This window comes from Symphodus melops (assembly GCF_947650265.1).
Source record: "Symphodus melops genome assembly, chromosome: 4".
NCBI lineage: Eukaryota > Metazoa > Chordata > Actinopteri > Labriformes > Labridae > Symphodus > Symphodus melops.
In genome coordinates, this window is record NC_136694.1 from 791,827 (window position 1) to 1,353,404 (window position 561,578).

The window sequence follows — 561,578 nt, forward strand, 5'->3', positions numbered from 1 at the left end:
AGCTGTCACCTTTCTCTCCTCCTTTCTTCTCTGAGGGAGAAACTCTTCATCCTTACATTTGGACTTTAGGAGCTCTCTTAAGGACTGACATGCTTTGTGAATAACCTTGATCTTTACCAGGATCTAGTCTTTAATCTAAGTAGAAATGTAGCTGCAGCGTGTTCCAGCTCCAGCTGTCTGCCACTGTGGCTGAAACTTCTCTTCTCCCTTCTGTTGTCCTCATGCCCTGCTATCACTCTCCACTCTTCTCAGGACTTTTTTCATTTCAATCTGGATTTTAACCCGTCTGTTGTCGGGATCTGATGTTTTTAAACCCTTGAACCAAAAGTCTTTTTCATGACAGAAAGCCTGGGCTAAAATCTGTGTGCCAGTGCACAATTCAAGTGTAGCGAGCGCTCACAGGAGTGACAGCAGTGAAGCTGTCAGGTACGTTGACAACACGTCCAACTTATTAAAGCAGTCAAAAAGATAGCACGCCAACGTGAACATCACTGCAAGCAGGAACAAAGAGAGTGTGGAGCAAAGCCAAGTCTCCTTTGCATTTAAATAGCCTCTTGATAATAATTCTGAACGGGCCAAAGACATAACAAACACCACTGCTGTTTTTATTACAGTGGATTACATGCAGAATGGGACTTTGTGTTTTTACAGCTTCTTATATTGACAGAGGGAAATATGAATAGTTGTGAGATGAAACTGTCCCAGCTTTATTTTGTGCTCTAAAAAGTGCTGACTTCATAAACAGAAAGGTGTCAGTGTTTGTCTCTGTCATTTAAAACACATCTTTTTATATATACTATAGGCTACATGGATGATTTTATTTCACTCATTTCTTTTATTGATTGGAGACTCTTTTGGTTATAAGTATATTTGATTTGATGTTATTTTTGAATGTTTCATTTAAAATGTCATGAAAAAGAAACCTGAGCAGGTGAAGTCTGAACTGTCCATGCTGAACTTAAGACAATGTGTAAAAGGGAAGTTGTAAATGTTCCTGATAAAGAAAAAGAAAGTGTTGCATCAGGTCCCTTACTGGACATTTGTATAACACATCTAGTATGCAAACATACACCCATTCCCAATGGGTGAAGCCTTGGCCTAGAAGAGAGGTCTTCAGGTGGTCCCCAACCTTCACTGGGTGTTTCGACCCTTAACCACAACACCCTCCAGTTGGCGGGTCAGCAGTGACTGGCCAGGTCACTGCCCCTCTCCTCCAGGCTTCCAGCTTGTGTCCTCTCTTTTGTGCCAGAGCCAACAGGTGGCTCTCTCTGCTGCTTCCCCCAGTCTACCAACAGCTGCTTTCCTCAAGTGGCCTCTGAGCCCAATCTTTTTCATTAGATCCCACGCAGATTGAGCTGGGAATCCTCGACATCCAGTTTCCACCGTCAACAGCCATGTTGTCCACCCCTTATCCCGGCAGTCTTGGGCAAGTTGCTGGTATTTGGCTTTTTTCCTCTCTGCAGCTTCCTCACAGCCCTCCTCCCATGGCACTGTTAACTCCACCATGATGATCTTCTTCCCCTCTGGAGACCAAATGATGGTGTCAGGTCTTTGGGTGGTGGACAGGACTGCTTCTGGGAAGTGGAGTTTCCTCCCTAGGTCAACCACCATTTCCCATCTCTGGGCTGACTGCAGGAGATTCTGCCTGGCTTGGTTGTGGGAAGCCGTTCTATGGCCCTCTTTCACAAAAGTGATGGTGCTGAACAGCGGTCTTGCTTTGGCTGGTTGCTTCTTCCTCCTCTCTTGCTCCAGGATGTCTGCGAGCACTGATAGCACCCTATCGTGACGCCACCTGTATCTCCCCTGTGTCAGTGCTGTCTTGCACCCTGACAGGATATGTGCCATTGTTCCTTTTCCACCACACAACCTGCACAACTGGTCCTCCCTCATCCCCCACCTGTGCAAATTGACTGGGGTCGGTAGGGTATCGTACACTGCTCGGAGTAGAAAGGATATCCGGAAGGGCTCCAGCCGCCACATTTCACTCCATGTGATGGTTCTCTTGGGGAGGTTCCACCTTGTCCAGGCACCCTGAGTTGCGAGCTCGATGGATTTTGCTCTTCTCCCTTCTTCTTCAAGGTTTCGGACTTCATCCTGGATCAAGGTTCTCCTTTCCCTAGGGGTTGACTTTGACCACTGCTGGAAGTGTGTGGTTCCTAGACCCTGTCTTCCAGTGCAAGGGTTACCAATGATGTCTTTGGTCCTGAGCGAACTTTCTGCCTGGTTGATCGCTGTGCTGGCGGCCCACTTACGGCCAGATCTTGTCCTGACTCCTGCTTCCCTGGTGAGTTGATCCTGAGAGTCTCTATATGTCAATGACAGTCTGCACTTGGCGACTTTGAACTCCTCAACCACTGATGACATTGGAAGCCGGAGCTGGCCTGATCTTATGTAGAGCCCCAAGGATGTAAAACTTGGGGGTACTCCCAACCATCTTCGAAGGTGCTTGTTGAACTTCCTCTCCATTTCTTCAACAGTTGATGGGGTACCTTATATATGGTGAGATGCCACATGAGTCTTGGGAGCAAGCCATGTTGGTAAATCCAGCACTTGTATTTCCCAGGCAGGCCAGACTTGTCAATCTTCGTCAGCCATTCTTCGACTTGTTTCCCTGTGTTGGAGATGCTGTTTTTGTCTGACAGGGAGTCATCATACCACTTCCCAAGGCATTTAATTGGGTTCCCCTGGATGTTTGGGATCACTTCCCCTTGAACTCGTAGCTCACACCTTCCAGTTACTTTGCCCTTTTGGATCACCATGCTCCTTGATTTCATGGGCTTGAAAGCCATTTTTGCCCAGGTGGCCATGCGATCCAGTTCTTCCAAGACCCATCTTGCCTGCACATGAGTTGGTGTTATCACAGTGAGGTCATCCATGAATGCCCTGATTGCTGGCTGTTGACATCCTGCAGCTGTCTTCATCCCTCTTGATCTTGTGCTCGCTGCGGACCCAAAATGTACCCAACCCAATCTTCAGAACTGAGAACCGTACCCAACCCAAATGTTTGTGTAGCGTTACAGCCCGAGTAGAGACACAGCTGATAGTAAAATGATTTCATCAAGTTCTCAACAAATCAAAATGTGAACCATGTTTGAACAGCACCCCCCCCTTTTTAAAAGCAGGAATAAGACGGGGGTCCTTCATGTTGTAGCTCACCTCTTTTTATGTCTGATTATTTGATGTTTCTGTAAAAGTCTGACAGAGTTGACTCAAATCTGGGACACAACTTTAACAGGTCCAAATGTTCCTACAAACAACATTTTAAAGTGTCGATGACTATAATAGTATTTCACACCTTTAGTATCAGAAGGTTTTATAGTTTGAAGAGTTTGACTCTTTTTTAAATCGTTTAAAGTTTTAAATTGTTTTCTGCCATCGGGCAGGTGTAGACATGAAACAAAGAAATCAGAACCAGCATTTGGGATTTCAAAATAGTTTCATCATAAAAATCTTTTAAAGGGATTTTCATTAAAAAAGGAATAAGTTCATTTGTAAGTGGTATTTTAAGTTTGTTTGTCTGGGACATGATGTTTCCCAATTCTCAAGAATGGGTGAAATTCAAACACAGTCAACACAGTTTCTATTATATTCATATCTATATTACAGTCAGTGATCTGACCTCAGAGTCTCCAGTCTGCAGTTTGGACTCTGCAGATAATCACACAGCAGCTTCACTCCTGAATCCTGCAGCTCGTTGTCACTCAGGTCCAGCTCTCTGAGATGGGAGGGGTTGGACTTCAGAGCTGAGGCCAGAAAAGAACAGCTGATCTCTGTCAAACTGCAGCCCCTCAATCTGAATAAAGAATAAAAGAAGAATAAAAATAATGTGTAATCCAGTCACATGTGTTCAGCTTGTGATGAGTATCTCAACATCACTTTGTCCTGATGAATCAAGTTTTCTCTAAATGATTAGAGGATCATTTCTGATTGTGTATTCACTAAATCTAAATCCTCCAAATGTCAGCTCAACATTCATCCAGCTGTTCATGTGCACAGATGAAGAACAGGCTGCTGATCTCAGTCAGCTCTGTGATGTTACTACATTTATCAAATCACACATTATTCAATCACAGGTCTTCATGATTTCACTTCTTAACAGAACCAGAGGAAACCAGAGGCTTCATGTGCACCTTGTTCAACTTTACTTCACACAGTCACAAAAACATTTTCACATCAAATCTCTAAATTATTCAGAAACTTCAAGAATAACAAATCTCCTAAATCATTAAATATCCAGAGATTTAAATTCAGACAAATACTGAAAATATATAAATCTTGAAATGTGCAACAATGGAGGATGTGGATTGAAATGATTCAAATGAATGACACAGTCAGTGATCTGACCTCAGAGTCTCCAGTCTGCAGTTTGGACTCTGCAGATAATCACACAGCAGCTTCACTCCTGAATCCTGCAGCTTGTTCTCACTCAGCTCCAGCTCTCTGAGATGGGAGGGGTTGGACTTCAGAGCTGAGGCCAGAGAAGAACAGCTGATCTCTGACAAACTGCAGTTAAATAATCTGAATAAAGAATAAAAGAAGTGCATGAAGATGACAGTGAGCTTTATACATGAATGTGTGATGTTGTCCAGTATTTAAGATAGATGGATATTTATTCAAACATGATATCAGACAATATCTTTAATATGGATATAGTTCATGTTGCATTAAAATATGGTCTACGTCTTCTGTAGAGCTGACAGTTCAGCTATTTCTCTCTCTCCCTTTCTCTGAGCCTAGCTCTAAAAACTCAATGGATAACAAAGCACTGTGTTTATTGAGGACAGCCAGAAGACACAATTTTGAGCCAATAAAGGTTTGTAGGATATACCATCAACCTGAACACTTTGTGTTCTGCTGCACAAGTAGTTGCTAAACCACATCTATTACATTCATATCTATATTACAGTCAGTGATCTGACCTCAGAGTCTCCAGTCTGCAGTTTGGACTCTGCAGTCCCTCACACAGCAGCTTCACTCCTGAATCCTGCAGATTGTTGTAGCTCAGGTCCAGCTCTCTGAGATGGGAGGGGTTGGACTTCAGAGCTGAAGCCACGACGTCACAGTGAGTCTCTGAGAGTCCACTTTCAGAAAGTCTGTAGTGACACATAAAATAGAAAATTAATAGTCATGAAAGAATTGTTGATATTCACGTCTCACATCTGATGATTGAAGTTTGACAGGTCCTGTTTGGTCTTAACGTTACACATCAGTGGAATCTCTCACTGACACAAAAAGTCTCCTCACTGCTTTTCAAACCTGCACATTCTTCATCTTTCAATCATTTACTAAATGTTACAGATGTGTAACCCTGCTGCTAAAACAGCTTAAAAAGAGTTATTAAAAGAGTCATAAACAACATCATTATTGGTTTAGTTCATCAGTTCATGTTGTATTTATTTGATGTAACACACTCGAGCTGTGATTACTAAGTCAGTGAGTTTATTGTTGCAGTTTTGTACGACTCAAATCAACAGTAGTTTTGCAGTGCAGATTGATGTGCAGCAAAGTAAAAGTCTGTGATGCAGGACGAGAGTTTCTTTTTTTATGAAGCCAGAGTGAGTAAGAGATGGTCACCATGTTGTCACCATGTTAAATGTAGAAGTTGATAAACAGCAGAACTAAGTGATAAAGATGGACAGAGGATAATTCATCAGTTCAGAGTGAGAAGAGTTCCTGTAGAAGTCATGAAACTGAGTGAAGTGTGTGTCATCTTAAAAAGCTGCACTTCACATGTCTCAGTCAGCCAGCTGCTCACTTCATTGTGCTCCTTTTTCTGCCTGTTAGCAAACAAGTTATGGCTTTGCAAAGTCATTCAAACTAGTTCATGTGATTTGGTGACATCACGTATGAAAAAACTACCACTGACTGTTTCTCCTGAACATGAACAGAGGAACAGTTTTTAGTGACCAGAGAGGATTTACTTTAGTTGATTAAATTATTATATAGGGCTGGGAAACTAATTTAAAATGATTACAAACTGACTTTCAGAACACTTAATTGATGTCATCTCGCCCATGTCAATCATTTCAATTATTTTGTCACGTGAAGACACACTTAATAACCACTCGATAGTTCATCAGATATTCACTCTTTCATTAGACAAATATCCCAGCTTTAATAGTGGAGCACATTTACAGTAGAGACCATGTCAGTGAACTATGAGGGAAAAAACTAAAACTAAATCATCTTTTATTAATCTTAACTGAAGTCAAACGTTCAATAAATGGTGATATTGGTTTGAGGTCATATCACCCAGCACTATTAGTACATGACACTGATTTATAATGCTCATCACATCTGGACTTACTTTGCCTTCCTGCAGTTCCTCACAGCTGGAATCAGTCTCTGTCGTCCCTGGACTGATGTGTTGTACTTCTTCAGGTCCAACTCATCCAGAACCTCCTCGGACATCTGCAGCATGTAGGCCAGAGCAGAGCAGTGGATCTCAGAGAGTTTCTCCTCTGATCTGTTCTCTGACTTCAGGAACTCTTGGATCTCCTGATGGACTGAGAGGTCCTTCATCTCCGTCAGACAGTGGAAGATGTTGATGCTTCTGTCAGGAAACTCATCATATCTATCATCTATCGTCATCATATCTTCATACATATCATCCATCATATCTGTACTGTTGATCTCCTTCAGGTTGTTGATGACTCTCTGGATCATTTCTGGACTGTTGTCTGTCTGACGCAGCAGGCCTCCTAAGAGTCTCTGGTTTGACTCCAGAGAAAGACCATGAAGGAAGCAAACAAACAGGTCCAGGTGACCGTTCTGACTTTGAAGGGATTTCTTCATTGCTTCCTCTAGGAGAACATCAAGAGTTGAATCTACATGTGTTTCTCCCAGAAAAGTCCTCAGTACTGTTGTGTTCCTGTTGGTGAAACAGTGGAACATGTAGACTGCAGCCAGAAACTCCTGAACGCTCAGATGAACAAAGCAGTAGACTTTTTTCTGGAAGATCACACACTCTGTTTTGAAGATCTCTGTACAAACTCCTGAGTACACCGAGGCCTCTGTGACATCCAGACCACACCGCTCCAGGTCTTCTTGGTAGAACAGGATGTTTCCGTCCTCCAGATGTTCAAACGCCAGCCTCCCCAGCTTCAGAAGAACTTCCCTGTCTGCCTCCGTCAGCTCATGTGGACTCATCTGATGTCCCTCACCATACTTGTTCTTCTTCCTCTGTGTCTGAACCAGCAGGAAGTGTGAGTACATGTCAGTCAGGGTCTTGGGCAGCTCTCCTCTCTGCTTTGTGCTCATCATGTGCTCCAGAACTGTGGCAGTGATCCAGCAGAAGACCGGGATCAGACACATGATGTGGAGGCTCCTGGATGTCTGGATGTGTGAGATGATTCTGCTGGACAGATCTTCATCACTGAACCTCCTCCTGAAGTACTCCTCCTTCTGGGCGTCAGTGAAGCCTCGTACTTCTGTTACCCTGTCAACACATGAAGGAGGGATCTGATTGGCTGCTGCAGGTCGAGAAGTGATCCAGATGAGAGCTGAGGGGAGCAGATTCCCCTTGATGAGGTTTGTGAACAGTGTGTTTAACGATGACTTCTGTGTGACATCAGACACAACCTCCCTGTTTGTGAAGTCCAATGACAGTCTGCTTTCATCCAGGCCGTCAAAGATGAACAACAGTTTACAGACAGTGAGCGTCTCTGCTGCCAGCTTCTGTAATGTTGGATGGAAAACACGGAGCAGCTCAAGAAGACTGTAGCGCTTATCTCTGATCAAGTTCAGCTCCCTGAATGAAAGCAGGATCAGCAGACTGACGTCTTGGTTCTCTGAGCCCTCGGCCCAGTCCAGAGTGAACTTCTGCACTGAGAAGGTTTTTCCAACACCAGCCACACCGTTTGTCAGAACCACTCTGATGGGTTTCTGTTGGTCGGGTTGAGCTCCTATCTTTGGTTCCTGTTGGTCGGGTTGAGCTCCTGTCTTTGGTTCCTGTTGGTCGGGTTGAGCTCCTGTCTTTGGTTCTTGTTGGTCGGGTTTAGCTTCTGTCTTTGGTTCCTGTTGGTCGGGTTGAGCTCCTGTCTTTGGTTCCTGTTGGTCGGGTTGAGCTCCTGTCTTTGGTTCCTGTTGGTCGGGTTGAGCTTCTGTCTTTGGTTCCTGTTGGTCGGGTTGAGCTCCTGTCTTTGGTTCCTGTTGGTCAGGTAAGGCTTTAAAGATGTCCTGGCACTTGATTGGAGTCTCATGGAGGGTCTTCTTCTTTTTAGAGTCTGTCTCCATCTGTCTCACCTCATGTTGGGTGTTCACCTCTTCTCTCTGCCCCTCTGTGATGTAGAGCTCAGTGTAGATCCTTTTGAGGTGGGTTCTACTTCCTGTTTCATCACTTCCTTCAGTCACATGTTCACATCTCGTCCTCAGACTGACCTTATGTTGATCTAAAACCTCCTGCTGACCTCTATCTACTGAAAGAGAGAATGATACAATCTGATTATTGTTTTCAGATGTTTTTGTAAAAGAAGTAAAAAGAGTTTTAATTTCTAGACTTTTGACATTGACCAATAAAAGTCGTGTTTGAGGAGATCACAGAAGCACAAAGGTGTACAGTCTTACTTTGTTCAGTGCTGCTCTGACTGACTGTCTGCAGTCCAGCTCCTGGTCTGGATCCATACTGAGGACAGGATGTCTCCTCCTCTCTAACATAAGTCCCCTTTGTCCCCCTGTGAAGACATGTCTTTAGAACTAAACTGATGGTTGACTGATAGAAAATATGAAGATTAACTTCCGGTTATGGCATCTACCTGAACGGCAGCAAGATTCAGAGCTCCAACCTATTGGACCCATTTTTGCTTTTCCATTTCAACATGGAGTCACTCAGTTGCCCACGCTTGCCCCAGTACCGAGTATATTACAACTTTCTCTACAAAAACGCCAAACGCACGTAAATATAAACCCTAACAAGTGGGTGAAGTCGATGACGTTAACGGCGCTAGCAAAGATCGCACCTCGCTGGATAGAGAACATAAGAACAATGCTAATGCTAGCGCTAGCGGCCAGGTAGACGACGAGACTAACACTTTAGTTAGTGATCAATTGAAGGACTTCTTGGAGGATAATAATGTCCTTTCTAAATATCAATCAGGCTTGAGAAAACAACATAGCACTGCGACAGCTGCATTTAAGGTTTGAAATGACATTTTTGAAGCCATTGATTGCAAAAAATGTTGTGTAGCTCTATTTATTGACCTTTCAAAGGCATTTGATACTGTTGATTACAGATTATTAATCAACATCAAATTGGCCTGTCAAAGCAAGCAGCACAATGGTTTGACAACTATCGGCAGGATCCACTTTGTCCTTTTTAGAAATTTCAAAGGGGGTCCCCCAGGGTTCAATATTAGGACCCATTTTATTCTCCATTCATATTAACAATCTGTGTGAAAATGTGTTGAATGCCATGTATCACTTTGATGCTGATGATACTATCATCTATTGTTGCTCAACATCTGTTGCACAAGCTTTTGAGTTCATGCAATCGGCATTTAATGTTGTCCAGTCTTGGCTGAGGGAACTAAAGTTGGTCATAAACTATGATGAAACAAAGCTCATGTTGTTTTCACATTTACGTGAAGTACCAACAAATGTACCCTTGAATTTTACGTCCCAAGGAAATACAATCGAGCTTGCAAAAGCTACAAGTACCTGGGTTTCCTTCTGGACTGTGAACTATCATTTAAAGCACACATCACCAAACTCGTCTCCAAACTCAAAGTGAAGCTGAGATTTTATTATAGAAATAAATCCTGCTTTTCACTCAGGGCGAGGAAACTTCTTGTTTCTTCTACCGTCCTTCCTTTGTTGGATTATGGCGATGTGCTGTACATGGGCGCCTCTGCTAAATGTTTACAGTCATTGGATACCGTGTATCAATGCGCGTTGAGATTTGTGACAGGTTGTAGACGCCTTACTCATCACTGTGACCTGTACATGAAATCTGATTGGCCACCCTTAAAGGTGCGCAGGTATTTACACTGGCTAAATCTTCTTTATAAAGCTCTTCTTGGTTTGGTGCCGTCATATTTATGTGAACACCTTCAAAGAACCAGAAGCCAACACGCCTTGTGTTCCTGTGATGTTTTAAAACTGTCTGTTCCTCGTGTTCGCACTGAGCTCGGAAAAAGAGCGTTCAGTTTTGCTGCTCCCTCTACCTGGAACTTTCTCCAAAATGACTTGAAAATGGCCGACCTCATTTCACTTGAAGCCTTTGGCTCCATCTTAAAGGACAAAAAACGTGAGGCAATCGGACAGTGTCTGTGTGTCTGAATTGTAACCTGTCATCACAACTCTGCACTTCATCTGTAAACTGATCTGTTCATTGGAATTGTTGTTTTTTTCTTAACTTACTGTCTGTAAACTGTTTTAATCATGACATGTGCTGCTGCCCTCTTGGCCAGGTCGCCCTTGTGAAAGAGATCTTGATCTCAATGGGTTAATTACCTGCTTAAATAAAGATGAAATTAAAAAAGAAAGAAAGAAATTCTTCTGTTTGGATTCAGCTCATAGTCTGCAGGGAGATGATTGTTTCTTGTGTTTTAACCGTCCTAAAACATCTGAAGAGACAAAGAGTTAGTAAGAAGACTTACTTTGTGTCCGAGGGTCCACCTTCATTTCTGAAGTTTATAACGTGACCTTTGGACCAATCACTCTTCAGAGACTGACAGCTGGGTACAGGAGACTCTGCTCTCTGTCTGCTCCTCTGAACTCTGTAAAAAAACAACACATTTGATATTTTTATGATATGAATCTTTAATAAACTCTCTGAGGACAAAACTATAAAAGAAGCTGTAAATATAAAAAGGGCTACAGCTGTGGATGATGAGAAGCTTTCATGGTTTGTTTCTTTGCTAAGAAGACTTACTTTGTGTCCGAGGGTCCAGCTCCTTTACTGAAGTTTAAGAGATGACCAATGGACCAATCACTCTTCAGAGACAGACAGCTGGGTACAGGAGACTCTGCTCCGTCCTCCTCTTCCTCTAAACTCACATCCATGATCTGATCTGAAGTCAGTCTGAGAGGAAACACAGAAACACTCACTGAGAGATCAACACAAGAGAAACAGGAGAAACCAGTTTGATCTAACACACACACACACACGAACACACACACACGACTGTACAGACACACACACGAGCGAACACACACAAACTCACACAGTCAAGCACACACACAAACACAAAGACACACACACACAAACAAATGCGAACACACACACACACACACAGACACGACCGTACAGACACACACACGCACACACACACGCACGCACACACACACACACACAGACACGACCATACAAACACACACACACACACACACACACACACACACACACACACACACACACAGACACGACCGTACAGACACACACACGCACGCACACACACACACACACACAGACACGACCATACAAACACACACACACACACACACACACACAAACACACACACAGCTCATATGAATGTAAGCTGTGACGTCATTAGAAAGTGTCTGTGTTCAGTTGACAGGAGGAAACTGAGAGTACAGAAGTGAAGATATAAAAACTGTGGATAAACACTCACCCTGCTTCACTCTTTACTTCTCTCTTCACTTCTGTCCACAAAATGTCTGAACTCACTGAACACTTTCACTTTCACTGTCCCGCCTCCTCTCATGAGTCTGGATCAGGTGTTGCTCCTCCCTCCTCCAGTTACAGCAAATGAGCTGCTGTGTGTGTGTGTGTGTGTGTGTGTGTGTGTGTGTGTGTGTGTGTGTGTGTGTGTGTGTGTGTGTGTGTGTGTGTGTGTGTGTGTGTGTGAAATCTTTAATTTCCCCCCGGGGACAAATAACATTTTTTTAATTGACGTCCATTGGGACGTGAGTTGGGAACTGGAGGGTTCGAGTCCCGGTGCAGACCAAAAAAAAAAATCTGGAAATTGGTGTGGTAGTTGAAGAGGTTCCAGGCCACTTCCTGGGCACTGCTGAGGTGCCCTTGAGCAAAAGGAGCGCCCAAAGCTCATGATCATAGGTGAGGGTAGGAACGAAGATCGACCGGTAAATTGAGAACCTCGCATTTAGGCTCAGCTCCTTCCTCTCCACGACGGACGCAACACTGATCCATCTGTCGATCTCACGCTCCATCTTCCACGCCACCTTTTTCCGGTCTAGAATCATGGACTCAGATTTAGCGGTGCTGATCCTCATTCCAGCCGCCTCACACTCAGCAATGAGCCACTCCAGTGCACGCTGAAGGTCCAGGTTTGAGACCACAAGACCACATCATCCGCAAAAAGCAGAGACGATATCTTGTGGTCCCTGAACCGGACCCCCTCCGGCCCCTGGCTCCACCTAGAAATTCTGTCCATAAGAGTAATGAACAGAACCGGTGACAAAGGGCAGCCCTGCTGGAGGCCAACACGCACCGGGAACAGGTCCGACTTACTGCCGGCAATGCAAACCAGACTCCTGCTCTGGTCATACAGGGACCGGACCGCCCTTAGCAAAGGGCCCCGAACCCCATACTCTCAGAGCACCCCCACAGGACGCCACGGGGGACACGGTCGAACGCCTTCTCCAGATCCACAAAGCACATGTGGACTTGTTGAGCAAACTCCCATGAACCCTCGAGCACCCGCTGGAGAGTGTAGAGCTGGTCCAGCGTTCCACGGCCGGGACAAAAACCGCTTTGTTCCTCTTTGATCCGAGGTTCGACTAACAACTGGATCCTCCTCTCCAGAACCCTGGAATAGACTTTCCCAGGGAGGCTGAGGAGTGTGATTCCCCGGTAGTTGGAACACACCCTCCAGTCACCCTTCTTGTAAAGAGGGACCACCACCCCGGTCTGCCAGTCCAGAGGCACTGTCCCCGACCTCCACGCGATGCTACAGAGACGTGTCAACCATGACAGCCCCTGCACATCCAGAGACTTAAGATACTCAGGGCGAATCTCATCCACCCCTGGTTCCTTGCCACCAAGGAGCTTGCCAACTACCTCGGTGACTTCGGCTTGGGTGATGGACGAATCCACCTCGGAGCACTCAGCCTCTGCTTCCTCAGTGGAAGACGTGAAGGTGGGATTGAGGAGATCCTCGAAGTATTCCTTCCACCGTCCGACTACATCCCCAGTTGAGGTCAGCAGCTCCCCACCTCCACTGTAAACAGTGTTGGTGAAGCACTGCTTCCCCCTCCTGAGACGATGGACGGTTTGCCAGAATAACAGAACAGACGATGAGGACGTCTTTGAGTTCAAGTTGACCTGATGGTAGTTTCAGGTTAAAACTAAAATAAGAACTGTGAATATGTGGTCAGTTTAAAAACACCAAGCTGTCCCTCATTCTGTTTATTATATAGAAGTTAGTTCCCATTAAGAACACGTCAGTCCTTCCCAGTTGAACCCAGCTCATGATAAACAGTCTCATCACTTCATCTACTGCAGCCTGATCTTAACCTGAATCACAGATTATTAGTTTGTCATCACTGATTTACACTCAGTCACTTTTCTCTCCTGTCACTACTCTTCTTCTACTTTTATTTTTTGTACCTTTTTTATACTTCCTGTTTATTTCCTGCTCCGTGTCTGTCTGTATTGATTGGACAGGAGAGTGATGGGTAATATAGTGAGTGAAGACACGATGACCGCTGAGTTAAAGCAGAGTCTGGATTTTAACCTGACTGTAAAAAAACTCAAACTGACCTTCATCATGTCAAACTGGAAAAAAGAAAATAAATGTGATTCTCACAAAATCAGTATTTTGTAGAGATGATTACTTTCTGTTTGTTTCCTTGTATTATAATTGTATTTTATTTAAGTCTGAATGATGAACTGATGAGAGATTACAGACAATGACATGCTGTTTCACTAAATGGCCACAGGGTGGCAGCACCCTCCAGCAGCGTCGCTCGGGGACCTTTAGCAGCGCGCGGAGCAAAGAGAGCTCAGACTCCGCTGAATGGAGAATGAACAGCTGTTGTCCTGCGTCACTGATTTCATTTTAATATTTCCAATATTTAAACACTTTCTTTGTGATTCCAGATGTTTATTAGATAACCTGAATCCCCGGTGATGTGTGCTCTGTAAGCTGAAAGGTAAATGTGTCAAAGTTCAGTCTGACGGACGTCGGGAGAAAATGGCGGCTGCCGTCCTCATCGTCAGTTCTCTTTAGTTTTGTTCGGCTCCTGGTTCATCTGCAGGTTATTTCTATGTGTGTTTAAAGTGACTGTGTAGTAAAATGTGATGTTAATGTTCTGTTGAAGAACAGCTCCGGCTGCAGCTCCGTGTAACGACTCACCAGTTGATATCAGACGATGACGCAGATTCAAGTCACGAGGTTTGGCGCCAAGTTACGAGGCGGCCATGTTGATGATTTATAGTTTGTGTTCATATCGAGTGAATTTAATACAGTGAGACTGCAAATAAGATTTATTCTGTTTTATGAAGTGAAACTTTAACTTGTAAAATGAACAGTTAATACAAACATATTGTTTTGATGAGACGACAAAGATGTTAAAAAGTGCTTTAAGGGAAAAGTGCAGACATGAGTGAGAGACAGAAGATTTAAAGAGAAAATGTTTGTTTTGGTTCAGTTGTTTGAAACATGTCAGGAGACATTGAACACAACTTTTAAACCATGTTTTGTTACGGAACCAGAATAGAACCCAAGCGCGAGACCAAGGATCAGGTAACAACAACAATTTATTATAAATAGGGAAAGTGACACTGGTGACAATAATGAGCAAGAGTCCAAGCTCAGGTGCGTAGTGTAGACAATAATCCAAGTGACTCTCAAAAAACCCTAATCCAGCACGCGTGAGGTGAAATCCAAGTGAACACGATGAGACGATAGGACACGAAGGGGCAGGTAGGTCTGGACTGGGAGCTGACGAGGAGAGAACACGAAGAGGGTAAGTACAAGTAAATCACGAGGAACATCAAAGTACAAGGAAGCCTGATTTAGAGGTTTGATACCACGGAGGGTTGATAATACTCTGGCGCCGGCTGCATGTGGAGAGCCGGCTTAAGAGGAGGAGTTGACGAGACGTGGAATGAGTGACACCTGGTTGTGCAGCTGAAACAAATTGTAATCAAGGGGAAGGGGAGCACACAGGAGGAGAAGACAAACAGGGAAAGCAAACAACAAAAGTGCACAAACTAACAAAAACCCAAATCATAACAGTACCCCCCCCTCAACGACCGCCTCCTGGCGGTCCACCCGGCTTTCCCGGATTGTCCCGATAAAAGTCACGAATTACTGAGTGATCTAAAATCAGAGTTCTAGATATCCAGCTTCTTTCCTCTGGACCATAACCAACCCAGTCAACAAGAAATTGAAAACCACGCCCCCTGCGGCGAACGTCCATCACCTTGTTAACCGTAAAGGCCGGATGGCCATCGATGAGTCGGGGGGGTGGAGGGGTGACGGCCGGAGGGCTAAACTCACTGGTGTTAACCGGTTTTAGTTGTGACACATGGAATGTGGGGTGGATCCTGAGTGCAGGAGGAAGTCTGAGACGTACTGCTGAGGGATTCACTATCTCCAAGACCTCATAGGGACCAATGAACCGGGGGGCCAACTTTTTAGAGGAAACGCTAAGGGGAATGTCTTTAGAGTTCAACCAGACCCTTTGGCCTGGCGTGTAGGTAGGTGCCGGAACCCTGTGGCGATCAGCCAACCTACGATTCCGTTCCCTAGTCCTCAACAATGCGGCTCGTGTCTCCCTCCAGGTCCTGCGTAACCGTCGCAGGTGACTTTGGACGGAGGGAACGTTAATGTCTTGTTCTTGACTGGGAAATAACGGGGGTAAGTAACCAAGAGAAACTTGAAACGGTGCCATACCTGTGGCCGAGGATGTGTGGGAGTTGTGGGCGTATTCAACCCATGACAGATGCTGGCTCCATTTATCTGGTCTCTGGGCGCAAACACAACGGAGCATAGCCTCTACGTCCTGATTAGCCCTCTCAGTCTGGCCGTTGGACTGTGGGTGGTATCCTGAAGAGAGGCTCACCGTAGCTCCCAGTGCCTGACAGAACGCCCTCCAGACTTGTGATGTAAACTGGGGACCTCGATCGGAGACAATGTCAGAGGGAATACCGTGCAACCGAAAGACATGAACTGTGAGCAGTTCAGCGGTCTCGGAAGCAGAGGGTAATTTAGGGAGAGCAACAAAATGAGCAGATTTAGAAAAACGGTCAACAATGGTAAGTATGACAGTTTTACCTTCTGAGGGGGGTAAACCGGTGATGAAGTCCAACGCAATGTGAGACCATGGTCTACCCGGAACAGGGAGGGGATGAAGCAGACCCGCCGGCGGCCGATGTGACGCCTTGCCCCGGGCACACACAGAACAAGCCAACACATAGTCCTTAATGTCCCTGTTCATGGATGGCCACCAGAAATGTCTTTTGAGCAGGTCCGTTGTCCGAGAAACACCCGGATGACAGGCTATCTTGGATGAATGTCCCCACTGAAGAACCTGAGAACGGACAATAACAGGAACGAACAAGCAGTTATCTGGGCCCCCACCGGGGTCGGGGTGATCCCTCAAGGCATTACGGACAGCTGACTCGATCTCCCATGTCACCGAAGCCACCAGGCAGGATGAGGGAAGAATCGTGTCAATAGTTTTTTGTGTTTCTTTGTCTCTATCAAACTGTCTTGATAATGCATCTGGTTTTATGTTCTTACTCCCAGGTCGGTAGGTGACCGTAAAATGGAATCTGGTAAAAAACAACGCCCACCGGGCTTGACGAGAATTCAACCTCTTGGCTGTCTGGATGTAGGAGAGGTTCTTGTGATCGGACCAGACCACAAATGGTGTTTCAGCACCCTCTAGCCAGTGCCGCCACTCCTCCAAGGCTAACTTCACCGCCAACAACTCCCGATTTCCCACGTCGTAGTTCCTCTCAGCCGGTGATAGTTTGCGGGAGAAGAAGGCGCACGGATGGAGTTTCTGGTCACAGGAAGACCTCTGAGAGAGAACTGCCCCCACTCCAATGTCTGACGCGTCCACTTCCACGATGAATTGTCTCTGGATGTCTGGTTGCACCAAGATAGGTGCTGAAGAAAACCTTCTCTTTAGGTCAGCAAACGCCTCCTGTGCAGCAGGAGACCACAGGAAAGGTTCAGAGAGAGAGGTTAGTCTTGTGAGGGGGGCTACAACCTGGCTGTAGTTCCGGATGAAACGTCTATAAAAGTTAGCGAAGCCCAAGAATCTCTGCAGCTGCTTGCGAGAAGTAGGTGTCTCCCACTCCATGACAGCTTCGATCTTTGCAGGATCTGGTCTAACCTGACCACTCTCCAGAATGTATCCTAGAAAAGAGACTGAGGGGGTATGAAATTCGCACTTCTCAGCTTTCACGAAGAGTTTGTTCATTAATAGTCTTTGCAGAACCTTCTGCACATGACCAATGTGTTCCTCCAGTGAACGAGAAAAAATCAAAATGTCGTCTAAATAAACAAACACAGAGTGGTTCAAAAAGTCTCTCAAAACGTCATTGATAAGGGCTTGGAACACCGCAGGAGCATTGGTTAAACCAAACGGCATTACGAGATATTCGAAATGTCCTAGAGGAGAGTTGAACGCTGTCTTCCACTCGTCCCCCTCCTTAATACGAACCAGATGATAGGCGTTACGGAGATCCAGTTTGGTGAAGATGGTGGCGCCTTGAAGCGGTTCAAAAGCTGAGCTGATGAGAGGTAAGGGATATTTGTTTTTCACTGTTATATTGTTCAGGCCTCGAAAGTCAATGCATGGTCGGAGAGTCTTATCCTTCTTATCGACAAAGAAGAAACCAGCTCCGAGTGGAGAAGACGAGGGACGAATAAATCCTGAATTGAGGGACTCTGTTATGTAGCTCTCCATGGCCTCTCTCTCAGGACCTGACAGATTATACAGGCGACTGGTAGGAAACGGGGCACCCGGCAGTAAGTCAACTGAACAGTCGTAAGGCCTGTGAGGAGGAAGGGTGAGAGCCCTCTCCTTACTAAACACCTCTCCTAGATGATGGTAAACTGAGGGCACTGAAGATAAGTCGGGGGGTTCCGGAAACTTAGTACCACCAAGAGTCTTACATGAGGGTGATGCTGAAGTAAGGCATTTAGCATGACAGTACTCACTCCAGCTAGTAATTTTACCCTTGGACCAATCAATCTGTGGGTTATGGAGCTGCAACCACGGGAGGCCTAAGACGATGGGGGCATGAGATGAGGGCATAATGTGGAAAGCTAAACTCTCCCTGTGATTACCTGCTAACAGCAACGATAGCGGGGGGGTTTCACTCACAACTTGAGCTAGCGACTGGCCATTTAAACCATCAACTCTTAGTGTCTGGGAAACGGGGAGAACCTGAATACCGGCTTCACGAACGAACTCGCAGTCAATAAAGTTAGCGTCTGAACCTGAATCAACAAGAGCTAACAATGACAGTGGTTTATTGTTAATTAACAGGGTAGCTTCCAAATTTACACGTTTACGGGGAGAATTAAGAACAGTTGCGCTACTCACCAGAACCCCGGCTGAAACTGGTGAGTGGCCTAGTTTAACCGAACCGGACAGTTAATCAAGCGGTGTCCCCCTTCACCACAATAGATACACAATCTATGTTTGAAGCGACGGTCTCTCTCGGCCGGAGTTAGCCGGCTGCGTCCCAACTGCATAGGGACCTCTGGTGTAACAACTGAACGAGTACTATCTCTCAGAGTAAAACTAGTGTCAGGAAGCAAAAGGGGTTTAACAGGGGTTTTACTGGGCTCCTCTCGTTCCCTATCGCGGATGCGGTTATCGATCTTGATAGCCAGAGTTATTAATTCCTGTAAGTTATTAGTTTCAGGACGGCCCACCAAACAATCTTTAACTGCTCCGTTTAACCCCTTTGAAAAAATCGCCTGCAAGGCCTGATCATCCCAGCCTACTTCTGCTGCTAATGTGCGAAAATCAATGGAATACTCCGCAACGCTTAGTGAACCCTGGCGAAGGCTGAGCAGCTGATCCCCAGTATCTCTGCTAGCAACGGGATGATCGAAAACAGAAATCATATCTTCGAAAAAACCTTTGTAATTGACGTGACTAGTTAGCGGGTTGTGCCAGAAGGCTGTTCCCCACGCCCTAGCTCTGCCCGATAGCAACCCGAGAACATAAGCTATCTTGGAACGATCGTGGCCGTAAGTGAGTGGCTGAGTCTCAAAAACAAGTGCACACTGAAATAAAAAAGCTCTACAATCACCCAACTTTCCGTCGTATCTCTCTGGGGCAGGGACGAACGGTTCACGAGGCTGGGCCTGGCTGGGAGAGGGAACAACAGGGTTAATAACAGTCGGTTGAACGGGGTTTAGCTGCGCTTCAACACGACTGAGGCTTGTCGATATCACCTGCAGTGACTCGACCATATTGCGCAGAGCCTGGTCATGCTGCCCGAGCATGGCTCCTTGAGAGGAGAGAGCGAACTGAAGGGAGCTAACACTAACCTCTGAATCCTGGTCCGCTGGGTCCATGTTGGCCAGAGTATTCTGTTACGGAACCAGAATAGAACCCAAGCGCGAGACCAAGGATCAGGTAACAACAACAATTTATTATAAATAGGGAAAGTGACACTGGTGACAATAATGAGCAAGAGTCCAAGCTCAGGTGCGTAGTGTAGACAATAATCCAAGTGACTCTCAAAAAACCCTAATCCAGCACGCGTGAGGTGAAATCCAAGTGAACACGATGAGACGATAGGACACGAAGGGGCAGGTAGGTCTGGACTGGGAGCTGACGAGGAGAGAACACGAAGAGGGTAAGTACAAGTAAATCACGAGGAACATCAAAGTACAAGGAAGCCTGATTTAGAGGTTTGATACCACGGAGGGTTGATAATACTCTGGCGCCGGCTGCATGTGGAGAGCCGGCTTAAGAGGAGGAGTTGACGAGACGTGGAATGAGTGACACCTGGTTGTGCAGCTGAAACAAATTGTAATCAAGGGGAAGGGGAGCACACAGGAGGAGAAGACAAACAGGGAAAGCAAACAACAAAAGTGCACAAACTAACAAAAACCCAAATCATAACATGTTTTGCTTCATGATAATCCAGATGTGGATTTATTCTGTGCTTCAATGTAAAGCAGACAAAACAACAAATCTATAAATGCAGTTACACAATTAATTCAAGTTTATAAATAAATATAATCCGCTGAATGGAGAATGAGCAGCTGTTGTCCTGCGTCGCTCATTTCCTTGTAATATTTCCAATATTTCCAGGACTCCTTTCCCAGGATTATCTATATATCTGCCAGCAGAGACCCAGCCGGGACCCGCTACATAAACAGCTGTTGACCTGATAACTGCTCTCATATCTGACAAACCCAGGGGCGTCCAAAACGGCCTTCAAAGCCCCGCCTACCTTCTCTGGTCCAATCAGATCCAGAGCATTCAGGAGCAGAATCTAAAGTATTCTCTGATCATCTGAATCACAGGGTCGCTGGTTCAGATCCCAGACTCTCCTGTCCACCATGTTAAAGTGCCCTTGAGCAACACTCTGAACCCTGCATGAAGAAGTGCTTTCTAACTGCTGGAATCCAAAACAAAGTGCTTGAAGCTGTGAAAGGTTCAGACTAACCAACATGAATAAAAGCTGTTGACTGAAGAGAAGTGAGTGAATGTTTTGCAGCTGAAGTCAAATCTAATGTTTTCTTTAGTCTTCCTGATATTGATCATGATGTGTCTTCTTTTGATGATGTCATCAGTTTATCCGTCACAGCGAGCTCAAACAAATCCAACAGTGATGCTCCCGAGTGTTCACCTTCATTTGTGTGTTTAATGTGAAGAGAGGACGGCTGATAGAGGGAGACGAGCCACACATTCAAACCTGCAGCACTGACATGTTGTTTTGTTTGTCCTCATGTTTTAGTTGTTGACGAGCCACAGACAGTTTTCCACATGCTGAGAAATCAAAGTGTCCTCTGTTTGAGGACTGTTGATTCAGACTGCTTCACTTTGATCCAGGTGTAAACTGGACTCTGTTTCCTGTTGTTGACTTCATCAGCGTTCATGTCTGTTGACGCTGTACACTGATGGTGATGATCTTCACTCACAGCTTCTTCATTTCTCTACAAACGTTTGAATCAAAGATGAAACGTGTCAAAGTGTGTCTTCTGACTGTCCAACACTGAAGGACACAAAGCAGCTTCACTTCTGTCCTCTGACTTGATCTGATAACAAGAGGAAACTTTACACACTGAATCATGTGACCAGTGTGAAGAAATAGGACACGCTGAAGGCTTTCATGTAAATGTTAGGAAGGCTTCTTATTTATTGGCTGTCTATCACCATGGGCCTCAGGTCAGCATGTATGAACTTCACTTCTGCTTTATTTCTTCACATTCAAGTCAAAGGCTCATAAAGGAGGAAACAGAGCTAAACACACATGGGAGAGTTCAAAGGTCAGTGTGAAGGTGAAGAGGAGCGAGTGCACTCTTTAAATGAGCACACTTTATTAACTCACTTTAATCATATTATTTATTTATATTCATAATTAATGTTCATTTTCTTTTTAAAGCCGAGGAAGAGGAGTGACTCCTGTTCCAGAGAGGGAGTCTGTAAACCTAACCTGGCTCTCATTTAGAATTGTTTCATACACACAAAACAGAACCTGAAACTGGTGGACTCTTTACATTTCCCACGCAAACTTTATGTTCAACTGTTCAGCAAACTCTGACCCAGGCGGACGCACATTTAGGGGCAAAGAGGGCAAAAACACCGACCAATCAGAGGAGAAGGAGAAACCAGGAAGTGACCTGAGGCAGATGAAGAGGAGAAGTGAGATATAAATGGGGAATAGCGCCATCTGCTGGTGCACAAACAACAATACGGGTTGTTCCCTCCACCTCCCTTTAGCAACAGTGCAATGCTGCCATCTGGTGTTGAAAAGGTGGAATGACATTAAGAGGGTTTCTCTGGATTTTTCACATATTTGGAGTTCAAGATCAAGCAATAAAAAAATTAAAATGATTGATCTTTTAATGAACAGATGACTTTGTTCATGTGTTGTTGTTTTATTTCCCTTTATTTATCGACAGTATGATCTGAAAACGTTTTTCAAATGACTGAAGCAGTTTTTTTAAAGCCTGATCAGGAGGACTCCCAGAGGATCCAAAAACCCTCCACAACAACTCCACCGTCACGCTCCATACTCTTCTTCTAAACTGCACGAGGCTTTAACATGTTTGTTTTTAATGTGTGATTTAACAGTGAGGTCTTTTACTGTGTGAAGCTGTCGGATAAAGCTGGATCTGTAAAGTGTGATCTGATGTTATTTCATTCAAACCATCTTTTGTGTGTCAGTGATTGTCCTGACTGTCGACCTAATCTGTGCTAAGACTTGTGTATATAGGACTCTAATAAAGAGATGAACACAACACATGCAGAAAGTGATCAATACAGAAAAGGATGAGGAATTTGTTTGTAGAGAAAGTTCAGTCAGGAAGACGATATTTTGCATGTTTTATTGTTTGTTCTCATTCTTTCCTTTATGACAGCAGCTGTTGAAGCCATGACTTTGATTTATGTTCCTTCAATGATTTCAGTCTATAACCATCAGGACTGACTCTGTAACCTCTGAGGAGAATCTAGAGTTCATTTCCTGACACATGAAGCACATGGTCTGTGTTGGATCAGCAGCAGCTGAAGATCAGAGAAGATGTGATGAAGCCTGGATTACATTCATGAAGTCATCCTGCATTAAAGCTGCAGAGAGGATACGTCACAGCTCGAAGGATGTGGAATGAACATGCTCCTCAGCTCGCTCCAAAGTCCAGGCGCTTTCTGTTTTTTTCTCTGTGTGTGTCTTTAATCTAAAATCCAACAGCATTACCTTCAAATGCAATGGCTTCCTTGAGGTGAACCTCTGAAGTCTGGCTGCTTTGAACTTGTCTTTGGGACAGAGGGAGCAGTGGACCTGACTGCAGCATGTCGTGCAGCGTTCCACTGCAGGCTTTCCACCTCACTGAATGATCCAATGATGCATCTAAAGAGGATATAAAATGCTTTCTGTTACATGAACTTCAATTCAAATGAATGTATACAGCCTGCAGACGTAGATTGTCTTTCCTTACAGGTCAAATGGACACTTGCAGCAGGTAGTGTACATGAGGCCTTACGTATGGAGAAGAAGAAATAATGACTATGACACTACGGGTTCAAGTCCGGCATTCAAAAACATAGTGAAGTGAAAGTGGCTGAAAGAAGACACTTGAGTCATTTAGTATGTTATGTTAGAAAGAGCATTGACTAGTATCAACAATAAAAGTAGTGATGGTGCAGAAGCCTGCTGTTTCTCTGTCATTTCACTTCCTATTCCTTTTGTTTATATGCTTTAGTACACAACAGAGGTGGACAAATACACATTTCAATTGTGCCATAAAGTCCTGACACCTTGTGATCCCACTTGTGCACTTCAACAGGTGACATCATGAATGAGCTGGTCGACCTCTGGGAAAACATCATGGTGTGCTGCTGCATCGTGTCGGTAGCTTGGCTGTCTCACATATCACGTTTGTGAGTTCAGAAAGAAACGTTTGCAACAACAGAGTTTACAACAATGTTTTATAACGCTGCAAACACATACATGCCAACAGTGACTTTACCTTATGCACTCAAAAGTTACTAATCACTGACAACTTCAAGTGTTGATACTAACCGCTTTGGTGAAAGTGAACGTTGATTTAAAAGGACAACCCAAACCGACATCATGTCACATCCGGTAATCTGCATCATTAATGACTCCTGTATTGATGAAGAACACAAGAAAGCATGGATTTACTTTCTGTTGAGAAGCAACATCAGTAACTCACCGCTGCATATGTCGACTCGCTGCTCATCGTCCAATCAAAAAGCAGGTGAAAACGTCCTTTCAAGTTGTCCCTTCCTCGTGGTATTTTGCGCTTCATATCAGTTAACACAGCTCTGAGGGAGAAACTGTGCAGACATGTGGCTCTTTGTTACATAACACAATCCAGCTGTGTTTCAGAGCAGGCGGTGTGCGGCCAGGAGAAATACAGACGAATAAACAATCAGCTGTTTAAACACAGCCGGGATTTTTAATGCTGCTGTCTGATTTAAAGCCAGATTCTGCTTCCTGACAGTGACTCCGCCCACTGAGACATCTCCTGCACACCCTCTGTAAAGTAGTGCTCTCAGTGGTTCAATTCAGGTTTGTATAACTTTATGTTTTTCAAGCAGCAGGAACTGAGCCATCGACTGGAGGAGTTTGATATCAGCATGTTAAACATTCAAACTTCTCACTGTGAAGACAGAAGAAGAAGAAGAAGAGAAACCTCAGTCCTCACAGCTTCATGAAAACCAAACTGAAGAGAGCAGAGACACACAGCATATAAAAACAGAAGCTGATGGAGAGGACTGTGGAGGAGCAGAACCAGACAGAGACTTTCATCCAGACAGTCATTTACAGCCACAAACTTTTCACTTGCCAATAATTCAGCTGTTCAGTGTGTAAAATAAGTTGTTCTTCTCGAGCAGCTGTTGTGGTACACATGAGGACCCACACGAGAGAAACCCTTCAACTGTTCAATTTTTGTGGTCAAACATTTGCATGAAATGAGGATCCGAAGTCCCACGCGGCAGTTCACATGGGAGAGAAACCATTTAGTTGTTCAGTTAGTGTTAAAACATCTGCACTAAAAGGACAGCTTAGGGGACACTTGGCAGTTCACACAGGAGAGAAACCATTTAGTTGTTCAGTTTGTGGTAAAAGATTTGCACAGAATGGAGATCTGAAGTCCCCATGGCGGTTCACACAGGAGAGAAACTGTTTAGTTGTTCAGTTTGTGGTAAAAGATTTGCATGTAATGGAACTCTGAGGCTCAGGCCCGCCCCTCCCTCAACGCAGAAAACGCGCTGTGCGTAGGGCCCCGCGATCCATGGGGGGCCCCATTTTGCGCAAGTGAATTGAATTTCCCTCAGGATCAATAAAGGATGATCATTCTCTGCAAATGCACAAAGGGTGCACGTGAATTTTGCTGAGAGGCGCGTGTAGAGCACTGCCACCAAGTCAGCCCGAGGCAAGAGACAGAGAGAGAAAAAAAAAGACGCAATGATTGAAAGCCCATCTGACCAATCAGCGGTCAGATAGGCCGGCAGGCAGTTTCTTGCAGGCAGAGAGTAGAGAGAGAGAGATGGCTTCCAAATGTCAATACGATTCGGGAGCTAGCAAAAGAAAGAAAAAGTCCAAACAAGAAGAGGCTCGTGCTTCACTTAAAGGTGGGTATGTTGTTGAAATAAAAAAGAAAAAAACTTAGCGGCATATAAACATAAACTGCTGGCATGTCTGCTCGTGCTAATCATGAGACAGAAGAGATGATAATTGTGTCTAGATGTGGACTGGAGATTACATTTTCAAGCGGCCCTGATGACCATTTAGTAAATGTCTTAATAACTGAATATATTCAGCTTTATTGAAAAAAATGAGTTTTTAATTGGCCAGTTGGTGGTCATATGTTGGCTCAGGTTTATAGCCTATCAATCTATGTTTTTAATAGAAGTATAAAAGTGTAGAAATGTAGAACCTAAGTACAACATGTGAAAATAAGTACATACAATATTTGAATGTATAAATATCATCAAATTCAATCATATTGTTATTAGTTGTAATCATATTTGCATTGATTGCAAATTCATTTTGTGAGGGCAGTATTTAACATAGTTTCAGTGTGTAGTTTACCATTAAAACCAAAAACAATTCTATAAAGTTCTTCCACTGTGGATAGAGGCTCTTCATTTGAATCGTTAGTTATTGTAATTTATTATTAATATTATGTTATTGGAAGGGGGGGGGCCCAAAATAAAATCCTGCTTAGGGACCCCACTTGGCCAGGGGCGGCCCTGCTGAGGCTCCACTTGGCAGTTCACACGGGAGAAAAACCATTTTGTTATTCAGTTTGTAGTAAAAGATTTGCATGACACGAAGATCCGAAGTCCCACATGGCAGTTCACACAGGAGAGAAAACATTTAGTTGTTCAGTTTGTGGTAAAACATTTGCACTAAAAGGACAGCTGAGAGGACACTAGTAGTTCACACAGGAGAGAAACCATTTAGTTGTCCAGTTTATAGTTAAATATTTGCACAGAATGGAGATCTGAAGTCCAACATGGCAGTTCACACAGGAGAGAAACCATGTAGATGTCAAGTGTGTAGTAAAAGATTTGCATGAAATAAAGATTCAAAGTCCTACATGGCAGTTCACATAGGAGGGAAACGATTTAGTTGTTCAGTTTGTGGTAAAACATCTGCAATAAAAGGACAGCTGAGGGGACACTTGGCAGTTCACACAGGAGAGAAACCATTTAGTTGTTCAGTTTGTGGTAAAAGATTTCCCTGGATTGCAACTCTGAGGCTCCACTTGGTAGTTCACATGGGAGAAAAACCATTTAGTTGTTCAGTTTGTGGGAAAACATCTGCGCTAAAAGGACAGTTGAGGGGACACTTTGCAATTCACACAGGAGAGAAACCATTTAGTTGTCCAGTTTGTAGTAAAATGTTTGCACAAAATGGAGATCTGAAGTCCAACATGGCAGTTCACACAGGAGAGAAACCATTTAGTTGTCAAGTGTGTTGTAAAAGATTTGCATGAAATGAAGATTCAAAGTCCCACATGGCAGTTCACATAGGAGGGAAACGATTTAGTTGTTCAGTTTGTGGTAAAACATCTGCAATAAAAGGACAGCTGAGGGGACACTTGGCAGTTCACACAGGAGAGAAACCATTTAGTTGTTCAGTTTGTGGTAAAAGATTTCCCTGGAATGCAACTCTGAGGCTCCACTTGGTAGTTCACATGGGAGAAAAACCATTTAGTTGTTCAGTTTGTGGGAAAACATCTGCGCTAAAAGGACAGCTGAGGGGACACTTTGCAATTCACACAGGAGAGAAACCATTTAGTTGTCCAGTTTGTAGTAAAATGTTTGCACAAAATGGAGATCTGAAGTCCAACATGGCAGTTCACACAGGAGAGAAACCATTTAGTTGTCAAGTGTGTTGTAAAAGATTTGCATGAAATGAAGATTCAAAGTCCCACATGGCAGTTCACATAGGAGGGAAACGATTTAGTTGTTCAGTTTGTGGTAAAACATCTGCAATAAAAGGACAGCTGAGGGGACACTTGGCAGTTCACACAGGAGAGAAACCATTTAGTTGTTCAGTTTGTGGTAAAAGATTTCCCTGGAATGCAACTCTGAGGCTCCACTTGGTAGTTCACATGGGAGAAAAACCATTTAGTTGTTCAGTTTGTGGGAAAACATCTGCGCTAAAAGGACAGCTGAGGGGACACTTTGCAATTCACACAGGAGAGAAACCATTTAGTTGTCCAGTTTGTAGTAAAATGTTTGCACAAAATGGAGATCTGAAGTCCAACATGGCAGTTCACACAGGAGAGAAACCATTTAGTTGTCAAGTGTGTTGTAAAAGATTTGCATGAAATGAAGATTCAAAGTCCCACATGGCAGTTCACATAGGAGGGAAACGATTTAGTTGTTCAGTTTGTGGTAAAACATCTGCGCTAAAAGGACAGCTGAGGGGACACTTGGCAGTTCACACAGGAGAGAAACCATTTAGTTGTTCAGTTTGTGGTAAAAGATTTCCCTGGAATGCAATTGAGGCTCCACTTGGTAGTTCACATGGGAGAAAAACCATTTAGTTGTTCAGTTTGTGGGAAAACATCTGCGCTAAAAGGACAGTTGAGGGGACACTTTGCAATTCACACAGGAGAGAAACCATTTAGTTGTCCAGTTTGTAGTAAAATGTTTGCACAAAATGGAGATCTGAAGTCCAACATGGCAGTTCACACAGGAGAGAAACCATTTAGTTGTCAAGTGTGTTGTAAAAGATTTGCATGAAATGAAGATTCAAAGTCCCACATGGCAGTTCACATAGGAGGGAAACGATTTAGTTGTTCAGTTTGTGGTATTACATCTGCGCTAAAAGGACAGCTGAGGGGACACTTGGCAGTTCACACAGGAGAGAAACCATTTAGTTGTTCAGTTTGTGGTAAAAGATTTCCCTGGAATGCAACTCTGAGGCTCCACTTGGTAGTTCACATGGGAGAAAAACCATTTAGTTGTTCAGTTTGTGGGAAAACATCTGCGCTAAAAGGACAGCTGAGGGGACACTTTGCAATTCACACAGGAGAGAAACCATTTAGTTGTCCAGTTTGTAGTAAAATGTTTGCACAAAATGGAGATCTGAAGTCCAACATGGCAGTTCACACAGGAGAGAAACCATTTAGTTGTCAAGTGTGTTGTAAAAGATTTGCATGAAATGAAGATTCAAAGTCCCACATGGCAGTTCACATAGGAGGGAAACGATTTAGTTGTTCAGTTTGTGGTAAAACATCTGCAATAAAAGGACAGCTGAGGGGACACTTGGCAGTTCACACAGGAGAGAAACCATTTAGTTGTTCAGTTTGTGGTAAAAGATTTCCCTGGAATGCAACTCTGAGGCTCCACTTGGTAGTTCACATGGGAGAAAAACCATTTAGTTGTTCAGTTTGTGGGAAAACATCTGCGCTAAAAGGACAGCTGAGGGGACACTTGGCAGTTCACACAGGAGAGAAACCATTTAGTTGTCCAGTTTGTAGTAAAATGTTTGCACAAAATGGAGATCTGAAGTCCAACATGGCAGTTCACACAGGAGAGAAACCATATGATGGTCAAGTGTGTAGTAAAAGACTTGCATGAAATGAAGATTCAAAGTCCTGCATGGCAGTTCACACAGTAGAGAAACCATTTAGTTGTTCAGTTTGTGGTAAAAGATTTCCCTGGATTGCAACTCTGAGGCTCCACTTGGTAGTTCACATGGGAGAAAAACCATTTAGTTGTTCAGTTTGTGGGAAAACATCTGCGCTAAAAGGACAGTTGAGGGGACACTTTGCAATTCACACAGGAGAGAAACCATTTAGTTGTCCAGTTTGTAGTAAAATGTTTGCACAAAATGGAGATCTGAAGTCCAACATGGCAGTTCACACAGGAGAGAAACCATTTAGTTGTCAAGTGTGTTGTAAAAGATTTGCATGAAATGAAGATTCAAAGTCCCACATGGCAGTTCACATAGGAGGGAAACGATTTAGTTGTTCAGTTTGTGGTAAAACATCTGCGCTAAAAGGACAGCTGAGGGGACACTTGGCAGTTCACACAGGAGAGAAACCATTTAGTTGTTCAGTTTGTGGTAAAAGATTTCCCTGGAATGCAATTGAGGCTCCACTTGGTAGTTCACATGGGAGAAAAACCATTTAGTTGTTCAGTTTGTGGGAAAACATCTGCGCTAAAAGGACAGTTGAGGGGACACTTTGCAATTCACACAGGAGAGAAACCATTTAGTTGTCCAGTTTGTAGTAAAATGTTTGCACAAAATGGAGATCTGAAGTCCAACATGGCAGTTCACACAGGAGAGAAACCATTTAGTTGTCAAGTGTGTTGTAAAAGATTTGCATGAAATGAAGATTCAAAGTCCCACATGGCAGTTCACATAGGAGGGAAACGATTTAGTTGTTCAGTTTGTGGTATTACATCTGCGCTAAAAGGACAGCTGAGGGGACACTTGGCAGTTCACACAGGAGAGAAACCATTTAGTTGTTCAGTTTGTGGTAAAAGATTTCCCTGGAATGCAACTCTGAGGCTCCACTTGGTAGTTCACATGGGAGAAAAACCATTTAGTTGTTCAGTTTGTGGGAAAACATCTGCGCTAAAAGGACAGCTGAGGGGACACTTTGCAATTCACACAGGAGAGAAACCATTTAGTTGTCCAGTTTGTAGTAAAATGTTTGCACAAAATGGAGATCTGAAGTCCAACATGGCAGTTCACACAGGAGAGAAACCATTTAGTTGTCAAGTGTGTTGTAAAAGATTTGCATGAAATGAAGATTCAAAGTCCCACATGGCAGTTCACATAGGAGGGAAACGATTTAGTTGTTCAGTTTGTGGTAAAACATCTGCAATAAAAGGACAGCTGAGGGGACACTTGGCAGTTCACACAGGAGAGAAACCATTTAGTTGTTCAGTTTGTGGTAAAAGATTTCCCTGGAATGCAACTCTGAGGCTCCACTTGGTAGTTCACATGGGAGAAAAACCATTTAGTTGTTCAGTTTGTGGGAAAACATCTGCGCTAAAAGGACAGCTGAGGGGACACTTGGCAGTTCACACAGGAGAGAAACCATTTAGTTGTCCAGTTTGTAGTAAAATGTTTGCACAAAATGGAGATCTGAAGTCCAACATGGCAGTTCACACAGGAGAGAAACCATATGATGGTCAAGTGTGTAGTAAAAGACTTGCATGAAATGAAGATTCAAAGTCCTGCATGGCAGTTCACACAGTAGAGAAACCATTTAGTTGTTCAGTTTGTGGTAAAAGATTTCCCTGGAATGGAACTCTGAGGCTCCACTTGGTAGTTCACACAAGAGAAAAACCATGTTGTTGTTCAGTTTGCGTCATGTTTTGGTCTGTGTGTCTTCCCACGTGTGTTTGTTTTGTTTTTCCCTGTTTTTTGTTTGTTTTTTTGTTTGTCATTCCCTCTGTGTTCTCCCTTCACCATTAATCAATCATTGTTTTCAGGTTAGCTTCACAGGTGTTGTCAATCCAATCAACTCATTATTTGAAGAAATCGAACTGAGGCTCCACTTGGCAGTTCAGTTTTCAAGTTGTTTTCAACCTGTTTGTTTTGCTTTCTTTATAAAAACACTGTTCTAACATACAATAGACATTCTTGATTGCTATATTTTTTTGATTGTATTTTGTAAATTGGCAAGTTGTTCATGATATTTACTGACCCACTTACAGAGTGCTTTATGAAACATTTCAACTGTTAGAGAAATCCAACGAGAGCAGAGGTTATGATACCCACAAGCATCCAATAAGGATTGAAGTGTTCTCTGTGCAGTACAGGATTTGCAAAATCAATTGGAGATCTGAGGCGACCTTTGGCTGTACAGAGAAGAGAGAGACCAGTTAGATGTTCAGTTTGTGGCCAAAGATTTGCACGAGCTGAGACTGACACACTGAGCTTCTGTCTCTCTCTCTCTGTACGTCATTTTCTGCACGTCTCTGAATTTACATCCTCATCATACCATGTATCTTTCAAAGTTCAAAGGTTGAGCATGTCATGTTGGCACATTATAAACAATCCAAACAAGCACTAGAGATGCTACTCTGCAATAGAAGTTATGCTACACATGTTTCACATCATCAACACGTCCTCTCTTCTCCTGTCACTCAAACATCTCTGCTTCCTGTGACATCACTGCACTCCTTATAGTTGTGTATGTGTGTGTGTTTCTCACAGAGACAGATCTGGTGCTTGTGTTTTTTCTTTAGACTCTGGCCGTTGTCGTCTTTTAAAGGGATACTTCACCCATATGCATTAAGCCTTGTATCATTAGAAACATGATTGTATTTTGTAGTAGTTTTTAATGGTTGTGCATCCAGCCTCATTTTGCACTGAGACAGGAAAGCTTCTTATCTCTTTGTCTTAAAAGGAGCCTCCAATGACACAAAAAAATCCTCATTTTGCATTATCGGAGGCTGATTTGGTTAGCAGGTGGGAAAAGGCATTGCTAGTTCCTTTAGCAATTTATATCTTTTCATCCAGTTTACTTTGAACAAGCAAAGTGGAACACATTTAAAGGCCCGTCACATAACGACTTACCAGAGCCGGCCCAAACCCACTTGGTGCCCAAGGTGAGATTTGAGCTGCTGCCCCTTGAAGCCTGTTGCTACCAACTCCACCTCCAATCACAATATTCATGCACTTCTAAAAGACTGGCACACAGCTTGACCTTCTACAGCTCAGCTTTATTTCAAGCTGATATTCAATGGTAGGGTCAGTGTCACTGTCACACTCGTCTGACTCCTCCCCCACAAAGAGCGGGTAGCGAGCAGCGGTGTTGTGATGCGTCAGCTCGAGCAGGGAGCATGAAAATAAAATCTGTTTTCTTTGCTTCTATTACTGAACGAAAGCGTGAAAATGAGGTTCAATCAAACAACAGGAAGTAAGAGCCCAACTAGCAGGGAACATTCCCACAAGAACATCTGGAATATGTTTAAAGGACATGTTGAAGATGGTCATCATTCAACATCATGTCCCTATAATGTGAACTGTTAAAGGAAGATTAGGTCACATTTGACACAGCAGAAATCCAGGATATGCTCTGAACATATCTGGGAGTCATGACTGTCTACAAGGAGTGACAGGCGAGTTGTCTGTGACGCTGCCTGAGTCGTATCTACGTCATGTTCACGTGGACGCGCTGGCTCCTCCCCTTCCTGTTTAAGTGAGGGAGGAGAGAAAAGAAGAAGAACAGACTGTACTCACTGATTCTCTGAAGCTCATAGAAGCCTTTTGAGATCATTTCCTGCGAGCACAACAATGCAGCCCAGAATACTAAACATGAGAGTGACCTTATTATTTGATATCAATGAAAGTCATTAGTATCACTACATTCTTATCAGTAGTAACAAGAGCTCCATGTTAAGGAAGGAAATCAAGTCTCTGTCCATGTTGCTATGAGGAGCTCTACCTGAAATAAAGAGTGAAGGATCCAAGATTAGCTTGATGTCCACAATGGGACTTCTTTCTTTTTGTACGTGTGTCGTTTATGTGACCGTGGATTTTAATGGCGTGGCTCTGCCGTGGTGAAAATGGACTACTAAGAAACGTTCCCCGGTGCCTTCTTAGCGGTGAAATAATCCGGTCCTACCAAGAGGTTGGAATTGAAATAAAAGGAAAAGAGGCTAGCAGGCTAGGAGTAACAACAGTGAATGGTTGTCACATTGAGAACGGTTGCTCTGGCTCACCTTCCTGTCCACTCCAACATCAACATGAATCCACAATAAGTATGATAGTACGACCAATGATGACTTGTTCCTGTTCAGATTCTTCATGTCTAGCCTCGATCCCTGAGCTGAAGGAGCAGCAGAAACAGCTGTGCTGCAGGTGACACAGGTGAATCCACTCCCTCCTATCAGGCCTCTCAGAAGAGGAGGAGAGCTCATTGTTCACTTTGCTCTCCAAATCTGTTTCCTCTTTCTTTGCCCAGCGCGTCCACAAGTGACTCACTGTTGAAGTTCATGAGTTCAGTGATTCACTTTGTTTGTGACGCTCAGGCAGACTTGATTTATTGTTGATGAAAACATCAGCCTGTGTTTAAGGATACATGTGTGCCTGTTTGGATGATTGAACTTTATTTACAAGGATCTTGTGAAGCAGGCAGATGATGAATTGTTCCACTTTATTTCTCCTGAACAGGAACACCACTTGACAAATGAAGGCTGTGGAATCATCATCTCTCTGCCTTCATTCACATGCATCAGCTCACCTTTGGATGTCTATGAGCTTCAGCCGTCATCATTTAGGTTCAAACACTTCCATGGATGTAGATATCCATCATGTTTGAGGCATACCCATGTACGACTGCACAAAGCATTCTGAGGTCAATGAAACGTGTTGAAGAAAACATCATCTGCGTCCCTTTTCACTCATCCTTACTTCTTCAACGCTCGGATGGAAACGGACTCGCTGGAAACATTGCGGCAGCAAGGCATTGTGGGCCGGCATTATGTCGTCTTCTTTGTTAAAAGATGGTCGAATGTTTCCTGTGCTAAGAGGAGCTTATAAAAGAAGCATTGATCCACCTTTTCTGAGCTGTTAGAGAATTCAAACGGCTCTAATCATGGCCACCACTGAATCGCGCCCGGCTCATTTCACTCAGTTAGGAACCGTCCTGAAAAGACAATTCAAACGCACCCTGAGCAACATCCATCGACTTTCATTCTTGACTTCAGGTTATTGTAAATGATTTTTACCCAATCTATAAATGTTGTGTTCAAGCCAAAGTGTAAAAAACTCCAGTTGGCCCGGTCGAATGCTTCTTGGATGTCTAGACTGAGTAACATGGTATTGTGTCTGTTGGTCTTAGTAGCAGATGTTATCAGATTGAATGTTGGCCTGACATTGTGAGCACCTTGTCTAGCAGGAATAAACCCTGTTTGGTCCACTTGAATTCTTTTCTTTATATTCTTCTTCATCCTCTGTGCTCACATGTTTGTTCCTATCTTGAAATCATTACAGAGGAAGCTAACAGGCCGTGAGTTGGCTCCTTCCCCTCCTTATATGTCAGACTGAAATGATGGCTTCTGACCGTGTTGTTGGAGGCTAACCTGATGATAGAGCCAAATGAAAGACTTTCAACAATACTGCTGTGACTTCAGTCATCAGACATTTATTCAGTTCCTCCAGGAACCCGTCTGTGCCGGGGGATTTATTATTTAGAGCGTCTGATGTTTCTTGACATGAAATTGGCCGTGTCATGTCAGTGGCTTCTTCCTTTGATAAAGTTGGTAGTTGTAGTTTTTGAAGGGAAATATGTGATTTGCCTTGTTATCAGTCTGATTCATGGTATAGATTCTCATTGTGTTGAGAATGCTTCTGCTGTATCAGACGGTTTGAACACAAGTTGCCCGGAGGTGGGGTGAATTATTTTGGAAACTCTTCTATTTGATTGGGTTGAAATGCAAACAGGTGACTGGCTCTATGAGCCATCCCATAATATCTTTTGGCCCCTTCAGCTTTATATGTCAGTAAATCTTCAAGGTCATGTCTAGTTTGTTTCAGTTGAAGTAGTTTAGAGTCGTCTCATCTTCTCTCATGGTTCAACTCTAGTTCTCTTATTTTACAGTCCAACCACATTTGCTTTTCAAGTCTGGCTTTGTTTAGTCCAGATGTTAGTTCTGTTACTTTCCCCCCCTCCCATCAAACTGAAGGCCATCCTTGGCCATTCTCATTGATCTTGGAGTGTTCTTTTAGATTTGACTTCTTTTGACAGCTTCTCATCAGATACAAGAGACGTGTTCAATCTGCAGTATTTCAAAGGTTCACAGTTGTTGTAATGGTGAAATGTTTAATGTTAAATGATTATTAACACACCTCGTAAGAAAATCAGGCCACCACCTGGCTGACCAGGAACAACTATATTAATTATGGGAATTAATAAAGTTATTAATTATGGATTTTTGATAGTTATTAATTATGAATTAAATCAACCTCATATCTGAATTATGAATTCTGGATCAATCGACTACCTGAAATCACACGAACAAGCTTCTGAGTTTTATGTGCAGAATTTAATGAAAGAAAAGGTGAACAATAACAGAATAATAACATGAATAAAATGCGTTATGAATGTGGAACCAAAATACAGTGACTGATATATTTGATGAAGGTGAACACCAGAAATGATAAATGTTATTATGACGACTTGAGTATGGTATTGTGGTTTAACGTTTGTCTGATAAACATGTTAATTTAGTTGGGGACAAAAAGTGGAGTGAACGGAGGAAAGACTTGAGATTAAAGGATAAACTGAACTGTGGGAAGTAAAAAGGACACCATGTGACACGACCCTCTGCAGGTTTGACCAGCTGTTGAATGCGTCTTACTTTGTTGTAGAATCAACGAATCCGCCTTAGAGGGACCGAAGAATTCTGCGGTCCAGAACTGCTTTGACAATTCAGTTCGGAGTCGGTTCTACTGTCCAATTGGGTCGTGTCCTGAGTGTCCAACGGCCTCCCGGAGAGCTCTGAGATTTATCCAAAAGTATTTCTGTCGATGAACGATCGTTAACTTCCTGCTAACTGAAATGGCCAATTCAGTTAGTTCAGATAACGAGATCGTTTAAGAGTCAATGGTGGGAAAAGGAATAATTCCAAAAATGTCCAAATGAGATGAAAAACTATTTAATTAAAAATGCGCGTGCACGAGCCTTAACGGGAGTTTCTCAAGGCTTAAAGGTGCAGCTGGTCATATTGAAAACTTGAAGCAGAAACGTTGGTTAATAAAATACAATAATTGGATAAAACAAAGTTGAAAAGTTAGCGCGCTAAAGGTTAAAGGTTCCGAATAGGAAACACAAAGACAAACGGGAAAAGGAAACTAACTTCCACATCTGGGAAGAAGCTTTTGGGAAAATACTGGGAGTTTGAGTGGAAGATCACAAGCTCCATCTCATGGAGAACATTGGGTTGGAAGAGTCTGATTAGATACTTTATTAAAGCTGTTCAGAAATCTCATGACACAGACTCTATCTCACTTCTCTTCAGTGCTATCTCCTGGCTCCTGGGCCCAACCCCACATAGTTCTAGACCGGCCGTGTTAAGGATGGTCCCAAAGCTCTTATACTGAAAGAAGGAGAGAGGAGGGAGATCTGAGGAGAGAGCTGACTTTACCCAAGTCTTTTTACTGACAGACAATATCTCTGTGCATCTCTGCTGGGAGGGACTAAGACACAAGTGGAGGACACTTGGACGCAATGAAGGGAACTGAGATGTACCCATAGACTCTTCTAGCTGCTGGAGGAATTGTGGCTCACAGGAAGCAAATCACTACCACCTGTTCTGTCCTAAAAAAACACAGCTTCTGCTTTGAGATCCACAGAGAACCAACAGATGTCTTTAAAGTCAGATGTTACCCAGGAATGGGACCAAGTCTTCCTTGCTAACCTGCATTCATCCACTAAACCAAATACTCATTTGGAAGCCTGAGCATTGCTGGCAGAAAGGCCATAACAAAGAAATGTTCCTCCACCAGTGGAAGACTGCTACCATGTAGTTCATGGAATCTATTCCATGACACAGATCACTTGTTCTCTGAAGCTTCACAAAAACTCATTTGAGGATCTCTGGATAAAATGAAAATTCTATATCTCCCCTAAACTCCCATCTTTTCTTTCAACTGCTTTTCCTTTAGTTATGAACCCCTGTATACTTTGTTTGGTTGTTTTTCTTTTCAGTGGGAGATCACCTCATCTCTTACATCGGATTTATTTTGTTCTGTGTTAAAGCACAAAAACATAAAAGGAGGAATCACTCTATTGTTTAAGCACAAATGACTGTACTGTCCAAATGTCTCTGAATATGTGTGATTACAAATACAATTTAACAAAAGAAATATGACTGAAAGGAAGTGTGAGCTGATTCCTCTGTCAGTCCCTGATGGATGAAGCTCTCCTCAGCTTGCAGAGCTTCTCCACACACAAGATGGTGGAGGTTCCTCCTCTGTGGATCATCAGCTGCTCCTCTCTGCTCCACCAGAGTCCTGATCACTCACATTATCACAGAGATCACCACCATCTAATGAGAGAAGAAGAAAGATGACAGAAATCATTTTCATCAGCTGGGAGTCATCAGATTCCCCCACAGCGCTGTAACTAAGCTCCGCCCCCACTCCATGTTTGGACTTTAACACTGAACGGTTTCATGTTGGTGTCTGAGTGTGAGTTTACACTGAGTTATGAGAGCTTCACGTCCACACACACTCAGACACACAGCGTCGTTCTGTCCGACCAGCTCTGACAGCCGACTGTTCTCCTCTCCACTTTAAAGAGTCAGAGCAACACATTCAGTTCAGAGAAGAAACAGGACTTATTATAGTCAGGTCAAAGGTCAACTAACCATGGGAAGAAAATAGAAGAAGCCGTAGTTTGGACATGAATCCTCTCTGATGTTTCTTTGTTTCTGTCAGTTGTCCTTCCTGCATTTGTTCCTGCAGCTGTGTAACTTTAGTCTTTGAGCCTGTTTGTATTCAACTTCTTCATATACTCAACAAAAATATAAACGCAACACTTTTGTTTTTGCTCCCATTTGTCATGAGATGGACTCAAAGATCTAAAATTCATTCCAGATACACAATATTACCATTTCTCTCAAACATTGTTCATAAATCTGTCTAAATGTGTGATAGTGAGCACTTTTGCTTTGCTGAGACAATCCATCCCACCTCACAGGTGTGCCACATCAAGATGCTCATCAGACACCATGATTAGTGCATAGGTGTACCTTAGACTGTCCACAATAAAAGGCCACCCTGAAATGTGCAGTTTTTGCTTTATTGAGGGTCTGGGGACTCAGAACCAGTCAGTATCTGGTGTGACCACCATTTGCCTCATGCAGTGCAACACATCTTCTTCGCATAGAGTTTATCAGATTGTCAATTGTGGCCTGTGGAATGTTGGTCCACTCCTCTTCAATGGCTGTGCGAAGTTGCTGGATATTAGTGGGAACTGGTACGCGCTGTCGTATACGCCGGTCAAGCACATCCCAAACATGCTCAATGGGTGACATGTCCGGTGAGTATGCTGGCCATGCAAGAACTGGGACATTTTCAGCTTCCAAGAATTGTGTACAGATCCTTGCAACATGGGGCCGTGCATTATCTTGCTGAAACATGAGGTGATGTTCATGGATGTATGGCACAACAATGGGCCTCAGGATCTCATCACGGTATCTCTGTGCATTCAAAATGCCATCAATAAAATGCACCTGTGTTCTTCGTCCATAACAGATGCCTGCCCATACCATAACCCCACCACCACCATGGGCCACTCGATCCACAACATTGACATCAGCAAAGCGCTCACCCACACGACGCCACACACGCTGTCTGCCATCTGCCCTGAACAATGTAAACCGAGATTCATCCGTGAAGAGAACACCTCTCCAACGTGCCAGACGCCATCGAATGTGAGCATTTGCCCACTCAAGTCTGTTACGGCGACGATCTGGAGTCAGGTTAAGACCCCGATGAGGACGACGAGCATGCAGTTGAGCTTCCCTGAGACGGTTTCTGACAGTTTGTGCAGAAATTCTTTGGTTATGCAAACCAATTGTTTCAGCAGCTGTCTGAGTAGCTGGTCTCAGACGATCTTGGAGGTGAACCTGCTGGATGTGGAGGTCCTGGGCTGGTGTGGTTACACGTGGTCTGCGGTTGTGAGGCCGGTTGGATGTACTGCCATATTCTCTGAAACGCCTTTGGAGACGGCTTATGGTGGAGAAATGAACATTCAATGCCCGAGCAACAGATCTGGTTGACATTCCTGCTGTCAGCATGCCAATTGCACGCTCCCTCAATGCTTGCGCCATCTGTGGCATTTTGCTGTGAGACAAAACTGCACATTTCAGAGTGGCCTTTTATTGTGGGCAGTCTAAGGTACACCTGTGCACTAATCATGGTGTCTGATGAGCATCTTGATGTGGCACACCTGTGAGGTGGGATGGATTGTCTCAGCAAAGCAAAAGTGCTCACTATCACACATTTAGACAGATTTATGAACAATGTTTGAGAGAAATGGTAATATTGTGTATCTGGAATGAATTTTAGATCTTTGAGTCCATCTCATGACAAATGGGAGCAAAAACAAAAGTGTTGCGTTTATATTTTTGTTGAGTGTATTATTCATATTGTTTGTTCACAGTCTGTGAGATATGGTGATAGGTTATATGAAGATAGCTCCGCCCCTTTTATGAAACTCTGGGTTTACTTCTCAGGTTGATAAGCAGCTTCATGTGACTGTTCAGCACCATCTCTTCTGTCAGGGTTAGTGAAGCCAGATCACAGAAAACAAACCCTGAGTATGTTGAACTCTCTTTGTAGCAGAGAACCAAGAAAAGGATTTCTCCAACAACAAACAACAAGAATGTAAATATATGTATGAGCTGATATGTGGAGGGTTTACTAAAGAACACTGAGAGACTGACCTCAGAGTCTCCAGTCCATAGTTTGGATTCTTCTGAAGATCACTCAGCAGCTTCACTCCTGAATCCTGCAGCTTGTTCCATGTCAGGTCCAGCTTTCTGAGATGGGAGGGGTTGGACTTCAGAGCTGAGGCCAGAGAAGAACAGCTGATCTCTGACAAACTGCAGCTCTCCAATCTGAATAAAGAAAAAAAGAAGTACCGTAAATTCCGTACTATTGAGCGCACCTGGATATAAGCCGCACCGGCTAAAAATAAGTAAATAAATGTATTTGTACATATATAAGCCGCACTTGATTATAAGCCGCAGGTGTCCACGCTATAACAAGAGCTATTTACACAGACGTAGGCTACCGGTAACATCCGCAAATACTGTAGCGTCCGTACGGACGTTAAAGGACGACGAGAGCGTTCAAATAATAACTTTTAATAACCCGATCACTGTCGGCCGTGACCTCGCCGTTTACAGCAGAGAGCAACACATAACTTGCCGTAACAATCCAACTCTCTCCCCCAGCGTTCTCTCATACAGCCACTCAACACGTTCTCGCTGGTGCATTCACTGACTCTCCACATAATCGGAATTATGAACACATTATCAACTACTGACTTTACAACATGAACTGTTACAATACGAAGCCTAGCTGACGGTGTCTGTAACACGGCTGATGAAAAAGATGACCGTAATATATTTCACAAGATAAAGTCCATCCATTCACTGCCTCAGAATGACTTCATTACTCACTTCCTCAGTCTCTGTTGTCGCTGTCAGTGTCATCTTAACGTGCAGCAGCTCTATTAGCTTCTTTGACAGCCAGGTCGATCGCCTTTAACTTGAAAGCTGCATCATATGTATTTCTCTGTGTGTTTTCCATCATGAGGGTGCGTGCATGAAGCGCAAAATGACTGATGTTAAGACCCATAAAAAATCCATGCATTAGCCGCACCGGAGTAGAAGCCGCAGTGCTCGAAGTGTGAGAAAAAAGTAGCGGCTTATAGTCCGGAATTTACGGTAAATGTAGATGACAGTGAGCTTTATACATGAATGTGTGATGTTGTCCACATGAACACACTGATGTGATCATCATCTGTTCATTCACACATTGAAGGACTTCATAGTGATTCATTCATGTTTTTGTACTTCCTGATCATTCTTAGATTGAAACGTACAATATGTTGAATTTTATTAGAATCTTAACATTTAAATATTTGAATTCATTTCAAATGGACTAAACCCATGTTATATATCCAGTGTTTCATGGTTTACAGCTTTGAGGAGGGAGGACTTAAGTTTGAATTTTGACAATAACAGTCAACAATGAAGTCTTGAAGCATTGTGATGCTAAAGTGTTTGTTCAGCATGCTGGTAACTGTAAGAGTGGACTGAATCTATTTGATATTAATATGAGGCTGTGATAGAGCTGTCACCTTTCTCTCCTCCTTTCTTCTCTGAGGGAGAAACTCTTCATCCTTACATTTGGACTTTAGGAGCTCTCTTAAGGACTGACATGCTTTGTGAATAACCTTGATCTTTACCAGGATCTAGTCTTTAATCTAAGTAGAAATGTAGCTGCAGCGTGTTCCAGCTCCAGCTGTCTGCCAATGTGGCTGAAACTTCTCTTCTCCCTTCTGTTGTCCTCGTGCCCTGCTGTCACTCTCCACTCTTCTCAGGACTGTTTTCATTTCAATCTTGATTTGAACCCGTCTGTTGTCGGGATCTGATGCTTTTAAACCCTTGAACCAAAAGTCTTTTTCGTGACAGAAAGCCTGGGCTAAAATCTGTGTGCCAGTGCACAATTCAAGTGTAGCGAGCGCTCACAGGAGTGACAGCAGTGAAGCTGTCGGGTACGTTGACAACACGTCCAACTTATTAAAGCAGTCAAAAAGATAGCACGCCAACGTGAACATCACTGCAAGCAGGAACAAAGAGAGTGTGGAGCAAAGCCAAGTCTCCTTTGCATTTAAACAGCCTCTTGATAATAATTCTGAACGGGCCAAAGACATAACAAACACCACTGCTGTTTTTATTACAGTGGATTACATGCAGAATGGGACTTTGTGTTTTTACAGCTTCTTATATTGACAGAGGGAAATATGAATAGTTGTGAGATGAAACTGTCCCAGCTTTATTTTGTGCTCTAAAAAGTGCTGACTTCATAAACAGAAAGGTGTCAGTGTTTGTCTCTGTCATTTAAAACACATCTTTTTATATATACTATAGGCTATATGGAGGATTTTATTTCATTCATTTCTTTTATTGATTGGAGACTCTTTTGGTTATAAGTATATTTGATTTGATGTTATTTTTGAATGTTTCATTTAAAATGTCATGAAAAAGAAACCTGAGCAGGTGAAGTCTGAACTGTCCATGCTGAACTTAAGACAATGTGTAAAAGGGAAGTTGTAAATGTTCCTGATAAAGAAAAAGAAAGTGTTGGATCAGGTCCCTTACTGGACCCAAAATGTACCCAACCTAATCTTCAGAACTGAGAACCGTACCCAACCCAAATGTTTGTGTAGCGTTACAGCCCGAGTAGAGACACAGCTGATAGTAAAATCATTTCATCAAGTTCTCAACAAATCAAAATGTGAACCATGTTTGAACAGCATCCCCCCCTTTTTAAAAGCAGGAATAAGACGGGGGTCCTTCATGTTGTAGCTCACCTCTTTTTATGTCTGATTATTTGATGTTTCTGTAAAAGTCTGACAGAGTTGACTCAAATCTGGGACACAACTTTAACAGGTCCAAATGTTCCTAAAAACAACATTTTAAAGTGTCGTTGACTATAATAGTATTTTACACCTTTAGTATCAGAAGGTTTTATAGTTTGAAGAGTTTGACTCTTTTTTAAATAGTTAAAAGATTTTAATTGTTTTCTGCCATCGGGCAGGGTTAGACATGAAACAAAGAAATCAGAACCAACATTTGGGATTTCAAAATAGTTTAATCATAAAAATCGTTTAAAGGGATTTTCTTTTAAAAAAGGGATAAGTTCATTTGTAAGAGGTATTTTTAAGTTTGTTTGTCTGGGACATGATGTTTCCCAATTCTCAAGAATGGGTGAAATTCAAACACAGTCAACACAGTTTCTATTATATTCATATCTATATTACTGTCAGTGATCTTACTTCAGAGTCTCCAGTCTGCAGTTTGGACTCTGCAGTCCCTCACACAGCAGCTTCACTCCTGAATCCTGCAGGTTGTCATTTTTAGTCAGGTCCAGCTCTCTGAGATGGGAGGAGTTGGACTTCAGAGCTGAGGCCAGAGAAGAACAGCTGATCTCTGACAACCTGCAGTGCTCCAATCTGAATAAAGAATAAAAGAAGAATAAAAATAATGTGTAATCCAGTCTCATGTGTTCAGCTTGTGATGAGTATCTCAACATCACTTTGTCCGGATGAATCAAGTTTTCTCTAAATGATTAGAGGATCATTTCTGATTGTGTATTCATTAAATCTAAATCCTCCAAATGTCAGCTCAACATTCATCCAGCTGTTCATGTGCACAGATGAAGAACAGGCTGCTGATCTCAGTCAGCTCTGTGATGTTACTACATTTATCAAATCAAACATTATTCAATCACAAGTCTTCATGATTTCACTTCTTAACAGAACCAGAGGAAACCAGAGGCTTCATGTGCACCTTGTTCAACTTTACTTCACAGAGTCACAAAAACATTTTCACATCAAATCTCTAAATTATTCAGAAACTTCAAGAATAATAAATCTCCTAAATCATTAAATATCCAGAGATTTAAATTCAGACAAATACTGAAAATATATAAATCCTGAAATGTGCAACAATGGAGGATGTGGATTGAAATGATTCAAATGAATGACACAGTCAGTGATCTGACCTCAGAGTCTCCAGTCTGCAGTTTGGACTCTGCAGATAATCACACAGCAGCTTCACTCCTGAATCCTGCAGCTTGTTCCAGTTCAGCTCCAGCTCTCTGAGATGGGAGGGGTTGGACTTCAGAGCTGAGGCCAGAGAAGAACAGCTGATCTCTGACAAACTGCAGGCCCTCAATCTGAATAAAGAATAAAAGAAGTAAATGTAGATGACAGTGAGCTTTATACGTGAATGTGTGATGTTGTCCACATGAACACACTGATGTGATCATCATCTATTCATTCACACATTGAAGACTTCATAGTGATTCATTCATGTTTTTGTACTTCCTGATCATTCTTAGATTGAAACGTACAATATGTTGAATTTTATTAGAATCTTTACATTTAAATATCTGAATTCATTTCAAATGGACTAAACCCATGTTATATATCCAGTGTTTCATGGTTTACAGCTTTGAGGAGGGAGGACTTAAGTTTGAATTTTGACAATAACAGTCAACAATGAAGTCTTGAAGCATTGTGATGCTAAAGTGTTTGTTCAGCATGCTGGTAACTGTAAGAGTGGACTGAATCTATTTGATATTAATATGAGGCTGTGATAGAGCTGTCACCTTTCTCTCCTCCTTTCTTCTCTGAGGGAGAAACTCTTCATCCTTACATTTGGACTTTAGGAGCTCTCTTAAGGACTGACATGCTTTGTGAATAACCTTGATCTTTACCAGGATCTAGTCTTTAATCTAAGTAGAAATGTAGCTGCAGCGTGTTCCAGCTCCAGCTGTCTGCCACTGTGGCTGAAACTTCTCTTCTCCCTTCTGTTGTCCTCGTGCCCTGCTGTCACTCTCCACTCTTCTCAGGACTGTTTTCATTTCAATCTTGATTTGAACCCGTCTGTTGTCGGGATCTGATGCTTTTAAACCCTTGAACCAAAAGTATTTTTCATGACAGAAAGCCTGGGCTAAAATCTGTGTGCCAGTGCACAATTCAAGTGTAGCGAGCGCTCACAGGAGTGACAGCAGTGAAGCTGTCGGGTACGTTGACAACACGTCCAACTTATTAAAGCAGTCAAAAAGATAGCACGCCAACGTGAACATCACTGCAAGCAGGAACAAAGAGAGTGTGGAGCAAAGCCAAGTCTCCTTTGCATTTAAACAGCCTCTTGATAATAATTCTGAACGGGCCAAAGACATAACAAACACCACTGCTGTTTTTATTACAGGGGATTACATGCAGAATGGGACTTTGTGTTTTTACAGCTTCTTATATTGACAGAGGGAAATATGAATAGTTGTGAGATGAAACTGTCCCAGCTTTATTTTGTGCTCTAAAAAGTGCTGACTTCATAAACAGAAAGGTGTCAGTGTTTGTGTCTGTCATTTAAAACACATCTTTTTATATACACTATAGGCTATATGGATGATTTTATTTCATTCATTTCTTTTATTGATTGGAGACTCTGTTGGTTATAAGTATATTTGATTTAATGTTATTTTTGAATGTTTCATTTCAAATGTCATGAAAAAGAAACCTGAGCAGGTGAAGTCTGAACTGTCCATGCTGAACTTAAGACAATGTGTAAAAGGGAAGTTGTAAATGTTCCTGATAAAGAAAAAGAAAGTGTTGCATCAGGTCCCTTACTGGACCCAAAATGTACCCAACCCAATCTTCAGAACTGAGAACCGTACCCAACCCAAATGTTTGTGTTGTCACGCCCTCCACCTCTGCCAGTGGTTAGTGGCAGCTCTCTCCCTCTTTCTCTTGTTTCTCTCTTTTTTGCTCTTAGGAGGGCGTGCACTCGGCTGGTGGTGTATGACGATCAGGTGTGGCTATGGCTGATCAGCGGATGAGACGCAGCTGAGCGGAATTAGTGGCTGCAGCAGTTTGCATTTAAGGAGCCTCCAGCCTGCTGTCCAGTGCCGGACCGTGATCAGTTACCGTCAGTATTCCGACCGCTGTGCATGCCTCGTCTCTACACTTTGCTGTTTCTGCTTCTAACACCCTGTTCCTCTGTGCAGTTGGATTCTCTGCAGTCACGGAGGTTTTCAACTCAGCCGTCTCCACTCACAGCCTGCAGCTACTCTACAACACCCTCGGATTCGTCACGACTCGTCAGCGGCAGTTCGGACGCCACCGGCCTTGCTTCCCCCTCCTTTGTTTATCCAAGCTAAGTGTTAGTTGTAGATTTATAACTCGACTCGCGTCTGAGTCCTTTGTGTTGCCTTTGCTTTTGTTTTTAGCATTAGCTACCTCGTGTTAGCACGACGCTTTAATTTTCTCTTCGGCTGTTAGTCGCTCTTTGTTTTGCCCGTTAATAGTTATTACCTCGCCTGTTTTTTATCGGGTTGAGCGTTCTTCGTTGTGGTGTCATTTTGTATTTTTGTAATATGGATTCTGGATTCTTGCTAGGACTTGGTGTTACAATCCCATGATGATCAGTTCAGTCATAATGAAGGAGGTGTTCTCTGAGTGGGGTTGGATTACGAGATTTGGAGCTTGACCGCCTGGTGCCACCAGTCCAACACATCCTCAGTTGTGTACCACAGAGTCTTAGGGCGTTTCGGCCTTTTATCACAAGACGCCCTCCTCCGTGGCTGGCCCGCCACAGGCTGATCAGACCCGGGCGTGTGTCACACTGGGGGCACCCTGCAGTCTTTTAGCAGCCCAAACGGTCTCCTTTCTCTTCATCCTCAACCAATGACTGCTCCTTTCAGCAACACTGGCTAGCTCCTTGATGGCCTTCCGTTGAGTCTGCCCTCTGATGCCGACCTCCTTCAGGAGCCTTGTGGTGGAACTGGCTACAAATCCCCTACAGCCAACCTCTACTGGTCGCACCTTAACGCTCCAGCCCCGATCCTCTGCATCAGCTGCTAAGTTGGCATACCGCAGGCTCTTCCTTTCGTAAGCTTCATCGATGGCCTCCTCCCACGGTACTGTCAATTCAATGATGAAGACTCGTCGACAGGATGTGGACCAGAGGACCAAGTCTGGGCGCAGGTTGGTCATTGCAATTTCCGGTGGGAAAGTGAGCCTCTGGCCTAGGTCAACGCTCATTTCCCAATCCCGGGCTGCATCCAGTGGGCTTGAGTGGTTCAGAGACTTGATCAACTGCTTCTCTCCCTCTCGAACAAAAGCAGTTTTAGAGAAGGTAGTCAGGGGAAGATGTTTCCGGGGCATGGTGTTGGTGGTTACCCTCTTCTTTTCAAGCTCTGCCGCCAGACATTTCAGCACCTGATTGTGGCGCCATCTGCCTTGGTTGAGGCTGGTCTTGCAACCCACCAGAATGTGTTTAAGGGTTGCTGGTGCCGCACACTGGGGACAGGCTGGGTCCTCTCCAAACCAGAGATGTAAATTAGTTGGAGAGGGTAGGGTGTCATATGTTGCTCTTATAATGAAACTGACCCTGTTGGCCTCCATGCTCCACATTTCGCTCCACGTGATTTTCCTCCTTTCCACACCTTCCCATTTCTACTTGACTTGGGAGACTGCGGTTGCACGTCTGGCTGCTTCTTCTTCTTCTTCCTCCTCAACCACCAGCTGCCGACGTTCAGATGGTGTTGCCTTCTGCCATGTGGGTGTTGTTGTTCCTAGTCCTAGGCCCTGTCTTCCTTGTTGGACTTTCCCCACTATGTCTCGGTGTCTTAGAGCCGCTTTCGCCTGTGCCACTGCTGTCACAGGCCTCCATTTCCTACCTGTTGCCAGGGTGATAGTGGCACCTCTGACAAAAGGATCCCTGGAATCTGTGAGCGTCATCTCAAGCCTTGTTTTAGCACATTTGTACTCCTCCACCAAGCTTGAAATTGGCAGTGAGAGGGCTCCATTACCATACAGGCCTATGGTGCTGAGGCATTTGGGTAGTCCCAGCCATTTCCTCACTTGTGCGTTCACCAATTGCTCCAACCGATTCACATGAGAGAGGGTGATCTCGTACATAGATAAAGGCCACATGAGACGAGGCAGCAGTCCAAACTGGAAACACCACAGCTTTAACTTGCCTGGGAGAGCAGTGTTGTTGATTTGCTTGAGGCCACAGATGGTGTCCTGCTTGAGTTGTTCCACTTGGTTGGTATCCTTGAGATTTGCGTTATACCAGCGGCCAAGGCTTTTGATGGGCTTCTCCTGTATCGTTGGTATCGGCTCATCATTGATGTGGAACCTCTCATTGGACAGTTGGCCTTTGACCAAAGAGATACTGCGGGACTTACTGGGTTTAATCTCCATTCGTGCCCATCTGATGTTTGTCTGGAGTTTGTCCAGTAGTCGTCTGGTGCATGCCTTTGTTGTGGTTATGGTCGTCATGTCATCCATATATGCCCTGATTGGAGGAAGTCGCAGCCCACTCTTCAGACGTTCTCCTCCTACCACCCATCGGGATGCTCGAATAATGAGCTCCATGGCCATTGTGAAAGCAAGTGGAGAAATTGTGCAGCCTGCCATTATCCCTACTTCCAGGCGCTGCCAGGTAGTTGTAACAGACTGTGCTGTAACGCAGAACTGGAGGTCCTGGAAATAGGTTCTGACGAGTCTTGTGATGTCCTCTGGGATTTGAAAGAAGTCAAACGCTGCCCACAGCACCTCGTGAGGCACTGACCCGAAAGCATTTGCGAGGTCTAAAAAGACCACATGTAGATCTCTTTTCTCCTTCTTGGCTGTTTGTACCTGGTGCCAGATGGTATTGGCATGCTCCAGACATCCTGAGAAGCCACCTATGCCTGCCTTCTGCACTGAGGTGTCCACAAAATTGTTACGTTGCAGGAATACTGAAAGTCTTTTCGCCACAACACTAAAGAATATCTTTCCTTCCACATTGAGAAGATTGATCTGACGGAATTGGTCTATCGTTGAGGAGTTCTTCTCTTTTGGAATTAGGGTTCCTCCTGCCCGTCGCCAAGCCTTAGGTATGATACATTTTTCCCATGCCACTTTCATTAGCTTCCAGAGGTACTTCCTGACGCCTGGCGTGTTCTTATAAAGCCTATATGGGACGCCGTTGGGCCCGGGGGCCGATGATGTTCTTGCCCGCTTTATTGCACTCTCAACCTCGCTCCATGTAGGGGGCTTCGAGTCCATCTGGTGCATAGGTGGTTGGATTGGTGGCATATCATCAGGAATTATGACAGGTTCATGCCTTTGGTTGTCAGAATAGATCTTCTTCAGGTGCTCCTCTAATTCCCTAACAGGGACTTTGAGGGTCCCGGTTTTCTCCTTGGCAAAGATGTCCTTGACGAACCTGTAGGGATCTCTATAGAAGGCAGTCCTCACTCGCTCCTTCTTCTTGCGTTGCCTTCTCAGGCATTCTGCTCTCCTCAGTGTTGCTAGGCGTTGCTTGATGTCTGCCTGTAACTCCTCCAGCCCATTCCTTTCGGTTCTTGTGGCCTTCTTCCACTGCTTCTTTAGGCCTCTTCTTTCTTTCACCAGCCGCTCAATTTCTTGCTGTCTTCTGGACATGGGCTTGGTTGAGGGTTCTTTCTGTGTGCTGCTTTTAACCCCAAATCTCTCTGCGCCATAGGTATAGATGATCTCTCCCATCTTGTCCAGCTTTCTTTCGACACCACCTTTGAGACCTTCTAGGAGATGGACAAGGTCTATATCGGTGTTTTCCCACTCTTTGTTCTGGCAGGATTTAGGCCACATAATCAGAGGCTTCCGTCCCTCCATCTTCCGTTCTATTGCAAGCTGCGGCTGGGTGGGCTCACTACTCTGCTCAGTACATGATTCCATAAGGGGATTTGTGACCGGCTGTGCTTCCTCTGGGGTTCTGATACCCTGTGGGCTGTGGTGAGCATCCTGCCACTGGGTTTCAATCGACTGATTTGACCTACCTCTAAGGAAGTAATGGTCAATGCGAGGCCCCTTTTGGAGCTGCTTCAGGCACCTTTTCCTCCCCTGATGAATCTTGAGACCCTTTTCTGATGTTATCTTTTTCCAGCCGCAGGTGCAGCTTTGTAGCTTGTGTCCTGCCAGTGCCGTTTCTTCATTAGTTACTGTGCTAGTCATCAGAGTCGTCGTCATTTCCGTTCCGTGGTCTGTTACCGTGTGGTCTACCGATGAGTCATCTTGCGCCCCCGCTCTCGCAGACTCTAGGGGTGTTATTCCTCTTGAGGTTTTTGTAGCCAAAGTAGGGTAGATCCAATTCACTGCATAGCGATTGGTTCCTGCCGACATGGGTAGCTAACCCATGTCAGCCCCGACGGGGTCTATTTCCTCCTGTCAGCTGTCTCTTCAGGCTGTCACCAGGTCTTTCCCCGGTCGTCAGCTGCCCTTTCGCAGCAGTCACTGGCTTGACACCAGATGTTCAGGATTCTTGCTAGGACTTGGTGTTACAATCCCATGATGATCAGTTCAGTCATAATGAAGGAGGTGTTCTCTGAGTGGGGTTGGATTACGAGATTTGGAGCTTGACCGCCTGTTGCCACCAGTCCAACACATCCTCAGTTGTGTACCACAGAGTCTTAGGGCGTTTCGGCCTTTTATCACAACACGCCCTCCTCCGTGGCTGGCCCGCCACAGGCTGATCAGACCCGGGCGTGTGTCACACTGGGGGCACCCTGCAGTCTTTTAGCAGCCCAAACGGTCTCCTTTCTCTTCATCCTCAACCAATGACTGCTCCTTTCAGCAACACTGGCTAGCTCCTTGATGGCCTTCCGTTGAGTCTGCCCTCTGATGCCGACCTCCTTCAGGAGCCTTGTGGTGGAACTGGCTACAAATCCCCTACAGCCAACCTCTACTGGTCGCACCTTAACGCTCCAGCCCCGATCCTCTGCATCAGCTGTTATTATTAATTTTTACTTCGGTCCTCCGAGTCTCTCTGTCTGCACTTGAGCCTCAATACGTCCCGTAACATGTGTAGCGTTACAGCCCGAGTAGAGACACAGCTGATAGTAAAATCATTTCATCAAGTTCTCAACAAATCAAAATGTGAACCATGTTTGAACAGCATCCCCCCCTTTTTTAAAAGCAGGAATAAGACGGGGGTCCTTCATGTTGTAGCTCACCTCTTTTTATGTCTGATTATTTAATGTTTCTGTAAAAGTCTGACAGAGTTGAGTCAAATCTGGGACACAACTTTAACAGGTCCAAATGTTCCTAAAAACAACATTTTAAAGTGTCGATTACTATAATAGTATTTTACACCTTTAGTATCAGAAGGTTTTATAGTTTGAAGAGTTTGACTCTTTTTTTGAATAGTTTAAAGTTTTTAATTGTTTTCTGCCATCGGGCAGGTTTAGACATGAAACGAAGAAATCAGAACCAACATTTGGGATTTCAAATTATTCATCATTTAAATCTTTTAAAGGGATTATCATTAAAAAAGGAATAAGTTGGGGTCGCCGGTGGCGCAGCGGCAGTGCGCGCGACCCCATACATTGAGGCTCAGTCCTCACGCGCGGGCGGCCCGGGTTCGCGTCCGGCCTGTGGCCCATCTCCCGCATGTCTCTCCCCACTCTCCCTCCCTGGTTTCCGACTCTATCCACTGTCCTCCCTCTATCATTAAAGGCAAAAAGGCCCAAAACAAATTAAAAAATAATAATAATAAAAAAAAAGGAATAAGTTCATTTGTAAGTGGTATTTTTAAGTTTGTTTGTCTGGGACATGATGTTTCCCAATTCTCAAGAATGGGTGAAATTCAAACACAGTCAACACAGTTTCTATTATATTCATATCTATATTACAGTCAGTGATCTGACCTCAGAGTCTCCAGTCTGCAGTTTGGACTCTGCAGATAATCACACAGCAGCTTCACTCCTGAATCCTGCAGGTTGTTGTCTCTCAGGTTCAGCTCTCTGAGATGGGAGGGGTTGAACATCAGAGCTGAGGCCAGAGAAGAACAGCTGATCTCTGACAAACTGCAGCTCCACAATCTGAATAAAGAATAAAAGAAGTAAATGTAGATGACAGTGAGCTTTATACATGAATGTGTGATGTTGTCCACATGAACACACTGATGTGATCATCAGCTGTTCATTCCAACATTGAAGGTCTTCACAGTGATTCATTCATGTTTATGTACTTCCTGATCATTCTTAGATTGAAACGTACAATATGTTGAATTTTATTAGAATCTTTACATTTAAATATCTGAATTCATTTCAGTTATATATCTTATTTTTGTTGACTACTTACATCACATCAAATATTTCCAACAGTGATCAGAGTCAGAGAAATATTAGAGATGTAACTGGACATGTCTTGTCTTGGCAGCAGATTAAGGCTGGGAGATATATCCAGTATTTAAGATAGATGGATATATATTCAAACATGATATAAGACAATATCTTTATTAAGGATATAGTTCATGTTGCATTAAAATATGGTTCTACACGTCTTCTGTAGAGCTGACAGTTCATCTCTCTCTCAAAAAAAGAACTCGATGGATAACAAAGCAACAAGTGTTTATTGAGGACAGCCAGAATAGTAGTTATTTAGCTGACTCTTATTCCCAGCATGCTCTGCAACAGCTAACACATAGGTGTGAAGTTTAGGGTGAATAAAAGCAGTCGTCTCCCATTCTTCTCTCTCTTCAAATGCTTCCAGAATCCAGAGACACAAGTCTACTCCTGCTTCACAGCACGCTGCTATTTCTTTCAATGTTTCGGCGTGCAGGCAACCCGAGGCCTCAAGGAATGACAGTGTTCTGAATCCCCAGCTTGCATCATCCATTGAACGCATCTCGATGGAGATTCTCGCAGAGCGTCTTATTCACAGACCGAATTAAAAACGGTATTTAGAGAGTGTAAAGATCACGTCTGGTTCCATCCAGCATTTTGAGTCAACAAAGGTTTGTAGGATATACCATCAACCTGAACACTTTGTGTTCTGCTGCACAAGTAGTTGCTAAACCACATGACAGCTTTTGTTTGTTTGTCTGGGACATGATGTTTCCCAATTCTTGAGAAGGGGTGAAATCCAAACACATTCAACACAGTTTCTATTATATTCATATCTATATTACAGTCAGTGATCTTACATCAGAGTCTCCAGTCTGCAGTTTGGACTCTGCAGTCCCTCACACAGCAGCTTCACTCCTGAATCCTGCAGATTGTTGTAGCTCAGCTCCAGCTCTCTGAGATGGGAGGGGTTGGACTTCAGAGCTGAGGCCACGACGTCACAGTGAGTCTTTGAGAGTCCACAGTCAGAAAGTCTGTAGTGACACATAAAATAGAAAATTAATAGTCATGAAAGAAGCGTTGATATTCACGTCTCACATCTGATGATTGAAGTTTGACAGGTCCTGTTTGGTCTTAACGTTACACATCAGTGGAATCTCTCACTGACACAAAAAGTCTCCTCACTGCTTTTCAAACCTGCACATTCTTCATCTTTCAATCATTTACTAAATGTTACAGATGTGTAACCCTGCTGCTAAAACAGCTTAAAAAGAGTTATTAAAAGAGTCATAAACAACATCATTATTGCTTTAGTTCATCAGTTCATGTTGTATTTATTTGATGTAACACACTCGAGCTGTGATTACTAAGTCGGTGAGTTTATTGTTGCAGTTTTGTACGACTAAAATCAACAGTAGTTTTGCAGTGCAGATTGATGTGCAGCAAAGTAAAAGTCTGTGATGCAGGACGAGAGTTTCTTTTTTTATGAAGCCAGAGTGAGTAAGAGAGGGTCACCATGTTGTCACCATGTTAAATGTAGAAGTTGATAAACAGCAGAACTAAGTGATAAAGATGGACAGAGGATAATTCATCAGTTAGGAGTGAGAAGAGTTCCTGTAGAAGTCATGAAACTGAGTGAAGTGTGTGTCATCTTAAAAAGCTGCACTTCACATGTCTCAGTCAGCCAGCTGCTCACTTCATTGTGCTCCTTTTTCTGCCTGTTAGCAAACAAGTTATGGCTTTGCAAAGTCATTCAAACCAGTTCATGTGATTTAGTGATCCTCGAACTCATAAAGGTAAACATCATTCATGCTCATGATTTCATTTAGAGGTCAAAATCCTGATTTGACTCAAACAAAGCTGCTCCTCCTTAAACTGTGTGTGTGTGTGTGTTTGTGTGTGTGTGTGTGTGTGTGTGTGTGTGTGTGTGTGTGTTGTATGGTTACTGTGCTCACGACCTCGCTCCTCCAGAACCTAGAAAGACGTGCATTTATCCAGGAGGGTTACACATGGAAACACATGGAGTTTGATTTAGGATGAGCTCATGTCTATAGTGATCTAAAGTGGGATCTATTCAGAGGACTCTCTCTGCAGTAGAAAACCATTTGAAAGTCATTGAACAGTAACTCTGGAGGAGGACCATCTCATTCTCCAGCCGTCTGACTCACTTCTATAAAGGTGAAAATACAGAGACTGCTGCAGAATGATCCAGAAATCAAACAAGTCAGCAAAGAATCAAATGTAGTGAGGTGAAGGATCTCCTGTAAGAACACTTTATCTGTGATCTACCTGCTGACATGTTCAGAGATGATGCTCATGATTGATTAGTAATGCCTGCAGAGGCTGGAAGGGGGCGCTCACAGCATCTGATATCTCTCTTTTCAGGGATTAACACTATCACACATCTCAGTCACTTCTTTGGGAATTCTCTCCTGAATGTGTTCACAAAAAAACTATCAAAAACATTTATGAACTCAGGACAAAAACCTCAAAAACATCACGTATGAAAAAAACTACCACTGACTGTTTCTCCTGAACATTAACAGAGGAACAGTTTTTAGTGACCAGAGAGGATTTACTTTAGTTTATTAAATTATTACATAGGGCTGGGAAATTAATTTAAAATTATTACAAACCGACTTTCAGAACAATTAATCGATGTCATCTCGCCCATGTCAATTATTTCAATTATTTTCAGGACAGAGTCACGTGAAGACACGTCCAATCCACGACCTGGAAGTTTGAACACATTTTGTCTTCATGGAAGACGACGTCCAACAAAAACAAGTCAAATGAAAACACTGAAGAAAAAAGTTTCTCTGTTAGAGAAGTTAATTTCTCCTTTCAAACTAAAATGTGTGGTTTTCATTTCAAGAGATGATTTGATTTCAATTCCAAATATTCACTTAATAACCACTCGATAGTTCATCAGATATTCACTCTTTCATTAGACAAATATCCCAGCTTTAATAGTGGAGCACATTTACAATAGAGACCATGTCAGTGAACTATGAGGGAAAAAACTCAAACTAAATCATCTTTTATTGATCTTAACTGAAGTCAAATGTTCAATAAATGGTGATATTGGTTTGAGGTCATATCACCCAGCACTATTAGTACATGACACTGATTTATAATGCTCATCACATCTGGACTTACTTTGCCTTCCTGCAGTTCCTCACAGCTGGAATCAGTCTCTGTCGTCCTTGGACTGATGTTTTGTACTTGATCAGGTCCAACTCATCCAGAACCTCCTCGGACATCTGCAGCATGTAGGCCAGAGCAGAGCAGTGGATCTCAGAGAGTTTCTTCTCTGATCTGTTCTCTGACTTCAGGAACTGTTGGATCTCCTGATGGACTGAGAGGTCCTTCATCTCCGTCAGACAGTGGAAGATGTTGATGCTTCTGTCAGGAGAGATATCATCACTGTTCATCTTCTTCAGGTTGTTGATGATTCTCTGGATCAGTTCTGGACTGTTGTCTGTCTGACCCAGCAGGCCTCCTAAGAGTCTCTGGTTTGACTTCAGAGAAAGACCATGAAGGAAGCGAACAAACAGGTCCAGGTGACCGTTCTTACTTTGAAGGGATTTCTCCATTGCTTCCTTTAGGAGAACATCAAGAGTTGAATCTACATGTGTTTCTCCCAGAAAAGCCTTCACTACTGTTGTGTTCCTGTTGGTGAAACAGTGGAACATGTAGACTGCAGCCAGAAACTCCTGAACGCTCAGATGAACAAAGCAGTAGACTGTTTTCTGGAAGATCACACACTCTGTTTTGAAGATCTCTGTGCAAACTCCTGAGTACACCGAGGCCTCTGTGACATCCAGACCACACCACTCCAGGTCTTCTTGGTAGAACATGATGTTTCCGTTCTCCAGATGTTCAAACGCCAGCCTCCCCAGCTTCAGAAGAACTTCCCTGTCGGCCTCCGTCAGCTCATGTAGACTCACCTGACGTCCCTCACCATACTTGTTCTTCTTCCTCTGTGTCTGAACCAGCAGGAAGTGTGAGTACATGTCAGTCAGGGTCTTGGGCAGCTCTCCTCTCTGCTTTGTGCTCATCATGTGCTCCAGAACTGTGGCAGTGATCCAGCAGAAGACCGGGATCAGACACATGATGTGGAGGCTCCTGGAGGTCTGGATGTGTGAGATGATTCTTCTGGCCAGATCTTCATCACTGAACCTCCTCCTGAAGTACTCCTCCTTCTGGGCGTCAGTGAAGCCTCGTACTTCTGTTACCCTGTCAACACATGAAGGAGGGATCTGATTGGCTGCTGCAGGTCGAGAAGTGATCCAGATGAGAGCTGAGGGGAGCAGATTCCCCTTGATGAGGTTTGTGAACAGTGTGTTTAACGATGACTTCTGTGTGACATCAGACACAACCTCCCTGTTTGTGAAGTCCAATGACAGTCTGCTTTCATCCAGGCCGTCAAAGATGAACAACAGTTTACAGACAGTGAGCGTCTCTGCTGCCAGCTTCTGTAATGTTGGATGGAAAACACGGAGCAGCTCAAGAAGACTGTAGCGCTGATCTCTGACCAAGTTCAGCTCCCTGAATGAAAGCAGGATCAGCAGACTGACGTCTTGGTTCTCTGAGCCCTCGGCCCAGTCCAGAGTGAACTTCTGCACTGAGAAGGTTTTTCCAACACCAGCCACGCCGTTTGTCAGAACCACTCTGATGGGTTTCTGTTGGTCGGGTTGAGCTTCTGTCTTTGGTTCCTGTTGGTCGGGTTGAGCTTCGGTCTTTGGTTCCTGTTGGTCGAGTTGAGCTCCTGTCTTTGGTTCCTGTTGGTCGGGTTGAGCTCCTGTCTTTGGTTCCTGTTGGTCAGGTAAGGCTTTAAAGATGTCCTGGCACTTGATTGGAGTCTCATGGACGGTCTTCTTTTTATAGTCTGTCTCCATCTGTCTCACCTCATGTTGGGTGTTCACCTCTTCACTCTGCCCCTCTGTGATGTGGAGCTCAGTGTAGATCCTTTTGAGGGAGGCTCTACTTCCTGTTTCATCACTTCCTTCAGTCACATGTTCACATCTCGTCTTCAGACTGACCTTATGTTGATGTAAAACCTCCTCTTGCTCTAAACTCACATCCATGATCTGATCTGAAGTCAGTCTGAGAAGAAACACAGAAACACTCACTGAGAGATCAACACAAGAGAAACAGGAGACATGATCTAACACACACACACACACACACACACACACACACACAAAGACACACCCACAGACACACACGAGCGAACACACACAGTCACACACACACAAACACAAAGACACACACGAACATACAGACATGACCGAACAGACACACACACACACACACAGACACAACTGTACAGACACACACAGTCTCACACACACACACACACACACACACACACACACACACAAAGACACACACGAACATACAGACATGACCGTACACACACACACACACACACACACACACAAAGACACACACACACAGACACAAAGACATGCGAACACACACACACACACACACACACACACACACACACACAGCTCATATGAATGTAAGCTGTGACGTCATTAGAAAGTGTCTGTGTTCAGTTGACAGGAGGAAACTGAGAGTACAGAAGTGAAGATATGAAAACTGTGGATAAACACTCACCCTGCTTCACTCTTTACTTCTCTCTTCACTTCTGTCCACAAAATGTCTGAACTCACTGAACACTTTCACTGTCCCGCCTCCTCTCATGAGTCTGGATCACGTGTTGCTCCTCCCTCCTCCACTTACAGGAAATGAGCTGCTGTGTGTGTGTGTGTGTCTGTGTGTGTGTGTGTGTGTGTGTGTGTGTGTGTGTGTCTGTGTGTGTGTGTGTGTGTGTGTGTGTGTGTGTGTGTGAAATATTTCCTCCATAAACCACCGACTCGTTTCTCATCATCTCACCAGTGTTAACTGATAATTATTATTGAAGAGCTTTTTCTAACACACATTTTTACAGCTCCCTTAAAGAGAATTGAATTTTACTGTAAAATAAACAGCAATGATAAAAAACACTCAGCTGAATTGTAGCAGCCCTTTTATTATGAGCAGGCTTCATGCAGCCATAGCAAAGTGCTTTCTCCTTTACAAAGGTTTTTCTCTCATCCAGAGCCTTGGACATGAACTTTGAACAAACATGGAGCTGATGCCTGGAGTCATAGCAGAACAGACATGGGGGGCCTTGTGTTTCCTTTGTTTACCTCTTTGCTCTCATTATTTGCAGCTACCTGTGTGCTGACAACATTAGCTCTGTCCCTACTAGCATAACTTTGTTTGTTCACAGTGGGTTCTGGGGGATGAAGGGCATTAAAGGAAGTGATGGGGTTACAAGCTGTTTGGGCTTCCATAGACATGAAGTTAGCAAAATCATGAAAACTGGGGAAATCTTCATGACTGTGCAGGGCTTCAGTAACCTTTCTGTTCCATCGTGAAGCTTCCCAATCTGGCACTTTTTGGACTAGCCGCTGATTCTCCTCGCAGTCATTTAGGATTTGGAGACCCTTCACCTGTGGCATGGCTTCTTGACAAGTGTGAGAGCCATATACAGTAAAACTTTGAATATGATTTTGGTTCAAATTATAGAAATTTCCTGTGTTAAAAGTTGAGGGTAAAATCTAACATTAAAAATCTAAATATTGCTTTAAGGTAAAGTTGAGTTGATAAAACAATTTAAAAACATAAATAGAGATTACAAATGTTTACGTTTGAATTAACACCAAGTAAAAACATGATTTAATTTGGTAAAGGTAAGATCCTCCCTTTATATGGACGCCTGTGACGTTGCTCTGTGGTGTTGAGTGAGCTACAGGTGGAGCACACAGATTTTCTACCTGTGGACATGGACATGTAATATTCTTCCTTTGTTGCTTGGAATAAAGGACTTAAATGGATGACGTGGTCCTGGTCTTCAGTGTCAGAAACCTTGCACTCCTGTGGTTCAGTGTGACTGTGAAGTGATGTTTAAAACAGCCGCGGGACCGCAGGCAGTCGAAGTGTACAACACCTTTGTGTACAGCGGCAATGACAATAAAGAAAAGTTCAACACCGTTGTGCAGAAATTTGATGAACATTGTTCGCCGAAGAAAAATGAAACTTTTGAGCGGTATGTGTTCCGGTCACGCATGCAGCAGCATGGTGAGAGCTTTGATGCTTTTTTGACTGACCTGAAGCTGAAAGCAAAAACATGCAACTTTGGAGTATTGCAGGAATCCATGGTCCGAGACCAAATTGTGTTTGGAATACAAGACAAAAAGGTGAGGGAGAGATTGAGAGAGACTGAGCTAACCTTACATGGTGCTGTGAAGATGTGTCATGCAAGTGAACTAGCCATGCAGCATGCTAAAACATTCAGTGAGACCGCTGACAAAGATGGTGCAGCAGTAGCCACAGTATCAATGCGGACACACAAGCTGAGAGCAACTGAGGCTAAATGGAAAAACGGCTCAGACACCTTTAACTGCAAACGATGTGTGGCACTATACATGCATCCAGAAATTGCTCTGCCTATGGAAAAGTCTGCAACAAATGTAAAGGAAAAAACCATTATGCAAAACAATGCTTCTCCAAAGTCAAGCCAAGCCAAGGTGAACGTGTACACACGGTTGAAGAAACTGCTCTTTGTGACACATTTTTCGTGGGCATGGTGACAGGAAAAATCTACAGAGACTGTTCAAACTACTGTAAACAGAGTTGAGCATGACAAGTGGATACAACCACTGCATGTAAATGGAGCAGTTGATACCTTCAAACTGGACACAGGAGCAAAGGCTAATTTGGTGAGTGAGCTCGACATAAAGGCAATGAAAGTGAAGCCACACATCCATCCAAATAATAAGCTGCTTAAAGCCTACAATGGACAGCCTAGCAACACTACAGGTAAATGCAGACTGACAGTAAAAGCTAAAGGCAAAGAGCATAACATTGCATTTGTGGTAGTACCTGAGGGTCACGAGTCACTGCTAGGTGATGCAGCATGTGAAAAGCTAGGCTTAGTTAAGAGGATGTACCACATCAACAAGCATGTACAAGATGGTGTGGACTCCATAGTCAACCAGTATTCAGACATCTTTAAAGGCTTTGGTGTCCTACCAATTCACCTACAAGATACAGTTGAAAGATGATGCTAAGCCTGTAATTCATGCACCGCGGCGGGTACCAGCACCGCTTCGAGACAAGCTCAAACAAGAACTTAACCGAATGTTGTCACTGGGAGTAATAAAGAAAGTGGAGGAGCCCACAGAATGGGTTAACTCGATGGTGTGTGTCAAGAAACCAACTGGTGATCTACGGGTGATCTACTCAGGAACAGCACAATGAAAGACTCCATAAAGTGCTGCAACACATTCAGAAATATGGACTAAAGCTTAACAGAGCAAAATGTCAGTTTGGTGTAACTGAAATCACTTTTCTCGGAGACAAACTGTCTGGAGCAGGTGTCGAGCCAGATAAAGAAAAAGTGAAAGCAATCGTTGAGATGCCAAGGCCTGAGGATAAGAAAGGTGTGTTAAGAGTGCTGGGGATGATTAATTTCATTGGTAAATTCATTCCAAACCTATCCTCAAAGACAGTTCATTTGAGACAGCTGATGCATGATGGTAGTGAGTTTAAGTGGACCGACAGTCATGAAGAGGAGTGGACAAAGCTTAAAGATACTCTTACAACAGAGCCAGTCCTAGCTTTCTTTGATCCATCCAAAAAGACAAAGATTTCCACAGACTCATCAAAAAATGGCACAGGAGCTGTGCTACTGCAAGCTGATGAAGAAGATTGGAGACCAGTTGCTTATGCTTCAAGAACAATGACTGCAGCTGAATGCCGATATGCTCAAATTGAAAAAGAGTGTTTAGGACTTGTTTATGGGTTTAAAAAATTCCATAGTTATGTCTATGGTCTTCCAACGTTTGTGGCTGAGACAGACCACAAGCCATTAATCTCCATCATCAAGAAAAATCTCAGTGAGATGTCACCACGGATTCAAAGACTGATGATAAAGCTTCAGCGCTATGATTTCGACCTGATCTACACACCAGGTAAGCACATTGTGCTTGCTGATGCATTGTCGAGAGCCACAACACTGAGTGAGAGCTCCACAGAGACTGATGTTAATCTCCATGTGAACCTAATTGCTGAATCACTTCCAGTTTCAGACATGAAGTCCAAGCAGATTAAAGCTGAAAGATCCTGAGAAGGAATCGTAGGAACTTGCTTAAAACACAAGAGACACTGCAAGAGCATGCAGATGAAAAAGATCCACAGGTGAAGTATATTTTTTATGTTTTAAACAAAAACATAACAAGCGTCTCCGTGGAAACGGCGCCTGAATCTGAATGGAAACGTAGTGGAGAGGTTCTTAAAACGAAAAAATAATGACAGCAACGGGGGGCAGCGCTACACAAAACAGAATGCTCTTTTTAATTTCAACAAATCTACCTAACTTCATTGAGCACCTAATTTTATTGCTTTTATTGCTAAGTTTATATTGTGTTACTTATTTGACAAACATGCACTTAAACATGGTTTTATATGAGCAAAATTAATTAAATGATCTGTTCTGGAAACATCCTTCATGCTGAAGAAGCACAGGTCACTAAAAACACACTCATGCTGGGTCAAAGTCATTCCTTCCTTTAGGAGTGTTGGCTCAGTGGAGCGTTCATGTCAGAAAGCCTCGGTCACTCTGAGCTACAGTCAGACACGACACACATCTCTGTGTCCTTCTTTCAAACTCTGAATAAGACTGATCCTGTGTTCAGGGGCGGGTCCAGACTCCTTTGACAGGGGGGGCAACTGGTGCTGGTGGCACAGTGGCAGTGTGTGTGTCCCCATGCATCGAGGCTATAGTCCCCACACAGGCGGGTTCCCTCTCTCTCTCCCTGGTTTCTGACTGTATCCACTGTCCAATCCAATAAAGGCTAAAAATCCCCCATAATAAATCTTAAAAAAAAGAAGAACCACCAGCTTGGCTTCATTCGCACTGTTGCACCAACATCCTGTTGTGAAACGACTTCCTGGCATCAACATGAAGAGTCTGGTTTCCTGAGAATCAGCAGAAGTGGGCCAACACATTCCTGACTGATACACAGTAAATGTAAAAGGTGGCTGTTGGAGGGTTGAGCTGCTGGAGTCATATCCTTTGTCATATCTTTCATTTTGATTGACTGCACAGAGTCCTGATAGAACAATCTTTGGGATGAATCAGAGTCAGGCCTTCTGGTCCAACATCAGTGTTTGACCTCACTCATGCTCTTCTGGATGCTCAAGAATTCCCATAAACACTCCTGAACCTGGTGGACAGCGTTCCCAGAAGAGCTGAAGCTGTAGTTGTAGCTGCAAACAGTGGACCCACGTCATATTCAACCCTTTGGATTAACAATCTACTTTAGATGTGAGTCAAGGCAGGCGAGCCGATACTTTGTACTATTGATTGCATGTTATAAAGTTGATGTGACTTTAAATGGAGGTGTGCAGCTCATAAACGCACCTGTCATTCTATTTGATCTGTTTCTAAGGAAGCAGCTGTTCAGACTGACAATCATTGATCCACATCAGACAGTGACACACTTGATCTGCCTCCTTATCTCCTCCCTCCTCTCTCTGAATGAGCTGTGCTGGTTCCTGCTGGGTGAGGAGATGAACGTGTGCAGCACTCTCTGATCTCCATGTGACAGCATGCTGCAGAAACAGGCTTTAAAGGAAGCCAACAGATCCACTGAGACAGATTCATGTGAACAGGAAACCCTGAACAGAAGAGCAGACTGGCCTTTACTTTCATTATTACTCCCACTATTCACCCTGCACACACACACTTACTCTTTGTCTCCTCCAACAACTCCACAGTTTCTACATTTAAATCATCACAGCCAGATTTGATCAGCCTCCTGCTATTAATAATCATTACGTCATCGATCTGATTTTTAATGCTCAGGTCACTCTGCTGCAGGTGTGTGTGCGTGTGTGTGTGTGTGTGTGTGTGCGTGTGTGTTTGGTTTCCTGGTGTGTTGCAGACACCACCATCATTTCCGAGAAACTCTGAGTGAGACTCGACGAGCTGCGTGTTTCTCAGAGTCACTCCTTCTTCTTCTTTTCTTCAATGATTTTTCAGATACAGCAGCTCACACACTCATCAATATTTACATTAAGCTTTATTATGGGCTTTTATTTTGTTACTCAGTTTGACACACCCTTATATACTTACACACACACACACACACACACACACACTTGTTTGTCTGCTCTCTGCGGCCCCCTGAGAGCGTCTGCTGTCTGTCTGTCGTTCATGTGTCCTTAATGTGAAGCGCTCATGATGAAGCCTCCATGAGAAACAAGCTTCTCTCCCTCCATCAATATACACTATTTTACATCTCTTCACTACTGCACATATTTCTTTGAATTCCCCCCCGGGGACAAATTAAGTTTTTTTTATTGAAGTGAAAGAAAACAAACAGGAAGTGAAGCGTGTTGCATTGGTTCAGCACCTCCCCTGGGGGGGGGGGGAGTAGGATGGAGAGACTCAACACATCTTACCCAGAGAGAGAGAGAGAGAGGGGGGGGGGGGTAGAGAATAGAGATAACAGGATGTAGCGGTCGGTTTCTGTTTCTGGAGGTTGTTTGAGGTGAAGAGTTGGGGGCGGGGCTTCCTGTTCCTCCATCATACCAACATCACTCTAAATTTAAATGTTATTAAACTTCATTAAAGACCAAAAAGTGGATGGATTCCCACACGACTCCTGGAGTCAGGACTGAGACATCCTGCAGAGGTTCAGACTTGTCCTCTCTCTCTCTGGCAGCACATTTGAACATTTTCCCATCTAATCTAATCTATGAAAGCAGAATGACCTGTTTGTGTTGTTTGACTTCTGCGGGTGCAGAGATCAAATCTGAAACAGGTCAGAGGTCTCACACTTCAAGTTTACACATTTATGGTTATAGAATAAGACTTGACTTCCTTTACATGAACCTTTCTCTTTAATATTTACCTCAGTGTTTTTAATTTAGTGAAGCTGCCATCAGACTGCACAGCATGTGTAAGTGCTGAGCTGTTGATGTGCTTATAGCTCAGCATGTTTCAGGGGGCACAGCGGGGATTATTCATGGTTCAGGAGGGTCACAGTCAGAGGTCTCCTCCTCTGACCAAACACCTTCATTCACAGTTCACCTTCAAAAATCAGATGTTCTAAAGTTTAAATGTCAAAATACACCTTTCCCCCCCAATATGAACTTGAATAGATTCATGTCAGGGGTTAATATCAGGTCCTAACAGGTGTTTGTCAGGTGTTTGGTGAAATGAAGGGAGGTATCCACTGTTGATTCTTTGAATATTTTGATTTAAAGTCCTCTTTCTTTTTAAGGAAACCCTGAACACAGCACTCGTCTCCTTTCCACTGTTAATCAAAGAAACCATGACAAAAGACAATCAGGTCCCTGAACCTTTTAGTTCAATGAAAAAAAGTCCCTGAACCTTTTAGTTCTGAAGAGAAGTCCCTGAACCTTTTAGTTCCTGAAGAGAAGTCCCTGAACCTTTTAATTCTGAAGAGAAGTCCCTGAACCTTTTAGTTCTATGAAGAGAAGTCCCTGAACCTTTTAGTTCTTTGAAGAGAAGTCCCTGAACCTTTTAGTTCATGAAGAGAAGTCCCTGAACCTTTTAGTTCTGAAGAGAAGTCCCTGAACCTTTTAGTTCTATGAAGAGAAGTCCCTGAACCTTTTAGTTCTTTGAAGAGAAGTCCCTGAACCTTTTAGTTCTGAAGAGAAGTCCCTGAACCTTTTAGTTCTTAGAAGAGAAGTCCCTGAACCTTTAGTTCTTAAGAGAAGTCCCTGAACCTTTTAGTTCTATGAAGAGAAGTCCCTGAACCTTTTAGTTCTGAAGAGAAGTCCTTGAACCTTTTAGTTCTGAAGAGAAGTCCCTGAACATTTTAGTTCTTTGAAGAGAAGTCCCTGAACCTTTTAGTTCTTAGAAGAGAAGTCCCTGAACCTTTTAGTTCATGAAGAGAAGTCCCTGAACCTTTTAGTTCTTAAGAGAAGTCCCTGAACCTTTTAGTTCTATGAAGAGAAGTCCCTGAACCTTTTGGTTCTGAAGAGAAGTCCTTGAACCTTTTAGTTCTGAAGAGAAGTCCCTGAACATTTTAGTTCTTTGAAGAGAAGTCCCTGAACCTTTTAGTTCTTAGAAGAGAAGTCCCTGAACCTTTTAGTTCATGAAGAGAAGTCCCTGAACCTTTTAGTTCTTAAGAGAAGTCCCTGAACCTTTTAGTTCTATGAAGAGAAGTCCCTGAACCTTTTAGTTCTGAAGAGAAGTCCTTGAACCTTTTAGTTCTGAAGAGAAGTCCCTGAACATTTTAGTTCTTTGAAGAGAAGTCCCTGAACCTTTTAGTTCATGAAGAGAAGTCCCTGAACCTTTTAGTTCTGAAGAGAAGTCCCTGAACCTTTTAGTTCTATGAAGAGAAGTCCCTGAACCTTTTAGTTCTATGAAGAGAAGTCCCTGAACCTTTTAGTTCTATGAAGAGAAGTCCCTGAACCTTTTAGCTCTGAAGAGAAGTCCCTGAACCTTTTAGTTCTGAAGAGAAGTCCCTGAACCTTTTAGTTCTGAAGAGAAGTCCCTGAACCTTTTAGTTTTATGAAGAGAAGTCCCTGAACCTTTTAGTTCTGAAGAGAAGTCCCTGAACCTTTTAGTTCTATGAAGAGAAGTCCCTGAACCTTTTAGTTCATGAAGAGAAGTCCCTGAACCTTTTAGTTCATGAAGAGAAGTCCCTGAACCTTTTAGTTCTTAAGAGAAGTCCCTGAACCTTTTAGTTCTGAAGAGAAGTCCTTGAACCTTTTAGTTCTGAAGAGAAGTCCCTGAACATTTTAGTTCTTTGAAGAGAAGTCCCTGAACCTTTTAGTTCTATGAAGAGAAGTCCCTGAACCTTTTAGTTCTATGAAGAGAAGTCCCTGAACCTTTTAGTTCTGAAGAGAAGTCCCTGAACCTTTTAGTTCTATGAAGAGAAGTCCCTGAACCTTTTAGTTCTATGAAGAGAAGTCCCTGAACCTTTTAGTTCTTAGAAGAGAAGTCCCTGAACCTTTTAGTTCTGAAGAGAAGTCCCTGAACCTTTTAGTTCTATGAAGAGAAGTCCCTGAACCTTTTAGTTCTTAGAAGAGAAGTCCCTGAACCTTTTAGTTCTATGAAGAGAAGTCCCTGAACCTTTTAGTTCTGAAGAGAAGTCCCTGAACCTTTTAGTTCTGAAGAGAAGTCCCTGAACCTTTTAGTTCTTTGAAGAGAAGTCCCTGAACCTTTTAGTTCTTAAGAGAAGTCCCTGAACCTTTTAGTTCTATGAAGAAAAGTCCCTGAACCTTTTAGTTCATGAAGAGAAGTCCCTGAACCTTTTAGTTCATGAAGAGAAGTCCCTGAACCTTTTAGTTCTGAAGAGAAGTCCCTGAACCTTTTAGTTCTGAAGAGAAGTCCTTGAACCTTTTAGTTCTGAAGAGAAGTCCCTGAACATTTTAGTTCTTTGAAGAGAAGTCCCTGAACCTTTTAGTTCATGAAGAGAAGTCCCTGAACCTTTTAGTTCTATGAAGAGAAGTCCCTGAACCTTTTAGTTCAATGAAGAGAAGTCCCTGAACCTTTTAGTTCTGAAGAGAAGTCCCTGAACCTTTTAGTTCTATGAAGAGAAGTCCCTGAACCTTTTAGTTCTATGAAGAGAAGTCCCTGAACCTTTTAGTTCTTAGAAGAGAAGTCCCTGAACCTTTTAGTTCTGAAGAGAAGTCCCTGAACCTTTTAGTTCTATGAAGAGAAGTCCCTGAACCTTTTAGTTCTTAGAAGAGAAGTCCCTGAACCTTTTAGTTCTATGAAGAGAAGTCCCTGAACCTTTTAGTTCTATGAAGAGAAGTCCCTGAACCTTTTAGTTCTGAAGAGAAGTCCCTGAACCTTTTAGTTCTGAAGAGAAGTCCCTGAACCTTTTAGTTCTATGAAGAGAAGTCCCTGAACCTTTTAGTTCTGAAGAGAAGTCCCTGAACCTTTTAGTTCTATGAAGAGAAGTCCCTGAACCTTTTAGTTCTTAGAAGAGAAGTCCCTGAACCTTTTAGTTCTTAGAAGAGAAGTCTCTGAACCTTTTAGTTCCTGAAGAGAAGTCCCTGAACCTTTTAGTTCTATGAAGAAAAGTCCCTGAACCTTTTAATTCATGAAGAGAAGTCCCTGAACCTTTTAGTTCATGAAGAGAAGTCCCTGAACCTTTTAGTTCTTAAGAGAAGTCCCTGAACCTTTTAGTTCTGAAGAGAAGTCCTTGAACCTTTTAGTTCTGAAGAGAAGTCCCTGAACATTTTAGTTCTTTGAAGAGAAGTCCCTGAACCTTTTAGTTCTATGAAGAGAAGTCCCAGAACCTTTTAGTTCTATGAAGAGAAGTCCCTGAACCTTTTAGTTCTATGAAGAGAAGTCCCTGAACCTTTTAGTTCTGAAGAGAAGTCCCTGAACCTTTTAGTTCTGAAGAGAAGTCCCTGAACCTTTTAGTTCTATGAAGAGAAGTCCCTGAACCTTTTAGTTCTTAGAAGAGAAGTCCCTGAACCTTTTAGTTCTATGAAGAGAAGTCCCTGAACCTTTTAGTTCGATGAAGAGAAGTCCCTGAACCTTTTAGTTCTATGAAGAGAAGTCCCTGAACCTTTTAGTTCTGAAGAGAAGTCCCTGAACCTTTTACTTCTTTGAAGAGAAGTCCCTGAACCTTTTAGTTCTGAAGAGAAGTCCCTGAACCTTTAGTTGTATGAAGAGAAGTCCCTGAACCTTTTAGTTCTTTGAAGAGAAGTCCCTGAACCTTTTAGTTCTCAAGAGAAGTCCCTGAACCTTTTAGTTCTTTGAAGAGAAGTCCCTGAACCTTTTAGTTCTGAAGAGAAGTCCCTGAAACTTTTAGTTCTTTGAAGAGAAGTCCCTGAACCTTTTAGTTCTGAAGAGAAGTCCCTGAACCTTTTAGTTCTGAAGAGAAGTCCCTGAACATTTTAGTTCTTTGAAGAGAAGTCCCTGAACCTTTTAGTTCATGAAGAGAAGTCCCTGAACCTTTTAGTTCTTAAGAGAAGTCCCTGAACCTTTTAGTTCTTAAGAGAAGTCCCTGAACCTTTTAGTTCTATGAAGAGAAGTCCCTGAACCTTTTAGTTCTATGAAGAGAAGTCCCTGAACCTTTTAGTTCTGAAGAGAAGTCCTTGAACCTTTTAGTTCTGAAGAGAAGTCCCTGAACATTTTAGTTCTTTGAAGAGAAGTCCCTGAACCTTTTAGTTCATGAAGAGAAGTCCCTGAACATTTTAGTTCTGAAGAGAAGTCCCTGAACCTTTTAGTTCTATGAAGAGAAGTCCCTGAAGCTTTAGTTCTATGAAGAGAAGTCCCTGAACCTTTTACTTCTGAAGAGAAGTCCCTGAACCTTTTAGTTCTGAAGAGAAGTCCCTGAACCTTTTAGTTCTTTGAAGAGAAGTCCCTGAACCTTTTAGTTCTGAAGAGAAGTCCCTGAACCTTTTAGTTCTATGAAGAAAAGTCCCTGAACCTTTTAGTTCATGAAGAGAAGTCCCTGAACCTTTTAGTTCATGAAGAGAAGTCCCTGAACCTTTTAGTTCTGAAGAGAAGTCCCTGAACCTTTTAGTTCTGAAGAGAAGTCCTTGAACCTTTTAGTTCTGAAGAGAAGTCCCTGAACATTTTAGTTCTTTGAAGAGAAGTCCCTGAACCTTTTAGTTCATGAAGAGAAGTCCCTGAACCTTTTAGTTCTGAAGAGAAGTCCCTGAACCTTTTAGTTCTATGAAGAGAAGTCCCTGAACCTTTTAGTTCTATGAAGAGAAGTCCCTGAACCTTTTAGTTCAATGAAGAGAAGTCCCTGAACCTTTCAGTTCTGAAGAGAAGTCCCTGAACCTTTTAGTTCTGAAGAGAAGTCCCTGAACCTTTTAGTTCTGAAGAGAAGTCCCTGAACCTTTTAGTTCTATGAAGAGAAGTCCTTGAACCTTTTAGTTCTATGAAGAAAAGTCCCTGAACCTTTTAGTTCATGAAGAGAAGTCCCTGAACCTTTTAGTTCATGAAGAGAAGTCCCTGAACCGTTTAGTTCTTAAGAGAAGTCCCTGAACCTTTTAGTTCTGAAGAGAAGAGTGAGAGTGTAGACGTGTTTTTCTTGGCTCTCCGCTTTGCGATCTGCTTCACTCCCTTTTTTCTTTTTTTTTTTTTGCTCTTTTTGCTTTTTTGCTTTTTACTCCCACACCTCGATGCTAGTAAACATTTTGACGTTTACATTTTGACGGAATACCTCTGTTGGTGGAGACATTTTTCTTAGCGGACAAATCAGGGGCCTACTGTCAGCTAAAGCTAACCAGTACCGAGATGCCTCCTTTCTCCACAGATGACCTCCACAAACTGCTGCAGCAGGTCGCAGTTTTGGAGAATAAAGTTCAACGTTTAGAAATAAACGCAGAAGTGAATGGACCCTGCGAAAACGACAGCACTCTTCCGTTGATTCAAAACAACAGCCTGGAGAATGCTAACATTCAGCTAATGAGCTCTGATACAGCTCCCATCAAACAGAGGGGCTGTGCAAAAGGTAACAAATCTGCCACTATCAATCCTCCCTGGAATGCTCTCGGGGCAAAACCAAAGAGTACACCAGCTGCCACATGGAGACGTCCAACTGGTAGAACCCAACGCCCAGAGATCTGTGATGCTACAGGCTGGCCCGCGGTATCTGCCTCCTCAACACCGGTGCAGAGGATGACACAGCCGTGGATAAAGGCTAAAGGGAAGATTACCAACAAGGCTCCAATACCAGCGGCTGTGGAGTTACAAAATCAATTTCTTCCTCTAATGCAAGACCCAGGATTTCCAACTGGACACCTGGACAACCCCCTGAACCCACAGAGAAGGGTAAGATCTGACAAGAAGTCAGAAGTTAGAAAGCTACAAGGAAAGCTACTGAATGATGCTGAGACTCTGGTTGTTGGTGATTCTGCTATCAAAGATGTGAGAAGCATGTACAGCAGAAAAACAAGAGTGTTGTGCTTTCCTGATGATACAGTCTCCAACATGACCGACAGAATCCTCAGCATTTGTGAAGAAAGTCCCAATTTGAAACACCTTGTACTGCACACAGGGGCAAATGATATTGGGAAAAGACAATCTGAAGTGCTCAAACGTGACTTAGGTAACCTGCTAAATGCAGTGAGCTCTCTGAAGGTTGAAGTCTTTTTCAGTGGGCCGCTACCACCAGTCAGAGGAGGAGGAGAGAGATTCAGCAGACTGTTGGCAATCAACAGATGGCTTTCAACAGAATGTGAGGTCCACTCAATCCATTTTATTGACAATTTTAACTTTTTCTGGGACAGAAGACATTTTTTCAAAGGAGATTGCCTTTCCCTTAACAAGTCAGGAGTGAGGCTTTTCACCTCCAATCTCTCTTTCTTCCTGCGTCATACTGTTCCCACTGCCAAGGACAAGAGACAAGATGAACCCAAACAAAAGGAGCAAACACCAAAACATGAAGGAGAACCGACTCCCCCCCGCCTATGTGTCCTGGCCATGAGGGGTGCCAGAATGAAAAAGAGGAGGCCTTATGTCCTTCACCAGGAGCCACTGCTGGAGAAGATTCACCTATTCCACCTGCTCGAGAGGATTCACCAACTCCACCTACTCGAGAGAATCCCCCAACTCCACCTGCCCGAGAGGATTCACCAACTCCACCTGCTCGAGAGGATTCACCAACTCCACCTGCTCGAGATAATCCCCAAACTCCACCTGCCCAAACTCCACCCAGTTCATCATCTTCACCGGGTATCCCCTCCCCCTCCTCCCCCATGTTGGAGTTCACTGAACAAATGAACAAACTTGTCAACACTGGTACCAGACTCACTCCCCTCCGACCTGGGTTCCTAACCCCCCTAATTCCCCAACAACAACCCGGCCCCCCTCCACTACCTCCGCGCAGACGAGCCCCACCTGTACCCCTTCCAAAGCTAGATCTGAACCTACACCAGTCTCCCAATAAGAGCCCAAAAGAGTGTGTGTACTGATGTGTTCTGGGTCCAGGTTTTAAGGCAAATGCTAAGCCTGACATCTCCAGGGAAAAGCCAGGGCTCTTTGTCCCGGAAGTTTTTAACATACCAGTTATCTCAAATAGCTGGTGGCATGGCGCAAAGTACATCAGTAGATTAAAACGTACGGTCACTCTATCTAACTTGATTCCAGTTGTGCGTCAGCCACAGTGTGAATCTAGCAAAGTTCATAGCATGTTACAATTTGCTCTACTAAATGTTAGATCTCTATCAGCCAAGTCACTTTTAATTAATGATCTCATAATCAAAGAGAATTTGGATTTTATGTTTTTAACTGAAACTTGGTTAAATGAGAACAACAGTGCAGCAGCACTTATTGAAACAGCTCCTCCAAACTTTAATTTTATCAGTGAAGTTAGAGAGCCGAGGAAAAGAGGTGGAGTAGCTGCTCTGTACAATAACAAGTACCAAGGAAAACAGTTGTCATATGGGAAATTCTGCTCTTTTGAACACATTGCACTCCAGCTGAGCTCACCCTGTTGTGCAATATTAGTCACTATCTACAGGCCACCAAAGTATAACGCAAACTTCTTTTATGACCTCAACAAACTATTGTCTGCTGTGTGTATTGATTATGACTGTGTCATTATAGTGGGTGATTTCAACATTCATTTAGACAATCCAAGAGATAACAGTGTGAAAGAACTTTTAAACATCTTGGAAAACTTTGATCTTTCCCAGCATGTAACAAATCCAACACATAACAAGGGACACACTCTGGACTTGGTCATTTCAAGAGGTCTAATGGTTTCTGATGTTGTAGTGAATGATGTTGCCATCTCTGATCACTATTGTGTTTCCTTTAAAGCTTCCATCTTGGCTGACTGCAGAGAAGGCAAAACAGAGCTGATCAGAAAACGTTACATTGATGACAACACATGCACACTCTTCACTGAGGCATTCACTAACACACCAGCTCTACACTCAGCTCCTGTCAAAGACCTTGTAGATATGTTCAGCGCTAAAGTTCTAAATATTATTGATGCCGTTGCTCCAGTCAAGGCCAAAGCTGTCTGTGCAAAAAGAAAGCCCCATTGGAGGAATGGGACACTTGTTATAACAAAGAAAAAAGATTGTAGACAAGCTGAGCGCAGGTGGAGAAAAAGTAAACTCCAGGTTCATTATGACATCTTTAAAGAGGCGCTCCGCTTATATAACTTAGAACTCAAAAAGGCCAGACAGTCCTTCTTCTCTGAGATAATCAACAAGCACAGCAACAATGCTCGGACTTTGTTTACTGTCGTGGACAGGCTGACCAACCCCTCAGCATCAGTTCCTGCTGAACTGTTATCTGTAAAGGCATGCAATGACTTTGCATCGCACTTCACCCAAAAGATTGAACAGATTAGACAGACAGTCAGTCAGTCTACTACAGGCCGCCTGACTGTAACTCCTGTACCTCCTAATGAAAACACTTTAGCTAACCTGGCATATTTTCACCTTTTAGATCCTGTAGCATTAACAGACATTGTTCAACACCTCAGGTCCACTACATGCAGTCTTGACATCCTGCCCACAAGCTTTTTAAAAAATGTTTTTAACTGTGTTGCACCAGATGTATTGCAGATAGTTAACAGCTCTCTTCAGACAGGCACTTTTCCTAAGTCGCTAAAGACAGCAGTGATTAAACCCCTCCTAAAAAAGAGTAATCTGGATGCTTTATCAATTAATAACTATAGACCCATATCTAACCTGCCTTTCTTAGGCAAGATAATCGAAAAAGCAGTGTTTGTGCAACTTAACACTTTTATGGTACAAAATAAATACTTCAGTGTTTTTCAGTCTGGATTCAGGTCAAAGCACAGCACTGAGACTTATCAAAGTGCTAAATGATATCTATGTGAACAGTGATGCATCTAAAGTCTCAGTTTTAGTGTTACTGGATCTTAGTGCTGCATTTGATACAGTGGACCATAACATACTGCTGGACAGACTTGAAAACTGGCTTGGAGTTTCTGGAACTGCCTTAAATTGGTTTAAATCTTACTTGCAGGACAGGGTCTACAGCGACAGGGTCTACAGGGACAGGGTCTACACTGTGTCTGTTGGTAATTATGAATCTGAGCATGTGAAGATCACCTGTGGAGTTCCTCAAGGTTCCATCCTTGGGCCGCTTTTATTTAACATCTACATGCTCCCTCTCGTTCAGATCATGGAATATTACAACGTTTCCTATCATAATTATGCAGATGACACACAGCTCTATATATCAGTGTCAACAAATGACCATAGTGCCTTATACTCACTGAGCAAGTGCATCAACGAAATCACTGAGTGGATGTGTCAGAACTTTTTACAACTGAACCCAGAAAAGACTGAGGTGATTGTTTTTGGCCCTAAAGAGGAAAGGTCAGAGGTCAGCACTCGTCTTGAATCCATGTCCTTAAGAACAACAAATCAAGCCAGAAATCTTGGTGTGATTATGGACTCAGACCTCAAATTCAACTACCACATTAAGATGGTAACATAATCAGCTTATTACCATCTGAATAATATTGCTAGAATCAAAAGTTTTCTGACCAAACAGGATTCAGAAAAACTTCTTCATGCTTTTATTTTCAGCAGGCTGGATTATTGTAACGGTGTGTTTACAGGCCTTAGTAAAAAATCTGTCCGACAGCTGCAGCTGATCCAGAACGCAGCAGCCAGAGTCCTCACCAACACAAAGAGGGTGGAGCACATTACACCTGTGCTTCAATCACTGCACTGGCTGCCTGTGTGTCAGAGGATCCACTTTAAAATCTTACTACTGGTCTATAAAGCATTAAATGGTCTTGGCCCTAAGTACATGTCAGATCTACTTGTAGAATATAAAACATCCAGACCGCTCAGGTCCTCAGGAAGAGGTTTACTCAGTGTTCCCAGAGTCAGAACCAAACATGGTGAAGCAGCATTTAGTCACTACGCTCCTCACCTGTGGAACAAACTCCCTGAACACCTGAGGACTGCTGGCACACTCAACTCCTTTAAATCAGCCTTAAAACTTTGTTATTCACTCAGGCTTTCAATTAGAAATATACTGTCTGCCTTACTGCAACACATTCTTCCTTCTTTGATAGTTTTAACAGTTGTTCCTTTATCCAGTATTTTCACTTTCATCCCGTCTTTTAATGATGTATCTTGTATTCTTTCCTTCAGCTCTGTTTTAATGTTTTTCTGTTTCTATGTCTGTAAAGCACTGTGAATTGCCTTGTGTCTGAACAGTGCTATATAAATAAACTTGACTTGACTTGACTTGACTTGAAGAGAAGTCCCTGAACCTTTTAGTTCTATGAAGAAAAGTCCCTGAACCTTTTAGTTCTATGAAGAGAAGTCCCTGAACCTTTTAGTTCTATGAAGAGAAGTCCCTGAACTTTTTAGTTCTGAAGAGAAGTCCCTGAACCTTTTAGTTCAATGAAGAGAAGTCCCTGAACCTTTTAGTTCTGAAGAGAAGTCCCTGAACCTTTTAGTTCTATGAAGAGAAGTCCCTGAACCTTTTAGTTCTTTGAAGAGAAGTCCCTGAACCTTTTAGTTCTATGAAGAGAAGTCCCTGAACCTTTTAGTTCTTTGAAGAGAAGTCCCTGAACCTTTTAGTTCAATGAAGAGAAGTCCCTGAACCTTCACTCACTCTCATGTTTGTGTTTCAGTTAAAGTGAAGGTGAAAGAAGACAGTGATGCTGTGTTACCGTGTTCCCTCAGCACCAAGGAGAACATCCAGACCACGGTCTTTGACTGGAAGAAAGACGGTCTGGATGTGTTTATGTACAAAGATTTTGGTCAAGAGATGTCAAGTCAAAACAAACAGTTTGAAGGTCGAGTGTCACATTTTAACGACAAGTTGAAGAACGGTAATGCCTCCATAAAGATCAGGAAGACGAAGGTGGCCGACAGTGGAAACTACACCTGTATTTTTCCTCGTCTGAAGCCTCCTCAGCAGTTCATCATTGAGCTGGTTGTTGGTGAGTTTTTTTTTTATTAATATTTAAAAACATTTTTAGTAAGATGACGGGTTTAAGAGTCACTGATGAACTTGATTTATTTTCTGCACAAACGAGATGTGACGTGATTCAGGGAGTTTTTAAGGGAACATTCAAATCAAATCAAATGAACTTTATTTATCTGTTAGGAACTTCGTTGCAGGGAAAGCGCCAGTACAGAACACAAGACACAACACACACAACCTTCACACTTTAAAAATTCTGATTGGTCATGAAGTCCCTAATAAATAGCTTGAAAACAATAATAGATGCAATGGTAGATTAAGTGATAAATTAAGTGGTAAAAAGTGATCACAGTCACAGTCAGTCATTTAATAGATGGATGGAGGTGGGGAGGAAGCTGGAGCCGGCCCTCTTTGTCCTCAGTGGGAGCGCCCTGTACCTGAGGGCCCTGAAGGCAGCAGAGTGTAGTGAGGGTGCTGTACCTGAGGGCCCTGAAGGCAGCAGAGTGTAGTGAGGGTGCTGTACCTGAGGGCCCTGAAGGCAGCAGAGTGTAGTGAGGGTGCTGTACCTGAGGGCCCTGAAGGCAGCAGGGTGTAGTGAGGGTGCTGTACCTGAGGGCCCTGAAGGCAGCAGAGTGTAGTGAGGGTGCTGTACCTGAGGGCCCTGAAGGCAGCAGGGTGTAGTGAGGGTGCTGTACCTGAGGGCCCTGATGGCAGCAGGGTGTAGTGAGGGTGCTGTACCTGAGGGCCCTGAAGGCAGCAGAGTGTAGTGAGGGTGCTGTACCTGAGGGCCCTGAAGGCAGCAGGGTGTAGTGAGGGTGCTGTACCTCAGGGCCCTGAAGGCAGCAGAGTGTAGTGAGGGTGCTGTACCTGAGGGCCCTGAAGGCAGCAGGGTGTAGTGAGGGTGCTGTACCTGAGGGCCCTGAAGGCAGCAGGGTGTAGTGAGGGTGCTGTACCTGAGGGCCCTGAAGGCAGCAGAGTGTAGTGAGGGTGCTGTACCTGAGGGCCCTGAAGGCAGCAGGGTGTAGTGAGGGTGCTGTACCTGAGGGCCCTGAAGGCAGCAGAGTGTAGTGAGGGTGCTGTACCTGAGGGCCCTGAAGGCAGCAGAGTGTAGTGAGGGTGCTGTACCTGAGGGCCCTGAAGGCAGCAGAGTGTAGTGAGGGTGCTGTACCTGAGGGCCCTGAAGGCAGCAGGGTGTAGTGAGGGTGCTGTACCTGAGGGCCCTGAAGGCAGCAGAGTGTAGTGAGGGTGCTGTACCTGAGGGCCCTGAAGGCAGCAGAGTGTAGTGAGGGTGCTGTACCTGAGGGCCCTGAAGGCAGCAGGGTGTAGTGAGGGTGCTGTACCTGAGGGCCCTGAAGGCAGCAGGGTGTAGTGAGGGTGCTGTACCTGAGGGCCCTGAAGGCAGCAGAGTGTAGTGAGGGTGCTGTACCTGAGGGCCCTGAAGGCAGCAGGGTGTAGTGAGGGTGCTGTACCTGAGGGCCCTGAAGGCAGCAGAGTGTAGTGAGGGTGCTGTACCTGAGAGAGAGAGAGAGAGAGATTTTCTTTTTTCTTTCAGAGTGCATCTTAACATGTTGACTTTCTTTACATTAACATAATTTTTTTCCTCTCGATGCAACAACCTGAATCATTTCTTATTTATTCTCTGTTCACAGTTGCATGTCGAATGCCTGATGTCAAGCAACTTAGGTCAACAAATGACGAGGCCGTGCTGCAGTGTGAAGTTAGCCTTCCTCTTGTGTTAGCTTTCTGTTACCATCTCTTTTGTTAACAGGTCGGTTTTGACCCATGTCTTAAATCAGCTGTAAAATACACTAAAAACAATTATCTATCATCCAATTTGTTTCTCATCTCTTGGTTACCTTGTTAGCCTTCCTTATCCATGAAAATATTGGTTTTAATATTTTTGGTGTGGGCCATTGGGCCTTTTTTTGTCAGTATACCCCTCGATTTCAATTAAAAAAAATGGTAAAATGAACCTCAAAGGAATTGTATAAATAAATAAAAGGTTGTTGTGTTACCTGACTATTACTGAGGGGTATTAGAACACATCTCTTAAATTTTGTTTTATTTATTTTTTCATTTTAATAATTTTAACTATAGTAACATCTATGGTGTTACGGGTCAATTTCGACCCATATATATTTGCTATTATTTTTCCATTACTTGGTGGATGTGGGTCCACAACACAAATGCACTATATGCAGATACATCGAGGATGTTGTAAAACACAACACCTATGGCCCTGGGTTGAACATCAGTGGAAGAAGCTGCACTCATGTGTCCCAGACATCCCTGATGGGGGCAAGCTTGTCAGATCTTGCTCTTGTTGTCAAATCTGAGGACTCTTGATATCATATGAAAGGTCTGAAGTGACATTGTTGCCTGGAAAATATTTCTGCCTGTCGATGCATCCCAGAGACTATCAGTGGCCTTATTGCAGGATCTGTACACTCCAGCAAAAAGAAGAACACCAATATAAGCATCCAGGTATTCCTCATCCATGCCTTTCCACATGTCGCCATGGACTTTTTTTCCTTCAAGGTTTGTCATAGCAATGATGACTCTTTTTAGTGACAATGGCATAAATAGCTCAAAACATGTCTTGATGTCAGTGACTCTCGTCACAGCAAACCTTGAGATTCCAGGGGTCATTTTGTTGACATTTGCAGCAGCTACCCTGCCATGTAAATCATGAGGTAATGAGCTCCAACAGATCTCACCATTTTTGGACTTGAATCTTTCAGCAGGAGTAGCTTCACCACCGGTGACCTCCTCATCAGACTCATCAGATGTGTCTGTGTCTTCTGGAGGATACTCCACATTGTCTTCCTCCTCAGAAACCTGTTCATCCATATCACTATGCTGCTCTGTGTCCTCTCCCTCATTTTCAGCAAACATATGATCCAGAACTTCTCTCACAGTAAATCTTTTTTTCATTTTTGCATGCTGCAAATTGGAGATGTGCGCTCTGCAAGTCACCAACTCGATACTGAATTGACCTCACATGTCTGGAAATGCCTGTCGTTGTTTGTTTTATTTTTGTACTGGATAACAAGGTAAAAAGAGAATCCCCTAAAGCTCACATGATTGAGAGAGGAGCTGGCTGTCAGTGTGTGTTCAATTTTGGCTCTTATTATTGCTTTATAATCTTATTTTTATAACTGGGTCGAAACCGACCCTAACAACACCATGGTCATAATTTTAACCAGAGCATTTTATAATTTAGTGAAAACAAAAAAAAATGTTTGATTTTGTTGAAATAGAGGTTCCTGACAAAGTCAAAAAGCCTTTAAGCAAAAAAAAAAGTTATGTGGTTCTTTTATGCATTTAAAAACTAAAACGGGTCGGTGCCGACCCTAACACAAGACGAAGGTTAAACGATGCAAATTAAGTGCAGTAGCCTTCATGGAAGAGAGTAACCACCAAAGTCCAAAGTCTCACAGAGACTTTCATTTTGGGAAAGGTGGCCACAGCGCTAATTCCCATCTTGAAGTTATTAAGTAATTCAAAGGCACTCCCTCTCTCTCTCTCTCTCTCTCTCTCTCTCTCTCACTTTATTATCTAGTATCTGCATATAGCGTTATATGTTATATTTATACTCTCATTACTTCAGGGTGTATTCACGCCATAGACTGTAAAAATATTGGACGGGACAAGGTCCCCTGTGGAGTGAAGCTTTTATTTTTAGAGCTCCCCCTACTGACTGGCTGCAGTATAGGTCATAAACCCCGCCTCCTCAATGATAACAAACGGGACTTGGGTCAAACTGTTAAGTTAAAATACTCGTCACATAATTTTTTTCCAGACCTAAACTCTGCTGTGATCATTAGATATTATCACCCTACATGGTGTTAAAGTGCTCATTTTTCTGTGAAGTTTGTTTTAAATAAGTTATTTGAGGTTAAAAAACGGGATTTTACGTCACACATGGTGATGATTGACAGCTGCAGATCTTGCGTAGCGCTCTTGGTAAATAAACAGTTACGTCGTGAAGTGAAGCCGAGACGCCATGGAGCTTTACTGTTCAGTTATTTCGTCTTTTTTGAGCTGGTGAAAGCTGTTTTTTTCTGCAGTAAACTAATGTCACGGACCTGTGGACTCTAAGGGAGCTTTGCAGTTTTTACAGTAAGTAATAAAGTTTGATTTATGTGTCATTGCTTAAAGCGCTATCGAGCGAGCTAACACATTAGCAGTCTAAGCTAGGTTAGTTATCAGGCATGATTTATCTTTTTATTTTATTTTTTAACATGAGCAAACCTAATAACTGACATGATATGTTTCTTGATATTGTTATATCGTTTTTGTGAGTGGAATTGTATTTAAAACCAAAACATGGTAATTAAAATCAGCTCATAGATGCCGTTCATTGACTGTACAGTTATGTTTCAGTAAATAAGAAATAGGTCTGGTAAGGTTTTTAAAAAAGTATCAAGGACAAAAACAAAGCTAAATACTATAAATCTGTCCTGTATCATTACTGATGTGTACATGTTTACAGTCTGTGTAAAGAGTGTGTTATACATTAACATGTCACCATGCAGCCTGATATTTATAATACTGTATAATGAGGGAGAATATTTCTCTAGATATCAGGATCAAACTAAAGTAAGCTCTGATTTAACTTCTGTCTGATTTAAGAGACTGACAGAAACATGAACACAAACAATCAGCGGTGGTGTAATATAATATTAACCGAGCATCACGCTGCTGTCAAATATTCAGCATGAGTTTACACACACACTACCAATCCAATAATCACAAGTTGATCATGTTGTACATTTAATAACACTTATTAATAAATTGTGTTATAACTTGACAAAACCTGACACAGACTACAAAAACAGGCTGCTTGTTATGGTGGTTAGGAGGAGACAGACAGGCTCAATAAAAGAAGGCATCACGTTTCTCACAAAATATATATATTAATGTTTTTTATTGTGCTTCTATAATCATTAATGAAGATTTTATGTCTTTTAATAGGTATTTCCCTGTTTTCACCAACATATTATACATTAAACTGAGGATTTCCTTTTTCTCATGTTGTCTCTCTCTTCCAGCTCGTCCTCGGAGGATTGCAGGACCTGACCACTGCTTCTCTTACCAGGGCGTTTGGTCTGATCTTACACTGGACAGCGGTCTGATGTGAAACAGTGGGCCGAGTGTCGCGCCTGAGCCACAGAGGACGCAGCTCGCACGTCCTGAGCAATGTTTGACTATTCATTCAAAAGATGAACGGAAGAAAAGAGAGGCTGTTTAATACCGAGGTTTTTCTTATAAGCCACATTTTGTTTTTGTTATTTTTAGATTAATCTGCTTTAACTTTAACATACTGTTCACTCATTTGCCTCTTTCAAACCTGTATAACCCACAAAAACCTTAAATACTGCCTCCATCTAACTGAACAATCAAGTGAAAGAAAGTAGCTTAAAATACCACACTATGTTTTTAAGCACAATCTGTATTTGTTCAAGTTACAAGACTAGTGTTACATTTCATGTGATTGAATAAAATATAATAATGTAATTGCCTTCTCAGTCGTGTCTGTATCATACCACTCTACTGTCTTTATGTGCATGCTGTCTTTAACACTAACCTGCATTAAATGTTCAGCACTCGAGTGTTGATGTACTTTTAAAGCTATTTGTTTCCCAGCTGTGACTTCTGTCATTACAAGAACACGAGACATTCTATGTTTATACAGCTTAAAACAGGAGAGAAAAGGTTTAAATCAATAAACACTTTATTTGATTTATAACACATAGTGGGAATGATGGTTCAGTTATAAAAGTGAGGAGGTTACTGGTTTGAATCCCTGTCTGACAGGAGTCTCTCTGTGAGGAGTTTGCATGCTCTCTTCCTTCCACAGTCCAAAGGTGTTCACCGAGGAGAACAAAGTAAGGGAGACCATCAGGTGAGCTGGCAGGGGTATCTGTATCAGCCATCTTTCTTCTTCCTTGTGTCTAAAATGAGGATGATAAAAAAACAATGAGATAAACATGTTAGACAAGGAAAAGAACCAGAGAAAAGGTCCATACAAACAGAAACCTTAATGAAACAGATTCATTTACCAACTCCACAGTTATGCACAGAAACACATAGACTCTGTAAATGTACATAGAACTGAAGTAACTACTGACAGCAGATATGACTTTAGTACTATGTGCACCACTACTTTCAATCATATAACATATTTTCACCAGCATATGTTCGATCTGTACACAGCTTATGTTGCTAACTTAGCTAAAATAGTTTTAGTTCGTTTTTTGCCAAAAATAAAAGGTTTAATAACCCACAGAGTTAAAGAAGATAGATAGACAGATAGATAGATAGATAGATAGATCGATAGATAGATAGATAGACAGACAGATAGATAGACAGATAGATAGATAGATAGATCCTGAGGGAAATTCAAGGCATCCAGTAACAATAAACAAGACATACAGGACACGAAAAGACGTTTAAATTCAATAATTAATATAAAAAGTGTGATTTTCTTAGTTTCTGAATGAACTACGTTTAGATATTTGACTTGAAATATATGTTGGTTTTGTACTCACGTTTATGGTCGGTAGATGAATTTCTCTCCGTAAAGATTCTTAAGCTCTTGGCGTAGCTGGGCTGCGTAAGCTATCAGAGCGGTACGCAAAGTGGGCGGGGCGTGTTGCCAGGGCTCCTCCCGCCAGACCCTACTGCGCAGACTGGTTGCAAAATTCCAAGATGACAGCGCCCATGAGGGCCGTAAAAAAGCTTCACGAACGATGAACGGAAACAGCTACAGTCCACACCCACTGGTAGATACAGATGGCTGGAAAATGCTCCTCACTTAGATCCTCTTGTTCCTCTTTACACACTTGTCGGCAGGTTTCCAGACTTTGTGCGATATGCCTTCGTTCTCTCTCTTGAAGTATTTGACCTTGACCTTGTGGCTCATCTGTGCTTGGCAGGAAGCGTACATGTCATGGACACAATCTTTAACCATACTCAGCGGGATGTCTTGGTTTTTCTCTCGGAGAGGGAAGTTGAAACGGATCTGAGGGGAGACAAAGACAATCATGAAGGGCAAAGGTCATTCAAGGTCATTGAACCACATGAAGCTAGCTGGTACAAAGAGTTCCTCTGAGTGACAGAATACAGACATGCAGATGATATTCACTGGGATCAGGAACGATGGTTCAAACCAGGTGAAGTTCAGTGTATCCATGCAAAAATCCAACATGCAAAAAGCAGACTAACTGCTGTGTTTGACCTCACACATTTATTTTTCAATGATGTGGATGATTATCTAAGTATGGTAGAATGGTCCGATCTAAAGCGGACCTTTGCTCCCAACATTAGTTGTTAAAGTGATGTGTGGTCGACTTGTTGTTGAATGATTGTGTGAGGAACAGGAAGTGTAAAAGACTGCAGGCAGCATCCAGCCGCAGAGTCAGAACAGGGACATGAAGGTCAGCATGTTTGTCTGCAGCGCTGCAATCAGGACAACTCAGGAATCTACAAACACACAAAAACAACAAGTTCACTTCAGTCTGCAGTGTTGATTCAATGTCTGTCATGATGGAGCTTTAAAGAAAAGTCTGCTAGTCCAAAGTGAGAGCTAGCAGTCTGCAGAAAGAGCTGATGCTGCAAACGTTGGGAGGTCTTTGAATGAGATGAGCGGTCCTCAGCACAGGTCCAGGACCTGCCGCTCTCTCTTTATATATCTTTGTGTCCAGACGTGTCCAACGTCCTCTGACGCACATGAACACTTTTAGATTTCCACATGATGAAGGAGGAGCTCCTGTGAAAGTGTGAAGGTGCGAGTGTGGTAGGAAATGACTGTGGTCATGTCTTTGTTTGCTGCCAGCTGCAACAAAACAAACACACAGACAACTTTCCAACATGTTTGAACAGAATAAAATGCACGCTACATCTTGTTTTCATTTCTACATGTTTTAAAGTTAGCTTCTTCCTCCTTCTTTTTGAACATGCAGCAACCTTTAATTTCTTTATTTTCTGTTTAAAAAATGGTGAAATATGCTTTTATTACTGATGCTCATTTTCAAAAGTAAATATTCTAAATTATATTTGAAAGATGCAAAAGCGTACCCCTATTTCCTAAATGATCGGCAGGTGTGTAAATTGTCAATCAGAACAGAAAAATATATAAAAAGAAAAAAACAAAAGATCTGTAAAATATTGGAACCCCTTATTTGGTTGAAAATGTAAAAAAAAAAAAAAAAGAAAGGTGTGAAATGTTGAAGCTGAGAAATGTCACTGTTCTGGGAAAGAAAGAAAAAAACAAAATGGCGGCAACATGTTTGAAAGAAGATGAAACAGAGACAACATAAAGGCGAGTAGAGAAGGAGTCATGGAACAGCTGACCATGTGATTATCTGACAACAGGTTGAGGTAACATGATGGGCTCGGCAGTAGCTGGGTCCAGTGTAGTGTTGCTAGTTGACTTCCTGAGCACTGCCGAGGACACCTTGAGCAACACATTGTACCTTCTCAGGAGCGCTCGCTGTGTGCAGCCCTCTCACTCTGACATCTGTCCGTTAGCTCATGTTGACATGGATCCTGTGTGTGCACACGCGTGTGCTGACCATCAGACCATTAAAGGGAGATTTCACTCATCTGCATGAAGCTGTGTATCTTTAGAAACCTGCTCCTGCTTTCTGCCCTGATTTTCCCCGCAGACGGGAAAGCTCCACATTTCTTTTCTGAGGAGGAAAAAATCCTCATTTCATCGGAGGCTGTTTTAGTTCGAGGGGGTGAAACTACATCGTGCTTTTGACCCTCTGAAGCTACAAACCTGTTGAAGGTCAGTGGGCGGGGCCTCACTGTCACAATCTAAAATCTGATATGGATGAAGAGGATTTAGGAATCTGAAGTTTTTCTACCAGCCGCAATATAGCGGCGAGCAGTTGAGGCTGATGGAGGAACGGGGGGCGGCGCTGAAGACGAGGAGCCCGGGCCGGCTCGAGTTGAGGCGGGCTGGTGCTGTCGGTGGTTTGTCTTTGGACACAGGCAGAGAATCTGTTTGAATTCCTAAAATGCCGATTCCTTCTGAAATGTGGGAAACGGCCGAGGGAAACGTGCGGATGTGTTGTAGAACGTAAACAGAGCGCTTTAGCTTCAGTGGGAGTGGCCTGCAGTGCATTCTGGGAGCACAGCTGGCAGCGACTCTAACATTTATTTCACGTCTCCTACACGTATGACCGAAGGTCAAGGTTCATGTTTCCACGGGTGAAGTGTCCTTTAAGAAAATAAAAAAACACTTTTTTTTTTTTCCTTCTGTGAAGCTGTTGGAGCTGTTCTGTTTTTGTTCGCTCTGTGGTTCATGAAGGAGGATGTGATGATCGACTGGATCAAAGGCGGCTGTAAGATCCAAAAGGATGAGAAGTGATGGGGTACCGGTGTCTGCTGCCATCAGAAGGTCCTTAGTGACCCGGACCAAAGCAGTTCCTGTTCTATGGCCAGGACAGAAACCAGACTGGAGTTTTTCAAACACATTATTGTGAGTGAGCTGATCTTGAAGTTGTGCTGCAACAGTTTTCTCCAGAGCCTTAGAAAGAAACGGGAGATTGGAGATGGGCCTGTAGTTGAACAGAACTTGTGGATCCAGGGGGGGTTTTTCCAGTAGTGGTCTGATGACAGCAGGTTTGAATGCAGGTGGGATATGGGCAGCCAGGAGGGAGAGGTTTCTGATGCTAGTGATGAGTGTAGAGATGGCAGACATGTTGGACTTCAGTAGGGCTGAGGGGAAAGGCTCCAGTGCACAGGTGGATGGCTTCAGTTCTCTGACCATGGCCTCCACCTCTTCCTGTGTGACACTGCAGAAGGAGCAGAGGGGCTGGACAGTCTCAGGGAGTGGGTGGACACTTTGATGGCTTGATGCAGGAGTGGTGGACAGGTGTGAACGGATGTTGTCTCACGTGCATGTTGCACCTGTCCTCTGTGTCCTCAGAGTGGCAGGGTGAAGGGGCTTTGAGAAGATGGTTTATTGTTTCAAAGAGTTGTTTGGAGTCACCGGGGCTGTTATTTATGATGCTGGACTGGAACCTGGACCCAGCATCCATCAGAGCTTAAGCCCTCTTGTGGTCCCTGTAGGCCTGTTTGTGAACAGTCAGTCCAGAGGTCTTGATCCGCCGCTCCAGGGCCCGCCCAGCTGCCTTCATCATCCGCAGCTCGCCGTTGTACCGCGGTGCAGTGCGTGAAAAGGAGACTGATGTGGATGTTAAGGGGGCGTGGAGGTCTAGGAGACTGCTCAGGGACTGGTGGTAAAAATCCACTGAGTCAGTGACAGAGAGGCAGTTTGCAGAGCTCGAGGAGAGAAGTTGAAGATCCATCTGTGTCCATGTTTTTGATGTTTCTGAAATGAATGTGCAGCTTTGGTTTGGTGTCGGGGGAGGGGAAGGGCAGCTCCACTGAAACAACCCCGACATCATAGACCTGGAGCTTCCTGATGAGCAGCTCGAGTGTGTGTTGTTGGAGGGTGAGGGAGTCCAGGAGCTGGAGGACATGAGGGGGTGTGGACATGAATCTTTAAATGTCCCAGGATTCTGGTGTTTGTAGATGTTGGACAGAGCGTTGGAAGGAGAGCAGATATTTCCAGCATGAAAGCTGAGTTGGGTTTTGGGGGCCGCTCGATGAGAAGCACAGTCATGGGATGAGTTTACATTTAAATGCAAGACAGTGTCAGGAGGAAGTTGGAGGTAGTAGGATGGGGGACGAGTCCAGGTCCTGTGGGTGGATGATAGCGAGGCCACCACCACGGCCAGTGCTGCAGGCTGCCTCTAAGTAACTGTAGCCAGGGGGACAGGCTTCATTTAGGGCAGAGTCAACCTCTGGCTGCTGCCAACTTCCTGTCACACACAGGAAGTCCACTTTTCTTTCTCTCATGTCTCTTCAGTCAGCCTGGATTTATTCTTGATGGATTGAGTGTTGAGGAGTCTGTGGGCTAAATCTCTGTAGAGGTCGCAGGGCAGTCAAATCCAGTCCGCTCAGGCTGGAGTCCACTCCACCAAATGTGTCCAGCCCAGAGTGCGGAGGTCTCTCCTTGTTGTCCGGGCTGGACTGTGGAGGTCTGGCTGCATTTCCTGTGCAGATGTTTGCTGGAGAAACGGCGTTCCCATGACGGATGACCATAGAGACGGGATGTTTGTAGCAGAGCGGCGATGAGGTTGCTGGAGGGTTAATTTTGGGCCGGAGCCTCGATGGATGTAACGAGGACGGAGGAAAAGTCCAAGCTGGCTGATGATTGGCTGTTTAAATCCAAGAGTGGCTGCAGGGTTTAGTTAGTGGAGCTGCGAGCTGGAGGATGGAAACGCCATCATGCTGGCCAAGGAGGGAAAGCTGTGGAGCCTCGCTGACTGTTGGCCAGATGTTTGCTCCAGGTGTTGGAAGCGGTGGAAGGGAGGACAGTTTTCCGTCAGGGTGGTCAGAACCAGACGGCCCGTTTCCCCGTGGGTCCAAGTTTGAAGAGTGTTAAGGCGAGACACTACAGGTGAATAGGGTAAAAAAATTAACTCACAGATATCAACATGAAACTTCTACAGTTGATTACTTATGTTAAGACAAATATTTTTAATATTACAACTTTTCTGAAATATTATGTTTAAATATGCAAATAAGGCATTATTTAATGAAATAAGCACTAATTTGCAGACATTGGGGGGATATAAATCTGAACATTGGTTCAAAATTATTTTTTCATCTAGTTAACATATTAGATATAAAGTGATTTACAGAGGGGATTTTAGATATCTCTTTTTATCACTTCATTAATCAGAAAATACTATCAACAGACCTAAAACATGTCCACACAGAACTCAAAGTTCACCTGAGTGTTTACAGGTGATAGTTGTACTTTCCTTCTCCATGTAGGCTGTTTGTATCCTCACTTCAATGTCCTGGAAACAGACTCATGATCAGCTTCATGTTCTTGGTTTTTGTCACCAAATAGAAAATCTGTAAAAGTAAAAGTGACCAACAATAATTGAGATGGCACTTTATTCTATTTTTATAAATCCATCCTTATTCCATCCATAAATAAAAACAGGCTCCTGTTATTACAGAGCTATAATATGTTACACAGAGTTTCCCACAGAATGACGCGTGAAGGACGAGCGCAGCTCGCAGCTGGACATTTATTGCACTCAAAGTCATTCGAACCATATTTTGGACTTTATTTCATTTGTTTTATGAAAATGTTGAATATATGTTTGTAAGTCATTTAAAATGATGCTCTAATGTGCACAATGCAGAGTGAGTTAGGGTGCGTGTTTGTGTGAAACGAAGAGAGACTATCAGGCTGTGTGTGACACACTGTCCCCTGAGAGTATGAAATATAAACTCTGCAGCATGTTTAGACCCTGATCTCACACAATTCAGACAAATAATCAAATAAACAAAGCAGCTTCTATTATTATTATTTTAGCAGTTTCTAGTATCAACTGTGCAAACATAAACGAGCAGCCACGGCTGTGTGGCGTGCGCGTCACTTTGACATTTTTCTTTTTCTTCATGGTAGTTTGAAAGATTAAATGTTCACGGACTGAATGAGCCCAAAATCTCAAAAATGATCAGTGCATAAAAAATGGGTGTTTTTGCCTGCTCGCTTTATAGACCAAAATAATGTCCCACTAAATGATAAATGATCTTCACACAGACGACTGGTAGAAGAGAAAACTTTCTGCAGATGTTTGTGACATTCTTCATCTGTGTGTGAACATCTGTCTGAACACTGAAGCAGATTTCAAACAGACAGAAAAAGGACTCAGAGATGAGCGTCTAATCTGGTGTAGAGACTTTTAATAGCTCTCCTTCCATCTTTGTACAGCGCTGTGACCAATAAAGCCGTTTACACTGCTGACACACGTCCCGTCATTACTGCGGGTGCAGACGCCGTCACACGCTGCCTGTCACCTGACAGGAATGAAAACACATCCACATGGATTGTGTATTGAAAGCTGAGTGCACGCTGTGCTGGGAGAGACAGCCACACAGACCAGAGCAGGTCACAATGATGCATTCACTGAAAACAGGGATTTCTGGTTCCCTCAGTGAACCTTGTGGAGTTGTGCTCTGACTGAAAGAGTGTGATATTAAAGTGAAGGGGGGCTCGGCTGGCGTTGTTACTGTGATTGATTATTGTAAAGTCTGGATGTGAACCATGACAGCTTTGAATCTGCCTCACATGGATCTTTCCATCCCTCAGCTGATGCTGCACATATGAAACAGGAGACTTTGAGATGTGTGCAGGATCAGGATGTGACTTTAAAGCTCAATGTGTTCTTCAGCTCTGAATGAACCTGTCAGACTACATGATCCTCTGTTCAGCAGTCAGTAGCTGACAGCCTCATGATTCATAGAGAGCTGCTTACTCGAGCTGGGTTTCCATTCAGGAGATTTCAGTCACAGAACCAATTTGACTTGAATAATTGTAACTCTAACTTGGTGCATTATTAAAGATATTATTGTTGAATGAAGCCCAAAGCAGTGCCATTAATCATGTACTTTTTATTAAACATGACCAAAACAAACATGTCATAATTTAAATCACAAGGCAGGCAGTGTAAACAAGGTGGCTACAAACACATAGTAAACTGAGGACATTCACTCTGCTGCCTGTGACTGTCTCACTAAGGTTTTGTGCAGTATGACACATCGGTTCCAAAAAACATCTAACAACTGTATCAGAAGAGAAACAACCAAAAGAGACAAACAATCATACAAATGAATCAATAATGAATCAATCAAAGTAAACAAGCAGACATGTAAAAGGTTCTGAGTTGTCGTATAGTGCAATAAGTCAGGTTGTCAGTTATGAATCTGTTGCTCTGGATGTCCAACAGTCACAAGTTAGTGCGACTCTCTCTCTGCTAACTTCAGCCATGTTGGGATGTTTCACGTCTGCATACATGTTTGGGACTGTCACTTCACTGAACTGTTAGCGTGTTGGTACCACTGTGACCAAGAGCGACACCTACAGCTGTGTGGTCACACAGGACGCCATCAAACAGCGGGCTGAGGCTGACACCTACGTTCACATCAGTGGTGAGAGAATATTACAGTGTGCAATTCTTTTCACTGTGTGAGAGATTGAAAGAAAGAAAGGATTCAAAGTGAGCGATGAAAAAGCATTCTTCAGACTGAAGACATCAATCTGTCTTTAGAGGACGGACGTCCCAGTTTTAGTGGGATCTGAGATTCTTTCTCATCTGTGAGCTCTCAGTTAGTTGAAGCAGGGAGTGATGGGTCAGACTGACGAAGCCTCTTTAATCCACAAAACACCAAATGAACATGAAACTTGAGCTTTTCATTTCTCCACATTTATCTGGACGACTGCTGAAAGAAGCAAAGACAGAGAAAGTGGAGGTGTTGAGCTGAAAGTGGAGAAGACACGGAGCAGAGCATGTGAAAAGTGAAAAGATGAAAAGCAACACAAAGTGGTGCAGAAGTGAACGCCTCCGAATGGAAAGCACATTGAGAGTCAGATTGAAGGCAAAGAAAGCACACGGCCTCCATGACAAACTCTGATTCAGGACTCAGCAGCAGGAAGGACAGCTGTTTGGTTTCTCTGCTTTCAACTGCACAAATACCCATGATGCAACGCTGCCCTCTGCTGGTGAAAAGCTGGAAGCACAATGAGAGGGTTTCTCTGCATGTTTTCACATCTGTGGAGTTTTAGATGAAGAAAAAAGTTTTTGAATATTTTCAGTTTTCTAAACAAAGAGCAGAAAAAAGATGAGTAAAAATAAGGAAGAGAGAGCAGAGTGAGAATAAATCCAAACAACAAGAAAGACTGGCTCTGATTGGATATCATCAGTACAGGAAGTGGAAGAGAGAAGCAGCTGAACAGGTGAGCTGGAGTGCTGTCAGCTGATTGGCTGTTTGGACAGGTTGCAGAAACACAGCGCAGCAGTTTGGGGGTTTGGTGCCTTGCTCAAGGGTCTGAGCTGTTAAAGCGGTGCAGAAAGGTGGGGGGTGATGTCATAGTGATGTCATGGAGCTGACACAGACAGGCTCTTTAGGGAGATCCAGTCCTCAGGTAAAGTCTGGCTTCACTCTGATCCTGGTCTGATCAGGTCCCAGAGAGAGTCCTGGAGGATCCACATGTGCTGCTCTCTTCTCTGCATCACAAACTCAACTCACTTTAAAGCACATTTGAACTTGAACACAGACTTTCCATGAAAACAGACTGTGTGTCCACTAGAGGGCGCTGTCAGCATGCAGTCACACACACACACACACAGGTGAAGCTTGTTGATCCTTTAATGAGCTAAAGTGTCACTTTCAGTGGTCTCTGAGAAGACTTTAAAAAGTCTCCCTAAATGATCCTTCCAGAATAAAAACCCTCTGAGACAGCTCCAACTCCTGATTTCAAAGTCCTGCAGGTCAAAGTGTCAAATAAACGTCAAGTCCTTTAAAGCATCATCGAGCTGGAAACAGACAAACTGCACTCTCAACCATTCACACACTTTCTCTCTTTCAGGGTCAGGATTCTCTGCTGGATGGATCGTTGCGGCTGTGCTGGCAATTCTTTTGCTTGTTGTTGCCGGTCTTTACATCAAGAATCGCTGTTGTAAAAAAGGTGAGATTGAATAATGAGCATCAACATGATAACAAACAGCTCTTTGTCCTCTGTCAGAGTGGTGTCAGTAGTTGTCTGTCCTCAGTGCTCTTCACTCTGTTTTCTCCTCTCAGTCTGATCACTCCTGATTTAAGGTGAACCAATCAGAGAGCGCGCTGAATCAGTTTAAACTTTTGATCTCTGTGAGAGACCTTTAAGAACAGAGTGTGACTTCTATCTGACTCCACCTGTATCCACTCATTATTTCTGTAGCTGTGACACAGAGCAGCTATCTGCTCACTTCTCCATCCATCCATTATGTCTCCAGCTGAAACCATTCCTCCAATAACTCCATCCATCCATTATGTCTCCAGCTGAAACCATTCCTCCAATAACTCCATCCATCCATTATGTCTCCAGCTGAAACCATTCCTCCAATAACTCCATCCATCCATTATGTCTCCAGCTGAAACCATTCCTCCAATAATCGATTACAATCGCTGCCTCGAGGCCTCGTTTAGTTTTTCCATCTATAAACCAGATTTAACTGGAATCAATTGTTTCTCTTTTTTATTGTCATTTTGTCTTTTTTTAACTTACAGATCGGACCACACGCCAAACTGAGAAGGAGGAAGAAAAAAATCTGAGTGATGTCAAATCTGAGTCATGAGCCAGCCTGCTGATCCTGTTTGTGTGTGTGAGGAGGTTTAAAGCTTCCTGTGGGACCATGAGGACGTATTTGAGTTACAGTCGCTGGTTCAGATCCCAGACTCTCCTGTCCAACATGTTAAAGTGCCCTTGAGCAACACTCTGAACCCTGCATGAAGAAGTGCTTTCTAACTGCTGGAATCCAAAACAAAGTGCTTGAAGCTGTGAAAGGTTCAGACTGCAGTGATGCTGTCCTCAACATGCTGTCCTCAACATCCACTTAGCTAAACATGCTGTCCTCAACATGCTGTCCTCAACATCCACTTAGCTAAACATGCTGTCCTCAACATCCACTTAGCTCAACATGCTGTCCTCAACATCCACTTAGCTCAACATGCTGTCCTCAACATCCACTTAGCTCAACATGCTGTCCTCAACATCCACTTAGCTCAACATGCTGTCCTCAACATCCACTTAGCTAAACATGCTGTCCTCAACATCCACTTAGCTCAACATGCTGTCCTCAACATCCACTTAGCTCAACATGCTGTCCTCAACATCCACTTAGCTAAACATGATGTCCCACGTTGTCATCAGCTCATCGCTCAGTTTGGATCAACAGAGCTGAACACCTCCACATCTGGAAACATCAGACAGTAAAAACAAGAAACGAGGCTGAGAGTCCTTCAGAGAAATTCATTTCAATGATTTAGCTTTCCTCTCCCAGCAGAGCGCGTTAGCATGTTTAGCTAAGTGGATGTTGCCTTACTACATCTCAAATGTTTTTCATTCATACGTCGCTGACGATGCAGTGGGAGCAACTTGTGCTTACGTGTTTCAGCCAAAGACAAATCAAACGTGTGGCTGCAGGAGCTGGGGATCGAACCCCCAACCTCCCTGTAAAGAGACGACTGACTACCACTGAGCCACAGCCGCCCCTGTATGTACAGCTTATGTAAAAAGGTCATTTGAAGTCGTCCCCATGAATCTGTGTTTTAATTTTTTATTGCTCTGTCTTTCTGCTCCATGTGTCTGTGAATTCCCCCCGAGGTCAATAAAGTTTTTTGATTTGAATTTGAATGAGATTGAAATGATTTGAAATGAATAAATGAGTGGATCCATGTTGTTCAGAATAAACCTGTGAATGTTGTAAGAAGGAGGCCGTGCTGTCCGGCTGCACGTCGTCCACAGACGAGTCAGATCTGAAGAGAGAAACCAGCAACCAGCTCAACAAGTCTTAAAGAAGCCACTCGGCACTTTGAAGGCCACGTTGTGTCATAGAGAGGCCACTTGATCACAGCATCTACATCTCATTTATTGATGCATCTGTCAATCATACACTTGAACATATATGATGTCATAATGTTGTGATGCTTCATGTCAGAAAGCCTCGGTCACTCTGAGCTACAGTCAGACACGACACACATCTCTGTGTCCTTCTTTCAAACTCTGAATAAGACTGATCCTGTGTTCAGGGGCGGGTCCAGACTCATTTGACCGGGGGGGGGGCAACTGGTGCTGGTGGCACAGTGGCAGTGTGTGTGTGTCCATGCATCGAGGCTATAGTCCTCACACAGACAGGTTCCCTCTCTCTCTCCCTGGTTTCTGACTGTATCCACTGTCCAATCCAATAAAGGCTAAAAATCCCCCAAAAATAAATCTTAAAAAAGAAGAACCAGCAGCTTGGCTTCATTCTCACTGTTGCACCAACATCCTGTTGTGAAACGACTTCCAGGTATCATCATGAAGAGTCTGGTTTCCTGAGAATCAGCAGAAGTGGGCCAACACATTCCTGACTGATACACAGTAAATGTCAAAGGTGGCTGTTGGAGGGTTGAGCCTTTTAGTTCTATGAAGAGTGTTGTGGAATCTTTTCCATTACCAAAGAGTGAAAATAAAGAGTGAGAAGATCTATTCAAAAAGGAACCCCAAGATCGATCTGGTCTCAATGAACATTTATTCGAAGGCAAGATAAGCGTTCGAAGACCCCTCTCTCACACGGTGAGGAGAGAAAGAGGCCCCGAGTAAAGGCAAACATGAAAACTTATACATTTCCATCACATTACACAGATCACTTCCCCATCACGCCACATAGAGCCACTGCCCACCTGGCAGGGCACCATCTATCCCCAAGTGTGAGAAAAGACACTACATGACTATTTACCATCTCCCGAGGCTGAGAAGGAGATGGAGTCCAGTGAGAAAGAGCCTGGGCGACTCTTCCCAAATGAACAGAGTGTGAGAAACAGAATAAAGGGAACAAAATGATGGGAAACAAAACACCCAATATGCTGTGCATGTAGTATTCTAAGACATTTCAGATACATTCTATATGACAGATTCTGTGAGACCTTCGTAACACACAGTGGGAGTAAAATTTTCCATAACAAGAGAAGTCCCTGAACCTATTAGTTGTTAGAAGAGAAGTCCCTGAACCTTTTAGTTCATGAAGAGAAGTCCCTGAACCTTTTAGTTGTTAGAAGAGAAGTCCCTGAACCTTTTAGTTGTTAGAAGAGAAGTCCCTGAACCTTTTAGTTCATGAAGAGAAGTCCCTGAACCTTTTAGTTCTGAAGAGAAGTCCCTGAACCTTTTAGTTCATGAAGAGAAGTCCCTGAACCTTTTAGTTGTTAGAAGAGAAGTCCCTGAACCTTTTAGTTCTATGAAGAGAAGTCCCTGAACCTTTTAGTTCATGAAGAGAAGTCCCTGAACCTTTTAGTTCTATGAAGAGAAGTCCCTGAACCTTTTAGTTCTATGAAGAGAAGTCCCTGAACCTTTTAGTTCATGAAGAGAAGTCCCTGAACCTTTTAGTTCTATGAAGAGAAGTCCCTGAACCTTTTAGTTCATGAAGAGAAGTCCCTGAACCTTTTAGTTCTATAAAGAGAAGTCCCTGAACCTTTTAGTTCTATGAAGAGAAGTCCCTGAACCTTTTAGTTCTATGAAGAGAAGTCCCTGAACCTTTTAGTTCATGAAGAGAAGTCCCTGAACCTTTTAGTTCATGAAGAGAAGTCCCTGAACCTTTTAGTTTATGAAGAGAAGTCCCTGAACCTTTTAGTTCTATGAAGTTAAGTCCCTGAACCTTTTAGTTCTGAGAAGAGAAGTCCCTGAACCTTTTAGTTCATGAAGAGAAGTCCCTGAACCTTTTAGTTCTGAAGAGAAGTCCCTGAACCTTTTAGTTCTGAGAAGAGAAGTCCCTGAACCTTTTAGTTCTGAAGAGAAGTCCCTGAACATTTTAGTTCATGAAGAGAAGTCCCTGAACCTTTTAGTTCATGAAGAGAAGTCCCTGAACCTTTTAGTTCATGAAGAGAAGTCCCTGAACTGTTTAGTTGTTAGAAGAGAAGTCCCTGAACCTTTTAGTTCTATGAAGTTAAGTCCCTGAACCTTTTAGTTCTGAAGAGAAGTCCCTGAACCTTTTAGTTCTGAAGAGAAGTCCCTGAACCTTTTAGTTCATGAAGAGAAGTCCCTGAACCGTTTAGTTCATGAAGAGAAGTCCCTGAACCTTTTAGTTCATGAAGAGAAGTCCCTGAACCTTTTAGTTCATGAAGAGAAGTCCCTGAACCGTTTAGTTGTTAGAAGAGAAGTCCCTGAACCTTTTAGTTCTGAAGAGAAGTCCCTGAACCTTTTAGTTCTGAAGAGAAGTCCCTGAACCTTTTAGTTCTATGAAGAGAAGTCCCTGAACCTTTTAGTTCATGAAGAGAAGTCCCTGAACCTTTTAGTTCTATAAAGAGAAGTCCCTGAACCTTTTAGTTGTTAGAAGAGAAGTCCCTGAACCTTTTAGTTCTATGAAGAGAAGTCCCTGAACCTTTTAGTTCTGAAGAGAAGTCCCTGAACCTTTTAGTTCTGAAGAGAAGTCCCTGAACCTTTTAGTTCATGAAGAGAAGTCCCTGAACCTTTTAGTTCCTGAAGAGAAGTCCCTGAACCTTTTAGTTCATGAAGAGAAGTCCCTGAACCTTTTAGTTCATGAAGAGAAGTCCCTGAACCTTTTAGTTCATGAAGAGAAGTCCCTGAACCTTTTAGTTCCTGAAGAGAAGTCCCTGAACCTTTTAGTTGTTAGAAGAGAAGTCCCTGAACCTTTTAGTTCTATGAAGAGAAGTCCCTGAACCTTTTAGTTCTATGAAGAGAAGTCCCTGAACCTTTTAGTTCTATGAAGAGAAGTCCCTGAACCGTTTAGCCCTCCGCTGAGTGTTGGCTCAGCGGAGTGTTCAGGCTGGACCGTACGACAGTAAAAAAAGAACCAAGGCTGAGAGTCCTTCAGAGAAATTCATTTCAATGATTTAGCTTTCCTCTCCCTGCAGAGCGCGTTAGCATGTTTAGCTAAGTGGATGTTGCCTTACTACATCTCAAATGTTTTTCATTCATACGTCGCTGACGAAGCAGTGGGAGCAACTTGTGGTGACGTGTTTTAGCCAAAGACAAATCAAACGTGCGGCTGCAGGAGCTGGGGATCGAACCCCCAACCTCCCTGTAAAGAGACGACTGACTACCACTGAGCCACAGCCGCCCCTGTATGTACAGCTTATGTACAAATGTCATTTGAAATCGTCCCCATGAATCTGTGTTTTTATTTTTTATTGCTCTGTCTTTCTGCTCCATGTGTCTGTGAATTCCCCCCGAGGTCAATAAAGTTTTTTAATTTGAATGAGATTGAAATGATTTGAAATGAATAAATGAGTGGATCCATGTTGTTCAGAATAAACCTGTGAATGTTGTAAGAAGGAGGCCGTGCTGTCCGGCTGCACGTCGTCCACAGACGAGTCAGATCTGAAGAGAGAAACCAGCAACCAGCTCAACAAGTCTTAAAGAAGCCACTCGGCACTTTGAAGGCCACGTTGTGTCATAGAGAGGCCACCTGATCACAGCATCTACATCTCATTTATTGATGCATCTGTCAATCATACACTTGAACATATATGATGTCATAATGTTGTGATGCTTCATGTCAGAAAGCCTCGGTCACTCTGAGCTACAGTCAGACACGACACACATCTCTGTGTCCTTCTTTCAAACTCTGAATAAGACTGATCCTGTGTTCAGGGGCGGGTCCAGACTCCTTTGACCGGGGGGGGGGGCAACTGGTGCTGGTGGCACAGTGGCAGTGTGTGTGTGTCCATGCATCGAGGCTATAGTCCTCACACAGGCAGGTTCCCTCTCTCTCTCCCTGGTTTCTGACTGTATCCACTGTCCAATCCAATAAAGGCTCAAAATCCCTAAAAATAAATCTTAAAAAGAAGAACCAGCAGCTTGGCTTCATTCTCACTGTTGCACCAACATCCTGTTGTGAAACGACTTCCAGGTATCAACATGAAGAGTCTGGTTTCCTGAGAATCAGCAGAAGTGGGCCAACACATTCCTGACTGATACAAGGCAAGTTTATTTATATAGCTTTTGTGACGGGGCGGGCGTGGGCATTTTTGGGATTTTCTGTAAAACAATAAAATAAGCCACCTGGGGACTTGCACCCAGGAGATACACAAATATTGGAACCAAAACAGGAAAATTAAAGACACATAAGTTCGAAAAAAACTGAAGAGGCAGAGTCGTTTTATCAAAATATAAAAAAAGGTTTTTATTATAGTAAATCAAAAGGAAACAAAATGTAGGTTGAACCGAAGCTGTAGGGAGGGAAAACTAAACACAAGGACCAAATACTAAGTGAATTAAAATAGTTTATTTTAATACAAACGAAAATAGTCAAAATCAAATTTACTAAATATATTAAAACACTAATCAAAAAAAAGGAATAGAATAAAAGTGAAAATACTGGATAAAGGAACAACTGTTAAAACTATTAAAGAAGGAAGAATGTGTTGCAGTAAGGCAGACAGTATATTTCTAATGTTCAGCCTGAGTGAATAATAAAGTTTTAAGGCTGATTTAAAGGAGCTGAGTGTGCCGGCAGTCCTCAGGTGTTCAGGGAGTTTGTTCCACAGGTGAGGAGCGTAGTGACTAAACGCTGCTTCACCTTGTTTGGTTCTGACTCTGGGAACACTGAGTAAACTTCTTCCTGAGGACCTGAGCGGTCTGGATGTTTTATATTCTACAAGTAGATCTGACATGTACTTGGGCCAAGACCATTTAATGCTTTATAGACCAGTAGTCAGATTTTAAAGTGGATCCTCTGACACACAGGCAGCCAGTGCAGTGATTGAAGCACAGGTGTAATGTGCTCCACCCTCTTTGTGTTGGTGAGGACTCTGGCTGCTGCGTTCTGGATCAGCTGCAGCTGTCGGACTGATTTTTTACTAAGGCCTGTAAACACACCGTTACAATAATCCAGCCTGCTGAAAATAAAAGCATGAACAAGTTTCTCTGAATCTTGTTTGGTCAGAAAACTTTTGATTCTTGCAATATTTTTCAGATGGTAATAAGATGATTTTGTTACCATCTTAATGTGGTTGTTGAATTTGAGGTCTTGTGTTCAGTTGTTTGGAACATGTCAGGAGACATTGAACACAACTTTTAAACCATGTTTTGCTTCATGATAATCCAGATGTGGATTTATTCTGTGCTTCAATGTAAAGCAGACAAAACAACAAATCTATAAATGCAGTTACACAATTAATTCAAGTTTGTAAATAAATATAATCCGCTGAATGGAGAATGAGCAGCTGTTGTCCTGCGTCGCTCATTTCCTTGTAATATTCCCAATATTTCCAGGACTCCTTTCCCAGGATTATCTATATATCTGCCAGCAGAGACCCAGCCGGGACCCGCTACATAAACAGCTGTTGACCTGATAACTGCTCTCATATCTGACAAACCCAGGGGCGTCCAAAACGGCCTTCAAAGCCCCGCCTACCTTCTCTGGTCCAATCAGATCCAGAGCATTCAGGAGCAGAATCTAAAGTATTCTCTGATCATCTGAATCACAGGGTCGCTGGTTCAGATCCCAGACTCTCCTGTCCACCATGTTAAAGTGCCCTTGAGCAACACTCTGAACCCTGCATGAAGAAGTGCTTTCTAACTGCTGGAATCCAAAACAAAGTGCTTGAAGCTGTGAAAGGTTCAGACTAACCAACATGAATAAAAGCTGTTGACTGAAGAGAAGTGAGTGAATGTTTTGCAGCTGAAGTCAAATCTAATGTTTTCTTTAGTCTTCCTGATATTGATCATGATGTGTCTCCTTTTGATGATGTCATCAGTTTATCCGTCACAGCGAGCTCAAACAAATCCAGCAGTGATGCTCCCGAGTGTTCACCTTCATCTGTGTGTTTAATGTGAAGAGAGGACGGCTGATAGAGGGAGACGAGCCACACATTCAAACCTGCAGCACTGACATGTTGTTTTGTTTGTCCTCATGTTTTAGTTGTTGACGAGCCACAGACAGTTTTCCACATGCTGAGAAATCAAAGTGTCCTCTGTTTGAGGACTGTTGATTCAGACTGCTTCACTTTGATCCAGGTGTAAACTGGACTCTGTTTCCTGTTGTTGACTTCATCAGCGTTCATGTCTGTTGACGCTGTACACTGATGCTGATGATCTTCACTCACAGCTTCTTCATTTCTCTACAAACGTTTGAATCAAAGATGAAACGTGTCAAAGTGTGTCTTCTGACTGTCCAACACTGAAGGACACAAAGCAGCTTCACTTCTGTCCTCTGACTTGATCTGATAACAAGAGGAAACTTTACACACTGAATCATGTGACCAGTGTGAAGAAATAGGACACGCTGAAGGCTTTCATGTAAATGTTAGGAAGGCTTCTTATTTATTGGCTGTCTATCACCATGGGCCTCAGGTCAGCATGTATGAACTTCACTTCTGCTTTATTTCTTCACATTCAAGTCAAAGGCTCATAAAGGAGGAAACAGAGCTAAACACACATGGGAGAGTTCAAAGTTCAGTGTGAAGGTGAAGAGGAGCGAGTGCACTCTTTAAATGAGCACACTTTATTAACTCACTTTAATCATATTATTTATTTAGATTCATAATTAATGTTCATTTTCTGTTTAAAGCCGAGGAAGAGGAGTGACTCCTGTTCCAGAGAGGGAGTCTGTAAACCTAACCTGGCTCTCATTTAGAATTGTTTCATACACACAAAACAGAACCTGAAACTGGTGGACTCTTTACATTTCCCACGCAAACTTTATGTTCAACTGTTCAGCAAACTCTGACCGAGGCGTACGCACATTTAGGGGCAAAGAGGGCAAAAAAACCCGACCAATCAGAGGGGAAGGAGAAACCAGGAAGTGACCTGAGGCAGATGAAGAGGAGAAGTGAGATATAAATGGGGAATAGCGCCATCTGCTGGTGCACAAACAACAATACGGGTTGTTCCCTCCACCTCCCTTTAGCAACAGTGCAATGCTGCCATCTGGTGGTGAAAAGGTGGAACGACATTAAGAGGGTTTCTCTGGATTTTTCACATATTTGGAGTTCAAGATCAAGCAATAAAAAAAATACAATTATTGATCTTTTCATGAACAGATGACTTTGTTCATGTTTTGTTTTATTTCCCTTTATTTATCGACAGTATGATCTGAAAACGTTTTTCAAATGACTGAAGCAGTTTTTTTAAAGCCTGATCAGGAGGACTCCCAGAGGATCCAAAAACCCTCCACAACAACTCCACCGTCACGCTCCATACACTTCTTCTAAACTGCACGAGGCTTTAACATGTTTGTTTTTAATGTGTGATTTAACAGTGAGGTCTTTTACTGTGTGAAGCTGTCGGATAAAGCTGGATCTGTAAAGTGTGATCTGATGTTATTTCATTCAAACCATCTTTTGTGTGTCAGTGATTGTCCTGACTGTCGACCTAATCTGTGCTAAGACTTGTGTATATAGGACTCTAATAAAGAGATGAACACAACACATGCAGAAAGTGATCAATACAGAAAAGGATGAGGAATTTGTTTGTAGAGAAAGTTCAGTCAGGAAGACGATATTTTGCATGTTTTATTGTTTGTTCTCATTCTTTCCTTTATGACAGCAGCTGTTGAAGCCATGACTTTGATTTATGTTCCTTCAATGATTTCAGTCTATAACCATCAGGACTGACTCTGGAACCTCTGAGGAGAATCTAGAGTTCATTTCCTGACACATGAAGCACATGGTCTGTGTTGGATCAGCAGCAGCTGAAGATCAGAGAAGATGTGATGAAGCCTGGATTACATTCATGAAGTCATCCTGCATTAAAGCTGCAGAGAGGATACGTCACAGCTCCAAGGATGTGGAATGAACATGCTCCTCAGCTCGCTCCAAAGTCCAGCCACTTTCTTTTTTTTCTCTGTGTCTTTAATCTAAAATCCAACAGCATTACCTTCAAATGCAATGGCTTCCTTGAGGTGAACCTCTGAAGTCTGGCTGCTTTGAACTTGTCTTTGGGACAGAGGGAGCAGTGGACCTGACTGCAGCATGTCGTGCAGCGTTCCACTGCAGGCTTTCCACCTCACTGAATGATCCAATGATGCATCTAAAGAGGATATAAAATGCTTTCTGTTACATGAACTTCAATTCAAATGAATGTATACAGCCTGCAGACGTAGATTGTCTTTCCTTACAGGTCAAATGGACACTTGCAGCAGGTAGTGTACATGAGGCCTTACGTATGGAGAAGAAGAAATAATGACTATGACACTACGGGTTCAAGTCCGGCATTCAAAAACATAGTGAAGTGAAAGTGGCTGAAAGAAGACACTTGAGTCATTTAGTATGTTATGTTAGAAAGAGCATTGACTAGTATCAACAATAAAAGTAGTGATGGTGCAGAAGCCTGCTGTTTCTCTGTCATTTCACTTCCTATTCCTTTTGTTCATATGCTTTAGTACACAACAGAGGTGGACAAATACACATTTCAATTGTGCCATAAAGTCCTGACACCTTGTGATCCCACTTGTGCACTTCAACAGGTGATATCATGAATGAGCTGGTCGACCTCTGGGAAAACATCATGGTGTGCTGCTGCATCGTGTCGGTAGCTTGGCTGTCTCACATATCACGTTTGTGAGTTCAGAAAGAAACGTTTGCAACAACAGAGTTTACAACAATGTTTTATAACGCTGCAAACACATACATGCCAACAGTGACTTTACCTTATGCACTCAAAAGTTACTAATCACTGACAACTTCAAGTGTTGATACTAACCGCTTTGGTGAAAGTGAACGTTGATTTAAAAGGACAACCCAAACCGACATCATGTCACATCCGGTAATCTGCATCATTAATGACTCCTGTATTGATGAAGAACACAAGAAAGCATGGATTTACTTTCTGTTGAGAAGCAACATCAGTAACTCACCGCTGCATATGTCGACTCGCTGCTCATCGTCCAATCAAAAAGCAGGTGAAAACGTCCTTTCAAGTTGTCCCTTCCTCGTGGTATTTTGCGCTTCATATCAGTTAACACAGCTCTGAGGGAGAAACTGTGCAGACATGTGGCTCTTTGTTACATAACACAATCCAGCTGTGTTTCAGAGCAGGCTGTGTGCGGCCAGGAGAAATACAGACGAATAAACAATCAGCTGTTTAAACACAGCCGGGATTTTTAATGCTGCTGTCTGATTTAAAGCCAGATTCTGCTTCCTGACAGTGACTCCGCCCACTGAGACATCTCCTGCACACCCTCTGTAAAGTAGTGCTCTCAGTGGTTCAATTCAGGTTTGTATAACTTTATGTTTTTCAAGCAGCAGGAACTGAGCCATCGACTGGAGGAGTTTGATATCAGCATGTTAAACATTCAAACTTCTCACTGTGAAGACAGAAGAAGAAGAAGAAGAGAAACCTCAGTCCTCACAGCTTCATGAAAACCAAACTGAAGAGAGCAGAGACACACAGCATATAAAAACAGAAGCTGATGGAGAGGACTGTGGAGGAGCAGAACCAGACAGAGACTTTCATCCAGACAGTCATTTACAGCCACAAACTTTTCACTTGCCAATAATTCAGCTGTTCAGTGTGTAAAATAAGTTGTTCTTCTCGAGCAGCTGTTGTGGTACACATGAGGACCCACATGAGAGAAACCCTTCAACTGTTCAATTTTTGTGGTCAAACATTTGCATGAAATGAGGATCCGAAGTCCCACGCGGCAGTTCACATGGGAGATCAACCTTTAGTTGTTCAGTTTGTGTTAAAACATCTGCACTAAAAGGACAGCTTAGGGGACACTTGGCAGTTCACACAGGAGAGAAACCATTTAGTTGTTCAGTTTGTGGTAAAAGATTTGCACAGAATGGAGATCTGAAGTCCCCATGGCGGTTCACACAGGAGAGAAACTGTTTAGTTGTTCAGTTTGTGGTAAAAGATTTGCATGTAATGGAACTCTGAGGCTCAGGCCCGCCCCTCCCTCAACGCAGAAAACGCGCTGTGCGTAGGGCCCCGCGATCCATGGGGGGCCCCATTTTGCGCAAGTGAATTGAATTTCCCTCAGGATCAATAAAGGATGATCATTCTCTGCAAATGCACAAAGGGTGCACGTGAATTTTGCTGAGAGGCGCGTGTAGAGCACTGCCACCAAGTCAGCCCGAGGCAAGAGACAGAGAGAGAAAAAAAAAGACGCAATGATTGAAAGCCCATCTGACCAATCAGCGGTCAGATAGGCCGGCAGGCAGTTTCTTGCAGGCAGAGAGTAGAGAGAGAGAGATGGCTTCCAAATGTCAATACGATTCGGGAGCTAGCAAAAGAAAGAAAAAGTCCAAACAAGAAGAGGCTCGTGCTTCACTTAAAGGTGGGTATGTTGTTGAAATAAAAAAGAAAAAAACTTAGCGGCATATAAACATAAACTGCTGGCATGTCTGCTCGTGCTAATCATGAGACAGAAGAGATGATAATTGTGTCTAGATGTGGACTGGAGATTACATTTTCAAGCGGCCCTGATGACCATTTAGTAAATGTCTTAATAACTGAATATATTCAGCTTTATTGAAAAAAATGAGTTTTTAATTGGCCAGTTGGTGGTCAGGTTTATAGCCTATCAATCTATGTTTTTAATAGAAGTATAAAAGTGTAGAAATGTAGAACCTGAGTACAACATGTGAAAATAAGTACATACAATATTTGAATGTATAAATATCATCAAATTCAATCATATTGTTATTAGTTGTAATCATATTTGCATTGATTGCAAATTCATTTTGTGAGGGCAGTATTTAACATAGTTTCAGTGTGTAGTTTACCATTAAAACCAAAAACAATTCTATAAAGTTCTTCCACTGTGGATAGAGGCTCTTCATTTGAATCGTTAGTTATTGTAATTTATTATTAATATTATGTTATTGGAAGGGGGGGGGCCCAAAATAAAATCCTGCCTAGGGACCCCACTTGGCCAGGGGCGGCCCTGCTGAGGCTCCACTTGGCAGTTCACACGGGAGAAAAACCATTTTGTTATTCAGTTTGTAGTAAAAGATTTGCATGACACGAAGATCCGAAGTCCCACATGGCAGTTCACACAGGAGAGAAAACATTTAGTTGTTCAGTTTGTGGTAAAACATTTGCACTAAAAGGACAGCTGAGAGGACACTAGTAGTTCACACAGGAGAGAAACCATTTAGTTGTCCAGTTTATAGTTAAATATTTGCACAGAATGGAGATCTGAAGTCCAACATGGCAGTTCACACAGGAGAGAAACCATGTAGATGTCAAGTGTGTAGTAAAAGATTTGCATGAAATAAAGATTCAAAGTCCTACATGGCAGTTCACATAGGAGGGAAACGATTTAGTTGTTCAGTTTGTGGTAAAACATCTGCAATAAAAGGACAGCTGAGGGGACACTTGGCAGTTCACACAGGAGAGAAACCATTTAGTTGTTCAGTTTGTGGTAAAAGATTTCCCTGGATTGCAACTCTGAGGCTCCACTTGGTAGTTCACATGGGAGAAAAACCATTTAGTTGTTCAGTTTGTGGGAAAACATCTGCGCTAAAAGGACAGTTGAGGGGACACTTTGCAATTCACACAGGAGAGAAACCATTTAGTTGTCCAGTTTGTAGTAAAATGTTTGCACAAAATGGAGATCTGAAGTCCAACATGGCAGTTCACACAGGAGAGAAACCATTTAGTTGTCAAGTGTGTTGTAAAAGATTTGCATGAAATGAAGATTCAAAGTCCCACATGGCAGTTCACATAGGAGGGAAACGATTTAGTTGTTCAGTTTGTGGTAAAACATCTGCAATAAAAGGACAGCTGAGGGGACACTTGGCAGTTCACACAGGAGAGAAACCATTTAGTTGTTCAGTTTGTGGTAAAAGATTTCCCTGGAATGCAACTCTGAGGCTCCACTTGGTAGTTCACATGGGAGAAAAACCATTTAGTTGTTCAGTTTGTGGGAAAACATCTGCGCTAAAAGGACAGCTGAGGGGACACTTTGCAATTCACACAGGAGAGAAACCATTTAGTTGTCCAGTTTGTAGTAAAATGTTTGCACAAAATGGAGATCTGAAGTCCAACATGGCAGTTCACACAGGAGAGAAACCATTTAGTTGTCAAGTGTGTTGTAAAAGATTTGCATGAAATGAAGATTCAAAGTCCCACATGGCAGTTCACATAGGAGGGAAACGATTTAGTTGTTCAGTTTGTGGTAAAACATCTGCGCTAAAAGGACAGCTGAGGGGACACTTGGCAGTTCACACAGGAGAGAAACCATTTAGTTGTTCAGTTTGTGGTAAAAGATTTCCCTGGAATGCAATTGAGGCTCCACTTGGTAGTTCACATGGGAGAAAAACCATTTAGTTGTTCAGTTTGTGGGAAAACATCTGCGCTAAAAGGACAGCTGAGGGGACACTTTGCAATTCACACAGGAGAGAAACCATTTAGTTGTCCAGTTTGTAGTAAAATGTTTGCACAAAATGGAGATCTGAAGTCCAACATGGCAGTTCACACAGGAGAGAAACCATTTAGTTGTCAAGTGTGTTGTAAAAGATTTGCATGAAATGAAGATTCAAAGTCCCACATGGCAGTTCACATAGGAGGGAAACGATTTAGTTGTTCAGTTTGTGGTAAAACATCTGCAATAAAAGGACAGCTGAGGGGACACTTGGCAGTTCACACAGGAGAGAAACCATTTAGTTGTTCAGTTTGTGGTAAAAGATTTCCCTGGAATGCAACTCTGAGGCTCCACTTGGTAGTTCACATGGGAGAAAAACCATTTAGTTGTTCAGTTTGTGGGAAAACATCTGCGCTAAAAGGACAGCTGAGGGGACACTTGGCAGTTCACACAGGAGAGAAACCATTTAGTTGTCCAGTTTGTAGTAAAATGTTTGCACAAAATGGAGATCTGAAGTCCATTATGGCAGTTCACACAGGAGAGAAACCATATGATGGTCAAGTGTGTAGTAAAAGACTTGCATGAAATGAAGATTCAAAGTCCTGCATGGCAGTTCACACAGTAGAGAAACCATTTAGTTGTTCAGTTTGTGGTAAAAGATTTCCCTGGAATGGAACTCTGAGGCTCCACTTGGTAGTTCACACAAGAGAAAAACCATGTTGTTGTTCAGTTTGCGTCATGTTTTGGTCTGTGTGTCTTCCCACGTGTGTTTGTTTTGTTTTTCCCTGTTTTTTGTTTGTTTTTTTGTTTGTCATTCCCTCTGTGTTCTCCCTTCACCATTAATCAATCATTGTTTTCAGGTTAGCTTCACAGGTGTTGTCAATCCAATCAACTCATTATTTGAAGAAATCGAACTGAGGCTCCACTTGGCAGTTCAGTTTTCAAGTTGTTTTCAACCTGTTTGTTTTGCTTTCTTTATAAAAACACTGTTCTAACATACAATAGACATTCTTGATTGCTATATTTTTTTGATTGTATTTTGTAAATTGGCAAGTTGTTCATGATATTTACTGACCCACTTACAGAGTGCTTTATGAAACATTTCAACTGTTAGAGAAATCCAACGAGAGCAGAGGTTATGATACCCACAAGCATCCAATAAGGATTGAAGTGTTCTCTGTGCAGTACAGGATTTGCAAAATCAATTGGAGATCTGAGGCGACCTTTGGCTGTACAGAGAAGAGAGAGACCAGTTAGATGTTCAGTTTGTGGCCAAAGATTTGCACGAGCTGAGACTGACACACTGAGCTTCTGTCTCTCTCTCTCTGTACGTCATTTTCTGCACGTCTCTGAATTTACATCCTCATCATACCACGTATCTTTCAAAGTTCAAAGGTTGAGCATGTCATGTTGGCACATTATAAACAATCCAAACAAGCACTAGAGATGCTACTCTGCAATAGAAGTTATGCTACACATGTTTCACATCATCAACACGTCCTCTCTTCTCCTGTCACTCAAACATCTCTGCTTCCTGTGACATCACTGCACTCCTTATAGTTGTGTATGTGTGTGTGTTTCTCACAGAGACAGATCTGGTGCTTGTGTTTTTTCTTTAGACTCTGGCCGTTGTCGTCTTTTAAAGGGATACTTCACCCATATGCATTAAGCCTTGTATCATTAGAAACATGATTGTATTTTGTAGTAGTTTTTAATGGTTGTGCATCCAGCCTCATTTTGCACTGAGACAGGAAAGCTTCTTATCTCTTTGTCTTAAAAGGAGCCTCCAATGACACAAAAAAATCCTCATTTTGCATCATCGGAGGCTGATTTGGTTAGCAGGTGGGAAAAGGCATTGCTAGTTCCTTTAGCAATTTATATCTTTTCATCCAGTTTACTTTGAACAAGCAAAGTGGAACACATTTAAAGGCCCGTCACATAACGACTTACCAGAGCCGGCCCAAACCCACTTGGTGCCCGAGGTGAGATTTGAGCTGCTGCCCCTTGAAGCCTGTTGCTACCAACTCCACCTCCAATCACAATATTCATGCACTTCTAAAAGACTGGCACACAGCTTGACCTTCTACAGCTCAGCTTTATTTCAAGCTGATATTCAATGGTAGGGTCAGTGTCACTGTCACACTCGTCTGACTCCTCCCCCACAAAGAGCGGGTAGCGAGCAGCGGTGTTGTGATGCGTCAGCTCGAGCAGGGAGCATGAAAATAAAATCTGTTTTCTTTGCTTCTATTACTGAACGAAAGCGTGAAAATGAGGTTCAATCAAACAACAGGAAGTAAGAGCCCAACTAGCAGGGAACATTCCCACAAGAACATCTGGAATATGTTTAAAGGACATGTTGAAGATGGCCATCATTCAACATCATGTCCCTATAATGTGAACTGTTAAAGGAAGATTAGGTCACATTTGACACAGCAGAAATCCAGGATATGCTCTGAACATATCTGGGAGTCATGACTGTCTACAAGGAGTGACAGGCGAGTTGTCTGTGACGCTGCCTGAGTCGTATCTACGTCATGTTCACGTGGACGCGCTGGCTCCTCCCCTTCCTGTTTAAGTGAGGGAGGAGAGAAAAGAAGAAGAACAGACTGTACTCACTGATTATCTGAAGCTCATAGAAGCCTTTTGAGATCATTTCCTGCTAGCACAACAATGCAGCCCAGAAAACTAAACATGAGAGTGACCTTATTATTTGATATCAATGAAAGTCATTAGTATCACTACATTCTTATCAGTAGTAACAAGAGCTCCATGTTAAGGAAGGAAATCAAGTCTCTGTCCATGTTGCTATGAGGAGCTCTACCTGAAATAAAGAGTGAAGGATCCAAGATTAGCTTGATGTCCACAATGGGACTTCTTTCTTTTTGTACGTGTGTTGTTTATGTGACGGTGGACTTTAATGGCGTGGCTCTGCCGTGGTGAAAATGGACTACTAAGGAACGTTCCCCGGTGCCTTCTTAGCGGTGAAATAATCCGGTCCTACCAAGAGGTTGGAATTGAAATAAAAGGAAAAGAGGCTAGCAGGCTAGGAGTAACAACAGTGAATGGTTGTCACATTGAGAACGGTTGCTCTGGCTCACCTTCCTGTCCACTCCAACATCAACATGAATCCACAATAAGTATGATAGTACGACCAATGATGACTTGTTCCTGTTCAGATTCTTCATGTCTAGCCTCGATCCCTGAGCTGAAGGAGCAGCAGAAACAGCTGTGCTGCAGGTGACACAGGTGAATCCACTCCCTCCTATCAGGCCTCTCAGAAGAGGAGGAGAGCTCATTGTTCACTTTGCTCTCCCAATCACACCTGCTCCTTCCCTCCGTCCTTCCCTCTGTCCTTCCCTCTGTCCTTCCCTCTGTCCTTCCCTCTGTCCTTCCCTCCGTCCTTCCCTCCGTCCTTCCCTCTGTCCTTCCCTCCGTCCTTCCCTCCTTCCCTCCGTCCTTCCCTCTGTCCTTCCCTCTGTCCTTCCCTCCATCCTTCCCTCCGTCCTTCCTTCCCTCCTTCCCTCCGTCCTTCCCTCTGTCCTTCCCTCCATCCTTCCCTCCGTCCTTCCCTCTGTCCTTCCCTCTGTCCTTCCCTCCGTCCTTCCCTCTGTCCTTCCCTCCGTCCTTCCCTCCGTCCTTCCCTCTGTCCTTCCCTCCGTCCTTCCCTCTGTCCTTCCCTCTGTCCTTCCCTCCGTCCTTCCCTCTGTCCTTCCCTCTGTCCTTCCTTCCGTCCTTCCCTCCGTCCTTCCCTCTGTCCTTCCCTCTGTCCTTCCCTCTTTCCTTCCCTCCGTCCTTCCCTCTTTCCTTCCCTCCGTCCTTCCCTCTTTCCTTCCCTCCGTCCTTCCCTCTTTCCTTCCCTCTGTCCTTCCCTCCGTCCTTCCCTCCGTCCTTCCCTCTTTCCTTCCCTCTGTCCTTCCCTCCGTCGCTCCCCGGGAATGAAAGGGTCCATTCTTCTCCGTCCACAGGAACACACCTCCCCTCTGTCCAAGAACAGCCATGTGCGTCCTGTGGGCGGAGCCTAAAAAACGGCTTGAATTAAAGACCGGGGGAGACAAGTCAGACATTTTCTCCCAATAACTGAAGAGTTGCTGGTTTGAATCTCCTGACTGAACAGAGGCCTGTCTGTGTGTTTGGTGTGAGCAAACACACACACACACACACACACACACACACACACACACATTCCCTGTATACATGTGTGTGTGTTGATACAACATGACATCGTATTAACATCCTGAGTCTGTACTCCCAGCGGAGACTCGTTTGTCTCGGACCTTGAGCGGTCCAGCGGCGCTCTGAAAACGAGAGCGCACGCCGTCTGTTAGCAGAGTTGAGGTGAAACATCTGGCAGCGTTAAAGCTGCATGCACCGTGTGACCTTGATCACCGTGTGACCTTCATCACCGTGTGACCTTCATCACCGTGTGACCTTGATCACCGTGTGACCTTGATCACCGTGTGACCTTCATCATCACTGTGTGACCTTCATCATCAGCCGATGAATCCGAGCTCTTCTATCAGATCAGCGTCTTGATTCACGCTCTGCGTCGTCAAACCTGCTAAAGCCTGATTGATACTTCTCCGTCGCGTCGACGCCGTAGCTACACGGTCAACGTGGACGCCTACGAGCACCGCCAAAAAATCCTGACTCCACGCGAACTGCAAGGACTATGATTGGTCCACTCAGAACGTCATTCCTGGAAGTTAAATTCACCCGTTTCGTCCTCGGACAGACGTCCTCCACAGACGTCTCCTTCATCACCACTGCCCCCTAGCGGCTTGGCGCTGAATTGCAGAGCAGTGCGTTCCCTCGACGCAGCACGATGAATGCGTCAGGTCAACGCCGTCGCCGCGACGCAGGAGTATAAACAAGGCTTAATGCAGTGATGCATTGGTTAGCATCGCTGGCTTCAGGTCAAAGGTCAATGATGCCTCTGGACACTCGGAGGTGTCTCGGAGGTGTTTGATGGCGCTGCAGCCGGGAGGCCGACGGGAGTCTGAGGAGGAAACGATGGAAGCTGAAGAGGTGAAGAGGAGGATCAGCTTCACTCACTGAGGTGAAGAACAGGATGAAGGTTGATGATGTTGAGCAGAAGGTTTTGAGTCCTGGGAGGAGAAGCACACGGGAACCCCTCGGGTCCGTCAGCGCTCACATCCTGCGGCGTGTGGTCGAGGGGCCCCGCTCTCTCTGGCTCCTCTTTGTGTGTTACAGTGGGATAAAGGAGCCTACTGTCCAAGTGTGCTCTGCTACACCAGCGTCCCCTCCTCCTGGACATCATCACCTCCACATCACTGTGATGGACGGACAGCGGGGGGACAAACAGGAGAGACTCAGGAGGAAGGGAGGAGGACGGAGCGGAGACTGGAAACACAGACGGCGGGAGAGGTGAAGGTCAGCAGGGGTCACAAAGACTGAATGTAAAATAGAAGGAGAGAAAGTTCAAGTCATGAAATGAACAATGAGAAGGAAACCAGAGGAGAGGACAGAAACATGGACGATGACAGACGAGCGGAGACGTCTGCGCCCGTTATCAGCTCGCCGTCAGACGACAAGAAGAAGACGAGGCCTCGTCTTCATCCTCGTCGTCTCACATCTGTTGAGCGGCGAGCGGCGGCGACAGCAGCTGTCAGTCAGGAATCTTCCTGTCCGGGGCCCACGTGTAGAAAAATGAGCAGAATGCTAATCGTCATGGGAACTATGGGAACTATGGGAGGAATGCTAATGATGGCTAATAGAGATTATACCTGCAGGTGGGAGAGCACAGGTAACCATGAAGAGTGTGTGTGTGTGTGTGTGTGTGTGTGTGTGTGTGTGTGTGTGTGTGTGTGTGTGTGTGTGTGTGAGCACGCTGGTCTGACCTCCTGGGACGCTCTCTTGGGACGCTCTCGTGTTGCAGGTTCATGTGTCGGTAGTGGGCGGGGCTTAATCAGAGTGCCTGAGCCCGATGAGCTGCCACCTCACTCGACTCAGAGACTTTCTGCACACACACACACACACACACACACACACACACACACACACACACACACACACACACACACACGTATGTAAATAAATGAAATGAGAGTTATTTTATCAGCCGAGTCTTTGACGAAGTGGGTCACCCAGGTCCAAAGAGGTCTGGACACGCCCCCCCTACACACCCCAGTTTAAAGACTCACAGATTCACTTACATGGAGCCTTCTTCTTACTTTTGCACATAGCAACAGTAACCAGGGCGGATGTATTTCTTCTTCTTCTGTGCATCCGATCCGTCTTGCAGACAGTTTGAGTCCTCCCGGATCAGCCTGCACACACACACACACACACACACACACACACACACACACACACACATACACACACACACACACGACACACAAACAGCCCCGATCCAGCCCTGACAAGAACAAATACAGATGTACATTCCTGCTGCTCTGTGTGTGTGTGTGTGTGTGTGTGTGTGTGTGTGTGTTGTCCTGCTTATATAATAACAGGGTGTATTTGATGTGTGTGTGTGTGTGTGTGTGTGTGTTTGTCTAACAGCTCGTCAGAGGATCTTATGCATGAGTGTGTGTGTGAGCGGATGTTTCCCTGACGATCCAGGACATCAGTGTGTGTGTGTGTGTGTGTGTGTGTGTGTGTGCACCTCACAGGAAGTTACCCCAGAAGCCCGTGGACTCGGGGTCATGCGTGGAGCGGGATGGTGAGCAGGAAGAATTTACGAGCCTCCGCAGACATGAAGCGCCTCGTATCGCGGCGTGAAGAGCGTTTTACGAGCGAACGGCGAGAATCCTCCGTCATCATCAAACAGTCAGACAAGTCTCAAACAGCCTCCGCGCGCACACTCACCTGCGTGTGGAAATCCCGCCGACGTGTGTTAGCAAAGCGTACAAGTGAGTCGACAGGTGGGTCGCTGCTGGCATGAGGACGATGAGGATGATGAAGGAGGTCTGGAGGAACAGTTTGACTCCTCTGCACCTGTAAAGCAGTGTGTGTGTGTGTGTGTGTGTGTGTGTGTGTGTGTGTGTGTGTGTGTGTGTGTGTGTGTGTGTGTGCTTCCTCTGCTGAGGGGTTCACATGTTGTCTGGCACACAGATGTTTCCGTGACATTTATATCACCCAGAGTGCTGCTGCAGCTGAAAGCATGTGGACCGCTGCATGAGAACAGATCCTTGTCTCACTGGCAAATATAATTCAAGGTTACATTAAATCCATCGAGCTTATCTGAGATCAGTTTTTAAGAAACGTCATTTAAAGGCTCAGAATGTCACTTTAAAGGAGAAATATCCTTTTTTCATCTTTTCAAACAGAAGTTCTCTGAATGAAACATCTGTGTTTCTGAGCTTCGGTCTAAATATAACATGAATCAGGCAGCAGAGGAGGTTTGTGACCCTGTTAGAAACCAGCTCTCTCTGAACGCTCTGTTTCCTGTGTGTGTCTCTTTAAATGCAATAAGCTCCGCCCCCTGAGTTTACCCAGTAGACATCACTCCTCTGTAGAGAGAATAAAAACGACAGACCTGCTTTAAAGCTTCTCTCTAGTCTGGAGGTGGGGTCCATGGGAGGAGATTGCACTACCAGAGTCCCACTGTGACATCACAAGGGGAAACAGAGCATTGTTCTCTGTGTGTTAAGACTTAAACACCACAAACAAAGGACGGGATGGATTCATTTCAGATTTTGTGGGTTCATAGACTCTCAGGTTACTCACATGTTCACAAACTAAAAACCTTCGTACACTACTTCCTTGTTGTTCTTTTACGTCATGTTTTTCTTCAGGAGACCCCGCCCCCTCTGTGTGTGTGTGTGTGTGTGTGTGTGTGTGTGTGTTGTAACATGTGTGTTTTAATGATTGTTGACCTGCAGAGGAGCTCACTGACCTTCACATTCTAATGCCAACCTGTGAACTCAATGCCACTCGACCCCAAGGAAGACGCACACACACACACACACACACACACACACACACACACACATACACACACACACATACACACACACACACACACACACACATCCACACACTTACAAGTGGACAAACAGCTTAACAAAGAAGCAGATTTTTCTTGTTGTACAAACACAGAGGCAGAGCTGAGGGCACACACACACACACACACACACACTCACACACACACACACACACACACACACACACACACACACACACACACACACACACACACACACAGAAGTGTTGTGTTTACTGCTCACCAGCTGGGAAGTAGCTCTGCAGTGTCGGGATGTTTCAGCTCAGTGTTAGAGGAAGTTCACTCTGAAAGGATTGTGCAGCTCGTTACCGTGAAGAGGTCGAACACATCACATATCACAGCCTCTTATAGCAAACACACACACACACACACACACACACATTTAATATCATTTGTCTGAGTCTGGATGAAGAATGACATAAAAACAAATGTTCTAAAAATAACCCTGAGAGCGCAGGGGAGAGGTCACAGGTCAGACGTGCAGAAAACACCTGAAGAACTTTGAGGATATTTGCTAGAAGAGCTTCATGTGTGAAACGTGTCCTGATCCGGAGTCTCTCCTTTGCTAGAAGAGCTTCATGTGTGAAACGTGTCCTGATCCGGAGTCTCTCCTTTGCTAGAAGAGCTTCATGTGTGAACTGTGTCCTGATCCGGAGTCTCTCCTCCCACCTTGAAGTGATTTCCCGTCAGAAGGAGCCGATGTGAGAGCGCAGCAGGAGAAGTTTTACATTTCAGGAGAGGAAACGTTTTTTAGCAGGATGAAAAGTGACTCTGAGAAGAGAGGAAGAAGCACCGGGGTCTGGGCTGGTGGTGGGGGAGAGGACGGAAAGGAGAGACTGGAGGCTGCAGGAGGGGGGGGGGGGGGGGGGGGGGGGGGGTTTGAGGCCAGCAGAGGGCTCAGAGGAGTCAGGGAGGCCTGCCAGGAGGTGCCTGTGTGGAGGGTACGACCTCTCAGCAGTTTATTACTGTGGATCCTGCAGAGCCTGACTCACTGAGCACGCTCACTCCACAGTCACTTTCATACAGCTGGAAACTTGAGTTGTTGTTTTTCTTCTTTTTAAAGGCAGACCTGCAAACTTTATTAACCTGTCACAGTGTTTCTGTAGCACTTTCATCTTTAGACGTTTTCACGTGAAGTTGAACATTTCTACACTCCAGGTTGACTCTCTCTGACCTCGTCCTCATCTGATATTATTTAAACTCCTCTTCCCCATGTGTCTGTCTCCAAACCCCCCAATGATGAGAAAAGTCCATCCTCTCCGTCTTCTGCCTGCTCAAACAGGCCGTTTGGAGATGTTCCCTTCATGACATCACAAAGGGCAGTAGCCCCTCCCCCAGGTGGGTGACACTCCCACAGCTAGGTGTTTGTTCTGCCCTCTGAGTCTGCCTTCTCACCGTAAACAATAGGACATGGAGCCAGGAAGCACCGAGTACACCCGAGGCCTTCCAGAGAGGGGGCGTGGCCAGACACAGCTCATTTACATATTTAAAGCTACAGACACAGAAACAGCCTGTTCTGAGCAGGGCTGAAATAGAGGGGTTTATAGACATGATCAGATACAGGATCAGAGTGGATTTACAACAACACACTTCACACACATGATGAAGAGGAGCGAGGACACTGATTTCACCTGAAGAAGAGGAAATGAGACTTTACCTTTATTAAGTGTAACAGCCTCTGTTGTGTCTCTTGTGTTGTTTAAGTGTTACATCATGCAGAGAGGCCCCTCTGGTAAAAGATAAAAGGTGTGAGGTTGTTGAAGTGTAAATATGACTGAGTGTAAGTCATTAAAGTCCACCTTTAAAAAGAGCTCTTAAACATCCTGGCTGTGAGGGAGTGTTACAGGTGGTCTGTGTGCAGCGTCGGTCCAGAACAAACCAGGCCGTGTTTGCTTTCAAATATTTAAACTGGCCGAGGTGGGACAAGTTTATTAAGCAGCAATAACGACATGTAACAGTTCTCCACAAGACTGTCAGATAATTCAAAACCAATCGAACACATCTCATCATTAAATGTCGTCATTATTTCTTATTTATAGAGCTTGTCATCATTCATTTGAAAATCTGTCAATAGCAATAGTGGCTAACTCAGAGGCTAACCCTGCTGTGTGATCTTGTAGTTCTTCTGTGATCTTGTAGTTCTTCCTGTGATCTTGTAGTTCTTCCTGTGATCTTGTAGTTCTTCCTGTGATCTTGTAGTTCTTCCTGTGATCTTGTAGTTCTTCCTGTGATCTTGTAGTTCTTCCTGTGATCTTGTAGTTCTTCTATGATCTTGTAGTTCTTCCTGTGATCTTGTAGTTCTTCCTGTGATCTTGTAGTTCTCTGTGATCTTGTAGTTCTCTGTGATCTTGTAGTTCTTCCTGTGATCTTGTAGTTCTTCCTGTGATCTTGTAGTTCTCTGTGATCTTGTAGTTCTCTGTGATCTTGTAGTTCTCTGTGATCTTGTAGTTCTTCCTGTGATCTTGTAGTTCTTCCTGTGATCTTGTAGTTCTCTGTGATCTTGTAGTTCTTGTGTGATCTTGATGTGGCGCTGACGATATGCTCTGTGAGTATGAAGCTTCCTGCCACGCTTCTAAATGACCTCTGAACTGATGGATGTAATCTACATTTGGAGCCTGTTTTTGATTTGTCTGTGCAACCAGGAACAGCTGCTGAATCCAACCTGATTACTTTCTTACCAATGAAACACAAACACGCACAGAAAATACACACACACACACACACACACACACACACTCTGACACACACCCTGTTTGTCTGCAGGAGATTTAGCTCACATGACCGCCCTGATGCGATCTGATCTGACCTCACTAAAGGGCCAAATAAATGTATGTGACCGAGCTAAAGGGCCAACAGACTAACCATCGCACCTGCTGTGTGTGAGTGTGTGCGGTGTGTGTGTGTGTGTGTATACATGTGGATGGATGTGTGTGTGAGGTGACCACCTGCTGATCTTCTTCACAGATTTCTTCTTAATCCGACACTGTTCGCGGCGGCTCTTTGAGGTCCACATTTCCAACTTTGATGTTTCTGTAGAACCGTTTCACAACGATCCATCTGACTGATTTTACATTAAAGAGAAACTCACCTGTTCAAACATGAACCTGGATTCACATTAAGTAATCACATGGACTCTGCAGCAGCCTCTACCATCAGTGTGTGAATGTGTATGAATGGATGAGTTCATACTGATGGACTCTTTACTCTGCAGCAGCCTCTACCATCAGTGTGTGAATGTGTATGAATGGATGAGTTCATACTGATGGACTCAGTGCTCACTGAGAAGGGTATCAAATCAAATCAAACTTTATTTATAAAGCGCTTTTCATACTTTTAAAAGTAGCACAAAGTGCTTTACATGTTAACATCACATTAAAATCACATTAAAATCATTCCCACCCTCCCCCCATCCCCCACGCATACAGACAGTATCACACTCACAGTCATACTCACAGTCACCCCACGCTCCAACACACATGCGCAGACCTAAACCCATACACACACATGCACACACACCAGCATCAATGATATGGACAGAAGGCTGAGTACGGATGAACCAGGTAAGTAAACGCCAAAGAGGAGCCGTCTGCATCGAGAGCGGCAGGTCGGCCGCGGCCATCAGGGGCACCATCACAGGGTGCCCAGGGGAGGCGGGGCCGAGACCCCTGACCTCCACCCAGACACCGCAGGACGGCGCCCAGGCAGCCACAGCCCTCCACCGCTCCCGACACAGAGGGCTCCCTCGGAGGAAACACTGGCAAGAAACGTCTGTGGAGAGTCGTTGCTGTTAAACATTTTAAAATACTTGTTTTATTGTTTTTTAGCAGCACAAACAAAATTCCTCTCATTCCAAGAAACCTCCAAACGTCAGCAGATCAAACCCACGTGGCTCCACACGATGTCGAATCTGTCTTTAAAGTTTCAGTGACCTTTCAGGTGCGCTGAGGACTTCTGGATCCAGTCAGTATTATTTCTATATGGAATCATCTCATTAAACAGTCTCGCTGTGATCCCTGCAGCGTGACCTTTCCACAGCTGCAGTCAGCGGGTCGGGGAAATGTTTCAGCAAACGCTCCGACAGAGACGACCTCAATTATCCGAGGAGTTCAATGTCAGGTGAGCAGGTCAGCTGAGGACACGGAGACGTCAGAGGTTTACTTCAGCTCTTCAGACGGATGCAGAGATTTAGTGCCGTCTGTTCAGCTCCGTCTGCGCACGCTGAGATGAGCTCATCTGACAAGGTCAGGATTTAAAAAAAATAAATAATGTGATCGAACACAACAATATATTGATAAAATGTGTCAGATTGCTTTTTTTCTTCAAATTTATAAATGTGAGAAAACCTGACATGGATCCTGAAATCCTTCAGGACCAGGTGAAAGGTGTTTGATGTGCTGGGGGTTTCCATGTTTGATGATTTGAAAAGAGTTTCTGTTCTCTTACTTAATAAAGGAAACAACGTGGGAGCAGTGTTTACTTCAATGTGTTTTTCAGGCAGTCATGTTCTCCGTCACTAATCAGAAGCATAATAAAGACTTCAGGAGGAACACCTGAACGTGTGCCGACTAAATGAAAGCTGCAGGAGGAGGAGGGCGTTTCATCTGATGAGAACAAAGAGCGTCTGAGACTTTTGAGATGACCTTCACTGACTTTAAGATGAAACATTTATAATGATGCTAACCTTTGAGCGACTGTCAAACAGGATCAAACATCAGGTTTCCTTTTAACACACAGACGGTGAAGCTCGCTAAAAATAACCTCTCAGTTTGAAGGCAGAACCATAAAACACTTCAGCACGTCATCTGGGGATGATTTGTAGCTGCAGCGTTTAGCCTCCCCTGGCACATTTATATTTTTTCAATCTGGGTTCCTGGTTAGAAAAATATAATTTATAAGAGACTGAAGCGTAAATCTCTGATGTAAAAATGTCAGACTGAAACGGTTTGCAGAGTATCAGATGTCATGAAAACCCTACAAATCATCCTTTCACCTGAGAAACATCATGGCCGACACCACAGCCGAGCATGATTGATCATGTTTCCAGACCTTTCTCTCAGTGTTTGAATGGTTTACAGTACAAACAGGTCAGGAGCTCAGCTGTTTGGTTAAGTGTGGCAGACGAGTGGAGCTGTGTGGACGGAGGATTAGGATGATTTCTGTTTAAATAAATGTAACGTCTGTCGACCTCCTGCTTGTTGTCTTTGGCTCGGCAGCGTCCGTCCCTGCAGATATGAGCAGAAGCTGCGGGAGAGCGAGCTGCTGACAATGCAGCAAGTGTCCAGGACCGCCGCCCGCCTGGGAGCACAGGATGTTATATAACACACACACACACACACACACGGATATACATAAGAATGTACAGAGGCTGTCTGCTTCAGCCTTAAATTCAATCTGCCTGCTGGCTAGTTAGCGAGCTAGCAAAGCCAAAACCAACAGTTTATTTTTAAGTGCTGTTGAGCCTTTTTAAACCATAAAATATGGACGAGCTCCATCAGAAACCAGAAACCTGCAGTTCCTCAAGTGTCCACTTGGGGCTTGCTATAGAGGCCCCGAACACGACGTCAGGCGTTAATCTGTAGAGAACAAACAGTCGACAGGTCGAGGGCGGACTGATTCACAGTCGATCTCCAGATGTTTTAAAAGTTAGTTTGTTTTCATTTAATCTCAGAGATGATTCCTGAGCGAGCTGCTAAACTCTTCTGTATTTCTGACCACTTAGTATTTCATTTGACATTTTTACATTCAATGTTTTACCAAAAAGTCAGACGTCAGGTCATGTTCTGTATTGACCTTTGATCCTCCTCCTCTCGTTCCTGCCGGGTGTGTAAGCCCCGCCCCTGATCGCCCTCACCTGGGTCTCCTTGTTCCCTCATTGTCTCGCTTGTTGTGTGAGTATTAAATGTGTCGGTACTGATGAAGGCTCCCGGTGTGACCCCCCCCCCTTCCTGTAGAGGTTTAGACTCTGTGCCTGAGCCCGAGACCGGCCAATCAGAATCTGATCCTCAGGGACTCCCGTCGTACTGTAAGCCGACTCTAAGAACGAATGATCAAAACGATGTGGAGGTTTCGTCTATCCCAACGTTATCAGAAGTCAAAACAAGCTCTCTGCCACGTGTCGACTGGCTAACAGGCCAAGAACAGCGTGAACGCATTTATCTTCTTAAAGCCTTTTATTTCACTTTGTTTTATTTTTAGATTTAGGAAGTTCAACTCGCTCCACCTTTAAAGGATTTATTAGTTTAAATAGAGATCTGATCCAAACGGTTTCAAAGACTGATCAGTTCTTCATCATTGAAAAGAGTTTGAATACTGTGCTTGTTTGTTTGCTTTGTGTACGGACGGGATTTAAGGACCCTCGGGGGTCCCTGGACCTGAGTTTGGACCACGCTGCTGAATGTACTTTGATTCTATATCAGGACTTCTTCAAACTTCAGCTCAGAATAAAGACACACAGTGTTGAGTTTGAGCGTTTCCCCTCTGACCTCTGACCTCTGACCTCTGTCTGAAGCCTTCTCTAGAAGTGATCGGGTCTGGTTACTCCTGTTCTTGATAATGTGGCGCCCTCTGGTGGCGTAAACTAACAGTACTCCATCTTGTGTATCGTTGTAGTTTGACTGAAGTCTTAATTCATCCACACAAAGAAAAACATGAATCAGTGAGAGATGATGGGAAAGGTTCAGACTGAAGACGACTCCTGAGTCTTATTCATCCATAATAAACAACAGGATCATATTATTATATTATTATACATGTGATGGGGAGTCGTCTTTATAATGGGGGGGCTCTGTTCTGGTGAGAGAACAGCCAGCCACCCTCAGCATCGTACCCACAACCCCACTGTGAGGCCGGGCCGTCAGCACCCTCCAGGAACCTTGTGCACCTCCCGATCATGTGGACCCATGTGGACCCATGTGGACCCATGAGGCCACCAGCAGCAGCTGTGGGTGGAAGGTCACTGGTCTCTGCAGAGACTTTATGGATTTAAATGATCTTAATATCTAAAATGAACATGGTCTTAGGGTTAGGGTAAGCCTATCCCTAACCCTAGCGGGGGGAAAGAGGTAAACCTCCCAGGGATCAATAGAGTATTTATTAGTTTATGATCAAACTAGAAAACAGAAGCATTGATAGAAAAGAGAAAAAGAGGAAGAACAATGTGCGCTAAGAAATAAAACTTCAGACTGAAGCAGCTTTTCCTCCTTAACTAAAATGTTTAAAGAAATAAGAGAAGAGTTTGATGGAGTGTGTGTGTGTGTGTGTGTGTGTGTGTGTGTGTGTGTCTGTGTGTGTGTGTGTGTGTGTGTCTGTGTGTGTGTGTGTGTGTCTGTGTGTGTGTGTGTGCGTGTCTGTGTGTGTGTGTGTGTGTTGTCTCTTTATTGAGATTGTGTTTTCGTTGTTTAAGACTTTGTTGATTTGTGATGTGTGTTTTATTTCTGCTAAATATAAAATATGAATTAAGAAAAAGGAAATAAAGTTTTTAAAATAAGGTCGGCATCCATCATATGAGCGTGTTTGAAACTTTAATAAATCATCAGATTTCAGATTCACAGTCTAACAGGATGCTGTATCAGTCAGGATCCAGAGGAAATGAGATGTTGTTGGTCCAACACTGTTTATTAACTGACATCCAGTTTTATATTTAGTCTGGAACAAAAAAGCAAACGTTCATTTCTAACATAAATAAACTCCTTATAATTATTATAGGAAGTTATCAGGCAGGAATATTAGAGGGCAAAAATAGAAAATGGCAGAAATGAGCTCCCTAGATAAAGCAACCATTTCACACAAACTTTACTTCCTGAGTTTATCAGTAACACAGGCGCCCTCTGCTGGTCAACAAAGGGTGTTACAAGATGCTCTCATCTAAAGAGGCACAGCGCATGCGTGGTTAAAACTACAAACATTCAACAACCAATGAACCAGAGTGTAAAGGCCTGATCAACCTTTCTCCAGTTTAGAGTCTACAGGTGTAAATAACAACATATAAACAAACATTAAGGAGAACTTAAATAACAACATATAAACAAACATGAAGGAGAACTTAAATAACAACATATAAACAAACATGAAGGAGAACTTCCGCTCCGTCATTGATTTTACCAAGATCCCTCTGTGACATCACAAGGAGAGCAACTTTGAAACAAAGCATTTTTACAGTCAGATACACATCTTTCAAAACCACAATAACTCTGACAAAGTTCATTAATGTTTCTCTAAATGTGAATAAAAAATGACATTTAGACATCAAGCGTTCACATTGTGAACACAGATGTTAGTTGTAGTGTGTGCAACTTTAAAATCTGCGTCCCATAAGAGAAGATGCATTTTGAAGAACTGTCACAGTTTATTCTCATTTCCGTTACAATCATCAGCTCGCGCTCGCGCTCGCGCTGCGAGGCTTCGGACGCCGCCCAAAGTGACGTCATCAACACATCTGACAGAGTTCAAAAGGAAACTGACGTTAAAAAATACCAAAGTCAGAGCGAGGAGGAGGAACAGACAGTCAGAGTCTGTTTTATTCTCCTTTCTCAGTAAAAGTGAAGAAATAGTCTTCAAATCAGAGATGTAATTATTATTATTATATTAGGGTTAGGGTTATATATTATATTATATTATTATTATTATTTATTTACATGTAATAAAATACTGAACAGTAAAGATGTGAATATGTGAGCCTTCAGATTCAGTGAGCATGTTAAAGAGAGGAGCGGCTGTCTGATCGCTGCAGAGAAACAAAGATGAGGGGAGCGTCTTTGAGCTGCGTTCACGAGCACTCGTAAATCGGAGCTTCACTTTTAATTGCGTTTTATACCGTCTAACGGGTGATTCCGGGTGGCAAGGCCTCATTCATGGGTGACATTTGCCCTAACCCTAACCACCACCCATCTAGATCCGCCCCTGCAAGACTCACATTACACAATTTGTTAAAAGAAAGAAAGAAAGAAAGAACTCGAATTGAAAATAGGATTTGTTTAAATTGTCTCTTTTCATTTAAGGTTGTTTCGGTGCAGGACGGTGGAGATGTTATTTACATGGAGGTGGATATTATCACAGAATAAACCAACGTGCTTGTAAGAACGAGTTGAAGCAGGTGTTCATGAGTATTTTACAACTCAGAAACGTTTTTTTCCGATGTAACAGACAACACTTGAATGCACCAAAAACCAATGACGTTGAAAACGAAACTAAGTTCAGTAGATGTTCATACGCAGACAGAATACGAGTCTTTAAAAATATACAAAGTGAGAATCAACAATGCAGCGTCTTCTCTTCGTGTCTCTCTTCTGTGTCCTAACGTCTGCTAACGGTAAGACAACACATAACGGCTCCTTTGACTTCCGGTTGTTTGTCTGTCTGTTTCCTGAAGCCGAGCTGTTAATAAAGTCAACATTAATGACAGACTAATACTTATTTAAAATAAGTTCTTTATTGAGTTGATGTGATGTTGTCCCTGCTTCCGGGACAAACACGTCTCTAAAGACTTTCAGTGTTTGGTGAGTGAGGACAGAAACTGAAGGTTCAAACTGCAGGCCTCACACCAGCCTGTCTTCAAATCAAACGGACTTTTGTCTTCCTCTTTTAACCTGCAGTGGATTCAAACTGTAGAGCAGAGCTCGCGGACCACACCTGTGTGAGCCGCGCGAGGCCGAGCATGAATTAAAAAGATAGATATATATATCAATTTAACGAAGCCTATTTCTACAAATATTTACAGACTGTTTCTATTCTTCTGATTGTCAGAACCAGCTTCAAAACACATGATTATTATTATTTTACAGTGAGCAGGGTTCAAGTTCTCGTTGGTTCGACCATCTGCGCCCCCACAGTCTTTTTTTTTAAAGATTTATTTTTGGCGTTTTTATGCCTTTATTATAGAGGGAGGAAAGTGGATAGAGTCGGAAGGGGGGAGAGTCATGCGGGAGATGGGCCACAGGCCGGACGCGAACCCGGGCCGCCCGCGCGCGAGGACTGAGCCTCAATACGTGGGTTCGCGCGCACTGCCGCTGCGCCTCCGGCGACCCCGCCCCCATACTTTTTATGTTTATTATTTCAGACTATTAATGTGAAAAAATCTATCTAATCTAATCTTGCTGTTTTATAAACTAATAAAAGATAATATATATCCTATATAATATTACATTCTTTTAAGCACAGCATAAACTACAGAGTGTGAAGCCAGTGAAATACTTCTTCAAAGACATACAGGAAAAGGAACCTCTTCAAGTGGAGGTTCAAAATGCCATAAGATCAACACAGGTTAGATATGGAGGGGCAGAGATGTGCCTGGACTAGAAGCAGGTAGAAATGTATTGAAGGCACTATAGGAGCTGGAGCGGTGTGTTGTCTTTGTCTTTAAAGGGACAGACTGTGCTTCACTGAGGCTGATGAGGGGAGGACAGTTAGAAAGGGACTTTAGTGTCCACAGACAGAGGATCAGTACAGGGCCACATGATCAAATATTGGAGCATTGAGTGTGAAGCTGATGTTCACTTCAGCAGCTGGACAGGTGGAGCCTGTTTCTGCTGCTCCATGAGGCGGATCAGACGCCCAGAGTTTATTTTGACGGGGACAGGAAGTGAATGAAGACACAGAGAAGACAACATGAACAGAACAAAATCAAAACAACAGAACCAACATGGACTAGTGCAGGGTTTCTTAACCTTTTTGACCTTGGGGCCCAACATTTTCAGGGCAAGGTCGTCTGGGGCCCAATCGAGTGAATGGTTCTGATCTAACTTTTGCGGTCATTTTTATTTAATAGCTATTTGTGTCACTATGTTGTAATAATGAATCCTGTTCTTCATTTGTATGTTTTTGAATCAATATATAACCTATACATGGGCTAATTATGCATAAAACCTTGCACAAGTTAAGATTTAATTAATTTTGCTCATATAAAACCATGTTTTAGTTCATGTTTGTCTAATAAGTAACACAATATAAACTTAGCAACAAAAGCAATAAAATGAGGTGCTCAATGAAGTTAGGGAGATTTGTTGAAATTAAAAAGAGCATTCTGTTTTGTGTAGCGCTGCCCCCCGTTGCTGTCATTATTTTTTCGTTTTAAGAACTTCTCCATCACGTTTCCATTCAGATTCAGGCCCCGTTTCCACGGAGACGCTGTGACAGTAAGACAAAACATTTGGACATGTGTAGTAGTCGACAACAAACAACAATGGCGGCGGCTATGTGCTTCAGCAGCTATTGGCGTTGTATCGTCTATTAAAACAGAACCTTGATATGATGCATCGTGTGTGTCGCCGCCCAAAGAGCAACGAATACTTGCGGCAAACAGTCCAACCTTTACCCGAGCACAGGGCGACCATACGCAGCATTTAGCTAAGACCTGGGAGAACTAGCTGCTAAACAGGATGTTGTGGAGGAAGTGGTTGTACTGGTGAGTGTCGCGCGTGTCGCGTTGTAAAGTTCCACTGCCCACTACTGGCCAGGCGTGAGAACTACATGGTTTTCACTCAGAGACCTGCCCTGTAGACGGTCTGTAGTTTGAATCCGGAGTGCGGTCGTTTCGATGCGTTTCTGTCACAGCGTCTCCGTGGAAACGGGGCCTCAGGGTCGTCACCTAGCAGAGTTGAGACTTCTCCGTAGACGTTAAGCTAAATATTCTTCTCCTTCTCGCCATGTAGGCCTACTTCTAACTGGCGCGTTACTGCCTCTGGTGGTCGGAGAGTATATTGCAGGCCAACGATCACGGCCCTTACGGCCCACAGATGCAAACATATTATCCCCTCGCGGCCCTGCAGGTGGCGCTTGACCCCATGGTTAGGAAACCCTGGACTAGATTACATGAGTTAGAGGTTCTGTATGAGGGTTTTGATTAATGGCGAGCTCGACCACCCTCTGTCTTTCTTTTTTAAGATCTGCCTGTTGTGACCTCCATGAGGTCGTCAGTGATCGCTCTCTGAAACTCAGAGGTCAGTCTGCGTTTAGGAGGACAAAGACGAGAAAGAGACAGACGGTTTCTTCCAATGATATGTTGATGCTTCATTCATTGAGGCTACTGTCACTGATTTCATGGAAACAAACTGATTCACTCTCATGTTTGTGTTTCAGGTCAAGTGAAGGTGACAGAAGACAGTGATGCTGTGTTACCGTGTTCCCCCAGCACCAAGGAGAACATGGAGACCAAGTTGTTTGACTGGAAGAAAGGCAGTCAGGAGGTGTTCTTTTACAACGGAGGAGAATATTACGGTCACGGTCTTTATGGTCAAGACAAACAGTTTGAAGGTCGAGTGTCACATTTTAACGAGGAGCTGAAGAACGGTAACGTCTCCATAAAGATCACAAAGACAAAGGTGGCCGACAGTGGAAACTACACCTGTATTTTTCCTCATCTGCAGCCTCCTCAGGAGTTCACCATTGAGCTGGTTGTTGGTGAGTTTTTTAAAATAACAGTTAAAAACACGTTTAGTGAGATGACGGGTTTAAGAGTCACTGATGAACTTTTCTTTAAGTCGTCATAAATCACATGTTGGATATTTACTAAACAGTGCAGCTTAATATGAGCAGCCTGAGGAACATGTTCAAGTTCACACTCTGACTGATGTTTGCAGGATGTTCACCTCAATGATTTCAAACAGCTGGATCACATGGAAGGTTTTCACACTGACTTGGAGATATTTGACAAAGTGCAGTACAGAGCTTCTCCAGCAGGTGTCCACAGAGCTCTTTAAAACTTCTCCTACATTACCAAATGTAGTTCATCAAATCTGAGTGACAGATTCACAGTGTTCACTTTGACTTTAAGATATCTTCTCTGTATTAGAATAAATATTCACATATCTTGAAGGATCCTTTCTAGTTTTCTCTACATGCTAATAAAGTGTGTTTACAGATGGGGCTGATGTTTCCTGAGATGGACTCAGGTCAAGTTCATGGATGAAGCTCTGTCTGCTGTACAGGGCCCTCAAATGACTTTACACTATGAGCCATGTTAAATCATTCATCTTTTTTATTATCCAAACACATGTCCAGTTTGTTCAGAACAAACTGTGAAACTAAAATCTGAATATTTCATTTGGATTTATTTTCTGCACCAACGAGATGTGACGTGTGACTCAGAGGAATTAGAGCGACAGAGAGAGAGAGGAAAGACGCCACAGGTCGGGTTTGAACCTGGTCCACCTTCAGGGACTAAAGCCTGTGTACATGTGGAGTTCAAACTAACCACTTGTCCATGTTAATTGTTTGAACATGAAGCATATCTATGTCATGCTAATAACATCACACAAACACTCTAACTTTACATTTTTTGTTTTTTCTTTCAGAGTGCATCTTAAAGGACAGAACTAAGAAGGAAACAGGTGAGTCCTGATGATGTCATCCTCTGCCTGTCACGTGGTCAGGTTGACCCCACAGACCTGATACCACTCAGGAATATTTAAAGTATTTCTAATTCACTTCAGTGGACATTATCCTTCAGTTTGTGACGTAAAGACTCACAACACGTCAGTTTAAAGGAACCAATCAAAGCTTTTTGTACGTTAATATAACCATGAGTCCTCCACACCGAGCAGCTCTGATGAAGGGGGTTCAGGTCAGGTGGTCTACAGCAGGGTTTCTTAACCATGGGGCAGTAAGAGAGTAATAGCGAGAAGGAGAAGAATATTTAGTTTAACATCTATGGAGAAGTCTCAACTCTGCTCGGTGACTACACTGAAGTCCGGATTGGAATTACAGACCGTCTACACGGCAGGTCTTGCCTGAGTGAAAACAATGTAGTTCTCACGCCCGGCCAGTAGTGGGCAGTGGAACTTTACAATGTGACACTCACCAGTACAACCACTTCCTCCACAACATCCTGTTTAGCAGCTAGTTCTCCCAGGTCTTACCTAAACGCTGCGTATGGTCGCCCTGTGCTCGGGTAAAGGTTGAACTATTTGCTGCAGGTGTTCGATGCTCTTTGGGCGGCGACACACGATGTATCATATCAAGGTTCTGTTTATACAACGAGCTGCTGAAGCACATAGCACAAGCGAATCTGCCGCCATTATTGTTTATGTTTGTTCTGGACTACTGCGCATGTCCAAATGTATGGGGGGGAGGTGTGGTGAGGTCATCACAGCCAGAGAGTTCGCTCAGTTTCCTTCACATGGCTGCAATACGCCCCGTATCAGTTTCACTCCACCCTGGAGGTCGAATTCAAAAGCTTGCGTTCCCCCCCCCCCCCCCGGGCCTGAATCTGAATGGAAACATAATGGAGAGGTTCTTAAAATGAAAAAATAATGACAGCAACGGGGGGGCAGCGCTACACAAAACAGAATGCTCTTTTTAATTTCAACAAATCTACCGAACTTCATTGAGCACCTCATTTTATTGCTAAGTTTATATTGTGTTACTTATTTGACAAACATGAACTAAAACATGGTTTTATATGAGCAAAATTAATGAAATGATCTTAACTTGTGCAAGGTTTTATGCATAATTAGTCCATGTATAGGTTATATATTGATTCAAAAACATACAAATGAAGAACAGTATTCATTATTACTACATAGTGACACAAATAGCTACCAAAATGTAAACATAGTAAACAGAATAAATGGAGTAGTGCAGCAGACCAGTGTTGGGAATTTTCAGGAGCGAATACCTGACCAACGGTTATGTTGGGTTTTATGAAGTAAAATTTGATTGTCAAAATAAATTAATAATTAAGTTTATTTAATTATTAATCTAAATCAATAATTGTTATTAAACTGCGTTTAATAAACCTCGGGGCACCACCCTGTAAACAGGGAACAACCAAAATATTACCAATATCAGTCTCAAATTATTTAATTAAATACCAATATCATTAATAATTAATAATCTGTATTTAATCGAAGGTGTGAAATTCGAACACAAAGCCCTTTCACCCAGCCTAAGTCACAAAGCAAATTCACAGTGATCACAAACAACGACTTTTTAAGATATAATAGAATTTATTTAACAAAGCAACATCAAGTAAATCAATGAAACTCAATCAAACAAACAACCATCATAAGCCAAACTACAATTAACAAACAGAACAAACAAGCGTGGCACATGTGTGTGTGTGTGTGTGTGTGTGTGTGTGTGTGTGTGTGTGTGTGTGTGTGTGTGTGTGTGTGTGTGTGTGTGTGTGTGTGAGAGAGAGAGAGAGAGAGAGAAAGGGGGGGGGGACAGACAGACAGAGACAGACAAAATGGTAGCGACCACGCGTGGTCACGTGATGGCGGACACAGAACATGATGTTTCAGCAGCGTCTGGAAAGCCACAGGTCTCTATGTGTGTGCGTTTACTGAAAGGTGTGTGTGTAAAGGCGAGAGAGCGAGAGAAAACAACGCACCTCGACAGCTCAATCTCGGACTGGAGCTCACCACAACTCAGAGCACAGTTTACGTCGCGTACCAGAAGCTAGTGGCCGGATTTGTATCAGACGGCGTTCACACTAGTCTTTCTTATAGTGAGTCTATTACCCGGTTATGACGTGGGAGCTCACAGATAAACACCCGGGACACAGCGGCACAAATAAGGAGAACAAAAGAGATTTTACTCTGGTAAAATCTAAGACACAGTGGTCAAACACCAAGCAAAATATTATCACCGTTTCATGATAATAACTCAGTTATTAAACACACTCTCTATATCTAACTGCCCAGACCTAGTTAAGCCTCACTTGGAACCGCTTTGTCCACGGTTGATGAAAGGAAGAAAAGAGGTTCTGGAGCGGCCTTTCTGCAGTTGTAAGGTGATGGCGGTGCGTGTCCAGTGGGGTTGAGCAGGGCCGTCGTGTCCTCCGTCGAGCGAGGTGATCTCCGTGGGTGTCCTTTCTTTAAAGGACGGAACGAGACGTAATCCTTACAGTCTCTCTCAATACCGTTTTAATACGGGAGAAATAGAACGCTATTCTTTGGAGATGCGTTCAAGTGGATGATCTAAGCTCGGAATTTCGGACGTGTCTGGAGTGGGGAGGGGGGTGAAGGTGTCCAGGGAAGGTGTCTGGAGTGGGGAGGGGGGTGAAGGTGTCCAGGGAAGGTGTCTGGAGTGGGGAGGGGGGGGTGAAGGTGTCCAGGGAAGGTGTCTGGAGTGGAGAGGGGGGGTGAAGGTGTCCAGGGAAGGTGTCTGGAGTGGAGAGGGGGGGTGAAGGTGTCCAGGGAAGGTGTCCGTGGTGGAGAGGGGGGTGAAGGTGTCCAGGGAAGGTGTCCGTGGTGGAGAGGGGGGTGAAGGTGTCCAGGGAAGGTGTCCAGGGTGGAGAGGGGGGTGAAGGTGTCCAGGGAGGGGTGTCCGTGGTGGAGAGGGGGGTGAAGGTGTCTGGAATGGGGAGGGGGGGTGAAGGTGTCCGGAGTGGAGAGGAAGGGTGATGGTGTCCAGGGAGGGTGTCCGTGGTGGGGAGGGGGGTGAAGGTGTCCAGGGAAGGTGTCTGGAGTGGGGAGGGGGGTGAAGGTGTCCAGGGAAGGTGTCTGGAGTGGGGAGGGGGGTGATGGTGTCCAGGGAAGGTGTCTGGAGTGGGGAGGGGGGTGATGGTGTCCAGGGAAGGTGTCTGGAGTGGGGAGGGGGGTGATGGTGTCCAGGGAAGGTGTCTGGAGTGGGGAGGGGGGGTGAAGGTGTCCAGGGAAGGTGTCTGGAGTGGGGAGGGGGGTGAAGGTGTCCAGGGAAGGTGTCTGGAGTGGGGAGGGGGGTGAAGGTGTCCAGGGAGGGGTGTCTGGAGTGGGGGGTGAACGTGTCCAGGGAAGGTGTCTGAAGTGGGCAGGGGGTGATGGTGTCCAGGGAAGTTGTCCGTGGTGGAGAGGGGGGTGAAGGTGTCCAGGGAAGGTTTCTGGAGTGGAGAGGGGGGGTGAAGGTGTCCAGGGAAGGTGTCCGTGGTGGAGGGGGGTGAAGGTGTCCAGGGAAGGTATCTGGAGTGGGGAGGGGGGTGATGGTGTCCAGGGAAGGTGTCCAGGGAAGGTGTCTGGGGTGGAGAGGGGGGTGAAGGTGTCCAGGGAAGGTGTCTGGGGTGGAGAGGGGGGTGAAGGTGTCCAGGGAAGGTGTCTGGGGTGGAGAGGGGGGTGAAGGTGTCCAGGGAAGGTGTCCGTGGTGGAGGGGGGTGAAGGTGTCCAGGGAAGGTGTCTGGGGTGGAGAGGGGGGTGAAGGTGTCCAGGGAATGTGTCTGGGGTGGAGAGGGGGGTGAAGGTGTCCAGGGAAGGTGTCCGTGGTGGAGGGGGGTGAAGGTGTCCAGGGAAGGTGTCTGGGGTGGAGAGGGGGGTGAAGGTGTCCAGGGAAGGTGTCCAGGGAAGGTGTCTGGGGTGGAGAGGGGGGTGAAGGTGTCCAGGGAAGGTGTCCGGGGTGGAGAGGGGGGTGACGCCATCTCTACAGACTGTCTGCACGCCACCTCTACCGTCTCTACAGACTGTCTGCACGCCACCTCTACCGTCTCTACATACTGTCTGCACGCCACCTCTACCGTCTCTACAGACTGTCTGCACGCCACCTCTACCGTCTCTACATACTGTCTGCACGCCACCTCTACCGTCTCTACATACTGTCTGCACGCCACCTCTACCGTCTCTACATACAGAGTTAGAAAACACACTCGGCGTGTGTGGCAAAGGGAAAACTAAAAAGCAACAACTACATACATAGAAACAAGTAGAAAAACGTAATAAATGCTAAATAACGCTAAAAGTTGCTCTGTGCTCCGACCGGTCGACCACACGGGCAGCGACCCGGAACCGGAAGCACGTGCCCTGAAAGTGTTGGGCCCCAAGGTCTAAAAGGTTAAGAAGCCCTGCTCGACAGTGTCCTTCAACATGTCAGCCTGCTGGGACAAATAATATGATTTATTATTGAGACATGAAGCATTTCTTATTTATTCTCTGTTCACAGGTGCATGTCGAAAGCCTTGTGTCAAGTCACTTGATCAAACAAATGACGAGGCCGTGCTGCAGTGTGTCGTTTATGGAGCGTCTCCTGAACCTAAAGTGGAGTGGAGGGACAGTGCTGGAAACATCCTTCATGCTGAAGAAGCTCAGGTCACAGAAAGAGGAGGCAGCTACGACATCATCCTCCAAACCAATGTGACCAAGAGCGACACCTACAGCTGTGTGGTCACACAGGACGCCATCTGTCATCAGATTTCTAATGACCTCAATATGGACTACCTCGGTAAGATTCTCCTTGATAATAATGAAATGTGTCTTTGTTGTAGCTCAGACTCAGGTCAGAGTGATTCAGCTCAAAGCAGTGTATACAGGGATTCAGTCCCATTGAGCCATCAGGTAAATGTGTCCACCTGAGAGCAACGTTCAAATCTAAACTGGGACTCTGTTTGATGAATCACCAGTGACAGGAGAGATAATGAACTGGGACCATTGAGAAATCACCAAAGTCCCAGTGAGCTGTAGTGAACATGTGTGTTATCATCCAATCAGCTGACTGTGCAGAATAAACACACATGATGAGTGTGATATTAAAGTGAAGGGGGGCTCGGCTGGCGTTGTTACTGTGATTGATTATTGTAAAGTCTGGATGTGAACCATGACAGCTTTGAATCTGCCTCACATGGATCTTTCCATCCCTCAGCTGATGCTGCACATATGAAACAGGAGACTTTGAGATGTGTGCAGGATCAGGATGTGACTTTAAAGCTCAATGTGTTCTTCAGCTCTGAATGACTGCAGACCACACACACACACACACACACACACACACACACACACAGGTGAAGCTTGTTGATCCTTTAATGAGCTAAAGTGTCACTTTCAGTGGTCTCTGAGAAGACTTTAAAAAGTCTCCCTAAATGATCCTTCCAGAATAAAAACCCTCTGAGACAGCTCCAACTCCTGATTTCAAAGTCCTGCAGGTCAAAGTGTCAAATAAACGTCAAGTCCTTTAAAGCATCATCGAGCTGGAAACAGACAAACTGCACTCTCAACCATTCACACACTTTCTCTCTTTCAGGGTCAGGATTCTCTGCTGGATCGATCGTTGCTGCTGTCGCTGTTACATTCTTCATCACTCTTTCGGTTGTTGCAGTTGGGCTTCTCATCTGGTGTCAATGTCTTAAAAAAGGTGAGATTGAATAATGAGCATCAACATGATGACAAACAGCTCTTTGTCCTCTGTCAGAGTGGTGTCAGTAGTTGTCTGTCCTCAGTGCTCTTCACTCTGTTTTCTCCTCTCAGTCTGATCACTCCTGATTTAAGGTGAACCAATCAGAGAGCGCGCTGAATCAGTTGAAACTTTTGATCTCTGTGAGAGACCTTTAAGAACAGAGTGTGACTTCTATCTGACTCCACCTGTATCCACTCATTATTTCTGTAGCTGTGACACAGAGCAGCTATCTGCTCACTTCTCCATCCATCCATTATGTCTCCAGCTGAAACCATTCCTCCAATAACTCCATCCATCCATTATGTCTCCAGCTGAAACCATTCCTCCAATAACTCCATCCATCCATTATGTCTCCAGCTGAAACCATTCCTCCAATAACTCCATCCATCCATTATGTCTCCAGCTGGTTACAGAGGAGAAACAGCCTGAACGCCAGCCAATCACAGAGAGGCTCATTCATACACAGACCAGAAGCTGTTTGTTATTATAAATATCTAATCAGCCAATCACAGAGAGGCTCATTCATACACAGACCAGAAGCTGGTTGGACTGGTAGCAGCGCTGCTGAAGTGGATCAGTCATTCAAATAATTCTTTATTTATTGGATCAATAATCAACAACAAGCCCAGAGTCCTGAGGCGAGTGTGAAACCGTGTCCCCTCACACTCAGTGTGTGAAGGTGTGTCTGCAGCTTTATTAGTCTGGACCATGTTTAAATCACATCCAGCTACAGAGAGTTCAGTAGAGTTCATCAATAAACCAGATTTAACTGGAATCCATTGTTTCTCTTCTTTATTGTCATTTTGTCTTTTTTGAACCTGCAGGAAACGCCACGCCCCAGACCACACGCCGAACTGACTCGCCAACGGAGACCGCAAATCTGAATAAGATAACTTGATTCAGGTCGCTGTGTGTGCTTTTTATACATTACCCCACACACACACACACACACACACACACACACACACACACACACATGCTGGGTCAAAGTCACTCCTTCCTTTAGGAGTGTTGGCTCAGCGGAGTGTTCAGGCTGGACCGTACGACAGTAAAAAAAAGAACCGAGGCTGAGAGTCCTTCAGAGAAATTCATTTCAATGATTTAGCTTTCCTCTCCCAGCAGAGCGCGTTAGCATGTTTAGCTAAGTGGATGTTGCCTTACTACATCTCAAATGTTTTTCATTCATACGTCGCTGACGAAGCAGTGGGAGCAACTTGTGCTTACGTGTTTTAGCCAAAGACAAATCAAAGGTGTGGCTGCAGGAGCTGGGGATCGAACCCCCAACCTCCCTGTAAAGAGACGACTGACTACCACTGAGCCACAGCCGCCCCTGTATGTACAGCTTATGTAAAAAGGTCATTTGAAGTCGTCCCCATGAATCTGTGTTTTTATTTTTTATTGCTCTGTCTTTCTGCTCCATGTGTCTGTGAATTCCCCCCGAGGTCAATAAAGTTTTTTGATTTGAATTTGAATGAGATTGAAATGATTTGAAAAGAATAAATGAGTGGATCCATGTTGTTCAGAATAAACCTGTGAATGTTGTAAGAAGGAGGCCGTGCTGTCCGGCTGCACGTCGTCCACAGACGAGTCAGATCTGAAGAGAGAAACCAGCAACCAGCTCAACAAGTCTTAAAGAAGCCACTCGGCACTTTGAAGGCCACGTTGTGTCATAGAGAGGCCACCTGATCACAGCATCTACATCTCATTTATTGATGCATCTGTCAATCATACACTTGAACATATATGATGTCATAATGTTGTGATGCTTCATGTCAGAAAGCCTCGGTCACTCTGAGCTACAGTCAGACACGACACACATCTCTGTGTCCTTCTTTCAAACTCTGAATAAGACTGATCCTGTGTTCAGGGGCGGGTCCAGACTCCTTTGACCGGGGGGGGGGGCAACTGGTGCTGGTGGCACAGTGGCAGTGTGTGTGTGTCCATGCATCGAGGCTATAGTCCTCACACAGGCGGGTTCCCTCTCTCTCTCCCTGGTTTCTGACTGTATCCACTGTCCAATCCAATAAAGGCTAAAAATCCCTAAAAATAAATCTTAAAAAGAAGAACCAGCAGCTTGGCTTCATTCTCACTGTTGCACCAACATCCTGTTGTGAAACGACTTCCAGGTATCAACATGAAGAGTCTGGTTTCCTGAGAATCAGCAGTAGTGGGCCAACACATTCCTGACTGATACACAGTAAATGTCAAAGGTGGCTGTTGGAGGGTTGAGCCTTTTAGTTCTATGAAGAGTGTTGTGGAATCTTTTCCATTACCAAAGAGTGAAAATAAAGAGTGAGAAGATCTATTCAAAAAGGAACCCCAAGAGCGATCTGGTCTCAATGAACATTTATTCGAAGGCAAGATAAGCGTTCGAAGACCCCTCTCTCACACGGTGAGGAGAGAAAGAGGCCCCGAGAAAAGGCAAACATGAAAACTTATACATTTCCATCACACTACACAGATCACTTCCCCATCACGCCACATAGAGCCACTGCCCACCTGGCAGGGCGCCATCTATCCCCAAGTGTGAGAAAAGAGACTACATGACTATTTACCATCTCCCGAGGCTGAGAAGGAGATGGAGTCCAGTGAGAAAGAGCCTGGGTGACTCTTCCCACATGAACAGAGTGTGAGAAACAGAATAAAGGGAACGAAATGATGGGAAACAAAACACCCAATATGCTGTGCATGTAGTATTCTAAGACATCTCAGATACATTCTATATGACAGATTCTATGAGACCTTCGTAACACACAGTGGGAGTAACATTTTCCATAACAAGAGAAGTCCCTGAACCTATTAGTTGTTAGAAGAGAAGTCCCTGAACCTTTTAGTTGTTAGAAGAGAAGTCCCTGAACCTTTTAGTTGTTAGAAGAGAAGTCCCTGAACCTTTTAGTTGTTAGAAGAGAAGTCCCTGGACCTTTAGTTCTGAGAAGAGAAGTCCCTGAACACTTTAGTTCTATGAAGAGAAGTCCCTGAACCTTTTAGATCTATGAAGAGAAGTCCCTGAACCTTTTAGTTCTATGAAGAGAAGTCCCTGAACCTTTAGTTCTGAGAAGAGAAGTCCCTGAACCTTTAGTTCTATGAAGAGAAGTCCCTGAACCTTTAGTTCTGAGAAGAGAAGTCCCTGAACCTTTTAGTTCTATGAAGAGAAGTCCCTGAACCTTTTAGTTCTATGAAGAGAAGTCCCTGAACCTTTTAGTTCTATGAAGAGAAGTCCCTGAACCTTTAGTTCTATGAAGAGAAGTCCCTGAACCTTTAGTTCTATGAAGAGAAGTCCCTGAACCTTTTAGTTGTTAGAAGAGAAGTCCCTGAACCTTTTAGTTCTGAGAAGAGAAGTCCCTGAACCTTTTAGTTGTTAGAAGAGAAGTCCCTGAACACTTTAGTTCTGAGGAAGAGAAGTCCCTGAACCTTTTAGTTCTATGAAGAGAAGTCCCTGAACCTTTAGTTCTGAGGAAGAGAAGTCCCTGAACCTTTTAGTTCTATGAAGAGAAGTCCCTGAACCTTTAGTTCTATGAAGAGAAGTCCCTGAACCTTTTAGTTCTATGAAGAGAAGTCCCTGAACCTTTTAGTTCTATGAAGAGAAGTCCCTGAACACTTTAGTTCTATGAAGAGAAGTCCCTGAACCTTTTAGTTCATGAAGAGAAGTCCCTGAACCTTTTAGTTCTATGAAGAGAAGTCCCTGAACCTTTAGTTCTATGAAGAGAAGTCCCTGAACCTTTTAGTTCTATGAAGAGAAGTCCCTGAACACTTTAGTTCTATGAAGAGAAGTCCCTGAACCTTTTAGTTCTATGAAGAGAAGTCCCTGAACCTTTTAGTTCTATGAAGAGAAGTCCCTGAACCTTTTAGTTCTATGAAGAGAAGTCCCTGAACACTTTAGTTCTATGAAGAGAAGTCCCTGAACACTTTAGTTCTATGAAGAGAAGTCCCTGAACCTTTTAGTTCAATGAAGAGAAGTCCCTGAACCTTATAGTTGTTAGAAGAGAAGTCCCTGAACCTTTTAGTTCTGAAGAGAAGTCCCTGAACCTTTTAGTTGTTAGAAGAGAAGTCCCTGAACCTTTTAGTTCTATGAAGAGAAGTTGCTGAATATTTTAGTTCTTAGAAGAGAAGTCCCTGAACCTTTTAGTTCATGAAGAGAAGTCCCTGAACCTTTTAGTTGTTAGAAGAGAAGTCCCTGAACCTTTTAGTTCTAGGAAGAGTAGTCCCTGAACCTTTTAGTTCAGAAGAGAAGTTGCTGAATATTTTAGTTCTATGAAGAGAAGTCCCTGAACCTTTTAGTTCCTGAAGAGAAGTCCCTAAAACTTTTAGTTCTATGAAGAGAAGTCCCTGAACCTTTTAGTTCTAGGAAGAGTAGTCCCTGAACCTTTTAGTTCTGAAGAGAAGAGTGTGTGTGTGTGTGTGTGTGTGTGTGTGTGTGTGTGTGTGTGTGTGTGTGTGTGTGTGTGTGTGTGTGTGTGTGTGTGTGAGAGAGAGAGAGAGAGAGAGAAAGGGGGGGGGGACAGACAGACAGAGACAGACAAAATGGTAGCGACCACGCGTGGTCACGTGATGGCGGACACAGAACATGATGTTTCAGCAGCGTCTGGAAAGCCACAGGTCTCTATGTGTGTGCGTTTACTGAAAGGTGTGTGTGTAAAGGCGAGAGAGCGAGAGAAAACAACGCACCTCGACAGCTCAATCTCGGACTGGAGCTCACCACAACTCAGAGCACAGTTTACGTCGCGTACCAGAAGCTAGTGGCCGGATTTGTATCAGACGGCGTTCACACTAGTCTTTCTTATAGTGAGTCTATTACCCGGTTATGACGTGGGAGCTCACAGATAAACACCCGGGACACAGCGGCACAAATAAGGAGAACAAAAGAGATTTTACTCTGGTAAAATCTAAGACACAGTGGTCAAACACCAAGCAAAATATTATCACCGTTTCATGATAATAACTCAGTTATTAAACACACTCTCTATATCTAACTGCCCAGACCTAGTTAAGCCTCACTTGGAACCGCTTTGTCCACGGTTGATGAAGAAAAGAGGTTCTGGAGCGGCCTTTCTGCAGTTGTAAGGTGATGGCGGTGCGTGTCCAGTGGGGTTGAGCAGGGCCGTCGTGTCCTCCGTCGAGCGAGGTGATCTCCGTGGGTGTCCTTTCTTTAAAGGACGGAACGAGACGTAATCCTTACAGTCTCTCTCAATACCGTTTTAATACGGGAGAAATAGAACGCTATTCTTTGGAGATGCGTTCAAGTGGATGATCTAAGCTCGGAATTTCGGACGTGTCTGGAGTGGGGAGGGGGGTGAAGGTGTCCAGGGAAGGTGTCTGGAGTGGGGAGGGGGGTGAAGGTGTCCAGGGAAGGTGTCTGGAGTGGGGAGGGGGGGGTGAAGGTGTCCAGGGAAGGTGTCTGGAGTGGAGAGGGGGGGTGAAGGTGTCCAGGGAAGGTGTCCGTGGTGGAGAGGGGGGTGAAGGTGTCCAGGGAAGGTGTCCGTGGTGGAGAGGGGGGTGAAGGTGTCCAGGGAAGGTGTCCAGGGTGGAGAGGGGGGTGAAGGTGTCCAGGGAGGGGTGTCCGTGGTGGAGAGGGGGGTGAAGGTGTCTGGAATGGGGAGGGGGGGTGAAGGTGTCCGGAGTGGAGAGGAAGGGTGATGGTGTCCAGGGAGGGTGTCCGTGGTGGGGAGGGGGGTGAAGGTGTCCAGGGAAGGTGTCTGGAGTGGGGAGGGGGGTGAAGGTGTCCAGGGAAGGTGTCTGGAGTGGGGAGGGGGGTGATGGTGTCCAGGGAAGGTGTCTGGAGTGGGGAGGGGGGTGATGGTGTCCAGGGAAGGTGTCTGGAGTGGGGAGGGGGGTGATGGTGTCCAGGGAAGGTGTCTGGAGTGGGGAGGGGGGGTGAAGGTGTCCAGGGAAGGTGTCTGGAGTGGGGAGGGGGGTGAAGGTGTCCAGGGAAGGTGTCTGGAGTGGGGAGGGGGGTGAAGGTGTCCAGGGAGGGGTGTCTGGAGTGGGGGGTGAACGTGTCCAGGGAAGGTGTCTGAAGTGGGCAGGGGGTGATGGTGTCCAGGGAAGTTGTCCGTGGTGGAGAGGGGGGTGAAGGTGTCCAGGGAAGGTTTCTGGAGTGGAGAGGGGGGGTGAAGGTGTCCAGGGAAGGTGTCCGTGGTGGAGGGGGGTGAAGGTGTCCAGGGAAGGTATCTGGAGTGGGGAGGGGGGTGATGGTGTCCAGGGAAGGTGTCCAGGGAAGGTGTCTGGGGTGGAGAGGGGGGTGAAGGTGTCCAGGGAAGGTGTCTGGGGTGGAGAGGGGGGTGAAGGTGTCCAGGGAAGGTGTCCAGAGAAGGTGTCTGGGGTGGAGAGGGGGGTGAAGGTGTCCAGGGAAGGTGTCTGGGGTGGAGAGGGGGGTGAAGGTGTCCAGGGAATGTGTCTGGGGTGGAGAGGGGGGTGAAGGTGTCCAGGGAAGGTGTCCGTGGTGGAGGGGGGTGAAGGTGTCCAGGGAAGGTGTCTGGGGTGGAGAGGGGGGTGAAGGTGTCCAGGGAAGGTGTCCAGGGAAGGTGTCTGGGGTGGAGAGGGGGGTGAAGGTGTCCAGGGAAGGTGTCCGGGGTGGAGAGGGGGGTGACGCCATCTCTACAGACTGTCTGCACGCCACCTCTACCGTCTCTACAGACTGTCTGCACGCCACCTCTACCGTCTCTACATACTGTCTGCACGCCACCTCTACCGTCTCTACAGACTGTCTGCACGCCACCTCTACCGTCTCTACATACTGTCTGCACGCCACCTCTACCGTCTCTACATACTGTCTGCACGCCACCTCTACCGTCTCTACATACAGAGTTAGAAAACACACTCGGCGTGTGTGGCAAAGGGAAAACTAAAAAGCAACAACTACATACATAGAAACAAGTAGAAAAACGTAATAAATGCTAAATAACGCTAAAAGTTGCTCTGTGCTCCGACCGGTCGACCACACGGGCAGCGACCCGGAACCGGAAGCACGTGCCCTGAAAGTGTTGGGCCCCAAGGTCTAAAAGGTTAAGAAGCCCTGCTCGACAGGGTCCTTCAACATGTCAGCCTGCTGGGACAAATAATATGATTTATTATTGAGACATGAAGCATTTCTTATTTATTCTCTGTTCACAGGTGCATGTCGAAAGCCTTGTGTCAAGTCACTTGATCAAACAAATGACGAGGCCGTGCTGCAGTGTGTCGTTTATGGAGCGTCTCCTGAACCTAAAGTGGAGTGGAGGGACAGTGCTGGAAACATCCTTCATGCTGAAGAAGCTCAGGTCACAGAAAGAGGAGGCAGCTACGACATCATCCTCCAAACCAATGTGACCAAGAGCGACACCTACAGCTGTGTGGTCACACAGGACGCCATCTGTCATCAGATTTCTAATGACCTCAATATGGACTACCTCGGTAAGATTCTCCTTGATAATAATGAAATGTGTCTTTGTTGTAGCTCAGACTCAGGTCAGAGTGATTCAGCTCAAAGCAGTGTATACAGGGATTCAGTCCCATTGAGCCATCAGGTAAATGTGTCCACCTGAGAGCAACGTTCAAATCTAAACTGGGACTCTGTTTGATGAATCACCAGTGACAGGAGAGATAATGAACTGGGACCATTGAGAAATCACCAAAGTCCCAGTGAGCTGTAGTGAACATGTGTGTTATCATCCAATCAGCTGACTGTGCAGAATAAACACACATGATGAGTGTGATATTAAAGTGAAGGGGGGCTCGGCTGGCGTTGTTACTGTGATTGATTATTGTAAAGTCTGGATGTGAACCATGACAGCTTTGAATCTGCCTCACATGGATCTTTCCATCCCTCAGCTGATGCTGCACATATGAAACAGGAGACTTTGAGATGTGTGCAGGATCAGGATGTGACTTTAAAGCTCAATGTGTTCTTCAGCTCTGAATGACTGCAGACCACACACACACACACACACACACACACACACACACACAGGTGAAGCTTGTTGATCCTTTAATGAGCTAAAGTGTCACTTTCAGTGGTCTCTGAGAAGACTTTAAAAAGTCTCCCTAAATGATCCTTCCAGAATAAAAACCCTCTGAGAGCTCCAACTCCTGATTTCAAAGTCCTGCAGGTCAAAGTGTCAAATAAACGTCAAGTCCTTTAAAGCATCATCGAGCTGGAAACAGACAAACTGCACTCTCAACCATTCACACACTTTCTCTCTTTCAGGGTCAGGATTCTCTGCTGGATCGATCGTTGCTGCTGTCGCTGTTACATTCTTCATCACTCTTTCGGTTGTTGCAGTTGGGCTTCTCATCTGGTGTCAATGTCTTAAAAAAGGTGAGATTGAATAATGAGCATCAACATGATGACAAACAGCTCTTTGTCCTCTGTCAGAGTGGTGTCAGTAGTTGTCTGTCCTCAGTGCTCTTCACTCTGTTTTCTCCTCTCAGTCTGATCACTCCTGATTTAAGGTGAACCAATCAGAGAGCGCGCTGAATCAGTTGAAACTTTTGATCTCTGTGAGAGACCTTTAAGAACAGAGTGTGACTTCTATCTGACTCCACCTGTATCCACTCATTATTTCTGTAGCTGTGACACAGAGCAGCTATCTGCTCACTTCTCCATCCATCCATTATGTCTCCAGCTGAAACCATTCCTCCAATAACTCCATCCATCCATTATGTCTCCAGCTGAAACCATTCCTCCAATAACTCCATCCATCCATTATGTCTCCAGCTGAAACCATTCCTCCAATAACTCCATCCATCCATTATGTCTCCAGCTGGTTACAGAGGAGAAACAGCCTGAACGCCAGCCAATCACAGAGAGGCTCATTCATACACAGACCAGAAGCTGTTTGTTATTATAAATATCTAATCAGCCAATCACAGAGAGGCTCATTCATACACAGACCAGAAGCTGGTTGGACTGGTAGCAGCGCTGCTGAAGTGGATCAGTCATTCAAATAATTCTTTATTTATTGGATCAATAATCAACAACAAGCCCAGAGTCCTGAGGCGAGTGTGAAACCGTGTCCCCTCACACTCAGTGTGTGAAGGTGTGTCTGCAGCTTTATTAGTCTGGACCATGTTTAAATCACATCCAGCTACAGAGAGTTCAGTAGAGTTCATCAATAAACCAGATTTAACTGGAATCCATTGTTTCTCTTCTTTATTGTCATTTTGTCTTTTTTGAACCTGCAGGAAACGCCACGCCCCAGACCACACGCCGAACTGACTCGCCAACGGAGACCGCAAATCTGAATAAGATAACTTGATTCAGGTCGCTGTGTGTGCTTTTTATACATTACCCCACACACACACACACACACACACACACACACACACACACACATGCTGGGTCAAAGTCACTCCTTCCTTTAGGAGTGTTGGCTCAGCGGAGTGTTCAGGCTGGACCGTACGACAGTAAAAAAAAGAACCGAGGCTGAGAGTCCTTCAGAGAAATTCATTTCAATGATTTAGCTTTCCTCTCCCAGCAGAGCGCGTTAGCATGTTTAGCTAAGTGGATGTTGCCTTACTACATCTCAAATGTTTTTCATTCATACGTCGCTGACGAAGCAGTGGGAGCAACTTGTGCTTACGTGTTTTAGCCAAAGACAAATCAAAGGTGTGGCTGCAGGAGCTGGGGATCGAACCCCCAACCTCCCTGTAAAGAGACGACTGACTACCACTGAGCCACAGCCGCCCCTGTATGTACAGCTTATGTAAAAAGGTCATTTGAAGTCGTCCCCATGAATCTGTGTTTTTATTTTTTATTGCTCTGTCTTTCTGCTCCATGTGTCTGTGAATTCCCCCCGAGGTCAATAAAGTTTTTTGATTTGAATTTGAATGAGATTGAAATGATTTGAAAAGAATAAATGAGTGGATCCATGTTGTTCAGAATAAACCTGTGAATGTTGTAAGAAGGAGGCCGTGCTGTCCGGCTGCACGTCGTCCACAGACGAGTCAGATCTGAAGAGAGAAACCAGCAACCAGCTCAACAAGTCTTAAAGAAGCCACTCGGCACTTTGAAGGCCACGTTGTGTCATAGAGAGGCCACCTGATCACAGCATCTACATCTCATTTATTGATGCATCTGTCAATCATACACTTGAACATATATGATGTCATAATGTTGTGATGCTTCATGTCAGAAAGCCTCGGTCACTCTGAGCTACAGTCAGACACGACACACATCTCTGTGTCCTTCTTTCAAACTCTGAATAAGACTGATCCTGTGTTCAGGGCCGGGTCCAGACTCCTTTGACCGGGGGGGGGGGCAACTGGTGCTGGTGGCACAGTGGCAGTGTGTGTGTGTCCATGCATCGAGGCTATAGTCCTCACACAGGCGGGTTCCCTCTCTCTCTCCCTGGTTTCTGACTGTATCCACTGTCCAATCCAATAAAGGCTAAAAATCCCTAAAAATAAATCTTAAAAAGAAGAACCAGCAGCTTGGCTTCATTCTCACTGTTGCACCAACATCCTGTTGTGAAACGACTTCCAGGTATCAACATGAAGAGTCTGGTTTCCTGAGAATCAGCAGTAGTGGGCCAACACATTCCTGACTGATACACAGTAAATGTCAAAGGTGGCTGTTGGAGGGTTGAGCCTTTTAGTTCTATGAAGAGTGTTGTGGAATCTTTTCCATTACCAAAGAGTGAAAATAAAGAGTGAGAAGATCTATTCAAAAAGGAACCCCAAGAGCGATCTGGTCTCAATGAACATTTATTCGAAGGCAAGATAAGCGTTCGAAGACCCCTCTCTCACACGGTGAGGAGAGAAAGAGGCCCCGAGAAAAGGCAAACATGAAAACTTATACATTTCCATCACACTACACAGATCACTTCCCCATCACGCCACATAGAGCCACTGCCCACCTGGCAGGGCGCCATCTATCCCCAAGTGTGAGAAAAGAGACTACATGACTATTTACCATCTCCCGAGGCTGAGAAGGAGATGGAGTCCAGTGAGAAAGAGCCTGGGTGACTCTTCCCACATGAACAGAGTGTGAGAAACAGAATAAAGGGAACGAAATGATGGGAAACAAAACACCCAATATGCTGTGCATGTAGTATTCTAAGACATCTCAGATACATTCTATATGACAGATTCTATGAGACCTTCGTAACACACAGTGGGAGTAACATTTTCCATAACAAGAGAAGTCCCTGAACCTTTTAGTTGTTAGAAGAGAAGTCCCTGAACCTTTTAGTTGTTAGAAGAGAAGTCCCTGAACCTTTAGTTCTGAGAAGAGAAGTCCCTGAACCTTTTAGTTCTATGAAGAGAAGTCCCTGAACCTTTTAGTTCTATGAAGAGAAGTCCCTGAACCTTTAGTTCTGAGAAGAGAAGTCCCTGAACCTTTAGTTCTATGAAGAGAAGTCCCTGAACCTTTAGTTCTGAGAAGAGAAGTCCCTGAACCTTTTAGTTCTATGAAGAGAAGTCCCTGAACCTTTTAGTTCTATGAAGAGAAGTCCCTGAACCTTTTAGTTCTATGAAGAGAAGTCCCTGAACCTTTAGTTCTATGAAGAGAAGTCCCTGAACCTTTAGTTCTATGAAGAGAAGTCCCTGAACCTTTTAGTTGTTAGAAGAGAAGTCCCTGAACCTTTTAGTTCTGAGAAGAGAAGTCCCTGAACCTTTTAGTTGTTAGAAGAGAAGTCCCTGAACACTTTAGTTCTGAGGAAGAGAAGTCCCTGAACCTTTTAGTTCTATGAAGAGAAGTCCCTGAACCTTTAGTTCTGAGGAAGAGAAGTCCCTGAACCTTTAGTTCTATGAAGAGAAGTCCCTGAACCTTTAGTTCTATGAAGAGAAGTCCCTGAACCTTTTAGTTCTATGAAGAGAAGTCCCTGAACCTTTTAGTTCTATGAAGAGAAGTCCCTGAACACTTTAGTTCTATGAAGAGAAGTCCCTGAACCTTTTAGTTCATGAAGAGAAGTCCCTGAACCTTTTAGTTCTATGAAGAGAAGTCCCTGAACCTTTAGTTCTATGAAGAGAAGTCCCTGAACCTTTTAGTTCTATGAAGAGAAGTCCCTGAACCTTTTAGTTCTATGAAGAGAAGTCCCTGAACCTTTAGTTCTATGAAGAGAAGTCCCTGAACCTTTTAGTTCTATGAAGAGAAGTCCCTGAACCTTTTAGTTCTATGAAGAGAAGTCCCTGAACCTTTTAGTTCTATGAAGAGAAGTCCCTGAACACTTTAGTTCTATGAAGAGAAGTCCCTGAACACTTTAGTTCTATGAAGAGAAGTCCCTGAACCTTTTAGTTCAATGAAGAGAAGTCCCTGAACCTTTTAGTTCTGAAGAGAAGTCCCTGAACCTTTTAGTTGTTAGAAGAGAAGTCCCTGAACCTTTTAGTTCTGAAGAGAAGTCCCTGAACCTTTTAGTTCTGAAGAGAAGTCCCTGAACCTTTTAGTTGTTAGAAGAGAAGTCCCTGAACCTTTTAGTTCTATGAAGAGAAGTTGCTGAATATTTTAGTTCTTAGAAGAGAAGTCCCTGAACCTTTTAGTTCATGAAGAGAAGTCCCTGAACCTTTTAGTTGTTAGAAGAGAAGTCCCTGAACCTTTTAGTTCTAGGAAGAGAAGTCCCTGAACCTTTTAGTTCAGAAGAGAAGTTGCTGAATATTTTAGTTCTATGAAGAGAAGTCCCTGAACCTTTTAGTTCCTGAAGAGAAGTCCCTAAAACTTTTAGTTCTATGAAGAGAAGTCCCTGAACCTTTTAGTTCTAGGAAGAGTAGTCCCTGAACCTTTTAGTTCTGAAGAGAAGTCCCTGAACCTTTTAGTTCTGAAGAGAAGTCCCTGAACCTTTTAGTTCTGAGAAGAGATGTTTCTGAACATTTTCGTTTATGAAGAGAAGTCCCTGAACCTTTTAGTTCTATGAAGTTAAGTCCCTAAACCTTTTAGTTCATGAAGAGAAGTCCCTGAACCTTTTAGTTCTGAAGAGAAGTCCCTGAACCTTTTAGTTCTGAAGAGAAGTCCCTGAACCTTTTAGTTCTGAAGAGAAGTCCCTGAACCTTTTAGTTCTGAAGAGAAGTCCCTGAACCTTTTAGTTCATGAAGAGAAGTCCCTGAACCTTTTAGTTCATGAAGAGAAGTCCCTGAGCCTTTTAGCTCATGAAGAGAAGTCCCTGAACCTTTTAGTTCTGAAGAGAAGTCCCTGAACCTTTTAGTTCTATGAAGAGAAGTCCCTGAACCTTTTAGTTCTATGAAGAGAAGTCCCTGAACCTTTTAGTTCTATGAAGAGAAGTCCCTGAACCTTTTAGTTCTATGAAGAGAAGTCCCTGAACCTTTTAGTTCTATGAAGAGAAGTCCCTGAACCTTTTAGTTCTGAAGAGAAGTCCCTGAACCTTTTAGTTCTATGAAGAGAAGTCCCTGAACCTTTTAGTTCTATGAAGAGAAGTCCCTGAACCTTTTAGTTCTATGAAGAGAAGTCCCTGAACCTTTTAGTTCTATGAAGAGAAGTCCCTGAACCTTTTAGTTCTATGAAGAGAAGTCCCTGAACCGTTTAGCCCTCCGCTGAGTGTTGGCTCAGCGGAGTGTTCAGGCTGGACTGTACGACAGTAAAAAAAAAAAGAACCGAGGCTGAGAGTCCTTCAGAGAAATTCATTTCAATGATTTAGCTTTCCTCTGCCAGCAGAGCGCGTTAGCATGTTTAGCTAAGTGGATGTTGCCTTCCTACATCTCAAATGTTTTTCATTCATACGTCGCTGACGAAGCAGTGGGAGCAACTTGTGGTTACGTGTTTTAGCCAAAGACAAATCAAACGTGTGGCTGCAGGAGCTGGGGATCGAACCCCCAACCTCCCTGTAAAGAGACGACTGACTACCACTGAGCCACAGCCGCCCCTGTATGTACAGCTTATGTAAAAAGGTCATTTGAAGTCGTCCCCATGAATCTGTGTTTTTATTTTTTATTGCTCTGTCTTTCTGCTCCATGTGTCTGTGAATTCCCCCCGAGGTCAATAAAGTTTTTTGATTTGAATTTGAATGAGATTGAAATGATTTGAAAAGAATAAATGAGTGGATCCATGTTGTTCAGAATAAACCTGTGAATGTTGTAAGAAGGAGGCCGTGCTGTCCGGCTGCACGTCGTCCACAGACGAGTCAGATCTGAAGAGAGAAACCAGCAACCAGCTCAACAAGTCTTAAAGAAGCCACTCGGCACTTTGAAGGCCACGTTGTGTCATAGAGAGGCCACCTGATCACGGCATCTACATCTCATTTATTGATGCATCTGTCAATCATACACTTGAACATATATGATGTCATAATGTTGTGATGCTTCATGTCAGAAAGCCTCGGTCACTCTGAGCTACAGTCAGACACGACACACATCTCTGTGTCCTTCTTTCAAACTCTGAATAAGACTGATCCTGTGTTCAGGGGCGGGTCCAGACTCCTTTGACCGGGGGGGGGGGCAGCTGGTGCTGGTGGCACAGTGGCAGTGTGTGTGTCCATGCATCGAGGCTATAGTCCTCACACAGGCAGGTTCCCTCTCTCTCTCCCTGGTTTCTGACTGTATCCACTGTCCAATCCAATAAAGGCTAAAAATCCCTAAAAATAAATCTTAAAAAAAAGAACCAGCAGCTTGGCTTCATTCTCACTGTTGCACCAACATCCTGTTGTGAAACGACTTCCAGGTATCAACATGAAGAGTCTGGTTTCCTGAGAATCAGCAGAAGTGGGCCAACACATTCCTGACTGGTACAAGGCAAGTTTATTTATATAGCTTTTGTGAACGGGGCGGGCGTGGGCATTTTTGGGGATTTTTGGGATTTTCTGTAAAACAATAAAATAAGCCACCTGGGGACTTGCACCCCAGGAGATACACAAATATTGGAACCAAAACAGGAAAATTAAAGACACATAAGTTCGAAAAAACTGAAGAGGCAGAGTCGTTTTACCAAAATATAAAAAAAAGGTTTTTATTATAGTCAATCAAAAGGAAACAAAATGTAGGTTGAACTGAAGCTGTAGGGAGGGAAAACTAAACACAAGGACCAAATACTAAGTGAATTAAAATAGTTTATTTTAATACAAACGAAAATAGTCAAAATCAAATTTACTAAATATATTAAAACACTAAAATCAAAAAAAAGGAATAGAATAAAAGTGAAAATACTGGATAAAGGAACAACTGTTAAAACTATTAAGAAAGGAAGAATGTGTTGCAGTAAGGCAGACAGTATATTTCTAATGTTCAGCCTGAGTGAATAATAATGTTTTAAGGTTGATTTAAAGGAGTTGAGTGTGCCGGCAGTCCTCAGGTGTTCAGGGAGTTTGTTCCACAGGTGAGGAGCGTAGTGACTAAACGCTGCTTCACCTTGTTTGGTTCTGACTCTGGGAACACTGAGTAAACCTCTTCCTGAGGACCTGAGCGGTCTGGATGTTTTATATTCTACAAATAGATCTGACATGTACTTAGGGCCAAGACCATTTAATGCTTTATAGACCAGTAGTAAGATTTTAAAGTGGATCCTCTGACACAGCCAGTGCAGTGATTGAAGCACAGGTGTAATGTGCTCCACCCTCTTTGTGTTGGTGAGGACTCTGGCTGCTGCGTTCTGGATCAGCTGCAGCTGTCGGACAGATTTTTTACTGAGGCCTGTAAACACACCGTTACAATAATCCAGCCTGCTGAAAATAAAAGCATGAACAAGCTTCTCTGAATCTTGTTTGGTCAGAAAACTTTTGATTCTTGCAATATTTTTCAAATGGTAATAAGCTGATTATGTTACCATCTTAATGTGGTAGTTGAATTTGAGGTCTGAGTCCATAATCACACCAAGATTTCTGGCTTGATTTGTTGTTCTTAAGGACATGGATTCAATACAAGTGCTGACCTCTGACCTTTCCTCTTTAGGGCCAAAAACAATCACCTCAGTCTTTTCTGGGTTCAGTTGTAAAAAGTTCTGACACATCCACTCAGTGATTTCACACTGTTATCTCTTGGATTGTCTAAATGAATGTTGAAATCACCCACTATAACGACACAGTCATAATCAATACACACAGCAGACAATAGTTTGTTGAGGTCACAAAAGAAGTTTGCATTATACTTTGGTGGCCTGTAGATAGTGACTAATATTGCACAACAGGGTGAGCTCAGCTGGAGTGCAATGTGTTCAAAAGAGCAGAATTTCCCATATGACAACTGTTTGCATTGGTACTTGTTATTGTACAGAGCAGCTACTCCACCTCCTCTCCTCGACTCTCTAACTTCACTGATAAAATTAAAGTTTGGAGGAGCTGTTTCAATAAGTGCTGCTGCACTGTTGTTCTCATTTAACCAAGTTTCAGTTCAAAACATAAAATCCAAATTCTCTTCGATTATGAGATCATTAATTAAAAGTGACTTGGCTGATAGAGATCTAACATTTAGTAGAGCAAATTGTAACATGCTGTGAACTTTGCTAGATTCACACTGTGGCTGACGCACAACTGGAATCAAGTTAGATAGAGTGACCGTACGTTTTAATCTAAGGCAGGAAACACAAGGAAAAAAGAACACAAGACCAGAACACTGAAGACCAGTACAAAGTAAAACCCAACACTGACACCACCAAAACCAGATCTACAAAATAAAACAGGAAACACTAAAGACCAGACTTAAAACACAAGACAGGAAATAAACTAACATGCAACATAGGAGGACACAGAGAAACACACTGAAGACTATAGTAAACACACTAGGAACATAGATACACAGAACACGAGGGAAATAATGAAAACTAAACCAGGATCAAAAACAGAACAAAACCAAACTATGACACTTCCCTGGCTTTTCCCTGGAGATGTCAGGCTTAGCATTTGCCTTAAAACCTGGACCCAGAACACATCAGTACACACACTCTTGTGGGCTCTTATTGGGAGACTGGTGTAGGTTCAGATCTAGCTTTGGAAGGGGTACAGGTGGGGCTCGTCTGCGTGGAGGTAGTGGAGGGGGGCGGGTTGTTGAAGGGGAACTAAGGGGAACACAGTAAATGTCAAAGGTGGCTGTTGGAGGGTTGAGCTGCTGGAGTCATATCCTTTGTCATATCTTTCATTTTGATTGACTGCACAGAGTCCTGATAGAACAATCTTTGGGATGAATCAGAGTCAGGCCTTCTGGTCCAACATCAGTGTTTGACCTCACTCATGTTCTTCTGGATGCTCAAGAATTCCCATAAACACTCCTAAAGCTGGTGGACAGCGTTCCCAGAAGAGCTGAAGCTGTTGTAGCTGCACACAGTGGATCCACGTCATATTCAACCCTTTGGATTAACAATCAACTTTAGATGTGAGTCAAGGCAGGCGAGCCGATACTTTGTACTATTGATTGCATGTTATAAAGTTGATGGGACTTTAAATGGAGGTGTGCAGCTCATAAACTCACCTGTCATTCTATTTGATCTGTTTCTAAGGAAGCAGCTGTTCAGACTGACAATCATTAATCCACATCAGACAGTGACACACTTGATCTGCCTCCTTATCTCCTCCCTCCTCTCTCTGAATGAGCTGTGCTGGTTCCTGCTGGGTGAGGAGATGAACGTGTGCAGCACTCTCTGATCTCCATGTGACAGCATGCTGCAGAAGCAGGCTTTAAGGGAAGCCAACAGATGGCTGTGGGATGGATCAGACGCCTCTCATTGGCTGAGCTTTAGGGCGGGGGAGGGGGAAGGGGACAGGTAAGTTCAGGTAAGGAGACGTTTCTGTCTCTGATTGGTTGTCGAGCAGCAGAGTTTGAAATGTGATATGAGCAGTAAGGAGCCAGTGGAGGGAGATGAACATAATAAGATCACATTCACGGTTCTGTCTGAATTGTCCCGTTCACCTCACTCCTTTACATTTCCAGCTGAACACCTCCCTTTTTATTTCTATTTATCTCACCTAGCTGACATGTGCAACGTGTATTTCAAATTAATCATGGTTCCTTTAGAAATAAAATTCAATAAATATAATCAAGAGTCATGAGGAGAGGAGACTTTTATTCTGAAGGGTTTCACGTCCTCTACGGGGTTGTGGTCGTTTCCGGTGCTTTTATCTGAAGAGTAAGTCAGTGACGGACCAATAGGAAGGCAGAGAGCGTGTTAAACGTCCTCGCGCAGAGAAGAGTGCGTTCAGTGATGTTTCATGTTCAGATGAGCAGCATGCAGATCCTTCTCCTCTCTCTCCTCCTCAGCGGCTCTCTCATCCAATCAGCGGAGGGAACCGGTAAGAAGTCGGAACTCTTTATTTAACATGTCATGTTGATAATAATCATGACGTCATCCATCTGATTTTTAATGCTCAGCGGTCACTCTGCTGCAGGTGTGTGTGTGTGTGTGTTAGTGTGTGTGTGTGTGTGTGTTGCAGAGTGTGTGTGTGTGTGTGTGTGTGTGTGTGTGTGTGTGTGTGTGTTGCAGACACCACCATCATTTCCGAGAAACTCTGAGTGAGACTCGACGAGCTGCGTGTTTCTCAGAGTCACTCCTTCTTCTTCTTTTCTTCAATGATTTTTCAGATCCAGCAGCTCACACACTCTGTCAATATTTACATTAAGCTTTATTATGGGCTTTTATTTTGTTACTCAGTTTGACACACCCTTATATACTTACACACACACACACACACACACACACACACACACACACACACACACAAACGGACGGGCACAAGTTTCAACATGTTTTCATTTATTTTTTTTATTTAAAAAAAAAGAAAAGAAATAAGTCGTATGAAATGTTTATTTCCTTCCTCCTGAAGCTGAACCTTGACCCCCCCCTCGTGCCTTTTATGATGCTTATACTGGTCCTCATGCACTCCTCCACTTTACTCTGTTTGATATCACTTCTCTTATCTGATCCATCAGAGCACCACGCTCACTTTATTCTTTTAATCATCTTTTTTATAGCTCTACCTAATCACTTTATTATTGAGTATCTGCCTACTTACACACAGCTCTGTATGAATATATATTGATTGATTATTTGTCACATATGCATGTAGGTGGCAGTATTGAAGGTTTCAGAGTGTGACAGTGACAGTGTTGTGTTTACAGCAGAAGAGCTGCTTTATGTTAGAAGGATGGTGTCTGTCGTTCATGTGTCCTTAATGTGAAGCGCTCATGATGAAGCCTCCATGAGAAACAAGCTTCTCTCCCTCCATCAATATACACTATTTTACATCTCTTCACTACTGCACATATTTCTTTGAATTCCCCCCCGGGGACAAATTAAGTTTTTTTTATTGAACAGAAATGAAAGAAAACAAACAGGAAGTGAAGCGTGTTGCATTGGTTCAGCTCCTCCCCCTAAAACGAGCTGAAAACAGGACGAGCTCGGACCTCCAGCCAAAACTAAACCAAGAAAACCATCCAGACGTGCAGTGAAGGAATAAATACATGAGGGGGGGGGGGCTAAGAGACTCAACACATCTTACCCAGAGAGAGAGAGAGAGAGAGAGGGGGGGGGGGGTGGAGAGAGAGAGAGAGAGGGAGAGAGAGAGAGAGAGAGAGAGAGAGAGAGCAGGGGGGGGGAGGTGTCAGAATCAAGAATAGAGATAACAGGATGTAGCAGTTGGTTTCTGTTTCTGGAGGTTGTTTGAGGTGAAGCGGTGGGGGCGGGGCTTCCTGTTCCTCTATCATACCAACATCACTCTAAAGTTAAATGTTATTAAACTTCATTAAAGACCAAAAAGTGGATGGATTCCCACACGACTCCTGGAGTCAGGACTGAGACATCCTGCAGAGGTTCAGACTTGTCCTCTCTCTCTCTGGCAGCACATTTGAACATTTTCCCATCTAATCTAATCTATGAAAGCAGAATGACCTGTTTGTGTTGTTTGACTTCTGCGGGTGCAGAGATCAAATCTGAAACAGGTCAGAGGTCTCACACTTCAAGTTTACACATTTATGGTTCTAGAATAAGACTTGACTTCCTTTACATGAACCTTTCTCTTTAATATTTACCTCAGTGTTTTTAATTTAGTGAAGCTGCCATCAGACTGCACAGCATGTGTAAGAGCTGAGCTGTTGATGTGCTTATAGCTCAGCATGTTTCAGGGGGCACAGCGGGGATTATTCATGGTTCAGGAGGGTCACAGTCAGAGGTCTCCTCCTCTGACCAAACAGCTTCATTCACAGTTCACCTTCAAAAATCAGATGTTCTAAAGTTTAAATGTCAAAATACACCTTTCCCCCCCCAATATGAACTTGAAGAGATTCATGTCAGGGGTTAATATCAGGTCCTAACAGGTGTTTGTCAGGTGTTTGGTGAAATGAAGGGAGGTGTCCACTGTTGATTCTTTGAATGTTTTGATTTAAAGTCCTCTTTCTTTTTAAGGAAATCCTGAACACAGCACTCGTCTCCTTTCCACTGTTAATCAATGAAACCATGACCAAAGTCAATCAGGTCCCTGAACCTTTTAGTTCTGAGAAGAGAAGTCCCTGAACCTTTTAGTTCCTGAAGAGAAGTCCCTGAACCTTTTAGTTCTATGAAGAGAAGTCCCTGAACCTTTTAGTTCTATGAAGAATAGTCCCTGAACCTTTTAGTTCTATGAAGAGAAGTCCCTGAACCTTTTAGTTCCTGAAGAGAAGTCCCTGAACCTTTTAGTTCTGAGAAGAGAAGTCCCTGAACCTTTTAGTTCATGAAGAGAAGTCCCTGAATCTTTTAGTTCTGAGAAGAGAAGTCCCTGAACCTTTTAGTTCATGAAGAGAAGTCCCTGAACCTTTTAGTTCTGAAGAGAAGTCCCTGAACCTTTTAGTTCTGAAGAGAAGTCCCTGAACCTTTTAGTTCTATGAAGAGAAGTCCCTGAACCTTTTAGTTCATGAAGAGAAGTCCCTGAACCTTTAAGTTCTGAAGAGAAGTCCCTGAACCTTTTAGTTCATGAAGAGAAGTCCCTGAACCTTTTAGTTCTATGAAGAGAAGTCCCTGAACCTTTTAGTTCTATGAAGAGAAGTCCCTGAACCTTTTAGTTCTTTGAAGAGAAGTCCCTGAACCTTTTAGTTCTATGAAGAGAAGTCCCTGAACCTTTTAGTTCTATGAAGAGAAGTCCCTGAACCTTTTAGTTCTTTGAAGAGAAGTCCCTGAACCTTTTTGTTCTATGAAGAGGAGTCCCTGAACCTTTTAGTTCTATGAAGAGGAGTCCCTGAACCTTTTAGTTCTGAAGAGAAGTCCCTGAACCTTTTAGTTCTATGAAGAGAAGTCCCTGAACCTTTTAGTTCTGAAGAGAAGTCCCTGAACCTTTTAGTTCTGAAGAGAAGTCCCTGAACCTTTTAGTTCTGAAGAGAAGTCCCTGAACCTTTTAGTTCTATGAAGAGGAGTCCCTGAACCTTTTAGTTCTGGGGATCTTTGGTGGAAAAGGGTCTTTAGAAACATCAGCTCCTGGACTACTTTCAGCTTCTACTCACTGTGGAGGACAGCTCACTCAACTAAACACACATCAAGACTGTATATCCAGCACTACAACATGTTGATGCTCCATTCACTGACTTTACTGTTTTCATGGAAACAAACTGATTCACTCTCATGTTTGTGTTTCAGTTAAAGTGACGGTGAAAGAAGACAGTGATGCTGTGTTACCGTGTTCCCTCAGCACCAAGGAGAACATCCAGACCTCGGTCTTTGACTGGAAGAAAGATGGTCAGGGTGTGTTCTTTGACAGATATTCTGGTCAAGACACGACAGGTCAAGACAAACAGTTTGAAGGTCGAGTGTCACATTTTAACGAGGAGCTGAAGAACGGTAACGCCTCCATAAAGATCAGGAAGACGACGGTGTCTGACAGTGGAAACTACACCTGTATTTTTCCTAATCTGCAGCCGAGACAAACGTTCACCATTGAGCTGGTTGTTGGTGAGTTTTTTTTTTTAATAATATTTAAAAACATTGTTAGTAAGATGAGCCTGTGTACATGTGGAGTTCAAACTAACCACTTGTCCACCAGCGTCCGACTCTTTGACTCTTATTACAAACAAGTGTCCTCTCTCCTGCTGCAGCTTCAGCTGGTTTATAAAGTCAGAGACTGAAGCTTTGTATTCAGATTTTAGATGATTTAATATAACTGGATAAAATGTTACTTTCATAGTCTGAACCTGAAGCACATCTGCTCTATATGTCATGTTAATAACATCACACACATTCTCTAACTTTATATATTTTCTTTTTTCTTTCAGAGTGCATCTTAACATGTTGACATTCTTTACATTAACGTATATTTTTGCCTCTCGATGTAACAGTTTTAATTTGTTTATGCTGATTGGATGTTACGAGGCAGACACATGTTCATATCATCAGGAGAAAGTAAAGACTCTGAGGGTTCATGTAGTGTGTTAGCCTTTCTTGAATCCTCGATTCAGGACGTGTGATAAATGATTTCTCAAATAAAAAAAGTTTTATTTTGCTTTTTTTTCTTTATTTCCATTTTTAAAACACAATAAATGTACCATACAACGGGCCATTAGGTTGAAATGTTCAGGATATTTGACTCAACTTATCTATAATATCTGTATGAAGTTTCATGTTGACAGACTGAACAGGCTCAGAGATATTTGACAAAGTGCAGTACAGAGCATGTCCAGCAGGTGTCCACAGAGCGCTCTTAAACTTTTATAAAGTTACCAAAATAAGATAATTCACCTCACTTTGAATCAACAAAAAGTGATTTAAAATGTGTGAAAGTCTTTGATTCTGCCCTTTAAAAATAAATGTTTGTAATTTAAATACATTTTATACAGTTTTTATAAATTACTTACACCTCTACAAATATTTAAATCAAGTTTTTGTGATTCGTTCATGTCCCACTGTTGCTCACATTACCTAACGGTTAACTTCCGGGTATGCTCAGGCAGGTAAATTGATTGGTTACAAATTTTGGGCCTTGTCATGGTGTTGACTTCTCATTGGCAGAAGCTAGCTGTCAATCAAAGTTAAGTAGCGCACGAGTACAGATGCAATGTTTTAATTGGCTGATTGAGTTAAAAGTCCGACAGGCTCGCGGCTCCTGTTCACAGAAAGACGCTGATTGGTTTGTTTGGTTGCTGGGCGTTTACTGATTGTATAGATACCGAACATGATTGGTCCAAAGTTTGTTTTAATAATTAAACTTTGACAGAGAATTAGCTGTTTCGGTAGATTGACAAGCGACCGTGAAACTAACCGGAGGACACGATGGACTTTTATTTAATGAATTTATTCTTCAACTTGAACACAAAGCAGCTGTTTTTAATCAGCGGAATGTTTTTCAGTGAAATGAGCCGGTGTTTGTTTCAAATGTCTGGTTTTCAGTCTATAAATACATTTGAACGGCGGCTCGTCGCGAGACCTTCTGAGATGCTAACGGTTTAAAACGGTAAAGTATGACGTCACTGTTTAAAATATTTTATCCTTTAACAGTCATTTTTAATTCCTCTGTAAAAACGAAAAGCTGAGCTTTCAAACTATATATAATATGTTTGTAGTGATGTTTACAGTCATAAGAAAAAACGTCTTTTTGTAGTTAATTAGTCTGAACGTTTGTATTTGGGGTCGCGCGCATCCTCCGCGTGTTAAAAGATTAAAGGACAGAACTAAGGAGGAACCAGGTGAGTCCTGATGATGTCATCCTCTGCCTGTCACGTGCTAAGGTTGACCCCACAGACCTGATACCACTCAGGAATATTTAAAGTATTTCTAATTCACTTCAGTGAACATTATCCTTCAGTTTGTGACGTAAAGACTCACAACACGTCAGTTTAAAGGAATCAATCAAAGCTTTTTGTACGTTAATATAACCATGAGTCCTCCTCACCTAGCAGCTCTGATGAAGGGGGTTCAGGTCAGGTGGTCTACAGGGTCCTTCAACATGTCAGCCTGCTGGGACAAATAATCTGATTTATTATTGAGACATGAATTTAGCTTCTCTATTCTTCCTTTTATAAACCTCTTTAATCAGATATGTGATGACCAGAGGATTCACATGATTACATTTCTGATGCTGTAAAGAACCTGAATCATTTCTTATTTATTCTCTGTTCACAGTTGCATGTCGAGAGCCGTCTGTCACCTCACTTGATCCAACAAGTGACCAGGCCGTGCTGCAGTGTAAAGTTAAAGGGGCGTCTCCAAAACCTACAGTGGAGTGGAGGAACAGTTCTGGAAACATCCTTCATGCTGAAGAACCACAAGTCACTAAACATGAAGATGGCAGCTACGACATCATCCTCAACAAGACTGTGACCAAGACCGACACCTACAGCTGTGTGGTCACACAGGACGCCATCTGTCATCAGATTAAATCTGACATCTCGATTCACATCAACGGTGAGATTCTCCTTCATAATAATTAAATGTGTCTTTGTTTTAGCTCACACTCAGTGTTGGAGCCATTTTGTACTGTGTGTTCAGGTCATTACCTGATTGCCACAGTAGGTGGCGTATTGGACAGCAGTAAGGTGGAAAGGGGAAAAGTAGAAGAAGAGGTGATTGTTCCTCAGGTGTGCTGCTTACCGGGGAGAAGCACACCGTTTTTGACCGCCATTTACATGCTAATAATTGAACCTTTCTTTTGTCTGTTTCAACAAGTTACTAATGAAAGTGTAAAACAGGGACTTTATTGGTATACAGTGATAAATAAATACAACTTGAACAAGTCCGCAGATGTTTGATTTACAACGTAGACGTGTAGGAAGGACGACGTGTCAGTTACAAATATCCCGTTAGCAGCCGCTCAGTGATTGAGCTCAAAGCAGTGTATACAGGGATTCAGTCCCATTGAACCATCAGGTAAATGTGTCCACCTGAGAGCAACGTTCAAATCTAAACTGGGACTCTGTTTGATGAATCACCAGTGACAGGAGAGATAATGAACTGGGACCATTGAGAAATCACCAAAGTCCCAGTGAGCTGTAGTGAGAGAGAAGAAGTCAAAGAAGGTGACGACGAGATTTCACTCCAAAAGTGGAGTCAAGATTTAAAGATGTGTCCGAACGTCTTCTCTGTGTCCGAGCTTCTTCATGATGGGAGTCAGAAGTTTTTAGTCAAAGTGAAACTGAGTCCAACTCTCCAAAGATTCACAGAGTTTATCTCCTTTTCTTTATTCCAACCTTTAAACATTCAGTAAGTCTCAAACAGCCTGTTTACCTTTACAATGCTTTCACTGTTTACAACATGTTTTTCCTTCTTCTGTTTCCAGGAGCAGAGAAATCTTCCTTTTGTCTTTGAATAATAATAATAATACATTTTATTTGTAAAGCACTTTACATTTTCTAAATCTCAAAGTGCTCCAGAGTTTCTCCTCTGATCAGACAAAAGTTCTGGGTTCTCCAATCAGATCTCAAGGGGGGCCCTCGCCGCCCCTCTGGACCGGGGCCCCGCTTTGCTTAAGAACACTTCAGTGAGATTTTCAAACTCAGCATTAACTGTTGATACGACTAAGAGGATTATAAAGTTGAGCTGTTACACAGTTAGATTTATTTTCTGAGTAATGGCGTCTTTAACGATTTCAAAGATCCCGATATTTCTCCACACGGATGTAAATGTAAGTCAGGACTTCTGTGCACACGCCTGCAGACAGATGAACGCTATGCAGTCAGCTTCCACAATCACAATCATCAATACTTTATTAATCCCAGGAGGCAGCACCATCCTGACAGCTGCACTAAAACAGAGTCTATTAGTAGAAATATATTTATATCCAATGAAATCTGAAAACAGCAGGAACATGAATCCAACATCAATCATCACGTTTGTGCTGTAAAAAGAGCAGAGAGTGAGGACAAGATGGAGGATATAGACTTTTCTTATGTTGCTCTATGTGTTCATGTACAGATTATTAATTCTTCTTACCTGGCACAGTTTGAACGTGTCATGAAGGAGTTTGGAGTTTAGAGTGTGTGAGGTGACCCGGGGTCAGAGGGAGGAGACGCTCACAGTTTGATGGTCACAGGCAGGAAGTCTCTGGCCTGTGTGTCACATGTTTCACTCAGCTGGAGTTTGCAGCTTGTTGTCTTGCTCACACGCATGATGCAGGTTTGGCTGCCAGCATTTTGTGCTTGTTAAAGGAAGTGAGGGGGCTTTTTTTTTAACCAGATGAATGACACAGATCCGACCTGTGTGCAGTTCACACTTTGTTGTCAGCGTGAGATATGTGCACGCTGTCTGTGCACAACAGAGGAGACGAAGGATTCCAGGGGTAAAGTGGCTGCTCTGTGGTAACCATGGATACCAGCCGCTTCATGCTAACACTCCCGAGCTCACAGCCCTCGCTTTTCTGCCCAGACAAAATGCTCGGTGGACACGAGACGAGCGTGGACAATAGATATGAAAAAGTCAAGTCAAAGTTTATTTGTTTAGCACCCTTAAAAAAAACTCTTCAGCTGACCAAAATGCTTCACAGGCAGAACGCCAAAACAGAATCAAATAAAGACAAATCCACACACTCACATCATCATACATGTAGAGGCATACAAACATACATGTTCACACAGTAGAATAAAATCATTACAAATATGGGGCTTGTTTCAGCTGGGTGTTTTTGAGTTGTGACTTGAATGGATGTAATGAGTTAGTTTGTGTTGGTGCCCGTGACGGGGGTCAGCCTGGGCTCGAGGGACAACAAGGAGGGACTGATCGGAGGACCTAAGTGGACGTGGTGGGGTCTAGAGGGTTAAAGGAGGGGGGGGGGGGCTGGACCATGCAGGGACTTAAGAACAAGTCACAGAATTTGGATTGAGGGAGTTGTGCAGTCGTCCAGGCGGGACGTAATGGATAAAAAGGGTTTTATTTATGTTCACACATCTTGATGTGAATCTTTTAATGTTCCTACTCTGCAAACATTCGTCACCGTCTTTGTAGATGGACAAATATCTGTCCAGTAAAATTCAGTTTGAGAATCACTGATCTACGTTTGCAGCTTTGCAGTTGAGATTGCTGTAAAATGCGATCCTCTCCAGGACGTACACAGTCTCACAGTCGCTCAGCTTTCCTTTATTTTTCTCCTTCTGGATCTCAGCTATCTGAAACATCTCATAGGGGGGAATTAGCACCTCTTCCTCCGTGTCTTTCAGACGGGGATATTTCTTCAGATCAGCCCCGTAACAGGTCTGAATTTACCGAAGTGAGTGAGTGTTGGATTGTGAGAGCTGGAGGCGAACATACCAAACCGGATCATTTGGTTGGTTTGCCGGTAAACTCGGTGCCAGATCTGCGCTAACTGATGTGGCATTGTTTGTGCCTATGAAGGATCTGAATGGCAGATGTTAGCCAGAAATGTAAAGAGTGAAACTGGAAGGTGGTGCCATATTCAGATCTGTTGGTTCGGACCGCACTGTTGAATAATTCCTCAAAGTTTTTCTGACCAGACGTGTAGATGCAGATGGCTGGAAAATGCTCCTCACTTAGATCCTCTTGTTCCTCTTTACACACTTGTCAGCAAGTTTCCAGACTTTGTGCAATATGCCTTCGTTCTCTCTCTTGAAGTATTTGACCTTGACCTTGTGGCTCCTCTGTGCTTGGCAGGAAGTGTACATGTCATGGACACAATCTTTAACCATACTCAGCGGGATGTCTTGGTTTTTCTCTCGGAGAGGGAAGTTGAAACGGATCTGAGGGGAGACGAAGACGATCATGAAGGGCAAAGGTCATTCAAGGTCATTGAACCACATGAAGCTAGCTGGTACAAAGAGTTCCTCTGAGTGACAGAATACAGACATGCAGATGATATTCACTGGGATCAGGAACGATGGTTCAAACGAGGTGAAGTTCAGTGTATCCATGCAAAAATCCAACATGCAAAAAGCAGACTAACTGCTGTGTTTGACCTCACACATTTATTTATCAATGATGTGGATGATTATCTAAGTATGGTAGAATGGGCCGATCTAAAGCGGACCTTTGTTGTTAAAGTGACGTGTGGTCGACTTGTTGTTGAATGATTGTGTGAGGAACAGGAAGTGTAAAAGACTGCAGGCAGCATCCAGCCGCAGAGTCAGAACAGGGACATGAAGGTCAGCATGTTTGTCTGCAGCGCTGCAATCAGGACAACTCAGGAATCTACAAACACACAAAAACAACAAGTTCACTTCAGTCTGCAGTGTTGATTCAATGTCTGTCATGATGGAGCTTTAAAGAAAAGTCTGCTAGTCCAAAGTGAGAGCTAGCAGTCTGCAGAAAGAGCTGATGCTGCAAACGTTGGGAGGTCTTTGAATGAGATGAGCGGTCCTCAGCACAGGTCCAGGACCTGCCGCTCTCTCTTTATATATCTTTGTGACCAGACGGGTCCAACGTCCTCTGACACACATGAACACTTTTAGATTTCCAAATGATGAAGGAGGAGCTCCTGTGAAAGTGTGAAGGTGCGAGTGTGGTAGGAAATGACTGTGGTCATGTCTTTGTTTGCTGCCAGCTGCAACAAAACAAACACACGGACAACTTTCCAACATGTTTGAACAGAATAAAATGCACGCTACATCTTGTTTTCATTTCTACATTTTTTAAAGGTAGCTTCTTCCTTCTTCTTTTTTGAACATGCAGCAACCTTTAATTTCTTCATTTTCTGTTTAAAACATGGTGAAATATGCTTTTATTACTGATGCTCATTTTCAAAAGTAAATATTCTAAATTATATTTGAAAGATGCAAAAGCGTACCCCTATTTCCTAAATGATCGGCAGGTGTGTAAATTGTCAATCAGAACAGAAAAATATATAAAAAGAAAAAAACAAGATCTGTAAAATATTGGAACCCCTTATTTGATTGAAAATGTAAAAAAAAAAAAAGAAAAAAGAAAGGTGTCAAATGTTGAAGCTGAGAAATGTCACTGTTCTGGGAAAGAAAGAAAGAAAAAACAAAATGGCGGCAACATGTTTGAAAGAAGATGAAACAGAGACAACATAAAGGCGAGTAGAGAAGGAGTCATGGAACAGCTGACCATGTGATTATCTGACAACAGGTCGAGGTCACATGATGGGCTCGGCAGTAGCTGGGTCCAGTGTAGTGTTGCTAGTTGACTTCCTGAGCACTGCCGAGGACACCTTGAGCAACACATTGTACCTTCTCAGGAGCGCTCGCTGTGTGCAGCCCTCTCACTCTGACATGTGTCCGTTAGCTCATGTTGACATGGATCCTGTGTGTGCACACGCGTGTGCTGACCATCAGACCATTAAAGGGATATTTCACTCATCTGCATGAAGCTGTGTATCTTTAGAAACCTGCTCCTGCTTTCTGCCCTGATTTTCCCCGGAGACGGGAAAGCTCCACATTTCTTTTTTGAGGAGGAAAAAATCCTCATTTCATCGGAGGCTGTTTTAGTTAGAGGGGGTGAAACTACATCGTGCTTTTGACCCTCTGAAGCTACAAACCTGTTGAAGGTCAGTGGGCGGGGCCTCACTGTCAGAATCTAAAATCTGATTTGGATGAAGAGGATTTAGGAATCGGAAGTTTTTCTACCAGCCGCAATATAGCGGCGAGCAGTTGAGGCTGATGGAGGAACGGGGGGCGGCGCTGAAGACGAGGAGCCCGGGCCGGCTCGAGTTGAGGCGGGCTGGTGCTGTCGGTGGTTTGTCTTTGGACACAGGCAGAGAATCTGTTTGAATTCCTAAAATGCCGATTCCTTCTGAAATGTGGGAAACGGCCGAGGGAAACGTGCGGATGTGTTGTAGAACGTAAACAGAGCGCTTTAGCTTCAGTGGGAGTGGCCTGCGGTGCAGTGCATTCTGGGAGCACAGCTGGCAGCGACTTTAACATTTATTTCACATGTCTCCTACACGTATGACCAAAGGTCAAGGTTCATGTTTCCACGGGTGAAGTGTCCTTTAAGAAAATAAAAAAACACTTTTTTTTTTCCTTCTGTGAAGCTGTTGGAGCTGTTCTTCTGTTTTTGTTCGCTCTGTGGTTCATGAAGGAGGATGTGATGATCGACTGGATCAAAGGCTGTAAGATCCAAAAGGATGAGAAGTGATGGGGTACCGGTGTCTGCTGCCATCAGAAGGTCCTTAGTGACCCGGACCAAAGCAGTTCCTGTTCTATGACCAGGACAGAAACCAGACTGGAGTTTTTCAAACACATTATTGTGAGTGAGCTGATCTTGAAGTTGTGCTGCAACAGTTTTCTCCAGAGCCTTAGAAAGAAACGGGAGATTGGAGATGGGCCTGTAGTTGAACAGAACTTGTGGATCCAGGGTGGGTTTTTCCAGTAGTGGTCTGATGACAGCAGGTTTGAATGCAGGTGGGATATGGGCAGCCAGGAGGGAGAGGTTTCTGATGGTAGTGATGAGTGTAGAGATGGCAGACATGTTGGACTTCAGTAGGGCTGAGGGGAAAGGCTCCAGTGCACAGGTGGATGGCTTCAGTTCTCTGACCATGGCCTCCACCTCTTCCTGTGTGACACTGCAGAAGGAGCAGAGGGGTTGGACAGTCTCAGGGAGTGGGTGGACACTTTGATGGCTTGATGCAGGAGTGGTGGACAGGTGTGAACGGATGTTGTCTCACGTGCATGTTGCACCTGTCCTCTGTGTCCTCAGAGTGGCAGGGTGAAGGGGCTTTGAGAAGATGGTTTATTGTTTCAAAGAGTTGTTTGGAGTCACCGGGGCTGTTATTGATGATGCTGGACTGGAACCTGGACCCAGCATCCATCAGAGCTTAAGCCCTCTTGTGGTCCCTGTAGGCCTGTTTGTGGTGCAGTGCGTGAAAAGGAGACTGATCTGGATGTTAAGGGGGCGTGGAGGTCTAGGAGACTGCTCAGGGACTGGTGGTAAAAATCCACTGAGTCAGTGACAGAGAGGCAGTTTGCAGAGCTCGAGGAGAGAAGTTGAAGATCCATCTGTGTCCATGTTTTTGATGTTTCTGAAATGAATGTGCAGCTTTGGTTTGGTGTCGGGGGAGGGGAAGGGCAGCTCCACTGAAACAACCCTGACATCATAGACCTGGAGCTTCCTGATGAGCAGCTCGAGTGTGTGTTGTTGGAGGGTGAGGGAGTCCAGGAGCTGGAGGACATGAGGGGGTGTGGACATGAATCTTTAAATGTCCCAGGATTCTGGTGTTTGTAGATGTTGGACAGAGCGTTGGAAGGAGAGCAGATATTTCCAGCATGAAAGCTGAGTTGGGTTTTGGGGGCCGCTCGATGAGAAGCACAGTCATGGGATGAGTTTACATTTAAATGCGAGACAGTGGCAGGAGGAAGTTGTAGGTAGTAGGATGGGGGACGAGTCCAGGTCCTGTGGGTGGATGATAGCGAGGCCACCACCACGGCCAGTGCTGCAGGCTGCCTCTAAGTAACTGTAGCCAGGGGGACAGGCTTCATTTAGGGCAGAGTCAACCTCTGGCTGCTGCCAACTTCCTGTCACACACAGGAAGTCCACTTTTCTTTCTCTCATGTCTCTTCAGTCAGCCTGGATTTATTCTTGATGGATTGAGTGTTGAGGAGTCTGTGGGCTAAATCTCTGTAGAGGTCGCAGGGCGGTCAAATCCAGTCCGCTCAGGCTGGAGTCCACTCCACCAAATGTGTCCAGCCCAGAGTGCGGAGGTCTCTCCTTGTTGTCCGGGCTGGACTGTGGAGGTCTCTCCTTGTTGTCCGGGCTGGACTGTGGAGGTCTGGCTGCATTTCCTGTGCAGATGTTTGCTGGAGAAACGGCGTTCCCATGACGGATGACCATAGAGACGGGATGTTTGTAGCAGAGCGGCGATGAGGTTTATGGAGGGTTAATTTTGGGCCGGAGCCTCGATGGATGTAACGAGGACGGAGGAAAAGTCCAAGCTGGCTGATGATTGGCTGTTTAAATCCAAGAGTGGCTGCAGGGTTTAGTTGGTGGAGCTGCGAGCTGGAGGATGGAAACGCCATCATGCTGGCCAAGGAGGGAAAGCTGTGGAGCCTCGCTGACTGTTGGCCAGATGTTTGCTCCAGGTGTTGGAAGCGGTGGAAGGGAGGACAGTTTTCCGTCAGGGTGGTCAGAACCAGAGGGCCCGTTTCCCCGTGGGTCCAAGTTTGAAGAGTGTTAAGGCGAGACACTACAGGTGAATAGGGTAAAAAAATTAACTCACAGATATCAATATGAAACTTCTACAGTTGATTACTTATGTTAAGACAAATATTTTTAATATTACAACTTTTCTGAAATATGTTTAAATATGCAAATAAGGCATTATTTAATGAAATAAGCGCTAATTTGCATACATTGGGGGGATATAAATCTGAACATTGGAAATGGCCAGGTTCAAAATTATTTATTCATTTAGTTAACATATTAGATATAAAGTGATTTACAGAGGGGATTTTAGATATCTCTTTTTATCACTTCATTAATCAGAAAATACTATCAACAGACCTAAAACATGTCCACACAGAACTCAAAGTTCACCTGAGTGTTTACAGGTGATAGTTGTACATTCCTTCTCCATGTAGGCTGTTTGTATCCTCACTTCAATGTCCTGGAAACAGACTCATGATCAGCTTCATGTTCTTGGTTTTTGCCACCAAATAGAAAATCTGTAAAAGTAAAACTGACCAACAATAATTGAGATGGCACTTTATTCTATTTTTATAAATCCATCTTTATTCCATCCATAAATAAAAACAGGCTCCTGTTATTACAGAGCTGTAATATGTTACACAGAGTTTCTCACAGAATGACGCGTGAAGGACGAGCGCAGCTCGCAGCTGGACATTTATTGCACTCAAAGTCATTCTAACCATATTTTTTACTTTATTTCATTTGTTTTATGAAAATGTTGAATATATGTTTGTAAGTCATTTAAAATGATGCTCTAATGTGCACAATGCAGAGTGAGTTAGGGTGCGTGTTTGTGTGAAACGAAGAGAGACTATCAGGCTGTGTGTGACACACTGTCCCCTGAGAGTATGAAATATAAACTCTGCAGCATGTTTAGACCCTGATCTCACACAATTCAGACAAATAATCAAATAAACAAAGCAGCTTCTATTATTATTATTTTAGCAGTTTCTAGTATCAACTGTGCAAACATAAACGAGCAGCCACGGCTGTGTGGCGTGCGCGTCACTTTTACATTTTTCTTTTTCTTCATGGTAGTTTGAAAGATTAAATGTTCACGGACTGAATAAGCCCAAAATCTCAAAAATGATCAGTGCATAAAAAATGGGTGTTTTTGCTTTAAAGACCAAAATAATGTCCCACTAAATGATAAATGATCTTCACACAGACGACTGGTAGAAGAGAAAACTTTCTGCAGATGTTTGTGACATTCTTCATCTGTGTGTGAACATCTGTCTGAACACTGAAGCAGATTTCAAACAGACAGAAAAAGGACTCAGAGATGAGCGTCTAATCTGGTGTAGAGACTTTTAATAGCTCTCCTTCCATCTTTGTACAGCGCTGTGACCAATAAAGCCGTTTACACTGCTGACACACGTCCCGTCATTACTGCGGGTGCAGACGCCGTCACACGCTGCCTGTCACCTGACAGGAATGAAAACACATCCACATGGATTGTGTATTGAAAGCTGAGTGCACGCTGTGCTGGGAGAGACAGCCACACAGACCAGAGCAGGTCACAATGATGCATTCACTGAAAACAGGGATTTCTGGTTCCCTCAGTGAACCTTGTGGAGTTGTGCTCTGACTGAAAGAGTGTGATATTAAAGTGAAGGGGGGCTCGGCTGGCGTTGTTACTGTGATTGATTATTGTAAAGTCTGGATGTGAACCATGACAGCTTTGAATCTGCCTCACATGGATCTTTCCATCCCTCAGCTGATGCTGCACATATGAAACAGGAGACTTTGAGATGTGTGCAGGATCAGGATGTGACTTTAAAGCTCAATGTGTTCTTCAGCTCTGAATGAACCTGTCAGACTACATGATCCTCTGTTCAGCAGTCAGTAGCTGACAGCCTCATGATTCATAGAGAGCTGCTTACTCGAGCTGGGTTTCCATTCAGGAGATTTCAGTCACAGAACCAATTTGACTTGAATAATTGTAACTCTAACTTGGTGCATTATTAAAGATATTATTGTTGAATGAAGCCCAAAGCAGTGCCATTAATCATGTACTTTTTATTAAACATGACCAAAACAAAATGTCATAATTTAAATCACAAGGCAGGCAGTGTAAACAAGGTGGCTACAAACACATAGTAAACTGAGGACATTCACTCTGCTGCCTGTGACTGTCTCACTAAGGTTTTGTGCAGTATGACACATCGGTTCCAACAAACATCTAACAACTGTATCAGAAGAGAAACAACCAAAAGAGACAATCAATCATACAAATGAATCAATAATGAATCAATCAAAGTAAACAAGCAGACATGTAAAAGGTTCTGAGTTGTCGTATAGTGCAATAAGTCAGGTTGTCAGGTATGAATCTGTTGCTCTGGATGTCCAACAGTCACAAGTTAGTGCGACTCTCTCTCTGCTAACTTCAGCCATGTTGGGATGTTTCACGTCTGCATACATGTTTGGGACTGTCACTTCACTGAACTGTTAGCATGTTGCTATAACGTAGCGTGGCTCCAGAGTCTGTATAAGGAAACCATCATTTTCAACAACGCTGTGTGGTCGTATGTCCTTGTATATAAATGTTGTGACAGGTTATTTTCTGCTCTCGCAGAGAGTTTGCTGCTAACCTTCATACAAATGTCTTCTCCAGCTGCTTCGGGTCCGACGTCTTTGCAGACTGCGTTTCCGGGTGGTGTCTCCATAAATGATTTCAGACACAATATTTCACCTCCACGCTGCAGATCTTGTAGATAGTTTTGCTCTTGTCCAGTTCATTGCTGCCTTCGTGTTTTTTAAATCCAAAACAGTTTGTTGGTAGTGCCTTCAGTGCTCCCGCCATGTTTAACTCTTTCCCCGCCAGAGAATTCTAGAATGTTTGCCAGCCAGCGCCAGCCTTTTTCACCATTTTCACCAATCTTTCAAGACTCACAGAATATTTTGTTCTTTGAATATGTAAATATTGAATACATCAAAAGAAAGATCAGAGCCTCTGCTTTCATATACAAAAAACTATTTTATTCAAACTTCATTCAATCTTTTTTTATCAGCACTTGAATATCGGCCATTTTCACAAAAAAACCACATTCCGGACAAAAAGCTGAGAAAACAGCACTTTTGTAAAACACACTTATTTTCAAGAAAAAAAAAGTGATTTTGAGTTTACATTTGGATTCTTTTTACTTTTATTTGCCAACTACAGTTATATTTTAAAATAAATAACTAAAATAAATAAAAATGATTACATAAAATTATTAATTTTCTTTGAATAGTGTAGCACTACAACATTTACAAACTATATTATACATTTTTCTTCTCTTATACACTCAGAAATACTTTGTTTTTACAAACACTTAAATATCATTATTATTTTCAATAATAAAACATTAGTTGAACAAAAACCTGATCAAGAGAGACAACCGTGTCTCCCAGGGAAGTGCCTTCTCCGCAATAGGGTTTCATGTTGTAACAGTACTCTGTGTCAGAATCGCAAAGGATGTAGGATTTGAACCCATATTTGACAGGTTTTTGGGGATTGTATACCCTGAACGCTAGCCGTCCACGCCACAGAAGCATACCCTCATCAATGCAAATGTTGGTGTTAGGTTGATACATTTGACTGAATTTAGATATAAGGTAATATAAGACAGGGCGGACTTTGTACAACCTGTCAGTGCTATTTGCTGGCCTTGATTCATAATCATTGGAGTGTAGAAATCTCCATATGATTTCAAACCGGTTGCGGGACATGACCTTGTTGAAGTAGGGGGTGGCCAAAATGTCATCTGTAGACCAGTACATTTCAAGGTCAGGCTTACGAATGATATGATCAAGAGCAGCAGCATCATTTAGAGGTCCAGGATTCTCAGTGAAAAGAAAGTCTTTTGGCTGCCAGTTCATTTCTTTCCACATCAGATTACCTGGACCAGGACCTGCACCTGGCTGGTTTACAGACCCTCTTGCTTGGTCACCAGGTACTTGACCTCCACCACACCCATAAGATCCACAGGTCCGACCTCTGCCTCTTTGCTGTGTTCGACCTGTAAATAATTAGAAAGACATTTTTTTTATTCAACAGTGTGATGTGCACAAAGAGAGAAACGTTATTTTTCGGCCTCTTCATATCACATCTTACCTTTTTCACCTTGAGTAGTTCTGTGTAAAGGACACCTGGGCCTTGAATCCCTGGACTCTGTGTGTAAAATGACAGTAAAATGTCAAACAAATATTCATTTGGTAAATAGTTTGTGTACAAAATGAAAGCTAAATTATTTCTTTTTTTATCTTCTCTCACAAGTTAGCAGATGCTCTTGTCTTGTAGTATCTAATAATCATACAATCCAAGTAACATACTATCAAACTAAATAAAATATGTTATCATGACTCACCTCTTGCACCTACGTGTATGTCTGGACCTTGGAGACCTGGACTCTGTGTCTGGAAATTACAATAAAATGTCCGTCAAAAATTCGTTTTGTACATAGTTCATTTACAAAACTGAGAGATATGTTATTTCGACGTCACGTTATCATGAATTATCAGATGCATATGCTATCACGGTGAATAAAAAAATAACGTGATCATATCTTACCTCTGACACGTCCTGAATCCCTCCATTCACTGTCGCCGCTGCTGTCTTCATCCAGATCAGTTTCACGGAGGTCAAAAAATGAATTATCAGAGTCTGTATCGATAATTAACTCTGTAGTTTCCGCAGCCGAATATCTCCTTGCTGGCGCCGGCATATACGGCTAATGTTGACTTTTTGACGCGCGTCAAACTCACATACAGACTGATAGAACACCGCCCGCTGGAAAATAAGGACGAAGAAAATGTTTGTTTTTTTTCTCTCTACTTTCCCGCGGGTGGTCTTGTTTGTTGGTTTTTGACCCTACAGTCCTGTAACTTTTTCACAATGTCCGCCAGAGCGCCCCCTATCGTATTACACTGAAAACACCAATTGACGGAATATTCCGTCAATGGCGGGGAACGGTTGGGTTCCAAATGACGGAATATTCCGTCAATGGCGGAGAATGAGTTAACAACGCTCGCGCTCCTCACCGAGCGACGAGATCTCGCGAGATCTCTGGCTGTCCACGCGAGACTACTCTGCTTTAGACTGCAGGCTGCATTACACACAGGAGGAGACTATTAAATAATCGATTTTAGGATTTTATGAATCGATATCGGGCCATTCAAAGGAAAATCGATTAATCGATTTTTTAACCCAGCCCTACTGCTTACAGTGATGTCACTTTAAATATACTGTGTTTGTACTGATGCTTTTAAACAGATCACTGTGTGACTCTGCTGATCATCCTGTTACCTTCATGTGCATTTCCCCTCTGTGTCCACAGGAGCTGCTTCAGAGCCCCTTATTAAAACCCTCGACCAATCAAAGGAGCAGGCCGTGCTGCAGTGTTTAGTCAGAGGAGCGTCTCCTGAAGTTACAGTGGAGTGGAGGGACAGTTCTGGAAACATCCTTCATGCTAAAGAAAGACAGGTCACAGAAAGAGGAGGCAGCTATGACATCATCCTCCAAACCACTGTGACCAAGAGCGACACCTACAGCTGTGTGGTCACACAGGACGCCATCAAACAGCGGGCTGAGGCTGACACCTACGTTCACATCAGTGGTGAGAGAATATTACAGTGTGCAATTCTTTTCACTGTGTGAGAGATTGAAAGAAAGAAAGGATTCAAAGTGAGCGATGAAAAAGCATTCTTCAGACTGAAGACATCAATCTGTCTTTAGAGGACGGAGGTCCCAGTTTTAGTGGGATCTGAGATTCTTTCTAATCTGTGAGCTCTCAGTTAGTTGAAGCAGGGAGTGATGGGTCAGACTGACGAAGCCTCTTTAATCCACAAAACACCAAATGAACATGAAACTTGAGCTTTTCATTTCTCCACATTTATCTGGACGACTGCTGAAAGAAGCAAAGACAGAGAAAGTGGAGGTGTTGAGCTGAAAGTGGAGAAGACACGGAGCAGAGCATGTGAAAAGTGAAAAGATGAAAAGCAACACAAAGTGGTGCAGAAGTGAACGCCTCCGAATGGAAAGCACATTGAGAGTCAGATTGAAGGCAAAGAAAGCACACGGCCTCCATGACAAACTCTGATTCAGGAGTCGGCAGCAGGAAGGACAGCTGTTTGGTTTCTCTGCTTTCAACTGCACAAATACCCATGATGCAACGCTGCCCTCTGCTGGTGAAAAGCTGGAAGCACAATGAGAGGGTTTCTCTGCATGTTTTCACATCTGTGGAGTTTTAGATGAAGAAAAAAGTTTTAGAATATTTTCAGTTTTCTAAACAAAGAGCAGAAAAAAGATGAGTAAAAATAAGGAAGAAAGAGCAGAGTGAGAATAAATCCAAACAACAAGAAAGACTGGCTCTGATTGGATATCATCAGTACAGGAAGTGGAAGAGAGAAGCAGCTGAACAGGTGAGCTGGAGTGCTGTCAGCTGATTGGCTGTTTGGACAGGTTGCAGAAACAGGAGTGTGGTTGGCTGTCTGGACTTTCTAGAACAACTCTGCGTGTGTTTTGACGGTGTGTTTCCCAGCTCTCCTGAGCAGCTGTTTGTCCCACGCTTCCTTCAGGAGCTGTGAGACGCACGCTCTGGACTCAGGACTCTGCTTCAGAGGACTAGAAAGGGGGCTCGGCTCGGTTTGGTGCCTTGCTCAAAGGTCTGAGCTGTTAAAGCGGTGCAGAAAGGTGGGGGGTGATGTCATAGTGATGTCATGGAGCTGACACAGACAGGCTCTTTAGGGAGATCCAGTCCTCAGGTAAAGTCTGGCTTCACTCTGATCCTGGTCTGATCAGGTCCCAGAGAGAGTCCTGGAGGATCCACATGTGCTGCTCTCTTCTCTGCATCACAAACTCAACTCACTTTAAAGCACATTTGAACTTGAACACAGACTTTCCATGAAAACAGACTGTGTCCACTAGAGGGCGCTGTCAGCATGCAGTCACACACACACACACACACACACACAGGTGAAGCTTGTTGATCCTTTAATGAGCTAAAGTGTCACTTTCAGTGGTCTCTGAGAAGACTTTAAAAAGTCTCCCTAAATGATCCTTCCAGAATAAAAACCCTCTGAGAGCTCCAACTCCTGATTTCAAAGTCCTGCAGGTCAAAGTGTCAAATAAACGTCAAGTCCTTTAAAGCATCATCGAGCTGGAAACAGACAAACTGCACTCTCAACCATTCACACACTTTCTCTCTTTCAGGATCAGGATTCTCTGCTGGATGGGTCGTTACTGCTGCAATTGTGGGCGGTCTTCTCGTCTTGGTTGTTGGTGTTGTTCTCGTTGCCACAGGTCGCATCAAGCTGTCCTGTACTAAAGGTGAGTTAAAGAACATAAAGTCTACCTGTGTGTCTCTCTGTCAGAGTGGTGTCAGTAGTTGTCTGTCCTCAGTGCTCTTCACTCTGTTTTCTCCTCTCAGTCTGATCACTCCTGATTTAAGGTGAACCAATCAGAGAGCGCGCTGAATCAGTTTAAACTTTTGATCTCTGTGAGAGACCTTTAAGAACAGAGTGTGACTTCTATCTGACTCCACCTGTATCCACTCATTATTTCTGTAGCTGTGACACAGAGCAGCTATCTGCTCACTTCTCCATCCATCCATTATGTCTCCAGCTGAAACCATTCCTCCAATAACTCCATCCATCCATTATGTCTCCAGCTGAAACCATTCCTCCAATAACTCCATCCATCCATTATGTCTCCAGCTGAAACCATTCCTCCAATAACTCCATCCATCCATTATGTCTCCAGCTGAAACCATTCCTCCAATAACTCCATCCATCCATTATGTCTCCAGCTGAAACCATTCCTCCAATAACTCCATCCATCCATTATGTCTCCAGCTGAAACCATTCCTCCAATAACTCCATCCATCCATTATGTCTCCAGCTGAAACCATTCCTCCAATAACTCCATCCATCCATTATGTCTCCAGCTGAAACCATTCCTCCAATAACTCCAATAATCGATCACAAAAATTCATCGAGGGATTTTCGCTGCCTCGAGGCCTCGTTTAGTTTTTTCATCAAAACTTTGCTATGAGTATAAAAGACGTTTAATGTAGCTGCAGCTACCTGCTCCTCTCTCTGACACACAGATACTTCAGCGCTAACACACACACACACACACACACACACACGCACACACACACCATTGTTTCTCTTCTTTATTCTCATTTTGTCTGTTTTGAACCTGCAGGACACACACCAGTCAACAAACATGAAGCTGACCTCTGACCCAGCCTGCTGACCCTGTTTGTGTGTGTGAGGAGGTTTAAAGCTTCCTGTGGGACGATGAGGACGTCTTTGAGTTCAAGTCGCTGGTTCAGATCCCAGACTCTCCTGTCCAACATGTTAAAGTGCCCTTGAGCAACACTCTGAACCCTGCATGAAGAAGTGCTTTCTAACTGCTGGAATCCAAAACAAAGTGCTTGAAGCTGTGAAAGGTTCAGACTGCAGTGATGCTGTCCTCAACATGCTGTCCTCAACATGCTGTCCTCAACATCCACTTAGCTCAACATGCTGTCCTCAACATCCACTTAGCTAAACATGCTGTCCTCAACATCCACTTAGCTAAACATGCTGTCCTCAACATCCACTTAGCTAAACATGCTGTCCTCAACATCCACTTAGCTCAACATGCTGTCCTCAACATCCATTTAGCTAAACATGCTGTCCTCAACATCCACTTAGCTAAACATGCTGTCCTCAACATCCACTTAGCTAAACATGCTGTCCTCAACATCCACTTAGCTAAACATGCTGTCCTCAACATCCACTTAGCTAAACATGCTGTCCTCAACATCCACTTAGCTAAACATGCTGTCCTCAACATCCACTTAGCTAAACATGCTGTCCTCAACATCCACTTAGCTAAACATGCTGTCCTCAACATCCACTTAGCTAAACATGCTGTCCTCAACATCCACTTAGCTAAACATGCTGTCCTCAACATCCACTTAGCTAAACATGCTGTCCTCAACATCCACTTAGCTCAACATGCTGTCCTCAACATCCACTTAGCTAAACATGCTGTCCTCAACATCCACTTAGCTCAACATGCTGTCCTCAACATCCACTTAGCTAAACATGCTGTCCTCAACATCCACTTAGCTCAACATGCTGTCCTCAACATCCACTTAGCTCAACATGCTGTCCTCAACATCCACTTAGCTAAACATGCTGTCCTCAACATCCACTTAGCTCAACATGCTGTCCTCAACATCCACTTAGCTCAACATGCTGTCCCACTTTGTCATCAGCTCATCGCTCAGTTTGGATCAACAGAGCTGAACACCTCCACATCTGGAAACATCAGACAGTAAAAAAAGAACCGAGGCTGAGAGTCCTTCTGAGAAATTAATTTCAATGATTTAGCTTTCCTCTCCCAGCAGAGCGCGTTAGCATGTTTAGCTAAGTGGATGTTGCCTTACTACATCTCAAATGTTTTTCATTCATACGTCGCTGACGAAGCAGTGGGAGCAACTTGTGCTTACGTGTTTCAGCCAAAGACAAATCAAACGTGTGGCTGCAGGAGCTGGGGATCGAACCCCCAACCTCCCTGTAAAGAGACGACTGACTACCACTGAGCCACAGCCGCCCCTGTATGTACAGCTTATGTAAAAAGGTCATTTGAAGTCGTCCCCATGAATCTGTGTTTTAATTTTTTATTGCTCTGTCTTTCTGCTCCATGTGTCTGTGAATTCCCCCCGAGGTCAATAAAGTTTTTTGATTTGAATTTGAATGAGATTGAAATGATTTGAAAAGAATAAATGAGTGGATCCATGTTGTTCAGAATAAACCTGTGAATGTTGTAAGAAGGAGGCCGTGCTGTCCGGCTGCACGTCGTCCACAGACGAGTCAGATCTGAAGAGAGAAACCAGCAACCAGCTCAACAAGTCTTAAAGAAGCCACTCGGCACTTTGAAGGCCACGTTGTGTCATAGAGAGGCCACCTGATCACAGCATCTACATCTCATTTATTGATGCATCTGTCAATCATACACTTGAACATATATGATGTCATAATGTTGTGATGCTTCATGTCAGAAAGCCTCGGTCACTCTGAGCTACAGTCAGACACGACACACATCTCTGTGTCCTTCTTTCAAACTCTGAATAAGACTGATCCTGTGTTCAGGGGCGGGTCCAGACTCCTTTGACCTGGGGGGGGGGCAGCTGGTGCTGGTGGCACAGTGGCAGTGTGTGTGTGTGTCCATGCATCGAGGCTATAGTCCTCACACAGGCAGGTTCCCTCTCTCTCTCCCTGGTTTCTGACTGTATCCACTGTCCAATCCAATAAAGGCTAAAAATCCCTAAAAATAAATCTTAAAAAGAAGAACCAGCAGCTTGGCTTCATTCTCACTGTTGCACCAACATCCTGTTGTGAAACGACTTCCAGGTATCAACATGAAGAGTCTGGTTTCCTGAGAATCAGCAGAAGTGGGCCAACACATTCCTGACTGATACAAGGCAAGGCAAGTTTATTTATATAGCTTTTGTGACGGGGCGGGCGTGGGCATTTTTGGGCATTTTTGGGATTTTCTGTAAAACAATAAAATAAGCCACCTGGGGACTTGCACCCCAGGAGATACACAAATATTGGAACCAAAACAGGAAAATTAAAGACACATAAGTTTGAAAAAAACTGAAGAGGCAGAGTCGTTTTACCAAAATATAAAAAAAAAGGTTTTTATTATAGTCAATCAAAAGGAAACAAAATGTAGGTTGAACTGAAGCTGTAGGGAGGGAAAACTAAACACAAGGACCAAATACTAAGTGAATTAAAATAGTTTATTTTAATACAAACGAAAATAGTCAAAATCAAATTTACTAAATATATTAAAACACTAAAATCAAAAAAAAGGAATAGAATAAAAGTGAAAATACTGGATAAAGGAACAACTGTTAAAACTATCAAAAAAGGAAGAATGTTGCAGTAAGGCAGACAGTATATTTCTGATGTTCAGCCTGAGTGAATAATAAAGTTTTAAGGCTGATTTAAAGGAGTTGAGTGTGCCGGCAGTCCTCAGGTGTTCAGGGAGTTTGTTCCACAGGTGAGGAGCGTAGTGACTAAACGCTGCTTCACCTTGTTTGGTTCTGACTCTGGGAACACTGAGTAAACCTCTTCCTGAGGACCTGAGCGGTCTGCATGTTTTATATTCTACAAGTAGATCTGACATGTACTTAGGGCCAAGACCATTTAATGCTTTATAGACCAGTAGTAAGATTTTAAAGTGGATCCTCTGACACACAGGCAGCCAGTGCAGTGATTGAAGCACAGGTGTAATGTGCTCCACCCTCTTTGTGTTGGTGAGGACTCTGGCTGCTGCGTTCTGGATCAGCTGCAGCTGTCGGACAGATTTTTTACTAAAGCCTGTAAACACACCGTTACAATAATCCAGCCTGCTGAAAATAAAAGCATGAACAAGTTTCTCTGAATCTTGTTTGGTCAGAAAACTCTTGATTCTGATACAAAATAAATCTATAAATGCAGTTACACAATTAATTCAAGTTTGTAAATAAATATAATCCGCTGAATGGAGAATGAGCAGCTGTTGTCCTGCGTCGCTCATTTCCTTGTAATATTTCCAATATTTCCAGGACTCCTTTCCCAGGATTATCTATATATCTGCCAGCAGAGACCCAGCCGGGACCTGCTACATAAACAGCTGTTGACCTGATAACTGCTCTCATATCTGACAAACCCAGGGGCGTCCAAAACGGCCTTCAAAGCCCCGCCTACCTTCTCTGGTCCAATCAGATCCAGAGCATTCAGGAGCAGAATCTAAAGTATTCTCTGATCATCTGAATCACAGGGTCGCTGGTTCAGATCCCAGACTCTCCTGTCCACCATGTTAAAGTGCCCTTGAGCAACACTCTGAACCCTGCATGAAGAAGTGCTTTCTAACTGCTGGAATCCAAAACAAAGTGCTTGAAGCTGTGAAAGGTTCAGACTGACCAACATGAATAAAAGCTGTTGACTGAAGAGAAGTGAGTGAATGTTTTGCAGCTGAAGTCAAATCTAATGTTTTCTTTAGTCTTCCTGATATTGATCATGATGTGTCTTCTTTTGATGATGTCATCAGTTTATCGGTCACAGCGAGCTCAAACAAATCCAACAGTGATGCTCCCAAGTGTTCACCTTCATCTGTGTGTTTAATGTGAAGAGAGGACGGCTGATAGAGGGAGACGAGCCACACATTCAAACCTGCAGCACTGACATGTTGTTTTGTTTGTCCTCATGTTTTAGTTGTTGACGAGCCACAGACAGTTTTCCACATGCTGAGAAATCAAAGTGTCCTCTGTTTGAGGACTGTTGATTCAGACTGCTTCACTTTGATCCAGGTGTAAACTGGACTCTGTTTCCTGTTGTTGACTTCATCAGCGTTCATGTCTGTTGACGCTGTACACTGATGCTGATGATCTTCACTCACAGCTTCTTCATTTCTCTACAAACGTTTGAATCAAAGATGAAACGTGTCAAAGTGTGTCTTCTGACTGTCCAACACTGAAGGACACAAAGCAGCTTCACTTCTGTCCTCTGACTTGATCTGATAACAAGAGGAAACTTTACACACTGAATCATGTGACCAGTGTGAAGAAATAGGACACGCTGAAGGCTTTCATGTCAATGTTAGGAAGGCTTCTTATTTATTGGCTGTCTATCACCATGGGCCTCAGGTCAGCATGTATGAACTTCACTTCTGCTTTATTTCTTCACATTCAAGTCAAAGGCTCATAAAGGAGGAAACAGAGCTAAACACACATGGGAGAGTTCAAAGGTCAGTGTGAAGGTGAAGAGGAGCGAGTGCACTCTTTAAATGAGCACACTTTATTAACTCACTTTAATCATATTATTTATTTATATTCATAATTAATGTTCATTTTCTTTGTAAAGCCGAGGAAGAGGAGTGACTCCTGTTCCAGAGAGGGAGTCTGTAAACCTAACCTGGCTCTCATTTAGAATTGTTTCATACACACAAAACAGAACCTGAAACTGGTGGACTCTTTACATTTCCCACGCAAACTTTATGTTCAACTGTTCAGCAAACTCTGACCCAGGCGTACGCACATTTAGGGGCAAAGAGGACAAAAAAACGACCAATCAGAGGGGAAGGAGAAACCAGGAAGTGACCTGAGGCAGATGAAGAGGAGAAGTGAGATATAAATGGGGAATAGCGCCATCTGCTGGTGCACAAACAACAATACGGGTTGTTCCCTCCACCTCCCTTTAGCAACAGTGCAATGCTGCCATCTGCTGTTGAAAAGGTGGAATGACATTAAGAGGGTTTCTCTGGATTTTTCACATATTTGAAGTTCAAGATCAAGCAATAAAAAAATTAAAATGATTGATCTTTTAATGAACAGATGACTTTGTTCATGTTTTGTTTTATTTCCCTTTATTTATCGACAGTATGATCTGAAAACGTTTTTCAAATGACTGAAGCAGTTTTTTTTAAAGCCTGATCAGGAGGACTCCCAGAGGATCCAAAAACCCTCCACAACAACTCCACCGTCACGCTCCATACTCTTCTTCTAAACTGCACGAGGCTTTAACATGTTTGTTTTTAATGTGTGATTTAACAGTGAGGTCTTTTACTGTGTGAAGCTGTCGGATAAAGCTGGATCTGTAAAGTGTGATCTGATGTTATTTCATTCAAACCATCTTTTGTGTGTCAGTGATTGTCCTGACTGTCGACCTAATCTGTGCTAAGACTTGTGTATATAGGACTCTAATAAAGAGATGAACACAACACATGCAGAAAGTGATCAATACAGAAAAGGATGAGGAATTTGTTTGTAGAGAAAGTTCAGTCAGGAAGACGATATTTTGCATGTTTTATTGTTTGTTCTCATTCTTTCCTGTATGACAGCAGCTGTTGAAGCCATGACTTTGATTTATGTTCCTTCAATGATTTCAGTCTATAACCATCAGGACTGACTCTGTAACCTCTGAGGAGAATCTAGAGTTCATTTCCTGACACATGAAGCACATGGTCTGTGTTGGATCAGCAGCAGCTGAAGATCAGAGAAGATGTGATGAAGCCTGGATTACATTCATGAAGTCATCCTGCATTAAAGCTGCAGAGAGGAAACGTCACAGCTCCAAGGATGTGGAATGAACATGCTCCTCAGCTCGCTCCAAAGTCCAGGCGCTTTCTGTTTTTTTCTCTGTGTCTTTAATCTAAAATCCAACAGCATTACCTTCAAATGCAACGGCTTCCTTGAGGTGAACCTCTGAAGTCTGGCTGGTTTGAACTTGTCTTTGGGACAGAGGGAGCAGTGGACCTGACTGCAGCATGTCGTGCAGCGTTCCACTGCAGGCTTTCCACCTCACTGAATGATCCAATGATGCATCTAAAGAGGATATAAAATGCATTCTGTTACATGAACTTCAATTCAAATGAATGTATACAGCCTGCAGACGTAGGTTGTCTTTCCTTACAGGTCAAATGGACACTTGCAGCAGGTAGTGTACATGAGGCCTTACGTATGTAGAAGAAGAAATAATGACTATGACACTACGGGTTCAAGTCCGGCATTCAAAAACATAGTGAAGTGAAAGTGGCTGAAAGAAGACACTTGAGTCATTTAGTATGTTATGTTAGAAAGAGCATTGACTAGTATCAACAATAAAAGTATTGATGGTGCAGAAGCCTGCTGTTTCTCTGTCATTTCACTTCCTGTTCCTTTTGTTTATATGCTTTAGTACACAACAGAGGTGGACAAATACACATTTCAATTGTGCCATAAAGTCCTGACACCTTGTGATCCCACTTGTGCACTTCAACAGGTGATATCATGAATGAGCTGGTCGACCTCTGGGAAAACATCATGGTGTGCTGCTGCATCGTGTCGGTAGCTTGGCTGTCTCACATATCACGTTTGTGAGTTCAGAAAGAAACGTTTGCAACAACAGAGTTTACAACAATGTTTTATAACGCTGCAAACACATACATGCCAACAGTGACTTTACCTTATGCACTCAAAAGTTACTAATCACTGACAACTTCAAGTGTTGATACTAACCGCTTTGGTGAAAGTGAACGTTGATTTAAAAGGACAACCCAAACCGACATCATGTCACATCCGGTAATCTGCATCATTAATGACTCCTGTATTGATGAAGAACACAAGAAAGCATGGATTTACTTTCTGTTGAGAAGCAACATCAGTAACTCACCGCTGCATATGTCGACTCGCTGCTCTTCGTCCAATCAAAAAGCAGGTGAAAACGTCCTTTCAAGTTGTCCCTTCCTCGTGGTATTTTGCGCTTCATATCAGTTAACACAGCTCTGAGGGAGAAACTGTGCAGACATGTGGCTCTTTGTTACATAACACAATCCAGCTGTGTTTCAGAGCAGGCGGTGTGCGGCCAGGAGAAATACAGACGAATAAACAATCAGCTGTTTAAACACAGCCGGGATTTTTAATGCTGCTGTCTGATTTAAAGCCAGATTCTGCTTCCTGACAGTGACTCCGCCCACTGAGACATCTCCTGCACACCCTCTGTAAAGTAGTGCTCTCAGTGGTTCAATTCAGGTTTGTATAACTTTATGTTTTTCAAGCAGCAGGAACTGAGCCATCGACTGGAGGAGTTTGATATCAGCATGTTAAACATTCAAACTTCTCACTGTGAAGACAGAAGAAGAAGAAGAAGAGAAACCTCAGTCCTCACAGCTTCATGAAAACCAAACTGAAGAGAGCAGAGACACACAGCATATAAAAACAGAAGCTGATGGAGAGGACTGTGGAGGAGCAGAACCAGACAGAGACTTTAATCCAGACAGTCATTTACAGCCACAAACTTTTCACTTGCCAATAATTCAGCTGTTCAGTGTGTAAAATAAGTTGTTCTTCTCGAGCAGCTGTTGTGGTACACATGAGGACCCACACGAGAGAAACCCTTCAACTGTTCAATTTTTGTGGTCAAACATTTGCATGAAATGAGGATCCGAAGTCCCACGCGGCAGTTCACATGGGAGAGAAACCATTTAGTTGTTCAGTTTGTGTTAAAACATCTGCACTAAAAGGACAGCTTAGGGGACACTTGGCAGTTCACACAGGAGAGAAACCATTTAGTTGTTCAGTTTGTGGTAAAAGATTTGCACAGAATGGAGATCTGAAGTCCCCATGGCGGTTCACACAGGAGAGAAACTGTTTAGTTGTTCAGTTTGTGGTAAAAGATTTGCATGTAATGGAACTCTGAGGCTCAGGCCCGCCCCTCCCTCAACGCAGAAAACGCGCTGTGCGTAGGGCCCCGCGATCCATGGGGGGCCCCATTTTGCGCAAGTGAATTGAATTTCCCTCAGGATCAATAAAGGATGATCATTCTCTGCAAATGCACAAAGGGTGCACGTGAATTTTGCTGAGAGGCGCGTGTAGAGCACTGCCACCAAGTCAGCCCGAGGCAAGAGACAGAGAGAGAAAAAAAAAGACGCAATGATTGAAAGCCCATCTGACCAATCAGCGGTCAGATAGGCCGGCAGGCAGTTTCTTGCAGGCAGAGAGTAGAGAGAGAGAGATGGCTTCCAAATGTCAATACGATTCGGGAGCTAGCAAAAGAAAGAAAAAGTCCAAACAAGAAGAGGCTCGTGCTTCACTTAAAGGTGGGTATGTTGTTGAAATAAAAAAGAAAAAAACTTAGCGGCATATAAACATAAACTGCTGGCATGTCTGCTCGTGCTAATCATGAGACAGAAGAGATGATAATTGTGTCTAGATGTGGACTGGAGATTACATTTTCAAGCAGCCCTGATGACCATTTCGTAAATGTCTTGTTAACTGAATATATTCAGCTTTATTGAAAAAAAAGGAGTTTTTAATTGACCAGTTGGTGGTCATATGTTGGCTCAGGTTTATAGCCTATCAATCTATGTTTTTAATAGAAGTATAAAAGTGTAGAAATGTAGAACCTAAGTACAACATGTGAAAATAAGTACATACAATATTTGAATGTATAAATATCATCAAATTCAATCATATTGTTATTAGTTGTAATCATATTTGCATTGATTGCAAATTCATTTTGTGAGGGCAGTATTTAACATAGTTTCAGTGTGTAGTTTACCATTAAAACCAAAAACAATTCTATAAAGTTCTTCCACTGTGGATAGAGGCTCTTCATTTGAATCGTTAGTTATTGTAATTTATTATTAATATTATGTTATTGGAAGGGGGGGGGCCCAAAATAAAATCCTGCTTAGGGACCCCACTTGGCCAGGGGCGGCCCTGCTGAGGCTCCACTTGGCAGTTCACACGGGAGAAAAACCATTTTGTTATTCAGTTTGTAGTAAAAGATTTGCATGACATGAAGATCCGAAGTCCCACATGGCAGTTCACACAGGAGAGAAAACATTTAGTTGTTCAGTTTGTGGTAAAACATTTGCACTAAAAGGACAGCTGAGAGGACACTAGTAGTTCACACAGGAGAGAAACCATTTAGTTGTCCAGTTTATAGTTAAATATTTGCACAGAATGGAGATCTGAAGTCCAACATGGCAGTTCACACAGGAGAGAAACCATGTAGATGTCAAGTGTGTAGTAAAAGATTTGCATGAAATAAAGATTCAAAGTCCTACATGGCAGTTCACATAGGAGGGAAACGATTTAGTTGTTCAGTTTGTGGTAAAACATCTGCAATAAAAGGACAGCTGAGGGGACACTTGGCAGTTCACACAGGAGAGAAACCATTTAGTTGTTCAGTTTGTGGTAAAAGATTTCCCTGGAATGCAACTCTGAGGCTCCACTTGGTAGTTCACATGGGAGAAAAACCATTTAGTTGTTCAGTTTGTGGGAAAACATCTGCGCTAAAAGGACAGTTGAGGGGACACTTTGCAATTCACACAGGAGAGAAACCATTTAGTTGTCCAGTTTGTAGTAAAATGTTTGCACAAAATGGAGATCTGAAGTCCAACATGGCAGTTCACACAGGAGAGAAACCATATGATGGTCAAGTGTGTTGTAAAAGACTTGCATGAAATGAAGATTCAAAGTCCTGCATGGCAGTTCACACAGTAGAGAAACCATTTAGTTGTTCAGTTTGTGGTAAAAGATTTCCCTGGAATGGAACTCTGAGGCTCCACTTGGTAGTTCACACAAGAGAAAAACCAAGTTGTTGTTCAGTTTGCGTCATGTTTTGGTCTGTGTGTCTTCCCACGTGTGTTTGTTTTGTTTTTCCCTGTTTTTTGTTTGTTTTTTTGTTTGTCATTCCCTCTGTGTTCTCCCTTCACCATTAATCAATCATTGTTTTCAGGTTAGCTTCACAGGTGTTGTCAATCCAATCAACTCATTATTTGAAGAAATCGAACTGAGGCTCCACTTGGCAGTTCAGTTTTCAAGTTGTTTTCAACCTGTTTGTTTTGCTTTCTTTATAAAAACACTGTTCTAACATACAATAGACATTCTTGATTGCTATATTTTTTTGATTGTATTTTGTAAATTGGCAAGTTGTTCATGATATTTACTGACCCACTTACAGAGTGCTTTATGAAACATTTCAACTGTTAGAGAAATCCAACGAGAGGAGAGGTTATGATACCCACAAGCATCCAATAAGGATTGAAGTGTTCTCTGTGAAGAACAGGATTTGCAAAATCAATTGGAGATCTGAGGCGACCTTTGGCTGTACAGAGAAGAGAGAGACCAGTTAGATGTTCAGTTTGTGGCCAAAGATTTGCACGTGCTGAGACTGACACACTGACCTTCTGTCTCTCTCTCTCTGTATGTCATTTTCTGCACGTCTCTGAATTTACATCCTCATCATACCATGAATCTTTCAAAGTTCAAAGGTCGAGCATGTCATGTTGGCACATTATAAACAATCCAAACAAGCACTAGAGATGCTACTCTGCATTAGAAGTTAGGCTACACATGTTTCACATCATCAACACGTCCTCTCTTCTCCTGTCACTCAAACATCTCTGCTTCCTGTGACATCACTGCGCTCCTTATAGGTGTGTGTGTGTGTGTGTGTGTGTGTGTGTGTGTGTGTGTGTGTGTTTCTCACAGAGACAGATCTGGTGCTTGTGTTTTTTCTTTAGACTCTGGCCGTTGTCGTCTTTTAAAGGGATACTTCACCCATATGCATTAAGCCTTGTATCATTAGAAACATGGTTGTATTTTGTAGTAGTTTTTAATGGTTGTGCATCCAGCCTCATTTTGCACTGAGACAGGAAAGCTTCTTATCTATTTGTCTTAAAAGGAGCCTCCAATGACACAAGAAAATCCTCATTTCGCATCATCGGAGGCTGATTTGGTTAGGAGCTGTGAAAAGGCATTGCTAGTTCCTTTAACAATTTATATCTTTTCATCCAGTTTACTTTGAACAAGCAAAGTGGAACACATTTAAAGGACTGACTGTCTACAAGGAGTGACAGGCGAGTTGTCTGTGACGCTGCCTGAGTCGTATCTACGTCATGTTCACGTGGACGCGCTGGCTCCTCCCCTTCCTGTTTAAGTGAGGGAGGAGAGAAAAGAAGAAGAACAGACTGTACTCACTGATTATCTGAAGCTCATAGAAGCCTTTTGAGATCATTTCCTGCTAGCACAACAATGCAGCCCAGAATACTAAACATGAGAGTGACCTTATTATTTGATATCAATGAAAGTCATTAGTATCACTACATTCTTATCAGTGGGAACAAGAGCTCCATGTTAAGGAAGGAAATCAAGTCTCTGTCCATGTTGCTATGAGGAGCTCTACCTGAAATAAAGAGTGAAGGATCCAAGATTAGCTTGATGTCCACAAAGGGACTTCTTTCTTTTTGTACGTGTGTCGTTTATGTGACGGTGGATTTTAATGGTGTGGCTCTGCCGTGGTGAAAATGGACTACTAAGAAATGTTCTCCGGTGCCTTCTTAGCGGTGAAATAATCCGGTCCTACCAAGAGGTTGGAATTGAAATAAAAGGAAAAGAGGCTAGCAGGCTACGAGTAACAACAGTGAATGGTTGTCACATTGAGAACGGTTGCTCTGGCTCACCTTCCTGTCCACTCCAACATCAACATGAATCCACAATAAGTATGATAGTACGACCAATGATGACTTGTTCCTGTTCAGATTCTTCATGTCTAGCCTCGATCCCTGAGCTGAAGGAGCAGCAGAAACAGCTGTGCTGCAGGTGACACAGGTGAATCCACTCCTTCCTATCAGGCCTCTCAGAAGAGGAGGAGAGCTCATTGTTCACTTTGCTCTCCAAATCACACCTGTTTCCTCTTTCTTTGCCCAGCGCGTCCACAAGTGACTCACTGTTGAAGTTCATGAGTTCAGTGATTCACTTTGTTTGTGACGCTCAGGCAGACTTGATTTATTGTTGATGAAAACATCAGCCTGTGTTTAAGGATACATGTGTGCCTGTTTGGATGATTGAACTTTATTTACAAGGATCTTGTGAAGCAGGCAGATGATGAATTGTTCCACTTTATTTCTCCTGAACAGGAACACCACTTGAATAATGAAGGCTGTGGAATCATCAACTCTCTGCCTTCATTCACATGCATCAGCTCACCTTTGGATGTCTATGAGCTTCAGCCGTCATCATTTAGGTTCAAACACCTCCATGGATGTAGATATCCATCATGTTTGAGGCATACCCATGTACGACTGCACAAAGCATTCTGAGGTCAATGAAACGTGTTGAAGAAAACATCATCTGCGTCCCTTTTCACTCATCCTTACTTCTTCAACGGTCGGATGGAAACGGACTCGCTGGAAACGTTGCGGCAGCAAGGCATTGTGGGCCGGCATTATGTCGTCTTCTTTGTTAAAAGATGGCCGAATGTTTCCTGTGCTAAGAGGAGCTTATAAAAGAAGCATTGATCCACCTTTTCTGAGCTGTTAGAGAATTCAAACGGCTCTAATCATGGCCGCCACTGAAACGCTCCCGGCTCATTTCACTCAGTTAGGAACCGTCCTGAAAAGACAATTTAAACGCACCCTGAGCAACATCCATCGACTTTCATTCTTGACTTCAGGTCATTGTAAATGATTTTTACCCAATCTATAAATGTTGTGTTCAAGCCAAAGTGTAAAAAACTCCAGTTGGCCCGGTCGAATGCTTCTTGGATGTCTAGACTGAGTAACATGGTATTGTGTCTGTTGGTCTTAGTAGCAGATGTTATCAGATTGAATGTTGGCCTGACATTGTGAGCACCTTGTCTAGCAGGAATAAACCCTGTTTGGTCCACTTGAATTCTTTTCTTTATATTCTTCTTCATCCTCTGTGCTCACATGTTTGTTCCTATCTTTAAATCATTACAGAGGAAGCTAACAGGCCGTGAGTTGGCTCCTTCCCCTCCTTATATGTCAGACTGAAATGATGGCTTCTGACCGTGTTGTTGGAGGCTAACCTGATGATAGAGCCAAATGAAAGACTTTCAACAATACTGCTGTGACTTCAGTCATCAGACATTTATTCAGTTCCTCCAGGAACCCGTCTGTGCCGGGGGATTTATTATTTAGAGCGTTTGATGTTTCTGGACATGAAATTGGCCGTGTCATGTTTGTGGCTTCTTCCTTTGATAAAGTTGGTAGTTGTAGTTTTTGAAGGGAAATATGTGATTTGCCTTGTTATCAGTCTGATTCATGGTATAGATTCTCGTCGTGTTGAGAATGCTTCTGCTGTATCAGACGGTTTGAACACAAGTTGCTCGGAGGTGGGGTGAATTATTTTGGAAACTCTTCTATTTGATTGGGTTGAAATGCAAACAGGTGAATGGCTCTATGAGCCATCCCATAATATCTTTTGGCCCCTTCAGCTTTATATGTCAGTAAATCTTCAAGGTCATGTCTAGTTTGTTTCAGTTGAAGTAGTTTAGAGTTGTCTCATCTTCTCTCATGGTTCAACTCTAGTTCTCTTATTTTACAGTCCAACCACATTTGCTTTTCCAGTCTGGCTTTGTTTAGTCCAGATGTTAGTTCTGCTACTTCCCCCCCTCCCATCAAACTGAAGGCCATCCTTGGCCATTCTCATTGATCTTGGAGTGTTCTTTTAGATGTTGTTTGACTTCTTTTGACAGCTTCTCATCAGATACAAGAGACGTGTTCAATCTGCAGTATTTCAAAGGTTCACAGTTATTGTAATGGCTGCATCATCACTTATGGTTATGCTCTCTATGTTTTTACTCTCTGTTTTTAGAACAAATCTGTTTCTCTGTCTAGAACCTTGAAACACCTGAGTGAGGCACACGAGCTGGATTTGTCCCCCCTCACTCACACCTTTATCTCCTGATCAGAACCGATGCAACACGGACCGCTCGACACGGTCAGAAGTTCATTTGTGGTTACACTCGAGATCTGACTCCCCCCTGACCTGGCAGCTGCCCAGAGACTTGTGCATGCACCATTATTAGTTATACCAATGAAAATTAAGGTATGGATTATATGTGAATAAAAGAAAAACAAGTTGAACATTGTGGTTATATGATATATGGTAAAAGAAACAGAGCCAGATAAAGCAACAATAAATTCAAGCATTGCTTACTTCTTTCCCATCTTTAAAAAACACAAATAAAATACTTGAGAGTGAACATCCTGAAAGTTTTGACTCATTTATATGAACTCGACTTTATTGAAGACACAAATACAGGAGGATGTAAGGAGATGGAATTCCAATATGAAGCTTGGAGTGGAGGATGGAGTCTGTGAGAATGAACATCTTGTCCAGAATCTTCTGTTTGTTTCAGACTCTTCCAATAGAAAGAAGAGAGAAACAGTTCAATGAGTGGGATAGACTAATATCACGGCACATATGGCGAGGGAAAAGACCAAGGAGAAGATTTCAAACTCTTCAACTGCAGAAGAAGAAGGGCGCTCTAAGACATTATGATATATCTGCACAGTGGAGAACCCTGGTCTGCTGGTGCAGATCTGATTATCAAGCCAGATGGAAAACTATTGAAGAGAAGTTGTCAGAGAGCGTCCCAATCCAGGCATGTTTAGGGGATCAACGATTGGTTGAAAAGCTCCTGGATAAAGGGAATAGCTGGATGAATTGATCCCTGAAAACATGGTTCAGTATTATCAGCAGGACTGGCCTGTCTGATGAAATAAAGATACTGAGGTGGTGCTGGCATGACCCCAACTTCACCCCCAACAATCTGGATGTTCCTTACAAGTGATGGACCAAACAAGGCCTCTCCTCTTACTCTTCTTTTTTTAACCAGTGTTGTGAAATGTTTAATGTTAAATGATTATTAACACACCTCGTAAGAAAAACAGGGCACCACCTGGCTGACCAGGAACAACTGTATTAATTATGGGAATTAATAAGGTTATTAATTATACATTTTTGATAAAGTTATTAATTATGAATTAAATCAACCTCATATCTGAATTATGAATTCTGGATCAATCGACTACCTGAAATCACACGAACAAGCTTCTGAGTTTTATGTGCAGAATTTAATGAAAGAAAAGGTGAACAATAACAGAATAATAACATGAATAAAATGTGTTATGAATGTGGAACCAAAAATACAGTAATTGATATATTTGATGAAGGTGAACACCAGAAATGATAAATGTTATTATGACGACTTGAGTATGGTATTGTGGTTTAACGTTTGTCTGATAAACATGTTAATTTAGTTGGGGACAAAAAGTGGAGTGAACGGAGGAAAAACTTGAGATTAAAGGATAAACTGAACTGTGGGAAGTAAAAAGGACACGATGTGACACGACCCTCTGCAGGTTTGACCAGCTGTTGAATGCGTCTTACTTTGTTGTAGAATCAACGAATCCGCCTTAGAGGGACCGAAGAATTCTGCGGTCCAGAACTGCTTTGACAATTCAGGTCGGAGTCGGTTCTACTGTGCAATTGGGTCGCGTCCTGAGTGTCCAACGGCCTCCCGGAGAGCTCTGAGATTTATCCAAAAGTATTTCTGTTGATGAACGATCGTTAACTTCCTGCTAACTGAAATGGCCAATTCAGTTAGTTCAGATAACGAGATCGTTTAAGAGTCAATGGTGGGAAAAGGAATAATTACAAAAATGTCCAAAAATGATGAAAAAAGATTTAATTAAAAATGCGCGTGCACAAGCCTTAAGGGGAGTTTCTCAAGGCTTAAAGGTCCCGCTGGTTATATCGAAAACTTGAAGCAGAAACGTTGGTTAATTAAATACAAAAATTGGATAAAACAAAGTTGAAAAGTTAGCGCACTAAAAGTTAAAGGTTCCGTCTCGACGAACGGAGTAACAAAGGTTAAAATCCAAAGAGTTTGGATCAGATTGTTAACAACCTGCTTGATAAAAATGGAAAAAGAAAAAGTAATATCTAGATATATAACTTCAGGTGATAATCTAATTATTGAGAATAACTAACCATGTGAGGTACTTAAAGTACCTTCTACGTTTCAACCTCTGGGGGGCAGTAGTGTTCCATGCAAGTTTTAAACAAGAGCAGGGACCATTTGATGACAGTTTGATTTTTTTACATCTTCATGGTACATTGTCGTATCTGAATCCTGGTTGGATGAAAATGTTAGTCTCAATGTCCTAAAACGGTTTCTGATCAGAAGATGCGTATTGAAATTCTTGGAAGGTGTTTTTCCTGCGTCTTCGACCCCCTTGGAGATCAGTTTGGCGTCAGAGTCATTAACATTGGAATGTCTGTAGGGGGTGTAGAGTCAGAGGGAGAGGGGGAGAGAGAGGCCCTCTGATCAATCTGATTAGATAGATATATTCTACAACACCAGCAAACATTTCCAAACACTGAAAAGACTCTTTGCTTCAAGATTTCTTCAAATACGCCACCATTTAAACAGTTTGATGACAGAGACTGAAAAAGTCTTTGACAATAATCTCATACAAGTTTTCATAGCTGCCTATAGAGGGGACTCTGGGATTCAAACCATTTGCAGGTTGTATAGAGGGCTACAAGAGGAACACAGAGAACATACCACCTACATCAAACACAAACGGGAAAAGGAAACTAACTTCCACATCTGTGAAGAAGCTTTTGGGAAAATACTGTGAGTTTGAGTGGAAGATCACAAGCTCCATCTCATGGAGAACATTGGGTTGGAAGAGTCTGATTAGATACTTTATTAAAGCTGTTCAGAAATCTCATGACACAGACTCTATCTCACTTCTCTTCAGTGCTATCTCCTGGCTCCTGGGCCCAACCCCACATAGTTCTAGACCGGCCGTGTAAAGGATGGTCCCAAAGCGCTTATACTGAAAGAAGGAGAGAGGAGGGAGATCTGAGGAGAGAGCTGACTTTACCCAAGTCTTTTTACTGACAGACAATATCTCTGTGCATCTCTGCTGGGAGGGACTAAGACACAAGTGGAGGACACTTGGACGCAATGAAGGGAACTGAGATGTACCCAGAGACTCTTCTAGCTGCTGGAGGAATTGTGGCTCACAGGAAGCAAATCACTACCACCTGTTCTGTCCTAAAAAACACAGCTTCTGCTTTGAGATCCACAGAGAACCAACAGATGTCTTTAAAGTCAGATGTTACCCAGGAATGGGAACAAGTCTTCCTTGCTAACCTGCATTCATCCACTAAACCAAATACTCATTTGGAAGCCTGAGCATTGCTGGCAGAAAGGCCATAACAAAGAAATGTTCCTCCACCAGTGGAAGACTGCTACCATGTAGTTCATGGAATCTATTCAATGACACAGATCACTTGTTCTCTGAAGCTTCACAAAAACTCATTTGAGGATCTCTGGATAAAATGAAAATCCTATATCTCCCCTAAACTCCCATCTTTTCTTTCAACTGCTTTTCCTTTAGTTATGAACCCCTGTATACTTTGTTTTGTTGTTTTTCTTTTCAGTGGGAGATCACCTCATCTCTTACATCGGATTTATTTTGTTCTGTGTTAAAGCACAAAAACATAAAAGGAGGAATCACTCTATTGTTTAAGCACAAATGACTGTACTGTCCAAATGTCTCTGAATATGTGTGATTACAAATAGAATTTAACAAAAAGAAATATGACTGAAAGGAAGTGTGAGCTGATTCCTCTGTCAGTCCCTGATGGATGAAACTCTCCTCAGCTTGCAGAGCTTCTCCACACACAAGATGGTGGAGGTTCCTCCTCTGTGGATCATCAGCTGCTCCTCTCTGCTCCATCAGAGTCCTGATCACTCACATTATCACAGAGATCACCATCTCCATCTAATGAGAGAAGAAGAGAGATGACAGAAATCATTTTCATCAGCTGTGAGTCATCAGATTCCCCCACAGCGCTGTAATTAAGCTCCGCCCCCACTCCACTTTTGGACTTTAACACTGAACGGTTTCATGTTGGTGTCTGAGTGTGAGTTTACACTGAGTTATGAGAGCTTCACGTCCACACACACTCAGACACACACAGCGTCGTTCTGTCCTACCAGCTCTGACAGCCGACTGTTCTCCTCTCCACTTTAAAGAGTCGAAGCAACACATTCAGTTCAGAGAAGAAACAGGACTTCTTATAGTCAGGTCAAAGGTCAACTAACCATGGGAAGAAAATAGAAGAAGCCGTAGTTTGGACATGAATCCTCTCTGATGTTTCTTTGTTTCTGTCAGTTGTCCTTCCTGCATTTGTTCCTGCAGCTGTGTAACTTTAGTCTTTGAGCCTGTTTGTCTTCAACTTCTTCATATTATTCACATCGTTTGTTCACAGTCTGTGAGATATGGTGATAGGTTATATGAAGATAGCTCCGCCCCTTTTATGAAACTCTGGGTTTACTTCTCAGTAGCTTCATGTGACTGTTCAGCACCATCTCTTCTGTCAGGGTTAGTGAAGCCAGATCACAGAAAACAAACCCTGAGTATGTTGAACTCTCTTTGTAGTAGAGAACCAAGAAAAGGATTTCTCCAACAACAAACAACAACCATGTAAATATATGTATGAGCTGATATGTGGAGGCTTTACTAAAGAACACTGAGAGACTGACCTCAGAGTCTCCAGTCTGCAGTTTGGACTCTGCAGATAATCACACAGCAGCTTCACTCCTGAATCCTGCAGCTCGTTCCCTCTCAGGTCCAGCTCTCTGAGATGGGAGGGGTTGGACTTCAGAGCTGAGGCCAGAGAAGAACAGCTGATCTCTGACAAACTGCAGCCCCACAATCTGAATAAAGAATAAAAGAAGAATAAAAATAATGTGTAATCCAGTCACATGTGTTCAGCTAGTGATGAGTATCTCAACATCACTTTGTCCTGATGAATCAAGTTTTCTCTAAATGATTAGAGGATCATTTCTGATTGTGTATTCACTAAATCTAAATCCTCCAAATGTCAGCTCAACATTCATCCAGCTGTTCATGTGCACAGATGAAGAACAGGCTGCTGATCTCAGTCAGCTCTGTGATCTTACTACATTTATCAAATCACACATTATTCAATCACAAGTCTTCATGATTTTACTTCTTAACAGAACCAGAGGAAACCAGAGGCTTCATGTGCACCTTGTTCAACTTTACTTCACAGAGTCACAAAAACATTTTCACATCAAATCTCTAAATTATTCAGAAACTTCAAGAATAAGAAATCTCCTAAATCATTAAATATCCAGAGATTTAAATTCAGACAAACACTGAAAATATATAAATCCTGAAATGTGCAACAATGGAGGATGTGGATTGAAATGATTCAAATGAATGACACAGTCAGTGATCTGACCTCAGAGTCTCCAGTCTGCAGTTTGGACTCTGCAGTCCCTCACACAGCAGCTTCACTCCTGAATCCTGCAGCTTGTTGGCACTAAGGTCCAGCTCTCTGAGATGGGAGGGGTTGTACTTCAGAGCTGAGGCCCGAGAAGAACAGCTGATCTCTGACAAACTGCAGCCACTCAATCTGAATAAAGAATAAAAGAAGTAAATGTAGATGACAGTGAGCTTTATACATGAATGTGTGATGTTGTCCACATGAACACACTGATGTGATCATCATCTGTTCATTCACACATTGAAGGACTTCATAGTGATTCATTCATGTTTTTGTACTTCCTGATCATTCTTAGATTGAAACGTACAATATGTTGAATTTTATTAGAATCTTTACATTTAAATATCTGAATTCATTTCAAATGGACTAAACCCATGTTATATATCCAGTGTTTCCTGGTTTACAGCTTTGAGGAGGGAGGACTTAAGTTTGAATTTTGACAATAACAGTCAACAATGAATTCTTGAAGCATTGTGATGCTAAAGTGTTTGTTCAGCATGCTGGTAACTGTAAGAGTGGACTGAATCTATTTGATATTAATATGAGGCTGTGATAGAGCTGTCACCTTTCTCTCCTCCTTTCTTCTCTGAGGGAGAAACTCTTCATCCTTACATTTGGACTTTAGGAGCTCTCTTAAGGACTGACATGCTTTGTGAATAACCTTGATCTTTACCAGGATCTAGTCTTTAATCTAAGTAGAAATGTAGCTGCAGCGTGTTCCAGCTCCAGCTGTCTGCCACTGTGGCTGAAACTTCTCTTCTCCCTTCTGTTGTCCTCGTGCCCTGCTGTCACTCTCCACTCTTCTCAGGACTTTTTTCACTTCAATCTTGATTTGAACCCGTCTGTTGTCGGGATCTGATGCTTTTAAACCCTTGAACCAAAAGTCTTTTTCATGACAGAAAGCCTGGGCTAAAATCTGTGTGCCAGTGCACAACTCAAGTGTAGCGAGCGCTCACAGGAGTGACAGCAGTGAAGCTGTCGGGTACGTTGACAACACGTCCAACTTATTAAAGCAGTCAAAAAGATAGCACGCCAACGTGAACATCACTGCAAGCAGGAACAAAGAGAGTGTGGAGCAAAGCCAAGTCTCCTTTGCATTTAAACAGCCTCTTGATAATAATTCTGAACAGGCCAAAGACATAACAAACACCACTGCTGTTTTTATTACAGTGGATTACATGCAGAATGGGACTTTGTGTTTTTACAGCTTCTTATATTGACAGAGGGAAATATGAATAGTTGTGAGATGAAACTGTCCCAGCTTTATTTTGTGCTCTAAAAAGTGCTGACTTCATAAACAGAAAGGTGTCAGTGTTTGTCTCTGTCATTTAAAACACATCTTTTTATATATACTATAGGCTATATGGATGATTTTATTTCATTCATTTCTTTTATTGATTGGAGACTCTTTTGGTTATAAGTATATTTGATTTGATGTTATTTTTGAATGTTTCATTTAAAATGTCATGAAAAAGAAACCTGAGCAGGTGAAGTCTGAACTGTCCATGCTGAACTTAAGACAATGTGTAAAAGGGAAGTTGTAAATGTTCCTGATAAAGAAAAATAAAGTGTTGCATCAGGTCCCTTACTGGACCCAAAATGTACCCAACCCAATCTTCAGAACTGAGAACCGTACCCAACCCAAATGTTTGTGTAGCGTTACAGCCCGAGTAGAGACACAGCTGATAGTAAAATCATTTCATCAAGTTCTCAACAAATCAAAATGTGAACCATGTTTGAACAGCATCCCCCCCTTTTTAAAAGCAGGAATAAGACGGGGGTCCTTCATGTTGTAGCTCACCTCTTTTTATGTCTGATTATTTGATGTTTCTGTAAAAGTCTGACAGAGTTGACTCAAATCTGGGACACAACTTTAACAGGTCCAAATGTTCATAAAAACAACATTTTAAAGTGTTGATGACTATAATAGTATTTTACACCTTTAGTATCAGAAGGTTTTATAGTTTGAAGAGTTTGACTCTTTTTTAAATAGTTAAAAGTTTTTAATTGTTTTCTGCCATCGGGCAGGTTTAGACATGAAACAAAGAAATCAGAACCAACATTTGGGATTTCAAATTGGTTTCATTATAAATATCTTTCTATTATATTCATATCTATATTACAGTCAGTGATCTGACCTCAGAGTCTCCAGTCTGCAGTTTGGACTCTGCAGATAATCACACAGCAGCTTCACTCCTGAATCCTGCAGCTTGTTGGAGCTCAGGTCCAGCTTTCTGAGATGGGAGGGGTTGAACTTCAGAGCTGAGGCCAGAGAAGAACAGCTGATCTCTGACAAACTGCAGCCCCTCAATCTGAATAAAGAATAAAAGAAGAATAAAAATAATGTGTAATCCAGTCACATGTGTTCAGCTTGTGATGAGTATCTCAACATCACTTTGTCCTGATGAATCAAGTTTTCTCTAAATGATTAGAGGATCATTTCTGATTGTGTATTCACTAAATCTAAATCCTCCAAATGTCAGCTCAACATTCATCCAGCTGTTCATGAGCACAGATGAAGAACAGGCTGCTGATCTCAGTCAGCTCTGTGATGTTACTACATTTATCAAATCACACATTATTCAATCATAAGTCTTCATGATTTTACTTCTTAACAGAACCAGAGGAAACCAGAGGCTTCATGTGCACCTTGTTCAACTTTACTTCACAGAGTCACAAAAACATTTTCACATCAAATCTCTAAATTATTCAGAAACTTCAAGAATAAGAAATCTCCTAAATCATTAAATATCCAGAGATTTAAATTCAGACAAATACTGAAAATATATAAATCCTGAAATGTGCAACAATGGAGGATGTGGATTGAAATGATTCAAATGAATGACACAGTCAGTGATCTGACCTCAGAGTCTCCAGTCTGCAGTTTGGACTCTGCAGATAATCACACAGCAGCTTCACTCCTGAATCCTGCAGGTTGTTGTTTCCCACCTCCAGCTCTCTGAGATGGGAGGGGTTGTACTTCAGAGCTGAGGCCAGAGAAGAACAGCTGATCTCTGACAACCTGCAGCCCCTCAATCTGAATAAAGAATAAAAGAAGTAAATGTAGATGACAGTGAGCTTTATACATGAATGTGTGATGTTGTCCACATGAACACACTGATGTGATCATCATCTGTTCATTCACACATTGAAGGACTTCATAGTGATTCATTCATGTTTTTGTACTTCCTGATCATTCTTAGATTGAAACGTACAATATGTTGAATTTTATTAGAATCTTTACATTTAAATACCTGAATTCATTTCAAATGGACTAAACCCATGTTATATATCCAGTGTTTCATGGTTTACAGCTTTGAGGAGGGAGGACTTAAGTTTGAATTTTGACAATAACAGTCAACAATGAAGTCTTGAAGCATTGTGATGCTAAAGTGTTTGTTCAACATGCTGGTAACTGTAAGAGTGGACTGAACAAAGAGAGTGTGGAGCAAAACCAAGTCTCCTTTGCATTTAAACAGCCTCTTGATAATAATTCTGAACGGGCCAAAGACATAACGTAGGTTACAAGGTGTAACCATGGTTCTCTGAGTGAAGAGACTATCTCTCCACTACATATTTCATATGTATGGGGCTGACCCACAGGGTCAGGTGACGTTGTGGACAATTAACTTTAAGACACTCCACCTGTGAGGTGGCTAATGACAGTATAAGAGCACCTGTGCACCACACTGTCACTGATTAAATTTTTGATGGAACATATCCCCGTGTGGCCTCGAGTTGGAGAGATAGTCTCTTCACTCAGAGAACCATGGTTACACCTTGTAACCTACGTTCTCTATCGTATCGAGACTATCTCTCCACTACATATTTCATCTGTATGGGGCTCTGTAAGACACACCACAAGGGGATAGAGCAGCACCCGCCCAAAACATGAACTGTGCGTCCATTGAACGAGACGTAGCCGCTACCAGTGCTCCAAGCAAAAGAACCACCACGTGGATGTCAATGATCTATATAAAAATATTCAAATATACACACCCCCCCAGGCCAGCAAGCAACGCTTACTGCCAGTCATTGCCTGATGCCAAGGTGCCTAATGCCACCAAGGCTAGCCTGCCCTGCAAGATGCTGAGGCTCGACTAGGGAGGTGAAGTCGGCACTCCGAACAGCCATGCCAGGCTAACGGAGAAGGGGAAGTAAAACATGACGCTATCGCTGGGCTTGACCAGCATCTGTCTGCTGAATCACTGCTTGCAGCCTCATTAATCTGGTAGAACCAAGCAAATGTAGACGGACCGGACCAAGTAGCAGTTGTGCTGATCTCACTCAGAGATGCACCCTGCCACAATGCCCAGGAAGCAGCCATGCCCCTGGTGAAGTGTGCCGGCACCCACAGGGATCCCCTGTGCCCACATATGTCTGCTGGATAGCCTCTACAATCCAGTGGGAAGACCGGCATTTGACAAGGGTTTACCGAATACTCCGCCGTAAAACCGACAAATTAGCTGCCCATCGGTTCATCGGTGCCCTGTGCACAACACCTGTAGTGCCAGCACAGTACACACCAGTGAGTTTCTGTGCTCCTCTTTTCCTCTCTGCCCCCTTTTGGAGTAGAGAGCCGGAGCTCAAACCATTGACTCAACAGAGAGGAATTGGGACAAAGCCACCAGCTTCCTCCAATTGGCATCAACCTATACAGGCTGTCTTGATAGCCGCCACCATTCCTCGCTAGGGTGGAGGGCGACTTCCCTGCCTCCAGGAACTCCTGCAAACTGCAGACTCACCGGTGCAGAGCATGCCTGGGGATCCACCTGCACCCTGCCCTAAGGACCCCTCTGTTACGATAGAGTGTCCTAGATGATGGCGCACGAGCACCCTGCAGACTTTGGACCATCGACTGTGACAGCCCCATGGCAAACAGCTTGGTCCTCTCAGGGGCCATGCCCAGAGTTCCAGACCCCCGGGGGGGGGGGGGGGGGGGGGGGGGGGGTGTCTCCTAGCACCAGGAGACACCGCTGCACTGGGCACCTAGGAAAAAGGGCCAATGGCACAGCTTGACCGACGATGTCATAAACCCCAGGAGGCGGAGACACCCACATGACCCCGGCTCCCGGTCTGAAAAGTGAGAGACATTCCCCCGAGGGTCACCTCTCTCTCCTGAGTCAATGTTAGTTATGCAGTCTGGGGAACCACCATTAGGCCCAGAACTGCATTATTTGAGATGGCTTCAGTCCGCTTTAATTCTCCAGTTAAGATGCAGACCTGGGTGCTGTATGTGATCCCGGAGTGAGGACAAAGGAGCCTGATATTGCTCCACTGAATATGCACCCCCGAGCCTGTCATCCAAATAATTTACTTTACTTCCATGCACCAGGTAAGGTGTGGGGAGCCAGTGGGAGCCCAAATGGACGGACCTGAAATTCGTATGTCCTGCTTCCCAATGCAATCTGAGGAACCGCCAATGCCCTTTCTAGATCGGAATCTGAAATTAGGCATACGTCAGATCAATGGCGATGAACCAATACCCTCTGCAGATGAACAGTTTCACCCTTGGGATGGTCAACCTCTTGCACGGTAAATGTCTGAGACATTTGCTTAACCTTCTCAGATCGAGAACGGGACGGAGAGCCCCATCCTTCTTGGAAATGAGAAGTACCGGAAATAAACCCCAGTTTGCTTGTTGCCTGGTGTAACAACTTGGATTGACTCTGTCCTTATCAGAGTGGAAATTCCATCCTGTAGCACAATCTTCAATATTGGCTTCACCCCTGTAAGGACAGCTGGATCCCCAGAGATCGGAGGACGGCGGGCAACTGGATATGCCGAGATCACCCCGGGGCCTGCCCAGTGTCCTCCAAGCCTGTAAGACATGCACTAGCCATGCAGCGGCCGGCCAGACTCGGACAGACGTCCGGAGTGAGGCAAGGCTAAGCTGTCATTTGACCCGGGCCCTCGTCCACTGCCACGGCGGGCATCCAAGGTAGTCCTGATGTCTCCAGAGTCCCAGTTCCATTCCTGTATTGTGGCAGGGGGAGCTGTTGGACTGTCTCGCTTGCACCAGAAGTTTATGTGGGCACAGCGACACGCTTCTTGGGCTGCTTTTAAAATAACCTTAGCACCTGGTCCCACCAGGGCTGAGGAGGCCGCTTTAGATCCTTGGGCTGCAAGGCAGACCATGACCACCAAAAGTTGGCACCTCGCCCAGTGAGGCGCTATACCTGTCCCGGCCCCTTTCATCAACTGTGCCTTTGTGACAGATGAAACAAGCTGTAGTTCGGATAAAATGCGCATATCATATCCGATGATACAGCGCCAATGTGGACCCTGTATTAGCCAGCTGCACCCGAACTGTGTACCTCAACTAGAGAGGCAGTCTACCCTCGTCGGTTGGGCAGCTCTATTTCCATGGCACAGAGCCTGAAGGGTCTGCTGGTGGAGCCAGGAAGCTGACAAGCCTGACTGTTGAAGACAGGAAGCTCTGAGTTTAATACGCAGCTCTGGACTAAGGTGTAGGTTACAAGGTGTAACCATGGTTCTCCACATGAGGACTGCCATAGCTGAACCAATGGTGGCAGTGCCAGACAGCCCACCTTCTTCTCGACCCTGCACAGCAGACAATCGGCTACTCTGGGATGAGAAATACAATGGTTCAACCCAGCCCTCAATGACTCCTCCACGTCTCGGAGGAGAGGCACCAGAGATAGCACCGGCTATGTTTTTGTACCCTCATAAACTGTGTGACAGCGCAGGGGCCCGGCTCAATGCCTGGGCCGCCCCATCCGCTCTCTAAATAGGCAGAGGCTCTTAGGCTGCCAAACCCGGTGGGCGGAGCCACCTGCCTAATCCTCCAACTTGCCTGTAGAGGACCTACAAGGACCGTACTGCTTTTCCCTTCACTCTTTGTTTGTTTGAAATATCTTTGAAATTCATGCACAAGGGAGTGTTCAGTCTCCCAATGTGAAGGGGTCCCTCTGGTGCCGGGGCGGCCTCCACTTGCCATGGAGGAAGGTCGTCAACCAAGTGCCCTAGCACATCTATTTCGACCTCTTCCTCGTCCTCATCCCCCTCCGCCTCGCTCCTCCTGAGAGGGGGGACAGGAAGGGGATTCCTGGAGCCACAGCCAGGCTCCGCCCCTCTGAGACGTTTAGCCTGTCGGGACCCAGTGGGCGGAGAAGCCTGCTCAGCCCCTCCAAACACCCTGTACCGGGCCTCCAACAACCGTACTGCTCGCTTGAAAATAAAGCAATTCATGCATGAGGAAGGGTCCTCTCTCGCCATTGTGGCGTGGTTAACTCCAAGACACAACACACACCTCTCATGTCCATCCTCAATGGACATCCGCGCCCCACAACCCTCACAGTTATGGCCGCGGCTCGCCATCTCGCAAAACCTCGCGAAATCTCGCGAGTCAGCGAGACGGGCGGAAACCTCGCGAATTCTCGCGAGATGTTGGCGCCGCGGTTGTGGATGAGGAAGTGCTAACCGGCTAGCGCTGTCACGCCACCCCCTCACCGCGGCTTGGACAGACAGTTTATTCCTATGGCGCGTGAGCCCCTTGTCGGAGCAATACGTCAGGAATGAACTGTGAGAACATGCTGAAACAGCGGTTCTTTTTACAAAAAATATGTGGAGTAAACAGCAACCCTGAGAGCGAACTCTCTCTTACACTTGTTAAGTGGCAAAGACTGTCTCATCCTAACACATAAAGTTTCTGTTCTTTGTAATTCGCACAAACGCCAACCTGCTCTCGTGGAATCAAAATGATCAGTGACAGTGTGGTGCACAGGTGCTCTTATACTGTCATTAGCCACCTCACAGGTGGAGTGCCTTAAAGTTAATTGTCCACAACGTCATCTGACCCTGTGGGTCAGCCCCATACATATGAAATATGTAGTGGAGAGATAGTCTCGATACGATAGAGAACAAACACTACTGCTGTTTTTATTACAGTGGATTACATGCAGAATGGGACTTTGTGTTTTTACAGCTTCTTATATTGACAGAGGGAAATATGAATAGTTGTGAGATGAAACTGTCCCAGCTTTATTTTGTGCTCTAAAAAGTGCTGACTTCATAAACAGAAAGGTGTCAGTGTTTGTCTCTGTCATTTAAAACATGTCTTTTTATATACACTATAGGCTATATGGATGATTTTATTTCATTCATTTCTTTTATTGATTGGAGAATCTTTTGGTTATAAGTATATTTGATTTGATGTTATTTTTGAATGTTTCATTTAAAATGTCATGAAAAAGAAACCTGAGCAGGTGAAGTCTGAACTGTCCATGCTGAACTTAAGACAATGTGTAAAAGGGAAGTTGTAAATGTTCCTGATAAAGAAAAAGAAAGTGTTGCATCAGGTCCCTTACTGGACCCAAAATGTACCCAACCCAATCTTCAGAACTGAGAACCGTACCCAACCCAAATGTTTGTGTAGCGTTACAGCCCGAGTAGAGACACAGCTGATAGTTAAATCATTTCATCAAGTTCTCAACAAATCAAAATGTGAACCATGTTTGAACAGCATCCCCCCCTTTTTAAAAGCAGGAATAAGACGGGGGTCCTTCATGTTGTAGCTCACCTCTGATTATTTGATGTTTCTGTAAAAGTCTGACAGAGTTGACTCAAATCTGGGACACAACTTTAACAGGTCCAAATGTTCCTAAAAACAACATTTTAAAGTGTCGATGACTATAATAGTATTTTACACCTTTAGTATCAGAAGGTTTTATAGTTTGAAGAGTTTGACTCTTTTTTAAATAGTTAAAAGATTTTAATTGTTTTCTGCCATCGGGCAGGTTTAGACATGAAACAAAGAAATCAGAACCAACATTTGGGATTTCAAATTAGTTTCATCATAAAAATCTTTGAAAGGGATTTTCATTAAAAAAGGAAAAAGTTCATTTGTAAGAGGTATTTTTAAGTTTGTTTGTCTGAGACATGATGTTTCCCAATTCTCAAGAATGGGTGAAATTCAAACACAGTCAACACAGTTTCTATTATATTCATATCTATATTACAGTCAGTGATCTGACCTCAGAGTCTCCAGTCTGCAGTTTGGACTCTGCAGATAATCACACAGCAGCTTCACTCCTGAATCCTGCAGCTCGTTCTCACTCAGGTTCAGCTCTCTGAGATGGGAGGGGTTGGACTTCAGAGCTGAGGCCAGAGAAGAACAGCTGATCTCTGACAAACTGCAGCCCCTCAATCTGAATAAAGAATAAAAGAAGTAAATGTAGATGACAGTGAGCTTTATACATGAATGTGTGATGTTGTCCACATGAACACACTGATGTGATCATCAGCTGTTCATTCCAACATTGAAGGACTTCATAGTGATTCATTCATGTTTTTGTACTTCCTGATCATTCTTAGATTGAAACGTACAATATGTTGAATTTTATTAGAATCTTTACATTTAAATATCTGAATTCATTTCAAATGGACTAAACCCATGTTATATATCTTTTTATTGTTGAGTACTTACAATACATCAAATATTTCCAACAGTGATCAGAGTCAGAGAAATATTAGAGATGTAACTGGACGTGTCTTGTCTTGGCGGAAGATTAAAGAGCATATTGCAGGTTAAAGACAAAACTTAACTAATCATAGGAAAATACGTTAACAATACTGTTTTTAAAGAAATTCTGAAATTAATAACCCACAGGGTCTCCTGGAGACGTTTTAGTCTTTGCTTTTTACTTCCGCATTCGGCTGTGACGTAACGTCCTGCTGAATCCCCATCTGTTTAACATAGAAAATCATGGATCCGAGTGTCACTCCCGTCAATAAAGAGGAAGAAAATATGTATTCCTATATATGTAATGGTCCACTGGCTTATTATTCTGAACCTGTTAGATGTGATAGAGAGCAGAAACAGGCAGGATTAGAGGAATAACGGCCTCAGGAGAGAAGCTGTGGTGTGAGGAGAGACCCGGAGCAGGCGTCCTGCTGAGTGACAGGTGTCAGCTCGCCATATATGGGCGAGTGCTGTGTTCACATCAGCATATGTAAAGTTTGTAATCACATTCAATCAATTAAAAAACAATTTGTAGAAGGTGCAAGTGCCGATCATTCACCTTTACATTGTATGGGAGTTGCTCGTAAAAACGGCAAATCTGTACAACGTATTACGGTGCCGCGCTGTGCGCGCGCGCGCGCGCGAGAGGGAGAGAGACATAGAACCTGATTACACGGCCTGTGCAAATGCAGCACTATGTCTTTATTGTTTATTCCTCATGCAGCCCAGTGCTCACGTTGTTATAGAAAATACAGTGTACGGTGCAGGATGCTCCTGACGTGAGTTCACAGCGCACGTAATCCACACAAACATGCACAACAGCGCACACACTCCACAGTTTAATTAATGCGTGCACATATATTAGGCTACTACAAAAAGTTGAAAGTTTTAATGGGATAAAGGACTGACAGACGTAAAGCTTGTGTTTCTGTTTGTTTCCAAACCGCGCGTTCCGTCTTTCCCCACTGCGCACACACACACACGCACGCACGCACGCACACACGCGCACACACACACACACACACACACACACACACACACACACACACACGCTCTGTTGCAACAGAGTTTGATTTATAATAAATCGTATGACTACATATATTAATACAGACTGTCCGGTGTCTATTACGCTCACACTAGAGAATATAACAGAGGATTCCAGCAGATCAAATCATTAAACGCCTTCTGTCTGCGTATATAATATTTGATGTTAAACACCCAGAGATTTAAATTAATAAGGAAACGCTTTTGTGTCTGATGCCGAAATATTCAACGTGCCTGTTCGATCGTTTTCTGAGGTTGAGGGAATAATTCACCAAAACACACTATGAATAATCAAGCCACTTACACTATGCACCCGAATGTGCGCCGCGCAAGTTACAAACTATTGCAGGGAGGCATCCTGTCTATTCTCACTCATTACCACGTATCATCACACCTCTTTAATCATGTTTTAGCCTGTTTTTTGTGCTTTAATTCTTTTGTGCTGCCTTCTAAATGTTTGTTTGTAAAGTGTTTGATGCTCTCGGTGCAAGACAAGTTCCCCCAGGGGCAATAAAGGCTTCATTCATTCATTCATACATGGACGCATAAAGCCGATCAAAGCAGAGTCAGAGAACGGGAGTCCCTTACGTTACGTCATATGACGCGTTGTTGAAAAAAAAGCGTGTTCTAAACGGCTATGCTAAAACAGCCACTTTCTCCTCTAAATTAGAGCACTTATGTGTTGTAGAACATATTAAAAAAATAACCTACTTATTTTACAGCCATTAACAGACTATATAAAATATTAATTAAATTTTTAACCTGCAATATGCTCTTTAAGCCTGGGAGATATATCCAGTATTTAAGATAGATGGTTATATATTCAAACATGATATAAGATGATTCAGCTATTTCTCATCTCACTGTGTCTCCCTCTTCACCGTGCTCTCTCTCTCTCTCTCTCTCTCTCTCTCTCTCTCTCTCTTTCTCTCTCTCTGAGCCTAACTCAAAAAAACTCAATGGATAACAAAGCACTGTGTTTATTGAGGACAGCCAGAATAGTAGTTATTTAGCTGACTCCTTCTCCCAGCATGCTTTGCAACAGCTAACACATAGGTGTGAAGTTTAGGGTGAATAAAAGCAGTCGTCTCCCATTCTTCTCTCTCTTCAAATGCTTCCAGCATCCAGAGACACAAGTCTACTCCTGCTTCACAGCACGCTGCTCTTTCTTTCAATGTTTTGGCGTGCAGGCAACCCGAGGCCTCAAGGAATGACAGTGTTCTGAATCCCCAGCTTGCATCATCCATTGAACGCATCTTGACGGAGATTCTCTGAGAGCGTCTTATTCATAGAGCGAATTAAAAAGAGTATTTAGAGAGTGTAAAGATCACGTCTGGTTCCATCCTGCAATGAACAGGACAACCACGGAGATCGCCTCGCTCAACAGAGAACACACCGATCCTGCTCATCCTCTGGGAACCGCCGCCGCCATCACATCTCATCTGCACGGAAACAGACTGGAGATCTGATTTCATGGTGGGACCTTTCCCCTCCTCAACCGCAGACAAACGCTTTGCAAGTGAGGCTGAATCAGGTCTGAGCAGTGAGCTTTAGAGAGTGTGTTTAATAACTGAGTCATTCATGTGAAGTTGTGAAGATAATATTTGCTTATCTGACCACTGCATCTCTGGTTTGACTAGTATAAAAGCTCACCACACACACACACACACACACACACACACACACACACACACACACACACACACACACACACACACACACACACACACACACACACACACACACACACACACACACACACACACACACACACACACACACACACACACACACACACACACACACACACACACACACACACACACACACACACACACACACACACACACACACACACAGTATCTAACAGCGTCTGCATGACATGTAAACACACAGAAAAAAAAGTGACGTGTGTAAGTAAGTAAGCGTGCATGAGCTGAATATTATTCAGTGGGAAGCGGTCTGTCCTTGATTTTCAAAAGCACATCAATATAGTTTTGCCAGAATTGAGCACACGTCTTAATTGATTAAGATTTATCTGAATGGCATCAAAAGCAGATTGTAGCTTTTGTATGGCACCTGTTAATGATGAAGCAGAACAGTACAAAATAGTGTCATCTGCATAAAAGGGAAATTTGGCATCATGACATTTTGACACAAAACATTTAAATAAATAGTAAATAAAATGGGACCCTATATGGACCCCGGTGGGAGGGGGCACCATTTTGAGTCAACAAAGGCTTGTAGGGTATACCATCAACCTGAACACTTTGTGTTCTGCTGCACAAGTAGTTGCTAAACCACATGACAGCTTTTGTATGTTTGTCTGGGACATGATGTTTCCCAATTCTCAAGAATGGGTGAAATTCAAACACAGTCAACACAGTTTCTATTATATTCATATCTATATTACAGTCAGTGATCTGACCTCAGAGTCTCCAGTCTGCAGTTTGGACTCTGCAGTCCCTCACACAGCAGCTTCACTCCTGAATCCTGCAGATTGTTGTTCCAGCTCAGGTCCAGCTCTCTGAGATGGGAGGGGTTGGACTTCAGAGCTGAGGCCACGACGTCACAGTGAGTCTCTGAGAGTCCACAGGCAGAAAGTCTGTAGTGACACATAAAATAGAAAATTAATAGTCATGAAAGAAGCGTTGATATTCACGTCTCACATCTGATGATTGAAGTTTGACAGGTCCCGTTTGGTCTTAACTTTACACATCAGTGGAATCTCTCACTGACACAAAAAGTCTCCTCACTGCTTTTCAAACCTGCACATTCTTCATCTTTCAATCATTTACTAAATGTTACAGATGTGTAACCCTGCTGCTAAAACAGCTTAAAAAGAGTTATTAAAAGAGTCATAAACAACATAATTATTGGTTTAGTTCATCAGTTCATGTTGTATTTATTTGATGTAACACACTCGAGCTGTGATTACTAAGTCAGTGAGTTTATTGTTGCAGTTTTGTACGACTAAAATCAACAGTAGTTTTGCAGTGCAGATTGATGTGCAGCAAAGTAAAAGTCTGCGATGCAGGACGAGAGTTTCTGTTTTTATGAAGCCAGAGTGAGTAAGAGATGGTCACCATGTTGTCACCATGTTAAATGTAGAAGTTGATAAACAGCAGAACTAAGTGATAAAGATGGACAGAGGATAATTCATCAGTTAGGAGTGAGAAGAGTTCCTGTAGAAGTCATGAAACTGAGTGAAGTGTGTGTCATCTTAAAAAGCTGCATTTCACATGTCTCAGTCAGCCAGCTGCTCACTTCATTGTGCTCCTTTTTCTGCCTGTTAGCAAACAAGTTATGGCTTTGCAAAGTCATTCAAACCAGTTCATGTGATTTAGTGATCCTCGAACTCATACAGGTAAACATCATTCATGCTCATGATTTCATTTAGAGGTCAAAATCCTGATTTGACTCAAACAAAGCTGCTCCTCCTTAAACTGTGTGTGTGTGTGTGTGTGTGTGTGTGTGTGTGTGTGTGTGTGTGTGTGTGTGTGTGTGTGTGTGTGTGTGTGTGTGTGTGTGTGTGTGTGTGTGTGCGTGTGTGTGGTGTATGGTTACTGTGCTCAGGACCTCGCTCCTCCAGAACCTAGAAAGACGTGCATTTATCCAGGAGGGTTACACATGGAAACACATGGAGTTTGATTTAGGATGAGCTCATGTCTATAGTGATCTAAAGTGGGATCTATTCAGAGGACTCTCTCTGCAGTAGAAAACCATTTGAAAGTCATTGAACAGTAACTCTGGAGGAGGACCATCTCATTCTCCAGCCGTCTGACTCACTTCTATAAAGGTGAAAATACAGAGACTGCTGCAGAATGATCCAGAAATCAAACAAGTCAGCCAAGAATCAAATGTAGTGAGGTGAAGGATCTCCTGTAAGAACACTTTATCTGTGATCTACCTGCTGACGTGTTCAGAGATGATGCTCATGATTGATTAGTAATGCCTGCAGAGGCTGGAAGGGGGCGCTCACTGCACCTGATATCTCTCTTTTCAGGGATTAACACGATCACACATCTCAGTCACTTCTTTGGGAATTCTCTCCTGAATGTGTTCACAAGAAAAATATCAAAAACATTTATGAACTCAGGACAAAAACCTCAAAAACATCACGTCTGAAAAAAACTACCACTGACTGTTTCTCCTGAACATTAACAGAGGAACAGTTTTTAGTGACCAGAGAGGATTTACTTTAGTTTATTAAATTATTACATAGGGCTGGGAAATTAATTTAAAATTATTACAAACCGACTTTCAGAACAACTAATCGATGTCATCTCGCCCATGTCAATTATTTCAATTATTTTCAGGACAGAGTCGCATGAAGACACGTCCAATCCACGACCTGGAAGTTTGAACACATTTTGTCTTCATGGAAGACGACGTCCAACAAAAACAAGTCAAATGAAAACACTGAAGAAAAAAGTTTCTCTGTTAGAGAAGTTAATTTCTCCTTTAAAACTAAAATGTGTGGTTTTCATTTCAAGAGATGATTTGATTTCAATTCCAAATATTCACTTAATAACCACTCGATAGTTCATCAGATATTCACTCTTTCATTAGACAAATATCCCAGCTTTAATAGTGGAGCACATTTACAGTAGAGACCATGTCAGTGAACTATGAGGGAAAAAACTAAAACTAAATCATCTTTTATTGATCTTAACTGAAGTCAAATGTTCAATAATGGTGATATTGGTTTGAGGTCATATCACCCAGCACTATTAGTACATGACACTGATTTATAATGCTCATCACATCTGGACTTACTTTGCCTTCCTGCAGTTCCTCACAGCTGGAATCAGTCTCTGTCGTCCCTGGTCTGATGTGTTGTACTTCTTCAGGTCCAACTCATCCAGAACCTCCTCGGACATCTGCAGCATGTAGGCCAGAGCAGAGCAGTGGATCTCAGAGAGTTTCTCCTCTGATCTGTTCTCTGACTTCAGGAACTCTTGGATCTCCTGATGGACTGAGAGGTCCTTCATCTCTGTCAGACAGTGGAAGATGTTGATGCTTCTGTCAGGAGACTCATAACTGTTCATCTCCTTCAGGTTGTTGATGACTCTCTGGATCAGTTCTGGACTGTTGTCTGTCTGACCCAGCAGGCCTCCTAAGAGTCTCTGGTTTGACTCCAGAGAAAGACCATGAAGGAAGCGAACAAACAGGTCCAGGTGACCGTTCTTACTTTGAAGGGATTTCTGCATTGCTTCCTTTAAGAGAACATCAAGAGTTGAATCTACATGTGTTTCTCCCAGAAAAGCCTCCAGTACTGTTGTGTTCCTGTTGGTGAAACAGTGGAACATGTAGACTGCAGCCAGAAACTCCTGAACGCTCAGATGAACAAAGCAGTAGACTGTTTTCTGGAAGATCACACACTCTGTTTTGAAGATCTCTGTACAAACTCCTGAGTACACCGAGGCCTCTGTGACATCCAGACCACACCGCTCCAGGTCTTCTTGGTAGAACATGATGTTTCCGTCCTCCAGATGTTCAAACGCCAGCCTCCCCAGCTTCAGAAGAATATCCCTGTCAGCCTCCATCAGCTCAGGTGGACTCATCTGACGTCCCTCATCATACTTGTTCTTCTTCCTCTTTGTCTGAACCAGCAGGAAGTGTGAGTACATGTCAGTCAGGGTCTTGGGCAGCTCTCCTCTCTGCTCTGTGCTCATCATGTGCTCCAGAACTGTGGCAGTGATCCAGCAGAAGACCGGGATCAGACACATGATGTGGAGGCTCCTGGATGTCTGGATGTGTGAGATGATTCTGCTGGACAGATTTTCATCACTGAACCTCCTCCTGAAGTACTCCTCCTTCTGGGCGTCAGTGAAGCCTCGTACTTCTGTTACCCTGTCAACACATGAAGGAGGGATCTGATTGGCTGCTGCAGGTCGAGAAGTGATCCAGATGAGAGCTGAGGGGAGCAGATTCCCCTTGATGAGGTTTGTGAACAGTGTGTTTAACGATGACTTCTGTGTGACATCACACACCACCTCCCTGTTTGTGAAGTCCAATGACAGTCTGCTTTCATCCAGGCCGTCAAAGATGAACAACAGTTTACAGACAGCGAGCGTCTCTGCTGCCACCTTCTGTAATGTTGGATGGAAAACACGGAGCAGCTCAAGAAGACTGTAGCGCTGATCTCTGATCAAGTTCAGCTCCCTGAATGAAAGCAGGATCAGCAGACTGACGTCTTGGTTCTCTGAGCCCTCGGCCCAGTCCAGAGTGAACTTCTGCACTGAGAAGGTTTTTCCAACACCAGCCACGCCGTTTGTCAGAACCACTCTGATGGGTTTCTGTTGGTCGGGTTGAGCTCCTGTCTTTGGTTCCTGTTGGTCGGGTTGAGCTCCTGTCTTTGGTTCCTGTTGGTCGGGTTGAGCTCCTGTCTTTGGTTCCTGTTGGTCGGGTTGAGCTCCTGTCTTTGGTTCCTGTTGGTCGGGTAAGGCTTTAAAGATGTCCTGGCACTTGATTGGAGTCTCATGGAGGGTCTTCTTTTTAGAGTCTGTCTCCATCTGTCTCACCTCATGTTGGGTGTTGACCTCTTCACTCTGCCCCTCTGTGATGTGGAGCTCAGTGTAGATCCTTTTGAGGGGGGCTCTACTTCCTGTTTCATCACTTCCTTCAGTCACATGTTCACATCTCGTCCTCAGACTGACCTTATGTTGATCTAAAACCTCCTGCTGATCTACTGAAAGAGAGAAAGATAGAATCTGATTATTGTAAAAAGAGTTTTAATTTCTAGACTTTTGACATTGACCAATAAAAGTCGTGTTTGAGGAGATCACAGAAGCACAAAGGTGTACAGTCTTACTTTGTTCAGTGCTGCTCTGACTGACTGACTGCAGTCCAGCTCCTGGTCTTGATCCATACTGAGGACAGGACATCTCCTCCTCTCTAACATGAGTCCTCTTCGTCCCCCTGTGAAGACATGTCTTTAGAACTAAACTGATGGTTGACTGATAGAAAATATGAAGATTAACTTCCGGTTATGGCATCTACCTGAACGGCAGCGAGATTCAGAGCTCCGGCCTATTGGACCCATTTTTGCTTTTCCATTTCAACATGGAGTCACTCAGTTGCCCACGCTTGCCCCAGTACCGAGTATATTACAACTTTCTCTACAAAAACGCCAAACGCACGTAAATATAAACCGGAAAAAGTGGGTGAAGTCGATGACGATAACGGCGCTAGCAAAGATCGCACCTCGCTGGATAGAGAAGATGAGGACAATGCTAATGCTAGCACTAGCGGCCAGGTAGACGACGAGACTAACACTTTAGTTAGTGATCAATTGAAGGACTTCTTGGAGGATAATAATGTCCTTTCTAAATATCAGTCAGGCTTGAGAAAAAAACATAGCACTGCTACAGCTGCATTTAAGGTTTGAAATGACATTTTTGAAGCCATTGAAAAATGTTGTGTAGCTCTATTTATTGACCTTTCAAAGGCATTTGATACTGTTGATTACAGATTATTGATCAACATCTTCATCAAATTGGCCTGTCAAAGCAAGCAGCACAATGGTTTGACAACTATCGGCAGGATCCACTTTGTCCTTTTTAGAAATCTCAAAGGGGGTCCCCCAGGGTTCGATATTAGGACCCATTTTATTTTCCATTCATATCAACAATCTGTGTGAAAATGTGTTGAATGCCATGCATCACTTTGATGCTGATGATACTATCATCTATTGTTGCTCAACATCTGTTGCACAAGCTTTTGAGTTTATGCAATCAGCATTTAATGTTGTCCAGTCTCGGCTGAGGGAACTAAAGTTGGTCATAAACTATGATAAAACAAAGCTCATGTTGTTTTCACATTTACGTGAAGTACCAACAAATGTACCCTTGAATTTTACGTCCCAAGGAAATACAAGTACCTGGGTTTCCTTCTGGACTGTGAACTATCATTTAAAGCACATATCACCAAACTCGTCTCCAAACTCAAAGTGAAGCTGAGATTTTATTATAGAAATAAATCCTGCTTTTCATCAGGGCGAGGAAACTTCTTGTTTCTTCTACCTTCCTTCCTTTGTTGGATTATGGCGATGTGCTGTACATGGGCGCCTCTGCTAAATGTTTACAGTCATTGGATACCGTGTATCAATGCGCGTTGAGATTTGTGACAGGTTGTAGACGCCTTACTCATCACTGTGACCTGTACATGAAATCTGATTGGCCACCCTTAAAGGTGCGCAGGTATTTACACTGGCTAAATCTTCTTTATAAAGCTCTTCTTGGTTTGGTGCCGTCATATTTATGTGAACACCTTCAAAGAACCAGAAGCCAACACGCCTTGTGTTCCTGTGCTGTTTTAAAACTGTCTGTTCCTCGTGTCCGCACTGAGCTCGGAAAAAGAGCGTTCAGTTTTGCTGCTCCCTCTACCTGGAACTTTCTCCAAAATGACTTGAAAATGGCCGACCTCATTTCACTTGAAGCCTTTGGCTCCATCTTAAAGGACAAAAAACGTGAGGCAATCGGACAGTGTCTGTGTGTCTGAATTGTAACCTGTCATCACAACTCTGCACTTCATCTGTAAACTGATCTGTTCATTGGAATTGTTGTTTTTTTCTTAACTTACTGTCTGTAAACTGTTTTAATCATGACGTGTGCTGCTGCCCTCTTGGCCAGGTCGCCCTTGTGAAAGAGATCTTGATCTCAATGGGTTAATTACCTGCTTAAATAAAGATGAAATTAAAAAAGAAAGAAAGAAATTCTTCTGTTTGGATTCAGCTCATAGTCTGCAGGGAGATGATTGTTTCTTGTGTTTTAACCCTCCTAAAACATCTGAAGAGACAAAGAGTTAGTAAGAAGACTTACTTTGTGTCCGAGGGTCCACCTTCATTTCTGAAGTTTATAACGTGACCTTTGGACCAATCACTCTTCAGAGACTGACAGCTGGGTACAGGAGACTCTGCTCTCTGTCTGCTCCTCTGAACTCTGTAAAAAAAACAACACATTTGATATTTTTATGATATGAATCTTTAATAAACTCTCTGAGGACAAAACTATAAAAGAAGCTGTAAATATAAAAAGGGCTACAGCTGTGGATGATGAGAAGCTTTCATGGTTTGTTTCTTTGCTAAGAAGACTTACTTTGTGTCCGAGGGTCCAGCTCCTTTACTGAAGTTTAAGAGATGACCAATGGACCAATCACTCTTCAGAGACAGACAGCTGGGTACAGGAGACTCTGCTCCGTCCTCCTCTTCCTCTAAACTCACATCCATGATCTGATCTGAAGTCAGTCTGAGAGGAAACACAGAAACACTCACTGAGAGATCAACACAAGAGAAACAGGAGAAACCAGTTTGATCTAACACACACACACACACGAACACACACACACGACTGTACAGACACACACACGAGCGAACACACACAAACTCACACAGTCAAGCACACACACAAACACAAAGACACACACACACAAACAAATGCGAACACACACACACACACACAGACACGACCGTACAGACACACACACAGACACGACCGTACAGACACACACACGCACGCACACACACACACACACAGACACGACCATACAAACACACACACACACACACACACACAAACACACACACAGCTCATATGAATGTAAGCTGTGACGTCATTAGAAAGTGTCTGTGTTCAGTTGACAGGAGGAAACTGAGAGTACAGAAGTGAAGATATAAAAACTGTGGATAAACACTCACCCTGCTTCACTCTTTACTTCTCTCTTCACTTCTGTCCACAAAATGTCTGAACTCACTGAACACTTTCACTTTCACTGTCCCGCCTCCTCTCATGAGTCTGGATCAGGTGTTGCTCCTCCCTCCTCCAGTTACAGCAAATGAGCTGCTGTGTGTGTGTGTGTGTGTGTGTGTGTGTGTGTGTGTGTGTGTGTGTGTGTGTGTGTGTGTGTGTGTGTGTGTGTGTGTGTGTGTGTGTGTGTGTGTGTGTGTGAAATCTTTAATTTCCCCCCGGGGACAAATAACATTTTTTTAATTGACGTCCATTGGGACGTGAGTTGGGAACTGGAGGGTTCGAGTCCCGGTGCAGACCAAAAAAAAAAATCTGGAAATTGGTGTGGTAGTTGAAGAGGTTCCAGGCCACTTCCTGGGCACTGCTGAGGTGCCCTTGAGCAAAAGGAGCGCCCAAAGCTCATGATCATAGGTGAGGGGGTAGGAACGAAGATCGACCGGTAAATTGAGAACCTCGCATTTAGGCTCAGCTCCTTCCTCTCCACGACGGACGCAACACTGATCCATCTGTCGATCTCACGCTCCATCTTCCCCGCCACCTTTTTCCGGTCTAGAATCATGGACTCAGATTTAGCGGTGCTGATCCTCATTCCAGCCGCCTCACACTCAGCAGTGAGCCGCTCCAGTGCACGCTGAAGGTCCAGGTTTGAGACCACAAGACCACATCATCCGCAAAAAGCAGAGACGATATCTTGTGGTCCCTGAACCGGACCCCCTCCGGCCCCTGGCTCCACCTAGAAATTCTGTCCATAAGAGTAATGAACAGAACCGGTGACAAAGGGCAGCCCTGCTGGAGGCCAACACGCACCGGGAACAGGTCCGACTTACTGCCGGCAATGCAAACCAGACTCCTGCTCTGGTCATACAGGGACCGGACCGCCCTTAGCAAAGGGCCCCGAACCCCATACTCTCAGAGCACCCCCACAGGACGCCACGGGGGACACGGTCGAACGCCTTCTCCAGATCCACAAAGCACATGTGGACTTGTTGAGCAAACTCCCATGAACCCTCGAGCACCCGCTGGAGAGTGTAGAGCTGGTCCAGCGTTCCACGGCCGGGACAAAAACCGCTTTGTTCCTCTTTGATCCGAGGTTCGACTAACAACTGGATCCTCCTCTCCAGAACCCTGGAATAGACTTTCCCAGGGAGGCTGAGGAGTGTGATTCCCCGGTAGTTGGAACACACCCTCCAGTCACCCTTCTTGTAAAGAGGGACCACCACCCCGGTCTGCCAGTCCAGAGGCACTGTCCCCGACCTCCACGCGATGCTACAGAGACGTGTCAACCATGACAGCCCCTGCACATCCAGAGACTTAAGATACTCAGGGCGAATCTCATCCACCCCTGGTTCCTTGCCACCAAGGAGCTTGCCAACTACCTCGGTGACTTCGGCTTGGGTGATGGACGAATCCACCTCGGAGCACTCAGCCTCTGCTTCCTCAGTGGAAGACGTGAAGGTGGGATTGAGGAGATCCTCGAAGTATTCCTTCCACCGTCCGACTACATCCCCAGTTGAGGTCAGCAGCTTCCCACCTCCACTGTAAACAGTGTTGGTGAAGCACTGCTTCCCCCTCCTGAGACGATGGACGGTTTGCCAGAATAACAGAACAGACGATGAGGACGTCTTTGAGTTCAAGTTGACCTGATGGTAGTTTCAGGTTAAAACTAAAATAAGAACTGTGAATATGTGGTCAGTTTAAAAACACCAAGCTGTCCCTCATTCTGTTTATTATATAGAAGTTAGTTCCCATTAAGAACACGTCAGTCCTTCCCAGTTGAACCCAGCTCATGATAAACAGTCTCATCACTTCATCTACTGCAGCCTGATCTTAACCTGAATCACAGATTATTAGTTTGTCATCACTGATTTACACTCAGTCACTTTTCTCTCCTGTCACTACTCTTCTTCTACTTTTATTTTTCAACCATTTTTATACTTCCTGTTTATTTCCTGCTCTGTGTCTGTCTGTATTGATTGGACAGGAGAGTGATGGGTAATATAGTGAGTGAAGACACGATGACCGCTGAGTTAAAGCAGAGTCTGGATTTTAACCTGACTGTAAAAAAACTCAAACTGACCTTCATCATGTCAAACTGGAAAAAAGAAAATAAATGTGATTCTCACAAAATCAGTATTTTGTAGAGATGATTACTTTCTGTTTGTTTCCTTGTATTATAATTGTATTTTATTTAAGTCTGAATGATGAACTGATGAGAGATTACAGACAATGTCATGCTGTTTCACTAAATGGCCACAGGGTGGCAGCACCCTCCAGCAGCGTCGCTCGGGGACCTTTAGCAGCGCGCGGAGCAAGAAGAGCTCAGACTCCGCTGAATGGAGAATGAGCAACTGTTGTCCTGCGTCACTGATTTCATTTTAATATTTCCAATATTTAAACACTTTCTTTGTGATTCCAGATGTTTATTAGATAACCTGAATCCCCGGTGATGTGTGCTCTGTAAGCTGAAAGGTAAATGTGTCAAAGTTCAGTCTGACGGACGTCGGGAGAAAATGGCGGCTGCCGTCCTCATCGTCAGTTCTCTTTAGTTTTGTTCGGCTCCTGGTTCATCTGCAGGTTATTTCTATGTGTGTTTAAAGTGACTGTGTAGTAAAATGTGATGTTAATGTTCTGTTGAAGAACAGCTCCGGCTGCAGCTCCGTGTAACGACTCACCAGTTGATATCAGACGATGACGCAGATTCAGGTCACGAGGTTTGGCGCCAAGTTACGAGGCGGCCATGTTGATGATTTATAGTTTGTGTTCATATCGAGTGAATTTAATACAGTGAGACTGCAAATAAGATTTATTCTGTTTTATGAAGTGAAACTTTAACTTGTTAAATGAACAGTTCATACAAACATATTGTTTTGATGAGGACAAAGATGTTAAAAAGTGCTTTAAGGGAAAAGTGCAGACATGAGTGAGAGACAGAAGATTTAAAGAGAAAATGTTTGTTTTGGTTCAGTTGTTTGAAACATGTCAGGAGACATTGAACACAACTTTTAAACCATGTTTTGCTTCATGATAATCCAGATGCAGTTACACAATTAATTCAAGTTTGTAAATAAATATAATCCGCTGAATGGAGAATGAGCAGCTGTTGTCCTGCGTCGCTCATTTCCTTGTAATATTTCCAATATTTCCAGGACTCCTTTCCCAGGATTATCTATATATCTGCCAGCAGAGACCCAGCCGGGACCCGCTACATAAACAGCTGTTGACCTGATAACTGCTCTCATATCTGACAAACCCAGGGGCGTCCAAAACGGCCTTCAAAGCCCCGCCTACCTTCTCTGGTCCAATCAGATCCAGAGCATTCAGGAGCAGAATCTAAAGTATTCTCTGATAATCTGAATCACAGGGTCGCTGGTTCAGATCCCAGACTCTCCTGTCCACCATGTTAAAGTGCCCTTGAGCAACACTCTGAACCCTGCATGAAGAAGTGCTTTCTAACTGCTGGAATCCAAAACAAAGTGCTTGAAGCTGTGAAAGGTTCAGACTAACCAACATGAATAAAAGCTTCTGACTGAAGAGAAGTGAGTGAATGTTTTGCAGCTGAAGTCAAATCTAATGTTTTCTTTAGTGTTCCTGATATTGATCATGATGTGTCTCCTTTTGATGATGTCATCAGTTTATCCGTCACAGCGAGCTCAAACAAATCCAGCAGTGATGCTCCCGAGTGTTCACCTTCATTTGTGTGTTTAATGTGAAGAGAGGACGGCTGATAGAGGGAGACGAGCCACACATTCAAACCTGCAGCACTGACATGTTGTTTTGTTTGTCCTCATGTTTTAGTTGTTGACGAGCCACAGACAGTTTTCCACATGCTGAGAAATCAAAGTGTCCTCTGTTTGAGGACTGTTGATTCAGACTGCTTCACTTTGATCCAGGTGTAAACTGGACTCTGTTTCCTGTTGTTGACTTCATCAGCGTTCATGTCTGTTGACGCTGTACACTGATGCTGATGATCTTCACTCACAGCTTCTTCATTTCTCTACAAACGTTTGAATCAAAGATGAAACGTGTCAAAGTGTGTCTTCTGACTGTCCAACACTGAAGGACACAAAGCAGCTTCACTTCTGTCCTCTGACTTGATCTGATAACAAGAGGAAACTTTACACACTGAATCATGTGACCAGTGTGAAGAAATAGGACACGCTGAAGGCTTTCATGTAAATGTTAGGAAGGCTTCTTATTTATTGGCTGTCTATCACCATGGGCCTCAGGTCAGCATGTATGAACTTCACTTCTGCTTTATTTCTTCACATTCAAGTCAAAGGCTCATAAAGGAGGAAACAGAGCTAAACACACATGGGAGAGTTCAAAGTTCAAAAAACCGACCAATCAGAGGGGAAGGAGAAACCAGGAAGTGACCTGAGGCAGATGAAGAGGAGAAGTGAGATATAAATGGGGAATAGCGCCATCTGCTGGTGCACAAACAACAATACGGGTTGTTCCCTCCACCTCCCTTTAGCAACAGTGCAATGCTGCCATCTGGTGTTGAAAAGGTGGAATGACATTAAGAGGGTTTCTCTGGATTTTTCACATATTTGGAGTTCAAGATCAAGCAATAAAAAAATTAAAATGATTGATCTTTTAATGAACAGATGACTTTGTTCATGTTTTGTTTTATTTCCCTTTATTTATCGACAGTATGATCTGAAAACGTTTTTCAAATGACTGAAGCAGTTTTTTTAAAGCCTGATCAGGAGGACTCCCAGAGGATCCAAAAACCCTCCACAACAACTCCACCGTCACGCTCCATACTCTTCTTCTAAACTGCACGAGGCTTTAACATGTTTGTTTTTAATGTGTGATTTAACAGTGAGGTCTTTTACTGTGTGAAGCTGTCGGATAAAGCTGGATCTGTAAAGTGTGATCTGATGTTATTTCATTCAAACCATCTTTTGTGTGTCAGTGATTGTCCTGACTGTCGACCTAATCTGTGCTAAGACTTGTGTATATAGGACTCTAATAAAGAGATGAACACAACACATGCAGAAAGTGATAAATACAGAAAAGGATGAGGAATTTGTTTGTAGAGAAAGTTCAGTCAGGAAGACGATATTTTGCATGTTTTATTGTTTGTTCTTATTCTTTCCTGTATGACAGCAGCTGTTGAAGCCATGACTTTGATTTATGTTCCTTCAATGATTTCAGTCTATAACCATCAGGACTGACTCTGTAACCTCTGAGGAGAATCTAGAGTTCATTTCCTGACACATGAAGCACATGGTCTGTGTTGGATCAGCAGCAGCTGAAGATCAGAGAAGATGTGATGAAGCCTGGATTACATTCATGAAGTCATCCTGCATTAAAGCTGCAGAGAGGAAACGTCACAGCTCCAAGGATGTGAACATGCTCCTCAGCTCGCTCCAAAGTCCAGGCGCTTTCTTTTTTTTCTCTGTGTGTGTCTTTAATCTAAAATCCAACAGCATTACCTTCAAATGCAATGGCTTCCTTGAGGTGAACCTCTGAAGTCTGGCTGGTTTGAACTTGTCTTTGGGACAGAGGGAGCAGTGGACCTGACTGCAGCATGTCGTGCAGCGTTCCACTGCAGGCTTTCCACCTCACTGAATGATCCAATGATGCATCTAAAGAGGATATAAAATGCATTCTGTTACATGAACTTCAATTCAAATGAATGTATACAGCCTGCAGACGTAGATTGTCTTTCCTTACAGGTCAAATGGACACTTGCAGCAGGTAGTGTACATGAGGCCTTACGTATGTAGAAGAAGAAATAATGACTATGACACTACGGGTTCAAGTCCGGCATTCAAAAACATAGTGAAGTGAAAGTGGCTGAAAGAAGACACTTGAGTCATTTAGTATGTTATGTTAGAAAGAGCATTGACTAGTATCAACAATAAAAGTAGTGATGGTGCAGAAGCCTGCTGTTTCTCTGTCATTTCACTTCCTATTCCTTTTGTTTATATGCTTTAGTACACAACAGAGGTGGACAAATACACATTTCAATTGTGCCATAAAGTCCTGACACCTTGTGATCCCACTTGTGCACTTCAACAGGTGATATCATGAATGAGCTGGTCGACCTCTGGGAAAACATCATGGTGTGCTGCTGCATCGTGTCGGTAGCTCGGCTGTCTCACATATCACGTTTGTGAGTTCAGAAAGAAACGTTTGCAACAACAGAGTTTACAACAATGTTTTATAACGCTGCAAACACATACATGCCAACAGTGACTTTACCTTATGCACTAAAAAGTTACTAATCACTGACAACTTCAAGTGTTGATACTAACCGCTTTGGTGAAAGTGAACGTTGATTTAAAAGGACAACCCAAACCGACATCATGTCACATCCGGTAATCTGCATCATTAATGACTCCTGTATTGATGAAGAACACAAGAAAGCATGGATTTACTTTCTGTTCAGAAGCAAAATCAGTAACTCACCGCTGCATATGTCGACTCGCTGCTCTTCGTCCAATCAAAAAGCAGGTGAAAACGTCCTTTCAAGTTGTCCCTTCCTCGTGGTATTTTGCGCTTCATATCAGTTAACACAGCTCTGAGGGAGAAACTGTGCAGACATGTGGCTCTTTGTTACATAACACAATCCAGCTGTGTTTCAGAGCAGGCTGTGTGCGGCCAGGAGAAATACAGACCAATAAACAATCAGCTGTTTAAACACAGCCGGGATTTTTAATGCTGCTGTCTTACGGGACCAATCAACAGACTGCAGTGTTTAGCTCCACCTTTCACCCCGGCTGTAGTGTCGATGGACACGCCTCTCTCTCTCTCTCTCTCTCTCTCTCTCTCTCTCTCTCTCTCTCTCTCTCTCTCTCTCTCTCTCTCTCTCTCTCTCTCTTGGTAGTAAACACAGGAGAGAAACCATTTAGTTGTTCAGTTTGCGGTAAAAGATTTGCACAGAATGGAGATCTGAAGTCCCCATGGCGGTTCACACAGGAGAGAAACTGTTTTGTTGTTCAGTTTGTGGTAAAAGATTTGCATGTAATGGAACTCTGAGGCTCAGGCCCGCCCCTCCCTAAACGCAGAACACGCGCTGTGCGTAGGGCCCCGTGATCCATGGGGGGCCCCATTTTGCGCAAGTGAATTGAATTTCCCTCAGGATCAATAAAGGATGATCATTCTCTGCAAATGCGCAAAGGGTGCGCGTGAATTTTGCCGAGAGGTGCGCGTAGAGCACCGCCACCAAGTCAGCCCGAGGCAAGAGAGAGAGAGAAAAAAAGAGACGCAATGATTGAAAGCCCATCTGACCAATCAGCGATCAGATGGGCCGGCAGGCAGTTTTTTGCAGGCAGAGAGTAGAGAGAGAGAGATGGCTTCCAAATGTCAATACGATTCGGGAGCTAGCAAAACAAAGAAAAAATCCAAACAAGAAGAGGCTCGTGCTTCACTTAAAGGTGGGTATGTTGTTGAAATAAAAAAGAAAAAAACTTAGTCGCATATAAACATAAACTGCTGGCATGTCTGCTCGTGCTAATCATGAGACAGAAGATATGATAATTGTGTCTAGATGTGGACTGGAGATTACATTTTCAAGCGGCCCTGATGACCATTTAGTAAATGTCTTGTTAACTGAATATATTCAGCTTTATTGAAAAAAATGGAGTTTTTAATTGACCAGTTGGTGGTCATATGTTGGCTCAGGTTTATAGCCTATCAATCTATGTTTTTAATAGAAGTATAACAGTGTAGAAATGTAGAATCTAAGTACAACATGTGAAAATAAGTACATACAATATTTGAATGTAGAAATATCATCAAATTCAATCATATTATTACTAGTTGGAATCATATTTGCATACATTGCAATTTATTTTTGTGAGGTTAGTATTTAAATAATTAAGTTTACCATTAAAACCAAAAACAAATCTATAAAGTTCTTGTTCCACTGTGGATAGAGACTCTTCATTTGAATTGTTAGTAATTGTAATTTATTATTATTATTATTATGTTATTGGAAGGGGGGGCCCCAAAATAAAATCCTGCTTAGGGCCCCCACTTGGCCAGGGGCGGCTCTGCTGAGGCTCCACTTGGCAGTTCACATGGGAGAAAAACCATTTAGTTGTCCAGTTTGTAGTAAAATATTTGCACAAAATGGTGATCTGAAGTCCAACATGGCAGTTCACATAGGAGAGAAACCATTTAGTTGTCAAGTGTGTAGTAAAAGATTTGCATGAAATGAAGATTAAAAGTCCTACATGGCAGTTCACATAGGAGGGAAACCATTTAGTTGTTCAGTTTGTGGTAAAAGATTTGCATGACATGAAGATCCGAAGTCCCACATGGCAGTTCACACAGGAGCGAAAACAGTTAGTTGTTCAGTTTGTGGTAAAACATCTGCACTAAAAGGACAGCTGAGAGGAAACTTGGCAGTTCACACAGGAGAGAAACCTATTAGTTGGTCAGATTGTGGTAAAACATCTGCACTTAAAGGACAGCTGAGGGCACACTTGGCAGTTCACACAGGAGAGAAACAATTTAGTTGTTCAGTTTGTGGTAAAACGTCTGCGCTAATAGGACAGCTGAGGGGACACTTGGAGGTTCACACAGGAGAGAAACCATTTAATTGTCCAGTTTGTCGTAAAATATTTGCACAAAATGGAGATGTGAAATCCAACATGGCAGTTCACACAGGAGAGAAACCATGTAATTGACAAGTGTGTAGTAAAAGATTTGCATGACATGAAGATCTGAAGTCGCACATGTCACTTCACACAGGAGCGAAAACATTTAGTTGTTCAGTTTGTGGTAAAACATCTGCGCTAAAAGGACAGCTGAGGGGACACTTGGCAGTTCACACAGGAGAGAAACCATTTAGTTGTCCCGTTTGTAGTAAAATATTTGCACAAAATTGTGATCTGAAGTCCAACATGGCAGTTCACATAGGAGAGAAACCATTTAGTTGTCAAGTGTGTAGTAAAAGATTTGCATGAAATGAAGATTAAAAGTCCTACATGGCAGTTCACATAGGAGGGAAACCATTTAGTTGTTCAGTTTGTGGTAAAAGATTTGCATGACATGAAGATCCGAAGTCCCACATGGCAGTTCACACAGGAGCGAAAACAGTTAGTTGTTCAGTTTGTGGTAAAACATCTGCACTAAAAGGACAGCTGAGAGGAAACTTGGCAGTTCACACAGGAGAGAAACCTATTAGTTGGTCAGATTGTGGTAAAACATCTGCACTTAAAGGACAGCTGAGGGCACACTTGGCAGTTCACACAGGAGAGAAACAATTTAGTTGTTCAGTTTGTGGTAAAACGTCTGCGCTAATAGGACAGCTAAGGGGACACTTGGAGGTTCACACAGGAGAGAAACCATTTAATTGTCCAGTTTGTCGTAAAATATTTGCACAAAATGGAGATGTGAAATCCAACATGGCAGTTCACACAGGAGAGAAACCATGTAATTGACAAGTGTGTAGTAAAAGATTTGCATGACATGAAGATCTGAAGTCGCACATGTCACTTCACACAGGAGCGAAAACATTTAGTTGTTCAGTTTGTGGTAAAACATCTGCGCTAAAAGGACAGCTGAGGGGACACTTGGCAGTTCACACAGGAGAGAAACCATTTAGTTGTCCCGTTTGTAGTAAGAGATTTGCATGAAATGAAGATTCAAAGTCCTACATGGCAGTTCACATAGGAGAGTAACCATGTTGTTGTTCAGTTTGTGGTAAAACACCTGCACTAAAAGGACAGCTGCGGGGACACTTGGCAGTTCACACAGGAGAGAAACCATTTAGTTGTTCAGTTTGTGGTAAAAGATTTCCCTGGAATGGAACTCTGAGGTTCCACTTGGTAGTTCACACTGGAGAAAAACCATTTTGTTGTCAAGTGTGTAGTAAAAGATTTGCATGACATGAAGATCCGAAGTCTCACATGGCACTTCACACAGGAGCGAAAACATTTAGTTGTTCAGTTTGTGTTAAAATATTTCCCTGGAATGGAACTCTGAGGTTCCACTTGGTAGTTCACACTGGAGAGAAACCATTTTGTTGTTCAGTTTGTAGTAAAAGATTTGCATGAAATGAAGATTCAAAGTCCTACATGGCAGTTCACATAGGAGAGAAACCATTTAGTTGTTCAGTTTGTGGTAAAAGATTTCCCTGGAATGGAACTCTGAGGTTCCACTTGGTAGTTCACACGGGAGAAAAACCATTTTGTTGTCAAGTGTGTAGTAAAAGATTTGCATGACATGAAGATCCGAAGTCCCACATGGCACTTCACACAGGAGCGAAAACATTTAGTTGTTCAGTTTGTGGTAAAACATCTGCTCTAAAAGGACAGCTGAGGGGACACTTGGCAGTTCACACAGGAGAGAAACCATTTAGTTGTCAAGTGTGTAGTAAAATAATTGCAATAAATGGAGATCTGAAGTCCAACATGGCAGATCACACAGGAGAGAAACCATTTAATTGTCAAGTGTGTAGTAAAATATTTGCATGAAATGAAGATTCAAAGTCCTACATGGCAGTTCACATAGGAAGGAAACCATTTAGTTGTTCAGTTTGTGGTAAAACATCTGCACTAAAAGCACAGCTGACGGGACATTTGGCAGTTCACACGGGAGAAAAAACATTTTGTTGTTCAGTTTCAGTAAAAGATTTGCATGACATGACAATCCGAAGTCCCACATGGCACTTCACACAGGAGCGAAAACATTTAGTTGTTCAAACATCTGCGCTAAAAGGACAGCTGAGGGGATACTTGGCGGTTCACACAGGAGAGAAACCATTTAGTTGTTCAGTTAGTAGTAAAACATTTACACGAAATCGAACTGAGGCTCCTCTTGGCAGTTCAGTTTTCAAGTTAATTTCAAACTGTTTGTTTGCTTTCTTCATAAAAAACACTGTTTTAACATACAATAAACATTCTTGATTGCAATATTTTTTTGATTGTATTTTGTAAAATGGCAAGTTGTTCATGATATTTACTGACCCACTTACAGAGTGCTTTATGAAACATTTCAACTGTGAAAGAAATCCAACGAGAGCAGAGGTTCTGATACCCACAAGCATCCAATAAGGATTGAAGTGTTCTCTGTGCAGTACAGGATTTGCAAAATCAATTGGAGATCCGAGGCGACCTTTGGCTGTACAGAGAAGAGAGAGACCAGTTAGATGTTCAGTTTGTGGCCAAAGATTTGCCTGAGCTGAGACTGACACACTGAGCTTCTGTCTCTCTCTCTCTGTACGTCATTTTCTGCACGTCTCTGAATTTACATCCTCATCATACCATGTATCTTTCAAAGTTCAAAGGTCGAGCATGTCATGTTGGCACATTATAAACAATCCAAACAAGCACTAGAGATGCTACTCTGCAATAGAAGTTATGCTACACATGTTTCACATCATCAACACGTCCTCTCTTCTCCTGTCACTCAAACATCTCTGCTTCCTGTGACATCACTGCGCTCCTTATAGGTGTGTGTGTGTGTGTATGTGTGTGTGTGTGTGTGTGTGTGTGTGTGTGTGTTTCTCACAGAGACAGATCTGGTGCTTGTGTTTTTTCTTTAGACTCTGGCCGTTGTCGTCTTTTAAAGGGATACTTCACCCATATGCATTAAGCCTTGTATCATTAGAAACATGGTAGTATTTTGTAGTAGTTTTTAATGGTTGTGCATCCAGCCTCATTTTGCACTGAGACAGGAAAGCTTCTTATCTCTTTGTCTTAAAAGGAGCCTCCAATGACACAAAAAAATCCTCATTTTGCATCATTGGAGGCTGATTTGGTTAGCAGCTGTGAAAAGGCATTGCTAGTTCCTTTAGCAATTTATATCTTTTCATCCAGTTTACTTTGAACAAGCAAAGTGGAACACATTTAAAGGCCCGTCACATAACGACTTACCAGAGCCGGCCCAAACCCACTTGGTGCCCGAGGTGAGATTTGAGCTGCTGCCCCTTGAAGCCTGTTGCTACCAACTCCACCTCCAATCACAATATTCATGCACTTCTAAAAGACTGGCACACAGCTTGACCTTCTACAGCTCAGCTTTATTTCAAGCTGATATTCAATGGTAGGGTCAGTGTCACTGTCACACTCGTCTGACTCCTCCCCCACAAAGAGCGGGTAGCGAGCAGCGGTGTTGTGATGCGTCAGCTCGAGCAGGGAGCATGAAAATGAAATCTGTTTTCTTTGCTTCTATTAATGAACGAAAGCGTGAAAATGAGGTTCAATCAAACAACAGGAAGTAAGAGCCCAACTAGCAGGGAACATTCCCACAAGAACATCTGGAATATGTTTAAAGGACATGTTGAAGATGGTCATCATTCAACATCATGTCCCTATAATGTGAACTGTTAAAGGAAGATTAGGTCACATTTGACACAGCAGAAATCCAGGATATGCTCTGAACATATCTGGGAGTCATGACTGTCTACAAGGAGTGACAGGCGAGTTGTCTGTGACGCTGCCTGAGTCGTATCTACGTCATGTTCACTTGGACGCGCTGGCTCCTCCCCTTCCTGTTTAAGTGAGGGAGGAGAGAAAAGAAGAAGAACAGACTGTACTCACTGATTATCTGAAGCTCATAGAAGCCTTTTGAGATCATTTCCTGCTAGCACAACAATGCAGCCCAGAATACTAAACATGAGAGTGACCTTATTATTTGATATCAATGAAAGTCATTAGTATCACTACATTCTTATCAGTAGTAACAAGAGCTCCATGTTAAGGAAGAAAATCAAGTCTCTGTCCATGTTGCTATGAGGAGCTCTACCTGAAATAAAGAGTGAAGGATCCAAGATTAGCTTGATGTCCACAATGGGACTTCTTTCTTTTTGTACGTGTGTCGTTTATGTGACGGTGGATTTTAATGGCGTGGCTCTGCCGTGGTGAAAATGGACTACTAAGAAACGTTCCCCGGTGCCTTCTTAGCGGTGAAATAATCCGGTCCTACCAAGAGGTTGGAATTGAAATAAAAGGAAAAGAGGCCAGCAGGCTAGGAGTAACAACAGTGAATGGTTGTCACATTGAGAACGGTTGCTCTGGCTCACCTTCCTGTCCACTCCAACATCAACATGAATCCACAATAAGTATGATAGTACGACCAATGATGACTTGTTCCTGTTCAGATTCTTCATGTCTAGCCTCGATCCCTGAGCTGAAGGAGCAGCAGAAACAGCTGTGCTGCAGGTGACACAGGTGAATCCACTCCCTCCTATCAGGCCTCTCAGAAGAGGAGGAGAGCTCATTGTTCACTTTGCTCTCCAAATCACACCTGTTTCCTCTTTCTTTGCCCAGCGCGTCCACAAGTGACTCACTGTTGAAGTTCATGAGTTCAGTGATTCACTTTGTTTGTGACGCTCAGGCAGACTTGATTTATTGTTGATGAAAACATCAGCCTGTGTTTAAGGATACATGTGTGCCTGTTTGGATGATTGAACTTTATTAACAAGGATCTTGTGAAGCAGGCAGATAATGAATTGTTCCACTTTATTTCTCCTGAACAGGAACACCACTTGACAAATGAAGGCTGTGGAATCATCATCTCTCTGCCTTCATTCACATGCATCACCTCACCTTTGGATGTCTATGAGCTTCAGCCGTCATCATTTAGGTTCAAACACTTCCATGGATGTAGATATCCATCATGTTTGAGGCATACCCATGTACGACTGCACAAAGCATTCTGAGGTCAATGAAACGTGTTGAAGAAAACATCATCTGCGTCCCTTTTCACTCATCCTTACTTCTTCAACGGTCGGATGGAAACGGACTCGCTGGAAATGTTGCGGCAGCAAGGCATTGTGGGCCGGCATTATGTCGTTTTCTTTGTTAAAAGATGGCCAAATGTTTCCTGTGCTGAGAGGAGCTTATAAAAGAAGCATTGATCCACCTTTTCTGAGCTGTTAGAGAATTCAAACGGCTCTAATCATGGCCGCCACTGAAACGCTCCCGGCTCATTTCACTCAGTTAGGAACCGTCCTGAAAAGACAATTCAAACGCACCCTGAGCAACATCCATCGACTTTCATTCTTGACTTCAGGTTATTGTAAATGATTTTTACCCAATCTATAAATGTTGTGTTCAAGCCAAAGTGTAAAAAACTCCAGTTGGCCCGGTCGAATGCTTCTTGGATGTCTAGACTGAGTAACATGGTGTTGTGTCTGTTGGTCTTAGTAGCAGATGTTATCAGATTGAATGTTGGCCTGACATTGTGAGCACCTTGTCTAGCAGGAATAAACCCTGTTTGGTCCACTTGAATTCTTGTCTTTATATTCTTCTTCATCCTCTGTGCTCACATGTTTGTTCCTATCTTGAAATCATTACAGAGGAAGCTAACAGGCCGTGAGTTGGCTCCTTCCCCTCCTTATATGTCAGACTGAAATGATGGCTTCTGACCGTGTTGTTGGAGGCTAACCTGATGATAGAGCCAAATGAAAGACTTTCAACAATACTGCTGTGACTTATTCAGTTCCTCCAGGAACCCGTCTGTGCCGGGGGATTTATTATTTAGAGCGTCTGATGTTTCTTGACATGAAATTGGCCGTGTCATGTCAGTGGCTTCTTCCTTTGATAAAGTTGGTAGTTGTAGTTTTTGAAGGGAAATATGTGATTTGCCTTGTTATCAGTCTGATTCATGGTATAGATTCTCATTGTGTTGAGAATGCTTCTGTTGTATCAGACGGTTTGAACACAAGTTGCCCGGAGGTGGGGTGAATTATTTTGGAAACTCTTCTATTTGATTGGGTTGAAATGCAAACAGGTGACTGGCTCTATGAGCCATCCCATAATATCTTTTGGCCCCTTCAGCTTTATATGTCAGTAAATCTTCAAGGTCACGTCTAGTTTGTTTCAGTTGAAGTAGTTTAGAGTTGTCTCATCTTCTCTCATGATTCAACTCTAGTTCTCTTATTTTACAGTCCAACCACATTTGCTTTTCCAGTCTGGCTTTGTTTAGTCCAGATGTTAGTTCTGTTACTTTCCCCCCCTCCCATCAAACTGAAGGCCATCCTTGGCCATTCTCATTGATCTTGGAGTGTTCTTTTAGATGTTGTTTGACTTCTTTTGACAGCTTCTCATCAGATACAAGAGACGTGTTCAATCTGCAGTATTTCAAAGGTTCACAGTTATTGTAATGGCTGCATCATCACTTATGGTTATGCTCTCTATGTTTTTACTCTCCGTTTTTATAACAAATCTGTTTCTCTGTCTAGAACCTTGAAACACCTGAGTGAGGCACACGAGCTGGATTTGTCCCCCCTCACTCACACCTTTATCTCCTGATCAGAACCGAGGCAACACGGACCGCTCGACACGGTCAGAAGTTCACACTGGTTACACTTGAGATCTGACTCCCCCTGACCTGGCAGCTGCCCAGAGACTTGTGCATGCACCATTATAAGTTATAGCAATGAAAATTAAGGTGTGGATTATATGTGAATAAAAGAAAGAAAAACAAGTTGAACATTATGGTTATATGATATATGGTAAAAGAAACAGAGCCAGATAAAGTAACAATAAAGAAAGAGTGAACATCCTGAAAGTTTTGACTCATTTATATGAACTCGACTTTATTGAAGACACAAATACAGGAGGATGTAAGGAGATGGAATTCCAATATGAAGCTTGGAGTGGAGGATGGAGTCTGTTAGAATGAACATCTTGTCCAGAATCTTCTGTTTGTTTCAGACTCTTCCAATAGAAAGAAGAGAGAAACAGTTCAATGAGTGGGATAGACTAATATCACGGTACATATGGCGAGGGAAAAGACCAAGGAGAAGAGTTCAAACTCTTCAACTGCAGAAGAAGAAGGGCGGTCTAACACATTATGATATATCTGCACAGTGGAGAACCCTGGTTTGCTGGTGCAGATCTGATTATCAAGCCAGATGGAAAACTATTGAAGAGAAGTTGTCAGAGAGCGTCCCAATCCAGGCATGTTTAGGGGATCAACGATTGGTTGAAAAGCTCCTGGATAAAGGGAATAGCTGGATGAATTGATCCCTGAAAACATGGTTCAGTATTATCAGCAGGACTGGCCTGTCTGATGAAATAAAGATACTGAGGTGGTGCTGGCATGACCCCGACTTCACCCCCAACAAACTGGATGTTCCTTACAAGTGATGGACCAAACAAGGCCTCTCCTCTTACTCTTCTTTTTTTAACCAGTGTTGTGAAATGTTTAATGTTAAATGATTATTAACACACCTCGTAAGAAAAACAGGGCACCACCTGGCTGACCAGGAACAACTGTATTCATTATGGGAATTAATAAGGTTATTAATTATACATTTTTGATAAAGTTATTAATTATGAATTAAATCAACCTCATATCTGAATTATGAATTCTGGATCAATCGACTACCTGAAATCACACGAACAAGCTTCTGAGTTTTATGTGCAGAATTTAATGAAAGAAAAGGTGAACAATAACAGAATAATAACATGAATAAAATGTGTTATGAATGTGGAACCAAAATACAGTGACTGATATATTTGATGAAGGTGAACACCAGAAATGATAAATGTTATTATGACAACTTGAGTATGGTATTGTGGTTTAACGTTTGTCTGATAAACATGTTAATTTAGTTCGGGACAAAAAGTGGAGTGAACGGAGGAAAAACTTGAGATTAAAGGATAAACTGAACTGTGGGAAGTAAAAAGGACACGATGTGACACGACCCTCTGCAGGTTTGACCAGCTGTTGAATGCGTCTTACTTTGTTGTAGAATCAACAAATCCGCCTTAGAGGGACCGAAGAATTCTGCGGTCCAGAACTGTTTGACAATTCAGGTCGGAGTCGGTTCTACTGTGCAATTGGGTCGCGTCCTAAGTGTCCAACGGCCTCCCGGAGAGCTCTGAGATTTATCCAAAAGTATTTCTGTTGATGAACGATCGTTAACTTCCTGCTCACTGAAATGGCCAATTCAGTTAGTTCAGATAACGAGATCGTTTAAGAGTCAATGGTGGGAAAAGGAATAATTCCAAAAATATCCAAAAATGATGAAAAACGATCGGATCAACTTTCTACTGATGAATAAAAGAATAATCTTATTTAAAACGTATCGCACTACACCATACTCAAAATGTAATCAAACTCTTATACTGAAGTAACAATGCATTGTGATAACCTTTTAATAAAAACCAAACATGAATCATTATTGAATTCCAGCTTGATGTGGAACGCCAGCTTTACTCTGATAGCTTCAGTCAAAAACGACACATGACATCAAACACAGATGGATTTTTAGAAAATGGAAAAAGAAAAAGTAATATCTAGATATATAATTTCAGATTATAATCTAATTATTGAGAATAACTAACCATGTGAGGTACTTAAAGTACCTTCTACGTTTCAACCTCTGGGGGGCAGTAGTGCTCCGTGTAAGTTTTAAACAAGAGCAGGGACCATTTGATGACAGTTTGATTTTTTTACATCTTCGCGGTACATTGTCGTATCTGAATCCTGGTTGGATGAAAATGTTCGTCTCAATGTCCTAAAACGGTTTCTGATTAGAAGATGCGTATTGAAATTCTTGGAAGGTGTTTTTCCTGCGTCTTCGACCCCCTTGGAGATCAGTTTGGCGTCAGAGTCATTAACATTGGAATGTCTGTAGGGGGTGTAGAGTCAGAGGGAGAGGGGGGGAGAGAGGCCCTCTGATGAATCTGATTAGATAGATATATTCTACAACACCAGCAAACATTTCCAAACACTGAAAAGACTCTTTGCTTCAAGATTTCTTCAAATACGCCACCATTGAAACAGTTTGATGACAGAGACTGAAAAAGTCTTTGACAATAATCTCATACAAGTTTTCATAGCTGCCTATAGAGGGGACTCTGGGATTCAAATCATTTGCAGGTTGTATAGAGGGCTACAAGAGGAACACAGAGAACATACCACCTACATCAAACACAAACGGGAAAAGGAAACTAACTTCCACATCTGTGAAGAAGCTTTTGGGAAAATACTGTGAGTTTGAGTGGAAGATCACAAGCTCCATCTCATGGAGAACATTGGGTTGGAAGAGTCTGATTAGATACTTTATTAAAGCTGTTCAGAAATCTCACGACACAGACTCTATCTCACTTCTCTTCAGTGCTATCTCCTGGCTCCTGGGCCCAACCCCACATAGTTCTAGACCGGCCGTGTTAAGGATGGTCCCAAAGCTCTTATACTGAAAGAAGGAGAGAGGAGGGAGATCTGAGGAGAGAGCTGACTTTACCCAAGTCTTTTTACTGACAGACAATATCTCTGTGCATCTCTGCTGGGAGGGACTAAGACACAAGTGGAGGACACTTGGACGCAATGAAGGGAACTGAGATGTACCCATAGACTCTTCTAGCTGCTGGAGGAATTGTGGCTCACAGGAAGCAAATCACTACCACCTGTTCTGTCCTAAAAAACACAGCTTCTGCTTTGAGATCCACAGAGAACCAACAGATGTCTTTAAAGTCAGATGTTACCCAGGAATGGGAACAAGTCTTCCTTGCTAACCTGCATTCATCCACTAAACCAAATACTCATTTGGAAGCCTGAGCATTGCTGGCAGAAAGGCCATAACAAAGAAATGTTCCTCCACCAGTGGCAGACTGCTACCATGTAGTTCATGGAATCTATTCAATGACACAGATCACTTGTTCTCTGAAGCTTCACAAAAACTCATTTGAGGATCTCTGGATAAAATGAAAATCCTATATCTCCCCTAAACTCCCATCTTTTCTTTCAACTGCTTTTCCTTTAGTTATGAACCCCTGTATACTTTGTTTTGTTGTTTTTCTTTTCAGTGGGAGATCACCTCATCTCTTACATCGGATTTATTTTGTTCTATGTTAAAGCACAAAAACATAAAAGGAGGAATCACTCTATTGTTTAAGCACAAATGACTGTACTGTACAAATGTCTGAATATGTGTGATTACAAATACAATTGAAAAAAGAAATATGACTGAAAGGAAGTGTGAGCTGATTCCTCTGTCAGTCCCTGATGGATGAAGCTCTCCTCAGCTTGCAGAGCTTCTCCACACACAAGATGGTGGAGGTTCCTCCTCTGTGGATCATCAGCTGCTCCTCTCTGCTCCACCAGAGTCCTGATCACTCACATTATCACAGAGATCATCACCAGCTAATGAGAGAAGAAGAGAGATGACAGAAATCATTTTCATCAGCTGGGAGTCATCAGATTCCCCCACAGCGCTGTAACTAAGCTCCGCCCCCACTCCACCTCTGGACTTTAACACTGAACGGTTTCAGGTTGGTGTCTGAGTGTGAGTTTACACTGAGTTATGAGAGCTTCACGTCCACACACACTCAGACACACACAGCGTCGTTCTGTCCGACCAGCTCTGACAGCCGACTGTTCTCCTCTCCACTTTAAAGAGTCAGAGCAACACATTCAGTTCAGAGAAGAAACAGGACTTATTATAGTCAGGTCAAAGGTCAACTAACCATGGGAAGAAAATAGAAGAAGCCGTGGTTTGGACATGAATCCTCTCTGATGTTTCTTTGTTTCTGTCAGTTGTCCTTCCTGCATTTGTTCCTGCAGCTGTGTAACTTTAGTCTTTGAGCCTGTTTGTCTTCAACTTCTTCATATTATTCATATTGTTTGTTCACAGTCTGTGAGATATTGTGATAGGTTATATGAAGATAGCTCCGCCCCTTTTATGAAACTCTGGGTTTACTTCTCAGGTTGATAAGCAGCTTCATGTGACTGTTCAGCACCATCTCTTCTGTCAGGGTTAGTGAAGCCAGATCACAGAAAACAAACCCTGAGTTTGTTGAACTCTCTTTGTAGCAGAGAAGCAAGAAAAGGATTTCTCCAACAACAAACAACAAGAATGTAAATATATGTATGAGCTGATATGTGGAGGCTTTACTAAAGAACACTGAGAGACTGACCTCAGAGTCTTCAGTCCATAGTTTGGATTCTTCTGAAGATCACTCAGCAGCTTCACTCCTGAATCCTGCAGCTCGTTCCTGCTCAGGTCCAGCACTCTGAGATGGGAGGGGTTGGACTTCAGAGCTGAGACCAGAGAAGAACAGCTGATCTCTGACAAACTGCAGCCCCTCAATCTGAATATAGAATCAAAGAAGAATAAAAAATAATGTGTAATCCAGTCATATGTGTTCAGGTTGTGATGAGTATCTCAACATGACTTTGTCCTGATGAATCAAGTTTTCTCTAAATGATTAGAGGATCATTTATGATTGTGTATTCACTAAATCTAAATCCTCCAAATGTCAGCTCAACATTCATCCAGCTGTTCATGTGCACAGATGAAGAACAGGCTGCTGATCTCAGTCAGCTCTGTGATGTTACTACATTTATCAAATCACACATTATTCAATCACAAGTCTTCATGATTTCACTTCTTAACAGAACCAGAGGAAACCAGAGGCTTCATGTGCACCTTGTTCAACTTTACTTCACAGAGTCACAAAAACATTTTCACATCAAATCTCTAAATTATTCAGAAACTTCAAGAATAAGAAATCTCCTAAATCATTAAATATCCAGAGATTTAAATTCAGACAAATACTGAAAATATATAAATCCTGAAATGTGCAACAATGGAGGATGTGGATTGAAATGATTCAAATGAATGACACAGTCAGTGATCTGACCTCAGAGTCTCCAGTCTGCAGTTTGGACTCTGCAAATAATCAAAAAGCAGCTTCACTCCTGAATCCTGCAGGTTGTTCCTGCTCAGGTCCAGCTCTCTGAGATGGGAGGGGTTGGACTTCAGAGCTGAGGCCAGAGAAGAACAGCTGATCTCTGACAAACTGCAGTACTCCAATCTGAATAAAGAATAAAAGAAGTAAATGTAGATGACAGTGAGCTTTATACATGAATGTGTGATGTTGTCCACATGAACACACTGATGTGATCATCATCTGTTCATTCACACATTGAAGGACTTCATAGTGATTCATTCATGTTTTTGTACTTCCTGATCATTCTTAGATTGAAACGTACAATATGTTGAATTTTATTAGAATATTTACATTTAAATATCTGAATTCATTTCAAATGGACTAAACCCATGTTATATATCCAGTGTTTCATGGTTTACAGCTTTGAGGAGGGAGGACTTAAGTTTGAATTTTGACAATAACAGTCAACAATGAAGTCTTGAAGCATTGTGATGCTAAAGTGTTTGTTCAGCATGCTGGTATCTGTAAGAGTGGACTGAATCTATTTGATATTAATATGAGGCTGTGATAGAGCGGTCACCTTTCTCTCCTCCTTTCTTCTCTGAGGGAGAAACTCTTCATCCTTACATTTGGACTTTAGGAGCTCTCTTAAGGACTGACATGCTTTGTGAATAACCTTGATCTTTACCAGGATCTAGTCTTTAATCTAAGTAGAAATGTAGCTGCAGCGTGTTCCAGCTCCAGCTGTCTGCCACTGTGGCTGAAACTTCTCTTCTCCCTTCTGTTGTCCTCGTGCCCTGCTGTCACTCTCCACTCTTCTCAGGACTTTTTTCATTTCAATCTTGATTTGAACCCGTCTGTTGTCGGGATCTGATGCTTTTAAACCCTTGAACCAAAAGTCTTTTTCATGACAGAAAGCCTGGGCTAAAATCTGTGTGCCAGTGCACAATTCAAGTGTAGCGAGCGCTCACAGGAGTGACAGCAGTGAAGCTGTCGGGTACGTTGACAACACGTCCAACTTATTAAAACAGTCAAAAAGATAGCACGCCAACGTGAACATCACTGCAAGCAGGAACAAAGAGAGTGTGGAGCAAAGCCAAGTCTCCTTTGCATTTAAACAGCCTCTTGATAATAATTCTGAACTGGCCAAAGACATAACAAACACCACTGCTGTTTTTAGTACAGTGGATTACATGCAGAATGGGACTTTGTGTTTTTACAGCTTCTTATATTGACAGAAGGAAATATGAATAGTTGTGAGATGAAACTGTCCCAGCTTTATTTTGTGCTCTAAAAAGTGCTGACTTCATAAACAGAAAGGTGTCAGTGTTTGTCTCTGTCATTTAAAACACATCTTTTTATATAGACTATAGGCTATATGGATGATTTTATTTCATTCATTTCTTTTATTGATTGGAGACTCTTTTGGTTATAAGTATATTTGATTTGATGTTATTTTTGAATGTTTCATTTAAAATGTCATGAAAAAGAAACCTGAGCAGGTGAAGTCTGAACTGTCCATGCTGAACTTAAGACAATGTGTAAAAGGGAAGTTGTAAATGTTCCTGATAAAGAAAAAGAAAGTGTTGCATCAGGTCCCTTACTGGACCCAAAATGTACCCAACCCAATCTTCAGAACTGAGAACCGTACCCAACCCAAATGTTTGTGTAGCGTTACAGCCCGAGTAGAGACACAGCTGATAGTAAAATCATTTCATCAAGTTCTCAACAAATCAAAATGTGAACCATGTTTGAACAGCATCCCCCCCTTTTTAAAAGCAGGAATAAGACGGGGGTCCTTCATGTTGTAGCTCACCTCTTTTTATGTCTCATTATTTGATGTTTCTGTAAAAGTCTGACAGAGTTGACTCAAATCTGGGACACAACTTTAACAGGTCCAAATGTTCCTAAAAACAACATTTTAAAGTGTCGATGACTAAAATAGTATTTTACACCTTTAGTATCAGAAGGTTTTATAGTTTGAAGAGTTTGACTGTTTTTTAAATCGTTTAAAGTTTTTAATTGTTTTCTGCCATCGGGCAGGTTTAGACATGAAACAAAGAAATCAGAACCAACATTTGGGATTTCAAATTAGTTTCATCATAAAAATCTTTTAAAGGGATTTTCATTAAAAAAGGATTAATTTCATTTGTAAGTGGTATTTTTAAGTTTGTTTGTCTGGGACAAAGAATGGGTGAAATTCAAACACAGTCAACACAGTTTCTATTATATTCATATCTATATTACAGTCAGTGATCTGACCTCAGAGTCTCCAGTCTGCAGTTTGGACTCTGCAGATAATCACACAGCAGCTTCACTCCTGAATCCTGCAGCTTGTTGTAGCTCAGGTCCAGCTCTCTGAGATGGGAGGGGTTGGACTTCAGAGCTGAGGCCAGAGAAGAACAGCTGATCTCTGACAAACTGCAGTACTCCAATCTGAATAAAGAATAAAAGAAGAATAAAAATAATGTGTAATCCAGTCACGTATGTTCAGCTTGTGATGAGTATCTCAACATCACTTTGTCCTGATGAATCAAGTTTTGATTAGAGGATCATTTCTGATTGTGTATTCACTAAATCTAAATCCTTCAAATGTCAGCTCAACATTCATCCAGCTGTTCATGTGCACAGATGAAGAACAGGCTGCTGATCTCAGTCAGCTCTGTGATGTTACTACATTTATCAAGTCATCGTCTCTCTCTCTCTCTCTCTCTCTCTCTCAAAACTCAATGGATAACAAAGCCCTGTGTTTATTGAGGACAGCCAGAATAGTAGTTATTTAGCTGACTCTTACTCCCAGCATGCATTGCAACAGCTAACACATAGGTGTGAAGTTTAGGGTGAATAAAAGCAGTCGTCTCCCATTCTTCTCTCTCTTCAAATGCTTCCAGCTATCTATACTACAGTCAGTGATCTGACCTCAGAGTCTCCAGTCTGCAGTTTGGACTCTGCAGATAATCACACAGCAGCTTCACTCCTGAATCCTGCAGATTGTTGTAGCTCAGGTCCAGCTCTCTGAGATGGGAGGGGTTGGACTTCAGAACTGAGGCCACGACGTCACAGTGAGTCTTTGAGAGTCCACAGTTAGAAAGTCTGTAGTGACACATAAAATAGAAAATTAATAGTCATGAAAGAAGCGTTGATATTCACGTCTCACATCTGATGATTGAAGTTTGACAGGTCCTGTTTGGTCTTAACTTTACACATCAGTGGAATCTCTCACTGACACAAAAAGTCTCCTCACTGCTTTTCAAACCTGCACATTCTTCATCTTTCAATCATTTACTAAATGTTACAGATGTGAAACCCTGCTGCTAAAACAGCTTAAAAAGAGTTATTAAAAGAGTCATAAACAACATAATTATTGGTTTAGTTCATCAGTTCATGTATTTATTTGATGTGTTTATTTGACAGTTTAGCATATGGCTGTTCCATCATGAGCCCGGGTCTGCTGAAGATTTCTGCCTGTTAAAAGGAAGTTTTTTCTTGCCACGCTATGACGGATTAAGCTGGGCTCTTGAAATATAGCCATCAGTAAGGTCCTTTACCTGCTTTTTGTAAACATAACAATGAGCATGGTCTTGTTACCTGCTCTTTTGTTAATGTTAACAGACAAACAGTGAGGTTTGTCTGTTAACATTTGTCACCTGCTTTTGTAAAGTGTCTCGAGACAACGCCTGTTATGAATTGACGCTATATAAATAACGATTGATTGATTGATTGATGTAACACACTCAAGCTGTGATTACTAAGTCAGTGAGTTTATTGTTGCAGTTTTGTACGACTAAAATCAACAGTAGTTATGCAGTGCAGATTGATGTGCAGCAAAGTAAAAGTCTGCGATGCAGGACGAGAGTTTCTTCTTTTATGAAGCCAGAGTGAGTAAGAGATGGTCACCATGTTGTCACCATGTTAAATGTAGAAGTTGATAAACAGCAGAACTAAGTGATAAAGATGGACAGAGGATAATTCATCAGTTAGGAGTGAGAAGAGTTCCTGTAGAAGTCATGAAACTGAGTGAAGTGTGTGTCATCTTAAAAAGCTGCACTTCACATGTCTCAGTCAGCCAGCTGCTCACTTCATTGTGCTCATTTTTCTGCCTGTTAGCAAACAAGTTATGGCTTTGCAAAGTCATTCAAACCAGTTCATGTGATTTAGTGATCCTCGAACTCATAAAGGTAAACATCATTCATGCTCATGATTTCATTTAGAGGTCAAAATCCTGATTTGACTCAAACAAAGCTGCTCCTCCTTAAACTGTGTGTGTGTGTGTGTGTGTGTGTGTGTGTGTGTGGTGTATGGTTACTGTGCTCACAATCTCGCTCCTCCAGAACCTAGAAAGACGTGCATTTATCCAGGAGGGTTACACATGGAAACACATGGAGTTTGATTTAGGATGAGCTCATGTCTATAGTGATCTAAAGTGGGATCTATTCAGAGGACTCTCTCTGCAGTAGAAAACCATTTGAAAGTCATTGAACAGTAACTCTGGAGGAGGACCATCTCATTCTCCAGCCATCTGACTCACTTCTATAAAGGTGAAAATACAGAGACTGCTGCAGAATGATCCAGAAATCAAACAAGTCAGCAAAGAATCAAATGTAGTGAGGTGAAGGATCTCCTGTAAGAACACTTTATCTGTGATCTACCTGCTGACATGTTCAGAGATGATGATTGATTAGTAATGCCTGCAGAGGCTGGAAGGGGGCGCTCACAGCATCTGATATCTCTCTTTTCAGGGATTAACACTATCACACATCTCAGTCACTTCTTTGGGAATTCTCTCCTGAATGTGTTCACAAAAAAACTATCAAAAACATTTATGAACTCAGGACAAAAACCTCAAAAACATCACGTATGAAAAAAACTACCACTGACTGTTTCTCCTGAACATTAACAGAGGAACAGTTTTTAGTGACCAGAGACGATTTACTTTAGTTTATTAAATTATTACATAGGGCTGTGAAATTAATTTAAAATTATTACAAACCGACTTTCAGAACAATTAATCGATGTCATCTCGCCCATGTCAATTATTTCAATTATTTTCAGGACAGAGTCAGGTGAAGACACGTCCAATTCACGACCTGGAAGTTTGAACACATTTTGTCTTCATGGAAGACGACGTCCAACAAAAACAAGTCAAGTGACTGAAGAAAAAAGTTTCTCTTTTAGAGAAGTTAATTTCTCGTTTAAACCTAAAATGTGTGGTTTTCATTTCAAGAGATGATTTGATTTCAATTCCAAATATTCACTTAATAACCACTCGATAGTTCATCAGATATTCACTCTTTCATTAGACAAATATCCCAGCTTTAATAGTGGAGCACATATACAGTAGAGACCATGTCAGTGAACTATGAAGGAAAAAAACTAAAACTAAATCATCTTTTATTAATCTGAACTGAAGTCAAATTTTCAATAAATGGTGATATTGGTTTGAGGTCATATCACCCAGCACTATTAATACATGACACTGATTTATAATGCTCATCACATCTGGACTTACTTTGCCTTCCTGCAGTTCCTCACAGCTGGAATCAGTCTCTGTCGTCCCTGGTCTGATGTCTTGTACTTCTTCAGGTCCAACTCATCCAGAACCTCCTCAGACATCTGCAGCATGTAGGCCAGAGCAGAGCAGTGGATCTCAGAGAGTCTCTTCTCTGATCTGTTCTCTGACTTCAGGAACTCTTGGATCTCCTGATGGACTGTGAGGTCCTTCATCTCCGTCAGACAGTGGAAGATGTTGATGCTTCTGTCAGGAGAGACATAATCACTGTTCATCTTCTTCAGGTTGTTGATGACTCTCTGGATCAGTTCTGGACTGTTGTCTGTCTGACCCAGCAGGCCTCCTAAGAGTCTCTGGTTTGACTTCAGAGAAAGACCATGAAGGAAGGGAACAAACAGGTCCAGGTGACCGTTCTGACTTTGAAGGGATTTCTCCATTGCTTCCTTTAGGAGAACATCAAGAGTTGAATCTACATGTGTTTCTCCCAGAAAAGCCTCCACTACTGTTCTCTTCCTGTTGGTGAAACAGTGGAACATGTAGACTGCAGCCAGAAACTCCTGAACGCTCAGATGAACAAAGCAGTAGACTGTTTTCTGGAAGATCACACACTCTGTTTTGAAGATCTCTGTACAAACTCCTGAGTACACCGAGGCCTCTGTGACATCCAGACCACACCGCTCCAGGTCTTCTTGGTAGAACATCATGTTTCTGTCCTCCAGATGTTCAAACGCCAGCCTCCCCAGCTTCAGAAGAACTTCCCTGTCGGCCTCCGTCAGCTCATGCGGACTCGCCTGATGTCCCTCACCATACTTGTTCTTCTTCCTCTTTGTCTGAACCAGCAGGAAGTGTGAGTACATGTCAGTCAGGGTGTTGGGCAGCTCTCCTCTCTGCTCTGTGCTCATCATGTGCTCCAGAACTGTGGCAGTGATCCAGCAGAAGACCGGGATCAGACACATGATGTGGAGGCTCTTGGATGTCTGGATGTGTGAGATGATTCTTCTGGCCAGATCTTCATCACTGAACCTCCTCCTGAAGTACTCCTCCTTCTGGGCGTCAGTGAAGCCTCGTACTTCTGTTACCCTGTCAACACATGAAGGAGGGATCTGATTGGCTGCTGCAGGTCGAGAAGTGATCCAGAGGAGAGCTGAGGGGAGCAGATTCCCCTTGATGAGGTTTGTGAACAGTGTGTTTAACGATGACTTCTGTGTGACATCAGACACAACCTCCCTATTTGTGAAGTCCAATGACAGTCTGCTTTCATCCAGGCCGTCAAAGATGAACAACAGTTTACAGACAGCGAGCGTCTCTGCTGCCACCTTCTGTAATGTTGGATGGAAAACACGGAGCAGCTCAAGAAGACTGTAGCGCTCATCTCTGACCAAGTTCAGCTCCCTGAATGAAAGCAGGATCAGCAGACTGATGTCTTGGTTCTCTGAGCCCTCAGCCCAGTCCAGAGTGAACTTCTGCACTGAGAAGGTTTTTCCAACCCCAGCCACGCCGTTTGTCAGAACCACTCTGATGGGTTTCTGTTGGTCGGGTTGAGCTCCTGTCTTTGGTTCCTGTTGGTCGGGTTGAGCTCCTGTCTTTGGTTCCTGTTGGTCGGGTAAGGCTTTAAAGAGGTCCTGGCACTTGATTGGAGTCTCATGGAGGGTCTTCTTCTTTTTAGAGTCTGTCTCCATCTGTCTCACCTCATGTTGGGTGTTCATCTCTTCTCTCTGCCCCTCTGTGATGTAGAGCTCAGTGTAGATCCTTTTGAGGGGGGCTCTACTTCCTCTTTCATCACTTCCTTCAGTCACACGTTCACATCTCGTCCTCAGACTGACCTTATGTTGATCTAAAACCTCCTGCTGACCTCTATCTACTGAAAGAGAGAATGATAGAATCTGATTATTGTTTTCAAATGTTTTTTTAAAAGAAGTAAAAAGAGTTTTAATTTCTAGACTTTTGACATTTACCAATAAAAGTCTTACTTTGTTCAGTGCTGCTCTGACTGACTGTCTGCAGTCCAGCTCCTGGTCTGGATCTTTTTCCATACTGAGGACAGGACGTCTCCTCCTCTCTAACATGAGTCCTCTTCGTCCCCCTGTGAAGACATGTCTTTAGAACTAAACTGATGGTTGACTGATAGAAAATATGAAGATTAACTTCTGGTTATGGCATCTACCTGAACGGCAGCAAGATTCAGAGCTCCGACCTATTGGACCCATTTTTGCTTTTCCATTTCAACATGGAGTCACTCAGTTGCCCACGCTTGCCCCAGTACCGAGTATATTACAATTTCTTGACAAAAATGCCAAACGCACGTAAATATAAACCCTAACAAGTGGGTGAAGTCGATGACGTTAACGGCGCTAGCAAAGATCGCACCTCGTTGGATAGAGAAGATGAGGAAGATGCTAATGCTAGCGCTAGCGGCCAGGTAGACGACGAGACTAACACTTTAGTTAGTGATCAATTGAAGGACTTCTTGGAGGATAATAATGTCCTTTCTAAATATCAGTCAGGCTTGAGAAAACAACATAGCACTGTTACAGCTGCATTTAAGGTTTGAAATGACATTTTTGAAGCCTTTGATTGCAAAAAATGTTGTGTAGCTCTATTTATTGACCTTTCAAAGGCATTTGATACTGTTGATTACAGATTATTGATCAACATCTTACATCAAATTGGCCTGTCAAAGCAAGCAGCCCAATTGTTTGACAACTATCGGCAGGATCCACTTCGCCCATTTTAGAAATCTCAAAGGGGGTCCCCCAGGGTTCGATATTAGGACCCATTTTGTTCTCCATTCATATTAACAATCTGTGTGAAAATGTGTTGAATGCCAAGTAACACTTTGATGCTGATGATACGATAGATAGATAGATAGATAGATAGATAGATAGATAGATAGATAGATAGATAGATAGATAGATAGATAGATAGATAGATAGATAGATAGATAGATAGATAGATAGATAGATAGATAGATAGATAGATAGATAGATAGATAGATAGATAGATAGATAGATAGTTTATTGATCCCGAGGGAAATTCAAGGCATCCAGTAGCAGTATACAGACAGGCAGGACACAAGACATTAGTTACAATACACACCCGCTGTCCCCCCTCCCCTCTGTATACAATAATCCCCCAAACAAGATTTAGCAGCCCCTATGTGACTAAGAATAAACATAATTATATGTTAAACCTGTGCAGTTAGCATTAGCAATTAGACTTAAAACTTATATAGCATAATGTACATAACCTGTGAGGAGAGAAAAACATGTACTGGTTAAAAGAGACCTGTAAACAGTTAAGGAACCTTAGAAACAAAGTGCTGACCTTCTAGGAACTAGTTACATGTGCATGTACAGAGTTGTTGGAGGTAGTGCCAGAGGTGTGAGTACAGTCGTTAAACAGTCAATGCAGGAATGTAAATTGGCTCACCAACTTAAAGGAGCAGTGATTTGCATTAAGTGTCCTAGACAATAACCTGAAACCAGGAGTGCTTAAGGTGATTATCGTTAAGTACCCAACTATTGAGGAGCAGATTAGCATTAAGTGTTGAAGACAATAGAGTGAAACTTGACCTAATTAGGGTGATCATGTCAACCATTACAGATGTAGCATAACACAACAGTAGTAGTATGATTAGGGTGATTATCTGTAAAGTGACCAGTGCTCAGTAAAGTGACTATCAATATGCATTACAGTGTCCAAATTGGGGGCTGACTCTGAGGTCAGCAGTGCAGATGAGGAATGAGAAAAAAGTGAAAAAAGAGTCCAGGGATCACCGTGCGCTTCTTCCCTGCCGTGACAGTGAAGTGTTGTACAATCTGATGGCCTATAGGGGGACAAAAGAGTTCTTGAGTCTGTCCGTGGAGCACGACTGTGACAGCAGTCTTTCGCTGAACATGCTCCTCTGCCCGGTGAAGGTGCTGTGCAGAGGGTGGTGTGTGTTGTCCATGATGGAGAGCATTTTGTCCAGAGACCTCCTCTCTACCACTGTCACCAGTGAGTCCAGCTCTGTGCCCACCACAGAGCCGGCCCTCCTCACCAGTCTGTCCAGGCGTGCTGCGTCCCTCTTCTTGCAGCTTCCTCCCCAGCACACCACGGCGTAGAAGAGGACGCTGGACACCACAGACTGGTAGAACATCTGCAGCAGCTTTTTGCAGATGTTGAAGGACCCCAGCCTTCTCAGGAAGTACAGACGGCTCTGTCCCTTCCTGCAGGTAGTGTCCATGTTAGGCGACCAGTCCAGCTTGTCATCCAGCTGCAGCCCCAGGTACCCGTAGGTCCTGACCACCTCCACGTCGACCCCGCCGATGGAAACCGGTTCTAGATGTGGTTTCTTCCTTCGGAAGTCCACCACCATCTCCTTGGTCTTGGAGGTGTTTAGCTGCAGATGGTTGTCACTGCACCACGTCACAAAGTCCTCGATCAGGCTCCTGTACTCCTCCTCCTGTCCATCCCTGACACAAGCAACTATCGCAGTGTCGTCCGAGTATTTCTGCATGTGGCAGAGCTCAGAGTTATACTGGAAGTCCGAGGTGTACAGGGTGAACAGGACGGGGGAGAGCACAGTCCCCTGTGGTGCTCCGGTGCTGCTGACCACAGTGTCAGATGTGCAGTCCTTCAGTCTGACGTACTGTGGTCTCTCTGTGAGGTAGTCAGTGATCCACCTCACCAGGTGCGAGTCCACCCTCATCTCGGTCAGCTTGTCTTTCAGTAGGAGGGGATGGATGGTGTCGAAAGCGCTTGAGAAATCAAAGAACATGATTCTCATCACGCTGCTCCCTTTGTCCAGATGAGAGTAAGCCCTGTGTAGAAGATAGAGGATGGCATCGTCCACGCCCACCTTTGCCTGGTATGCAAACTGCAGTGGATCCTGTGCGTGTTGTACCTGGGGTCTGAGGTGTTGGAGCAGCAGCCGTTCAAAGGTCTTCATAACGTGGGATGTCAGAGCGATTGGTCTGAAGTCGCCTGGCTCACTGGGGTTCTTCTTCTTGGGGATAGGGGTGAGGCACGAGGTCTTCCAGAGCACAGGAACCTTCCCGAGCTGCAGGCTCATGTTGAAGATGTGCTGAAGTGGCGCCCCCAGCTCAGCAGAGCAGGCCTTTAGCATCCTGGGACACACCTTGTCTGGGCCTGCTGCCTTCCTGGGGCGGAGTCTCTTCAGCTCCTTGCTCACCTGGTCTCTGGTGATGGTGGGGGGGAGGGGGGATGGATTGTCACTGGAGGTTGTATCTGTTCTGGTGGAGGTGTTGGGGGGAGTGAGAGGGGGGGAGGGGGTGTGTGGAGGGGTGCTGGGGGGACAGGCACTCGCTGCAGCGACGGGGCTGTCGAACCTGTTGAAAAACAAGTTGAGCTGGTTTGCTCTCTCAGGGTCCTCGTCTTCTGCGTTGTTGTTTTTCTTTTTGCAGCCTGTGATGGTCTTCATGCCCTCCCAGACCTCTCTCATGTTGTTCTGCTGCAGCTTCTGTTCTACCTTCCTTCTGTACTCCTCCTTTGCCTCTCGGAGTCTGACCTTGAGTTCCCCCTGCACCCGCTTCAGCTCTGCCTGGTCTCCCTCCTTGAATGCCCTTTTCTTCCTGTTAAGGATCTCCTTGACATCGCTGGTGATCCAGGGCTTGTTTGTATGTCATGTATTTATTTGATGTGTTTATTTGACAGTTTAGCATATGGCTGTTCCATCATGAGCCCGGGTCTGCTGAAGATTTCTGCCTGTTAAAAGGAAGTTTTTTCTTGCCACGCTATGACGGATTAAGCTGGGCTCTTGAAATATAGCCATCAGTAAGGTCCTTTACCTGCTTTTTGTAAACATAACAATGAGCATGGTCTTGTTACCTGCTCTTTTGTTAATGTTAACAGACAAACAGTGAGGTTTGTCTGTTAACATTTGTCACCTGCTTTTGTAAAGTGTCTCGAGACAACGCCTGTTATGAATTGACGCTATATAAATAACGATTGATTGATTGATTGATGTAACACACTCAAGCTGTGATTACTAAGTCAGTGAGTTTATTGTTGCAGTTTTGTACGACTAAAATCAACAGTAGTTATGCAGTGCAGATTGATGTGCAGCAAAGTAAAAGTCTGCGATGCAGGACGAGAGTTTCTTCTTTTATGAAGCCAGAGTGAGTAAGAGATGGTCACCATGTTGTCACCATGTTAAATGTAGAAGTTGATAAACAGCAGAACTAAGTGATAAAGATGGACAGAGGATAATTCATCAGTTAGGAGTGAGAAGAGTTCCTGTAGAAGTCATGAAACTGAGTGAAGTGTGTGTCATCTTAAAAAGCTGCACTTCACATGTCTCAGTCAGCCAGCTGCTCACTTCATTGTGCTCATTTTTCTGCCTGTTAGCAAACAAGTTATGGCTTTGCAAAGTCATTCAAACCAGTTCATGTGATTTAGTGATCCTCGAACTCATAAAGGTAAACATCATTCATGCTCATGATTTCATTTAGAGGTCAAAATCCTGATTTGACTCAAACAAAGCTGCTCCTCCTTAAACTGTGTGTGTGTGTGTGTGTGTGTGTGTGTGTGTGTGGTGTATGGTTACTGTGCTCACAATCTCGCTCCTCCAGAACCTAGAAAGACGTGCATTTATCCAGGAGGGTTACACATGGAAACACATGGAGTTTGATTTAGGATGAGCTCATGTCTATAGTGATCTAAAGTGGGATCTATTCAGAGGACTCTCTCTGCAGTAGAAAACCATTTGAAAGTCATTGAACAGTAACTCTGGAGGAGGACCATCTCATTCTCCAGCCATCTGACTCACTTCTATAAAGGTGAAAATACAGAGACTGCTGCAGAATGATCCAGAAATCAAACAAGTCAGCAAAGAATCAAATGTAGTGAGGTGAAGGATCTCCTGTAAGAACACTTTATCTGTGATCTACCTGCTGACATGTTCAGAGATGATGATTGATTAGTAATGCCTGCAGAGGCTGGAAGGGGGCGCTCACAGCATCTGATATCTCTCTTTTCAGGGATTAACACTATCACACATCTCAGTCACTTCTTTGGGAATTCTCTCCTGAATGTGTTCACAAAAAAACTATCAAAAACATTTATGAACTCAGGACAAAAACCTCAAAAACATCACGTATGAAAAAAACTACCACTGACTGTTTCTCCTGAACATTAACAGAGGAACAGTTTTTAGTGACCAGAGACGATTTACTTTAGTTTATTAAATTATTACATAGGGCTGTGAAATTAATTTAAAATTATTACAAACCGACTTTCAGAACAATTAATCGATGTCATCTCGCCCATGTCAATTATTTCAATTATTTTCAGGACAGAGTCAGGTGAAGACACGTCCAATTCACGACCTGGAAGTTTGAACACATTTTGTCTTCATGGAAGACGACGTCCAACAAAAACAAGTCAAGTGACTGAAGAAAAAAGTTTCTCTTTTAGAGAAGTTAATTTCTCGTTTAAACCTAAAATGTGTGGTTTTCATTTCAAGAGATGATTTGATTTCAATTCCAAATATTCACTTAATAACCACTCGATAGTTCATCAGATATTCACTCTTTCATTAGACAAATATCCCAGCTTTAATAGTGGAGCACATATACAGTAGAGACCATGTCAGTGAACTATGAAGGAAAAAAACTAAAACTAAATCATCTTTTATTAATCTGAACTGAAGTCAAATTTTCAATAAATGGTGATATTGGTTTGAGGTCATATCACCCAGCACTATTAATACATGACACTGATTTATAATGCTCATCACATCTGGACTTACTTTGCCTTCCTGCAGTTCCTCACAGCTGGAATCAGTCTCTGTCGTCCCTGGTCTGATGTCTTGTACTTCTTCAGGTCCAACTCATCCAGAACCTCCTCAGACATCTGCAGCATGTAGGCCAGAGCAGAGCAGTGGATCTCAGAGAGTCTCTTCTCTGATCTGTTCTCTGACTTCAGGAACTCTTGGATCTCCTGATGGACTGTGAGGTCCTTCATCTCCGTCAGACAGTGGAAGATGTTGATGCTTCTGTCAGGAGAGACATAATCACTGTTCATCTTCTTCAGGTTGTTGATGACTCTCTGGATCAGTTCTGGACTGTTGTCTGTCTGACCCAGCAGGCCTCCTAAGAGTCTCTGGTTTGACTTCAGAGAAAGACCATGAAGGAAGGGAACAAACAGGTCCAGGTGACCGTTCTGACTTTGAAGGGATTTCTCCATTGCTTCCTTTAGGAGAACATCAAGAGTTGAATCTACATGTGTTTCTCCCAGAAAAGCCTCCACTACTGTTCTCTTCCTGTTGGTGAAACAGTGGAACATGTAGACTGCAGCCAGAAACTCCTGAACGCTCAGATGAACAAAGCAGTAGACTGTTTTCTGGAAGATCACACACTCTGTTTTGAAGATCTCTGTACAAACTCCTGAGTACACCGAGGCCTCTGTGACATCCAGACCACACCGCTCCAGGTCTTCTTGGTAGAACATCATGTTTCTGTCCTCCAGATGTTCAAACGCCAGCCTCCCCAGCTTCAGAAGAACTTCCCTGTCGGCCTCCGTCAGCTCATGCGGACTCGCCTGATGTCCCTCACCATACTTGTTCTTCTTCCTCTTTGTCTGAACCAGCAGGAAGTGTGAGTACATGTCAGTCAGGGTGTTGGGCAGCTCTCCTCTCTGCTCTGTGCTCATCATGTGCTCCAGAACTGTGGCAGTGATCCAGCAGAAGACCGGGATCAGACACATGATGTGGAGGCTCTTGGATGTCTGGATGTGTGAGATGATTCTGCTGGACAGATCTTCATCACTGAACCTCCTCCTGAAGTACTCCTCCTTCTGGGCGTCAGTGAAGCCTCGTACTTCTGTTACCCTGTCAACACATGAAGGAGGGATCTGATTGGCTGCTGCAGGTCGAGAAGTGATCCAGAGGAGAGCTGAGGGGAGCAGATTCCCCTTGATGAGGTTTGTGAACAGTGTGTTTAACGATGACTTCTGTGTGACATCAGACACAACCTCCCTATTTGTGAAGTCCAATGACAGTCTGCTTTCATCCAGGCCGTCAAAGATGAACAACAGTTTACAGACAGCGAGCGTCTCTGCTGCCACCTTCTGTAATGTTGGATGGAAAACACGGAGCAGCTCAAGAAGACTGTAGCGCTCATCTCTGACCAAGTTCAGCTCCCTGAATGAAAGCAGGATCAGCAGACTGATGTCTTGGTTCTCTGAGCCCTCAGCCCAGTCCAGAGTGAACTTCTGCACTGAGAAGGTTTTTCCAACCCCAGCCACGCCGTTTGTCAGAACCACTCTGATGGGTTTCTGTTGGTCGGGTTGAGCTCCTGTCTTTGGTTCCTGTTGGTCGGGTTGAGCTCCTGTCTTTGGTTCCTGTTGGTCGGGTAAGGCTTTAAAGAGGTCCTGGCACTTGATTGGAGTCTCATGGAGGGTCTTCTTCTTTTTAGAGTCTGTCTCCATCTGTCTCACCTCATGTTGGGTGTTCATCTCTTCTCTCTGCCCCTCTGTGATGTAGAGCTCAGTGTAGATCCTTTTGAGGGGGGCTCTACTTCCTCTTTCATCACTTCCTTCAGTCACACGTTCACATCTCGTCCTCAGACTGACCTTATGTTGATCTAAAACCTCCTGCTGACCTCTATCTACTGAAAGAGAGAATGATAGAATCTGATTATTGTTTTCAAATGTTTTTTTAAAAGAAGTAAAAAGAGTTTTAATTTCTAGACTTTTGACATTTACCAATAAAAGTCTTACTTTGTTCAGTGCTGCTCTGACTGACTGTCTGCAGTCCAGCTCCTGGTCTGGATCTTTTTCCATACTGAGGACAGGACGTCTCCTCCTCTCTAACATGAGTCCTCTTCGTCCCCCTGTGAAGACATGTCTTTAGAACTAAACTGATGGTTGACTGATAGAAAATATGAAGATTAACTTCTGGTTATGGCATCTACCTGAACGGCAGCAAGATTCAGAGCTCCGACCTATTGGACCCATTTTTGCTTTTCCATTTCAACATGGAGTCACTCAGTTGCCCACGCTTGCCCCAGTACCGAGTATATTACAATTTCTTGACAAAAATGCCAAACGCACGTAAATATAAACCCTAACAAGTGGGTGAAGTCGATGACGTTAACGGCGCTAGCAAAGATCGCACCTCGTTGGATAGAGAAGATGAGGAAGATGCTAATGCTAGCGCTAGCGGCCAGGTAGACGACGAGACTAACACTTTAGTTAGTGATCAATTGAAGGACTTCTTGGAGGATAATAATGTCCTTTCTAAATATCAGTCAGGCTTGAGAAAACAACATAGCACTGTTACAGCTGCATTTAAGGTTTGAAATGACATTTTTGAAGCCTTTGATTGCAAAAAATGTTGTGTAGCTCTATTTATTGACCTTTCAAAGGCATTTGATACTGTTGATTACAGATTATTGATCAACATCTTACATCAAATTGGCCTGTCAAAGCAAGCAGCCCAATTGTTTGACAACTATCGGCAGGATCCACTTCGCCCATTTTAGAAATCTCAAAGGGGGTCCCCCAGGGTTCGATATTAGGACCCATTTTGTTCTCCATTCATATTAACAATCTGTGTGAAAATGTGTTGAATGCCAAGTAACACTTTGATGCTGATGATACGATAGATAGATAGATAGATAGATAGATAGATAGATAGATAGATAGATAGATAGATAGATAGATAGATAGATAGATAGATAGATAGATAGATAGATAGATAGATAGATAGATAGATAGATAGATAGATAGATAGATAGATAGATAGATAGATAGATAGATAGTTTATTGATCCCGAGGGAAATTCAAGGCATCCAGTAGCAGTATACAGACAGGCAGGACACAAGACATTAGTTACAATACACACCCGCTGTCCCCCCTCCCCTCTGTATACAATAATCCCCCAAACAAGATTTAGCAGCCCCTATGTGACTAAGAATAAACATAATTATATGTTAAACCTGTGCAGTTAGCATTAGCAATTAGACTTAAAACTTATATAGCATAATGTACATAACCTGTGAGGAGAGAAAAACATGTACTGGTTAAAAGAGACCTGTAAACAGTTAAGGAACCTTAGAAACAAAGTGCTGACCTTCTAGAAACTAGTTACATGTGCATGTACAGAGTTGTTGGAGGTAGTGCCAGAGGTGTGAGTACAGTCGTTAAACAGTCAATGCAGGAATGTAAATTGGCTCACCAACTTAAAGGAGCAGTGATTTGCATTAAGTGTCCTAGACAATAACCTGAAACCAGGAGTGCTTAAGGTGATTATCGTTAAGTACCCAACTATTGAGGAGCAGATTAGCATTAAGTGTTGAAGACAATAGAGTGAAACTTGACCTAATTAGGGTGATCATGTCAACCATTACAGATGTAGCATAACACAACAGTAGTAGTATGATTAGGGTGATTATCTGTAAAGTGACCAGTGCTCAGTAAAGTGACTATCAATATGCATTACAGTGTCCAAATTGGGGGCTGACTCTGAGGTCAGCAGTGCAGATGAGGAATGAGAAAAAAGTGAAAAAAGAGTCCAGGGATCACCGTGCGCTTCTTCCCTGCCGTGACAGTGAAGTGTTGTACAATCTGATGGCCTATAGGGGGACAAAAGAGTTCTTGAGTCTGTCCGTGGAGCACGACTGTGACAGCAGTCTTTCGCTGAACATGCTCCTCTGCCCGGTGAAGGTGCTGTGCAGAGGGTGGTGTGTGTTGTCCATGATGGAGAGCATTTTGTCCAGAGACCTCCTCTCTACCACTGTCACCAGTGAGTCCAGCTCTGTGCCCACCACAGAGCCGGCCCTCCTCACCAGTCTGTCCAGGCGTGCTGCGTCCCTCTTCTTGCAGCTTCCTCCCCAGCACACCACGGCGTAGAAGAGGACGCTGGACACCACAGACTGGTAGAACATCTGCAGCAGCTTTTTGCAGATGTTGAAGGACCCCAGCCTTCTCAGGAAGTACAGACGGCTCTGTCCCTTCCTGCAGGTAGTGTCCATGTTAGGCGACCAGTCCAGCTTGTCATCCAGCTGCAGCCCCAGGTACCCGTAGGTCCTGACCACCTCCACGTCGACCCCGCCGATGGAAACCGGTTCTAGATGTGGTTTCTTCCTTCGGAAGTCCACCACCATCTCCTTGGTCTTGGAGGTGTTTAGCTGCAGATGGTTGTCACTGCACCACGTCACAAAGTCCTCGATCAGGCTCCTGTACTCCTCCTCCTGTCCATCCCTGACACAAGCAACTATCGCAGTGTCGTCCGAGTATTTCTGCATGTGGCAGAGCTCAGAGTTATACTGGAAGTCCGAGGTGTACAGGGTGAACAGGACGGGGGAGAGCACAGTCCCCTGTGGTGCTCCGGTGCTGCTGACCACAGTGTCAGATGTGCAGTCCTTCAGTCTGACGTACTGTGGTCTCTCTGTGAGGTAGTCAGTGATCCACCTCACCAGGTGCGAGTCCACCCTCATCTCGGTCAGCTTGTCTTTCAGTAGGAGGGGATGGATGGTGTCGAAAGCGCTTGAGAAATCAAAGAACATGATTCTCATCACGCTGCTCCCTTTGTCCAGATGAGAGTAAGCCCTGTGTAGAAGATAGAGGATGGCATCGTCCACGCCCACCTTTGCCTGGTATGCAAACTGCAGTGGATCCTGTGCGTGTTGTACCTGGGGTCTGAGGTGTTGGAGCAGCAGCCGTTCAAAGGTCTTCATAACGTGGGATGTCAGAGCGATTGGTCTGAAGTCGCCTGGCTCACTGGGGTTCTTCTTCTTGGGGATAGGGGTGAGGCACGAGGTCTTCCAGAGCACAGGAACCTTCCCGAGCTGCAGGCTCATGTTGAAGATGTGCTGAAGTGGCGCCCCCAGCTCAGCAGAGCAGGCCTTTAGCATCCTGGGACACACCTTGTCTGGGCCTGCTGCCTTCCTGGGGCGGAGTCTCTTCAGCTCCTTGCTCACCTGGTCTCTGGTGATGGTGGGGGGGAGGGGGGATGGATTGTCACTGGAGGTTGTATCTGTTCTGGTGGAGGTGTTGGGGGGAGTGAGAGGGGGGGAGGGGGTGTGTGGAGGGGTGCTGGGGGGACAGGCACTCGCTGCAGCGACGGGGCTGTCGAACCTGTTGAAAAACAAGTTGAGCTGGTTTGCTCTCTCAGGGTCCTCGTCTTCTGCGTTGTTGTTTTTCTTTTTGCAGCCTGTGATGGTCTTCATGCCCTCCCAGACCTCTCTCATGTTGTTCTGCTGCAGCTTCTGTTCTACCTTCCTTCTGTACTCCTCCTTTGCCTCTCGGAGTCTGACCTTGAGTTCCCCCTGCACCCGCTTCAGCTCTGCCTGGTCTCCCTCCTTGAATGCCCTTTTCTTCCTGTTAAGGATCTCCTTGACATCGCTGGTGATCCAGGGCTTGTTATTCGGGAAGCAGCGCACAGTTTTAGTGGGAACCACAACGTCCATACAGAAGTTCATGTAGTCAGTTGTGCAGTGTGTGACCCCCTCAATGTCATCACCATGGGTCTCTTGTAGGGCACTCCAGTCAGTGGTCTCAAAGCAGTCTCTGAGCGCCTCCTCTGCCTCAGGAGACCACTTTCTGAAGGTGCGTGTAGTTATCGGTTGTCTCTGGATCATAGTTTTGTACTGTGGCTTTAGTAAGACCAGGTTGTGGTCGGACTTACCCAGAGGTGGTAACGGGGTGGCAGTGTAGGCGTCCTTCACGTTTGCATACAGGAGGTCTATTGTCCTGTTCTTCCTGGTGGGACAGCTTACAAACTGGTGAAAGTCCGGTAGTGTGGAGTTCAAAGTAACATGGTTAAAGTCCCCTGAGATGGCGATGAAAGCATCCGGGTGCAGCGTTTGTAATCTTGAGGTGGTCGCGTGGATGACGTCACATGCAGTTTCGGCGTGTGCCCGGGGAGGAATGTAAACACAGACCACGATCGCGTGAGAAAATTCCCTCGGCATGTAGTAAGGACGGAGACCCACCGCCAGCAGCTTGATGTCTTTGCTGCACGTTGCCTCCTTCACAGTAACATGTCCATGGTGGCACCATCTGTTGTTAATAAACAGCGCGAGTCCTCCTCCTTTCCGTTTGCCGCTGCATTTCGTGTCTCTGTCCGCTCTCACTGTAGTAAAGCCCGGTAGATCCACGTTAGCGTCTGGGGTGTTTTGAGTCAGCCAGGTTTCTGTGAGGCACATTAAACTGCACTCTCTAAATGTCCGGTTGTTCCTCACAAGAGCAGCCAGCTCGTCTGTCTTGTTGGTTAGACAGTTTACGTTCCCCATAACTATCACCGGAACCGAGGGCTTGTACCTCCATCGCTTAGCCGCGAGCTTAGCCCTTACCAGAGCCCCGGCTCTACAGCCTCTATACCGCCGCCTCAGCTCCTCTGGTATCGGGTGAACGATGCCGGCTTGTCCCGCTGACCAGAGCGAGAGCAGCGTTTCCCTTGAATAAGAGAGTTTTCCGCTGCTATTTCCACGAAGGCACGAAAAAGTATCCATAGGATACATAAAGTTATACACTGAAGGTGTACTATAAAAACTATATAGTATAGTACTATAAAAACTATAAAAGTAGAAGTTGGCACAGAGCCACAACAGACGAATAACATATCAGACAAGTACGACAGGGACAGAGCTACTGAAAGTGCGGCCACTCACGTCGGCGCACAGGTGAGAAGTGATCATCATCATCTATTGTTGCTCAACATCTGTTGCACAAGCTTTTGAGTTCATGCAATCAGCATTTAATGTTGTCCAGTCTTGGCTGAGGGAACTAAAGTTGGTCATAAACTATGATAAAACTAAGCTCATGTTGTTTTCACATTTACGTGAAGTACCAACAAATGTACCCTTGAATTTTACGTCCAAGGAAATACAATCAAGCTTGCAAAAGCTACAAGTACCTGGGTTTCCTTCTGGACTGTGAACTATCATTTAATGCACATATCACCAAACTCGTCTCCAAACTCAAAGTGAAGCTGAGATGTTATTATAGAAATAAAACCTGCTTTTCACTCAGGGCGAGGAAACTTCTTGTTTCTTCTACCTTCCTTCCTTTGTTGGATTATGGCGATGTGCTGTACATGGGCGCCTCTGCTACAGTCATTGGATACCGTGTATCAATGCGCGTTGAGATTTGTGACAGGTTGTAGACGCCTTACTCATCACTGTGACCTGTACATGAAATCTGATTGGCCACCCTTAAAGGTGCGCAGGTATTTACACTGGCTAAATCTTCTTTATAAAGCTCTTCTTGGTTTGGTGCCGTCATATTTATGTGAACACCTTCAAAGAACCAGAAGCCAACACGCCTTGTGTTCCTGTGATGTTTTAAAACTGTCTGTTCCTCGTGTCCGCACTGAGCTGGGAAAAAGAGCGTTCAGTTTTGCTGCTCCCTCTACCTGGAACTTTCTCCAAAATGACTTGAAAATGGCCGACCTCATTTCACTTGAAGCCTTTGGCTCCATCTTAAAGGACAAAAAACATGAGGCAATCGGACAGTGTCTGTGTGTCTGAATTGTAACCTGTCATCACAACTCTGCACTTCATCTGTAAACTGATCTGTTCATTGGAATTGTTGTTTTTTTCTTAACTTACTGTCTGTAAAGTGTTTTAATCAGGACGTGTGCTGCTGCCCTCTTGGCCAGGTCGCCCTTGTGAAAGAGATCTTGATCTCAATGGGTTAATTACCTGCTTAAATAAAGATGAAATTAAAAAAGAAAGAAAGAAATTCTTCTGTTTGGATTCAGCTCATAGTCTGCAGGGAGATGATTGTTTCTTGTGTTTTAACCCTCCTAAAACATCTGAAGAGACAAAGAGTTAGTAAGAAGACTTACTTTGTGTCCGAGGGTCCACCTTTATTTCTGAAGTTTATAATGTCACCTTTGGACCAATCACTCTTCAGAGACTGACAGCTGGGTACAGGAGACTCTGCTCTCTGTCTGCTCCTCTGAACTCTGTAAAAAAAAAACACACATTTGATATTTTTATGATATGAATCTTTAATAAACTCTCTGAGGACAAAACTATAAAAGAAGCTGTAAATATAAAAAGGGCTACAGCTGTGGATGATGAGAAGCTTTCATGGTTTGTTTCTTTGCTAAGAAGACTTACTTTGTGTCCGAGGGTCCAGCTCCTTTACTGAAGTCTATGAAACGATCATGGGACCAATCACTCTTCAGAGACAGACAGCTGGGTACAGGAGACTCTGCTCCGTCCTCCTCTTCCTCTAAACTCACATCCATGATCTGATCTGAAGTCAGTCTGGGAGGAAACACAGAAACACTCACTGAGAGATCAACACAAGAGAAATAGGAGAAACCAGTTTGATCTAACACACACACACACACACACACACACAAAGACACAAATTGATCCAAGATGGCGGCGCGGGTGCACGCAGCGGCTCCTCTCTCTCCCTGCAAAACCTGCGTTTTTATGTTTTTTAGGTTGTGTATCTGTGTGTATTTGTCCGTCTTCATCGCGTCCACTAACCCCAAGGCGTACATTCACCCGTGAGGTTCTGCTCGACATCGGAAAAACCATAAATACGGAGTTAAATCCAGTGGTAGTGGAAGAGCTACGGGACTGCGGTCTGCTCCGGAGGCCTGCTCGATCACCGACCCCCACTCCTGCAACCAGCCCACAGTGGAAGCGCCACTGTCGGAATACAAGGAAGCAGAAGAGGGGGAAGCGCGGAGGTATCCGGGCTAGGCTAGCGGCTAGCCTTCACCGGCCGGCTATCCCGACCATCACTCTGGCCAACGTACGCTCGCTGGACAATAAACTGGACTATATTCGCTTACTCCGCACAACTTCCAGGACTGTGAGTGAGTGTTGTGTCTTTGTTTTTGTGGAGACATGGCTTCATGACAGTGTTCCGGACCATGCCATTCAGCTAGCTGGGCTAACGTGCTACCGGTCAGAAAGAGAGCTCGTCGAGGGGGGGGAAGACCCGCGGCGGGGGACTGTGTGTTTACATCAATGATGCCTGGTGCCGTGACGCTGTTGTGGTGTGTAAGCACTGCTCACCACTTGTGGAGTTTATGGTTATTTAATGCCGGCCATTCTACCTGCCGAGGGAATTTAGTCATATTGCTGGTAGCAATATACATCCCCCTGGCTCCACCAACAGCAGGAGTGAGGCTCTGTATGAACTCCATAAGCACGTCAGTGAGCAGCAGACAGCACACCCTGATGCCTTTCTCATCCTGGCTGGGGATTTCAACCATGCAAACCCCAAGAGTGTGCTTCCACAACTTCATGGCCACATCAAGTTTCCCACTAGAAGCAACAATATTCTGGACAATGTTTACACTGTAAACAAAGGGGCCTACAAAGCCCTCCCCCTCCCCCACCTCGGGGCCTCAGACCACACCACTGTTATGCTAATGCCAGCATACAGGCCACTGGTTAAAGTCACCAAACCAGTTAGAAAGCAGGTACGGGTGTGGCCTGAGGGGTCCACAGAAGCACTCCAGGACTGCTTCTCCACCACTGACTGGAACATGTTTAAACAAGCAGCCACCAACAACAACACTACTGACCTCCAGGAGTACACTGAGACCGTCACGTCCTACGTGGAAAAGTGCATGGACGATGTCACGGTCACCAAGACCTTCACCATTCGGGCCAATCAGAAGCCATGGCTGACAGGTGAAGTCCACAGGCTCCTGAAGGCCAGGAACACTGCCTTCAGAGCTGGGGACGCGGTGGGCCTAAGGACTGCCAGGACCAACCTGTCACGAGGCATCAGATTGGCCAAGAGGCAATACTCCAGGAGGATCGCAGACCGTTTCACTGACAGCAGAGACACCAGGAACCTGTGGCGGGGTCCAGTCCATCACGGACTACAAGCCCCCTCCGCAGACCTGTGACAGCTCCACCTCTCTGCTAAACAACCTCAACAACTTCTTTGCTCGTTTTGAGGCAGACAACAGCACCCCAGCACAGAAGACGCCACCTTCTCCTGGCGACCAGGTACTGACGCTTTCCCAGGATTGCGTGAAGCGATCCCCCAAGAGAACAAATGCACGGAAAGCGCCAGGTCCTGACAACATCCCAGGTCGTGTCCTGAGAGACTGTGCTGAGGAGCTCACAGATGTCCTCACCGACATCTTCAACACTTCACTGAGCCAAGCTGTTGTCCCCACATGCTTCAAAGCCACCACCATCATCCCCGTCCCGAAGAAGTCGTCTCCATCCTGCTACAATGACGACCGCCCGGTCGCACTAACCCCCATCCTCATGAAGTGCTTCGAGCGGCTAGTCATCCAGCACATCAAGTCTGCCCTCCCCTCCACCCTGGACCCCTACCAGTTTGCATATCGGCCTAACCGATCGACCGACGACGCCATCTCCACTGCCCTCCACTCAGCCCTCACCCACCTGGAGACCAAGGACGCCCACATCAGAATGCTGTTCATCGACTTCAGCTCAGCATTCAACACCATCATCCCACAGCAGCTCATCCACAAACTGGACAACCTGGGCCTAAGCACCTCCATGTGCAACTGGCTGCTGGACTTCCTGACAGGGAGACCACAGGCAGTTCGGGTCGGCAGCAACACCTCCAGCACCATCATGATGAACACGGGGGCCCTCCAAGGATGTGTGCTGAGCCCCCTCCTCTTCACTCTGCTGACCCATGACTGCACCCCATCTTCCAGCTCCAACCTCTTCGTTAAGTTTGCAGACGACTCGACTGTGGTGGGTCTCATCAACAACAACGATGAGTCAATCTACAGGAGTGAGGTGAGCAGGCTGGCCTCGTGGTGCAAGGACAATAATCTCCATCTGAACGTGGAGAAGACAAAGGAGATTGTTGTGGACTTCAGGAGAACGCACACCCAGCATGCTCCTCTGACCATCGACGGTGCTGCAGTGGAGAGGGTGAGCAGCACCAAGTTCCTGGGTGTGCACATCTCCGAAGACCTGTCCTGGAGCCTCAACTCTACATCACGGGCCAAAAAAGCTCACCAGCGCCTTTACTTCCTCCGCAAACTGAGGAGAGCAAGAGCCCCATCCTCCATCATGCACACATTCTACAGAGGCACCATTGAGGGCATCATGTCCAGCTGCATCACCGTGTGGTACGGCGCCTGCACCGTGTCCTGCCGTAAGACTCTGCAGCGCATCGTGAGAGCAGCTGAGAAGATCATTGGTGTCTCTCTTCCCCCCCTTCTGGACATTTACAACACACGTCTCACCCGCAAAGCCACCAGGATTGCAGGTGACCCCACCCACCCGTCTCACAGCCTCTTCAGCCTGCTGCCATCTGGGAGGAGACTGCAGAGTCTCCGTGCTAGAACCAGCAGGCTCAAGAACAGTTTATTCCACCAGGCAGTCAGGAGACTCAACTCCCTCCCTGCTCTCCCCCCCATTCGTCCTCTCTGCCTCCTTCCCCCCTCTGCCTCTTTCCCCCCTCTGCCTCCTGCCACAGTCTGCCCCTACAACATCTGACATCACCCCCCCACCCCCCGCATGCTCCACTAATTCACACACTCTAAAAACTCTGCACAGCCGTTTATTGTTCATGCTATCTGCACTATTTGCTACTCTACTACGCACTACCTCACTTTTTAGCTTAATCAGCACTCTGTTTATATTGTTAGTACTTTAATTATCCACATACTACCTCCAAGGTGATACTCGATTGTCTGTCGTTCGTTATTTGTTGTCCCAAATGTCTTTAGTTAAGTTATCTGTTTTATAGTATTGTTTTTTATTGCTAGTTTTCTTAGTGCTCTTTTTATGCACTGCAGGTTTGCACTGGGGGTTGGGGGGATTGCAATTTCATCTGTGCTGTATGTTTAACATGGAGCATATTTGTCAAATAAAGAACCTTGAACACCCACAGATACACACGAACACACAGACACGACTGTACAGACACACACACACACACACAGTCACACACACACGAGCAAACACACACAAACACAGTCACACACACACAAACAAAAAGACACACAGACACGACTGTACAGACACACACACACACAGTCTCTCACACACACACACACACACAAAGACACACACACACACAGACACAAAGACATGCGATCACACACACACACACACACACACACACACACACACACACACACACACAGCTCATATGAATGTAAGCTGTGACGTCATTAGAAAGTGTCTGTGTTCAGTTGACAGGAGGAAACTGAGAGTACAGAAGTGAAGATATAAAAACTGTGGATAAACACTCACCCTGCTTCACTCTTTACTTCTCTCTTCACTTCTGTCCACAAAATGTCTGAACTCACTGAACACTTTCACTTTCACTGTCCCGCCTCCTCTCATGAGTCTGGATCAGGTGTTGCTCCTCCCTCCTCCAGTTACAGCAAATGAGCTGCTGTGTGTGTGTGGGTGTGTGTGTGTGTGTGTGTGAAATCTTTCCTTCATCATAAACCACCGACTAGTTTGTCATTATATATTCTTATTTTATAAGATTATTATATTAATATATTAATTATTATTATTAATTATTATATATATATATTATTATTATATATATTATTATTAATAATAATTATTATTAATATATTAATATTAGAGATTATTTATTTTATATTTTATATATTCTTATTTTATTCTCATTAAATACTAATTTCTAATTATTGAAGAGCTTTTTTACTCTTCAGTAATTTTTTCACAGATTTTTACAGCTCCCTTAAAGAGAATTGAATTTGACTGTAAAATAAACAGCAATGATAAAAAACACTCAGCTGAATTGTAGCAGCCCTTTTATTATGAGCAGGCTTCATGCAGCCATAGCAAAGTGCTTTCTCCTTTACAAAGGTTTTCTCTCATCCAGAGCCTTGGACATGAACTTTGAACAAACATGGAGCTGATGCCTGGAGTCATAGCAGAACAGACATGGGGGCCTTGTGGATCCTTTGTTTACCTCTTTGCTCTCATTATTTGCAGCTACCTGTGTGCTGACAACATTAGCTCTGTCCCTACAAACATAACTTTGTTTGTTCACAGTGGGTTCTGGGGGATGAAGGGCATTAAAGGAAGTGATGGGGTTACAAGCTATTTGGGCTTCCATAGACATGAAGTTAGGAAAATCATGAAAACTGGGGAAATCTTCATGACTGTGCAGAGCTTCAGTAACCTTTCTGTTCCATCGGGAAGCTTCCCAATCTGGCACTTTTTGGACTAGCCGCTGATTCTCCTCGCAGTCATTTAGGATTTGGAGACCCTTCACCTGTGGCATGGCTTCTTGACAAGTGTGAGAGCCATATACAGGAAAACTTTGAATATGATTTTGGTTCAAATTATAGAAATTTCCTGTGTTAAAAGTTGAGGGTAAAATCTAACATTAAAAATCTAAATATTGCTTTAAGGTAAAGTTGAGTTGATAAAACATTTTAAAAACATAAATAGAGATTAAAAATGTTTACGTTTGAATTAACACCAAGTAAAAACATGATTTAATTTGGTAAAGGTCAGATCCTCCCTTTATATGGACGCCTGTGACGTTGCTCTGTGGTGTTGAGCTACAGGTGTGGGAGCACACAGATTTTCTACCTGTGGACATGGACATGTAATATTCTTCCTTTGTTGCTTGGAATAAAGGACTTAAATGGATGACGTGGTCCTGGTCTTCAGTGTCAGAAACCTTGCACTCCTGTGGTTCAGAGCGACTGTGCAGTGATGTTTAAAACAGCCGCTACATTAGTAGAAAATCTTCACTCCAGACTCGGAGCTGAAGCCTGTGTAGCCATAGATGCTAAAGAACAATAGTGGCGTGGACAAGGATGCTTCCAATTACACCACGCTGGAATCAAGCTTTGGATCTTCTGCTGCACGGAGCCAAAGCCAAGACTGCGTTTTGGATCAAGTTGTGTTTAAAGAAGAGGATTCGCACAATTTACGCACAATGGCCGAGGAACGCAATAAAGTGGGATCGGCAGGAGAAACTGCCTCAAAGGAACAAATGGATGGAAAAGAAGTGGATCTAAAGGCCATGGAGTCAAACCGAGTGAGTCAAGAAGCTGAGAAAGCATCATTCTTGTATTTCCGGGGATGAAACTCCCCAGGTGGCGTTGTCAGCCCAGTTAAACTTGTTTTTTGTTCTACACTTTATCGTATGCTCGCCTTGCCACAAATGCATCTTATAGAATAGACTGCATCATTTAGAGACTTTAGAAACAGTATGTGTGAGGGAGCACATAACCTCTGCTCATCTATTGTCAAGAACAAACCCAGATCCAGCTGGTGACAGGACTGTAAACCCTCCACAGGTAGTTCAGCTTCTCTTTTGAACAGTTTGTGAGCTGCAGACGAAGTTAATGTGACACACAAAACACACATGATCCACTTTGTGTGTGTGTTCACCTCTCAGCAGGATCCACTGAATCTGTCTGCTTTGAACTTCTGTTCACTTCTGACATGTGTTCAGTTGCTCTACAGCTGAGAACATCCCATGTGTGATCATTCAGGAGGTGAATTTACAAAGTTGAGAAACTGTCAAATATAGCTGATAAGAACAAACAGTGAACTCCATCATTCATAATAAACCTCAAAAATACAACCCATAACTTTCAATCAAACACTGTGCGTTGAAGGTTCAGCTGGTGGCTCCAAACACGCACAAACCACAAGGTGTAAGCTCCACACACTCACAAACAAAAAGGCTCAAATAAATCAAATAAAGCACGCTGGATAAAGAATTAAAATTAAAAACATCAAACCTTGTTCACCTTTCCGTCCAGTCGATGATTTGGAAAGGGCGTGGACGACGGCGATTTCCTGTATCTCTGCATACTTGTCACCTGTCCCTACCTGTCACCTGTAGTATCAAATATCTCATGTTGTTTTAAGCCAGTAGAGAGAAAACTCTGCCTTCAAAATAAAAGCGCCAAAAACAAATGACGGGAAATAAAGGACCAAACCTCAGCAGTCCCTCCAGGATGTCTCAGACTTTGAACGGAGCAGTGACAGCTACACAGCGGTCTTTGTCAATAAACGGTTGTCATGGAGACACGGTGGACCCATTTTACAGTTATCTTTTCAAAAGGGACACACACACACACACACACACACACACACACACACACACACACACACACACACACACAGTAGCTGGCGCTGTTTAGGTTAATGGGCTGGAGGCCTGATTTTTGTCTGTGTTCGTCCTGTTATTAAAGTTTTTTTTATGTCACGTGACTGGAGAGCTCCTCTACTTCCCAGAGAAACAGCGGGTGCTCATTTATTACAATAAATACCTTTTTTTTTACATTGTGCTAAAACACGACTCTGCCTCTTCAGTTTTTGAACGTTTCTTTTATTATTGTGTATATTTATTTTTTAAGAATACTTGTGTATTTCCTGGGGTGCAGTTCCCAAGGTGGCGTCGTCAGTTATTGTTTAACATTAGTTTATTTTCCCCTAAAACTAAAATCCCCACTCTGCTACACAAACCTCTTCTTTAACCTGCATTAATTCTTCACTGTCTTTCCCACTGTCTTCATCAGTCAGAGCTACAGGCCTGAAGTTAGTCGCTGTTCTCTCATTTGAACGACTGGAACAAGAATGATGACATGTGGTAAACATGGTTGGTGCTTCTGGGCCTTTTCTGTTGCCTCACAGGGATCAATAAAGTTTCTTGAATTTAAATGAATAATCAGAATAAAGTTGAAGCTTCCACGCTTGATTCAACAAATGGTTCATGACTGGAGGCTCCACTGACACATAGCTCGAGTAGGACATCTAGTGGGTAAAAACATGAAGTGCGGTCGAGACGTGTTATTGGTTCATGGATTGTTTTGGATTTGATTCACCATATAAAATCCTGTTCGACACTACATGGTTGTATGGTTTAAAGCTGACAGAATAAAATATTTAAATGAACTCTTTATTATTTAGCACATCTGTTGTCGGCTATATCTCTACTTAACCTGTTGTCTGGATCTTATTCCATCTAAAACAAGTCTCAACAGCCCGGAGTTTAAAAGATTTGGATTATCGGTGGAAACTGGGGTGGCCAATCACATTTCAAGGGTCCTCTGTCCCCCCTGAGCTGGACAGAGATGCTCATGGTGATCTTGAAGACAGTATGATCACAACCTTAAACATTGAACAAAACAGAAATTAATTCAGAAGATATTGATCTTTAAATACCAAATATGATGGAAAACACTGGAAGTGACCCTTTATTTAGTTATTGGTGTATTTAGTTGATGTTTCCATGTTTATATTTATTGTTCAGTACTTAAACAGAGTGAATAAAAATACTTTCAGAGAAGTTAATGAGCTGAATAATCCACAGTTCTATCCCGTCATCATTTTACTGGAGTGTCCGTTTTTATTGTGAAGGAGGATGACCGGAAGCTCAGAGATCTAAAGTGCCGCGTTGGTGTGTGTGAAGTGCAGCTCGCGCAGCCAACAGCGGCGTTTGATCTGCCCGTCAGTGACGTCACAGTGGCGTTGGATGTTCAGGTCAACAACTATGAAGTTGAAGTTCTTTATCTTGGGGGCCAAGATGGCGGTGGCGTAGGATGCTGGACGTCAAACTATTTGAGGATACGTGTATTGGCAGGCAGAATATGATGAAAGGTTCATGTTCAAATGATAAAATAGTGGCTTTGACACAAAACTATTTATGTTCCAGGACTATTATTCTGTGGAAAAGGAAAACAATTGGGAAAACCGAGACGGTAAAAGTTTGAACACAAACTAGCGAACAAACCAAGAAGATGACTTCAAACGCTCACAAGAGTGACTCTGAAAAAAAACAGCAGAAGTGAATGTACCAAGTGAGGAAAGCATAACAACAACTCCTGAAGAGACAATGGACACATTTTCAGCCCAGTCCTGAAACTTCCAAGTGGAAAATGTCAACAAGCGGAAGAAACGGGACTCTGACGGTAACGATGACAGTGTAAATGTCAGCGCGGACATTTTGTCAGCTATCCAGGAGCTCTCCAATAAACATGACGAGACGTTCCCTAACATTTCTGAAACCACGTCTCAACACATTGAAAGGCTGTCTTCTACAGTTGAGCAGCTGGTTGTGGACATTAATCACCACAAAGACATTTTGAAACGGACGGAGTTAGAAATTGATCAACTGAAAAAAGAGAACCGAATTCTGAGGGCAGGAAAACAAACGCTACAGTTACAGATGGGCAGTGAAACTACACGGAGTCAGAGAGGAGATGGACGAAGACGTCAGAGCAGTGGTGATTAACATCCTTGGACTTCATGAATATCTACAGGAGGGTGTTGACATGGCACATCGCCTGGGTCCAAAGAGAAAGGACGGATCCCAGCGGTCCCTCATCATCCTCTTCACACTGCGCCGTATCCCAGATGCTGTTTGGAAGAGTGGCTGCAAGTTTCTGCGGGACAACAAGCTACGACTCACCGAGGCACTTTCCCCGGAGGATCGAATGGCCAGAGAAAAACTCTGGGCCCTCGTGGAAAAGGCATCAAGGAAGGAAGGTAAGAAGGCGTGGTTCCTAGGACCTTCCGCCCTGATAGAAGGGAAGAAGATTGACCATTTAGACATTGATTAAAGCCTTTTCTGCAGACACATTAAGAGTCAGATAGTTTGATATGTTTCCTACATACTGCATGTCCCCTGGTATTTAAAATCAACTACAGACTTACTGCCTATGAACTACTAACCTTCGGTGAACACTGATGAAGAAGGCTGTGTCCAAACAATTCTGCTCCAGTGAAATGTGAAGCAGGGAACTTGCAGTGTGGACAGATGAAGATCTCCATGTTTCCAAACTGTTGATATTAAGGGCCACCTGGTATTGTAGAAGACAGCAGCAGTTGCATTCTTTGGATCAGTCCCGTACCCCTATACAATTTAATACACATGATATTTAGTCCAAGGGGTCCGGGAGGTAAGTGACTCTATAGATATATATGGTCAAACAGCTTTCTTCTTTCTTTTTGTCACTTATACTAATTCATCATTTGCTCAAAGCTTACACAGCAAGGTTGCTTAACTATTAGAGCAATAGTGTTTTTGAACAACATGAATCATCTTTAGTTGATATAATTTAAAATGACTGACAGATGGAAAAGGTGTTCTGTTTGTTAAACAATAAGCTGGGGTTAACCCAACGTGTTAGACTCTTATAGATTAGTTCCATTAAACTGGATTGTTTATGGTACCAACATTATTTTTTCTAAAGTCACAAATGATTTTGCCTGTCTGTCACTTCCTCGTTCTGTGAATCTAAACAACACACTTCAAAGTTGGTGTTATCTATTTGAGAGAGCTGTTTCTTTGTTCTATTCTTTTATTTGGATGGATTTTAAGTTTGATTCTCGAACCTTCATGTCATTGAATGTCAGAGGTATACGCCATTTATTGAAAAGAAAAGCCACTTTTCTGTTCTGTAAGAATAGTGAGGCTGACTTCATATCTTTACAACAAACACTCAAGTGAGTCAGATGTTCTGTTGTGGAAGTAAGATTTACTGGAGTCATGGCACTAACCGCTCTGCTGGAGTTTCCTTTTGTTTGCATAAATTTAAAGGGCAGATCTTAGAGATGGTGTCTTCACATGATGGTCGATGGATTTTCATCATTTTCAAGCAAGATAATTCAAGCTTTATAATATGTAACATGTATGGGCATAATTCTCACTCGTCCAATAAGAAACCTTTTAGTCAAATAAGTTCAAAAGTAAAGGAGCTACTACACAAATATCCTCACTCATATGTAATTGTAGGTGGTGACTTCAATGAGTGTCCTGATGATGCAATGGATCGATTCCCTCCAAGAATGTGTCGATCTTATCTTCACAACAATCTTGTTTCCAAACTTTGCTCAGATCTCTCCCTGGACGATACGTGGCGTTTTTTGAACCCAGATATATAAGATGTGACATGTTCTAAGGGTGACCTCTCATCTAGATCTAGGATTGATCTGTTTTTAGTTTCTTCCTCAGCACTTCACGATGTGAAAAATGTCCCTCAGTCTTTTGCTCCATTGTCAGACCAGAAGAAAATCACTCTGGAATTAGGGAGCTCGCAGACTATACGACTAAACTACGAGGATACAGGAAATGTAATAATGCCCTGCTTGAAGATAATTGCTTTAATGATAGTATAAAAAATCTAGCAAGTGAAATGTTTGATAAAATTGCAGACAATGAATATACACAAAAATGGGAGTACTTGAAGTGTAAGAGGAGAAGTATTGCTGTAAAGAGAGGTAAAGAGTTAAAAGCCCTCAAACATAAAACAGAAGCTAAATTACTGAACAGAATTGGTCTCCTCTTATCTAAACCCAGTTTATCTGCTGAAGAGGAGCTAGAAGTGAGGGAGACACAATTAAAGATAGATCAGATTTATATTGAGTTAGCCAAGGGTGCACATGTGAGATCTAGAGCTAAGTGGCTGGAAGAGGGGGAAACAAACTCCAACTACACTCAACAAAAATATAAACGCAACACTTTTGTTTTTGCTCCCATTTGTCATGAGATGGACTCAAAGATCTAAAATTCATTCCAGATACACAATATTACCATTTCTCTCAAACATTGTTCATAAATCTGTCTAAATGTGTGATAGTGAGCACTTTTGCTTTGCTGAGACAATCCATCCCACCTCACAGGTGTGCCACATCAAGATGCTCATCAGACACCATGATTAGTGCACAGGTGTACCTTATACTGCCCACAATAAAAGGCCACTCTGAAATGTGCAGTTTTTGCTTTATTGAGGGTCTGGGGACTCAGAACCAGTCAGTATCTGGTGTGACCACCATTTGCCTCATGCAGTGCAACACATCTTCTTCGCATAGAGTTTATCAGATTGTCAATTGTGGCCTGTGGAATGTTGGTCCACTCCTCTTCAATGGCTGTGCAAAGTTGCTGGATATTAGTGGGAACTGGTACGCGCTGTCGTATACGCCGGTCAAGCACATCCCAAACATGCTCAATGGGTGACATGTCCGGTGAGTATGCTGGCCATGCAAGAACTGGGACATTTTCAGCTTCCAAGAATTGTGTACAGATCCTTGCAACATGGGGCCGTGCATTATCTTGCTGAAACATGAGGTGATGTTCATGGATGTATGGCACAACAATGGGCCTCAGGATCTCATCACGGTATCTCTGTGCATTCAAAATGCCATCAATAAAATGCACCTGTGTTCTTCGTCCATAACAGATGCCTGCCCATACCATAACCCCACCACCACCATGGGCCACTCGATCCACAACATTGACATCAGCAAAGCGCTCACCCACACGACGCCACACACGCTGTCTGCCATCTGCCCTGAACAATGTAAACCGAGATTCATCCGTGAAGAGAACACCTCTCCAACGTGCCAGACGCCATCGAATGTGAGCATTTGCCCACTCAAGTCTGTTACGGCGACGATCTGGAGTCAGGTTAAGACCCCGATGAGGACGACGAGCATGCAGTTGAGCTTCCCTGAGACGGTTTCTGACAGTTTGTGCAGAAATTCTTTGGTTATGCAAACCAATTGTTTCAGCAGCTGTCTGAGTAGCTGGTCTCAGACGATCTTGGAGGTGAACCTGCTGGATGTGGAGGTCCTGGGCTGGTGTGGTTACACGTGGTCTGCGGTTGTGAGGCCGGTTGGATGTACTGCCATATTCTCTGAAACGCCTTTGGAGACGGCTTATGGTGGAGAAATGAACATTCAATGCCCGAGCAACAGATCTGGTTGACATTCCTGCTGTCAGCATGCCAATTGCACGCTCCCTCAATGCTTGCGCCATCTGTGGCATTTTGCTGTGAGACAAAACTGCACATTTCAGAGTGGCCTTTTATTGTGGGCAGTATAAGGTACACCTGTGCACTAATCATGGTGTCTGATGAGCATCTTGATGTGGCACACCTGTGAGGTGGGATGGATTGTCTCAGCAAAGCAAAAGTGCTCACTATCACACATTTAGACAGATTTATGAACAATGTTTGAGAGAAATGGTAATATTGTGTATCTGGAATGAATTTTAGATCTTTGAGTCCATCTCATGACAAATGGGAGCAAAAACAAAAGTGTTGCGTTTATATTTTTGTTGAGTGTATGTTTTAGCTTTAGAGAAAAGAAACGGTCAAAGAAAGTCACTAAGTGGGCTTAATATTAATGGTAGTAAATGTAAATAAATAATGAACTTTTCTGGAAGAATGATGAAAACTAGGGACATGTTGAACCTTTGGCTTCAGAGAGACTGAACATTATATGGCAGGGTCCTTTAGTCAAAGGCTGAAGGCATTTCTCTTTTTGTTTATCCATCTCTTTCTCTCTTTGTGAATGATGCCACTGCTAATGAAATGAACAAGCTGTGTATGGACTTCGTGTGGAGAAATCAAACACACAGACTTAAAGATGCAGTTCTATCTAACAGCAGAGCGGAAGGTGGTCTTCAAGTGCTTCATTTCATTGATTGATTATAAATACGTTTAAAATCAGTTGGTTCAAAAGATGTTTGACACATCAACATTCATTGTGCTTCTTCATCTCCAAACATATTTAGAAAAAGATCGGTGGACTTGCTTTCGTTTTAACTTGTAACTATTCACCTGACAAGCTTCCAGTCACTCTGTCTACATTTCATCAGCAATCACTTCTTTCCTGGAAATTGAGCTTCACTCACTATTTTTCTCCTCACCAAACTTTGCTATGGAATAACACATGTATAACTATATTTATAACTATATTTATAACCATATTATAAACCATGTGGAACATTTATTCCACATGGTTTGAGAGAAGTTTAAATAATATCTTGTCTGTGTTGGATGAAGATGGTCTTGTCCTCTCCTATGAGACTTTTATACCTCCTCATCATTTTCCTCCCTTACAAAGAATACAACTCAGTGGTTTACTTAGTTTAATGAGAACTTATCTTTGTGTGACAGAATGACACCAGAGAGCACATCTGTTTCACTCTTGAATGGTAGAAACATAAAAGACAAGAAACAATAAACATATAAGAAACATTTTTCAAGATAAAAAGAGGTTTTCTCCACGAGGAACATTTTACTGGCGATCTCAGTTCGAGGACATAGACTGGGGAACAGCATGGCTGTTACCTCATAAATACTGCATTCATAACAAAGTCAAAGAAACTCAAAATACTACATCAAATATATCCTGTCAATTGTCTCATTTCAAAATGTCTGGATGTGGACAGCTCTTGTGTTTTTTGTGGGCAGGCTGATGAAACTTTAAATCATCTGTTTTTTGAACGTCAGGTCACGATGAAATTCTGCTCGGACTTGTGTCGTCATGTTTTTACCCGTGTTAAAATGTCACACCGTTTCACCCTAAAAGATATTATATGTTATTATGAAAATGAGAAAAACAAATATCTTCAACATTTAGTTCATTTTTTTATTTTGTTGGGTAAATATTTTCTGCATAAACACAAATGTTCAGCCTGGAAGCCAACCTTCCCTCATGTTATGGTTGAATTTAACTGTCTTCATAAATCCTTAACCCGGGTTAAAAATAAAAAGAACATAAACAAATATTTGATGTACTCTGACATTTAATGAAGTTGACGAGTGTAAAGATTGTTAAATACACTTATGTACTGACATAAAGATGTTGTGTTAACTATAAACATGTATTTATTTTGTTTCTCATTATTTATTTCTACGTTATGAAATGTCATGAATGTCTTCAGTAAATTATTTACTTTTTTATTGTTTAATTTTGATTCATTTGCATCTATGTAACAGCTCTTTTGTATTGTGTTCTGTGGTTGTGTTTGACATTGTTTGTAAATTGAATAATTAAATAAAGTTTATTTGCTGTCGTGTGTCTCTGCGTCATGACTTGGTCTGGAATAACGTCTGCTGATGGAAACGCTGAGAAAAGTAACGGCTCATATTTACTCTGAACTGTTTGAGATTGAAATGGATGAAAAAGAAATGTAAATAAAAAAAGTTCCAACATGAAGAGACAGAAAAGTAGGAAGACTGTTAGCATGGATATTTAGCTCCATTTGAAACTACAGGACATTAATACAGTAATATTCAAAGAGCGCAGGTGACGTCATCATGTGAAAACAGACATGCGCAGTGTGAGGACGGTCTGTCCGGGAGGACATGTTGGAGGGCGTCTCCTCCATCCTGCAGAGAGATAAGTGCAGCATCACTCACATATGATGGAGCAGGATTAATGAGAGAGAAGACAACATGGAGGAGAGTCCACTGTGTGAGGGAGTGGGACACTTTAATGAGCTTTTTAATGAAGGATGAAAGAAGAGGGTGAAGAAATCAAACTAACAAGTTTCACCTCCTTCTCCTCACAAATGTCCCATTCTGCTGATTCAGAGACACGTCTGAATACTGATGGAGACATTCACTCGTCTGTGTCCATGAGTGGGACATGTTTGTTTCTTCATGAAGACATTTAGCTCCACAGAGATCAACAGTGAGATGATTCTGATCATAAAGTGACTTTAGATGATCACACACACTTCCATCAATGTGCTCTCTCTTTATTTTTCTGCGTGTGAACAAAGTGATTCATGGTGATGTTTGTGTCTCAGGTCCAGTGGTGGTGACAGAAGACAGTGATGCTGTGTTACCATGGAGACCAAGCTGTTTGACTGGAAGAGAGACGGTCAGGAGGTGTTCTTTTACAACGGAGGAGATTATTACGGTCACGGCATTTCAGGTCAAGACAAACAGTTTGAAGGTGGAGTGTGACATTTGAAGGAGGAGCTGAAGAACGGTAACGCCTCCATAAAGATCAGGAAGACCAAGGTGGCCCACAGTGGAAACTACACCTGTATTGTTCCTGGTCTGCAGCCCAGACAGATGTTCCACATCAGGCTGGTTGTTGGTGAGTTTTCTGCTTCAGTCGGACGTGTTTGAAGAGTCCCAGGTGGATTTCAAAGAAACATGTGGCAGGTGTTCATCCCCACAGAGCTGCAGCCACATCTGGAGAGACACAGTTTGTATCATGTGATCCATCATGTGACTGTGCACGACCACAGTTCAGCTCCACACACATTATAAAGGCAGCACCTTTAGATTCTTCCTCCAGGAAGTGAACATGATCATTATTCATACAGTCCAAACTATTCAAGTCAGCAGATTTGATAGAATTCAAAACAGCACAAATCATGTAGCAAGTAAAAACAAAAAGCTACCTGGAAACATTCAGACGTTGTTCTCTGAGCGAGAAGAGAGATACGATGGAAGTGAACTTCCAAACACTCAGTGAACAGACAACCACTAAAAGCTTCAGTAGGTCAATAAGTGGAGTGAAGCTGTGGAACAGTCTGAGTGTGAAACTTCATGATGTCCAGACACGCTTTAAAAAAGTCCAAATAGGATTTTCACCAGGGATGAAGAAGGGCTTTGAAAATCAACAGGTGTTTACACAGATTATTGTTTATTTATTTATTTATTTGTTCTTCTCTAAATAACAATGTGTTCACATTTAATATTTATATATAGTTGTTTATGTTTCTTGTATATACTGTATGTTTGTAGGAATACATTACAACCATAGTGTAAACTTTATATTTCATATAAAAACATAGATTTGTTAAAAACTTAGATGAATAAATAAATGATGAATTAAGGGAGAAGAGGTGGATTAAATAAATTCAGACTTCTTCCCACTCCTTTTCAGACGTTTACAGTTATATAGAACGTAGTTTCACAGCTTTGGATCATCTCATTCATTGTTCATGTTACTTTATTTACATTTTACTTTCTTCTCTCTTTTTTATTTTGTTTTTATTTTTACATGTTGGAAATAAACTAAACTAAATCATCTGTCCCTCTAACATCTGATGTCTTTGTCCTTCCAGGTGCCGTCTTCACCTCTTGGTGTTTGATGCTTGTTCACAGTGTTTTATTCTTGTGTTTCCTCCACATTTTAAAGGCTTTTATTCTGAAAACACGAGGAGCTGATACGTGTTCTTTATATGACGGTAAAGCAAACACTCTGAGGTGTCATCAGGTGTGTCCGTGTTCATTAAGCTCATTAAAGAGTTGAACAGATGAAGAATTAAACAGACACTAATGAACATTTTCTTTGTTTTCTTTCATTTCATTTCATCTTCCAGATCCAGAAAACTCCGTCATCATTCTGTCCATCAGGCTGAAAGTCACATGACTTGTCCTTCCACTTGTCTTTAATGTGTGTGTGAAGTTTCATGTTGACACACTGAACAGGCTCAGAGAGATTTGACAAAGTGCAGTTCAGAGTTTGTCCAGCAGGTGTCCACAGAGCTCTCTAAAACTCCTCCAAAGTGACAGAAAGAAGTTAATTAAACTCTTTATGACGCTGACAAAATGTCCAAATGTCTTTTGTAAAGGAGTGAAAAAGCAGAGCATATTTCTACAAGAGACTCATTCATGTGAAGAGGATTCTACATTTTGGAAGAATCAGTGGGGAGACGACATGGTCTTTTCTCATGGCAGCAATCGATCCGGAGGTGTTGCTATATGTTTGAACAGGTTTCCTGGTCAGGTAGGAACATCGAGATGTGATACTAATGGTCACTGGATCGCACTATAGCTGTACATTCAGAAGGTTCACTGGCAATCTGGATCAATATTTATGGTTACAACAATGTTGCTCAAAACAAATATTAGAATCTCTTACAGAAATAATTGTTGAATATAAACAGAAGTGTGCCATAGGTTTGACTTTAATAGGTGGAGATTTTAATATGGTGCCAGATGAGTGGCTAGATAGATGTCCATCTAAGCATAATGATTACCACCACAACACTGTGATGAAGGATTTTATAGAAGCTCCTTAATGGATGTATGGAGAGAGAAAAACCCGTCTTCCAGACAATTCTCCTGGATTAAACCCAATGGAAGATTAACATCTAGAATTGATCTTTGGGTGACTCATGCAGAAACCTTGGGTTTAGTTTCCAATGTTTCAATATCAGCTGCTCCTTTAACTGATCACAGTGTGATCGATTTAACATTAAGGACACAAAATCACCCTAAAAATAGGAAAAGTTATTGGAACTTTAATGCAGAACTATTAAAGTCAGAAGAATATGTGGAGAAAGTTAAATCTTTATTAGTTGAAATTCTAAATAATTCAGAAATTAAAACTTACTGTAGAAAGTGGGAATATTTTAAATACAAGGTGAGAAGTTTATCTATTGAATTTAGTAAGTCCAGATGTAAACAACAAAGAGAGAAGGAACATAAGCTGGTTCATGATATCAACAGTTATTGGCAGAAGGTTGATTTGTCAGATGAAGAAACAGCTCAGATGTTGAGTCTGCAGGATAGTTTAGATGAGTTATTATAAAAGCACACGGTGCGAATGTTAGATCGAGAGCTAAGTGGACAGAACAAGGGGAAAAGAATACTTCTGATTTTTTTGGGCTTGAAAGAAGAAGACAGGAACGTAATAGTATCGATGTTTTAATGGTAAATAATAAAGAATGTTCTGATTCTAAAATCATTTCAGAGGAAATTCACCATTTTTATTCAAAACTATTCTCTTCATCTTATTTGGCTGGGGACTCTGTTTCTTTTCTTGAAAGTATTAAACTTCATATTCCTCAAGTTGATTTAGATTTGAAGGAAATCTGTGACTCAGAGACATCAAGGAATTAGAGACGTCTTTAAAACAAATATCAATAAACAAGGCTCCAGGCCAGGATGGACTCACTTCAAACTTTTAGACATTTTTCTGGGAGAATATTCGAGATTTACTTTTTAATGCTCTAAAAGAATGTGTGGAAAATAATGCTCTTATGTCTCCTATGAAACAAGGAGTCATCACCTTGTTACCTAAACCTGGTCAGGACAAAAGGCACATTGATCACTTGAGATCAATAACTTTATTGAATGTAGATTACAAATGATTCTCTCTTGTTCTTGCTCACAGATTGAAATTAGGGATGGATCAAATAATCAGTGAAACTCAGTCTGGATTTCTTAAAGACAGGTCTATACACAACAATATTAAGTTGGTTCTTGACCTTCTGGATTATAATTATTTGATTAATGACAAAGGTTTTGTTTTATTTGTAGATTTTTATAAAGCCTTTGATTCAGTCGAACATCCATTTATATTGAAAACTTGACAGTACTTTGGTTTTGGCTCCTGTTGTATCAAAGTTATCTCTCTGCTCTATAGTGAGATCAATAGTTCTGTCTCCCTCCCTCAAGGTGCCACTAAAAGATTTGAGGTCAGTCGAGGTATAAGACAAGGGTGCCCTTGTTCTCCCCTTTTATTTATCTTAGCTGCAGAACTGTTGGCTGTTTCTCTTAAATGCAGCCGTGACATAGAGCCCTTAAATGTGCTGGGTAGTAATGTGTCTGTTACTCAGCTGGCTGATGATACAACAATCTTTGTTAAAAGGTCCGAACAGATTCCTCTGATTCTCAAGAACATTAAGACATTTTCCAAAGCATCTGGACTTTACTTCAATTTAAAGAAATGTGAATTAGTCTCTATACATGATCACCCCATGGTAGACTTATATGAAATCCCAGTTAAAGAGAGAGTGAAATATTTAGGTGTGGTTATTTCAAAAGATATAAAAACTAGAGAAGAACACAATGTGGAGACAATTATAAAGAAAAGTAAAACTATTCTCAACTCCTGGTAGCAAAGAGACTTGTCAATCTTTGGACGGATTCTAATCACTAAAAGTGAAATACTCTCTGGGATAATGTACCCTGCCTTTTCTGTAGATATTTCTAATAACTCAATTAGATCAGTTAACCAGTCCATCTTTAACTTTATCTGGAGAAATAAACATCACTATATTAGAAATAGTGATGTGGTAAAATCTGTGTGATTGACTTTGAATCAATGAATGGTTTGATAAAGCTTAAATGGTTACAATAATTCATACGCAATAGCAAAACTTTCTGGTTTAATATTCCTTCTAAAATATTTGAAAAATGTGGTGGTATAGAATTTCTCTTGAGATGTGACTTTCTTGTATCTAAACTTCATCTTTTCATCAGCAAGTCCTCCTTTACTGGAAATTGGCCTATAAACACAATTTGACCCCACACAACTGGAGCTCAGCTTATGTTCAGACAGGAAGACTGGTGTTATTCTTTCATTCATTCTTAAACCACACCCCCTACTACCACCTGTATCTCTCTCTGGTAAGCAGGTGATCATGGGCGTGTGTCATCCTGGAATTAACCAACCAGACTCTGCCACGAACTTTCTCTACCAATCAATGGCTTGCTGTCAATAGTTTAAAAACTCTCTCTCTTCCAGTCATCCTGTAGCTGCAGGCATACGCCGCAACACGCTCTTCGTGCTGAATTTGCAGGCAGCGAGAGACGCTGCCTAAATCAGATTCAACTCAAAAGGAGAAAGTCATCTCCACTCGAATGACCTCAGCCCCACGGCCAATGAGAGGACACGCAGGAGCAGGAAGCAGGAAGCAACCTGATCATCCAAAATCTGTGAAGTTCTGTAATTACCTCAAAGCTGCATCATGTGTCTCACAGTCGCTTAAATGTCATTTCTCAGTGACAGAGTTCTCACTCAAAATACAGCCTGCTTCCCCCTGCTTCAATATACTTGCATATCTTTATTTATATTTACACTTTTATGCATAAATGCATATTTGTAAATAAATAGACATACTTACATATACATACAGACTAACAAAATACATATATACATACTTGTATACATTCATATACATACAGATATACGTACATGTATGTGTATAAGTACAGTTGAAACCAAATCAAATATAAAGATCTGTAAAATGTATATACATGTATATTTGAATGTGTATATATGCATTTGTATGTATATGTTTGCAGTATATACGTATATGCATGTATTTATATATGTAGGTAAATGTGTATCTTTGTATATATATGTATATATATGTATGTATGCATGTGTATTGATATATCTGTGTTTGTATGTATATATAGGAATGTCCATGTTAATGTATGTATGTGTATGATATACAAACATGTCTGTATTTATGCATGTATGCATATGTCTGCATATATTTATATATATGTATATATGAATGCATGTATGTGTATATGTACCTGTGTGTGTGTGTGTGTGTGTGTGTGTGTGTGTGTGTGTGTGTGTGTGTGTGTATATATATATATATATATATATATATACAGGTACATGTTTGGATTTGTCTGTGTGTATGTATATATGTAGAAATGTATGTATTTATGTATGTATCCATGCATGTGTATGTATGTATATTTGTGTATGTACACTCAACAAAAATATAAACGCAACACTTTTGTTTTTGCTCCCATTTGTCATGAGATGGACTCAAAGATCTAAAATTCATTCCAGATACACAATATTACCATTTCTCTCAAACATTGTTCATAAATCTGTCTAAATGTGTGATAGTGAGCACTTTTGCTTTGCTGAGACAATCCATCCCACCTCACAGGTGTGCCACATCAAGATGCTCATCAGACACCATGATTAGTGCATAGGTGTACCTTAGACTGTCCACAATAAAAGGCCACCCTGAAATGTGCAGTTTTTGCTTTATTGAGGGTCTGGGGACTCAGAACCAGTCAGTATCTGGTGTGACCACCATTTGCCTCATGCAGTGCAACACATCTTCTTCGCATAGAGTTTATCAGATTGTCAATTGTGGCCTGTGGAATGTTGGTCCACTCCTCTTCAATGGCTGTGCGAAGTTGCTGGATATTAGTGGGAACTGGTACGCGCTGTCGTATACGCCGGTCAAGCACATCCCAAACATGCTCAATGGGTGACATGTCCGGTAAGTATGCTGGCCATGCAAGAACTGGGACATTTTCAGCTTCCAAGAATTGTGTACAGATCCTTGCAACATGGGGCCGTGCATTATCTTGCTGAAACATGAGGTGATGTTCATGGATGTATGGCACAACAATGGGCCTCAGGATCTCATCACGGTATCTCTGTGCATTCAAAATGCCATCAATAAAATGCACCTGTGTTCTTCGTCCATAACAGATGCCTGCCCATACCATAACCCCACCACCACCATGGGCCACTCGATCCACAACATTGACATCAGCAAAGCGCTCACCCACACGACGCCACACACGCTGTCTGCCATCTGCCCTGAACAATGTAAACCGAGATTCATCCGTGAAGAGAACACCTCTCCAACGTGCCAGACGCCATCGAATGTGAGCATTTGCCCACTCAAGTCTGTTACGGCGACGATCTGGAGTCAGGTTAAGACCCCGATGAGGACGACGAGCATGCAGTTGAGCTTCCCTGAGACGGTTTCTGACAGTTTGTGCAGAAATTCTTTGGTTATGCAAACCAATTGTTTCAGCAGCTGTCTGAGTAGCTGGTCTCAGACGATCTTGGAGGTGAACCTGCTGGATGTGGAGGTCCTGGGCTGGTGTGGTTACACGTGGTCTGCGGTTGTGAGGCCGGTTGGATGTACTGCCATATTCTCTGAAACGCCTTTGGAGACGGCTTATGGTGGAGAAATGAACATTCAATGCCCGAGCAACAGATCTGGTTGACATTCCTGCTGTCAGCATGCCAATTGCACGCTCCCTCAATGCTTGCGCCATCTGTGGCATTTTGCTGTGAGACAAAACTGCACATTTCAGAGTGGCCTTTTATTGTGGACAGTCTAAGGTACACCTATGCACTAATCATGGTGTCTGATGAGCATCTTGATGTGGCACACCTGTGAGGTGGGATGGATTGTCTCAGCAAAGCAAAAGTGCTCACTATCACACATTTAGACAGATTTATGAACAATGTTTGAGAGAAATGGTAATATTGTGTATCTGGAATGAATTTTAGATCTTTGAGTCCATCTCATGACAAATGGGAGCAAAAACAAAAGTGTTGCGTTTATATTTTTGTTGAGTATATGTACACTGCTCAAAACAATAAATTCATTCCAAGTCAATCACACTTATGTGAAATCAAACTGTCCACTTAGGAAGTAACACTGATTGACAGTCAGTGTCACATGCTGTTGTGCAAACAGAATAGACAACAGGTGGAAATTATAGGTAATTAGCAATAAAGGAGTGGTTCTGCAGGTGGTGACCCCAGACCACTTCTCAGTTCTGATGCTTCTTACTGATGTTTTGGTCACTTTTGAATGCTAGCGGTGCTTTCCCTCTCGTGTTAGCATGAGACCGAGTCTTCAACCGAAACAAGTGGCTCAGATAGTGCAGCTCATCCAGGATGCGAGCAGTGGCAGGAAGGTTTGTTGTGTCTGTCAGCATAGTGTCCAGAGCATGGAGGTGCTACCAGGAGACAGGCCAGTACATCAGCAGACGTGGAGGAGGCCGTAGGAGGGCAACAACCCAGCAGCTACCTCCGTATTTGTGCGTGGAGGAACAGGAGGAGCACTGCCTGAGCCTGCAAAATGACCTCCAGCAGGCCCCCCATGTGTCTGCTCAAACGGTCAGAAACAGACTCCATGAGGGTGGTGTGAGGGTCCACAGGTGGAGGTTGTGCTTACAGCCTGGAGACACCGTGGAAAATTCAGCTGCCTGCAACATCCTCCAGATTGACCGGTTTGACAGTGGGTCAGTAATGGTGTGGGGTGGCTTTTCATTGGGGGGCTGCACAGCCCTCCATGTGCTCGCTAGAGGTAGCCTGACTGCCATCACATGAGATCCTTAGAGCCCTTGTGAGACCATAAGCTGGTGTGGTTGTTCCTGGGTTCCTCCTAATGCTAGGCCTTGTTGTTTCTCCATCTTTAAAGATGATGATGTGCAGTTGATGAAGAAACATCCACTGACACTGACTTGCTTGTAATATAAGAAGTTTATTTACAAAGACAAGAAAAGCATCAGTCCAGTAGGCAAGTTTGAGTGTGTGTCATTAAAACGATCCCGACCCGAAACATTACAACTCTCCACTCCACATGTTTATAGAAGTATTGAAATGAATTGTTGTGTGAACATCTATCTGACACTTGGATCGTTAATAAAAAGATTGGATCATAAAAAGGCTCAAACTGCTGCATAACAGCTGATCAGAATGCAGGAAAATGAATGTTAGGTGTCCAAAATGTTCTGTGGGAGACAAATCTGTAACCTGTTTGTGAAAAATATGAAACTGCTGCCCCATGTTGGAGGGGCTCCCCAAACGCCACCAGGTGTTTCACTCACTGTTTATATGTATAGCACGTATGCATAAATGCATATATGTATGTACATATGCATATGTAAGTATATACAGCTATGTATGCTACATCGATATGCATGCATCTATGTGTGCATGTTTGTTTGTCCTAACATCATGACATTTTATTCTTTTGCTGTCCTCTGTATCTAACTTTGTATTTTAACTGTGTACTAACGTCCATCCATTCTCTGCCACTTATCCGGGGCCGGGTCGCGGGGGCAGCAGTCTAAGCAGAGACACCCAGACTTCCCTCACCCCAGACACCTCCTCCAGCTCTTCCGGTGGGACCCCGAGGCGTTCCCAAGCCAGCCGAGAGACATAGTCTCTCCAGCGTGTCCTGGGTCTACCCCGAGGCCTCCTCCCGGTGGGACATGCCCGGAACACCTCCCTAGGGAGGCGTCCAGGGGGCATCCGGACCAGATGCCCGAACCACCTCAACTGACTCCTCTCGATGTGGAGGAGTAGCGGCTCTACTCCGAGCTCCTCCCTGGTGACCGAGCTCCTCACCCTATCTCTAAGGGTGCGCCCAGCCACCCTACGGAGGAAGCCCATTTCGGCCGCTTGTATCCGAGATCTCGTTCTTTCGGTCCTGATTCAGAGCTCATGACCATAGGTGAGGGTAGGAACGAAGATCGACCGGTAAATCGAGAGCTTCGCCTTTCGGCTTAGCTCCTTCTTCACCACGACGGACCGATACAGCGACCGCATGACTGCAGACGCCGCACCGATCCGTCTGTCGATCTCACGCTCCGTCCTCCCCCCACTCGTGAACAAGACCCCGAGATACTTAAACTCCTCCACCTGGGGCAAGGACTCCCCACCGACCCGGAGGGGGCGATGCTGTTCTGACATCTTGACATTTCAGTCTTTTGTTGACTCTGTATGTTGGTCAGATTTTTTAGTAGAGCTGCACTGTCGTCTATTTACTGCTCTCTGTGCACTTGAATTGCTCCCCGGGATAAATAAAGTTTTTGAATTTGAATATATCTCATTGTATGTTTATGTATGTATATATACTCACACATACATGTATATGTAATCTAATGTTAGAAATGTTTGTCTTAAACCTGAGGAGACGAAGTTTGAAACTACAGAAGCCCAAAGAGGACTTTAGGAAACGTCCACAGGTTGATTTGACTCCTGTGATGGAGGGAACAGTCCCTCTTATTGTCTGATCTTATCTTTGGATAACAAAGCTTCTCAGACACATTCAATGATATATGATATTTATTGACATATTCATAAAACACTGTTCACTCTTTCCAACAAAAATAAACAAAACTGGCAAAGAAAACTTAAGTTACATAAATTAAACATGTTCACTGACATAACGCAGAAAAACAAACGAACAGAAAAGAAGCTTCAGAGTTACAGTGCAGAAAGTTTCTTTGAACACAGTGAAGACTAATAATACTCTGAGTCTTCTGACAAGTGTTTTTACACCGTCGATTCACATCCATTTTATTTACGCCCATTTCACACTGATGGCGGGCAGTAACTATTTCCATTCACACACATTCATGACGCCCCTGACACAGCAGGGGGAACAATGTGGGGTCAAGTGTCTTGCCCAAGGACACATCGGACATGTTGCTCGCAGGAGCTGGTAGATCGAACCCTCGACCTCCCGATTGAGGGACGACGACTCTACCAACTGAGCCACAGCCGCCCGGGTGAAGTTCGTACTCTTTTAAACAGTACCAACATTTTAACCGGTTCAGAGCAAATGCAGAGCACTCTGTTTCTATGACAACAACAACAGCCGCTCTTCACTCCTGGCAGCGGCCACGGCTCCCTCATTCCCTTCATATATCTGTAGAACTTCACTCAGAGAGGAGCTGCTGCACAATGTGTCTCTCCCTGCACACTGTGTGTCAGAATAATCTCAAGAATATCTGTGCAGACTACAAACATTTGCATAAAGTATTCACAGCAGTAATGAACTACAGCAGTAAAAACAAGCTAACAGTGAATGGAGTCAGCTGACCGAACAGGAAGTGAAGTGACTTCCCTCCACCTCACATTCAGACGGACTTCAAGCTAAATGCACCGGCATCTAATCCGGATATAGAAAACTAAACTTTGGTCTTTAGGTGTTGGACAGGATTCAGCTTCTACCACATCTGGCTCTATTAAAAACTACACACACACACACACACAAGAACAGCTGATATGTGCACATCCTGATAGTTTGAGTTAACAGGCACCTGATTGTTTTTGGTTGAAGGTCCTGAGCTTCTGTAACATGATCCTCCTGCAGTCTATGACAGCAAACAAACTCAGTGAAATACATGATGAGATGTTAAAACAGGTCAGGTCTCTCCACCTGGTCTCACTGATAATCAATAAATGCTGCCTCACTGATTTGGTTTGTTCATATAAAACATCTTTAACAAATAAAGAACCTCTTTAAAAGTTTATAACATTTGTACAACACTAGATAAAATCAGAATTCATGTTTATCCTATAAAAGTAAAAACGTTTTTAAACACTTGATATTATGAAAAGGCAGATGATGATTGGTCAGCATTTAAGAAGCAGAACATGTTGATGTTGTTCAGCTGTAACATGTTGAAATGTGTGTGTGCATTAAACTGAACTTCAGTTAGTTTGTGGAGCCGTTGGATGATTTGAGAGGGAGTCCTGGATCGTAATGTGAACCTGCAGCAAACACAAGAAACAGAAACAGTCAGAGGATTATCTTCCACATGAAGCAGAGAGAGTTTTTATAATGGACTATATAGAGCACTCACTGATTCCCCACATGGGGAGTTTAATATAGAGCACTCACTGATTCCTCACATGGGGAGTTTAATATAGAGCACTCACTGATTCCTCACATGGGGAGTTTAATATCGAGCACTCTCTGATTCCTCACATGGGGAGTTTAATATCGAGCACTCACTGATTCCTCACATGGGGAGTTTAATATAGAGCACTCACTGATTCCTCACATGGGGAGTTTAATATAGAGCACTCACTGATTCCTCACATGGGGAGTTTAATATCGAGCACTCTCTGATTCCTCACATGGGGAGTTTAATATCAAGCACTCTCTGATTCCTCACATAGGGAGTTTAATATCGTGCACTCTCTGATTCCTCACATGGGGAGTTTAATATAGAGCACTCACTGATTCCTCACATAGGGAGTTTAATATCGTGCACTCTCTGATTCCTCACATGGGGAGTTTAATATCGTGCACTCACTGATTCCTCACATGGGGAGTTTAATATCGTGCACTCACTGATTCCTCACATAGGGAGTTTAATATCGTGCACTCTCTGATTCCTCACATGGGGAGTTTAATATCGTGACACAAAACTAATATAATGTGACAGAAGACATGAAAGCAGAACATGAAATGAAGGAGTCAGATATTGGAGTTAAAGTATTCAGATGTATCAAGCAGTGATTTTATCAGCCTTCATGTGAACTTTCACTGTCTCAGTTGATCTGTGATCAGTTTCCAGGTCGAGCTGCTGCTGATGTGAGGAAACACTGCCTCTACATCGTCTTCATCTTGGTCACATCAATCACATCTCTTGTTTTGTGTGAGCTGATCAAAGCCTTCAAGTTGTTCTTACAGATAATGTGAAGAAAAGAGGACTCACCAGGATCCATCTGGATGTCTTCTTGATGTTGAGGCTGCGGCCGACGTAAGAAGTCAAAGACTGTAAAACATGGAGACAAAGCAGGAAACAGGAGTTATAACAGTCACATCTGTGTCGATCTGATCTGATGATAGAAGAACCATCAAAGTCTTCATTTGGACATGCACACAGGAGTCTGCTTCACTTCTTCATGTTTCATGGTTTCATGGTTCACTCTGAGTTTGTAGCATCTGTTCATGTTGCTAACGCTGCCATGTGTCTTTCATGGTAACTCAAAGAAAGCTCTGAAGATGTGAACCAGCTTGTTCAGAGTGATCTCCTTTGTCAGTGAAGAAAGAGAACCAGGAGACACTCAGGATACGTTGAACTGGCTTCATCATGTTAGGGTGCACTAAGGCTGAAACATTTTAGGAAAAGATTGAATTGCGACTTATCTGGGAGAAATTGCGATTTCGATTTTTATCACGATTTTCTTCAAATCAAGCTTGTGTAATGTTCTCATTGTACAGTAACATTTATAAACATGACAGGAAATGACATCATACCAGTTAAAACTTTAAATGCCAGAACTTTAAATTAATAGAATAAAAACTAAAGTTAAGAATTGATTTCAGATTTATTTATTAAGAAGTAACACACAGACGGTGTGATGTTCTTGTTTTTAGAGTCAGTTTGACAGAAATCTGGTCAGAAGTGTTGATATATATTTTGGGCCTTTGGGGTTGCCGTAGGTGACTTAGTTCACAGAAGTTTACAACAAGAGAAGCCAACAATGTCTCCATATTTTCTTTTAGCCATACGGCTGAAACATTTGTCTGTGAGCGTCATTTCATGTTCGGGTCTTGCATTGTTTCTTTAGAGTATGTTTAATAAAGTTACAACGTGAAATAACAATTGACACATTCGCGATGCTAACCACTAGCATTCCTATTCAAATTCTCATAGTCGTTAGCATCAAGCTAGCGGACTTTTTTTTTCTTCCGCATATTATGAGATGAATAACTTCTGTTTTGATGTCTGTTTAGTTTTACAGTGCTTCCTTTATGAAAGACTGGATAAAGAAACTTCAGCTTGTTTATTGGAGGAAAACTGTGAGCTATCTGTCGAGCTGTGTATCAGGCTAAAGAAGTCACACACACACACGCAGGGACAGAATAGACGGGGTGTGTTAATTAGTTCACAACAGCTCCTGGGTCAGTAGGGAGAAGCACTGCCAAAAACCGCGGCTTTGGCGATCACGTGATCGCGTTTTCTGAAGTCGCAATTTCAATCAGAAAACGATAAATCGTTCAGCCTTAGGGTGCACTCACACCGGCCCAGCTGTGCTTGCCCCCCTCTCACTGGACTGGACTCCAGGACGAACCAGGTCTGAGCATCGCTACGTCTTCTACTTAACGTGGTAATATACATGCATGGCTTTATGTTAACATGATGTGAGCTGAGTTTATGAGGCAGGCGCACCTGAAACAAGGGACGAGTACAAAGTACAGAGTATAGACTGGTATAGTTTTGAGTCCTAAAACCAGTTAAACCAGTTAGCATGTTAGCTCCATGGGTTCCTAACTCTAAAAGTAAATGTGTATTTTGAATGGGTTTGTGGTTAACATAAGCTTTAGAGATGTTGACGTTTTGTTAGACGAGATAAACTACGTTAGCTCAGACCCCACTTGTGTTCTTACGCAAACTTTGAACGGCGGTTGCTAACGAGGAGCTAACTGAAGCTAGTGGTTGTCATGGAGACATTAAACGCCATCACGCCGGGAACTCTCTCCCTAATCCTCCTTACAGCCTCCCAGTGGCCTCACTCTTCACTAAGATGTTTGTGTCATTGTTGGTCATTTTATTTGAATCAGATTTGTGTTCCTTATGATAGCTACAGGATTCTTCTAAATGGCTGCACCATCAACCAGGAGAAGACTTCATCAGGTGGACACCAATTTTCATTGGATGTTTCGACTATGAACCACAACATCTTCAAGTTAACAGGTCTGCAGTGATAACCAATCACTGCCCATCTTCACTCTGAAGGAGTCTCTACATTTAGACATGTTTGTGTTGGATGAGTCTACAGCCTGTTATGTTGAGTCAGATTACAGCTGTGTTAATATGAAACGTTTTCTAAACCTACCTTTGTTACGGAGGGAGGGGATGCTCAAAGTTAGAACTACAGCCATGATTACAGCTCCAACAGTCAGAACAGCTCCAACAGTTTCATGCCATCCATTGTTCTCTGAAACACAAAAACAGTGTAATGTCACACTCACTGTGATACTGTTTTATGTGCAGCTCATTGGTCAGACTACAACAACAACACAACATATGAACCAAAAACAAAACACTGAAAAACAAACTCTCACCACTGATGTAGACAAACATCTGAGAAGTGACCTCATGGAGGATTTTCTCCTGTTTGAGCACACAGCTGTAGGTGTCGCTCTTGGTCACATTAGCTTGAATGGTGAGGTCGTATTTTCCTCCTGTGATGGGTCGCTGTGTCTCTACAGCATGAAGGATGTTTCCAGAACTGTTCCTCAACTCCAGTTTAGGTTCAGGAGAAGCTCCTTTAACTTTACACTGCAGGAGCGCCCGGTCCTCAGTTTGAGGGAGTATGTTCATGTACGGCTCTGGAGACGCAGCTGTGAACAGAAGACATAAATAAAGATGTTTTAATATAATAAGACATGTCACTGAGTTGGTTTGTCCTGTTACTCAACATGTGGTTCTGTTTAACTCAGACAAACACGAAAACTCACTGACTGATATTCCAACAGAGTGAGAGAGTAACACATGACCACTGAGAGCTGAATGTAAAGACTATCATGACCTAAATGTTTGGACTCCATAACAAGCTTTAATTATTGTTAGTAGTTCAGATGTAGAACACTTCACACTGTGCTGAAGGAGAAACAACACGTTTCTTCACTTCTCACTGCATCTCGTCCAAAACAGTTCATCTTTACATTCAAACGTTTTCTCCCTGTGAGTCATGATGTCACTGATTTCTACATCCACAGTGTGTGAGCTACATCTCCCTCAGAGGCTGTTCAATATCTACATCTTTATAAAGTTCCTCTGGAGACAGATGGAAGAGCAGTAAAACAGTGAGTAGAAGCTGCTGAATCATATCTGATGGATCAGAGGAGACTTTGTGTGTTTGTGTCCAAACTGATGTTGGTAGATGTAGAAATCAGTCTGTGGAGCTCAAATCCTTCTTCTGTAGAGTTCAGACTTTAAGGCTTCAGACACAAAAACCAGAATCTGAATTGTTTCTGTCTGTTTCCTTCTTATGTTTTGTTTTATGTTTTTATCTGCACTGGATCAATTGTATTGTGTGTAAAATGCTATATAAATAAAGTTGAGTGAGTTAAAGATGTCAGTGTGTGTGAGTGATGCTCCAGATAAATAGAAACCCTGAAGGAGAGAGACTTGTAGCTTACACACTGCAGACACAGTGACATCAGGACTCACTTGGGTTTTCTCCTGAGCGGTCTTTAAGGACGGGTTCTGCAGGACAAAGAAGAAACGTTTTATCCACAGAGCAGCAGAGACACAAACAACGTACACCAAGTGATCCAACTCTACATGTGAAGAAATGTAGAAACTACTTTGTGCTTTTAGTGTCAGACTGAATCCATCACCTGCTCCAACACAGTGACCTCCTGAACTTTGGATGTTGCCTAGCAACGTCCTTCTGATAAAAAGCCACCACAGAGACACGAGACACTACTGCTTTAAAAGAAAGAAGCAGCTCATCATGTGTGTGATGTGTCTCCTCTCAGTGTGTTAGCAGGAACACATGCAGGTCAGAAACACAGCAGGAAGCACAAACAGGAAACTTACGAGTCGTTGACTTGAGCAGCGTAAAGAGAGATCAAGGAAAGAGAAGAAGAAGAAATCGTGTCAGGTTTGAAGCAGGTAAGCTCATTAGTGTCATCAGCTCGTCTCAGTTTGTCCTTTAATCATCACTGAATTCAAAGTGTGTAAAAATTAACCAATCTGATTAATTGATAACTCGATCTTTTATTGACTTCAGTCTGTGAAGTGAGTCAGCCTTCATTTGGGACAGACGTCAATACAAGACGCAAAGATGGGACAGACTCTGAAATTTACACAGGAGAGAATATTTAAATGTAGAGAGAGAGAGAGAGAGAGAGAGAGAGACAGAGAGAGAGACAGAGAGAGAGAGAGAGACAGAGAGAGAGAGACAGACAGAGGGAGAGAGAGAGAGAGAGAGAGACAGAGGGAGAGAGAGAGAGAGAGAGAGAGAGAGAGAGAGAGAGATCCAATACAGTTTTTCCTGTTTAGGGTCGTAAGCAGCTGGAGCCAATCCCCAGCTGTCATTGGGTGAGAGGCGGGGTTACACTCTGGACTGGTCATCAGCAAATCACAGCGCTGACACATCGATACAGACAAACAGCCACACTCACTGTTTAGTCAAAGTACTCACCAACAACCAGCTCAATGATGAACTGCTGAGGAGGCTTCAGACGAGGAAGAATACAGGTGTAGTTTCCACTGTCGGCCATCTTTGTCTTCCTGATCTTTATGGAGGCGTTACCGTTCTTCAGCTCCTCGTTAAAATGTGACACTCGACCTTCAAACTGTTTGTCTTGACCTGAAATGCCGTGACCGTAATAATCTCCTCCGTTGTACCTGAACACATCCTGACCGTCTTTCTTCCAGTGAAAGACCGAGGTCCCGATGTCCTCCTTGGTGCTGAGGGAACACAGTAACACAGCATCACTGTCTTCTGTCACCGTCACTTGAACTGAAACACAAACATGAGAAAAATAAAGAGAGAACACATTGATGGAAGCAGCCTGGGGTCACTATAAAACATCTACTATATAACACACCTTTTAATGTTTATTTTTCTGTTTCCAACAAATAATAAATCAGTTCTTTTTAAATGTTTAAAGTTGTTTATATCTGACAGATATTTTTACTGTAACCTGCATCCCTTCAGTTACATTTTAACCATGAGAAAGACAGCATGTTTATATCACAGTAACATTATATACTATATGCATACATGAGAATATTGTAAAAATCTGGGAACACATTCCTTATCAATAGATTTATTCACAAATGTGTTCATAAAGGAGTCTAATAACACTTCTAAAAACATTTCAATCCCACTCCAGTACCTGGAATAGGACTTTATTGGTCCTACTGTTTATACTAATTGGTGAAAAATGGAAAATATTAACCTCAGCTTTAGGTAGCTAGTGAAGGGTCAAACTAAGTAAAAGAAAGATCAGCTGACTGAGGCTTCTCTCAAAACTCACAGGAGTCGCAGGTTCCAGTTATAATGGTTTAATAAAAAATCTTGAAAGGGTGTACATACACAGGAATGTGTAACATCTCTTGGCTGTGTATGTTTATGAGTGTGTGTGTGTGTGTGTGTGTGAGTGTGTGTGTGTGTGTGTGGTTTCTGAAAGGAAATAAACAAGAGAAATATACAAAGTGTTAAGCTAACAAATTCCTTTCAGTATAAGAAACTAAATGACATTATATTCCAACATAACATGCTTAAGATAACAAATAATGATCATAAAGATCCATATAAACATCAAACATCAAGTTTCGATGATTTAGCATTGATTTACTTTTAAATATACTCACATTCAGTGGACGCACACAAAACGTGAAAAAGAACAAAGTAGCACCCTTTCTGTTACGTTGTCATCCTTGAAACTAAACTTCAAACTCTCCGGTCTCACTGACAGACACTCCGGAGCCGGAACCTACCACTGCTGGAGAGGAGGTTGGGAACAGTCCAACTTGAGCTGGCCTTTTTAACACTAAGAGTTCTTCTTTAGGAGTCTGAATCCACTGCAAACACTTGTTTTGCGATGGATGCTAGGTGATGCTAAGTGATGCTAGGTGATGCTAAGTGATGCTAGGTGATGCTAAGTGCCTAAAGCTCTACTTTAAATGATAAAGTAAAGAGTACCAGTAACCACGAAGGACGGGGCTCGACAAATGGTCAATATTATACTGGTCTGGACTTCATACCTTTAGTTTGTCCAGGTGTTATCAAGCGGGTGTCTCCTGCTCAACAAGCTATGCTAACACTGCTATGCTAACACTGCTAGCCCTCAGGTAGTGAGTACAAACTAGCATCACCTGCTAGGTGGTACTACGAGCCTTGAGCTCTATTTTAAACGATGTAGTAAAGAGGAACAGTAACCCAGGAGGAGGACGGGGCTCGACACAGGGTTAATATAATTCTGGATGTCTTACCTTGAGTTTTTCCAGATGTTATCCAGTATAAGAGGATGACATACACAACCTTCTTCATGTTAGCGGTTAACAGTGAAGTTCGTTGAATAGATTTTTGTCTTCAGATGCTAAAGCTAACTTCACACAAATATTTAAATTCTGTCTGTAAATCTATTTAATGTTTCCACACGGAAGAACTCTTCACTTTTCTTCTTTAGTTGTGTTCGTGCGCACGTGAACAAAACAACTGAGGAGAAAAATGTATGAACTTCCTGGCGGATCTTCTTCTTTTAGTTTAATGGCGGATTACAAACATATCTTAAAGGTGTATACCACCACCTACTGTACCGGAGTATGTAGCTTGAGTTTATACTTCTCTATTTAATATCAAGTAAATGAAATAAAAATAACATTAATAAATAAGTAATGACCTACATCCGATTATATATATCTCTATATCTTTCAAAAATGGTATCACAGCTTTCTGTGTTTTCTTGATTCCTTCTCCTGTAGTTTCAAGTAATCCTTCAATACTCCATTTCCTTCCTACCTCTCTTATCTTGTGATTTAGTCTGATCCTTCTATATTTTTTGCAATGGAACTGTAACGGGTGTGTTTCTGTCCTGCTGAAGTTCTAAACCTCTCTGGATGCACATCCGTTACTGGTCGTGATATCTGCGTTGTGTTCTGTTGTGATGTTGATGGAAGATGGAGGACTCGGACCACCATTTTCTGGCGATTTCTCATTTAATAAGAACTGAGCTGGCTGCAGCATCTGCACAAATCAAAAGACATTTCTGTGACATGCGGTTCTTTCTCACACAGGTCTCCAGTCCCCTGTTAACAGAACACACGGGAAACCCCGTAGCACTTAGCAACCCGTGTCCGCTAATAAACTTCTAAAAGCTCAATGACAAAGTTTATATTCGGAACGCAACTTGTCCTACATGCTCCGAAAGGCAACGAGTGAACCATAATTGCAACTACTGCATTTTATATTGTTGTAAAAAGAAACAGTGCTAAACCGTGAATAGAGCAAAGTAGCCTTACCTTCCCCCAGCGAGCGTATGACGTGTGTTGTGTAGTGATGGGACAAATGAACTGAGGCATTGAGTCTTGTCTCGAGTAAAAGTGGGCGTGTCAAATGAAGCCGCGCTTCGAGGCCTGTATCGCTTCCGGAAAATGACGTAACCGATGACAAACGAGGCCTCGGTTTGGACAGATCACGTGATTGGTTCGTTGACCGTATCACTTCCCCATAAAACGTTTCAAACCTCACGGCACACTGCAGTATTATTTCTCTTCATTTCAAGCCTGGTAACGGAAGAAATCATTCGAACAAATATTGGAAATTTAACTCCAGTCTACTAAAAAACAGAGATTACTGCCAAAAAATTAAGTCACTAATTATTGAGATTATGAATTTGGATGAACTGACAACGTCTGTGAAGAAATGGGAGTTCCTTAAATACAAAATACGTCAATTTACTATATCTTTCAGTAAAAAACTTAAAAGAGAATTTGAAGAAAAAGAATTGAACATTATCAGAGACCTAAATGTCAACTGCAATAAGCCTAACCCTACTGATTATGACAAACAAACAATACTGAATCTGCAATCCAAATTAGATGAAATTTATACTCAAAGAGCACAGGGGGCTTTTATCAGATCACGGGCTAAATGGATAGAAGAGGGAGAGAAAAATTCTGCATATTTTTGTGGTCTTGAAAAAAGAAGGCAAGAAAGAAATAATATAAAATCCTTAATGATCAATGACATCGAGGTCAATGACGAAAAAATAATCTCGTCCGAAATCTTTAAATTTTATAGCCATCTATACAGCTCCAAATTCTCAAAAGAAGCCTGTGAGGAATTTTTTAAAGGTATTTCTAAATATATTCCAAAGGTAGATGATAAGTGTAAACAAACATGTGAAAGCCCAATCACAGTTGAAGAGCTTGATGCAGTAATTGGTCGCCTCTCTCTGAACAAAGCTCCTGGTTCAGACGGTCTTACAGGAAACTTTTACAGATACTTTTGGGAAGATATTAAAATGTTGCTGCATCAGGTTTTCTCTTTGAAACATGTTTACTTCCACCCACAATGAGACGAGGGATAATCGTCTCAATCCCAAAGCCCAACAAAGACCCCAGACTTATAGAAAACAGGAGACCTATTACTCTCAGAAACTCAGACTACAAACTACTAACCTACATCTTCAATACTCGTCTTCAAACAGGGATCTCAGATCTTGTTTCAGAAACACAATCAGGTTTTTTAAAAGGCAGATCAATCCACAACAATATAAGGCTGGTATTAGACATTATTGAATATCGAAACTTAATCGAAGATGACGGATTTATTTTGTTCCTAGACTTTTACAAGGCCTTTGATTCAGTAGAACACTCTTTTATCTTGTCGGTACTTGAACATTTTGGCTTTGAATCTAAATTTAGAAATCTTATTAAAGGTTTATATCAGGATATCAGCAGCTGTGTCATATTATCTAAAGGCACTACTCCTAGCTTTAAGGTTAAGGTAGGTATCCCTCAAGGTTGCCCAATTTCACCATATTTATTTATATTAGCTACTGAAATGTTAGCAATTCACATCAAAAATTGTAGTGACATTAAAAAGTTAAATGTATTGGGTACAGATATTATTATCAGCCAATTAGCGGATGATACTACAATTTTTCTAAAAAATAGACATCAAATTCCACTAGCTATTGAAAAAGTAAAACAATTCTCCAATGCTTCTGGGTTAACTTTAAACCTGCGAAAATGCAAAATATTTGCAATACATGAAACAATACTTCAGGATATTTGTAACATTCCAATCAAGTCAGAAATCAAATATTTGGGAATTCACCTTACAAAAGACCAAAAAATAAGTCAATCATTGAATGTAGAAAACAAACTAAAAGAATGTAAAGCAAAGTTGAGTTTATGGCTCCAAAGAGATCTATCAATTCTTGGTCGAATTTATTTAACGAAAATGGAAAGCTTGTCCAGATGTATTTACCCAACTTACTCTATTGCTATCCCAAACAAATTAATTAAATCAATAAACCAGATCAATATGAATTTCATTTGGAGGAACAAAGCACACTATATGAAGAAAAGTAATATGGTTAAAGACTTTAGGGATGGAGGCCTGAAAGTTATTGATTTTGACTGTCTTAATGGAACTTTAAAAATAAACTGGATAAAAGGATCCAACATAGCAACTCCTTCTGGTTCTGTATTCCAAATCATTTATTTAGTAAAATTGGAGGGTTAAAATTTCTTCTTGTCACAGATTTTGACATCAACAAACTTCCTATTTCTTTATCAGAGTTCCATAAACAAATATTATTGTATTGGAAATTGTTATATGTCCATAACTTCTCACCCCACTCCACTGTACTCTGGAATAATAGATATGTACTATACAGAAAGAAATCTTTGTTTTTTGAAGATTGGTTTAGAAAAGGTATATGGTCCCTGGTTGACTTGATGGATGACAATGGTCACTTATTAAACTATGATCAATTCTGCACAAAACATAACTTCAACCCAATGAAAGCTGATTTTGATAAGCTACAAAAAGCACTTCCTCAAGAATTTGTCTTCCAGACGAAAAATATAATGACACATCAAACTATTCAACCGCGATTGGCTCCACTTTCAATTCAAGGTGTCTTAATATGGGATAAAAAGTGTAATAATTCTTTCATAAGAAAATCATTCACGGACAAATCATTCCCAGGAAAGCAAAACAAAAATAACATCTTGAATAAATTTGATGAAGGTTCTGTTGGCAAACTAAGATCCTTGTATCTCAAACTACCTTTACCCCCTAAAACTAAAGAAATACATTTCAAAATCATGAATGACATCTACCCATCCAAAGAATTACTCAGGTTACGCTTCAATATTGAAGATAACATCTGTTCATTCTGCAAAAGTGACATTGAAACCACGGACCATATCTTTTTCTCATGTGATGTGACTCATACATTCTGGGTTGAGATCCATAAATGGATCGCAAAGGGAATATCGTCACGTCTACCTTCCATCTCCAGAGATGATATTACATTTGGAATCTCAAACAATACAAATGAGGAACTTTGTCTTAATTTGATTCTGTGTCTGGCAAAATTCTTTATTCACAAGAATAGATTTTTAAAGTCATCCCCCAATTTTGTCTCTTTTCTGAATGATTTCAAACTTTATCTCAAGTCCTTAAAACTAATTAATGGAAAAAAAGCAAAAATGATATACGATGTTTTGAAAAACTTTCCCAAAGTATTAGACAACTAATATTACATACCCTTGTATATTTCATTTACTATTTATTTCTCCTTAATTTCCTTTTTCTTCTCAGTTCAGACCTCATTTATTATTTCTTAAGATTGTCATTTATTTTCTCTATTTTGAAATGAAGTGCTGGATATTGACGTTGCAATTTTGATGTACTTGTTTTCTACGTTTGTACTGAAAGAAACGTTCAATAAAGTTTTTGAATGAAAAAAAAAAAAAAACTTCTATAAGAAGTTTATGTAGTCTAAACAAACTTTGATGAATTTCTAACATTAAATCTTCTCTATCCTATTTCATATTCTGGATACTATAGAGGGCGGATAAGGAATCAACACAACATACTGCTCTATCTGGCAGATGTTGCCAGATCTGGTGAGAGAAACAAGCAAAGCATGGAGATAAACCCAAAACAAGAGACTCAGCTCTTCTAATAGATCATATAAATCCAGCCATGCACAAATCAAAATAAAGATGTTCACCAACATGTGTAGGCGACTTAACAATCATATTGTGTCTTTTCCTGTTATTCATTGAAACATTAATGAAGTTGAAATTTAATCTACATTCTCACTCCTCGTCATCTCTGCTCTCAAACTGCAGTCACAAAGTTTCTTCACCTTCACCAACTTAGTGAATTATCACAGGAATGAATGACCTGACTGACAGCCGACACATGTTCATTAAAATCTGGATTTTGTCAGATTGGCATGGCTGAATATCTAGCTATCGGCTATTTATTGGTTATTGATCAGATGATATGTTTTGTTAATAGTTAACAAAGTTATTGACTTTAAATGTTGACAGTATAAGGCAGCTTTCTGCTTCAACACTGAGACAATTTGGTTTGTCTCTTTCTCCCACTCTTTATATTCACTGTCGCTCTGTCAATTGTAGCTCTCTCTCTCCTTCTCTTTGTGTGTGTGTGTGTGTGTGTGTGTGTATGTGTGTGTGTGTCAGACTGGGCCCCATGGAAACGGGGTTGTAGACACGAGACAGATCCTGGAAAAGGATCTCGTTTGTAGGAGCCATTTTGTGTTTATTGTTATTGGCATGTTATTTAGTTTAGATATTTCTTGTATATTATTTTCCACTAGGGACACTGAAGGCACGGGGGTGTTTATATAGGAGCATAGGTGACAGGAAGGGGAGGGAACAGGTAGGGGGAGCACAAACAGTTCTCACCAGACCAGCAATCACGTCAGACCAGCACTCATGTTATCACCAGCACGAGGAAAAACCAATGGAAAATGGTATGTTTTGTTCTAATTTCATCATCAATTCACTACAATAAAGCGTCAACAATAATTACAACTGGACTGTCATGATTCACCTCTGCGTCAGAACTTCATTCCTGCCTGCCTGTTAATGGCAATCAAATAAAAGGACGAACAAATTGGAAGATTGCCATTACAACTAAGTGAGAACTACGCTCTATGAGTGAAATTCAAACGAAATTAGAGGATTGAGATGTTGACAAAGATTGTTTTGTTTTACAAACCTGATGGCCATCACCGATCAACTGGAATTGACACCGGCCCTACACTAATTGTTGCGGGAGGATTGGAAACCACCGGAGCTCTAAGGACTGGGTATGTGTGCAATCATTAAGCTTTATTGGATAAGCTACAAGAAGCGCTGTATTGGACAGCGGCTACGGTGGAGTCAGCTAACTGAAAGCTACAGTCTTTAAACACATCAGCTGTTTGAAACATTGTATCGTTGACGCACGGCGTTTTCATTCAAAAAAAAAAAAAAAAATGTCTGCTGTCAATTCCGATGTTCCGCCACAGGATGGCGATGTTGAGAAGGATTCTGAGAAGGAAAAACGAGTTATCAGACCAACTGCAAAAGGCATGCTTTTATTCATTGAAACATGTCAGAAGTCAAGAAACTCAAAATTTAAACAAGCTAAAAAATCAATGGAAGTGCTAAAAGAGCTCATGAAATTAAATGAAAATACAACTGATGTCAAATCTACCTTGGAACAATTAATAAAACTCTGTCATGAAGCCAAAGAAAACCACGAGTCATTGATGAATTTACCACTGCCTGAAAATGAATATGAAAAGCAAAATCAATGGTTTAATCAAAAAATGGAAAAATACGATGGCTTTGTACAAGATGTTAAACTGTGGTTATCTGAAGTTGGACAAACACCACACATCAATGTTGAAGGTCAAATTGCAACACAACAAGATGAGGTAAACTCAGATATTATTGGACCTGATGACAGTGTATCAAACGCCTCAAAACCAAAATCAAGCCACAAATCTCGCTCTTCATCACGTGCATCTTCAACATCATCTGCCTACATTAAAGCACAGGCGGAAAAGGCTGCACTCATGGAAAGAGCTGATGCCTTGAGGAAAAAACATGAACTTGAAGCCCAAGAGGAGCAATTGAAAAGAATGAAGGAACAACTGGAACTGGAGACTGAGCTGGCAGCAACAAATGCAAAAATCAATGTGTTAAAAGGGAGAGACGGTTCCAGAACATCTGATGGAATGAACTCTTACTTGATAAAAGCAACGACTCAAAAGGAAGGATCAGCTCAGTGGAAAGCACCTACAAGTGAACATCAAATACAACAAGGACAGGATCAATGGAAGGAAACTGAATCTTTCTCTCAGCAGCAGGTTGTTAAACCAAAGCAAACAACTTATGGACCATTAATAAAAACTCATATGACCCATATAACCCAACACTCTCTTCCCATGCATAAAGAACAGACCTATATGAAAGAAGGTGAGCAAAAGTATGTTCATCATTCGCCACCTATATTTAATCCAAACAACCAAGGTGATATCTGTGACATCATTCAGAGACAAAATGACCTTACTGCTCTTCTGGTTCAGCAAAATCTCTCTTCCACCCTGCCATCAAGAGAAATTCCTGTCTACGACGGCGATCCATTGCTGTATGAAACTTTTATCAGGGCATTTGAGAGAGGAGTGGAACAAAAGACACAAGATCACAGTGATTGCTTACATTTCCTAGGGCAATACACAAGAGGGAATGCAAAAGACTTAGTCCACAGCTGCCAACATATGCCTCCAGCCCAAGGCTATCAAAGAGCAAAACATCTTCTTAAAGAACATTTTGGAAATGAATATAAAATTGCCACTGCATACATGGACAAAGCATTTGCCTGGTCAGCAATCAAATCGGAGGATTTAAAAACATTACATGCATTCTCGTTGTTTCTCAGAGGATGTTGTAATGCAATGACACATCTCAGCTACATGGAAGAAATGAATGTTGTTTCCAATATGAAGACCATTCTTCTGAAACTGCCTTATAAGCTGAGAGACAAGTGGAGAAATAGGGCATGTCAAATACAAGACCAGCAGGGACATCGAGCACAATTTTCAGACCTGGTAGACTTCATAGAGAAAGAAGTAAAGGTGCTGTCAGACCCACTTTTCGGAAACATCCAGGATCCAAAGCCAGTTATAACTGTGAAAAGCTCTGCTTCATTTAAATCAAGAGGAACGTCAGGACCAAGAGGAAGTAGTTTTGCAACAACTGTAACACCTATAGAACCACAAGAAAATGTGACAACAAATGGAAAGGAAAGAAATGCTTCAAACCCCAATTATCAATGTTTATTCTGCAATAGGAGTGGTCACACATTGGTGCAGTGTCCACAGATGAAGAGGAAAATGCACAGAGAAAAAATAGACTTCCTAAAGGGAAAGGGAATCTGTTTTGGATGTTTGAAAATAGGACACATGAGCAAAGACTGCAAGAGTCGATTGACATGTGATGTGTGCAAACAAAATCATCCTCAAATACTTCACACTGAACAAAAGCAAAAAGAGAAGAAACTTGAACGTTCAGAAATGAATGAGAAACCAACCGTGGGTAATGCTGTTCTCTCACCTCATACATGTGGGCATATTGGGGCCGGTGACGAAAACTGCATCTTCTCCATTGTGCCAGTACAAGTAAAAAGCCAAAAGGGAGATACAGTGCTACAAACATATGCATTTTTGGACAATGGGAGTACATCTACCTTTTGCACAGAAAGCTTAATGAGAAAACTAAATATAACGGGACAAAGAACCAATATTCTTTTGCAGACCATGAACCAAGTGAAACAAGTTACCAGTTATCATATCTCAGGTTTGGAAATATCTAGTCTGGAAAAAGACAATTTCATTCTATTACCTGATGTGTTCACACATAGGACTGTGCCTGTTTCTCAGCTCAGCATTCCCAGACAAGAAGACCTCATAAAATGGCCTTATTTGAAGGATATCACAATTCATGAAATACACTCTGGCATTGATCTTCTTATTGGGACAAATAATTCAAAGGTATCAGAACCTTGGGAGCTGGTTAACAGCGAAGGAGATGGACCATACGCAGCAAGGACCCTACTGGGGTGGGTCATTTATGGTCCACTGAGAGGAGACATCATTAGAGACACAAATGGCTGTGCTGCTGCTGTCAATCGAATATCCATTGTAAAGCTAGAGGAGTTGTTAATTAAACAGTACAACCATGACTTCAGTGAAACCAACAAGGAAACAGAGGAAATGTCTAGAGAGGAAGTAAAATTCTTGGATATTGTGAATCACTCTGCAAAAATGACGGACGGACACTACTGTATAGACTTACCTTTCAAACAAGAAAATCCCAGCATGCCGAATAACCGTTGCATTGCAGAACAACGCTTCCAAACATTTGTAGCAAACAGGATTTTCGTTGTCAGGGATGCTACTGAAGTTACACAATGGAGGTATGTTAACGCAAAGGAAAACCCTGCAGATGAAGCCTCCAGAGGACTAACAGCAGAGCGCTTCTTAAACTGCAGGCGATGGATCAAAGGACCAGAGTTTCTCTGGAAACAACAACAACAATGGCCAAACCCTTACCTGGAAACTGCAATCTCTATTCATGATCCAGAAATCAAACAGGACATTACAGTAAATACCATTGTCACCAATCCATTGAATCCCACAAACACTCTGATCAACTATTTCTCATCATGGAGAAATCTCACAATTGCTGTAGCTTGGTTTCTTAAAGTAAAGACAACCCTCTTACAGCTGACTCAAAAAAGAAAGGAGGTTCAGACCATGGTGAGTGGCTTTGAAAGTAACCCCAGCAAAATAAAGAAGAAAGTGGAGAAGGAAATGAAAGTCTTTAAAACAACACTCCATGGACAGTGTCTATGTCCTGAAGATCTTGCACAGGCAGAAAATGCAGTACCGTAAATTCCGTACTATTGAGCGCACCTGGATATAAGCCGCACCGGCTAAAAATAAGTAAATAAATGTATTTGTACATATATAAGCCGCACTTGATTATAAGCCGCAGGTGTCCACGCTATAACAAGAGCTATTTACACAGACGTAGGCTACCGGTAACATCCGCAAATACTGTAGCGTCCGTACGGACGTTAAAGGACGACGAGAGCGTTCAAATAATAACTTTTAATAACCCGATCACTGTCGGCCGTGACGACGCCGTTTACAGCAGAGAGCAACACATAACTTGCCGTAACAATCCAACTCTCTCCCCTCCAGCGTTCTCTCATACAGCCACTCAACACGTTCTCGCTGGTGCATTCACTGACTCTCCACATAATCGGAATTATGAACACATTATCAACTACTGACTTTACAACATGAACCGTTACAATACGAAGCCTAGCCGACGGTGTCTGTAACACGGCTGAAGAAAAAGATGACCGTAATATATTTCACAAGAAAAAGTCCATCCATTCACTGCCTCAGAATGACTTCATTACTCACTTCCTCAGTCTCTGTTGTCGCTGTCAGTGTCATCTTAACGTGCAGCAGCTCTGTTAGCTTCTTTGACAGCCAGGTCGATCGCCTTTAACTTGAAAGCTGCATCATATGCATTTCTCCGTGTGTTTTCCATCATGAGGGTGCGTGCATGAAGCGCAAAATGACTGATATTAAGATCCGACGTGACGAAGTCAAATGTTTTTGCGGCAGAAGCTCATTGTCCCCCATAAAAAATCCATGCATTAGCCGCACCGGAGTAGAAGCCGCAGTGCTCGAAGTGTGAGAAAAAAGTAGCGGCTTATAGTCCGGAATTTACGGTAATTTCTTTCAGTCAAAAACCAAAATTCAAGACATACAACGATGGTCTAAAGAAAGAAGAAGCTTCTCTCCAGGTGACATAGTTGTGGTGGTTGATTCCACTGCACCACGAGGTTCCTGGTTACTGGGCAGAATCCTGGAGACTAAAGCAGATGCACAAGGTTTGGTGCGCACAGTTAAAATACAGACAAAGAGCAGCATATTGGAAAGACCAATAACAAAGATTTGTCTGCTCCAAGAAGCTGTAACAGCAAGGACTGGTGGTAAAGACCAGATCCCAACAGGTGCTATGTTCTAGAACCTCTGGCCCTAAAAGATGAAAACACTAAAAGGAAGAAATGGACGGTGAAGAATCACTGCAGAAGATTACATGCCAACACATAGTACATGTTTGTTTGAAAAGATGTTAAAAAAAAAAAAGAAAAAAAAATGTACTGTTTATAGCTCCTTTAACTTTTTGTTATTCTAATTGTTTATTTATTTATTTGAAACAATTAGGGGCCGGTGTGTAGGAGCCATTTTGTGTTTATTGTTATTGGCATGTTATTTAGTTTAGATATTTCTTGTATATTATTTTCCACTAGGGACACTGAAGGCACGGGGGTGTTTATATAGGAGCATAGGTGACAGGAAGGGGAGGGAACAGGTAGGGGGAGCACAAACAGTTCTCACCAGACCAGCACTCATGTTATCACCAGCACGAGGAAAAACCAATGGAAAATGGTATGTTTTGTTCTAATTTCATCATCAATTCACTACAATAAAGCGTCAACAATAATTACAACTGGACTGTCATGATTCACCTCTGCGTCAGAACTTCATCCCTGCCTGCCTGTTAATGGCAATCAAATAAAAGGACGAACAAATTGGAAAATTGCCATTACATCGTTCATGTTTGGTTTTATTGCGGAGAGCTGGGAAAGAGTCAGTCGAGTTCATAGAGGGAGCAAAGCAAAAACAACTGAACAACTACACTTAAAAAAAATAGACCCAAAAGAAACGAAACCCGCAAATGAAAATATCTGCAAGTGAATTTACAGAAAAACAAGTCCAAAGTCGCTTACATCAAGCGGACCTGGCAACAACACCGAACTTTCCTTATCGACGTCACTGCTGTTCAAGTCATGTCGGAGACATCGGAGTTTCTGAGTCTTTTAAACGCACATGAAGACCTGCTCAAGTCTGAACAAGAACTCAGAGTCCCTCCTAACATGAACGTGTTCTCACAGTGCCTTCATGCGCTGGATTCTCTGACATGGTGAAGTGAGCTTCACCTAAATGTGAAGTGTATTCTGATCCCCGGACACAACTTCTGGCTGTTGGGACCAGTGGGTGTGGACTGTAGCTGTTTCCGTTCTACGTTCGTGAAGCTTTTTTACGGCCCTCAGCCGGTAAGATGGCGGAGAAGATGGACGTGCCGTGAATAGCTCTAAGCGGCAGGACCCTGAATCAAAAAAGTTCGATTCGAAAACTCACAGAAAATATCTCTCAACTTTACACGAAGTTACTAAAAGGCATTACGAACGAGTAAATAAACCCAGTTACCAAGTAAACGAGCTTATTATCTAGAAGTTCCGACATGACAAAAGCTACCGCTAAAGCTAATATTGAAGCGTTGCTAACCCATGACTACTGCGGATCAGAAATGATGGAGACGGACGCCAAAGGTACCAAGAACATCTTATCATCGCCCTCTAAACCACCAGTGCCTCAAAAAAAACAAAAAGGAGTTGAGGACACAGGTGCTGGAAACACTGCGGCAATCCTGGCTGCAATTGGCACTCTTCAAAGCATGATGGAAGATTTCAAAACGGAGCTGAAGCAAAATACTCTCACTATATCCAACATCGCAAAAGCTGTTGAATTTAATTCGGCTGAAATCAAAGAATGCAAAGAAAAAAACAAGAAAGTAGAAGGTGAGGTAAAACGACTACAAGAGAAATGCTTAGAGCTGGAAAGAAGAGAAACAGAGGTGGAGAGAAGAGCTGCAGACCTGGAACGGTACAAGAGGAGATGGAACTTAAGAGTGAACGGCCTCAGGGAAGAGAAAGAAGAAAACACTCGTCAGGTTGTTGCTGATATCGTCGGAAGAATTGCTCCGCACTGGAAGGACAAAATGGATCTTATCCTCGATTCTGTCCACCGTCTTGGCCCGAGAAATACTGAAAGACCCCGGCAAGTCATCATGCAGTTCAATGGAAGGTTCTTCAGGGATGAACTCTGGCGAGCCACTAAAAACCACCCCATCTGTAAAGATCTCCACATTCGCTTCGTTGAAGATCTCATCAAAGAAGACAGGGAGGCAAGACAAGCTGTGTGGCCAAAAGTTGAAAAAGCAAGAAAAGATGGGCTTAAGGCTGTGTTCAGGGGCCCATTTGCCTTCATAAATGGTCAGAGAGTCTTTCCATGAACCTTGGTATATCCTAACAAGTGAGTTATCTTGAATAAGAAAGTTATATGTTCAGGGTCCTGCTGCTATAAATCCTCAGTATCTGTTAGATACTAGATTGTGTTCATAACAACTCAGGTTATCTGTTAGTGTTCTTGTTTGTTATCGTTTTATTTTATGCTTCAACTTAAAAATGACATTTCTCTCATTTCTGTAAATGCAAGGGGTCTAAGAGACATAACTAAAAGGAAAAGCTTTTTTTTGTTCTGCAAAGGGAAGAATGCTAGTATTATATTTCTACAAGAAACTCATTCCAAAGAGGAAGATAATGTTTTTTGGTCTAAACAGTGGGGAGACAAAGTTTTTTTCAGTCATGGCTCTTCCAGGTCAGCAGGTGTCGCCATCCTCCTGAAGAATTTCCAAGGACAAGTTATATCCCACATCGCAGACGAGTATGGTCACTGGCTCGCTCTCATCCTAACCCTTGATGAGGTGAAATTTATCATCTTTAATATATATGGTTACAACAACTGCAGAGAAAATAAAAGGTTGATTGAACACATTTCTTTACAATTAGATGATCTCAAATTATCCCACTCAACAGATAATATAATATTAGGAGGGGATCTTAACTTAGTCCAGGATGAATTCTATGATAAATTTCCTCCTCGATTCTCAACGAGCCACCCTAATACCATATTTACTGACTTTTGTAATGAACAAAATCTAATTGATGCATGGAGACACTTTAACCCAGGAACGATTAAATACACATGGTTTAGCCCAAATCACCAACATAAATCTAGGATTGACCATTGGCTGGTTTCAAGCCACTTAGTATGTTATGACATCAGCTCAGATATCTCAGCTGCTCCGCTGACTGATCACAGTATTATTTCTCTTCATTTCAAGCCTGGTAACGGAAGAAATCATTCGAACAAATATTGGAAATTTAACTCCAGTCTACTAAAAAACAGAGATTACTGCCAAAAAATTAAGTCACTAATTATTGAGATTATGAATTTGGATGAACTGACAACGTCTGTGAAGAAATGGGAGTTCCTTAAATACAAAATACGTCAATTTACTATATCTTTCAGTAAAAAACTTAAAAAAGAATTTGAAGAAAAAGAATTGAACATTATCAGAGACCTAAATGTCAACTGCAATAAGCCTAACCCTACTGATTATGACAAACAAACAATACTGAATCTGCAATCCAAATTAGATGAAATTTATACTCGAAGAGCACAGGGGGCTTTTATCAGATCACGGGCTAAATGGATAGAAGAGGGAGAGAAAAATTCTGCATATTTTTGTGGTCTTGAAAAAAGAAGGCAAGAAAGAAATAATATAAAATCCTTAATGATCAATGACATCGAGGTCAATGACGAAAAAATAATCTCATCCGAAATCTTTAAATTTTATAGCCATCTATACAGCTCCAAATTCTCAAAAGAAGCCTGTGAGGAATTTTTTAAAGGTATTTCTAAATATATTCCAAAGGTAGATGATAACTGTAAACAAACATGTGAAAACCCAATCACAGTTGAAGAGCTTGATGCAGTCATTGGTCGCCTCTCTCTGAACAAAGCTCCTGGTTCAGACGGTCTTACAGGAAACTTTTACAGATACTTCTGGGAAGATATTAAAATGTTGCTGCATCAGGTTTTCTCTTTGAAACATGTTTACTTCCACCCACAATGAGACGAGGGATAATCGTCTCAATCCCAAAGCCCAACAAAGACCCCAGACTTATAGAAAACAGGAGACCTATTACTCTCAGAAACTCAGACTACAAACTACTAACCTACATCTTCAATACTCGTCTTCAAACAGGGATCTCAGATCTTGTTTCAGAAACACAATCAGGTTTTTTAAAAGGCAGATCAATCCACAACAATATAAGGCTGGTATTAGACATTATTGAATATCGAAACTTAATTGAAGATGACGGATTTATTTTGTTCCTAGACTTTTACAAGGCCTTTGATTCAGTAGAACACTCTTTTATCTTGTCGGTACTTGAACATTTTGGCTTTGAATCTAAATTTAGAAATCTTATTAAAGGTTTATATCAGGATATCAGCAGCTGTGTCATATTATCTAAAGGCACTACTCCTAGCTTTAAGGTTAAGGTAGGTATCCCTCAAGGTTGCCCAATTTCACCATATTTATTTATATTAGCTACTGAAATGTTAGCAATTCACATCAAAAATTGTAGTGACATTAAAAAGTTAAATGTATTGGGTACAGATATTATTATCAGCCAATTAGCGGATGATACTACAATTTTTCTAAAAAATAGACATCAAATTCCACTAGCTATTGAAAAAGTAAAACAATTCTCCAATGCTTCTGGGTTAACTTTAAACCTGCGAAAATGCGAAATATTTGCAATACATGAAACAATACTTCAGGATATTTGTAACATTCCAATCAAGTCAGAAATCAAATATTTGGGAATTCACCTTACAAAAGACCAAAAAATAAGTCAATCATTGAATGTAGAAAACAAACTAAAAGAATGTAAAGCAAAGTTGAGTTTATGGCTCCAAAGAGATTTATCAATTCTTGGTTGAATTTATTTAACGAAAATGGAAAGCTTGTCCAGATGTATTTACCCAACTTACTCTATTGCTATCCCAAACAAATTAATTAAATCAATAAACCAGATCAATATGAATTTCATTTGGAGGAACAAAGCACACTATATGAAGAAAAGTAATATGGTTAAAGACTTTAGGGATGGAGGCCTGAAAGTTATTGATTTTGACTGTCTTAATGGAACTTTAAAAATAAACTGGATAAAAGCCTGGATCCAACATAGCAACTCCTTCTGGTTCTGTATTCCAAATCATTTATTTAGTAAAATTGGAGGGTTAAAATTTCTTCTTGTCACAGATTTTGACATCAACAAACTTCCTATTTCTTTATCAGAGTTCCATAAACAAATATTATTGTATTGGAAATTGTTATATGTCCATAACTTCTCACCCCACTCCACTGTACTCTGGAATAATAGATATGTACTATACAGAAAGAAATCTTTGTTTTTTGAAGATTGGTTTAGAAAAGGTATTTGGTCCCTGGTTGACTTGATGGATGACAATGGTCACTTATTAAACTATGATCAATTCTGCACAAAACATAACTTCAACCCAATGAAAGCGGATTTTGATAAGCTACAAAAAGCACTTCCTCAAGAATTTGTCTTCCTGACGAAAAATATAATGACACATCAGACTATTCAACCGCGATTGGCTCCACTTTCAATTCAAGGTGTCTTAATATGGGATAAAAAGTGTAATAATTCTTTCATAAGAAAATCATTCACGGACAAATCATTCCCAGGAAAGCAAAACAAAAATAACATCTTGAATAAATTTGATGAAGGTTCTGTTGGCAAACTAAGATCCTTGTATCTCAAACTACCTTTACCCCCTAAAACTAAAGAAATACATTTCAAAATCATGAATGACATCTACCCATCCAAAGAATTACTCAGGTTACGCTTCAATATTGAAGATAACATCTGTTCATTCTGCAAAAGTGACATAGAAACCACGGACCATATCTTTTTCTCATGTGATGTGACTCATACATTCTGGGTTGAGATCCATAAATGGATCGCAAAGGGAATATCGTCACGTCTACCTTCCATCTCCAGAGATGATATTACATTTGGAATCTCAAACAATACAAATGAGGAACTTTGTCTTAATTTGATTCTGTGTCTGGCAAAATTCTTTATTCACAAGAATAGATTTTTAAAGTCATCCCCCAATTTTGTCTCTTTTCTGAATGATTTCAAACTTTATCTCAAGTCCTTAAAACTAATTAATGGAAAAAAAGCAAAAATGATATACGATGTTTTGAAAAACTTTCCCAAAGTATTAGACAACTAACATTACATACCCTTGTATATTTCATTTACTATTTATTTCTCCTTAATTTCCTTTTTCTTCTCAGTTCAGACCTCATTTATTATTTCTTAAGATTGTCATTTATTTTCTCTATTTTGAAATGAAGTGCTGGATATTGACGTTGCAATTTTGATGTACTTGTTTTCTACGTTTGTACTGAAAGAAACGTTCAATAAAGTTTTTGAATGAAAAAAAAAAAAAAAAAAAAAAGCTTTTTTACGGCCCTCATGGGCGCTGTCATCTTGGAATTTTGCAACCAGAGTCTGCGCAGTAGGGTCCGGCGGGAGGAGCCCTGGCAACACGCCCCGCCCACTTTGCGTACCGCTCTGATAGCTTACGCAGCCCAGCTACGCCAAGAACTTAAGAATCTTTACGGAGGGAAATTCATCTACCGACCATAAACGTGAGTACAAAACCACCATATATTTCATGTCAAATATCTAAACGTAGTTCATTCAGGAATTAAGAAAATCACACTTTTTATATTAATTATTGAATTTAAACGTTTTTCCGTGTCCTGTATGTCTTGTTTATTGCTACTGGATGCCTTGAATTTCCCTCAGGATCCATCTATCTATCTATCTTCTTTAACTGTGTGGGTTATTAAACCTTTTATTTTTGGCAAAAAACGAACTAAAACTATTTTTAGCTAAGTTAGCAACATAAGCTGTGTACCGATCTAACATATGCTGGTGAAAATATGTTATATGATAGAAAGTAGTGGTGCACATAGTACTAAAGTCATATCTGCTGTCAGTAGTTACTTCAGTTCTATGTACATTTACAGAGTATATGTGTTTCTGTGCATAACTGTGGAGTTGGTAAATGAATCTGTTTCATTAAGGTTTCTGTTTGTATGGACCTTTTCTCTGGTTCTTTTCCTTGTCTAAGATGTTTATCTCATTGTTTTTTATTATCCTCATTTTAGACACAAGGAAGAAGAAAGATGGCTGATACAGACACCCCTGCCAGCTCACCTGATGGTCTCCCTTACTTTGTTCTCCTCTCGGTGAACACCTTTGGACTGTGGAAGGAAGAGAGCATGCAAACTCCTCACAGAGAGACTCCTGTCAGACAGGGATTCAAACCAGTAACCTCCTCACTTTTATAACTGAACCATCATTCCCACTATGTGTTATAAATCAAATAAAGTGTTTATTGATTTAAACCTTTTCTCTCCTGTTTTAAGCTGTATAAACATAGAATGTCTCGTGTTCTTGTAATGACAGAAGTCACAGCTGGGAAACAAATAGCTTTAAAAGTACATCAACACTCGAGTGCTGAACATTTAATGCAGGTTAGTGTTAAAGACAGCATGCACATAAAGACAGTAGAGTGGTATGATACAGACACGACTGAGAAGGCAATTACATTATTATATTTTATTCAATCACATGAAATGTAACACTAGTCTTGTAACTTTAACAAATACAGATTGTGCTTAAAAACATAGTGTGGTATTTTAAGCTACTTTCTTTCACTTGATTGTTCAGTTAGATGGAGGTAGTATTTAAGGTTTTTGTGGGTTATACAGGTTTGAAAGAGGCAAATGAGTGCACAGTATTTTGAAGTTAAAGCAGATTAATCTAAATATATCAAAAAGCTAATATGGCTTATAAGAAAAACCTCGGCATTAAACAGCCTCTCTTTTCTTCCCTTCATCTTTTGAATGAATTGTCAAACATTGCTCAGGACGTGCGAGCTGCGTCCTCTGTGGCTCAGGCGCGACACTCGGCCCACTGTTTCACATCAGACCGCCGTCCAGTGTAAGATCAGACCAAACGCCCTGGTAAGAGAAGCAGTGGTCAGGTCCTGCAATCCTCCGAGGACGAGCTGGAAGAGAGAGAGAGAGAGAGAGAGAGAGAGAGAAAGGAAATCCTCAGTTTAATGTATAATATGTTGGTGAAAACAGGGAAATACCTATTAAAAGACATAAAATCTTCATTAATGATTATAGATGCAAAATAAAAAACATTAATATATCATTTTGGGAGAAACGTGATCTTTATGCCTTCTGTTATTGAGCCTGTCTGTCTCCTCCTAACCACCATCACAAGCAGCCTGTTTTTGTAGTCTGTCAGGTTTTGTGAAGTTATAACACAATTTATTAATAAGCGTCATTAAATGTACAACATTATCAACTTGTGATTATTGGATTGGTAATGTGTGTGTCAGCTCATGCTGAATATTTGACAAGTTTAAGCAGCATGATGCTCGGTTAATATTATATTACACCACCGCTGATTGTTTGTGCTCATGTTTCTGTCAGTCTCTTAAATCAGACAGAAGTTAAATCAGAGCTTACTTTAGTTTGATCCTGATATCTAGAGAAATATTCTACCTCATTATACAGTATTATAAATATCAGGCTGCATGGTGACATGTTAATCTCTGTATAACACACTCTTTACACAGACTGTAAACATGTACACTTACTTTTTTAAAAACCTTACCAGACCTATTTCTTATTTACTGAAACATAACTGTACAGTCAATGAACGGCATCTATGAGCTGATTTTAATTACGATGTTTTGGTTTTAAATACAATTTCACTCACAAAAACGATATAACAATATCAAGAAACATATCATGTCAGTTATTAGGTTTGCTCATATTAAAAAGTAAAATAAAAAGATAAATCATGCCTGATAACTAACCTAGCTTAGACTGCTAATATGTTAGCTCGCTCGATAGCGCTTTAAGCAATGACAGATAAATCAAACTTTATTACTTACCGAAAAAACTGCAAAGCTCCCTTAGAGTCCACAGGTCCGTGACATTAGTTTACTGCAGAAAAAAACAGCTTTCACCAGCTCAAAAAAGACGAAATAACTGAACAGTAAAGCTCCATGGCGTCTCGGCTTCACTTCACGACGTAACTGTTTATTTACCAAGAGCGCTACGCAAGATCCGCGGCTGTCAATCATCGCCAAATATGACGTAAAATCCCGTTTTTTAACCTCAAATAACTTATTTAAAACAAACTTCACAGAAAAATGAGCACTTGAACACCATGTAGGGTGATAATATCTAATGATCACAGCAGAGTTTAGGTCTGGAAAAAAATTATGTGACGAGTATTTTAACTTAACAGTTTGACCCAAGTCCCGTCTGTTATCATTGAGGAGGCGGGGTTTATGACCTATACTGCAGCCAGTCAGTAGGGGGCGATCTAAAAAAAAAAGCTTCACTTTACAGGGGACCTTGTCCCGTCCATTATTTTTACAGTCTATGGTATGAACATCTACTGAACTTAGTTTCGTTTTCGACGTCACTGGCTTTGGTGCATTCAAGTGTTGTCTGTTACATCGGAAAAAACGTTTCTGAGTTGTAAAATACTCATGAACACCTGCTTCAACTCGTTCTTACAAGCACGTTGGTTTATTCTGTGATAATATCCACCACCATGTAAATAACATCTCCACCGTCCTGCACAGAAACAACCTTAAATGAAAAGAGACAATTTAAACAAATCCTATTTTCAATTCGAGTTCTTTTTTTTTTTTTAAACAAGTTGTGTAATGTGAGTCTTTCAGGGGCGGATCTAGATGGGTGGTGGTTAGGGTTAGGGCAAATGTGTCACCCCTGAATGATGCCTTACCACCCGGAATCACCCGTTAGCAATTAAAAGTGAAGCTCCGATTAACGAGTGCTCGTGAACGCAGCTCAAAGACGCTCCCCTCATCTTTGTTTCTCTGCAGCGATCACACAGCCGCTCTTTAACATGCTCACTGAATCTGCAGGCTCACATATTCACATCTTTACTCTTCAGTATTTTATTACACGTGTCTCTTAGAACATCTGAGTTAAAGACTATTTTTACACTTTTACTGGAAAGGAGAGTAAAACACAGGTCAAACTGTCTGTTCCTCCTCCTCGCTCTGACTTTGGCATTTTTTCACGTCAGTTTCCTTTTTAACTCTGTCAGATGTGCGATGACGTCACTTTATCGATAAATTGGGCGGCGTCCGAAGCCTCGCAGCGCGAGCGCGAGCTGATGATTTTAACACTGCGATCAAGCCAGCCGACACAGTTTTTTGCTGAACGTGATATTAGAGGCTTTACGGTAATCACATCTTAGTTAAACCAATAGTTTTTTTAATGGACTTTCTAACAAGGCCCTGTTTCCACACACACATTTCACAATAGGGTAATGGGAGACGTACGCCGCCTCATTGCCACCCAGAAATATGATTTTTTTCCCGCTGTAATGTTTCAAAATAAAAGCTCAAAAAAAGATTAAAGCATGATACGAATGATGATTTTGGATTCAATTTAAAAGGAAACGCCCTGTTATCACAGACTAATTCCATTTCAGGGTTATAGTACACGACCCCATGGTGCGACCCAATAAGTATCAAGACATTCTGATGTATAGTTTCAAAATAAAAGCTTGTCACAAACACCCTGTTATCACAGACAAACTCCACTTCAGGGTTATTGTACATGTCCCCATGGTGATACTTATTGGGTCGCACCATGGGGTCATGTACTATAACCCTGAAGTGGAATTGGTCTGTGATAACAGGGCGTTCTCTTGTCAATTGAATCCAAAATCATATATAATATGTCTCATATTTGGCACTTTGACAGGCTTTTATTTTGAAACTATACATCAGAATGTCTTGATACTTATTGGGTCGCACCATGGGGTCGTGTACTATAACCCTGAAGTGGAAATAGTCTGTGATAACAGGGCCTTTCCTTTTAAATTGAATACAAAATCATAATTCGTATCATGTTTTAATCTTTCTTGAGCTTTTATTTTGAAACAATACAGCGAAAAAAAAAATCATATTTCTGGGTGGCAATGAGGCGGCGTATGTCTCCCATTACCCTATTGTGAAATGTGTGTGTGTGGAAACAGGGCCTTGTTAGAAAGTCCATTAAAAAAACTATTGGCTCTATTATCACGTTCAGCAGAAAACTGTGTCGGCTGGCTTGACTGTCGTTCACGAAGTGTCGGCTGGCTTGACCGCAGTATTTGAACAGAAATGAGAATAAACTGTGACAGTTGTTCAAAATGCATCTTCTCTTATGGGACGCAGATTTTAAAGTTGCACACACTACAACTAACATCTGTGTTCACAATGTGAACGCTTGATGTCTAAATGTCCTTTTTTAATCACATTTAGAGAAACATTAGTGAACATGTCAGATTTATTGAGGTTTTGAAAGATGTGTATCTGACTGTATTGTAATGTGATGTGTAAAGTTGCTCTCCTTGTGATGTCACAGAGGGATCTTGGTAAAAACACACACCTTCCCTTCCTCTGGTATCTTTACAGTCTCCAGAGTTCAGTCAATGACAGAGCGGACGTTCTCCTTCATGTTTGTTTATATTCATATGTTGGTATTTATGTAATGGATATAAGATTGTGTTGTTGACATTATTAAGACCGCATGTTACAAACTATTTTCACTGGTCTGTGAGTGATTGCTTTGGATTTACTGTTTGTTATTGTTTTATGTTGTCTGAGCCTCATTCATTAAAACGAATGAGAGGCAGCAACTGCACGTTTTGTTTCTCTCTCTTTATTTCTCCCCTTACAGGGTGTAACAATGGCACCACTCCATGGAAAGAGTTTCTGCACTACATTACAACATGCATTGTTGCGAAATCAGCCATTTTAGGCAGCAACAATCCCCCAAAAAGTCTGTGAAATCCTGGAGGGACTGATTGGTGAACTACATGAACTCATCCCCATTTAAGTCGAGTCTGCATTACCAATATGGCGGCTGCCATTATTGACATTCATAAATGCCTCTTGGGAAACATGAAGGAAATGGAAGCATCAAAACTGAAAGTATTGTGTTTTATAAAGGCCGTCCTGCTGGACTCGATGGAACAGTTTCAGGTTGACTCTCTCAGGAGAACAACTGATAAACGTGTGGAAAACAGCTGTTCAATGTGAATACAGGCAACATCTATTCATATAGACATTTCAGTCACACTCACACACACACACACACACACACACACACACACACACACACCCATGGTGTGATGTGTCCATTTATCTCTGTTCACTTCCACGAATCGTTTCATTTCCCAGCAGTGAGACGGGACGCCTGAACGCAGCACACACACACCTGAAACTCACCATGCTAACAAGTTGACATGGTGTGTCGCACACGCACGCATACACACACACACATGTTGGTCAGTGAGGTGGTTGTGTGGTCTTTAGAGGGATGTATATACAGCAGGTCACCTCCACACCTGTTCAAACACCAAAGTGAACCTGCGTGACATCACTAGCAACATGCGACACTTAACACCTCAAATAGCACCAAATGAAGTGATTAACAGGAGAAGGTGTGTGTGTGTGTGTGTGTGTGTGCGTGTGTGGTGGGGAGAGAGATGTTCTGTGCGTGAGTGTGGTCACGTGTGTGTGTGTGTTTATTAACATAGAAGCAGACAGTGATTTTATACGTCTGTTTCAGCTCATCAACGTTGCAGTACACCAGACACACACACACACACACACACACACACACACACACGCTCCGTGTCTGCTGGGTTAAACGTGCAGTAAAAAGTCACGGAGCAGCGTCAGCTACACAGCGGCACGTTGTCAACAAACTGTTGTCATGGAGACAGGACGGACCTGCAGCGCTTCATGTTCACTCTCCTGAGTGCAGATAAACAGGAAGTGAGTTTGGTCCGTGGTCACTAAACTTTGGTGACGTATAGCTCGCCGTTTTCGCGGAGGACTGCTCTGATTGGTTAAAGTTGCAGGGAAAATTATTTTGATTGTTCAAATTTGCAGAAAAGTTGCGTTGATTGGACAAAATTGCGAGGTCGCCCAGACATGGCAGGGATTGGTTGAATTTGGGTGAAATATTGCGATGGGACTGAATAGGTGTGATTAGCTCATGTCTCCGTCCACACACTCTGTTTATTGAAGTATTTGAACAAAGTTCAGCTTCCAAAGATGTTTTCTGAACAAAGTACTCGTAGATGTAAAAACCTTGTGGATCACATTGTGTACTTTGTTTTATTCAAAATGCATTAAGAGACATTTCTCTGTTAAATAGACAGAATGTTTATTTCACAACTGTTTTAAATGATTCATTGAACTTTTATTCAAATTTGTGCCAAATCTTTAATCAAGTCTGAATTTATATGTGGGAATGAACCGGAGCGTCCCGGAGAAAAAACCCCACGCAGACCCAGAGTGAACAGGTCAAGTCCTGACGGGCAGAAAGCAGCCGGCTTCAGACTGTCAGGACTCTACATGTCCCCCCTGTGCCTGCTTGGCCTGTTACAGCCGGTGTGTCGGGGCAGCTGGAGGTTGGGGAGATGATGGAGAGGCTGAGATGGTCACATACGGAGCAGCATCTGGTTGTTTCTGATGCTTGTATTGGCGGCGACCTCTTGGAGTGAAGGCCTTCTTGATCTTCCTCCAAGTAGAGATCTTCTCCTGCTCGCACAGTTTCTTCTTCTCTGCTGCAGGTTTAGCGGACAGCTCCAGACTCTCCTCAGGTTGAAGCCTGAGCTCCTCCACTTCCTTCTGGAGGCTCTCAGCCCTCAACAGTTGGGCCTCCTCTTGTTTTGGGAGGTCTTCCACCTTCTTCTGCAGCGCCTGACTTGTCTCCTCTTGTTCTCTGAGTCCAGAGGACAGGTCAAGGCAGCTGCTCTTTAACACCTCCTCACTCAGGACCTCTTCCTTCATCCCCTCCGTCTCCTGCACCAGGGAGTCCTCCTCTGCTGCCGGTTTGGAAGACAGCTCAAGACTCTCAGCTTGAAGCTTGATCTCCTCCAGTTCTTTCTGGAAGCTCTCAATCTTCAACCACTGGGCCTCCCTTTCCTCCGCCTTTCTCTGCAGCGTCCGACTTGACTCCTTCTTGGGTTTAGCGAAGTAATCACGCCAGTCTATTTCCAGCTTCAGCTGCTCGATTTCCTCTTTCTGAGTCTTGTTCTCTTTTTCACACTCCAGCCTGTTACCTTTCTCTACCTTCAACTCTTCCTCCAACTCCTTGACGATCTGGAGGTTTCTTCCTGACCCGGCTCTGTTCAGATCCTTCTCCCTTTTCAGATGGATTTCCATCCGATTCAGTTCGATCTTCAGGTCTGCGATCGTCTGCCAGTCTGTTTGTTTGGAGGACCGCTCAAGACTCTCCTCATGTTGGAGCCTGATCTCCTCCAGTTCTATCTGGAGGGTCTCAGCCCTCCACCACTGGGTGTCCTGTTGTACGTAGAGGTCCCTCATCTCCTTCTGCAGGTTCTCGTTGGTTGCCTCTTGTGCTGCCAGTTTGGAGGACAGCTCCTGACACCTGCTGGTCATTTCCTCCAGCTGCTTGTTTAAGGTCAGAGTTTGCGTGGAGGTCTTGATGCCGCTGCCGAAGGATTCTTGCAGCTTTGGGCCACTTGAGTCTTTCTCCTCCAGCTTCAGGTGCTTCATTTTGTCTCTCAGCATCCTGTTCTGTTTTTCACACTCCAGCCGTAGTGACTTCTCCTTTCTCAGATGGGCTTCTGTACGAACAAGTTCGATCCTCAGGTCTGCCACCATCTGCGAGTCCATTGGCTTTCCCAGAATTGATGGGGGATGGGGATCACACTGGTCTTCCCAGTTCTCTTCTTCCCTCCTTTGACGGGAAGTTTGAGCTTCCCTGCGCTGGGATCTGTTGAACTGCATGACTGTCTGTAGGTGAAACAGGGTCTCTGACTGAGTGTGTGAACTGTTGGTCTCTGACTGAGTGTGTGAACTGTTGGTCTCTGAGTGTGTGAACTGTTCGTCTGGTATTTATAAGAGTCTAAATGGCTTTCATGTCACAAGTTCCAGAAGAAGCTTTGATCTCTTTATTTTTCCTAGACATTCTATCACCATGACAACATAACATAACATTTAAATCAGTGCTGGTTAATTCAACATGGCCGCCCCCAGCATTAACATTACACATAACCCGACGCTGATGGCTGAAATAAAAGGACTTGTTCATCTTTTGGAGCTTACAAAGGAAACTTTATTGACGCACACACACACACACACACACACACACACAGATTGAAATGTATTTGACGTGTTGTTTTTGTTCGACGGATCATGTGACCTGTTGTGACCCGACAGACTCTGAGAGCCCACACAAAGAGAAATGAAGTGCGTGGTCAGATCCACAAATTGCACTTTTGCTTGCTGTGTGTTTTGCAGGTGATTGGACAGGTGTAAAGATTGTGGAGACTTTTGCACGTGTCGCTGCTTTGTAAGGCTGAACGATTTATCGTTTTCTGATCGAAGTCGCGATTTCAGAAAACGCGATCACGTGATCGCCAAAGCCGCGGTTTTTGGCAGTGCTTCTCCCTACTGACCCAGGAGCTGTTGTCAACTAATTTACACACACCGTCTATTCTGTCCCTGTGTGTGCTAAAGCTAAAGTTTCTTTGTCCAGTCTTTCATAAAGGAAGCACTGCAAAACTAAACAGACATCAAAACAGAAGTTATTCATCTCATAATATGCGGAAGAAAAAAGTCAGCTAGCTTGATGCTAACGTCTATGAGAATTTGAATAGGAATGCTAGCGGTTAGCATCTCGTATGTATCAATTGTTATCTCACGTTGTAACTTTATTAAACATACTCAAAAGAAACAATGCAAGACCTGAACATGAAATGACGCTCACAGGTAAATGTTTCAGCCAATGCAAAGGCTGAGAAATGCGAGTTTCATGTGTCCTCAGTCAGTTTTCTTGGTTTTATTGTGGAGAAGGGGCAAATCAAGATCGACCCTGCCAAGGTTCAGGCAGTGGCCGAATGGCCCACTCCTACAACAAGAAAGCAACTCCAAAGATTCCTGGGGTTTGCCAATTTCTATCAAAGGTTTATCCGCGATGATAGTAGAGTTGCTACACCACTGACCAAGCTAACCTCGGTGAAGGTTCCCTTCATTTGGTCTTCTGCAGCAGAAGGGGCTTTTGTCAAGTTAAGTAATTAAACACATCATCTTCGTCAAGTTAAAGAATTTATTTTCTTCAGCTCCTGTTTTATCTCACCCTGACCCCTCTGGTCAGTTTGTTGTTGAGGTTGATGCCTCGGACTCTGGAGTTGGGGCTGTTCTCTCCCAACGCTCTGCCGCTGATCAGAAATTGCATCCCTGCGCCTTCTTCTCATGACGTCTCGCTCCCTTGCTGTCACTCCCCGGATGAAAACAATAATGGACATTTAAAAGAGAAAGGTGACACTCAGATTTGCCAGTTAAATGTGAGCACCCTGAGTCACCAGCACATCAGACCTGCCCTATATACTACCAGCCCTCGTCTCGTCGAGGATGACGGTGTTCATCGAGAGAGAGTCCCCACCTTAGGCCCCGGTCAGTATGATGGCACCACTCCATGGAAAGAGTTTCTGCACAGATATGAAAGCTGCGCTAAAGCAAATAATTGGTCCAAGAAGACTATGCTGTTCAGATGAGATTATGTTTGACGGGTGCAGCGGAGGCTATCACTCACAGGAACCCACGATCCTCTCAGTGGGATTAAAGCCGCCTAGTGGAGGAGATGGAGATGGTTTATGGCCCCTCTTCAGAGCATGCTGCTGCAGTCGCCATCGACCTGAGACAAACCGCAAACCAGGTGAGGCTCTTCACTAACTGAGAGACGACATATATGGTCAAGTGGCAGTAGCCTACAGTGACAGATGTGATAATGAGCAGGACGCCACAGGTGTTGAAGTTTTTACCCCTTCACCGTTATAACGCCCTCTAGTGCCCGGCTCCCACTTCAGCCATCAGTTGTGGAGACTCTGCTTGGTGTTGGACCTGCTGATGTTCAGGTACTGGGGGAGGCCAACATTCCTGTCCATATAAACAACCGGCAGGTGAGCGTGCACTTCCTGGTTGCTGACATTGCTGGCAATGAGGCTCTGCTAGGCCATCCCTTCCTGACCCGAGCCCAGGCTCGCCTGGACTTTGGAAATCAACGCATCGAACTGTTTGGTGAAGAAGTGCCGTATTTCCAGGCCCCAAGCACGACGAAGTCGCATGCGGTGAGAGCGGCTCGGACTGTGGTGTTGGAGGCTGGACGGGAGCATGTAGTGAGAGGCAGCTTCCACGTTAAAGAACACTTTAAAGGGGAATGTGGGCGCACACACCAACACGCACGCTGACACGTACACTGACACACACCAAACTTTCCCCTCTGCCAATGCTCCTTATCACGCAATTAAACACATCATCTCCCTCCTTCCCCTTCCCGCTCCACAGCGCGACCAAGGGTGAACACTTGTGAGCTCTATTTGTTGGATTTTTCATACATTTATATCAACTCTCAGCGCACTCACCATTCAGGGCGTTGGATATGCACGCCGCAGCGTCGAGTTCTGAATCAAACGGAGGCGGTACATTTCCACCAGGTAAATAGGCGGACGTGGGCGCAATGACAATCACGTGATGTCATTGATTGGTGAAATGTTTGTTTTTAAAATATATGGACAGAAATGTTGCTGTCTTATGAATCAAATGTTCATTTAAAAAGTGTAAGTCAGTGGTGAGGCATCCACAGGGAGGTTAAAACCCCTTCATTTGTACCGCAGCCAGGAGCTACTGACTAAATATCCGTCCTGTAGGATAATTAGGTACCAGAATAAACTCTGAACAGACCCGATCAAAAAAAGATGATTTCAGAAGATTTTATGGAATTTATTGAAAACTAAAAAAAGGTTAAAGAAATCTGACAGTCTTTTAAAACTTCAATACAAAATATGAAAGATTTAAATGATTATCAAAACACAAAAATTACAAAACAAATTAACTAAATTGATCTTTTCTGACATTTTCAACAAAAGAACTAAAAAAAAAGAACAGAAAATGTACAAATGAAAGAAAATGAATTTAAAATCAAACGTCAGAATAAAGGTGTACTGTCCCTTTAAGGCCCTTTTCTACAGCCAACAGCCAATCACCACATACGTTCTGCACACGCCTGAGAGGAAATACCTCTCCGTGCCAGCAGACGGCGCTAGTCTGTAATCGTAATTCTAAACAGGTGAAACGGGAAGAGCAGGAGGAAGACTGCAGATAAATAAACTGTTGTTGATATGAGAAGATCATTTTCTCACCTCTGTCGCTCAACACTCGTAATAAAGAAGTCCCCACCACAGCACCTCTAAATCACTGAGGAGCTCCTCCTCTCCTTCCAGCTCCACATCGCCACTAAACCCATCCTCCTCCCCCTCACTCAATCCTCACTGACTCATCACAAATAAAATCCTGGCTCCAAACTCAACTGAGACAAATCATCGTCATCGGCTTCAAATCCTCCAACAGCTTCTCCCTCACCATCGATGCTTCCACTCAGCTCCTTCATCCCACACCTGTAACCTGGCTGTCATCTTCCACCCTCTCCGTTCACCAGAACAACCTTCATCCATCTCTGCAGCATCGCCTGCCTCCGCCCTTCCCTCTCATCTACAGCTGCTGAGACCCTCACTCACACATTCATCACCTCCAGACTAGACTACAGCAAACTTCAGCACATTCACATCTCTGCTGCCCGTCTCCTCACACACTCCTGCACCAGAGACCACACTCTAAAAAGTAATTCTGGGGATCTGTTACCACCACTTAATTAAATGCATAGCCGCAAGATAACAATTTTAATTTCTTGATTTAGATTTTAAATTGGAAACACTCTGCACAGCACTCTAAAAAACTCTGCACAGCCGTTTATCGTTTATGGTATTTGCACTATTTGCTACTCTACAACGCACTACCTCACTTTTTAACTTAATCTGTACTCTGTTTATATTGTTAATACTTTAATTTATCCACATACTACCTCATGGTGAAATACTCACAAGTGCCCTTGTCTGTCGATTGTCTGTCCTTCCTTATTTGTTGTCCCAAATGTCTTTAGTTAAGTTATCTGTTTTATAGTATTGTTTTTTATAGCCACTTTTCTTAGTGCTCTTTTTATGCACTGCAGGTTTGCACGGGGGGTTGTGGGGGATTGCAATTTCATCTGTGCTGTATGTTTAACATGGAGCATATTTGACAAATAAACAACCTTGAACCTTGAAACATAATTTCACGAGTTGTGCTGCCTTAATAATGTTGGTAGTTACGTGAACTTAATATTTAATATAATTTCAACGCAAATTTCTGCGTCAACTGATTTAAAACAAAATTTAAGTTATAGTAACTTCATTAAATTGGTTTGAGGACTTAATTTGTTTCACCATAAGTTCAAAATTTCACCTACCCACATGCCCGGACAAGTTCTGACGGTTAAAACTGGGTGTTGGCTGAAGGAAAACCACACAAAGGACATTTTGAGGTGAGTTTTATTTCTTTTACAATTTTATTCCACTAAAACAATGTATTTTGGCATATTGTCAATTCTGATATGACCAACAGTGGACTTGTGTATGGATTTTAGACTACACCTGCAAGTACAGCTCATGTAATGTTCTACATGTAGCTTACGCTATTCACAGTTAGCATTAGCAGTAATTTTTTTTTGTCCATCCCATCCTTTAATTTAGCGCAGGAATCATTAAGTTGCAAATGACAAGTCCTCTCAGCTAGAAAGGGCTTTCCATTATGGAAGTGCATGATTTCATTTCTGTTTGTGTAACTGTTAGCTACATTGTTTAATGTGTGTGTAACCAAAAGTGCAATATAGCTGCGACCAGCATGTGCACGCTGCATGGACAGCATTGGTTGTTAATGTGTTTCTATTGATATCATTCCGATCTACATTTATCTATTTGTGGCAAAGATTTGAATCGAAGATTGATTCATCATATGCCTATTCTTCTTGATTTGAATTTAGTTTTTTTTCTTAACAATTCTCATCAATGCATAAAATAGAACACATTCATATATTAGAACATTCTTGAACGTACCACGATGCAGAATTATGAAAATAGCCTGCTTGCAACATGAATGTTAAAATACAATTTTTTTTCAAACGATGCAAAATGGAATATATATCTGCATCAAGTTTTAAGTCTTTGCAAGTTTAAAGTAAGAAACGGAAATCAATACCTTCTTGGAAGATAATAACAAATTACTAGTCAATAATAATGGGTCAATTAGGTGCTCTTCTTTTTTTAGGAGGTCATCATTTAATTTAGCAGATTTTCTTTGACTATTGAAGTATAGTAATACTCATTGGTAATTGTCACAGTATTCTTAGTTGTCTGCAGAAAATAATATTTTCTGTTTATGTGCTCTACAGATAAATGAAGAATTCAAAAGAATCACTACTGTAAGCCTTGAACCTGTCTTTACGGGCAAACTCGACCTTAGCACCCCAAAACTTATACACGTGATCTCATCAAGGGGAGGAGCTACAGGTGCGAGAATCAGGCGGATCAAAGAAAGACGTCTTGAGGTATGATAATTACTTTGCCATAACTTGCATTTACAACTAAATTCAGTCACTCATTGAGATTATATTGTAATTTATTATTAGTTCATCACCAGTTCATTAACTTCTAACACGTTAATTTATTGTTTAATTTTCTTTACAAAGACACGGACGAGTTTGAAGCAGGCCTTGACAGACAGGTGATGACAATCGCCATCATCGGGGACCAGCCCACTGACCACAGGACTGCAGCCATCGTGGTGGAGGGAACCAAAATCCTTGAGCGAAAGGATATTCATAGATGCTGTGGACTTTACTATACTGTGTAAAAAATATATATATGCAAAAAAAATTGCAGGACCTTTAGAGGTTTGGTGGCAGTTGAGAGACATGGACCGTTATCACCGTAGTTTCACAAAATGTTACAAAGATTTGACAGAATTATTTAAAACTATTGGAGTTCTGAAGTTTTTACATGTTTAGCACTGTGGTTTTAACTATACAAAGGCCTAGAACTTAGCTGTGATGGCATAAATTAGTATGGTTACAACTTAATTTCCCAAGGCAGTATGGCCAGTTTGGTCATTTTTAGCTTGTGGGGTAATTTAAGTTTGTCTATTTTTTTCCCTACATTGAAATATATGTTAAATGTTTTGGAATAAAACGTTTTTTTTTTAAAGAGTTTTGTTTCTGGGTGAATTAATTCAATCAACAAAAACATAAAAAATTTAATTGGAGCAACTTAATTTTTTAACTGTTGTCAATTTAAAAACTTATGTTCATAACAATGATAATTAAGTATATAATTCTTAAAATACATTTTACATATTGTGGAAAAAGCTGTTGCAACAACTTAATATTATGAGTAATAAACTTAAAAACGTGTGTTTGTGCCACCAATTGTTAAGTAGGTAGTGATTAAAAATTCTTTTGACTGTAAAGGAAAAGCTATTTCCCCTAACTCAACATAGATTGTTGACTGAACTTAATTTCATTAGAAGTTACCACAACTCAAAAAGATTGACGCAAACAGTTGCGTTAATTTTCTTAGTTGAGCCAAAGGATTTGTTTTTAGAGTGCACATCCCCCCGTCCTTCACATCCTCCAGTTTATCAGCTTCAAACTGCTCATGCTCACCTACAAAGCCCTCGATCACCTGGCTCCTCCCCCCTCCCTGTCTGAGCTCCTCCCCCTCCCTGTCTGAGCTCCTCCCCCTACCTGTCTGAGCTCCTCCCCCTCCCTGTCTGAGCTCCTCCCCCTACCTGTGTGAGCTCCTCCCCCTCCCTGTGTGAGCTCCTCCCCCCTACCTGTGTGAGCTCCTCCCCCTCCCTGTGTGAGCTCCTCCCCCTCCCTGTGTGAGCTCCTCCCCCCTACCTGTCTGAGCTCCTCCCCCTCCCTGTGTGAGCTCCTCCCCCTCCCTGTCTGAGCTCCTCCCCCCTCCCCGTCTGAGCTCCTCCCCCTTCCCTGTCTGAGCTCCTCCCCCTCAGATCTGCAGATACAAACCTTCTGTCCCCCCCTGCAGGACAAACTACCTGGTTCAAATCATACAGACATCAGTTCATCAGCATAAACAGCAATACAACATGTGGAACCGACCAATAAAAGGCCAACTGGGCATCAATGGAGCTGGAGACGACGCAAAGACTAAGGTGGCGAGCGCTCAGCGACGGGCGGCGAGCGCTCAGCGACGGGCGGCGAACGCTCAGTGACGGGTGGCGAGCGCTCAGCGATGGGCCTCGAGCGCTCAGCGATGGGCGGCGAGCGCTCAGCAACGGGCGGCGGTCTCCTTGGTGTGTCAGGGTTTTAAGAAAAGAAAAAGTACGAAGTCATCAAACAGAACTATGACATATAGAAACAGTATTTACTAATCGAGAACAGATCATCTGATGGTCACATGGTCTAAATATAGAGAGGATTAAAGATTACAGACACTAGATGGCAGTAGAGCTCCGCCTTCAAAAATAATCTTTGTATTAACAGCAGAATCAGCTGATTGAGTCACTCTGGATCTCATCAGGATTTAAAGCTCAAATGAATTCTTCACTTGAGTTATGAATAAACATGTTAGTTTGGAGCGATGTGAGATCTGATGTGACCATCCTCAGACATCAGCATGGGGCCTCTCTCCTCTCCTCTCCCCTCCTCTCCTCTCTCCTCGCCTCCTCTCCTCTCCCCTTGCCTCCTCTCCTCTCTCCTCGCCTCCTCTCCTCTCTGGATCAGATTTGAGGTTCAGCTGCATCTAGAAAATCACATCAAACTGAAGTTGTAACTGTGACTCTGAAAGTGAAGTGTGTTTGTTTGTTTCAGTGCAGGAGGCTCCAACCTTCACAGCTGTCCTCTCCTCGTCTCCTCGGCCGACAAGTTCTCATACAGGACGTCGAACTGAGGGGAGAAGATTTGATCAGAAATAGATTTCATCAGTGATGGACAGAAAGTCAGTCAGAGCTCTCTCTCTCTCTCTCTGTCTCTCTCTCTCTCTCTCTTTCTGTCTCTCTCTCTCTCTGTCTCTCTCTCTCTCTGTCTCTCTCTCTCTCTCTCTCACCTCGATCATCTCTGCAGGTTCGTCTGGTTCAGTGGTGGAGTTCACACTTTTCTTCCACCTGGGTTCAATCAGAAAACAATAAATCCACATAGAACAAGATGGCGGTCATAAAGAACAGAATGAATGTTGATGGTTTGACCTCGTCCACAGAGCCAGGACGAGATGAGGACTCAACAAGAGGAGCAGCAGAGTCCACCTGAGGATGGTTTTTACTGAGTCTGAGATCCCTAAGAATGAAAGAGAGATATGTGAGACACTTCAGAGGAAGGATGAGACTGAAACATCACTTTTCCTTTCTGTGATCCTCTCTGTTCATCATTCAGTCTGACACCATGGACGAGACAAGGATTACACTGTTTTCACTCCTCTACATCACGTCAGGATGACTGCTCCTCTAATCTTCCTGTTCACACCTTACAGACAGGAGGGGGCGGGGCCTCCTCAGGCAAGACACGAGTCCTCTATATGACACTCTGATGAGAATCTGTGTGTTTCTATCAATGCTGCGTGTAGTTGAACAGAATCTGAATAATAACTAAAGAGTGGAGAACAGGAACAGTCGATGGTGGTGAATAAAGGTCAGCACCCCCTCCCACTGGCTCCAGGTGAATTCTCCTGATTAGATCCTTTTTGTGCTGTCTCAGGCTAACTTTGAGTCAAGCTAACGACAGGCTGAGAGCCGGAGCTGAGGCCACGCCCACCTGCCAATCAGCTCAGCTACACGCCTTATTGTGATTAACTCTGATCCTTCATCCAATCAAAACTGATGAGTCATCAAAACATTCCCCCCCTGTATAGTGTGTGTGGATGGAGACATGAGCTAATCACACCTATTTGGTTTTTTGAAACCCTGAGGTGACCAAATATTGGAGTAATCCCAGGATGAGTCTGCAGAGGGTGCTAAACTGCTTGTTTTGCAAATCACGCCATAGTTCCCGATAAGAAACAAAGGACTTCACCAGATGGCTTCAAGCCTCTACGTTAGCCAGTGAACCCTCTTACATAGACTCTCTTCTCCCAGCTCTGGAGAACAGCCCCCCCCCCCAGCAGCCCTGCCAGAGAGCTGACCAATCAGGAGAGAGTGGGCACATGGGAAGGAGGGTGGTCTTAAAGAGACAGCAGCTGAAACTAACCGTTTCAGGCAATGTGGCAGATGAGAATGAGAGATTTTAGTGATCTCAACCTCAGACATTTGATGACAAGTTTTAAGAGGTTAAGGGTCAGAAGGGCATCGTCATTATTTCTTTTTCAAATATCATGTTGAAGGGTTTTTTTATTACAAAAATCTGAAAGCTTGAAGTCTAAGAGTTTAAACACTCAACACAACATTAAAAATGGGCCCCTCTTCCTGGGCTCATCGTCAACTCTCGCTCACACCCCCTGCAGGACCCTGAGATTAAGATCCCTTATTCCAAATCTTAAAGATTATCTTCCAGAGAAAATTATTATGAAAGCAAAAAAATCTAATAGAAATACATTTCAGAATCTCACCACTGATGTGAACGTAGGTGTCAGCCTTAGTCTGCTGTTTGATCTCGTCCTGTGTGACCACACAGCTGTAGGTGTCGGTCTTGGTCACAGTCATGTTGACAATGATGTCGTAGCTGCCTCCTCTTTCTGTGATCTGTACTTCTGTAGCATGAAGGATGTTTCCAGAACTGTCCCTCCACTCCACTTTAGGTTCAGGAGAAAATCCTTTAGCGACACACTGCAGCACGACCTGGTCCATCGTTTCTTTGAGTATTATCACAGTCAGCTCTGAAGCTGCTCCTGTGGACACAGAGGGGAAATGGACATTAAGTTAAAGACAAACAAGTCTGACAAAGGACGATGGCATTGAATGTTCCTGTAGCATAATGTTGAATTCTTGTCTTGTGTTCTGGACACAGGACTCGGGCTTGTGTTCAACTTTTAAAGCCTGCAGGAAGTTATTTCTGAGGGAAAAATACAACGATAAATTTATAACCAAATTTTACTCTATAAAATCAAACATGATGATGCAATGATTCACTCAACTCCCGATAAGATTCATGATACTGGGTTCAGGTTATGATTCTTTTATGATTAATTTTACCAAATGAGACAGAAGAAAAATTATGACTAAAAAAGATTCCTTTCATTTATTCAGGAAAACACCAATGCACCTCGTAATTTATTTGGCTCTTGCACTCGTTTGGGCAAGCGGGGTTACAAACCTGCTTGTTAGTGTGGTTTGGCATCGCAGCTGCCCTGGTAATGCCTGCCTGTTACAACCAACTACCTGACGCTCGAGAGGAGATAGAGCATTCGCAGTTGCAGCCCCCACTCTGTGGAACTCCTTACCCTTGACTGTGCGCACTGCCAACAGCCTCTCAACTTTTAAAACACAGCTAAAAACACAGCTGTTTGCCTTGGCTTTTGGCAGTGTAGGAGTCAATTTTATTGGGTTCTGTTGTTGTGCTGATGGTTCTTGCCGTTCGGGGGGGGGGGGGGTGGGTTAGTGTCCATTGGGTCTCTGTAACTAACTCTGTCTTTATTGTAAAGCAGTTGGCCACTCGCTGATTTAAATGTGCTTTATAAATAAAACTGACATTGACGCTCACAATATTACAGGCATTCATTTTTCAGACGACCGATGTGAATCTTGACAACTTTGAATTGATTTTTGACTGCCTCACGATAAACCTTTTTCATTTGACCGCATACTAGCTCCTGCAAAACAACAACATATTGGTGCCCCGTGTGAGGCCCTTAATAAACCAGCTTTGTTGCAATGTTTACACCCAGTCAGGGCTCGAGACAAACGGCGTTCCGTCAGACGATAAAAAAATTGTTTGGGACGAACCGAAATTTCCCCCGGCACCCCTCCGGGACGAAAGGCATTTGTCGTTCCTTAACTACTGTTACTAAGTAAAGGAGATACCAAACCACCAGCTGACTGCAGCTCAGCGCATCTCCTCGCGCTTTATAGTATGTATCTATTTTAGTTACTGTGCGATCACTGTGAGACAATGTCCCGCACAGGCGTACGGTTAGCTGGTTTAGCCGCGGAGCAGTGCTAAAATGCGTCCTCGAATTACTCACGGAGAAAGCACAGAATCATGGCGCATATAAAAGTCAGTGACTGAGTTAGATCCTGATAATAAGGACACGTAGAAGAACAGACTGCCACGCTCATAATGAAAGTCGTTAAACTGAGTTTACTTAGTTAAAACACGTGAACTTCCACACGGAACAGACTGCAGTGATCAACGCTCAGGGAGAAGCGCACGTCTGGAAACATTTGATCATGTTTTCATGCCTGGTACTAAAATATGTGAAGATGATCAGAGACACTCAGTGTGTTTGTAACAACATGTGAGCAGGTTTAATCTGTAATGAACCTTAACGAGTGTAAACTGTGCTGTGTGCTGACGCTAACACATCTAAAGTCTCTCTCTCTCTCTACTGTACTCTGTTAAAGCCCTGTTCTTATTGCTGTTCAAGTTACAGAAACCATGTCATGGTTTCTGTAACTTGAACAGCAATAAGAACAAAGTGAGTAATCGCAAAAACATTTAAATACAAAAGATAATTATTGATGTTTTCTTCTGTAATGTGGTGCATTTCATTATTTCCATGTGCCAACAGGCAGTTTGTACTGACAGATTTTTTGTTTTCAATCTTTTTTTTTAACCATTTTCTCTTTAGTGAATGCTAAAAATTCCCACTTCTCTATAATCCACAGGACAAAATAAGCTTTTCACCTCCAAAATATATTTCATTTAAATAACCAATACACCCAACGTGCATGTCAATGATCAATTTACCTGATATAAATGTGTTTTTACTACATTATAAAATGCAAGGCTTTATCACATAATTAAGCTTATACTAATAATTAGAGACGATAAGCAACATTTTGATTTTGGGACAGTTCAAATTTAGTTTGGGACGGTTGAAATAGTTTTTTGGGACGGTGTCGAGAAAAGTTAGTCTGGAGCCCAGCAACCAGTAATCCACATTTTTAATCCTTAATGGGATTATTCTGAGGAACATCCTCTTTTCTTTTGCAAAGAAATTTTTTTATGCAAAGCAAACTTCAAGTTGTGTATTAATTGTGTTGATAAGTGAGTAGTTTAATTTTTTTGTGTGCTCCTTGTTGTTTGAGACAATTTGTTAGCCAATTGTTTCAGAGCCAGCTGAGTAAGGGGCACATTTTTTTCCCAAACCTTAGAAGACTTGCTTGGCTTCCAGGATAGACTGCAGTGATCAGTTTGGAAATTTAGATCAGACATGCCTCTCATTGATTTAGCTTGGTTTAGCATAGCAGCTTTGCTAACGGGGCACTATGGAGAACAGAGGAGAGTAGACGTGTTTCGTCACTGCACCGAGATAATGTGAGCTAAATTTGCTTCATAAACTTGTGAATTTGTGATATTATTTAGGGAACACTACAACAAACCTATTTTAACCCTTCAGCTGCACATTTCAGTCTTTGAAATGAACACAATGTCAAACAGTCGCTCCAAACAAGAGTCTGTGAAAGTAGGCCGCAAAGCGCCCCATGCTCCGAGCTGTCCCTATTAACTACAGAGGAGGCTAGCACTGCTAGCACTCTTGATGGACTCTTTCAAAAATTATATTTTTGGAAAAATTGATGCCCTATCAACAAGCTTGCGCTTTTAAATATCTTCAGTCAGGCAAGAAGTGAAACATGCCATCGAATCACTACAGCGCATGGTGGAGGCTCATGAGGTGACGGTAAAGGAACTTGAGTGCACAGCTACGGAACAGAGTACCCAAATAGATGAGTTGGAAGCTACCATTAACATGCTAACAGGGCAAGTGCAACGTCTTGACAACAGGTGTACAGATTTGGAGGGCAGGTCCTGTGTTAGGTGTGCCGAAGGGTCTAGATGGACCGTGCGCCACTGATTTTTTTTCACCCAGTTACTCCAGGACGTGCTTGGATTACAGAAGAAGCTCCTACTTGAGTGTGCCCACTGGATTCTGCAAGAGAGACCCAAGGGGGAAGACTCACTGCAGCACGTCATTGCGAGAGTGCACTTTTATGTACGTTCCCTGATCCTGCAGCAGCCAGCGGAGGCTATCCCCCTTCTTTATATAGCCAAGAGGATCTCCATATTTACGGATTATTCAAGAAACTTTATTTATCCCCGTGGGGCATTGTACGTCCTCAGTAGCCAAGAAATGGGCCGCATTCGGCTCAACTAAACGGGACTTAAACTTCTATTCAGGTGTGAAGTTTGGTCTCCTCTACCCTGCAACTCTCAAAATCAACTACTACTACTGACTTTGTGAACAAAAATTACAAACATGGCAAAGGGCCAGGGGCGGGGCAGGCTTGAGCCGGCTTGTGTCTATAACCACCTGCTCAGGGCTTCCCCCCATACCCACCAACAAAGTTCTTATCCCCCACCAGGTCACGGTGTACGATGACCAACTTGGCGGATGAAGACATACTTTGCTCACAGTAAATCCTTAGGAACATAGGACTGTGGGTAAAAGCCAACACTAGGTTCACCCTCGTTTTACAAACCAGAGCAGTAAAATCCAGTCAGAGGACAGGGTCTCTGCAGACTCCAGCACACGTGTGGAGACCCAGACGAGACAAATGGAGCAGCTTTACTTTAAGAGAAGTCTGTATTTTATTTTGAAGTACAAAATTCACAAAAATCCAGCTTTAGTTGAAAGTTATTTTTGCCGTGCATCGAAGAAAAGAAGCCAAATGTTCGCTTGTTTTTAAACACAGAGACGTGTTTCCTGCCTTACCGCAGAGCTTGTCCTGGAACTGAAGTCCAAACTGGTGAATGAGGTCAAAGGACTTCACCAGGAAGGCGTGGTTTTCTACTGGCGGGGATGCCATGGCCTTCAGTGATGCCATGTTAGCTCTGGCCACACCCACAGCAAAGATCTTGATGCCTTCCCCTCTGGCCTCACCCGCCACCTCGTCCACAGGGTCCTGAGGATGTCCATCGGTCACGATCACAAGTACGTTTGGAACCTGAGGTGGAGAAAAGGTCTGAGTCAGAGAGATGGTCACAATGAAAAATATCACATTTGTAATTATTTTCTTATATACAGTCAGTCGTGTTGACATCATAGGATTATTGAACCTCTTTGCACTTGGACTTTAATCTGGGATGTATTTTCATTTTCTCCCAGACTGACCTCCATGCTGATCATATAGGACACGTGGTCTTTATTAGTCTGAGAAAAAAACGCTTCAAACCGTCGACCTGAGCAGGTGGTTGGTTCTGTTTACCTTCGGCCGGTCTCCCTCCTCGTCAGTGAACACCAAGTTCATGACGTATTCGATGGCGAGTCCGGTCATGGTGCCCCCTCCGAGCTGCTTGATCTGATTGATGCCTTTGACCATGGAGTCCAGGGTGGCGTGAGTCTTCAGAGAGAACTCAGTGCGGACCTGCAAACGACCAGACAGAGATAGAGAGAGAGAGAGAGAGAGAGAGGGGAAAGAAGGAAAAATATGAGTCTGTTAAGCACATCACAGTGGAGGAAACAAGGTTCTTCTGTAAAGACAAAATCAACATAAACAAATAAGTGAAACTTAGATTTAAAAAAAGAAAAAAATTGTTTGATGTTTTCTGCAGGTGAGGGTCATACATGATGTGAATGTTTCATTCTACATGCTAATTTGAAAAAAAGATTTGTGCATCAACTAAAGCGAAGATCATTGGACTGATTTCACTAAGGCTCGACGATCTGATGCTTCCAAAGATAATCTCAGCAGATGTTCCTGTGGTGTCAGGCGTGTTCAGATTTGAACCTCCACGATCTGCTCAGAAGACAATCTGGGTTTACTTAATATCAAACATGTTCAATATTTACCATCAGAAAGCCTGTTGTGTGGGGAGAACACAGAGGACGGCCGAGCACTCACTCTGGGCAGTGTCATGTAGAACGCAACAATAGCCAATAGGGAAGCAAGCTGACTGAAGCAGGAAGCACAACTAACATCACCATGGCGACGACGGAACACGAAGCGTCAAGTTAGATGGACGTCAGAAAGTGAGAACCAACTTGTTGATGGAAACAACACAAGTGTTTCTACAACATGTCTGTAAAACAAACAGCTAACAGTTAGCCATTTGTTAGATCACGTTTGATGGCGTGAGACGATGTGTTCTTATTCTAAATCAGATAGTGTGTGGCATGCTGAGTCAAATGTCCTGCTGCTGTCACACACTATAAAAGCTGACCTGTTCAATCAGTCATAATTTGTTGTTCTGTGTGGGCTCTCCCCATGTTTACTTAGCTTTAGTTTACCATAATGTTAGCATGCTAACTTTGTCTAATCCGCTCCCATCACAAGAAGCATTCTTCAGAGGATGATGGGAGTGTCTACTTTTGCAATTATGCAGTTATATCATTGGAACTATGATGAAAAGTTTTGGATGGCACTAGAAAACGATCCATGAATCATCCTGAAGGAAACATGAATATCTAAAGAACTTTGAGGTCAGCTAAATGTTTTAATAGAGAGATGCTGTTGGTGTTGCTCACAGGGTAATCATTCAAGAATAAAAGTGGAGATCTAAAAGCTGTGCTCCTTCAGTACCTGGTTGGAGAACTGAACCACGCCCACTCTGGTGGCATTGAGTCCGATGTCCAGGGTGGTGAGCATGTTGATGATGAATATCCTCATGTTCTCAAAGTCCTGAGGTCCAACACTACCAGAGCCATCGATGAGGAAGACCAGATCCACCGGACCAGACTTACACTTCTGCTCAGGAACTGTGACGTGAAAAACCAAACAACGTTAGACCTGAAAAAGATATTTCCACCTAAAATTATACACACAGCTCATTTACATATTTAAAGTTACACCATACCCATAAAAACCGGCCGATGGAACAGATGCCCCAAAGAGAACATGGGACACTTTAAAATCGTGCAAAAGAAAACTGTCCAGCTCTTAACAGTCCCTAGAGAAGTCAACGTTTAAGGGGGCGGAGCAGGAAGCCATATCGGCTTCACTTAACAGGAGCAGGTCAAAGGGCCAGGGGCGGAGCAGGCTTTGAGGTGGCAGCATGGGGGCGCCCTCGCCCTGGGGGCTGGGCCAGCTGAAGCGGTCTGCCAACATCTAAATGAGCAGGCCTGAGTCTTTAGCCACCCGCTCACATCTTGCCCCCATATCCACCAACAAAGTTCTTATCCGCCACCAGGACACGGTGTACGATGACCAACATAGGACTGTGGGTAAAAGCCAACACAAGGTTCACCCTCGTTTTACAAACCAGAGCGGTAAAATCCAGTCAGAGGACAGGGTCTCTGCAGACTCCAGCACACAAGTGCAGAGACTCAGACGGGACAAATGGAGCAGCTTTACTTTAGGAGAAGTCTGTATTTTGTTTTGAAGAACAAAATTCACAAAAATCCAGCTTTAGTTGAAAGTTGTTTTTGGCCTGCATTTAAGAAAAAAAGCCAAATGTTCGCTTGTTTTTAAACACAGAGACGTGTTTCTTACCGCAGAGCTTGTCCTGGAACTGAGGTCCAAACTGGTGAATGAGGTCAAATGAGTCCACAAAGAAGGCGTGGTCCTCTACTGGTGGGGACGCCATGGCCTTCAGTGATGCCATGTTAGCTCCGGCCACACCCACAGCGAAGATCTTGATGCCTTTCCCTCTGGCCTCAGCCGCCACCTCGTCCACGGAGTCCTGAGATTGTCCATCGGTCACGATCACAAGTACGTTAGGAACCTGAGGTGGAGAAAAGGTTCGAGTCAGAGAGAACACGATCACATTTGTAATTCTTTTCTTATATACAGTCAGTCGTGTTGACATCATAGGATTATTGAACCTCTTTGCACTTGGACTCTAATCTGGGATGTATTTTAATTTTCTCCCAGACTGACCTCCATGCTGATCATATAGGACTTGTGGTCTTTATTAGTCTGAGAAAAACCGCTTCAAGCTGTCGACCTGAGCAGGTGGTTGGTTCTGTTTACCTTCGGCCGGTCTCCCTCCTCGGCAATGAACGCGGTGTTCATGACGTGTTTGATGGCGAGTCCGGTCATGGTGCCCCCTCTGAGCTGCATAATCTGATTGATGCCTTTGACCATGGAGTCCAGGGTGGCATGAGTCTTCAGAGAGAACTCAGTGCGGACCTGCAAACGACCAGACAGAGAGAGAGAAGAAAGAAGGAAAAATATGAGTCTGTTAAGCACATCACAGTGGAGGAAACAAGGTTCTTCTGTAAAGACAAAATCGACATAAACAAATGAGTGAAACATAGATTTAAAAAAAAGAAAACATTTGTTTGATGTTTTCTGCAGGTGAGGGTCATACATGAGGTGAATCTTTCATTCTACATGCTAATTTGAAAAAAAGATTTATGCATCAACTAAAGCGAAGATCATTGGACTGATTTCACTAAGGCTCGACTATCTGATGCTTCCAAAGATAATCTCAGCAGATGTTCCTGTGGTGTGAGGCGTGTTCAGAGTTGAACCTCCACGATCTGCTCAGAAGACAATCTGGGTTTACTTAATATCAAACATGTTCAATATTTACCATTAGAAATCCTGTTGTGTGGGGAGAACACAGAGGACAGCCGAGCACTCACTCTGGGCATTGTCATGTAGAACGCAACAATAGCCAATAGGGAAGCAAGCTGACTGAAGCAGGAAGCACAAATAACATCACCATGGCGACGATGGAACGCGAAGCGTCAAGTTAGATGGACGTCAGAAAGTGAGAAACAACTTGTTGATGGAAACAGCACGAGTGTTTCTACAACATGTCTGTAAAACAAACATCAATCAGGTAACAGCTAGCCATTTGTTATGTCACGTTTGACGGCGTGAGACGATGTGTTCTTATTCTAAATCAGATAGTGTGTGGCATGCTGAGTCAAATGTCCTGCTGCTGTCACACACTATCCGAACTGAACTGTTCAATCTGTCATAATTTGTTGTTCTGTGTGGGCTCTCCCCATGTTTACTTAGCTTTAGTTTACCATAATGTTAGCATGCTAACTTTGTCTAATCAGCTCCCATCACAAGAAGCATTCTTCAGAGGATGATGGGAGTGTCTACTTATGCAATCATGCGGTTGTATAATAGGAAGTATGATGAAAAGTTTTGGATGGCGCTAGATAACAATCCATGAATCATCCTGAAGGAAACATGAATATCTAAAGAACTTTGAGGTCAGCTAAATGTTTTAATAGAGAGATGCTGTTGGTGTTGATCACAATGGTTCATTCAAGAATAAAAGTGGAGATCTAAAAGCTGTGCTCCTTCAGTACCTGGCTGGAGAACTGAACCACGCCCACTCTGGTGGCATTGAGTCCGATGTCCAGGGTGGTGAGCATGTTGATGATGAATATCCTCATGTTCTCAAAGTCCTGAGATCTAACACTACCAGAGCCATCGATGAGGAAGACCAGATCCACCGGACCAGACTTACACTTCTGCTCAGGAGCTGAGACGTGAAAAACCAAACAACGTTAGACCTGAAAAAGATATTTTCAACAAAAATTATACACACAGCTCATTTACATATTTAAAGCTACAGACACAGAAACAGCCTGTTCTGAGCAGGGCTGAAATAGAGGGGTTTATAGACATGATCAAATACAGGATCAGAGTGGATTTACAACAACACACTTCACACACATGATGAAGAGGAGGAGGATGTGAAACCTTAAGGCTTTATTCAGACTGCCGCTGCAATCAGATTTTTCCCCAAATCAGATCAGAATCCAATCTAACTGCCTGACTGTTCACATTATAAATTGCCAGTGATCAGATCCACTTTGCCTGTCTGTATTGACATGATCTGATCCACATTGATTTCTATGGTAACAGATTACGCGCAGCAGATACAAAATAATACAAATAAATCAAATAAGGACGGACAGTTCCATGTACAAGTAATAAATGGTAGATTTTCACCACTGATGTAAACGTAGGATTAGCCTGTTACTAATCCCATTCATACAACGCATTTGTTGGTTCTCTAATATCAGAGTTGTGCCCCCTCAGTTTATTAACTCAATGTTACAACGTTGTTGATTTATATTAAGAACTAAATAAAGTTAATAATTAATGATACAACATTTATAACCACATTTTACTCTGTAAAACCAAACATAAATGTTGACCAAAAGGGATATTACGATTCAATCAACTCCCGACACAATGTTCACAATACGATCCTTTTAAGTTTAATTTCACAAAAAGAAACATTTTGACTAACAAAGGTTTCTTACATTTTTTCAGGAAAACACCAATGAACCTCATAATCTCTTTGGCTCGTGAAATCGTTTTAGCAAGCAGGGCTACAAACCCGCTTGTTAGTATGGTTTGGCTTTGCAGCTGTCATGGTAACGCCTGCCTGTCACAACCAACTTCCTGACACTCACAATATTACTGGGATTTGTTTTTCAGACTACCGATGTGAATCTTGACACATTTGAATCGATTTTTGAGTGCCTCACAATTAATCTTTTCCATTTGACCGCATATTAGCTCCTGCAAAACCCCAACACATTGGTGCCCCGTGTGAGGCCCTTAATAAACCAGCTTTGCTGCAGTGTTCTCCTGGAACTCACAGTACTGTGGGAGGACCATATCGAGGAGGCCAAGGAGAGAAAGAGGGAAAAATACACTGAGCTCGTGGAGTGTTGCATCTAGTGGATGTATGTTGTAAATGTGTGTGTGCCTGTGTGTGTGTGTGTGTGTGTGTGTGGGCAGCTGATTGCACAAGATGATCAACTTGTCCATCATGTGTTCGATTGGAACAGACACATTTATGCACTTCTTCACTTTAAGCTGTGTACCGTGCATCTGCACTTCCTGTTTGATGTTTGGGCCATGTGTTATTTAGTCTATGTGAGTCTCCCTGCAACCAGATTTAACTCCAGGTCCAAATAAAGTCACCTGATCCACTTTTCACACAGGTGAGCTTCAGTGTGCAGGAATCCCTCCCACACTTCCTCTTTTTCGTCCCAAAGTGAGTGAAAGTGTAGATGTGAAGTACCTGACACAGAGAGGAGGACGAGGACGATGAAGAGACTGGCTGCTCGGATCAAACTCATGGCTGCTCCTCTCCTCTCTCGCTGGGACTTTACGGACGATCAAACATGTTAGCAGGTGGAATAATAATAATAAGAAGACAGCAGCACTCAAACATTAGCAGACTCTACTTACATGTGAAGAAGAGTATGGTCTGAAAGAAGACTCTGCAGGCAGTGAGCCGATGACACAAATCAGAGTGTTTGTAATATCTACACTTCCTTCTACACTTCCTTCCTCTTTACATGATCAACATATTTGATAAGGCACTGGGTATGACTTGTTCTGGTGAAGAGTCCTCGCAATATATGCAGTATTAAATGTGTTATTGTATGTCAGAATCACAGATACAATAATTAATTATTATTCATATAATTTGTCTTTAAATGACACCAACACGGGGCATTTTTAAACTTGATGATATAATATAAAAGTTATATTTCTTCATGAAGTACGAAAACCAGAAAAATAATGAAAACAAGATATTTCCGTCTTGAATTTCCCTCGGGATCAATAAAGTATCTATCTATCTGTCTATCTGTCTGTCTGTCTGTCTGTCTGTCTGTCTGTCTGTCTGTCTGTCTGTCTGTCTGTCTGTCTGTCTGTCTGTCTGTCTGTCTGTCTGTCTGTCTGTCTGTCTGTCTGTCTGTCTGTCTGTCTATCTATCTATCTATCTATCTATCTATCTATCTATCTATCTAGCCATCTAGCATCTATATCTCATTTATTGATGCATCTGTCAATCATACACTTGAACATATATGATGTAATAATGTTGTTATGCTTCATGTCAGAAAGCCTCGGTCACTCTGAGCTACAGTCAGACACCACACACATCTCTGTGTCCTTCTTTCAAACTCTGAATAAGACTGATCCTGTGTTCAGGGGCGGGTCCAGACTCCTTTGACCGGGGGGGGGGGGGCAACTGGTGCTGGTGGCACAGTGGCAGTGTGTGTGTGTCCATGCATCGAGGCTATAGTCCTCACACAGGCAGGTTCCCTCTCTCTCTCCCTGGTTTCTGACTGTATCCACTGTCCAATCCAATAAAGGCTAAAAATAAATCTTAAAAAGAAGAACCAGCAGCTTGGCTTCATTCTCACTGTTGCACCAACATCCTGTTGTGAAACGACTTCCAGGTATCAACATGAAGAGTCTGGTTTCCTGAGAATCAGCAGAAGTGGGCCAACACATTCCTGACTGATACACAGGAAATGTCAAAGGTGGCTGTTGGAGGGTTGAGCTGCTGGAGTCATATCCTTTGTCATATCTTTCATTTTGATTGACTGCACAGAGTCCTGATAGAACAATCTTTGGGATGAATCAGAGTCAGGCCTTCTGGTCCAACATCAGTGTTTGACCTCACTCATGTTCTTCTGGATGCTCAAGAATTCCCATAAACACTCCTAAACCTGGTGGACAGCGTTCCCAGAAGAGCTGAAGCTGTTGTAGCTGCAAACACGCATGCACGCCACCTCTAGCGTCTCTACAGACTGTCTGCACGCCACCTCTAGCGTCTCTACAGACTGTCTGCACGCCACCTCTACCGTCTCTACAGACTGTAGTCAAACGGGGTTGGCGGCGCTCTGACAGTGAAGTCAGTGATGGATCAGCTCTGACGTCTCGTCACTTTATCTCCAGTGTTTCCTGTTTAACGACTCGGTTCAACAACTTTAGTTTGGAGAGAAGAAGTCAAAGAAGGTGACGACGAGATTTCACTCCAAAAGTGGAGTCAAGATTTAAAGATGTGTCCGAACGTCTTCTCTGTGTCCGAGCTTCTTCATGATGGGAGTCAGAAGTTTTTAGTCAAAGTGAAACTGAGTCCAACTGTCCAAAGATTCACAGAGTTTATCTCCTTTTCTTTATTCCAACCTTTAAACATTCAGTAAGTCTCAAACAGCCTGTTTACCTTTACAATGCTTTCACTGTTTACAACATGTTTTTCCTTCTTCTGTTTCCAGGAGCAGAGAATCAGATCCGTGGATGCATTGATGGGTGAGGAGGGAGACCTTATACTCAATTCTGTGTTTGATGGGGAGCCAGTGAAGGGATTTGAGGATGGGGGTGATGTGTTGGTGTTTCTGCACCCTCATCAGGATCCTGGCAGTCCTGTTTTGGATGCTCTTGCCAGGGATCCCAACAGAGTGTTGGAAGGAGAGCAGATATTTCCAGCATGAAAGCTGAGTTGGGTTTTGGGGGCCGCTCGATGAGAAGCACAGTCATGGGATGAGTTTACATTTAAATGCAAGACAGTGGCAGGAGGAAGTTGGAGGTAGTAGGATGGGGGACGAGTCCAGGTCCTGTGGGTGGATGATAGCGAGGCCACCACCACGGCCAGTGCTGCAGGCTGCCTCTAAGTAACTGTAGCCAGGGGGACAGGCTTCATTTAGGGCAGAGTCAACCTCTGGCTGCTGCCAACTTCCTGTCACACACATGAAGTCCACTTTTCTTTCTCTCATGTCTCTTCAGTCAGCCTGGATTTATTCTTGATGGATTGAGTGTTGAGGAGTCTGTGGGCTAAATCTCTGTAGAGGTCTCAGGGCAGTCAAATCCAGTCCGCTCAGGCTGGAGTCCACTCCACCAAATGTGTCCAGCCCAGAGTGCGGAGGTCTCTCCTTGTTGTACCGTACTATCCATCAAGAACATTACGTTCCCAGAATGCAGGCCTGCTCGTGGTGCCTATAGTCTCTAAAAGTACTATGGGAGGTAGAGCCTTTAGTTATCAGGCACCGCTCCTTTGGAATCGTCTACCAGTCGGGGTCCGGGAGGCAGACACACTAGGTACTTTTAAGAATAGACTTAAAACTTTTCTTTTTGATAAATCTTATAGTTAGGGCTGGCTTAGGACCAGCTCATAGTTATGCTGCTATAGGCTTAGACTACCGGGGGAACTGGCACCAGGATCTCTTATCTCTCTCTCCCTCTTTCTCTCCCAGCTTTCTCACCTTATAGTAATAAGATATGTCTATAGTGACAAGCAGTAGCTTGTCACTATCTTTGTATTCTAACCTCTCCTTTTGAGCTCTCTTAGGTTCCTTGAGCTCTCTTAGGTTCCTTGGGACTGTTGGTGAGGATGGCCTGCCCAAACAACCCCCCCCCCCCCCCTCCCCCTGAGGATGGCCTGCCCAGACCCCCCCCAACCTATCCCATCCTATTCTTCTTTCTGCATCTTGTCCCATCTCCCCATCCCATTTTCAAGCCCAGCACAGTTTAGCAGATGGCTGTTCCGTCATGGGCCCGGGTCTGCTGAAGATTTCTGCCTGTTAAAAGGAAGTTTTTTCTTGCCACGCTATGACGGATTAAGCTGGGCTCTTGTAATATAGCCATCAGTAAGGTCCTTTACCTGCTTTTTGTAAACATAACAATGAGCATGGTCTTGTTACCTGCTCTTTTGTTAATGTTAACAGACAAACAGTAAGGTCCTTTACCTGCTTTTGTAAAGTGTCTTGAGATAACGCCTGTTATGAATTGACGCTATATAAATAAAGATTGATTGATTGATTGATTGATTGATTGTCCGGGCTGGAGTGTGGAGGTCTGGCTGCATTTCCTGTGCAGATGTTTGCTGGAGAAACGGCGTTCCCATGACGTGTCAGGCGTGCGACGGATGACCATAGAGACGGGATGTTTGCAGCAGAGCGGCTGTGAGGTTTATGGAGGGTTAATTTTCAAAGGGGGCTCGGCCTCCACGTGGACTCACACTTTGATATGTGTGGTGAACATGATGAGGCCTTTCTCTCTCTCTCTCTCTCTCTCTCTCTCTCTCTCTCTCTCTCTCACTGTGGAGGAATAGAGAGAGAGAGACTGCTACACAGGAAACGCAGCGCAGCAGTTTGGGGGTTTGGTGCCTTGCTCAAGGGTCTGAGCTGTTAAAGCGGTGCAGAAAGGTGGGGGGTGATGTCATAGTGATGTCATGGAGCTGACACAGACAGGCTCTTACGGGAGATCCAGTCCTCAGGTAAAGTCTGGCTTCACTCTGATCCTGGTCTGATCAGGTCCCAGAGAGAGTCCTGGAGGATCCACATGTGCTGCTCTCTTCTCTGCATCACAAACTCAACTCACTTTAAAGCACATTTGAACTTGAACACAGACTTTCCATGAAAACAGACTGTGTGTCCACTAGAGGGCGCTGTCAGCATGCTGTCACACACACACACACACACACACACACACACACACACACACACACACACACACACACACACACACACAGGTGAAGCTTGTTGATCCTTTAAGGAGCTAAAGTGTCACTTTCAGTGGTCTCTGAGAAGACTTTAAAAAGTCTCCCTAAATGATCCTTCCAGAATAAAAACCCTCTGAGACAGCTCCAACTCCTGATTTCAAAGTCCTGCAGGTCAAAGTGTCAAATAAACGTCAAGTCCTTTAAAGCATCATCGAGCTGGAAACAGACAAACTGCACTCTCAACCGTTCACACACTTTCTCTCTTTCAGGATCATCGACTGGATCGATCGTTGCTGCTGCTGCTGTCCCGGGAAGTCTTTTGGTTGGTGTTCTCGTTGCCACAGGTCGCATCAGTTGTCGTAGAGGTGAGTTAAAGAACATAAAGTCTACCTGTGTGTCTCTCTGTCAGAGTGGTGTCAGTAGTTGTCTGTCCTCAGTGCTCTTCACTCTGTTTTCTCCTCTCAGTCTGATCACTCCTGATTTGTAGTTTCTTCTTCCTGCAGACGAGGAGAAAGGTGAACCAATCAGAGAGCGCGCTGAATCCGACCTTCTAGCTGAGTGTAGTCAGGTAGACTCACGTGCTGTTCCTTCAAACCTCTGACTCTGTCTCTCCAAACTTCTTGAAGCTAATCTGCCTCCATCCCAACATGAAGAAGATTTCATCTGTTTGAAGACCATGTTAGGGGGATCGGTGGATCAGTGGTTCATCTGCCCATCCAGTGTACAGAGGCTGTACTCCTCCATGCGGGCAGTCTGGGTTCAAATCCGACCTGTGTCTCCTGCATGTTTAACGTTTAAAGGGACACTTCAGCTGTGTATCATTAGAAACATGGTCGTGAGTCCGGCCCTCATTTTGACCTGAGACGAGAAAAATGTTTTTCTATGCTTGAAAGTTTGTGATGCAAAAAGTGTCATATTGCATCACCGCTGAGTTAAAGCACATGGTCACTGGTTCAGATCCCAGACTCTCCTGTCCACCATGTTAAAGTGCCCTTGAGCAACACTGAACCCTGCATGAAGAAGTGCTTTCTAACTGCTGGAATCCAAAACAAAGTGCTTGAAGCTGTGAAAGGTTCAGACTAACCAACATGAATAAAAGCTGCTGACTGAAGAGAAGTGAGTGAATGTTTTGCAGCTGAAGTCAAATCTAATGTTTTCTTTAGTGTTCCTGATATTGATCATGATGTGTCTCCTTTTGATGATGTCATCAGTTTATCCGTCACAGTGAGCTCAAACAAATCCAACAGTGATGCTCCCGAGTGTTCACCTTCATCTGTGTGTTTAATGTGAAGAGAGGACGGCTGATAGAGGGAGACGAGCCACACATTCAAACCTGCAGCACTGACATGTTGTTTTGTTTGTCCTCATGTTTTAGTTGTTGACGAGCCACAGACAGTTTTCCACATGCTGAGAAATCAAAGTGTCCTCTGTTTGAGGACTGTTGATTCAGACTGCTTCACTTTGATCCAGGTGTAAACTGGACTCTGTTTCCTGTTGTTGACTTCATCAGCGTTCATGTCTGTTGACGCTGTACACTGATGCTGATGATCTTCACTCACAGCTTCTTCATTTCTCTACAAACGTTTGAATCAAAGATGAAACGTGTCAAAGTGTGTCTTCTGACTGTCCAACACTGAAGGACACAAAGCAGCTTCACTTCTGTCCTCTGACTTGATCTGATAACAAGAGGAAACTTTACACACTGAATCATGTGACCAGTGTGAAGAAATAGGACACGCTGAAGGCTTTCATGTAAATGTTAGGAAGGCTTCTTATTTATTGGCTGTCTATCACCATGGGCCTCAGGTCAGCATGTATGAACTTCACTTCTGCTTTATTTCTTCACATTCAAGTCAAAGGCTCATAAAGGAGGAAACAGAGCTAAACACACATGGGAGAGTTCAAAGGTCAGTGTGAAGGTGAAGAGGAGCGAGTGCACTCTTTAAATGAGCACACTTTATTAACTCACTTTAATCATATTATTTATTTATATTCATAATTAATGTTCATTTTCTTTTTAAAGCCGAGGAAGAGGAGTGACTCCTGTTCCAGAGAGGGAGTCTGTAAACCTAACCTGGCTCTCATTTAGAATTGTTTCATACACACAAAACAGAACCTGAAACTGGTGGACTCTTTACATTTCCCACGCAAACTTTATGTTCAACTGTTCAGCACACTCTGACCCAGGCGTACGCACATTTAGGGGCAAAGAGGGCAAAAAAACCGACCAATCAGAGGGGAAGGAGAAACCAGGAAGTGACCTGAGGCAGATGAAGAGGAGAAGTGAGATATAAATGGGGAATAGCGCCATCTGCTGGTGCACAAACAACAATACGGGTTGTTCCCTCCACCTCCCTTTAGCAACAGTGCAATGCTGCCATCTGCTGTTGAAAAGGTGGAATGACATTAAGAGGGTTTCTCTGGATTTTTCACATATTTGGAGTTCAAGATCAAGTAATGAAAAAGATTAAAACTATTGATCTTTTAATGAACAGATGACTTTGTTCATGTTTTTTTTGTTTTATTTCCCTTTATTTATCGACAGTATGATCTGAAAACGTTTTTCAAATGACTGAAGCAGTTTTTTTAAAGCCTGATCAGGAGGACTCCCAGAGGATCCAAAAACCCTCCACAACAACTCCACCGTCACGCTCCATACTCTTCTTCTAAACTGCACGAGGCTTTAACATGTTTGTTTTTAATGTGTGATTTAACAGTGAGGTCTTTTACTGTGTGAAGCTGTCGGATAAAGCTGGATCTGTAAAGTGTGATCTGATGTTATTTCATTCAAACCATCTTTTGTGTGTCAGTGATTGTCCTGACTGTCGACCTAATCTGTCCTAAGACTTGTGTATATAGGACTCTAATAAAGAGATGAACACAATACATGCAGAAAGTGATAAATACAGAAAAGGATGAGGAATTTGTTTGTAGAGAAAGTTCAGTCAGGAAGACGATATTTTGCATGTTTTATTGTTTGTTCTCATTCTTTCCTGTATGACAGCAGCTGTTGAAGCCATGACTTTGATTTATGTTCCTTCAATGATTTCAGTCTATAACCATCAGGACTGACTCTGTAACCTCTGAGGAGAATCTAGAGTTCATTTCCTGACACATGAAGCACATGGTCTGTGTTGGATCAGCAGCAGCTGAAGATCAGAGAAGATGTGATGAAGCCTGGATTACATTCATGAAGTCATCCTGCATTAAAGCTGCAGAGAGGAAACGTCACAGCTCCAAGGATGTGGAATGAACATGCTCCTCAGCTCGCTCCAATGTCCAGGCACTCTGTGTCTTTAATCTAAAATCCAACAGCATTACCTTCAAATGCAACGGCTTCCTTGAGGTGAACCTCTGAAGTCTGGCTGGTTTGAACTTGTCTTTGGGACAGAGGGAGCAGTGGACCTGACTGCAGCATGTCGTGCAGCGTTCCACTGCAGGCTTTCCACCTCACTGAATGATCCAATGATGCATCTAAAGAGGATATAAAATGCTTTCTGTTACATGAACTTCAATTCAAATGAATGTATACAGCCTGCAGACGTACATTGTCTTTCCTTACAGGTCAAATGGACACTTGCAGCAGGTAGTGTACATGAGGCCTTACGTATGTAGAAGAAGAAATAATGACTATGACACTACGGGTTCAAGTCCGGCATTCAAAAACATAGTGAAGTGAAAGTGAAAGAAGACACTTGAGTCATTTAGTATGTTATGTTAGAAAGAGCATTGACTAGTATCAACAATAAAAGTATTGATGGTGCAGAAGCCTGCTGTTTCTCTGTCATTTCACTTCCTATTCCTTTTGTTTATATGCTTTAGTACACAACAGAGGTGGACAAATACACATTTCAATTGTGCCATAAAGTCCTGACACCTTGTGATCCCACTTGTGCACTTCAACAGGTGACATCATGAATGAGCTGGTCGACCTCTGGGAAAACATCATGGTGTGCTGCTGCATCGTGTCGGTAGCTTGGCTGTCTCACATATCACGTTTGTGAGTTCAGAAAGAAACGTTTGCAACAACAGAGTTTACAACAATGTTTTATAACGCTGCAAACACATACATGCTAACAGTGACTTTACCTTATGCACTCAAAAGTTACTAATCACTGACAACTTCAAGTGTTGATACTAACCGCTTTGGTGAAAGTGAACGTTGATTTAAAAGGACAACCCAAACCGACATCATGTCACATCCGGTAATCTGCATCATTAATGACTCCTGTATTGATGAAGAACACAAGAAAGCATGGATTTACTTTCTGTTGAGAAGCAACATCAGTAACTCACCGCTGCATATGTCGACTCGCTGCTCTTCGTCCAATCAAAAAGCAGGTGAAAACGTCCTTTCAAGTTGTCCCTTCCTCGTGGTATTTTGCGCTTCATATCAGTTAACACAGCTCTGAGGGAGAAACTGTGCAGACATGTGGCTCTTTGTTACATAACACAATCCAGCTGTGTTTCAGAGCAGGCTGTGTGCGGCCAGGAGAAATACAGACCAATAAACAATCAGCTGTTTAAACACAGCCGGGATTTTTAATGCTGCTGTCTTACGGGACCAATCAACAGACTGCAGTGTTTAGCTCCACCTTTAACCCCGGCTGTAGTGTCGATGGACACGCCTCTCTCTCTCTCTCTCTCTCTCTCTCTCTCTCTCTCTCTCTCTCTCTCTCTCTCTCTCTCTCTCTCGCTCTCTCTCTTTCTCTCTCTCTCTCTCTCTCTCTCTCTCTCTCTGTCTCTCTCTTTCTCTCTCTCTCTCTCTCTCTCTCTCTCTCTCTCTCTTTACTGTACCCTTTAAAACGAGTTTAATTCTTTCAAAAAAAAAAAGATTTGATTGAATCTTTCTTGAACCAATCAAGGAATCGATGTGGAGTGATGGATCGTTGAACTCCGAGGTCTCCTCATTACAGAAAAGACGGCACTTTTCATCTGATTTAAAGCCAGATACTGCTTCCTGACAGTGACTCCGCCCACTGACACATCTCCTGCACACCCTCTGTAAAGTAGTGCTCTCAGTGGTTCAATTCAGCTTTCAATAACTTTATGTCTTTCAAGCAGCAGGAACTGAGCCATCGACTGGAGGAGTTTGATATCAGCATGTTAAACATTCAAACTTCTCCCTGTGAAGACGGAAGAAGAAGAAGAGAAATCTCAGTCCTCACAGCTTCATGAAAACCAAACTGAAGAGAGCAGAGACACACATCATATAAAAACAGAAGCTGATGGAGAGGACTGTGGAGGAGCAGAACCAGACAGAGACTTTAATCAAGACAGTCATTTACAGCCACAAACTTTTCACTTGCCAATAATTCAGCTGTTCAGTGTGTAAAATAAGTTGTTCTTCTCGAGCAGCTGTTGTGGTACACATGAGGACCCACACGAGAGAAACCCTTCAACTGTTCAATTAGTGGTAAAACAATTGTATCGAAATAGAGATCTGAAGTCCCACAGGGCAGTTCACACAAGAGAGAAACCATTTAGTTTTTCAAGTGTGTCGTAAAAGTTTTGCATGAAATGAAGATCCAAAGTCCCACACAGCAGTTCACATGGGAGAGAAACCATTTAGTTGTTCAGTTTGTGGTAAACATTTGCACAAAACGGAGATCTGAAGTCCCCATGGCGGTTCACACAGGAGAGAAACTGTTTTGTTGTTCAGTTTGTGGTAAAAGATTTGCATGTAATGGAACTCTGAGGCTCAGGCCCGCCCCTCCCTAAACACAGAACACGCGCTGTGCGTAGGGCCCCGCGATCCATGGGGGGCCCCATTTTGCGCAAGTGAATTGAATTTCCCTCAGGATGAATAAAGGATGATCAATCTCTGCAAATGCACAAAGGGTGCGTGTGAATTTTGCAGAGTTGCGCGTAGAGCACCGCCACCAAGTCAGCCCAAGGCAAGAGAGAGAGAGAAAAAAAGAGACGCAATGATTGAAAGCCCATCTGACCAATCAGCGGTCAGATGGGCCGGCAGGCAGTTTTTTGCAGGCAGAGAGTAGAGAGAGAGAGAGAGATGGCTTCCAAATGTCAATATGATTTGGGAGCTAGCAAAAGAAAGAAAAAGTCCAAGCAAGAAGAGGCTCGTGCTTCACTTGAAGGTGGGTATGTTGTTGTCGCATATAAACATAAACTGCTGGCATGTCTGCTCGTGCTAATCATGAGACAGAAGAGATGATAATTGTGTCTAGATGTGGACTGGAGATTACATTTTCAAGTGGCCCTGATGACCATTTACTAAAGGTCTTGTTGTCCAGTTTGTAGTAAAATATTAGCACAAAATGGAGATCTGAAGTACAACATGGCAGTTCACACAGGAGAGAAACCATTTAGTTGTCAAGTGTGTAGTAAAAGATTTGCATGAAATGAAGATTTAAAGTCCTACATGGCAGTTCGCATAGGAGGGAAACCATTTAGTTGTTCAGTTTGTGGTAAAACATATGCACTAAAACAGGGGTGTCCAAAGTGCGGCCCGGGGGCCATTTGTGGCCCTTGAGTGGATTTTTTGTGGCCCTTGACTTCAAATCGAAGAATCAGAAGATTTTGGTCCCAGGCCTCATCAGATGGCATATTTCGTTCTTTTTTTTCTTTTTCATGTTAGCGAGGGAGACCTATAAAAGCCTGACAATTCTTTCCAAAAAATTAGAACACAACAGTTTCCCACTGCAATTAGTTATTGTGTATTTACATTATTTTTTGAAGAGGTCAAAATACAAAAAGTTCCTTCCAATATTTAAAAAACCCCCCCAAAAAAACCCTGTGGCCCGTGAGCGATTCTAACGCGACAATTTTGGCCCGCAAGAAAAAAACTTTGAACACCACTGCACTAAAAGGACAGCTGAGGGGACACTTGGCAGTTCACACAGGAGAGAAACCATTTAGTTGTCAAGTGTGTTGTAAAAGATTTGCATGAAATGAAGATTCAAAGTCCTACCTGGCAGTTCACACAGGAGAGAAAGCATTTAGTTGTCCAGTTTGTAGTAAAATATTTGCACAAATGGAGATCTGAAGTCCAACATGGCAGTTCACACAGGAGAGAAACCATTTAATTGTCAAGTGTATGGTAAAAGATTTGCATGAGATGGAGATTCAAAGTCCTACCTGGCAGTTCACACAGGAGAGAAACCATTTAGTTGTTCAGTTTGTGGTAAAAGATTTCCCTGGAATAGAACTCTGAGGCTCCACTTGGTAGTTCACACGGGAGCAAAACCATTTAGTTGTTCAGTTTGTGGTAAAACATTTACACTAAAAGGACAGCTGAGAGGACACTTGGCAGTTCACACAGGAGATAAACCATTTAGTTGTCCAGTTTGTAGTAAAATATTTGCACAAATGGAGATCTGAAGTCCTACATGGCAGTTCACATAGGAGATAAACCATTTAGTTGTTCAGTTTGTGGTAAAAGATTTGCCTGGAATGGAACTCTGAGGCTCCACTTGGTAGTTCAAAAGGGAGACATGAAGATCCGAATGACATGACATGAAGATCCGAAGTACCACATGGCAGTTCACACGGGAGCAAAACCATTTAGCTGTTCAGTTTGTGGTAAATCGTCTGCGCTAAAAGGACAGCCGAGGGGACACTTGGCTGTTCACACAGGAGAGTAACCATGTTGTTGTTCAGTTTGTGGTAAAACATTTGCACTAAAAGGGCAGCTGAGAGGACACTTGACAGTTCACACAGGAGAGAAACCATTTAGTTGTCCAGTTTGTAGTAAAATATTTGCACAAAATGGAGATCTGAAGTCCAACATGGCAGTCCACACAGGAGAGAAACCATTTAGTTGTCAAGTGTGTAGTAAAAGATTTGCATGAAATGAAGATTCAAAGTCCTACCTGGCAGTTCACACGGGAGAGAAACCATTTAGTTGTTCAGTTTGTGGTACAAGATTTCCCTGGAATAGAACTCTGAGGCTCCACTTGGTAGTTCACAAGGGAGAAAAACCATTTAGTTGTTCAGTTTGTGGTAAAACATTTACACTAAAAGGACAGCTGAGAGGACACTTGGCAGTTAACACAGGAGATAAACCATTTAGTTGTCAAGTGTGTAGTAAAAGATTTGCATGAAATGAAGATTCAAAGTCCTACATGGCAGTTCACACAGGAGAGAAACCATTTTGTTGTCATGTGTGTTGTAAAAGATTTGCATGAAATGAAGATTCAAAGTCCTACCTGGCAGTTCACATAGGAGGGAAACCATTTAGTTGTTCAGTTTGTGGTAAAACATCTGCACTAAAAGGACAGCTGAGGGGACACTTGGCAGTTCACACAGGAGAGAAACCATTTAGTTGTTCAGTTTGTGGTAAAAGATTTGCCTGGAATGGAACTCTGAGGCTCCACTTGGTAGTTCACACGGGAGACATGAAGATCCGAATGACATGACATGAAGATCCGAAGTCCCACATGGCAGTTCACACAGGAGCGAAACCATTTAGTTGTTCAGTTTGTGGTAAAAGATTTGCATGAAATGGAGATTCAAAGTCCTACCTGGCAGTTCACACAGGAGAGAAACCATTTAGTTGTTCAGTTTGTGGTAAAAGATTTCCCTGGAATAGAACTCTGAGGCTCCACTTGGTAGTTCACACGGGAGCAAAACCATTTAGTTGTCAAGTGTGTTGTAAAAGATTTGCATGAAATGAAGATTCAAAGTCCTACCTGGCAGTTCACACAGGAGAGAAACCATTTAGTTGTCCAGTTTGTAGTAAAATATTTGCACAAATGGAGATCTGAAGTCCAACATGGCAGTTCACACAGGAGAGAAACCATTTAATTGTCAAGTGTATGGTAAAAGATTTGCATGAAATGGAGATTCAAAGTCCTACCTGGCAGTTCACACAGGAGAGAAACCATTTAGTTGTTCAGTTTGTGGTAAAAGATTTCCCTGGAATAGAACTCTGAGGCTCCACTTGGCAGTTCACATAGGAGGGAAACCATTTAGTTGTTCAGTTTGTGGTAAAACATCTGCACTAAAAGGACAGCTGAGGGGACACTTGGCAGTTCACACAGGAGATAAACCATTTAGTTGTCCAGTTTGTAGTAAAATATTTGCACAAATGGAGATCTGAAGTCCTACATGGCAGTTCACATAGGAGATAAACCATTTAGTTGTTCAGTTTGTGGTAAAAGATTTGCCTGGAATGGAACTCTGAGGCTCCACTTGGTAGTTCAAAAGGGAGACATGAAGATCCGAATGACATGACATGAAGATCCGAAGTACCACATGGCAGTTCACACGGGAGCAAAACCATTTAGCTGTTCAGTTTGTGGTAAATCGTCTGCGCTAAAAGGACAGCCGAGGGGACACTTGGCTGTTCACACAGGAGAGTAACCATGTTGTTGTTCAGTTTGTGGTAAAACATTTGCACTAAAAGGGCAGCTGAGAGGACACTTGACAGTTCACACAGGAGAGAAACCATTTAGTTGTCCAGTTTGTAGTAAAATATTTGCACAAAATGGAGATCTGAAGTCCAACATGGCAATCCACACAGGAGAGAAACCATTTAGTTGTCAAGTGTGTAGTAAAAGATTTGCATGAAATGAAGATTCAAAGTCCTACATGGCAGTTCACATAGGAGGGAAACCATTTAGTTGTTCAGTTTGTGGTAAAACATATGCACTAAAAGGACAGCTGAGGGGACACTTGGCGGTTCACACAGGAGAGAAACCATTTAATTGTCAAGTGTGTTGTAAAAGATTTGCATGAAATGAAGATTCAAAGTCCTACCTGGCAGTTCACACGGGAGAGAAACCATTTAGTTGTTCAGTTTGTGGTAAAAGATTTCCCTGGAATAGAACTCTGAGGCTCCACTTGGTAGTTCACAAGGGAGAAAAACCATTTAGTTGTTCAGTTTGTGGTAAAACATTTACACTAAAAGGACAGCTGAGAGGACACTTGGCAGTTAACACAGGAGATAAACCATTTAGTTGTCAAGTGTGTAGTAAAAGATTTGCATGAAATGAAGATTCAAAGTCCTACACGGCAGTTCACATAGGAGGGAAACCATTTCGTTGTTCAGTTTGTGGTAAAACATATGCACTAAAAGGACAGCTGAGGGGACACTTGGCAGTTCACACAGGAGAGAAACCATTTAGTTGCCCAGTTTGTAGTAAAATATTTGCACAAAATGGAGATCTGAAGTCCAACATGGCAGTTCACACAGGAGAGAAACCATTTTGTTGTCATGTGTGTTGTAAAAGATTTGCATGAAATGAAGATTCGAAGTCCCACATGGCAGTTCACACAGGAGCGAAACCATTTAGTTGTTCAGTTTGTGGTAAAACATCTGCACTAAAAGGACAGCTGAGGGGACACTTGGCAGTTTACACAGGAGAGAAACCATGTTGTTGTTCAGTTAGTAGTAAAACATTTACATGAAATCGAACTGAGGCTCCACTTGGCAGTTCAGTTTTCAAGTTGTTTTCAAACTGTTTGTTTTGCTTTCTTCATAATAAACACTGTTCGAACGTACAATAAACATTCTTGATTGCAATATTTTTTTGATTGTATTTTGTAAATTGGCAAGTTGTTCATGATATTTACTGACCCACTTACAGAGTGCTTTATGAAACATTTCAACTGTTTAAGAAATCCAACGAGAGCAGAGGTTATGATACCCACAAGCATCCAATAAGGATTGAAGTGTTCTCTGTGCAGTACAGGATTTGCTAAATCAATTGGAGATCTGAGGCGTCCTTTGGCTGTACAGAGAAGAGAGAGACCAGTTAGATGTTCAGTTTGTGGCCAAAGATTTGCACGAGCTGAGACTGACACATTGAGCTTCTGTCTGTCTCTCTCTGTACGTCATTTTCTGCACGTCTCTGAATTTACATCCTCATCATACCATGTATCTTTCAAAGTTCAAAGGTCGAGCATATCATGTTGGCACATAATAAACAATCCAAACAAGCACTAGAGATGCTACTCTGCAATAGAAGTTACGCTACACATGTTTCACATCATCAACACGTCCTTCCTGTGACATCACTGCGCTCCTTATAGGTGTGTGCATGTGTGTGTGTTTCTCACAGAGACAGATCTGGTGCTTGTGTTTTTTCTTTAGACTCTGGCCGTTGTCGTCTTTTAAAGGGATACTTCACCCATATGCATTAAGCGTTGTATCATTAGAAACATGGTAGTATTTTGTAGTAGTTTTTAATGGTTGTGCATCCAGCCTCATTTTGCACTGAGACAGGAAAGCTTCTTATCTCATTGTCTTAAAAGGAGCCTCCAATGACACAAAAAAATCCTCATTTTGCATCATCGGAGGCTGATTTGGTTAGCAGCTGTGAAAAGGCATTGCTAGTTCCTTTAGCAATTTATATCTTTTCATCCAGTTTACTTTGAACAAGCAAAGTGGAACACATTTAAAGGCCCGTCACATAACGACTTACCAGAGCCGGCCCAAACCCACTTGGTGCCCGAGGTGAGATTTGAGCTGCTGCCCCTTGAAGCCTGTTGCTACCAACTCCACCTCCAATCACAATATTCATGCACTTCTAAAAGACTGGCACACAGCTTGACCTTCTACAGCTCAGCTTTATTTCAAGCTGATATTCAATGGTACGGTCAGTGTCACTGTCACACTCGTCTGACTCCTCCCCCACAAAGAGCGGGTAGCGAGCAGCGGTGTTGTGATGCGTCAGCTCGAGCAGGGAGCATGAAAATAAAATCTGTTTTCTTTGCTTCTATTACTGAACGAAAGCGTGAAAATGAGGTTCAATCAAACAACAGGAAGTAAGAGCCCAACTAGCAGGGAACATTCCCACAAGAACATCTGGAATATGTTTAAAGGACATGTTGAAGATGGTCATCATTCAACATCATGTCCCTATAATGTGAACTGTTAAAGGAAGATTAGGTCACATTTGACACAGCAGAAATCCAGGATATGCTCTGAACATATCTGGGAGTCATGACTGTCTACAAGGAGTGACAGGCGAGTTGTCTGTGACGCTGCCTGAGTCGTATCTACGTCATGTTCACGTGGACGCGCTGGCTCCTCCCCTTCCTGTTTAAGTGAGGGAGGAGAGAAAAGAAGAAGAACAGACTGTACTCACTGATTCTCTGAAGCTCATAGAAGCCTTTCGAGATCATTTCCTGCTAGCACAACAATGCAGCCCAGAATACTAAACATGAGAGTGACATTATTTGATATCAATGAAAGTCATTAGTATCACTACATTCTTATCAGTAGTAACAAGAGCTCCATGTTAAGGAAGGAAATCAAGTCTCTGTCCATGTTGCTATGAGGAGCTCTACCTGAAATAAAGAGTGAAGGATCCAAGATTAGCTTGATGTCCACAATGGGACTTCTTTCTTTTTGTACGTGTGTCGTTTATGTGACGGTGGATTTTAATGGCGTGGCTCTGCCGTGGTGAAAATGGACTACTAAGAAACGTTCCCCGGTGCCTTCTTAGCGGTGAAATAATCCGGTCCTACCAAGAGGTTGGAATTGAAATAAAAGGAAAAGAGGCTAGCAGGCTACGAGTAACAACAGTGAATGGTTGTCACATTGAGAACAGTTGCTCTGGCTCACCTTCCTGTCCACTCCAACATCAACATGAATCCACAATAAGTATGATAGTACGACCAATGATGACTTGTTCCTGTTCAGATTCTTCATGTCTAGCCTCGATCCCTGAGCTGAAGGAGCAGCAGAAACAGCTGTGCTGCAGGTGACACAGGTGAATCCACTCCCTCCTATCAGGCCTCTCAGAAGAGGAGGAGAGCTCATTGTTCACTTTGCTCTCCAAATCACACCTGTTTCCTCTTTCTTTGCCCAGCGCGTCCACAAGTGACTCACTGTTGAAGTTCATGAGTTCAGTGATTCACTTTGTTTGTGACGCTCAGGCAGACTTGATTTATTGTTGATGAAAACATCAGCCTGTGTTTAAGGATACATGTGTGCCTGTTTGGATGATTGAACTTTATTTACAAGGATCTTGTGAAGCAGGCAGATGATGAATTGTTCCACTTTATTTCTCCTGAACAGGAACACCACTTGACAAATGAAGGCTGTGGAATCATCATCTCTCTGCCTTCATTCACATGCATCACCTCACCTTTGGATGTCTATGAGCTTCAGCCGTCATCATTTAGGTTCAAACACTTCCATGGATGTAGATATCCATCATGTTTGAGGCATACCCATGTACGACTGCACAAAGCATTCTGAGGTCAATGAAACGTGTTGAAGAAAACATCATCTGCGTCCCTTTTCACTCATCCTTACTTCTTCAACGCTCGGATGGAAACGGACTCGCTGGAAACGTTGCGGCAGCAAGGCATTGTGGGCCGGCATTATGTCGTCTTCTTTGTTAAAAGATGGTCGAATGTTTCCTGTGCTAAGAGGAGCTTATAAAAGAAACATTGATCCACCTTTTCTGAGCTGTTAGAGAATTCAAACGGCTCTAATCATGGCCGCCACTGAAACGCTCCCGGCTCATTTCACTCAGTTAGGAACCGTCCTGAAAAGACAATTCAAACGCACCCTGAGCAACATCCATCGACTTTCATTCTTGACTTCAGGTTATTGTAAATGATTTTTACCCAATCTATAAATGTTGTGTTCAAGCCAAAGTGTAAAAAACTCCAGTTGGCCCGGTCGAATGCTTCTTGGATGTCTAGACTGAGTAACATGCTATTGTGTCTGTTGGTCTTAGTAGCAGATGTTATCAGATTGAATGTTGGCCTGACATTGTGAGCACCTTGTCTAGCAGGAATAAACCCTGTTTGGTCCACTTGAATTCTTTTCTTTATATTCTTCTTCATCCTCTGTGCTCACATGTTTGTTCCTATCTTGAAATCATTACAGAGGAAGCTAACAGGCCGTGAGTTGGCTCCTTCCCCTCCTTATATGTCAGACTGAAATGATGGCTTCTGACCGTGTTGTTGGAGGCTAACCTGATGATAGAGCCAAATGAAAGACTTTCAACAATACTGCTGTGACTTCAGTCATCAGACATTTATTCAGTTCCTCCAGGAACCCGTCTGTGCCGGGGGATTTATTATTTAGAGCGTCTCATGTTTCTGGACATGAAATTGGCCGTGTCATGTCAGTGGCTTCTTCCTTTGATAAAGTTGGTAGTTGTAGTTTTTGAAGGGAAATATGTGATTTGCCTTGTTATCAGTCTGATTCATGATATAGATTCTCGTCGTGTTGAGAATGCTTCTGCTGTATCAGACGGTTTGAACACAAGTTGCTCGGAGGTGGGGTGAATTATTTTGGAAACTCTTCTATTTGATTGGGTTGAAATGCAAACAGGTGACTGGCTCTATGAGCCATCCCATAATATCTTTTGGCCCCTTCAGCTTTATATGTCAGTAAATCTTCAAGGTCATGTCTAGTTTGTTTCAGTTGAAGTAGTTTAGAGTTGTCTCATCTTCTCTCATGGTTCAACTCTAGTTCTCTTATTTTACAGTCCAACCACATTTGCTTTTCAAGTCTGGCTTTGTTTAGTCCAGATGTTAGTTCTGTTACTTTCCCCCCCTCCCATCAAACTGAAGGCCATCCTTGGCCATTCTCATTGATCTTGGAGTGTTCTTTTAGATTTGACTTCTTTTGACAGCTTCTCATTAGATACAAGAGACGTGTTCAATCTGCAGTATTTCAAAGGTTCACAGTTATTGTAATGGCTGCATCATCACTTATGGTTTTGCTCTCTATGTTTTTACTCTCTGTTTTTATAACAAATCTGTTTCTCTGTCTAGAACTTTGAAACACCTGAGTGAGGCACACGAGCTGGATTTGTCCCCCCTCACTCACACCTTTATCTCCTGATCAGAACCGATGCAACACGGACCGCTCGACACGGTCAGAAGTTCACACTGGTTACACTCGAGATCTGACTCCCCCCTGACCTGGCAGCTGCCCAGAGACTTGTGCATGCACCATTATAAGTTATAGCAATGAAAACTAGACAATTCCAGCAGAAATTGTGAGGGTGGTTGCCGTCTGTGTACGTGTTTCTGAGTTATACTGCAGTAAAACTGTTAGCGGGTCCTCGTTGTACTTCCACATTATGCCGGTGCTGTGATCTTCTTCACTTTATTTAATTAATACACTCTCTAAACTACTGCGGGGAGGTCCTCAGGCGAGACGCCGCACGGGCTCATGCATTATCCTCACTGTATCAACTAGGCTAAGCGCGTTTTACAAACTTATCCTACGGCGGGTCCTCGATGCAGGAAAAAGAATCCCACCGCTGCCACCAATGTAACCGAGCGTGTTTATGACGCCTACACTTAGGAAACTATAAAATAAAGAAGTACGGAGTCCTCCATGAATTGAACATACGTGTGCTCCTTTATTGCTACACACAGCGGACAACACAGCACGCACCCTTAAACACACACTTCCGTTCCTTGAACCTCTTCAAAATAAAAGGTAACTCTCAGAACATAATAAAATACCTTACACTACCTTATATTTTTACCAATAAATATAAAAGAATATACACTTGGTACAGCAGGCTAACATTTCAATGCTAAGGGCTATGCTACATTTATAAAATTGACCCTTTACCTTTGCTCCTATCCTTCTGATAAATGTCTGTATTGAGAGAGATGCCTTAAAGCCTGTGTCAGGGCAAATGGCGTCTGTGAGGAGTAGCGCCCAGGCAACCACCCTAATAATATTAACAATTGTAGTAGTGTGGTTTGCCTTTCAGGCAACCACCCTAATAATTAAGGTATGTATCATATGTGAATAAAAGAAAGAAAAACAAGTTGAACATTATGGTTATATGATATATGGTAAAAGAAACAGAGCCAGGTAAAGTCACAATAAATTCAAGCATTGCTTACTTCTTTCCCATCTTTAAACAACACAAATAAAATACTTGAGAGTGAACATCCTGAAAGTTTTGACTCATTTATATGAACTCGACTTTATTGAAGACACAAATACAGGAGGATGTCAGGAGATGGAATTCCAATATGAAGCTTGGAGTGGAGGATGGAGTCTGTGAGAATGAACATCTTGTCCAGAATCTTCTGTTTGTTTCAGACTCTTCCAATAGAAAGAAGAGAGAAACAGTTCAATGAGTGGGATAGACTAATATCACGGTACATATGGCGAGGGAAAAGACCAAGGAGAAGATTTCAAACTCTTCAACTGCAGAAGAAGAAGGGCGCTCTAAGACATTATGATATGTCTGCACAGTGGAGAACCCTGGTTTGCTGGCGCAGATCTGATTATCAAGCCAGATGGAAAACTATTGAAGAGAAGTTGTCAAAGAGCGTCCCAATCCAGGCATGTTTAGGGGATCAAAGATTGGTTGAAAAGCTCCTGGATAAAGGTAATAGCTGGATGAATTGATCCCTGAAAACATGGTTCAGTATTATCAGCAGGACTGGCCTGTCTGATGAAATAAAGATACTGAGGTGGTGCTGGCATGACCCCGACTTCACCCCCAACAAACTGGATGTTCCTTACAAGTGATGGACCAAACAAGGCCTCTCCTCTTACTCTTCTTTTTTTAACCAGTGTTGTGAAATGTTTCATGTTAAATGATTATTAACACACCTCGTCAGAAAATCAGGCCACCACCTGGCTGACCAGGAACAACTATATTAATTATGGGAATTAATAAAGTTATTAATTATGGATTTTTGATAGTTATTAATTATGAATTAAATCAACCTCATATCTGAATTATGAATTCTGGATCAATCGACGACCTGAAATCACACAAACAAGCTTCTGAGTTTTATGTGCAGAATTTAATGAAAGAAAAGGTGAACAATAACAGAATAATGACATGAATAAAATGTGTTATGAATGTGGAACCAAAATACAGTGACTGATATATTTGATGAAGGTGAACACCAGAAATGATAAATGTTATTATGACGACTTGAGTATGGTATTGTGGTTTAACGTTTGTCTGATAAACATGTTAATTTAGTTCGGGACAAAAAGTGGAGTGAACGGAGGAAAAACTTTAGATTAAAGGATAAACTGAACTGTGGGAAGTAAAAAGGACACGATGTGACACGACCCTCTGCAGGTTTGACCAGCTGTTGAATGCGTCTTACTTTGTTGTAGAATCAACGAATCCGCCTTAGAGGGACCGAAGAATTCTGCGGTCCAGAACTGCTTTGACAATTCAGGTCGGAGTCGGTTCTACTGTGCAATTGGGTCGCGTCCTGAGTGTCCAACGGCCTCCCGGAGAGCTCTGAGATTTATCCAAAAGTATTTCTGTTGATGAACGATCGTTAACTTCCTGCTAACTGAAATGGCCAAATCAGTTAGTTCAGATAACGAGATCGTTTAAGAGTCAATGGTGGGAAAAGGAATAATTCCAAAAATGTCCAAATGAGATGAAAAACTATTTAATTAAAAATGCGCGTGCACGAGCCTTAACGGGAGTTTCTCAAGGCTTAAAGGTGCCGCTGGTCATATTGAAAACTTGAAGCAGAAACGTTGGTTAATAGAATACAATAATTGGATAAAACAAAGTTGAAAAGTTAGCGCGCTAAAGGTTAAAGGTTCCGAATAGGAAACACAAAGACAAACGGGAAAAGGAAACTAACTTCCACATCTGTGAAGAAGCTTTTGGGAAAATACTGGGAGTTTGAGTGGAAGATCACAAGCTCCATCTCATGGAGAACATTGGGTTGGAAGAGTCTGATTAGATACTTTATTAAAGCTGTTCAGAAATCTCATGACACAGACTCTATCTCACTTCTCTTCAGTGCTATCTCCTGGCTCCTGGGCCCAACCCCACATAGTTCTAGACCGGCCGTGTTAAGGATGGTCCCAAAGCTCTTATACTGAAAGAAGGAGAGAGGAGGGAGATCTGAGGAGAGAGCTGACTTTACCCAAGTCTTTTTACTGACAGACAATATCTCTGTGCATCTCTGCTGGGAGGGACTAAGACACAAGTGGAGGACACTTGGACGCAATGAAGGGAACTGAGATGTACCCATAGACTCTTCTAGCTGCTGGAGGAATTGTGGCTCACAGGAAGCAAATCACTACCACCTGTTCTGTCCTAAAAAACACAGCTTCTGCTTTGAGATCCACAGAGAACCAACAGATGTCTTTAAAGTCAGATGTTACCCAGGAATGGGACCAAGTCTTCCTTGCTAACCTGCATTCATCCACTAAACCAAATACTCATTTGGAAGCCTGAGCATTGCTGGCAGAAAGGCCATAACAAAGAAATGTTCCTCCACCAGTGGAAGACTGCTACCATGTAGTTCATGGAATCTATTCCATGACACAGATCACTTGTTCTCTGAAGCTTCACAAAAACTCATTTGAGGATCTCTGGATAAAATGAAAATTCTATATCTCCCCTAAACTCCCATCTTTTCTTTCAACTGCTTTTCCTTTAGTTATGAACCCCTGTATACTTTGTTTGGTTGTTTTTCTTTTCAGTGGGAGATCACCTCATCTCTTACATCGGATTTATTTTGTTCTGTGTTAAAGCACAAAAACATAAAAGGAGGAATCACTCTATTGTTTAAGCACAAATGACTGTACTGTCCAAATGTCTCTGAATATGTGTGATTACAAATACAATTTAACAAAAGAAATATGACTGAAAGGAAGTGTGAGCTGATTCCTCTGTCAGTCCCTGATGGATGAAGCTCTCCTCAGCTTGCAGAGCTTCTCCACACACAAGATGGTGGAGGTTCCTCCTCTGTGGATCATCAGCTGCTCCTCTCTGCTCCACCAGAGTCCTGATCACTCACATTATCACAGAGATCACCACCATCTAATGAGAGAAGAAGAAAGATGACAGAAATCATTTTCATCAGCTGGGAGTCATCAGATTCCCCCACAGCGCTGTAACTAAGCTCCGCCCCCACTCCACCTTTGGACTTTAACACTGAACGGTTTCATGTTGGTGTCTGAGTGTGAGTTTACACTGAGTTATGAGAGCTTCACGTCCACACACACTCAGACACACACAGCGTCGTTCTGTCCGACCAGCTCTGACAGCCGACTGTTCTCCTCTCCACTTTAAAGAGTCAGAGCAACACATTCAGTTCAGAGAAGAAACAGGACTTATTATAGTCAGGTCAAAGGTCAACTAACCATGGGAAGAAAATAGAAGAAGCCGTAGTTTGGACATGAATCCTCTCTGATGTTTCTTTGTTTCTGTCAGTTGTCCTTCCTGCATTTGTTCCTGCAGCTGTGTAACTTTAGTCTTTGAGCCTGTTTGTATTCAACTTCTTCATATTATTCATATTGTTTGTTCACAGTCTGTGAGATATGGTGATAGGTTATATGAAGATAGCTCCGCCCCTTTTATGAAACTCTGGGTTTACTTCTCAGGTTGATAAGCAGCTTCATGTGACTGTTCAGCACCATCTCTTCTGTCAGGGTTAGTGAAGCCAGATCACAGAAAACAAACCCTGAGTATGTTGAACTCTCTTTGTAGCAGAGAACCAAGAAAAGGATTTCTCCAACAACAAACAACAAGAATGTAAATATATGTATGAGCTGATATGTGGAGGCTTTACTAAAGAACACTGAGAGACTGACCTCAGAGTCTCCAGTCCATAGTTTGGATTCTTCTGAAGATCACTCAGCAGCTTCACTCCTGAATCCTGCAGCTTGTTCCTGCTCAGGTCCAGCTCTCTGAGATGGGAGGGGTTGGACTTCAGAGCTGAGGCCAGAGAAGAACAGCTGATCTCTGACAAACTGCAGCTCTCCAATCTGAATAAAGAAAAAAAGAAGTAAATGTAGATGACAGTGAGCTTTATACATGAATGTGTGATGTTGTCCACATGAACACACTGATGTGATCATCATCTGTTCATTCACACATTGAAGGACTTCATAGTGATTCATTCATGTTTTTGTACTTCCTGATCATTCTTAGATTGAAACGTACAATATGTTGAATTTTATTAGAATCTTTACATTTAAATATCTGAATTCATTTCAAATGGACTAAACCCATGTTATATATCCAGTGTTTCATGGTTTACAGCTTTGAGGAGGGAGGACTTAAGTTTGAATTTTGACAATAACAGTCAACAATGAAGTCTTGAAGCATTGTGATGCTAAAGTGCTTGTTCAGCATGCTGGTAACTGTAAGAGTGGACTGAATCTATTTGATATTAATATGAGGCTGTGATAGAGCGGTCACCTTTCTCTCCTCCTTTCTTCTCTGAGGGAGAAACTCTTCATCCTTACATTTGGACTTTAGGAGCTCTCTTAAGGACTGACATGCTTTGTGAATAACCTTGATCTTTACCAGGATCTAGTCTTTAATCTAAGTAGAAATGTAGCTGCAGCGTGTTCCAGCTCCAGCTGTCTGCCACTGTGGCTGAAACTTCTCTTCTCCCTTCTGTTGTCCTCGTGCCCTGCTGTCACTCTCCACTCTTCTCAGGACTGTTTTCATTTCAATCTTGATTTGAACCCGTCTGTTGTCGGGATCTGATGCTTTTAAACCCTTGAACCAAAAGTCTTTTTCGTGACAGAAAGCCTGGGCTAAAATCTGTGTGCCAGTGCACAATTCAAGTGTAGCGAGCGCTCACAGGAGTGACAGCAGTGAAGCTGTCGGGTACGTTGACAACACGTCCAACTTATTAAAGCAGTCAAAAAGATAGCACGCCAACGTGAACATCACTGCAAGCAGGAACAAAGAGAGTGTGGAGCAAAGCCAAGTCTCCTTTGCATTTAAACAGCCTCTTGATAATAATTCTGAACGGGCCAAAGACATAACAAACACCACTGCTGTTTTTATTACAGTGGATTACATGCAGAATGGGACTTTGTGTTTTTACAGCTTCTTATATTGACAGAGGGAAATATGAATAGTTGTGAGATGAAACTGTCCCAGCTTTATTTTGTGCTCTAAAAAGTGCTGACTTCATAAACAGAAAGGTGTCAGTGTTTGTCTCTGTCATTTAAAACACATCTTTTTATATATACTATAGGCTATATGGATGATTTTATTTCATTCATTTCTTTTATTGATTGGAGACTCTTTTGGTTATAAGTATATTTGATTTGATGTTATTTTTGAATGTTTCATTTAAAATGTCATGAAAAAGAAACCTGAGCAGGTGAAGTCTGAACTGTCCATGCTGAACTTAAGACAATGTGTAAAAGGGAAGTTGTAAATGTTCCTGATAAAGAAAAAGAAAGTGTTGCATCAGGTCCCTTACAGGACCCAAAATGTACCCAACCTAATCTTCAGAACTGAGAACCGTACCCAACCCAAATGTTTGTGTAGCGTTACAGCCCGAGTAGAGACACAGCTGATAGTAAAATCATTTCATCAAGTTCTCAACAAATCAAAATGTGAACCATGTTTGAACAGCATCCCCCCCTTTTTAAAAGCAGGAATAAGACGGGGGTCCTTCATGTTGTAGCTCACCTCTTTTTATGTCTGATTATTTGATGTTTCTGTAAAAGTCTGACAGAGTTGACTCAAATCTGGGACACAACTTTAACAGGTCCAAATGTTCCTAAAAACAACATTTTAAAGTGTCGTTGACTATAATAGTATTTTACACCTTTAGTATCAGAAGGTTTTATAGTTTGAAGAGTTTGACTCTTTTTTAAATAGTTAAAAGATTTTAATTGTTTTCTGCCATCGGGCAGGTTTAGACATGAAACAAAGAAATCAGAACCAACATTTGGGATTTCAAATTAGTTTAATCATAAAAATCGTTTAAAGGGATTTTCTTTTAAAAAAGGGATAAGTTCATTTGTAAGAGGTATTTTTAAGTTTGTTTGTCTGGGACATGATGTTTCCCAATTCTCAAGAATGGGTGAAATTCAAACACAGTCAACACAGTTTCTATTATATTCATATCTATATTACTGTCAGTGATCTTACTTCAGAGTCTCCAGTCTGCAGTTTGGACTCTGCAGTCCCTCACACAGCAGCTTCACTCCTGAATCCTGCAGGTTGTCATTTTTAGTCAGGTCCAGCTCTCTGAGATGGGAGGAGTTGGACTTCAGAGCTGAGGCCAGAGAAGAACAGCTGATCTCTGACAACCTGCAGTGCTCCAATCTGAATAAAGAATAAAAGAAGAATAAAAATAATGTGTAATCCAGTCTCATGTGTTCAGCTTGTGATGAGTATCTCAACATCACTTTGTCCGGATGAATCAAGTTTTCTCTAAATGATTAGAGGATCATTTCTGATTGTGTATTCATTAAATCTAAATCCTCCAAATGTCAGCTCAACATTCATCCAGCTGTTCATGTGCACAGATGAAGAACAGGCTGCTGATCTCAGTCAGCTCTGTGATCTTACTACATTTATCAAATCAAACATTATTCAATCACAAGTCTTCATGATTTCACTTCTTAACAGAACCAGAGGAAACCAGAGGCTTCATGTGCACCTTGTTCAACTTTACTTCACAGAGTCACAAAAACATTTTCACATCAAATCTCTAAATTATTCAGAAACTTCAAGAATAATAAATCTCCTAAATCATTAAATATCCAGAGATTTAAATTCAGACAAATACTGAAAATATATAAATCCTGAAATGTGCAACAATGGAGGATGTGGATTGAAATGATTCAAATGAATGACACAGTCAGTGATCTGACCTCAGAGTCTCCAGTCTGCAGTTTGGACTCTGTAGATAATCACACAGCAGCTTCACTCCTGAATCCTGCAGCTTGTTCCAGTTCAGCTCCAGCTCTCTGAGATGGGAGGGGTTGGACTTCAGAGCTGAGGCCAGAGAAGAACAGCTGATCTCTGACAAACTGCAGGCCCTCAATCTGAATAAAGAATAAAAGAAGTAAATGTAGATGACAGTGAGCTTTATACGTGAATGTGTGATGTTGTCCACATGAACACACTGATGTGATCATCATCTATTCATTCACACATTGAAGACTTCATAGTGATTCATTCATGTTTTTGTACTTCCTGATCATTCTTAGATTGAAACGTACAATATGTTGAATTTTATTAGAATCTTTACATTTAAATATCTGAATTCATTTCAAATGGACTAAACCCATGTTATATATCCAGTGTTTCATGGTTTACAGCTTTGAGGAGGGAGGACTTAAGTTTGAATTTTGACAATAACAGTCAACAATGAAGTCTTGAAGCATTGTGATGCTAAAGTGTTTGTTCAGCATGCTGGTAACTGTAAGAGTGGACTGAATCTATTTGATATTAATATGAGGCTGTGATAGAGCTGTCACCTTTCTCTCCTCCTTTCTTCTCTGAGGGAGAAACTCTTCATCCTTACATTTGGACTTTAGGAGCTCTCTTAAGGACTGACATGCTTTGTGAATAACCTTGATCTTTACCAGGATCTAGTCTTTAATCTAAGTAGAAATGTAGCTGCAGCGTGTTCCAGCTCCAGCTGTCTGCCACTGTGGCTGAAACTTCTCTTCTCCCTTCTGTTGTCCTCGTGCCCTGCTGTCACTCTCCACTCTTCTCAGGACTGTTTTCATTTCAATCTTGATTTGAACCCGTCTGTTGTCGGGATCTGATGCTTTTAAACCCGTGAACCAAAAGTATTTTTCATGACAGAAAGCCTGGGCTAAAATCTGTGTGCCAGTGCACAATTCAAGTGTAGCGAGCGCTCACAGGAGTGACAGCAGTGAAGCTGTCGGGTACGTTGACAACACGTCCAACTTATTAAAGCAGTCAAAAAGATAGCACGCCAACGTGAACATCACTGCAAGCAGGAACAAAGAGAGTGTGGAGCAAAGCCAAGTCTCCTTTGCATTTAAACAGCCTCTTGATAATAATTCTGAACGGGCCAAAGACATAACAAACACCACTGCTGTTTTTATTACAGGGGATTACATGCAGAATGGGACTTTGTGTTTTTACAGCTTCTTATATTGACAGAGGGAACTATGAATAGTTGTGAGATGAAACTGTCCCAGCTTTATTTTGTGCTCTAAAAAGTGCTGACTTCATAAACAGAAAGGTGTCAGTGTTTGTCTCTGTCATTTAAAACACATCTTTTTATATACACTATAGGCTATATGGATGATTTTATTTCATTCATTTCTTTTATTGATTGGAGACTCTGTTGGTTATAAGTATATTTGATTTAATGTTATTTTTGAATGTTTCATTTCAAATGTCATGAAAAAGAAACCTGAGCAGGTGAAGTCTGAACTGTCCATGCTGAACTTAAGACAATGTGTAAAAGGGAAGTTGTAAATGTTCCTGATAAAGAAAAAGAAAGTGTTGCATCAGGTCCCTTACTGGACCCAAAATGTACCCAACCCAATCTTCAGAACTGAGAACCGTACCCAACCCAAATGTTTGTGTTGTCACGCCCTCCACCTCTGCCAGTGGTTAGTGGCAGCTCTCTCCCTCTTTCTCTTGTTTCTCTCTTTTTTGCTCTTAGGAGGGCGTGCACTCGGCTGGTGGTGTATGACGATCAGGTGTGGCTATGGCTGATCAGCGGATGAGACGCAGCTGAGCGGAATTAGTGGCTGCAGCAGTTTGCATTTAAGGAGCCTCCAGCCTGCTGTCCAGTGCCGGACCGTGATCAGTTACCGTCAGTATTCCGACCGCTGTGCATGCCTCGTCTCTACACTTTGCTGTTTCTGCTTCTAACACCCTGTTCCTCTGTGCAGTTGGATTCTCTGCAGTCACGGAGGTTTTCAACTCAGCCGTCTCCACTCACAGCCTGCAGCTACTCTACAACACCCTCGGATTCGTCACGACTCGTCAGCGGCAGTTCGGACGCCACCGGCCTTGCTTCCCCCTCCTTTGTTTATCCAAGCTAAGTGTTAGTTGTAGACTTATAACTCGACTCGCGTCTGAGTCCTTTGTGTTGCCTTTGCTTTTGTTTTTAGCATTAGCTACCTCGTGTTAGCACGACGCTTTAATTTTCTCTTTGGCTGTTAGTCGCTCTTTGTTTTGCCCGTTAATAGTTATTACCTCGCCTGTTTTTTATCGGGTTGAGCGTTCTTCGTTGTGGTGTCATTTTGTATTTTTGTAATATGGATTCTGGATTCTTGCTAGGACTTGGTGTTACAATCCCATGATGATCAGTTCAGTCATAATGAAGGAGGTGTTCTCTGAGTGGGGTTGGATTACGAGATTTGGAGCTTGACCGCCTGGTGCCACCAGTCCAACACATCCTCAGTTGTGTACCACAGAGTCTTAGGGCGTTTCGGCCTTTTATCACAAGACGCCCTCCTCCGTGGCTGGCCCGCCACAGGCTGATCAGACCCGGGCGTGTGTCACACTGGGGGCACCCTGCAGTCTTTTAGCAGCCCAAACGGTCTCCTTTCTCTTCATCCTCAACCAATGACTGCTCCTTTCAGCAACACTGGCTAGCTCCTTGATGGCCTTCCGTTGAGTCTGCCCTCTGATGCCGACCTCCTTCAGGAGCCTTGTGGTGGAACTGGCTACAAATCCCCTACAGCCAACCTCTACTGGTCGCACCTTAACGCTCCAGCCCCGATCCTCTGCATCAGCTGCTAAGTTGGCATACCGCAGGCTCTTCCTTTCGTAAGCTTCATCGATGGCCTCCTCCCACGGTACTGTCAATTCAATGATGAAGACTCGTCGACAGGATGTGGACCAGAGGACCAAGTCTGGGCGCAGGTTGGTCATTGCAATTTCCGGTGGGAAAGTGAGCCTCTGGCCTAGGTCAACGCTCATTTCCCAATCCCGGGCTGCATCCAGTGGGCTTGAGTGGTTCAGAGACTTGATCAACTGCTTCTCTCCCTCTCGAACAAAAGCAGTTTTAGAGAAGGTAGTCAGGGGAAGATGTTTCCGGGGCATGGTGTTGGTGGTTACCCTCTTCTTTTCAAGCTCTGCCGCCAGACATTTCAGCACCTGATTGTGGCGCCATCTGCCTTGGTTGAGGCTGGTCTTGCAACCCACCAGAATGTGTTTAAGGGTTGCTGGTGCCGCACACTGGGGACAGGCTGGGTCCTCTCCAAACCAGAGATGTAAATTAGTTGGAGAGGGTAGGGTGTCATATGTTGCTCTTATAATGAAACTGACCCTGTTGGCCTCCATGCTCCACATTTCGCTCCACGTGATTTTCCTCCTTTCCACACCTTCCCATTTCTACTTGACTTGGGAGACTGCGGTTGCACGTCTGGCTGCTTCTTCTTCTTCTTCCTCCTCAACCACCAGCTGCCGACGTTCAGATGGTGTTGCCTTCTGCCATGTGGGTGTTGTTGTTCCTAGTCCTAGGCCCTGTCTTCCTTGTTGGACTTTCCCCACTATGTCTCGGTGTCTTAGAGCCGCTTTCGCCTGTGCCACTGCTGTCACAGGCCTCCATTTCCTACCTGTTGCCAGGGTGATAGTGGCACCTCTGACAAAAGGATCCCTGGAATCTGTGAGCGTCATCTCAAGCCTTGTTTTAGCACATTTGTACTCCTCCACCAAGCTTGAAATTGGCAGTGAGAGGGCTCCATTACCATACAGGCCTATGGTGCTGAGGCATTTGGGTAGTCCCAGCCATTTCCTCACTTGTGCGTTCACCAATTGCTCCAACCGATTCACATGAGAGAGGGTGATCTCGTACATAGATAAAGGCCACATGAGACGAGGCAGCAGTCCAAACTGGAAACACCACAGCTTTAACTTGCCTGGGAGAGCAGTGTTGTTGATTTGCTTGAGGCCACAGATGGTGTCCTGCTTGAGTTGTTCCACTTGGTTGGTATCCTTGAGATTTGCGTTATACCAGCGGCCAAGGCTTTTGATGGGCTTCTCCTGTATCGTTGGTATCGGCTCATCATTGATGTGGAACCTCTCATTGGACAGTTGGCCTTTGACCAAAGAGATACTGCGGGACTTACTGGGTTTAATCTCCATTCGTGCCCATCTGATGTTTGTCTGGAGTTTGTCCAGTAGTCGTCTGGTGCATGCCTTTGTTGTGGTTATGGTCGTCATGTCATCCATATATGCCCTGATTGGAGGAAGTCGCAGCCCACTCTTCAGACGTTCTCCTCCTACCACCCATCGGGATGCTCGAATAATGAGCTCCATGGCCATTGTGAAAGCAAGTGGAGAAATTGTGCAGCCTGCCATTATCCCTACTTCCAGGCGCTGCCAGGTAGTTGTAACAGACTGTGCTGTAACGCAGAACTGGAGGTCCTGGAAATAGGTTCTGACGAGTCTTGTGATGTCCTCTGGGATTTGAAAGAAGTCAAACGCTGCCCACAGCACCTCGTGAGGCACTGACCCGAAAGCATTTGCGAGGTCTAAAAAGACCACATGTAGATCTCTTTTCTCCTTCTTGGCTGTTTGTACCTGGTGCCAGATGGTATTGGCATGCTCCAGACATCCTGAGAAGCCACCTATGCCTGCCTTCTGCACTGAGGTGTCCACAAAATTGTTACGTTGCAGGAATACTGAAAGTCTTTTCGCCACAACACTAAAGAATATCTTTCCTTCCACATTGAGAAGATTGATCTGACGGAATTGGTCTATCGTTGAGGAGTTCTTCTCTTTTGGAATTAGGGTTCCTCCTGCCCGTCGCCAAGCCTTAGGTATGATACATTTTTCCCATGCCACTTTCATTAGCTTCCAGAGGTACTTCCTGACGCCTGGCGTGTTCTTATAAAGCCTATATGGGACGCCGTTGGGCCCGGGGGCCGATGATGTTCTTGCCCGCTTTATTGCACTCTCAACCTCGCTCCATGTAGGGGGCTTCGAGTCCATCTGGTGCATAGGTGGTTGGATTGGTGGCATATCATCAGGAATTATGACAGGTTCATGCCTTTGGTTGTCAGAATAGATCTTCTTCAGGTGCTCCTCTAATTCCCTAACAGGGACTTTGAGGGTCCCGGTTTTCTCCTTGGCAAAGATGTCCTTGACGAACCTGTAGGGATCTCTATAGAAGGCAGTCCTCACTCGCTCCTTCTTCTTGCGTTGCCTTCTCAGGCATTCTGCTCTCCTCAGTGTTGCTAGGCGTTGCTTGATGTCTGCCTGTAACTCCTCCAGCCCATTCCTTTCGGTTCTTGTGGCCTTCTTCCACTGCTTCTTTAGGCCTCTTCTTTCTTTCACCAGCCGCTCAATTTCTTGCTGTCTTCTGGACATGGGCTTGGTTGAGGGTTCTTTCTGTGTGCTGCTTTTAACCCCAAATCTCTCTGCGCCATAGGTATAGATGATCTCTCCCATCTTGTCCAGCTTTCTTTCGACACCACCTTTGAGACCTTCTAGGAGATGGACAAGGTCTATATCGGTGTTTTCCCACTCTTTGTTCTGGCAGGATTTAGGCCACATAATCAGAGGCTTCCGTCCCTCCATCTTCCGTTCTATTGCAAGCTGCGGCTGGGTGGGCTCACTACTCTGCTCAGTACATGATTCCATAAGGGGATTTGTGACCGGCTGTGCTTCCTCTGGGGTTCTGATACCCTGTGGGCTGTGGTGAGCATCCTGCCACTGGGTTTCAATCGACTGATTTGACCTACCTCTAAGGAAGTAATGGTCAATGCGAGGCCCCTTTTGGAGCTGCTTCAGGCACCTTTTCCTCCCCTGATGAATCTTGAGACCCTTTTCTGATGTTATCTTTTTCCAGCCGCAGGTGCAGCTTTGTAGCTTGTGTCCTGCCAGTGCCGTTTCTTCATTAGTTACTGTGCTAGTCATCAGAGTCGTCGTCATTTCCGTTCCGTGGTCTGTTACCGTGTGGTCTACCGATGAGTCATCTTGCGCCCCCGCTCTCGCAGACTCTAGGGGTGTTATTCCTCTTGAGGTTTTTGTAGCCAAAGTAGGGTAGATCCAATTCACTGCATAGCGATTGGTTCCTGCCGACATGGGTAGCTAACCCATGTCAGCCCCGACGGGGTCTATTTCCTCCTGTCAGCTGTCTCTTCAGGCTGTCACCAGGTCTTTCCCCGGTCGTCAGCTGCCCTTTCGCAGCAGTCACTGGCTTGACACCAGATGTTCAGGATTCTTGCTAGGACTTGGTGTTACAATCCCATGATGATCAGTTCAGTCATAATGAAGGAGGTGTTCTCTGAGTGGGGTTGGATTACGAGATTTGGAGCTTGACCGCCTGTTGCCACCAGTCCAACACATCCTCAGTTGTGTACCACAGAGTCTTAGGGCGTTTCGGCCTTTTATCACAACACGCCCTCCTCCGTGGCTGGCCCGCCACAGGCTGATCAGACCCGGGCGTGTGTCACACTGGGGGCACCCTGCAGTCTTTTAGCAGCCCAAACGGTCTCCTTTCTCTTCATCCTCAACCAATGACTGCTCCTTTCAGCAACACTGGCTAGCTCCTTGATGGCCTTCCGTTGAGTCTGCCCTCTGATGCCGACCTCCTTCAGGAGCCTTGTGGTGGAACTGGCTACAAATCCCCTACAGCCAACCTCTACTGGTCGCACCTTAACGCTCCAGCCCCGATCCTCTGCATCAGCTGTTATTATTAATTTTTACTTCGGTCCTCCGAGTCTCTCTGTCTGCACTTGAGCCTCAATACGTCCCGTAACATGTGTAGCGTTACAGCCCGAGTAGAGACACAGCTGATAGTAAAATCATTTCATCAAGTTCTCAACAAATCAAAATGTGAACCATGTTTGAACAGCATCCCCCCCTTTTTTAAAAGCAGGAATAAGACGGGGGTCCTTCATGTTGTAGCTCACCTCTTTTTATGTCTGATTATTTGATGTTTCTGTAAAAGTCTGACAGAGTTGAGTCAAATCTGGGACACAACTTTAACAGGTCCAAATGTTCCTAAAAACAACATTTTAAAGTGTCGATTACTATAATAGTATTTTACACCTTTAGTATCAGAAGGTTTTATAGTTTGAAGAGTTTGACTCTTTTTTTGAATAGTTTAAAGTTTTTAATTGTTTTCTGCCATCGGGCAGGTTTAGACATGAAACGAAGAAATCAGAACCAACATTTGGGATTTCAAATTATTCATCATTTAAATCTTTTAAAGGGATTATCATTAAAAAAGGAATAAGTTGGGGTCGCCGGTGGCGCAGCGGCAGTGCGCGCGACCCCATACATTGAGGCTCAGTCCTCACGCGCGGGCGGCCCGGGTTCGCGTCCGGCCTGTGGCCCATCTCCCGCATGTCTCTCCCCACTCTCCCTCCCTGGTTTCCGACTCTATCCACTGTCCTCCCTCTATCATTAAAGGCAAAAAGGCCCAAAACAAATTAAAAAAAATAATAATAAAAAAAAAGGAATAAGTTCATTTGTAAGTGGTATTTTTAAGTTTGTTTGTCTGGGACATGATGTTTCCCAATTCTCAAGAATGGGTGAAATTCAAACACAGTCAACACAGTTTCTATTATATTCATATCTATATTACAGTCAGTGATCTGACCTCAGAGTCTCCAGTCTGCAGTTTGGACTCTGCAGATAATCACACAGCAGCTTCACTCCTGAATCCTGCAGGTTGTTGTCTCTCAGGTTCAGCTCTCTGAGATGGGAGGGGTTGAACATCAGAGCTGAGGCCAGAGAAGAACAGCTGATCTCTGACAAACTGCAGCTCCACAATCTGAATAAAGAATAAAAGAAGTAAATGTAGATGACAGTGAGCTTTATACATGAATGTGTGATGTTGTCCACATGAACACACTGATGTGATCATCAGCTGTTCATTCCAACATTGAAGGTCTTCACAGTGATTCATTCATGTTTATGTACTTCCTGATCATTCTTAGATTGAAACGTACAATATGTTGAATTTTATTAGAATCTTTACATTTAAATATCTGAATTCATTTCAGTTATATATCTTATTTTTGTTGACTACTTACATCACATCAAATATTTCCAACAGTGATCAGAGTCAGAGAAATATTAGAGATGTAACTGGACATGTCTTGTCTTGGCAGCAGATTAAGGCTGGGAGATATATCCAGTATTTAAGATAGATGGATATATATTCAAACATGATATAAGACAATATCTTTATTAAGGATATAGTTCATGTTGCATTAAAATATGGTTCTACACGTCTTCTGTAGAGCTGACAGTTCATCTCTCTCTCAAAAAAAGAACTCGATGGATAACAAAGCAACAAGTGTTTATTGAGGACAGCCAGAATAGTAGTTATTTAGCTGACTCTTATTCCCAGCATGCTCTGCAACAGCTAACACATAGGTGTGAAGTTTAGGGTGAATAAAAGCAGTCGTCTCCCATTCTTCTCTCTCTTCAAATGCTTCCAGAATCCAGAGACACAAGTCTACTCCTGCTTCACAGCACGCTGCTATTTCTTTCAATGTTTCGGCGTGCAGGCAACCCGAGGCCTCAAGGAATGACAGTGTTCTGAATCCCCAGCTTGCATCATCCATTGAACGCATCTCGATGGAGATTCTCGCAGAGCGTCTTATTCACAGACCGAATTAAAAACGGTATTTAGAGAGTGTAAAGATCACGTCTGGTTCCATCCAGCATTTTGAGTCAACAAAGGTTTGTAGGATATACCATCAACCTGAACACTTTGTGTTCTGCTGCACAAGTAGTTGCTAAACCACATGACAGCTTTTGTTTGTTTGTCTGGGACATGATGTTTCCCAATTCTTGAGAAGGGGTGAAATCCAAACACATTCAACACAGTTTCTATTATATTCATATCTATATTACAGTCAGTGATCTTACATCAGAGTCTCCAGTCTGCAGTTTGGACTCTGCAGTCCCTCACACAGCAGCTTCACTCCTGAATCCTGCAGATTGTTGTAGCTCAGCTCCAGCTCTCTGAGATGGGAGGGGTTGGACTTCAGAGCTGAGGCCACAACGTCACAGTGAGTCTTTGAGAGTCCACAGTCAGAAAGTCTGTAGTGACACATAAAATAGAAAATTAATAGTCATGAAAGAAGCGTTGATATTCACGTCTCACATCTGATGATTGAAGTTTGACAGGTCCTGTTTGGTCTTAACTTTACACATCAGTGGAATCTCTCACTGACACAAAAAGTCTCCTCACTGCTTTTCAAACCTGCACATTCTTCATCTTTCAATCATTTACTAAATGTTACAGATGTGTAACCCTGCTGCTAAAACAGCTTAAAAAGAGTTATTAAAAGAGTCATAAACAACATCATTATTGCTTTAGTTCATCAGTTCATGTTGTATTTATTTGATGTAACACACTCGAGCTGTGATTACTAAGTCGGTGAGTTTATTGTTGCAGTTTTGTACGACTAAAATCAACAGTAGTTTTGCAGTGCAGATTGATGTGCAGCAAAGTAAAAGTCTGTGATGCAGGACGAGAGTTTCTTTTTTTATGAAGCCAGAGTGAGTAAGAGAGGGTCACCATGTTGTCACCATGTTAAATGTAGAAGTTGATAAACAGCAGAACTAAGTGATAAAGATGGACAGAGGATAATTCATCAGTTAGGAGTGAGAAGAGTTCCTGTAGAAGTCATGAAACTGAGTGAAGTGTGTGTCATCTTAAAAAGCTGCACTTCACATGTCTCAGTCAGCCAGCTGCTCACTTCATTGTGCTCGTTTTTCTGCCTGTTAGCAAACAAGTTATGGCTTTGCAAAGTCATTCAAACCAGTTCATGTGATTTAGTGATCCTCGAACTCATAAAGGTAAACATCATTCATGCTCATGATTTCATTTAGAGGTCAAAATCCCTATTTGACTCAAACAAAGCTGCTCCTCCTTAAACTGTGTGTGTGTGTGTGTTTGTGTGTGTGTGTGTGTGTGTGTGTGTGTGTGTGTGTTGTATGGTTACTGTGCTCACGACCTCGCTCCTCCAGAACCTAGAAAGACGTGCATTTATCCAGGAGGGTTACACATGGAAACACATGGAGTTTGATTTAGGATGAGCTCATGTCTATAGTGATCTAAAGTGGGATCTATTCAGAGGACTCTCTCTGCAGTAGAAAACCATTTGAAACTCATTGAACAGTAACTCTGGAGGAGGACCATCTCATTCTCCAGCCGTCTGACTCACTTCTATAAAGGTGAAAATACAGAGACTGCTGCAGAATGATCCAGAAATCAAACAAGTCAGCAAAGAATCAAATGTAGTGAGGTGAAGGATCTCCTGTAAGAACACTTTATCTGTGATCTACCTGCTGACATGTTCAGAGATGATGCTCATGATTGATTAGTAATGCCTGCAGAGGCTGGAAGGGGGCGCTCACAGCATCTGATATCTCTCTTTTCAGGGATTAACACTATCACACATCTCAGTCACTTCTTTGGGAATTCTCTCCTGAATGTGTTCACAAAAAAACTATCAAAAACATTTATGAACTCAGGACAAAAACCTCAAAAACATCACGTATGAAAAAAACTACCACTGACTGTTTCTCCTGAACATGAACAGAGGAACAGTTTTTAGTGACCAGAGAGGATTTACTTTAGTTTATTAAATTATTACATAGGGCTGGGAAATTAATTTAAAATTATTACAAACCGACTTTCAGAACAATTAATCGATGTCATCTCGCCCATGTCAATTATTTCAATTATTTTCAGGACAGAGTCACATGAAGACACGTCCAATCCACAACCTGGAAGTTTGAACACATTTTGTCTTCATGGAAGACGACGTCCAACAAAAACAAGTCAAATGAAAACACTGAAGAAAAAAGTTTCTCTGTTAGAGAAGTTAATTTCTCCTTTCAAACTAAAATGTGTGGTTTTCATTTCAAGAGATGATTTGATTTCAATTCCAAATATTCACTTAATAACCACTCGATAGTTCATCAGATATTCACTCTTTCATTAGACAAATATCCCAGCTTTAATAGTGGAGCACATTTACAATAGAGACCATGTCAGTGAACTATGAGGGAAAAAACTCAAACTAAATCATCTTTTATTGATCTTAACTGAAGTCAAATGTTCAATAAATGGTGATATTGGTTTGAGGTCATATCACCCAGCACTATTAGTACATGACACTGATTTATAATGCTCATCACATCTGGACTTACTTTGCCTTCCTGCAGTTCCTCACAGCTGGAATCAGTCTCTGTCGTCCTTGGACTGATGTTTTGTACTTGATCAGGTCCAACTCATCCAGAACCTCCTCGGACATCTGCAGCATGTAGGCCAGAGCAGAGCAGTGGATCTCAGAGAGTTTCTTCTCTGATCTGTTCTCTGACTTCAGGAACTGTTGGATCTCCTGATGGACTGAGAGGTCCTTCATCTCCGTCAGACAGTGGAAGATGTTGATGCTTCTGTCAGGAGAGATATCATCACTGTTCATCTTCTTCAGGTTGTTGATGACTCTCTGGATCAGTTCTGGACTGTTGTCTGTCTGACCCAGCAGGCCTCCTAAGAGTCTCTGGTTTGACTTCAGAGAAAGACCATGAAGGAAGCGAACAAACAGGTCCAGGTGACCGTTCTTACTTTGAAGGGATTTCTCCATTGCTTCCTTTAGGAGAACATCAAGAGTTGAATCTACATGAGTTTCTCCCAGAAAAGCCTCCAGTACTGTTGTGTTCCTGTTGGTGAAACAGTGGAACATGTAGACTGCAGCCAGAAACTCCTGAACGCTCAGATGAACAAAGCAGTAGACTGTTTTCTGGAAGATCACACACTCTGTTTTGAAGATCTCTGTGCAAACTCCTGAGTACACCGAGGCCTCTGTGACATCCAGACCACACCACTCCAGGTCTTCTTGGTAGAACATGATGTTTCCGTTCTCCAGATGTTCAAACGCCAGCCTCCCCAGCTTCAGAAGAACTTCCCTGTCGGCCTCCGTCAGCTCATGTAGACTCATCTGATGTCCCTCGTACTTGTTCTTCTTCCTCTGTGTCTGAACCAGCAGGAAGTGTGAGTACATGTCAGTCAGGGTCTTGGGCAGCTCTCCTCTCTGCTTTGTGCTCATCATGTGCTCCAGAACTGTGGCAGTGATCCAGCAGAAGACCGGGATCAGACACATGATGTGGAGGCTCCTGGAGGTCTGGATGTGTGAGATGATTCTTCTGGCCAGATCTTCATCACTGAACCTCCTCCTGAAGTACTCCTCCTTCTGGGCGTCAGTGAAGCCTCGTACTTCTGTTACCCTGTCAACACATGAAGGAGGGATCTGATTGGCTGCTGCAGGTCGAGAAGTGATCCAGATGAGAGCTGAGGGGAGCAGATTCCCCTTGATGAGGTTTGTGAACAGTGTGTTTAACGATGACTTCTGTGTGACATCAGACACAACCTCCCTGTTTGTGAAGTCCAATGACAGTCTGCTTTCATCCAGGCCGTCAAAGATGAACAACAGTTTACAGACAGTGAGCGTCTCTGCTGCCAGCTTCTGTAATGTTGGATGGAAAACACGGAGCAGCTCAAGAAGACTGTAGCGCTGATCTCTGACCAAGTTCAGCTCCCTGAATGAAAGCAGGATCAGCAGACTGACGTCTTGGTTCTCTGAGCCCTCGGCCCAGTCCAGAGTGAACTTCTGCACTGAGAAGGTTTTTCCAACACCAGCCACGCCGTTTGTCAGAACCACTCTGATGGGTTTCTGTTGGTCGGGTTGAGCTTCTGTCTTTGGTTCCTGTTGGTCGGGTTGAGCTTCGGTCTTTGGTTCCTGTTGGTCGAGTTGAGCTCCTGTCTTTGGTTCCTGTTGGTCGGGTTGAGCTCCTGTCTTTGGTTCCTGTTGGTCAGGTAAGGCTTTAAAGATGTCCTGGCACTTGATTGGAGTCTCATGGACGGTCTTCTTTTTATAGTCTGTCTCCATCTGTCTCACCTCATGTTGGGTGTTCACCTCTTCACTCTGCCCCTCTGTGATGTGGAGCTCAGTGTAGATCCTTTTGAGGGAGGCTCTACTTCCTGTTTCATCACTTCCTTCAGTCACATGTTCACATCTCGTCTTCAGACTGACCTTATGTTGATGTAAAACCTCCTCTTGCTCTAAACTCACCTCCATGATCTGATCTGAAGTCAGTCTGAGAAGAAACACAGAAACACTCACTGAGAGATCAACACAAGAGAAACAGGAGACATGATCTAACACACACACACACACACACACACACACACACACAAAGACACACCCACAGACACACACGAGCGAACACACACAGTCACACACACACAAACACAAAGACACACACGAACATACAGACATGACCGAACAGACACACACACACACACACAGACACAACTGTACAGACACACACAGTCTCACACACACACACACACACACACACACACACACACACAAAGACACACACGAACATACAGACATGACCGTACACACACACACACACACACACACACAAAGACACACACACACAGACACAAAGACATGCGAACACACACACACACACACACACACACACACACAGCTCATATGAATGTAAGCTGTGACGTCATTAGAAAGTGTCTGTGTTCAGTTGACAGGAGGAAACTGAGAGTACAGAAGTGAAGATATGAAAACTGTGGATAAACACTCACCCTGCTTCACTCTTTACTTCTCTCTTCACTTCTGTCCACAAAATGTCTGAACTCACTGAACACTTTCACTGTCCCGCCTCCTCTCATGAGTCTGGATCACGTGTTGCTCCTCCCTCCTCCACTTACAGGAAATGAGCTGCTGTGTGTGTGTGTGTGTGTGTGTGTGTGTGTGTGTCTGTGTGTGTGTGTGTGTGTGTGTGTGTGTGTGTGTGTGTGAAATATTTCCTCCATAAACCACCGACTCGTTTCTCATCATCTCACCAGTGTTAACTGATAATTATTATTGAAGAGCTTTTTCTAACACACATTTTTACAGCTCCCTTAAAGAGAATTGAATTTGACTGTAAAATAAACAGCAATGATAAAAAACACTCAGCTGAATTGTAGCAGCCCTTTTATTATGAGCAGGCTTCATGCAGCCATAGCAAAGTGCTTTCTCCTTTACAAAGGTTTTTCTCTCATCCAGAGCCTTGGACATGAACTTTGAACAAACATGGAGCTGATGCCTGGAGTCATAGCAGAACAGACATGGGGGGCCTTGTGGATCCTTTGTTTACCTCTTTGCTCTCATTATTTGCAGCTACCTGTGTGCTGACAACATTAGCTCTGTCCCTACTAGCATAACTTTGTTTGTTCACAGTGGGTTCTGGGGGATGAAGGGCATTAAAGGAAGTGATGGGGTTACAAGCTGTTTGGGCTTCCATAGACATGAAGTTAGCAAAATCATGAAAACTGGGGAAATCTTCATGACTGTGCAGAGCTTCAGTAACCTTTCTGTTCCATCGGGAAGCTTCCCAATCTGGCACTTTTTGGACTAGCCGCTGATTCTCCTCGCAGTCATTTAGGATTTGGAGACCCTTCACCTGTGGCATGGCTTCTTGACAAGTGTGAGAGCCATATACAGTAAAACTTTGAATATGATTTTGGTTCAAATTATAGAAATTTCCTGTGTTAAAAGTTGAGGGTAAAATCTAACATTAAAAATCTAAATATTGCTTTAAGGTAAAGTTGAGTTGATAAAACAATTTAAAAACATAAATAGAGATTACAAATGTTTACGTTTGAATTAACACCAAGTAAAAACATGATTTAATTTGGTAAAGGTAAGATCCTCCCTTTATATGGACGCCTGTGACGTTGCTCTGTGGTGTTAGCTACAGGTGTGGGAGCACACAGATTTTCTACCTGTGGACATGGACATGTAATATTCTTCCTTTGTTGCTTGGAATAAAGGACTTAAATGGATGACGTGGTCCTGGTCTTCAGTGTCAGAAACCTTGCACTCCTGTGGTTCAGTGTGACTGTGAAGTGATGTTTAAAACAGCCGCGGGACCGCAGGCAGTCGAAGTGTACAACACCTTTGTGTACAGCGGCAATGACAATAAAGAAAAGTTCAACACCGTTGTGCAGAAATTTGATGAACATTGTTCGCCGAAGAAAAATGAAACTTTTGAGCGGTATGTGTTCCGGTCACGCATGCAGCAGCATGGTGAGAGCTTTGATGCTTTTTTGACTGACCTGAAGCTGAAAGCAAAAACATGCAACTTTGGAGTATTGCAGGAATCCATGGTCCGAGACCAAATTGTGTTTGGAATACAAGACAAAAAGGTGAGGGAGAGATTGAGAGAGACTGAGCTAACCTTACATGGTGCTGTGAAGATGTGTCATGCAAGTGAACTAGCCATGCAGCATGCTAAAACATTCAGTGAGACCGCTGACAAAGATGGTTCAGCAGTAGCCACAGTATCAATGCGGACACACAAGCTGAGAGCAACTGAGGCTAAATGGAAAAACGGCTCAGACACCTTTAACTGCAAACGATGTGTGGCACTATACATGCATCCAGAAATTGCTCTGCCTATGGAAAAGTCTGCAACAAATGTAAAGGAAAAAACCATTATGCAAAACAATGCTTCTCCAAAGTCAAGCCAAGCCAAGGTGAACGTGTACACACGGTTGAAGAAACTGCTCTTTGTGACACATTTTTCGTGGGCATGGTGACAGGAAAAATCTACAGAGACTGTTCAAACTACTGTAAACAGAGTTGAGCATGACAAGTGGATACAACCACTGCATGTAAATGGAGCAGTTGATACCTTCAAACTGGACACAGGAGCAAAGGCTAATTTGGTGAGTGAGCTCGACATAAAGGCAATGAAAGTGAAGCCACACATCCATCCAAATAATAAGCTGCTTAAAGCCTACAATGGACAGCCTAGCAACACTACAGGTAAATGCAGACTGACAGTAAAAGCTAAAGGCAAAGAGCATAACATTGCATTTGTGGTAGTACCTGAGGGTCACGAGTCACTGCTAGGTGATGCAGCATGTGAAAAGCTAGGCTTAGTTAAGAGGATGTACCACATCAACAAGCATGTACAAGATGGTGTGGACTCCATAGTCAACCAGTATTCAGACATCTTTAAAGGCTTTGGTGTCCTACCAATTCACCTACAAGATACAGTTGAAAGATGATGCTAAGCCTGTAATTCATGCACCGCGGCGGGTACCAGCTCCGCTTCGAGACAAGCTCAAACAAGAACTTAACCGAATGTTGTCACTGGGAGTAATAAAGAAAGTGGAGGAGCCCACAGAATGGGTTAACTCGATGGTGTGTGTCAAGAAACCAACTGGTGATCTACGGGTGATCTACTCAGGAACAGCACAATGAAAGACTCCATAAAGTGCTGCAACACATTCAGAAATATGGACTAAAGCTTAACAGAGCAAAATGTCAGTTTGGTGTAACTGAAATCACTTTTCTCGGAGACAAACTGTCTGGAGCAGGTGTCGAGCCAGATAAAGAAAAAGTGAAAGCAATCGTTGAGATGCCAAGGCCTGAGGATAAGAAAGGTGTGTTAAGAGTGCTTGGGATGATTAATTTCATTGGTAAATTCATTCCAAACCTATCCTCAAAGACAGTTCATTTGAGACAGCTGATGCATGATGGTAGTGAGTTTAAGTGGACCGACAGTCATGAAGAGGAGTGGACAAAGCTTAAAGATACTCTTACAACAGAGCCAGTACTAGCTTACTTTGATCCATCCAAACAGACAAAGATTTCCACAGACTCATCAAAAAATGGCATAGGAGCTGTGCTACTGCAAGCTGATGAAGAAGATTGGAGACCAGTTGCTTATGCTTCAAGAACAATGACTGCAGCTGAATGCCGATACGCTCAAATTGAAAAAGAGTGTTTAGGACTTGTTTATGGGTTTAAAAAATTCCATAGTTATGTCTATGGTCTTCCAACGTTTGTGGCTGAGACAGACCACAAGCCATTAATCTCCATCATCAAGAAAAATCTCAGTGAGATGTCACCACGGATTCAAAGACTGATGATAAAGCTTCAGCGCTATGATTTCGACCTGATCTACACACCAGGTAAGCACATTGTGCTTGCTGATGCATTGTCGAGAGCCACAACACTGAGTGAGAGCTCCACAGAGACTGATGTTAATCTCCATGTGAACCTAATTGCTGAATCACTTCCAGTTTCAGACATGAAGTCCAAGCAGATTAAAGCTGAAAGATCCTGAGAAGGAATCGTAGGAACTTGCTTAAAACACAAGAGACACTGCAAGAGCATGCAGATGAAAAAGATCCACAGGTGAAGTATATTTTTTATGTTTTAAACAAAAACATAACAAGCGTCTCCGTGGAAACGGCGCCTGAATCTGAATGGAAACGTAGTGGAGAGGTTCTTAAAACGAAAAAATAATGACAGCAACGGGGGGCAGCGCTACACAAAACAGAATGCTCTTTTTAATTTCAACAAATCTACCTAACTTCATTGAGCACCTAATTTTATTGCTTTTATTGCTAAGTTTATATTGTGTTACTTATTTGACAAACATGCACTTAAACATGGTTTTATATGAGCAAAATTAATTAAATGATCTGTTCTGGAAACATCCTTCATGCTGAAGAAGCACAGGTCACTAAAAACACACTCATGCTGGGTCAAAGTCATTCCTTCCTTTAGGAGTGTTGGCTCAGTGGAGCGTTCATGTCAGAAAGCCTCGGTCACTCTGAGCTACAGTCAGACACGACACACATCTCTGTGTCCTTCTTTCAAACTCTGAATAAGACTGATCCTGTGTTCAGGGGCGGGTCCAGACTCCTTTGACAGGGGGGGCAACTGGTGCTGGTGGCACAGTGGCAGTGTGTGTGTCCCCATGCATCGAGGCTATAGTCCCCACACAGGCGGGTTCCCTCTCTCTCTCCCTGGTTTCTGACTGTATCCACTGTCCAATCCAATAAAGGCTAAAAATCCCCCATAATAAATCTTAAAAAAAAGAAGAACCACCAGCTTGGCTTCATTCGCACTGTTGCACCAACATCCTGTTGTGAAACGACTTCCTGGCATCAACATGAAGAGTCTGGTTTCCTAAGAATCAGCAGAAGTGGGCCAACACATTCTTGACTGATACACAGTAAATGTCAAAGGTGGCTGTTGGAGGGTTGAGCTGCTGGAGTCATATCCTTTGTCATATCTTTCATTTTGATTGACTGCACAGAGTCCTGATAGAACAATCTTTGGGATGAATCAGAGTCAGGCCTTCTGGTCCAACATCAGTGTTTGACCTCACTCATGCTCTTCTGGATGCTCAAGAATTCCCATAAACACTCCTGAACCTGGTGGACAGCGTTCCCAGAAGAGCTGAAGCTGTAGTTGTAGCTGCAAACAGTGGACCCACGTCATATTCAACCCTTTGGATTAACAATCTACTTTAGATGTGAGTCAAGGCAGGCGAGCCGATACTTTGTACTATTGATTGCATGTTATAAAGTTGATGGGACTTTAAATGGAGGTGTGCAGCTCATAAACGCACCTGTCATTCTATTTGATCTGTTTCTAAGGAAGCAGCTGTTCAGACTGACAATCATTAATCCACATCAGACAGTGACACACTTTATCTGCCTCCTTATCTCCTCCCTCCTCTCTCTGAATGAGCTGTGCTGGTTCCTGCTGGGTGAGGAGATGAACGTGTGCAGCACTCTCTGATCTCCATGTGACAGCATGCTGCAGAAACAGGCTTTAAAGGAAGCCAACAGATCCACTGAGACAGATTCATGTGAACAGGAAACCCTGAACAGAAGAGCAGACTGGCCTTTACTTTCATTATTACTCCCACTATTCACCCTGCACACACACACTTACTCTTTGTCTCCTCCAACAACTCCACAGTTTCTACATTTAAATCATCACAGCCAGATTTGATCAGCCTCCTGCTATTAATAATCATTACGTCATCGATCTGATTTTTAATGCTCAGGTCACTCTGCTGCAGGTGTGTGTGCGTGTGTGTGTGTGTGTGTGTGTGCGTGTGTGTTTGGTTTCCTGGTGTGTTGCAGACACCACCATCATTTCCGAGAAACTCTGAGTGAGACTCGACGAGCTGCGTGTTTCTCAGAGTCACTCCTTCTTCTTCTTTTCTTCAATGATTTTTCAGATACAGCAGCTCACACACTCATCAATATTTACATTAAGCTTTATTATGGGCTTTTATTTTGTTACTCAGTTTGACACACCCTTATATACTTACACACACACACACACACACACACACACTTGTTTGTCTGCTCTCTGCGGCCCCCTGAGAGCGTCTGCTGTCTGTCTGTCGTTCATGTGTCCTTAATGTGAAGCGCTCATGATGAAGCCTCCATGAGAAACAAGCTTCTCTCCCTCCATCAATATACACTATTTTACATCTCTTCACTACTGCACATATTTCTTTGAATTCCCCCCCGGGGACAAATTAAGTTTTTTTTATTGAAGTGAAAGAAAACAAACAGGAAGTGAAGCGTGTTGCATTGGTTCAGCACCTCCCCTGGGGGGGGGGGGAGTAGGATGGAGAGACTCAACACATCTTACCCAGAGAGAGAGAGAGAGAGAGGGGGGGGGGTAGAGAATAGAGATAACAGGATGTAGCGGTCGGTTTCTGTTTCTGGAGGTTGTTTGAGGTGAAGAGGTGGGGGCGGGGCTTCCTGTTCCTCCATCATACCAACATCACTCTAAATTTAAATGTTATTAAACTTCATTAAAGACCAAAAAGTGGATGGATTCCCACACGACTCCTGGAGTCAGGACTGAGACATCCTGCAGAGGTTCAGACTTGTCCTCTCTCTCTCTGGCAGCACATTTGAACATTTTCCCATCTAATCTAATCTATGAAAGCAGAATGACCTGTTTGTGTTGTTTGACTTCTGCGGGTGCAGAGATCAAATCTGAAACAGGTCAGAGGTCTCACACTTCAAGTTTACACATTTATGGTTATAGAATAAGACTTGACTTCCTTTACATGAACCTTTCTCTTTAATATTTACCTCAGTGTTTTTAATTTAGTGAAGCTGCCATCAGACTGCACAGCATGTGTAAGTGCTGAGCTGTTGATGTGCTTATAGCTCAGCATGTTTCAGGGGGCACAGCGGGGATTATTCATGGTTCAGGAGGGTCACAGTCAGAGGTCTCCTCCTCTGACCAAACACCTTCATTCACAGTTCACCTTCAAAAATCAGATGTTCTAAAGTTTAAATGTCAAAATACACCTTTCCCCCCCAATATGAACTTGAATAGATTCATGTCAGGGGTTAATATCAGGTCCTAACAGGTGTTTGTCAGGTGTTTGGTGAAATGAAGGGAGGTATCCACTGTTGATTCTTTGAATATTTTGATTTAAAGTCCTCTTTCTTTTTAAGGAAACCCTGAACACAGCACTCGTCTCCTTTCCACTGTTAATCAAAGAAACCATGACAAAAGACAATCAGGTCCCTGAACCTTTTAGTTCAATGAAAAAAAGTCCCTGAACCTTTTAGTTCTGAAGAGAAGTCCCTGAACCTTTTAGTTCCTGAAGAGAAGTCCCTGAACCTTTTAATTCTGAAGAGAAGTCCCTGAACCTTTTAGTTCTATGAAGAGAAGTCCCTGAACCTTTTAGTTCTTTGAAGAGAAGTCCCTGAACCTTTTAGTTCATGAAGAGAAGTCCCTGAACCTTTTAGTTCTGAAGAGAAGTCCCTGAACCTTTTAGTTCTATGAAGAGAAGTCCCTGAACCTTTTAGTTCTTTGAAGAGAAGTCCCTGAACCTTTTAGTTCTGAAGAGAAGTCCCTGAACCTTTTAGTTCTTTGAAGAGAAGTCCCTGAACCTTTTAGTTCTGAAGAGAAGTCCCTGAACCTTTTAGTTCTTAGAAGAGAAGTCCCTGAACCTTTAGTTCTTAAGAGAAGTCCCTGAACCTTTTAGTTCTATGAAGAGAAGTCCCTGAACCTTTTAGTTCTGAAGAGAAGTCCTTGAACCTTTTAGTTCTGAAGAGAAGTCCCTGAACATTTTAGTTCTTTGAAGAGAAGTCCCTGAACCTTTTAGTTCTTAGAAGAGAAGTCCCTGAACCTTTTAGTTCATGAAGAGAAGTCCCTGAACCTTTTAGTTCTTAAGAGAAGTCCCTGAACCTTTTAGTTCTATGAAGAGAAGTCCCTGAACCTTTTAGTTCTGAAGAGAAGTCCTTGAACCTTTTAGTTCTGAAGAGAAGTCCCTGAACATTTTAGTTCTTTGAAGAGAAGTCCCTGAACCTTTTAGTTCTTAGAAGAGAAGTCCCTGAACCTTTTAGTTCATGAAGAGAAGTCCCTGAACCTTTTAGTTCTTAAGAGAAGTCCCTGAACCTTTTAGTTCTATGAAGAGAAGTCCCTGAACCTTTTAGTTCTGAAGAGAAGTCCTTGAACCTTTTAGTTCTGAAGAGAAGTCCCTGAACATTTTAGTTCTTTGAAGAGAAGTCCCTGAACCTTTTAGTTCATGAAGAGAAGTCCCTGAACCTTTTAGTTCTGAAGAGAAGTCCCTGAACCTTTTAGTTCTATGAAGAGAAGTCCCTGAACCTTTTAGTTCTATGAAGAGAAGTCCCTGAACCTTTTAGTTCTATGAAGAGAAGTCCCTGAACCTTTTAGCTCTGAAGAGAAGTCCCTGAACCTTTTAGTTCTGAAGAGAAGTCCCTGAACCTTTTAGTTCTGAAGAGAAGTCCCTGAACCTTTTAGTTTTATGAAGAGAAGTCCCTGAACCTTTTAGTTCTGAAGAGAAGTCCCTGAACCTTTTAGTTCTATGAAGAGAAGTCCCTGAACCTTTTAGTTCATGAAGAGAAGTCCCTGAACCTTTTAGTTCATGAAGAGAAGTCCCTGAACCTTTTAGTTCTTAAGAGAAGTCCCTGAACCTTTTAGTTCTGAAGAGAAGTCCTTGAACCTTTTAGTTCTGAAGAGAAGTCCCTGAACATTTTAGTTCTTTGAAGAGAAGTCCCTGAACCTTTTAGTTCTATGAAGAGAAGTCCCTGAACCTTTTAGTTCTATGAAGAGAAGTCCCTGAACCTTTTAGTTCTGAAGAGAAGTCCCTGAACCTTTTAGTTCTATGAAGAGAAGTCCCTGAACCTTTTAGTTCTATGAAGAGAAGTCCCTGAACCTTTTAGTTCTTAGAAGAGAAGTCCCTGAACCTTTTAGTTCTGAAGAGAAGTCCCTGAACCTTTTAGTTCTATGAAGAGAAGTCCCTGAACCTTTTAGTTCTTAGAAGAGAAGTCCCTGAACCTTTTAGTTCTATGAAGAGAAGTCCCTGAACCTTTTAGTTCTATGAAGAGAAGTCCCTGAACCTTTTAGTTCTGAAGAGAAGTCCCTGAACCTTTTAGTTCTGAAGAGAAGTCCCTGAACCTTTTAGTTCTTTGAAGAGAAGTCCCTGAACCTTTTAGTTCTTAAGAGAAGTCCCTGAACCTTTTAGTTCTATGAAGAAAAGTCCCTGAACCTTTTAGTTCATGAAGAGAAGTCCCTGAACCTTTTAGTTCATGAAGAGAAGTCCCTGAACCTTTTAGTTCTGAAGAGAAGTCCCTGAACCTTTTAGTTCTGAAGAGAAGTCCTTGAACCTTTTAGTTCTGAAGAGAAGTCCCTGAACATTTTAGTTCTTTGAAGAGAAGTCCCTGAACCTTTTAGTTCATGAAGAGAAGTCCCTGAACCTTTTAGTTCTATGAAGAGAAGTCCCTGAACCTTTTAGTTCAATGAAGAGAAGTCCCTGAACCTTTTAGTTCTGAAGAGAAGTCCCTGAACCTTTTAGTTCTATGAAGAGAAGTCCCTGAACCTTTTAGTTCTATGAAGAGAAGTCCCTGAACCTTTTAGTTCTTAGAAGAGAAGTCCCTGAACCTTTTAGTTCTGAAGAGAAGTCCCTGAACCTTTTAGTTCTATGAAGAGAAGTCCCTGAACCTTTTAGTTCTTAGAAGAGAAGTCCCTGAACCTTTTAGTTCTATGAAGAGAAGTCCCTGAACCTTTTAGTTCTATGAAGAGAAGTCCCTGAACCTTTTAGTTCTGAAGAGAAGTCCCTGAACCTTTTAGTTCTGAAGAGAAGTCCCTGAACCTTTTAGTTCTATGAAGAGAAGTCCCTGAACCTTTTAGTTCTGAAGAGAAGTCCCTGAACCTTTTAGTTCTATGAAGAGAAGTCCCTGAACCTTTTAGTTCTTAGAAGAGAAGTCCCTGAACCTTTTAGTTCTTAGAAGAGAAGTCTCTGAACCTTTTAGTTCCTGAAGAGAAGTCCCTGAACCTTTTAGTTCTATGAAGAAAAGTCCCTGAACCTTTTAATTCATGAAGAGAAGTCCCTGAACCTTTTAGTTCATGAAGAGAAGTCCCTGAACCTTTTAGTTCTTAAGAGAAGTCCCTGAACCTTTTAGTTCTGAAGAGAAGTCCTTGAACCTTTTAGTTCTGAAGAGAAGTCCCTGAACATTTTAGTTCTTTGAAGAGAAGTCCCTGAACCTTTTAGTTCTATGAAGAGAAGTCCCAGAACCTTTTAGTTCTATGAAGAGAAGTCCCTGAACCTTTTAGTTCTATGAAGAGAAGTCCCTGAACCTTTTAGTTCTATGAAGAGAAGTCCCTGTGTTAGGTTTAGAATAATGTAGAACCAAAAGCACAAGACAGAAACCGAAAATGAAAACGAAGGAACAATTTATTATACACGAGTGATCAAGAATACAAGAAATATAAGTGACTCTAAAGTGTAACATGAAACTATGTGACTCGAAGAATGTGTACAAGTTATTTAATGTGACAATCAACTGTGTAAGCAAAAACAATGTGACACTCAACTATGTGTGCATGAAATCTAAGTGACTCTAAATGTGCAACAACAAACTATGTGACACGAGGTGTACAAGGCACGCGTGAAGAAGCCAGATCAGACGAACAAGACGACGACGGAGTCAGGGACAGGAACGCAGGATTGGGAACACACAATGGAACAACAATAATCTGGCGCTGGCCTCCTGGCAGAAGCCAGCTTAAGTAACCCGGTTGATTGGATGAGCCACACCTGTGGACACTGATTGATAGTTAGTAGACACAGAGGGAGTGACAGACAGGAAAACAAAACACACACACGTGGGGAAGAGACACAAAACACCCAAACATGACAGTACCCCCCCCTCAACGACTGCCACCTGGCGGTCTACCAGGCTTATCGGGGAACTGTCTATAAAAGTCTCTGATCACCGAGTGATCCAGAATAAGAGCTCTGGATATCCAGCTCCGCTCCTCCGGTCCGTACCCCACCCAGTCCACGAGGAACTGGAACCCCCTTCCTCTGCGTCGAACGTCCATGACTTTGTTGACGGTAAACGCTGGATGACCATCGATGAGCCGGGGGGGTGGAGGGGCGACGGCCGGAGGGCTCAAGACACTCGTGACCACTGGTTTGACCTGGGAAACATGAAAAGTGGGGTGAATTTTCAGAGCCGGGGGAAGTCTGAGACGGACCGAGGAAGGATTTATGACCCTTTCGATCTCGTATGGCCCAATGAACCGAGGAGCCAATTTTCTGGACTCAACACTGAGAGGAATGTCTTTAGCATTTAACCACACTTTCTGTCCCGGCGCATAACTTGGCGCTTGAATTCTGTGTCGGTCGGCCAAACTCCGATTCCGCTCCTTAGTCCTAAGTAAGGCCGACCTGGCCTCCCTCCAAGTCCTGCGAATCCTCCGCAGATGGTTCTGGACGGAGGGAACCGCGATCTCCTCCTCTTGACTAGGAAACAGGGGAGGTACATAACCTAAAGCGCACATGAAAGGTGCCATACCTGTCGCCGAGGATGACAAAGAATTATGTGCGTATTCTACCCACGCCAGATGCTGACTCCAGCTGCGTGGTCTCTGAGCACACACACATCGAAGCATGGCTTCCAAGTCCTGGTTGGCCCGTTCCGTCTGACCATTAGACTGCGGATGATATCCCGATGACAGGCTGACGGTGGCTCCCAAAGCACGAACAAACGCCCTCCACACTTGTGAGGTGAACTGCGGTCCTCTGTCTGAAACTATATCCATAGGAATGCCATGCAACCGAAACACGTGGATGGTTATTAAATCCGCGGTCTCAGCAGCAGAGGGCAGCTTGGGTAACGCCACAAAATGAGCTGATTTGGAGAAGCGATCAACAATAGTCATAACCACAGTGTTACCTTCTGAGTCTGGAAGGCCCGTAACAAAGTCCAGAGCGACATGCGACCAGGGGCGTCCTGGCACAGGAAGGGGATGCAGCAACCCTGCTGGCGGCCGGTGAGACGCCTTGCCCCTCGCACATACTGCACACGCCAACACAAAGTCCTTGATATCCACGCCCATAGTAGGCCACCAGAAGTGTCTTTTTATAAACTCCGTAGTGCGAGCAACTCCGGGGTGGCACACCATTTTGGAGGAATGCCCCCATTGAAGAACCTGGGAACGAACACTATCAGGCACAAATAAACAGTTAGTTGGACCTCCACCGGGGTCCGGGTGATCCCTTTGGGCCTCTCTCACTAGAGACTCCACCTCCCACGTAACAGAAGCTACCAAGCACGAGGAAGGCAAAATAGTGTCAGGTGAACTAGAAATCTCGTTCTCTTTGTTAAACCTTCTAGAGAGAGCGTCTGGCTTAACATTTTTGTTACCTGGTCGATACGTAACTGTGAAACTGAACCGGGTGAAGAACAGCGCCCACCGGGCCTGCCTTGGGTTCAGTCTTTTGGCCGTCTGGATGTAAGAAAGATTCTTATGGTCTGACCAGACCACAAACGGCATTTCCGCTCCCTCCAGCCAATGACGCCACTCCTCCAAAGCCAATTTCACGGCCAACAACTCCTTGTTGCCGACGTCGTAGTTCTTTTCGGCTGGAGAGAGCTTGCGGGAGAAAAAAGCACAGGGATGCACCTTATTATCCTTAGAATCCCTCTGAGACAAAACAGCTCCTACCCCAAGGTCCGAAGCATCCACTTCCACGATGAACTGTCTTGTGGGGTCCGGCTGCACAAGGATCGGGGCTGAAGAAAACCTCTCCTTGAGGTCCACGAATGCCCTTTCCGCCGCCGGTGACCAGGAAAAGGGCACGTTGGAAGAAGTCAACCTGGTGAGTGGTGCTACTACCTGGCTGTAGTTCCGGATAAACCGCCGGTAAAAGTTCGCGAAGCCCAGGAACCTCTGCAGCTGCTTCCTGGTAGTCGGTGTCTCCCACTCCAACACTGCTTCCACCTTCGCCGGGTCCGTCCTGACCCGTCCGCCCTCCAGGATGTAGCCAAGGAAAGTAACTGAGTCAGCGTGAAACACACATTTCTCCGCTTTCACGAAAAGTCTGTTCTCTAAGAGTCTCTGGAGCACCTTCTGCACCATGACGATGTGCTCGTCCAAGTCTTTAGAAAATATCAAAATATCGTCCAGATAAACGAACACAGAACGGTTAAGAAAATCACGGAGAATGTCATTAATCAGAGCCTGGAAAACGGCTGGTGCGTTGGTTAGTCCGAAAGGCATCACTAGATATTCAAAGTGTCCTAGTGGTGTATTGAACGCTGTCTTCCATTCGTCCCCCTCTCGAATGCGAACCAGATGATACGCGTTCCGCAGGTCCAACTTGGTGAACACAGTAGCTCCGTGTAGAGGCTCGAAGGCTGAACTGATTAGGGGTAATGGGTACTTATTTTTAACAGTAATATTGTTCAACCCCCTAAAATCAATGCACGGACGAAGAGACTTGTCTTTTTTCTCTACAAAGAAAAACCCCGCCCCAAGTGGTGAGGACGAAGGCCGAATAATGCCAGAATTCAGTGACTCCGTGATATATTTCTCCATAGAGGACTTTTCGGGACCAGACAGGTTAAACAAACGACTTGACGGTAGGGGGGCACCCGGAAGAAGATCAATGGCGCAGTCATAGGGTCTGTGCGGGGGTAAGGATAAGGCTTTCTCCTTACTGAATACTTCCCTCAGGCTGTGGTAAACTGAAGGTACTGCAGCTAGTTCCGCGGACGATACCGAGGAAACACGAGGAGTTACATCACAGGACGGATTAGCCGCAGTAAGACAGTGCGCGTGACAAAAATTACTCCACCCGGTAATCCGACCCATGGACCAGTCGATATCCGGGTTATGACGTTGAAGCCAAGGTAGACCGAGAACTAAGGGAGCGTTAGACGATGGCATGATATTGAAGGTTATCTCCTCCCTGTGGTTCCCTGCAACGGTCAGCAATAACGGGGAAGTCTCGGACTCTATGCGGGCTATGAGCTGACCACTTAAGGCGTCCACCTTGAGAGGTGTCGAAATGGGCTGGCTCGTGATCTCAGCTTGGTTAACTAATTCCACGTCAATGAAATTAGAGTCCGCTCCCGAATCCACTAAAGCAAGGATAGTAAAGGGTCTTCCTTTAACAAGGAAACTAGCCTCTACGTTGAGGCGTTTCTGAGGGGAATTAATCACTTCGGCCCTGCTCACCAGCACCCCTGCCGTCACTGGTGAGCGTGACAGTTTAACCGAACCGGACAATGAATTAGCTGATGCCCCGCCTCCCCGCAGTAAATGCAAAGTCTCAGAGAAAACCGTCTGTTTCTCTCCGCCGGAGACAAACGATTTCGCCCCAACTGCATGGGCTCCTCACTCTGAGCTGCGGTGTGAGACCTAGTACTGAGAGTACATGACGGTGACTGCTGCCCGACCGCAACGGGTGGACCCAAAAACTCTCTCTGGTCCGCTACCCGAGACACACTCCTGCTTCGCTCCCGTTGCCTCTCCCGGAAGCGGTTGTCGAGGCGGATAGCCATGGTTATTAACTCCTGGAGCGAGTTAACTTCAAGACGCCCCACTAACCCGTCCTTAACTGCCTCACTTAACCCCTTAAGAAAAATCCCCTGTAGCGCCTGGTCGTCCCAACCCAACTCTATGGCTAGAGTTTGAAACTCGATAGAGTACTCTGCAACACTGAGCGCTCCCTGCCGTAGGCTGAGTAGCCGGTTACCGGAATCCTTGTTAGCAACCGGGTGGTCAAACACAGACGTCATAATGTCAGCAAACACTTTAAACTGAACATTATCATTACCAGGGTTATTCCAAAACGCAGTTCCCCATGTCCGTGCTCTGCCCGAGAGCAAACCCAAAACATACGCAATCTTAGCTCTGTCAGCGGCATATGTAAGAGGTTGCGTTTCAAACACGAGAGTGCACTGGAATAAAAAAGACTTACAGTCTCCAAGTTTACCACAAAACCTTTCGGGTGCCGGGACAAAGGGCTCACGAGGCTGAGTGGCGCTGGGGGTAGAAATCACAGGGTTAGAGGGCATAACCGGAGCTGCTTGGGCAGTGAGCAGCTGATTTTCCACGCGATTCAGGCTAGCGTAAATGACGTGGAGTGATTCTGAAAAACCCCGGAGAGTCTGGTCATGATGACCGAGCATAATTCCCTGCGAGGCTATCGTGTGACGCAACGTATTATTTTCAGTCTCTGACTCGGCTGGTTCCATGTTTTGGCCAGATTATTCTGTTAGGTTTAGAATAATGTAGAACCAAAAGCACAAGACAGAAACCGAAAATGAAAACGAAGGAACAATTTATTATACACGAGTGATCAAGAATACAAGAAATATAAGTGACTCTAAAGTGTAACATGAAACTATGTGACTCGAAGAATGTGTACAAGTTATTTAATGTGACAATCAACTGTGTAAGCAAAAACAATGTGACACTCAACTATGTGTGCATGAAATCTAAGTGACTCTAAATGTGCAACAACAAACTATGTGACACGAGGTGTACAAGGCACGCGTGAAGAAGCCAGATCAGACGAACAAGACGACGACGGAGTCAGGGACAGGAACGCAGGATTGGGAACACACAATGGAACAACAATAATCTGGCGCTGGCCTCCTGGCAGAAGCCAGCTTAAGTAACCCGGTTGATTGGATGAGCCACACCTGTGGACACTGATTGATAGTTAGTAGACACAGAGGGAGTGACAGACAGGAAAACAAAACACACACACGTGGGGAAGAGACACAAAACACCCAAACATGACACCCTGAACCTTTTAGTTCTGAAGAGAAGTCCCTGAACCTTTTAGTTCTGAAGAGAAGTCCCTGAACCTTTTAGTTCTATGAAGAGAAGTCCCTGAACCTTTTAGTTCTTAGAAGAGAAGTCCCTGAACCTTTTAGTTCTATGAAGAGAAGTCCCTGAACCTTTTAGTTCGATGAAGAGAAGTCCCTGAACCTTTTAGTTCTATGAAGAGAAGTCCCTGAACCTTTTAGTTCTGAAGAGAAGTCCCTGAACCTTTTACTTCTTTGAAGAGAAGTCCCTGAACCTTTTAGTTCTGAAGAGAAGTCCCTGAACCTTTAGTTGTATGAAGAGAAGTCCCTGAACCTTTTAGTTCTTTGAAGAGAAGTCCCTGAACCGTTTAGTTCTGAAGAGAAGTCCCTGAACCTTTTAGTTCTTTGAAGAGAAGTCCCTGAACCTTTTAGTTCTCAAGAGAAGTCCCTGAACCTTTTAGTTCTTTGAAGAGAAGTCCCTGAACCTTTTAGTTCTGAAGAGAAGTCCCTGAAACTTTTAGTTCTTTGAAGAGAAGTCCCTGAACCTTTTAGTTCTGAAGAGAAGTCCCTGAACCTTTTAGTTCTGAAGAGAAGTCCCTGAACATTTTAGTTCTTTGAAGAGAAGTCCCTGAACCTTTTAGTTCATGAAGAGAAGTCCCTGAACCTTTTAGTTCTTAAGAGAAGTCCCTGAACCTTTTAGTTCTTAAGAGAAGTCCCTGAACCTTTTAGTTCTATGAAGAGAAGTCCCTGAACCTTTTAGTTCTATGAAGAGAAGTCCCTGAACCTTTTAGTTCTGAAGAGAAGTCCTTGAACCTTTTAGTTCTGAAGAGAAGTCCCTGAACATTTTAGTTCTTTGAAGAGAAGTCCCTGAACCTTTTAGTTCATGAAGAGAAGTCCCTGAACATTTTAGTTCTGAAGAGAAGTCCCTGAACCTTTTAGTTCTATGAAGAGAAGTCCCTGAAGCTTTAGTTCTATGAAGAGAAGTCCCTGAACCTTTTACTTCTGAAGAGAAGTCCCTGAACCTTTTAGTTCTGAAGAGAAGTCCCTGAACCTTTTAGTTCTTTGAAGAGAAGTCCCTGAACCTTTTAGTTCTGAAGAGAAGTCCCTGAACCTTTTAGTTCTATGAAGAAAAGTCCCTGAACCTTTTAGTTCATGAAGAGAAGTCCCTGAACCTTTTAGTTCATGAAGAGAAGTCCCTGAACCTTTTAGTTCTGAAGAGAAGTCCCTGAACCTTTTAGTTCTGAAGAGAAGTCCTTGAACCTTTTAGTTCTGAAGAGAAGTCCCTGAACATTTTAGTTCTTTGAAGAGAAGTCCCTGAACCTTTTAGTTCATGAAGAGAAGTCCCTGAACCTTTTAGTTCTGAAGAGAAGTCCCTGAACCTTTTAGTTCTATGAAGAGAAGTCCCTGAACCTTTTAGTTCTATGAAGAGAAGTCCCTGAACCTTTTAGTTCAATGAAGAGAAGTCCCTGAACCTTTCAGTTCTGAAGAGAAGTCCCTGAACCTTTTAGTTCTGAAGAGAAGTCCCTGAACCTTTTAGTTCTGAAGAGAAGTCCCTGAACCTTTTAGTTCTATGAAGAGAAGTCCTTGAACCTTTTAGTTCTATGAAGAAAAGTCCCTGAACCTTTTAGTTCATGAAGAGAAGTCCCTGAACCTTTTAGTTCATGAAGAGAAGTCCCTGAACCGTTTAGTTCTTAAGAGAAGTCCCTGAACCTTTTAGTTCTGAAGAGAAGAGTGAGAGTGTAGACGTGTTTTTCTTGGCTCTCCGCTTTGCGATCTGCTTCACTCCCTTTTTTCTTTTTTTTTTTTTGCTCTTTTTGCTTTTTTGCTTTTTACTCCCACACCTCGATGCTAGTAAACATTTTGACGTTTACATTTTGACGGAATACCTCTGTTGGTGGAGACATTTTTCTTAGCGGACAAATCAGGGGCCTACTGTCAGCTAAAGCTAACCAGTACCGAGATGCCTCCTTTCTCCACAGATGACCTCCACAAACTGCTGCAGCAGGTCGCAGTTTTGGAGAATAAAGTTCAACGTTTAGAAATAAACGCAGAAGTGAATGGACCCTGCGAAAACGACAGCACTCTTCCGTTGATTCAAAACAACAGCCTGGAGAATGCTAACATTCAGCTAATGAGCTCTGATACAGCTCCCATCAAACAGAGGGGCTGTGCAAAAGGTAACAAATCTGCCACTATCAATCCTCCCTGGAATGCTCTCGGGGCAAAACCAAAGAGTACACCAGCTGCCACATGGAGACGTCCAACTGGTAGAACCCAACGCCCAGAGATCTGTGATGCTACAGGCTGGCCCGCGGTATCTGCCTCCTCAACACCGGTGCAGAGGATGACACAGCCGTGGATAAAGGCTAAAGGGAAGATTACCAACAAGGCTCCAATACCAGCGGCTGTGGAGTTACAAAATCAATTTCTTCCTCTAATGCAAGACCCAGGATTTCCAACTGGACACCTGGACAACCCCCTGAACCCACAGAGAAGGGTAAGATCTGACAAGAAGTCAGAAGTTAGAAAGCTACAAGGAAAGCTACTGAATGATGCTGAGACTCTGGTTGTTGGTGATTCTGCTATCAAAGATGTGAGAAGCATGTACAGCAGAAAAACAAGAGTGTTGTGCTTTCCTGATGATACAGTCTCCAACATGACCGACAGAATCCTCAGCATTTGTGAAGAAAGTCCCAATTTGAAACACCTTGTACTGCACACAGGGGCAAATGATATTGGGAAAAGACAATCTGAAGTGCTCAAACGTGACTTAGGTAACCTGCTAAATGCAGTGAGCTCTCTGAAGGTTGAAGTCTTTTTCAGTGGGCCGCTACCACCAGTCAGAGGAGGAGGAGAGAGATTCAGCAGACTGTTGGCAATCAACAGATGGCTTTCAACAGAATGTGAGGTCCACTCAATCCATTTTATTGACAATTTTAACTTTTTCTGGGACAGAAGACATTTTTTCAAAGGAGATTGCCTTTCCCTTAACAAGTCAGGAGTGAGGCTTTTCACCTCCAATCTCTCTTTCTTCCTGCGTCATACTGTTCCCACTGCCAAGGACAAGAGACAAGATGAACCCAAACAAAAGGAGCAAACACCAAAACATGAAGGAGAACCGACTCCCCCCCGCCTATGTGTCCTGGCCATGAGGGGTGCCAGAATGAAAAAGAGGAGGCCTTATGTCCTTCACCAGGAGCCACTGCTGGAGAAGATTCACCTATTCCACCTGCTCGAGAGGATTCACCAACTCCACCTACTCGAGAGAATCCCCCAACTCCACCTGCCCGAGAGGATTCACCAACTCCACCTGCTCGAGAGGATTCACCAACTCCACCTGCTCGAGATAATCCCCAAACTCCACCTGCCCAAACTCCACCCAGTTCATCATCTTCACCGGGTATCCCCTCCCCCTCCTCCCCCATGTTGGAGTTCACTGAACAAATGAACAAACTTGTCAACACTGGTACCAGACTCACTCCCCTCCGACCTGGGTTCCTAACCCCCCTAATTCCCCAACAACAACCCGGCCCCCCTCCACTACCTCCGCGCAGACGAGCCCCACCTGTACCCCTTCCAAAGCTAGATCTGAACCTACACCAGTCTCCCAATAAGAGCCCAAAAGAGTGTGTGTACTGATGTGTTCTGGGTCCAGGTTTTAAGGCAAATGCTAAGCCTGACATCTCCAGGGAAAAGCCAGGGCTCTTTGTCCCGGAAGTTTTTAACATACCAGTTATCTCAAATAGCTGGTGGCATGGCGCAAAGTACATCAGTAGATTAAAACGTACGGTCACTCTATCTAACTTGATTCCAGTTGTGCGTCAGCCACAGTGTGAATCTAGCAAAGTTCATAGCATGTTACAATTTGCTCTACTAAATGTTAGATCTCTATCAGCCAAGTCACTTTTAATTAATGATCTCATAATCAAAGAGAATTTGGATTTTATGTTTTTAACTGAAACTTGGTTAAATGAGAACAACAGTGCAGCAGCACTTATTGAAACAGCTCCTCCAAACTTTAATTTTATCAGTGAAGTTAGAGAGCCGAGGAAAGGAGGTGGAGTAGCTGCTCTGTACAACAACAAGTACCAATGCAAACAGCTGTCATATGGGAAATTCTGCTCTTTTGAACACATTGCACTCCAGCTGAGCTCACCCTGTTGTGCAATATTAGTCACTATCTACAGGCCACCAAAGTATAACGCAAACTTCTTTTATGACCTCAACAAACTATTGTCTGCTGTGTGTATTGATTATGACTGTGTCATTATAGTGGGTGATTTCAACATTCATTTAGACAATCCAAGAGATAACAGTGTGAAAGAACTTTTAAACATCTTGGAAAACTTTGATCTTTCCCAGCATGTAACAAATCCAACACATAACAAGGGACACACTCTGGACTTGGTCATTTCAAGAGGTCTAATGGTTTCTGATGTTGTAGTGAATGATGTTGCCATCTCTGATCACTATTGTGTTTCCTTTAAAGCTTCCATCTTGGCTGACTGCAGAGAAGGCAAAACAGAGCTGATCAGAAAACGTTACATTGATGACAACACATGCACACTCTTCACTGAGGCATTCACTAACACACCAGCTCTACACTCAGCTCCTGTCAAAGACCTTGTAGATATGTTCAGCGCTAAAGTTCTAAATATTATTGATGCCGTTGCTCCAGTCAAGGCCAAAGCTGTCTGTGCAAAAAGAAAGCCCCATTGGAGGAATGGGACACTTGTTATAACAAAGAAAAAAGATTGTAGACAAGCTGAGCGCAGGTGGAGAAAAAGTAAACTCCAGGTTCATTATGACATCTTTAAAGAGGCGCTCCGCTTATATAACTTAGAACTCAAAAAGGCCAGACAGTCCTTCTTCTCTGAGATAATCAACAAGCACAGCAACAATGCTCGGACTTTGTTTACTGTCGTGGACAGGCTGACCAACCCCTCAGCATCAGTTCCTGCTGAACTGTTATCTGTAAAGGCATGCAATGACTTTGCATCGCACTTCACCCAAAAGATTGAACAGATTAGACAGACAGTCAGTCAGTCTACTACAGGCCGCCTGACTGTAACTCCTGTACCTCCTAATGAAAACACTTTAGCTAACCTGGCATATTTTCACCTTTTAGATCCTGTAGCATTAACAGACATTGTTCAACACCTCAGGTCCACTACATGCAGTCTTGACATCCTGCCCACAAGCTTTTTAAAAAATGTTTTTAACTGTGTTGCACCAGATGTATTGCAGATAGTTAACAGCTCTCTTCAGACAGGCACTTTTCCTAAGTCGCTAAAGACAGCAGTGATTAAACCCCTCCTAAAAAAGAGTAATCTGGATGCTTTATCAATTAATAACTATAGACCCATATCTAACCTGCCTTTCTTAGGCAAGATAATCGAAAAAGCAGTGTTTGTGCAACTTAACACTTTTATGGTACAAAATAAATACTTCAGTGTTTTTCAGTCTGGATTCAGGTCAAAGCACAGCACTGAGACTTATCAAAGTGCTAAATGATATCTATGTGAACAGTGATGCATCTAAAGTCTCAGTTTTAGTGTTACTGGATCTTAGTGCTGCATTTGATACAGTGGACCATAACATACTGCTGGACAGACTTGAAAACTGGCTTGGAGTTTCTGGAACTGCCTTAAATTGGTTTAAATCTTACTTGCAGGACAGGGTCTACAGCGACAGGGTCTACAGGGACAGGGTCTACACTGTGTCTGTTGGTAATTATGAATCTGAGCATGTGAGGATCACCTGTGGAGTTCCTCAAGGTTCCATCCTTGGGCCGCTTTTATTTAACATCTACATGCTCCCTCTCGTTCAGATCATGGAATATTACAACGTTTCCTATCATAATTATGCAGATGACACACAGCTCTATATATCAGTGTCAACAAATGACCATAGTGCCTTATACTCACTGAGCAAGTGCATCAACGAAATCACTGAGTGGATGTGTCAGAACTTTTTACAACTGAACCCAGAAAAGACTGAGGTGATTGTTTTTGGCCCTAAAGAGGAAAGGTCAGAGGTCAGCACTCGTCTTGAATCCATGTCCTTAAGAACAACAAATCAAGCCAGAAATCTTGGTGTGATTATGGACTCAGACCTCAAATTCAACTACCACATTAAGATGGTAACATAATCAGCTTATTACCATCTGAATAATATTGCTAGAATCAAAAGTTTTCTGACCAAACAGGATTCAGAAAAACTTCTTCATGCTTTTATTTTCAGCAGGCTGGATTATTGTAACGGTGTGTTTACAGGCCTTAGTAAAAAATCTGTCCGACAGCTGCAGCTGATCCAGAACGCAGCAGCCAGAGTCCTCACCAACACAAAGAGGGTGGAGCACATTACACCTGTGCTTCAATCACTGCACTGGCTGCCTGTGTGTCAGAGGATCCACTTTAAAATCTTACTACTGGTCTATAAAGCATTAAATGGTCTTGGCCCTAAGTACATGTCAGATCTACTTGTAGAATATAAAACATCCAGACCGCTCAGGTCCTCAGGAAGAGGTTTACTCAGTGTTCCCAGAGTCAGAACCAAACATGGTGAAGCAGCATTTAGTCACTACGCTCCTCACCTGTGGAACAAACTCCCTGAACACCTGAGGACTGCTGGCACACTCAACTCCTTTAAATCAGCCTTAAAACTTTGTTATTCACTCAGGCTTTCAATTAGAAATATACTGTCTGCCTTACTGCAACACATTCTTCCTTCTTTGATAGTTTTAACAGTTGTTCCTTTATCCAGTATTTTCACTTTCATCCCGTCTTTTAATGATGTATCTTGTATTCTTTCCTTCAGCTCTGTTTTAATGTTTTTCTGTTTCTATGTCTGTAAAGCACTGTGAATTGCCTTGTGTCTGAACAGTGCTATATAAATAAACTTGACTTGACTTGACTTGACTTGAAGAGAAGTCCCTGAACCTTTTAGTTCTATGAAGAAAAGTCCCTGAACCTTTTAGTTCTATGAAGAGAAGTCCCTGAACCTTTTAGTTCTATGAAGAGAAGTCCCTGAACTTTTTAGTTCTGAAGAGAAGTCCCTGAACCTTTTAGTTCAATGAAGAGAAGTCCCTGAACCTTTTAGTTCTGAAGAGAAGTCCCTGAACCTTTTAGTTCTATGAAGAGAAGTCCCTGAACCTTTTAGTTCTTTGAAGAGAAGTCCCTGAACCTTTTAGTTCTTTGAAGAGAAGTCCCTGAACCTTTTAGTTCTTTGAAGAGAAGTCCCTGAACCTTTTAGTTCTATGAAGAGAAGTCCCTGAACCTTTTAGTTCTTTGAAGAGAAGTCCCTGAACCTTTTAGTTCAATGAAGAGAAGTCCCTGAACCTTCACTCACTCTCATGTTTGTGTTTCAGTTAAAGTGAAGGTGAAAGAAGACAGTGATGCTGTGTTACCGTGTTCCCTCAGCACCAAGGAGAACATCCAGACCACGGTCTTTGACTGGAAGAAAGACGGTCTGGATGTGTTTATGTACAAAGATTTTGGTCAAGAGATGTCAAGTCAAAACAAACAGTTTGAAGGTCGAGTGTCACATTTTAACGACAAGTTGAAGAACGGTAATGCCTCCATAAAGATCAGGAAGACGAAGGTGGCCGACAGTGGAAACTACACCTGTATTTTTCCTCGTCTGAAGCCTCCTCAGCAGTTCATCATTGAGCTGGTTGTTGGTGAGTTTTTTTTTTAATAATATTTAAAAACATTTTTAGTAAGATGACGGGTTTAAGAGTCACTGATGAACTTGATTTATTTTCTGCACAAACGAGATGTGACGTGATTCAGGGAGTTTTTAAGGGAACATTCAAATCAAATCAAATGAACTTTATTTATCTGTTAGGAACTTCGTTGCAGGGAAAGCGCCAGTACAGAACACAAGACACAACACACACAACCTTCACACTTTAAAAATTCTGATTGGTCATGAAGTCCCTAATAAATAGCTTGAAAACAATAATAGATGCAATGGTAGATTAAGTGATAAATTAAGTGGTAAAAAGTGATCACAGTCACAGTCAGTCATTTAATAGATGGATGGAGGTGGGGAGGAAGCTGGAGCCGGCCCTCTTTGTCCTCAGTGGGAGCGCCCTGTACCTGAGGGCCCTGAAGGCAGCAGAGTGTAGTGAGGGTGCTGTACCTGAGGGCCCTGAAGGCAGCAGAGTGTAGTGAGGGTGCTGTACCTGAGGGCCCTGAAGGCAGCAGAGTGTAGTGAGGGTGCTGTACCTGAGGGCCCTGAAGGCAGCAGGGTGTAGTGAGGGTGCTGTACCTGAGGGCCCTGAAGGCAGCAGAGTGTAGTGAGGGTGCTGTACCTGAGGGCCCTGAAGGCAGCAGGGTGTAGTGAGGGTGCTGTACCTGAGGGCCCTGAAGGCAGCAGGGTGTAGTGAGGGTGCTGTACCTGAGGGCCCTGAAGGCAGCAGAGTGTAGTGAGGGTGCTGTACCTGAGGGCCCTGAAGGCAGCAGGGTGTAGTGAGGGTGCTGTACCTCAGGGCCCTGAAGGCAGCAGAGTGTAGTGAGGGTGCTGTACCTGAGGGCCCTGAAGGCAGCAGAGTGTAGTGAGGGTGCTGTACCTGAGGGCCCTGAAGGCAGCAGGGTGTAGTGAGGGTGCTGTACCTGAGGGCCCTGAAGGCAGCAGGGTGTAGTGAGGGTGCTGTACCTGAGGGCCCTGAAGGCAGCAGAGTGTAGTGAGGGTGCTGTACCTGAGGGCCCTGAAGGCAGCAGGGTGTAGTGAGGGTGCTGTACCTGAGGGCCCTGAAGGCAGCAGAGTGTAGTGAGGGTGCTGTACCTGAGGGCCCTGAAGGCAGCAGAGTGTAGTGAGGGTGCTGTACCTGAGGGCCCTGAAGGCAGCAGAGTGTAGTGAGGGTGCTGTACCTGAGGGCCCTGAAGGCAGCAGGGTGTAGTGAGGGTGCTGTACCTGAGGGCCCTGAAGGCAGCAGAGTGTAGTGAGGGTGCTGTACCTGAGGGCCCTGAAGGCAGCAGGGTGTAGTGAGGGTGCTGTACCTGAGGGCCCTGAAGGCAGCAGGGTGTAGTGAGGGTGCTGTACCTGAGGGCCCTGAAGGCAGCAGGGTGTAGTGAGGGTGCTGTACCTGAGGGCCCTGAAGGCAGCAGAGTGTAGTGAGGGTGCTGTACCTGAGGGCCCTGAAGGCAGCAGGGTGTAGTGAGGGTGCTGTACCTGAGGGCCCTGAAGGCAGCAGAGTGTAGTGAGGGTGCTGTACCTGAGAGAGAGAGAGAGAGAGATTTTCTTTTTTCTTTCAGAGTGCATCTTAACATGTTGACTTTCTTTACATTAACATAATTTTTTTCCTCTCGATGCAACAACCTGAATCATTTCTTATTTATTCTCTGTTCACAGTTGCATGTCGAATGCCTGATGTCAAGCAACTTAGGTCAACAAATGACGAGGCCGTGCTGCAGTGTGAAGTTAGCCTTCCTCTTGTGTTAGCTTTCTGTTACCATCTCTTTTGTTAACAGGTCGGTTTTGACCCATGTCTTAAATCAGCTGTAAAATACACTAAAAACAATTATCTATCATCCAATTTGTTTCTCATCTCTTGGTTACCTTGTTAGCCTTCCTTATCCATGAAAATATTGGTTTTAATATTTTTGGTGTGGGCCATTGGGCCTTTTTTTGTCAGTATACCCCTCGATTTCAATTAAAAAAAATGGTAAAATGAACCTCAAAGGAATTGTATAAATAAATAAAAGGTTGTTGTGTTACCTGACTATTACTGAGGGGTATTAGAACACATCTCTTAAATTTTGTTTTATTTATTTTTTCATTTTAATAATTTTAACTATAGTAACATCTATGGTGTTACGGGTCAATTTCGACCCATATATATTTGCTATTATTTTTCCATTACTTGGTGGATGTGGGTCCACAACACAAATGCACTATATGCAGATACATCGAGGATGTTGTAAAACACAACACCTATGGCCCTGGGTTGAACATCAGTGGAAGAAGCTGCACTCATGTGTCCCAGACATCCCTGATGGGGGCAAGCTTGTCAGATCTTGCTCTTGTTGTCAAATCTGAGGACTCTTGATATCATATGAAAGGTCTGAAGTGACATTGTTGCCTGGAAAATATTTCTGCCTGTCGATGCATCCCAGAGACTATCAGTGGCCTTATTGCAGGATCTGTACACTCCAGCAAAAAGAAGAACACCAATATAAGCATCCAGGTATTCCTCATCCATGCCTTTCCACATGTCGCCATGGACTTTTTTTCCTTCAAGGTTTGTCATAGCAATGATGACTCTTTTTAGTGACAATGGCATAAATAGCTCAAAACATGTCTTGATGTCAGTGACTCTCGTCACAGCAAACCTTGAGATTCCAGGGGTCATTTTGTTGACATTTGCAGCAGCTGCCCTGCCATGTAAATCATGAGGTAATGAGCTCCAACAGATCTCACCATTTTTGGACTTGAATCTTTCAGCAGGAGTAGCTTCACCACCGGTGACCTCCTCATCAGACTCATCAGATGTGTCTGTGTCTTCTGGAGGATACTCCACATTGTCTTCCTCCTCAGAAACCTGTTCATCCATATCACTATGCTGCTCTGTGTCCTCTCCCTCATTTTCAGCAAACATATGATCCAGAACTTCTCTCACAGTAAATCTTTTTTTCATTTTTGCATGCTGCAAATTGGAGATGTGCACTCTGCAAGTCACCAACTCGATACTGAATTGACCTCACATGTCTGGAAATGCCTGTCGTTGTTTGTTTTATTTTTGTACTGGATAACAAGGTAAAAAGAGAATCCCCTAAAGCTCACATGATTGAGAGAGGAGCTGGCTGTCAGTGTGTGTTCAATTTTGGCTCTTATTATTGCTTTATAATCTTATTTTTATAACTGGGTCGAAACCGACCCTAACAACACCATGGTCATAATTTTAACCAGAGCATTTTATAATTTAGTGAAAACAAAAAAAAATGTTTGATTTTGTTGAAATAGAGGTTCCTGACAAAGTCAAAAAGCCTTTAAGCAAAAAAAAAAGTTATGTGGTTCTTTTATGCATTTAAAAACTAAAACGGGTCGGTGCCGACCCTAACACAAGACGAAGGTTAAACGATGCAAATTAAGTGCAGTAGCCTTCATGGAAGAGAGTAACCACCAAAGTCCAAAGTCTCACAGAGACTTTCATTTTGGGAAAGGTGGCCACAGCGCTAATTCCCATCTTGAAGTTATTAAGTAATTCAAAGGCACTCCCTCTCTCTCTCTCTCTCTCTCTCTCTCTCTCTCTCTCACTTTATTATCTAGTATCTGCATATAGCGTTATATGTTATATTTATACTCTCATTACTTCAGGGTGTATTCACGCCATAGACTGTAAAAATATTGGACGGGACAAGGTCCCCTGTGGAGTGAAGCTTTTATTTTTAGAGCTCCCCCTACTGACTGGCTGCAGTATAGGTCATAAACCCCGCCTCCTCAATGATAACAAACGGGACTTGGGTCAAACTGTTAAGTTAAAATACTCGTCACATAATTTTTTTCCAGACCTAAACTCTGCTGTGATCATTAGATATTATCACCCTACATGGTGTTAAAGTGCTCATTTTTCTGTGAAGTTTGTTTTAAATAAGTTATTTGAGGTTAAAAAACGGGATTTTACGTCACACATGGTGATGATTGACAGCTGCAGATCTTGCGTAGCGCTCTTGGTAAATAAACAGTTACGTCGTGAAGTGAAGCCGAGACGCCATGGAGCTTTACTGTTCAGTTATTTCGTCTTTTTTGAGCTGGTGAAAGCTGTTTTTTTCTGCAGTAAACTAATGTCACGGACCTGTGGACTCTAAGGGAGCTTTGCAGTTTTTACAGTAAGTAATAAAGTTTGATTTATGTGTCATTGCTTAAAGCGCTATGAGCGAGCTAACATATTAGCAGTCTAAGCTAGGTTAGTTATCAGGCATGATTTATCTTTTTATTTTATTTTTTAACATGAGCAAACCTAATAACTGACATGATATGTTTCTTGATATTGTTATATCGTTTTTGTGAGTGGAATTGTATTTAAAACCAAAACATGGTAATTAAAATCAGCTCATAGATGCCGTTCATTGACTGAACAGTTGTTTCAGTAAATAATAAAAAGGTCTGGTAAGGTTTTTAAAAAAGTATCAAGGACAAAAACAAAGCTAAATACTATAAATCTGTCCTGTATCATTACTGATGTGTACATGTTTACAGTCTGTGTAAAGAGTGTGTTATACATTAACATGTCACCATGCAGCCTGATATTTATAATACTGTATAATGAGGGAGAATATTTCTCTAGATATCAGGATCAAACTAAAGTAAGCTCTGATTTAACTTCTGTCTGATTTAAGAGACTGACAGAAACGTGAACACAAACAATCAGCGGTGGTGTAATATAATATTAACCGAGCATCACGCTGCTGTCAAATATTCAGCATGAGTTTACACACACACTACCAATCCAATAATCACAAGTTGATCATGTTGTACATTTAATAACACTTATTAATAAATTGTGTTATAACTTGACAAAACCTGACACAGACTACAAAAACAGGCTGCTTGTTATGGTGGTTAGGAGGAGACAGACAGGCTCAATAAAAGAAGGCATCACGTTTCTCACAAAATTATATATTAATGTTTTTTATTGTGCTTCTATAATCATTAATGAAGATTTTATGTCTTTTAATAGGTATTTCCCTGTTTTCACCAACATATTATACATTAAACTGAGGATTTCCTTTTTCTCATGTTCTCTCTCTCTCTCTCTCTCTCTCTCTCTCTCTCTCTTCCAGCTCGTCCTCGGAGGATTGCAGGACCTGACCACTGCTTCTCTTACCAGGGCGTTTGGTCTGATCTTACACTGGACAGCGGTCTGATGTGAAACAGTGGGCCGAGTGTCGCGCCTGAGCCACAGAGGACGCAGCTCGCACGTCCTGAGCAATGTTTGACTATTCATTCAAAAGATGAACGGAAGAAAACAGAGGCTGTTTAATACCGAGGTTTTTCTTATAAGCCACATTTTGTTTTTGTTATTTTTAGATTAATCTGCTTTAACTTTAACATACTGTGCATTCATTTGCCTCTTTCAAACCTGTATAACCCACAACAACCTTAAATACTACATTCATCTAACTGAACAATCAAGTGAAAGAAAGTAGCTTAAAATACCACACTATGTTTTTAAGCACAATCTGTATTTGTTAAAGTTACAAGACTAGTGTTACATTTCACGTGATTGAATAAAATATAATAATGTAATTGCCTTCTCAGTCGTGTCTGTATCATACCACTCTACTGTCTTTATGTGCATGCTGTCTTTAACACTAACCTGCATTAAATGTTCAGCACTCGAGTGTTGATGTACTTTTAAAGCTATTTGTTTCCCAGCTGTGACTTCTGTCATTGCCCTTCAAGAACATGAGACATTCTATGTTTATACAGCTTAAAACAGGAGAGAAAAGGTTTAAATCAATAAATACTTTTTCATTTGATTTATAACACATAGTGGGAATGATGGTTCAGTTATAAAAGTGAGGAGGTTACTGGTTTGAATCCCTGTCTGACAGGAGTCTCTCTGTGAGTAGTTTGCATGCTCTCTTCCTTCCACAGTCCAAAGGTGTTCACCGAGAGGAGAAGTAAGTAAGGGAGACCATCAGGTGAGCTGGCAGGGGTGTCTGTATCAGCCATCTTTCTTCTTCCTTGTGTCTAAAATGAGGATAATAAAAAAACAATGAGATAAACATCTTAGACAAGGAAAAGAACCAGAGAAAAGGTCCATACAAACAGAAACCTTAATGAAACAGATTCATTTACCAACTCCACAGTTATGCACAGAAACACATAGACTCTGTAAATGTACATAGAACTGAAGTAACTACTGACAGCAGATATAACTTAAGTACTATGTGCATCACTACTTTCTATCATATAACATACTTTCACCAGCATATGTTCGATCTGTACACAGCTTATGTTGCTAACTTAGCTTAAAATAGTTTTAGTTCGTTTTTTGCCAAAAATAAAAGGTTTAATAACCCACAGAGTTAAAGAAGATCGATAGACAGATAGATAGATAGATAGATCGATAGATAGATAGATAGATAGACAGACAGATAGATAGACAGATAGATAGATAGATAGATCCTGAGGGAAATTCAAGGCATCCAGTAACAATAAACAAGACATACAGGACACGAAAAGACGTTTAAATTCAATAATTAATATAAAAAGTGTGATTTTCTTAGTTTCTGAATGAACTACGTTTAGATATTTGACTTGAAATATATGTTGGTTTTGTACTCACGTTTATGGTCGGTAGATGAATTTCTCTCCGTAAAGATTCTTAAGCTCTTGGCGTAGCTGGGCTGCGTAAGCTATCAGAGCGGTACGCAAAGTGGGCGGGGCGTGTTGCCAGGGCTCCTCCCGCCAGACCCTACTGCGCAGACTGGTTGCAAAATTCCAAGATGACAGCGCCCATGAGGGCCGTAAAAAAGCTTCACGAACGATGAACGGAAACAGCTACAGTCCACACCCACTGGTAGATACAGATGGCTGGAAAATGCTCCTCACTTAGATCCTCTTGTTCCTCTTTACACACTTGTCGGCAGGTTTCCAGACTTTGTGCGATATGCCTTCGTTCTCTCTCTTGAAGTATTTGACCTTGACCTTGTGGCTCATCTGTGCTTGGCAGGAAGCGTACATGTCATGGACACAATCTTTAACCATACTCAGCGGGATGTCTTGGTTTTTCTCTCGGAGAGGGAAGTTGAAACGGATCTGAGGGGAGACAAAGACAATCATGAAGGGCAAAGGTCATTCAAGGTCATTGAACCACATGAAGCTAGCTGGTACAAAGAGTTCCTCTGAGTGACAGAATACAGACATGCAGATGATATTCACTGGGATCAGGAACGATGGTTCAAACCAGGTGAAGTTCAGTGTATCCATGCAAAAATCCAACATGCAAAAAGCAGACTAACTGCTGTGTTTGACCTCACACATTTATTTATCAATGATGTGGATGATTATCTAAGTATGGTAGAATGGTCCGATCTAAAGCGGACCTTTGCTCCCAACATTAGTTGTTAAAGTGATGTGTGGTCGACTTGTTGTTGAATGATTGTGTGAGGAACAGGAAGTGTAAAAGACTGCAGGCAGCATCCAGCCGCAGAGTCAGAACAGGGACATGAAGGTCAGCATGTTTGTCTGCAGCGCTGCAATCAGGACAACTCAGGAATCTACAAACACACAAAAACAACAAGTTCACTTCAGTGTGCAGTGTTGATTCAATGTCTGTCATGATGGAGCTTTAAAGAAAAGTCTGCTAGTCCAAAGTGAGAGCTAGCAGTCTGCAGAAAGAGCTGATGCTGCAAACGTTGGGAGCTCTTTGAATGAGATGAGCGGTCCTCAGCACAGGTCCAGGACCTGCCGCTCTCTCTTTATATATCTTTGTGTCCAGACGTGTCCAACGTCCTCTGACACACATGAACACTTTTAGATTTCCACATGATGAAGGAGGAGCTCCTGTGAAAGTGTGAAGGTGCGAGTGTGGTAGGAAATGACTGTGGTCATGTCTTTGTTTGCTGCCAGCTGCAACAAAACAAACACACAGACAACTTTCCAACATGTTTGAACAGAATAAAATGCACGCTACATCTTGTTTTCATTTCTACATTTTTTAAAGTTAGCTTCTTCCTCCTTCTTTTTGAACATGCAGCAACCTTTAATTTCTTTATTTTCTGTTTAAAAAATGGTGAAATATGCTTTTATTACTGATGCTCATTTTCAAAAGTAAATATTCTAAATTATATTTGAAAGATGCAAAAGCGTTCCCCTATTTCCTAAATGATCGGCAGGTGTGTAAATTGTCAATCAGAACAGAAAAATATATAAAAAGAAAAAAACAAAAGATCTGTAAAATATTGGAACCCCTTATTTGGTTGAAAATGTAATTTAAAAAAAAGAAAGGTGTGAAATGTTGAAGCTGAGAAATGTCACTGTTCTGGGAAAGAAAGAAAAAAACAAAATGGCGGCAACATGTTTGAAAGAAGATGAAACAGAGACAACATAAAGGCGAGTAGAGAAGGAGTCATGGAACAGCTGACCATGTGATTATCTGACAACAGGTTGAGGTAACATGATGGGCTCGGCAGTAGCTGGGTCCAGTGTAGTGTTGCTAGTTGACTTCCTGAGCACTGCCGAGGACACCTTGAGCAACACATTGTACCTTCTCAGGAGCGCTCGCTGTGTGCAGCCCTCTCACTCTGACATCTGTCCGTTAGCTCATGTTGACATGGATCCTGTGTGTGCACACGCGTGTGCTGACCATCAGACCATTAAAGGGAGATTTCACTCATCTGCATGAAGCTGTGTATCTTTAGAAACCTGCTCCTGCTTTCTGCCCTGATTTTCCCCGCAGACGGGAAAGCTCCAGATTTCTTTTCTGAGGAGGAAAAAATCCTCATTTCATCGGAGGCTGTTTTAGTTCGAGGGGGTGAAACTACATCGTGCTTTTGACCCTCTGAAGCTACAAACCTGTTGAAGGTCAGTGGGCGGGGCCTCACTGTCACAATCTAAAATCTGATATGGATGACGAGGATTTAGGAATCGGAAGTTTTTCTACCAGCCGCAATATAGCGGCGAGCAGTTGAGGCTGATGGAGGAACGGGGGGCGGCGCTGAAGACGAGGAGCCCGGGCCGGCTCGAGTTGAGGCGGGCTGGTGCTGTCGGTGGTTTGTCTTTGGACACAGGCAGAGAATCTGTTTGAATTCCTAAAATGCCGATTCCTTCTGAAATGTGGGAAACGGCCGAGGGAAACGTGCGGATGTGTTGTAGAACGTAAACAGAGCGCTTTAGCTTCAGTGGGAGTGGCCTGCAGTGCATTCTGGGAGCACAGCTGGCAGCGACTCTAACATTTATTTCACATGTCTCCTACACGTATGACCAAAGGTCAAGGTTCATGTTTCCACGGGTGAAGTGTCCTTTAAGAAAATAAAAAAACACTTTTTGTTTTTCCTTCTGTGAAGCTGTTGGAGCTGTTCTTCTGTTTTTGTTCGCTCTGTGGTTCATGAAGGAGGATGTGATGATCGACTGGATCAAAGGCGGCTGTAAGATCCAGAAGGATGAGAAGTGATGGGGTACCGGTGTCTGCTGCCATCAGAAGGTCCTTAGTGACCCGGACCAAAGCAGTTCCTGTTCTATGGCCAGGACAGAAACCAGACTGGAGTTTTTCAAACACATTATTGTGAGTGAGCTGATCTTGAAGTTGTGCTGCAACAGTTTTCTCCAGAGCCTTGGAAAGAAACGGGAGATTGGAGATGGGCCTGTAGTTGAACAGAACTTGTGGATCCAGGGGGGGTTTTTCCAGTAGTGGTCTGATGACAGCAGGTTTGAATGCAGGTGGGATATGGGCAGCCAGGAGGGAGAGGTTTCTGATGGTAGTGATGAGTGTAGAGATGGCAGACATGTTGGACTTCAGTAGGGCTGAGGGGAAAGGCTCCAGTGCACAGGTGGATGGCTTCAGTTCTCTGACCATGGCCTCCACCTCTTCCTGTGGGACACTGCAGAAGGAGCAGAGGGGCTGGACAGTCTCAGGGAGTGGGTGGACACTTTGATGGGTTGATGCAGGAGTGGTGGACAGGTGTGAACGGATGTTGTCTCACGTGCATGTTGCACCTGTCCTCTGTGTCCTCAGAGTGGCAGGGTGAAGGGGCTTTGAGAAGATGGTTTATTGTTTCAAAGAGTTGTTTGGAGTCACCGGGGCTGTTATTGATGATGCTGGACTGGAACCTGGACCCAGCATCCATCAGAGCTTAAGCCCTCTTGTGGTCCCTGTATGCCTGTTTGTGAACAGTCAGTCCAGAGGTCTTGATCCGCCGCTCCAGGGCCCGCCCAGCTGCCTTCATCATCCGCAGCTCGCCGTTGTACCGTGGTGCAGTGCGTGAAAAGGAGACTGATCTGGATGTTAAGGGGGCGTGGAGGTCTAGGAGACTGCTCAGGGACTGGTGGTAAAAATCCACTGAGTCAGTGACAGAGAGGCAGTTTGCAGAGCTCGAGGAGAGAAGTTGAAGATCCATCTGTGTCCATGTTTTTGATGTTTCTGAAATGAATGTGCAGCTTTGGTTTGGTGTCGGGGGAGGGGAAGGGCAGCTCCACTGAAACAACCCCGACATCATAGACCTGTAGCTTCCTGATGAGCAGGTCGAGTGTGTGTGGGGACATCAACATGTTGTTGGAGGGTGAGGGAGTCCAGGAGCTGGAGGACATGAGGGGGTGTGGACATGAATCTTGAAATGTCCCAGGATTCTGGTGTTTGTAGATGTTGGACAGAGCGTTGGAAGGAGAGCAGATATTTCCAGCATGAAAGCTGAGTTGGGTTTTGGGGGCCGCTCGATGAGAAGCACAGTCATGGGATGAGTTTACATTTAAATGCAAGACAGTGGCAGGAGGAAGTTGTAGGTAGTAGGATGGGGGACGAGTCCAGGTCCTGTGGGTGGATGATAGCGAGGCCACCACCACGGCCAGTGCTGCAGGCTGCCTCTAAGTAACTGTAGCCAGGGGGACAGGCTTCATTTAGGGCAGAGTCAACCTCTGGCTGCTGCCAACTTCCTGTCACACACATGAAGTCCACTTTTCTTTCTCTCATGTCTCTTCAGTCAGCCTGGATTTATTCTTGATGGATTGAGTGTTGAGGAGTCTGTGGGCTAAATCTCTGTAGAGGTCGCAGGGCAGTCAAATCCAGTCCGCTCCACCAAATGTGTCCAGCCCAGAGTGCCGAGGTCTCTCCTTGTTGTCCGGGCTGGAGTGTGGAGGTCTGGCTGCATTTCCTGTGCAGATGTTTGCTGGAGAAACGGCGTTCCGATGACGGATGACCATAGAGACGGGATGTTTGTAGCAGAGCGGCTATGAGGTTTATGGAGGGTTAATTTTGGGCCGGAGCCTCGATGGATGTAACGAGGACGGAGGAAAAGTCCAAGCTGGCTGATGATTGGCTGTTTAAATCCAAGAGTGGCTGCAGGGTTTAGTTGGTGGAGTTGCGAGCTGGAGGATGGAAACGCCATCATGCTGGCCAAGGAGGGAAAGCTGTGGAGCCTCGCTGACTGTTGGCCAGATGTTTGCTCCAGGTGTTGGAAGCGGTGGAAGGGAGGACAGTTTTCCGTCAGGGTGGTCAGAACCAGAGGGCCCGTTTCCCCGTGGGTCCAAGTTTGAAGAGTGTTAAGGCGAGACACTACAGGTGAATAGGGTAAAAAAAATTAACTCACAGATATCAACATGAAACTTCTACAGTTGATTACTTATGTTAAGACAAATATTTTTAATATTACAACTTTTCTGAAATATTATGTTTAAATATGCAAATAAGGCATTATTTAATGAAATAAGCACTAATTTGCATACATTGGGGGGATATAAATCTGAACATTGGAAATGGCCAGGTTCAAAATTATTTTTTCATTTAGTTAACATATTAGATATAAAGTGATTTACAGAGGGGATTTTAGATATCTCTTTTTATCACTTCATTAATCAGAAAATACTATCAACAGACCTAAAACATGTCCACACAGAACTCAAAGTTCACCTGAGTGTTTACAGGTGATAGTTGTACTTTCCTTCTCCATGTAGGCTGTTTGTATCCTCACTTCAATGTCCTGGAAACAGACTCATGATCAGGTTCATGTTCTTGGTTTTTGCCACCAAATAGAAAATCTGTAAAAGTAAAACTGACCAACAATAATTGAGATGGAGCTTTATTCTATTTTTATAAATCCATCTTTATTCCATCCATAAAAAACAAACAGGCTCCTGTTATTACAGAGCTGTAATATGTTACACAGAGTTTCTCACAGAATGACGCGTGAAGGACGAGCGCAGCTCGCAGCTGGACATTTATTGCACTCAAAGTCATTCTAACCATATTTTTGACTTTATTTCATTTGTTGTATGAAAATGTTGAATATATGTTTGTAAGTCATTTAAAATGATGCTCTAATGTGCACAATGCAGAGTGAGTTAGGGTGCGTGTTTGTGTGAAACGAAGAGAGACTATCAGGCTGTGTGTGACACACTGTCCCCTGAGAGTATGAAATATAAACTCTGCAGCATGTTTAGACCCTGATCTCACACAATTCAGACAAATAATCAAATAAACAAAGCAGCTTCTATTATTATTATTTTAGCAGTTTCTAGTATCAACTGTGCATACATAAACGAGCAGCCACGGCTGTGTGGCGTGCGCGTCACTTTGACATTTTTCTTTTTCTTGATGGTAGTTTGAAAGATTAAATGTTCACGGACTGAATGAGCCCAAAATCTCAAAAATGATCAGTGCATAAAAAATGGGTGTTTTTGTTTTAAAGACCAAAATAATGTCCCACTAAATGATAAATGATCTTCACACAGACGACTGGTAGAAGAGAAAACTTTGTGCAGATGTTTGTGACATTCTTCATCTGTGTGTGAACATCTGTCTGAACACTGAAGCAGATTTCAAACAGACAGAAAAAGGACTCAGAGATGAGCGTCTAATCTGGTGTAGAGACTTTTAATAGCTCTCCTTCCATCTTTGTACAGCGCTGTGACCAATAAAGCCGTTTACACTGCTGACACACGTCCCGTCATTACTGCGGGTGCAGACGCCGTCACACGCTGCCTGTCACCTGACAGGAATGAAAACACATCCACATGGATTGTGTATTGAAAGCTGAGTGCACGCTGTGCTGGGAGAGACAGCCACACAGACCAGAGCAGGTCACAATGATGCATTCACTGAAAACAGGGATTTCTGGTTCCCTCAGTGAACCTTGTGGAGTTGTGCTCTGACTGAAAGAGTGTGATATTAAAGTGAAGGGGGGCTCGGCTGGCGTTGTTACTGTGATTGATTATTGTAAAGTGTGGATGTGAACCATGACAGCTTTGAATCTGCCTCACATGGATCTTTCCATCCCTCAGCTGATGCTGCACATATGAAACAGGAGACTTTGAGATGTGTGCAGGATCAGGATGTGACTTTAAAGCTCAATGTGTTCTTCAGCTCTGAATGAACCTGTCAGACTACATGATCCTCTGTTCAGCAGTCAGTAGCTGACAGCCTCATGATTCATAGAGAGCTGCTTACTCGAGCTGGGTTTCCATTCAGGAGATTTCAGTCACAGAACCAATTTGACTTGAATAATTGTAACTCTAACTTGGTGCATTATTAAAGATATTATTGTTGAATGAAGCCCAAAGCAGTGCCATTAATCATGTACTTTTTATTAAACATGACCAAAACAAACATGTAATAATTTAAATCACAAGGCAGGCAGTGTAAACAAGGTGGCTACAAACACATAGTAAACTGAGGACATTCACTCTGCTGCCTGTGACTGTCTCACTAAGGTTTTGTGCAGTATGACACATCGGTTCCAAAAAACATCTAACAACTGAATCAGAAGAGAAACAACCAAAAGAGACAAACAATCATACAAATGAATCAATAATGAATCAATCAAAGTAAACAAGCAGACATGTAAAAGGTTCTGAGTTGTCGTATAGTGCAATAAGTCAGGTTGTCAGGTATGAATCTGTTGCTCTGGATGTCCAACAGTCACAAGTTAGTGCGACTCTCTCTGCTAACTTCAGCCATGTTGGGATGTTTCACGTCTGCATACATGTTTGGGACTGTCACTTCACTGAACTGTTAGCATGTTGCTATAACGTAGCGTGGCTCCAGAGTCTTTATAAGGAAACCATCATTTTCAACAACGCTGTGTGGTCGTATGTCCTTGTATATAAATGTTGCGACAGGTTATTTTCTGCTCTCGCAGAGAGTTTGCTGCTAACCTTCATACAAATGTCTTCTCCAGCTGCTTCGGGTCCGACGTCTTTGCAGACTGCGTTTCCGGGTGGTGTCTCCATAAATGATTTCAGACACAATATTTCACCTCCACGCTGCAGATCTTGTAGATAGTTTTGCTCTTGTCCAGTTCATTGCTGCCTTCGTGTTTTTTAAATCCAAAACAGTTTGTTGGTAGTGCCTTCAGTGCTCCCGCCATGTTTAACAACGCTCGCGCTCCTCACCTAGTGACGAGATCTCGCGAGATCTCTGGCTGTCCACGCGAGACTACTCAGCTTTAAACTGCAGGCTGCATTACACACAGGAGGAGACTATTAAATAATCGATTTTAGGATTTTATGAATCGATATCGGGCCATTCAAAGGAAAATCAATTTGAATCGATTAATCGAGTTTTTTTAACCCAGCCCTACTGCTTACAGTGATGTCACTTTAAATATACTGTGTTTGTACTGATGCTTTTAAACAGATCACTGTGTGACACTGCTGATCATCCTGTTACCTTCATGTGCATTTCCCCTCTGTGTCCACAGGAGCTGCTTCAGAGCCCGTTATTAAAATCCTCGAGGAATCACAGGAGCAGGCCGTGCTGCAGTGTTTAGTCAGAGGAGCGTCTCCTGAAGCTACAGTGGAGTGGAGGGACAGTTCTGGAAACATCCTTCATGCTGAAAGAGGAGGCAGCTCCGACATCATCCTCCAAACCACTGTGACCAAGAGCGACACCTACAGCTGTGTGGTCACACAGGACGCCATCAAACAGCGGGCTGAGGCTGACACCTACGTTCACATCAGTGGTGAGAGAATATTACAGTGTGCAATTCTTTTCACTGTGTGAGAGATTGAAAGAAAGAAAGGATTCAAAGTGAGCGATGAAAAAGCATTCTTCAGACTGAAGACATCAATCTGTCTTTAGAGGACGGACGTCCCAGTTTTAGTGGGATCTGAGATTCTTTCTAATCTGTGAGCTCTCAGTTAGTTGAAGCAGGGAGTGATGGGTCAGACTGACGAAGCCTCTTTAATCCACAAAACACCAAATGAACATGAAACTTGAGCTTTTCATTTCTCCACATTTATCTGGACGACTGCTGAAAGAAGCAAAGACAGAGAAAGTGGAGGTGTTGAGCTGAAAGTGGAGAAGACACGGAGCAGAGCATGTGAAAAGTGAAAAGATGAAAAGCAACACAAAGTGGTGCAGAAGTGAACGCCTCCGAATGGAAAGCACATTGAGAGTCAGATTGAAGGCAAAGAAAGCACACGGCCTCCATGACAAACTCTGATTCAGGACTCAGCAGCAGGAAGGACAGCTGTTTGGTTTCTCTGCTTTCAACTGCACAAATACCCATGATGCAACGCTGCCCTCTGCTGGTGAAAAGCTGGAAGCACAATGAGAGGGTTTCTCTGCATGTTTTCACATCTGTGGAGTTTTAGATGAAGAAAAAAGTTTTTGAATATTTTCAGTTTTCTAAACAAAGAGCAGAAAAAAGATGAGTAAAAATAAGGAAGAAAGAGCAGAGTGAGAATAAATCCAAACAACAAGAAAGACTGGCTCTGATTGGATATCATCAGTACAGGAAGTGGAAGAGAGAAGCAGCTGAACAGGTGAGCTGGAGTGCTGTCAGCTGATTGGTTGTTTGGACAGGTTGCAGAAACACAGCACAGCAGTTTGGGGGTTTGGTGCCTTGCTCAAGGGTCTGAGCTGTTAAAGCGGTGCAGAAAGGTGGGGGGTGATGTCATAGTGATGTCATGGAGCTGACACAGACAGGCTCTTACGGGAGATCCAGTCCTCAGGTAAAGTCTGGCTTCACTCTGATCCTGGTCTGATCAGGTCCCAGAGAGAGTCCTGGAGGATCCACATGTGCTGCTCTCTTCTCTGCATCACAAACTCAACTCACTTTAAAGCACATTTGAACTTGAACACAGACTTTCCATGAAAACAGACTGTGTGTCCACTAGAGGGCGCTGTCAGCATGCAGTCACACACACACACACACACACACACACACACAGGTGAAGCTTGTTGATCCTTTAAGGAGCTAAAGTGTCACTTTCAGTGGTCTCTGAGAACACTTTAAAAAGTCTCCCTAAATGATCCTTCCAGAATAAAAACCCTCTGAGACAGCTCCAACTCCTGATTTCAAAGTCCTGCAGGTCAAAGTGTCAAATAAACGTCAAGTCCTTTAAAGCATCATCGAGCTGGAAACAGACAAACTGCACTCTCAACCGTTCACACACTTTCTCTCTTTCAGGGTCATCGACTGGATTGATCGCTGCTGCTGTCGTGTTTGGCCTCCTTTTCTTTGGTGCTGTTTGTGTCATCTGGTGTCAATGTCGTAAAAAAGGTGAGATTGAATAATGAGCATCAACATGATAACAAACAGCTCTTTGTCCTCTGTCAGAGTGGTGTCAGTAGTTGTCTGTCCTCAGTGCTCTTCACTCTGTTTTCTCCTCTCAGTCTGATCACTCCTGATTTAAGGTGAACCAATCAGAGAGCGCGCTGAATCAGTTTAAACTTTTGATCTCTGTGAGAGACCTTTAAGAACAGAGTGTGACTTCTATCTGACTCCACCTGTATCCACTCATTATTTCTGTAGCTGTGACACAGAGCAGCTATCTGCTCACTTCTCCATCCATCCATGATGTCTCCAGCTGAAACCATTCCTCCAATAACTCCATCCATCCATTATGTCTCCAGCTGAAACCATTCCTCCAATAACTCCATCCATCCATTATGTCTCCAGCTGAAACCATTCCTCCAATAACTCCATCCATCCATTATGTCTCCAGCTGAAACCATTCCTCCAATAACTCCATCCATCCATTATGTCTCCAGCTGAAACCATTCCTCCAATAACTCCATCCATCCATTATGTCTCCAGCTGAAACCATTCCTCCAATAACTCCAATAATCGATTACAAAAATTCATCGAGGAATTTTGGCTGCCTCGAGGCCTCGTTTAGTTTTTTCATCAAAACTTTGCTATGAGTATAAAAGATGTTTAATGTAGCTGCAGCTACCTGCTCCTCTCTCTGACACACACACACACACACACACACACACGAGCGCATGAGTCCATCCATAAACCAGATTTAACTGTAATCCATTGTTTTTCTTCTTTATTGTCATTTTGTCTTTTTTTAACTTACAGAACAGACCACACACCAAGCTGCCTCATCGTCAGAGGAAAAAAAAAATCTGAGTCCATGAGCCAGCCTGCTGATCCTGTTTGTGTGTGTGAGGAGGTTTAAAGCTTCCTGTGGGACGATGAGGACGTCTTTGAGTTCAAGTCGCTGGTTCAGATCCCAGACTCTCCTGTCCACCATGTTAAAGTGCCCTTGAGCAACACTCTGAACCCTGCATGAAGAAGTGCTTTCTAACTGCTGGAATCCAAAACAAAGTGCTTGAAGCTGTGAAAGGTTCAGACTGCAGTGATGCTGTCCTCAACATGCTGTCCTCAACATCCACTTAGCTAAACATGCTGTCCTCAACATCCACTTAGCTCAACATGCTGTCCTCAACATCCACTTAGCTCAACATGCTGTCCTCAACATCCACTTAGCTCAACATGCTGTCCTCAACATCCACTTAGCTAAACACGCTGTCCTCAACATCCATTTAGCTAAACACGCTGTCCTCAACATCCACTTAGCTAAACATGCTGTCCTCAACATCCACTTAGCTCAACATGCTGTCCTCAACATCCACTTAGCTAAACATGCTGTCCTCAACATCCACTTAGCTAAACATGCTGTCCTCAACATCCACTTAGCTAAACACGCTGTCCTCAACATCCATTTAGCTAAACACGCTGTCCTCAACATCCACTTAGCTAAACATGCTGTCCTCAACATCCACTTAGCTAAACATGCTGTCCTCAACATCCACTTAGCTCAACATGCTGTCCTCAACATCCACTTAGCTAAACATGCTGTCCTCAACATCCACTTAGCTAAACATGCTGTCCTCAACATCCACTTAGCTAAACATGCTGTCCTCAACATCCACTTAGCTAAACATGCTGTCCCACGTTGTCATCAGCTCATCGCTCAGTTTGGATCAACAGAGCTGAACACCTCCACATCTGGAAACATCAGACAGTAAAAAAAAAGAACCGAGGCTGAGAGTCCTTCAGAGAAATTCATTTCAATGATTTAGCTTTCCTCTCCCAGCAGAGCGCGTTAGCATGTTTAGCTAAGTGGATGTTGCCTTCCTACATCTCAAATGTTTTTCATTCATACGTCGCTGACGAAGCAGTGGGAGCAACTTGTGCTTACGTGTTTTAGCCAAAGACAAATCAAACGTGTGGCTGCAGGAGCTGGGGATCGAACCCCCAACCTCCCTGTAAAGAGACGACTGACTACCACTGAGCCACAGCCGCCCCTGTATGTACAGCTTATGTAAAAATGTCATTTGAAGTCGTCCCCATGAATCTGTGTTTTTATTTTTTATTGCTCTGTCTTTCTGCTCCATGTGTCTGTGAATTCCCCCCGAGGTCAATAAAGTTTTTTGATTTGAATTTGAATGAGATTGAAATGATTTGAAAAGAATAAATGAGTGGATCCATGTTGTTCAGAATAAACCTGTGAATGTTGTAAGAAGGAGGCCGTGCTGTCCGGCTGCACGTCGTCCACAGACGAGTCAGATCTGAAGAGAGAAACCAGCAACCAGCTCAACAAGTCTTAAAGAAGCCACTCGGCACTTTGAAGGCCACGTTGTGTCATAGAGAGGCCACCTGATCACAGCATCTACATCTCATTTATTGATGCATCTGTCAATCATACACTTGAACATATATGATGTCATAATGTTGTGATGCTTCATGTCAGAAAGCCTCGGTCACTCTGAGCTACAGTCAGACACGACACACATCTCTGTGTCCTTCTTTCAAACTCTGAATCAGACTGATCCTGTGTTCAGGGGCGGGTCCAGACTCCTTTGACCTGGGGGGGGGGCAGCTGGTGCTGGTGGCACAGTGGCAGTGTGTGTGTCCATGCATCGAGGCTATAGTCCTCACACAGGCAGGTTCCCTCTCTCTCTCCCTGGTTTCTGACTGTATCCACTGTCCAATCCAATAAAGGCTAAAAATCCCCCAAAATAAATCTTAAAAAGAAGAACCAGCAGCTTGGCTTCATTCTCACTGCTGCACCAACATCCTGTTGTGAAACGACTTCCAGGTATCATCATGAAGAGTCTGGTTTCCTGAGAATCAGCAGAAGTGGGCCAACACATTCCTGACTGATACAAGGCAAGTTTATTTATAGAGCTTTTGTGACGGGGCGGGCGTGGGCATTTTTGGGATTTTCTGTAAAACAATAAAATAAGCCACCTGGGGACTTGCACCCAGGAGATACACAAATATTGGAACCAAAACAGGAAAATTAAAGACACATAAGTTTGAAACAAACTGAAGAGGCAGAGTCGTTTTACCAAAATATAAAAAAAAGGTATTTATTATAGTCAATCAAAAGGAAACAAAATGTAGGTTGAACTGAAGCTGTAGGGAGGGAAAACTAAACACAAGGACCAAATACTAAGTGAATTAAAATAGTTTATTTTAATACAAACGAAAATAGTCAAAATCAAATTTACTAAATATATTAAAACACTAATCAAAAAAAAGGAATAGAATAAAAGTGAAAATACTGGATAAAGGAACAACTGTTAAAACTATCAAAGAAGGAAGAATGTGTTGCAGTAAGGCAGACAGTATATTTCTAATGTTCAGCCTGAGTGAATAACAAAGTTTTAAGGCTGATTTAAAGGAGTTGAGTGTGCCGGCAGTCCTCAGGTGTTCAGGGAGTTTGTTCCACAGGTGAGGAGCGTAGTGACTAAACGCTGCTTCACCTTGTTTGGTTCTGACTCTGGGAACACTGAGTAAACCTCTTCCTGAGGACCTGAGCGGTCTGGATGTTTTATATTCTACAAGTAGATCTGACATGTACTTAGGGCCAAGACCATTTAATGCTTTATAGACCAGTAGTCAGATTTTAAAGTGGATCCTCTGACACAGCCAGTGCAGTGATTGAAGCACAGGTGTAATGTGCTCCACCCTCTTTGTGTTGGTGAGGACTCTGGCTGCTGCGTTCTGGATCAGCTGCAGCTGTCGGACAGATTTTTTACTAAGGCCTGTAAACACACCGTTACAATAATCCAGCCTGCTGAAAATAAAAGCATGAACAAGTTTCTCTGAATCTTGTTTGGTCAGAAAACTTTTGATTCTTGCAATATTTTTCAGATGGTAATAAACTGATTTTGTTACCATCTTAATGTGGTTGTTGAATTTGAGGTCTTGTGTTGAGTTGTTTGAAACATGTCAGGAGACATTGAACACAACTTTTAAACCATGTATTGTTTCATGATAATCCAGATGTGGATTTATTCTGTGCTTCAATGTAAAGCAGACAAAACAACAAATCTATAAATGCAGTTACACAATTAATTCAAGTTTGTAAATAAATATAATCCGCTGAATGGAGAATGAGCAGCTGTTGTCCTGCGTCGCTCATTTCCTTGTAATATTTCCAATATTTCCAGGACTCCTTTCCCAGGATTATCTATATATCTGCCAGCAGAGACCCAGCCGGGACCCGCTACATAAACAGCTGTTGACCTGATAACTGCTCTCATATCTGACAAACCCAGGGGCGTCCAAAACGGCCTTCAAAGCCCCGCCTACCTTCTCTGGTCCAATCAGATCCAGAGCATTCAGGAGCAGAATCTAAAGTATTCTCTGATCATCTGAATCACAGGGTCGCTGGTTCAGATCCCAGACTCTGCTGTCCACCATGTTAAAGTGCCCTTGAGCAACACTCTGAACCCTGCATGAAGAAGTGCTTTCTAACTGCTGGAATCCAAAACAAAGTGCTTGAAGCTGTGAAAGGTTCAGACTAACCAACATGAATAAAAGCTGCTGACTGAAGAGAAGTGAGTGAATGTTTTGCAGCTGAAGTCAAATCTAATGTTTTCTTTAGTCTTCCTGATATTGATCATGATGTGTCTCCTTTTGATGATGTCATCAGTTTATCCGTCACAGCGAGCTCAAACAAATCCAACAGTGATGCTCCCGAGTGTTCACCTTCATCTGTGTGTTTAATGTGAAGAGAGGACGGCTGATAGAGGGAGACGAGCCACACATTCAAACCTGCAGCACTGACATGTTGTTTTGTTTGTCCTCATGTTTTAGTTGTTGACGAGCCACAGACAGTTTTCCACATGCTGAGAAATCAAAGTGTCCTCTGTTTGAGGACTGTTGATTCAGACTGCTTCACTTTGATCCAGGTGTCAACTGGACTCTGTTTCCTGTTGTTGACTTCATCAGCGTTCATGTCTGTTGACGCTGTACACTGATGCTGATGATCTTCACTCACAGCTTCTTCATTTCTCTACAAACGTTTGAATCAAAGATGAAACGTGTCAAAGTGTGTCTTCTGACTGTCCAACACTGAAGGACACAAAGCAGCTTCACTTCTGTCCTCTGACTTGATCTGATAACAAGAGGAAACTTTACACACTGAATCATGTGACCAGTGTGAAGAAATAGGACACGCTGAAGGCTTTCATGTAAATGTTAGGAAGGCTTCTTATTTATTGGCTGTCTATCACCATGGGCCTCAGGTCAGCATGTATGAACTTCACTTCTGCTTTATTTCTTCACATTCAAGTCAAAGGCTCATAAAGGAGGAAACAGAGCTAAACACACATGGGAGAGTTCAAAGTTCAGTGTGAAGGTGAAGAGGAGCGAGTGCACTCTTTAAATGAGCACACTTTATTAACTCACTTTAATCATATTATTTATTTATATTCATAATTAATGTTCATTTTCTTTTTAAAGCCGAGGAAGAGGAGTGACTCCTGTTCCAGAGAGGGAGTCTGTAAACCTAACCTGGCTCTCATTTAGAATTGTTTCATACACACAAAACAGAACCTGAAACTGGTGGACTCTTTACATTTCCCACGCAAACTTTATGTTCAACTGTTCAGCACACTCTGACCCAGGCGTACGCACATTTAGGGGCAAAGAGGGCAAAAAAACCCGACCAATCAGAGGGGAAGGAGAAACCAGGAAGTGACCTGAGGCAGATGAAGAGGAGAAGTGAGATATAAATGGGGAATAGCGCCATCTGCTGGTGCACAAACAACAATACGGGTTGTTCCCTCCACCTCCCTTTAGCAACAGTGCAATGCTGCCATCTGGTGTTGAAAAGGTGGAATGACATTAAGAGGGTTTCTCTGGATTTTTCACATATTTGGAGTTCAAGATCAAGCAACAAAAAAATTAAAATGATTGATCTTTTAATGAACAGATGACTTTGTTCATGTGTTGTTGTTTTATTTCCCTTTATTTATCGACAGTATGATCTGAAAACCTTTTTCAAATGACTGAAGCAGTTTTTTTAAAGCCTGATCAGGAGGACTCCCAGAGGATCCAAAAACCCTCCACAACAACTCCACCGTCACGCTCCATACTCTTCTTCTAAACTGCACGAGGCTTTAACATGTTTGTTTTTAATGTGTGATTTAACAGTGAGGTCTTTTACTGTGTGAAGCTGTCGGATAAAGCTGGATCTGTAAAGTGTGATCTGATGTTATTTCATTCAAACCATCTTTTGTGTGTCAGTGATTGTCCTGACTGTCGACCTAATCTGTGCTAAGACTTGTGTATATAGGACTCTAATAAAGAGATGAACACAACACATGCAGAAAGTGATAAATACAGAAAAGGATGAGGAATTTGTTTGTAGAGAAAGTTCAGTCAGGAAGACTATATTTTGCATGTTTTATTGTTTGTTATCATTCTTTCCTGTATGACAGCAGCTGTTGAAGCCATGACTTTGATTTATGTTCCTTCAATGATTTCAGTCTATAAGCATCAGGACTGACTCTGGAACCTCTGAAGAGAATCTAGAGTTCATTTCCTGACACATGAAGCACATGGTCTGTGTTGGATCAGCAGCAGCTGTAGATCAGAGAAGATGTGATGAAGCCTGGATTACATTCATGAAGTCATCCTGCATTAAAGCTGCAGAGAGGAAACGTCACAGCTCCAAGGATGTGGAATGAACATGCTCCTCAGCTCGCTCCAAAGTCCAGGCGCTTTCTTTTTTTTCTCTCTGTGTGTCTTTAATCTAAAATCCAACAGCATTACCTTCAAATGCAATGGCTTCCTTGAGGTGAACCTCTGAAGTCTGGCTGGTTTGAACTTGTCTTTGGGACAGAGGGAGCAGTGGACCTGACTGCAGCATGTCGTGCAGCGTTCCACTGCAGGCTTTCCACCTCACTGAATGATCCAATGATGCATCTAAAGAGGATATAAAATGCATTCTGTTACATGAACTTCAATTCAAATGAATGTATACAGCCTGCAGACGTAGATTGTCTTTCCTTACAGGTCAAATGGACACTTGCAGCAGGTAGTGTACATGAGGCCTTACGTATGTAGAAGAAGAAATAATGACTATGACACTACGGGTTCAAGTCCGGCATTCAAAAACATAGTGAAGTGAAAGTGGCTGAAAGAAGACACTTGAGTCATTTAGTATGTTATGTTAGAAAGAGCATTGACTAGTATCAACAATAAAAGTAGTGATGGTGCAGAAGCCTGCTGTTTCTCTGTCATTTCACTTCCTATTCCTTTTGTTTATATGCTTTAGTACACAACAGAGGTGGACAAATACACATTTCAATTGTGCCATAAAGTCCTGACACCTTGTGATCCCACTTGTGCACTTCAACAGGTGACATCATGAATGAGCTGGTCGACCTCTGGGAAAACATCATGGTGTGCTGCTGCTGTTACATAACACAATCCAGCTGTGTTTCAGAGCAGGCTGTGTGCGGCCAGGAGAAATACAGACCAATAAACAATCAGCTGTTTAAACACAGCCGGGATTTTTAATGCTGCTGTCTTACGGGACCAATCAACAGACTGCAGTGTTTAGCTCCACCTTTAACCCCGGCTGTAGTGTCGATGGACACGCCTCTCTCTCTCTCTTTCTCTTTACTGTACCCTTTAAAACGAGTTTAATTCTTTCAAAAAAAAAAAGATTTGATTGAATCTTTCTTGAACCAATCAAGGAATCGATGTGGAGTGATGGATCGTTGAACTCCGAGGTCTCCTCATTACAGAAAAGACGGCACTTTTCATCTGATTTAAAGCCAGATACTGCTTCCTGACAGTGACTCCGCCCACTGACACATCTCCTGCACACCCTCTGTAAAGTAGTGCTCTCAGTGGTTCAATTCAGCTTTCAATAACTTTATGTCTTTCAAGCAGCAGGAACTGAGCCATCGACTGGAGGAGTTTGATATCAGCATGTTAAACATTCAAACTTCTCCCTGTGAAGACGGAAGAAGAAGAAGAGAAATCTCAGTCCTCACAGCTTCATGAAAACCAAACTGAAGAGAGCAGAGACACACATCATATAAAAACAGAAGCTGATGGAGAGGACTGTGGAGGAGCAGAACCAGACAGAGACTTTAATCAAGACAGTCATTTACAGCCACAAACTTTTCACTTGCCAATAATTCAGCTGTTCAGTGTGTAAAATAAGTTGTTCTTCTCGAGCAGCTGTTGTGGTACACATGAGGACCCACACGAGAGAAACCCTTCAACTGTTCAATTAGTGGTAAAACAATTGTATCGAAATAGAGATCTGAAGTCCCACAGGGCAGTTCACACAAGAGAGAAACCATTTAGTTTTTCAAGTGTGTCGTAAAAGTTTTGCATGAAATGAAGATCCAAAGTCCCACACAGCAGTTCACATGGGAGAGAAACCATTTAGTTGTTCAGTTTGTGGTAAAACATATGCACTAAAAGGACAGCTTAGGGGACACTTGGCAGTTCACACAGGAGAGAAACCATTTAGTTGTCCAGTTTTTTAGTCAAAGATTTGCACAAAACGGAGATCTGAAGTCCCCATGGCGGTTCACACAGGAGAGAAACTGTTTTGTTGTTCAGTTTGTGGTAAAAGATTTGCATGTAATGGAACTCTGAGGCTCAGGCCCGCCCCTCCCTAAACACAGAACACGCGCTGTGCGTAGGGCCCCGCGATCCATGGGGGGCCCCATTTTGCGCAAGTGAATTGAATTTCCCTCAGGATGAATAAAGGATGATCAATCTCTGCAAATGCACAAAGGGTGCGTGTGAATTTTGCAGAGTTGCGCGTAGAGCACCGCCACCAAGTCAGCCCAAGGCAAGAGAGAGAGAGAAAAAAAGAGACGCAATGATTGAAAGCCCATCTGACCAATCAGCGGTCAGATGGGCCGGCAGGCAGTTTTTTGCAGGCAGAGAGTAGAGAGAGAGAGAGAGATGGCTTCCAAATGTCAATATGATTTGGGAGCTAGCAAAAGAAAGAAAAAGTCCAAGCAAGAAGAGGCTCGTGCTTCACTTGAAGGTGGGTATGTTGTTGTCGCATATAAACATAAAATGCTGGCATGTCTGCTCGTGCTAATCATGAGACAGAAGAGGTGATAATTGTGTCTAGATGTGGACTGGAGATCACATTTTCAAGTGGCCCTGATGACCATTTACTAAAGGTCTTGTTGTCCAGTTTGTAGTAAAATATTAGCACAAAATGGAGATCTGAAGTCCAACATGGCAGTTCACACAGGAGAGAAACCATTTAGTTGTCAAGTGTGTAGTAAAAGATTTGCATGAAATGAAGATTTAAAGTCCTACATGGCAGTTCGCATAGGAGGGAAACCATTTAGTTGTTCAGTTTGTGGTAAAACATATGCACTAAAAGGACAGCTGAGGGGACACTTGGCAGTTCACACAGGAGAGAAACCATTTAGTTGTCAAGTGTGTTGTAAAAGATTTGCATGAAATGAAGATTCAAAGTCCTACCTGGCAGTTAACACAGGAGAGAAACCATTTAGTTGTCCAGTTTGTCGGAAAATATTTGCACAAATGGAGATCTGAAGTCCAACATGGCAGTTCACACAGGAGAGAAACCATTTAATTGTCAAGTGTATGGTAAAAGATTTGCATGAAATGGAGATTCAAAGTCCTACCTGGCAGTTCACACAGGAGAGAAACCATTTAGTTGTTCAGTTTGTGGTAAATGATTTCCCTGGAATAGAACTCTGAGGCTCCACTTGGTAGTTCACACGGGAGCAAAACCATTTAGTTGTTCAGTTTGTGGTAAAACATATGCACTAAAAGGACAGCTGAGGGGACACTTGGCAGTTCACACAGGAGAGAAACCATTTAGTTGTCCAGTTTGTAGTAAAATATTTGCACAAATGGAGATCTGAAGTCCAACATGGCAGTTCACACAGGAGAGAAACCATTTAATTGTCAAGTGTATGGTAAAAGATTTGCATGAAATGGAGATTCAAAGTCCTACCTGGCAGTTCACACAGGAGAGAAACCATTTAGTTGTTCAGTTTGTGGTAAAAGATTTCCCTGGAATAGAACTCTGAGGCTCCACTTGGTAGTTCACACGGGAGCAAAACCATTTAGTTGTTCAGTTTGTGGTAAAACATTTACACTAAAAGGACAGCTGAGAGGACACTTGGCTGTTCACACAGGAGAGTAACCATGTTGTTGTTCAGTTTGTGGCAAAACATTTGCACTAAAAGGGCAGCTGAGAGGACACTTGACAGTTCACACAGGAGATAAACCATTTAGTTGTCCAGTTTGTAGTAAAAGATTTGCATGAAATGAAGATTCAAAGTCCTACATGGCAGTTCACATAGGAGGGAAACCATTTAGTTTGTGGTAAAACATATGCACTAAAAGGACAGCTGAGGGGACACTTGGCGGTTCACACAGGAGAGAAACCATTTAATTGTCAAGTGTGTTGTAAAAGATTTGCATGAAATGAAGATTCAAAGTCCTACCTGGCAGTTCACACGGGAGAGAAACCATTTAGTTGTTCAGTTTGTGGTAAAAGATTTCCCTGGAATAGAACTCTGAGGCTCCACTTGGTAGTTCACAAGGGAGAAAAACCATTTAGTTGTTCAGTTTGTGGTAAAACATTTACACTAAAAGGACAGCTGAGAGGACACTTGGCAGTTAACACAGGAGATAAACCATTTAGTTGTCAAGTGTGTAGTAAAAGATTTGCATGAAATGAAGATTCAAAGTCCTACATTGCAGTTCAAATAGGAGGGAAACCATTTCGTTGTTCAGTTTGTGGTAAAACATATGCACTAAAAGGACAGCTGAGGGGACACTTGGCAGTTCACACAGGAGAGAAACCATTTAATTGCCCAGTTTGTAGTAAAATATTTGCACAAAATGGAGATCTGAAGTCCAACATGGCAGTTCACACAGGAGAGAAACCATTTTGTTGTCATGTGTGTTGTAAAAAGATTTGCATGAAATGAAGATTCAAAGTCCTACCTGGCAGTTCACATAGGAGGGAAACCATTTAGTTGTTCAGTTTGTGGTAAAAGATTTGCATGAAATGGAGATTCAAAGTCCTACCTGGCAGTTCACACAGGAGAGAAACCATTTAGTTGTTCAGTTTGTGGTAAAAGATTTGCCTGGAATGGAACTCTGAGGCTCCACTTGGTAGTTCACACGGGAGACATGAAGATCCGAATGACATGACATGAAGATCCGAAGTCCCACATGGCAGTTCACACAGGAGCGAAACCATTTAGTTGTTCAGTTTGTGGTAAAAGATTTCCCTGGAATAGAACTCTGAGGCTCCACTTGGTAGTTCACACGGGAGCAAAACCATTTAGTTGTCAAGTGTGTTGTAAAAGATTTGCATGAAATGAAGATTCAAAGTCCTACCTGGCAGTTCACACAGGAGAGAAACCATTTAGTTGTCCAGTTTGTAGTAAAATATTTGCACAAAATGGAGATCTGAAGTCCAACATGGCAGTTCACACAGGAGAGAAACCATTTAGTTGTTCAGTTTGTGGTAAAAGATTTCCCTGGAATAGAACTCTGAGGCTCCACTTGGTAGTTCACACGGGAGCAAAACCATTTAGTTGTTCAGTTTGTGGTAAAACATTTACACTAAAAGGACAGCTGAGAGGACACTTGGCAGTTCACACAGGAGATAAACCATTTAGTTGTCCAGTTTGTAGTAAAAGATTTGCATGAAATGAAGATTCAAAGTCCTACATGGCAGTTCACATAGGAGGGAAACCATTTAGTTTGTGGTAAAACATATGCACTAAAAGGACAGCTGAGGGGACACTTGGCAGTTCACACAGGAGAGAAACCATTTAATTGCCCAGTTTGTAGTAAAATATTTGCACAAAATGGAGATCTGAAGTCCAACATGGCAGTTCACACAGGAGAGAAACCATTTTGTTGTCATGTGTGTTGTAAAAGATTTGCATGAAATGAAGATTCAAAGTCCTACCTGGCAGTTCACACAGGAGAGAAACCATTTAGTTGTTCAATTTGTGGTAAAAGATTTGCCTGGAATGGAACTCTGAGGCTCCACTTGGTAGTTCACACGGGAGACATGAAGATCCGAATGACATGACATGAAGATCCGAAGCCCCACATGGCAGTTCACACAGGAGCGAAACCATTTAGTTGTTCAGTTTGTGGTAAAAGATTTGCATGAAATGGAGATTCAAAGTCCTACCTGGCAGTTCACACAGGAGAGAAACCATTAGTTGTCCAGTTTGTAGTAAAATATTTGCACAAATGGAGATCTGAAGTCCAACATGGCAGTTCACACAGGAGAGAAACCATTTAATTGTCAAGTGTATGGTAAAAGATTTGCATGAAATGGAGATTCAAAGTCCTACCTGGCAGTTCACACAGGAGAGAAACCATTTAGTTGTTCAGTTTGTGGTAAAAGATTTCCCTGGAATAGAACTCTGAGGCTCCACTTGGTAGTTCACACGGGAGCAAAACCATTTAGTTGTTCAGTTTGTGGTAAAACATTTACACTAAAAGGACAGCTGAGAGGACACTTGGCAGTTCACACAGGAGATAAACCATTTAGTTGTCCAGTTTGTAGTAAAATATTTGCACAAATGGAGATCTGAAGTCCTACATGGCAGTTCACATAGGAGATAAACCATTTAGTTGTTCAGTTTGTGGTAAAAGATTTGCCTGGAATGGAACTCTGAGGCTCCACTTGGTAGTTCAAAAGGGAGACATGAAGATCCGAATGACATGACATGAAGATCCGAAGTACCACATGGCAGTTCACACGGGAGCAAAACCATTTAGCTGTTCAGTTTGTGGTAAATCGTCTGCGCTAAAAGGACAGCCGAGGGGACACTTGGCTGTTCACACAGGAGAGTAACCATGTTGTTGTTCAGTTTGTGGTAAAACATTTGCACTAAAAGGGCAGCTGAGAGGACACTTGACAGTTCACACAGGAGAGAAACCATTTAGTTGTTCAGTTTGTGGTAAAAGATTTGCCTGGAATGGAACTCTGAGGCTCCACTTGGTAGTTCAAAAGGGAGACATGAAGATCCGAATGACATGACATGAAGATCCGAAGTACCACATGGCAGTTCACACGGGAGCAAAACCATTTAGCTGTTCAGTTTGTGGTAAATCGTCTGCGCTAAAAGGACAGCCGAAGGGACACTTGGCTGTTCACACAGGAGAGTAACCATGTTGTTGTTCAGTTTGTAGTAAAATATTTGCACAAAATGGAGATCTGAAGTCCAACATGGCAGTCCACACAGGAGAGAAACCATTTAGTTGTCAAGTGTGTAGTAAAACATTTGCATGCAATGAAGATTCAAAGTCCTACATGGCAGTTCACATAGGAGGGAAACCATTTAGTTGTTCAGTTTGTGGTAAAACATATGCACTAAAAGGACAGCTGAGGGGACACTTGGCGGTTCACACAGGAGAGAAACCATTTAATTGTCAAGTTTGTTGTAAAAGATTTGCATGAAATGAAGATTCAAAGTCCTACCTGGCAGTTCACACGGGAGAGAAACCATTTAGTTGTTCAGTTTGTGGTAAAAGATTTCCCTGGAATAGAACTCTGAGGCTCCACTTGGTAGTTCACAAGGGAGAAAAACCATTTAGTTGTTCAGTTTGTGGTAAAACATATGCACTAAAAGGACAGCTGAGGGGACACTTGGCAGTTCACACAGGAGAGAAACCATTTAATTGCCCAGTTTGTTGTAAAATATTTGCACAAAATGGAGATCTGAAGTCCAACATGGCAGTTCACACAGGAGAGAAACCATTTTGTTATCATGTGTGTTGTAAAAGATTTGCATGAAATGAAGATTCAAAGTCCTACCTGGCAGTTCACACGGGAGAGAAACCATTTAGTTGTTCAGTTTGTGGTAAAAGATTTCCCTGGAATAGAACTCTGAGGCTCCACTTGGTAGTTCACAAGGGAGAAAAACCATTTAGTTGTTCAGTTTGTGGTAAAACATTTACACTAAAAGGACAGCTGAGAGGACACTTGGCAGTTAACACAGGAGATAAACCATTTAGTTGTCAAGTGTGTAGTAAAAGATTTGCATGAAATGAAGATTCAAAGTCCTACATGGCAGTTCAAATAGGAGGGAAACCATTTCGTTGTTCAGTTTGTGGTAAAACATATGCACTAAAAGGACAGCTGAGGGGACACTTGGCAGTTCACACAGGAGAGAAACCATTTAGTTGCCCAGTTTGTAGTAAAATATTTGCACAAAATGGAGATCTGAAGTCCAACATGGCAGTTCACACAGGAGAGAAACCATTTAATTGTCAAGTGTATGGTAAAAGATTTGCATGAAATGGAGATTCAAAGTCCTACCTGGCTGTTCACATAGGAGGGAAACCATTTAGTTGTTCAGTTTGTGGTAAAACATCTGCACTAAAAGGACAGCTGAGGGGACACTTGGCAGTTCACACAGGAGAGAAACCATTTAGTTGTTCAGTTTGTGGTAAAAGATTTGCCTGGAATGGAACTCTGAGGCTCCACTTGGTAGTTCACACGGGAGACATGAAGATCCGAATGACATGACATGAAGATCCGAAGTCCCACATGGCTGTTCACACAGGAGCGAAACCATTTAGTTGTTCAGTTTGTGGTAAAAGATTTGCATGAAATGGAGATTCAAAGTCCTACCTGGCAGTTCACACAGGAGAGAAACCATTTAGTTGTTCAGTTTGTGGTAAAAGATTTCCCTGGAATAGAACTCTGAGGCTCCACTTGGTAGTTCACACGGGAGCAAAACCATTTAGTTGTCAAGTGTGTTGTAAAAGATTTGCATGAAATGAAGATTCAAAGTCCTACCTGGCAGTTCACACAGGAGAGAAACCATTTAGTTGTCCAGTTTGTAGTAAAATATTTGCACAAAATGGAGGTCTGAAGTCCAACATGGCAGTTCACACAGGAGAGAAACCATTTAATTGTCAAGTGTATGGTAAAAGATTTGCATGAAATGGAGATTCAAAGTCCTACCTGGCAGTTCACATAGGAGGGAAACCATTTAGTTGTTCAGTTTGTGGTAAAACATCTGCACTAAAAGGACAGCTGAGGGGACACTTGGCAGTTCACAAAGGAGAGAAACCATTTAGTTGCCCAGTTTGTAGTAAAATATTTGCACAAAATGGAGATCTGAAGTCCAACATGGCAGTTCACACAGGAGAGAAACCATTTAATTGTCAAGTGTATGGTAAAAGATTTGCATGAAATGGAGATTCAAAGTCCTACCTGGCAGTTCACATAGGAGGGAAACCATTTAGTTGTTCAGTTTGTGGTAAGACATCTGCACTAAAAGGACAGCTGAGGGGACAATTGGCAGTTCACACAGGAGAGAAACCATTTAGTTGTTCAGTTTGTGGTAAAAGATTTGCCTGGAATGGAACTCTGAGGCTCCACTTGGTAGTTCACACGGGAGACATGAAGATCCGAATGACATGACATGAAGATCCGAAGTCCCACATGGCAGTTCACACAGGAGCAAAACCATTTAGTTGTTCAGTTTGTGGTAAAAGATTTCCCTGGAATAGAACTCTGAGGCTCCACTTGGTAGTTCACAAGGGAGAAAAACCATTTAGTTGTTCAGTTTGTGGTAAAACATTTACACTAAAAGGACAGCTGAGAGGACACTTGGCAGTTAACACAGGAGATAAACCATTTAGTTGTCAAGTGTGTAGTAAAAGATTTGCATGAAATGAAGATTCAAAGTCCTACATGGCAGTTCAAATAGGAGGGAAACCATTTCGTTGTTCAGTTTGTGGTAAAACATATGCACTAAAAGGACAGCTGAGGGGACACTTGGCAGTTCACACAGGAGAGAAACCATTTAGTTGTTCAGTTTGTGGTAAAAGATTTGCCTGGAATGGAACTCTGAGGCTCCACTTGGTAGTTCACACGGGAGACATGAAGATCCGAATGACATGACATGAAGATCCGAAGTCCCACATGGCAGTTCACACAGGAGCGAAACCATTTAGTTGTTCAGTTTGTGGTAAAAGATTTGCATGAAATGGAGATTCAAAGTCCTACCTGGCAGTTCACACAGGAGAGAAACCATTTAGTTGTTCAGTTTGTGGTAAAAGATTTCCCTGGAATAGAACTCTGAGGCTCCACTTGGTAGTTCACACGGGAGCAAAACCATTTAGTTGTCAAGTGTGTTGTAAAAGATTTGCATGAAATGAAGATTCAAAGTCCTACCTGGCAGTTCACACAGGAGAGAAACCATTTAGTTGTCCAGTTTGTAGTAAAATATTTGCACAAAATGGAGGTCTGAAGTCCAACATGGCAGTTCACACAGGAGAGAAACCATTTAATTGTCAAGTGTATGGTAAAAGATTTGCATGAAATGGAGATTCAAAGTCCTACCTGGCAGTTCACATAGGAGGGAAACCATTTAGTTGTTCAGTTTGTGGTAAAACATCTGCACTAAAAGGACAGCTGAGGGGACACTTGGCAGTTCACAAAGGAGAGAAACCATTTAGTTGCCCAGTTTGTAGTAAAATATTTGCACAAAATGGAGATCTGAAGTCCAACATGGCAGTTCACACAGGAGAGAAACCATTTAATTGTCAAGTGTATGGTAAAAGATTTGCATGAAATGGAGATTCAAAGTCCTACCTGGCAGTTCACATAGGAGGGAAACCATTTAGTTGTTCAGTTTGTGGTAAGACATCTGCACTAAAAGGACAGCTGAGGGGACAATTGGCAGTTCACACAGGAGAGAAACCATTTAGTTGTTCAGTTTGTGGTAAAAGATTTGCCTGGAATGGAACTCTGAGGCTCCACTTGGTAGTTCACACGGGAGACATGAAGATCCGAATGACATGACATGAAGATCCGAAGTCCCACATGGCAGTTCACACAGGAGCAAAACCATTTAGTTGTTCAGTTTGTGGTAAAAGATTTCCCTGGAATAGAACTCTGAGGCTCCACTTGGTAGTTCACACGGGAGCAAAACCATTTAGTTGTCAAGTGTGTTGTAAAAGATTTGCATGAAATGAAGATTCAAAGTCCTACCTGGCAGTTCACACAGGAGAGAAACCATTTAGTTGTCCAGTTTGTAGTAAAATATTTGCACAAATGGAGATCTGAAGTCCAACATGGCAGTTCACACAGGAGAGAAACCATTTAATTGTCAAGTGTATGGTAAAAGATTTGCATGAAATGGAGATTCAAAGTCCTACCTGGCAGTTCACACAGGAGAGAAACCATTTAGTTGTTCAGTTTGTGGTAAAAGATTTCCCTGGAATAGAACTCTGAGGCTCCACTTGGTAGTTCACACGGGAGCAAAACCATTTAGTTGTTCAGTTTGTGGTAAAACATTTACACTAAAAGGACAGCTGAGAGGACACTTGGCAGTTCACACAGGAGATAAACCATTTAGTTGTCCAGTTTGTAGTAAAATATTTGCACAAATGGAGATCTGAAGTCCTACATGGCAGTTCACATAGGAGATAAACCATTTAGTTGTTCAGTTTGTGGTAAAAGATTTGCCTGGAATGGAACTCTGAGGCTCCACTTGGTAGTTCAAAAGGGAGACATGAAGATCCGAATGACATGACATGAAGATCCGAAGTACCACATGGCAGTTCACACGGGAGCAAAACCATTTAGCTGTTCAGTTTGTGGTAAATCGTCTGCGCTAAAAGGACAGCCGAGGGGACACTTGGCTGTTCACACAGGAGAGTAACCATGTTGTTGTTCAGTTTGTGGTAAAACATTTGCACTAAAAGGGCAGCTGAGAGGACACTTGACAGTTCACACAGGAGAGAAACCATTTAGTTGTCCAGTTTGTAGTAAAATATTTGCACAAAATGGAGATCTGAAGTCCAACATGGCAGTCCACACAGGAGAGAAACCATTTAGTTGTCAAGTGTGTAGTAAAAGATTTGCATGAAATGAAGATTCAAAGTCCTACATGGCAGTTCACATAGGAGGGAAACCATTTAGTTGTTCAGTTTGTGGTAAAACATATGCACTAAAAGGACAGCTGAGGGGACACTTGGCGGTTCACACAGGAGAGAAACCATTTAATTGTCAAGCGTGTTGTAAAAGATTTGCATGAAATGAAGATTCAAAGTCCTACCTGGCAGTTCACACGGGAGAGAAACCATTTAGTTGTTCAGTTTGTGGTAAAAGATTTCCCTGGAATAGAACTCTGAGACTCCACTTGGTAGTTCACAAGGGAGAAAAACCATTTAGTTGTTCAGTTTGTGGTAAAACATTTACACTAAAAGGACAGCTGAGAGGACACTTGGCAGTTAACACAGGAGATAAACCATTTAGTTGTCAAGTGTGTAGTAAAAGATTTGCATGAAATGAAGATTCAAAGTCCTACATGGCAGTTCAAATAGGAGGGAAACCATTTCGTTGTTCAGTTTGTGGTAAAACATATGCACTAAAAGGACAGCTGAAGGGACACTTGGCAGTTCACACAGGAGAGAAACCATTTAGTTGCCCAGTTTGTAGTAAAATATTTGCACAAAATGGAGATCTGAAGTCCAACATGGCAGTTCACACAGGAGGGAAACCATTTAGTTGTTCAGTTTGTGGTAAAAGACTTGCCTGGAATGGAACTCTGAGGCTCCACTTGGTAGTTCACACGGGAGACATGAAGATCCGAATGACATGACATGAAGATCCGAAGTCCCACATGGCAGTTCACACAGGAGCGAAACCATTTAGTTGTTCAGTTTGTGGTAAAAGATTTGCATGAAATGGAGATTCAAAGTCCTACCTGGCAGTTCACACAGGAGAGAAACCATTCAGTTGTTCAGTTTGTGGTAAAAGATTTCCCTGGAATAGAACTCTGAGGCTCCACTTGGTAGTTCACACGGGAGCAAAACTATTTAGTTGTCAAGTGTGTTGTAAAAGATTTGCATGAAATGAAGATTCAAAGTCCTACCTGGCAGTTCACATAGGAGGGAAACCATTTAGTTGTTCAGTTTGTGGTAAAACATCTGCACTAAAAGGACAGCTGAGGGGACACTTGGCAGTTCACACAGGAGAGAAACCATTTAGTTGTCCAGTTTGTAGTAAAATATTTGCACAAAATGGAGATCTGAAGTCCAACATGGCAGTTCACACAGGAGAGAAACCATTTAATTGTCAAGTGTATGGTAAAAGAGTTGCATGAAATGGAGATTCAAAGTCCTACCTGGCAGTTCACATAGGAGGGAAACCATTTAGTTGTTCAGTTTGTGGTAAAACATCTGCACTAAAAGGACAGCTGAGGGGACACTTGGCAGTTCACACAGGAGAGAAACCATTTAGTTGTTCAGTTTGTGGTAAAAGATTTGCATGAAATGGAGATTCAAAGTCCTACCTGGCAGTTCACACAGGAGAGAAACCATTTAGTTGTTCAGTTTGTGGTAAAAGATTTCCCTGGAATAGAACTCTGAGGCTCCACTTGGTAGTTCACACGGGAGCAAAACCATTTAGTTGTCAAGTGTGTTGTAAAAGATTTGCATGAAATGAAGATTCAAAGTCCTACCTGGCAGTTCACACAGGAGAGAAACCATTTAGTTGTCCAGTTTGTAGTAAAATATTTGCACAAATGGAGATCTGAAGTCCAACATGGCAGTTCACACAGGAGAGAAACCATTTAATTGTCAAGTGTATGGTAAAAGATTTGCATGAAATGGAGATTCAAAGTCCTACCTGGCAGGTCACACAGGAGAGAAACCATTTAGTTGTCCAGTTTGTAGTAAAATATTTGCACAAATGGAGATCTGAAGTCCAACATGGCAGTTCACACAGGAGAGAAACCATTTAATTGTCAAGTGTATGGTAAAAGATTTGCATGAAATGGAGATTCAAAGTCCTACCTGGCAGTTCACACAGGAGAGAAACCATTTAGTTGTTCAGTTTGTGGTAAAAGATTTCACTGGAACAGAACTCTGAGGCTCCACTTGGTAGTTCACACGGGAGCAAAACCATTTAGTTGTCCAGTTTGTAGTAAAATATTTGCACAAAATGGAGATCTGAAGTCCAACATGGCAGTCCACACAGGAGAGAAACCATTTAGTTGTCAAGTGTGTAGTAAAAGATTTGCATGAAATGAAGATTCAAAGTCCTACATGGCAGTTCACATAGGAGGGAAACCATTTAGTTGTTCAGTTTGTGGTAAAACATATGCACTAAAAGGACAGCTGAGGGGACACTTGGCGGTTCACACAGGAGAGAAACCATTTAATTGTCAAGTGTGTTGTAAAAGATTTGCATGAAATGAAGATTCAAAGTCCTACCTGACAGTTCACACGGGAGAGAAACCATTTAGTTGTTCAGTTTGTTGTAAAAGATTTCCCTGGAATAGAACTCTGAGGCTCCACTTGGTAGTTCACAAGGGAGAAAAACCATTTAGTTGTTCAGTTTGTGGTAAAACATTTACACTAAAAGGACAGCTGAGAGGACACTTGGCAGTTAACACAGGAGATAAACCATTTAGTTGTCAAGTGTGTAGTAAAAGATTTGCATGAAATGAAGATTCAAAGTCCTACATGGCAGTTCACATAGGAGGGAAACCATTTCGTTGTTCAGTTTGTGGTAAAACATATGCACTAAAAGGACAGCTGAAGGGACACTTGGCAGTTCACACAGGAGAGAAACCATTTAGTTGCCCAGTTTGTAGTAAAATATTTGCACAAAATGGAGATCTGAAGTCCAACATGGCAGTTCACACAGGAGAGAAACCATTTTGTTGTCATGTGTGTTGTAAAAGATTTGCATGAAATGAAGATTCAAAGTCCTACCTGGCAGTTCACATAGGAGGGAAACCATTTAGTTGTTCAGTTTGTGGTAAAACATCTGCACTAAAAGGACAGCTGAGGGGACACTTGGCAGTTCACACAGGAGAGAAACCATTTAGTTGTTCAGTTTGTGGTAAAAGATTTGCCTGGAATGGAACTCTGAGGCTCCACTTGGTAGTTCACACGGGAGCCATGAAGATCCGAATGACATGACATGAAGATCCGAAGTCCCACATGGCAGTTCACACGGGAGCGAAACCATTTAGTTGTTCAGTTTGTGGTAAAACATCTGCACTAAAAGGACAGCTGAGGGGACACTTGGCAGTTTACACAGGAGAGAAACCATGTTGTTGTTCAGTTAGTAGTAAAACATTTACATGAAATCGAACTGAGGCTCCACTTGGCAGTTCAGTTTTCAAGTTGTTTTCAAACTGTTTGTTTTGCTTTCTTCATAATAAACACTGTTCGAACGTACAATAAACATTCTTGATTGCAATATTTTTTTGATTGTATTTTGTAAATTGGCAAGTTGTTCATGATATTTACTGACCCACTTACAGAGTGCTTTATGAAACATTTCAACTGTTTTAGAAATCCAACGAGAGCAGAGGTTATGATACCCACAAGCATCCAATAAGGATTGAAGTGTTCTCTGTGCAGTACAGGATTTGCTAAATCAATTGGAGATCTGAGGCGTCCTTTGGCTGTACAGAGAAGAGAGAGACCAGTTAGATGTTCAGTTTGTGGCCAAAGATTTGCACGAGCTGAGACTGACACATTGAGCTTCTGTCTGTCTCTCTCTGTACGTCATTTTCTGCACGTCTCTGAATTTACATCCTCATCATACCATGTATCTTTCAAAGTTCAAAGGTCGAGCATATCATGTTGGCACATAATAAACAATCCAAACAAGCACTAGAGATGCTACTCTGCATTAGAAGTTATGCTACACATGTTTCACATCATCAACACGTCCTTCCTGTGACATCACTGCGCTCCTTATAGGTGTGTGCATGTGTGTGTGTTTCTCACAGAGACAGATCTGGTGCTTGTGTTTTTTCTTTAGACTCTGGCCGTTGTCGTCTTTTAAAGGGATACTTCACCCATATGCATTAAGCGTTGTATCATTAGAAACATGGTAGTATTTTGTAGTAGTTTTTAATGGTTGTGCATCCAGCCTCATTTTGCACTGAGACAGGAAAGCTTCTTATCTCATTGTCTTAAAAGGAGCCTCCAATGACACAAAAAAATCCTCATTTTGCATCATCGGAGGCTGATTTGGTTAGCAGGTGTGAAAAGGCATTGCTAGTTCCTTTAGCAATTTATATCTTTTCATCCAGTTTACTTTGAACAAGCAAAGTGGAACACATTTAAAGGCCCGTCACATAACGACTTACCAGAGCCAGCCCAAACCCACTTGGTGCCCGAGGTGAGATTTGAGCTGCTGCCCCTTGAAGCCTGTTGCTACCAACTCCACCTCCAATCACAATATTCATGCACTTCTAAAAGACTGGCACACAGCTTGACCTTCTACAGCTCAGCTTTATTTCAAGCTGATATTCAATGGTACGGTCAGTGTCACTGTCACACTCGTCTGACTCCTCCCCCACAAAGAGCGGGTAGCGAGCAGCGGTGTTGTGATGCGTCAGCTCGAGCAGGGAGCATGAAAATAAAATCTGTTTTCTTTGCTTCTATTACTGAACGAAAGCGTGAAAATGAGGTTCAATCAAACAACAGGAAGTAAGAGCCCAACTAGCAGGGAACATTCCCACAAGAACATCTGGAATATGTTTAAAGGACATGTTGAAGATGGTCATCATTCAACATCATGTCCCTATAATGTGAACTGTTAAAGGAAGATTAGGTCACATTTGACACAGCAGAAATCCAGGATATGCTCTGAACATATCTGGGAGTCATGACTGTCTACAAGGAGTGACAGGCGAGTTGTCTGTGACGCTGCCTGAGTCGTATCTACGTCATGTTCACGTGGACGTGCTGGCTCCTCCCCTTCCTGTTTAAGTGAGGGAGGAGAGAAAAGAAGAAGAACAGACTGTACTCACTGATTATCTGAAGCTCATAGAAGCCTTTTGAGATCATTTCTTGCTAGCACAACAATGTAGCCCAGAATACTAAACATGAGAGTGACCTTCTTATTTGATATCAATGAAAGTCATTAGTATCACTACATTCTTATCAGTAGTAACAAGAGCTCCATGTTAAGGAAGGAAATCAAGTCTCTGTCCATGTTGCTATGAGGAGCTCTACCTGAAATAAAGAGTGAAGGATCCAAGATTAGCTTGATGTCCACAATGGGACTTCTTTCTTTTTGTACGCGTGTCGTTTATGTGACGGTGGATTTTAATGGTGTGGCTCTGCCGTGGTGAAAATGGACTACTAAGAAACGTTCCCCGGTGCCTTCTTAGCGGTGAAATAATCCGGTCCTACCAAGAGGTTGGAATTGAAATAAAAGGAAAAGAGGCTAGCAGGCTAGGAGTAACAACAGTGAATGGTTGTCACATTGAGAACAGTTGCTCTGGCTCACCTTCCTGTCCACTCCAACATCAACATGAATCCACAATAAGTATGATAGTACGACCAATGGTGACTTGTTCCTGTTCAGATTCTTCATGTCTAGCCTCCATCCCTGAGCTGAAGGAGCAGCAGAAACAGCTGTGCTGCAGGTGACACAGGTGAATCCACTCCCTCCTATCAGGCCTCTCAGAAGAGGAGGAGAGCTCATTGTTCACTTTGCTCTCCAAATCACACCTGTTTCCTCTTTCTTTGCCCAGCGCGTCCACAAGTGACTCACTGTTGAAGTTCATGAGTTCAGTGATTCACTTTGTTTGTGATGCTCAGGCAGACTTGATTTATTGTTGATGAAAACATCAGCCTGTGTTTAAGGATACATGTGTGCCTGTTTGGATGATTGAACTTTATTTACAAGGATCTTGTGAAGCAGGCAGATGATGAATTGTTCCACTTTATTTCTCCTGAACAGGAACACCACTTGACAAATGAAGGCTGTGGAATCATCATCTCTCTGCCTTCATTCACATGCATCAGCTCACCTTTGGATGTCTATGAGCTTCAGCCGTCATCATTTAGGTTCAAACACTTCCATGGATGTAGATATCCATCATGTTTGAGGCATACCCATGTACGACTGCACAAAGCATTCTGAGGTCAATGAAACGTGTTGAAGAAAACATCATCTGCGTCCCTTTTCACTCATCCTTACTTCTTCAACGGTCGCATGGAAACGGACTCGCTGGAAACGTTGCGGCAGCAAGGCATTGTGGGCCGGCATTATGTTGTCTTCTTTGTTAAAAGATGGTTGAATGTTTCCTGTGCTAAGAGGAACTTATAAAAGAAGCATTGATCCACCTTTTCTGAGCTGTTAGAGAATTCAAACGGCTCTAATCATGGCCGCCACTGAAACGCTCCCGGCTCATTTCACTCAGTTAGGAACCGTCCTGAAAAGACAATTCAAACGCACCCTGAGCAACATCCATCGACTTTCATTCTTGACTTCAGGTTATTGTAAATGATTTTTACCCAATCTATAAATGTTGTGTTCAAGCCAAAGTGTCAAAAACTCCAGTTGGCCCGGTCGAATGCTTCTTGGATGTCTAGACTGAGTAACATGGTATTGTGTCTGTTGGTCTTAGTAGCAGATGTTATCAGATTGAATGTTGGCCTGACATTGTGAGCACCTTGTCTAGCAGGAATAAACCCTGTTTGGTCCACTTGAATTCTTTTCTTTATATTCTTCTTCATCCTCTGTGCTCACATGTTTGTTCCTATCTTTAAATCATTACAGAGGAAGCTAACAGGCCGTGAGTTGGCTCCTTCCCCTCCTTATATGTCAGACTGAAATGATGGCTTCTGACTGTGTTGTTGGAGGCTAACCTGATGATAGAGCCAAATGAAAGACTTTCAACAATACTGCTGTGACTTCAGTCATCAGACATTTATTCAGTTCCTCCAGGAACCCGTCTGTGCCGGGGGATTTATTATTTAGAGCGTCTCATGTTTCTTGACATGAAATTGGCCGTGTCATGTCAGTGGCTTCTTCCTTTGATAAAGTTGGTAGTTGTAGTTTTTGAAGGGAAATATGTGATTTGCCTTGTTATCAGTCTGATTCATGGTTTAGCTGTATAGCTCTTCTTCCAATAGAAAGAAGAGAGAAACAGTTCAATGAGTGGGATAGACTAATATCACGGTACATATGGCGAGGGAAAAGACCAAGGAGAAGATTTCAAACTCTTCAACTGCAGAAGAAGAAGGGCGCTCTAACACATTATGATATATCTGCACAGTGGAGAACCCTGGTTTGCTGGTGCAGATCTGATTATCAAGCCAGATGGAAAACTATTGAAGAGAAGTTGTCAAAGAGCGTCCCAATCCAGGCATGTTTAGGGGATCAACGATTGGTTGAAAAGCTCCTGGATAAAGGGAATAGCTGGATGAATTGATCCCTGAAAACATGGTTCAGTATTATCAGCAGGACTGGCCTGTCTGATGAAATAAAGATACTGAGGTGGTGCTGGCATGACCCCGACTTCACCCCCAACAAACTGGATGTTCCTTACAAGTGATGGACCAAACAAGGCCTCTCCTCTTACTCTTCTTTTTTTAACCAGTGTTGTGAAATGTTTAATGTTAAATGATTATTAACACACCTCGTAAGAAAAACAGGGCACCACCTGGCTGACCAGGAACAACTGTATTAATTATGAGAATTAATAAAGTTATTAATTCTGAATTTTTGAAAGTTATTAATTCTGAATTAAATCAACCTCATATCTGAATTATGAATTCTGGATCAATCGACTACCTGAAATCACACGAACAAGCTTCTGAGTTTTATGTGCAGAATTTAATGAAAGAAAAGGTGAACAATAACAGAATAATGACATGAATTAAATGTGTTATGAATGTGGAACCAAAATACAGTGACTGATATATTTGATGAAGGTGAACACCAGAAATGATAAATGTTATGATGACGACTTGAGTATGGTATTGTGGTTTAACGTTTGTCTGATAAACATGTTAATTTAGTTGGGGACAAAAAGTGGAGTGAACGGAGGGAAAACTTGAGATTAAAGGATAAACTGAACTGTGGGAAGTAAAAAGGACACGATGTGACACGACCCTCTGCAGGTTTGACCAGCTGTTGAATGCGTCTTACTTTGTTGTAGAATCAACGAATCCGCCTTAGAGGGACCGAAGAATTCTGCGGTCCAGAACTGCTTTGACAATTCAGGTCGGAGTCGGTTCTACTGTGCAATTGGGTCGCGTCCTGAGTGTCCAACGGCCTCCCGGAGAGCTCTGAGATTTATCCAAAAGTATTTCTGTCGATGAACGATCGTTAACTTCCTGCTAACTGAAATGGCCAATTCAGTTAGTTCAGATAACGAGATCGTTTAAGAGTCAATGGTGGGAAAAGAAATAATTCCAAAAATGATGAAAAACGATTTAATTAGCGATTTAATTATCCTAAAACGGTTTCTGATTAGAAGATGCGTATTGAAAATCTTGGAAGGTGTTTTTCCTGCGTCTTCGACCCCCTTGGAGATCAGTTTGGCGTCAGAGTCATTAACATTGGAATGTCTGTAGGAGGTGTAGAGTCAGAGGGAGAGGGGGAGAGAGAGGCCCTCTGATGAATCTGATTAGATAGATATATTCTACAACACCAGCAAACATTTCCAAACACTGAAAAGACTCTTTGCTTCAAGATTTCTTCAAATACGCCACCATTTAAACAGTTTGATGACAGAGACTGAAAAAGTCTTTGACAATAATCTCATACAAGTTTTCATAGCTGCCTATAGAGGGCACTCTGGGATTCAAATCATTTGCAGGTTGTATAGAGGGCTACAAGAGGAACACAGAGAACATACCACCTACATCAAACACAAATGGGAAAAGGAAACTAACTTACACATCTGTGAAGAAGCTTTTGGGAAAACACTGGGAGTTTGAGTGGAAGATCACAAACTCCATCTCATGGAGAACATTGGGTTGGAAGAGTCTGATTAGATACTTTATTAAAGCTGTTCAGAAATCTCATGACACAGACTCTATCTCACTTCTCTTCAGTGCTATCTCCTGGCTCCTGGGCCCAACCCCACATAGTTCTAGACCGGCCGTGTTAAGGATGGTCCCAAAGCTCTTATACTGAAAGAAGGAGAGAGGAGGGAGATCTGAGGAGAGAGCTGACTTTACCCAAGTCTTTTTACTGACAGACAATATCTCTGTGCATCTCTGCTGGGAGGGACTAAGACACAAGTGGAGGACACTTGGATGCAATGAAGGGAACTGAGATGTACCCATAGACTCTTCTAGCTGCTGGAGGAATTGTGGCTCACAGGAAGCAAATCACTACCACCTGTTCTGTCCTAAAAAACACAGCTTCTGATTTGAGATCCACAGAGAACCAACAGATGTCTTTAAAGTCAGATGTTACCCAGGAATGGGAACAAGTCTTCCTTGCTAACCTGCATTCATCCACTAAACCAAATACTCATTTGGAAGCCTGAACATTGCTGGCAGAAAGGCCATAACAAAGAAATGTTCCTCCACCAGTGGAAGACTGCTACCATGTAGTTCATGGAATCTATTCAATGACACAGATCACTTGTTCTCTGAAGCTTCACAAAAACTCATTTGAGGATCTCTGGATAAAATGAAAATCCTATATCTCCCCTAAACTCCCATCTTTTCTTTCAACTGCTTTTCCTTTAGTTATGAACCCCTGTATACTTTGTTTTGTTGTTTTTCTTTTCAGTGGGATATCACCTCATCTCTTACATCGGATTTATTTTGTTCTGTGTAAAAGCACAAAAACATAAAAGGAGGAATCACTCTGTTGTTGAAGCACAAATGACTGTACTGTACAAATGTCTCTGAATATGTGTGATTACAAATACAATTGAAAAAAAGAAATATGACTGAAAGGAAGTGTAAGCTGATTCCTCTGTCAGTCCCTGATGGATGAAGCTCTCCTCAGCTTGCAGAGCTTCTCCTCACACAAGATGGTGGAGGTTCCTCCTCTGTGGATCATCACCTGCTCCTCTCTGCTCCACCAGTCCTGATCACTCACATTATCACAGAGATCATCTCCAGCTAATGAGAGAAGAAGAGAGATGACAGAAATCATTTTCATCAGCTGTGAGTCATCAGATTCCCCCACAGCGCTGTAACTAAGCTCCGCCCCCACTCCACCTTTGGACTTTAACACTGAACGGTTTCATGTTGGTGTCTGAGTGTGAGTTTACACTGAGTTATGAGAGCTTCACGTCCACACACACTCAGACACACACAGCGTCGTTCTGTCCTACCAGCTCTGACAGCCGACTGTTCTCCTCTCCACTTTAAAGAGTCAGAGCAACACATTCAGTTCAGAGAAGAAACAGGACTTATTATAGTCAGGTCAAAGGTCAACTAACCATGGGAAGAAAATAGAAGAAGCCGTAGTTTGGACATGAATCCTCTCTGATGTTTCTTTCTTTCTGTCAGTTGTCCTTCCTGCATTTGTTCCTGCAGCTGTGTAACTTTAGTCTTTGAGACTGTTTGTCTTCAACTTCTTCATATTATTCATATCGTTTGTTCACAGTCTGTGAGATATGGTGATAGGTTATATGAAGATAGCTCCGCCCCTTTTAAGAAACTCTGGGTTTACTTCTCAGGTTGATAAGCAGCTTCATGTGACTGTTCAGCACCATCTCTTCTGTCAGGGTTAGTGAAGCCAGATCACAGAAAACAAACCCTGAGTATGTTGAACTCTCTTTGTAGTAGAGAACCAAGAAAAGGATTTCTCCAACAACAAACAACAGGAATGTAAATATATGTATGAGCTGATATGTGGAGGCTTTACTAAAGAACACTGAGAGACTGACCTCAGAGTCTTCAGTCCATAGTTTGGATTCTTCTGAAGATCACTCAGCAGCTTCACTCCTGAATCCTGCAGCTTGTTCTGACTCAGTTCCAGCTCTCTGAGATGGGAGGGGTTGGACTTCAGAGCTGAGGCCAGAGAAGAACAGCTGATCTCTGACAAACTGCAGCCCCTCAATCTGAATAAAGAATAAAAGAAGTAAATGTAGATGACAGTGAGCTTTATACATGAATGTGTGATGTTGTCCACATGAACACACTAATGTGATCAAAAATAATGTGTAATCCAGTCACATGTGTTCAGGTTGTGATGAGTATCTCAACATCAGTTTGTCCTGATAAATCAAGTTTTCTCTAAATGATTAGAGGATCATTTCTGATTGTGTATTCACTAAATCTAAATCCTCCAAATGTCAGCTCAACATTCATCCAGCTGTTCATGTGCACAGATGAAGAACAGGCTGCTGATCTCAGTCAGCTCTGTGATGTTACTACATTTATCAAATCACACATTACATTCAATCACAAGTCTTCATGATTTCACTTCATAACAGAACCAGAGGAAACCAGAGGCTTCATGTGCACCTTGTTCAACTTTACTTCACAGAGTCACAGAAACATTTTCACATCAAATCTCTAAATTATTCAGAAACTTCAAGAATAAGAAATCTCCTAAATCATTAAATATCCACAGATTTAAATTCAGACAAATACTGAAAATATATAAATCCTGACATGTGCAATAATGGAGGATGTGGATTGAAATGATTCAAATGAATGACACAGTCAGTGATCTTACATCAGAGTCTCCAGTCTGCAGTTTGGACTCTGCAGTCCCTCACACAGCAGCTTCACTCCTGAATCCTGCAGCTCGTTGTTCCAGCTCAGCTCCAGCTCTCTGAGATGGGAGGGGTTGGACTTCAGAGCTGAGGCCAGAGAAGAACAGCTGATCTCTGACAAACTGCAGAGCTCCAATCTGAATAAAGAATAACAGAAGTAAATGTAGATGACAGTGAGCTTTATACATGAATGTGTGATGTTGTCCACATGAACACACTGATGTGATCATCATCTGTTCATTCACACATTGAAGGACATCAAAGTGATTCATTCATGTTTTTGTACTTCCTGATCATTCTTAGATTGAAACGTACAATATGTTGAATTTTATTAGAATCTTTACATTTAAATATCTGAATTCATTTCAAATGGACTAAACCCATGTTATATATCCAGTGTTTCATGGTTTACAGCTTTGAGGAGGGAGGACTTAAGTTTGAATTTTGACAATAACAGTCAACAATGAATTCTTGAAGCATTGTGATGCTAAAGTGTTTGTTCAGCATGCTGGTAACTGTAAGAGTGGACTGAATCTATTTGATATTAATATGAGGCTGTGATAGAGCTGTCACCTTTCTCTCCTCCTTTCTTCTCTGAGGGAGAAACTCTTCATCCTTACATTTGGACTTTAGGAGCTCTCTTAAGGACTGACATGCTTTGTGAATAACCTTGATCTTTACCAGGATCTAGTCTTTAATCTAAGTAGAAATGTAGCTGCAGCGTGTTCCAGCTCCAGCTGTCTGCCACTGTGGCTGAAACTTCTCTTCTCCCTTCTGTTGTCCTCGTGCCCTGCTGTCACTCTCCACTCTTCTCAGGACTTTTTTCATTTCAATCTTGATTTGAACCCGTCTGTTGTCGGGATCTGATGCTTTTAAACCCTTGAACCAAAAGTCTTTTTCATGACAGAAAGCCTGGGCTAAAATCTGTGTGCCAGTGCACAATTCAAGTGTAGCGAGCGCTCACAGGAGTGACAGCAGTGAAGCTGTCGGGTACGTTGACAACACGTCCAACTTATTAAAGCAGTCAAAAAGATAGCACGCCAACGTGAACATCACTGCAAGCAGGAACAAAGAGAGTGTGGAGCAAAGCCAAGTCTCCTTTGCATTTAAACAGCCTCTTGATAATAATTCTGAACGGGCCAAAGACATAACAAACACCACTGCTGTTTTTATTACAGTGGATTACATGCAGAATGGGACTTTGTGTTTTTACAGCTTCTTATATTGACAGAGGGAAATATGAATAGTTGTGAGATGAAACTGTCCCAGCTTTATTTTGTGCTCTAAAAAGTGCTGACTTCATAAACAGAAAGGTGTCAGTGTTTGTCTCTGTCATTTAAAACACATCTTTTTATATATACTACAGGCTATATGGATGATTTTATTTTATTCATTTCTTTTATTGATTGGAGACTCTTTTGGTTATAAGTATATTTGATTTGATGTTATTTTTGAATGTTTCATTTAAAATGTCATGAAAAAGAAACCTGAGCAGGTGAAGTCTGAACTGTCCATGCTGAACTTAAGACAATGTGTAAAAGGGAAGTTGTAAATGTTCCTGATAAAGAAAAAGAAAGTGTTGCATCAGGTCCCTTACTGGACCCAAAATGTACCCAACCCAATCTTCAGAACTGAGAACCGTACCCAACCCAAATGTTTGTGTAGCGTTACAGCCCGAGTAGAGACACAGCTGATAGTAAAATCATTTCATCAAGTTCTCAACAAATCAAAATGTGAACCATGTTTGAACAGCATCCCCCCCTTTTTAAAAGCAGGAATAAGACTGGGGTCCTTCATGTTGTAGCTCACCTCTTTTTATGTCTGATTATTTGATGTTTCTGTAAAAGTCTGACAGAGTTGACTCAAATCTGGGACACAACTTTAACAGGTCCAAATGTTCCTACAAACAACATTTTAAAGTGTCGATGACTATAATAGTATTTTACACCTTTGGTATCAGAAGGTTTTATAGTTTGAAGAGTTTGACTCTTTTTTAAATCGTTTCAAGTTTTAAATTGTTTTCTGCCATCGGGCAGGTTTAGACATGAAACAAAGAAATCAGAACCAACATTTGGGATTTCAAAATAGTTTCATCATAAAAATCTTTTAAAGGGATTTTCATTAAAAAGGAATAAGTTCATTTGTAAGTGGTATTTTTAAGTTTGTTTGTCTGGGACAGGATGTTTCCCAATTCTCAAGAATGGGTGAAATTCAAACAGTCAACGGTTTCTATTATATTCATATCTATATTACAGTCAGTGATCTGACCTCAGAGACTCCAGTCTGCAGTTTGGACTCTGCAGATAATCACACAGCAGCTTCACTCCTGAATCCTGCAGGTTGTTGTAGCTCAGGTTCAGCTCTCTGAGATGGGAGGGGTTGGACTTCAGAGCTGAGGCCAGAGAAGAACAGCTGATCTCTGACAAACTGCAGCTCCTCAATCTGAATAAAGAATAAAAGAAGTAAATGTAAGTGACAGTGAGCGTTATACATGAATGTGTGATGTTGTCCACATGAACACACTGATGTGATCATCATCTGTTCATTCACACATTGAAGGACTTCATAGTGATTCATTCATGTTTTTGTACTTCCTGATCATTCTTACATTGAAACGTACAATATGTTGGATTTTATCAGAATCTTAACATTTAAATATCTGAATTCATTTCAAATGGACTAAACCCATGTTATATATCTTTTTATTGTTGAGTACTTACATCACATCAAATATTTCCAACAGTGATCAGAGTCAGAGAAATATTAGAGATGTAACTGGACGTGTCTTGTCTTGGCGGCAGATTAGGGCTGGGAGATATATCCAGTATTTAAGATAGATGGATATATATTCAAACATGATATACGACAATATCTTTAATATGGATATAGTTCATGTTGCATTAAAATATGGTTCTACACGTCTTCTGTAGAGCTGACAGTTCAGCTATTTGTCATCTCACTGTGTCTCCCTCTTCACCCTGCTCCTCTCTCTCTCTCTCTCTCTCTCTCTCTCTCTCTCTCTCTCTGAGCCTAATTCTAAAAACTCAATGGATAACAAAGCACTGTGTTTATTGAGGACAGCCAGAATAGTAGTTATTTAGCTGACTCTTACTCCCAGCATGCTCTGCAACAGCTAACACATAGGTGTGAAGTTTAGGGTGAATAAAAGCAGTCGTCTCCCATTCTTCTCTCTCTTCAAATGCTTCCAGCATCCAGAGACACAAGTCTACTCCTGCTTCACAGCACGCTGCTCTTTCTTTCAATGTTTTGGCGTGCAGGCAACCCGAGGCCTCAAGGAATGACAGTGTTCTGAATCCCCAGCTTGCATCATCCATTGAATGCATCTCGACGGAGATTCTCGGAGAGCGTCTTATTCACAGAGCGAATTAAAAACAGTATTAATTGTTTCAATTAAGGTTTAATTGTTTCAATTAAGGTTTGTAGGATATACCATCAACCTGAACACTTTGTGTTCTGCTGCACAAGTAGTTGCTAAACCACATGACAGCTTTTGTTTGTTTGTCTGGGACAGGATGTTTCCCAATTCTCAAGAATGGGTGAAATTCAAACACAGTCAACACAGTTTCTATTATATTCATATCTATATTACAGTCAGTGATCTGACCTCAGAGTCTCCAGTCTGCAGTTTGGACTCTGCAGATAATCACACAGCAGCTTCACTCCTGAATCCTGCAGCTTGTTGGCACTCAGGTCCAGCTCTCTGAGATGGGAGGGGTTGGACTTCAGAGCTGAGGCCAGAGAAGAACAGCTGATCTCTGACAAACTGCAGCCCATCAATCTGAATAAAGAATAAAAGAAGTAAATGTAGATGACAGTGAGCTTTATACATGAATGTGTGATGTTGTCCACATGAACACACTGATGTGATCATCATCTGTTCATTCACACATTGAAGGACTTCATAGTGATTCATTCATGTTTTTGTACTTCCTGATCATTCTTAGATTGAAACGTACAATATGTTGAATTTTATTAGAATCTTTACATTTAAATATCTGAATTCATTTCAAATGGACTAAACCCATGTTATATATCCAGTGTTTCATGGTTTACAGCTTTGAGGAGGGAGGACTCAAGTTTGAATTTTTACAATAACAGTCAACAATGAAGTCTTGAAGCATTGTGATGCTAAAGTGTTTGTTCAGCATGCTGGTAACTGTAAGAGTGGACTGAATCTATTTGATATTAATATGAGGCTGTGATAGAGCTGTCACCTTTCTCTCCTCCTTTCTTCTCTGAGGGAGAAACTCTTCATCCTTACATTTGGACTTTAGGAGCTCTCTTAAGGACTGACATGCTTTGTGAATAACCTTGATCTTTAGCAGGATCTAGTCTTTAATCTAAGTAGAAATGTAGCTGCAGTGTGTTCCAGCTCCAGCTGTCTGCCACTGTGGCTGAAACTTCTCTTCTCCCTTCTGTTGTCCTCGTGCCCTGCTGTCACTCTCCACTCTTCTCAGGACTTTTGTCATTTCAATCTTGATTTGATGTCATGATTCCATCATGGCAGGTCCCTCCTTCCCCTTTGTGTGGTTTGTATTCCCTGTCTGTGATCCTCATGTTTCTTTCTCCTGTTAGTCTCTGTGTATTGGCTGTAGGCGTGGCTACCTGGGTGCTGGCTGCACCAGGTGTACCTAATCTCTTCATCAACACCTGGCTGTATTTAAACCTGGGATTCCTCTGCCTCGGTGCCAGATCGTTGCGTCTACCAGTGTGGTAGTAGCGTTCTTGTGGATCACGGCCTTTTGTGCATATTTATCTGGCTTGGTTAAGCTGGGAACTAACTCCTCTGTGCTTCCTCACTTTAGATCGTTGTGTTTTTGGATTCGTGTGTGTTCGTCACTACCTGCTCACTGCCTGCTGATCTTCTCAGAAGGAACTGCACTACGGGACTGGAGACTCACTTCACACTCGGACCGAGTGTTCACCTCACAATTGGGATTCCTGGAAACATCACCCCCTCCCCATCACTGTCACTTGTTTATTAAATTGGATACTGGCTTGAACTTGTTTGACGAGTGGTGCTTTTGGGTCCGATCCAGTCGGAGATCGTAACATTTGAACCCGTCTGTTGTCGGGATCTGATGCTTTTAAACCCTTGAACCAAAAGTCTTTTTCATGACAGAAAGCCTGGGCTAAAATCTGTGTGCCAGTGCACAATTCAAGTGTAGCGAGCGCTCACAGGAGTGACAGCAGTGAAGCTGTCGGGTACGTTGACAACACGTCCAACTTATTAAAGCAGTCAAAAAGATAGCACGCCAACGTGAACATCACTGCAAGCAGGAACAAAGAGAGTGTGGAGCAAAGCCAAGTCTCCTTTGCATTTAAACAGCCTCTTGATAATAATTCTGAACGGGCCAAAGACATAACAAACACCACTGCTGTTTTTATTACAGTGGATTACATGCAGAATGGGACTTTGTGTTTTTACAGCTTCTTATATTGACAGAGGGAAATATGAATAGTTGTGAGATGAAACTGTCCCAGCTTTATTTTGTGCTCTAAAAAGTGCTGACTTCATAAACAGAAAGGTGTCAGTGTTTGTCTCTGTCATTTAAAACACATCTTTTTATATATACTATAGGCTATATGGATGATTTTATTTCATTCATTTCTTTTATTGATTGGAGACTCTTTTGGTTATAAGTATATTTGATTTGATGTTATTTTTGAATGTTTCATTTAAAATGTCATGAAAAAGAAACCTGAGCAGGTGAAGTCTGAACTGTCCATGATGAACTTAAGACAATGTGTAAAAGGGAAGTTGTAAATGTTCCTGATAAAGAAAAAGAAAGTGTTGCATCAGGTCCCTTACTGGACCCAAAATGTACCCAACCCAATCTTCAGAACTGAGAACCGTACCCAACCCAAATGTTTGTGTAGCGTTACAGGCCGAGTAGAGACACAGCTGATAGTAAAATCATTTCATCAAGTTCTCAACAAATCAAAATGTGAACCATGTTTGAACAGCATCCCCCCCTTTTTAAAAGCAGGAATAAGACTGGGGTCCTTCATGTTGTAGCTCACCTCTTTTTATGTCTGATTATTTGATGTTTGTGTAAAAGTCTGACAGAGTTGACTCAAATCTGGGACACAACGTTAACAGGTCCAAATGTTCCTACAAACAACATTTTAAAGTGTCGATGACTATAATAGTATTTTACACCTTTAGAATCAGACGGTTTTATACTTTGAAGAGTTTGACTCTTTTTTAAATCGTTTAAAGTTTTTAATTGTTTTCTGCCATCGGGCAGGTTTAGACATGAAACAAAGAAATCAGAACCAACATTTGGGATTTCAAATTAGTTTCATCATAAAAATCTTTTAAAGGGATTTTCATTAAAAAAGGAAAAAGTTCATTTGTAAGTGGTATTTTTAAGTTTGTTTGTCTGGGACAGGATGTTTCCCAATTCTCAAGAATGGGTGAAAGTCAAACACAGTCAACACAGTTTCTATTATATTCATATCTATATTACAGTCAGTGATCTGACCTCAGAGACTCCAGTCTGCAGTTTGGACTCTGCAGTCCCTCACACAGCAGCTTCACTCCTGAATCCTGCAGCTTGTTGGAGCTCAGGTCCAGCTTTCTGAGATGGGAGGGGTTGGACTTCAGAGCTGAGGCCAGAGAAGAACAGCTGATCTCTGACAACCTGCAGTCACTCAATCTGAATAAAGAATAAAAGAAGTAAATGTTGATGACAGTGAGCTTTATACATGAATGTGTGATGTTGTCCACATGAACACACTGATGTGATCATCATCTGTTCATTCACACATTGAAGGACTTCATAGTGATTCATTCATGTTTTTGTAATTCCTGATCATTCTTACATTGAAACGTACAATATGTTGAATTTTATTAGAATCTTTACATTTAAATATCTGAATTCATTTCAAATGGACTAAACCCATGTTATATATCTTTTTATTGTTGAGTACTTACGTCACATCAAATATTTCCAACAGTGATCAGAGTCAGAGAAATATTAGAGATGTAACTGGACGTGTCTTGTCTTGGCGGCAGATTAGGGCTGGGAGATATATCCAGTGTTTAAGATAGATGGATATATATTCAAACATGATATAAGACAATATCTTTAATATGGATATAGTTCATGTTGCATTAAAATATGGTTCTACACCTCTTCTGTAGAGCTGACAGTTCAGCTATTTCTCATGTCACTGTGTCTCCCTCTTCACCCTTCTCTCTTTCTCTCTCTCTCTCTGAGCCAAACTCTAAAAACTCAATGGATATTAAAGCACTGTGTTTATTGAGGACAGCCAGAATAGTAGTTATTTTGCTGACTCTTACTCCCAGCATGCTCTGCAACAGCTAACACATAGGTGTGAAGTTTAGGGTGAATAAAAGCAGTCGTCTCCCATTCTTCTCTCTCTTCAAATGCTTCCAGCATCCAGAGACACAAGTCTACTCCTGCTTCACAGCACGCTGCTCTTTCTTTCAATGTTTTGGCGTGCAGGCAACCCGAGGCCTCAAGGAATGACAGTGTTCTGAATCCCCAGCTTGCATCATCCATTGAACGCATCTCGACGGAGATTCTCGGAGAGCGTCTTATTCACAGAGCGAATTAAAAACAGTATTAATTGTTTCAATTAAGGTTTAATTGTTTCAATTAAGGTTTGTAGGATATACCATCAACCTGAACACTTTGTGTTCTGCTGCACAAGTAGTTGCTAAACCACATGACAGCTTTTGTTTGTTTGTCTGGGACATGATGTTTCCAAATTCTCAAGAATGGGTGAAATTCAAACACAGTCAACAAAGTTTCTATTATATTCATATCTATATTACAGTCAGTGATCTGACCTCAGAGTCTCCAGTCTGCAGTTTGGACTCTGCAGATAATCACACAGCAGCTTCACTCCTGAATCCTGCAGCTTGTTGATACTCAGGTCCAGCTTTCTGAGATGGGAGGGGTTGGACTTCAGAGCTGAGGCCAGAGAAGAACAGCTGATCTCTGACAACCAGCAGCTCTCCAATCTGAATAAAGAATAAAAGAAGTAAATGTAGATGACAGTGAGCTTTATACATGAATGTGTGATGTTGTCCACATGAACACACTGATGTGATCATCATCTGTTCATTCACACATTGAAGGACTTCATAGTGATTCATTCATGTTTTTGTACTTCCTGATCATTCTTAGATTGAAATGTACAATTTTGAGTACCATTTTGAGTCAACAAAGGTTTGTAGGATATACCATCCACCTGAATACTTTGTGTTCTGCTGCACAAGCGGCTGCTAAACCACATGACAGATTTTGTTTGTTTGTCTGGGACATGATGTTTCCCAATTTTCAAAAATGGGTGAAAATCAAACACAGTCAACACAGTTTCTATTATATTCATATCTATATTACAGTCAGTGATCTTACATCAGAGTCTCCAGTCTGCAGTTTGGACTCTGCAGTCCCTCACACAGCAGCTTCACTCCTGAATCCTGCAGCTTGTTGTTGTAGCTCAGGTGCAGCTCTCTGAGGTGGGAGGGGTTGGACTTCAGAGCTGAGGCCACGACGTCACAGTGAGTCTTTGAGAGTTCACAGTTAGAAAGTCTGTAGTGACACAATATAAAATTAATAGTCATGAAAGAAGCGTTGATATTCACGTCTCACATCTGATGATTGAAGTTTGACAGGTCCTGTTTGGTCTTAACTTTACACATCAGTGGAATCTCTCACTGACACAAAAAGTCTCCTCACTGCTTTTCAAACCTGCACATTCTTCATCTTTCAATCATTTACTAAATGTTACAGATGTGTAACCCTGCTGCTAAAACAGCTTAAAAAGAGTTATTAAAAGAGTCATAAACAACATCATTATTGGTTTAGTTCATCAGTTCATGTTGTATTTATTTGATGTAACACACTCGAGCTGTGATTACTAAGTCAGTGAGTTTATTGTTGCAGTTTTGTACGACTAAAATCAACAGTAGTTTTGCAGTGCAGATTGATGTGCAGCAAAGTAAAAGTCTGCGATGCAGGACAAGAGTTTCTTTTTTTATGAAGCCAGAGTGAGTAAGAGATGGTCACCATGTTGTCACCATGTTAACTGTAGAAGTTGATAAACAGCAGAACTAAGTGATAAAGATGGACAGAGGATAATTCATCAGTTAGGAGTGAGAAGAGTTCCTGTAGAAGTCATGAAACTGAGTGAAGTGTGTGTCATTTTAAAAAGCTGCACTTCACATGTCTCAGTCAGCCAGCTGCTCACTTCATTGTGCTCGTTTTTCTGCCTGTTAGCAAACAAGTTATGGCTTTGCAAAGTCATTCCAACCAGTTCATGTGATTTAGTGATCCTCGAACTCATAAAGGTAAACATCATTCATGCTCATGATTTCATTTAGAGGTCAAAATCCTGATTTGACTCAAACAAAGCTGCTCCTCCTTAAACTATGTGTGTGTGTGTGTGTTTGTGTGTGTGTGTGTGTGTGTGTGTGTGTGTGTGTGTGTGTGTGTGTGTGTGTGTGTGTGTGTGTGTGTGTGTATGTGTGTGTGTTGTATGGTTACTGTGCTCACGACCTCGCTCCTCCAGAACCTAGAAAGACGTGCATTTATCCAGGAGGGTTACACATGGAAACACATGGAGTTTGATTTAGGATGAGCTCATGTCTATAGGGATCTAAAGTGGGATCTATTCAGAGGACTCTCTCTGCAGTAGAAAACCATTTGAAAGTCATTGAACAGTAACTCTGGAGGAGGACCATCTCATTCTCCAGCCGTCTGACTCACTTCTATAAAGGTGAAAATACAGAGACTGCTGCAGAATGATCCAGAAATCAAACAAGTCAGCCAAGAATCAAATGTAGTGAGGTGAAGGATCTCCTGTAAGAACAGTTTATCTATGATCTACCTGCTGACATGTTGAGAGATGATGCTCATGATTGATTAGTAATGCCTGCAGAGGCTGGAAGGGGGCGCTCACAGCATCTGATATCTCTCTTTTCAGGGATTAACACTATCACACATCTCAGTCACTTCTTTGGGAATTCTCTCCTGAATGTGTTCACAAAAAAACTGTCAAAAACATTTATGAACTCAGGACAAAAACCTCAAAAACATCACGTCTGAAAAAAATCAAGAAATCAAAAAATCAATCAATCGTCAAGTCAAATGAAAACACCGAAGAAAAAAGTTTCTCTGTTAGAGAAGTTAATTTCTCCTTTAAAACTAAAATGTGTGGTTTTCATTTCAAGAGATGATTTGATTTCAATTCCAAATATTCACTTAATAACCACTCGATAGTTCATCAGATATTCACTCTTTCTTTAGACAAATATCCCAGCTTTAATAGTGGAGCACATTTACAGTAGAGACCATGTCAGTGAACTATGAGGGAAAAAACTAAAACTAAATCATCTTTTATTAATCTTAACTGAAGTCAAATGTTCAATAAATGGTGATACTGATTTGATGTCATATCACCCAGCACTATTAGTACATGACACTGATTTATAATGATCATCACATCTGGACTTACTTTGCCTTCCTGCAGTTCCTCACAGCTGGAATCAGTCTCAGTCCTCCCTGGTCTGATATGTAGTACTTATTCAGGTCAAACTCATCCAGAACCTCCTCGGACATCTGCAGCATGTAGGCCAGAGCAGAGCACTGGATCACAGAGAGTTTCTTCTCTGATCTGTTCTCTGACTTGAGGAACTCTTGGATCTCCTGATGGACTGAGAGGTCCTTCATCTCTGTCAGACAGTGGAATATGTTGATGCTTCTGTCAGGAGAGATATCTTTACTGTTCATCTTCTTCAGGTTTTTGAGGACTCTCTGGATAATTTCTGGACTGTTGTCTGTCTGACCCAGCAGGCCTCCCAAGAGTCTCTGGTTTGACTCCAGAGAAAGACCATGAAGGAAGCGAACAAACAGGTCCAGGTGACCGTTCTTACTTTTCAGGGATTTCTCCATGGCACCTCTCAAGAAGCCATTTAAACAAGTGTCGTCTACGTCGCCACTGTCATCATCATCACTGTCATCATCACTGTCATCGTCGCTGTCGTCGGAATCGTCTTGTTCACTGTTGGCCTGCTCCAGAAAAGTCCTCAGTACTGTTGTGTTCCTGTTGGTGAAACAGTGAAACATGTAGACTGCAGCCAGAAACTCTTGAACGCTCAGATGAACAAAGCAGTAGACTGTTTTCTGGAAGATCACACACTCTGTTTTGAAGATCTCTGTACAAACTCCTGAGTACACCGAGGCCTCTGTGACATCCAGACCACACCGCTCCAGGTCTTCTTGGTAGAACATGATGTTTCCGTCCTCCAGATGTTCAAACGCCAGCCTCCCCAGCTTCAGAAGAACTTCCCTGTCGGCCTCTGTCAGCTCATGTGGACTCACCTGATGTCCCTCACCATACTTGTTCTTCTTCCTCTGTGTCTGAACCAGCAGGAAGTGTGAGTACATGTCAGTCAGGGTCTTGGGCAGCTCTCCTCTCTGCTCTGTGCTCATCATGTGCTCCAGAACTGTGGCAGTGATCCAGCAGAAGACCGGGATCAGACACATGATGTGGAGGCTCCTGGATGTCTGGATGTGTGAGATGATTCTGCTGGACAGATTTTCATCACTGAACCTCCTCCTGAAGTACTCCTCCTTCTGGGCGTCAGTGAAGCCTCGTACTTCTGTTACCCTGTCAACACATGAAGGAGGGATCTGATTGGCTGCTGCAGGTCGAGAAGTGATCCAGATGATAGCTGAGGGGAGCAGATTCCCCTTGATGAGGTTTGTGAACAGTGTGTTTAACGATGACTTCTGTGTGACATCACACACCACCTCCCTGTTTGTGAAGTCCAATGACAGTCTGCTTTCATCCAGGCCGTCAAAGATGAACAACAGTTTACAGACAGCGAGCGTCTCTGCTGCCACCTTCTGTAATGTTGGATGGAAAACACGGAGCAGCTCAAGAAGACTGTAGCGCTGATCTCTGATCAAGTTCAGCTCCCTGAATGAAAGCAGGATCAGCAGACTGACGTCTTGGTTCTCTGAGCCCTCGGCCCAGTCCAGAGTGAACTTCTGCACTGAGAAGGTTTTTCCAACACCAGCCACGCCGTTTGTCAGAACCACTCTGATGGGTTTCTGTTGGTCGGGTTGAGCTCCTGTCTTTGGTTCCTGTTGGTCGGGTTGAGCTCCTGTCTTTGGTTCCTGTTGGTCGGGTTGAGCTCCTGTCTTTGGTTCCTGTTGGTCGGGTTGAGCTCCTGTCTTTGGTTCCTGTTGGTCGGGTTGAGCTCCTGTCTTTGGTTCCTGTTGGTCGGGTAAGGCTTTAAAGATGTCCTGGCACTTGATTGGAGTCTCATGGAGGGTCTTCTTTTTAGAGTCTGTCTCCATCTGTCTCACCTCATGTTGGGTGTTCACCTCTTCTTTCTGCCCCTCTGTGATGTGGAGCTCAGTGTAGATCCTTTTGAGGGGGGCTCTACTTCCTGTTTCATCACTTCCTTCAGTCACATGTTCACATCTCGTCCTCAGACTGACCTTATGTTGATCTAAAACCTCCTGCTGATCTACTGAAAGAGAGAAAGATAGAATCTGATTATTGTTTTCAGATGTTTTTGTAAAAGAAGTAAAAAGAGTTTTAATTTCTAGACTTTTGACATTGACCAATAAAAGTCGTGTTTGAGGAGATCACAGAAGCACAAAGGTGTACAGTCTTACTTTGTTCAGTGCTGCTCTGACTGACTGTCTGCAGTCCAGCTCCTGGTCTTGATCCATACTGAGGACAGGACATCTCCTCCTCTCTAACATGAGTCCTCTTCGTCCCCCTGTGAAGACATGTCTTTAGAACTAAACTGATGGTTGACTGATAGAAAATATGAAGATTAACTTCCGGTTATGGCATCTACCTGAACGGCAGCGAGATTCAGAGCTCCGGCCTATTGGACCCATTTTTGCTTTTCCATTTCAACATGGAGTCACTCAGTTGCCCACGCTTGCCCCAGTACCGAGTATATTACAACTTTCTCTACAAAAACGCCAAACGCACGTAAATATAAACCGTAAAAAGTGGGTGAAGTCGATGACGTTAACGGCGCTAGCAAAGATCGCACCTCGCTGGATAGAGAAGATGAGGACAATGCTAATGCTAGCACTAGCGGCCAGGTAGACGACGAGACTAACACTTTAGTTAGTGATCAATTGAAGGACTTCTTGGAGGATAATAATGTCCTTTCTAAATATCAGTCAGGCTTGAGAAAAAAACATAGCACTGCTACAGCTGCATTTAAGGTTTGAAATGACATTTTTGAAGCCATTGAAAAATGTTGTGTAGCTCTATTTATTGACCTTTCAAAGGCATTTGATACTGTTGATTACAGATTATTGATCAACATCTTCATCAAATTGGCCTGTCAAAGCAAGCAGCACAATGGTTTGACAACTATCGGCAGGATCCACTTTGTCCTTTTTAGAAATCTCAAAGGGGGTCCCCCAGGGTTCGATATTAGGACCCATTTTATTTTCCATTCATATTAACAATCTGTGTGAAAATGTGTTGAATGCCATGTATCACTTTGATGCTGATGATACTATCATCTATTGTTGCTCAACATCTGTTGCACAAGCTTTTGAGTTTATGCAATCAGCATTTAATGTTGTCCAGTCTCGGCTGAGGGAACTAAAGTTGGTCATAAACTATGATGAAACAAAGCTCATGTTGTTTTCACATTTACGTGAAGTACCAACAAATGTACCCTTGAATTTTACGTCCCAAGGAAATACAATCGAGCTTGCAAAAGCAACAAGTACCTGGGTTTCCTTCTGGACTGTGAACTATCATTTAAAGCACATATCACCAAACTCGTCTCCAAACTCAAAGTGAAGCTGAGATTTTATTATAGAAATAAATCCTGCTTTTCACTCAGGGCGAGGAAACTTCTTGTTTCTTCTACCTTCCTTCCTTTGTTGGATTATGGCGATGTGCTGTACATGGGCGCCTCTGCTAAATGTTTACTGTCATTGGATTTGTGACAGGTTGTAGACGCCTTACTCATCACTGTGACCTGTACATGAAATCTGATTGGCCACCCTTAAAGGTGCGCAGGTATTTACACTGGCTAAATCTTCTTTATAAAGCTCTTCTTGGTTTGGTGCCGTCATATTTATGTGAACACCTTCAAAGAACCAGAAGCCAACACGCCTTGTGTTCCTGTGATGTTTTAAAACTGTCTGTTCCTCGTGTCCGCACTGAGCTCGGAAAAAGGGCGTTCAGTTTTGCTGCTCCCTCTACCTGGAACTTTCTCCAAAATGACTTGAAAATGGCCGACCTCATTTCACTTGAAGCCTTTGGCTCCATCTTAAAGGACAAAAAACGTGAGGCAATCGGACAGTGTCTGTGTGTCTGAATTGTAACCTGTCATCACAACTCTGCACTTCATCTGTAAACTGATCTGTTCATTGGAATTGTTGTTTTTTTCTTAACTTATTGTCTGTAAACTGTTTTAATCATGACGTGTGCTGCTGCCCTCTTGGCCAGGTCGCCCTTGTGAAAGAGATCTTGATCTCAATGGGTTAATTACCTGCTTAAATAAAGATGAAATTAAAAAAGAAAGAAAGAAATTCTTCTGTTTGGATTCAGCTCATAGTCTGCAGGGAGATGATTGTTTCTTGTGTTTTAACCCTCCTAAAACATCTGAAGAGACAAAGAGTTAGTAAGAAGACTTACTTTGTGTCCGAGGGTCCACCTTCATTTCTGAAGTTTATAACTTCAGAAATAAACTCTGCTCCGTCCTCCTCTTCCTCTAAACTCACCTCCATGATCTGATCTGAAGTCAGTCTGAGAGGAAACACAGAAACACTCACTGAGAGATCAACACAAGAGAAACAGGAGACATGATCTAACACACACACACACACACACACAGACACACACAGACACACACAGACACGACCATACAAACACACACACACACACACACACACACGACCATACAAACACACACAAACACACACACACACACACACAGCTCATATGAATGTAAGCTGTGACGTCATTAGAAAGTGTCTGTGTTCAGTTGACAGGAGGAAACTGAGAGTACAGAAGTGAAGATATAAAAACTGTGGATAAACACTCACCCTGCTTCACTCTTTACTTCTCTCTTCACTTCTGTCCACAAAATGTCTGAACTCACTGAACACTTTCACTTTCACTGTCCCGCCTCCTCTCATGAGTCTGGATCACGTGTTGCTCCTCCCTCCTCCAGTTACAGGAAATGAGCTGCTGTGTGTGTGTGTGTGTGTGTGTGTGTGTGTGTGTGTGTGTGTGTGTGTGTGTGTGTGTGAAATCTTTCCTCCATCATAAACCACCGACTCGTTTCTCATCATCTCACCAGTGTTAACTGATAATTATTATTGAAGAGCTTTTTCTAACACAGATTTTTACAGCTCCCTTAAAGAGAATTGAATTTGACTGTAAAATAAACAGCAATGATAAAAAACACTCAGCTGATAGAATTGTAGCAGACCCGGCTGGAACAATGGATGACTCTCTGCTTGACTGATGGTTTATGATCACTTTTATTTCATAGATCAATGCAATCATCACAAACACACCGTAAGAGCTGTGGAAAGAAAACTCTAATAGGAAACAACCATTAAACATAAACCACGTACCAAATATACAAATAGAACACATAGCATACCCATTTACAATAAAATCACATGTCAACAAACTATGAAATAAACTAAGAATTCATCAAGTTATTTTAAAGTTAACATTTTGTCACATACATGTGTTAAAAACAAGAGTGAAATTCAAAACTCATGACTGAAGCCAAAGTTACAACCTAAATCAAAGGCATGCGTCGGAGGCCATTAAACAGCTGATGGTGGAAAAACAGCTGCTTGACCAACCCGAACTGCTCCAACCTGACGACTAAGCTCCACCGGAGCACGGACACACACAAACGTCACCAACAAATCAAACACGCTGGATAAAGAATTAGACAGAGCAGGATCGGACCTTTCCAGCTGCTTGCTATTTAACATTGAATGGACGACTGAGATTTTCCCTCTGCGTCACGTTTGTGCCCATCTGTCGGCATTCCTCTATTATATCCTGTTAGGTAGCAAACTCTGCCTTCAAAATAAAAGCCCCAAAGCATAAACAAAAACAAAACAATATATAAAACTCACAACAATAATTGAAGTACAAAGGTGAACATTCTACATCTCCCTTTAATGTTTTTTTTCTCTTCACATGGTCATTTACAAGAATGATGAAACAGAAGTTCACTCCAGCTCACAGGGACTGTGTTTATGCTCTTTCATTTATGACCTGTCCCTGTGTATTCTTTATTAGCATTAAAAACATACATGAACGGTAAACTGCTGGGACTTCATCTCCACCCGGAAACGGACAAACATGAATTGATCTGCATGCACATGTTCTCTCACCGAACGCAGCAAATGATTATCCTGTAATGATGTGATCTGTCAAACTGTTTTAGCTGTTTTTATGTTTGTTTTGTTGATGTTGTCCAAATGTGTACTTGATGTGGACCTACTGTGCTGCTTTCTTAGGCCAGGACCCCCTTGAAAAACAGATTCTGAATCTCAATTCAGAATGGTTCAATAAAGGTTAATAAAATCAAAGAAATAAAATCAAATCTGTCAAAAACGAACGCCGTCAGGGTTGCTAGGAGACCAAACGCGTCCTCATCGTGGACGGGCTTGATCGCTTGTGGAATCGCCTTAAAAACTGTTGAATATTGTTTAGTTGTATATTCAATGTTGTATTTTACCATTAAATCATTGTAATCAAGCAAATTCCCCCCTGAATCCATTAAATGTAAAATAGACCAAATACCTCTCTCCACCCACTCATGACCATATAAGGACTTACGTTTAAACAAGATGCATCTATTGTTCCATATTGGACAGCTGTGTGGGGTCAAATTGTGTTTATAGGCCAATTTTCAGTAAAGGAGGACTTGCTGATGAAAAGATGAAGTTTAGATACAAGAAAGTCACATCTCAAGAGAAATTCTACACCACCACATGTTTCAAATATTTTAGAAGGAATATTAAACCAGAAAGTTTTGCTGTTGCGTATGAATTATTGTAGCCATTTAAGCTTTATCATACCATTCATTGATTCAAAGTCAATTACATTTAAACCCCCTTCCTCGATAGATTTTACCACATCACTATTTCTAATATAGTGATGTTTATTTCTGCAGATAAAGTTAAAGATGGACTGGTTAACTGATCTAATTGAGTTGTTAGAAATATCTACAGAAAAGGCAGGGTACATTATCCCAGAGAGTATTTCACTTTTAGTGATCAGAATCCGTCCAAAGATTGACAAGTCTCTTTGCTACCAGGAGTTGAGAATAGTTTTACTTTTCTTTATAATTGTCTCCACATTGTGTTCTTCTCTAGTTTTGATGTGTTTTGTAATAACCACACCTAAATATTTCACTCTCTCTTTAACTGGGATTTCATATAAGTCTACCATGGGGTGATCATGTATAGAGACTAATTCACATTTCTTTAAATTCAAGTAAAGTCCAGATGCTTTGGAAAATGTCTTCATGTTCTTGAGAATCAGAGGAATCTGTTCGGACCTTTTAACAAAGATTGTTGTATCATCAGCCAGCTGAGTAACAGACACATTACTACCCAGCACATTTAAGGGCTCTATGTCACGGCTGCATTTAAGAGAAACAGTCAACAGTTCTGCAGCTAAGATAAATAAAAGGGGAGAACAAGGGCACCTTTGTCTTATACCTCGACTGACCTCAAATCCTTTAGTGGCACCTTGAGGGAGGGAGACAGAACTATTGATCTCACTATAGAGCAGAGAGATCACTTTGATACAACAGGAGCCAAAACCAAAGTACTGTCAAGTTTTCAATATAAATGGATGTTCGACTGAATCAAAGGCTTTATAAAAATCTACAAATAAAACAAAACCTTTTGTCATTAATCAAATAATTATAATCCAGAAGGTCAAGAACCAACCTAATGTTGTTGTGTATAGACCTGTCTTTAAGAAATCCAGATTGAGTTTCACTGATTATTTGATCCATCCCTAATTTCAATCTGTGAGCAAGAACAAGAGAGAATCATTTGTAATCTACATTCAATAAAGTTATTGATCTCAAGTTATCAATGTGCCTTTTGTCCTTACCAGGTTTAGGTAACAAGGTGATGACTCCTTGTTTCATAGGAGACATAAGAGCATTATTTTCCACACATTCTTTTAGAGCATTAAAAAGTAAATCTCTAATATTCTCCCAGAAAAATGTCTAAAAGTTTGAAGTGAGTCCATCCTGGCCTGGAGCCTTGTTTATTGATATTTGTTTTAAAGACGTCTCTAATTCCTTGATGTCTCTGAGTCACAGATTTCCTTCAAATCTAAATCAACTTGAGGAATATGAAGTTTAATACTTTCAAGAAAAGAAACAGAGTCCCCAGCCAAATAAGATGAAGAGAATAGTTTTGAATAAAAATGATGAATTTCCTCTGAAATGATTTTAGAATCAGAACATTCTTTATTATTTACCATTAAAACATCGATACTATTACGTTCCTGTCTTCTTCTTTCAAACCCAAAAAATCAGAAGTATTCTTTTCCCCTTGTTCTATCCACTTAGCTCTCGATCTAACATTCGCACCGTGTGCTTTTATAATAACTCATCTAAACTATCCTGCAGACTCAACATCTGAGCTGTTTCTTCATCTGACAAATCAACCTTCTGCCAATAACTGTTGATATCATGAACCAGCTCATGTTCCTTCTCTCTTTGTTGTTTACATCTGGACTTACTAAATTCAATGGATAAACTTCTGACCTTGTATTTAAAATATTCCCACTTTCTACAGTAAGAATCAATTTCTGAATTATTCAGAATTTCATCTAATAAAGATTTAACTTTCTCCACATATTCTTCTGACTTTAATAGTTCTGCATTAAATTTCCAATAACTTTTCCTATTTTTAGGGTGATTTTGTGTCCTTAACGTTAAATCGATCACACTGTGATCAGTTAAAGGAGCAGCTGATATTGAAACATTGGAAACTAAACCCAAGGTTTCTGCATGAGTCACCCAAAGATCAATTCTAGATGTTAATCTTCCATTGGGTTTCATCCAGGAGAATTGTCTGGAAGACGGGTTTTTCTCTCTCCATACATCCATTAAGGAGTTTCTATAAAATCCTTCATCACAGTGTTGTGGTGGTAATCATTATGCTTAGATGGACATCTATCTAGCCTCTCATCTGGCACCATATTAAAATCTCCACCTATTAAAGTCAAACCTATGGCACACTTCTGTTTATATTCAACAATTATTTCTGTAAGAGATTCTAATATTTGTTTTGAGCAACATTGTTGTAACCATAAATATTGATCCAGATTGCCAGTGAACCTTCTGAATGTACAGTTATAGTGCGATCTAGTGACCATTAGTATCACATCTCGATGTTCCTACCTGACCAGGAAACCTGTTCAAACATATAGCAACACCTCCGGATCGATTGCTGCCATGAGAAAAGACCATGTCGTCTCCCCACTGATTCTTCCAAAATGTAGAATCCTCTTCACATGAATGAGTCTCTTGTAGAAATATGCTCTGCTTTTTCACTCCTTTACAAAAGACATTTGGACATTTTGTCAGCGTCATAAAGAGTTTAATTAACTTCTTTCTGTCACTTTGGAGGAGTTTTAGAGAGCTCTGTGGACACCTGCTGGACAAACTCTGTACTGCACGTTGTCAAATATCTCTGAGCCTGTTCAGTGTGTCAACATGAAACTTCACACACACATTAAAGACAAGTGGAAGGACAAGTCATGTGACTTTCAGCCTGATGGACAGAATGATGACGGAGTTTTCTGGATCTGGAAGATGAAATGAAATGAAAGAAAACAAAGAAAATGTTCATTAGTGTCTGTTTAATTCTTCATCTGTTCAACTCTTTAATGAGCTTAATGAACACGGACACACCTGATGACACCTCAGAGTGTTTGCTTTACCGTCATATAAAGAACACGTATCAGCTCCTCGTCTTTTCAGAATAAAAGCCTTTAAAATGTGGAGGAAACACAAGAATAAAAGACTGTGAACAAGCATCAAACACCAAGAGGTGAAGATGGCACCTGGAAGGACAAAGACATCAGATGTTAGAGGGACAGATGATTTAGTTTAGTTTATTTCCAACATGTAAAAATAAAAGAAAAAAGAGAGAAGAAAGTAAAATGTAAATAAAGTAACATGAACAATGAATGAGATGATCCAAAGCTGTGAAACTACGTTCTATATAACTGTAAACGTCTGAAAAGGAGTGGGAAGAAGTCTGAACTTATTTAATCCACCTCTTCTCCCTTAATTCATCTTTTATTTATTCATCTAAGTTTTTAACAAATCTATGTTTTTATATGAAATATAAAGTTTACACTATGGTTGTAATGTATTCCTACAAACATACAGTATATACAAGAAACAAACCCTTAAACAACTATATATAAATATTAAATGTGAACACATTGTTATTTAGAGAAGAAAAAAATAACACGTTTTAAAATAAATCAATATATAAACAATAATCCGTGTAAACACCTGATTGATTTTCAAAGCCCTTCTTCATCCCTGGTGAAAATCCTATTTGGACTTTTTTAAAACATGTCTGGACATGATGTTTCACACTCAGACTGTTCCACAGCTTCACTCCACTTATTGACCTACTGAAGCTTTTAGTGGTTGTCTGTACACTGAGTGTTTGGAAGTTCACTTCACACCTTAGATTCAAAAAGAAAGGTTCCTGAATAATTTCACAATGACGGTTATTGAATTCTGATTTGTACAAGTTACTATAAAATGAAAACACAGAATCAGCTGTTCATTTTGGATCCGTACATTTACTACCATTAATATTAAGCCCACTTAGTGACTTTCTTTGACCATTTCTTTTCTCTAAAGCTAAAACATAGTTGGAGTTTGTTTCCCCCTCTTCCAGCCACTTAGCTCTAGATCTCACATGTGCACCCTTGGCTAACTCAATATAAATCTGATCTATCTTTAATTGTATCTCCCTCACTTCTAACTCCTCTTCAGCAGATAAACTGGGTTTAGATAAGAGGAGACCAATTCTGTTCAGTAATTCAGCTTCTGTTTGATGTTTGAGGGCTTTTAACTCTTTACCTCTCTTTACAGCAATACTTCTCCTCTTAAACTTCAAGTACTCCCATTTTTGTGTATATTCATTGTCTGCAATTTTATCAAACATTTCACTTGCTAGATTTTTTAAACTATCATTAAAGCAATTATCTTCAAGCAGGGCATTATTACATTTCCTGTATCCTCGTAGTTTAGTCGTATAGTCTGCGAGCTCCCTAATTCCAGAGTGATTTTCTTCTGGTCTGACAATGGAGCAAAAGACTGAGGGACATTTTTCACATCGTGAAGTGCTGAGGAAGAAACTAAAAAAAGATCAATCCTAGATCTAGATGAGAGGTCACCCTTAGACCATGTCACATCTTGTATATCTGGGTTCAAAAAACGCCACGTATCGTCCAGGGAGAGATCTGAGCAAAGTTTGGAAACAAGATTGTTGTGAAGATAAGATCGACACATTCTTGGGGGGAATCGATCCATTGCATCATCAGGACACTCATTGAAGTCACCACCTACAATTACATATGAGTGAGGATATTTGTGTAGTAGCTCCTTTACTTTTGAAGTTATTCGACTAAAAAGTTTCTTATTGGACGAGTGAGAATTATGCCCATACATGTTACATATTATAAAGCTTGAATTATCTTGCTTCAAAATGATGAAAATCCATCGACCATCATGTGAAGACACCATCTCTAAGATCTGCCCTTTAAATTTATGCAAACAAAAGGAAACTCCAGCAGAGCGGTTAGTGCCATGACTCCAGTAAATCTTATTTCCAAAACAGAACATCTGACTCACTTGAGTGTTTCTTGTAAAGATATGAAGTCAGCCTCACTATTCTTACAGAACAGAAAAGTGGCTTTTCTTTTCAATAAATGGCGTATACCTCTGACATTCAACGACATAAAGGTTCGAGAATCAAACTTAAAATCCATCCAAATAAAAGAACAGAACAAAGAAACAGCTCTCTCAAATAGATAACACCAACTTTGAAATGTGTTGTTTAGATTCACAGAACGAGGAAGTGACAGACAGGCAAAATCATTTGTGACTTTAGAAAACATAATGTTGGTACCATAAACAATCCAGTTTAATGGAGCTAATCTATAAGAGTGTAACACGTTGGGTTAACCCCAGCTTATTGTTTTCCAAACAGAACACCTTTTCCATCTGTCAGTCATTTTAAATTATATCAACTAAAGATGATTCATGTTGTTCAAAAACACTATTGCTCTAATAGTTAAGCAACCTTGCTGTGTAAGCTATGAGCAAAAGATGAATTAGTATAAGTGAGAAAAAGAAAGAAGAAAGCTGTTTGACCATATATATCTATAGAGTCACTTACCTCCCGGACCCCTTGGACTAAATATCATGTGTATTAAATTGTATAGGGGTATGGGACTGATCCAAAGAATGCAACTGCTGCTGTCTTCTACAATACCAGGTGGCCCTTAATATCAACAGTTTGGAAACATGGAGATCTTCATCTGTCAACACTGCAAGTTCCCTGCTTCACATTTCACTGGAGCAGAATTGTTTGGACACAGCCTTCTTCATCAGTGTTCACCGAAGGTTAGTAGTTCATAGGCAGTAAGTCTGTAGTTGATTTTAAATACCAGGGGACATGCAGTATGTAGGAAACATATCAAACTATCTGACTCTTCATGTGTCTGCAGAAAAGGCTTTAATCAATGTCTAAATGGTCAATCTTCTTCCCTTCTATCAGGGCGGAAGGTCCTAGGAACCACGCCTTCTTACCTTCCTTCCTTGATGCCTTTTCCACGAGGGCCCAGAGTTTTTCTCTGGCCATTCGATCCTCCGGGGAAAGTGCCTCGGTGAGTCGTAGCTTGTTGTCCCGCAGAAACTTGCAGCCACTCTTCCAAACAGCATCTGGGATACGGCGCAGTGTGAAGAGGATGATGAGGGACCGCTGGGATCCGTCCTTTCTCTTTGGACCCAGGCGATGTGCCACGTCAACACCCTCCTGTAGATATTCATGAAGTCCAAGGATGTTAATCACCACTGCTCTGACGTCTTCGTCCATCTCCTCTCTGACTCTGTGTAGTTTCACTGCCCATCTGTAACTGTAGCGTTTGTTTTCCTGCCCTCAGAATTCAGTTCTCTTTTTTCAGTTGATCAATTTCTAACTCCGTCCGTTTCAAAATGTCTTTGTGGTGATTAATGTCCACTACCAGCTGCTCAACTGTAGAAGACAGCCTTTCAATGTGTTGAGACGTTGTTTCAGAAATGTTGGGGAACGTCTCGTCATGTTTATTGGAGAGCTCCTGGATAGCTGACAAAATGTCCGCGCTGACATTTACACCGTCATCGTTACCGTCAGAGTCCCGTTTTTTTCCGCTTGTTCACATTTTCCACTTGGAAGTTTCAGGACTGGGCTGAAAATGTGTCCATTGTCTCTTCAGGAGTAGTTGTTATGCTTTCCTCACTTGGTACATTCACTTCTGCTGTTTTTTTCAGAGTCACTCTTGTGAGCATTTGAAGTCATCTTCTTGGTTTGTTCGCTAGTTTGTGTTCAAACTTTTACCGTCTCGGTTTTCCCTGTTTCCTTTTCCACAGAATAATAGTCCTGGAACATAAATAGTTTTGTGTCAAAGCCACTATTTTATCATTTGAACCTGAACCTTTCATCATATTCTGCCTGCCAATACACGTATCCTCAAATAGTTTGACGTCCAGCATCCTACGCCACCGCCATCTTGGCCCCCAAGATAAAGAACTTCAACTTCATAGTTGTTGACCTGAACATCCAACGCCACTGTGACGTCACTGACGGGCAGATCAAACACCGCTGTTGGCTGCGCGAGCTGCACTTCACACACACCAACGCGGCACTTTAGATCTCTGAGCTTCCGGTCATCCTCCTTCACAATAAAAACACTCCAGTAGAATGATGACGGGATAGAACTGTGGATTATTCAGCTCATTAACTTCTCTGAAAGTATTTTTATTCACTCTGTTTAAGTTCTGAACAATAAATATAAACATGGAAACATCAACTAAATACACCAATAACTCAATAAAGGGTCACGTCCGGTGTTTTCCATCATATTTGGTATTTAAAGATCAATATCTTCTGAATTAATTTGTTTTGTTCAATGTTTAAGGTTGTGATCATACCGTCTTCAAGATCACCATGAGCATCTCTGTCCAGCTCAGGGGGGACAGAGGACCCTTGAAATGTGATTGGCCACCCCAGTTTCCACCGATAATCTTTTAAACTCCGGGCTGTTGAGACTTGTTTTAGATGGAATAAGATCCAGACAACAGGCTAAGTAGAGATATAGCCGACAACAGATGTGCTAAATAATAAAGTAAAGAGTTCATTTAAATATTTTATTCTGTCAGCTTTAAACCATACAACCATGTAGTGTTGAACAGGATTTTATATGGTGAATCAAATCCAAAACAATCCATGAACCAATAACACGTCTCGACCGCACTTCATGTTTTTAACCACTAGATGTCCTACTCGAGCTATGTGTCAGTGGAGCCTCCAGTCATGAACCATTTGTTGAATCAAGCGTGGAAGCTTCAACTTTATTCTGATTATTCAATTAAATTCAAGAAACTTTATTGATCCCTGTGAGGCAACAGAAGCACCAACCATGTTTACCACATGTCATCATTCTTGTTCCAGTCGTTCAAATGAGAGAACAGCGACTAACTTCAGGCCTGTAGCTCTGACTGATGAAGACAGTGGGAAAGACTGTCAAGAATTAATGCAGGTTAAAGAGGTTTGTGTAGCAGAGTGGGGATTTTGATTTTAGGGGAAAATAAACTAATGTTAAACAATAACTGACGACGCCACCTTGGGAATTGCACCCCAGGAAATACACAAGTATTCTTAAAAAATAAATATACACAATAATAAAAGAAACGTTTGAAAACTTAAGAGCCTTAATAGCCTCTAAACATAGTGGCTCAGTGGCTGAAAGAAAAGCACAACTCATTAAACCAAACAAAGTAAGGACAGGCAAATTCAGTTGGTGGAAAAACTAGAGCAAACAGCAGCAGTTAAAGACACCTAAAAACTGGAAACAGGCCATTAATAAAAACTCTGGTTAAACTATCAATTCAAACTAAGCCACCCTGCTCATCAGCGCAGGGAACTAGAAGGTGTTGAGAGCCAGACAACAACAAGCCACTGCAGCACAAAGAATGAGTGTGTGTTAAAACAAACCAGTTCAACCTGCCATGCCAGCTCTACTCACCAAGAGACACCAAACAAATGTCAGCCACCCAGGTGGTTTCAATAGGCTGATCAGTGTGTGTCTGATTCATGAGCAGAGGGGGGAGGGGACAGGTGAGAGCTGCGTTCAAGTGCTACATGCTTGGATTCTACCACATGTGCATAGCTGGCAGGGAGGGCGAGGGATGACGTCAACACATTTGCATATCAGCATCGAGAAGAACTCCTGATTTAAATCTAAACTTCATCTTAAGATGGACTTTTTGAAACAATGGACAGTGTGTGTGGAACTGCTGGTCAAAAAAAGCTCCACGAATCATTCTGATGTCCACCATAGTTTTAATCTTCGCAGAAGATAGTGACACCGTGAAAACTACAAGGATGAAAAAATAAAAGTTTTAACCATGACAACGTATTTAACGTATGACAGCAAACAATTCAATAAAAGCATTGTTTAAAAATATGAAACAATATTCAGCGTGTTCGCCTGCTGACCAACAGAAAACTAAATAAAACCACATCTCTTAGGAGCACCCGCTGTTTCTCTCTCTGGGAAGTAGCGGAGCTCTCCAGTCACGTGACATTCAAAAAAAACTTTAATAACAGGACGAACACAGACAAAAATCAGGCCTCCAACCCATTAACCTAAACAGCTACTGTGTGTGTGTGTGTGTGTGTGTGTGTGTGTGTGTGTGTGTGTGTGTGTGTGTGTGTGTGTGTGTGTGTGTGTGTGTGTGTGTGTGTATCCCTTTTGAAAAGATAACTGTAAAATGGGTCCGCCGTGTCTCCATGACAACCGTTTATTGACAAAGACCGCCGTGTAGCTGTCACTGCTCCGTTCAAAGTCTGAGACATCCTGGAGGGACTGCTGAGGTTTGGTCCTTTATTTCCCCTCATTTGTTTTTAGCGCTTTTATTTTGAAGGCAGAGTTTTCTCTCTACTGGCTTAAAACAGTGTGAGATATTTGATACGTCAGGTAGGGACAGGTGACAGGGAGGGACAGGTGACAGGGAGGGACAGGTATGCAGAGATACAGGAAATCGCCGTCGTCCACGCCCTTCCCAAATCATCGACTGGACGGAAAGGTGAACAAGGTTTGATGTTTTTAATTTTAATTCTTTATCCAGCGTGCTTTATTTGATTTATTTGAGCCTTTTTGTTTGTGAGTGTGTGGAGCTTACACCTTGTGGTTTGTGCGTGTTTGGAGCCACCAGCTGATTGACACCTTCAACGCACAGTGTTTGATTGAAAGTTATGGGTTGTATTTTTGAGGTTCATTATGAATGATGGAGTTCACTGTTTGTTCTTATCAGCTATATTTGACACAGTTTCTCAACTTTGTAAATTCACCTCCTGAATGATCACACATGGGATGTTCTCAGCTGTAGAGCAACTGAACACATATCAGAAGTGAACAGAAGTTCAAAGCAGACAGATTCAGTGGATCCTGCTGAGAGGTGAACACACACACAAAGTGGATCATGTGTGTTTTGTGTGTCACATTAACTTCGTCTGCAGCTCACAAACTGTTCAAAAGAGAAGCTGAACTACCTGTGGAGGGTTTACAGTCCTGTCACCAGCTGGATCTGGGTTTGTTCTTGACAATAGATTAGCAGAGGTTATGTGCTCCCTCACACATACTGTTTCTAAAGTCTCTAAATGATGCAGTCTATTCTATAAGATGCATTTGTGGCAAGGCGAGCATACGATAAAGTGTAGAACAAAAAACAAGTTTAACTGGGCTGACAACGCCACCTGGGGAGTTTCATCCCCGGAAATACAAGAATGATGCTTTCTCAGCTTCTTGACTCACTCGGTTTGACTTCATGGCCTTTAGATCCACTTCTTTTCCATCCATTTCTTCCTTTGAGTCAGTTTCTCCTGCCGATCCCACTTTATTGCGTTCCTCGGCCATTGTGCGTAAATTGTGCGAATCCTCTTCTTTAAACACAACTTGATCCAAAACGCAGTCTTGGCTTTGGCTCCGCGCAGCAGAAGATCCAAAGCTTGATTCCAGCGTGGTGTAATTGGAAGCATCCTTGTCCACGCCACTATTGTTCTTTAGCATCTATGGCTACACAGGCTTCAGGTCCCAGTCTGGAGTGAAGATTTTCTACTAATGTAGCGGCTGTTTTAAACATCACTGCACAGTCGCTCTGAACCACAGGAGTGCAAGGTTTCTGACACTGAAGACCAGGACCACGTCATCCATTTAAGTCCTTTATTCCAAGCAACAAAGGAAGAATATTACATGTCCATGTCCACAGGTAGAAAATCTGTGTGCTCCCACACCTGTAGCTCAACACCACAGAGCAACGTCACAGGCGTCCATATAAAGGGAGGATCTTACCTTTACCAAATTAAATCATGTTTTTACTTGGTGTTAATTCAAACGTAAACATTTGTAATCTCTAGTTATGTTTTTAAATTGTTTTATCAACTCAACTTTACCTTAAAGCAATATTTAGATTTTTAACTTTAGATTTTACCCTCAACTTTTAACACAGGAAATTTCTATAATTTGAACCAAAATAATATTCAAAGTTTTCCTGTATATGGCTCTCACACTTGTCAAGAAGCCATGCCACAGGTGAAGGGTCTCCAAATCCTAAATGACTGCGAGGAGAATCAGCGGCTAGTCCAAAAAGTGCCAGATTGGGAAGCTTCACGATGGAACAGAAAGGTTACTGAAGCTCTGCACAGTCATGAAGATTTCCCCAGTTTTCATGATTTTCCTAACTTCATGTCTATGGAAGCCCAAATAGCTTGTAACCCCATCACTTCCTTTAATGCCCTTCATCCCCCAGAACCCACTGTGAACAAACAAAGTTATGTTTGTAGGGACAGAGCTAATGTTGTCAGCACACAGGTAGCTGCAAATAATGAGAGCAAAGAGGTAAACAAAGGAAACACAAGGCCCCCATGTCTGTTCTGCTATGACTCCAGGCATCAGCTCCATGTTTGTTCAAAGTTCATGTCCAAGGCTCTGGATGAGAGAAAAACCTTTGCAAAAGAGAAAGCACTTTGCTATGGCTGTATGAAGCCTGCTCATAATAAAAGGGCTGCTACAATTCAGCTGAGTGTTTTTTATCATTGCTGTTTATTTTACAGTCAAATTCAGTTCTCTTTAAGGGAGCTGTAAAAATGTGTGTTAGAAAAAGCTCTTCAATAATAATTATCAGTTAACACTGGTGAGATGATGAGAAACGAATCGGTGGTTTATGATGGAGGAAAGATTTCACACACACACACACACAAACACACACACACACACACATACACATGACAGAAGTGAAGAGAGAAGTAAAGAGTGAAGCAGGGTGAGTGTTTATCCACAGTTTTTATATCTTCACTTCTGTACTCTCAGTTTCCTCCTGTCAACTGAACACAGACAATTTCTAATGACGTCACAGCTTCCATTCATATGAGCTCTGTGTGTGTGTGTGTGTGTGTGTGTGTGTGTGTGTTTGTGTGTGTGTTCGCATGTCTTTGTGTGTGTGTGTGTGTGTGTGTGTGTGAGACTGTGTGTGTGTGTGTGTCTGTACAGTCGTGTCTGTGGGTTCGTGTGTGTCTGTGGGTGTGTCTTTGTGTGTGTGTGTGTGTGTGTGTGTGTGTGTGTTAGATCAAACTGGTTTCTCCTGTTTGTCTTGTTTTGTTTTCTGGCCGACACCTTGGTGTGAACCTAGTGACAAACACAGAACGAGCGCCCAGCCTGAGCTATTGTTATTATCTCTACTACAGTGTATGTGTGTGTGTGTGTGTGTGTGTGTACTGTCGTGTCTGTGTGTTTGTGTGTGTTCGCTTGTGTGTGTGTGTGTGTCTGTTTGTGTTTGTACAGTCGTGTCTGTGTGTTCGTGTGTGTGTAACTGTGTGTGTTTGTGTGCGTTTGCTCGCGTGTGTGTGTGTCTGTACAGTCGTGTCTGTGTGTGTGTGTGTGTGTGTGTGTGTGTGTGTGTGTGTGTGTGTTAGATCATGTCTCCTGTTTCTCTTGTGTTGATCTCTCAGTGAGTGTTTCTGTGTTTCCTCTCAGACTGACTTCAGATCAGATCATGGATGTGAGTTTAGAGGAAGAGGAGGACGGAGCAGAGTCTCCTGTACCCAGCTGTCTGTCTCTGAAGAGTGATCGGTCCATTGGTCGTCTCTTAGACTTCAGTAAAGGAGCTGGACCCTCGGACACAAAGTAAGTCTTCTTAGCAAAGAAACAAACCATGAAAGCTTCTCATCATCCACAGCTGTAGCCCTTTTTATATTTACAGCTTCTTTTATAGTTTTGTCCTCAGAGAGTTTATTAAAGATTCATATCATAAAAATATCAAATGTGTTGTTTTTGTACAGAGTTCAGAGGAGCAGACAGAGAGCAGAGTCTCCTGTACCCAGCTGTCAGTCTCTGAAGAGTGATCGCTCCAAAGGTCATCCTTATAACCTCAGAACTAAAGGTGGACCCTCGGACACAAAGTAAGTCTTCTTACTAACTCTTTGTCTCTTCAGATGTTTTAGGAGGGTTAAAACACAAGAAACAATCATCTCCCTGCAGACTATGAGCTGAATCCAAACAGAAGAATTTCTTTCTTTCTTTTTTAATTTCATCTTTATTTATTATATTTCTTTGTATTTCTTTGTTTTATCATAGTTTATGACCAACTTTAGTTCCCTCAGCCGAGACTGGACAACATTAAATGCTGATTGCATTAACTCAAAAGCTTGTGCAACAGATGTTGAGCAACAATAGATGATAGTATCATCATCATCAAAGTGATACATGGAATTCAACACATTTTCACACAGATTGTTAATATGAATGGAAAATAAAATGGGTCCTAATATTGAACCCTGTGGGACCTCCTTTTGAGATTTCTAAAAAGGACAAAGTGGATCCTGCCGATAGTTGTCAAACCATTGTGCTGCTTGCTTTGACAGGCCAATTTGATGTAAGATGTTGATCAATAATCTGTAATCAACAGTATCAAATGCCTTTTGAAGGTCAATAAATAGAGCTACACAACATTTTTTGCAATCAATGGCTTCAAAAATGTCATTTCAAACCTTAAATGCATCTGTAACAGTGCTATGTTGTTTTCTCAAGCCTGACTGATATTTAGAAAGGACATTATTATCCTCCAAGAAGTCCTTCAATTGATCACTAACTATTTTCTCAAACACCTTGGCCAGAATGCAAAGTTTTGAAATTGGCCTGTAATTATTTACAACGGAAGTGTCACTTCCTTTTAACAGGGGAAGATCAAAGGCAGATTTCCAAACCTTTGGGATTTCATTACTGATGAAACTCAAGTTAAAGATACGTGAAAGAGGTTCAGCTATGAAATCAGCAGCCAATTTAAGAAAGAATTGCTCGAGTTTATCAGGACCTGCTGATTTTCTGGAGTCCAGTTACTTTAGTGCACTCTGCACCTCAGTGGCAGACACTGACATACATTGAAAAGACAGATTGGCTTGACTGTCAACCTGAGGGGACACTGAAGCATTTTCATTATTTGTGTCAGACTTTCACAATTCGTGGTGCAAAGAGTCAAATAAAAAGCCAGCTGAAATGGAAGGAAGTGAAGTGGGCGGCGTTGAGCGAGATGGTGGAGTACATCACCATCACACAACAGGAATGTCATCACAGAGCCCATCTACCCAGAGGTGGTGCACATGTTTGCAGGACATTGTCCTGAACATGACGGTGTTACCTGCTCTCTATCATCTGAGTGTTTAGATTGTGTTTGATAAATCTTCATATTTTCTTTTTTTTTTAATTAAATGATTTTAATGATTTTTTCCCCCATTATTTATAATGACAGCAACAAACATAAAAAAGAACATGTAAGGTTTATGGTAGTGGCAAAAATCTCAAAAATCCTGAGGATCAACAGCTTAGGGCCTAGAGGAACCCTCACACCTGTGACACATGAACGGCTGTGTAACACTTCCAACCACAAAGTCTGAACACTTCAGCAGTCCCAAGGACAGTGAAGCAAAGTACCTTTCATTTCACATTTAACATACATCAGGGGTGTTGGGCTCAAATGTATTTAGCCAGATTGGTGTTATATAGGTTCTCATTAACCACTTGAATTAAATGAATTAGAAGTGGGTGTTTGTGGATTGTGTTTGGGCTTTTAAGCAGACTCCTTGCCATTCTTCCACTGAAATGTCAGTGTTTAGGTCCACACTCCACGCCCCCCTTTTATTAAATGAGAAGAGTTGCCTCTTTCCAATTTCCTTTCAAATTGCCTCCGTTGTTTTTGTACCTCCGTGGACAGGTCCGGGAAAAATACAACGTGTTGATCGTGGTACATCACTTTTCCTCTTTGTCGCGCCGCCTTCATCACCTTCACCATGTCCTGATAGTTGAGAAAATTCATGATGATGGTATGGGGGGGGACCGTTCAGAACTTTTCGACCCGGTAATCTGTGGGCCCGTTCTAAGACAGTTGGACTTGGTGGTGCATACTTACCCAAAACTTCTGGCAGCCAGGTTTGAATGAATGACACTGTATCTCCCCCTTCGGTTCCCTCAGGCAGACCGATCAGCCTCAGATTGGCTCGTCGATGTCTGTTTTCCATATCATCCAGTTTCATAGAAAGATCACAAACCTTTTTTGAAGGGACGACTCATTGCTAGTTAGCGAAGAGATGTCGTCTTCAGCTTTACTGATACGGGGTCAGCCCCTCGGAGAAAACAGCTATTGCCTCTCTTATTTCGTGGTTGGAAGTTAGGACTTCTCGCGTTTGAGTAGAGATGGCCACTCTCAATAAACATATGGCCGCTAAAGTGTTAGTCTCGTCGTCTACCTGGCTGCTAGCGCTAACATTAGCATTGTCCTCATCTTCTCTATCCAGCGAGGTGCGATCTTTGCTAGCGTCGTTGACGTCATCGACTTCACCCACTTTTTACGGTTTATATTTACGTGTGTTTGGCATTTTTGTAGAGAAAATTGTAATATACTCGGTACTGGTGCAAGCGTGGACAACTGAGTGACTCCATGTTGAAATGGAAAAGCAAAATTGGGTCCAATAGGTCGGAGCTCTGAATCTTGCTGCCTTTCAGGTAGATGCCATAACCGGAAGTTAATCTTCATATTTTCTATCAGTCAACCATCAGTTTAGTTCTAAAGACATGTCTTCACAGGGGGACGAAGAGGACTCATGTTAGAGAGGAGGAGACGTCCTGTCCTCAGTTTGGAAAAAGATCCAGACCAGGAGCTGGACTGCAGACAGTCAGTCAGAGCAGCACTGAACAAAGTAAGACTGTACACCTTTGTGCTTCTGTGATCTCCTCCTAAAACACGACTGATATTGGTCAATATCAAAAGTCTAGAAATTAAAACTCTTTTTACTTATTTTACAAAAACATCTGAAAACAATAATCAGATTGTGTCATTCTCTCTTTCAGTAGATAGAGGTCAGCAGGAGGTTTTAGATCAACATAAGGTCAGTCTGAGGACGAGATGTGAACATGTGACTGAAGGAAGTGATGAAACAGGAAGTAGAGCCCCCCTCAACAGGATCTACACTGAGCTCTACATCACAGAGGGGCAGAGTGAAGAGGTGAACACCCAACATGAGGTGAGACAGATGGAGACAGACTCTCAAAAGAAGAAGACCCTCCATGAGACTCCAATCAAGTGCCAGGACCTCTTTAAAGCCTTACCCGACCAACAGGAACCAAAGACAGGAGCTCAACCTGACCAACAGGAACCAAAGACAGGAGCTCAACCCGACCAACAGAAACCCATCAGAGTGGTTCTGACAAACGGCGTGGCTGGTGTTGGAAAAACCTTCTCAGTGCAGAAGTTCACTCTGGACTGGGCCGAGGGCTCAGAGAACCAAGACGTCAGTCTGCTGATCCTGCTTTCATTCAGGGAGCTGAACTTGGTCAGAGATCAGCGCTACAGTCTTCTTGAGCTGCTCCGTGTTTTCCATCCAACATTACAGAAGCTGGCAGCAGAGACGCTCACTGTCTGTAAACTGTTGTTCATCTTTGACGGCCTGGATGAAAGCAGACTGTCATTGGACTTCACAAACAGGGAGGTTGTGTCTGATGTCACACAGAAGTCATCGTTAAACACACTGTTCACAAACCTCATCAAGGGGAATCTGCTCCCCTCAGCTCTCATCTGGATCACTTCTCGACCTGCAGCAGCCAATCAGATCCCTCCTTCATATGTTGACAGGGTAACAGAAGTACGAGGCTTCACTGACGCCCAGAAGGAGGAGTACTTCAGGAGGAGGTTCAGTGATGAAGATCTGTCCAGCAGAATCATCTCACACATCCAGACATCCAGGAGCCTCCACATCATGTGTCTGATCCCGGTCTTCTGCTGGATCACTGCCACAGTTCTGGAGCACATGATGAGCACAGAGCAGAGAGGAGAGCTGCCCAAGACCCTGACTGACATGTACTCACACTTCCTGCTGGTTCAGACACAGAGGAAGAAGAACAAGTATGGTGAAGGATATCAGGTGAGTCCACATGAGCTGACGGAGGCCGACAGGGAAGTTCTTCTGAAGCTGGGGAGGCTGGCGTTTGAACATCTGGAGGACGGAAACATCATGTTCTACCAAGAAGACCTGGAGCGGTGTGGTCTGGATGTCACAGAGGCCTCGGTGTACTCAGGAGTTTGTACAGAGATCTTCAAAACAGAGTGTGTGATCTTCCAGAAAACAGTCTACTGCTTTGTTCATCTGAGCGTTCAGGAGTTTCTGGCTGCAGTCTACATGTTCCACTGTTTCACCAACAGGAAGAGAACAGTACTGAGGACCTTTCTGGGAGAAACACATGTAGATTCAACTCTTGATGTTCTTCTAAAGGAAGCAATGAAGAAATCCCTGGAAAGTCAGAACGGTCACCTGGACCTGTTTGTTCGCTTCCTTCATGGTCTTTCTCTGGAGTCAAACCAGAGACTCTTAGGAGGCCTGCTGGGTCAGACAGACAACAGTCCAGAAATGATCCAGAGAGTCATCAACAACCTGAAGGAGATGAACAGTGATTATTTCTCTCCTGACAGAAGCATCAACATCTTCCACTGTCTGACGGAGATGAAGGACCTCTCAGTCCATCAGGAGATCCAAGAGTTCCTGAAGTCAGGGAACAGATCAGAGAAGGAACTCTCTGAGATCCACTGCTCTGCTCTGGCCTACATGCTGCAGATGTCCGAGGAGGTTCTGGATGAGTTTGACCTGTGGAAGTACATCACATCAGACCAGGGACGACTGAGACTGATTCCAGCTGTGAGGAACTGCAGGAAGGCAAAGTAAGTCCAGATGTGATGAGCATTATAAATCAGTGTCGTGTACTAATAGTGCTGGGTGATATGACCTCAAAATTATCTTCTCTAACAGAGAAACGTTTTTCTTCAGTGTTTTCATTTGACCTGTTTTGTTCGTCTTCCATCAAGACAAAATGTGTTCAAACTTCCAGGTCGTGGATTGGACGTGTCTTCACGTGACTCTGTCCTGAAAATAATTGAAATAATTGACATGGGCGAGATGACATCGATTAATTGTTCTGAAAGTCGGTTTGTAATCATTTTAAATTAATTTCCCAGCCCTATGTAATAATTTAATAAACTAAAGTAAATCCTCTCTGGTCACTAAAAACTGTTCCTCTGTTAATGTTCAGGAGAAACAGTCAGTGGTAGTTTTTTTCATACGTGATGTTTTTGAGGTTTTTGTCCTGAGTTCATAAATGTTTTTGATAGTTTTTTTGTGAACACATTCAGGAGAGAATTCCCAAAGAAGTGACTGAGATGTGTGATAGTGTTAATCCCTGAAAAGAGAGATATCAGATGCTGTGAGCGCCCCCTTCCAGCCTCTGCAGGCATTACTAATCAATCATGAGCATCATCTCTGAACATGTCAGCAGGTAGATCACAGATAAAGTGTTCTTACAGGAGATCCTTCACCTCACTACATTTGATTCTTTGCTGACTTGTTTGATTTCTGGATCATTCTGCAGCAGTCTCTGTATTTTCACCTTTATAGAAGTGAGTCAGACGGCTGGAGAATGAGATGGTCCTCCTCCAGAGTTACTGTTCAATGACTTTCAAATGGTTTTCTACTGCAGAGAGAGTCCTCTGAATAGATCCCACTTTAGATCACTATAGACATGAGCTCATCCTAAATCAAACTCCATGTGTTTCCATGTGTAACCCTCCTGGATAAATGCACGTCTTTCTAGGTTCTGGAGGAGCGAGGTCATGAGCACAGTTACCATACACCACACACACACACACACACACACACACACACACACACACACACACACACACACACACACACACACACACACACACACACACACACACACACACACACACACACACACACACACACACACACACACACACACACACACACACACACACACACACACACACACACACACACACACACACACACACACACACACACACACACACACACACACACACACACACACACACACACACACACACACACACACACACACACACACACACACACACACACACACACACACACACACACACACACACACACACACACACACACACACACACACACACACACACACACACACACACACACACACACACACACACACACACACACACACACACACACACACACACACACACACACACACACACACACACACACACACACACACACACACACACACACACACACACACACACACACACACACACACACACACACACACACACACACACACACACACACACACACACACACACACACACACACACACACACACACACACACACACACACACATAGTTTAAGGAGGAGCAGCTTTGTTTGAGTCAAATCAGGATTTTGACCTCTAAATGAAATCATGAGCATGAATGATGTTTACCTTTATGAGTTCGAGGATCACTAAATCACATGAACTGGTTTGAATGACTTTGCAAAGCCATAACTTGTTTGCTAACAGGCAGAAAAAGGAGCACAATGAAGTGAGCAGCTGGCTGACTGAGACATGTGAAGTGCAGCTTTTTAAGATGACACACACTTCACTCAGTTTCATGACTTCTACAGGAACTCTTCTCACTCCTAACTGATGAATTATCCTCTGTCCATCTTTATCACTTAGTTCTGCTGTTTATCAACTTCTACATTTAACATGGTGACAACATGGTGACCATCTCTTACTCACTCTGGCTTCATAAAAAAAGAAACTCTCATCCTGCATCGCAGACTTTTACTTTGCTGCACATCAATCTGCACTGCAAAACTACTGTTGATTTTAGTCGTACAAAACTGCAACAATAAACTCACTGACTTAGTAATCACAGCTCGAGTGTGTTACATCAAATAAATACATGAACTGATGTTACGATCTCCGACTGGATCAGACCCAAAAGCAACACTCGTAAAACAGATTCAAACAATTTAATAAACAATTAAGTGACAGTGAGGGGGAGGGGGGGATGCATCCAGCCTGCACCCAGGTAGCCACGTCTACAGCCACACAGACTAACTGGGGAAAGAAACATGAGGATCACGGACAGGGAATACAAACAACACACAACAGGAAAGGAAGGATGATGATAGGGATCATGACAACTGATGAACTAAACCAATAATGATGTTGTTTATGACTCTTTTAATAAGTCTTTTTAGGCTGTTTTAGCAGCAGGGTTACACATCTGTAACATTTAGTAAATGATTGAAAGATGAAGAATGTGCAGGTTTGAAAAGCAGTGAGGAGACTTTTTGTGTCAGTGAGAGATTCCACTGATGTGTAAAGTTAAGACCAAACAGGACCTGTCAAACTTCAATCATCAGATGTGAGACGTGAATATCAACGCTTCTTTCATGACTATTAATTTTCTATTACATGTGTCACTACAGACTTTCTGCCTGTGAACTCTCAGAGACTCACTGGGACGTTGTGGCCTCAGCTCTGAAGTCCAACCCCTCCCATCTCAGAGAGCTGGACCTGAGCATCAACAACAATCTGCAGGATTCAGGAGTGAAGCTGCTGTGTGAGGGACTGCAGAGTCCAAACTGCAAGCTGGAGACTCTGAGGTCAGATCACTGACTATAGTATAGATATGAATATAATAGAAACTGTGTTGACTGTGTTTGAATTTCACCCATTCTTGAGAATTGGGAAACATCATGTCCCAGACAAACAAACAAAAGCTGTCATGTGGTTTAGCAACTACTTGTGCAGCAGAACACAAAGTGTTCAGGTTGATGGTATATCCTACAAACCTTTGTTTACTCAAAATGGTGTATAATGAAGTTGAACACTAGAAGCCAGAGGCTGAATTTGTGTTAGCCAGTGTTTACACTGCTCTTCCTGAACATGAAGATATTACCTGGATATAACGCTAGAGTTCACAGAGAAACACACACGGGACGCAGCGGACAAAGAGTTTTTAAACTAGTCAAACCAGAGACGCAGTGGTCAGATAAGAAGCAAATATTATCTTCACAACTTCACATGAATGACTCAGTTATTAAACACACTCTCTAAAGCTCACTGCTCAGACCTGATTCAGCCTCACTTGTAAAGGTTTTGTCTGCGGTTGAGGAGGGGAAAGGTCCCACCATGAAATCAGATCTCCAGTCTGTTTCCGTGCAGATGAGATGTGATGGCGGCGGTTCCCAGAGGATGAACAGGAACGGTGTGTTCTCTGTCGAGCGAGGCGATCTCATGTTCATTGCAGGATGGAACCAGACGTGATCTTTACACTCTCTAAATACCGTTTTTAATTCGCTCTATGAATAAGACGCTCTGCGAGAATCTCCGTCCAGATGCGTTCAAGGTTCAAGGTTCAAGGTTCAAGGTTGTTTATTTCTCAAATATGCTCCATGTTAAACATACAGCACAGATGAAATTGCAATCCCCCCAACCCCCAGTGCAAACCTGCAGTGCATAAAAAGAGCACTAAGAAAACTAGCAATAAAAAACGATACTATAAAACAGATAACTTAACTAAAGACATTTGGACAACAAATAACAAACGACAGACAATCGACAGACAAGGGCACTGGTGAGTATTTCACCATGGAGGTAGTATGTGGATAAATAATAGAACGGTCACCTGGACCTGTTTGTTCGCTTCTTTCATGGTCTTTCTCTGGAGTCAAACCAGAGACTCTTAGGAGGCCTGCTGGGTCATATAATAATATAAACAATATAAACAGAGTGCAGATTAAGTTAAAAAGTGAGGTAGTGCGTTGTAGAGTAGCAAATAGCATAAACAATAAACGGCTGTGCAGAGTTTTTTAGAGTGCGTGAATTAGTGGAGCACGTGAGAGGTGGAGGGGGGTGATGTCAGATGTTGTAGGGGCAGACTGTGGCAGGAGGCAGAGGGGGGAAGGGGGGCAGAGGGGGGAAGGAGGCAGCGGGGAAGAAGGCAGAGGGGACGAGTGGGGAGGAGAGAAGGGAGGGAGTTGAGTCTCCTGACTGCCTGGTGGAATAAACTGTTCTTGAGCCTGCTGGTTCGAGCACGGAGACTCTGCAGTCTCCTCCCAGACGGCAGCAGGCTGAAGAGGCTGTAGGACGGGTGGGTGGGGTCACCTGCAATCCTGGTGGCTTTGCGGGTGAGACGTGTGTTGTAAATGTCCAGAAGGGGGGGAAGAGAGACACCAATGATCTTCTCAGCTGCTCTCACGATGCGCTGCAGAGTCTTACGGCAGGACACGGTGCAGGCGCCGTACCACACGGTGATGCAGCTGGACAGGATGCTCTCAATGGTGCCTCTGTAGAATGTGTGCATGGAGGATGGGGCTCTCGCTCTCCTCAGTTTGCGGAGGAAGTAAAGGCACTGATTAGCTTTTTTGGCCAGTGATGCAGAGTTGAGGCTCCAGGACAGGTCTTCGAAGATGTGCACACCCAGGAACTTGGTGCTGCTGACCCTCTCCACTGCAGCACCGTCGATGGTCAGAGGAGCATGCTGGGTGTGCGTTCTCCTGAAGACCACCACAAACTCCTTTGTCTTCTCCACGTTCAGATGGAGATTATTGTCCTTGCACCACAAGGCCAGCCTGCTCACCTCACTCCTGTAGATTGTCTCATCGTTGTTGTTGATGAGACCCACCACAGTCGTGTCGTCTGCAAACTTAACGAAAAGGTTGGAGCTGGAAGATGGGGCGTAGTCATGGGTCAGCAGAGTGAAGAGGAGGGGGCTCAGCACACATCCTTGGGGGGCCCCTGTGTTCATCATGATGGTGCTGGAGGTGTTGCTGCCGACCCGAACTGCCTGTGGTCTCCCTGTCAGGAAGTCCAGCAGCCAGTTGCACATGGAGGTGTTTAGGCCCAGGTTGTCCAGTTTGTGGATGAGCTGCTGCGGGATGATAGTGTTGAATGCTGAGCTGAGTGGAGGGCAGTGGAGATGGCGTCGTCGGTCAATCGGTTAGGCCAATATGCAAACTGGTTGGGGTCCAGGGTGGAAGGGAGGGCAGACTTGATGTGCTGCATGACTAGCCGCTCGAAGCACTTCATGAGGATGGGGGTTAGTGCGACCGGGCGGTAGTCATTGTAGGAGGATGGAGACGACTTCTTGGGGACCGGGATGATGGTGGTGGCTTTGAAGCATGTGGGGACAACAGCTTGGCTCAGAGAAGTGTTGAAGATGTCGGTGAGGACATCTGTGAGCTCCTCAGCACAGTCTCTCAGGACACGACCTGGGATGTTGTCAGGACCTGATGCTTTCCGTGCATTTGTCCTCTTGAGGGATCGCTTCACGCTATCCCGGGAAAGCGTCAGTACCTTGTCGCCAGGAGAAGGTGGCGTCTTCTGTGCTGGAGTGCTGTTGTCTGCCTCAAAACGAGCAAAGAAATTGTTGAGGTTGTTTAGCAGAGAGGTGGAGCTGTCACAGGTCTGCGGAGGGGGCTTGTAGTCCGTGATGGTCTGGACCCCCCGCCACAGGTTCCTGGTGTTTCTGCTGTCGGTGAAATGGTCTGAGATCCTCCTGGAGTATTGCCTCTTGGCCAATCTGATGCCTCGTGACAGGTTGGCCCTGGCAGTCCTTAGGCCTACCGCGTCCCCAGCTCTGAAGGCAGTGTTCCTGGCCTTCAGGAGCCTGTGGACTTCACCTGTCAGCCATGGCTTCTGATTGGCCCGAATGGTGAAGGTCTTAGTGACCGTGACATCGTCCATGCACTTTTCCATGTAGGACGTGACGGTCTCAGTGTACTCCTGGAGGTCGGTGATGTTGTTGTTGGTGGCTGCTTGTTTAAACATGTTCCAGTCAGTGGTGGAGAAGCAGTCCTGGAGTGCTTCTGTGGACCCCTCAGGCCACACCCGTACCTGCTTCCTAACTGGTTTGGTGACTTTAACCAGTGGCCTGTATGCCGGCATTAGCATAACAGTGGTGTGGTCTGAGGCCCCGAGGTGGGGGACGGCTTTGTAGGCCCCTTTGTTTACAGTGTAAACATTGTCCAGAATGTTGTTGCCTCTAGTGGGAAACTTGATGTGGCCATGAAGTTGTGGAAGCACACTCTTGGGGTTCGCGTGGTTGAAATCCCCAGCCAGGATGAGAAAGGCATCAGGGTGTGCTGTCTGCTGCTCACTGATGTGCTTGTGGAGTTCATACAGAGCCTCACTCCTGCTGTTGGTGGAGCCAGGGGGATGTATATTGCTACCAGCAATATGGCACTAAATTCCCTCGGCAGGTAGAATGGCCGGCATTTAATAACCATAAACTCCACAAGTGGTGAGCAGTGCTTACATACTACCACCGCGTCTCGGCACCAGGCATCACTGATGTAAACACACAGTCCCCCGCCGCGGGTCTTACCCCCCTCGACGAGCTCTCTGTCTGCCCGGTAGCACGTTAGCCCGGCTAGCTGAATGGCATGGTCTTGAACGCTGTCGTGAAGCCATGTCTCCACAAAAACAAAGACACAACACTCACTCACAGTCCTGGAAGTTGTGCGGAGTAAGCGAATGTGGTCCAGTTTATTGTCCAGCGAGAGCACGTTGGCCAGAGTGATGGTCGGGATAGCCGGCCGGTGAGGGCTAGCCGCTAGCCTAGCCCGGATACCTCCGCGCTTCCCCCTCTTCTGCTTCCTTGTATTCCGACAATGGCGCTTCCACTGTGGGCTGGTTGCAGGAGTGGGGGTCGGTGATCGAGCAGGCCTCCGGAGCAGACCGCAGTCCCGTAGCTCTTCCGCTACCACTGGATTTATCTTCGTATTTGTGGTTTTTCCAATGTCGAGCAGAACCTCACGGGTGAATGTGCGCCTTGGGGTTAGTGGACGCGACGAAGGCGGACAAATACACACAGATACACAACACAAAACACATAAAAACGCAGGTTTGCAGGGAGAGAGAGGAGCCAACGCGTACAACCGCGGCGCCATCTTGGATTGAACATCTTGGATGTTCAATGGATGATGCAAGTTGGGGATTCAGAACACTGTCATTCCTTGAGGCCTCGGGTTGCCTGCACGCCAAAACATTGAAAGAAAGAGCAGCGTGCTGTGAAGCAGGAGTAGACTTGTGTCTCTGGATGCTGGAAGCATTTGAAGAGAGAGAACAATGGGAGACGACTGCTTTTATTCACCCTAAACTTCACACCTATGTGTTAGCTGTTGCAGAGCATGCTGGGAGTAAGAGTCAGCTAAATAACTACTATTCTGGCTGTCCTCAATAAACACAGTGCTTTGTTATCCATTGAGTTTTTAGAGTTAGGCTCAGAGAGAGAGAGAGAGAGAGAGAGAGAGAGAGAGAGAGAGAGAGAGACACAGTGAGATGAGAAATAGCTGAACAGTCAGCTCTACAGAAGACGTGTAGAACCATATTTTAATGCAACATGAACTATATCCATATTAAAGATATTGTCTTATATCATGTTTCAATATATATATCCATCTATCTTAAATACTGGATATATCTCCCAGCCTTAATCTGCTGCCAAGACAAGACACGCCCAGTTACATCTCTAATATTTCTCTGACTCTGATCACTGTTGGAAATATTTGATGTGATGTAGGTACTCAACAATAAAAAGATATATAAAAAGGGTTTAGTCCATTTGAATTGAATTCAGATATTTAAATGTAAAGATTCTAATTAAATTCAACATATTGTACGTTTCAATCTAAGAATGATCAGGAAGTACAAAAACATGAATGAATCACTATAAAGTCCTTCAATGTGTGAATGAACAGATGATGATCACATCAGTGTATTCATGTGGACAACATCACACATTCATGTATAAAGCTCACTGTCATCTACATTTACTTCTTTTATTGTTTATTCAGATTGTGGGGCTGCAGGTTGTCAGAGAACAGCTGTTCTTCTCTGGCCTCAGCTCTGAAGTCCAACCCCTCCCATCTCAGAGAGCTGCAGCTGAGTGACAACGAGCTGCAGGATTCAGCAGTGAAGCTCCTGTGTGATTATCTGCAGAGTCCAAACTGCAGACTGGAGACTCTGAGGTCAGATCACTGACTGTGTCATTCATTTGAATCATTTCAATCCACATCCTCCATTGTTGCACATTTCAGGATTTATATATTTTCAGTATTTGTCTGAATTTAAATCTCTGGATATTTAATGATTTAGGAGATTTCTTATTCTTGAAGTTTCTGAATAATTTAGAGATTTGATGTGAAAATGTTTTTGTGACTCTGTGAAGTAAAGTTGAACAAGGTGCACATGAAGCCTCTGGTTTCCTCTGGTTCTGTTAAGAAGTGAAATCATGAAGACTTGTGATTGAATAATGTGCGATTTGATAAATGTAGTAACATCACAGAGCTGACTGAGATCAGCAGCCTGTTCTTCATCTGTGCACATGAACAGCTGGATGAATGTTGAGCTGACATTTGGAGGATTTAGATTTAGTGAATACACAATCAGAAATGATCCTCTAATCATTTAGAGAAAACTTGATTCATCAGGACAAAGTGATGTTGAGATACTCATCACAAGCTGGGCACATGTGACTGGATTACACATTATTTTTATTCTTCTTTTATTCTTTATTCAGATTGTGGGGCTGCAGTTTGTCAGAGATCAGCTGTTCTTCTCTGGCCTCAGCTCTGAAGTCAAACCCCTCCCATCTCAGAGAGCTGAACCTGAGTGACAACGAGCTGCAGGATTCAGGAGTGAAGCTGCTGTGTGATTATCTGCAGAGTCCAAACTGCAGACTGGAGACTCTGAGGTCAGATCACAGACTGTAGTATAGATATGAATATAATAGAAACGATGTTGACTGTGTTTGAATTTCACCCATTCTTGAGAATTGGGAAACATCATGTCCCAGTCAAACAAATTTAAAAATACCATTTACAAATGAACTTATTCCTTTTTAATGAAAATCCCTTTAAAAGATTTTAATGATGAAACTAATTTGAAATCCCAAATGTTGGTTCTGATTTCTTTGTTTCATGTCTTAACCTGCCCGATGGCAGAAAACAATTAAAAACTTTAAACTATTTAAAAAAGAGTCAAACTCTTCAAACTATAAAACCTTCTGATACTAAAGGTGTAAAATACTATTATAGTCATCGACACTTTAAAATGTTGTTTTTAGGAACATTTGGACCTGTTAAAGTTGTGTCCCAGATTTGAGTCAACTCTGTCAGACTTTTACAGAAACATCAAATAATCAGACATAAAAAGAGGTGAGCTACAACATCAAGGACCCCCGTCTTATTCCTGCTTTTAAAAAGGGGGGGGATGCTGTTCAAACATGGTTCACATTTTGATTTGTTGAGAACTTGATGAAATGATTTTACTATCAGCTGTGTCTCTACTCGGGCTGTAACGCTACACAAACATTTGGGTTGGGTACGGTTCTCAGTTCTGAAGATTGGGTTGGGTACATTTTGGGTCCAGTAAGGGACCTGATGCAACACTTTCTTTTTCTTTATCAGGAACATTTACAACTTCCCTTTTACACATTGTCTTAAGTTCAGCATGGACAGTTCAGACTTCACCTGCTCAGGTTTCTTTTTCATGACATTTTAAATGAAACATTCAAAAATAACATCAAATCAAATATACTTATAACCAAAAGAGTCTCCAATCAATAAAAGAAATGAATGAAATAAAATCATCCATATAGCCTATAGTCTATATAAAAAGATGTGTTTTAAATGACAGACACAAACACTGACACCTTTCTGTTTATGAAGTCAGCACTTTTCAGAGCACAAAATAAAGCTGGGACAGTTTCATCCCACAACTATTCATATTTCCCTCTGTCAATATAAGAAGCTGTAAAAACACAAAGTCCCATTCTGCATGTAATCCACTGTAATAAAAACAGCAGTGGTGTTTGTTATGTCTTTGGCCCGTTCAGAATTATTATCAAGAGGCTGTTTAAATGCAAAGGAGACTTGGCTTTGCTCCACACTCTCTTTGTTCCTGCTTGCAGTGATGTTCACGTTGGCGTGCTATCTTTTTGACTGCTTTAATAAGTTGGATGTGTTGTCAACGTACCCGACAGCTTCACTGCTGTCACTCCTGTGAGCGCTCGCTACACTTGAATTGTGCACTGGCACACAGATTTTAGCCCAGGCTTTCTGTCATGAAAAAGACTTTTGGTTCAAGGGTTTAAAAGCATCAGATCCCGACAACAGACGGGTTCAAATCCAGATTGAAATGAAAAAAGTCCTGAGAAGAGTGGAGAGTGACAGCAGGGCACGAGGACAACAGAAGGGAGAAGAGAAGTTTCAGCCACAGTGGCAGACAGCTGGAGCTGGAACACGCTGCAGCTACATTTCTACTTAGATTAAAGACTAGATCCTGGTAAAGATCAAGGTTATTCACAAAGCATGTCAGTCCTTAAGAGAGCTCCTAAAGTCCAAATGTAAGGATGAAGAGTTTCTCCCTCAGAGAAGAAAGGAGGAGAGAAAGGTGACAGCTCTATCACAGCCTCATATTAATATCAAATAGATTCAGTCCACTCTTACAGTTACCAGCATGCTGAACAAACACTTTAGCATCACAATGCTTCAAGACTTCATTGTTGACTGTTATTGTCAAAAATTCAAACTTAAGTCCTCCCTCCTCAAAGCTGTAAACCATGAAACACTGGATATATAACATGGGTTTAGTCCATTTGAAATGAATTCAGATATTTAAATGTAAAGATTCTAATAAAATTCAACATATTGTACGTTTCAATCTAAGAATGATCAGGAAGTACAAAAACATGAATGAATCACTTTGATGTCCTTCAATGTGTGAATGAACAGATGATGATCACATCAGTGTGTTCATGTGGACAACATCACACATTCATGTATAAAGCTCACTGTCATCTACATTTACGTCTTTTATTCTTTATCTAGATTGAGGGCCTGCAGTTTGTCAGAAATCAGCTATTCTTCTCTGGCCTCAGCTCTGATGTCCAACCCCTCCCATCTCAGAGAGCTGGAGCTGAGCTACAACAAGCTGCAGGATTCAGGAGTGAAGCTGCTGTGTGATTATCTGCAGAGTCCAAACTGCAGACTGGAGACTCTGAGGTCAGATCACTGACTGTGTCATTCATTTGAATCATTTCAATCCACATCCTCCATTGTTTCACATTTCAGGATTTATATATTTTCAGTATTCAGTATATTTAATGATTTAGGAGATTTCTTATTCTTGAAGTTTCTGAATAATTTAGAGATTTAATGTGAAAATGTTTTTGTGACTCTGTGAAGTAAAGTTGAACAAGGTGCACATGAAGCCTCTGGTTTCCTCTGGTTCTGTTAAGAAGTGAAATCATGAAGACTTGTGATTGAATAATGTGTGATTTGATAAATGTAGTAACATCACAGAGCTGACTGAGATCAGCAGCCTGTTCTTCATCTGTGCACATGAACAGCTGGATGAATGTTGAGCTGACATTTGGAGGATTTAGATTTAGTGAATACACAATCAGAAATGATCCTCTAATCATTTAGAGAAAACTTGATTCATCAGGACAAAGTGATGTTGAGATACTCATCACAAGCTGAACACATGTGACTGGATTACACATTATTTTTATTCTTCTTTTATTCTTTATTCAGATTGAGGGGCTGCAGTTTGTCAGAGATCAGCTGTTCTTCTCTGGCCTCAGCTCTGAAGTCCAACCCCTCCCATCTCAGAGAGCTGGACCTGAGTGACAACGAGCTGCAGGATTCAGGAGTGAAGCTGCTGAGTGATCTTCAGAAGAATCCAAACTATGGACTGGAGACTCTGAGGTCAGTCTCTCAGTGTTCTTTAGTAAAGCCTCCACATATCAGCTCATACATATATTTACATTCTTGTTGTTTGTTGTTGGAGAAATCCTTTTCTTGGTTCTCTACTACAAAGAGAGTTCAACATACTCAGGGTTTGTTTTCTGTGATCTGGCTTCACTAACCCTGACAGAAGAGATGGTGCTGAACAGTCACATGAAGCTGCTTATCAACCTGAGAAGTAAACCCAGAGTTTCTTAAAAGGGGCGGAGCTATCTTCATATAACCTATCACAATATCTCACAGACTGTGAACAAACAATATGAATAATATGAAGAAGTTGAAGACAAACAGGCTCAAAGACTAAAGTTACACAGCTGCAGGAACAAATGCAGGAAGGACAACTGACAGAAACAAAGAAACATCAGAGAGGATTCATGTCCAAACTACGGCTTCTTCTATTTTCTTCCCATGGTTAGTTGACCTTTGACCTGACTATAATAAGTCCTGTTTCTTCTCTGAACTGAATGTGTTGCTCTGACTCTTTAAAGTGGAGAGGAGAACAGTCGGCTGTCAGAGCTGGTAGGACAGAACGACGCTGTGTGTGTGTCTGAGTGTGTGTGGACGTGAAGCTCTCATAACTCAGTGTAAACTCACACTCAGACACCAACATGAAACCGCTCAGTGTTAAAGTCCAAAGGTGGAGTGGGGGCGGAGCTTAGTTACAGCGCTGTGGGGGAATCTGATGACTCCCAGCTGATGAAAATGATTTCTGTCATCTCTCTTCTTCTCTCATTAGCTGGAGATGATCTCTGTGATAATGTGAGTGATCAGGACTCTGGTGGAGCAGAGAGGAGCAGCTGATGATCCACAGAGGAGGAACCTCCACCATCTTGTGTGTGGAGAAGCTCTGCAAGCTGAGGAGAGCTTCATCCATCAGGGACTGACAGAGGAATCAGCTCACACTTCCTTTCAGTCATATTTCTGTTTTTTAAATTGTATTTATAATCACACATATTCAGAGACATTTGTACAGTACAGTCATTTGTGCTTAAACAATAGAGTGATTCCTCCTTTTATGTTTTTGTGCTTTAACACATAACAAAATAAATCCGATGTAAGAGATGAGGTGATCTCCCACTGAAAAGAAAAACAACAAAACAAAGTATACAGGGGTTCATAACTAAAGGAAAAGCAGTTGAAAGAAAAGATGGGAGTTTAGGGGAGATATAGGATTTTCATTTTATCCAGAGATCCTCAAATGAGTTTTTGTGAAGCTTCAGAGAACAAGTGATCTGTGTCATTGAATAGATTCCATGAACTACATGGTAGCAGTCTTCCACTGGTGGAGGAACATTTCTTTGTTATGGCCTTTCTGCCAGCAATGCTCAGGCTTCCAAATGAGTATTTGGTTTAGTGGATGAATGCAGGTTAGCAAGGAAGACTTGTTCCCATTCCTGGGTAACATCTGACTTTAAAGACATCTGTTGGTTCTCTGTGGATCTCAAAGCAGAAGCTGTGTTCTTTAGGACAGAACAGGTGGTAGTGATTTGCTTCCTGTGAGCCACAATTCCTCCAGCAGCTAGAAGAGTCTATGGGTACATCTCAGTTCCCTTCATTGCGTCCAAGTGTCCTCCACTTGTGTCTTAGTCCCTCCCAGCAGAGATGCACAGAGATATTGTCTGTCAGTAAAAAGACTTGGGTAAAGTCAGCTCTCTCCTCAGATCTCCCTCCTCTCTCCTTCTTTCAGTATAAGAGCTTTGGGACCATCCTTAACACGGCCGGTCTAGAACTATGTGGGGTTGGGCCCAGGAGCCAGGAGATAGCACTGAAGAGAAGTGAGATAGAGTCTGTGTCATGAGATTTCTGAACAGCTTTAATAAAGTATCTAATCAGACTCTTCCAACCCTATGTTCTCCATGAGATGGAGCTTGTGATCTTCCACTCAAACTCCCAGTATTTTCCCAAAAGCTTCTTCACAGATGTGGAAGTTAGTTTCCTTTTCCCATTTGTGTTTGATGTAGGTGGTATGTTCTCTGTGTTCCTCTTGTAGCCCTCTATACAACCTGCAAATGATTTGAATCCCAGAGTCCCCTCTATAGGCAGCTATGAAAACTTGTATGAGATGATTGTCAAAGACTTTTCAGTCTCTGTCATCAAACTGTTTCAATGGTGGCGTATTTGAAGAAATCTTGAAGCAAAGAGTCTTTTCAGTGTTTGGAAATGTTTGCTGGTGTTGTAGAATATATCTATCTAATCAGATTCATCAGAGGGCCTCTCTCTCCCCCTCTCCCTCTGACTCTACACCCCCTACAGACATTCCAATGTTAATGACTCTGACGCCAAACTGATCTCCAAGGGGGTCGAAGACGCAGGAAAAACACCTTCCAACAATTTCAATACGCATCTTCTAATCAGAAACCGTTTTAGGACATTGAGACTAACATTTTCATCCAACCAGGATTCAGATACAACAATGTACCGCGAAGATGTAAAAAAATCAAACTGTCATCAAATGGTCCCTGCTCTTGTTTAAAACTTACACGGAGCACTACTGCCCCCCAGAGGTTGAAACGTAGAAGGTACTTTAAGTACCTCACATGGTTAGTTATTCTCAATAATTAGATTATAATCTGAAATTATATATCTAGATATTACTTTTTCTTTATCCATTTTCTAAAAATCCATCTGTGTTTGATGTCATGTGTCGTTTTTGACTGAAGCTATCAGAGTAAAGCTGGCGTTCCACATAAAGCTGGAATTCAATAATGATTCATGTTTGGTTTTTATTAAAAGGTTATCACAATGCATTGTTACTTCAGTATAAGAGTTTGATTACATTTTGAGTATGGTGTAGTGCGATACGTTTTAAATAAGATTATTCTTTTATTCATCAGTAGAAAGTTGATCCGATCGTTTTTCATCATTTTTGGACATTTTTGGAATTATTCCTTTTCCCACCATTGACTCTTAAACGATCTCGTTATCTGAACTAACTGAATTGGCCATTTCAGTTAGCAGGAAGTTAACGATCGTTCATCAATAGAAATGCTTTTGGATAAATCTCAGAGCTCTCCGGGAGGCCGTTGGACACTCAGGACGCGACCCAATTGCACAGCAGAACCGACTCCGACCTGAATTGTCAAAGCAGTTCTGGACCGCAGAATTCTTCGGTCCCTCTAAGGCGGATTCGTTGATTCTACAACAAAGTAAGACGCATTCAACAGCTGGTCAAACCTGCAGAGGGTCGTGTCACATCGTGTCCTTTTTACTTCCCACAGTTCAGTTTATCCTTTAATCTAAAGTTTTTCCTCCGTTCACTCCGCTTTTTGTCCCCAACTAAATTAACATGTTTATCAGACAAACGTTAAACCACAATACCATACTCAAGTCGTCATAATAACATTTATCATTTCTGGTGTTCACCTTCATCAAATATATCAGTCACTCTATTTTGGTTCCACATTCATAACACATTTTATTCATGTTATTATTCTGTTATTGTTCACCTTTTCTTTCATTAAATTCTGCACATAAAACTCAGGAGCTTGTTCGTGTGATTTCAGGTAGTCGATTGATCCAGAATTCATAATTCAGATATGAGGTTGATTTAATTCATAATTAATAACTTTATCAAAAATTCCTAATTAATAACTTTATTAATTCCCATAATTAATGCAGTTGTTCCTGGTCAGCCAGGTGGTGCCCTGTTTTTCTTACGAGGTGTGTTAATAATCATTTAACATTAAACATTTCACAACACTGGTTAAAAAAAGAAGAGTAAGAGGAGAGGCCTTGTTTGGTCCATCACTTGTAAGGAACATCCAGTTTGTTGGGGGTGAAGTCGGGGTCATGCAAGCACCACCTCAGTATCTTTATTTCATCAGACAGGCCAGTCCTGCTGATAATACTGAACCATGTTTTCAGGGATCAATTCATCCAGCTATTCCCTTTATCCAGGAGCTTTTCAACCAATCGTTGATCCCCTAAACATGCCTGGATTGGGACGCTCTCTGACAACTTCTCTTCAATAGTTTTCCATCTGGCTTGATAATCAGATCTGCACCAACAAACCAGGGTTCTCCACTGTGCAGATACATCATAATGTGTTAGAGCGCCCTTCTTCTTCTGCAGTTGAAGAGTTTGAACTCTTCTCCTTGGTCTTTTCCCTCGCCATATGTACCGTGATATTAGTCTATCCCACTCATTGAACTGTTTCTCTCTTCTTTCTATTGGAAGAGTCTGAAACAAACAGAAGATTCTGGACAAGATGTTCATTCTCACAGACTCCATCCTTCACTCCAAGCTTCATATTTTCCATCTCCTGATATCCTCCTGTATTTGTGTCTTCAATAAAGTCGAGTTCATATAAATGAGTCAAAACTTTCAGGATGTTCACTCTCAAGTATTTTATTTGTGTTTTTTAAAGATGGGAAAGAAGTAAGCAATGCTTGAATTTATTGTTGCTTTATCTGGCTCTGTTTCTTTTACCATATATCATATAACCATAATGTTCAACTTGTTTTTCTTTTATTCACATATAATCCGTACCTTAATTTTCATTGGTATAACTTATAATGGTGCATGCACAAGTCTCTGGGCAGCTGCCAGGTCAGGGGGGAGTCAGATCTCGAGTGTAACCACAAATGAACTTCTGACCGTGTCGAGCGGTCCGTGTTGCATCGGTTCTGATCAGGAGATAAAGGTGTGAGTGAGGGGGGACAAATCCAGCTCGTGTGCCTCACTCAGGTGTTTCAAGGTTCTAGACAGAGAAACAGATTTGTTCTAAAAACAGAGAGTAAAAACATAGAGAGCATAACCATAAGTGATGATGCAGCCATTACAATAACTGTGAACCTTTGAAATACTGCAGATTGAACACGTCTCTTGTATCTCTGATGAGAAGCTGTCAAAAGAAGTCAAACAACATCTAAAAGAACACTCCAAGATCAATGAGAATGGAGAACTAACAACTGGACTAAACAAAGCCAGACTGGAAAAGCAAATGTGGTTGGACTGTAAAATAAGAGAACTAGAGTTGAATCATGAGAGAAGATTAGACAACTCTAAACTACTTCAACTGAAACAAACTAGACATGACCTTGAAGATTTACTGACATATAAAGCTGAAGGGGCCAAAAGATATTATGGGATGGCTCATAGAGCCAGTCACCTGTTTGCATTTCAACCCAATCAAATAGAAGAGTTTCCAAAATAATTCACCCCACCTCCAGGCAACTTGTGTTCAAACCGTCTGATACAGCAGAAGCATTCTCAACACGACGAGAATCTATACCATGAATCAGACTGATAACAAGGCAAGTCACATATTTCCCTTCAAAAACTACAACTACCAACTTTATCAAAGGAAGAAGCCACTGACATGACACGGCCAATTTCATGTCCAGAAACATCAAACGCTCTAAATAATAAATCCCCCGGCACAGACGGGTTCCTGGAGGAACTGAATAAATGTCTGATGACTGAAGTCACAGCAGTATTGTTGAAAGTCTTTCATTTGGCTCTATCATCAGGTTAGCCTCCAACAACACGGTCAGAAGCCATCATTTCAGTCTGACATATAAGGAGGGGAAGGAGCCAACTCACGGCCTGTTAGCTTCCTCTGTAATGATTTCAAGATAGGAACAAACATGTGAGCACAGAGGATGAAGAAGAATATAAAGAAAAGAATTCAAGTGGACCAAACAGGGTTTATTCCTGCTAGACAAGGTGCTCACAATGTCAGGCCAACATTCAATCTGATAACATCTGCTACTAAGACCAACAGACACAACACCATGTTACTCAGTCTAGACATCCAAGAAGCATTCGACCGGGCCAACTGGAGTTTTTTACACTTTGGCTTGAACACAACATTTATAGATTGGCTAAAAATCATTTACAATAACCTGAAGTCAAGAATGAAAGTCGATGGATGTTGCTCAGGGTGCGTTTGAATTGTCTTTTCAGGACGCTTCCTAACTGAGTGAAATGAGCCGGGAGCGTTTCAGTGGCGGCCATGATTAGAGCTGTTTGAATTCTCTAACAGCTCAGAAAAGGTGGATCAATGCTTCTTTTATAAGCTCCTCTCAGCACAGGAAACATTCGGCCATCTTTTAACAAAGAAGACGACATAATGCCGGCCCACAATGCCTTGCTGCCGCAACGTTTCCAGCGAGTCCGTTTCCATCCGACCGTTGAAGAAGTAAGGATGAGTGAAAAGGGACGCAGATGATGTTTTCTTCAACACGTTTCATTGACCTCAGAATGCTTTGTGCAGTCGTACATGGGTATGCCTCAAACATGATGGATATCTACATCCATGGAAGTGTTTGAACCTAAATGATGACGGCTGAAGCTCATAGACATCCAAAGGTGAGCTGATGCATGTGAATGAAGGCAGAGAGTTGATGATTCCACAGCCTTCATTTGTCAAGTGGTGTTCCTGTTCAGGAGAAATAAAGTGGAACAATTCATTATCTGCCTGCTTCACAAGATCCTTGTAAATAAAGTTCAATCATCCAAACAGGCACACATGTATCCTTAAACACAGGCTGATGTTTTCATCAACAATAAATCAAGTCTGCCTGAGCGTCACAAACAAAGTGAATCACTGAACTCATGAACTTCAACAGTGAGTCACTTGTGGACGCGCTGGGCAAAGAAAGAGGAAACAGGTGTGATTTGGAGAGCAAAGTGAACAATGAGCTCTCCTCCTCTTCTGAGAGGCCTGATAGGAGGGAGTGGATTCACCTGTGTCACCTGCAGCACAGCTGTTTCTGCTGCTCCTTCAGCTCAGGGATCGAGGCTAGACATGAAGAATCTGAACAGGAACAAGTCATCATTGGTCGTACTATCATACTTATTGTGGATTCATGTTGATGTTGGAGTGGACAGGAAGGTGAGCCAGAGCAACCGTTCTCAATGTGACAACCATTCACTGTTGTTACTCGTAGCCTGCTAGCCTCTTTTCCTTTTATTTCAATTCCAACCTCTTGGTAGGACCGGATTATTTCACCGCTAAGAAGGCACCGGGGAACGTTTCTTAGTAGTCCATTTTCACCACGGCAGAGCCACGCCATTAAAATCCACCGTCACATAAACGACACACGTACAAAAAGAAAGAAGTCCCATTGTGGACATCAAGCTAATCTTGGATCCTTCACTCTGTATTTCAGGTAGAGCTCCTCATAGCAACATGGACAGAGACTTGATTTCCTTCCTTAACATGGAGCTCTTGTTACTACTGATAAGAATGTAGTGATACTAATGACTTTCATTGATATCAAATAATAAGGTCACTCTCATGTTTAGTATTCTGGGCTGCATTGTTGTGCTAGCAGGAAATGATCTCAAAAGGCTTCTATGAGCTTCAGATAATCAGTGAGTACAGTCTGTTCTTCTTCTTTTCTCTCCTCCCTCACTTAAACAGGAAGGGGAGGAGCCAGCACGTCCACGTGAACATGACGTAGATACGACTCAGGCAGCGTCACAGACAACTCGCCTGTCACTCCTTGTAGACAGTCATGACTCCCAGATATGTTCAGAGCATATCCTGGATTTCTGCTGTGTCAAATGTGACCTAATCTTCCTTTAACAGTTCACATTATAGGGACATGATGTTGAATGATGACCATCTTCAACATGTCCTTTAAACATATTCCAGATGTTCTTGTGGGAATGTTCCCTGCTAGTTGGGCTCTTACTTCCTGTTGTTTGATTGAACCTCATTTTCACGCTTTCGTTCAGTAATAGAAGCAAAGAAAACAGATTTTATTTTCATGCTCCCTGCTCGAGCTGACGCATCACAACACCGCTGCTCGCTACCCGCTCTTTGTGGGGGAGGAGTCAGACGAGTGTGACAGTGACACTGACCGGACCATTGAATATCAGCTTGAAATAAAGCTGAGCTGTAGAAGGTCAAGCTGTGTGCCAGTCTTTTAGAAGTGCATGAATATTGTGATTGGAGGTGGAGTTGGTAGCAACAGGCTTCAAGTGGCAGCAGCTCAAATCTCACCTCGGGCACCAAGTGGGTTTGGGCCGGCTCTGGTAAGTCGTTATGTGACGGGCCTTTAAATGTGTTCCACTTTGCTTGTTCAAAGTAAACTGGATGAAAAGATATAAATTGCTAAAGGAACTAGCAATGCCTTTTCACATCTGCTAACCAAATCAGCCTCCGGTGATGCAAAATGAGGATTTTCTTGTGTCATTGGAGGCTCCTTTTAAGACAAAGAGATAAGAAGCTTTCCCGTCTCAGTGCAAAATGAGGCTGGATGCACAACCATTAAAAACTACTACAAAATACAACCATGTTTCTAATGATACAAGGCTTAATGCATATGGGTGAAGTATCCCTTTAAAAGATGACAACGGCCAGAGTCTAAAGAAAAAACACAAGCACCAGATCTGTCTCTGTGAGAAACACACACACACACACACACACACACACACACACACACACACACCTATAAGGAGCACAGTGATGTCACAGGAAGCAGAGATGTTTGAGTGACAGGAGAAGAGAGGACGTGTTGATGATGTGAAACATGTGTAGCATAACTTCTAATGCAGAGTAGCATCTCTAGTGCTTGTTTGGATTGTTTATAATGTGCCAACATGACATGCTCGACCTTTGAACTTTGAAAGATACATGGTTTGATTAGGATGTAAATTCAGAGACGTGCAGAAAATGACGTACAGAGAGAGAGAGACAGAAGCTCAGTGTGTCAGTCTCAGCTCAGGCAAATTTTTGGCCACAAACTGAACATCTAACTGGTCTCTCTCTTCTCTGTACAGCCAAAGGGCGCCTCAGATCTCCAATTGATTTTTCAAATCCTGTACTGCACAGAGAACACTTCAATCCTTATTGGATGTATGTGGGTATCATAACCTCTGCTCTCGTTGGATTTCTTTAACAGTTGAAATCTTTCATAAAGCCCTCTGTAAGCAGGTCAGTAAATATGATGAACAACTTGCCATTTTACAAAATAATATCAAAAAATGTTTGCGATCAAGAATGTTTCTTGTTTGTTAGAACAGTGTTTTTTATGAATAAAGCAAAACAAACAGTTTGAAAACAACTTGAAAACTGAACTGCCAAGTGGAGCCTCAGTTCGATTTCGTGTAAATGTTTTACCACAAACTGAACAACTGAATGGTTTCTCTCCTGTGTGAACCGCCAACTGTCCCCTCAGCTGTCCTTTTAGTGCAGATGTTTTACCACAAACTGAACAACTAAATGTTTCCGCTCCTGTGTGAAGTGCCATGTGGGACTTCGGATCATCATGTCATGCAAATCTTTTACTGAAACTGAACAACAAAATGGTTTTTCTCCTGTGTGAACTACCAAGTGGAGCCTCAGAGTTCCATTCCAGGGAAATCTTTTACCACAAACTGAACAACTAAATGGTTTCTCTTCTGTGTGAACTGCCAAGTGTCCTCTCAGCTGTCTTTTTAGCAAAGATGTTTTACCACAAACTGAACAACTAAATGGTGTCCCTCCTATGTGAACTGCCATGTAGGACTTTGAATCTTCATTTCATGCAAATCTTTTACTACACACTTGACAATTAAATGGTTTCTCTCCTGTGTGAACTGCCATGTTGGACTTCACATCTCCATTTTGTGCAAATATTTTACTACAAACTGGACAACTAAATGATTTCTCTCCTGTGTGAACTGCCAAGTGTCCCCTCAGCTGTCCTTTTAGCGCAGATGTTTTACCACAAACTGAACAACTACATGTTTTCGCTCCTGTGTGAAGTGCCATGTGGGACTTCGGATCTTCATGTCATGCAAATCTTTGACTACAAACTGAACAACTAAATGGTTTCTCTCCCGTGTGAACTACCAAGTGGAGCCTCAGAGTTCCATTCCACGGAAATCTTTCACCACAAACTGAACAACTAAATGGTTTCTCTCCTATGTGAACTGCCATGATGGACTTCACATCTCCATGTTGTGCAAATATTTCACGACAAACTTGACAATTAAATAGTTTCTCTCCTGTGTGAACCGCCAAGTGTCCCCTCAGCTGTACTTGTAGTGCAGATGTTTTACCACAAACTGAACAACTAAATGGTTTCTCTGCTGTGTGAACTGCCAAGTGTCCCCTCAGCTGTACTTGTAGTGCAGATGTTTTACCACAAACTGAACAACTAAATGGTTTCCCTCCTATGTGAACTGCCATGTAGGACTTTGAATCTTCATTTCATGCAAATCTTTTACTACACACTTTACAACAAAATGGTTTCTCTCCTGTGTGAACTGCCATGTTGGACTTCACATCTCCATTTTGTGCAAATATTTTACAACAAACTGGACAACTAAATGGTTTCTCTCCTGTATGACCCGCCAAGTGTCCTCTCAGCTGTCCTTTTAGCGCATATGTTTTACCACAAACTGAACAACTAAATGTTTTCGCTCCTGTGTGAAGTGCCATGTGGGACTTCGGATCTTCATGTCATACAAATCTTTTACTACAAACTGAACAACTAAATGGTTTCTCTCCTGTATGAACTACCAAGTGGAGCCTCAGAGTTCCATTCCAGGGAAATCATTTCCCACAAACAAAACAACTAAATGGTTTCTCTCACGTGTGAACTGCCAAGTGTCCTCGCAGCTGTCCTTTTAGTGCAGATGTTTTACCACAAACTGAACAACTAAATGGTTTCCCTCCTATGTGAACTGCCATGTAGGACATTGAATCTTCATTTCATGCAAATGTTTTACGACACACTTGACAACTATATGGTTTCTCTCCTGTGTGAACTACCATGTTGGACTTAAGATCTCCTTTTTGTGTAAATGTTTTACTACTAACTGAACACCAACATGGTTTCTCTCCTGTGTGAACTTCCAAGTGTCCTCTCGGCTGTCCTTTTAGCGCAGATATTTTACCACAAACTGAACAACTAAATGTTTTCGCTCCTGTGTGAACTGCCATGTGGGACTTCGGCTCTTCATGTCATGCAAATCTTTTACTACAAACTGAACAACAAAATGGTTTTTCTCCCGTGTGAACTACCAAGTGGAGCCTCAGAGTTCCATTCCAGGGAAATCTTTTACCACAAACTGAACAACAACATGGTTTTTCTCCCATGTGAACTGCCAAGTGGAGCCTCAGCAGGGCCGCCCCATGCCAAGTGGGGGCCCTAAGCAGGATTTTATTTTGGGGCCCCCCCTTCCAATAACATAATAATAATAATAAATTACAATTACTAACGATTCAAATGAAGAGTCTCTATCCACAGTGGAACAAGAACTTTATAGATTTGTTTTTGGTTTTAATGGTAAACTACACACTGAAATTATTTTGAATACTAACCTCACAAAATTGAATTGCAATCAATGCAAATATGATTACAACTAATAATAATATGATTGAATTTGATGATATTTCTACATTCAAATATTGTATGTACTTATTTTCACATGTTGTACTTAGATTCTACATTTCTACACTATTATACTTCTATTAAAAACATAGATTGATAGGCTATAAACCTGAGCCAACATATGACCACCAACTGGTCAATTAAAAACTCCTTTTTTTTCAATAAAGCTGAATATATTCAGTTAACAAGACATTTACGAAATGGTCATCAGGGCCGCTTGAAAATGTAATCTCCAGTCCACATCTAGACACAATTATCATCTCTTCTGTCTCATGATTAGCACGAGCAGACATGCCAGCAGTTTATGTTTATATGCGACTAAGTTTTTTTCTTTTTTATTTCAACAACATACCCACCTTCAAGTGAAGCACAAGCCTCTTCTTGTTTGGACTTTTTCTTTCTTTTGCTAGCTCCCGAATCGTATTGACATTTGGAAGCCATCTCTCTCTCTCTCTCTACTCTCTGCCTGCAAGAAACTGCCTGCCGGCCCATCTGACCGCTGATTGGTCAGATGGGCTTTCAATCATTGCATCTCTTTTTTGCTCTCTCTCTTTTGCCTCGGGCTGACTTGGTGGCGGTGCTCTACGCGCGCCTCTCAGCAAAATTCACGTACACCCTTTGCGCATTTGCAGAGAATGATCATACTTTATTGATCCTGAGGGAAATTCAAGGGGCCCTACGCACAGCGCGTGTTCTGCGTTTAGGAAGGGGCGGGCCTGAGCCTCAGAGTTCCATTACATACAAATCTTTTACCACAAACTGAACAACAAAAAGGTTTCTCTCCTGTGGGAACCGCCATAGGGACTTCTGATCTCCATTCTGTGCAAATCTTTTACCGCAAACTGAACAACTACATGGTTTCTCTCCCATGTGAACTGCCATGTGGGACTTCAGATCTCCATTTTGTGCAAATGTTATACCACAAATTAAACAATTGAAGGGTTTCTCTCGTGTGGGTCCTCATGTGTACCACAACAGCTGCTTGAGAAGAACAACTTATTTTACACACTGAACAGCTGTGAAAAGTGTAAAACAGTAGTAAACAGGCAAGTGAAAAGTTTGTGGCTGTAAATGACTGTCTGGATGAAAGTCTCTGTCTGGTTCTGCTCCTCCACAGTCCTCTCCATCAGCTTCTGTTTTTACATGCTGTGTGTCTCTGCTCTCTTCAGTTTGGTTTTCATGAAGCTGTGAGGACTGAGGTTTCTCTTCTTCTTCTTCTTCCGTCTTCAGAGGGAGAAGTTTGAATGTTTAACATGCTGATATCAAACTCCTCCAGTCGATGGCTCAGTTCCTGAGAACTGAGAGCACTACTTTACAGAGGGTGTGCAGGAGATGTCTCAGTGGGCGGAGTCACTGTCAGGAAGCAGTATCTGGCTTTTCTGTAATGAGGAGACCTCGGAGTTCAACGATCCATCACTCCACATCGATTCCTTGATTGGTTCAAGAAAGATTCAATCAAATCTTTTTCTTTTTTTTAAAGAATTAAACTTTTTATAAAGGGTACAGTAGAGAGAGAGAGAGAGAGAATGCTTTGAAAATATTTTGAAATATTATTATAAAAATAGTGTCCTTACCCGACACCCTGAGGTGATTTCTGCCACCGTTTTTTTGGATCCTTTTATTACCTCTCATGCAGAAGCCATTGCATTTGAAGGTAATGCTGTTGGATTTTAGATTAAAGACACACAGAGAAAAAAAAGAAAGCGCCTGGACTTTGGAGCGAGCTGAGGAGCATGTTCATTCCACATCCTTGGAGCTGTGACGTTTCCTCTCTGCAGCTTTAATGCAGGATGACTTCATGAATGTAATCCAGGCTTCATCACATCTTCTCTGATCTTCAGCTGCTGCTGATCCAACACAGACCATGTACTTCATGTGTCAGGAAATGAACTCTAGATTCTCCTCAGAGGTTACAGAGACAGTCCTGATGGTTATAGACTGAAATCATTGAAGGAACATAAATCAAAGTCATGGCTTCAACAGCTGCTGTCATACAGGAAAGAATGAGAACAAACAATAAAACATGCAAAATATCGTCTTCCTGACTGAACTTTCTCTACAAACAAATTCCTCCTCCTTTTCTGTATTGATCACTTTCTGCATGTGTTGTGTTCATCTCTTTATTAGAGTCCTATATACACAAGTCTTAGCACAGATTAGGTCGACAGTCAGGACAATCACTGACACACAAAAGATGGTTTGAATGAAATAACATCAGATCACACTTTACAGATCCAGCTTTATCCGACAGCTTCACACAGTAAAAGACCTCACTGTTAAATCACACATTAAAAACAAACATGTTAAAGCCTCGTGCAGTTTAGAAGAAGAGTGTGGAGCGTGACGGTGGAGTTGTTGTGGAGGGTTTTTGGATCCTCTGGGAGTCCTCCTGATCAGGCTTTAAAAAAACTGCTTCAGTCATTTGAAAAACGTTTTCAGATCATACTGTCGATAAATAAAGGGAAATAAAACAACAACACATGAACAAAGTCATCTGTTCATTAAAAGATCAATAATTTACATTTTTTTATTGCTTGATCTTGAACTCCAAATATGTGAAATATCCAGAGAAACCCTCTTAATGTCATTCCACCTTTTCAACAGCAGATGGCAGCATTGCACTGTTGCTAAAGGGAGGTGGAGGGAACAACCCGTATTGTTGTTTGTGCACCAGCAGATGGCGCTATTCCCCATTTATATCTCACTTCTCCTCTTCATCTGCCTCAGGTCACTTCCTGGTTTCTCCTTCCCCTCTGATTGGTCCGTTTTTTTGACCAAATGTCTTAAATGTGCGTACGCCTGGGTCAGAGTTTGCTGAACAGTTGAACATAAAGTTTGCGTGGGAAATGTAAAGAGTCCACCAGTTTCAGGTTCTGTTTTGTGTGTATGAAACAATTCTAAATGAGAGCCAGGTTAGGTTTACAGACTCCCTCTCTGGAACAGGAGTCACTCCTCTTCCTCGGCTTTAAAAAGAAAATGAACATTAATTATGAATATAAATAAATAATATGATTAAAGTGAGTTAATAAAGTGTGCTCATTTAAAGAGTGCACTCGCTCCTCTTCACCTTCACACTGAACTTTGAACTCTCCCATGTGTGTTTAGCTCTGTTTCCTCCTTTATGAGCCTTTGACTTGAATGTGAAGAAATAAAGCAGAAGTGAAGTTCATACATGCTGACCCGAGGCCCATGGTGATAGACAGACAATAAATAAGAAGCCTTCCTAACATTTACATGAAAGCCTTCAGCGGGTCCTATTTCTTCACACTGGTCACATGATTCAGTGTGTAAAGTTTCCTCTTGTTATCAGATCAAGTCAGAGGACAGAAGTGAAGCTGCTTTGTGTCCTTCAGTGTTGGACAGTCAGAAGACACACTTTGACACGTTTCATCTTTGATTCAAACGTTTGTAGAGAAATGAAGAAGCTGTGAGTGAAGATCATCACCATCAGTGTACAGCGTCAACAGACATGAACGCTGATGAAGTCAACAACAGGAAACAGAGTCCAGTTTACACCTGGATCAAAGTGAAGCAGTCTGAATCAACAGTCCTCAAACAGAGGACACTTTGATTTCTCTTCAAGCTTTAATCTGGGAGTGCAGGGATCAGAGGTGTGGCTGCTTCATCAATCCTCATGTTGTCATGTTCACTTGGAGCTCAGTCAGTGACAGAAATGTGTGGGACTAAAGAAGAAGAAAAGGTGTCAGTAAGGGACAGCTCAGTTCATCAGCAGCTCAAACACTGAACATGAGAAGCTTGATGAAGGTTTACACTTCATAACATCCCTGTTGTTTCAGGCTGCTGTCTTAGTTTGAGCTCACTGTGACTCTGGACTTCACAAGCTAAATACTATTCAGCCCCTCCGGGATTTCACGGACTTTTTGGGGGATTGTTGAGGCCTAAAATGCCAGATTTCGTGACAGGATTTCCAAAAAAGATGGTAAAGAATGTTTTTAGCTGTTTTTTGATACTAAATTGCAGCAGGAAACAAAAATTGCAAAATAGTTGTGATCTTTTTTTCATGTTGTAATAACTCCGAAAGTGTAAGAGAAACAAGTTATATGCTGGTCCACTAGGTGGCAGCAATTCAATGTTGTTACGGTTGGGGGTCCTCTGGCCCGTGTGAAGAAGTTGATGTTAATGTTGTGCCTGGCACGCACGGTAAAGTTACTGCACACCGTTTCACCAGGAAAGAAATAAAGTCCTTCTATGTGCAAGGAGAAGTCTCCCGTGAGTTTCTACACATGACAACTTTCTTACACACACTTTGATATTTTAACCTGAGCAGAGCGATTTACTGTGTGAAGCATATTCATCTGCCTCACTCACAAACACACACACACACACACACACACACACACACACTCTCACACACACACACACACACACACACACACACACACACACACACACACCTTTATTCATAAAGTGTGTGTATCTTTAAATGATGTTTGGGGTTACTGCATGTTTATTATTTGAGATGGAGCATCGACGATCTGAGGACAAGATACGATCTGTAAAGATATAAAATACAGGGAATGTCAGTCACGTGTGTGTGTGTGTGTGTGTGTGTGTGTGTGTGTCACTGAGAGAGGCAGATGAATTAATTTCACTAAGTAAATAGCTGGCCGCCCCGAGCTCTTTCCTCCTTTCTGAAAGGCGTTGTCTCTGTTTCAGATCCTCCTCTCCACCTTGTGTTAGCCCCCCCCCCCCTCCCCCCCTCCATTAGCTGTGTCTCGTTGCTCCATGTGTCTCCTCCCTCATGTCTCCAGCAGTGTTTCTGTGTTCTCTCGTCCTAGTGTTCCTTGTCTCTGACCTTGTGTTTGACCCCTGCCTGTTCTTGGTCACAGATCTTTGCCTGCTCCTCTGGATGTGTTTGCTCACCCGTGTACCCAACCGGATTGTAATAAAGGACTGATTATTGAACTTCCCTCTGGGTCTGCACTGTAAAAAAGGACCGTGACATTTACATAAAAACTATGTAAAATCCCTACAGAAAAATATTGTAAACCCAAAAACATATATTTTTTGTTTAAATCACAGTGAACTTTTGTAAACTATTAAACAGAATGTTTTTGTTATAATTACAACAACAATATGTGATTATAATCAAATTTATTTGTTAAAACTACAAATATTGGTAACAAAAACAGAGAAATACTGTAATACTCATAACAAAACAGTTTTGTTAATTTGAGGTGCAAATACTGTAAAAACTATAGTTTTAGTCAGTTGTTTTTAAAAATACAAAAATTATATGTAAATTACTTTACGAGTTTATGCTGTAGGCATACTTTTAACATGATTGATGAAACGATGCAAATTGAGGTAGGCCTATAAGGTTTTCACAAAGAAATTCATTGTGAACCTGAGAGGTTGCCTATCTATTTATATAAAATATAGAATTATAATAACATTGTTTTTATAATTTAGGTTATTTGTAGCATATTGAGTGTGTATGAGAAATTTAAGTTATTGATAGGCTATATTTAAAGTAACATTTCTGTTTAGTCCTAATACGTGCATGCTTTATGTTTCTTTTAGTCTTTAAAATTCAATGTTTTAATGTGCCTCCTCTAACCACAGACGTGAACTAGTACTCTCTCATTGTGCACTGAGTCCGCCTAACTTTGATTTGAATTTTAAACGTAAAAGTGCGCCGCTGAAGCTCCTCTCTGATTGGATAATGACGTGATCGCGGAAGGAGCGGGAGAAGCTCCTCGTTCACGGCTGCAGCCGACGTCACTAACGAGCGAGCCGGAGCAGCGCGGTCGGGTCTGCGGAGCGGAGAACACGGAGCAGCGCGGAAATCTTCGGACGTTTTTAAAAGTTTTTAGGAGAAATCTGCAATTTCAAGACGTGTTTTGGTTGAAGTTTGTGGCTGTTCCATCGGGAATCTGAACGTTTGCACGGTAAGCTTCACATTTAGGCTACTTTTTCTAAACGAAAATGTTTGCTGAAAGTACACGGGTGTAAGCTAGCAGTAGATCAGTGCATGATGAAATAGTTCAGCCGAAAAGCTCAGAAATCACTTAAAATCCTAAAAATGATCACCTGCGTCTTTTGTAGAAAGGAATTGGCTACATTAAGAGGATATGTACTACATTGCAGAGTGCATAGAAATGAGCCTCGTTGTCTTTTTAAATGTGTTGGCGCCAACTGTGGTAAAACATTTACCACTTACGCAGCATTCAAGGGCCATTTTTATCGTGTGCACAATGCACCTGCATTGCAAGCTGCTCCTAAAGCTGTTGTTGCAGATTTAAAATGCGCGATTTCTGTATGTGTCCGCCATTTTCACACGGTAAAAGAGCTAGTGTCTCACTTAAATGATCATATTGGAGAGGGCAGGTCCGTGTCATGCCCGGTAAGTGGCTGTAAGTACGTTTTTACAAAAAAGTCATCATTTACTTCTCACATGTGTAGGAAGCATAATGCATGCTCCCCCGATGGTATTGATGTCATGTACAGGGAAGCTCTCCCTCAGCCCCCAAATGTCATTGCCAGTACAGATGAATCTGAAAACACACATGAAGCCATGCCAACAGCTAGTGCAGCCAGTGATATGCCAGAGAATGAAAGTCACTCTTATCTCAGAAACATGTGTCTCTTTTACCTTAAACTGCAAGGACAGCTGCTTATTCCTGCCTCTACTATACAGACTATTGTTGAGGAAATGCAAAATGTGCACGAGTTAGGCCAAGCCTACACAATAAATAAAGTAAGTTCTTTATTAAAAAATGATATGGGCCTGGCAGATGAAGCAGTCACTAAAATCTGTGACTGCATTAAAGAGTCAGATTTGTTCTCTGCCTGTCATCAGGGACAATTAAGAACAACATACACCAGAAATCAGACATTCGCAAAAATGTTTAAATACACGGAACCGCAAGAAGTGGCATTGGGAATGGATGAAAACATGACACAAAAATGTGCTTACTACATACCAGTGGCAGAAACTCTGAAGAGCTTTTTACAGTCAGATCTATGGAGGAATACACAGTCACAACAGTTTGGAGATCCTGATGTAGAGGTTTTTACAGATTTATATGATGGACAAAATTTCAAATGTCACCAGTTCTTTAATGAAAACCCCGAAAGCCTAAAACTGATTTTATACCAAGATTCATTTGAAGTTGTGAATCCCTTGTGTTCTGCTAAAAAGACGCACAAAGTTCTTGCAGTCTATCTTTCATTAGCAAATTTACCCATTCATTTGCGTTCAAATACTGATAATATGTTTTTAGTCTTGTTGTGTACTGAGAAGGACTTTAAGCATTTAATGTATATCCAAAAAACAAAAACTCAAAGCGTCATCTCAACGTGAACCCTCGTGTCCTCACCCTGATACACGATCTCTCTGATTATGAGTGGCGTCAAACCTAAATATGGACTTTTTCTGTGGACTCTGCTTGTTTGAGAAGAGGTACTTTTAGTTTTCACTTTGTTAAATCTACAATGTGTATTATCATAATTAAGGCACAATATACACTTTTTGTTTTAAAGTCTTAAAGGTGCACATGTAACTTGTTCTGGTAAAGAAGGGGTGGGGAATCCTGGTCCTCAAGGGCCACTATCCAGCAAGTTCTGCAGAAGCCTGATAATGATCCTGATCATTTGAATCAGGTGTGTTGGAAGAGGGACACATCTAAAACATGCTGGATAGGGGCCCTCGAGGACCAGGATTCCCCACCCCTGTGGTAGAGGGTCAGCCACCTGCTTGTTTCATGAAGATGTTCTTGCTTTGCAAGAATGTACCACAGTATGGTATAAAACGTATCCGTCTTGCATTTATTCAATTAGAACTGTTTTTATTGCAGAAAATACGTTAACAAACGTGCATTCTTAGTGTGAGGGGGCTGGCCGCTCCACAGATCTGACCTGTAACCTGGCCTGTTGGCATCACCTCATTATCTCCATGGAGATAAGTAAGTTTTATGCCATACTGTGGAACGTTCCAGACAAAGCAATAACATTTATATGTAACTTGTCTACATATAGATGTTGTTGCTTTGGAACAAAGGGCAGACCCACCAGCTGAAAATTGACATGGTGTACCTTAAGATAATATCTAAGCATGTAAACAAAATTGATTGAATTGGGTTGTTGTTGTGTACCTGGCACTTAAGTTTTGTTAAAGTGACAGAAAAATGTCCAGATTTAAAGAGACTAATCTTCTGGAATATTTCAACTTGGATTCAGTTATAGTTAATAGAACCATTACATGTAGCTTCTTTGCATGTTGTATATGTTGAAAAAAATCCATCCAATTGTTAAATAAATTTACCAAAAGTGATATTTTCTCCTCGTCTTTTCTCAAGGTGTATTTTTGCATGATTTTGTGTATGTGTAGTAGTAGTCATTTTGCAGGTTTATAAGTAAATTTTACATTATAACTTGATCATTAAAACATAAAAATACAGCAAATTATATGTAGATTTTATGTATAATATACAGAACAGCTCCATTTAAAATACAAAGTTTTACTGTTCTTCTACCAGTTTGAATTAGTTTTTTATTTGGTATTTCCCTGTTAATATTATCATTTATTGATGCACAATAAACCATTATTGCATGTAAAATATACAGGAAATGGTTTATTTATATACAACACCTTCATGCAAAATTAACAGGGTTTTTTGTAGACTTAACAGTTTTTTAATGGTAATTCAGCTGTGATTTCCATCCATCCATCCATCCATTTTCTACCGCTTATCCGGGGCCGGGTCGCGGGGGCAGCAGTCTAAGCAGAGACACCCAGACTTCCCTCACCCCAGACACCTCCTCCAGCTCTTCCGGTGGGACCCCAAGGCGTTCCCAGGCCAGCCGAGAGACATAGTCTCTCCAGCGTGTCCTGGGTCTACCCCGAGGCCTCCTCCCGGAGGGACATGCCCGGAATACCTCCCTAGGGAGGCGTCCAGGGGGCATCCGGACCAGATGCCCGAACCACCTCAACTGACTGAACCACCTCAACCCTGGTGACCGAGCTCCTCACCCTATCTCTAAGGGTGCGCCCAGCCACCCTACGGAGGAAGCCCATTTCGGCCACTTGTATCCGAGATCTCGTTCTTTCGGTCATGACCCAAAGCTCATGACCATAGGTGAGGGTAGGAACGAAGATCGACCGGTAAATCGAGAGCTTCGCCTTTCGGCTTAGCTCCTTCTTCACCACGACGGACCGATACAGCGACCGCATGACTGCAGACGCCGCACCGATCCGTCTGTCGATCTCACACTCCATCTTCCCCCCACTCGTGAACAAGACCCCGAGATACTTAAACTCCTCCACCTGGGGCAAGGACTCCCCACCGACCCGAAGGGGGCAAACCACCTTTTTCCGAGAACCATGGCCTCAGATTTAGAGGTGCTGATCCTCATCCCAGCCGCCTCACACTCGGTAGCGAACCGCCCCAGTGCGCACTGAAGGTCCGGGTTCGATGGAGCCAACAAGACCACATCATCCGCAAAAAGCAGAGACGAGATCCTGTGGTCCCCGAACCGGACCCCCTCCGGCCCCTGACCGCGCCTAGAAATTCTGTCCATAAAAGTAATGAACAGAACCGGTGACAAAGGGCAGCCCTGCCGGAGGCCAACGCGCACCGGGAACAGGTCCGACTTAATACCGGCAATGCGAACCATACTCCTGCTCCGGTCGTACAAGGACCGGACCGCCCTTAGCAAAGGGCCCCGAACCCCATACTCACGGAGCACCCCCCAGAGGGCGCCGCGAGGGACACGGTCGAATGCCTTCTCCAAATCCACAAAGCACATGTGGACTGGTTGGGCAAACTCCCATGAACCCTCGAGCACCCGCCGGAGAGTGTAGAGCTGGTCCAGTGTTCCTCGGCCAGGACGAAAACCGCATTGTTCCTCTTGAATCTGAGGTTCGACTAACAGCCGGAACCTCCTCTCCAGAACCCTGGAATAGACTTTCCCAGGGAGGCTGAGGAGTGTGATTCCCCGGTAGTTGGAACACACCCTCCGGTCCCCCTTCTTGAAAAGAGGGACCACCACCCCGGTCTGCCAGTCCAGAGGCACTGTCCCCGACCTCCACGCGATATTACAGAGGCGTGTCAACCATGACAGCCCCTGCAAATCCAGAGACTTCAGATACTCAGGGCGAATCTCATCCACCCCTGGTGCCTTGCCACCAAGGAGCTTGCCAACTACCTCGGTGACTTCGGCTTGGGTGATGGACGAATCCACCTCTGAGCACTCAGCCTCTGCTTCCTCAGTGGAAGACGTAAAGGTGGGATTGAGGAGATCCTCGAAGTATTCCTTCCACCGTATAACAATCCCCTTAATATTTTTAAGGTCACCGTTACATAATTAAATCAAAACCTACTGTAACTCAAAAGTGTCACTGGGTTAGGACCTTACTTTCCCCAAAATAAATCAAAAGAGCACTGGAGGAAATTAAATACAGGCTTTACTCCGTTTTTAACAAAAAACAAACCAAACGTCGTTGCCACAGAAAAGCAAATAATGTCCTCCTTTAACAGTCAAGGAAAAAAATGTTCAAGTCCACTGAAAAAGGATCCGGAAGGGGAAAAAAGTATATTCCACAAAAAAAAAAGGAAACAAAAAAAACCATTCGTTTGGCACTCACCGGTCTGGCGGCCTACTTCCTTTCAGAGATTGTCCAGGGTTGAATCAGGTCTCTTTTTGTGACGTCCGGTCCTCCCAACTCCAACAAAAAAACCCTGTCCAGGAGGAAACACCGCGACTTCCAAAAACCCCTATTCCCTCATCTTCATCCAGTAAAAAAAACCATCTCTCTTCAGCCACACCGTTCCTCTGCTCACTCCTCACCAAAACAAACAAAATCCTCCTCAAACATTTCCCCCTCTCCCTTTGTTCACCTCTGCTCCGCCCCTTTCACACACCTGTGTATCCTTAGCTAATGAGGTCCTCACTCCAGGCACACAGGCAGGGAGATCACACACACACCTACACACAGCCCCACACACACAGGGACCTCCCTCACAGTAGTGGCCATGTCACAGACCCCCCCCCCCCTGCCAGCGGCACCAGGGGAGAAGCCCCAAAGAAGGGTTTAACATTGACAACATTAATAGTGTCCTGTCTGCACTTGTCGGCCGGCCAGTGAATCCTATAATTTACTGGCCCTAGCCTTTTCACTACCTGAGCGGGGCCTGACCATCGGGGGGCTAGCTTTGATGAAAAGTGCACCGAAGCATTGGACAGGGGGTGAGCCCTGACCCAGACCAGGTCTCCCTCCGAATACTGTGTATCTCTCCTTTGGGCATTGTAATACCTGGCTTGTCTGCTTTGGGCCTCCCCTAATCTTTTCCTCACCTCTTCCTTCATCTTATGCTGTCTTTCCAGAAACGGGTACTGGGAGTGTGCTGGGTTAGGGGCTTGGATTAACCTCTCCAGGGGTCCTTTAAGTGTCCTTCCCATCACAAGTTCAGAGGGGGTGTGTCCTGTGGATTCGTGCTTGGCATTGTTGATGGCAAATCTAAATTCTGGCAACCACTTGTCCCAGTCTCTGTGGTTGTCTTCGACATATGAAGCCATCATGGTCTTTAAAGTCCTGTTAACCCTTTCAGTAAGATTGGTTTGAGGATGGTAGCTGGTTGTCAGTCTTTGAACTACTCCCCATTTCTTACAGATATCAGAGAGTAACTGGCTGGTGAATTGTGGCCCTCGATCAGACACCATGTACTTTGGCACCCCCCACCTGGTGAAAATCTCATCTTTTAAAATCTGGCAGATTTTGGGGGTCTTACTGTCCTTCAAAGGAAATACCTCCACCCATTTGGTGAAGTAGTCCACAATCACCAGTAAATAGGCATGGCCCTTTTTGCTCCTCGGAAAAGGTCCCATGAGGTCCAATCCAATCATTACTCCAGCATCCTCCACCACTGTAGACTGGAGGTACCCTGCTGGCTTTGTGTTCCCAGGCTTGTATCGCTGGCAAGTACTACACAGCTTAACATGCTGCCACACATCTTTTCTAACAGATGGCCACCATGCCACCTCCAACACTTTCAAAAGGGTCTTCAGTCGTCCTAGATGAGCCCCGATGGGGCTGTCATGGAAATACTGAAGGAAATCATTGACCAGCGTTTTTGGCACAACCAACTGATACTTTTTCCCATCAGCCTGTGTGGGAATCGTTCTGTATAGAACACCCTGCTGAATCTCCCATCCTATCCTGTCAGCCTGCTTCGGACGTGGTACACTGTGGTTTTTTAGAGCTTGCACCCAGTCGTCAAGCTCTTGGGCCTGACCAATTTCAGCCAGTGTAATAGGGAGCTCAGTGGCAGATTTTGTTGCCATGCATGCCATCATTACCATCTTTCCTGTTGGTTGGGCCGCTCTGGAGAGGGCATCCGGCACCAAATTCATGCACCCCTTCCGGTAACAGACCCGGAACTGAAATCTTTGAAGCCTCAGGGTCCATCGTGTTAACCTTGAGGTGGTCTTGGGAGTGTTGAAAGCCCAGGTCAAAGCCGCATGATCAGTATACACCACAAATGGCACACCTTCCAAATAGTGATCCCATTTCTCTACCGCCCACACCACGGCCAAACACTCCTTCTCCGAAGTGGAGTAATTGTACTCTGCACCTCTAAGACCTCGGGACGCGTAAGCAATCACTTTCTCTCCTTCTGGAGTGGACTGACTCAACACCGCCCCTAAACCCACTGCACTAGCATCTGTTAGGACCTGGAAAGGTAGAGAAAGGTTTGGTTGAGCTAATATGGGGGGACTCTCCAGGGCTGCTTTAAGCTTTTCCATGGCCAACTGACATTCTGTAGTCCATTCCCAGTGTTGCCCTTTACGCTGTAAGCGGTTCAGAGGGGCTGCCAAGTCTGCAAAGTGGGGTATGAACTTATGATACCAGCCTACCAATCCTAGAAATCTTTTCAATGATGGAATGTTGGTAGGAACTGGGTAGTCTGTTACTGCGGCCGTTTTGGCCGGATCGATCTCCACTCCTTCTTTTGAGACCACGTGTCCCAGAAACTTGAGTTGAGATTTGAAGAAGTGGCATTTCTTCAGGTTTAAGGTGAGGTTAGCTTGATGTAATTTGCTAAAAACAGCGTCCAGGTCTTTGAGATGTTGCTGTTGGCTGGGTGAATATACGATGATGTCATCAATGTACACGAAACAGATTACTCCCCGAAGGTCCCCCAGAACCCTCTCCATCAGCCTCTGGAAGGTCGCTCCTGCATTCTTAAGGCCGAAGGGCATCACTTTGAACCGAAACAGCCCAAAAGGAGTGATGACGGCTGTCTTGTCTCTGCTGTCTTCTTCCATGTCCACCTGCCAATACCCAGACTTGAGGTCCAAGGTGCTGAAACACTCCGCTCCATGCAGAGACTCCAGAATATCATGGATCAGAGGCATGGGATAAGCATCCTGAGGAGTTTTGGAGTTTAGACCCCGGAAGTCCACACAGAACCTTGGAGACCCGTCAGCTTTAGCCGTTAGTACAACTGGAGCGCCCCAGGAAGAGTGACATGGTTCAATTATGTTGTCCTTTAACATCCTCTCCACATGCTCCCTAATAATCTCCTTTTTCTGTGGGGACCCTCGGTAAGCTCTGGACCGCACCGGAACATTATCGATTGTGGGGATAGAGTGTTTAATGACTGTGGTGCGCCCCATCTGGTCTGAACAGACAGAGGTCCACTTCTGGACCAGAGGTTTCACCTCCTCAGGCAGACTTTCCATCAAGTCACAAAGCGTAGAGAGTTGCTTGGGGGGAGCTACAGCTTTAGAGAGGGAAGGCATAGCAACATACAGATTAACGCTGGAAGGCCTTGCAGTCCAGGTCTGCTGGCCTAACACCCGATTAAGGAACGGAAAGTATGTCCATTTTCCTTGGACCTTCAATCCATACTTGTGTTCCCTCACATTAATTTGAACCCCAGTTCTCCGCATGAAGTTCAAACCAAGGATCAATGGAAAGGCTAAATGGCGGTCGTCCATGATGTAAGTCTCCACCGTCCAGACAGAATTGTGCCAAACGTATGACAGCTTTATCGATCCTAGAGCTACATGGGCTTTTCCATCAGCTAAAACGAAGGGTGGTGAATTCCCTATGTCCATTTTTTCTCCTGGTCGGGCAAAGGTCTGCCATAGACTATGCTGTATTAAGGTGTAGGTGCTACCCGAGTCCACCACAGCCTCACCGGAGTATCCACGAATTTCTATGGGCACCACCAAAAGGTGGGGGGGTTCTACCTCAGCTATGGCCATGTGAATTGAGGGGTGAGATGAAATTGGGTCTTGACCCTCTCTAAGTCTCTGGTTACTCTTTCTAGTTTTTGTTTTTTCTGGGGCTTTCTGGTTGTTCACTTTCGCCCAATATTCTTTTCTGGCTGCCCAGTCTCTTTCTACCATGGACCCAACTCTGACCAATTGCTCCACCGTGTGACAGGTACCCCGCAAACTGCTAACCAACGAGGGGTTACAGTTATTCATGATCCTTCTGACCATCTCAGCCTCTGCCATGTCTGGTTTCCACTTCAGGCATAGTGCCCTATAATCATAAGCAAAGTCCCTCAAACATTGGTCGGGAGCTTGGACCACACACCTTAATTTCTCCTCCACTTCAGTCAGATAGTCGGTTGGTAGAAAGGCAGTCTGAAAAGCTATCTTAAAGTCTCTCCAGTTTTTCACTCTGGCCCTCTCTGCCATCCACCAACTCCTAGCTGGACCAGTAAGTACTGCGGTCATCGAAGCCACTAGCTCTGCATCAGAAAGAGGCCTCAGTGACAAAAAGTTTTCACACTGCTCAACAAAGTTGAAAACATCTGTTGCATCCCTATCCTCACCAAAGGTTGGAATAACAATCTGGACAGGAGGCTTTCCATAGGCTGAGTGGTGCCCAGAGGAAGCCCCCAGGGGAATCTCACTTACATCGAGTGACCATCTTGGAACTGCATGCCGGGCTTGGGGAGTACTGGTAGTCTTAAGCTTACTCAGCTCCCTCCTCCATTTTTCATCCCTCCTTTGCATGCAGTCAACAACTGCCTTTTCCAGCTGCCCGATGGTTCGATTCATGGTTTCCTCCAAGGCTTCAAACCTTTGGTCCACATATCCTCTGAGGCTCTCCTCTCTACTGATGACGCTTTCACTGAATGCTTTGCAGTCGTCCTCTAACTCTCCAACCTTGTTTTGTAGGATTCGCATGGTGTTGGTAATTTCCTCAGTATCCAAGGCAGTCACTGTGAGGTCCATACTCCCATCCTCCTCATCTTCTTTATCTTCTCGTCCTTCTTCCGCCAAGTACATATCACTTAGCAGGGAAGAGATTTCTGCGACTGGCTCTCTAAAAGTGACAAAAGGACCCGGCAGCAAGGAGGGAGGGGACCTTTCCTGTCTAGACTGAACCTGAACCAACTCCTCTGATCTGTCCTCTAACTCCACCTCTTCAACGCCAGCCATCCCAATGTCTTCTATTCTCAACCCCAAATAAAATCTAATATCAAACACAAATGTCTGTCCCTAACTCAGTTACAGTAGGCCCCCCATACTGGCCACCATCTATAACAATCCCCTTAATATTTTTAAGGTCACCGTTACATAATTAAATCAAAACCTACTGTAACTCAAAAGTGTCACTGGGTTAGGACCTTACTTTCCCCAAAATAAATCAAAAGAGCACTGGAGGAAATTAAATACAGGCTTTACTCCGTTTTTAACAAAAAACAAACCAAACGTCGTTGCCACAGAAAAGCAAATAATGTCCTCCTTTAACAGTCAAGGAAAAAAATGTTCAAGTCCACTGAAAAAGGATCCGGAAGGGGAAAAAAGTATATTCCACAAAAAAAAAAGGAAACAAAAAAAACCATTCGTTTGGCACTCACCGGTCTGGCGGCCTACTTCCTTTCAGAGATTGTCCAGGGTTGAATCAGGTCTCTTTTTGTGACGTCCGGTCCTCCCAACTCCAACAAAAAAACCCTGTCCAGGAGGAAACACCGCGACTTCCAAAAACCCCTATTCCCTCATCTTCATCCAGTAAAAAAAACCATCTCTCTTCAGCCACACCGTTCCTCTGCTCACTCCTCACCAAAACAAACAAAATCCTCCTCAAACATTTCCCCCTCTCCCTTTGTTCACCTCTGCTCCGCCCCTTTCACACACCTGTGTATCCTTAGCTAATGAGGTCCTCACTCCAGGCACACAGGCAGGGAGATCACACACACACCTACACACAGCCCCACACACACAGGGACCTCCCTCACAGTAGTGGCCATGTCACAACCGTCCGACTACATCCCCAGTTGAGGTCAGCAGCTCCCCACCTCCACTGTAAACAGTGTTGGTGAAGCACTGCTTCCCCCTCCTGAGGCGACGGATGGTTTGCCAGAATTTCCTCGAGGCCGACCGGAAGTCCTCCTCCATGGCCTCCCCGAACTCCTCCCAGGCCCGAGTTTTTGCCTCCACGACCGCCCGGGCTGCAGAACGCCTGGCCTGCCGGTACCCGTCAGCTGCCTCAGGAGTCCTATGCGCTAGCAACGCCCGATAGGACTCCTTCTTCAGCTTGACGGCCTCCCTTACTTCCGGTGTCCACCACCGGGTTCGGGGATTGCCGCCACGACAGGCACCAGAGACCCTGCGACCACAGCTCAGAGCAGCTGCTTTGACAATGGAGGTGGAGAACATGGTCCACTCGGACTCAATGCACCCAGCCTCCCCCGGGATCTGTGAAAAGCTCGTCCGGAGGTGGGAGTTGAAGACCTCGCTAACAGAGGGTTCAGCCAGACGTTCCCAGCAGACCCTCACTACACGTTTGGGCCTGCCGAGTCTGACCGGCTTCCTCCCCTGCCAGCGCATCCAACTCACCACCAGGTGGTGATCAGTTGACAGCTCAGCCCCTCTCTTCACCCGAGTGTCCGAGACACACGGCCGGAGGTCAGATGACACGACCACAAAGTCTATCATCGACCTCCGGCCTAGGGAGTCCTGGTGCCACGTGCACTTATGAACATCCCTGTGCTCGAACATGGTGTTCGTTATGGACAAACTGTGACTAGCACAGAAGTCCAATAACAGAACACCACTCTGGTTCAGATCAGGGAGGCCGTTCCTCCCAATCACCCCACTCCAGATCTCACTGTCGCTGCCCACGTGAGCATTGAAGTCCCCCAGTAGAACAATGGAGTCCCCAGTCAGAGCACTGTCCAGCACCCCTCCCAGGGACTCCAAGAAGGCCGGGTACTCCACACTGCCGTTCGGGCCGTAGGCCGAAACGACTGTTAGAGACCTGTCCCCTACCCGAAGGCGCAGGGACACGACCCTCTCGTTCACCGGGGTGAACTCCAACACCTGGCGGCTGAGCTGTGGGGCTATGAGCAAGCCCACACCAGCCCGCCGCCTCTCACCGCGGGCAACTCCAGAGAAGTAGAGAGTCCAGCCCCTCTCAAGGAGCTGGGTTCCAGAGCCCAAGCAGTGCGTGGAGGTGAGCCCGACTATATCTAGCCGGTACCTCTCAACCTCCTGCACAAGCTAAGGCTCCTTCCCCCCCAGTGAGGTGACGTTCCACGTCCCAAACGCCAGAAGCTGCGTCCGGGGATCGGGTCGCCGAGGCCTCCGCCTTCGACTGCCGCCCGATCCACACTGCACCCGACCCCTACGGCTTCCTCTGTGGATGGTGGGTCCACAGGAGGACGGGCCTGCGTCGTCCTTTCGGGCTGAACCCGGCCGGGCCCCACGGGCAAAGTCCCGGCCACCAGGCGCTCTCCTGCGGGCCCCAACCCCAGGCCTGGCTCCAGGGTGGGGCCCCGGCTCCGCCATGCCGGGCGACGTCACGGTCCTTGATCTTCTTCCTGTCATAGGGGTTTTGTGAACTGCTTTTGGTCTGACCCGTCACCTAGGACCTGTTTGCCTTGGGTGACCCTGCTGGGGGCTCAAAGCCCCCGACAACATAGCTCCTAGGGTCATTCGGGTGCTCAAACTCCCCCACCACGATAAGGTAGCAGTTCAGGGGGGAGAGCTGTGATTTACAGGGAATGAAATCACACAAGCTGTGATTTCATTCCCTGTAAATCAATTTACATATTTTGTCTGTGAAGTTATCTACAGTGCTGCTGTATATTTTACAGGAATTCTCTGGTAACCACAGCTGCCAGCGTTTACCTGTAAAAACAACAGTTTTTTTTTACAGTGTGATTCATGAGCAGAGTGGGGAGGGGACAGGTGAGAGCTGCGTTCAAGTGCTACATGCTTGGATTCTACCACATTTGCATAGCTGGCAGGGAGAGTGAGGGATGACGTCAACACATTTGCATATCAGCATCAAGAAGAACTCCTGATTTAAATCTAAACTTCATCTTAAGATGGACTTTTTGAAACAATGGACAGTGTGTGTGTGGAACTGCTGGTCAAAAAAAGGTCCACGAATCATTCTGATGTCCACCATAGTTTTAATCTTCACAGAAGATAGTGACACCGTGAAAACTACAAGGATGAAAAAATAAAAGTTTTAACCATGACAACGAATTTAACGTATGACAGCAAACAATTAAATAAAAGCATTATTTAAAAATATGAAACAATATTCACTGTGTTCGCCTGCTGACCAACAAAAAACAACAGAACACTAGGACGAGAGAACACAGAGACAACGCCTTTCAGAAAGGAGGAAAGAGCTCGGGGCGATTTACTTTGTGATGCAAATTTTCATCTACCTCTCTAAGTGAACACACACACACACACACACACACACTGGAGCTGCTCCGTATGCAGAGATACAGGAAATCGCCGTCGTCCACGCCCTTCCCAAATCATCGACTGGACGGAAAGGTGAACAAGGTTTGATGTTTTTAATTTAAATTCTTTATCCAGCGTGCTTTATTTGATTTATTTGTGCCTTTTTGTTTGTGAGTGTGTGGAGCTTACACCTTGTGGTTTGTGCGTGTTTGGAGCCACCAGCTGATTGACACCTTCAACGCACAGTGTTTGATTGAAAGTTATGGGTTGTATTTTTGAGGTTTATTATGAATGATGGAGTTCACTGTTTGTTCTTATCAGCTATATTTGACACAGTTTCTCAACTTTGTAAATTCACCTCATGAATTATCACACATGGGATGTTCTCAGCTGTAGAGCAACTGAACACATGTCAGAAGTGAACAGAAGTTCAAAGCAGACAGATTGAGTGGATCCTGCTGAGAGGTGAACACACACACAAAGTGGATCATGTGTGTTTTGTGTGTCACATTAACTTCGTCTGCAGCTCACAAACTGTTCAAAAGAGAAGCTGAACTACCTGTGGAGGGTTTACAGTCCTGTCTCCAGCTGGATCTGGGTTTGTTCTTGACAATAGATTAGCAGAGGTTATGTGCTCCCTCACACATACTGTTTCTAAAGTCTCTAAATGATGCAGTCTATTCTATAAGATGCATTTGTGGCAAGGCGAGCATACGATAAAGTGTAGAACAAAAAACAAGTTTAACTGGGCTGACAACGCCACCTGGGGAGTTTCATCCCCGGAAATACAAGAATGATGCTTTCTCAGCTTCTTGACTCACTCGGTTTGACTCCATGGCCTTTAGATCCACTTCTTTTCCATCCATTTGTTCCTTTGAGTCAGTTTCTCCTGCCGATCCCACTTTATTGCGTTCCTCGGCCATTGTGCGTAAATTGTGCGAATCCTCTTCTTTAAACACAACTTGATCCAAAACGCAGTCTTGGCTTTGGCTCCGTGCAGCAGAAGATCCAAAGCTTGATTCCAGCGTGGTGTAATTGGAAGCATCCTTGTCCACGCCACTATTGTTCTTTAGCATCTATGGCTACACAGGCTTCAGGTCCGAGTCTGGAGTGAAGATTTTCAAGCCCAAATAGCCCAAATAGCTTGTAACCCCATCACTCATCACATAAAAGTATTCAGAGTATTAAATATACAGATTAAGGTGCAGAGAAAATTAATATACTAATGTACAGATAATATACAGAATATTTACATATTATACAGATCAATAACTTACAGTGGTGATATGGACATACTAAAATACAATAATGTGTGTGGGGGGGGGAGTCAGGAGGGGGCAGAGTTCGAGAGAGGGGCGGAGTTTGAGAGAGAGACAGAGTTCAGAGTTTGGGGGGTAGAGTTCAGTAGGGAGACAGCTCTGGGGAAAAAGCTGTTCCTCAGTCTGCTGGTTCTGGTCCGGAGGCTTCTGAAGCGCCTACCGGAGGGCAGGAGGGTAAACAGTCTGTGGGCAGGGTGGGAGGAGTCTTTAAGGATGCCGTGAGCTCGCCGCAGACAGCGTTTCCTCTGGACATCCTCGATGGCAGGAAGTGGACACCTTGTGATGCGCTGGGCTGTTTTAACCACCCGCTGTAGCGCCTTACGGTCCGTGACAGAGCAGTTTCCGTACCAGACTGTGACACTGCTGGTTAGGATGCTCTCAATCACACAGCGGTAGAAGTTCCTCAGTACAGCTGAAGACAGGTGGTGTCTCTTCAGTGTCCTCAGGAAAAAGAGGCGTTGATGAGCCTTCTTCACCAGACTGGAGGTGTTAGTGGACCAGGATAGGTCCTCTGTGATGTGGGTCCCCAGGAACTTGAAGCTGGAGACACGTTCAACAGCCATCCCGTTGATGTGCACTATACTTGTATATGTGTAATGACAATAAAGTTGAATCTCATCTCATCTCATCTCATCCCCCAGAACCCACTGTGAACAAACAAAGTTATGTTAGTAGGGACAGAGCTAATGTTGTCAGCACACAGGTAGCTGCAAATAATGAGAGCAAAGAGGTAAACAAAGGAAACACAAGGCCCCCATGTCTGTTCTGCTATGACTCCAGGCATCAGCTCCATGTTTGTTCAAAGTTCATGTCCAAGGCTCTGGATGAGAGAAAAACCTTTGCAAAAGAGAAAGCACTTTGCTATGGCTGCATGAAGCCTGCTCATAATAAAAGGGCTGCTACAATTCAGCTGAGTGTTTTTTATCATTGCTGTTTATTTTACAGTCAAATTCAATTCTCTTTAAGGGAGCTGTAAAAATGTGTGAGATGATGAGAAACGAGTCAGTGGTTTATGATGGAGAAAAGATTTCACACACACACACACACACACACACACACACACACACACACACACACACACACACACACACACACACACACACACACACACACACACACACACACACACACACAGCTCATTTCCTGTAACTGGAGGAGGGAGGAGCAACACCTGATCCAGACTCATGAGAGGAGGCGGGACAGTGACAGTGAAAGTGTTCAGTGAGTTCAGACATTTTGTGGACAGAAGTGAAGAGAGAAGTAAAGAGTGAAGCAGGGTGAGTGTTTATCCACAGTTTTTATATCTTCACTTCTGTACTCTCAGTTTCCTCCTGTCAACTGAACACAGACAGTTTCTAATGACGTCACAGTTCACATTCATATGAGCTGTGTGTGTGTGTTTGTGTGTGTGTGTGTGTGTGTGTTAGATCATGTTTCCTGTTTCTCTTGTGTTGATCTCTCAGTGAGTGTTTCTCTGTTTCCTCTCAGACTGACTTCAGATCAGATCATGGATGTGATTTTAGAGCAAGAGGAGGTTTTAGATCAACATAAGATCAGTCTGAGGACGAGATGTGAACATGTGACTGAAGGAAGTGATGAAACAGGAAGTAGAGCCCCCCTCAAAAGGATCTACACTGAGCTCCACATCACAGAGGGGCAGAGTGAAGAGGTGAACACCCAACATGAGGTGAGACAGATGGAGACAGACTCTAAAAAGAAGACCGTCCCTGAGACTCCAATCAAGTGCCAGGACATCTTTAAAGCCTTACCCGACCAACAGGAACCAAAGACAGGAGCTCAACCCGACCAACAGGAACCAATGACAGGAGCTCAACCTGACCAACAGGAACCAAAGACAGGAGCTCAACCCGACCAACAGGAACCAAAGACAGGAGCTCAACCCGACCAACAGGAACCCATCAGAGTGGTTCTGACAAACGGCGTGGCTGGTGTTGGAAAAACCTTCTCAGTGCAGAAGTTCACTCTGGATTGGGCCGAGGGCTCAGAGAACCAAGACGTCAGTCTGCTGATCCTGCTTTCATTCAGGGAGCTGAACATGATCAGAGATCAGCGCTACAGTCTTCTTGAGCTGCTCCGTGTTTTCCATCCAACATTACAGAAGGTGGCAGCAGAGACGCTCGCTGTCTGTAAACTGTTGTTCATCTTTGATGGCCTGGATGAAAGCAGACTGTCATGGGACTTCACAAACATGGAGGTTCTGTCTTCTGTCACACAGAAGTCATCGTTAAACACACTGTTCACAAACCTCATCAAGGGGAATCTGCTCCCCTCAGCTCTCATCTGGATCACTTCTCGACCTGCAGCAGCCAATCAGATCCCTCCTTCATGTGTTGACAGGGTAACCGAAGTACGAGGCTTCACTGACGCCCAGAAGGAGGAGTACTTCAGGAGGAGGTTCAGTGATGAAGATCTGTCCAGCAGAATCATCTCACACATCCAGACCTCCAGGAGCCTCCACATCATGTGTCTGATCCCGGTCTTCTGCTGGATCACTGCCACAGTTCTGGAGCACATGATGAGCACAGAGCAGAGAGGAGAGCTGCCCAAGACCCTGACTGACATGTACTCACACTTCCTGCTGGTTCAGACACAGAGGAAGAAGAACAAGTATGGTGAGGGACATCAGATGAGTCCAGATGAGCTGACGGAGGCCGACAGGGAACTTCTTCTGAAGCTGGGGAGGCTGGCGTTTGAACATCTGGAGGACGGAAACATCCTGTTCTACCAAGAAGACCTGGAGTGGTGTGGTCTGGATGTCACAGAGGCCTCGGTCTACTCAGGAGTTTGTACAGAGATCTTCAAAACAGAGTGTGTGATCTTCCAGAAAACAGTCTACTGCTTTGTTCATCTGAGCGTTCAGGAGTTTCTGGCTGCAGTCTACAAGTTCCACTGTTTCACCAACAGGAACACAACAGTACTGAGGACTTTTCTGGGACAACCACATGTAAATTCAACTCTTGATGTTCTCCTAGAGGAAGCAATGAAGAATTCCCTTCAAAGTAAGAACGGTCACCTGGACCTGTTTGTTCGCTTCCTTCATGGTCTTTCTCTCGAGTCAAACCAGAGACTCTTACGAGGCCTGCTGGGTCAGACAGACAACAGTCCAGAAATGATCCAGAGAATCATCAACAACCTGAAGAAGATGAACAGTTATGATGAGTCTCCTGACAGAAGCATCAACATCTTCCACTGTCTGACGGAGATGAAGGACCTCTCAGTCCATCAGGAGATCCAAGAGTTCCTGAAGTCAGAGAACAGATCAAAGAAGGAACTCTCTGAGATCCACTGCTCTGCTCTGGCCTACATGCTGCAGATGTCCGAGGAGGTTCTGGATGAGTTGGACCTGAACAAGTACAAGACATCAAACCTGGGACGACAGAGACTGATTCCAGCTGTGAGGAACTGCAGGAAGGCAAAGTAAGTCCAGATGTGATGAGCATTATAAATCAGTGTCATGTACTAATAGTGCTGTGTGATATGACCTCAAACCAATATCACCATTTATTAAACATTTGACTTCAGTTAAGATTAATAAAAGATGATTTAGTTTTAGTTTTTTTCCATCATAGTTCACTTACATGGTCTCTACTGTAAATGTGCTCCACTATTAAAGCTGGGATATTTGTCTAATGAAAGAGTGAATATCTGATGAACTATCGAGTGGTTATTAAGTGAATATTTGGAATTGAAATCAAATCATCTCTTGAAATGAAAACCACACATTTTAGTTTTAAAGGAGAAATTAACTTCTCTAAAAGAGAAACTTTTTTCTTCAGTGTTTTCATTTGACTTGTTTTTGTTGGACGTCGTCTTCCATGAAGACAAAATGTGTTCAAACTTCCAGGTCGTGGATTGGACGTGTCTTCACGTGACTCTGTCCTGAAATAATTGAAATAATTGACATGGATGAGATGACATCGATTAATTGTTCTGAAAGTCGGTTTGTAATAATTTTAAATTAGTTTCCCAGCCCTATGTAATAATTTAATAAACTAAAGTAAATCCTCTCTGGTCACTAAAAACTGTTCCTCTGTTAATGTTCAGGAGAAACAGTCAGTGGTAGTTTTTTTCATACGTGATGTCACCAAATGAACTGGTTTGAATGACTTTGCAAAGCCATAACTTGTTTGCTAACAGGCAGAAAAAGGAGCACAATGAAGTGAGCAGCTGGCTGACTGAGACATGTGAAGTGCAGCTTTTTAAGATGACACACACTTCACTCAGTTTCATGACTTCTACAGGAACTCTTCTCACTCATAACTGATGAATTATCCTCTGTCCATCTTTATCACTTAGTTCTGCTGTTTATCAACTTCTACATTTAACATGGTGACAACATGGTGACCATCTCTTACTCACTCTGGCTTCATAAAAAAGAGGCTCTCGTCCTGCAGACTTTTACTTTGCTGCACATCAATCTGCACTGCAAAACTACTGTTGATTTTAGTCGTACAAAACTGCAACAATAAACTCACTGACTTAGTAATCCCAGCTCGAGTGTGTTACATCAAATAAATACAACATGAACTGATGAACTAAACCAATAATGATGTTGTTTATGACTCTTTTAATAACTCTTTTTAAGCTGTTTTAGCAGCAGGGTTACACATCTGTAACATTTAGTAAACGATTGAAAGATGAAGAATGTGCAGGTTTGAAAAGCAGTGAGGAGACTTTTTGTGTCAGTGAGAGATTCCACTGATGTGTAAAGTTAAGACCTGTCAAACTTCAATCATCAGATGTGAGACGTGAATATCAACGATTCTTTCATGACTATTAATTTTCTATTTTATGTGTCACTACAGACTTTCTGACTGTGGACTCTCAAAGACTCACTGTGACGTTGTGGCCTCAGCTCTGAAGTCCAACCCCTCCCATCTCAGAGAGCTGGACCTGAGCATCATCAACGATCTGAAGGATTCAGCAGTGAAGCTGCTGTGTGAGGGACTGCAGAGTCCAAACTGCAGACTGGAGACTCTGAGGTCAGATCACTGACTGTAACATAGATATGAATATAATAGAAACTGTGTTGACTGTGTTTGAATTTCACCCATTCTTGAGAATTGGGAAACATCATGTCCCAGACAAACAAACAAAAGCTGTCATGTGGTTTAGCAAGTACTTGTGCAGCAGAACACAAAGTGTTCAGGTTGATGGTATATCCTACAAACCTTTGTGGACTCAAAATGGTGCCCCCTCCCACCGGGGTCCATATTGGGTCCCATTTTATTTACTAATTATTTAAATGTTTTGTGTCAAAATGTCATGATGCCAAATTTCCCTTTTATGCAGATGACACTATTTTGTACTGTTCTGCTTCATCATTAACAGGTGCCATACAAAAGCTACAATCTGCTTTTGATGCCATTCAGATAAATCTTAATCAATTAAGACGTGTGCTAAATTCTGGCAAAACTAAATTGATGTGCTTTTGAAAATCAAGGACATACCCCTTCACAATTAATAATATTCAGCTCATGCACGCTTACTTACTACTGTGTGTGTGTGTGTGTGTGTGTGTGTGTGTGTGTGGGTGTGGGTGTGGTCTGAAGAGGCTGGATCACAGTCTGAAACTCGTGCACAACTTGTGAATAATGAAGTTGAACACTAGAAGCCAGAGGCTGAATTTGTGTTAGCCAGTGTTTACACTGGTCTTCCTGAACATGAAGATATTACCAGGATATAACGCTAGAGTTCACAGAGAAACACACACGGGACGCAGCGGACAAAGAGCTTTTAAACTCGTCAAACCAGAGACGCAGTGGTCAGATAGGAAGCAAATATTATCTTCACAACTTCACATGAATGACTCAGTTATTAAACACACTCTCTAAAGCTCACTGCTCAGACCTGATTCAGCCTCACTTGTAAAGCGTTTGTCTGCGGTTGAGGAGGGGAAAGGTCCCACCATGAAATCAGATCTCCAGTCTGTTTCCGTGCAGATGAGTTGTGATGGCGGCGGCGGTTCCCAGAGAATGAGCAGGATCGGTGTGTTCTCTGTCGAGCGAGGCGATCTCCGTGGTTGTCCTGTTCATTGCAGGATGGAACCAGACGTGATCTTTACACTCTCTAAATACCGTTTTTAATTCGCTCTGTGAATAAGACGCTCTCAGAGAATCTCCGTCGAGATGCGTTCAATGGATGATGCAAGCTGGGGATTCAGAACACTGTCATTCATTGAGGCCTCGGGTTGCCTGCACGCCAAAACATTGAAAGAAAGAGCAGCGTGCTGTGAAGCAGGAGTAGACTTGTGTCTCTGGATGCTGGAAGCATTTGAAGAGAGAGAAGAATGGGAGACGACTGCTTTTATTCACCCTAAACTTCACACCTATGTGTTAGCTGTTGCAATGCATGCTGGGAGTAAGAGTCAGCTAAATACCTACTATTCTGGCTGTCCTCAATAAACACAGTGCTTTGTTATCCATTGAGTTTTTAGAGTTAGGCTCAGAGAGAGAGAGAGAGAGAGAGAGAGAGAGAGAAAGAGAGACACAGTGAGATGAGAAATAGCTGAACTGTCAGCTCTACAGAAGACGTGTAGAACCATATTTTAATGCAACATGAACTATATCCATATTAAAGATATTGTCTTGTATCATGTTTGAATATATATCCATCTATCTTAAAAACTGGATATATCTCCCAGCTCTAATCTGCCGCCAAGACAAGACACGTCCAGTTACATCTCTAATATTTCTCTGACTCTGATGACTGTTGGAAATATTTGACGTGATGTAAGTAATCAACAATAAAAAGATATCTAACATGGGTTTAGTTCATTTGAAATGAATTCAGATATTTAAATGTAAAGATTCTAATAAAATTCAACATATTGTACGTTTCAATCTAAGAATGATCAGGAAGAACAGTTTATTCCACCAGGCTGTCAGGAGACTCAACTCCCTCCCTGCTCGCCCCCATTCGTCCACTCATCCCCTTTCCTGCCCCTGCCTCCATCCCCCCTCCGCCTCCTTCCACCCTCTGCCCTCAGTTCTCTGCCCTCCATCCCCCCCCTTCATCCTGCCACAGTCTGACCTGGCATCACCCCCCTCCACCTCCACCCCCCGCGTGCTCCACTAATTCACGCACCCTAAAAACTCTGCACAGCCGTTTATTGTATTGTTTATTGTATTGTTTATGCTATTTGCACTATTTGCACACTACCTCACTTTTTAACTTCGTAATTTAATCTGCACTCTGTTTATATTGTTAATACTGTAATTTATCCACATACTACCTCATAGTGAAACACTCACAAGTGCCCTTGTCTGTCGATTGTCTGTTGTTCGTTATTTGTTGTCCAAATGTCTTTAGTTAAGTTATTTGTTTTATAGTATTGCTAGTTTTTTTAGTGCTCTTTTATGCACTGCAGGTTTGCACGGGGGGGGGGGGGGGGGGGGGGGGGGATTGCAATTTCATCTGTGCTGTATGTTTAACATGGAGCATATTTGACAATAAAGAACCTTGGACCTTGAACCTTGAAGTACAAAAACATGAATGAATCACTATGAAGTCCTTCAATGTGTGAATGAACAGATGATGATCACATCAGTGTGTTCATGTGGACAACATCACACATTCATGTATAAAGCTCACTGTCATCTACATTTACTTCTTTTATTCTTTATTCAGATTGAGGGGCTGCAGTTTGTCAGAGATCAGCTGTTCTTCTCTGGCCTCAGCTCTGAAGTCCAACCCCTCCCATCTCAGAGAGCTGCAGCTGAGAGACAACAAGCTGCAGGATTCAGGAGTGAAGCTGCTGTGTGATTATCTGCAGAGTCCAAACTGCAGACTGGAGACTCTGAGGTCAGATCACTGACTGTAATATAGATATGTCTCGGGTTCGTGTTTTAAAAATGAAAAGATGATGGCTCAGTCAGGAAAACTTCCGTTGGTGGATTTTTATTCACCAAACAAAAATATATACAACCATGTAAAATGTGTGCCCAAATCCCGGACAGTGAACAAACCAAAGGAAAAACAAAGTATTTAGAAGAATGTACAGAAAAACAGCAACACGACAACTTCAGCTTCAGCATTAACCTCCACTTTCAACTCCTACTCCAGAGCAGAAGTGCTCTGCTTTTATACCCCATGGCCCCTCCTTCGTGCAGACCAACATTAATTGAATGGGGCGTCTTTCCTAAAGCACAGGTTTACTCCATATAACCACAAAAATTAATAAAACATAATTATATAAATCCAACAGACCCAAACTACCCCACATTTGGCCTCTTAATGGTTACAACCCACAAGAAAACACTTAATAAATTTAACCCTCAACCCCAAATGATTTGTTCCGTGTCACCTGGTGGCCACAAGTGTCATTAAAAGCTATTTAATTCATCAACCGGAACACCTCGGTTTGGCCTTGCGGGGGACCGGCAGCAGAATCCTGTGGGTGAGTCATTGTGTGTGTGTGTGTGTGGTCTTTACCTAACCCCGTTTATATCGCCCCGTAGGCATCAAGTGTGCACCCCTGATGCACTTACAGGACCAGAGTCTTTGACTGGGGAACACAGTTTGTATTTGGGGAAATGTTTGAGCAGAACCACGTAAGTGTGGACCTGCCGGGGAAACAATGAGAGCGCCGTGCATGCGCTCCCGCTGCTACTTCTCTCCTGGCCGAGGAGAGAGGTGCGCGCAGCGAGAGAGGGAGATGGAGCAGTCTAGCACTCCGTCACAATATGAATATAATAGAAACTGTGTTGACTGTGTTTGAATTTCACCCATTCTTGAGAATTGGGAAACATCATGTCCCAGACAAACAAACTTAAAAATACCACTTACAAATGAACTTATTCCTTTTTAATGAAAATCCCTTTAAAAGATTTTTATAATGAAACTAATTTGAAATCCCAAATGTTGGTTCTGATTCCTTTGTTTCATGTCTAAACCTGCCCGATGGCAGAAAAACATTTAAAACTTTAAACTATTTAAAAAAGAGTCAAACTCTTCAAACTATAAAACCTTCTGATACTAAAGGTGTAAAATACTATTATAGTCATCGACACTTTAAAATGTTGTTTTTAGGAACATTTGGACCTGTTAAAGTTGTGTCCCAGATTTGAGTCAACTCTGTCAGACTTTTACAGAAACATCAAATAATCAGACATAAAAAGAGGTGAGCTACAACATGAAGGACCCCCGTCTTATTCCTGCTTTTAAAAAGGGGGGGGATGCTGTTCAAACATGGTTCACATTTTGATTTGTTGAGAACTTGATGAAATGATTTTACTATCAGCTGTGTCTCTACTCGGCCTGTAACGCTACACAAACATATGGGTTGGGTACGGTTCTCAGTTCTGAAGATTGGGTTGGGTACATTTTGGGTCCAGTAAGGGACCTGATGCAACACTTTCTTTTTCTTTATCAGGAACATTTACAACTTCCCTTTTACACATTGTCTTAAGTTCAGCATGGACAGTTCAGACTTCACCTGCTCAGGTTTCTTTTTCATGACATTTTAAATGAAACATTCAAAAATAACATCAAATCAAATATACTTATAACCAAAAGAGTCTCCAATCAATAAAAGAAATGAATGAAATAAAATCATCCATATAGCCTATAGTATATATAAAAAGATGTGTTTTAAATGACAGAGACAAACACTGACACCTTTCTGTTTATGAAGTCAGCACTTTTTAGAGCACAAAATCAAGCTGGGACAGTTTCATCTCACAACTATTCATATTTCCCTCTGTCAATATAAGAAACTGTAAAAACACAAAGTCCCATTCTGCATGTAATCCACTGTAATAAAAACAGCAGTGGTGTTTGTTATGTCTTTGGCCCGTTCAGAATTATTATCAAGAGGCTGTTTAAATGCAAAGGAGACTTGGCTTTGCTCCACACTCTCTTTGTTCCTGCTTGCAGTGATGTTCACGTTGGCGTGCTATCTTTTTGACTGCTTTAATAAGTTGGACGTGTTGTCAACGTACCCGACAGCTTCACTGCTGTCACTCCTGTGAGCGCTCGCTACACTTGAATTGTGCACTGGCACACAGATTTTAGCCCAGGCTTTCTGTCATGAAAAAGACTTTTGGTTCAAGGGTTTGAAACAGTGGTGTCCAAACTTATTTTCTTGCGGGCCAAAATTGTCGCGTTAGAATCGGTCACGGGCCACAGGGTTTTTTTGTTTGTTTTTTATAAATATTGGAAGGAACTTTTTGTATTTTTACCTCTTCAAAGAAATATGTAAATACACAATAACTAGTTGCAGTGGGAAACTGTTGTGTTCTAATTTTTTGGAAAGAATTGTCAGGCTTTTAGAAGTCTCCCTCGCTAACATGAAAAAGAAAAAAAGAACGAAATGTGCCATCTGATGAGGCCTGCGGCCAAAATCTTCTGATTCTTCGATTTGAAGTCAAGGGCCACAAAAAATCCACTCAAGGGCAACAAATGGCCCCCGGGCCGCACTTTGGACACCCCTGGTTTAAAAGCATCAGATCCCGACAACAGACGGGTTAAAATCCAGATTGAAATGAAAAAAGTCCTGAGAAGAGTGGAGAGTGACAGCAGGGCACGAGGACAACAGAAGGGAGAAGAGAAGTTTCAGCCACAGTGGCAGACAGCTGGAGCTGGAACACGCTGCAGCTACATTTCTACTTAGATTAAAGACTAGATCCTGGTAAAGATCAAGGTTATTCACAAAGCATGTCAATCCTTAAGAGAGCTCCTACAGTCCAAATGTAAGGATGAAGAGTTTCTCCCTCAGAGAAGAAAGGAGGAGAGAAAGGTGACAGCTCTATCACAGCCTCATATTAATATCAAATAGATTCAGTCCACTCTTACAGTTACCAGCATGCTGAACAAACACTTTAGCATCACAATGCTTCAAGACTTCATTGTTGACTGTTATTGTCAAAATTCAAACTTAAGTCCTCCCTCCTCAAAGCTGTAAACCATGAAACACTGGATATATAACATGGGTTTAGTCCATTTGAAATGAATTCAGATATTTAAATGTAAAGATTCTAATAAAATTCAACATATTGTACGTTTCAATCTAAGAATGACCAGGAAGTACAAAAACATGAATGAATCACTATGAAGTCCTTCAATGTTGGAACGAACAGATGATGATAACATCAGTGTGTTCATGTGGACAACATCACACATTCATGTATAAAGCTCACTGTCATCTACATTTTCTTCTTTTATTTTTTATTCAGATTGTGGGGCTGCAGTTTGTCAGAGATCAGCTGTTCTTCTCTGGCCTCAGCTCTGAAGTTCAACCCCTCTCATCTCAGACAGCTGGACCTGAGTGACAACAAGCTGCAGGATTCAGGAGTGGAGCTGCTGTGTGATTATCTGCAGAGTCCAAACTGCAGACTGGAGACTCTGAGGTCAGATCACTGACTGTGTCATTCATTTGAATCATTTCAATCCACATCCTCCATTGTTGCACATTTCAGGATTTATATATTTTCAGTATTTGTCTGAATTTAAATCTCTGGATATTTAATGATTTAGGAGATTTCTTATTCTTGAAGTTTCTGAATAATTTAGAGATTTGATGTGAAAATGTTTGTGTGACTCTGTGAAGTAAAGTTGAACAAGGTGCACATGAAGCCTCTGGTTTCCTCTGGTTCTGTTAAGAAGTGAAATCATGAAGACTTGTGATTGAATAATGTGTGATTTGATAAATGTAGTAACATCACAGAGCTGACTGAGATCAGCAGCCTGTTCTTCATCTGTGCACATGAACAGCTGGATGAATGTTGAGCTGACATTTGGAGGATTTAGATTTAGTGAATACACAATCAGAAATGATCCTCTAATCATTTAGAGAAAACTTGATTCATCCGGACAAAGTGATGTTGAGATACTCATCACAAGCTGAACACACGTGACTGGATTACACATTATATTTATTCTTCTTTTATTCTTTATTCAGATTGGAGAGCTGCAGGTTGACAGAGATCAGCTGTTCTTCTCTGGTCTCAGCTCTGAAGTCCAACCCCTCCCATCTCAGAGAGCTGGACCTGACTCACAACAAGAACCTGCAGGATTCAGGAGTGAAGCTGCTGAGTGATTATCTGCAGAGTCCAAACTGCAGACTGGAGACTCTGAGGTCAGATCACTGACTGTAATATAGATATGAATATAATAGAAACTGTGTTGACTGTGTTTGAATTTCACCCATTCTTGAGAATTGGGAAACATCATGTCTCAGACAAACAAACTTAAAAATACCACTTACAAATGAACTCATTCCTTTTTTAATGAAAATCCCTTTAAAAGATTTTTTTAATGAAACCAATTTGAAATCCCAAATGTTGGTTCTGATTTCTTTGTTTCATGTCTAAACCTGCCCGATGGCAGAAAACCATTTAAACCTTTAAACTATTGAAAAAAGAGTCAAACACTTCAAACTATAAAACCTTCTGATACTAAAGGTGTAAAATACTATTATAGTCATCGACACTTTAAAATGTTGTTTTTAGGAACATTTGGACCTGTTAAAGAGCATATTGCAGGTTAAAGACAAAACTTAACTAATCATAGGAAAATACGTTAACAATACTGTTTTAAAAGAAATTCAGAAATTAATAACCCACAGGGTCTCCTGGAGACGTTTTAGTCTTTGCTTTTTACTTCCGCATTCGGCTGTGACGTAACATAAGGGAGTCCTGCTGAATCTCCATCTGTTTAACATTGATAAACATGGATCCGAGTGTCACTCCCATCAATAAAGAGGAAGAAAACATGTATTCCTTTACTTATAATGATCTGCTGGCTTATTATTATGAACCTGTTAGATGTGATAGAGAGCAGAAACAGGCAGGATTAGAGGAATAACGGCCTCAGGAGAGAAGCTGTGGTGTGAGGAGAGACCCGGAGCAGGCGTCCTGCTGAGTGACAGGTGTCAGCTCGCCATATATGGGCGAGTGCTGTGTTCACATCAGCATATGTAAAGTTTGTAATCACATTCAATCAATTAAAAAACAATTTGTAGAAGGTGCAAGTGCCGATCATTCACCTTTACATTGTATGGGAGCTGCTCGTAAAAACGGCAAATCTGTACAACGTATTACGGTGCCGTGCTGTGCGTGAGAGAGAGAGAGAGAGAGACATGGAACTCGATTACACGGCCTGTGCTAATGCAGCACTTTGTCTTTATTGTTTAATCCTGATGCAGCCCAGTGCTCACGTTGTTATAGAAAATACAGTGTATGGTGCAGGATTCTCCTGACGTGAGTTCACAGCGCACGTAATCCACACAAACATGCACAACAGCGCACACACTCCACAGTTTAATGCGTGCACATATATTAGGGTACTACAAAAAGTTCATAATATTTGATGTTAAACACCAGAGATTTAAATCATTAATAAGGAAACGCGTTTGTGTCTGATGTCCGAAATATTCAACGTGTCTGTTCGATCGTTTCTGAGGTTGTGGGAATAATTCACCAAAACACACTATGAATAATCAAGCCACTTACACTGTGCACCTGAATGTGCGCCACGCAAATTACAAACTATTGCAGGGAGGCATCCTGTCTGTTCTCACTCACTACCACGTATCATTACGCCTCTTTAATCATGTTTTAGCCTGTTTTTTGTGCTTTAATTCTTTTGTGCTGCCTTCTAAACGTTTGTTTGTAAAGTGTTTTATGCTCTCGGTGCAAGACAAGTTCCCCCAGGGGCAATAAAGGCTTCATTCATTCATTCATACACATAAAGCCGATCAAAGCAGAGTAACAGAACACGACTCCCTTATGGTACGTCATGTGATGCGTTGTTGAAAAAAAGGTTGTTCCAAACAGCTACGCTAAAAACAGCCACTTTCTCCTCTAAATTAGAGCACTTATGTGTTGAAGAATATACAGAAAATTGATGTACTTATTCTATAGCCCTTATCTGACAAAATGAAGTGTTAATTTACACTTTTTTTAGCTGCAATATGCTCTTTAAAGTTGTGTCCCAGATTTGAGTCAACTCTGTCAGACTTTTACAGAAACATCAAATAATCAGGCATAAAAAGAGATGAGCTACAACATGAAGGACCCCCGTCTTATTCCTGCTTTTAAAAAGGGGGGGATGCTGTTCAAACATGGTTCACATTTTGATTTGTTGAGAACTTGATGAAATGATTTTACTATCAGCTGTGTCTCTACTCGGGCTGTAACGCTACACAAACATTTGGGTTGGGTACGGTTCTCAGTTCTGAAGATTGGGTTGGGTACATTTTGGGTCCAGTAAGGGACCTGATGCAACACTTTCTTTTTCTTTATCAGGAACATTTACAACTTCCCTTTTACACATTGTCTTAAGTTCAGCATGGACAGTTCAGACTTCACCTGCTCAGGTTTCTTTTTCATGACATTTTAAATGAAACATTCAAAAATAACATCAAATCAAATATACTTATAACCAAAAGAGTCTCCAATCAATAAAAGAAATGAATGAAATAAAATCATCCATATAGCCTATAGTATATATAAAAAGATGTGTTTTAAATGACAGAGACAAACACTGACACCTTTCTGTTTATGAAGTCAGCACTTTTTAGAGCACAAAATAAAGCTGGGACAGTTTCATCTCACAACTATTCATATTTCCCTCTGTCAATATAAGAAGCTGTAAAAACACAAAGTCCCATTCTGCATGTAATGCACTGTAATAAAAACAGCAGTGGTGTTTGTTATGTCTTTGGCCCGTTCAGAATTATGATCAAGAGGCTGTTTAAATGCAAAGGAGACTTGGCTTTGCTCCACACTCTCTTTGTTCCTGCTTGCAGTGATATTCACGTTGGCGTGCTATCTTTTTGACTGCTTTAATAAGTTGGACGTGTTGTCAACGTACCCGACAGCTTCACTGCTGTCACTCCTGTGAGCGCTCGCTACACTTGAATTGTGCACTGGCACACAGATTTTAGCCCAGGCTTTCTGTCATGAAAAAGACTTTTGGTTCAAGGGTTTAAAAGCATCAGATCCCGACAACAGACGGGTTCAAATCAAGATTGAAATGAAAAAAGTCCTGAGAAGAGTGGAGAGTGACAGCAGGGCACGAGGACAACAGAAGGGAGAAGAGAAGTTTCAGCCACAGTGGCAGACAGCTGGAGCTGGAACACGCTGCAGCTACATTTCTACTTAGATTAAAGACTAGATCCTGGTAAAGATCAAGGTTATTCACAAAGCATGTCAGTCCTTAAGAGAGCTCCTAAAGTCCAAATGTAAGGATGAAGAGTTTCTCCCTCAGAGAAGAAAGGAGGAGAGAAAGGTGACAGCTCTATCACAGCCTCATATTAATATCAAATAGATTCAGTCCACTCTTACAGTTACCAGCATGCTGAACAAACACTTTAGCATCACAATGCTTCAAGACTTCATTGTTGACTGTTATTGTCAAAATTCAAACTTAAGTCCTCCCTCCTCAAAGCTGTAAACCATGAAACACTGGATATATAACATGGGTTTAGTCCATTTGAAATGAATTCAGATATTTAAATGTAAAGATTCTAATAAAATTCAACATATTGTACATTTCAATCTAAGAATGATCAGGAAGTACAAAAACATGAATGAATCACTATGAAGTCTTCAATGTGTGAATGAACAGATGATGATCACATCAGTGTGTTCATGTGGACAACATCACACATTCATGTATAAAGCTCACTGTCATCTACATTTACTTCTTTTATTCTTTATTCAGACTGAGTTGGTGCAGTTTGTCAGAGATCAGCTGTTCTTCTCTGGCCTCAGCTCTGAAGTCCAACCCCTCCCATCTCAGAGAGCTGGACCTGAGTGAGAACAAACTGCAGGATTCAGGAGTGAAGCTGCTGTGTGATTATCTGCAGAGTCCAAACTGCAGACTGGAGACTCTGAGGTCAGATCACTGACTGTGTCATTCATTTGAATCACTTCAATCCACATCCTCCATTATTGCACATGTCAGGATTTATATATTTTCAGTATTTGTCTGAATTTAAATCTCTGGATATTTAATGAATTAGGAGATTTCTTATTCTTGAAGTTTCTGAATAATTTAGAGATTTGATGTGAAAATGTTTTTGTGACTCTGTGAAGTAAAGTTGAACAAGGTGCACATGAAGCCTCTGGTTTCCTCTGGTTCTGTTAAGAAGTGAAATCATGAAGACTTGTGATTGAATAATGTGTGATTTGATAAATGTAGTAAGATCACAGAGCTGACTGAGATCAGCAGCCTGTTCTTCATCTGTGCACATGAACAGCTGGATGAATGTTGAGCTGACATTTGGAGGATTTAGATTTAGTGAATACACAATCAGAAATGATCCTCTAATCATTTAGAGAAAACTTGATTCATCAGGACAAAGTGATGTTGAGATACTCATCACAACCTGAACACATGTGACTGGATTACACATTATTTTTATTCTTCTTTTATTATTTATTCAGATTGAGTTGGTGCAGGTTGACAGAGATCAGCTGTTCATCTCTGGCCTCAGCTCTGAAGTCCAACCCCTCCCATCTCAGAGAGCTACACCTGAGTGACAACAAGCTGCAGGATTCAGACGTGAAGCTGCTGTGTGATCTTCAGAAGAATCCAAACTATGGACTGGAGACTCTGAGGTCAGTCTCTCAGTGTTCTTTAGTAAAGCCTCCACATATCAGCTCATACATATATTTACATTCTTGTTGTTTGTTGTTGGAGAAATCCTTTTCTTGGTTCTCTACTACAAAGAGAGTTCAACATACCCAGGGTTTGTTTTCTGTGATCTGGCTTCACTAACCCTGACAGAAGAGATGGTGCTGAACAGTCACATGAAGCTGCTTATCAACCTGAGAAGTAAACCCAGAGTTTCATAAAAGGGGCGGAGCTATCTTCATATAACCTATCACCATATCTCACAGACTGTGAACAAACGATATGAATAATATGTAGAAGTTGAAGACAAACAGGCTCAAAGACTAAAGTTACACAGCTGCAGGAACAAATGCAGGACGGACAACTGACAGAAACAAAGAAACATCAGAGAGGATTCATGTCCAAACTACGGCTTCTTCTATTTTCTTCCCATGGTTAGTTGACCTTTGACCTGACTATAATAAGTCCTGTTTCTTCTCTGAACTGAATGTGTTGCTCTGACTCTTTAAAGTGGAGAGGAGAACAGTCGGCTGTCAGAGCTGGTAGGACAGAACGACGCTGTGTGTGTCTGAGTGTGTGTGGACGTGAAGCTCTCATAACTCAGTGTAAACTCACACTCAGACACCAACATGAAACCGTTCAGTGTTAAAGTCCAAAGGTGGAGTGGGGGCGGAGCTTAGTTACAGCGCTGTGGGGGAATCTGATGACTCCCAGCTGATGAAAATGATTTCTGTCATCTCTCTTCTTCTCTCATTAGCTGGTGGTCTCTGTCATAATGTGAGTGATCAGGATTCTGGTGGAGCAGAGAGGAGCAGCTGATGATCCACAGAGGAGGAACCTCCACCATCTTGTGTGCGGAGAAGCTCTGCAAGCTGAGGAGAGCTTCATCCATCAGGGACTGACAGAGGAATCAGCTCACACTTCCTTTCAGTCATATTTCTTTTTGTTAAATTGTATTTGTAATCACACATATTCAGAGACATTTGTACAGTACAGTCATTTGTGCTTAAACAATAGAGTGATTCCTCCTTTTATGTTTTTGTGCTTTAACACAGAACAAAATAAATCCGATGTAAGAGATGAGGTGATCTCCCACTGAAAAGAAAAACAACAAAACAAAGTATACAGGGGTTCATAACTAAAGGAAAAGCAGTTGAAAGAAAAGATGGGAGTTTAGGGGAGATATAGGATTTTCATTTTATCCAGAGATCCTCAAATGAGTTTTTGTGAAGCTTCAGAGAACAAGTGATCTGTGTCATTGAATAGATTCCATGAACTACATGGTTGTAGTCTTCCACTGGTGGAGGAACATTTCTTTGTTATGGCCTTTCTGCCAGCAATGCTCAGGCTTCCAAATGAGTATTTGGTTTAGTGGATGAATGCAAGTTAGCAAGGAAGACTTGTTCCCATTCCTGGGTAACATCTGACTTTAAAGACATCTGTTGGTTCTCTGTGGATCTCAAAGCAGAAGCTGTGTTTTTTAGGACAGAACAGGTGGTAGTGATTTGCTTCCTGTGAGCCACAATTCCTCCAGCAGCTAGAAGAGTCTATGGGTACATCTCAGTTCCCTTCATTGCATCCAAGTGTCCTCCACTTGTGTCTTAGTCCCTCCCAGCAGAGATGCACAGAGATATTGTCTGTCAGTAAAAAGACTTGGGTAAAGTCAGCTCTCTCCTCAGATCTCCCTCCTCTCTCCTTCTTTCAGTATAAGAGCTTTGGGACCATCCTTAACACTGTTGAAAGATCCCAGATGATTCACCTCACCACACCACACTGAAACAGGGGAATTTTCACTCAAGCTGAGTTCAGGCTGAATTTAGCTAATCACAATAGTCATCTTTTACTTTTATAAACCTTATCATAAAAATGTGATATGTGGTACATGCATAATGTGTACTTATAACATTGTAAGGAGTGTCATATTATTATGTTTTAGAATAGTTGGCTGTCATAAAACCGCTTGTGGGAGTGCAGGCTGTAAATCTTATTGGGGGTACTGGACTGCTCACATAGTGGGGTGCGTACAAGTGTCCTTTTAGAGATAAGGGAGTGTCCTACAGCTGCATGAGAAACACACATATAACCATATATGTCTTGTTTTTGCTACATTATTTTGACGTAGCCCAAAATGTATATTGAAATTTTCATGATGTAAATGTAGAGTCAACCAGAGTATAAAGGAGGGAAGCACAAGCTTCTCTCTGGGTCAGTCTTCCTTTTTGGGACTTGACTTTTGTTCTGCACCTGTGATCAACTGACTTATATTCTCTTTTATTTAGCTCTAGTCACTCACTGTGAGAATAGCACTCTTTTGTAGGATTTGTATTATTTTGTAATCTCTGTATTTAATCAATTGTGTTATTATAAAATAAAAGGAAACCTTCCATTGTAAGGACTTTCCAACAAAAACCCTTTTCCTTTTAGATCTTATATTTTCCTCTTGTTGGACCACGACGGACCAAAGGGATAGAAGACTAAGGTAAGAAGCTTTTTGTCCCCATTGTTCCAATACCAGAGAGGGAAGCATAGACTGGGGAGGGACACTCCGCTTTAAAGTGGTTAGGACCCACTAGGGTGTGAGAGACCCAAGGAGAGTCCCCTCCAGGTATTGGCTGCGAAAGAGGCCTTTCCAGTATTAACAGCCTATGATCTGACCATAGAGGGGAATGACTTCAAAACTGTAATAACTCAATAACTTTAAAGGTAAACTGAAAACTGTGTATTTCTTTAACCGCTCCTAATAACCAATAGTGATGTTCTAGTTCAAGGCAGCAGCGATATCTTTATGAAAGGCAGTTATTGGTCCTCTTGACGAGATTCACACTCGGCCCAGACCAAGCAATCAAAGTGAGACAGGGTCGAGGTTTCAAGGTCAAGTAGTAAATAAGAGCAACAAACTAGGATATTAAAATAATTCCTAAAAATGCCAACTGCTTAGCCAAGATCCCCGCGCTCTCACAACATGGCACCCCAGATGGGACGCTGTTAAAAGTTCATGAAAACCTAGTATTATAAAACAAGGAAGTTTTAACCAGGAATAAAATTAAGTGACTTAAAACAGGTCCCTCTAGCAGCTACAGAGTCGAAAATCTAGTTAGTAAAGGAACCTGATAGGCCTGCACAACCACTGAGAGAATTGAAAACTAGATGATTAGACCGAAAAAAATTCCACGCATTCGCACATACTGATAAATACACCACACTAAAATGTCAGTGTTTGAGGTTAGTAACCAACAAGCATTTGAGAAGGAGAAGGAGATGCAGGCTGTGGCTCGTAATTCTCTGGGGTTAGGACTTTGTGAAAAGTAACAAACAACCTCTGGATATGCAGAGGCGATGCTGCAAGTATACAGGCCCCTTCCCCCGATACAGTGATGATATACTCAGCTAATCCCATGCTCAACCATGGGGCAGGTTTTTTTTTTTTATATACTTTATTAATCCCGCGAGGGGAAATTCGGTTTTCACTCTGCATTAATGGAGAGGTCTCAGAGTGGGGGGGCTGCCCACAGAGAGCGCCCCAGAGCAGTTTTTGGGGTTTGGTGCCTTGCTCAGGGGCACCTCGGCAGTGCTCAGGAAGTGGACTGGCACCTCTCCAGCTACCAGACCAGTTTCCGGACTTGAACCGGCGACCCTCCGGTTCCCAACCCAAGTCCCTACAGACTGAGCTACTGCCGCCCTTTAGGTTTGGCTAGAGCAATAGAGGATTGATGGCCCTGATCCACTAAAGTAAATAGGGAGGAAGCAGCTGGTTTGGGGAGGCTTCCCCTACCTGAATTTACTCTTCATGAGCAGGCCACAGAGCCCCATGAGCGGAGAGAACCAGACTTTGAAAGAGTAATTCATGCTATTTGGTGCCCACCGGGCCCCTCAGATAATAGGAAGACAAATAGGAACAGATTAGGGCGTATATATAGAACCATCAGAGATGGTATTCAAATTGACGTCCCAATCATGCTAGGGCTGATGGGCTGTGGAGTATGGAATATGAACGGGTATGATTCAATGACTCAACTCATAGCTATGAGTAATGGGAGACAAGGACCTGTTTACTTACTCTGCAGAACAGCCCAGGACGTCGTAAATTGTAAAGCATTTGCGAGCTCCATTGTTGGAGGGGGTTATGCGCCCCCGAAGCTAGAAGAGCATGAAAGTCCCTTGAGGGAAGTAGGGAGTGATGATCCGTCAGGCCAACAAAGGTCAGGGAGAAAATCACCCATGGCACCCACAAGAGGAGTCTCCTTACGTGGGAGCCCCGTAGTGGAATAATTAAACTTATACCCAAGCTTGGGAGAGTTACAAACTCACCACACTGAGACAGTGGGATTTAGACCCATAAAGGAGAGCATAGGACTCATGCCAGGACTCTCACGAGTGGGAAATAGAGAAAAGAGTGTAGAAATGGAGTATGGAGGCATAGCTGTAATAGTTAAACAGGATGTCCCCATTGATGGGAACACGGAGGCAGACCCATCTACAATGTAGAAAGGAAGGGGGCTATAATGGTACGACGCTGACAGAAGAAATCATTCGTGTTTTCCCTTGGGACAGTGTTGTGAATTTAACCAAAATAGTGTTTCTAGTAAAAACAGAAAGAGAAATGCTGCAGGTTAAGTGGACCCTAGAGGCCATGACATTAGAAAATAACCCAGGAGAAGAAACCTCCTCTGAAGAGGAGGATGATGACTGGGAAGAAGAGTCAGAGGAGGGCCGTGCCTATCCTAATGAGACACAATATTTGAATTTTCACACTCGTCATAGAACAGGAAGAGAGCCTAATTTTGTAGGAATCCAGGGAGAAAACCTGAATCTAAAAGGGACGTCATCAGAAAGAAGGAGGCCAACTCCTTTTCACAGCCCAATAAACTCTCTTCTTAGGCCTGGGACTGTGGTTGTGCTACCGGAGGGCAGGAGGGTACAGGATGCCGTGAGCTCGCCGCAGACAGCGTTTCCTCTGGACATCCTCGATGGCAGGAAGTGGACACCTTGTGATGCGCTGTGCTGTTTTAACCACCCGCTGTAGCGCCTTACGGTCCGTGACAGAGCAGTTTCCGTACCAGACTGTGACACTGCTGGTTAGGATGCTCTCAATCACACAGCGGTAGAAGTTCCTCAGTACAGCTGAAGACAGGTGGTGTCTCTTCAGTGTCCTCAGGAAAAAGAGGCGTTGATGAGCCTTCTTCACCAGACTGGAGGTGTTAGTGGACCAGGATAGGTCCTCTGTGATGTGGGTCCCCAGGAACTTGAAGCTGGAGACACGTTCAACAGCCATCCCGTTGATGTGAATGGGGTTGTGCGTGCTTCCCCTTTCTCTCCTGAAGTCCACGATGAGCTCCTTTGTCTTGCTGGTGTTGAGAAGCAGGTTGTTGTCAGCGCACCAGGGGGCCAGATGCTGTACCCCCTCCCTGTAGGCTGTGTCATCGTTGTTGCTGATGAGGCCAATCACCGCTGTATCGTCCACAAACTTGATGATGGTGTTGGATCCATGTACAGGTCTGCAGTCGTGGGTGAAGAGGGAGTAGAGGAATGGGCTCAGCACACAGCCCTGTGGTACGCCTGTGTTGAGTGTGATGGTGGTGGAGCAGGTGTGTCCTGATCTAACATACTGGGGTCTGTTGGTCAGAAAGTCCATTATCCAGTGACGGAGGGAGGTGTTGAAGCCCATGTCTCCAAGTTTAGTGTTCAACTTGGAGGGGATGACAGTGTTGAATACTGAGCTGAAATCAACAAACAGCATTCGTGCGTATGTGTTGTTATTGTCCAGATGTGTGAGCACAGAGTGCAGCGCAGTGGAGACCGCATCCTCTGTACTCCTATTGCTGCGATAGGCAAACTGGTATAGTTCCAGTGTGGGTGGGAGGCAGATTTTCAGGTGTGCTAGGACCAGTCGCTTAAAGCACTTCATAATGATGGGTGAGTGCTACAGGGCGGTAGTCATTCAGGCCTGTCGGGCTGGAGTGTTTCGGGACTGGGACAATGGAGGTGGCTTTGAAGCATGCTGGCACAGCTGCTTGGGCGAGGGACAGGTTGAAGATGTCCGTAAAAATTCTGGATCTACTCAATAAATTTATCTATTTTTTTTCTTTTTTCATTTACTTTATTAATCCCGCGAGGGGAAATTCGGTTTTCACTCTGCATTTTAATGGAGAGGTCTCAGAGTGAGGGGGCTGCCCACAGAGAGCGCCCCAGAGCAGTTGTTGGGGTTCGGTGCCTTGCTCAAGGGCACCTCGGCAGTGCTCAGGAAGTGGACTGGCACCTCTCCAGCTACCAGACCAATTTCCGGACTTGGTCCGTGCCGGGACTCGAACCGGCGACCCTCCGGTTCCCAACCCAAGTCCCTACAGACTGAGCTACTGCCGCCCCTAAATTTGGCTCCTTTTCCGGCTATAAAGTCAATCTTCTTAAAAGTGAATGTTATCCCATAAACCAATCCGCGTTGTCACTCAAACAATCAGAGATTCCCTTTAAATTTAGTGTGTCGGGGTTTAGGTATTTGGGGATTAATGTTACCCGTACTCTGCCCGCTCTTTTTGCTGCTAATTTCACCCCCTTGTTGACCCAGGTCAAGGCTGATTTACAGAGGTGGAACTCCTTACCTTTGTCATTGATAGGCAGAATTAATGTAATAAAAATGTCTGTATTGCCTAAATTTCTTTTCCTATTTCAATGCACCCCTATATTCCTACCCAAAAAATTCTTCAAATCGCTTGACCAATATGTTGCTACCTTTTTATGGGGTGGGAAAGCACCCAGGGTGAGATACTCATTGTTGCAACAACTCAAACTTAGTGGTGGTCTTTCATTACCCAATTTTTTGCATTACTATTGGTCAGCACATATTCATAAATTGATTTGTTGGCTTAAATCTCCAGAACTGTTGTGGTGTAGGTTGGAGTCACAATCATTATCCTCATCTTCCCCATTGGCTTTACTTTCCTCTTCCCTGCCACTGAACCCTTCCAGTTTTACAACTAACCCTGTGGTGCTATCCGCCCTTAGGGTCTGGTTTCAATTTAGGCGGTATTTTAAATTTGTGTCACCATCCACTCTGACACCTGTCGTTAAAAATCATTTGTTTCCCCCATCACTTATTGACAATACGTTTGGGATCTGGCAGAGTCGAGGCATTAAACACTTCAGGGATCTTTATAAGGATGGTATTTTTTCTAATTTTTCAGACCTTACATCAGATTTTAATTTGCCTACGACTCACCTATTCCGCTATTTCCAAATCAGACACTGTGCCTCTACCCTATTCCCACGTTATCCTTCTCTCCCTGTTAACCAACCATGGGAGGATCTTTTATTGTTGAAACCCAGTCAGAAATCCCTAATATCTAAAATATACTTACAACTAATGTCATTTGATGGTCACTCAGCTACTAAACCTCGCAGTTCTTGGGAACAGGAGCTGGGTTTGAAGTTCACAGATCAGTTATGGGATGAAGCCATTAATAGTATACGTTCAAGCACACCTTGTGCTAGGCTGGGACTAATACAATTCAAAGTGCTGCACAGAGTTCATCTATCAAAATCCCGACTATCCCAAATATACCCTAATGTTGTAGACCAATGTGATAAATGCCATGCCTTTAATTGTAATTTAAGCCATATGTTCTTCTTTTGTTCCAGACTACAGAAATTCTGGAGCGACTATACCACAATCATGTCAAAAGTTCTGGGGATGAACACTAAAATGAGTCCCCTCCTAGCTATATTTGGGCTTTCTGTTGATTCCTCCCATATAAACCCTCTACAGTCAGATATATTGGCCTTCACATCTTTGTTAGCAAGACGGTGTATTTTATTTCTATGGAAATCCCCAAAGGCCCCATCGATTGCCCGCTGGCTTAGAGATGTTATTCATTTTGTTAAATTAGAAAAGATAATATTCTCTGTAAAAGGTAACACTGCCAAATTTTTTCGTAAATGGAAGCCATTCATAGATTACTTTAACTCTTTGCAAACCTTGCCTCCTGACTGATACCCCTACCTGCCACCACGCACCCCCCCCCACCACCCTTTTTTTTTCCTTTTTTTTAAAATTATTATTATTATTTTTTTTTTTTTTTTGTTGTTATTTATTTATCTATTTTCTTTTTCTTTTAACATTTTGTTTTGTTTACATTGTAGATGCCACCGTTGTCCCATTACCACATTTATGTAACCCAATGTACTGTACTTCATTGTCACTCACCTGTACCTTATTTTGGGTTTAATTTATTTAATTATCCACTTATTTTGCTTTTTTCTCTTGCTCTTATCTGTCTATCCAGGTTTTGGCTGCATATACTTGTGTATATATTGTTATATTATTATATTTATTATTGCTTTTTTCTTTCTTATTTATCTAATGTTTCCTAATATTTTATTACTATTATTATTGCTGTCAGAGACGTTGTTCCTACTGTTTGGCCTTCTCCTGAGGGCCCTGTTTATTTTTTCTCTTACGAGGAAAAAAAAAAAAAGGGTAATAAGTGTAATATCTTTTGTATTCACTATTGCATTCCCAACCAAAAAAGATTAATAAAAAAAAGAAAAAAAAAAAAAAAAGAAGATGTCCGTAAAAACCCCAGTGAGCTGCTCCGCACATGCTCTAAGCACGCGCCCAGGGGTGCCGTCTGGACCAGCAGCCTTTCGGACGTTGATCCGGCTCAGTGCAGCGTGGACGTCTGTGGTGGTGAATGAGAGGGGCTGATTGTCTGCAGGAGGTCTGGTCGTGGTTTGCGTCTCCTTGTTGTCTCTATCGAAACGAGCATAAAAGTGATTTAGCTCGTTCAGGAAGGAGACATCTGTGGTCATCGGGGTGGAGTTGCTGGGTTTATAGTCACTGATGGCCTGGATGCCTTGTCACATGCGTCTGGGGTCGGAGTTGGAGAAGTGTTCCTCTATCTTCAGCTTGTAGCAGTGCTTGGCCTTGATGATACCCCTCCTCAGGTTTGCCCTGGACAAGCTGTAGGCCATTGCGTCACCTGATCTAAAGGCGGTGTTGCGGGCCTTCAGCAGGAGACGCACCTCCTTGTTCATCCATGGCTTCTGGTTTGGGTACGTGGTGATCTGCTTCCATGTTGTTACACTGTCGATGGTGGTGTTGATCCAGCACAGAAGAAGTGTAGGTGTCAATGTCTGTGTGAGAGCCCAAGGTAGCCTGAGCCACACTTTAATCGTTGTCACTGATGGCTTCACACGTTGGATGAGTGGGGAATACTTGGGGATGAGGAACAAAGAAAGGTGGTCTGACTGTCCCAGGTGGGGGAGGGGGGTCGTGGTGTAGGCTCCTGCGATGTTAGTGTAAACATGATCCAACATGTACATAGCCATACTAATGAGAAGGGTGAGAAATACGAAGGAAACAGGAAAGTAGATGAGTTAGCACAGGCCAGGGGTGGTCTTATGCTAACCAGACATATGATACTTCCCAGCCGATGGGAGAATGACAAGGGCCTTAGGATAATCCCAGACGCTGATAGAGTTGATATAGTGTCAGGTATTCATCAACAACTAGGCCATATAGGACTACTCAGAATGAGAAACTATCTTAAAGAACAAAAAATTCATATATCCAAATTAAAAGAATTGTTCACCAAAATTAAGAATGAATGCGAGGAATGTTCTCAGAAAGGAGGGAGAAGACATCCTGACCACATCCCTCTCCCCATAAAATCCATGCAACCAGGTTTACACTATAGTTCTGACATTGCAGTAATGCCCAATAAAGGAGCATTAGGGCATAAATTCTTTCTCGTTATTGTAGATAATTTTGGAGGAGATGGAGAAATATTCCCCCTAAAGGCACAAACAGGTAGAACAATATCTAACTGTATAGGGAGATTTTTCACCACGAGTAAAAATGCAAAAACACTAAGAATGGATAATGGATCACCGTACAAAAACTCACGTGTGTCTCATCTGTTAGAGGTTTTAGGGATTAAAGCAGTATATAGCATACCCTATAAAAGTAACACTAATGGAATAGCTGAACGTGCGATAAGAACAGTAAAAGATCTAATATTATCAACAGTAGGGAGGGAATGGGATACTCCATTTGGAACAATAATTTGTTCTCGAGTTCTTTCCAGACCTCACCTAATACAACCCAAAATTGACGGTGCAACTCCCTCTTCTTCTAATCAGAGTCTCCCTCTTGTCGAAGGAGATCTGATCTGGGTGAAGAGAGGACCTAAGATTAAAGGGAATTCGGTGCCACATAACCTAATAAGCAAAGAAGTCGTTGAAGCCACAAAAGGAAATTTAATAACAACCAAAAGTGGCCTAAAAGTCCACCCTAAACAAGTTCATAATGCTGGGTTATAAAAAACAGAAATATTTTCTGAAAAGGGGTCTAAGGGGTGGGACTTTGGACCCAAAAGAAAATAGCACCTCTGGAAAAACCCAGCACAATACAACTAAGTCTGTGGCTCGAGACCTTTGCTCCCGAGGTCAGCTATGTCTCTCTGGTAGATATGGGGACGGCTTCTATTTGGGGGTTAGCCGCCCTGGTCATGTGGAGGATGAGTACCTTACATGGTTTCCTTACTACCCAGGAAGATGTGCTTCGTGTAATGTTGTCATCTTTAAAACTAAGTGGACAGGACCTCAGCAGGAAAGGCCCACTGATTTTCCACCTTCAACACCCAGCACCGCAGGATTCGAGATGTCAGGAGCTTGTAAACTCACCTGCTGCGGAGGATGCAAACCAAAATTAATGGGATACAACATATGTAGAATAGATCATCAAGGAATTAGGCCGACTGAATGCTGCAAAGCTGGCAGATATGGGATTTATTCATGTTGTGCAGGAATAGCTCAGCCAGTGTGCAGACACCCAGGGGCCCTATGTCTTAGACAAGGATGGGAATATAGTAAGGAAGAAATAGCTGCCGAAATAAAAGCTTGGTGTCCAGAACCAGTCAGGCAGGAGAGTAAAGTTCCCTTCCTAAAGTTGCCAGGGACAGTCAGGATCCTTGGAGAACTGATAGCTAAAAGGGTAATAAAGGGTTTCCCAGCAAGGAATGTAGTCAAGAAAGATTGGGAGAGCCCTTCTACTCCCAATTGTGGATGGGACTGCATTACGTCAGGCACTCTACCACAAACAAATGAGACCTATGCATACGAGAAAATTACCTTCTCTCTTAGCCTGGAATGTATGGATGGAAAATATCACCCAGTAGCCTGCGTTGTAGGACAATTCAGGACAAAAGAAACAGGGACAGTGAGGGCCTTCAACTTCTATTTAGAAATTAAAGAGCCACATTATGTAAAGATATGTCTCCCTGATACTAGCCAAGGAGCTACACATGAAGATGGCAACCCTTCCAGCCAGTGAACCGGTGGAGGCGGAGGAACAGCGAGCTGTGGATGAGGCCAAAGAAGGGACATCTGGAAAGAAGAATAAAAGGGGGATCTGCGTCTCCAGGGCTACCCTGCTTGTGATCCTTTTCCTACCAACCCTAGTGGGATACTTACTGACTAGATTAGAACGGTCTCCAGTAGAATATACAGCGGCTACGGTCACAAGAAATAATGTATATATAGTAACCTGGAAGTTTCTAGAAATCCAGATCCCTAAGACTCATAGCATGGGACATGCTAATAGTTCAGGATTTGATCAGATTCAGTGGGACTCCCTATGGGATGCACTCATACCTGAAGAGAAAATAAATAGGTCACAAATAACTCAGGGATGGAAGTTTGAGAATATCACAGGAGCGGAAACATGGACTTGGATTGATCTCGTGTACTATTTAGCTCCTGAGAGTTTAGATGCTGAGAGGGTAAGCCATAGCACAATTGATCAGATTTGGAGCGAAGGAGAACCTTTTCTTCTGTATGGTATCATTAAAAATGTACAGAATCATGCCCAAGACCTGACCTGTACTCAAGTGAAGTACAGAACCACTACAGAGGATATGTGGGGAAACATTCGGGCTGCATGGCACAAAATTAGTAATTGTTCATGCTGGATAAAGTCGGTTAAGGGGACTAATCAAACCCAGTGTCAACTAGAAGACTCCAACTACTCAAGTGGAGAATAGGACATAGATGAGAATGAACAGAATTTTGGAAAAGGAAACAATGTATCCTCATTTATGATAACCACTCAACAAGGGAAACTTAGACAGTCTATTAGTAGAGAGATAGCTGCACACATCAAGTAAGGTGAGAAGAAGATAGCCTAGAGGAAACCTAAGATGGAAGCAGACATGGCAGGAAACAACTCTATCAATGGGAATACTACCAGAGAACTTCCTCCACTAACTGAACTCGTGCCCACGGTAAGAGGCCCTGTTATAGGATTCTTGATGATCATTATCTTGTGTCTTATGGACAATCAAGGTCTAGCATTGGTATTGATAAAAACTGTAATATATACCCTCCTCAGTATAGGGAGGGTGTTTCTGGGCAAAACAACACCCAGTGTATCTATTATTTATTTATTTCTCATGTTCAGAGGAGTAACACTTAAGGCATTTACTAGCCTTTTTGGGATAATAGGACTCATTGGAAATGTAGGACACATGATGATGTTCTCTAAATCCAAATTGGGAATATTACCTTGGCATAGTAAGTCCTCTCATCATGGTTATGGCTTTGCTCATAATATATCATGTGTTTTGGATTAATGATATACAGTGCAGGCAATCACTAAGAGAAATGTTGATTGAAATCGTAATACTTATGTTCTTTTCATTTTGCTTTATGATAGTAGGATTATCATCCCTAACGCCTGTTATGGGATTTATCAATAGGCAGAAGTCAAAATCAAAATGGAGGAAAATAGGAAAGCCTGACTTCAACTCATATTTAATGAGTACTCATCTGAGACATAATTAGATAACCAGGAAAATATGACATGGCCATGGAACCCAAGCTTCGAACAAATGATATGATAATAATTGTGACAAAATTCTGTTAAACCCAGGAAACACCTGAGCCTAAAGGTCCAAAGGAGACTGAATCGGGAGGTGACAAAAGATCTTGGGCTGATGTCACAGGAGGAATCAAGAAAGCAACGAACCAGAAAACTGAGAAGACCACACTCAGTGTGGAAACTGCAGAGGAGGGGGGCACCCGCCGTCTTCAATTGGTGGCCACTGAGCAGGACTGCCCTCTGCACCCACTTATGCAGGAACTGATCAGTTTAGATCTGAGTCTATCGACTCCCGTTACTTTGGGAGCAGGGACAGACCAATTGGACATATTAACTTTACAGCCACCAGAATTGGATTTTGACATGGGAGAACCTGTCCTTTGTACTTGTGGAGATTGTTATGGATGCAATCCAAATAGAGGTGTGAAGGAGTACCTTGATGACCATGATCAAGCTCCAGCACATATAGCTGCAGTTTGCCATGACTTCGGACATTGTCCTGATGGCGAATCCTGTCTCTATTGTGATGCACCAAAAGCAGTGACAACAAAGAGAATTTTTCGCTCACATAGAACAAACCCACAGTTGGAGTGTAATTGGAATCCTCCTAAAAAAGTTCTTCCAGTTGATAAATCAACTGGACAATGAGTGCAAATCCAAATCCCCCAAACAAGTTGACAGGTAATAAAAGAAAGAGAAATGAGTGTGTTAACCACTCCTTAGTGATTAGGGGAGACGAGGATAAGGAGATGTCCTTCCAGGTGATAGTGCCTGAACAGGACACCTTCTCGGTGAAACCTGGGACAAGGGATTCATCAACCCTTAACCCACCACAGGTAGATGGCAGCATTGGAGTACAACCCCAGGTTCAGTTCTTTGCAGTGAGGTCTAGTAGAAGAGGCCAACCAGTTGCACATAAATACAACATAAATGACCTGAAGTATGGACCCCGAATATGGGCTGACATTCGTTTTGTGAGACCAGGTACCTCATCCCATCGAGCCGCTCAGAAGACGGAGCCCGAAGTGGACAGGATGAAATCCGAATCCCACCTGGTGGAAGACATCTCACCCATTTCAGACCCTCTGAACCTGGCTGGAAATACTAAAAGAACCTGCAGAATCAGCATTTGGAGGAGAAACAACGATGGACGTTTCTGGTGCTACATCCAGGCTACAGGGCTGTGGGAGTGCAGATACGTGATATATAACATTGTAAGGAGTGTCATATTATTATGTTTTAGAATAGTTGGCGGGTCATAAAACCGCTTGTGTAAGTGCAGGCTGTAAATCTTATTGGGGGTACTGGACTGCTCACATAGTGGGGTATGTAGAAGTGCCCTGCTAGAGATAAAGGAGTGTCCTGCAGCTGCATGACAAACACACATATAACCATATATGTCTTGTTTTGCTACATTCCTTTTGACGTAACCCAAAATGAATATTTAAATTTTCATGATGTAAATGTAGAGTCAACCAGAGTATATAGGAGGGAAGCACAAGCTTCTCTCTGGGTCAGTCTTCCTTTTTGGGACTTGACTTTTGTTCTGCACCTGTGATCAACTGACTTATATTCTCTTTTATTTAGCTCTAGTCACTCACTGTGAGAATAGCACTCTTTTGTAGCATTTGTATTATTTTGTAATCTCTGTATTTAATCAATTGTGTTATTATAAAATAAAAGGAAACCTTCCATTGTAAGGACTTTCCAACAAAATCCTTTTCTTTTAGATCTTATATTTTCCTCTTGTTGGACCACGACGGACCAAAGGGACAGAAGACTAAGGTAAGAAGCTTTTTGTCCCCATTGTTCCAATACCAGAGAGGAAACATAGACTGGGGAGGGACACTCTGCTTTAAAGTGGTTAGGACCCACTAAGGTGTGAGAGACCCAAGGAGAGTCCCCTCCAGGTAACGGCTGCGAAGGAGGCCTTTCCAGTATTAACAGCCTATGATCTGACCATAGAGGGGAATGATTTAAAACTGTAATAACTCAATAACTTTAAAGATAAACTGACAACTGTGTATTTCTTTAACCGCTCCTAAAAACCAATATTGATGTTCTAGTTCAAGGCAGCAGCGATATCTTTATGAAAGGCAGTTAGTGGTCCTCCTGACGAGATTCACACTCGGCCCAGACCAAGCAATCAAAGTGAGGCAGGGTAGAGGTTTCAAGGTCAAGTAGTAAATAAGAGCAACAAACTAGGATATTAAAATAATTCCTAAAAACGGCAACTGCTTAGCCGAGATCCCCGCGCTCTTGCGACAATCCAGAGATCCTCAAATGAGTTTTTGTGAAGCTTCAGAGAACAAGTGATCTGTGTCATTGAATAGATTCCATGAACTACATGGTTGCAGTCTTCCACTGGTGGAGGAACATTTCTTTGTTATGGCCTTTCTGCCAGCAATGCTCAGGCTTCCAAATGAGTATTTGGTTTAGTGGATGAATGCAAGTTAGCAAGGAAGACTTGTTCCCATTCCTGGGTAACATCTGACTTTAAAGACATCTGTTGGTTCTCTGTGGATCTCAAAGCAGAAGCTGTGTTTTTTAGGACAGAACAGGTGGTAGTGATTTGCTTCCTGTGAGCCACAATTCCTCCAGCAGCTAGAAGAGTCTATGGGTGCATCTCAGTTCCCTTCATTGCATCCAAGTGTCCTCCACTTGTGTCTTAGTCCCTCCCAGCAGAGAGGGACTAAGTTGTTGTTTGTTTCTCCGTTCGTCTTTTCAACTTTGTTTTATCCAAGTTTTCAATATTACCAGCGGCACTTTTAAGCCTTGAGAAACTCCCGTTAAGGCTCGTGCACGCGCATTTTTAATTAAATCGTTTGTCATCATTTTTGGAATTATTCCTTTTCCCACCATTGACTCTTAAACGATCTCGTTATCTGAACTAACTGAATTGGCCATTTCAGTTAGCAGGAAGTTAACGGTCGTTCATCAACAGAAATACTTTTGGATAAATCTCAGAGCTCTCCGGGAGGCCGTTGGACACTCAGGACGCGACCCAATTGCACAGTAGAACCGACTCCGACCTGAATTGTCAAAGCAGTTCTGGACCGCAGAATTCTTCGGTCCCTCAAAGGCGGATTCGTTGATTCTACAACAAAGTAAGACGCAGTCAACAGCTGGTCAAACCTGCAGAGGGTCGTGTCACATCGTGTCCTTTTTACTTCCCACAGTTCAGTTTATCCTTTAATCTCAAGTTTTTCCTCTGTTCACTCCGCTTTTTGTCCCAAACTAAATTAACATGTTTATCAGACAAACGTTAAACCACAATACCATACTCAAGTCGTCATAATAACATTTATCATTTCTGGTGTTCACCTTCATCAAATATATCAGTCACTGTATTTTGGTTCCACATTCATAACACATTTTATTCATGTTATTATTCTGTTATTGTTCACCTTTTCTTTCATTAAATTCTGCACATAAAACTCAGAAGCTTGTTCGTGTGATTTCAGGTAGTCGATTGATCCAGAATTCATAATTCAGATATGAGGTTGATTTAATTCATAATTAATAACTTCATCAAAAATTCATAATTAATAACTTTATTAATTCCCATAATTAATATAGTTGTTCCTGGTCAGCCAGGTGGTGCCCTGTTTTTCTTACGAGGTGTGTTAATAATCATTTAACATTAAACATTTCACAACACTGGTTAAAAAAAGAAGAGTAAGAGGAGAGGCCTTGTTTGGTCCATCACTTGTAAGGAACATCCAGTTTGTTGGGGGTGAAGTCGGGGTCATGCCAGCACCACCTCAGTATCTTTATTTCATCAGACAGGCCAGTCCTGCTGATAATACTGAACCATGTTTTCAGGGATCAATTCATCCAGCTATTACCTTTATCCAGGAGCTTTTCAACCAATCGTTGATCCCCTAAACATGCCTGGATTGGGACGCTCTCTGACAACTTCTCTTCAATAGTTTTCCATCTGGCATGATAATCAGATCTGCACCAGCAAACCAGGGTTCTCCACTGTGCAGATATATCATAATGTCTTAGACCGCCCTTCAAAGCCTTCATTTGTCAAGTGGTGCTCCTGTTCAGGAGAAATAAAGTGGAACAATTCATTATCTGCCTGCTTCACAAGATCCTTGTAAATAAAGTTCAATCATCCAAACAGGCACACATGTATCCTTAAACACAGGCTGATGTTTTCATCAACAATAAATCAAGTCTGCCTGAGCGTCACAAACAAAGTGAATCACTGAACTCATGAACTTCAACAGTGAGTCACTTGTGGACGCGCTGGGCAAAGAAAGAGGAAACAGGTGTGATTTGGAGAGCAAAGTGATCAATGAGCTCTCCTCCTCTTCTGAGAGGCCTGATAGGAGGGAGTGGTTTCACCTGTGTCACCTGCAGCACAGCTGTTTCTGCTGCTCCTTCAGCTCAGGGATCGAGGCTAGACATGAAGAATCTGAACAGGAACAAGTCATCATTGGTCGTACTATCATACTTATTGTGGATTCATGTTGATGTTGGAGTGGACAGGAAGGTGAGCCAGAGCAACCGTTCTCAATGTGACAACCATTCACTGTTGTTACTCCTAGCCTGCTAGCATCTTTTCCTTTTATTTCAATTCCAACCTCTTGGTAGGACCGGATTATTTCACCGCTAAGAAGGCACCGGGGAACGTTTCTTAGTAGTCCATTTTCACCACGGCAGAGCCACGCCATTAAAATCCACCGTCACATAAACGACACACGTACAAAAAGAAAGAAGTCCCATTGTGGACATCAAGCTAATCTTGGATCCTTCACTCTTTATTTCAGGTAGAGCTCCTCATAGCAACATGGACAGAGACTTGATTTCCTTCCTTAACATGGAGCTCTTGTTACTACTGATAAGAATGTAGTGATACTAATGACTTTCATTGATATCAAATAATAAGGTCACTCTCATGTTTAGTATTCTGGGCTGCATTGTTGTGCTAGCAGGAAATGATCTCAAAAGGCTTCTATGAGCTTCAGATAATCAGTGAGTACAGTCTGTTCTTCTTCTTTTCTCTCCTCCCTCACTTAAACAGGAAGGGGAGGAGCCAGCGCGTCCACGTGAACATGACGTAGATACGACTCAGGCAGCGTCACAGACAACTCGCCTGTCACTCCTTGTAGACAGTCATGACTCCCAGATATGTTCAGAGCATATCCTGGATTTCTGCTGTGTCAAATCTGACCTAATCTTCCTTTAACAGTTCACATTATAGGGACATGATGTTGAATGATGACCATCTTCAACATGTCCTTTAAACATATTCCAGATGTTCTTGTGGGAATGTTCCCTGCTAGTTGGGCTCTTACTTCCTGTTGTTTGATTGAACCTCATTTTCACGCTTTCGTTCAGTAATAGAAGCAAAGAAAACAGATTTCATTTTCATGCTCCCTGCTCGAGCTGACGCATCACAACACCGCTGCTCGCTACCCGCTCTTTGTGGGGGAGGAGTCAGACGAGTGTGACAGTGACACTGACCGTACCATTGAATATCAGCTTGAGATAAAGCCGAGCTGTAGAAGGTCAAGCTGTGTGCCAGTCTTTTAGAAGTGCATGAATATTGTGATTGGAGGTGGAGTTGGTAGCAACAGGCTTCAAGGGGCAGCAGCTCAAATCTCACCTCGGGCACCAAGTGGGTTTGGGCCGGCTCTGGTAAGTCGTTATGTGACGGGCCTTTAAATGTGTTCCACTTTGCTTGTTCAAAGTAAACTGGATGAAAAGATATAAATTGCTAAAGGAACTAGCAATGCCTTTTCACAGCTGCTATCCAAATCAGCCTCCGATGATGCAAAATGAGGATTTTTTTGTGTCATTGGAGGCTCCTTTTAAGACAAAGAGATAAGAAGCTTTCCTGTCTCAGTGCAAAATGAGGCTGGATGCACAACCATTAAAAACTACTACAAAATACAACCATGTTTCTAATGATACAAGGCTTAATGCATATGGGTGAAGTATCCCTTTAAAAGACGACAACGGCCAGAGTCTAAAGAAAAAACACAAGCACCAGATCTGTCTCTGTGAGAAACACACACACACACACACACACACACACACACACACACACACACCTATAAGGAGCGCAGTGATGTCACAGGAAGCAGAGATGTTTGAGTGACAGGAGAAGAGAGGACGTGTTGATGATGTGAAACATGTGTAGCGTAACTTCTAATGCAGAGTAGCATCTCTAGTGATTGTTTGGATTGTTTATAATGTGCCAACATGATATGCTCGACCTTTGAACTTTGAAAGATACATGGTATGATTAGGATGTAAATTCAGAGACGTGCAGAAAATGACGTACAGAGAGAGAGACAGAAGCTCAGTGTGTCAGTCTCAGCTCGTGCAAATCTTTGGCCACAAACTGGACATCGAACTGGTCTCTCTCTTCTCTGTACAGCCAAAGGTCGCCTCAGATCTCCAATTGATTTAGCAAATCCTGTACTGCACAGAGAACACTTCAATCCTTATTGGATGCTTGTGGGTATCAGAACCTCTGCTCTCGTTGGATTTCTTTCACAGTTGAAATGTTTCATAAAGCACTCTGTAAGTGGGTCAGTAAATATCATGAACAACTTGCCAATTTACAAAATACAATCAAAAAAATATTGCAATCAAGAATGTTTATTGTATGTTAGAACAGTGTTTTTTTATGAAGAAAGCAAAACAAACAGTTTGAAAACAACTTGAAAACTGAACTACCAAGTGGAGCCTCAGTTCGATTTTGTGTAAATGTTTTACTACTAACTGAACAACAACATGGTTTCTCTCCTGTGTGAACCACCAAGTGTCCCCTCAGCTGTCCTGTTAGTGCAGATGTTTTACCACAAACTGAACAACTAAATGCTTTCCCTCCTATGTGAACTGCCATGTAGGACTTTGAATCTTCATTTCATGCAAATCTTTTACTACCCACTTGACAACTAAATGGTTTCTCTCCTGTGTGAACTGCCATGGTGTACTTCAGATCTCCATTTTGTGCAAACATTTTACTACAAACTGGACAACTAAATGGTTTCTCTCCTGTGTGAACTGCCATGTGGGACTTCGGATCTTCATGTCATGCAAATCTTTTACTACAAACTGAACAACAAAATGGTTTTTCTCCCGTGTGAACTACCAAGTGGAGCCTCAGAGTTCCATTCCAGGGAAATCTTTTACCACAAACTGAACAACTAAATGGTTTCTCTCCTGTGTGAACTGCCAAGTGTCCCCTCAGCTGTCCTTTTAGTGCAGATGTTTTACCACAAACTGAACAACTAAATGCTTTCCCTCCTATGTGAACTGCCATGTAGGTCTTTGAATCTTCATTTCATGCAAATCTTTTACTACACACTTGACAACTAAATGGTTTCTCTCCATTGTGAACTGCCATGTTGGACTTCAGATCTCCATTTTGTGCAAATATTTTACTACAAACTGGACAACTAAATGGTTTTTCTCCTATGTGAACTGCCAAGTGTCCTCTCAGCTGTCCTTTTAGTGTAAATGTTTTACCACAAACTGAACAACAACATGGTTACTCTCCTGTGTGAACCGCCAAGTGTCCCCTCAGCTGTCTTTTTAGTGCAGATGTTTTACCACAAACTGAACAACTAAATGGTTTTTCTTCCATGTGAACTACCAAGTGGAGCCTCAGAGTTCCATTCCAGGGAAATCTTTTACCACAACCTGAACAACTAAATGGTTTCTATCCTGTGTGAACGGCCAAGTGTCCCCTCAGGTTTCTTTTAAGTGCAGATGTTTTACCACAAACTGAACAACTAACTGTTTTCGCTCCTGTGTGAACTCCCATGTGGGATTTCGGATCTTCATGTCATGCAAATCTTTTACTACAAACTGAACAACAAAATGGTTTTGCTCCCGTGTGAACAACCAAGTGGAGCCTCAGCTGTCTTTTTAGTGCAGATGTTTTACCACAAACTGAACAACTAAATGTTTTCGCTCCTGTGTGAACTGCCATGTGGGACTTCGGATCTTCATGTCATGCAAATCTTTTACGACACACTTGACAACTAAATGGTTTCTCTCCTGTGTGAACTGCCATGTTGGACTTCAGATCTACATTTTGTGCAAATATTTTACTACAAACTGGACAACTAAATGGTTTCTCTCCTGTGTGAACAGCCAAGTGTTCTCTCAGCTGTCCTTTTAGCGCAGATGTTTTACCACAAACTGAACAACTAAATGGTTTTTCTCCCGTGTGAACTACCAAGAGGAGCATCAGAGTTCTATTCCAGGGAAATCTTTTACCACAAACTGAACAACTAAATGGTTTCTCTCCTGTGTGAACTGCCAAGTGTCCCCTCAGCTGTCCTTTTAGTGCAGATGTTTTACCACAATCAGAACAACTAAATGGTTTCTCTCCCATGTGATCTGCCATATTGGACTTCAGATCTCTATTTTTGTGCAAATATTTTACTACAAACTGGACAACTAAATGGTTTCTCTCCTGTGTGAACTGCCAAGTGTCCCCTCAGCTGTCCTTTTAGTGCAGATGTTTTACCACAATCAGAACAACTAAATGGTTTCTCTCCCATGTGATCTGCCATATTGGACTTCAGATCTCTATTTTTGTGCAAATATTTTACTACAAACTGGACAACTAAATGGTTTCTCTCCTGTGTGAACTGCCAAGTGCCCCCTCAGCTGTCCTTTTAGAGCAAATGTTTGACCACAACCTGAACAACTAAATGGTTTCTCTCCCATGTGATCTGCCATGTGGGACTTCGGATCCTCATTTCATGCAAATCTTTTACTAAAAAACTGGACAACTAAATGGTTTCTCTCCTGTGTAAACTGCCATGTGGGACTTCAGATCTCCATTTCGTGCAAATGTTTTACCACAAATTGAATAGTTGAAGGGTTTCTCTCGTGTGGGTCCTCATGTGTACCACAACAGCTGCTCGAGAAGAACAACTTATTTTACACACTGAACAGCTGAATTATTGGCAAGTGAAAAGTTTGTGGCTGTAAATGTCTGTCTGGATTAAAGTCTCTGTCTGGTTCTGCTCCTCCACAGTCCTCTCCATCAGCTTCTGTTTTTATATGCTGTGTGTCTCTGCTCTCTTCAGTTTGGTTTTCATGAAGCTGTGAGGACTGAGGTTTCTCTTCTTCTTCTTCTTCTTCTTCTTCCGTCTTCACAGGGAGAAGTTTGAATGTTTAACATGCTGATATCCAACTCCTCCAGTCGATGGCTCAGTTCCTGCTGCTTGAAAGACATAAAGTTATACAAAGCTGAATTGAACCACTGAGAGCACTACTTTACAGAGGGTGTGCAGGAGATGTCTCAGTGGGCGGAGTCACTGTCAGGAAGCAGTATCTGGCTTTAAATCAGATGAAAAGTGCCGCCTTTTCTGTAATGAGGAGACCTCGGAGTTCAACGATCCATCACTCCACATCGATTCCTTGATTGGTTCAAGAAAGATTCAATAAAATCTTTTTTTTAAAAGAATTAAACTTGTTATAAAGGGTACAGTAAAGAGAGAGAGAGAGAGAGAGAGAGAGGCGTGTCCATCGACACTACAGCCGGGGTGAAAGGTGGAGCTAAACACTGCAGTCTGTTGATTGGTCCCGTAAGACAGCAGCATTAAAAATCCCGGCTGTGTTTAAACAGCTGATTGTTTATTGGTCTGTATTTCTCCTGGCCGCACACAGCCTGCTCTGAAACACAGCTGGATTGTGTTATGTAACAAAGAGCCACATGTCTGCACAGTTTCTCCCTCAGAGCTGTGTTAACTGATATGAAGCGCAAAATACCACGAGGAAGGGACAACTTGAAAGGACGTTTTCACCTGCTTTTTGATTGGACGAAGAGCAGCGAGTCGACATATGCAGCGGTGAGTTACTGATGTTGCTTCTCAACAGAAAGTAAATCCATGCTTTCTTGTGTTCTTCATCAATACAGGAGTCATTAATGATGCAGATTACCGGATGTGACATGATGTCGGTTTGGGTTGTCCTTTTAAATCAACGTTCACTTTCACCAAAGCGGTTAGTATCAACACTTGAAGTTGTCAGTGATTAGTAACTTTTTAGTGCATAAGGTAAAGTCACTGTTGGCATGTATGTGTTTGCAGCGTTATAAAACATTGTTGTAAACTCTGTTGTTGCAAACGTTTCTTTCTGAACTCACAAACGTGATATGTGAGACAGCCAAGCTACCGACACGATGCAGCAGCACACCATGATGTTTTCCCAGAGGTCGACCAGCTCATTCATGATATCACCTGTTGAAGTGCACAAGTGGGATCACAAGGTGTCAGGACTTTATGGCACAATTGAAATGTGTATTTGTTCACCTCTGTTGTGTACTAAAGCATATAAACAAAAGGAATAGGAAGTGAAATGACAGAGAAACAGCAGGCTTCTGCACCATCACTACTTTTATTGTTGATACTAGTCAATGCTCTTTCTAACATAACATACTAAATGACTCAAGTGTCTTCTTTCAGCCACTTTCACTTCACTATGTTTTTGAATGCCGGACTTGAACCCGTAGTGTCATAGTCATTATTTCTTCTTCTACATACGTAAGGCCTCATGTACACTACCTGCTGCAAGTGTCCATTTTACCTGTAAGGAAAGACAATCTACGTCTGCAGGCTGTATACATTCATTTGAATTGAAGTTCATGTAACAGAATGCATTTTATATCCTCTTTAGATGCATCATTGGATCATTCAGTGAGGTGGAAAGCCTGCAGTGGAACGCTGCACGACATGCTGCAGTCAGGTCCACTGCTCCCTCTGTCCCAAAGACAAGTTCAAACCAGCCAGACTTCAGAGGTTCACCTCAAGGAAGCCATTGCATTTGAAGGTAATGCTGTTGGATTTTAGATTAAAGACACACACAGAGAAAGAAACAGAAAGCGCCTGGACTTTGGAGCGAGCTGAGGAGCATGTTCATTCCACATCCTTGGAGCTGTGACGTTTCCTCTCTGCAGCTTTAATGCAGGATGACTTCATGAATGTAATCCAGGCTTCATCACATCTTCTCTGATCTTCAGCTGCTGCTGATCCAACACAGACCATGTGCTTCATGTGTCAGGAAATGAACTCTAGATTCTCCTCAGAGGTTACAGAGTCAGTCCTGATGGTTATAGACTGAAATCATTGAAGGAACATAAATCAAAGTCATGGCTTCAACAGCTGCTGTCATACAGGAAAGAATGAGAACAAACAATAAAACATGCAAAATATCGTCTTCCTGACTGAACTTTCTCTACAAACAAATTCCTCATCCTTTTCTGTATTTATCACTTTCTGCATGTGTTGTGTTCATCTCTTTATTAGAGTCCTATATACACAAGTCTTAGCACAGATTAGGTCGACAGTCAGGACAATCACTGACACACAAAAGATGGTTTGAATGAAATAACATCAGATCACACTTTACAGATCCAGCTTTATCCGACAGCTTCACACAGTAAAAGACCTCACTGTTAAATCACACATTAAAAACAAACATGTTAAAGCCTCGTGCAGTTTAGAAGAAGAGTATGGAGCGTGACGGTGGAGTTGTTGTGGAGGGTTTTTGGATCCTCTGGGAGTCCTCCTGATCAGGCTTTAAAAAAACTGCTTCAGTCATTTGAAAAACGTTTTCAGATCATACTGTCGATAAATAAAGGGAAATAAAACAAAAAAACATGAACAAGTCATCTGTTCATTAAAAGATCAATAATTTTAATTTTTTTTATTGCTTGATCTTGAACTCCAAATATGTGAAAAATCCAGAGAAACCCTCTTAATGTCATTCCACCTTTTCAACAGCAGATGGCAGCATTGCACTGTTGCTAAAGGGAGGTGGAGGGAACAACCCGTATTGTTGTTTGTGCACCAGCAGATGGCGCTATTCCCCATTTATATCTCACTTCTCCTCTTCATCTGCCTCAGGTCACTTCCTGGTTTCTCCTTCCCCTCTGATTGGTCGGGTTTTTTTTGCCCTCTTTGCAGGGCTCGAGACTAACGGCGTCCCGTCGTCCCGAGGACGATAAAAAACGTGTTTGGGACGAACTGAAATCTCCCC

The 561,578-nt window shown here is 42.8% G+C and overlaps 11 protein-coding genes and 12 long non-coding RNA genes across 30 annotated transcripts in view; 10 read left to right on the plus strand and 13 right to left on the minus strand.

Moving 5' to 3' along the window:
* Nucleotides 1–11,791, minus strand: part of LOC306823028 (uncharacterized protein) — a 13,760-nt gene extending 1,969 nt beyond the window's left edge. The window contains exons 1-8 of the mRNA XM_079342393.1: nucleotides 11,572–11,791; nucleotides 10,871–11,020; nucleotides 10,596–10,715; nucleotides 8,566–8,672; nucleotides 6,308–8,417; nucleotides 4,920–5,093; nucleotides 4,345–4,518; nucleotides 3,620–3,793 (exon numbers count right to left, since the gene is read on the minus strand). Coding sequence (XP_079198519.1) covers nucleotides 3,620–3,793; nucleotides 4,345–4,518; nucleotides 4,920–5,093; nucleotides 6,308–8,417; nucleotides 8,566–8,672; nucleotides 10,596–10,715; nucleotides 10,871–11,001 — 2,990 coding nt within the window. The 5' untranslated portion in view covers nucleotides 11,002–11,020; nucleotides 11,572–11,791. The remainder of the gene's footprint in view (nucleotides 1–3,619; nucleotides 3,794–4,344; nucleotides 4,519–4,919; nucleotides 5,094–6,307; nucleotides 8,418–8,565; nucleotides 8,673–10,595; nucleotides 10,716–10,870; nucleotides 11,021–11,571) is intronic.
* An 8,246-nt stretch (nucleotides 11,792–20,037) lies between these two features.
* Nucleotides 20,038–22,377, plus strand: LOC306822749. The gene is made up of 2 exons (XR_013778942.1): nucleotides 20,038–21,402; nucleotides 21,519–22,377. It is a non-coding gene; the product is annotated as an uncharacterized lncRNA (long non-coding RNA).
* A 14,353-nt stretch (nucleotides 22,378–36,730) lies between these two features.
* Nucleotides 36,731–260,047, minus strand: LOC306822700 (uncharacterized protein). The gene is made up of 17 exons (XM_079341872.1): nucleotides 259,958–260,047; nucleotides 253,356–253,505; nucleotides 253,079–253,198; nucleotides 210,538–210,687; nucleotides 210,262–210,381; nucleotides 208,254–208,360; nucleotides 206,216–208,130; nucleotides 203,865–204,041; nucleotides 199,905–200,078; nucleotides 193,772–193,945; nucleotides 193,047–193,220; nucleotides 190,864–191,037; nucleotides 190,139–190,312; nucleotides 51,078–51,251; nucleotides 43,398–43,571; nucleotides 39,545–39,718; nucleotides 36,731–37,141 (listed from the first exon to the last, which is right to left on the minus strand). Exons 2-17 carry the CDS (start codon nucleotides 253,484–253,486, stop codon nucleotides 37,132–37,134), a joined length of 4,122 nt encoding a protein of 1,373 aa, XP_079197998.1. The 5' UTR covers nucleotides 253,487–253,505; nucleotides 259,958–260,047; the 3' UTR covers nucleotides 36,731–37,131.
* Nucleotides 68,584–70,881, minus strand: LOC306822753. The gene is made up of 3 exons (XR_013778946.1): nucleotides 70,210–70,881; nucleotides 69,625–70,128; nucleotides 68,584–69,558 (listed from the first exon to the last, which is right to left on the minus strand). It is a non-coding gene; the product is annotated as an uncharacterized lncRNA (long non-coding RNA).
* LOC306822718 (V-set domain containing T-cell activation inhibitor 1-like) lies at nucleotides 120,903–338,047 on the plus strand. 4 transcript variants are annotated; one of them, XM_079341896.1, is made up of 7 exons: nucleotides 120,906–121,615; nucleotides 124,381–124,701; nucleotides 125,595–125,630; nucleotides 155,294–155,575; nucleotides 168,574–168,852; nucleotides 337,201–337,296; nucleotides 337,435–338,047. In XM_079341896.1, the coding sequence occupies exons 1-7, from the start codon at nucleotides 121,564–121,566 to the stop codon at nucleotides 337,530–337,532; spliced, it is 1,164 nt and encodes a 387-aa protein (XP_079198022.1). In that variant the 5' UTR covers nucleotides 120,906–121,563; the 3' UTR covers nucleotides 337,533–338,047. The 4 variants fall into 4 exon arrangements, with proteins under 4 accessions (XP_079198024.1, XP_079198022.1, XP_079198025.1 ...); XM_079341898.1 differs by lacking the exon at nucleotides 125,595–125,630 and having other exon boundaries at nucleotides 120,903–121,615; XM_079341899.1 differs by lacking the exons at nucleotides 124,381–124,701; nucleotides 125,595–125,630 and adding an exon at nucleotides 152,819–153,130 and having other exon boundaries at nucleotides 120,922–121,615.
* On the plus strand, nucleotides 138,258–141,175 carry LOC306822744. The gene is made up of 3 exons (XR_013778937.1): nucleotides 138,258–138,765; nucleotides 139,559–139,669; nucleotides 140,536–141,175. It is a non-coding gene; the product is annotated as an uncharacterized lncRNA (long non-coding RNA).
* On the plus strand, nucleotides 174,760–176,999 carry LOC306822742. Its single transcript, XR_013778935.1, has 2 exons — nucleotides 174,760–176,027; nucleotides 176,144–176,999. It is a non-coding gene; the product is annotated as an uncharacterized lncRNA (long non-coding RNA).
* LOC306822757 lies at nucleotides 216,246–217,982 on the minus strand. Its single transcript, XR_013778949.1, has 2 exons — nucleotides 217,606–217,982; nucleotides 216,246–216,779 (listed from the first exon to the last, which is right to left on the minus strand). It is a non-coding gene; the product is annotated as an uncharacterized lncRNA (long non-coding RNA).
* LOC306822708 (protein NLRC3-like) lies at nucleotides 229,709–239,068 on the minus strand. The gene is made up of 6 exons (XM_079341883.1): nucleotides 237,286–239,068; nucleotides 234,696–234,869; nucleotides 234,039–234,212; nucleotides 231,747–231,920; nucleotides 231,021–231,194; nucleotides 229,709–230,247 (listed from the first exon to the last, which is right to left on the minus strand). The coding sequence occupies exons 1-6, from the start codon at nucleotides 238,989–238,991 to the stop codon at nucleotides 230,241–230,243; spliced, it is 2,409 nt and encodes an 802-aa protein (XP_079198009.1). The 5' UTR covers nucleotides 238,992–239,068; the 3' UTR covers nucleotides 229,709–230,240.
* On the plus strand, nucleotides 258,103–260,237 carry LOC306822745. Its single transcript, XR_013778938.1, has 3 exons — nucleotides 258,103–259,011; nucleotides 259,876–260,057; nucleotides 260,151–260,237. It is a non-coding gene; the product is annotated as an uncharacterized lncRNA (long non-coding RNA).
* Nucleotides 268,727–271,771, plus strand: LOC306822751. The gene is made up of 2 exons (XR_013778944.1): nucleotides 268,727–269,060; nucleotides 270,114–271,771. It is a non-coding gene; the product is annotated as an uncharacterized lncRNA (long non-coding RNA).
* On the minus strand, nucleotides 278,550–287,323 carry LOC306822724 (V-set domain-containing T-cell activation inhibitor 1-like). 5 transcript variants are annotated; one of them, XR_013778932.1, is made up of 7 exons: nucleotides 287,201–287,323; nucleotides 285,402–285,722; nucleotides 284,423–284,458; nucleotides 283,312–283,590; nucleotides 283,083–283,184; nucleotides 280,659–281,014; nucleotides 278,550–280,126 (listed from the first exon to the last, which is right to left on the minus strand). XR_013778932.1 is itself a non-coding variant. In XM_079341915.1 (7 exons), exons 1-7 carry the CDS (start codon nucleotides 287,256–287,258, stop codon nucleotides 279,946–279,948), a joined length of 912 nt encoding a protein of 303 aa, XP_079198041.1. In that variant the 5' UTR covers nucleotides 287,259–287,323; the 3' UTR covers nucleotides 278,550–279,945. The 5 variants fall into 5 exon arrangements, 4 of the variants coding, with proteins under 4 accessions (XP_079198041.1, XP_079198039.1, XP_079198040.1 ...); XM_079341915.1 differs by having other exon boundaries at nucleotides 278,550–280,001; nucleotides 280,955–281,014; XM_079341916.1 differs by lacking the exon at nucleotides 278,550–280,126 and having other exon boundaries at nucleotides 280,618–280,664; nucleotides 280,955–281,014.
* LOC306822741 lies at nucleotides 305,244–307,115 on the minus strand. Its single transcript, XR_013778934.1, has 2 exons — nucleotides 306,613–307,115; nucleotides 305,244–305,709 (listed from the first exon to the last, which is right to left on the minus strand). It is a non-coding gene; the product is annotated as an uncharacterized lncRNA (long non-coding RNA).
* Nucleotides 319,832–331,610, minus strand: LOC306823029 (cartilage matrix protein-like; the record flags this gene model as incomplete). The annotated part of the gene is made up of 11 exons (XM_079342394.1): nucleotides 330,981–331,610; nucleotides 329,680–329,838; nucleotides 329,200–329,431; nucleotides 328,291–328,466; nucleotides 326,977–327,135; nucleotides 326,484–326,715; nucleotides 322,221–322,499; nucleotides 320,869–320,956; nucleotides 320,730–320,787; nucleotides 320,517–320,569; nucleotides 319,832–319,973 (listed from the first exon to the last, which is right to left on the minus strand). The coding sequence occupies exons 1-11, from the start codon at nucleotides 331,065–331,067 to the stop codon at nucleotides 319,832–319,834; spliced, it is 1,665 nt and encodes a 554-aa protein (XP_079198520.1). The 5' UTR covers nucleotides 331,068–331,610.
* Nucleotides 338,048–359,452: 21,405 nt separating the features above from the next.
* Nucleotides 359,453–373,381, minus strand: LOC306823070 (protein NLRC3-like; the record flags this gene model as incomplete). The annotated part of the gene is made up of 5 exons (XM_079342437.1): nucleotides 373,178–373,381; nucleotides 370,720–372,666; nucleotides 368,425–368,598; nucleotides 367,145–367,318; nucleotides 359,453–359,639 (listed from the first exon to the last, which is right to left on the minus strand). The coding sequence occupies exons 2-5, from the start codon at nucleotides 372,645–372,647 to the stop codon at nucleotides 359,453–359,455; spliced, it is 2,463 nt and encodes an 820-aa protein (XP_079198563.1). The 5' UTR covers nucleotides 372,648–372,666; nucleotides 373,178–373,381.
* A 16,858-nt stretch (nucleotides 373,382–390,239) lies between these two features.
* Nucleotides 390,240–392,751, minus strand: LOC306822752. The gene is made up of 3 exons (XR_013778945.1): nucleotides 391,866–392,751; nucleotides 391,281–391,784; nucleotides 390,240–391,214 (listed from the first exon to the last, which is right to left on the minus strand). It is a non-coding gene; the product is annotated as an uncharacterized lncRNA (long non-coding RNA).
* A 23,886-nt stretch (nucleotides 392,752–416,637) lies between these two features.
* Nucleotides 416,638–419,021, plus strand: LOC306822743. The gene is made up of 2 exons (XR_013778936.1): nucleotides 416,638–417,254; nucleotides 417,350–419,021. It is a non-coding gene; the product is annotated as an uncharacterized lncRNA (long non-coding RNA).
* A 22,105-nt stretch (nucleotides 419,022–441,126) lies between these two features.
* On the minus strand, nucleotides 441,127–455,421 carry LOC306822739 (NACHT, LRR and PYD domains-containing protein 3-like). Its single transcript, XM_079341937.1, has 9 exons — nucleotides 454,877–455,421; nucleotides 452,703–454,728; nucleotides 450,602–450,778; nucleotides 450,031–450,204; nucleotides 448,697–448,870; nucleotides 445,813–445,986; nucleotides 444,456–444,629; nucleotides 442,148–442,324; nucleotides 441,127–441,527 (listed from the first exon to the last, which is right to left on the minus strand). Exons 1-9 carry the CDS (start codon nucleotides 454,947–454,949, stop codon nucleotides 441,194–441,196), a joined length of 3,483 nt encoding a protein of 1,160 aa, XP_079198063.1. The 5' UTR covers nucleotides 454,950–455,421; the 3' UTR covers nucleotides 441,127–441,193.
* A 1,510-nt stretch (nucleotides 455,422–456,931) lies between these two features.
* On the minus strand, nucleotides 456,932–458,774 carry LOC306822748. The gene is made up of 3 exons (XR_013778941.1): nucleotides 458,290–458,774; nucleotides 457,292–458,055; nucleotides 456,932–456,992 (listed from the first exon to the last, which is right to left on the minus strand). It is a non-coding gene; the product is annotated as an uncharacterized lncRNA (long non-coding RNA).
* A 12,019-nt stretch (nucleotides 458,775–470,793) lies between these two features.
* Nucleotides 470,794–537,763, plus strand: LOC306822703 (NACHT, LRR and PYD domains-containing protein 3-like). The gene is made up of 12 exons (XM_079341878.1): nucleotides 470,794–470,865; nucleotides 471,576–471,725; nucleotides 471,881–472,000; nucleotides 474,678–474,790; nucleotides 474,942–476,802; nucleotides 524,908–525,084; nucleotides 527,732–527,905; nucleotides 531,277–531,450; nucleotides 532,002–532,178; nucleotides 535,769–535,942; nucleotides 536,494–536,667; nucleotides 537,441–537,763. The coding sequence occupies exons 1-12, from the start codon at nucleotides 470,828–470,830 to the stop codon at nucleotides 537,457–537,459; spliced, it is 3,351 nt and encodes a 1,116-aa protein (XP_079198004.1). The 5' UTR covers nucleotides 470,794–470,827; the 3' UTR covers nucleotides 537,460–537,763.
* On the plus strand, nucleotides 482,751–490,794 carry LOC306823030 (uncharacterized protein; the record flags this gene model as incomplete). The annotated part of the gene is made up of 7 exons (XM_079342395.1): nucleotides 482,751–482,902; nucleotides 482,971–483,183; nucleotides 484,780–484,953; nucleotides 485,505–485,678; nucleotides 487,816–487,989; nucleotides 488,524–488,709; nucleotides 489,479–490,794. 7 exons carry the CDS (start codon nucleotides 482,751–482,753, stop codon nucleotides 489,480–489,482), a joined length of 1,077 nt encoding a protein of 358 aa, XP_079198521.1. The 3' UTR covers nucleotides 489,483–490,794.
* On the minus strand, nucleotides 516,309–517,886 carry LOC306823031 (craniofacial development protein 2-like; the record flags this gene model as incomplete). The annotated part of the gene is made up of 3 exons (XM_079342396.1): nucleotides 516,309–517,541; nucleotides 517,682–517,794; nucleotides 517,850–517,886. 3 exons carry the CDS (start codon nucleotides 517,884–517,886, stop codon nucleotides 516,309–516,311), a joined length of 1,383 nt encoding a protein of 460 aa, XP_079198522.1.
* Nucleotides 537,764–559,102: 21,339 nt separating the features above from the next.
* LOC306822756 lies at nucleotides 559,103–560,754 on the plus strand. The gene is made up of 2 exons (XR_013778948.1): nucleotides 559,103–559,390; nucleotides 560,217–560,754. It is a non-coding gene; the product is annotated as an uncharacterized lncRNA (long non-coding RNA).
* Nucleotides 560,755–561,578: the final 824 nt, after the last annotated feature.

Coding starts and splice junctions, on each gene's coding strand:
- LOC306822703 (XM_079341878.1), top strand. CDS start 470,828: ATGACAGAAGTGAAGAGAGAAGTAAAGAGTGAAGCAGG. Junction 476,803..524,907: donor AGGAACTGCAGGAAGGCAAA/GTAAGTCCAGAT, acceptor GTGTCACTACAG/ACTTTCTGACTGTGGACTCT. Junction 527,906..531,276: donor TGCAGACTGGAGACTCTGAG/GTCAGATCACTG, acceptor TTTTTTATTCAG/ATTGTGGGGCTGCAGTTTGT.
- LOC306822724 (XM_079341913.1), bottom strand. CDS start 287,258: ATGAAGAAGGTTGTGTATGTCATCCTCTTATACTGGATAACATCTGGA. Junction 285,723..287,200: donor AACATCTGGAAAAACTCAAG/GTAAGACATCCA, acceptor TTTGTGTTTCAG/TTCAAGTGACGGTGACAGAA. Junction 283,591..284,422: donor CCGCTCAGGAGAAAACCCAA/GTGAGTCCTGAT, acceptor TTCTGTTCACAG/CTGCGTCTCCAGAGCCGTAC.
- LOC306822739 (XM_079341937.1), bottom strand. CDS start 454,949: ATGTCCTGTCCTCAGTATGGATCAAGACCAGGAGCTGGACTGCAGACA. Junction 454,729..454,876: donor TCAGAGCAGCACTGAACAAA/GTAAGACTGTAC, acceptor TCTCTCTTTCAG/TAGATCAGCAGGAGGTTTTA. Junction 441,528..442,147: donor TGCAGACTGGAGACTCTGAT/GTAAGATCACTG, acceptor TTCTTTATTCAG/ATTGAGGGGCTGCAGTTTGT.
- LOC306822718 (XM_079341896.1), top strand. CDS start 121,564: ATGCAGCGTCTTCTCTTCGTGTCTCTCTTCTGTGTCCTAACGTCTGCT. Junction 121,616..124,380: donor TGTCCTAACGTCTGCTAACG/GTAAGACAACAC, acceptor TTTGTGTTTCAG/GTCAAGTGAAGGTGACAGAA. Junction 337,297..337,434: donor TCGCATCAGTTGTCGTAGAG/GTGAGTTAAAGA, acceptor TTCTTCCTGCAG/ACGAGGAGAAAGGTGAACCA.
- LOC306822700 (XM_079341872.1), bottom strand. CDS start 253,486: ATGGATGTGAGTTTAGAGGAAGAGGAGGACGGAGCAGAGTCTCCTGTA. Junction 210,382..210,537: donor GCTGGACCCTCGGACACAAA/GTAAGTCTTCTT, acceptor TTTTTTTTACAG/AGTTCAGAGGAGCAGACAGA. Junction 190,313..190,863: donor TGCAGACTGGAGACTCTGAG/GTCAGATCACTG, acceptor TTCTTTATTCAG/ATTGTGGGGCTGCAGTTTGT.
- LOC306822708 (XM_079341883.1), bottom strand. CDS start 238,991: ATGAACACCCAACATGAGGTGAGACAGATGGAGACAGACTCTAAAAAG. Junction 234,870..237,285: donor AGGAACTGCAGGAAGGCAAA/GTAAGTCCAGAT, acceptor GTGTCACTACAG/ACTTTCTAACTGTGGACTCT. Junction 234,213..234,695: donor TGCAGACTGGAGACTCTGAG/GTCAGATCACTG, acceptor TTCTTTATTCAG/ATTGGAGTACTGCAGTTTGT.